The following is a 576,716-nucleotide window of genomic DNA, read 5'->3' as shown; positions in this document are numbered from 1 at the left end:
TAAATTAAGTGAAGTAAATTATTAAATAGACTTTAAAATATTAAATTAAATAGAATTTTTATTAGACAGTTTTTAGACAAACTGTACTAAAATAGAAGTGTCCTGAACATTTTTTAAATAAAATAGTTGAGGATAAAAACACAATAAAGCCCTGGGCTTGTTTCCACTGTGGTCCTCGAATTATTCATTAAATGATAAAAATAATAATAATAATAGATAATGTTTCTATTATTATTATTATTATTATTATTATTATTTAATCCCTCTAAGTGAAGCTTGTAAAATATCAAAGAGCACAATATCAGTTGATAAAGTAATAAAAAATATACACTACCGGTCAAAAGTTTGGGGTCAGTAGGATTTTTTAATGTTTTAAAATAAGTTTATCCTGCTCACCAAGGCAGCATTTATTTAATTAAAAATACAGTACAAATTGTAAAATTGTAAAATGTTATTGCACTATAAAATGACGGATCAAAAGTAGTCAATAATTTAATTTAATAATTTATTCCAGTGATTTTAAAGATGAATTATCAGCTTCATTACTCCAGTCTTTAGAGTCACAAGATCCTTCAGAAATCAGTCTAATGTTATTTTTTTATTATTAATGGTAATAATAATAAAAGCAACATTGACTGAAATAATAATTTCATTTGAAACTACATACAAAAAGCAGTTATTTAAAATTTTAATAAAAATTAACTTTTTTATATTTAATGAATGCTGCAGGATAATTTTCTTTGAAAGAAAAAAAAATGATCTTAAACTTTTGACCAGTAGTGTTATAATAATTAGGATTATGGCATGAAACAATACAATAAAAATGCCATTTAAACCTTACTGTATTACAGTTAGAAATTCTAGTATTCTGACAACACTAATTACTTTGTCACTAACCATGAATTAGCCTCATAACTATTTTGAAAGTGTTTAATAGAATAATGACACACGGCCATCCTTATGTAAAGTAAACTTTTAGAGTAATGTACACTCTCATGAAATGAGGATGAAAATTTAAACATTGGTCCTAATGGCTATTAATTTCAGTAAGACTACACTATTATCATTGGAAAAAAGACAACTAAATAGGATGTGAGAAATAGAAAACCGTGTTGACCCTAAAATGTATACATTGTGCAAGCTCTCATTTCTTATCTGCATTTACTGGCAGCACGATGTCAATGAGTTTAAACTTCATTTTATGATTTAAACTTCCTAATGTGTGACATAATTCACCGGTAAATGTTAAAGTTCAAAGTTCAAACACTGGAAATTACTTTACACAAACAAAGGCAAATCACAAGCTACAAAACCAATATACCTTTAATCTTTTCAACCCCTTTTAGCTTCCCAATCTTGCCCTCGATGGTTGTAGTGCAGGACAGACACACCATTCCTTCAATCCGCATTTTCACTGCCTCAACTCCACTGAAGCTGCGAGAAGTCGAGCCTTCCTTTGGGCTGAGCGGTGGCCGACAGGCTGTGTCGGGAGCCAGGCACTTCAACACTTCCCCAAGCTGATCCTCACTGACCAGAGATGGGACAAACGTAACAGCAAGGCCTTGGTTATCAGCACTCTCCTGAGTCTCAATCACCCCTTTTATCTGGGCCAGTGTGCTCAGAGCTTGTTGGACAGAGTCTGCGCTACAGCCTGCTTTGCTGAAGACTTTGGTTTCTGTTTGAACTGGTGTTGATGTAGCGTTTGTCAGGCTGGACTCAAAGCCCATATCCTCAATGGCATCTGCTATGGATTGTGGAGTGTGTTGAGTGTGGTCATATGTCACTGTTGCATTGTTCTGCTCCAGAGACACCTGTTGAACAAAATAAATGGCCCAATTTACTAAATTCGCATAAGAGTGCAGCCATAAAATTGCAAATGAAAGCGGAAAGTTTTGCTGATGATTGTAATGACGATGCACAAATGAAGGAAAGCAGAAGCATCAGCTCATTTCCATAATGATCAAGAAAGTGCATAAAACAGCACAAATTAAACATTTAGTAATCAATATTCAAAACTGGGATACCATTATGATCTCCTTGAATTCCAAATAAACACACAAGTTAAAAAAACTTCTGTCAGACATTGTTTTGTTCTAAGCTTTCCTCCTATAATACATCCTCGAGAGGAAGGGAGTTGAATGTTATTGATTTTGGTGCAATAAATGAAGTAATTAAGTTAAAATGGTATCAATCTTTGTTAAAGACAAACAGTCTTTATGGTTTAGCATTCCTTTTCATATTTTTCAAAGAGTGGGAGGAATTTCTTTTCTTCTAAAATGTGATTTTGACTTACTAAAATTGCCATTTAAATGATCTGATGTTCATGCGCAAGTGTTACTTTATTCTAAAATGATGTACAAGCACAATTTTACTCCACATAATGTTGTCATTTGGAATAACAGGTGTATTTTACATAAAAAAAACCTTATTTTTTAAAGACTGGTTTAGACTTCAGGAATTATCATTTTAAGTTAAAATTTAATTTTAATTCTACATGTAGAGAATTCTCTTTGGTTGTCAAAGCTATTCCTGTAGATTTGAGGAACTTAGTTTAAGGTATTGTGTATACTCTTCTGTAATACCTACACTGGTTGATTTGTATATTGATAATTATTCATTTCTGGTAATTAAATATACCAACAGGGTCTTGAGATCACTACTAATAAAGGAATATTTCACGCTGAAATATGATTCACGCTAAGAGATATTTTCTGAAGCGGACACTATTGAAGTTAAAAAAAGATACCTGTCATTTCCATTGTAACCTAAAATAAAAGAAGTTAATTTCAAAACAATTAATGACATTTGTCCATGTAATGAATTTCTTAGAATAAGATTTATTTAGACAGTAATGCTTGTATTTTCTGCTTGAAAGATATTGAATCTCAGGAACATCTTTTTAACAGATGTTCTATTGTCAAATCCTTTTGGGACAGATTGTATGAGTGGTTGATGGCAAAAAAGTGTAATACCTGCATTTGACTATCACATTGTGAAATTGGGCATTTTTGAAAAACAAAGAAGTGGAGTTTCTATGTAATAATATGTTAAATGTAGCAAAACAATATAAATTTGTTAAATTTTCTCCTTGCTTCAAAGCATTTGAAAATGATTTCAACATTTTATTTAAATTCATATAACAGGTAAAAACAAAAAGGTGCCTCAAAGCTTTCTAAACTTTTGTCAGCTTAAATGGACTGACTCCCCTGAATGTAATGTATTTTCTTTTGTATTGTGTAAGCTTTTTTCATGTTATTGATATTATTATTTTGTACTATTTTGTTTATTATATGCTGCTTGGACGTGTTTAACAATAAAAGTTGAAAATGCCTGTTTGTTATTTCAAGGTTAAATAAAAAATAAAATAAAAACATCCCAGAGATACGTACAGCTAGATTAGGGTGCAAATACAAGTCAAATTGACTAATGCAAACCTTAGTAAATTATGTTGCATGTTTCATTCCCATACTCTCCTCAAGAAATTTTGCAAACTTAACTGCGTCCACATATTTTCACAACTGAATTTCACTGTGTGTCTTTTTTTCAATGAAAAAATAAGGTTTATACCAGACTAGCTCATCCTGATAGTAAATCTGCCCTGTAATGTGCTAACCTATCCTCTAAAATAGTACACTTAGTCAAATTGCCCAATAAAAGCTATCCAGAGCAGCATTGTTCCAGTAACCAGAAATTGCACACATGCCTGTGATTGCATAACACATTATTGCAGATGGTTTTGGTCTTGAACTCCAGCAGCTGTACTAAAATGCAAGATATTCAGCCAGTGTGTGCATCATTGAACAGTGTGTAACACCAAACACTAACTGAGGGTAATTAGATTAGATTAGATTAGATTCAACTTTATTGTCATTACACATGTACAAGTACAATGCAACAAAATGCAGTTTAAGTCTAACCAGCAGTGCAATAGCAGCAAGTGCAGGATACAGGAATAAGTTATAAAGTGCAGTTATAGAAAACTATGGTGATAATTACAGATGAATGTACTATGAACATTATATACAGGTTGGATAAGCTATGAACAAAAGATTTTTATTATTGATTAATATTGATTTACAATAGATGAATATATGTGCAGGTTGCTATTAATAATCAGTAGTGTGCAGATAGATAAACATGATTACAAGTGTATATGTTACAATATATGAATATATGTATGTACAGGTTGCTATTAATAATCAGTAGTATGCAGATAAATAAGCATGATTACAAGTGTATATGTATAGTGGGTGTGTACATAATTACAAATGCCCATATGCCCATGAATCCCCTTTTTAAGAAATGTTCCAGCTAGCTACTACTTCAACTCTTTTTTGATGTTTAATGTCGATGTTGAGTGACCGTACAAAATCACTCCATGACATAAGACACTCAATGAATAACAGAAATACTCCAGTACACAATGTGAAGCTGTGTAACTTTTTCTTTGTCTGTTTTTCATGAAAGCTTTTCCACGTCCACAGCTGGTCAAAAGTTTGCAAGATAAAAGTGCAATTGTAAAAAAAATCAAATCATTTTGTGCATCAGTGCTCTCTCACACTAGCACCCTTTGTTTAGTCATGAGGTGATACGTCAGTGATAACTGCACATGATAAACTTTCTTGTATGCATGATGAGCCTTAAGGTTTTTGTCTCTGTTGTGTGAGTGACATTAAAACTGTTAATCACTAAAACTCATTTGCCAATGCTTTATTTTCTCATAGTTTAACAAGTCCAAAGTCACAGTTTTATCTGTAGGCAGCAAACTTTCCAACTACAAATTCCTGAATTTGAACTAAAGCAGTAAACATATGGAGGACGAAACCTACAAAAACAATAAAAAATAAATACGAAAATAAAAAAATTACTGTATACATAAATGTACAAATTCCTGCATATTTATTACAATTAATAAATAAATAAATTACCAAATAAATATGTAATGAATAAATGAACAGATAAACATACACGAATACCTGCATTAATAATTATATAACTAATTAATAGTGCAGTGTAAAAGAGGAGAAAATCTACATTAAGTTTAGCATTTTCTTATTCCCCCAACATCTGTGTAATTTATTTATCATTTTTAATCTGTCCGCCCTATTTATATAATTATTCATGCAGGAATTTGTGGGTTTTTTTGTATTTGCATATTTTTTGTATTTGTTTTATTTATGCAGGCATTTGAGGATTTATGAAATTATTTATTTTCATTTTCCATATAAACATGATGCAGAAGTGGAAAGTAAACTAGAATTACAACTAGAAGCAAAAATAATGAACTAAATTAGAATTAACTGAAATTCAAAGAATCATGCAAAGTTTGTCATGGTTAATTGTTTCTCTGATGGTTTGACATTTATTCAGCTTCATCATCACAAGAATAAACAACTTTTTAAAATAAAACAGCAAACAGTTGATAGTATTAATATTTCATTGTATTTTTTAATAAAAGTCTCGAAAAACCAAAAGTTTTGCCCCTGACAAACTTGAGATTATGATCCATTTCAAAGTAGGTTTCTGCTATATGTAGTTTTAGCCCAAGTTTAGTGAAAAAAAGTATTGCTTTTAAGCACGTTTTGCTAAAAAGGCTTGATCATTACACTTGCACATGAGTGTGACGATGAACCCAATGTGATTCCTCAAGCAGCTCAGTCTGGTGACTCACTCCTATCATCACATGACCCTTAAACCCTAAAATCTCATGAAGAAACAACTGGAAGTTTGTTTCTGCACAATAAGCACAATTCTAGAGTTGCTTTTTGTGTTTAGTATATTGACTGCTCACTCAGGAAGAGCCATATTGTTTGTTTTGTTAAAGACATTAATAGTATTTAGCATTTTCCAGCACTGGTCAATAGTAATACAAGCAGTTGGCTTTTCAAAGGTTAAAACAGCATCTTAGACAAACAACTGATTCGATTATTTTGCTTTTTGACCCTTGTCTGCGGGGCAAATGGGTTTTAAGGAAAAGGGCAGGACAAATTTCCAATAATTAGGTTATGTCTAAGTTCAACATACGGGTGGCCTTCTTCAATTATGTGACAGTTGCTGGAGGGTAGGCTCTGGTAAATATTATTACCACCATATATTGCTGCCAAATTGCTTTGTCAGCCTCCCAGAGAAGCCTAGAGTGTATCTCATACAATGATTCATGGAAAAACGACACCTGGAAATTTAATCTGTGTTTCAGCTATGTTTGTGTGCTTGTTTAGGGATACAGAATGAAGTTTACAATATTGTGGGAAAGTTCAAAAGCTATTTTTCAAAAACAGGTAATTATTCGCACTCAATTGCTTCGTACTGTTTTAATACAAGTATGTTTCGCTAACTGTTTTTGAAGATGAGGGTAAATGTCTCTTGTATAATTGGTTATGTGGGTAGAGGTGAAGGTAAGAATTGTGTTTTTTAATCCTTGAGTAATTGTCAAATGTAAACTTTTTTTTTTTTTTTTTTAATGTTAGCTGTCGGATTTTTATTGTAATGATGTACACCTGATTAATGATATAGTTGATGCACTTTATCTCTGTAGATTGAGGTCGGAAATGTGAAGATTGTTTATTGTTATTGCTGTGAAGATTATAAGTTATTGTGTGATTAATGGATAATGAAATGAGAGTGACGGTCTAATTAATTGCACATTGTAATTGACTATGAGATAAAAGGGTGGAGTTGAAGAATTGTGTCACACACTGAGGAAGGCTTTGTGCCGAAACGTCTGTCTTTTAATCACCCGTAAAATGTAAGAAAAATAAAAAATAAAAACAGTACAAAGCAATTGAGTGTGAATCATTACCTTTTTTTTAATAATAGCATTGATAAGATTGACGCACCAAACCAAAGAAGTAACTAAAAAAAACGCAAGCGCGCAGGGCAAACTTCAGTAACTCTACAAAAGTTCAAAAGCTGAAAAGGGTGATTTGAAATGTGTTAATTCTGTTAAGTCAGAATTATTAGCCCCCCCTGTTTAAGCTCATCTTGCAAAACATCAAAAAATAAAATAATAATAAAATAAAAAAGCTAACCAAAATCCCTGAAAAATGCTTGAACAGCACTTTGAATGATGCATTCTAACATAGGTTTATTCTTAAGAGTTCACTTGGTGTAACTGACATCCATATCTCTAACCTGTATATGAATGACTCCTGGCAGGCCTCCGATCCGGCCTTCAATGGACTGTACACAGGAGCCACAGGTCATGCCCTCAACCCCCAGGGTCACACGACACAGGTTAGTGCTCAGCGCCATTCTTCGTCTGAAAGATGAAAAACATGAGGGGATTTACAGACAGATGTGCAAACTGACATACAAGTGTTAATCACTGGATAAACACACAGCTTTATGACCCACAATCAGTCATTTTAATTTTAAGGGTATTTTAGCTTTTTCTTTCAACTTTCAACTCATTTTTTTCCACGGCCAAGTCTGTTATCCTGTAGATAAAAATGAGGCTGTTTAAACTTAACGCGTTAAATGTTACTGATGCATTTTAATTACACTTTAATTACAACATAAACATAAATTAGAATATATCAATCACCATAGTTTTATACAAACATTGACTTTTATATCTCACAATTTTAACTTTGTTTTCTCAGAACTGCTACTTTATTTGTCATAACTGTGAGTTTATTGGCTTGACCATAATTCTGCCAAATGCTTTTCTAGCAACAAGTGAAACTAAAACATACAGAACAATACACATAAACCTAATTCTGAATGAAACCAACACACACCACATGGTATATCAAAGTACTTTAAAAATACTATAGTGATTATCAAGATACAAGAACAAAAGATGGTACTGTAACTGTACAGTATGTAAAGTGCTAATTAAATAATAGCAACATAATATCAGCCTCATATAAAAAAAACATTGCTGTCTAAACTTACCCACTAAACACTCTGAATGTTTCTGACACATCTGAATTAAGCTTTAACTAAAGCACCTCTTCTATGAGAAACACAAACGTGACTTAGGAAACGTACACTAGAACAAATCAATATTTACACAGTCTGACATCACAAACCCGAGCAGTAACTGTACATCTGAATTAGGCTGATTTAGGCATGGTAAACAATATAGGGAGCATGTCCCAAGTTGTCACTGAATGAAAGTGCGAATATAAAAACCAACTTTACCTCAATCTGTACGATATTGGAAAAAAAATTTGTTTGTTGCAATATATTAGGATATAAATAAATTTTCAACAGAATATTTAAATAGCTCTATTTATAAAGATTTAATTTAGACTGATTGGGATGATCAAGTCTTTTTCCATGCAGTGGATCTGCATAAAATATAACAAATTACAAGCAAAAATAAACAAGACAGATCAAAAACAAAAGTTACACAAACAATGATAAAGTTCCACTCTGTATTTATTGGTATACTCTGCCATGACTCCACAATGTATCATGTATTCTCAACTGCTGTGCTGATCGACTATAATCGCAACTCAACATTGCATATCCTGCGATGTGAATATTGTGGACACACACATTGCGATATCGATGCTGAAACGATATACTGCTCAGCCCTAATCTAAAAAAAAAAATACAAAATGTCAAAGTAAAGACTACAAATTAAATATAAAATCTCAACCCTGCTGAATCCATATTTGAGTTCAATTCTTCGAAACAAACAAAAACTTATATATAACGATAATATACCAACAATAACGATAGTGTCAGGGTTTTAATTTAAACCGATAAGTTATAAAGATAACATACCGACAATAACGATACTGTCAGGGCTTGTATTTAAACCGATAAGTTATAAAGATACTATACCGACAATAATGATAGTGTCAGGGTTTGTATTTAAACCGATAAGTTATAAAGATAACATACCGACAATAACGATACTGTCAGGGCTTGTATTTAAACCGATAAGTTATAAAGATACTATACCGACAATAATGATAGTGTCAGGGTTTGTATTTAAACCGATAAGTTATAAAGATAATATACCGACAATAACGATAGTGTCAGGGTTTGCATTTAAACCAATAAGTTATAAAGATAATATACCGACAATAACGATAGTCTCAGGGCTTGTATTTAAACCGATAAGTTATAAAGATACTATACCAACAATAACGATAGTGTCAGGGCTTGTATTTAAACCGATAAGTTATAAAGATAACATACCGACAATAACGATAGTGTCAGGGCTTGTATTTAAACCAATAAGTTATAAAGATAATACACCGTCAATAATGATAGTGTCTGGGTATTTTTACCAATAAGATATAAAAAATAATATACCGACAATAAAGATAGTATCAGGGCTTAAATTTTTAACGATAAGTTACAATGATAATATATCGACAATAACGATAGTGTCAGGGTTTGTAATTTTATCGATAGGTTATAACGATGATATAAAGACAATAACGATAGTGTCAAGGTTTGTAATTTTATTCATAAGTTATAACGATAATATACCGACAATAAATATAAGTTTATATGTGTTAAACCTTCAGAATAAACATAATGTAACAAAATAAATTTTCTAAAGCAATTATAAACCCTAACTTCATTCTCACTGCGTCATTCACAAAACAATTATTAAACTACCACATTTAATAAACCATACCAGAACATAAACATTGAATGGACAATTGTATTTGTATTAATTAACGTCAACAAAGACACATAAAAAAAACAGTAACAAACGTTTTGCTCATCGCAAAAACGAATGGATTAACGTTAGCCCTATTATACATTACATCATCAGCTAATATAAACTCTCCAAGCAATAGAGATTAGCTTTATTATATATGCAGCTAACGTTCATCTCTATCGCTTGGAGAGTTTATATATAATAATAACCCCATGATCAATACATTAAGTGTTTAATGATATCCAATTTATTAAAGAACTGAAATTTTAAGGTGTCATCAGTTAGAAACAGGCATTTAACGTTACTCTAAAAATAACGTTCTCAGAAAGATTCCTTTGATGCAGATGTGAGATGTTTGCTTTTGAGCCTAAAGCTAACTTAAACCACAGACACGAAGAACAACAAAACTGCTGGATTGTTTTACCTTTCGTGCGAAGAGCTGATGCTGAGTCACAGGACCAACAAGTTTAATCCTCATAGGACGCTGTTGTCACTAGTTAAGTTTGGTAAGTTTTACTGTCACTTTCACAATGACAGCAGTTAACTTAACGTTAGCTGGCTAACAAACACTTTGTTAGTCTCCAGCAGCCAGTAAGTCCTCGCTTCCTTAAAACCTATGGGGTTGGTTGCCCCCATCGGACAAAACCCAGCCGTGTGTAGTGTGTGGAGACAGCAGGAGAGTGTGTGCTTACAGAAGTCACGCTGAAGAGTGTTAAATCCATGCGGAATGTTTGCTATCTCGATGTAGCTCGGGCGCACGCTCCGCAACGTTCCTAGTGTGTTCGAGCACATCATCAACCGCTGCCAAATGCGCAGTCTCGAATGTCGTCGTGGCAGATTCAAGAGCTTCAGTAATGCGTATTTTTGGAGCTGTTTGGAGCTTTGAATAGGGGGCTTGAGATTTATCAGATAGTATTTTAATAGAGCGACTTGGGGAAAAATTAATGCTTATTAAATTGTTTGAAATAAAAAGCTTGTTGAATAGTATTAACAAAAAATATATATGGATTGAATAATTTGAATTATCAAGTGTTTGTATTTTTTAAATTACTTGAACTGTCAGGCTTTGTATTTTTAGGTCTTGAAATTTAACGTAACGTTAACTGTTTATTTAAGCTATCAACTAACGATATTTCGGTTATCAACAAAAATGCTATTTTGGGATTAGTGCTATTTTGGGATTTCCGCCTGGAAAAGCTTCCCAAATCCACATGCAGAGGTGTAAATGCAAAAAAAAAAAAAAAAAAAAAATGGTATCATTTTAAAGAAAACCCTTTGATTTTTCATAAAACACTATTGAAAGTGTTAAACTAACTGTATATGTTGTCTGTGTTATGATAAACACCCAAAAAAGAGGCACTTTTTGCATTTTTTTATAAACTCAAATTTAAAAGTGTACCTTTTAGGTTCTGTGTGGTCTATGTTGATGTAAATAATGTTGGTGGTTCCTGCACATGTCTGTAATCAAAGGAAAAAAGAAAAATGTCTCTACCATAATCTATGCAAAAGTTATTGTATTCCAACTGATCATAGGTGCTATTCAAGCCACAGGGATCGATCATTGTTTTCATATTTCACAATTCTTTTGTTTGATCAAACATAATTGACTGTGTTTGGACCACATCAGACATGTAAAAGGATTACTTATGCACACCACCTCAAAAACAGAGGAGGCCCTGAAGCAAACAGCATAAGAGATGACAGCTGTCAGTGCTATCTGGGGCTGCTTAGTGATCATAAATGCACTGCTAGCCCTTTAAATCCTAAATCTTAAAGCGAAAGTCGATGACGTCACCGGTACCGGGTGTGTGTAAAATATTTTGTGGTTGAATTACAGCTTAACAGGTCCTAAAATACAAACCCTAACAATTCAAGCCAAATACAAATCAAAAGAGTGCTATTTAAGAAGCTTTCTATTTCAAATACTTTAGACCTTAAATTTGTTCCATAAGAGACATAGTATGCCTGTTATCTACTTTATAAAGAACTGAACCTTATTTGTATATAGGTTTTAGGGTCAAAACAGACCCAAATGCATTATAAAGGACAATTAAAATATATCCCCCTTTCTCAAATGATTTGTTTTGTGTCTTTAGAGTAAGAATGTGTAGACTTCATTATAAATGGTTTGCTTTTTATATCAGAATATAATAAAATAAAACGCTAACCTTTAAACCTGCAGCCTTCTTGTTTTAAGACAACCAAGCCACTGTGCTGCCCCAAAAATCATACAGTTGAAATAAGAATTATGAGCCTCCCTGAATTATTAGGCCATGTAGCCCCATTAGCCCCATGTTTATTTTTCCCCAAATTTCTGTTTAACAGAGAGAAGATTTTTCAACACATTTCTAAACATAATAGTTTTAATAACTCATCTATAATAACTGATTATTTTATCTTTGCCATGATGACAGTAAATAATATTTTACTGGATATTTTTCAAGACACTTCTATACAGCTTAAAGCAACATTTAAAGGCTTAATTAGGTTTATTTCCGGTAGCTGGCATGTAAGGAAATTTACTGTAAAATAACAGCCATTAAATTTTAGAAATTTCCTTAAATGTTAATTTTGGTTAAATTTTTGTAATTCAATCTCTCTTTTTTTACAGTAAATTTCTGTAATTTAACGGCCGTTATTTTACTATTTTTTTTTCGGCACCCCAGCTGCCAAAAATAAACCAAAAAATTTTGGATTGTTTTTGAAGTGTAGGGTAACTAGGCTGGTTGGGGTAATAAGGCAAATTATTGTATAATGATGGTTTGTTCTATTGTCCACTGAAAAAATATAACTTAAAGGGGCTAATAATTTTGTCCTTAATATGGTGCTTAAAAATTAAAACTGCTTTTATTCTGGCCAAAATAAAACAATTAAGACTTTCTCCAGAAGAAAAAATATCAGACATATTGTGAAAAGTTCCTTGCTCTGTTGCTCATCATTTGGAAAATAATTAAAAACGAAAAAAATTCAAAGGGGGGCTAATAATTCTGACTTCAACTGTACATAAATAAAATAACATATGATGTGGCGGAAGGACTTGAAATAATAAACTCAACAAATCATCAATAAAAAAAATTAATTCTGAAGGGCAGTATGATACTGAAAGAATTACTGCTGAATATTAAGCCATTGAAGAAAAAATATAATATTATTTTAGAGAACAATATGCACAAACATTGAGAGGGGTCTGGATGCAGACGTGGCACAGATACAATGCATGCTGCATGCAATCTTTTTAATGGGCTTACCTAACCCCATCCCTAACTACACATCACAGTGATGTGACTAGCTCCATTGAGTATATTGTGTCTGCATCTCTCAGCGTTGCAATGTCAATCTCAGCTTGCAACATAAAGGCTGCATCAAGATACTATTGCAAACATTAATATCTAAAAATTATGATATAGCTACAGTGATCTGAAAAAGTTTTGCCCATTTACTGATTTGTTTATTTTTTGGCCATGTTTGCCATACTTTAGTATTTCAGATTATCAAACTTTGATTATTAGTCAAAGATAACTCAAGTAAACAATCATGCAGTTTTTAAATGAAGTGTTTAATTATTAAGTGACACATTATCTACATGTGGAATTTGGCCAACATGATCTGACGTTAAGCTGATGAGAGCCAAACCAACTAGCCAGACGGATGGCATGACAAAGTGGCTGACCAAAATGGCTGACCATTGCCTTGGTGTGTCTACCACAATTACCTCACGAGAGCAGCGATTTAAAAGGTCACAAAAAAAAAAAAAAAACTGCATCCAAAGAACTGCAGCCCTCACTTGCCTCAGTTAAGATGATTGTTTATGACTTCCCCATAAGAACAATAATTTTTGGCCAAAAATAGTTTGTATGGCAGAGTTTCAAGAAGAAAACGACTGCAGAACAAAAACAACATAAAAGCTCATCTCAGCTTTGCCAGAAAACATTTTGAATATACCAAAGACTTTTGGGGAAATACTTTGTGGAATGAAGATACAAAAGTTGAACATTCTGGAAGGAGTGTGTCCCATTATGTGTGGCATTAAAATAAAACCGCATTTTATAAGAACACCACACCAACAGTAAAATGTGGTGTTGGTAATGTGATTGTGTGGGTCTCTTTTGCTGTTTCAGGACCTGGAAGACTTGCTGTGAGAAATGGAACCATGAATGTGCTGTCTACCAAAATATCCTAAACGAGAATGTCCGGCCACCAGTTAGTGACCTCAAGCTGAAGCAAACTTGGGTTCTGCAGCAGGACAATTATTTAAAGCATATTACCAGCAGTTCCAATTCTGAATGACTAAAGAAAAACAAAATGAAGACTTTAAAATGGGCAAGTCAAAGTGCTGACATAAATCTAACTTAGATGCTGTGGCATGATCTTAAAAAGGCCAACTGGTATTCATTGCAGAGCTACATGGGCAGAGCTGATCTCCAGCAAGGGGGAGCTTTACCTCCAGCTCCTCCTTGCTGCACTTCTTTTACAAGTGATGTCACTGGGGGTTGGGGTTAGGGGCAGGGTAGGGTGTATGCATTAAAACAGAGGTGATTCTTGTTGCAGAGGTGTCAAAACTCGATCCTGGAGGGTCGGTGTCCTGCAGATTTTAACTCCAACTTGCCTTAATACACCTGCAAGGATGTTTCCAGAAAGCTTAGTAAGAGCTTGATTAGCTAGCCCAGGTGAGTCTGATTGGGGTTGAAACTAAACTTTGCAAGATACCGACCCCCCAGGACCGAGTTTGGACATGCCTGCATTAAAACAACTTATAGGAGAAGGAGCTGGAGCTCAAGCTCCATCTTATTGGAGATGAGGTCCACTCAAGTGGCTCTGCAGCGAGCACCTCCTCTAAAAAAAAGGGGGTTCATGCTTGAAAACCTTTCAATGTGGCTGAATTACAACAATTCTGCAAAGATGAGTGGGCCAAAATTCCTTCACATTGCTGTAATAGACGCATTGCTAATCGAAAATGTTTGATTACAGTTGTTGCTGCTAAGGGTAGCACAGCCAGCTATTAGGTTTGGGAGGCAAACACTTTTACATACAGGGTTATGTAATTTAATATCATGTTTTTCCTTAATAATAAAAACCTTAACTTCAAAACTTCATGATGTGTTTACTTTTGTTATCTATTTTTAAAATTATTTTAATGAAACATTAAAATATGACAAATGTGCAAAACATAGGAAATCAGTAATGGGGCAAACACTTTTTACACAACTGTGTAGGAGGCACGGTGGCTCGCTGGTTAGCACTATTGCCTCACAGCAAGAAGGTCGCTGTTTGTTAGATATATATATTCATTTTCATTCTGCTTATATATACAGTGCATGCAGGGGTTAGACAATGAAACTGAAACTGGCTTCGCTGGCTGCATATTCCACCAGTAGGAGCAGAGTGTGGAATTACCATTATGAGGAATATATCAGAGTTCAAAGGAGGACAAATTGTCGTGTGTGTGTGCCTCAATAGGGCATGTGTGACCAAGACAGCAAGACTTTGTGATATATCAAGAGCCACAGTATGCAGGGTAATGTCAGCACACCACCAAGAAGGATGAACCACATCTGGCATGAGTAATTGTGGATGCAAGAGGATCAGTCTGAAAGGAATGCCCAGGTACTAACCCAGATTTTCAGCTGCTCAACTCACTGCAGAATGAAATGGGCTCCTTAACTCTCCTGTTTCCACCAAAACTGTCTGTCGGGAGCTACACAGGGTAAATACACATGGCCAGGCCGCAATAGTCAAATCTTTGGTCACTTGTGCCAATGCCAAATGTTGGTTGCAATGGTGCCAGTGGCATTTCGAAGTCATTTGAAAATCTTGGGCTGTGGATAGTGTGAAACATGTATTGTTTTCTGATTAGTCAACCTTCACTGTCTTTTGAAAATCATGGAGAGTTACAGTGTGCAGCCACAAAAATCGTACCACCCAGACGGTTGCATGCCCAGAGTGAAGCATGGGGGTGGATCAGTGGTGGTTTGGGTTGCAATATCATGACATTCCCTATATAGGCCCAATAGTTGGGCTAGATGGGCGTGTCACTGCTAAGGACTACGGAACCAATCTGGACAACTATGTGCACCCAGTTGCTCAAACATTGTATCCCAATGACAGTGTATCAGGATGATAATTCCGCCAAACAAGCAACAACATTGGTGACAGAGTAGTTTGATGAACATAAAATGTGCACAGTCACCAGATCTAAATATTACTGAGCCAGTTTTGGGTGTTTTGGAGAAGTCAGGATATGTTTTCCTCCTCCAGCATCACGTAGTGACCTGGCCACTATTCTGCAAGAAAAATGACCAAAATCCCTCTGGCCACTGTGTGAACTGATGCTGTATTGTTGCAAAAGGAGGCCTTACACCATCTAATGAATTATTGTGGTTTAAAACCAGGCATTTCAGTTTTATTGTCCAATCCTTTTATGTGTGTGTGACTTTCATGGGTATTTCTGTAGGAATAGCCAAAAACACATTGAGTCAAAATTATTTTACGCCAAAAATCAATATATTAAGCAGATGTTCTATTATTTATTTATTTACTTATTTTTTTTCCCGACTGTATTAATGTAAATACTATTTTACTTTTAATGTTTTACTATACACTACTGCTAAGCTAACCTAACTATTACGCTGATTTATATTCAAAACGACTAGCTGGGGATTTTACTCTAATAGCATAGAAACATTTACGTTAAACAGGTTCTCATGTTACCGTACTTCAGCCAAGAGAACCAAAACAGAAGGACAAGTTATATGAGAATACTCGAATACTGAAGACAGCCAGTAAACACAAAGACGAGCGACTGGACGCCTTATTTACCTTGTCAACTGCGCCAGATTCTCATTATACTGAGCTCGTGAGAGGCTTAACGCATGTGACGTTTCTCTTTGACACACTGACCTACTTTCGTGCGATACGTGCGCGTTCGTGTGTGTTACACTCCATTGAAGATTATTTATTAACTGACTCAGGAAACCCAGCAAAACTTACAATATCCTAATTATTATGTAAGTTGATAAGCGATCTATAAATATTCTATAAAGAAATTATGATCACATTAAAACCCCTAGGAATAACAGTGCATACGCATGAAAACAGTGACTAGTTTAAAAGCATTTCTAAATTAGTTATTAGAAAAATTACCCATCTTGATTTAAGATTTGAGCTGAAATGACATGCGTTTGAAGCGCGCGCTCTGACGAGTTTGATACATGTTTTCTGCAGCTCACGTGCCCGCGCGCTCCCCGTGCAGCGCAGTGGAGCTGCTGAAGGGACTCTCTTTATAATGAGACGCTGCTGAGCAACAGAGAGACACTCACTGTCACTGGTTGTGTTTTTGTTGTAGGTAAAACTTCACCCAAATCAGATTCAGCGCGTTCGGGGATGGTATGCCTTTCTATGTCGACGCAGAAGGTTGGAACAAGTAAGTAGGAAATTCGCAGTCGACTGCTAATAGCCATGCTTTGTACAGAATATTGTTTTGAAAAAATCATTGGGACTGTTTGTGTGAGGTTTGGCCGACATACAGTAAAAGCCTATATTGGATATACAGACAGAAAACATTGCTCAGAAATTGTCCAATATGTCATACTCACCATAAATGTGTATATTGTTTGGTTATGACACTAACATTTCAGTATGTATAGCTTGATAGATCGATAGAGTGCGTGCTAGTACTGTTTAGTTATCTATCTATCTATCTATCTATCTATCTATCTATCTATCTATCTATCTATCTATCTATCTATCTATCTATCTATCTATCTATCTATCTATCTGTCTGTCTGTCTGTCTGTCTGTCTGTCTGTCTGTCTGTCTGTCTGTCTGTCTGTCTGTCTGTCTGTCTGTCTGTCTGTCTGTCTGTCTGTCATATTATTTTATGTTAGTATTATATATGAGTTTATATTGTACTGAAACTTTTGATATACATTGTAATAAGTTATTGATAACTTAATACATTTGAAAAAATTATCTAGAGTTTGGAAATTTCTTATTAACTTTATTTATATATTACCTTCAGCTACATGAACTCCAAGATTGTGAAATTTTGATCTTTTCCATATTTTTTTGAATCAGCAACATTTTGAATATAATACATTTTATCAATTCAAAATGTATAGATATTAAAATATCTATACTTAATTATAATTAAGAACCACCTTCTAACGGTGGGTCTTAATTCACCCTTTCACAATTTAAAGCATACAAAGTTCTAAAAAATAAATTGCAAAATCATACTCTTAAAATGTACTACAAAAATGTTTTTTTTAAAAATTATTTTTAGGTTTCTAACACTGATATACAAACATTGTTACATTATACTGCACCTATGATGCAAAATCAACTTTTGGAAGATGTATGGACAGAACTGTGTGTAGGTACAGTATAGTGTGTCCACAGTCATATTTGAGTTATATAAACACAACAAGTTTTTATTTTTTTTACTTCCTGTTGTTAAAATAAAAATCGCAGCAATTTTTAGGCCCACCCCAGTGTCATGTAGTAGTGGGGTTTTCCCCACCTATCAAAATGTTTGAAAGTCGTGTATTAGTGTGGCCATATTAACATGTATAATTACAGTCACAAGGCAGGTTTTGCAAAAACTATTATTAAAAGATCTGTCCCAACTATCTCCGATCAGCTGCAACTCAAGAATGAGTTTTACAAGTTCAAAACATTTGAAATCATTGCATGTTTGTAAAAAAAAGAAAGGATAGTTAAATTGTTATGTAATTCATAACCACTGGAATTACTGTAGCACAGCTGGACACTGTCAGTGTAACTATAAAAGAGGATGCTTCTATCCGGGTTTTGCTAAAATCATTTAAGCTTCTTTTTCTATATTAATATACACACAGCACCCCATATTGATAGAAAAACACAGAATTGTTGACACTTTAGCAGATTGATTAAAAAGAAAAACTGAAATATCACTTGGTCCTAAGTATTTCGACCCTTTGCTTACACTCATAGGTCCTGTCCATTTCCTCTGATCATCCTTGAGATGGTTCCACACCTTCATTTCAGTCCAGCTGTGTTTGATTATACTGATTGGACTTACGCCTGTTTCACACCGCAAGCATCAGCGGCGCGTGAGCAGAGCGTGAGCAGCGCGTATGTCGAGCAGTAGCAGCACGCAGGCGTTTGCCTTTCACACCAGCTGCGTCTGCAGCGCGCAGCTCTTCGGCAGCTGCTGCTGAGATCAACCTATCTCTGTCTATTCTATCTAGTTACCCATGTCTCTCTATATACAAATACACTTTTTAAACTTTTCATCTGCACTAAGGCCCCTCCTATGCTGTTTCATTAACCTGCAAATGTTTATTTTACAAATTTTATAGATCAAATAGTACTGTATGCTTCTAAAGCTAACTTATATGAGAAGTGTCTACAGTCAGAAGACAATCGCCTGTGATATCATGTCATTTGTTTTTTGATTATCAGGTTGCTGTAGACCTAGTTATAATCATATTTATACAATATAGTTATAATGATATTTATACATGATCAAACTAGTGTTACTTTCTCCGCTTCAGTGATGTCCAGCGGCAGAATAGCAGCTCGTTAATTCATGCTTGTGCAGATGATGAGACGGACAAAAGTAATTAATGCATGCCATTCTTTTACTTATTTTCGTGTTGTCAGATTCACAGTGCAAACAGCTCCCGGTAGGAATAATTCGAGTGAACATAAAACAAAGCCGATTAAAACTTTCTTCCTCTGCTTATAGCTGCACAGAACACAGCGAGCTCACATAATCCAGCATGCGTGTCGCACTACACTACCCACAATACACTTCGCTATGGACTACAAATCCCGTAAATATTCCATTTCCCCTCTCCTACAACACTAGTGTGCAACTTAAGCAAAACTTATAGTAAAATTGTTTTACATTCGGTTTTGTAGTTCGGGCCTAAATAAATGTTTGTTGCCGTTTTTAATCGTTTTAAGTTCATTTGAATGACTATATATAAACCATTTGACATTATTAATGCATTTATTGGGTAAAATTGCTACTTTTTACTGTCATTCAATGTGTTTTGGTCATTATCAATGCACTGTCACTTTAATTGAGCGTGAGCAGCGCGTCAAAAATAGACCCAGCGCCGAAACTATCGCTGCACTGCTGCTTCGGCGACGCTCACGCCTCGCACTGACGCGCTGCTGCTGCGTGCGGTATGAAAGCTCTAATCTGTTAACATGGACGCCGAAAACACACGCGCTGCTCACGCTCTGCTCACGCGCCGCTGACGCTTGCGGTGTGAAACAGGCGTTACAGCTCACAATGCATGTCAGAGCAATTGAGAATTATGAGGTCAAAGGAACTACCAAAAGAGCTCAGAGACAGAATTGTGGCAAGGCACAGATCTGGCCAAGCTAACAAAAAATGTATACTGCACTTAGGGTTCCTAAAAGCACAGTGGCCTCCATAATACTTAAATGAAAAACGTTTGGGATGACCAGAATCCTTCATATAGCTGGCCGTCCAGCCAAACTGAGTTATCGCGGGGAAGAGCTTTAGTGAGAGAGGTAAAGAAGAGCCCAAAGTCTCAACAGTGAAGCGTGGTGGTGGCAGCACCATGCTTTTTGGGTGTTTTTCAGCTGCAGGGACAGGAGGACTGGTTGCAATCAAGAAAAAGATGAATTCGGCCAAGTACAGGGATATCCTAAATCACGGGGTCCAAAGTCGGACCTGGAGGGCCGGTGTCCTGCTGACTTTAGCTCCAACTTGCTTCAACACACTTGCCAGGAAGTTTCTAGTATACCTAGTAAGAGCTTGATTAGCTTGTTCAGGTGTGATTAGGGTTGGAGCTGAACTCTCCAGGACACTGGCCCTCTAGGACCAAGTGTGGACACCCCTGACCAGATGAAAACCTTCTCCAGAGAGGCTCAGGACCTCAGACTGGCCTAAGCAAACAGATAAAATAATGAAGGAGTGGCTTCACAACAACTCTGTGACTGTTTTTGAATGGCCCAGCCAGAGCCCTGACTTAAGCCCTATTGAGCATCTCTGGAGAGACCAAAAATAGCTGTCCACCAACGTTTACCATCCGACCTGACAGAACTGGGGAGGATCTGCAAGGAGGAATGACAGAGGATCGCCAAACCCAGGTGTGAAAAAGTTGTTGCATCTTTCCCAAAAAGACTTCTACTTAATACTGAGCAAAGGGTCTGAATACTTAGAACCATGTGATATTTCAGTTTATCTTTTTTATTGATTCTGCAAAAATGTCAACATTTCTGTGTTTTTCTGTCAATATGGGTTGCTGTGTGTACATTATTAAGGAAAAAAATAATTTGTGTGATGATTTTAGCAAATGAAAAATTTAAGGGGTTTGAATACTTTCCGTACCCGCTGTATATTATTTTGTATCCTGTCACATTTGCTGTGAGTAGATGGAATGGCATCCGCTGAATAAAACATATGGCAGTAATTGGGGGTTCATTCCACTGTGACAACCCCTGATAATGAGGGAACAAACCAAAGAAAAGTCAGTGTGTGAGAAATGTTATGCAAAATTATAAATGCATTTACTGATATTTTACATCAGTTTAATGTGCTCTTGATTAATATTCGCATCTAATTATTTAAAAAATCCCTTTGATCCCAGACTTTTGAACAGAGTAGAAAAATAGTGGTTGAAAATCTGGCTTGTTGATTGTTAACTGATCAACATTGCACCCTCACCTCATGTCCCTTTAGAGGACTGTAACAAATCAGCTGTCACTTTTGGAGAAGGCACTGCAAGTAATTAAGAAGAAAAAATAAAAGTTATTGCAATACTTCCCCAGTTGGTTGTTTGCATTAAGAATTCAGATTTTTCAAGGTTTCTAAAATGTTAGGTTTGAATATCCACATAAGGCATTATTTCATTAAACATGCTAATTTGCAAACATTGATTGCACAAAAATCTGAACATTATAAGTAGTCAGATTTAAAATTCTTGTTTAGTACTTTATAGAGTGGACTCTCTTTTTAGCACTTAATAATTTATAAAAGAATGCAAACCTTTTAAAATTATATTGTAATTAAAATGTACAGACACAAATTGATAAAATAAGCTCTTAAATTTAAGCACATTATAAACAGTTAAACTGTGATTAAAAAGTGATTAGGCTGGAAAAACTACACTTTTGCCTTCAATGTTTCACCTAAAAAATGACCATTTCAATATTTTGTACCTTGGTATAGTAAGAATTAATTCCTTATGGGTTCAGCTTCATTTTATGTAGTGTGCACTCTAAATGAATGTGCACTCTAAATGAATGTCATCACATAACATCACATATCCCAATGCTTTTCAGTTAGTTTCTGAATCCTGTTGTTTTTCCACTAAACAGGATGAAAAGGGGACGATCAAAGTGTCAGAGCTTCACCCCATCAGAGGGCAGAAACAAGAGACACAGAAGCACCACACCAGTGTATGTCCAGACAGGCTCCACCAATTTTCAGAACGCCACAGAGGAGACATGGGGAAACCTGCCGCACCATGTGGTCCTGCACATATTCCAGTATCTGTCTCTGGTGGACCGGGCTCGAGCGTCTTCTGTGTGCCGCCGCTGGAACGAAGTCTTTCACATCCCAGATCTCTGGAGAAGGTTTGAGTTCGAGCTGAACCAGCCGGCTACATCTTACCTAAGGTCCACACATCCGGATTTGATCCAGCAGATCATCAAGAGACACGCTCAGCATTTGCAGTATGTTAGCTTCAAGGTAGGGCTATCTAAGAAAGAGCCAGACTCTTATAGCAGTTACACACATTTGGCACCTTTATCCAAATACAGGGTGTATGCAGGAATCCTAAAGGTACTTTCAATACCTTTTTAAAACTTATTAAAGACCTTCTCGGAATATTTTAAAGACCTCATTGCCACGTAAAGTTCTAATCAGTATTAAACCTTTAACTTAAAAAATATTTGTTAATAAACAGTTGTAGTTAAATAAATCAATGGAGCACAACCATGAAACAGAACTCAGATAAGCTTGGAAGAAACAAAGCTAAAAGTAATAAATTATGCGGTTCTTTTCAGCGACAGATTTCAGCCATTGTTTAAACTCGTCTTTCTTTAATCAGGAGTGCGCAAACTTACATTTTCCCATTTTGCCGTCTGTTTTTACTCTATGGTTTTGCCGGATACACCCCAGCCCAAACTAATTGCATGAATCGAGCACGCCATTGTTAATATTAGGAGGAATGTAAATACATTTATTATTAATCTAGATTAAAATGGCTCATATGAATTCTGCCGAAGGCGTTCAGAATATGTGTGCTACCCAAATAATACGTTTTTGAGAATGGGTTTCTCAAGCCAGGTGGCGCATTAGACCAGGGGCTCATCTCCTGTTTCCAAAATGCAACACAAACTGCTTGAGAAACTGTTCTACTATGATAATTGGTGATGAAAATAAATGATGTTCAATAAGATGTTCTTGTGTTTACTAACTGTTTATTCAGTTAAACAGGAATTTTGAAATGTAGGCCTACATAAGCTCGAAACAGCGATTTTTGTCACCTTAATCCAACTAAAGTCATAACTGGACTAAACAGAAATGGAATTAAGATGTGGAGTATGCATATATTAGTGGCATTATTGAAGTAAACACAGCGATCAGTAAACACCTTCATGTAGGACTTTGCACCATATTTTCAGACAAGATTCACATATGCGGCTGTCAGTAAAGGACCACACACACACACACACACGCACACACACACACACACACACACACACACACACACGATGAAGCATGAGCACACATCGCTTTCCTTTAAAGTACACTCTGGACTAGCCCTTTATTTATAGAAGTAAAACATTTTAATAGTTTATTGGTATTTTATTGATCTTTTTGAAGGCGTTTACCACATGGTTTAGTATATTTTCACTGGTGCACAACATTTCTGCATAACCTGCACGGCTGTTTACATTTGAATTTTAATTGGTGAAATATACAGTAAAAATAGCACAGTGACACATTTGACAGTTTTTTTTACTTTTAAGATTTTCAAAAGTGATTCTGTAATAAGTATTGCATAGTTTTGCTTTTATTTATTTATTTATTCATTTATTTTTATTTATTGCCATCTTTCTCTATTTATTGGTCTATGTTTACATATTTATTCCTATTATCTGTTAATAAATACTCAGTATTTTTATACATACAGGAAGTCATTTTCTGCATTATACTGCAAGTATAAGTATTATGATAACCTTTACTTAAAATATAATTAGGGCGGTTAATTTAATTCTAAGTCAAGTTAATACTAAAGGGGAATAATACATTTATTAACAGTGTGACAATCTTATTACCAGAACCCGGTGCTCCGTCCTAATAGAACTTAGAAGGTGTGAAACTCTTGAGAGTGTAGGGGGTGCTACACAAGTATAATAATAGTTATAGTAGAAATTACATGATTAAATAATGTTTAAGTTAATAAATATTCCAAAAATGTATTAAAGGGCACCTATGATGAAAATCATCTTTTGTAAGCTGTTTGAACAGAAGCGTGTGTGACAAACACAATAAGTATCTTTTTTTTTAATTTACTGATGGTAAAATATGATCCAAATCCCTCCCATTTTAAAGCCCACCGCAACCTGACATAGGAGTGTGGTTTCCCCGCCCACCGAATTGATTGACAGCCTTTTAGTAACATGTCTCCGTAGTAGCGCATATAATCATATCGATCCTGTCAGGGCGGATACAGCAAAGCTGTTTGTGTCCAGCAAGCTTTTTTGTTGGGAGAGCAGTACGACAATTGGAGAATGGTGGACGTTGTCTTTTATCAGGAGTTTGTTCACATTTAGACACATCGCTGTGCTGCTGTTTTCACCTAAATTCTCTAAATTACCAGCAGGGCTAATGGTTGAAATAGACTGAGCAGGAGACCTGCTGCACTAAGTCTGCATTCAGACCCGGGGATTGAGGGAAAAGTCCTCATTTATAGTGTTTATATGAACAAGATTTTCTTTATAATGATATAAATTGTGGTTATATGTATATAAAATTACGAATAACAAATGTAGCAGGGCATTAAATCAAATATTTATTTCTTTGCATTTTAACTTTGTAAACTATAAAGTCATGCGTCTCCTCACGGTTTGTGTCTCATTTTGTGAGCTAGCCGACAACAACAGTTGTTCGCTCCCCTCCTTTTCCCCTGCTGGCCACGCCCACCCCTGCCCTTTGCTCGCAGAGCTCCACGCCCATTATCATGCATCTTTTTAAAAAATTCTGTGGTAGACCTGAAACGAAAGTGTGGGGTGTCATGACCCTTTAAACGGACAAGCAACAAAAATAGTTACCATGCTCAGAGCTGTAAATTACAAACCTCTGAAAGGTATAATAAAAAAACCTGACAGGTGTTTTGAGCTGAAACTTTACAGACACAAACAACATATCAAATCTTGAAAAAGGAGTAAAATAGAAGGATAGTTTGAGGGATAGATATTCTAGATATTTTATAAAGGAAGTCCCTCACTTGAGGATTAACCTTTATGGGTTGATGTTTTTTTAATTGCTACAAAAGTATTTCTTTTTGTACAATCATAGTATATAAAAAGAATGTTGTCGTGAGTATATCAGGTCCTTGAATCATATTCAGTCTCTTGCACATTACATTAATATGTGCGTTTAGGGACCTGCACGTACATTACTAGCCGCAGTACACACAATGACCACAGGTGTCGCTAATACCAAGTGTTTCTCAAATCCACATATAGCCCTTAAAGCAGGCGTGTCCAAACTACGGCCCGTGGGCCATCTGCGGCCCGCAGTCAGTTTTGTGGCGGCCCGCGAGGCTTTTTATAAATATCAATAGAATCTGGCCCGCTATACAAAAATGAACGTAATTCAATAAATAACCACCGGGTGTCGCTATTACATGCATTCAATTAAGCAGCAGTTCTTGTTATGGTCTATCTATCTATCTATCTATCTATCTATCTATCTATCTATCTATCTATCTATCTATCTATCTATCTATCTATCTATCTATCTATCTATCTATCTGTCTGTCTGTCTGTCTGTCTGTCTGTCTGTCTGTCTGTCTGTCTGTCTGTCTGTCTGTCTGTCTGTCTGTCTGTCTGTCTGTCTATATACACACAGTTGAAGTCTGAATTATTAGCCCCTTTTTGATTTATTTCTTCTTTTTTAAATATTTCCCAAATGATGTTTAACAGAGCAAGAACATTTTCACAGTATGTCTGATAATATTTTTTCTTCTGGAGAAAGACTTATTTGTTGTATTTCGGCTAGAATAAAAGTGGTTTTAATTTTTTTATGAACCATTTAAGGTCAAAATTATTAGCCCCTTAAGTCTTCAGAACAAACCATTGTAATAAAATAACTTGCCTAATTACCTTAACTTGACTAGTTAACTTGATTAACCTAGTTAAGCCTTTAAATGTCACTTTAAGCTGTATAGAAGTGTCTTAAAAATATCTAGTCAAATATTATTTACTGTCATCATGGCAAAGATAAAATAAATCAGTTATTAGAAATGAGTTACTAAAACTAATATGTGAAGAAATGTGTGGAAAAAAATCTTCTCTCCGTTAAACAGAAATTGGGGAAAAAATAAACGGGGGCTAACAATTTAGGGGGGCTAACCATTCTGACTTCAACTGTATATATATATATATATATATATATATATATATATATATATATATATATATATATATATGCGTGTCTGTGGGATGTATGTAAAATTTGGCCCGCGACAACGTTGTTTTTTTTGCATCTGGCCCTCGGCCTAAAAAGTTTGGACACCCCTGCCTTAAAGGGTCACGAAACACCAAAACACATTTTTTGAGCTGTTGACAGTCGTATATGTATCTGTTAGACCTGAAGCAGGTATACTCAATAGTTTTTATATATAATAATAAAAAATATATGTATATGTTGTTGTTGTTTTTTTTTTTCAGGTTGACAGCTGCACAGAATCTGCAGAAGCAGCCTGTAACATTCTCTCTCAGCTGGTGAACTGCACCATTAAGACACTGGGTCTGATTTCCACAGCGCGGCCGAGTTTCATGGACGTATCTCAGGTGAAACAGAAACACATTCACTCTTTACCATACAGCGTTTGCTTGTAGTTGAATATGACATCAAACATCTGTTTTAAACCCAGTCGCTAGTAAATATTACAATGTCGCTTCTGTCAAACTTGTGTAATTTCACCCTCCACAAAACCCTGACAGCCTGAAACACTGCAGTAAAACCAGTATTGAAAATGACAAGTTGAGGCTCGTTGTAGCGTATACTAGTCACAAAAGATTTAAAAACACCAACTACAAAAAAAAAAAAAAAATGTGTGTCCTTAGTCCTGTGAGGCACTGACTTAATAGTGGGATTTTAGAGGATTTATAATGCCACTGTAATGTCAGTTGCAGCTCTGGATCTGTTGTTTGTGTGCTTCTTTTAACTTACTGGCGTCACAGTAAACAACAGCCAGGAAGATCTGGATGAGTCAGTGCCCTTACCTGGAGGCTTGATTATCTTTCAGTCGTCATTTCACTCTCGTCTAGTGTACTTTGTCGAGGTCAGGGCCATTTTCTCCAGAGAGGAAATGGCTCCTCAAAACATCCTGATGAAGAAATAATAAATCAACAGGATGAACAGAGGCTAACAATCGGGCTTCAGAAGTGCATTGTCATATTTTCCACATGAAAATGGATTTTTAATGATAATATATTTCAAGACTGAGATCTAATAGCTCTGCTTGAAATTTGCATTCTTTTATTTTTATATAATTCCCAGTTGATGTTTAACAGATTAAGGAAATGTTTTCATAATATTTACTATTCTGTGAAAACTGCTGAGTTTCACACATTTACATGATGTTGTCCCAACACAAATTAAATTTACTTAATTATTTTACAAAGTTAAGTGGATTGAACATCAAACAATTAGGTTGTTCTCCAAAAAAACTTAAGAATTGTGTTGATTCAGCTCATTTTAAATAAGTGGCTTCTTGAAGAAGCAGCATAAATAATTTTTATTCTTTTTAGTTTTTTTTAATGTAAAAACTACTGAGGTCAATATTTTTTCCCAATTTAGAAATGATTAGTTTTGATTGGCTACAGAACATACTCTATTGTATAGATCATTGTTCTCCAAAGACTAATTAACCTAATTAATCCTTTAAAAATGGCACCTTCAGCTAAATACTAGTATTGTAATGTGGAAGTAAACCTGCTGACAAGGGAGGTGCAGATTCAAATGCATGTTTACTGAGGATGGTCAGGCAAGCAACGGTCACAATAAGGAGCAAACAGATGTATGTAGTAGGGATGGCTGACGTGAAACTGACGTATTGACACCGTGTCAAGATCCCGAAGCCCAAGTGTTTCAAAACACAGCACCAAAGCATGATCCGAAACACCCAGGCCACGTATCTAAGGTGATTTGAAACACCACAGGTCATGTAACTAAAGTTTCTCGAAACAGCTGATCACGTGACTAAAGCGATTCAAAGCATTAATCATTCCAGAAGCGTTTCGAGATCTGGCGAATCTTCATTTGACTGACAGGGTCAGAATATTATAGGTCTCATAGGTCTCATATTGCCTAGTGCAGGGGTGTCCAGACTTGGTCCTGGGGGGCCAGTGTCCTGCATATTTTAGTTCCAACCCCAGTTAAACACACCTGAAACAGCTAATCAAGCTCTTTCTAGGTATACTAAAAACTTCCAAGGCAGGTGTGTTAAAGGAAGTTGGAGCTAAACTGTGCAGGACACCTGCCATCCAGGACCGAGTTTGGACACCCCTGGCCTAGTGGGCCGTGCGTGTGCACAAAGTTATTGTGCTCCAAATTGATTTTTCGAATCCCGACAAATATGGCGAAATTATGATTTCATGTATTTTAATAATGTTACTGTTTTATGGTGGAGTCTAGATAGGATGTAGCTGCGGATACGCTATCAATATAGCATCATTTTTGCAACACTGTATAATAATAATTCATATTTTTACAGTACTGTGATGGTTGGGTTTAGGGTTGGGGAAGACATTAATAAAATACAATAAATGGGAAATTTAATCAATAATATACATCAATTTTGTTGACTTCCAGCCTCAACTGAATGTGATCTATCAACAACTCGTTTTCTCCAACTCGTTTTAAGACAAAAACATGTCAAATTTATTCTTAAAGTGTTCGTTCGGATGTCAGACCAATGTTAAAACAAAACACATCACAAGAACAAAGCATTTCAAACCTAACATCTATAGCTGCATCACCCTGAGTTCGAACCCATTATCTATGCATGCTAGTCATGAACTCCACTAAATCACTTGAAGCATCAAGTCTACAACGTCGGGTTTAATACCTCAATTTGCTTAACTGTTTCTTTAATGAAGCTGTTTTAGAGCAATACATTACAAAATGACCACTAGGTGTCACTGTAGAGACAGGTTTCAAAAACGTTTCAAAGCTTCGACACATCTGCTTCAACTGTTTCAGTTTCATAAAGCCTCGCTTTGCCCACCACTAGTATGCAGGAAAATCCAGAGTTGTAGTCAAATACACAGGTGAATGGTCATAAACAAACAAACAAACAAACAAGGTGAGGGTCAAAAACACGGCAAGGAAAGGAAAAGAAAACGTGTCGTAATGTTCACAAAACAGTTTACAGGACTCACGTGTGTGAGAGAACTCTCTATATAGTCTGGGTAACGAATAAGTGAAGAGCTTCAGTGTCTGTGTGAGTGTGTGTGTAATCAACGGAATGAGGAACCGGTGTGAGTAAGCGATGCATGACAGGAGTTTTAATCCATATATTGGCGAATTTGTAGTTTTTTTAGTGAACTGTGTGTATACCAGTGATCTGCAACTCCTTAATCGCTGGTGATCGTAACAACTATCTTCTAAAAAACCACAGGGTGATCACCGGTTTCAAGGTTTACCGCGGTTTGGAAAGGTTGAGGTTTTTAAAAAAACAAATTCTGTCATACCGTTTCTACGGTATATGTAAATTTTTTTTTGTTTGTTTGTTTTTTTAACAACTACTTAATTTAGTTTTTTTTAGCCTTTAACCGCGCATTGTTAAGTGATGCACAGGCACAAATTTAGTGTTATTTACTTATTATTTGTATTTATTTTATTGATTAAACCAGGAATATGAAGTATTTTTTAGAAATCTAAGAGCATTTGCACACACCTTGTAGCTGCCAGTTTCTTGCATCTGCGTTTTCTTTCTCCAGGCAGAAAAGAAAATCCTTTTCTATGATTGGTCATGTTTCACGCTCATTTGTTTTCTTGTTTTTTGATTTAAAGCAAATAAAAAATACTCTATTTTGATGGCACATGTTTACTGTCAAAATATTTTAACGGTTTCTAAAAAAAATATATAGTGTGTTCAATGAGGGAAATTTTTTTGTTTTTAACCTGACAAGTAAAAAAAAAAACTTATTTTAGAGCAGTAATCACAATACCGTGAAACCGTGATATTTTTATCCAAGGTTATCATACTGTCAGAATCTCATACCGGCCCATGCCTTCTTCTAAATAACTAATAAAATGTTATGTACTGTTATCATGGCAAAGACAAAAGACATTAGTTATTACAAATTAGTTTTTGAAACTATTGTTTAAAAATGTGTTGAAAAAACAATCAAAATCAGCAATTAAAATATTTGAAATATTTTACAATATTTACAATTTAACAGAAAGACTAATAATTTTGTCTTCAACTAAATGCCCTTTTATATTTAAAATAATAATCATGTTTAACAACAGTAAGTTGTGTCAATAAACTCTGCTTACTCTTAATAAGTACATCAAATGACATAACAAAAGTAATATATACATGAATTATTAGAAATTATTTGGATTACATATAACAATTACAAATATCAAGGAATTATAATTAATGTCTATTACATTTAAATGCTCAGAGTATGACTCGAGTTAAATTTCTATAGATTACATAGAATATTATTCACTCAATGGGTCTTCACAGACCCCTGCTGGATATATGTGGAAACTACAACTTCTTTTTTAACAGTAATTTTAAACGTTTATTCTGTAACCTGCAGATGGCAGTATTCTCTCTCTAAATTATGAGCCAATATCCAGAATCCTTTTATGTTGAATTTAGGTCAGAATTTTAGTGATTCAGTTGTTTTATTCATAAGATAAATGATGGTGTAGTTGCATATTTGTTTAGTTAATTGGTTAAAAAAGAATACAAAATTTCCAGAACATCAGTATAAATACAAAGCTGAGAAGAAAATGATAAAACGGATGTATAGTTTATCGTATACAAATATATATTTCCTTATGTAATTATTCTGTAAAAGCCAAGGATCCTGAGTGTGATTTTCTCCATAAAAATACAATAGGAAATACTGTAAAAATGTTCCTTCCTCTGTTAAACATCACTTGGGAAATATTTGAAAAAGAATAGAAAATTCATAGGAGTGCTAATCATTTTGTCTTCAATAATAGATCGACACGATTTACATCGAACTGTATGATTGTAGTTTGGTTGAGAATTCTTCATGACTTTGTTTCCAAATAAATACTATTATATACTGTATACCGTGTATTGTTTTTATAAAGACATGTTATTATTAGGGTTGTGTTTATAGGTCAAGACAATGTACCAGCATGCCTACAACACAAATAGCAGCACAGCAGGGTGACCTCAATGAAATAATGAAATAATGCCTGGTGTAAAGGCTATGAGAAGCCAGCGGCACTGACTTTGCCTGTCTTGTCTGGTCTGTTCTCAGTCACACTTTGTCTCGGCCCTGACGGTGGTGTTTGTGAATTCCAAGTCTCTTTCCTCTATAAAAATTGATGACACACCGGTTGATGACCCGTCCCTGAAGGTACTGGTCGCCAACAACAGTGACACGCTCAAGCTGCTGAAGATGAGTAGCTGTCCGCATGTTTCTCCTGCAGGTCAGTACGTCACCGTCTGAGTCATAACACATCTAATAGGGTGGAATATACACTGCTTTCAAGTCTACAAGAAATCTGCCTTTTTAAATACCTCTTCCTAGTCTTGTGCATGATTTTATTAACTTAAAGAGCCCCTGTTATGCATTAAAAAAGGTCATATTTTGGTTTTGGGGGTCTCCAACAACAGGCTGATACACATCAAAAACACTTTCATTGTCTTGAAATATGCATTTATTTTTACCTAATTATCTCAATGACTACCATATGATTCATTCAGTGATTCATTCGTTCCCAAACCCTCCCTGCTAATTTGCGCTGATTGGTCCGAAGACCCAGTCTGTTGTGATTAGTCGACTGCTTCATAGTAAGACAGACATTGTTGAAGTAGTCAGAGTGCAGAGTGTATGTGTGAGCCCAATGCAGGAGTGCCGTAAAGCAATGCAGTTTAACATCAGCATATTACTCTATTCTTAACCATGACACACAGTGTCAGTATTAATCCACACAGTGGCAAAAGCTGAACTATTTTGAAAATTGACCGCCACATGTGGAGGAACAGCTGACGGTGGCCTTAGCAACGACAAATGGCAGAGGATTGCAAGCTCATAAACGCATTTACATCGGTAAAGAAAGCGTCACGCATCGCGTTTTCAACATAGTTTTAGACACGATATGAGAATATAAAGAGTTAACCAAATGTACTGTACAATACATTACAAGTAACAAAACACTATTAAATACATTATTTGCAAGCAAGAGAAAACAAGGAGGCAGCCTCTTTAATCACTTTTACGTTACTTTCACTTGTGAAATGGAGGAAGGAACTGATCCATCAACTGTGTACTGTATAGTTCCTGTCAAGCTGACAAAGTCCCATACATCAATAGCCTTTTCTGATTTTTCCTTTAACAAACGACTGATGAATCCCCCGTTGTAAGCGTGTAGATTGCTAAAGCACTTGTCAGAAAAATGACGGGAACACAGCACAAGGCTGGGGCTATAATGCCGAGGTATTTTTGCAAAAATAAACTTCAACCACTGACTCTTCACAGTCTGATCTTTGTAATAGGAAAATAACACTAACTTTACCTCACACGTCAGACCATAGAGTCGTCACAACATGATACAACCAGGATCTGCTACAGTGTTTGTCTTCCTCTTATTTTTTGCTACAGTGTTTGTGGGCGGGAGTTTCAATTTTCCCATGTCTGTGCGTGTAACAATAGAGCGGGGATTGAGTTCTGTGTCGACGTCACGCCTAAACGGCTAAAGATTCGTTACCTAGACAATTCGTTTGAACCACTCTGACTATTTTATAAATGAATCAATAGTTTTAAACATGGTGCACATTTTTAGATTTAAACCTTAGCTGGATATTTCACTTCACTTACAGCTGGGTTACTCACTGCAAGGAAGGTCGTTTTCAAAAACCCTTAATAGGAGCTCATTAATTCAATTATATACAAACTAATATAAGCTAAAGTTAGGTTGTTGACTATTGTACTTCTGCATGCTTTCAACTCACATATGAATATCTTTTTAATTATATTTTTATAATACATATTTAGTATTCCACTAGATCTTCACGATGTTGAAAAACTTAGCATTGCCATATTTCTTTATTTTGTGATATATTAAAGCACTTATTTTCTTTATCAAAGTTTATTTAATAAACTCCCATACTTAGAATTGTGTGATGTGATTTGGCTAAAAACAATTGGCCTTACAACAGTTGCCATTTTTTTCTTTGAAAACCATATTTTTAACTTTTTAAAAATTATTTTATTTTATTTTTTTTTATTTATTTAATTTAGTTTTACTTTTGTTAAATAAAGGATTGTCACACCTGAGAAACTATTTCATAGTTCCTAGAACTATTGGTTAAAAGAATTAAACACTTTTTTGGAGTGTTTGCAACTGCAGGAGACTTACAACAACCTGGAGGGACTGAATAGTTACTGTAATTAAATTACTTATCTGCTGAAAAAAAATAAGTAAGGGATTATGATAAATTTTTAGGTAATTTAAATACAGTTACTTACAATGACTTGCCTTAAAATCTGTATAGTAAGTACACACTGTATAACCAAATAAGTTAAGGTTACTCAAACCATTTAAGATAAAAAAATAAAAAAAAATCCTAATTATACTGTGAACTTAACCCATTTGAGTAAATGAAGCAACACAGTAAAGCCCAAAAATTAAAAGAACAAAAACCAATCAAGTTCTGTAAAACTCAATATGGTAAGGCAATTCAATTTTGATTGCTACAAACCATTTAAGTTCAAAAACTAATCTATATGAGTACTTTGAACTTACTTTATTTAAGTTGAAGTAATTAGATATTTAAGTGATAAAGTAAGTGTTGATTGAGCATTAATATGAGCATAATAAGCAAAGCTGTATGCTTAGTGGTTGGCTGGTGACATGCAGGAACTACACTTATTACTAAGCCACACTTACACGATGTTTCAGACCAAATATTCAAAGTAGCATGGTAAACAATATAGGGAGAGCGTCACAGGTTCTCACTGTTTAAAAATAAACCATTGTAAATATAAAACCAACTTCAGCTAAGTAAAGCAGACTAGGCGCAACAGCACTATTGACTTCTGTGTTGCTGTTAAACTAAATAAAAATCTACATTATCGATGCTGTAAAAAGTCCCTCATGAAACTGAAAATTGTCACATCAATCTTGAATCAGATTTCAGTGGCTGAACAACACTTTCCTGCATAAAACTCATTCATAACAACAAAATCTACATCAGCTCTGCGTGCTTTTAATAGTTTTAAAACAGAACATGACCTGTCTAACAGAAATACTTCAGCCATGGTGTCATCCTGCCCCCAGTGTGCAAAAGTAACTCCAATATTAATTCAGGGTTTTAAAAAGTTTTGATTGAGCGTTTGTTTTTACCTCTGTCACACTCTCGTGTGCACATGAACATGCGTGCATGTGTAGACGGCGGATATGCGTGAACAGGGGTGCGCAGATGTTAAGATCTACATTTGTTGAGAGACAGTTTGAGCTACTTAACAGAATTATAAGAATTGTCGCACCGACAAATTTTAATTGGACAAACATTTTTTTAGTCTTGTGCCTTACCAAGAATATGAAAATCCAAACAAATACATTTAGATCATTTACTTTAATCATTACTATTGGAATGTGGAGAGACCTTCAACTGACACAACAACAAATGCTTCTGAAGATAATCACCTACTGCACCTTTAAAGTTCTTTGAAGCTCTTTTAAAACAACCAAAATGTTTGAAAATGACCTGTTCAAAACATCATGATTACTCTGATATTTTAATGCCATTATAAAGTGTAAGTGATGTTAATGTTAATTACACTAAGGACTTTCATGGGGCTACATATGCAGCAGGTGTGAATTACAAAGATGCTTGATTCGAGATTTATGGTGCTTTATATAGTACTTTAATCTGCTGTTCATGAAAGAGTGGGAACCCTATTGTAACTATTTAATTCAATTCAAGTTTATTTGTAAAACGCTTCTCACAATAATTATTGTTTCAGAGCAGCTTAACAAAAGGTGCACATTATTGCATTACTATCAAATTCAGAAAAGATAAGGTTATTAATTACCATGAATTATTTACTTACTAATAACTTTAACTAACTAGTAACTAATAGCCCTTAACAGTTAAATGTATAAACATAGTTAACCTGCATTATTAGTAATAAATAGTAATAAACTTTTTTGAAGTAACTTCCCCAAGCTTGGTCCTATAATCATTTCCCCGATCTTACAAACACAAGCTCACCTGTTGGCTTCTTGCTTATCCAGGCATCCTATGTGTGGCCGATCAGTGTCATGGCCTTCGAGAACTGGCTCTTAACTACCACCTGCTGAGTGACGAGCTCCTGCTGGCGTTGTCCTCAGAAAAGCACGTCCACCTGGAGCACCTGCGCATCGATGTGGTGAGCGAGAACCCGGGCCAGACCCAGTTCCACACCATCAAGAAGAGCAGCTGGGATGCCCTCATCCGCCACTCGCCCCAGGTGAACATCGTCATGTACTTCTTCCTGTACGAGGAGGAGTTCGAGCCCTTCTTCCGCGAGGAGACACCCGTCACACATCTGTATTTCGGTCGAGCGGTCAGCAAAGACATGCTGGGTCGTATCGGACTCAACTGTCCTCGACTGGTGGAGCTGGTGGTGTGTGCGAACGGGCTGGAGCCGCTGGACGAGGAGCTGATCCGTATCGCAGATCGCTGCAAGAGCCTGACGGCCATCGGCCTAGGTGAATGCGAGGTGACCTGCAGCGGCTTTATGGAGTTTGTGAAGATGTGCGGAGGCCGATTGAGCCAGCTGTCCATCATGGAGGAGGTGCTCATCCCAGACAACACCTACAACATCGAGCAGATCCACAGCGAGGTCTCCAAACATTTGGGCCGCATTTGGTTTCCGGATATGATGCCCACATGGTAGATAAATCCAAACATTTCGACAAATCCACTCCAGTCTACCTACGTAAACAAGCCGTTTGCATTTGGCAAACACGGCAGCCATTAGGCAGAACTGGGTAATTAAAATTTAGCATGGGAAACGGAACATCTGACTCCACATCTGGATCATTAGTGTGGAAGTGCTGCTGTAGTAGAAACATCATTTGTGATTGGATCTCGACGATAGGATTGGAATACAAAGTGTTTACAGATCCACACAAGTGCACGCACGTGAAAGCCGTACATTTTGAGGCATTCATTGGGCACACAATGACTCTGTGGCACTTAGTCTGTATTTTTAAGACATAACCAGAATACTTTCAGCGACTAATTGTTGGAAAAAGATGACCCACTTTTCTCTGATTATAACAATAACAAGGGGCGAATCCAATGGTAATTTGGTGACACTTTACAGTAATGTTTGATTTGTTGACATTCATTAACTACATTAGTCAACCTGATTAATCTACAGCATTTACTAAGCTAAGATAACAATAAGCCTAACATCAAGTGTTTGTTCAGACAAAAATGTAAACAATTTTATTATTTACTCACGCTAATGTTGTTCCAATCTCCTGAGACCTTCGTTTATAATCTGAATACAAATGAAGAGATTTTAGATGAAATCATAGAGCTTACCCAGCAAACAATTTTGTGTTTAATAGACGTCTACTAGACATCTAAATGTAGACAGCTAGGCTAACACAAGGCTAAACTTGGGCTGTTAGTAAATATCTAATAGACATCTAAGAATAGCCCGAAACTAGACTAGTCGTCACATATACAAATTAGACAGACTTTATATGTGTAGTCATTCATTTCTGTTTACTTGATGACTAGTTTAGTTTTGGCTTATTCTTAGATGTCTATTAGATTTTCACTGACAGCTCAAATTAAGCCTTAATTTAGCCAGAATGACTGTTTAGACTCCTATTAGACATCTATTAGACATCTTTTAGACATCTTTTAAAAACAAAAAATGCTTGCTGGGTACTCACCTTCTATAGACAAGCTTCCCGACTTGCACTGAGTCCAGAAAAACACCAAAGACAAACCCTTCTCAACATAGTGCTCCATGAACGTGATTTTTGTTTTTTTGTGCACAAAAAAGGATTCTTGTAGCTTGAAAATATTGAGATTGAACCACTGAAGGCATATGTTCTGTTTTGAGGATGTTTTTGGTACTTTTCTGGACTAGTTGTTGATTAGTGATGATGACAAAATGGCGGATGTAGTACATCCGAGTTCCATTCATGCTACTTATATTCATACTGTATAGAACATACTTTTCTAATGCTTGAATAGCAAATTTAAAATCAAATGCAATACCTACTGAGTGGTAGGCAATTTCGGACGCAGCCATTGTAAGGATACACCCAGAGAAGTGGGTAGCAATTGCTTCCCGAGCCTGGGGAGCAATTAGGGGTTAGGTGCCTTGCTCAAGGGCACCTCAGCTGAGTATCCAAGACGGAGAGTGCGGTTTATACACTCCCTCCATCTTCAATTCCTGTTCAGACTGGGAATTGAACCAGCAACCCTTGGGTTACTAGTCCAACTCACAAACTCCCTCCATCTTCAATTCCTGTTGAGACTGAGAATTGAACCAGCAACCTTTGGGTTACTAGTCCAACTCACAAACCATTAAACCCTTTAATACCTGCCTCTAATAACTTTTAAAAACAATAACTTGTCTTATTTTTCCCAGAACTGTAGTTCTAAAAATGTTCATAAAACAAATCCAAAGCACAGTCTACACCATAACTATTACAGTATAATGGCAAAGAGCAACAATTCAGTAGGAAACTCTTGCACTTTATTTTGTTCTAGTCAATGAACAATAAAGACACTGACAGAAGAATTCATCCTGCTTTAAAGAGCATTGAACATTTAAATGAGTAGACAACAAAACTGCAGCACATCATCATAATAAACGGAAAAACATTGTCCGCTCATGTGGATGGTAATGTGCTAAAGTAGTATTTGCTAATTTTGTATAGTTATTGTTATAGTTATCTTGCTTGGTGTGAACAGGCTCGAATACACTTTTTATTTGAGAAATATTTGTACAATATGTCTCGTTGTTTATGTAAATCAGTGGTTCCCAAAGTGGAGGTCGCGAGACAATGTTGGGGGGTTGCTTGGTGATTTCCATTAATATCATATATGTTATTGAACTCTTAGAATGACCATATTTTATCCGTAACCTACAGAAGATAAAAGTAGCATTTAATAGTTATTGAAAACAACAACATGCAAATAAAAAGTCATCGGCCTTTCAATTCTTTTTGTATTGGATTGCGCCCCTGAGGTTATAACGCTAGATTAATGACAAAGCAATAGTGTTAGTTGCAGCAAACTGATTTTATAGCACAATGTTTAACTTTGACACTTTTACAGCAGTCACGTACATCAAAAATATAACACAGAAAATAAAGCATAGAGGACGATCTCTAAGTGGTCATCTTCAAATTTAAACCAAGAATAATCTTGTGCTGTAAACATTGTGCTCACCATTCCCTTTACCATTGAAGTAATATTAAATTAAACAAATGAATATTGACTATAAATACATATAGTTGTTAGACTGTTGGACGTTTTCTTGTGTTGTCAGCAAACTTGTTTCTATAGTTTCTATTGGTGTGTGTGCACTGTTGAGTGCAATGTTTGTATGTTTATAACCATTTACAACGATAGTAGGTAGGTCGTGAGTCACTGGAATTGCATTTTTTGAGGAGTCGCGAGCTGGAAAGTTTGGGAACCCCTGATGTAAATAATGTCAACAAGTGAGACCTTATTGGTGTAACCAATTTTTTTTTTACAGAAAATGTATTAATGGACTATGAGTCGCTACACTGAAAACAACCATTCTCTGGCGAGATAATACATTTGCACATAACTTCTTTTATTTGTACATAACGTCTATTTTATAAAGTCATGAATTAATTAAATGATTTTTTTATTTTTATTCTTGCACGTTTCAAAATAGTGACCACAGTATTCAGGCCCTGATGAATCACTGTGCTCTTCTGTATTTTTTAGATTTATAAACATGTAGAATTTTACATACATTTACACTATGAGTCTTATAAATACCAGTGCAACTGCTGGTAAAACTAGCACTTGTTTGGTAGTATGTAGAATGCTGAACATATAAATATTTATATTTCGAAGGGAGGTCAATATTATGAATCAACATATTGTAACAAAATGTGTTTGTTTTTTTTTTAAATCCAAATTAGTTTTTTATGTGGATATTTTGATTTATCTTTAATTATTTTGTGTTGGTCTTATGGCTTTAAGAGAGGGTACTAATGTTTCATGCTCATAATTATTAAAAAGGATTTATACAAATGAATGATATGAATACAATAGACCCTTTTCAAATCTCTGGGTTTCTCAGTAGCGGAAGGCATCATGGTTGGGTAAAATTAGAGCGCAGTGAATCCGAAAGTACAACAAATATCTTTTTTTTACAATTTTATTTGCTGAAATAATAAAATAAATACTTGACGATGGTGTTATCAAGACTTTCAGAAAAAAGGAAAAACATTGTGTGAGACTGATGACGGCAGCCAGAGGAGAGATAACCTAAAATTACTATCACCTCACATAAGCGGTAATTTGTTTTTTGTAACTTGACACAAAGATGATATAAATGCATTCATAAATACACATAAATGTTTCTACCATTTTTTGAAAATCAAAATATTAAAAACTTTTAAGTATTTAAGATTCTGATGACCATTAAACACATCATAACAGGCTTGTGAAAAGGTTCCATTAAAAACACGAAAACTCAACGAGGCCACAGAAATGAACATTGCTGATCATGCTTTTATTTTGAATTCATTGCAGAATTACATAGCATCATTCAAAAGCTGTTTTTCTGTTTTGTTCATATTATAAACATAAATCAAAGTGCAAATGTGTGTTTACAGATAAATATAGAAACCCATACTTTCAATGCCACTTTCTTTTCTTCTTTATGCTTTAAATTGATAGTTCAACCAAAATGAAATAATTTACTCACTCTTTTTCAAAACCTATTTGGATTTCTTTTGTTGAAATAAGATATTTTGAGGAATGTTGGTTAATGGGTAAAATGACATGAGGGAGAGTGAATGGGCGTTAATTTTTTATTTTTGAATGAGCTATGTCTTTAATTGCCAAGCGGGCACCTTGATGTCAAAACAATGTCAAAAATGCTAAATTAACTTGACATCGACTGAAGACCTTGATGTCAAAATGACGTTAAATTGACATCTATTATTGGGGTCAAATATGTTTGATAAGGAAGTTTACAGTCATTGTAGGCATACAAAATCCAGTGTACAAATTTGGAAGCTTTAAGAAAATAAAACTTTTCTTATAATGTAGTATGTTTTGTGTTGTTATTTTAGTTGTTAACGAGGCTTCAAAATGTTGATGTCATATAGATGTAGGGTTTTTGACATAAAATCAATTTGCATTTTTGATTTTTGTGCCACTGGGAGTCTTTAAAAAAAAATAGGTCACACTTTACAACAAGGCTTCATTAGTAGATGTATTTACTACTTATTTACTTACTCCCAGGGCTGTTTTAAATCGAAGTTGATATTTAGCCCTTATCATGTTGGTGTTTCGTAACATCTAATTTTTACAAGGTGGGTCGTTAGCTCAACACTCAACGCCCAACCTGGAGGATCAGTACATACATGCATACACTATGGATGATTTGGCTTACCTCACCTATAGGGCAAGTCTTTGGACTTGTGGTGGACACCCCAGAGCTCCTGGAGGGTCAACATGCAAACTCCACATAGAAATGGCAACTGACCCAGCCGGGCTCGATCCAGTGACCGCCCCAATTTTTTTATAGACTAAAAAGTGTTATATTTTGGTTTTGGGGGACTTCAACAACAGTCTGATATGCATGCAAGGTCAAAAACCCCTTTCACTGTCTTATAATATGCATTTATTTTTACCTAATATCCCAATGACTCCCAAATGATTTGTTCAGTGATTCATTTGTTCCTAAACCCCTCCTTAGCGCAATGCTAATCTGTGCTGATTGGACGATGACAGTCTGTTGCGATGGGTTGACATCGTTTAGCGTGAGACAGAGTGAAATGGCTACCACGGCTTATCAACAATATTGGAGTAGTCAGAGTGCATAGTGTATACCTGCCAACACTCCCGTTTTTCAAGGAAGTCTCCTGTATTTCAGACCCATCTCTCACATTTCAGACCCATCACCTGCCACCCTCCCATTTTGTTATTTATCCCGGAAAACTGTAATTTGGTCACTTTCCAACACAACCTAAAATTAACCAAATATCAACGTAATTTAACGTCATTATTGGGTGTCACAATAACGTCCTTGCTTAGACGCTGGCTAGACATTGAATTTTGGTCACCTGACGTCATGACCTAAATCGAACCTAATATTAATGTCTTATGATGTTGTGTGCCTGCTGGGGATGAACAACTGTATTTTTTATTGACTAATGTTAACAAACATGAACAAATACCATAGTTAATGTATTGTTCATCAATAGTGCATGTTAGCAATTAAAATGAACTAAAACAACCTTATTGTTAAGTGTTACCAAAATATTATCCATATACACCCTTACATTCACTACAGGCCTGCATGTTTTAATTAAATATAATTTTTTTAAAAACTGTTTATGTAAATAAATGCGACATTTGTTTGTTTCACCTAAAATAAAATGTTATTTTGCCCTTATTCATTCAAACAGTATCCCAAACCTGCATTATTAAAATACAAAAATATACAAAAATACATTCTTATTTACAATTTTATTGAAATTTAATCAAAGCTTCTTCACCCAAGGCACTATACCTGCCATTTAAGTAACCTTTCACAAAACGACCGGCTTCAATAAATTATCTGTCTTCTTGACAGTCAGACATCAACCATCTTGTGTCTTTCCTCTCTCTAAATGGACGGTGGTGTTTACAGTCCGCCAGGCCGCCACTAGATAGCAGTAGCGGCCTGATAGAAACACGTCATTACATAAAACCGCCTTGGGTTCTGCAAAACGACCCTTTTTTCCATCCTAAGCCTCGACTGTGGTGTATGTTACACACATGCTGGAAGGATGAGGAGGGGAAAAAATCAGGCTCGCTGTGCGATGATCTGTCTGAGCGTGAGGTCATCATGAGTCAAGAACGTCAGACAGACGTCAGAAGAGATATCAAATATTCAAACAGCGGCGCAGGATTGTGTGTGATCTGCCTTAGTGCATTACACGCATACGCACACAAGCCAATACATTTTATTAGGAATTAATAATTACATGGAGAAGAAGGAGATCCAGCCTCCTTTATCTCCGTGTGCAGCTTGCCGTTTTGTCAGCATCCACAACGAGCTCTGAATATATGAACCGAGATATTATGTAACATCTGCAAACCTCAATTATTACATGAGCAGCTCAAAGCGCAAGTGCATATAAATGTGCTCCACATGACAACAGGAAGTAGGTTTGGCAGAAGGGGAAAGGCTCAGCTGCATCCACCGACCAGATTACATACGTGCCGTGGAGAAATCATACGCATGCTCTGAGAAAATGCTCATAACGGTTGGTCGGATGCAGCAGGAAAAAAAAAGTGCAAAGTTGGTTTCTGAAAGGCACAGTTTCCAAGTTTTTAAGATGATTTATTAGCTGGGTATGACAAGCCGTTTAAAATTTGACGTATAAAACAAATAATATATATGTTTAAGAAAAAATAGTGCTACTAATAGTAGCTACTTGTTTTATAGGTCATGACTTGTTTGTTTTTTCCTTATACATTCTTCACAAGTGTTTGTTTTTTAGGCACTAGTGCTTTTCTTTAAATTTATTCATTCATTCATTTTCTTTTTGGCTTAGTCCCTTTATTAATCTGGGGTCACCTCAGCGGAATGAACCGCCAACTTATCCAGCATATGTTTTTCGCAGCGGATGCCCTTCCAGCTGCAATCAATCACTGGGAACTTATTCTTTACATAGTAGTTTTATTTATTAGATACTAGTAACTAGGTTAACTATTGCTTACTGGTAGTGCTGGGTTGTACTAACGAGAAGGCTATGAACGGAGGTCAGAGCCAGCTTCAAGTGGGTGGCAGTGGCACTTGAGCTCCAAGTGGGTGGGCCTTCGAACTCCAAGTGGGCTGTGCAAACCTGGAGTTTTTATTTATTTAATGTCTTGTACATGACATGGAGTCCAATATTATGCTTTATAAATGTCTACACACGTACACCTACTCCAACCCTAAACCCAACCTCACAGTAACCTGATGTGTTTTATTAATATCTGCACCACCTAAACCCAACCTACTTGTGGTTTAAGTTCCTCCAACTTGGAAGTCACCCAACCTACTTGGTGTAAACACTCCCACTTGGAGGTCACCTAATTTGAATGTAATCACTTTATTGAATGGGTGTTATCGGTGGTTATCAGCTGATAAATATGGGCCAAAAGGGGCATCATCCATCCACATGGTTGATCAGCTATACTAATAGAGAAGTATCCAGATCTGTTTTTACAATACTGTGATGGTTGGATTTAGGGTTGGGGTAGGGGTAGACGTTAATAAAATACAATTAATGGGAAATTTAATAAATAATATAAACTGGTTAATCAGCTATACTAATAGAGAAGACTCAAGATCCAGGACGTTTTTTACATACTGGTGATGATTTGGTTAAGCATTGGGGTAGGGGCAGACATTAATAAAATACAATTCATGGAATATATAATAAATAATATAAATAATTCTTGTTAACTTCTGTCCGCAGCCGTATGCGATCTATAGACCTTATAGATTTTAAGGGATGTAAACAAAAACAATGGTCCCATTGAATTTCCTGTTTTACAGTTTTAATTTCTTTAGTTTTAGAGAATCTAAAAAGAGCCACATATTTATAAATAATGTTATGATAGCTGCTTTAGCATGAAGTTCTGATTGAATTCTCTCTTGTTACAGTTATGAAATGGTTTGATAACAAGCAGGAAATGTTCATGGGCCAAAGACATCACTACATTGAAATGGTCTATAGCTGTTTACCCATGTGGATGGATAACAGCCTTCTGAGCTTACCAGTCCATGCAGAAGGCCCCTACTAGCCCATATCTATCAGCTGATAACCACTGATAATGCCCATTCAATCGAGTCATAATATTCAAATCGGCTCCTCAGGGTCTAATATGGACAAACCAATGCTGGGTTAATTTTTTAATGCCCAACTGTTCCGTTTGTCCATATTTGACCCAGCATTGGGTTCGAATAACATTACATAGGTTACTAGTAGCCATTCATTCAATACAAATCTAGTTTAAACAGACAATAGTTATTTCAATATACTATTACTGTTCTGTTTTTACTACTAACTACTAACAAGTGTAGAGTTTGTTTTTACATTGATGTTGATCAATGAGATAACAGTGAGAGCTCCACACTTTGACTAGTGTGTATTGTTTTTATAGAATAGTAGTATCCATTTTGGATACAACCAAGTAGTTATCCCAATAGTGATTAGTAATTTATTTTAAAATTGCAACTAATAATGTATTAAACACATAGAATAGATGCTGGTAGCTAATCAATAACATTTGTGTAACAAAAAGGTACTATCTATTGAATATGTACAATTAAATAATAAAAAAGTACAAGTATATAATAAATGAGTACTAGTATTTAACAACACAGGCTCATTCTGAAAAAGCCTTATATTTCAGGAGACCGCAAATTATATTGGTACGTATGGCTTCATTTCATTTTTAAAACGAACACTACAGGGCAGTATGACGCCATTCCTTTTCGTGTTTACCAGCTAGCTGCTTACCTCCATATGGACAGCTTTCCTGTTGTAACCAGTTTGTCCTATTAGCTTGCCATGTTTGTCGGTGGACTTGAGACGCAGAGAGGAGTTTACCATGATGACGAGGATTGAGTCCAGTGAAAAACAGTTGCAGAAAGTGGGGAAGACAAAAGCAGAATCCAAAAAATAAAATAAAATAGTAAATAACAGGGTGAGAATGTGGTAAAATCTGAAAACACAGTAAAAATCATACGAGGGCTTTTCTTTTTCTGGATTGCTTTTGAAAATTGTTGGTTGGGTTTAGGGAAGGGGGTGGGCGAGTCAATCAATAAAATTGGTTGGGTTGAGGGAAGGAGGGTGGGTCAGTCGATTAATCAGTCAATCAGTCAGTCATTTGAGAGTGGCCTCTGGTGGATTTCTGTGAGAACAGCAGAAACGAATGGCACTTGCAAGAAAATTTTGAGATCTCAAAAAGCGTACACAGTGGCCTCTTGTGGATTTGCAAAAACAAAAACTGCAAAAAACAAAACAAAACAAAAAAAAACGTACCTCCTGGGACGTATTACGCAGTCTCCAGAAATTTATATAGAGAAATGTTTTCAGAATGGGTTGGTATTTAAAGATAGGTACTGCTCCCCAAGACTTTTTGTATTTAAAAGATGTCTAATAGACATCTAAACATATGTATTGGCTAAAACAATGATATTAATAATCCAAAAACAAACTAGTAAAACAGACTTCACTTATAGTAAGTTACTTCTATTTGATGACTAGTGTATTTTTACACAATCATTTGACAACTGACAGCACAAAATTGACAGCACACTACCAGTGTGCAGCATCCATTTGGATGATGCGACAGCAGACACAGGACAACGGCACTATAGGTGGAGTGGAGAGACAGTGATAGAGCCAATTCAGTGGATGGGGATGATTGAGAATCTAGTATCTAGGATCTTTTGAATAAATATTAGTAGGCTATCTTTTAATAAGGACTTGTCATGTATACTAGCCTAACCACTTGTGTCTAAGTTCTAGTATCTTAAAAAATAGGAACTACTGGCTAATGAATAAATAATATTTTTAAAAGGATCTAGTGTCTAAAAATAGGTAGCTACTAGTAGCATAAAAATGGATTCAAGTACAGTCTATTGACAGAATCTTAAAACGGCTTGCCATAATCCAGGCTAAATCAACACAAGCGTGTCAAACGCCATTGGATGCTCTTTCTGCAGTGCATCCATGAGTGCAATACATAAATATCAGTTGCGGTTGGCAGTTCTCTGTATTGCAGAACTCACTGTCATTCTCTGAATGCTGTGTAGTTCATGCACTGGGGCAGGCAGTGGAGCTGAGAGAAGCAGAGATACACGTGTCTCTGAAACCACGCCACTCTCTGATCTGCTGCTCTCGACAGGAGGAGGGCAGACGCTCCAGCTGCCGTGCACGGAGGTGAAGAGATGGTGCCAGCGTTCCCTTTAGTACACGCAAGGTGTACCTACAGGAAACACAGAAGAAAAATTGCATGGATGACATCTAAACAATGACAGATAGACCATACGCACATGATGCTAATGCTTAACTTACCTTGGTAGTAAAGCAACAACTGTTGTTAAAACACAGACGAGGTAAAACATGGGATCGGCCATTTGCTTGTGCATGATCCAGTAAGGGTCAGACGGAGGGTTGCAACTAATGCAGATGGCACTGTAGGCCAGAGTCAGTATGAAGTAAACCAGCACACTGCCAACCATGATCACCCAATGTACCACCGTCTGCCAGGCAAACAAAGGACAAATACATACCTTTAGACATGCCTTTATTCTGTTGACTAGACATAGTTAATTCTGTCATTTTTAAGGTCAAATGTTAACAGTGGAGATTAAAATTGGAGAACAACCTGCACTTTTAGAGGTCACTATTAGGGAGTTTTTAAGCACATTTTCAAAGACACTTTATAAAAAATAGGCTTATTTTATAACTCCCCAAGAGGTAAACAATTCAGCTGTGCTATTTTTGTATCTATCCAGCAAATTTCTAGTTCTGGTGGGAAAACTTTTAGCTTAGCTTACACTCAAAAATAACTTTTTTTGCTTGTTTAAACTACTTAATTAATCTACTAAGGCCCAAGTTGTTTTTTACATGCATTTTTTTTATTTCTCTTAGCTGTTTGGGCTTATTAGAACCTAATTAGAATAAAAATCTGAGTATCATCTTTTTATATGATGTACTTTTGGAAAAAATGATGTCCATTTTTGTGGACTCGTGGTCTGAATTTACAAAAAACACTTTTTCCTGACTGTTTTGTAATGTAAATTTAACATGGAAAATTCTTTGAACATGTTTTGACTATGAGAGAGTAAAAACAAAATGTTTTCCTCGTTTTGGACAGTTAAAAAAAGTGTTTGGGACATTTCATATGCTGCAAAACAGTTGCAGGATGACACTGTATGTCTGTAACAAAATATAAAACATTCAAAGTATTTTAAATAGCCACTTAAGAGCTAAAATGTGCTGTCCACGTATGTGGACACTCAAGCACTAGGAGGTTAAAATGACCTGAAACAACACAATTTTTGGGATTTCATTTGGGACAACTTGATTTTTCCACATAAATTTGTTAAAATTTTAGTTAACTTAATCGCTTTGTGTTGGGTCAGCATGAATGAATTATGTGGAACCCTGCATTTTTTTTACAGTGTAGCATAGATCATTGAATCGGATTAGACCATTAGCATCTTTCTCAAAATGAGCAGAGTTTCAATAATTTTCCTCTTTATAGCTTGACTCTTCTGTAGTTACATTTGTCACTAAGACTAACAGAAAACCTAGTGGCTATTTTCTAGCCCGAAATGGCTATAGTAGGCAACATTTTTAGTGGATAAAAATCTTTCATCAAAGTTGTTTTAAAACTATTGAACAACATCCATTCTAGTCCTAGGGCAATTTAGAAAAATGTTTTGATCCACCTCAAATGTTGACTACTTTATAACTTCATTCTGGCATAATAATCAAGGAACTTTGCAGCTGTACAATGGCTGGAGCAGGCGCAATGATATTACAACTTAACTTTCAGTTTCACCACCTTGCACAAGGAGTGTTGTGCTTCGTCATTTTATATCAATAAAATGAGCAAATCTATCATGGTTTAGCTACAATGACCATAGCTTAAAATGTTTATATGAACAAAAGCATAATTACTAGACTTTTACTATAAGAAAAGAATAGTTTATTTTTGTTAATCTAATCCTGGACTATACTGTATATTTTAAGCAGGACAGGCATGTTTTGGCAAAAACCAAAAATACATTGTAAGGGGGAAAATCGGCCTAGATTTCCAAAAATCATATGTAAAGGGTTTTACATGAAGATCATGTTCCAGGGTGACATTTTGTAAATTTCTTACCGTAAATATTTTTAAAATTTTTTTTTATAGATTTAGTTTTTCCTTTATTAGATAGGACAGTAATTAGACAGGAAGAGAAGTGGGTAAGATCGGGAAATGTCCTCAAGCCAAGATTTGAACTCTGGATGCCCATCATGCTGACTTAAAATAATTTTTTGATTGGTAATGTGTATTCTTAAGCAATTCATTTAAACAACTTTAAAGGCAATGTTTTTCAGAATGCTCAGACTCCAAAATTTCAGACAGTTGTAACTTAGCCAAAAATTGTCCTACGCTAACAAATTATATGCATCATAGGAAAGCTCATTGATGTATAAATCTCAATTTCCAAAAATCATTTGTACCTGGTTTTGTGGTCCAGATTCACAAAAGTAAAATTCATTAATTCATTTTCATTTCGGCTTAGTCCCCCTACCAAATCTGGGGTTGCCACAGCAGAACGAACCGCCAACTTTTTCAGCACATGCAGCGGATTCCATTTAGTGGCTTCCCTTCCAGCTGCAACCCATCACTGGGAAACAACCATACACACTCATTCACACACATACACTACAGACAATTTATCTTACCCAATTCACCTGTACTGCATGTCTTTGGACTGTGGGGTAAACCAGAGGACCCAGAGGAAACCCATGTGAACACGGGGAGAACATGCAAACTCCACACAGAAATGCCAACCGACCCAGCTAAGGCTCGAACCAGCGACCTCCTTGCTGTAAGACGACAGCACTACCTGCTGCGCCACCACGTCACCCACAAAAATACAACTTTTTTGTAAAAAAAATAAAATAAATAAATAAACTACAAAAAATAACATCTGAAGAGTTTTGGACATAACTAACAATAAGTAGAAATGCAGGAAAGGTCCAGCCAAATATGGTGTGGCTGTGGGGCAGAGAAAATTGTATTGGACTTGACAACAAACCCATAACCCGTAAGTAAATGCTGTTACTCATTTTGTATGCGTAAAAAAAACTAGCCAATCACAAAATAAGCTGTTTTTGTAGTCTTAGAGGTACAAGTAGCAAAACCAGTGAGAGTCAAGAAACACTGACCAAATAGGAACAAGGGAACACAAAAAACAGTTTATCAAAATTCTTTCATTCACATTTACATTTTTTGAATGTTAATCTGTAAAGAAAATGTTGCGGTGAGATGATGGATGCAGTGTGATTTTGCTATGAACGATGAAGTGGAGCGTAAACTCACCCAGCTCTTGATTTCAATGGCCAGATGCAGGATGATGGTGAACAGAGAGACTGTGTTCATGGGAGTGCCAAATGAGAAGATGCCGATGTCTGAATCGTTGTACGTCTTGAGAAAGTACAAGCAGCGATCAGACAACGCGTAACTCCAAAACACATGCTACTGACACAGACATGAGACTGAACAGATGTTCTTACCCAGTATGGAATAAAGAAGCACACCAGACTCTGATAGAAAGCATCAAGAATTGCAATCCAAAACGTTGAACGTCTGTATCCCTGTAATCCAACATTGAAAACATTATTCCTTTTAAGGCAAATCACTGCAAGTAAATCTGAACTAATAGTTATGGTAATTAATACAAATTAAAGAGCCCATATTATGGGTTTTTGAAAATTCCCCTCCATGTAGTGTGTAACACAGCTCTAAGTGAAGTGAAGTATCCAGCTATGGCTTAAATCTGTTAGTGTACAGTGTTTAAAACTGTTGATTCATCTATAAAAGAGTCGACTCATAGTGCTTCAAACGAGTCGCCTTGATACCGATTCATTAGGTGTTTCGCCATGACGTACGAACGAAACCAAGTTATTCACGTGCACGCGCAAACCCGGGAGATTTCAAACCTGTGGCCCCGCCCTTTGACGCAGAAACCCAGACACACACACACACACACACACACACACACACAAACATGCCGGTCGATTGAAGTCACACTGCAGATGGATATATTGAGTCTCTACCCAAACATGAAACCTCAGCATTATAGCCAAGCAGTTGGAAACTACTGGACACTTCTGGAAACTACATGCTACAAAGAATACTTCATCAGCGTTTGTTAAAGGAAGGATCAGTAAAGAGTAACTTACTGATGGACGTCAGGATGGATTTTTCTTCCTCCATTTCTCAAGTGTAAGTACGTGCGATTAAAGTTGCCTCGTTGACTCTAGCTTGCAAATGTATTTAGTTGTGAATTGTTACTTGTAACCGCGTGTACTGTATCAGGTTAACTGGCTATATTCTCTTATCGCGTGCAAAGTCACGTTAAAAACGCGACGCGTGCTGCTTTGTTAACGGAGCTCCGTGGACGAGGAGTAGTGTGTGTGTCTGTGTGTATGCGTGTGCGCGCGCTGTCGTCCGGAGGTGTGTGTGTGTGTGTGTGTGCGTCGTCCGGAGCAGGGTTAACTGCGTGTGTGTGTTTGTGCAATATGTGTGTGTGTGTCTGTGAAAAGAGCAGAGTGAGAAGCTAGGAGATCTCCTCAACTGTTTTTGGAGTTTTTGCTCAATAAAATAGTCAGTCGTCTGTATTTTCAAGTCCATAGTCTGTATTTACATTGACCCACTGGCAGCTAAAATCCACGCCTACACTATCGAGCGTGTATGAACTGTGATTACTTTTATATTGCTGATTAGCTGTTTGGCATTTCACTCTCTGACTGAAGGCAGTCGACCAATCGCAACAGGCTGTGATTGGTCCAATCAGCGCAGATTAGCTTCGCGCTAAGGAGGGGTTTGGGAACAAATGAATCACTGGACGATTCATACAGGAGTCGCTGGGATAATTAGGTAAAAATAAATGCAGATTATAAGACTATAAAAGTGTTTTTTGACCTTGCATGCATATTAAACTGTTGTTGGAGACCCTTACAACCAAGATATGACCCTATTTCATGTATAATATGGGCTCTTTAATACTAATAGTAATTATACTTAATCTGTGATTACTTTAATACCTGCACACATTTTATGGATTACAAGTAGTAGGGCCGGCAAAAGATTCTGACGGTATGATAACTAGGAATGTCCAGATTCGATCATTTGAGCAGAAATCCGATCTCACGGTTTCAGACTAGATCAAAAGCAAACATTACCTCCCGATCAGGACTTAAATTGTGGAAAATGCGAGTATGTCGGCGGTCTGATGACGACAACTCAATTTGAAATGCTATCTAGCCACTATTTCACAGAGAAAGCTCTGCCAACCCTTTAGAAGAAGATTTCTGACAAACTACTTGTCCTGTTATAAGATGTACCCCATGTTTTGCTCACCACAGACATATGAAGGTTGTCCGTAGCTTCCATGTCTCTACTAGGCCTTACCACAACAATGGATTGACTCCATCCTGGATCTGTTTCTTTGCTCTTCTTTATTCTTTTTTTATGCATTATAGAAGTATCGGATCAGTTTTTAATATCGGTAGATACTGATAGACTCGGACTCGAGGGCAAAAAAGCCTGATAGGCACATCCCTAATGATAACCTTGAATAAAAACATCACAGTTTGACGGTATTGTGATTACTGCTCTAAAATAAATATTATTTTTAAATGTCTGGGTTAAAAACAAAAAACTTTTTCCCTCTTTCAACACAAAATACTTTATTTTATGAAACATTAAACTAAATGTCAGGCTGACTAATTTAAATGAACCATTGACTTCTGCAGTCTTTATCAGATTCAAAAACCCAGATTTCTTTACAATTTTAAACAGCATCTTTGGATATCTTTTCTGTTGGAGATACTGTTTTCCTAAAAACAACCAAAAAAATTTCTTTTTTTTACATATACCGCAGTAACAGAGTAGCAAAACATTTTGGCGGTTTTAAAACCTTGACTTCTCAAAATCGTGGTATCCCATGCCTAATTACAAATTTTCTAAATATGTCATGTTTACATATGCAAATAATGCATTATTTAATTACATATGCAGTAATTTGTATACATTTCTAGACAAAATATTGAATGAAAGCATTAAAATTCTTGTTCTTTTTTTGACATATTAGAGCAGGCGTGTCCAAACTCGGTCCTGGAGGGCCGGTGTCCTGCTGAGTTTAGCTCCAACTTGCTTCAACACACTTGCCAGGAAGTTTCTAGTATGTCTAGTAAGTGCTTGATTAGCTGGCTCAGGTGTGTTTGATTAGGGTTGGAGCTAAACTCTCCAGGACACTGGACCTCCAGGACCGAGTTTGGACACCCCTGTATTAGAGTCAAATGATTTTACAAAGCAGATTTTCAGAATCTTTTTTTTTCACTCTATAATTCATAAAATATTGTGAATGGCCAGAAAAGAAATTTTTGTAGAGCATCCCAACAATGTTGTATATAATCTGACAAATGACATATGAACAAAGAACTCTGAAAAAGTGTAAGAAAATATATGGATATTATGATATGAATAACATTGTACAGCACAGTGGCTTTGTGAAGAAGAAAAAAAGTAACACTTTATAATAACTACACACTATGAATTATCTATTAAGCATTAGCAAATAGTGAAATCATTATTTGTGGAACTTTAACTGTACATTAATAGCCGTTAGTAAGCAGTTTATAAATACACCTACAAATGCAGCGATCTTGACTTACAAATTATTTGTAAATAATCTATTCAATTAAAAATGTGCTTGTATTTAAGAGTAGTTGAGGGCTTTTAGAATCATTCAGAATGAGTCAGTAAATGATTAATAAACTATTCAAATCAACATTTATATACCTTATTACTCAGGCATATAGTAATGATTACTATGTATGTTAATAAATGCTTTATTAACACAACTTCATCCAGTTTTGTGACCTAATCTTAAGTGAGGACTATTCATGCTTATAAATCCCTTATAAATTACATTTAAAGGCTCAGTATCAAATACTGAGAAAATACCAAAAAATAAGATTATTGTTAACTTCAAACATTGCCGAATAACAAGAGTGCCAAAATAAAGTTATGAAATAAATACAATTAAATAAAATTTAATCAATTCTTTTCTTAATTTTGTTTTTGTTTTTTGCTTGTAAATATGCAATGCTTACTTAAATAATAAAAAAATATTAAACTACAATCATTAAGCACATTATAAATATGCTGGTAACACTTTACAATAAGGTTCATTAGTTAATGCATTTACTAACATGAACTAAACATGAACAACACTTGTACATCATATTTGAACATTTATTAATGCATTATTAACATTCAAGTCCATGCTTGTTAACATTAGTTAATGCACCATGAGTTAACATGAACTAACAATGAACAAGTGTATTTTCATTAACTAACGTTTATTAACATGAATAATTATTGTAGTAAATGTATTGTTCAGTGTTTGTTCGTGTTGGTAAATGATTACTTAACATTAACTAATGAACCTTATTGTGAAGTGTGACCAATGTGCTTATAAGTCAAGAATAGAGCATTTGTATCTGCAGTTATAAACAGCTTGCTAACATCTGTTAATGTAGAGATAATGCTTAACAGATAATGAATTAACTATTTGCTAATGCTTAAAAAATTATTGATTGTGTGTAGTTTATAAAGTGTTACCAAAAAAAAAATGTAAAGAAAATTTGTGTGAAGATTTATTGTAATTGAAATCTACAGACACAAATAAATGAAATTTTTAATATAAATTAAAATGTTTAAGTATAAACATTTTAATTTATATTAAAAACATAATTTGAATAAACTAATAAAAGAAACAATTAAAAGTTTGCTTTGGATGTTGCCTCACCTTAAGGAAAAACAAGAAAATACTGTAAATTATCACATTTCATGAATATTATGTATATTAGTTCTGAATTTAAAAAATGTTTTTTTTTAAAATGACCAGAGATCTTGCATAGAAAATATAGTCTGTGATATTTGTAGAAGCTATATGTTTCTATGGTTCCTTTAATGACCCCTCATTACCATGGTCAGCTACTTGTAACCATGGTTTCTATAAAACTGCATGCAGCATTTTTTAAAAATATCTGAATACATTTAGATTTAGAAACAAATATTGGGTTAAATTAAATTCTGATTCCAAGTCCCTAATTCCATTTTTAAAATTGTAATTAAAATAGCTCAAAGTGAGTGAATGCAGAAGTGCAGTATTGACAGCCAGTGTTTCCTCACCTCTGAGTGCTGTCCTCTCCTGTAAAGCTCAGGCAGGCTCAGTAAAGTTGAATCTGACACCTCCTTGTCCATTATGCCAAACATGATGGGAGGAGCAGAGGTGAAGAACAGGTTGAAAAATATCATGAGCCAGTAGTCGATCATGGCTGTGCCGGAGAAGCCACAGAAGAACTGATACCAGAAGAGCAGATTCACATATGCCTGCATGCGGGAAACCACTCTGGTTATTTCGTAAATGTTGGTGCTGGTTATTTTATTATGTGTACAGAAAATAACTGAATGCAATTAAAAAGTTTCATTTAAGAAGCAAATGTGACATACAGTTGTTAATTCTAAACAACTGTATTTCATGCACATAATATAAGAAATAATGAGATATACAGTTGAAGTCAGAATCATTAGCCCCCCTGAATTATTAGCCCCCCTGTTTATTTTTTTTCTCTCAATTTCTGTTTAACGGAGAGCAGATTTTTTTCAACACATTTCTAAACATAATAGTTTTAATAACTAATTTTTTATAACTGATTTATTTTATCTTTGCCATGACGACAGTAAATAATATTTGACTAGATATTTTTCAAGACACTTGTATACAGCTTAAAGTGACATTTATGGTTAATTAACTAGGCAGGTTAGGGTAATTAGACAAGTTATTGTATTATGATGGTTTGTTCTGTAGACTATCAAAAAATATATATTATATAAAATGCCCTTTCTCTGTTAAACATCCTTTTTTTAAAAAAAAATTCAAAGGAGGGCTAATAATTCTGACTTCAACTGTATCTTATTTTACACACTCTAATATTTCCCAAGTTTTTCAACACTTTATTCAACATGATATTAAACTCATTTGTAGTAACTATTTTCGTTTGTCGTTGTTATGATGACAGTACATAATATTTTACTAGTGCAAGATACCTGTATTGAGCTTTGCTTAAAAGTTTAATATAGTTAAGTTAACTAAGCGAGTTAGGTCAACTAGACAAGTTATTGGACAATAGTGGTTTTGTTGAGTATCCCATCAAAAAAAAGAAATCCTTAATAATATTGACCTTAAAGTAGTTAAAAAAAAAAAAAAGTTAATTGTTACATTTTTAAATGTCATTAATATTATATGTATTTACTAACATGAATTAATAGTGTACAATACTTCTACAGCATTTATTAATCCTTCATACATTTACTTATGCATTATTAAAATTCACACTAGTGCTTGCTAAGATTAGTTAATGCAGTTAATGTGAACTAACATGAACTAACAACAATCAACTTTATTTTCTTGAACTAACATTAACAAAGGTGAATAAATACTGTAATTAATTTATTGTTAATTTTAGTAAATAAAGTAATTACCATTAACTAACACAACCGTATTATAAATTGTTACCGGAAAAATTATTTCATTCAATTAAATGTATAACATGTGCATTAACCCTAACATTTTTCTGGAAACTGTAAATAAATGATGTTTCCCAAGAAACAGAAATCATTTGTAACAATTACATTCTTCATTGATGAAATAAAAAGGTTTATAGAGACCTTTTGCATAATTGCAGCATTAAGATACAGTTTAGCCAGAACAAGATGTTCTGAAGAAATACATATGCTGCGTGAACAACTTTGTGAAATAGAGCTTTTCACACTTAAACCAGCTAACCTTGAGTCTTTTTAAATTCCAGGAAAACAATATCTTGCTGTATCTGATGCATTTCCTGTCACTATTTGATGTCTTTCTCCTCAAGCAGTCAAATAATTGATTATATATATATATATATATATATATATATATAACATATAAAGTGTCCATGACAGTCCAAGCTCATATATATGAGGCATAAGATGTTGGGCTCTCAGTTGCAAAACACCTAGCCATAACATTCTATTCTACATTGTACAGATTTAGTACTGCAATGCTGGGTTAACGTTGCAAAAGCAGTGATTGTTGATTTTTACCTTGTTTTGAAGTAAAACTTCAAACTCCACTTCTAAATTACAAGTGTGAAATGTTCATAGTATAGCCTAAAAAGCTAGTTAGTCCAGGATGTTGCGAAGACACGCTAGAGGGCACTATACACATCACATCTGCCACTGACCAGTGCAGTCACACACAGGCTCTAGGTCCCCTCTTGATTACACGCACACAGCTGAAGCTCGTATGAAGCTCGACTATTTACACACCACTCACACACACATCTTTGTTTTTGAGCCCTTGTTTGTTTTACTGTTTATGTTTGTTTTGCTGCCAGCCTCAACTTCTTTTTCTGTTACTACGACTACTCTTTTGGATTACTTTTATGCTACTGTTTGCTCTTGTACCAACCTTGCCTGCCTGACTACTCTTAATAAAAGCTGCATTTGGATCTGACCCTTGTTCAATTCACTGACATGTTGTTAGATGGCTACTAGGATGTCGATACTGTATGTCTTTGTTTTCTTTTAAAATAAAAGCAGTGGTGACACTTACCACATTCTTGTAGAAGAAATAGATGACCATATTGGCGAGTCTTGAGTAGCACCAGTGACCGTGAACCAGCAGCAGTCTTTGCAGGTGTTTGAAGCGTGTGATGGCAAAATCACTAGCCATGACTGCCTGTAGAACAAACAAAATGGTTAAACTCAGCATTAAAAGGAACGTTTTATGCCAATTTTGACAAAAGGTAAAATACATTTTTTTTATAACCTCATGCCTCAGTCATACTAGAGTTTGAGCATGAAAAAATTGTGTTGTACGGCAGGGGGCGGGAATAAACAAGAAGATCGGACATAAAAAAAAAGTGAGTGATGAGTCCATATTTTAAATTTCTGTTCTGAGAGGTCATCTTTTAATCATTGATTGGTCTCATGCAGTCATGTGATGCAATTTTGCAGGTTACAATTCACCAAGTTTTAACTTTGCAACGCAGCGAACTGCATAACTTGTTGCCCAAACTTGCCTGTCCAGTCTGCTCCATTCGCTTGTGTATGAATGGACGTCTATGGGGCAAAAAGTGCAGTGTGACCGCGGCTTTAGACAGATTGTCACTAATTGGTGGGACTTTCCCATTCTAATGACATTTACAAAAGTAAAATGTATATCAAAGTCTTTCTTTACACTTTTTATAAAGTGTGATAATATAAAATATAATTATTACACTTTTACCATTAGAGCCTGTCTATATTTTGCCAAATAGGTCCCTTTATATTCATTGTATTTATTCATTCATTCATTTTCTTGTCAGCTTAGTCCCTTTATTATTCTGGGGTCGCCACAGCAGAATGAACTGCCAACTTATCCAGCACGTTTTTACGCAGCGGATGCCCTTCCAGCCACAACCTATCTGTGGAAAACATCCACACAAACACACACACACACACATACACTCATACACTACGGACAATTTAGCCTACCCAATTCACCTGTACCGCATGTCTTTGGACTGCGGGGGAAACCGGAGCACCCGGAGGAAACCCACGCGAACGCAAGCCGAACATGCAAACTCCACACAAAAACAGCAACTGAACCGAGGTTCGAACCAGCGACATTCTTGCTGTGAGGCGACAGCACTACCTACTACGCAACTGCGTCGCCATCTATTGTCAGTAAATATATTGTATTTTCTGTTTCACTCAAATATGTCACAATAGGAAGGGGGGAAATGCAATTTATGTTTTATAGAGATTTAAAGAGCCCACGTGTAAAAATATTAAGCTGTCTATGAAAGCCTGTCCACAATTTTGAAATATACATTTATTCATTTAGAAGATGCAATTAAATTTGGGGGTGGTGGTGTGTGTTTGTCTGAATAACATGTCTTTCAAATGAGACATTAAACCAAGGTCCTGACTCTTTGTGGTCATTAAAAATATCATGGCACTTCTAGTGAAGAATAGGGGTGTAACCCCAGAGTCCTGGCCAAATTCCCCATCCCCACCCACCAAATTGGCTCTTTCACTGTCTCTCCACTTCACCAATAGCTAGTGTGTGGTAAGCACACTGACGCCGTTGTCCTGTAGTTGCTGTTGCATCATCCATGTGGATGCTGCACACTGGTGGTGGTGTGGAGAGACCCCCTTTATGATTGTGAAGCACTTTAAGTGTATGGCCATAAATGATAAATGCGCTATATAAATACACATTACAGTACAGTACAGTACAATAACACAACTAAGAACTGGGTTAGTAACTGTACTGTGATGTTAGTAACTGTAACTGGCCGCAGCAATCAGATACTATGACAAAGTTGGAGACCTTGGGGTGTTACAAACTGTACCAAAAAAGCAGAGAACTGTGTGTTGGGTGAAATTACGAGAGTTTCCTGGGAGAAATAACAAAATGGGAGGGTGGCGGGAGATGGGTCTGAAATACAGCAGACTCCTGGGAAAATTGGGAGTGTTGGCAGGTTTGACATAAACACACTCACACATACACACACACACACACACACACACACACACACACACACACACACACACACACACACACACACACACACACACACACACACACACACACACACACACACACACACACACACACACACACACAAAAGTGTGTCTTGTACAGGGGCTTTATCAAGCTCACTCATCTGTGTTAAGCACACTCAGTACTGCACAGTGTTTTCCAGAAACTTGGCTCATTTATAAAAAAAGTGCATGGTACAAAATAAACAGGAAGTGTATTGTTGGACAAATAAACAATTGAGTTTTGATGAAACAGATACATTTTAGATGTTTCTTAAAAATGGCTAGAGACTCAGCTGTTCACATACAGTTTGGCAAGTTGTTCCACCAGTATGGAACATTGAAGGTGAAGGTCTTACGATTGATTTTGTTGCCCATTGGGATGGAACGACAAAGCGATGATCTGAAGCAAAGTCCTGCCAGGCACATAAACCTGAAGTTGTGTGCTCAAGTAGGTGGATACAGAGCCTTTGATGTGACAAGCAATTGGCAGCAAGTGTAGACTGATAAATAAAGGTGTGACATGCACTCCTTTAGGTTTATTAAAGACTACTGCATTCACAATCAGCAGATTTCTTGATGGTGTTGGTTGGGAGGCCAACAGAGCATTGCAATAGTTCATCCTGGACAGGACAAGAGCCTGGACAAAGAGTTGAGCAGCATGTTCTCATGGCAAGAATATAATCTATCTCCTTATACTACAGAGCAAATCAGCACAAATTGGCAGTTTTAGCAATACATTTCAACAAAATCAAATAAATGGGATTTTTAAACTTGCTCTCGAGACACTCACGTTTGTTCTCACACATGAAACAAACGCTTAATATTTTAAAGCTAATGCAGAAAGAGATGTTTTAAATTTAAGGACTGTAATTGCAGTCAGGCTTACAAACACTGAAACTAACAGCCATATTTGTGTAGTCTGTGATGCACTTTCTAAACATATTCTGTACTGTTGCTTTCTTACTGCTTACATTCCTGTGTTTAATTATGTTATTTAATTATGTTATTAAAATGAGAAAGCATAACACATACTATTTACATATTGATCTAATACGCATTCTTTATCACTTTAGGCTACACATTTATTTCTAACTTTTTTTTTTCACTTCTAATCAAAGTATAAAAAACTTATTGTATAGCAAACATTGAGTGTATTTAGACCTTGAAACATGTTCAGCCTCTTATACATTATTTGTGCAAACATTAGCAATGAATGGCTGTCTGGAGTTCACCTAGTGGCCAATGCTACGAAAGTTTCAAAATTCTATAGAGCCCATTTTAAAACACTCCTGACTGAATTAAGGTCTTACTGACTAAGACATCATTTCAGGGCCTTTACCTGAAAATGACTTAAAAAACACAACAATACAAACCTGCATGCCTTCTTGTCCAGAAACTCCGATTCCAACGTCTGCAGCTTGAATCATGTTCACATCATTGGCGCCGTCCCCTAAAGCGACACAACTCATAATGTATCACAACAGAAAAAAAAACAATGCACTTCACAAAAAGTAATCTTATAAATGATTTCAGAAACCCATTCACCTCCAATCATAGGTTTCATTACCTACAGCAAGGGTCATGACCCTCAGTTTCTGCCGGATAACTTTGACCACACTACTCTTCTGCAGCGGCGTCACTCGACAGCAGAGCACTGCGCGGCAGTGTTTGCAGAGCTCCACAAATTGCTCCACCAGGTCCTCCGACAGGGCCATGTTTAGAGTTGGCCCATCTATCACCAGCCCGATACTGGGTTCCATCAGTGGGCCAGTAAATGTTGAGTTATAACCCCTAAACTGGGGGTCCAAACCAAGTCCGCCCCAAGTTCGTCGCACCTCGCTCAGCGTATCTTCTAATCGCATTTTACACACCGACTGCAAAAAAAAAGGATTACATCTCACATTTGATCATATTTATGACAGTTATTGCTATTTGAAAATTTGGTGTTGACAAGATTTGATAATGTTCAGCTTATTCTCACCATATTATTTAATCAAAAATACAACGTGAATTTTACAATTTGTTGCTATTTTTAGCCCAGCACAACCCTAATTTTCAAGTTTTGCGGCACGTTGTTTGAATAGCAAATCCATTTGCACAGCTTTGTGGACTCATGGCTGTTCCGGTCAAAAAAGGAGGTGTGTTAAGGCGCATCGTTAGCACGTTGCTATTTTGAGAAACTGAAATTGACCACGCCATTGACCAACTAACAGCTGGTCTAAAGTCCAGCACAAAGTGCATTAGTTATGTGCCTATGTGGGTCCAAATGCTTACACATTGCTTAATACACACAGGATGAACAACAATACACATTTTTTTAGCGTTTATAGCGGGGCAATTAATGGCGGAGGGGCTAAAGAGCAGGGAAGGGGGTTGTCGAGAAAGTCAAGAGCGTTGGGGAGTCACAATAGAAAGTGAAAGTGAATAGCGGACGGGGGAGCAGGGGCGGTTGAGGAGGGGGATCGGCTAAATGAGGTGCCAGATCAGATTTCAGAGGTGCTGGATTCGGCTGGTTCCGGCACAAATTAAGCCCTGGACGTGTATTTGGATAGACTAAAAACAGTTTTTTGACCACATTTCAAACAAATCTTTGCGCTTAGCGAACAAAATTAAATATGTAGGCTAAAGGATATCTTCAGTAGAATGTGTACAACACTGTTTCCTTATCCACAAAAGTAGAGTAAAAGTAAAGAGAAAGTTAAGAGGCTGGCGCTTTCTTTATTCTCGCGCAGCAGATGGTCTGTTTAACCGTTTTCTCTCTAGTGATGCATTCAGTTTTTCCTTTAACAATATCCGCCAAGTAAATGTGCCATGGTTTGACACAACTGACTCTTAAAGGGAATAAGAGATGAGACTCTGATTGGTTTATTGCACGTTATGGTCAAAACAACTCATTAAGAAAATAAGCACAACCCTGATAGATCATACGCTAGGCGCAAACAGTATTTTTCCATCCTCAAAATAGCAAAAGTGGATTTGAAACACCCTTAATGCTATTGTGCTATGTGCTTTACACTTTTGTGCCGAGATCATAAAATAGAGCCCATAGTGTTTTTACACAGCAAAAAAAAAAAAAAATCTAAACAGCTTCAACTAATTATTCATTTTGAATTCCTCTTTTCATAATTGAATACTCAACTTTGACTTTCTTTAATATCCACAAGTGGAAATTCGTCTTTGGCTTTGCCACATAATTACTTTTAACATTAACAAATATGTCATGTAAAAAAAACAAACACAATACATTCAACATCACGTCACATTAAAAAAACATAATACAATTAACCTTACTCATACTCAAATCTCAGTGTTTAAAACTGTAATGGCAGTTATCAAAAATGACACTTGATATATATTTTTCCTTTCTTTTTGAAGGCAAAAGCTGAAATTTTATATGTGAAGGATGTGAACAATCTCCAATGATGACAAGAACTTTCTGTTTAACTCTCATTTGATACATTTCATTAAATTGTCTTGAATACTCCAATTGTAATTTTGAAGTTGGTTATCTTCATTTAATATATTTAAAGAATCATTTTACTAAGTTAATATAATGTATTGTCTGCTAAGACCAAGCAAGAATATCAGTTAACTAACATTAAAAAAAATAATAAAATTTTTACAGTGTTTACGATTAAAATGTTATTTATTACAGTGATTAAAGCTGAATTTCTGATGATATTATTCCAGTTGTCAGTGTCACGTGATCCTGTTTTAATGAAAGTTCAAAGAAACAGCATTTATTTGAAAATAAATTGTAAGTCTTTGCTGTCACTTTCCCAGCAATGCATCTTTGTTGAATTAAAGTATTACATTCACACGAAAGAAAATGGTACTGACTCCAAACCTTTTAGTGTACCTACTATTTAATTTATTATTTCCCATCCATTTTTCAGTCTAAATGATTTTAAAGATAATGGACTAAAATTGTAGACAAGAACAAAATGTCTCGCCATGATGTCAGCAAGAGATTTCCCATCATGTTTTCAGTTTTTTTCTGAAGATCAACTGCTTCCCTCAGGTGTCTTGTGGCACATGTTTGCGTGACGTCACATCAAGTTGTCAGCATTTCAAATCTTATCTTACACAACATTACCTAAGTGTAGCAATGACAGCACAACCTCATTAATATTCATGAGCTGAGACATGCCATGTCACGAAGCCGCATCCACCCTTAACATGACTGCTTTCAGAATATATCTGGGTTATGTCTAAATTTACTTTTCATGTTACATAAATGGCTTATGATTCCCTCATTTCCAAACAGATTTCCATTTGAGGGATGAACTAAGATGACAAATAATCTTGTACCTTTGGTTAAAAAAAACCTACTAGGGCAATAAAAAAAGTGAAGGTTTTAGATGCATAAGATGATGCGTTTACAAAATGTGCGTAAAACAATATGTGTGAGTCTTCAGGAAGGGATTTAATGTTGAAATGAAAGTAGAACGGTTTCCTGCCCTCCTCAGAAGTGTGAAAATGGGATTACAGAGCAGCAATATGAGCCATTCAAAATGGTGAATGCACTTTTTCTCAGCTCTCTTAAACACAGACTCAGGCAGACTTGAAATGAAAAACAGCATATCTGACAAATTGTTGCAAGCGCATTTATGTGTTTGAACACGCTAAGCAGAACTTCACTCTTGAGGGGATGAACCCTTGCAACACTGAAGCCTCTGTTGTCCCAGATAAACCAATTAACCCTTTTCCTTTTGTGCCGCTTCACTGTTTTAAATCCTAAAAAACACTTGCAACATATGAAAAACACTCAGCTACTCTTAATGACCTGATTATTCCTGTTAAATGACCCGGTTAAATTATGTTAAAGTACCCTTATTATTGTATAATTAAAGGTTACTAATTTTGTTTTTGAGGTCTGCTAAAATAGGTTCAACTTAATTCAAGGTCAAAAAACATGAAATGTAATAATTGTAACATTGCAGCATCAGCTCTTTTTTTTGTTCCAGGGTCTGTTTTTTTAACACATCTTTCCTGAGAGCCTACTGTGCTCTAAATGGTCAGATCTTCCAGTCTGTGATGATTGGACTAGTCTTTATAGCATGTCTTGGAAGCCAAATGCTCATTACCATATCTGAATCATAAGGGGCTGTTTACACGACAACATTTTCAGCAAAAAATAATCTCCTGGAGTATGTGGTAGTGTTGTTGTTGCTCAGGTGTTTGGTAATGCTTTAATTTGGATTCATTCAAATGTAGGTTATTTGGAAAAATTATTGTGTAAACAGTAATTTGGTAATTTTCATTCATTCATTCATTTTCTTTACCACAGTGGAATGAACCGCCAACTTATCCAGCATATGTGTTATGCAACACATGCCCTTCTAGCAGCAACCGATCACTGGGAAACACCCATACACTCTCATTCACACACACACACGGTCAATTTAACTCACCCAACTAACCTAAAGTGCATGTTTTTGGACTGACTGTGGGGGATACTGGAGCACCCAGAGGAAATTTGTTGTGAACATGGGAGAACATGCAAACTCCACACAGAAATGCCAACTGACCTTTATTATTGAATTGCTTTAACAGCATTATTACTACTTTATTATAGCATTATTACTGATGGATTACTGCTTTATTATAGCTTTATTAGTTTTTGCTGAATAATTATTGCTTTATTACTGCCTTATTACTGCATAATTGCAGCTTTATTATTGAATTAGTATTGCTTTATTATTGCTTTGCTACTGCTGTGTTACTGTATATTTATTGCTTTATTACAGCTTTATTTCCACATTATTGTTTAGTACTGCATCATTACAGCTTTATTACTGCTCTGTTACAGACTTGCTACTATATTATTACCGCTTTATAACTGCTTTACTACTGCATTATTACTACAGCTTTAGTAAAGCTTTATACGCTCTATCACCTCATTAGTATTGCTTTATTATAGCTTTATTACTGCATTATTACTGATTTATTACAGCGTTATTACACTTTTTAACAGATTTGTTACTACTTTTACTGCATTATTATTGCTTTAATACAGCTTTAGCACAGCTTTATTATTGAATTGCTTTTACAGCATTAATACTACTTTATGATTTTTACTGCTTTTTTAGCTTTATTGTTTTTACTACATAATATCGCTTTATTACTGCCTTATTACTGCAAAATTACTGATTTATTACTAAATTGGTTTTGCTTTATTACTCCATTGTTACTGCATTTTTACAGCTTTAGTACCACATTTTTGTTCATACTGCATTACTAATGCTTTATTACTGCATTATTTATTATACTTTTAAAAATTTTATTGTAGCATTAATACTGCTTTTTACAGCTTTGTTAGAGCTTTATTACTACATTTCATATGACAGATTAAGGAAGAAAACATACTTTTTTATATAAAGGGTGGGTCAATTACCTTGCCATTGCAAATATACTTAAATTGTGAGAAAAAATATTTTTATTTCTTCTTTGTGAAGTATACGCCACAATCAATTGTTTTGTTCACAACTCTCAATTTATTATTCATGTATTATTAAATTATTAATATTATATAATAATTAAATTAAAATAATATAAATAAAAATAATATTTTATCCAAATATAAAGGATGTTTTAGAGGTTAAATAATAATTATTTTTTTACATTTCTGTGCAAACAACTGCATTTATTTATACTCTTCCATTTTTTTAGACCTGTCACAATCACAAACAGCTACATCTCACCCTATATGAAGGTAACATTCGAAAAGCATTATGGGGCACTTTAATGTCATACGTTAAATAATTCTTCTGATGAAGCTGGTTGACTAACAGAGGCCAAGTCTTTGTTAGGAACAACATTGTAAAAGCATTAGTTAGCTGGCATTGAATCAGCCAGATCAGATACCTTCTTGTTTGTGGTGAAAGTGAACACCAGGTCTTCATGGTCCAGCAGCTTGCAGGAGTAAGCGATGTTGACAGCCGTCTCGGGTTTGTCTCCTGTCAGCACCCAAACCTGCATGCCAGCCCGTCTCAGAGCCTGAATTGTTTCTGGGACGTTTTCTTGGAGCCGATCTTCAATGCCAGTGGCCCCTGTGGGTACACAAGTTAGATCATGTCACCAAACTGTGAAGATGCTTACCATAGAATTGACTTTGAAAGTTACACTAAAATATATCTGTTAATTAACAGTTTACTGTTTTGTGTTGCTTACTTACAGTTGCATTATAGGACCTAGATCTCTGCTCTGATGACTTTTAATGTTAAAAATAAAAAAATTAAAAAAACTCTAACAAAGTGACTTTTATTGACATTTTAGTAGTTTTAAATAATATAATGTATAAGTAATAATGTATAAAGAAATAAGTCTGTAATATAAAAGAAACTGTACTGGCAATTTATTACAAGGTTTTTCAGTTATAATTAAGCATAGACCTATCACAATATCTTTTTTTTTTGTTGTTGCATGATATATTGCACCAAAATATGTGATAAATTATATTATCGTAATTTTAAGACCATTTTATGCCACTCATTATATAAGGACAGAATGACAATATAGTAGCATCACAATGCAAGAACACTCTTCATATTTTATTCTTAAGAATATTTCATTTAATCATAGTAATATTAACAATTTAATAACTAGACATTAGAATCAGAACGTGAAAGCGTATATCCTTAACAAATAAATAATAAAAAATATTAACAAAAATGTGCAAGATAAAAAGTAACTGCAATACGTGCTACCTTATCTAATTCCAGTTTTCAGATACAGTACCCACATAAAACAATTGCTATAGTAATGTATAATAAAACCTATAGTGTTTTCAACCATACTGAGAGTGACACATCCAAAAGAGATAGAGAGGTTGTGCAATCAGCGGAAATGTTGCTAGTATTGGTTTGGGCGATATATATTGCATCACCAAAAATGATTGTCCATGTGTTGTGTGATAAGTCGATGTATTGATTATTGTCACAGGCCTAAATATGTAACACCAACCCAGGCAATATATCACTTTAAACTATTACAAATATTAATAAAAGTCACTTTTTAGAACTTTTCAAGGTCAAAAGTTTTAGAAAGAAAGATCTGAAAAATGAAAAATAAAAACATGAATGAAAAATATGGAAAACTGCTAATTTACAGACATTTTTACAGTGTATTTTAGTGATTATGACATTCATAATTTGTGTGTTTTATAAAATATTAATATATGAAGAGATCTGTTAGTGTTTAATATTAAGTTACGATAATTTTTTTCTGCATGTGTGCATTTTTAGGGAGGTAATCGTTCAGACATACTCAGAATAATTAAAACATTTGCGGAAACCTATTACCTGAAAACACTTAACTAAATTTTTTTTTAAAGTTAGGCTTAAGATAGAATTTATTTTTTAATTTTGTACTGAACAAATAAATTAACCTGAACAAGTTGCTTGCAAAAATATCTAGATTAAATATTAACTCAAAGTGTAAAGGATAAGTGCATTGTAATATCAATGAAGGGAGCAGAGATTATACCCAATAGAGTGAGGTTGTTCTCAATGTCATTTGCGGTCTCCATGAGGCGTTCTTCTTTCTCATCGATGGCTGACAAAGCCTCTTGTCTGCTAGTAAACCAGGCCTTGAACTCCTGTTCACTGATAACCTTTAGAGAATAATCCAGCAAGACTATTAAGCAGTTTTCAAATATAGTTGGTTTTAATGTATAATTTTCCAACCAAAACTTTACCTTTTTGGCAAAGCACAGTGTTCGTAATCCATCCCTGGCGTACATGTCAAGGTCTTTTTGAGTTCTCACAGCAATTCGCTTCGCTGCACTTTCAACTGGTGACATATTTGTGGAAAACAAATGACACTCGCAACATAGGCTCGTTCTGAAAACATAGCCCAATATACATTTCTGGAGATCAAAAATTATGTAGCCAGCGCTATGTATGGCTGCATTTTGTTTTAAAACAAAAGCTATGGTGCAGTATGAAGCCGTTCCTTTTCTTGCTTTTCAGCTGACCAGCTGACCTTGACGGCTTTCCTGCTTAAACCCGTTTGTACAGTTAGCTCTTCATGTATATCGGCAGACTTGAGACGCATTGAGGAGTTGACCACAACGACGAGGTTTGAGTCCGGTAAAGAACGGTTCCAGAAAGCAGGTAAGACAAAAACAGAAGCCAAAAAAATAAAATAAACAAGTAAATAACAGGGTGAGAATGTGGTAAAATCTAAAAAACATGGTAAAAATTAGGCGAGGACCTGTTTTTTTTTTGGATTGCTTTTTACAACTTTTGGTTGGATTTACGGAAGTGAGTGGGTGGGTCAATCAGTGCTTTTGAAAACACTATTGGTTGGGTTTACGGAAGGGGAGGGATGGGTCAGCTGATCGGTCATTCAGTCAGACCTTCAGTCAGTCGTCAGTCGACAGCAGCCTCTGGCAGGAATGGCACTCGCCAAAGAAATTTAACATCTCAAAAAGCACACACAGCAGCCTCTGATGGATTCGCAAAAAAACTGCAAAAAAAAATTAGCTCCTGGAATGTATTTGGTGCTCTCCAGAAATGTATATAGCAACACACTGCATCACTTTCAGATCTGCCATGTTGAGTATATTAGCCAAGTAAATGTACAATTATTTACAAATAGTTTTTATAATTTAGCTATTTACATTTAAAATTTACAAAATTGAATATTATTAAAAAAAAACTTCACTTTAAATATTGTAGGGGAGTTATTGTGCAGGTATTTGTATTCTTTAAAAAGTGTGGTAAAATGAATGCAATGTGCCAATATAAAATAAATGTGTGATGTAGTAAAAAAACACTATCATGGTTTTTGACAAAATATTAAGCAGCAAATAATCATATTAAAATGATTTTCTGAAGAATAATGTGACACAGAAAACTGAAGTAATGATGCTGAAAATTCTGCTTTGAAAACAGGAAAAATACACTTTAAAATATATTCGGATAAAACAAACCTGTGTTTTTTGTAATATTATTTCACAACATGACAGGTTTACGGTATTCATGATCAATAAAGGCATCATTACACTCAAAATGTGTACATTTTAGTAGTAGTATTTTGTAAGTAATCATAAAAGGGATAGTTCACCCAAAAATGAAAAATATCTCGTCATTTTCTTCTGTTAAAATATTTTGAAATATTTTGGTTGCTGGGACCCATTGACTTCATTCAATTTTTTTCCCTTCTATGAAAGTCAGTAGATCTCAGCAACCAGATTTCTCCAAAATATAACCGAAGAAACTCAAATATGTTTTGAATAAGAGAGCGTTTGTATCCCTTTAAGATATAAAAAGTGTACCATTAAGCTACCAATGTGGACCTGTTAGGTGCAAAAGTGTAACTTTTGAAAACTGCTCCACTGACAGGTTGTGTGCCTTTATTTCTCAGAATGTAGAGACCTCAAACTATTAAATCATGTATGTTGCCTTAATGTATTTGATCTGACTGAATATTTCATGCTCACCTGAGAAAACATTCCCCAGTTTCTCCATAACAGCTGAATCAGCCCCTTTAGTGTACATGATGATTTCATTGGTGTGCGGATGACGTACTATAATGGACATCCTCCGCCGCGTCGAGTCGAAGGTCAAGACGTCCAGCACCTCAAACTTCAGCAACGTTTCATTGGGCAGCTTGACAGTCACATAACGAGGAGTGCGTTCGACCATGGTGAACCCATAAGCCTTTGCTGCGTGTATCAGAGCGGCCTCATCTGGACTGTGGGCCTCATAACACACCTCTTCTGACCTCGACAGACTGCGTTTATCCTTGCCTTCACTTGAAATGACCTTCTGGCCCGGCCTGGAGTCTGAGACACTGGAGATGTGAAATGTGTCTGGCTCGTCTTCATCTATAGCAAAGGGATCTGCCATTGTCTCTCTGTTTCTCTTAAACCTCATAGAGGAGAAAAACTTTTGCAGAGAGCTTATTTTGAACCACTGTCCCATGTTGTGACTCGAACTTCCTGAGTATGAGGAGTTACGACGGCCTTTGACCTGGAAAAGAAAACATTTACTTGTTTTAAAGATGATGTATATAATACTTAGTGCAGTATTACTGCTTTATTACAGCCCTATAACTGCATTAGTATTACTTTATTACTGCTTATTTACAACTTTATTACTGATTTATTACTGCTTAATTACAGCATTATTACTGCAGTAATAATGCTTTATTACAGCTTTGTTACTGCTCTTACGTATGTTACTACACTATTATAGCTTTATTACTGCAGTATCATTGCTTCATTACTATATTATTACTACTTTATACTAGCTTTATTACTGCATTATTACAGCGTTATTATTGCTCTATTACAGTTGTGTTACTGACACTACAGTTTTATTACTTCATTATTACTGCTTTATTACAGCTTTATTATTGCATTAATATTGTTTTATATCTGCCTTATTACTGCATTAGTAATGCTTAATTACTGCATAATTACAGCTTTATTGATACTCTAATACAGCTTTGTTTCTTCATTAATACAGCTTTATTAGTGCATCATTACTGCTTTATTTTGCATTAGTATTGTTTAATGGTATAGAGCTGCTTTATTATTGGATTATTACTGCTTTGTTACAGCTTTATTTCACATTAGTATTGTTTTCTTGGAATTTGAATGTCTTTGTTGTGCCCAAAGGGCAATTAGGTTTACAGCAATAGCCGACAGTTAGCAGCAATGGGTCACAATCGAACAACATAGAAGTAACAGTAAACAATAAAACTAACCATGACCACGAAAAAAAAAAGTAAAAAAAGTAATCCAACTGCAGTTGGAACAAATGAATGCAAATGTTGGACCCTGCTAAAAACAAGTATACCTTCTGCCTGATGGCAAGAGGCAAAACTTTGAATAAAGTGGATGGTTCTCATCTGCAAAAATGAACATGGGTCTCTTTATGACTTTCACCTTATAGACGTTCAGTACTGTTAAGATTTGTGCCCACAATCTTTTGAGATAGATGATCAATTTTTAAAAGTCTGTTTTTACTTGTCACCCTCAAATTAGCATACCAGCATATTACTGCAAAAAGATGATGCTTTATTACTACAGCAATATTACTGCATTATTACACTTTTTTGCATTAGTATTGTTTTATTACTGCATAAGTATTACTTTTTAGTGCATTACTGCTTTATTACAGCTTTAATACTTCTCTATTATAGTGTTATTACTGCTTTATTTAAAGTTTTATTATGCATTAGTCTTACTTTATTATTGCACTATTACAGCTTTGTTCCTCCTTTATTACAGCTTTATCACTGTGTCATTACTTAATTTCACATTAGTATTGTTTTATTACTACATTAGTATTGCTTTATTGGTGCATTATTACTACATTGTTACTGGTTTATTTCACATTAGATTGTTTACTGCATTTGTATTGCTTATTAGTGGATTATTACTGTTTTATTATAGCATTTATACGTTTTTTTACAGTGTTATTACTGCTTTACTACTGCTCTCTTACAGTGTTATTACTGCTTTATTGCAATGTTATTACTACTCTATTACAGTGTTATTACTGCTTTATTGCTGCTTTATTACGCTTTAGTATTGCTTTATTACTGCATTTATTACAGCTTTATTACTGCTCTATTACAGTTATTACTGCTTTATTACAGAGTTATTACAGCTTTATTGCTGCTTTATTACTGCATTATTACAACTTTATTACTGCTCTATTACAGAGTTGCTACTGTTTTATTACAGTGTTATTACTGCTTTATTACAGGGTTTTTACCACTTTATTAGTGTTATTGCTGCTTTATTACACATTAGTATTGCTTTATTACTGCATTACAGCATTAGTACTCCATTTATTGCTGTGTTATTACTGCTTAAAACAGTGTTATTACTGCTTTACACTTTATTACTGCTTTATTATTTATTAGTATTGCTTTGTTACTACATGCATTACAGCTTTACTGCTCTGTTACAGCTTATTACCGTTTTATTGGTGTTATAACTGCTTTAATATGCATTAGTATAGCTTTATTACAGAATTTTTACAGCTTTATTACTGCTCTATTACAGCATTAGTACTGCTTTATTAGTGTCAATACTGCTTTATTACTGCTTTATTGCAGCAGTAGTACTGCTTTATTAGTGCTATTACTGATTTTTATTTTGCTTTATTACAACATTAATACTGCTTTATTACAGTGTTGTTACTGCTTTATGATGCATTAGTATAGCTATATTACTGCATTTCTGCTCTCAATTGTTGTAATATTGATTTTATTTAAACAGTATATTATTGGCAAATGTTTTAATTAAATACATTTTGAAAGGTCATAAAAATTTATACATATTCACAACACTTTGACCCTATGGAATATGATGAAAGTCTATTTCATTATCACTTTTGCAACTGAACAGTCTAAAATAGATGTTGCTCAATCAGGGGAAAAAAACACATGGATCATAACTTAAATAAAGCTGACTTCAAGCAAACGTAAACAGTATGTAGTCTAAAATAGATTTTACAGAATCAGGAAAACACATAGAAAATGGTGCATATGAAATAGCATACAATGTACAACATTGTATTTGAAATTTCATGACCATTAACAAAGTGCATTCAACAGTATACAAGCTCCTTATTTTAGCTCTAGTTTTAGAGTATTGGCTGATTAAGAAAAAAAAAAAACATGTTTTGTCGGCGTTTGTTTCACCTTGCCTAAAACGTTGTCTGTCATCATCAATGGTAGCCAATAATTTCATCCATCTGATGCATCCATTCCTTTTTAATCAACTTTTTTTGAAGGCATGATCTGTGCCATCTGGTGTTAGGCCAGTTTCAGTGTGAGTGATAGAAAGTGTGATGGTATGGTACAGTACAGTATGGTATATGTATGTGTACTTGTTTATGTGACCTATGAGGACACTAAATAGTATAACATTAGTTTGACCTAGTTGTACTATATGAAGATCTTTTACAAGGAAATGCTTAAAAATCATACTCAACATGGTCTTTTGACATTTAAAATTTGCCACATTTTCCTGTGAGGCTTGGGTTTAGGGGTATTTTAAACTTTACAGTTTAAAATAGATTACACCAATGTTGAGTCCTCATAAACTATATATGAGTGTGTGCGTGTGTTTGTGTGTGTGTGTGTGTGTGTGTGTGTTGTGTGCGTGTGTGTAATTAAGCAGAAAAAAATTTAACTAAATAAGTTATACAGTTATAACTTAAAGCCTTATTTGTTTAATCTGATGTAATTGACAAACACCTTATAATGACATAGGAAAAATAATATATTATATATGTCTAATATTTGTTAATAGCCCATTAGTGGAGGGAGAGTCTCATCCTATTTGAAAAGCAAAAAACATCATGATGTAAAATGTTGTCCCTCCAGCCTCCCGTGGCTTCCCCGCTTGATGGAATGCATTTTAGAAAGCAATGAGGAATCCATCGCTAAAAAAACATTGCTGAGAAGATAAATCTAATTTTCTGTAAAACTGTGTGTTCAGTTAATGATTCTAAAACTGAAATATTGCAAATATTAAAACTGAGTCCATGCTGTCGGCCGGCACTCTAATCCGCTAATAATCTAGTTCTTCAGGTGCTGCGGATCCGCATTCATTGTGACTGCCTCTTAAGTTGTGATGGACCCAGGGTGATACAATCATGCTCCATTGGTAATCAACTTAATTAATGTTGACCCAATGTCTTTGAATGTCTCAGTGCTACAGGTCTGAGGCCAAATATAATTTCTACCCTGGACAAAGTGCTTTGCTCGGGGTCCTCAAGTGCAATTTGGGAAATTAGCACTGACCAGCAGTGAAGGATACTCAGCTACACTAAACTTCTCTCTCAGACTCAACTCATTACAGACGTGTGGGGGGACGCAGTCCGCCTGACTGATGAAAAATCTAATTGCCTGGACCAAGTAAGCCATTGGCGCTTGCTCGAGAATTAAAATGTAGTAATTATAAAACAAACCACCGGGCTGCGAAGCACTAGCCAAAGTTGAATTAGTCATGCAGGGGCAGTAATAAAATATCTCGGGGCAACGGGACTGCGGCCACAGGTACTCACTGTGCAAGAGGCATAATTTACATGGTGGGCTATTATAGTTATTGTTTTGACATGAGGGCAGTTTTTTTTTTGCTGTGAGTCAGAGAGCTAAGCATGTCGCCAAACCCTTTCAGCTCCAGCAAGGTCAGTAGTGTCAAGCGTGCTTACATTCTGACTTTGGGCCATCAGTGTGCAAATATTCTAGACTTCTGACTGATTTATCTCTAAAAAAAATCTTCAGTTCATATTTAGAAAAAAAAATAAAATTCTGATTTGCATTATTTTGAATTTATCTCCAGATTTTGGAGATCATATTCTGCAATTATGACATTTGAATTCAGAATATATGTTGCATTTTCTTTCAGAACAAGATGAATTAACATCTTGCTATTCTGAATTTTATTCACAAATCTAAAAAAAATTTCAGAATTCTAAAAATATGCTCCAAACTCTTTTCTAAGAATTCTGACTTCATATTTAAAAAAAATCGTGAACTAACTTAATAAAATAATAATTTTATAATAAAATTATAAAAAAAATAAGAATTTAATGTGAATCTGTGGGCCGGATGATTAAAAATAATTTTGTATTGAAAGCCCTGGCCATTATCAATAGAGAATGTAGAGAATGGCTTAATGCAGTAAATATATTCACTTTTTTTCTGGCCTTATTTCAGAGACTGATACATTCATACATGCTGTTTACATATTGAGTCATCAAGCATTAGCCATTAATATATCTTTTAGAAAAGCCAGAGGGTAAACATCTGGCAATTCATATTTTTTTCCTGCAGTATTCTGCACTTACTATACATCTACCCTTTTTTTCTCTGAATTCTGAGTCTGCATCTCACAATTCTGATTTGTCTGGATTTTAAATGTACATCTCAACCCTTTCAGCTCCAAACAGCTCACCCTCTGTCTCTGGGCGGTCAATGTGGAAACCACCACTGTGTTGCAGATGGCCAACGCCAGAAAAAAGTCCAGGTAGGGCCCGGTCTGAATGCTCGCCATCTGATGGTCCACTTCCAGCATTAGCTTCCTGTCTGGAACCACCACTGTTTCCTGTTTGAGGAAATAAAAGCGGTTAGGCGCGTGCCTGATTACATCATGCACAACAAGACCATGTGGTATCTTTCCATAGGTGGAAAATTACACGTATCGTATGACAACAAAAGGCACATCGTCACATGAAGAGGCAGCGGGACACGAGACAATCTGTACAGTATCAGTAGCCCATGTTTAATGCACCCCAGCGGCCCCATATGTCAACCGATCGAAACATAGCGGATCAGAGCCAGCATTGCTGTGCTCATAACTGACACCAAACTGCTCGGCCATCTGCAGGGCAGACCGTGAGCATGCAGGAGAATAGAGGAAAGAAGATGGGTCAACGATAAGATGTCGGGGATTATTTACTTCAGCTTCATCGTTTAAATCCACGAGGAAAAACATGGTGTCATTTCTAATAAATGACTTTTTTAATTGATTGAGTACAGACTGCAGTAAAATTCAGTTGTCGCTTCATGTTTTAGTGATTAATCCTGTTCTGTATGCACAACAGAGTTTGGTCACTTACAGGCATGATAAGCGCATTTGCTAGCCTATTTCTGCATTTTCCAGATTATATGCAGTGTGTTAGCATCCAAAGGAAAAAATAGTTTAATAAAATGAGACGCATCAGAGTTCTGTTTTCAACAATGAATAAAAATGTTAAGAAGGTAACTCCATTTAAATAAGGTAACTGCATTTTTATCACAGTTGCCAGTTGATAGCTCACAGTTCAGAGTTTCTTTAGAGTTGTCAATTTATATTTCACCAGTTTTACTTTTTTTTTGCAATCTCACATAATTATTTAAAATTGTATTGTAATTTAAACTCACAATTCAGATTTTTTTAAATTAGAAATTAGAAAAATGAGTTTTGAAATGTATCCTTTTGTTGTCAAGAATTATGAATTAGCATCCGGCTCTATTGACTTCATATCAATTTTAAGGTTATTGCACAATAAATCCTAAATTTTCGTCCATAATTTTCACACGTTAAAAAATAAATTTGACCTCAGGTTGTGTGAATCGCACTGACACACTGCCTCCAAAATTTTCATCCAGCATAAAAAAAATCTAACCGGGTTTGATTTTTTTCCACTTTTCGCATTCGAAAAAGCACTTTGAGAGGTGTTTTGACAGTTGAGTCACCGTACAAGCAAAAATCTAATTAGGCTACAGAATGCCGTCATTTGAGCTACAGATAACTTTATCATAAAATAAAGACAGAATGTGGTGAACAGCTAGAGAACCCTTACATGCTGGATTCAGTGACTGGCAAACCTCTACCCTGCTGCTGCATGGTGTGTGTGTCCTTACATCTGACGTACAGCCCATAGACATTACAATAGAAATAATGGTACGCCTTCGATATGTCAATGCGGCCGCCATCTACTATAATGTCTGTAGGTACTGCCAGTCTATCTTCAGGATTTGTTTACATATGTAAATGTGGTATCAAAATACAACTGATTTCCTGAAATAAACTTCCGGATAATCCAGCAGAGCTCTTTAATAATGAGTTAAACTCTCCTTCCAATTTATTGGATAAACACAATATGCAGCCTAGTTCTTAATTGGATTGATTAATGCGCATCGGCCTCAGTGTGCAAGGTTTGTATAAGTGATGAATTTTTCGCATTTGAATACGAAAAAAATGCACCCAAAAATTTCAGACTTCAGTGTGCAAAGATTTATTATTATTATATATTTTTTTAAGTTTTAATTTTTCTCTTGTATGTGTTGCCAGATTTTGTTAGAAAAACATCAAACATTAATGCTCCATTCACACGGGGCGTCAGTGTCAACACTTCCCAGTTGTTGCCAAATTGCATTGTGGATCCGTCAGTGCTACTTAAGTGGTGTTGCTCACTGCAGAAGTTGGGAAATTCTCAACTTTTCAATCGCCAACAGAAGTGTCAGTCAATTAGATCGCTTCATGCAAATACACCAGCTCAGACAGTAGCCAATTGCGGACTAATTTCAGTGGCTGACGCTGCTATGACAATCACGTCAGCCTTAACTTCAGACACATCCTCGGTCAAACGTTGACGTTGGAGCCCTGTGTGAATGCATAATAAGAATTCTCATAATAAACCAACATACATCTAAAAGAGGGTTTCTGCAGGTTTCATCAAGTCAAATTTAAGATATTTTAAGACTTTTTAGACCATGACGAATGAAATTTTAGACTTATTTAGGGCTAAATGCTAAGGATTTTGTTATGGCTCAGCAAAAAAAAAAAAAAAGTACTTGCTCCATCATAAAAAAACCCAATTAGCTATTTCTAAGCCACATATTTTAAATAATGCGTCAAAACAAGCAGAGCCTAGTTCTTTACATAAATATTTTGCAACATAACTTTAAAAAAAACTCTTTAAAAACTAAATGTATGGACAACAGACTGTTATAATATTAGTCATAAATATAGCTATTGTGTTTTATTAACGGGGATTGGATGTTTGTTAAATCGATTGGGTTGCTTTACATAAACAAGGGAAAATTAAGACCCGTTTAAAAGTTTTTAAGTCCTACAAGACAATATTTCAGTGAATTTAAGCCCCTGCAGATACCCAGTAAAATATGTAAATAAAAAATAAGAACAAAAGTATCCCAACACACACCTCCACACTTTAAAAACACTATGAACATAATTTCTTTAAAAGCTAAGACAAACAACATATCTAAAACTGCTTATAATAAGTGCCCATGGTAACACTTCTATAGCATATTTTGTGAAACAGCCTGCCAAACATAAATCAAACACGATGCTCTTTCGACAGTTGTTTAGTTGAAATGCTGAATGTAACAGTGAATGGTCACTTTAATATTACTCTGTTATCTGCTATTGACCAAAGTACGTGAGATTCCAGAATGTTGCTATTGCCAGCACACTGTCAATCATCACAGTTTCAGAACAGAGTCTGTTGTATACAGATATGGAGAAAACACATTACAGTGTGCACATGGCCAAAGAAACTGGCAAATAAAACAAGCCTCTTGTTTATCTACTAAATTGCCGTTGTGTCAAAAAAAACTGCCAATTTTAATAAAGCACGAAAGAGACGTTTCTTTCAAAACAAATCATCTAGAATTGCCAATCTTCACCCTGAAACGCAGATATAATAGTCTTCTGATCTAGGATCTCACCAGAGGACTGCTGAAGGCCATGTCACTTTGGGCTCCCGCTGCCACTTTTGATCTGCGTCGACTGGCAGCTGCGACTTGAGTGTTGGCGTGATTTTTGTGCCCCGTGTGGTCGTCCTGTAATTCTTCCAGAGGGAAGAGTGGAGGAAGCTTTGTCTTCTGGTAGATGGTGACCTCCTCCTCTTCATTTCCTCCACCATTGATGACCGCCAAGCGAGCAGCTGTGCAATGTCAAAAATAAAGCTTGTTAATTTATTAATTATAACCATTAAAAGTAATGGATAAAGTAGCTGACTAAAATCCATTTTGACACCAAACATGGCTCAAAAATCCATACAAACTTAGAAAAAATGTTCTTTCACATTGCTGAAAACAAATGAATTAATCAAATACAGTATGGTTTTATATTGTAATAATTTCACATTTGGTCTTCAAATAATGCATATTTTAAATGATTTACTAATACTTTTACTTCTAATGATCTCTCAGAAAATAGATTTTTTGTAATATTTAACCACTAAGCCTACACTTTAAAACAATCCTTAATTGGGATGTCGAAAAAAAAGTAAATTAACAGCCTTTAAATTACAGGAATTTAAAGTAGAATAATAAATGTTAAATTACAGAACTTTCCTTAAATTTAAATTTCTGGTAAATTTCTGTATTTTAATGTCTGTTATTTTATCGTAAATTTCTGTAATCTGATGGCCGTAATCTACGTAATCTGACGGCCCCAGCTGCCGAAAAAAATCCTAAAATTATGGATATTTTTACAGTGTATGAAGTATAACTTAGAGAGCTCAAAATGAAATGTTATATATTTTCAAAAACAACAACTTATACAAACAATCTTAAAGATATTTATATCAGTTATATGTAGTTGTTTAATAGCCTTTTTTGTTTAATGACTTAACTGTTGACAGCATTGATACAGCATGCTCAAAAATTAGGTGCATTTTAATATGATATAGCAGTTTAATCTCAAAGAATACTGTAGAGAGCTCGCTTTTTTCTAAAGCCTCCAATTTGATGTGGTCATGAAGACATTGTGAATACAAAAAACGCAACTTTTCTTAAGAGAAAATAAGATTTTCTTCTCCTCTTTGTTAACTGAGTTAAACATTGGAATACTCTTAAACTGAAAATGAATCACATGCGTTAACACACTAATTTTGGACAACACTTTTAAAAATATATAAAGTATAAAATATAAAAATTGTTTGGATCACGCACCGTTCTCTTCATGACAGTATTCGGTCCCCATGATGGTGCAGCGCTTGAATACCATCTTGTTTTCTGTAAGAGTCCCTGTCTTATCAGAGAAGACATATTGGATCTGTCCTAAGTCTTCTGTGATGTTCAGAGCACGACATTGGACTCGACTGTCCAGCTCCTGATCGTAAAGCTCTGCATCTTGAGTGATGAAGAATATCTGACCCATCTTCACCAGCTCAATGGACACATACAATGACACAGGAATCATCACCTGGACAGAAAGTACTTCCATGATTATGGTTAAGTAGGGGTGTGTGAAATTTTTTAGTTTTATGATATCATAACTGTGGTAATTTTTTAAGAAGTCATTAACTTTACAAAAAAACAAACTGAGTCTCCAAAAGCACTGACACGATTAATGCATTTAGACTGACCCTTTAATTTCAGTTAAAAAAGCCAAAAAATACAAATTTAAGCCCTGCACAACTTTAACGGTGAAAACTGTCCTGCAGCAGTTTCCGCTTTATCTAAGGTGCTTTGACATGATCTACATTGGGTCACACTTTATTCTGATGGTCTGTTTGTTGAATTTAAGTTACATTGCATCTACATGCCAACTAATTCTACTCTCATTAGTAGACTGTTAGGTTGGGGTTAGGGTTAGTGTAGGTAGACATGTACTTGCAAAGTTTCTTATAGTCAGTTAAATGTCTATCGAAGGAACAGTATCAACCGATATTAAGCCAACATAAATTGACTATTAATTAATGCTTAACTAAAGTATTGTTTTGGACCCTTAAAATAAAGTGTAACCATTTATTTTGATAATATTGATGTGCATTTTACACGCAACTATAAAGGCTAAAAATCTTCATTTAAAATTCTACTGAAGAAAAAAACAGTCATCTACATATTAGATGGCCTGGGGGTGAATGTATTAGATTTTGACTTTTTATGTCAGAAGTATGCCTTTAAAAAGATCACTCATTTTAATTTTCTAACTGTTTAGTCACCCTAAACTGGTTCCAAACTTTTATGGGTTTCTTTCTTCTGTTGATAATAAAAAAAAAGATATTTTGAAAATGTAATGTTTTCAGGTTTCCAACATTTTTTTTTCAAAATAAATTCTTTTGAAAGCCAAACAGAAAGGTAAGTACATGATGAGCAATGCTGAAAGTGACAGATTGTGTACCTGTAGTAAGATGATCATTGTGAAGAACATGTAAAATCCTGCCAGCGCTGAAGAGATATAATTGCCATTACTGTCAGGGACGATGTATGAGGGCATGGTGCTAAAAGTTTCCAACCAGATCGCATGGCCTAAAAGATGGAGACATTTACATTCATTAATGGCATCGCTTCTGACAGTACTGTATTTCAATTCAGATATTCCAATAAAGCGTCACTGAACTCGAACCGGGGAGAAAGAGAGCGAGATTAATCATTGCTTTCATAAGAGACTGGCGTATAAGTGAGCTATTCTGGGTATCGGTAGTGTCCTTCTTTGGCTCACGCCTTGCAGAAGGAAAAGCAGAGAGCGTGAGGATTGTGTGAGGTCGTAACAGCGCTTTATTCTTTATCTCTGAGACTGCTGTGAGATCAGCCGCATGCTGAAGCGGCTCAGGAGAACAGACAAGCCGTTTGTAGCAGTTCGCAAATCAAAGTGTCGTTTTGGAGCTTGTATTTTAAAGCAATGCACTTTTAGGGTGTAGGGTGTTTTGAATTATCAGTGGATGTGCTGCCTGTATGATAACACTTTACTTGAAGGGGCGTTCATAAGAGTGTAAAGACACCTTCATAGACATTATGCATGCTTATAACAACTGTGATTAAATGTCATTGGCTCAGCTGTTTTATATGTAAAGATGTCATTGTTACAGATGTCTTTGTTATGAAAACCTGACATAAACAAGACAACATCACTTGTCATAAATCAGTCATAAACATGATCATTTAGATGAGAAATGCCTAAACTAGCCAACCAATCAGAGAAAAGATAGACAAATGAGGGGGAAGGTTGGAGTGAATCTCTTAGAGATAATCTGTTCTAATTTTACATAAACTTATGTTTGTTTGTTTGTTTGTTTAATTGCTGAGCTACAAAAAAAAATGAAATTAAATGCAGACATCCCAAGTCTCCCACACATGCATATGCTCCTGGATGCCTGCAGTTGACTGATAATCTCCCGGAAATCACGCGTCCCCCTCCCTGGTCCTCAAATACGTTGCACAACACTCTCCATCACAACACTCCCCACTTTTCTGATACGTCACACCCCTGCCTTTTCAAGATATGTCACGCAAGCACCTCCCACATTTTCAGATACCTCACACACCCCCGCCCCACACCACATACACCACCCTACCTGCCCTTTTTAGATAGGTGTGCAAAATCAATGCCCCACCCCCAAACCCTCCGCTCTTCAGATATGTCGTGCAGTCTCCAAACCATCATCTATGTCCCAGCCAGAAATGACTTTTCCCAAGTTGGGAGGTCTCTAAATGTTTCAATTAAATGTGAATCAGATATTTTAAAGGGTAATGAAACCCTAAAACACATTTCTTGTAAAATATATATAATTATTGATAATTAAATAATTTTTTCCTTTATATTTGAATCATTATTATTAATCAAATTAGAAAGTTTACTTTAATGTAATGCAGTTTGGTATACGTATTTAGCTTTGGCCCGCCTCCCTCAATCAAGTTTGGTTTTTGGCCCTACATAAAACAAAGTTTGGGCACCCCTGTTTAGATTGATGATTCTAATTGTGTCATGAACATTTTTCTGATAAATTTGTTCAGTGAAATGACAAATATTTTGTCATTAAACTTCTTATTAAAAGTGTCAATGATATGTCAAATAATTTTATTACACAATCATTAACGTTAAATGATATTTAATGTCATTTCAAGAGTTCACACTGAGCTGATGATTTATAAAAGCTTGTTTGGCATGCTGTCGCGGGAGAGAGCCCCGAGCTCAAGGGATCCTCGAGCCCGGGGTTTCCTCCCGTTGGCAGAGCGAGAGGGGAGCCTGAGCTCGGTGGATTTCAGAACTCCCTGACTGCGGTAGCTAAGGGAACAGATGGGTTAGACAAATGCTTGATTGTTATACGTGTTGAATGTCTTTGGATGGTGGGAGGAAACCGGAGAAACCGGGGAAAACCCACGCGGACACGGGGAGAACATACAAACTCCTCACAAAAATACCCACCGGCCCTATGGGACCAGGGCCAGCAGTGTTCTTGCTGTGAGGCTCACAGTGCTAACCACTGGGCCGCCGTGCTGCACAATCAGAGGTAAAGGAGGAGAATAGGGGAGGAGGGGGGGTTTCTTACAAACAAAGATAAAATGAACTGAAAACTGTGGTTATTTACAGTAGCTTAGGGCTCATATGATTGGAAGATAGTAATAAGCAAATACAGGACCGGTCGTGATAAATCATAAGCATGTGATCCTCTCGAAATTAGTTTATGAATAAACTTAATTTAATGACACATCCAACTGTAGTTGAGCTCAGGAAAAAGTTTTAATGACGCTGTTAAAATTTCATTAGACAATTAAAATGGCCTCATGACAATTATGTTGATGACAGATATATGACAAGTAATGTTGTCTTGGTAATTTCATGTTGTCCCACACGGAACATTAGGCCACACGGAATCTCTTTACGCAGAATTCCGCAGATTTTTAGTCCATCATTGATTCTGTTTATTTACTTTATTTACTACTTTTTATTTATTTTCAATATTATTCATTTATATGAAAATATTCATACGATTTATTTACAACATAGTTTGTAAAGTAATATTTTCTGTCTTTTGGTAGCTATATTAAATGAGAGACTTGCTTTTTTACCAAATAAAGTGGATCTAATTGGATTTGCATTTTAAACCTTAAATAAAAATTAAAAAGGTATTTTTTATTTCATATATTAAGGTTTTAGTTATGATATCCCCAAAATCATTTAGCATAAATCCGCAGATTTTTAGCTAAATTCAGCACAGAAATAGCAAAAAATGTCAGCAGATTCCATCTGGCCCTACACATAATTACAGTTGTCAAAAGCATGCATAAAATCTCATTCATATTAGGGACATATGTTGTAATTATGAATGTTCTATCACAGTCTTATAAACGCCACCTTCAAGTAAAGTTTTACAATTTATTTGCTATCTTTTATAACATTCCAAATGTCTTTACACTCATATTTGATCAATTTAATGCCAATTTAATGTTTTTTTTAATATGCAAATTCAAACATGTACCATGGTATATACAATCAAGCTCAAAATGATTCATACTCCTTACAAATTCTGACTTAGATTTACTTTTATACAACCAGCAGGTTTTTTTGACCAGAAATGACACAAGCAAAAAAATAATAAGAAAATTTACAAGAGGCATCATTGTGAAAATATATATAGATTTCTCAGCTTTTTTTTTCCACATTTGAACAAAAACTTTAAGTCAGAATTTGCCATGATTAATTTCAGGTTGTGTATATCAGTTTTTTTATTTTACCATAAACAATAATATAGAAAACTACCAATGCACAACCATTGTAAATTCAACATGCATGTGTTAATCATTGGCACCATTGCTTATATACAGTAAATAGTCAGGAGAAATGAGACATATAACATTATAAATGTCTTTTCTCTCATTACCATCACAAACAGCCTCTGTAAATGTAACCTGTATACGCTAATCATTAGCACCATGGCTTATATTTATTACTAAACAGTCAAGAGAACAAAGGAGAACAGATACACAACTTCTTGCAAGTCAGAAATCAAAGTGTCGTTTTAGAGCTTGTGTGTTAAAGTATTGTAGTGTATTTGGAATTTTCGAGGGTTTTGTTCCCAGTACTGTACCCAGGGCTCCGATGAGACACATGAAAAATAGAAGAAGCACACAGAAGAGAACATCCGTATTCATCTTCCTCTCAATCTTGCTGCGTTTGTACCTGGGCCCGTTGTTGTTCAACATGGATTTGGTCTCATGTCCTGCAATGAATAAATCATGACATAAAAACAAGAACATTTGTAAAATAGCAACACCCATTTACAAGGCATGCCATGTGTATAATTTATCAAGAGAGCCATAGTGAGCTCCAGAACTGCCATCTTCAAAACAATGCGACGGAACAAACTGTAATGCCTCCATTATAATCAACTAAGCTGTGGTGCGCTTGCTTTATGGACAGCTTCATTGATTATAATGGGAGAGCGTTCTAGTTTGTTGCGTCCCTGCCAGTGTAAATGGGATCTTAAAGACTTAAAACAAGAAGAGTCTAGCTGTATAGCATGGGGTTATTGCACTATTAGGTGTTACAGTCACAGCATATTAGGCTTTATCGTTACAAATGAGGGTGGATGATGAATGAAGATGTATAATGGTATAAAACAGCTTACGGATATGAATATGGAAAAAGAAAAGGAAGAGAAAGTGATTTAATGAAAATAACGTTCAAGTTTTGGGGTCAGTAAGGACATTAAATACTCATAATTCATTTTTTGACAGATTTGTGTTGATAAACAAATTCACAGACAATTGCAAAACAAAATACTGATCACATTTTTATCTGAAAGTTGAAATTTCTGCAAGTGCAATTAATTTTTTTTGTTTTATTATGTTTTGTTGGATATAAATACGTAGATTTCATACATTTAGAAAAAAATTGAAGGTAACAGTTTATTTTGATGGTCCATTTGAGTATTAGTAGACTGTCTGCTCCTTCAACCGACATTTAACTATAAGAAACTTTCAAGTACATGTCAACTTACACCAACCCTAACCCCAACCCCAACAGTCTACTTATAATGAGAATTATTTGGCATGTAGATGCTATGTAACAAATGGACCATCAAAATAAAGTGAGACCAATTAATTATAGACTCATTATAAAGGAGTTATAAATTCAAAGGATTTTAAACAAATTCAATTATAGAAAACACTTATCAATGAGAAGTAGCTAATCAGAGACAATATAGATTAATAAAAAAATTGTTTCTTCAAGACCAAATGGACCTGAGCCACACAAAAATTCTATACAGATGCGTTCATCTAATCTCAAACACAAACTGTGAAATATCATGACACACTGTAAATAAATCTGTTAATTAACAGTTGTTGTATTTGTAATAAGTGTTTTACATTTATTTACGGTTATTAATTGCATTTTGAGATCTTGATCTCTGCTCTGTTGACATTTGATGTTAAAAATTCAACTCTACAGTTTAACAAAGTGACTTTTTTGACATTTCAGTCGTTTGAAATAATATGTAACTTATAAGAAATAATATATAGTGAAATAAGTCTGTAAAATAACAGAAAATATACTGTTAGGTTATACCAGTTTTTTACGGTAATATACAACAAGAACCCAGGCAATATATTACTTTAAACTATTATAAATGTTAATAAAAGTAACTTTTTTGAACTTTTCAAGATTAAACGTTTTTGGAAGAAATATCAAAGTCCCATAGTGCAATTCAAAAGCATAAATAAATGTGGAAAAATAAAATAAAAAATATTACAAAATACAGAACTGCTAACTTAAGGATATTTTTACAGTGCAGCTTTAAAAAGCAGAACTTTTAGCTTTCTTCTGGAGAAATTTACTATCACAAAAAAATCCACTGTATATCCACTGTAAAACAAATATGCATATGATACTCATTAGCACCATATCTTAAATTTACAGTAAATTACTATAGTATAATGTTCCCATGATTAAAAATAACTCTTTAAAACCAAACATTTCTGTAGGTAATTAAAGCTACAGTGTGTAACTTGGTGCTTTAAAGTGCCCCATTATGATTTTTATTTATTTTTTTAATGACCTTTCATGCAGTGTGTAACACATCTTTAAGAATGAAAACACTGCTAGATTTAAAATCTGAAAGTTCACTGTGTTGAAAGTTTTTGACTTACTCTCCAAAAGAATCTTTGGCTGTTTCTTTCTGACCTCTCAGTAAAACATAACCCTCCCACTTGTTTTGTGCACAGAACCCAGGAAATCTCGAACCAGGTTGCGTCGAATAAACCACACAAGGAGCAGAGGGCACCTTTAACAATCTTGTGATTGTGCCACAGTCAAAGTTCAAAATAGTCCAACCTTTGCCACTGCGCAGAAATGTGTCGATTAATACTGAATGTTTGTTGTTGATATTACTTGGATTACTTATAAAGAAGTATATTGCGATGGTGTACGAACTGCAGTGCTCAATTAATTTCCGGCTCAAGCTGGACACAGTTGACCAATCACAACAGACTGGGTCATCAGACCAATCAGCACAGATTAGCATCACACAAATGAGTGCTTTTGGAAAAATCACTGAACAAAACATATGGGAGTCATTGGGATAATTAAGTAAAAAAAGAATGCATATTATTATAATATAATGCATATGTTGTTTTTCATATGCATTATATGTATACAAATGTTGTTTTTTATCTTGCAGGTATATCATCCCTTTGTTGAGGACTTCCAAAACTAAAATGTGAACCTTTTATAATCCATAATAGGGGCACTTTAATAAATAAAACCAAAAACTTCTTGCAGAAACACAGTTTACAGATGAAGCTTCTTCTCTTAGTTTATGTACAGCATATTATATGTCACAAAAATACTGCAGATCAGCCTAACACATCTAAAGTAGCCCCAATATAAACACTTATTATAGCTCACTGTAGCAATTCAGCATAACACAAAAGCACACTTTGGAAGGTGGTTTCATGATTTACTAGCTCATAATATAAATGTTGCTTATTAGGAGTCCTATACTACAGCAGCTTTAAGTACATTAGTAGTGTATTTTAGGATCTCCCTTGTGAACCAATAGTACAGTATGAACAGTATTGCAAAAATGTGGTGCTGAATTATACCTGCGTACACCACTATTCCAGCGGCGTCATCAGTATTTCTGACAGTGCAGCCGCGCAGCAGAAGACTGTCGATGCCGAAGCCGCTTCTCCTCTTATCAGGCCTCTCTCTGCCACATCAAACACAGCATCTTCCCCAGTCACACAGACTAATTACCTCTGAGTGTGTGTGTGTGTGTGTGTGTGTGTGTGTGTGTGTGTGTGTGTGTGTGTTTGTGTGTGTGTGTGTGTGTGTGTGTGTGTGTGTGTATGCCACGTGAGGTACGGGCCCATCTTTCAATAGAGGCGCAGGATAAGAGCTTTATAATGCTTGGGAACATCAGAATCATCTCTCGCCGTGATGATAACCCAGTTAATATGGCTGCAACGGGATAAAAAAAAATGGGGACAAATCTGTTTTCCAGCCTACTTCATGGCCTGGATGTGTGGGGAAACTTTGCAACCGTGCAAGTATAAGGATAATTTATAACCTTTCAGGTAGATTTACATCCATGACCTACGTGAATAGAGCCTTGTAAATAAGTTAATGCTGAAATTGTAGAATCCTGTTGTAAAATTTTGATTTATTGAATAATATAACGAAAACATTTAAAAAAAATTTTAACTTAGAATTCTATGTTTCAAAAGATTTTAAAGAAAAAGAAGATTTTCTATTTATTTTCTATATATATTATTTATATTTTAATCTATAATATTATTTTATATAAACTCTGAATTTCATGGTATAATCAAAAATGGGGTTTTTTTGCTCAGAAGAAAACTGAGAAAAATCTAAATTGTGATGTAAAAGGTTACTATTTTATTGTTTTTATTGCACAGAGTGAAAAATTAAAAAAAGAAAACATTTCATAGGGCCCTTTATTGTCAAATATTTTTTATTGATAACATCAATGTGCCATGTGCTTTTTACTCTAATCTAAACTGAACTGAATCCTAAAAAATAAATAAAGATTTAAATTAAAGTGATTTCATTCACAGAATAACAAGGAATAAAATAATATAGACAAAGGGCTCTATTTTAACGATTTAGGTGCAAAGTCTTAAGCGCATGGCTGAAAAGCATTAAGGGAGTGTCGGAATTAACTTTTGCTATTTTAAGGACGAAAAAATTCAATTTGACTAGCTTGTGCCTTGCACATGTATGACCCCCATCTCTGCCAAACACATCTAGCGCCTTATTGAGCTGGGTGTATGATAGGGCACTCTATGTCTTTTGCAGTGCTTCTCCTATGTGCATCAAGTTTTTTTAGACACTGTGTCAAGATAAAAGAACTTTTACTCTTTTATAGAGCACTGCTGATCAGTTGTCATGTGTCAGTTCCAAAGCAGTGAACCAATCAGATGAACTTACAGGCAGGGCAAGTGTTTTCAGCTTCTGATTAACACTAGGAATTTGGTATGACAACCATTTTATTGATAGCATATTAACAGTATTGTTATTTTTCATTGTTGCCTTTTTACTTTATATAAAAAACTAAAGAATATATATATTGTTCTTACATGTTTGACCCTAACCAACTTGAATATTGTGTTTATTATTTTTACCAATATGAACTCAACATGGCTGATGAAGGAGCTGATGCAGTGACCTCTGAAACAGTTATCATTATTTTCTATTGCAGTGGACAGATTGCTAATGGTTATATATTTGTTTTTATTTTTAAAAAAAATGTCATGTTTTTCATTGTGACGCATCAGAGGGTTGATGCAATTTCCCTGATTGGAGAATGACATGTGAAGGCCAAACAAACGCTGTTCATTGGTGTGGATCTGACAAAAGAGGCAGTCACGATGGAGTCGTGATGTAGTTAATCGCGCATGAAATTGAGTGAAATTGATTTCAGAAACTCACATGAAACCTTTGAACAGGTTGAGGTTGTTGTTGGGGTTTTCACACACAACTGTGCTGTCAAATGTCTGAGGTTGAAAGGGTTCACCCTAAAACACATGCAAAGAGATCATACAGTCAGTATATTTTTGCTGTTTCTTCCTCCTCCAACATGTTTATCCTCATTTTTTCCACATCATTCAGTAATTTGAACAGAGTTGTCCAACAAGAACTGCCGACTGACAGAAAACTGCGTGTGACAGCCTGAGCAGCCCAGACAAAAACAAACATCAACATGTCTTGCCTGCACAAATTAAAGACAGGCAGCAGTGTTTTGTGTGTTGCTCAGATGTGGATGATAGGAATGTAGGTGTACGGGAGTTGTTAGCTATCTATTACACAATCACATACTTTACTGTTGTCAATGATACCGGGCTTAGTCATAATGAGTTGTGCTTCAGAAAGTTAGTGAGCTGAGTCAGTAGACCTGCATGACACGTCAGATGCTGTCAAACATGAAAGTATAAAAACAAAGGGTGGCTTTTTGGAAAATAAAAGCAAACTCAAGAAGAAAAGAAATCTCAAGATTGAAACAAGTGTAGGGTGAACTGTCCCTTTAAGGGTGCTGCATGTAAGTTTTTTTCCTCTTATAAAGAATAAAAATGCCAAAATATGTTTGCAGAGATTTAAGAAACATGTTAAGTGAACACACTTGTTTATCTGAAAAATAATGCTAAGATTCTCCTTTGAAAATGTGCAGTCCGTGTCGGAATGTCAGTCTTTTTTGTTTGCTTGTATGACCCATCCACTGCCAGTTTACCCAAAGTTTCCTATAGTAAGCTAATTGTCTGTTGAAGGAGCAGTATCAACAGATATTAAGCAGACAGTCTACTAATCCTCAAATGGACCATCAAAATAAAGTAATACCATATAAATATTAAAAATGTGAGCATTAGCTGAGCAGTTTACATTTTAACACCATGCCCTAACAACATACAATGTGACAAAATTCCAGCAACAAGCATTTTGACTGTCGGCACTAGCTACAACACAACAAAAATGTTTAAATATAGTTTTTTTAGAAGCACAGAATAGTGCACTCACTGCACTTTAACAAAATGGTAAAGGTTATAATCTAATTAATACATATGACCTTCTTCAGCATTATTTAATATACAAGCTGAGTGACTGATATTTGTTGGTTTGCACTGATTCACAGTTCTAACATCATTTTCAAATATGTTTATTTTATGGTCAAGGGCTGAGGTACTGCTGCTTTCAGTATGTCAATAAATGCCACATCAAATGATATTTAAACTCACATTGGTATAATTTAACACTGAAAAAAGCACATAATCGTTAGTACCTAAGATGATCATAGTCATTGTAGTTCATACTGATGTTCAGCCACAAGAAAGAGAAACCATTTCTAAAATATGAATTTCAAGCGATGGTTTGGACAAAAACTAATTTAACATTTTCTGTTGCTGTTGTATGTATTGTATGATCGATAGTCAGGCATGCTCACTCATCAATCTGGCAACCTGCCTCCGCATAAAGTTGTTGAAAGAGGGGCCGGGTGAAAAAGTGTTTTGAATTTGAAGTGCAATACCTAGTTCAACCACTGGGTCTCGAACAGTCTTACATTCTGCACCTTTAACTGTTTTCAACACTGATTAAAAATGTATAATAATGACAATAACAACAACAACAACAACATCTTAGAATGATTTTAGAAAGATGTGTGTAAAATTCTGAATCGCAATCATAAAAATAAATGACAAATGATATTTTATTAAACTAAATATACTAAATATAATTTACTAAATTATATTAAATACTTTATTTTAAACAATAATATTTCAAAGTACAACAGTTGTTTTGTATTTGTAAACTAATTAAATAAAAAAATATGTTAATGCTCTTCATTCATTCATTCATTCATTTATTTATTCATTTTCTTTTCGGCTTAGTCTCTTCATTTATCTGGGGTCGCCACAGCGGAATGAGCCAACAACTTATCCAGCATATGTTTTTACATAGAGGATGCCCTTCCAGCTGCAACTTATCACTGGGAAACATCCATACACACTCATTCACACACATACACTATGGACAATTTAAGCTTACCCAATGTCTTTGGACTGTGGGGGAAACTGGAGTACCCAGAGGAAACCCACGCAAACAAGGGGAGAAAATACAAACTCCACCCAGAAATGCCAACTGGCCCAGCCTGGGCTCGAACCAGCAACCTTCTTGATGAGAGGCGAGTGTGCTACTGTCTGTATGTATTTTTTTTTTTTTTTTTTTTTTTAAACTAAAGCCCAATTACAGCAACTATTTTGGTGTTACAAGATAGGTATTGGCAGGGAGAGCATGCTTATTTGTCTTTTAAAAAAGATCTTGGCATTATTTTATCTCATCGATATCTTAATGGGCCCACCATAACTTTATGATCTTTAGCACAGATATTTTGTCGCTCGTTGCCCTTACCAGAGTAGAGAAGCCTGGCACCACCTTTCTCTGCTTGAGGTTGGTTTCTCCATCCAGATTTGCAGTCTCCATATGACACACTCCATTGGGGTCGGACGTGTGCAGGAGCAGGATATCTGCTGGGATGATTTCATTAGAGAGCACTTTCACAAAGTCCCCCACCCGAACATCCTTCCAGCGCCTCTCCACGAAACACATCAGCCTCCTGCAGAAGAGCAGAATTAATACCTCAGACGGACCTCTAATGATACACTGTGGTCTTTCAGAGTCACATAAAGGCTTATGCTTATGAACACAGCACAGTACAACATTAGCTTTCTATTAAGGCAAGAAACTACTAGTGAATACTTTCCCTTGTGATTAATTAAATTAAAAAAACTTTTTTAATGTAAAGTTTTTTTAATTACATTGCAAAAACGTTATTAAGACATTATTTAATTTAATATGTGTTCGATTGTCTACATTTATAATCACAAAAATCTAAACATCTGATGAAGTCAGTATACAAATTCTTGTTTAATTACTTTGACATCATAACCAAATGTCTGTTTTTTTACAGAGGGGATTGTAGCAATATCTATTAATGTATCCATTATTCATAAAAATAAAATAATAATAAATGAATAAAGTAAATGAATAAAATAAATAAAAAAGCTCTGGCAACATTTAGTCCAAATTTCAAGCAAAAACTGTGATATAGATTATTAGAGCATTAAATTTAAGATTATTTATAGCAAATCTTGTTTGGTAACACTTTACAAAAACAGTTCATAATGTTTATTTTACATATTAACACATTATTCGTGTACTAAGTATGAGTAAATGCATGAGCTAATCATAAACTAACTTAACATGAGTCACAAGAGTTTATGTGTGAATAGCGGCTACCTTATTAACTTGTTAGTACATATTTGTTTGTAAATAAATGTATTAATTACCACATTCGTTTATGATTAATTTAACCATCGTGAACTGACATTATGTTAATTCATAATTCTATCATGACTTTACTTGAAGGGGCACAACACCATTAAATTTAAACAAACAAAAATCCAATGTTTTACTCCAGAAAAGTATAAGAAGTATCAGTCCCCCTGAATTATTAGACCGCTTGTTTATTTTTTTCCTGAATTTCTGTTTAGCGGAAAGCAGATTTTTTAAAAAACATTTCTAAACATAATAGTTTTAATAACTCATCTCTATTAACTGATTTATTTTATCTTTGCCATGACGGCAATAAATATTATTTTACTAGATATTTTTCAAGACACTTTTATACAGCTTAAAGAGAAATTTAGAGGCTTAACTAGGTTCATTAAGTTAACTATGCAGGTTAGGGTAATTAGGCAAGTTATTGTATAATGATGGTTTGTTCCGTAGAGTATCTGGAAAAAAATTAGCTTAAAGAGGCTAATAATTTTGACCTTAAAATGTTTTTTTTTTTAAATTTAACTGCTCTTATTCTAGCTGAAATAAAACAAATAAGACTTTCTCCAGAAAATAAAGTATTAGACATGCTGTGAACATGTCCTTGCTCTGTTAAACATCATTTGGGAAATATTTAAAAAAGAAAAAATTCAAAGGGGGTTTAATAATTCTGACTTCAACTGTATATTTTAAATCAACAGGTTTTTAGTTAAGCACCTGCTTAAAGTGCACATTTTGTGCGATACTTGTACAGTACGACAGTGCATTCAGTCTCTACTGTGTCTCAATGTCAAATGTCAACAAAGAGCAAACAGCAGAAGAATAACGCGACCTTTAGGTATGCTGTTCTGCATGCATAACTGGGTTGGGTGGTTCTTTATCGACTGTCAGAGCTCCAGAGAAACGTCACAGTCACACCTCACACACAAAGCAACGCAAAGCAAAGCAAAGCAAAGCAAAGATGTATTTTAAACATAACTTCAGGGTGGAGTGCACATATTCTCTTAAAATAGCTGTCAACTTACAGAAGATCTTTGAAAACTCGTTTCATGTTTTTGTGAAAAGGAAATGTGGGTGAACCTTAGCCACCTTATATTTCACCTCAACGACAAAGAATAGATCAAATGTGAAATTATACTTTGCATAAAGAATAACAGGCAATCTATATACCTGTTAATGTAGCTGCATTTCATGCAATATGATACAGACATTTTTATTGTAAGATTATTTTTATTGCATGTTATATATAGTTCATATATATAGATAACTCATTTCTAATATCTGATTTATTTTACAAATAATTTCAATTGCCATTTTGCCATTATGGAAATTTGTGCCCTAAAGATGTACAAAGTTCTTAGGGGATTTGAATAACACAAGGGTGAGTAATTAATCACAGCATTTTTATATTTGGGTGAACTAGCCCTTTAATCCACATGTTTATCAACCCACGTTTCGACCATTTCTGTTTACTCACTGCAGAAACTGGAGATTTACTAGATCTGCCTGTTGTTGAATACACCAACTGACATAAGAGACTTCACAAAGAAAATGTGCCAAAGGAAAGATTGTTGGTAAAGGGTTACCAGTATATACTTACATAAAATTTATTTAGCACAAGACTTCTTCAGTGCTGTTTCTGAAGGTTGGGTCAATCTTAACACATTAACTTCACATCCATAATGTACCATTACTAAATAAATTTGTATTATTTGCAATTCACATCAAATTATTACATGAGCTTTTGAAGTTGGAGTTAAAGTTTACTTTATAATTCTCACTGCTAGGCAAATAAATCCCTCTTAAATTCTCTTTTTCCTTTAATGCAACCCCAAATCCATTTGAATCATACCACCGAGTCAGACAATTATTTAATTATGATGTTTTTAAATAATACAATGGCTGACAAAAGAACACTAGCTTCCCAGATCAGACAAGGCTAATGCTGTTTTGTGCAAAGCAAGCATTTCTCTGAATGAAGTGCCTGATGTCTGTTTCAGATAGTGGTGTAAGATAAATCTTCCAGAAGGACTCACTGTTTGCAGTCTGTGATTAGCGAGACGTCTATTTCTGGCATTTAACTGTCAGTCAAAATGTGTGAGTGTAAAGAAACGATGATGTGTGAGACAAGCACCTGCTCTTGAATATGAGAGAAAACACCTCTTGCCATTTCACAGCACTCCAGTGCATGCTGAATTTGAACTCATTTCACAGCCTTTAAAGGGGACGCATCATGAAAATCGAATGTTTTTATGTTTAAGTGCAATAATCGGGCACCTAGCGCAACTCAGAAAAAAACAACAAATTTATTTTGATAAGCCTTTTTCTGCAAGCATGTGGAAAAATGAACCATTCAGATTTATTTTTCTTGGTGATGTATGATAGGAATATTATTATATATTATTACCACCCTTAAAGTGTTAGTTCACCCAAACATGAAATACTGTTGTTAATTACTCTCTCTCTCATGTTTTTCTGCAACCTTTATTCATCTTCAAAACACAAATTAAGATATTTGAACTCTCTTATCCTCTATTTAAAAACATTTACATTCAAAACATTGTCAAATCATTAAATGTTAATTTAGTAGTTCAACTGTAATCATACCAAACCTATAAATATAACTTTGTTGACCTTTGCCTTGTCTCCAGCATCAGGCCAGTGTGTGCATTTACTATAGGCAATACAACATATTGGCATTAGAGTCAGCAGTGCAACACACAATGCGTTGTATTGCTTATAGAAAACAATGATAAAAAATGATCTGATACAGAAGAAATGGGTGAAGTTTTACACGTTTTTTTTATTTTTTTTTAGTTTTTTGGCCCACAAATGTGTTTTTTTGCAGCTTTGTATGGTTACATTTTAACGACTAAAGTCACATGGCATGTTTTGGACATTGAACATTCAATTCAAGGCAATTCGTAATGTTTTAATTTAGTGGCTAATTTGTATTAATTCGTATGATCTCATTAGTAAAATTCATTACAATTTGCTCATCCCCAAATGGTGTTTGGGTTTAGGGGTGGGGTTAAGTGCTACGGCCTCCTTTTTAAAATCGGACTGAACAAGCCAATAAACTGACAAATTGTAAAATTGATTTGACAGAAATGTTATGTTTTACAGCTAAATTCATTCATTCGTTTTCTTTTCAGCTCAATCCCTTTATTAATCTAGGGTCGCCACAACGAAATGAACCGCCAACTTATCCACCATATATTTTACGCAGCGGATGCCTTTCCAGCTGCAACTCATCACTGCGAAACACCCATAAACTCTCATCCACACATACACTACAGACAATTTTAGCCTACCCAATTCACTTGTACCACATTTCTTTGGACTTGTGGGGGAAACCGGAACACCTGAAGAAAACCCATGCAAACACGGGGAGAACATGCAAACTCCACACAGAAACACCAACTGACCCATCTAAGGCTCGAACCAGCAACCTTCTTGCTGTGAGGCGACAGCACTACCTACTGCACCACCACATTTTTCAGATAAATGTAATATTAAACCTGTATTTTGTTTTTGTTATATTTTATTGCTGCTATTGAAGCGTGATATTGTGCATAAATACTGTTCGTTCATTCATACAATTCGGTATGATTTGCTCATCTGCAAATTAAGTTTGGTTTAGGGGTGGGGTTGGGTGCCACGCCTCTTTTTCGTACTTTGTAAAATCTTACATTTTTTTTACGACTGAACTCGAACTTGTATGAATTAGCCACTAAACTGACAAATCGTAAAATAGATTTGATGGCAATGTTGTTTTTTACAGCTAAATGTAATATAATGCTCAGCCATTGTTCATTGATTTACTTAGCATCTTTATATTGGTGTTTTTCATATTTTATTGCTGCTATCGAAGTGTGAAATTGCTCATAAATACTATTCATTCATTCGTACACTTCAGTACGATTTGCTCATCCCCAATAGAAAGTTTTGGTTTAGGGGTGGGGTTGGGTGCCTCCTTTTTAAAACCGTACATTTTCGTATGACTAAACTTGTACGAATTCATAAGAGTTAGCAACTAAGCTGACAAATCGTAAAATTAGTTACAATCATACTAGAATGTCTCAGGACAATTTCTGTATGAGAAGGAAGACAGAGCTCTCACAATTCATCAAAATATCAAAGTTTGTGTTCTAAATATAAACGAAGGTCTCAGGGGATTAGAACGACAGAAGGGTGAATAATTAATCACAAAATTTTCACCGGTGAGTGAACTAAACCTTTAATCTGCACATTTGTCGATCCGGGGCTCCACCATTTCTGTTTACTCAATATAGAAACTGGAGATTTACTACGTCTGCCTGTTGCTGAATAAACAAACTAATAAAAGACTTCACCAACTCCTGACCACCGAGCCTGTGAGGATAATGTTGAATTTATATTTTGAAGGTAAATACCAACACTTTAACTTCACATCCACAACAACTATGTCACTTCAGATTTTGAGAATGTAAACAAACATCCTTTCTGAATGTGCTTGTTAACATGCTGTGTGGTTAAATGTGGCTCAAGTTGCCAATGTCAGCAGTATTCACAGAAACAAGAGCTACCTGTATGTTAGAATGCCACAGGTCTATGGCACCAATGCGCTTACCTCACACCAGCTATGGGGGGGTGAAGGGACAGCGATAGAGCCAATTCGGTGGATGGGGATGATTTGGAGGCTATGATGGGTAGGGCTAGGCCAGGGGTGGCCAACCCTGTTCCTGGAGAGCCACTTTCTTGCAGATTTCAGTTGCTACCAATATCAAACACACCTGAACCAATTAATTACGACCTGAACACCACATGATAATTACAGACAGGTGTGTTTGATATGAGTTGCAACTGAAATCTGCAGGAAGATGGCTCTCCAGGAACAGGGTTGGCCACCCCTGGGCTAGGCGGTATATCGAGTTTTACGGATATATAGATATGATTCCCCAACGTAATGCAGGATTATTCCATATCTTTCATCAATATGGTTTGAGGTCATACATGTGTGGAACAGACCATTCCAAGGTAGCACGCGAGCTCTACTTGCACAAATGAGCGCATGTGCAATTGAATGATTCACTCCCTGAGTCATACTAAAGATTTGTTAATAATGAACATTTCATTCAAGAACGAACCATCACTACACGCAACATGGAGAACCATGCAGTGCCGGTGTTGTATCGAAATCTGACTTCCCGGACAAATTTGACTCCCCCTTGCGTGCACTCACATCACACAGCTCCTGCACCCGTCACAGCGATTTATAAGAAACCTTTTATCGATCATTTCGTCTGCAATTGACAGCAAGAATGAAAGTAGAAGCCTTGTCAAATTGACATGTAGCACCTGAATGTGTTCAAAAGAATTAAAAATGTCAAAATATGGTGAATTTATACCACATTTTGAAAGTGAAACCATCTCATATTAACTGATTATGAGTTCAGTATTTATTACACGAAGGTATCTTCTTTACATATATTATAACACATTTAGCTCTGCGTTCTGGTCTGTTATTGCATATCGACTTCAATTTCAATTATATTCTAATCATTGTATTTCTTTATTTATTCTGTTTAATTGATTTATTTATTTTAGCCCTTTAACTGGAAGACGTGATTTGATATGCGTGTATGCCTAGTGTACAAACAGTTGGTGGTTTAAACGATTATTAAAACTTTTTTTTTTAAAAAGGAAAAAATGCATACATACATTTGTCTACCAAATAATTCTATTCATATTTTAATATCTCGCTGTTAGCTACTCTTTTACCTAGGGTTTGACAATATGGCAAAAATTTATATATATTTATTAATTTCGGTCGATACATTATAATTCCGATATCGATATGGACAAAATTAAAAAGCCAGGAAAAAAACTGCCAAGAACGCACACATTGTATGCCTATACCTACAAATGTCAGCAAACTGAATTTGCAAAGTTTATAATACCTCCAGGCTCTTACAACTTTAAAAAAATAATAAAAACAGTTGAAAAAACGTATGTTCATTTTTTATTCGTATTTAGCCTTTACAAACAAGAAATGTGAAATAATTAGCTTGACCAACGTGATGAACAGAAATTTTTTTCAGCAATGTTTTTTTTTCATATGGTGAATATTTAACAATCAAAATAATACCAAAATATTACAATTATGACACCCACATCATAAAAAAAAAAACTGAAAAAGAATGATAATTAGGATAATAAAAAAATCAAAAAAGGTATAGGCTACGTTAATATTTGCAATAGAAAAGAGTAGTTTGAGTAATTTTATATTCTGGTTGCTTTTCATTTTAAACGTCCTTTAGGGGTTCTATCTGTCTATTTATATTTGTGTATGTAATTACCTAATTAAAAGGTTTAACATAAAATAGTTCTTATATATTTTATATAGTCTATTTATTTATTTAGACTAATATTTTATATTATTTTATGTAACATGTTCATTATTCAACAGATTTAATACCTCTGTTATTCTCATTCTTTCCATTTTATCAGCTTTGCAATAACTAGATTCCTGATAAATATGTTTGTGAATTTTATTTTGTAAATTTGTGCGAGTGCTATTGACCTTATTCTAAAATGCGGAAGTGCACCTGTTTTCGCGATTGTCTTAGATCTTCCGATTCAGTCGCCTAAGAAGAGCGGAGCTGTGGCAAAATAATGGATAAAAAGAGTGAGGCTATGGACAAATAATTAAATAAATGAAAAAAAGTGCAACTGCGACTGCTGTTTTCTCCGTTCGCCATGCTGGAGAGAAACAGTCTGCGCAAATGAAGCACAGAGTTGGTTTCATTGAATACAGCTCTCATCTGATTGGCTGAAAGGGACGAGTAGTCCTGACTCTGGCAGGAAAGTCTCAAAAATACACACATCCAGGGGAAGTCGTACGTGAATGTGCAAATCCTCTCTCATTCAGGATGAACTCGCAAGTTTTAAACGTTCAAAACATTTTGTACACTCTTATACGTTTGCAAATGGTGTTTTGCATTTGTGAAACGTATTTTATGAAAATTTATTTTTATTTTGTGCACGTGAAATTTTTTTGTGAATATAAATAAATATTTTCCGCATGTGAATTTGGTTTTATGCATGTGAATTTGGCTACGCATGTGTACAGTACATCGTGTCTTTTACATGAATTTCTTTTGAGACTTATCTGGTTCCATACAAATTTGATAAGCTATAATATATGATCTGTGCGATGTTGAGCTAAAATATCTTAGAGGACAAATTCTTATAAAATCTTGTGAAAGTTAAAAACTATTAATCATAATCAGAATTTCATGTCTCTGATAAAAAGTCTGGCACATCGTTTGTATTCAGTTGATGTTCACCACACATGCAAACTACAGTACAAGTAGGTGCGCCTACAAAGTATCTTTCTTTGATCTAATCCACCAATATATCTGCATTCCTCTCTGTTAAATGCCAAGAGATAGACCAAAAGTTCACATGTCATTTGTACAATAAATATTTACTCTAACAGAAGCATGACGAACCATGCATTACGTTGGAAAGGTGCATGCATGTATTGAGTTAAGCTTAAAAACCATTTTTACAAGGTCGGTGTGACTCAACAGGAAAGGAGGCATTAGTTCCACTGCAACCTACTCACATTTTTGTGATCCAAATGCATGCCGTGTTAAACGTCAACGCTCATGCATGCTAATGTGAAATGGGAAGCCTGTCGACTGTTTGGTAAAGTTTGCCATTGTTTACAGCAGATGTATTTCTTAATGAAAGTTCGGGCCAGTATGTTCTATTACAAGGAAAGATATCTATAAATAACTACCTGCCACACTCCTGACAATTTCTCCTGCATCCCTCCTCCACACCAACTGCCCCTCTCCTCTCCACACATATGTCCAGGAGACTGATTATAGACTTCAAGCTGAAGCCAGACTCTTTTTTTAGGTATTAGGCAAGTTTAGTAAAGCAAATATCACTATTACTGGTTCCAGAGGAGTAATGTTTATTCAAATAATTGGAGCAAAAGCGTATTGAATTGCAATTTGTAAAAAAAAAAAAAAAAATGATGATGATTTTAGTAATGGGACTTCCGGTGCGCATGCACCTCTTATTCCAAGTCAAGAGCACCCTTTTGATGGACACTTATTCTGGAGTCTGGTGAAATGTGAAAGTGAAATACAATTAGTTTAGGTTATATCTAATGGAAATATATGGTCACAATCATCTATTATTTGCTCCAGAACAAATAGGTGTGACTGCAATGTTATGTTTTACAGCTTCAAGTAATGTTAAAACTCACCTATTATTTATTTAACTAATTTAAAAAGTAAATATATATTTAAACAACAGTTCTGTTTGGTTCAATAATCAGATTGGCTGATAGCGGTGTAAAATTCTGCAATAACAGCACTCGTACTCGTACAGCCCACAAAAAGTGACAGCCGATCAATAAACACTACAGTTTGACAAATATTGCAGCTGCTGGACAACATAATGCACTTTTGAGGCTTTTTCAGGTGAGAATGTAGTTGTTTAGAAAGAGCGCGTCGGCATCCATCCTGTCATACTGAGCAGAGCAAAGACCACAAAATGGTGACAGAGACCAAATAATAAGCCCGTATAGGAGGAAAAACTCAGTGTAATTTTAAACTACAGCTGATCAAACCATTATAAATCATCATTACAAATAAAACAGGTAAGTAACTTTCTAAAATGATCTCTCTCTTTTGTATGTTGTAGTGCTTTATTTATACCGTAGTAATTTTGTAGTGTTTGCTTTGCTTTGGCTCTTTTGGGGTTAATTATTGTGATATCCCGATTGCAACAGAGAAATACTGGGAATTGTCTCTAGACTGATGGCATTTCATGCCGTTCAGACTTATAATCTTAAAATGTGAGCAAAATCACTTGTTTTGTGATCACTTTAGACATTACGCTAGAGAATCATTCAAATACTACCTCTAAAGTGACGTTGGTGAAGTAGCAATGGTTTCTGCTGTTCTGACGTAAACTGCAGATGTGAATGAATGGCGGAAGAAAGTAGTTCCCCATAAAAAAAGGATTTGAAGACTCTCCGTGTTTGATTTTCTTTGTTATCTACACGATTATGCCATCCAAGTGTTGTATACATGCAATATCTAACTCCTAGCAGTGTGATTTGGCTGTATTTTGTCACTGGTGGGACACTTTAAGGGAGCTGATCCCACCGAACGTGCTTTTACATTCCAAAAACGTAAGCACACCACGATGCCTTTTTGTTCACGACTGAACCAGCTGGGTATTGTACACGAGAGCTGCTGTTGATATTGATAAAATTTTAATATTTAGTAATATTGTGATACTCAAGAAATCAGGTAGAAAACAATAGCAATTACCTTTTAGCGTGATTTAAAAATTGCTAACATGTTTAACATTAACATTTAGCATTCATATGTTTCAAGAATGAAGTAAAATGTTACTAGAAGAAATCAGCATGTTTCTACTGTTTCTAGTTTTTCACTACATATCGCTAACACAAATTAGCACAGATAGCATACCGAGTCTTGAATGTCTGACCCGAATTTGGCTTAAGCTTGATCTCTAAAAGAAGATAACATTTGTTTGAAGATGAAGAAGCATGACAAGGAGTCAGTTCCAATGTTTTCCAAGCATGAAAATGCGGAGTTCAGTCTGAGTTCAGTCAGTCAGGTTGAAATGAAGTTTTATGATTATTGAGCCAGGCTCCTATGTAAACAACAAAATGACATCACTAGACTATCATGAATCACAGTCCTTCAAGGGATAACCATATGTAGACAGCACCCACCCATCAAGGAGCCAATCAGAACATCATAGCAACACCCTGGCGACAACCACCAACACCTTACCACCATGGTAGTAAATTTTGCAGCCATAAGATTTGTTCTTGTTTTCTTTAGCAAATGTAAAAATCCTGTTTGCTAAACGAGCACCAGAACTATCTGCTTATTTGACCAAATATTCCACAGCAGTAAAAAACGTCATCAGCAGGAGCAAATTAAACAGCCAAGATAGAATAAGCATCACTTCGTCTGCCCTGAGCTGTTTTAATGAAAGGGGCTATGATTATGTGTGTGAACAATATTATAAAATTCTCTCCCTTTGGGGTAGAATAGGAACTAATCAATCATAACCGCTGGAGGAAAGCACCACAGTTCATTCACGTCCAATATAAGAGGGAAACGTGCACATTACAGGCATTAGCAACACTGTACAGCGTAAAAGCGTGTGAAGTATTAGATTAGCGTAATGATTTTGTTGCTTTCAGACAGAAGGTCCCCTTGTGGAGCCAGTGGAACGAGGGATTGTCTGACTGCTGGGAACTGTTTGAAATTCAATTGTTTATTTACGGGTATGAAAAATCCAGCATGATAAAACAATGTCATAAAAAGGGAACAGCTCTTACAAAGAAAGCGAATAAAAACATTGCGCGCTGGTTGTCGTGCGTCACGGTGCATAAATGTAGCAGATGTTGCCTGTATATTTATTTTCCGGAAATCACAAGCTAGATTAAACAACACATTTACTTTATAAATTTTGCACATTTAATATTCCTTTTATATTACAGCAGTTCAGTAGTTGTACTGATACTTTGTGGTTAGTAACTTTGTCTCTTCTGGTCCTGTCAACGAAAATACAGTGAAACAGATTCTTGAAAGTACAGTAGCTGTGTTTTGCTCCTGAATGGTGATTCAGTAACACTATACTTCATATTATTCAATGATATCTATTCGTATACATGTATATTTTGGAGGATTTAATGTAGAACTGTAGAATAGTATCTTTTTGAAAAGGTATTGATATTCTGATGTATGACGTATCGATGTATGACACAATGGTGAATGACCAAACAGAACTACTAATAAACAAGAGGTGCTTATAAATCTTTTTATTTATTTGTAGAGCTTGTTTTGTGTTTGGACTTGGCCATTCAAAGGTGCATTTCACAAACAATGAAATAACATGGCTGAATTATAATAGTATGATGCGTCGTTTGTTAAAAGAACAATGTAGTGAGGAGTGTTTCCCAAAACCGTATTGCTCTGTCGCAGATCCATTATTTGAACAATGTTAGTTATAACGTTAAACACCCATATTGATGCTCTAAACAGGGTGGTAACAATTTGTTAAGAGATTTTTTTTTTTGTGCAAATTATATTGTTTTACACGCATAAAAAATCCAATTTTATTTTTGGTGAAAACATGCACTCATTTTCTATATTAATTGAAATGTATGTATACGACACATATAGGACCTCAATAAGTTTCCTTTACAATTACTATTGAATATATTCCATATAAAATCACTGAGCTAACACGTATTGTAATCTCATATATAAATCATAAATTGTTAATGATTGTCTGCCTAATTTACAGTAGGCTATTTATTATGTCTGTGTTCAAGGTGGCATAAATGTTTTCAAATATATTCTCAATATGAAGATCGCAAAAACTGAACTGTAAAATTACTTTGAAAGCAAATTATATGTAAGAGAAATTACTCCATGACTAATTTCAAGTTTAAATGTTCAAAACTAATAGGGCATAGGGAGATAATTGTGAAAGAACACAACCACAAATCATGCTTCTAACTACAGCTCTAAAGGGTGTAGTTGCAAGTATACAAGTTTGCGATGAATTTTCAGAATGAACAATGGATTTGGGAAACGGCTAGTCAACAAACTATGTTTGTAACGATGTAATTTGTGACCTTGGTTGGCTAACAATGGAAATGCACCCCAGGTACATAAAATTAAAACTATTTCTCTCCTTTTCTAGTAATAGTAATTTTTAAAAAGTCTGTCCCTCCAGAATGTTTCAGGGACATATCTTTACATACAGTATGAATGATTTTAGGATGTTCTTTTCTCAAAACATTATTTGCAATTATCAGAAACATATTTGCTTCTGTTCTTGTGTTTTTCTGTGAAAATTCAGAAAAAAATCTGGTAAAATAAGTTTTAAGTTCTAAAAACGTAGAAAAACTGAAAGATAATCAGTAAGAAAAAATGGTTAATCTTTTTTAGAAATAGGTCAAAAGAGGGTTTTTCTGCGATTTGGAAAATGAGTTCCTAAGATGACATGTCTAAACCTTTTATAACTATTTAGAGACTTTTGTGAAATTCATGGATGTTAAATTTTGAAGAACCATCAAGAAACTTTTTAAAAAGTGAGTTCATTGAGATCAACCATAGGCAAAAAAACAGAAGTTTTTAAAACTTATGTTTATGATGAACATGTTCATCACAGGGTTTCTGCAGGTTTCACCAAGTTATATTTAAGACTTTTAAAGATATTTTTAAGACCATTATGAATAAAATTTTAGACTTACAGATGCTTTTAAGGATTTTGTTTGAATATTCCAGTTGGAAAAGATTTTCACTTGCCCTATCAAAAGTTTTACTGGAACTGGGATTGTTGGTTATTGTATGGGTGTTAATGGTTAGATTGGGTAGCTATACATAAGAAAAATTAAGATTAAAACAATTTTTAAAACCTACAACACAATATTCCAGTAGATTTAAGACGTTAAGGCCTAAAATTTAGCTTTTGAGATTTAAAACATTAAAACTCATCATTTTCTCAATACTTACTTGTTCCAAACCTGTTTGGCTTTCTTTATTCTGTTGAACATAAAAGAAGATATTTAGAAAAATGCTGAAACCCTGAAACAATTAAGTTTTTTATTGTTGAACACTAAATAAGATGTTTTAAAGAAAGCTGAAAATTGGTAGCCAGTTAAAAAAAATTCTACTTAGTGTCCAACAAAATAAAGAAACGTATAAAGCTTTGAAACCACTTGAGGTGAGTAAATCTACATTATTGGGTGAATGATCCTTTTAAGTGAAATCATATAATAACTAAAATAAAATAATAAAATGTAATACTGTACATGCTCTGCACTACTGGTTCCAAACTAAAGACTTGCAAAGGCTTCAAAGCTTAACAATAAAGCAGCCTACCAAAGTGCTTATCATCACCTAATTGCAGCTAATGAATCAGAAGCCACACATTCACAGAAAATTCAAATGAAACAGTATTTTTAACTTATGAGAAACTGTAACCTATCCAAGCGTCCTCTGTAGCTCATATAGCGTTTAATACAGTCATGCCAACAAAAAGCTGCACCGGTTGATCTGTTCACAGTTAGGGATGCAGGAATGAGGTCTCATCTCTCACTGAATAGTGCTGTGCTAACAACCTTGAGCTGAAAGAACTTGCATCATCAAAAAAGCTCACCAAAGGCTCTTCTTCCCATGACAGCTCAAAAAGTTTGAGGTATCAAAGACCGAAAGACTTCAGTTCTATAGAGCAGTGATAGAAAGCGTATTAACTTTTTTCAATCACACAGTGATATGGCAACTCCACAGATCAGCAGAAGAAGTTGGGAGGATGGCATTGTGCTTTCTGCCTCAGAAAGTATTGAATATGATCTGAAATGTAATGTCTGGAAATTCAAGACTCTGCATATACTGCACCAATCCCTACATCACTTACTGTATACCAGTAAACCTTATTCTGAGAACTGAGCCATCATTTACACAAGTAGACAGTTATTCAAAAGTTGAATGGTCATTGATGGTTATTTCTATTGGTGTCAATACTGTACAATTTAAAAGGAGTTTATTTATACCAGATTTGAGATTTAGATACCTATAAAAAAATGTCCTGCTTTTTTATTAAAAAATACCTGGAGAAAAAAATATATATTCTATGTGAAATATTTTTTTAACCAGCCTGCAGTTATTATTTGCCTGTTTTAAGCACAAACTCTTTCATTTTATTTGTGTTTCTCAGTAAATGGATTGCGATTTGACAATATATATTTAGATATTTCTACTTGTAAACAAAACAAAAACACAGTACAAGAAAATAGTTCTTTCAGTATGGATTATGTCCTTCTTCTATCCGTATATAGTTTGCACAATGCATATACACTCACCAGCCACTTTATTAGGTTCAGCTGTCCAGCTGCTTGTTAACGCAAATTTCAAATCAGCTAATCACATGACAGCAACTCAATGCATTTAGGTATGTAGAAAATGGTCAAGACGATCTTCTGCAGTTCAAACCGAGCATCAGAATGGGGAAAAAAGGTGATTTAAGTGACTTTGAACACTGGCATGTTTGTTGTTGTCAGACGGGCTGGTCTGAGAATTTCAGAAACTGCTGATCAACTGAGATTTTCACGCACAACCATCTCTAGGGTTTACAGGGAATGTTGCAAAAAAATAGAAAATATCCAGTGAGCGGCAGTTCTGTGGGCGCATTGTTGCCGACCATGTCCATCCCTTTATGACCACAGTGTACCCATCTTCTGATGGCTACTTCCAGCAGGATAACGTCTCATGTCATAAAGCATGAATCACCTCAGATTTCTCCAACATGATAATGAGTTCACTGTACTCAAATGGCCTCCAGTCACAATATCTCAATCCAATAGAGCACCTTTGGCATGTGGTGAAACGGGAGATTCACATCACATCATTCACATGAGCTGACAAATCTGCAACAACTGTGTGATGCTATCATGTCAATATGGACCAAAATCTCAGGAATATTTCCAGTATCTTGTTGAATCTATGCCATGAAGGATTAAGGCAGTTCTGAAGGCAAAAGGACATCCAACCTGGTATTAGTAAGGTGTACCTAATAAAGTGGCGGTGAGTGTATATGATTAAAATTTATATATAGGCTGCAAAGTGCTCCAATATATTCTCCATAATGTCTCTCCATTGTGCGTTCATTTTGATAAAAGTCTAGTTAGCCACACACATTTTATTTCGTATAGCATGAACTTATGCACAACAAATAAATAGATTTAGATTTCCGGTTGGCATTATGCAAAGTTTTGCCTGTTATTTCTGAATACAAAATAACCCAGCTGCCTAAGACATGGTTAAAACAACAGCAAAACACATATTGCAGGAGTAGGTTTTTCTAACACCCCCTCTGGGCATGACAGTCATGTCAGGACAGCAGTGGGTTTGAGTTTTTCGGACTGACCTGAGCCCGTTCCTGCCCGTGTGCTTCTGGACCACCTGGTCTCCCCCTCTATGGAAACACTCTGGGACTCACAAAATGGAGCAGTGGCTTAGCTCCAAATAAAAATGAAAGAGACTAAGTAACCATAGCAATAAGTGATGGATTTGGAATCTCTTTTGGAAGTAAAAATATATCTCAGGGTGTACCTGTGACTGCTGCGAAATCTCTCTCTCTCTTCTCTCTCTCTCTAACCCGTAGCCTCTCAGTCCTTCCACCTCTCAAGTGTGGTGAATTACTCATTTTATTTCTTCCCCACCAGCTATTCAGTCGTTTTAAAATAGATCTAAACCATGCCTCTCTGTCTACCCCTCTGATGCAACACAATCATGAGGATCTCGTCAAAATGCACACAATGCGTTGGATGCAAGACATTGTGAGGCTCTTCAAAAAGAAGGGAAAAAAATCTCCCACACAAATTTTATTTCTAGGTCAAAAATTCCCATGGGGTTTCGAAACACAGATGAAGTGAAACACAAATTCAAGCGAGTCTCTGCACCACGACAGAGCTCACAGAAACATGGGGAGAAGGAGAGTGAGAGAATGAGAGGGATGTGGAGAGGCGAGAAAGAGCACAGAGAGGCACTCGACTTAGTCACTATATTGTCACAAGCAACTTTGCGTTCATGAACCCTATTGAAATCAAAACCCATTTTCTGATGTATAGCACCTAACAGAGAATGCACAGACCTAATGATTTTTTTATCTACATTCTCAATACATATCCATTACAGTATATGTGAATGAATCAATATAAGAAACACTCCACTTTTTTGGAAATTAGCCCATTTTACAAGTCACCTAGAGGTAAACAGTTGAGTTTTACCATTTTTAAATGTATTCAGCCTATCTTTGGGTCTGGCGGTAGCACTTTTAGCTTAGCGTAAATCATTGAATTGGATTTTTATTGGATTTATATTTTACTATTTAAAGCTCGACTCTTCTCTAAATACATTGTTTACTAAGACCAATGAAAAATGTTAATTTCCAGGTCAATATGGCTAGGAAATACACTCATTCTGGTGCATCCAAAAATTTGGATCAACAATGATGTTATTTTATGCAGTGCTTAAAAGTAGTTCCCATATAGGTAACAGCACTGTGTAATATCATCGTTCCTGTTATATAGTCATGGTATGGCAACAAGTTTCTAGGATATTACGCCAAAACGAGACATAATTTTTAGTGATATTGACCTAGAAAATAGCAACGTTTAATTTTCCATTGGTCTTAGTACACTGTGTCACTACAACAGGGTCTTGATTTAAATAGGAAAATGATCTAAACTCTTTTTTAAAATGAGATGTTTATGGTCTAAACCAATTCTATAATGCTAAAGCTAAAAGTGCAGATGCCAGACCCAGAGATTGGCCGATTAGATTTAAAAGTAAAATGAGCCTCTTTGCAAAAAAAAACTAAACGTGGAGTGTTCCGATAAGCGTTACATAAGCTTTGTATTAAACTGAACTGAATCCTCATTGAACTAGCTACTAGATGAAAAACTGATAAGATACTAGAGCGAGATATAATTTCTAGCCATATTGACCTAGAAAACTAAACGTTTAATTTTCCATTGGTCTTTATAACTACAGAAAGGTCAAGCTTTAAATAGGAAAATTATTGTTTTTTGAGCTAGAGGCTTATGGTCTAATCCAATTCAATGATTACTGCTAAGCTAATGCTAAAATTGCGGCTGTCAGACCCAGAGATCAGCTGAATGAATTCAAAAATGGTCAAACTAAACTGTTTAACTCTATGAGCCTCTTTGCAAATAAAAAGTGGAGTGGTCCTTGGAGCATTACATAAGCTTTTTATTGAACTAAACTGAATCATCATTGAACAAGCAACTGAATTAAAAACTGCCTTCTTTTGAACAATGTGCCTAATGATTAATAAACTGAACTGTTTCATGAAACCTTATTGCCTGTTGTCTTTGTCTTTGTAAAGTTGTTTTGACTATTTCCAATCTATAACCACTATAGAAATAAAAAATTATTTACACTATTAGCATTAAAAAAAATGTTTTTAGCATCTTAGCATTTGACATACAGCAACTTGTGATTTCAAAGCTGATCCAATGGTAGAAAATAGCTCATGGAACTTACTAATTCTGTAATTCTGTACATTTTTGTGTTTGTTTTAAACATAATCTGCATCTACATCGCTTTGTGTAACCTTGGACTGCTAGTTACCTCATACTACCTCCCTGCACATTAAGACACTGTCACTTTATCATATTTACTATACTGTTTTGCATCATACTGTTTTTTTGTTTTTTTTGCACTATATACTGTTTCGCATCTGCACAACCTGGTTTGCACTCCTTGCCATATGCCCTTAAGTGCAATTTGTTTTGTTTAAAATTTCTAAACATTTTTAGATTACATTATATGTGTAATTGTATTTATTGCAAAATTCTACTTTTTGTATTAATATTATATGCACCTACAGGGTCTGAGAGTAACATTGAATTGACAATAAGGCTTACTTTGACTTTGAAGTAATAATAATTGAACTTATTTAATAATAATAATAATAATAATAATAATGATAAAATTATAACAATAATAATAATATTAATAATGATAAAATAATAATAATAATAATATAATAATTCAACTGACAATGCAATAATATATTTTAAGAAATCATTTAACATGTAAATCTGATTATAATAAAGTACCAATCAATGACTTTTATTGGTGATGTGTGAGCTGTTTACCTTCTGAATATGAAGCAGGGCATATTGTTGAGCTGTTGGTCAGTCTGGTACCGCCGGAAATCCTCCCAGCCATCCTTGACAGCGGTCAGTGCCAGGATGATACAAATGGGAATGAGAGCCACCTCCGGCTGGAACGCGTTCACCACTGGGATGAAATTCAAGATGGCCAGGCCCACAAAATAAATGTTGGCCAAACGGTGGAACTGCTCAAATAAGTTCATGGGGAGGAAAGACCACAGTCTGTATTTGTTGGTTTTGATGGCGTTGCCCTCATACTGCCGGTTCGGTTGTTCACGTTTCCTCAGGTCTTCGAAGGGCAGGTTGGAGACCACCTTCCTGATGGGTCTGTCCTGGTCCCTGTGCCTTGTCCAGCCACGTTGAAAAAGGGTCAAAGGGCTTGTCCAGGTCATGATGTCTCAGCCAATCCAAACTTTCCCTGCATGACACTTTAAATCCTGGGTTTTGGGGAATTTGGTAAGAAGCTGCAATGTATGCCTCTCACATCACCTGTACGAGTGAGACTAAAAAAGAAAAGTGTGGAGAAAAAGAAAGAGAGTGTGAGTGAGAGAGAAAAAGAGAGGGAGAGAAAAGTGGGTTGAGTCAACACCTGTAGAACTCCCCTGACCGCTCTTGATAGGAAAAACACCTGTCTGAAGTGAAGGTATGCTGTCAGAGCAGTGCATGCCACAGATACAGAATCTGAATCAAAACTGAAAATCAAGATTCAAAGGCACTCCAGTGACCCAATTACATTAATCAAAGCGGTGTGCAGAATATACTCAAGCTCAGGGCAGCCGTCCGCATTATTAACTGTGTACGTTCTTATGTTCACTACAGATACATCGTTCTCATTACCCTGACGAAAGCCTGGACACATGTGAGGGAATTTGCTTTTATTTCCAAAAAACATTTAAATGATGAGATAAACATGTAATTGTTTAAATGTTTATAGAAATAAACGTGAATTCTTTCATATAAGTCCAGGCTACATATATGTAGATTTGTGTTTAAATGCTAAAATTGGATTTGTATAATATACTCTCAGACTAGTAAAAAAAAATATTGTAACACAATGCTGGGCTATACAGTATAAGGCCAAACTCAACTGTTGGGTTAAAAAATGTCATTAAAATTTAATTTAAAAAAATTACCCAACACCAGGTTTGTCCATATTTGACCCAATGTTTTGAGTGTTTGACAGAGTACATTAGTATAGAATACAATTTTTTTTTTTTTAGGTGTTTTAAATTTTTTGTTCTGTGAACATTTTTTATAGTTGCAAAACAATATTATTTATTAATAAATAAATAAAAAACATAACCAAAAACTAAAGTTAAGGGAATGTTTATGTGTTTTATGTGCACAAATCAGAACCTTTTGTAGGTTTTATAAAACCCAGGCATAACACCTCACATAGCAAAATTTCTCTGGCCCAGCTCTGGCCCACACAATCAGGTTTTGCTTGGCCCACATGCCGCAGTGAATTACGATACATGGCTGGACCAAATCTGGCTTCCAGACAAGGGCCAAACATGGACCATATCTGGGCCAAGTCTCAGCCAAGTTAATAACTCATAACTGGGCCTAAACTGGGCCAGATAGATTGGTGTGTCACGATTGCAATGAAATTGATAAACCCATGAAGTGATGCGCTTTAGGCACACTATGGGCAGACTTTTTCTCAAAGTGACCTGATTGGTAGAATTTTTTTTTTACTCAAAAATTATTTTATGTATTTTAAATTTGTGTCAAGGTTGGCCAAACTCATGTGGCCCACTTATCAATTTTTAAAATCTGGGTCAAATACTACGTTTTACATCTGGCCCAAATCTTGTGTGCCACCTTAAAGACGGTGCCACCTCTGCCAAACCCGGGCAATGTTTGGCTCACATGCTGTATGCCAGTGCCGGTGAATGGCTGGTGTCCCAGCTTTATGCCAAATCTGGCCCAGAATTCTTTGCTACTAAGGACTGTATGACAATGTTTCAGATGACTGTTCTAGAGTCTACAGCTAATTGGTCTGTTGGATTCTGGAGTGCATTACAGGTCTAAAGAAAAGTACAAATGATAAATGATCTTAAATAAAACAAATAAAGATGGTTTAAGTATATAATTTCACTCACCTGTAAAATGGAGGCCATGTGAATGGTTTGTGAGCACAATTAAGGGCACACAGCATGCCATTTCATCTGATAATTGTAGGAAATAATTCCAAAAAGCAACTGACTGTTTAAAGCCACAAAAAACAAAACAAAAATGCGATGTATATAATCAGCTGGAATCAGCTGAGGTGAAGAGCTGGCGACCAGCGAGACCTAGCTGTCACTCACTTGGCCACGCCATTTATTATGCACAACAGATTAATTTTCATTTTGGCTTAATCCCTTTATTAATCTGACGTCGCCAAAGTGGAATGAACCGCCAATTTATCCAGCATATGTTTAATGCAGTGGTTGCCCTTCCAGCTGCGACCCATCTCTTGGAAACATCCATACACACTCATTCACACTCATACACTACGGACAATTTAGCCTACCCAATTCACCTATACCGCACGTCTTTGGATTGTGGGGGCAAACCAGAGCACCCAGAGGAAACCAATGCAAACACGGGAGAGCATGCAAACTCCACATAGAAACACCAACTGACCCAGTCGAGGCTCAAACCAGCGACCTTTTAGCTGTGAGGCGACAGCACTACCTACTGCGTCGTAGACTTGATATAACTTCATATAAATAATGAGTTATAAAAATAATTTACCCCCTCACAGTTTTCATAAAGGGTAATTTTAGCTATATGAACCAAAATCAATCTTTGTACCAGGCTGTAAACACCTTTTTTTCTGCTGTAAAGTTGTCCATTTTAACTGTGGGCTCAATAGAAACTTGCTCTATTATGGAGCCAGGACTAGCAGAATGAATTGCCGTTTCCGTTACTTCCATGTTTGCTTCACAGGGGAGAGCAGGAGGTTGCTGCATAGTTCCAATAATAATTTGTATTAATAAAAAAAAAAAATAGTTTCAAGGGGCATTTATATAACTTTTTTTTATTTGTTGATTACATTTATTTGTATTTATTTATTAATATTTGTTATCATGTTTTTAATGTATGAAAATTTTGCAACAAAGCATAAATGGAGCAAAGCATAAAATCTTTCATATATATATATATATATATATATATATATATATATATATATATATATATATATATATATATATATATATATATATGATCTATTTTGTCTAATCTAAATGTTGGAAGCTACTTCCATAGTAGGAAAAACAAATATTGAAGACACTTGTTACAGGTTTCCAACATTTTTCAATATCATTTTGTGTTTGTGCGTTCAACAGAAGAAATAAAATCATAAAGGTTTGAAACCACTTAAGGGAGAGTACATTTTAATTTTGGAATGAACTATCCCTTAAAAAATAGATAACCATCATACTGGGTTTTTTCTTATGGGACGTTTGTCTGACATTTACAGTTTGCAAGCAGCAGAAAGCTTCTCTTCTTTTCACTTAGACATAGAAATCATACTTATGTTCAGGATAATGCCTACAGAACGATTGAGTAGGCTACTTTACAAAGATGCCAATAATTCGAATTGTAGCCTCACACAGCCAGATAGTCTGTAGTCTCAAATATACTTCCCATAACTAACATTACAGTGGAATTTTAATTACCTTGTCTGTCAACTTGTCACTGGTAAACAACAGCAAACATTGCCACATAACCATGACCAGTTGATTTTCCCACTCGTCATTTTTGTTGTCTTTATTTTCTTATTGGGAGGTGCAGCACCAACGTTACTAATTTGTCAGAAGCGAGTTTTTTACATCCACGAAAAGAAAATAACATCAAAGCGAGTATATTAGGGCACTGCATCTCGTTTAGTCCCTTTAGTATTTACGTGTGCACGTGTGAGTCTGACCAACACAGCTGGCTGCAGTTCATTTAATGACCTCCGGCCTTCAGGTGTCGCTAATAACAAAGGTTTCAATTCAGCTAGTGTTTTCAGCCAACTTCCAGTGAAAGCTTAATGTGACTATTTTCACATTTATATGCTTGCTTTTATAACATAGATGTTGTAATGTAATTGAAATACATTAAGTTAAGCAATGCTTGTCCGGGATGAGACCCACTTTATAGTAGGCTATATACTGTATCTATCAGGCAGTGAAGATCATAGATTTTTCAAGAGATTAGATCTAAAATGTGGTAATTTTGTAATGGAAAGACAGTTTACTTGAAGCGCTTGAGCTGGCTGACTGAAAATTAAAAGTCTTTGTTCATACACCACATTGTAGCTAATAAGGAAAAGAAAAATAAAAACTCCAGTGTTCATGTGAAATCTTGTTTACTGTTTCAAATGCATCCCAGAAAATGACTTTAAATATAAGTCTTTGTTTAATATTATTTTTAATTTAATATTACATTTTCCTTTTTTATTTCATAGTGATGTTCCAGTTATTATAAAAATTGTAAAATAGCAATAATAAAGAAGCGTCTAGTGTATTTTAAGGATCCATCAGTCAGTCATATGAAGGACTGAAAGTTCATAAAAAGATAAACCTAATGAACAGGTGCTTTCAGAAGGCAGGAATGTAAGCTATATGTGCACATCAATTGTAATGCAGACAAACTTGTTTGGAGGCTTATGTCACCATTTTTCACAATACTGTAAAGACCAACGTGTAATTTCATCTGACGTGAGTGCAAAAATCAAATCTTGACTTTTTTAATACCACAAGACGTCAGGGGGACATCACAAAGCTCAAAATTAACGTCACCGTTTGTCAAGTCGTATGAAAAGGAAATAACTGAGAAGACATTATAGAGAATTAGATTGTTTCAGAAGGAAATCATTTCAGAATCATCTGTCACGTCTTTGGGTTCTTACAGTATAGACCTATATGCACCAATATTCAAGTGTATTCACACTGCAATTACATAGCCTTTATAAAGCTATAATATTAATGTTCTAAATATAACATTTCATATTCAGAATAAATATACAGATGAAACTTAAACCACCAGGTGGTGTCAAGCCTTAACAAGTGAATCACCTGATCATTGACTCACTCTAAAAGTTGAATTGTTTAAGAGAAAATGTGGAAGATGCAAATTTTCTGTTTTGTTTAGAACATAATACAGCAAAACCAATCACAATTGCAAGATGCAAAATGCAAGAATTTCTTGTTTGCAGAATAAATATAACTATTTTAAATAAACCCCAGACAAACCCCATCTTGCTTGCTGTTGAGCCTAAAGGAACCGTATAACCAAAAATTTGAATGATCCCACAATTGACTCACCCTCAAGGCAACCCCAGTGTATATGATTTCTTTTTTTAGACATACACAGTAGGGGTAGTTTTAAATTTCGTTCTGGCTCTTCCATGCTTTATTATGGTGTTGGGTAGTTGCCCATCTTTTTAAGCTTCCAAAAGCATATTATTCTATCATAAAACTAACCTATATGCAGCTAGGGGGTAAATGCATGTCTTATTTAGCAGATCAATGTGTTTTTGTAACAAAAACATTTCTTATTTGCAAATTATGAGCTTAAATTACTGACTTCAGTCATCTGCCAAATGGGGCATTCTAAACAACTTGACTGATATCTGACTGACGTATGATGTGTGACATAGCGGATGCCCCAGCTAGAGTAGATGAATGAGGATAACTAAATGCTGGTAATTAAAAGTGGAAAATAAGTTGTCTTGGGATTTCACTAGAAACTACCCTGATCCAGTTACTATGACCATTTATGTGAGGCTGCTTTGACACAATCTACATTGTAAAAGCTCTATACAAATAAAGCTGAATTGAATTGAATTGAATTGAAAAGAAGAAGAGCTTGAGTTGTTTGCAATGTTTTATTTGTCCTTTAAATGTGTCTTTTGTCAAGTTAAAGGTCCACCAAGAAGTTGTCTAAAGCACATTTGGCAGCTGCCAGAAGTCAGTGATTTGTTTATAATGTAAAAATTATAAATATTTTTGTTACAAAACAAACTGAAATTGTCTTAAATAAGACAAATGTTAATCTTTTGGTGCCCATACCCAACACCATTATACAGCATGGTGTAGGCTGAGAGAACTGTAATTTAATCTGTACTGTTGATCAATAATACTTGACAATAAAACTGACTTGACTTGACCGATGGAAAAGCCATCCAATGTAAAACTACTCCAACTGTGTTTCAACAGAGTAAAGTCATGTACAGAGAGAATGACTTAAGGGTGAGTAAAGTATGGGATAAATAACATTTTTGGGTGAACAATTTCGTTAGTGGAGGGCTACTGCCTAAACTAGTCTAAGATTTTTCAGTAACAAAAAGTAACAAAGTTTTGGGCAAACATCACGATTGTACACAACCTGACAAAAGTCTTGTCATTGATCCTAAATTTAAGAGCAACCATTAATAATTTGATTTCTAGTTAATCGTTTAGAAAAGTGGCAGAAGGTAGATTTATCTGATTAATCATCTGTTGAACTGCATTCCAATCATCACAAATACTGCAGAAGACCTACTGGAACCTGCATGGACCCAAGATTCTTACAGATATTAGTCAAGTTTGGTGAAGAAAAAATCATGGTTTGGGGTTACATGCAGTATGGGGGCATGGAAGAGGTCTGCAGAGTGGTTGGCAACATCAACAGCCTGAGGTATCAAGACATTGGTGCTGATTACATCACAAACCACAGGAGAGGGCAAATTCTTCAGCAGGACACCGCTCCTTCTCATACTTCAGCCTCCACATCAAAGCTCATCAAAGCAAAGAAGGTCAAGGTACTTCAGGATTGGCCAGCTCAGTCACCAGATTTGAACATTATTGAGCATGTCTGGGGTAAAATGGAGGAGGCACTGAAGATGAATCCAAAGAAACTTGATGAACTCTATGAGTCCTGCAAGAACGCTTTCATTGCCATTCCAGATGACTTTATTAATAAGTGATTTGAGTCATTGCAGAGATTAATGGATGCAGTCCTCCAGGCTCATGGAAGTCATACACAATATTAATTCTTTTTCTACTACACCATGACTTTGTATTCTATTTTGTACATTATTTCTGTTAAGTGACAAGACTTTTGTTTAAGCAAAGTCAGACCGTACTGTTCTAATTAAATAATTAAAAAACAAGGCATGATCATATTTTAGTTTAGTAAAATAAGCATAATCTTAAGGCCTTTGCCTTTCATATGAGCCACTTCTGATACTAAATAATCAACTAGAAGTCAAGTTATTATTTGTTGTTCCTGAAACTTGGATAGGCGACAAGACTTATGTCAGGTAAAATAGCTGTCGCCAATGCAGGCCATAATCAATAAAAAAATTGATTGATGTGTGTTTATTTTGATTTGATGAGTATTTATTAATTAGGAATCAATGCCATGCACTGATCAATTTAAGCAAAACCTAAAATATGCATTCATATAATTATACAAATATTTATTCATTAACATATTAAATTCAATATTTATAAAAGGGTACACATTATCTACAGTAGGCCAAATTTTCAGCTGAGGTCAATTTGTGCAGATGCCTAAAAAAATGACTGGAGAAATTTTACTGCAGAAATGTGCTGATCATTATTAAATGTGACCACACCTTTGCAATACGAGGAATCATGCCAACTTGAACCCAAGCGTTTAAAATACAGCCACCTCTGCTATACAATCACTGCACCTCCAGCTATTGCATTAGCATGGGAAATGACTAATATAAATACCATACTGTGATTTAAAGCAGTGAGCTCATATATCTGTCTCTGTGCGTTTTGCCCAACTATAGCAGTGCAAGCACACAATACACACACACACACACACAAACACAGCCCATTCTGCAGCTGTCACTAGCTGACATGGCCCTGCAGCGCACCATGTGTTGTGTAAGTCTGATGAAAGCAGAGGTTCAGTAGTGGAGTGTACGCCTGCCTCGTCCCAGGATGGCTGGCCCTCTTGTTTCGTGCAGCTCGGTGGCGCAGCTGTTATAGTAGAGCATCACCCCTCTTTCTCCATCCCTCTCTTTCTCTGTTTCCTTCCCCTCCCTTCCATCCCTCCACTTCCTGACAAATAGGACAAAGATCTGTGAATCCTTAATTCCTCCAGTGGCACAGAAGCATTGAAGAGCGGAAAGCATCTGGTTATTCTGCGTTTCTCTTTTTTTTTCAGTCCTCTCACATCTCAACAACACTAGGGCCTTTTCAGAGAAGAAAAAGCGAAGGAAAATGGGAGAGATCTTGCTTTAAATGCTAAATATATGCGAGTATGTGCTGCGTGTAAAAGAGTCTCTTGTTTTTTTCTTGTTTTCGTGTTTGCTTATACTGTAGGTCTCATGTGCAGCTCCATCTTCCTCGAGGAACATTTGCTCAGACGTTGCTTTTTCTTGGCCCAGGAGACAGTTATGAGACATTTAAAGGGGAAGTGTGTAATTTTGGCACGTCATGATTTCGCTAAGTACAATTCGATCCTAAACTAACATCTATGCTGATTCTGGAACATCATTTATGCTGAAAAATGTAATCCATTCCTCTTCCCGACACCTAATCCCAACCCTAACTGTAAATGATTCCTCAAATCAGAGGGGAATAACAGTTGGTAAACAATCATGTAGAAGTACATAAACCTAACCGTAAGCCTAAACTAAACATAAACTGTAAATGTATCCTTTATTCATGATTGGAATGTTGTCCTACATGTCCTTGGTGAAATCAGGTTAGAGTGTAATTTATGCAGAGAGTAAGCAATATTTCCTTGAAAGGTAAAAATACTGAGACTGAGGATCAAAATATTGCTCAGTATTGTCATGTGAGTATTATGTAAAATATAAATACATTTTCCTGTGAGATCTGATTAATAGAGGTACATGTTTTGTTCAGGTGTGCACTTGAATAGTGAAATACGAATAAAAAAAACTGCTACGTCTTAAAATAACATAAACAGTAATCAAACTCTGGTTATAGTGACTTATTTAAAGGGCACCTATTTTACCCCTTTTTCAAGATTTAAGATAAGTCTTTTTTTGTCTCCAGAATGTGTCTGTAAAGTTTCAGCTCAAAACACCCATCAGAATATTCATTATACCATTCTCAATATTGGGATTTTTCAGCTCTGTGCACATTGTAGCGGTTTTTGTTGCCTGTGCCTTTAATGCAAATGAGCTCACTGTGTCAGAGTCATAGACATCGCTCATTAATCGTGTCTCCATCTCCTGCATTGTCTCACCTCAGATAAACAGCACAGGGACAGATAGGAAGGAAGCTGATCTACTATTGATAAAAAAAATACAGTACTAATGTAAAGGCTCGTACACACTGGGACACTTTTCATTTGCGTTTATCATCAGCGTTTTTCAAGACATTTTCCCGCATTCAAACCCAAGCAGTTTTCACTGGCGTCAAGCAGAAGAGTATGCAAAATCACTCCTTGACGTTAGATGGCGCTACACAACTTTAAGCTTCTGACACCCGCTTATAACACAGAAGAAGAAGACAAAGTTGACATGTGCTGCGTCCCAAATGGCACACTATACACTATGCACTCATGCACTATGTACTATTGCACTTACACACTCAACAGGATAATACATGTATGTAGTGTCGTCCCAAATGGCACACTAATGTTTTTTTTTACTAAACGGAAATTCAAACCGTTTCCCTGATGACGTTTGACGGTTGCCAAATCAGCGAAATAAACAAAAGAATTATCAAATAATACCTATCGTGAGTATTGCCGCATTCACCATCGGGAGGCGATATAATCACTCTCGTAGGAGAATTTTGCTTTCTCCATCCAAAATAAATAAAGTTATCCAACATGTGCGTCCGATAGCTCCGCCCCTTCCACTACGTAAGCAAACCTCCGGTCGTTGAGTGCGTGAAGTGTCCATCATTACACACTTCATTTTAGCGGCTGAATGAGTGCATGATCCGGGTAATTAAAGTGCACTGATTATTTTTAGAGTTTTCAGTGTGAACACACTACTTACACTATTTATACTACAAAATGGCGTAGAATAGTGCATAAGTATGCGATTTGGGACGCAGCTATGGTTGTTGTTATGGATGGTTCAAGTAGCAGCTCTAGCAATGAAGAATTGATTATTGTTGACCAGAGCAATAAGCAGCTCCACGTTCATATCGCCGCATCTTTTTCAATGTGCCCTCGCATTGACATTTTTGCGCTTGAGCGTCTCCAAGTGCTGTTTATTGTAAATTCAGCAACTTTGTGCACGTGAACAAAAGTACCAATCTGATTAGTGTTGAAGGAAAAATGAGCATTGAGCCGTTTTTTTTTTTTTTTAATGATGCTTTTACACCTGGCATTTTGCACGTTGGTCTGCATGATCACATTGACGCCCTTTATTTAGTCACGAGGTGTTAAACGTCGACAGAAAACGAGATCAAAAAACGCTTCATAGTGCATGGGCCTTAAGACATTTTCCAAATGGTTATTTGATGTATTTGTTTTGAAGATAAGTCAAGCCTTTCTGCAATGATGAGCCACACACAATGCCATTATAAGATTCACACACACAGTGTGCGTGTTTAACTTTGCACGTTTTTTGCATGGCAATTGTGACAGGATACATGTTAATATCCACTGCTGTATGGATATCCGATGTGTTAATGTACAAAATAAACCTGATAAAACATCCACAAACCAGGATTGAAGCATCTTGTTTTAAAATTGTACTGACATGCGGCTGTGGTAATAAACTTTACAGCGACTTTATTACAAACATACGCTTAAGACTTTTTACATTTGTAAAACTCATTTGGTGCAGGTGATCACAGAGAGCAAAGATCTTTTAAGTTGCTTTGCTTACATCCTATCTTGTGGACATGTTTACACTAGTTACTATGGATACATGTTAATACACAGCTGTCAGTTAATTTGGTGGGCATAGAAATCCGCACCTTAATGTCAGTGGGTCTCAGAAAACAACAGACTTATTGTTTTGATATCACCTCAATATGACGGTGCACACACTTTACCTGCAAACAGTTCTGTCCAAACAGCAAAAGATGATTTTTATTTTAGGTGTCTTTTAATGATAATTAAAAAACGATAGCGAGAATCATTCAATGCTCTTTACAAAATTAAGAAAGTTACTTTTTAAGAATATAAAATGTTACTACAGTGCAATAGTCCTTAAATGGCTTAACTGCTTAACTTTGAGAAAACATATTTTTAATGACTCTTCTTGATCATGCTTCTGTATGTATTACTATTACTTATATTTATTATTATCTATTATATGTCAGGGAGACGAAGTGGGCCAGTAGGTAGTACTGTTACTTTACAGAAAGAAGGCTGCTGGTTCGAGCCTCGGCTGGGTCAGTTGGCGTTTCTGTGTGGAGTTTGCATGTTCTCCCCTCGCTCGCGTGGGTTACCTCCGGGTCTCCGGTTTCCCCCACAGTCCAAAGAAATGTGGTAGTGAAATGGGTAGGATAAATTGTCCATAGTTTATGAGTGTGAATGAGTGTGTATGGATGTTTGCAGAAATGGGTTGCAGCTGGAAGGGCATCCGCTGCGTAAAAACATATTCTGGATAAGCGGGTGGTTCATTCTGCTGTGGGGACCCCAGATTAAAGGGACTAAGCTGAAAAGAAAATGAATGAAGTTAATGTCATGCACATTCACATAACGTATTTCTAATAATTATATCAAACATTTAGTGTTAGTTAGACATGTATTGTTTCATTTGCATTAAAAAAAACAGATTTACAGTATTTATTTGACCACATATACAATACAAATTGTTTATTATTTTAATTGAATTTTTTTCCACTTTTAAAATGTTTTCCAAAATGAAAAAGTTTATTTTCAAAATTAATTTGTCTCTAATCAGAATACAATATGCCTTTTATATATACTAAATTATACAAATTAATATAGTAACTAATATAAATTACAATATAATACAGTATAAATAGACAGGTGACGGCACAGGGGCTCAGTGGTTAGTACTGTCGCTTCACATCAAGAAGGTCGCTGGTTGAAGTTCCAGCTGGCATGTATGTGTGGACTTTGCATGTGTTCCCCAAGTTTGTGTGGGTTTCCTCTTGGTGCTCCAGTTCCCCCACAGTCCAAAGACATGCGGTAAAAATGAATTGGGTAAGCTAAATCGCTGGGTAAAACATCCACTGTGTAAAACAGTTAAGTTGGTGGTTCATTCTGCTGTGGCGACCCCTGATAAATAAAGGGACTAAGCCGAAGGCAAATTAATGAATAAATGGTTTTTGCTATCCCCCAAGCTACCCCATTTAAAAATATATAGAATCTCCCCTGGGTGGCAAAGATGAATTTTCTGCAGCCATTTCTCTGTTATCCCATGTAGAATTGGTGCTCGAGAAACATTATCAGTAATGCTGAAAATAGCTGTGTTGATTAATATTATGCCTAAACTTAAATAAATGTTTAATACATTTGTGTGTCATACTCTTTGTTGAATAAAAAAAGTAGACTAGCAGGATATTAATGGGATCTTTTCTCAGCTGAAACATGAGAAGCAGGAGAATCATTACTTTCCAAGAGTCACGATTGAGATATTAAAGGGAAAGTCACAGCAGTCACTTCAGTGAGTAAAACGGTGTGTTTCCAGAAGACTAAGTCATCTGAACGCAGGCTGTAATGGTCTCTCTATGGCAGCGGTTCAGTGCAGTGCCAGTCTTGCCTCCCTCTGGCTGGTGTGGAGACTTTTACTATTTAATTAGCGGCAGCTCCCGTCACACTGACTGCCAACTGCAGGAGCAAACGTGCAGCCGTCTTTAAGACAGCTTCCTGGCAGAGAGATCTCCATGGCAACTACATTTGGCATTGCGTATGGCTGTGTGGCTTTGTGCAGGTGGAGCTCTTTAACATGGTGAGCTCAGAGCCATTAGCAAATAAAGAAATCCAGTCTTCAGTACTAACGACAACATGTATGACTCTTAATGATTAAAGTAAGGGAGTTGATGTGCTAAAAGTGGATAAATAATGAGGTCAAAATGGTTCCTGTTCACATGATTGTGCAAAAATTAACTTAAATGTTGTTATATGCATGCCAGACCCGCAGATGGCGATGTCACTTTGTAAAAAGTATCAGTCAGTCAATCAACTAATCAATAATTAAACAAGAAAACAAACTTTTTGTCTGTTTCTTAATACCAAATATGCAAAGTTTGGACTTACATCCTTGGAAGTTCAGACTTGCCAAGCTCAGACTTGGAAGAACGAATTCCCGAGGATGTGAGGACACAAGTCGGGTACTTCTTCAAATGGAAGAGCAGTAGATTCATAATACAAAAACAAAAAGAATGATTTAATTATATAAATTACAGCCTTATAATTAATATGATATTATAAATCAATATTTTTGATTAAAGAGCCCCTATTATACATGAAATAGGGTCATATCTTGGTTGTAAGGGTTTCCAACAACAGTCTAATATGCATGCAAGGTCAAAAAACACTTTCATGGTCTTATAATCTGCATTTATTTTTACCTAATTATCCCAGCGACTCCTGTATGAATCGTCCAGTGATTCATTTGTTCCCAAACCCCTCCTTAGCGCAAAGCTAATCTGCGCTGATTGGACCGATGACAGTCTGTCGCGATTGGTCGACTGCCTTCAGTCAGAGAGTGAAATGCCCAATTGCTAATCAGCAATATAAAAGTAATCACAGTTCATACACGCTCGATAGTGTAGGCGTGGACTTTAGCTGCCACACACACACAAAAACACACACACACCTCCGGACGACAACGCTCCCGCTTCCGCCTGCACGCGCCAGGTTTTAGCCTGAGAACCCGCCCCGTTTTCTGCCCGCCGTGCCAGATCGCGCTTAAGAGTGGGGGAGAACACAACCAAAAATCACCCAGCTATACAGTCCAGACAGCCAAGCTGTCTGTATAAACACACACACAGCACCAAGCACACAAAGCTCTCTCTCTCTCTCTCTCTCTCTCTCTCTCTCTCATACGCGTGCGTGCGCACTAACACACACACACGCACACACAAAAGCACCAAGCAGACACACAGGCAAAGCTCTCTCTTTCTCATTCGCATAGCAATATCCGTGATATTGCTAGACAGCCCGCTCCCGTCCCAAATTAAACCCGTTACCGACCGCTCCCACGATTTATTCGGAAATTTAGACCTCTACCATGGAGCTCCGTAAACAAAGCAGCACGCGTCGCGTTTTTAACGTGACTTTGCACGCGATAAGAGAATATAGCCAGTTAACCTGATACAGTACACTCGGTTACAAGTAACAAATCACAACTAAATACATTTGCAAGCTAGAGTCAACAACTTTAATCGCACGTACTTACACTTGAGAAATGGAGGAAGAAACCAATCCTGACGTCCATCAGTAAGTTAACTTACTCTTTACTGATCCTTCCTTTAACAAACGCAGATGAAGTATTCTTTGTAGCATGTAGCTTTCAGAAGTTTCCAGTAGTTTCCAACTGCTTGGTTATAATGCTGATGTTTCATCTTTGGGTAGAGGCTCGATAATATCCATCTGCAGTGTGACTTCAATCGACCGGCATGTTTGTGTGCGTGTGTTTGTGGGTGTGTGTGTGTGTCTGGGTTTCTGCATCAGAGGGCGGGGCCTCAGGTTTGAAATCTCCCGGGTTTGCGCATGCACGTGAATAACTTGGTTTCGTTCGTACGTCATGGCGAAACACCTAATGACTCGGTATCAAGGCGACTCGTTTAAAGCACTATGAGTCGACTCTTTTATAGATGAATCAACCGTTTTAAACACTGTATTCTTACAGATTTAAGCCTTAGCTGGATACTTCACTTCACTTAGAGCTGTGTTACACACTACATGGAGGGGAATTTTCAAAAACCCATAATATGGGCTCTTTAAACAAATCTATATAATTGTGAAGTAAAATGTGTTATTATACACAGACTGTTTCTTTGATTATCAGATTTAATAAACTACAATGGACAGTAAAAAAAAGACAATTATAAAACATAACAAAATAACACTGCCAAAAGAATACAACTGAGAACAAATAATAGATTTAAAAGACCTAAGTCTGTCCGTTAGATATACACAACATGTATTATCATGTTTTAACTACAAAGGAGATGTGAGATCAAGCAGTACATCCAAGATGGACTGGCCGAAGTAAAGCTGCTCCTGGTAGGGGAGGTGATGACGAAGCTCCAGCTTATAGGCTGGGGATCAGAGTCCGCATAAGCTGAGGCACATCATTAAAGATGCGCTTTGTGAATACACAAGACAGTCCTCGCTGCAGCCCGCAGCTTGATGATGTAGTTGATCAGGTTCACTACGTAGTTGACGATTGCCTACACCTCCCCCTAACCTAAACCCAATCGTCACAGTAGCATGGGCATTATCTTAGTGGGCGGTACAGGGTCCACTACATAGTTGACAATCGCCTGCACCTCCCCCTACCCTAGACCCAACCAACACAGTAGCATGGGTGTAACCTTTGTGGGTGGTACAAGGTCCAGTATGTAGTTGACGATTGCCTACACCTCCCCCTACCCTAAACCCATCCTTCACAGTAGCATGGCCATTATCTTAGTGGGCGGAACAGGGTCCACTACGTAGTTGATAATTGCCTACATCTCCCCCTACCCTAAACCCAACCATCACAGTAGCATGGGTGTTACCTTAGTGGGCGGTACAAGGTCCAGTATGTAGTTGACAATCGCCTACACCTCCCCCTAACATAAACCCAACCGTCACATTAGCATGGGTGTTATCTTACTGGGCGGTACAAGGTCCAGTTTGTAGTTGACAATCGAATACACCTCACCCTAACCTAAAACCATCCGTCACAATAGCATGGGCGTTACTTCAGTGGGCGGTACAAGGTCCACTACATACTTGATGTTCGCCTAAAGGCTGATTTATACTTCTGTGTCAAACGCCGGCGTATGCTACAGCGCTGACGCATAGCCCTTCGCCGTGGCCGTGGGCGTCGCTGACGTTCACCTTTTAAAAAAATTTAACTACACGTCGCAACGACGCGTAGCGCAAGCTCTGTGATTGGTAGGCTTGGTATCGCTGACGAGTCTGGGCGGGACCGAGAGCCGCATGAATGGTGCAAGACTGATGGAGCGATTGTTTACAAGTGTGGAGTCCCGTGAAGGAGCTCCGGATGGAAAGTTTTGTTTTGTGTTTACCTCATAGTTAAATTTGTTGCACGTCCGCCGGTTCCTGCCTCAAAATGAGCAAGTTTGAGCCACTTTTACATCCCGAAAGCGATCAGGAAAAGCAAAACAGCAGCGATGAAACTCGACACAGAGACACATTAACACCTCACTGCCAATAGCATTTCGGAAGTGTTGATGCAGACCAACAGAGACAGCGCACAGAAATATAAATGCACAGCCACGCGCGTTGCATGCGCCGTGGGTTACGCCAGTCACTTGACGCAGAAGTATAAACCAGGATTAAGACATCAAGCTGCAGGCGAGGACATCTAGGAATAAACTGCAGACTCGAGTTTAAAAGAACTACATTTTTGCCTGAAAATACTCTCAAAACTCTCCTCTGCCCATAGCTTTTGCTGGTTGGGCTGCAATGCCTTCTGGGATAACTGCACTTCACAAGTTCGCACAATTACACATCCAGGAATTTTATCTGTACTTCCCTGTTGAAAAAATCTGGTTGGCTGGTTTTAGCTGGTTTACCAGCCTGGTTTTAGAGGGGTTTTGACCACTTCCAGGCTGGTTTCTAGCCAATTCCAGCCTGGTATTTGCTGGTCAGGATGGAAAATGACCAGCTAAAACCAGCTTGACCAGCCTGGTTTAAGCTGGACACAGCTGGTTTTGACTGGGCTCCCAGCCTGGCTAGGCTGGTCAAGCTGGTTTTAGCTGGTCATCTCCCAGCCTGACCAACTAAGACCAGGCTGGAAATGGATGGAAACCAGCCTGGAAAAAACCCAAAACCCCTCTAAAACTAGCATGATTGAACAGCTAAATCCAGCCAACCAGCCTACGCTGGTTTAAGCTGTTTGTTTCAGTAGGGTTGGCAAGAAGTGAACTTTAAATTGGAACAGTCCTTCGGCAACGATTGATGACGTTTCACAAGGACACAAGAATGCAAGTACAGACAAGATCGCATATTGAGAAACAGCCTTATTTTTTAATTCCCAGGTTCTGCTGGTTGACACATTTACCAGATTTTCCTTGCCAATCTTAAGCCAGTTGTAATTATTTGTTTAGGTTCAATTTGGATCTCCCCCAACCATTGCAAATCCTGAGAAATCAGAGTGAGCACTCCAAGAAAACAAAATACAAACTTGTAAATACAGTCTGGGGGTCCACCATTGTTGTTTTGGTTGAAAAGTTATCACATATCTTTATAGACTGAACTTATGATACACAAACACATGATGTCAACGTTTTCACAGAATCACATTTTAAGAGAATGTATTGAAAGTTTAAAACGACGAATAAAAAGTTTTAAGATGAATATCTTGTTGAAACAGGGCTATGCAATGAAACACTGAAAATGTTTGGGGTAGAATGCATTTTAACTCACACATTGCTGCTATATATGTGTGTGAAATTACAATGAAGGAATAAGTGTTGAAATATAAAAATCCATATTTGTGAGCCAGCAAGGGTTCTATTGAGGTGAAAAATCTTTATTTCTGATCTCTATTTCTGCATAGCTTTTATTTGGCTGCTCCTTTGGCCTACAGGGCCATTCTTTTACACCAAGTCCATAGTGCACTGGAACGTTCATGCCTTTCTGCCTTAATGTCCCCTGTGGCAGCCTCCATTGCCCATGAGAACTGCATTTTTCCCCCCTCTCTGTCTGTCACAGAAGTGGAAGAGTTGCCTTTTCGTCCATTATGCATTCTGGCACCCAGTCAGTCTTAAAGCGAGTACAAAACCACACAAACAATCCAGTTTTTACCCCTGTCTCTCAATAACCTGGTGACAATAACACATATTGATCTCCTCTTTATTGAGCTCCTATGGATTTATGGTAATTTAAGCGTAATAAGTCAACGTGCATTAAAGGGCTATTGAAAATCTTCCAAAGTTATTAAAGAGCCCAACATTTTCCAGGGAACCATAACGATATTAATCCTGTGCTGTGTTAGCAGAATCCATATTTCAAACAAACAAGAGATAATGAACTGTGAGCAACATAATCGTGTACACGTCCCAACTGGCCGACAATGGGATTAAACACACAACATGACTGAGAACAAATTCAATATTGTTCTTCTGCTTAATCTAATGAGCTGGTGGATATTTTGAGGATACTACACTAACATAACACTCAAACTATTTCTGAAGTATACGCTGCAGCATCCACATAGCTATATTTCCATCCACCTATTTTATGGACATTTTGGACATGCACTTTTACAGAACAAATTCCAGTGTGCACATTAAAAGTACGCATGTGATTTTGTTATAAGAGATTATGTGATTGTAAAAATGTGTGTGAATGGACAAAACAGCAGGCTGAGCACACTGTAAAACATCTGAAATTATGTTTTGATAATTGTAAAAGGCCTTAACCATTTCAGTATTAGTGTTGTTATATTATGAAAGACCTCCAGAATAGTCGAGCGTCTGTGCTCCGCATCTCACACTTTCAAACGCCACCATATGTTCATTGCGTGTCGGCATACTGTCTTCTGAGGCGTAAGTAATTTAGTAAATAAAGAAATGATTCACTCAGCTTCTCTTACCACAGGAAATACCGTTTTTACTTTTGATATTTGTCACCATTTAATCAGATTTTGTTGTCTTTGACTACTTGGATGGAAACGCTGCTTTATTTGCATGTCTTATATGCAATATTCCAATTATGCACATAAATTTCATTTTCATCAACCCATAATGCAAAGCACTAAGGATGCACCATAATTAACAATTTTATTTTGTTGACTAACATTTTATACACTGTAAAAAATCCAATTTACAAATTGTTAACTCAGATGAAAAATAGAAGCTAGGTGGACATTTTTTTTAAGCTCAAAGGTAAATTTACTCATAAAAATTATTTAACTGTAAGTTTGTTTAATGAAAGTTAAAAATTCAGTTGAGGAGACTTTGAATTTTAATTTCTTCACTTTAGCGTTTACCACTGTAAAAATAAAAAGTTGAGTTAAATTACAATTTTAAAGCAACCAGCTGCTTAAAAAAAAGTTTATTAAGGTTCAGTGGTTGAAGTTGTGCCATATTACTCCCTAAAGTACACTGAAAATTTTTTTTTTCAAAATTTTTGCAAACTGTTTATATGGGTTGAATTTAAACAATCAAATTAAATTTAGTTATGTTCAACGTAATGTGTGTTTAAATTCCAATGAAACTGTTTACAACCACTTAACTTAAAAACTGTAGAAAAACAATAGAATCATCTTTGAATCATTTTTAGTGTATATTTGACTTGATATTTGGCTCAAATCTTTGGCCTTTTTTCAAAACCAAAAATGCCATTTTTGCCAGGAACTTTCGGGTGCGTCCCTACAAAGCACTAAGTGTGGTTTCCATCTTTATTGTGACAAATTGACCAGAAATAATGGCATCTATAGCTATGTTTCCATCCAAATATGTGAATTGAATTTACGTACAAAACTGGAATATTCAATTGACCTTTATTTGTATAGCACTTTTACAAGATAGATTATGTCAAAGCAGCTTCACATAAAAGGTCATAGTAAATTAAAACAGTGTAGTTCATTTTTCAAATTTTAAGTTCAGTTCAGTTTTGCTCAGTTCAGTGTGGTTTAATAATTACTACTGAGAGTCCAAACACTGAAGAGCAATCCATCGATGCACAGCTCCACAGATCCCGAATCATGCAAGCTAATGGCGACATCGGCGAGGAAAAAAATTCACCAATTGGCGAAAGTGAAGAAAAAAAACCTTAAGAGAACCAGGCTCAGATGGGCAAGATCATTTCTCCACTGGCCAAGGTCTTGTGCACAGCTGCAGTCCAAGTGTCGGAGGTGGGAAGCTGGACATCAGCGAAGACTCGTCAGAGCCTGGAGCGTCACAGGAGTCAGTCTTATGCTCTCCACTCCTCCATGACCACCACAGTAGCTGCTCAGGATACGGCCTGGTCCAGGATATGGAAAGCTTGGGATCATCTTGTCGCTGGTCTTGAATCGAATCAGTGGCACTGCATGGTCTGAGGGTCTCGGGATGAGTATCTCCAGGTGGAAATAGAGAATAAAGAGAATAATTAGCGTAGCTGCTGTTCATAGTGTATATAAACGAGATGCAGAAACCTGTGTGGAGCACATTCATGTATCATACCGCTAAGTGATGCACTGAGTGTACGCTTTACTAAAAAGATAGGTCTTTAATCTAGTTTTGAACTGCGAGAGTGTGTCTGAGTCTCGGACATTATCAGGAAGGCTATTCCAGAGTTTAGGAGCCATAAATGAGATATCACATAAAAGATGTTTGAACAAAGCAGCGTTTCCATCCAGTGAATCAAAGAGAACATAATCATTACTGATTAACTGGCCAAATATCAAAATGAAATTTGCTGCGGTAGGAGAAGCTGTGTCCATCTTTTCTTTATTTAATAAATCGTCACCTTGGCATTATAAGGTTCTATCTGCATTCTGAATGATTTTGAGATTTGAGCTTTAAAGTTTTTGCATTCCATATAGCAAACAGTATGTGTGTAACATTTGCTTTTTATTATACTTATATACTTATTTATATACTTATTATACTAATATAAATATATACTTATTATACTTATACTTATTAAAAACATCCAATAATGTAAACAAGTTTTCATTTAATAAGAATATGTCAATAACTTAATTTTGACAAAAATGTCAGATAGAACCTTATAATTCTAAGGTGACGAAATGACTTGCATCTCAGAAGACAATGCTGACACACAATGAACATGTGGTGGCGTTTGAAGGCATCAGACGCAGAGCACAGACACTGTTGACTATTCTGAAGATAATTAATAATATAATAATACTAATACTTGAATAATTACAGCAACTTAGAATGACCATTTCAGATGTTTTACAATGTGCTCTGCCTGCTGGTTTATCCATTCACACACATTTTTATCATCACATGATCTCTTATAAAAAGTTACAAGACTTTTATGACGCACATACTGGAATTTAATCAGTAAAAGTGTTTCCATTGCAATTTATGCACATCTCTTCTTATTGAATAAAGTTTATCCTACTCAGTTCTGTGCATATGTTTTTTATGCACATTTTCAAAATGTATGTGCATGTCCAAAATGTTCATAAAATATATGGATGGAAACATAAAGGGACAAATTACACACACACAAACCAAAAACTTTGCTTAGGCTGTATTGCAAATACTGATCATTTAGCTTCATAAGGCCTCAATGCCTCATTGGGATGACTCTCATCCAATTATTTGACTGCACATGTTTTTTGACTAGTAGTCATTAAATTGCAAGATATCAATCCCCTGCAGGGTTCATGTTTTCAGATAAAAATCTTCTTTACTTTACTGAAAAAAAAGGAAAATCAGCTGTTGTTGATCTCAGATGACCTGAGAGTGAGGAAATACAGCACGCTTTTATTTTTGGGTTAAATATCCTCTTTACGTCTCACCAAGAAGTTTATGGGTTTAGAATATATCTCACCAAAAACGTGAATGATACATTTGAATGATAAATGACAATGAAACCTGCTTACATTTCGATGTTGATTATTGTATACCGTTAATACAAGTTTTGAAAAACAGATAACAGTGGAGATCAAAATTTGTAAAGAAAAGAAATGAAGGAAAACTTTCAGATTCTCCCAGTTATTAAAACTTTTCTGTACCAGTTGATAATTTCTTGACAAATCTTGTTTGGCAGCCGTTCCGAAGTGACTGAAACCCCCAGACAGCATATAAACACATAAAGGGCAAAGGAATGATAATTTCAGCCACAGCACGCAAGACTGGTCATTCCAGATCTGTGATTGGTTTTTAAATATTCCACCTTTACAAAGTCACAAACTCATTCAGGTCCCTCAAAATGGCTGGTCGTCAACCAAAGGCAAATAAACAAGAGGACACAGGCAGGCTGGACATCACAGTTCAGATAGATCTCAACAAACAGTTTCTCGATGTTTACTCTACAGTCATCTGATCGTCTGTGATACTTTGTTCTGCTGTGCTCAGTCTAAAAATATTTTAATTCTTTGCCTTATTGTTTTACCTTATGTATGTCTGAGAGAATTCCTGTAAATTTGGTTGAGAAGTCTTCTCTCATACTTATGATTGCACTCATGATGGTTTTTTATCAATATTTGCGCTTATTCTTTGGTTTGTGAGTCATGTTAGCTTGGTAAATAGCAGACGTAGCAATTGAGAATATTATGATTTCCAAGTTTTTCTATTTTCTACCTATATTTTAGTTCAGTTTGAAGCTGAAATTGATGAATGCTGCAGGCAGGGGCGGACTGGGACAAAAATTCAGCCCTGGCACTGTAGATACATCAGCCCACATTACCACACCGACACAGTCCCACCGGCGGACTCGCATATTCACTATTTTTTTTGGTGTACAGATGGTGAAATAATATGACATTCTTGCCAGATTTTGATTACGTCCGGGTAACCTTTGGTTCGGCCCATCTTGAAATCAGGCAGCCGTCGCCAATTGCGCCAAATGCTTAACATTTATTATTATTACCATTATTTTTTATCATCATCATCATAATATCACATCTAGCAAGAGATAAAAGCTGCCTCTATGTAAAAACAATACATATTGACAAAAAAAAAAAAAAAAAACTGACCGGCCCACATTTAAAAATTGGTCCAGCCCTTCTGGCATTTGCCAGAAATGCCAGATGGCCAGTCCGCCCCGGGCTGCATGAGTGTGAATGGTGAAACTTTGACCACTGTCAGGTTGCTCCCCCTTTCCCATTCACTCCCAATGTCTCAATGTTTAAGATAATGATGCTGCAGTGACCAAAACTCTCATTAACAGTAGAAAAAATAAAGAGTCTAGACTAATCTTTACAGAGAAGCATGTTGTGTGAACAGACAACTGAGTTCGCTTTAGTGATGAAAGCACACTTTGAATTATCTTGATCTGATGGGAAATGATGTTGGTCATCAAGCTGAGGAAAGACTAAAGCTAAAGTGTGTAAAGAAAAGCTAGAAATAACGAAATATTCCAAGTAATGATGACAAAGTTATGAAACCCACTACTTTCAGTGAATTGGAAGACACTGGAGCTGATCAAATGATGTCTGTGAGACCAGTGATATCCTGTGGCTGCAGATGTGCTGGAGTCATTCAAAGCAAGGGACTCTATACTACATATTTTTTGACTGCTGTAACCTCCAGAAATTTCAATTGAAATCTTTCATCATTGCTCAATGTGTAATTCTTCAACTTTAATAACTGTTAAACAGTTTTTTTTGTTTAGATATCTTGGTTATTTCTCAAAACACCTCTGGTATAGACAGCTAAATTTGATTAAGGATAAAAATAATTGGTAGCACTGGTCCATTTGAGTATTAGTAGACTGTCTGCTTAATATATGTTGATACTGCTTCTTCAACAGACATTTAACTGACTGTAATACACTTTGCAAGTACATGTCAATTTACACTAACCCCAACCCAACAGTCTACTTATAATCTAATCAGAATTAGTTGAGATGTAGATGCAATGTAACTTAAATTCAACAAACGAATCATCCAAATAAAGTGTGACCAAATTATGTCTAATTCTGATCTAAATAGTGGGTCGTAATAGTGTTCTATTTGGTAGTAAATTCGAACTCAGCACTTTCTAGCTGTAAAACTGTAAAGAAAGTTCTGCAACATAATGGTGTAAGAGATATAAGCTTCATTAAGCTTTAATAATTTAATTTAGATACATTTTCATTATTGTTGACAATCATTACACAATATATATATTTACACGTCATTATGAAATATCATTATAATTTACAGGATTTTGTACAAAATTGCCTGACAGATGCCTTGATTGTATGATCCAGATCCTTCACGTATTGTTAGTGAACTGAAGTGATAGTTACCATAAATTTTCAGAGTAGCAATGATCGCATTTCTTGCTTGAATTCGACTGGTGCACTTTGAGGCCTTTGAAAAAGATTCAGATCCTTTACCCGATTTTTAAGAAGCAAGATTTTTTTTCTTCAACCAAAGTCTTCAACATTAAGAAATCTAATACACCAAAAAATACGTTTAAATAATGAACCATAACATTAACATCTGATATTATAACTATTGAATCAGAAAGTTTCTTCTTCTTTTTTTTACCATGATGTAATATCAGCTACTAGTTTTCAACTTATATCTATCGATAGTGTTAATGGTTTACAGATATATTGCGTCTTTCCTCTTTGAGGTAAACTCGCCTGGTACATGTTGAGAGATGTCAAATAGCCGTATTCCCCCTAGCGGCTCACCACACAAAGTTTATACAGTGTAGAGATGAGGACTGTTTAGCATTTACACGGCCTAGGTATTGTTGACACAGCCGGAGAGGACAGCGAGTCCAACCACCAGGGTAATGGTCCATGTCAGTTCATCCTTTCCACAGATATGTCCTTCATCATGGCCCATCCTGTTCACAATCCCCCCCAGCATCAGATAAAATCCTCATTTTAATAGGGCTGAGTTTCCTTGTTGGCCCAACATCAAACAAAGAAGAGAAGAAAAAAAACAATAGTAAAAGGACCTGTTGTGAAAATACCCTGTATGGCTTCCTGACAGCGTCTTTGCATTGCATCCTGCAAACTCATTTGAAAGAACAGAAGAACCTTTAAAGTGTCAAAGGAAAATGCATTGTGCTCCAGCTCTCTGCAAGAGATAAAGAAAACAAACCAAAGCATGCTTTTAAAAGATATCTGATATACAGCTTAACTATAGGAAAATAGACTTTCAAGACTGACTCCTCTTGATGCCTTTTGTAAAGCTTTCTTGGATGCAGTTGGCTACGAAGTAAACATATACTAACCGAAAACAAAAAAAAATCTTAAAATATATGCAAAGACAAGCATAAATATTTGATCCACATAGTAATCTACATATGACAAATATAAGTGGTATACTGAAACTCTGGAACAAGCCCTGTACTGCGTGATCTTTTTTTTTTATTATTATTATTTCTCCAGTTCAGCCGCCGACGTGTTTCCTCAACGTTTATGTCCAAAAAAAAAAAAAAATTTGAGTCCGTCCTGATTTTTTTAAAATCTTCCTCAGTCTTTCCACTATATATTTGAAATAAATCAGCAAAAAGTGTAGTTTTCACGTTTTTCTCTTTTATTTTATTTTTTTAAACTCGTCTTTGTTTTCTTTTCTGGTCCATTTCCACTTTCCGCATCCTTTTAATGAACGTAGTAAAGCCAGTAAACTATGTTGAAGAAAGAAAACAAAGTCGGGAAGATCATTCTTGACCACTTGTCAATGGAGTTGACATCGGACAGGTCTGGGATGTTGACCTTGAGCTGGGAAGCCCGTCTCCTGAGCCTGCTTTTCTTCTGGGTAGCGTGGCGCTCCAGGGCGCTATGCCCGTAGTTTTGCCGAGCCATGGCCGCCCGGCGGTACTGCAGGGTGGAGCTATCATAAGCTAGCATGGTGCTGCGTGGGTCACCCAGACCCCTGGAGAGATCGGACGGCCCCATTTCGTTCTTCATCTCAACTGTGGTCAGCCGGATATCATCGGGAGTCATCTGGAGATAAAAGTAACATCATTGGATCAGGTCTTTATATGAATCCTGTAATAAATGGTACGCTACTAAAGTCATGCTAAGGAGCCCCACAGAATAATTGCAAAACCAGCATTTTTCTGAGATCTGTGGATAAAGCATTTTTAAGCCAGGTTCACTTACTAAACGTGATTTTTTTTTTTAACACAGACCGCAGTCTAATGCTGTTTTTTATAAATAAGTTGAAAATGATGTACAACGATGGATATCATGAACTAGATGTTGAAAAGAATTGGACTGTCCCTTTTAAAACTATGATGAATGCGGTACAGCCATAGCTGGCAAAAACACGAGAGTAAATGAATCATCAGTGAAAGCTACATTGCACTCATAATAAGCTGTGGAGTAAAGCTTTTCAGGCAATAATATCCATAATTATTTCCGAATTTCAACCATGGCATGGTTAAAATTCTGTCTGCATAAAAATCAGCCAAATAATGCAAATAAAAGAGGCAAAAACATGAAGGCAAAAGTCTAGATCGACAGTGAGGAATCAGGTTACAGAGATGGAGGTAAGGAAAGGCTGTGGGGTGGGAAGGAAAGCATTTAGCTGCTTTCGTTTTCCACGATTTCCCTGATAAAGCACATTTTTATCATTACTTTTTATAAGAGTTGGTTTCAAATGTTGATTTGAATCATTATTAATTTTTAAACTGCTCGCTGATGATTATTCTGCAAATGCTGCCTTTGAGAAGTAAACTTTGCTAATGTGGCTTGCTAATTGCTAATGCTACTGAAGCAAAGCAATGATCACACTTAATTTTAACAAATCAATGTCACTTTTTCTTTAAGTGTCATTATATTGCACTCATATATTAGCATTATATTGCACTCATATATTTTATTGACTAACAACCACTTGGATTTTGTAGCTATCAACTTGTTTAGGAAAATTTACCCCAAAATCTTCATCACAATAATTTACAGGCATTTATGGCTTGTTCACACCAAGACTGATAACTAAAGATTTAAAATGATAACTATATTTGCATCCATACCAATGTGGTATGCTATAATTATTTTTAGGGTATTATAATGATTTGTCAAATAAACATTTATTACAACGCATTCACACCTGGAACGATAACAGTTATTTTGGTATCCACGCCAACACTCAGTCTATTATTACACTGAAAAACAAATGTTAATTAATAGTTGCATGTACAGTTGAAGTCAGAATTATTTGCCCCCTTATTTTTTTTTTCCCAATTTCTGTTTAACAGAGAGAAGATTTTTTTTTCAACACATTTCTAAACATGATAGTTTTAATAACTCATTTCTAATAACTGATTTATTTTTTCTTTATCATGATGACAGTAAATAATATTTTACTAGATATTTTACAAGACTTCTATACAGCTTAAAGTGACATTTAAATACTTGACTAGGTTAATTAGGTTAACTGGGCAGATTAGGGTAATTAGGCAAGTTATTATACAACAGTGGTTTGTTCTGTAGACTATCTAAAAAGTATAGCTTAAAGGGGCTAATAATTTTGACCTTAAAAGGGCTTTTAAAAATTAAAAACTGTCTTTATTCTAGCCAAAATAAAACAAATAAGACTTTCTCCAGAGGACAAACATTATCAGACATACTGTGAAAGTGTCCTTGCTCTGTTAAACATAATTTGGGAAATATTTAAAAAAGTAAAAAAAAAAATTAAAGGGGGGCTAATAATTCTGACTTAAACTGTATCTTGTGATTCCAAAAATAGTTCCAATTCTGGGATGTTATTGTTAAGCCCTGAGATAAAACCCATGATTGTCATACAATTATAATGCAATTAATTGCTAATCGAGCTACACAAATCCCAAATGATTACATTGTTAAAAACGCACAATGTATTATGCCCTACTCACTATTTAAGTAACCATACTGTAAGTTATATAGTCATAAATTGGGTATATCATAACCTCTTCACACTTAAAAATGCTAACCTTGAGAGAAAACTGCTTTTGTGAACACATAGCTATACAGTCATGGTGTTGACATATAATATTATTAACTTTACAGTACAAGTTATCATACTTGGTGTGAATGTGCTTGAAGACTAATAAGCATACACTGCTATGCACGGCGATCAAACAGAAATGGGCGTCTGGGAAAAGGCTCGGGTGCAAACGGTAACTGAAAAAAGGGCAGGACAACGTAATGGTGGAAATGATGATGGCTACCATCATTACTCTAAAGGAACAAGAAAAAAAGTCATCCAAAGAAACAATAATCAAACAGAAAGAGCTTGGGTGTGTTCACTTCTGGTTGGTTATCGATGCAGAGCCATTGCATTTGTTTTTGTTTGACTTCAGGTCAAATATTCAGTACCTTAAGTCTTTGATCGCCTAGTCCTAATGCTGCATCCTCCGCAAAGATCGGATCCCACATCGAGTCATACCCGTCAATTTCCCTCTGTTTCATTCTGGCATAGAGAGCATCGTCTCTCTGAACTACACTTCCCACCAACCACTGCAAGCATACAAAATCAGCACTGTTACAGAGGTCGGCCGCACTCAGGGAGAGACACAACTCTTTTGAATGAGATTAGAAGGAAAGCCCTAGAGGCTCTGCCAGCCACGAGCTCGGACGCGGCCCGGCCCGGGATGAGTGAGCTAGTCTGTTGTTTACAGCTAACAAAAGTCTGCGCCGATCTCCCGGATATTTCAGCGCATGTTTCTGAGGGGTAAAAGCCCATTAGGTTGTGGTTTGTGAACAAGCTTACGCCAGTGGAAAGAACACAGCTATACATCCGGTGTTTTAACAATCTCCAAAGCCCACTGACCCTGAAAGGACACTGATAGAAGTCACAACACATTACCTCAGAGTACTGACCACCTACTGACCAGAGGCCTTTGTCAACAAACCCTAATGATGCGCGGCGTGTGTGTGTGTGGGTCCAGCGCGGCAGTACCTTGTTGGGGTCGGGCCTGAGTTTCTCATTGTTGGCCGTGGCGGCTTTTTCCGCCGCCTTCTTCTGCCGCTGAGGGCCTCTCCCGAAGAAGATATAATTGACGAAGGCGTACTCCAGCAGCGCCAGGAACACAAAGACAAAGCAGCCCATCAGGTACATGTCTATGGCTTTCACATAGGGAATCTTGGGGAGGGTCTCTCTCAAGTGAGTATTAATGGTGGTCATGGTCAGCACGGTGGTGATACCTGGAGTTCAGAGAAAGTGTTCAAGGATAATTAAGTACAGTACTGTGCAGCTCAAGTCAATTGCAGCTTTATGTAACAAGAGGACTGAGACGTAATTATCCGGCAAGTACTGAGAAGGAGCTGCCAACTAAGCAATTACCGAGGTTATTCATGTGTCATCTTCAAACTTGAAACCATTATGAAAACTTTTGACAACAATAAACTTGAACACAATGTGCTAATGCAAATGCAAATAGAAAAGATGTGCTGCGAGAGCTGCCAGAGACAGCCATTAAGATATACCTAGGAAAAGATGCGTTATTCATATCATACTTGGGGTTATGGATTCAAGGAGAGTACAATTTCTGGTTGCATTCATGTAGCATGTTATATGACAATATTAATAGTTGGGTTCTGGGGGTTATGTGATCTTTGGCAAGCAACTCATCTCGTTTTTGGCACATCAATGGCTGCATTTCCATTAACATTCAAATTGTACAAATTTCAATAGAAAACATGCCTAATGGAAAAACATTGATTTAGCAAAAACACACACAAAAACAACAACAAAAACGTTTTTACCCACACATGGGGTCATTATTCAGACAATTCAAACAAGGAATATTTAGCAAGGCTGTGATGGAAACAAGGTGCCCTGTGAATGTAAATGCTTTGTGCAAATCTGTAATGGAAACCAGACAGTTGAGGCTGTTAGTAGACAATAGGACTTATGATATTGCCTGGTAGCCCAAATAAAAACTGATACATGGAAATATATGCAAATAACAGGATTTTACATATATAATGAAGGGGAGGGAGCTTGATTATTCAGAAACTTGATCAGCCCTGGCACAGCCCCCCAATAGTTTAATATAAAATATACAAAATATATATAGGAAACATATATGAAAGTGTTATTTTTTTGCAATAATTGAAACTATATGTTGCATATATTACCTATATTTTATATATGTACAATCCAAATATGAACTTGTATATGTCATTTGCATCAGATTTCTATATGGGAGATGGCAAAACAGACACAAACAACCCCAAAGACTTACGTTGAATGGGTGACCTGAACCATACAATTGCATTCAAATGTTAGTGGCCACTCCGAACTAGCACTGCCTAGCAATGCTAAAAAAAACTTCTACATAAGATACCTTTTGTGCAACATAGGCTCATTCTAAAAACATACCATTTTCATTTCTGGAGATCGCAAATTATGTAGCCAGGAGTACGTTTGGCATGCATTTCATCTTTAAAACGAACGCTACAAGTCGGTATGACACCGTTCTTTTTCAAGCTTACCAGCTGACCGCTTACCTCCATATGGGCAGCTTTCCCACTGTTACCAGTTTGACCAGTAGCTCGCTATATATCTTGAAACGCAGAGAGAAGTTGACTACGACACAAAAGGGTTTGAATCCGGCAAAGAACAGTTCCAGAAAGTGGGTAAAGCTGCCTTTCCCCTGCAGACGACATTCAGAAATGACTGTCGAAATACGCCCCCTTGTGGCAAGCGCGCAGAATTTTCAGTTTTGTTGTGCATCATGGGAGAGAAGCTGATTCTCGCGGTGTCCAAAATAAAGGAGTGCGAAAAGAGTCTTTCTTCTCTGTGCATATACCATGGTTGAATGAATGAATGAATGAATTAATTAATAATAGTAGAAACTCATAGACCGCTGAAGATTTTGGAGGGAATGTGGAGGCAACATAAACAAAAAAAATAATAATAATTTATTACACATTTATGAATAGCAATGTTTTTTATATAGATTTTTTTCTGATTAAAAAAATAACAAAAAAATACAACTATTTCTCATCTCGTGCACACGGACCTGCTTGGACAACACTGGAATACATTACATCCGATCAACTGGTCGCATACGGTCTAATCACAGGAGTTCTAATATTTCAACGTATCCGCATTTCAAAACGGATCTGAATTTTCTGCATACGGAGATGATCGAAACTGCACTCAGCGCCCGGACTACTCTCCAATGGAAATTCTTCCGGTCTGTCACTTGTTGTGTGTATTGGAAAGGCAGATTAGGACAAAAACAGAAGCCAAAATATAAAATAAACAAATAAAAAACATGGTGAGAATGTGGTAAAATCTAAAAATGTGGTAAAAAAAAAAAACAGGCGGCCACGAGGATTGCTTTTGAAAACACTTTTGGTTGGGTTTAGGAAAGGAGGAGAGTGGGTCAGTCAGTCGGTTAGTCAGTCAGTCAGTCAGTCGACAGCAGCCTGGTGGATTTACTCTAGAATAGCAGGCACAAATGGCACTCAAGAGAGATATCTGAGATCTGAAAAAGTATACACAACAGCCTCTGGTGGGATTGTGAAATCAAAAACTGCAAAAAACATAGCTCCTGGGACGTATTTGGCACTCTCCAGAAATGTATACAGCTGTAGATTTTAAGAATGAGCCTGGATTTTTTATTTTATTTTTTTATTTTTTTTGAGTTTTGTACAGGCAAGCACTGCTGTCCCTTTTCTAAAAAATGTCATAATCTGTAGTTACATGATGGATTTTTGCCTCTAAGCTTACCTCAATCCATCTGTCAAATCAGTCAACGAACACTCCATCAGCATTTCCCCCACACCCCAAACATTTAATTTGTTCATCATCATCATCATTTCACACATATCAAGCTTTAGCCAACTGTCTAGAAAGCTCAAGCCATTCATTCTGAAGCCACACAGACCCAAAGAGATGTCAAGTCTGTAACAGAGCTGCTGTATTTCGGCTTAAACAATACAGCAAGGTTCAGACATGTGTTTCCTTGTCACATGCCCCTCACTGCAGACAGATTAATTCTGACAAGTTCACCCAAACACAAAAGGCCCGGCCTCCCTATCATCAGTGATCTATTCTCCCCGTCTCCCCCCCGAAGTATCAGCGTCACAAGAAGCCATTTTGTCATAATGGCAGGAACATGGCCCTGGACATAAAACACGTCAGTAAAGACCGACCGGAGGAAAGTTTGTCAGCTTAATCAGCAGTAATACATCAGCGCAGATCAGCAGAGGCTACACAGCACTCCTAATAGAGTTGGGAGCAGGAGGGAGGCAAGAGCTGGCAGCACCGCATCTTCGTTGGAGTGAGGCAGATTTAAGACCCACTTGAGTCCAAGCATCATACAATTTTATTTGCAATCTGAGCTTCCTCTTTTGGAGCACAGGACGGTGCTGCCCAATGGATAGCACAACCACAATAGCTCACTAGTTTCTCCTAGATATCAGAGAGAAAATTTTAAGCGAATGGAGATTTTCTGCTAAACAGAACAAAGGCCCTGTTTACACCTGGTGTTAAGATGCCTTTTTTCAAATGAATGACAAGCAAACAATGGTCAATCAAGTTTATATTTTTGAGATTGTTTATTTGGAGGTATTCACTTGAAGGGGTATTCATAAGACTGTCATAACACTTTTATACCCATGACATGACGTCATGAATTCGAAGGAGATTTGCATGGTTTTGACCAGGGGCATCGCTAGATCCCATTTACTGGGGCACGTGCCTCAGTAAAAATCGCCAGTGCCCCAGTAAATGTTTTGAGAATTTACTTTATATGCAAGTGTATTTAGCTATTAAGAGTGGTAATCCTAGAATAAAGACGTTATTATCTATGTGCAACCGAACCAATGCTGATGAAAGCATTGTAGTTTAATTAAAAAGCAAACTGAGAATGTGCACAGAAAAAAAAAAAAAAAAACGTACTCTCATGCCTCACACACTGCTCCAGCTTGACGCTGACGCGCTGCTCTGCTCCCTGTCCGGTTGTGAACATGCACGTCGAAAAAATAGCTGCGCTGCTCATGTGTTGTGAAACTGGCGTACAGTCTTTTATGTGGAGGTGTCACACGCAGTGAGTTTTGCAAGTCGACAAACCAAAGTTTAAATGATATGATGGTGATCTTATTTATACAGTATAGCTCCTGATAGATTTTTTTTTACAGTATATATGAAGCAGAAAGGAGGGATGAAGTCAATTATACTTTTTTTCAAATGCAAACTTTACATCGACATACTTGTCAAAATAATACATGAGAACAAAAAAGCCTTGTGGGGTAGAAAATATACTTATTTTGCACACCTGGGTTTTGAAGGGAATTAACAATTTCTTTTTTCTTTTTCGGGCCGGTTATGATTTTGCTCAGATGACAAATCAAACAGACACAGGTGTTCCTGCCAAATTTCCACTAGTTTTTCCTCCATACCTTATATTCAAAAGAAGCTCTTTTAACATCTCCCCCAACCTCCCACTGGCCTGCAGATACCCATACTAGTGGATGCTACTCTCTCATTGGCTGTATGTGATCGCCAATGTTATTTTCAGTCAGAACACATTTTACACGGCATGACTTTGAATCACCAACAGCTCCAGATATTTAGCAACCAAATATCTGACAAGTGTCAGCGACTTATTGGCGATTCTCTCAGATTGTGTCTTTGATAGTTCACACTGTGCGATTTTTACTCACATGAATGAGCACCGATTTGCCTGTGATTTCGGGCATTTATTGCCGATTTCTCAAAACCTGGCGGCGAGTCAAAATATGGGCTAAAATGATGCAGTCTGAAATCAGCAAAAGACAACAACACCTGTCATAAATCTGTCATAAACACGATAGTCATGAATCAATTATAACATGGGTAGCGAAAAGAAAATTGCCATTGAAAAATTCTCATTTAAGGTGCAGTAGGTGATTGTCTTCAGAAGCATTTTTTGTTGTGCTGGTTGAAAGTCTCTTCACAGTTCAATAGTTCAAGTAAATGATCTAAATGTATTTATATGTATTTTTATATTTTGGGTAAGGCATAAAACTAAAAAATGTTCATCCAATTAACTAGAATCAGACCGAAATCTCTCATAATTCCTATTAGTAGGCAAAACTGTCTGTCAGTCTGTCAGCAAATGCAGATTTGAACAACTGCACAGCCGTTTTTACGCATCTCCGCCAACCGCTGTTGGTGCCGCGCGTTCACGAGAGAGGGCGCGCGCACACGATCGGTGAAAACCTGCTTAATCAAAACTTTTTAAATACCTGAATCAATATTGGAGTTACCTTTGCACGCTGGAGAAAGTATGAAACAATGGCTGAAGGATTTCTTTTAGACAGGTAATGTTTTGTTTTAAAACTATTTTAGCTTCATGCAGATCTGATGTAACGTTAGATGTTGTTACAAACGGGTTATATCTTTACAGAAATGTTGTTCAGCCACTAAAATCTTTCGATAAAAGATTGATAAGACTATTTTCAGTTTCATAAGTGACCTTTTACAGCATCTATAATGTAGATTTTAATTAGTTTAACAACAAAAAACAAGTAAATAGCCCTATTCCACCTAGTCTCTCCCTATATTGTTTACCATGCAACTCTAAATATTCACTCTGAAGTAGCATGTCAGTTTGGCTTGCTCGCTGCCGGACAGGCACTAGTCACTTTTAAAGAGCCCATATTATGGGTTTTTGAAAATTCCCCTCCATGTAGTGTGTAACACAGCTCTAAGTGAAGTGAAGTATCCAGCTAAGGCTTAAATTTGTAAGAATACAGTGTTTAAAACGGTTGATTCATCTATAAAAGAGTCGACTCATAGTGCTTCAAACGAGTCGCCTTGATACCGATTCATTAGGTGTTTCGCCATGACGTACGAACGAAACCAAGTTATTCACGTGCACGCGCAAACCCGGGAGATTTCAAACCTGAGGCCCCGCCCTCTGACGCAGAAACCCAGACACACACACACCCACAAACACACGCACACCCACAACAACACGCACACAAACATGCCGGTCGATTGAAGTCACACTGCAGATGGATATTATATTGAGTCTCTACCCAAAGATGAAACATCAGCATTATAACCAAGCAGTTGAAAACTTCTGGAAGCTACATGCTACAAAGAATACTTCATCTGAGTTTGTTAAAGGAAGGATCAATAAACAGTAACTTACTGATGGACGTCAGGATGGGTTTCTTCCTCCATTTCTCAAGTGTAAGTACGTGCGGTTAAAGTTGTTGCCTCGTTGACTCGAGCTTGCAAATGTATTTAGTTGTGATTTGTTACTTGTAACCGAGTGTACTGTATCAGGTTAACTGGCTATATTCTCTTATCGCGTGCAAAGTCACGTTAAAAACGCGACGCGTGCTGCTTTGTTTATGGAGCTCCGTGCTAGAGTTCTGCTTACCCGTTACCCGTTACCCGTTACCGACCGCTCCCCGCGATTTATTCGGAAATTTATTCCCGCGCTGCAGAAATCTGGCGCGGGGACAGCTGCGGGAATAAATTTCCGAATAAATCGCGGGGAGCGGTCGGTAACGGGTTTAATTTGGGATGGGAGCAGGCTGTCTAGCAATATCACGGATATTGCTATGCGAATGAGAAAGATGTGTCTGCTTGGTGCTTGTGTGTGTGTTAGTGCGCACGTGCGCGTATGAGAGAGAGAGAGCGCGAGAGAGCGAGAGAGCGAGCAAACGAACTTTGTGTGCTTGGTGCTGTGTTTATACAGACAGCTTGGCTGTCTGGACTGTATAGCTGGGTGATTTTTGGTCCCCCGCTCTAGCGGGATCGGGCGCGAAGCGGGAGCGTTGTCGTCCGGAGGTGTGTGTGTGTGTGTTTTTGTGTGTGTGTGGCAGCTAAAATCCACGCCTACACTATCGAGCGTGTATGAACTGTGATTACTTTTATATTGCTGATTGGCTATTGGCCATTTCCCTCTCTGACTGAAGGCAGTCGACCAATCGCGACAGACTGTCATCGGTCCAATCAGCGCAGATTAGCTTCGCGCTAAGGAGGGGTTTGGGAACAAATGAATCACTGGACGATTCATACGGGAGTCGCTGGGATAATTAGATAAAAATAAATGCATATTATAAGACCATGAAAGTGTTTTTTGACCTTGCATGCATATTAGACTGTTGTTGGAGACCCTTACAACCAAGATATGACCCTATTTCATGTATAACATGGGCTCTTTAACACATGAGAGAGGGTACTTTTGCTGTGCTCGTTTTTTTAGGAGGTGTGGCTCCAGACGGCAGGGAAGTTGGTGTGATTCAGAGATTTATGCTAAGCTGTGAAAGCATAATGAAAGATCACCTACTGCACCTTTAAAAGTGTCCATACAATTATTAAATATAATTTTATAACATCGTAATGCATATTTGGTTCAATTTTATAAAAAAATTCTATTTGTACCACTGTAGTATAAAGAATATTAATGATAATTAGATTCATTGGTCTCATGACAATCAAGCTATGTCAGATTTATGACAAAGAAATGTCAAATTGTCATAACAATTACATCGACAGATTGTTACGCACGTATTTGTTTATGTGGATTGGTCGTAACAAAGGCTGCATTTACACTGCACTGTTTAAGTGACTCAATTGCGATTTTTTTTTCTCCCAAGTCACACAGATCGGATATGGCCCATGTACGTGTAAGCAGGAACAAATCACATGGATTCCGATTTACTCCAATCAGATTCAGGCCTTGTTCGTGTGGAAATTTAACCGATATGAATCGGATCGGTGTTCTCGTGTCTGCAGTGAAAGCAGGTAGATCAGATTTTTACCTGTCAATGCGAGTCACGCATCATTAAAAACCATAGCAAATGATGTCAAGTCTGACGTTTTCATTTCAGAAAAGACTTAAGCAGAGTTGCAAACCTTAAATCTATACACGAGGACTAAAAAAGCTCTTTTATTGTCAAATAGCACAGGTATTTAAGCATGTTAACGAGAGCGAGAGAGCGTAGTATCCGCCATATAAACAATATAACGTTAAAATAATATAAAACTATGGCATACATCACGTGTATAAATCACACCATGGACAATACATTAAGAAAAAACCTATATATCAAAAGAAGATGGACAAATGAGAATCTTTCTATCATAAAATTTAGTAAAACAGCTTGAAAAAAAGCTGCGAACAAATTTCTTACAGAAATAGAGAAAAAAATAGCTTTTTTATTATCAGCTGTCAGTCACAAAAAAAAACACCTACTTTCCATCTACTGGTCTAACATGATCATTACAGGATGCTACATCATCATTTTTGAAATCCTCCATTTTTACAGTCCAAACTGCAACACGAAAACGGCATTTTAAAAATTCACTTTAAAGACTTTTAAACTAGTGCTTTTAAATGAAAATGTATTAGTGTCGACATGCTCCAAAACATTACATTTCATAAAAATTTAATAACATTACATTTTCATAAAAAATATATATATTATATCTGTTTGTATGTTATTTTGAATTTTTTTTTGATGCATTTAAGCACATCACGCGGATATATGTTCACATGTTTGTTTATCTGATAAGCTTGCTTTTATTCAGTTATTTGATGCTATAAAAAGGCGATTTGGTGTCATAATTATATGTGTGTGTGGTTGGGTTTGCATAAATATGTGCATGAATTTTATTGTGGGCCCCTCAATAATGACCATTACAGTGCAGTTTTGTCCTCAAAATCAATGTAGCTTCATTTTTTTTACAGTGACACAAAGTGGAGACTAACACAAGTGGTGATAAGACATCTATTTAAATGCAGGTCAGCACCAGGAGGAAATTTTAATGTATCTCAGCTGACTACTGTACTTGTGATTACTGCAAATGCATGTGAATACCAGGAGAAAACAGAGCATGTGCCTCCTCTAGAGATTTAGAATGGATAACACCTCAAATGTCCCAAAATAGCATGCATTCGAACATTTGCAACTCTTTGCAACAAATATTAGGAGAAACACAATTCACTTTGACACAGCAAAGGACCCCGGTGCGTCTCTTGAGCAATGAAAGAGCAACCTCTAAACAATTCTCCTCTTTGGGAACAAATGTAATAAGGTCATCCTGATTTTCCCATGACATGTTTTTGGATCAGCATCTTTTGGAATAAAATAATACTGTGCAACTACAGTGAAAGTCTAAACTTTGATTGGATTTCTAGAAGTCTGATGTGAAACTCTACCAGGAAATAAAGCTGTGCTCACAAAAGCTGTGTAATTGAATCACTTAAATTGCTTGTGGGCATGAAAAAGTTGACAGACGTGTCCAAACAGATGTGTACCAGAAGTGACTTCTGTTGACAGCGTTATGATAATTCTTAGTTTTGGGAGAACAAACCTTACCTACATCCATATGGGTTTTAATCCAGATTGTTGTGTTATTATTTGCATTAACTTCAGAGCCTCTCTGACATATTGTAGCACAGTGATGTTGTAGCAACATTTAACCTCGACATTGAACAAAATTATTATTGTTCACCAAGATGATCTCTTTCTGCTATACATTATAGCATCTAAGGCTTGGCTAAACGAGACTACTGGCTTTCCAACTTGAATGATGACACTTCGATTCTCACTTGACACCCGGGGAGATGTGCAGTATAACCACATTTCAGCACATTCAATGAATCATAAGTCAAATCTCCAGCCACATGTGAAATCCCCCATTCAGCAAGCATTTGCAATGATAGGTGTTTAAAAATCTGTTGAAAATCTTACACCTGCAAAGTGAAAGCGCACCATAGCTTGTTCTCTGCAGTTCGGTTGGCAGGAGTCTCTGAACACCTGCTGTAGTTCTGATTTCTTCTCTCCCTGTACATAATCTTCCAGTCGTCAAGCAATTTAACACCTCTATGATAGGAAATCGGAGTAGGACTTTCCCATCTGAGACTACAAATGGAACCTAAAATCTTATTTGTTAATAGAGTGCTGAAAGGCTGAGTCTTAAATAGAGTTCCATTATCCTAAAATCAATATACATTTTTAAAGGGGTGTTCCAGAATGTAATTTTAGGGCTTGGTTGTGTTTATAATATGCAAAGCAATCTGAGCTCATGTTTCACTTGAAGGAAATCATGTTATTTTTTCATATATCGCACTTTGATTATATACAGCTATTCAGCTAACATGAAAACGACTGATATATTTCCTAGTTCCTCTGAAAGGCCCGCCCTCAAGTGACTCTGATTAGTCATCGTCATAATGTGCTGCGATTTGTGGATCGGCTCCACGACACGCCCGTACAAGCACCTGCTTCTCTGCTGTGTAAACAGTCAGTCACAACAGTCAGCCAAAATGGGGTGTGGCTCCTTTAAGAGAGATCGCTATTGCGTGTGTTTATGTGTGTGCGTAAATGTGTGAAGTTTCTGTAACAACAGCATGTGCGCAGGACTTTCTTTTTCTCTGATGCTCGGATTAAGTTATTTTCTGTAATATATTGTGACAGAAGAATAAAGCACAAGATGTGGGATGTGACCTGTGTGAGCCTTGATTTATGTTTCGGCTGCAACACGAGTTAGGTGAGCTATCCTGTATTTTTTTAACTCAACGCGTTACACAACGTCTTTCACTTATTTCCGGACAATGCAGGTATAAGTAATATGAATCATCCACATATCTTTTGCAACTTCATTATCTGAGATGTAAAACGCTTGGAAAAGCTGCCTAAACTGAAACACTGCACAGTCGCACACACACATAGAGAGACACGAACGTGCTGCATAATGCCGAGTTCAGACTGCATTTTTAAAGTGGTCATGTCACAGATGTTTTCACACTGCATGACTATCTGGGCTAGCATTTCGTCGCTGCTGTGTTTACACTGCAAGATGTATCAGTGACAGGGGCTTTCACATTGCATGACTTTACTATAGGAAGAATCGCCAACAAGTTTGTCCAAACTACGTCTCACAGCCAAAAACACGTAGTATATCTTTTGTTATTAACTACATAATGAGACAGAAGCCTTTAATGGGGTAGAACATGTACATGTTTGCTCACCTGGGTTTAAAGGGAAGTAGCCATTTCTCCTCAATGTTGATAATAAACTAATTTCTTTCTGTATGAATAGTCAAACAGACACAGTCCTGTCAAACCTCCACTAGTTATTCCTCCATTTTGTGGGTCCAAATAAACCTAAAAAGAGCGCTTTTAACTTCTCCCCCAGCCTCCCGCTGGCCTGCAGCAGGTATACACACACGCACACACACACAAGTGAATGCTGCTCTCTCATTGGCTGTAGGCAATGGCTGATGTGATTTTCAGTCAAAACTCATTACACACGGCATGATTTGAATCGCCAGATATCTCACAGGCATCGGCGACTCATCTGCGATTCTCTCAGATCGCGTCTTTGATAGTTCATACTGTGTGATTGTCACTCTTGTGCACGAGCAGCGATTTGACTGTGATTTAAGGCATTTGTCAAAGATTTCTCAAAACCTGTCAGCGAGCCAAAATCGGGGCTAAAATCACGCAGTCTGAACTAGGCATAAGTGTGTGTGTGTTTGCAGCAGTTTGACTGATTAATATGAATTTGTTGCTAAATCGTTAGAAGTGCAAAACAGCATTCCCCATTGTTTACATCGTTGCTACAGCATACCGTTAACGCTAGACACTGTACATGTCATGATCAATTTTAACAAATAAAAACACTTACTTGTAGCTTACAACTTCTGCTTTAAGGAGATTTTAACCAAATCCAGCACTGAACTGCGAGAGATTCTGGAGCTGTTTTGTCAAATCATGCTTGCTATGTATTTTATAATTCTCTGGAACATAATTAATATTGAACAGTAAGCACTTCTGTCTTTGTGTTGTGTCCTTTGGAAGCCCAAATACAGAAACAGATGAAGCTCTGTGGAAACAGCAGTGTTTGGATGCATTTTTAGCTTTATCTCTGCTATAACATTACAGCGCCTTTGGATTCGCAGTAAACGAACCTTTGTGATCTCACAGGGGGCGGAAGTATTGTTTTGTAGTCCCCAAAATTCGTTCATTGTAGGCTTTGCTAAGCTAACTCTGTAAAAACCAAGGTCTCCCTTTGCATTGAACTTTGAGCTTTTTACATTCAGAAATGTTGTTTATGTTCACACAGCTACATTACATATTAACTAAAGTTTCAAATATGACTTCGTAGTGGACCACCCCTTTAATGGGTTTCTTGTTTAAAATACCTAAAATAAGGTCGTTGTTTAATTCAAACTCAAGATATTTTCCAACATAGGGTTATACTGAAAACGTACCACGATATACATTTCTGGAGAGCGCCAAATATGTCCTATGAGCTTTTTTTTTTTTTTTTTTTTTGCGAATTTACCAGAAGCCGCTGGCTTCCCTCGCGAGTGCCATTCGCACCTGCTCTAATTTAAATTCATCAGAGGCCGCTGTCGGCTGTCTGACTGACTGACTGACTGACTGACTGACTGACTAACTGACTGACCAATCGGCTGATCCACCCTCTTACTTCCCTAATCCCATCCAATATTATTTTAAAAAGCACCAATTGACCCGCCCATAACTTTTCCCTAAACCGAACCGACAGTTTTGAAAAGCAATCCAGAAAAAGAAAAGCCCTCATCAGATTTTTACCATGTCTTCAGATTTTACCACATTCTCACCCAGTCATTTACTGTTTTATTTTAGTTATTAGATTCTGTTTTTGACTTTTCTGGAACCATTCTTTGCCGCACTTGAACCCCGTCATTGTGGTCAGCTCCTCTCTGCATCTCAAGTCCGCCAACGTAGACGGCAAGCTAACTGGACAAACTGGAAAGCGGTCCACACAAAGGTAAGCAGTCAGCTGGTAAGCGCCAAAAGGAACGGTGTCATACTGCCCCCATAGCATTCGTTTTGAAGGCGAAATGCAGACATACATACTTCTGGCTACATAACTCGAGATCTCCATAAACGTATATAGAGCTTCGGTTTCAGAATGAGCCTATGTTGATATTATCACTCTTTTATGGTATTGAAGAACATTCTACTCATGTTTATTAGGGAGTTTACTAATCCTAATGTCCGTGTGGATTGTAAGTTACTTTTATTTCAGTATGATGACACTTTTACAAATCAAATGGTGTACTAAGTAGGGCGTGGTTTTATTCTTGGGCACCTCCTCTCATCTCTTACATTCATCAAACTAATGGTTTGAGGGGTGTGGCTAAACATATTTTGGCCATCAAACTGGTATCATCAGAGTCAGAAAAGGACTGTCATTCCAGTGCTGAAGCAAATTGTTCAGTTTTGATTAAAAATTAACCTAAACAAAAAGACGATTAACTTGCACAGATTATTTGCTCACTTTAAGATTAACAATGTGCACTAGCTAAATAAGCATTGTAAATTTGGATTTAGTGTGGTTTTTAAAGGGCTTACACATGAAGCTAGGTTCACACCTGACCCAAAGCACCGCATCACTGGCTCCAGTTTACTCACGCAATGTTTTTCGCCCTGCGTGAACTTTCCAACCCAGGCTCATTCTGATTATGTACCCCTATATACATTTCTGAAGAAAGCAAGATACAATCCAGGAGCTACTTTTTTTGCAGTTTTTGTTTTAGCGAATCCACCAGAGGCCGCTGTGTATGCTTTTTTTTTTCCGCTCTCAGATTTCTCTTGCGAGTGCCATTTGTGCCTGCTGTTTTCACTTAAATCCACCAGAGGCCGCTGTCGACTGACTGACTTCATGACTGACCAAATGACCAATCCCCTCACTCTCCCTCTTCCCTAAAGCTAACCAATAGTGTTTTAACCCCTTCAGACCTGAATTATGCTCCAAAATTCCAGAAAAAGAAAAGCCCTCGCCTGATTTTTACCACATTCTCACCCTGTTAATTACTAATTTATTTTACTTTAGAGCTTTGGTTTTTGTTTTACCGGCTTTCTGGAACCATTCTTCATCGAACTTGAATGCCATTGTCTATTATGTTTAGAAATTTGGGAAAAAATAAACAAATAGTTTTAAACACGTTGCACTTTCAGATATGAACCTCAGCTGGACATTTTCTTTCACTTAGAGCTGTGTTACATACTGCATGGAAGCTCATTTACAAAAACCCATAATTGGGGCTTTTTAATTCAACTGGTTTAGCAATTCAGCATAATAATATTTATGTTTACACTATTTTAATTTGATATATAAAAAAAACAACTGATAACACTTTATTTTGATGGTCCATTTGAGTATTAGTAGACTGCCTGCTTAATATCTGTTGACACTGCTCCTTCAATAGACATTTAACTGACTATAAGAAATGCTAATGAGAATTAGTTGGCATGTAGATGCAATGTAACTTAATTTTAACAAATGGACCATCAAAATAAAGTGTGACCAAACAACTTGGTTATAAAGTCTCAGTGTGTTTATATTTACGCACTTGCAAAATATTTTAATAAAACTTTCTAGTCTTTGCTCACATTGTAGTGGTGAATATGAGTGTTGTTTCATGCCCAACAGTGATGTTGATACAGAAACATGTTTTGGCAAAAATCGGTCACTGATGTATTACTCGACTGCATTGAGAGGCAAACAGAAAACAGCCTGTAAAACAAGTAGCAGAAATCCAAAGAACCACAATAGCTGATCCCTGAGTATACAGAATAAAGATACAGTCCAGAGTGGTCACCATAATTGCAGCAAACATCTGAGCTCATGCATAAAGGGTTAGTCAACAGACATCAGCTTAATCAGATGTCCCACCTAAAGCCACACGGGCAGCTGAAGCGTCGTAGTTGATCCAGAAGGATACCCAGGACAGGATGGTGATCAGGATTGAGGGCATGTAGGTCTGCAGGATGAAGTAACCAATGTTCCTCTTAAGTTTGAAACTCAGAGACAGACGTGGATACGAACCTGGTCCAAGGAAAGACAGAGAAAGACAGTTTCATACTTAATAGTAAAAAACATACTGCATTACTCGTACAAAAGGCTGTAGCCAGGGCTTGAAATATAGGGAGGTCTGGGGTTTGGTAAAAATTCAGCTATATTAATGGATAAAAATAATGTGTAACATTATAATCTTGTTTTAATGCAGGAATATCATTTTGTTTTGCTGTACCAGTCTTGATTGAGATGTATGAATGATGAATAGCAAATCAATTTTGGCATGAATTCCACTGTAAATGATTAGCTTAAAAACTAAACTTAATAAATGTTTGTCCACTTTCTGAGCCACCATGTACGTCAATTTTGATTGTCGCATGTCAGAGTTTTGCCAGATATTGCAATAAACAACAAACAAAAGCACTCCCTAAAAATTGTACATATATTATAATATATTTTAGAAGTCAGATACGGAATCAATAACCCAAAACTTTATCTTACCACTATATTTACACCTAGACTACTTTATTAATGCTGCAAGTATTAGTATAACAACGAGTTTAAAGAAGCAATGCTTATATAGACTATATCTGTCAAAATGGAGAACATTCTCAGCCTGTGTCTGACAGCTGCTGTGAGTCAGGGACATGCATTAACCTGAGGTTTGTGAAATGTTTAATATTATTAACACAGTCCTGCATTTATTTGTTCTAAAATGTAGAAAAGAGTTCAAATATATATTTGTTTATTTTTTTTAACCTGATTTGCGGTGAAATTTAAAATGTATTTTGGCTAAAAAATTGTTTTAATCAGTTTCCAGTGTCACATGATCCTTCACAAATGAATATAACCTGCAGATTTAAGGCTGTTTTAACTCTCATTTTTCAAAACAGTAAACATTTTATATCAGTATTCAATGATGAATAGAAAGATCAGAAGAACAGCACTTTAGTAACAAATGTCTGCTGTCACTTTTGATCAATTGAATGCATTCTTTAAAATAACATTTACAGAAACTAAATTAAACCGACCCTAAATCTTTGCAGTTGTTAACATCAGCATATTTCTTGCTTTTCATGCAGACTGCTGCAAATTTTAATTGGATCAATCAATGCATTTGTCTTTCTCCAGCAAACACACAGGCCTCTGCGAATAAATATTTGGTGGCAGAGCAGGTCGCAATAATAAGTGCAGCGTGCAGTGTCTGAGATTGTGTATAGAGTCAGACAGCCAGACTGTGTGACTTTATCTGTTCCTGAAAGGCAGACCAGTGATGATAATAAGACTGGAGAAAAACACAAATTATGTGCACTGACTCATGTGCTCACTCATCGTTTGCATCGCTTCAAGGTTTAGCAAAAGGACACTGTAACTATATATGCATGCAATAACGTCTGCAGCGCAGCTTTTCGGTTTTGGTGAATAAACAGCAGGAGGTTCATACTAGGCCTGGGCTGTATCACAGTATATCAGCATTCTGAATGCCCACAGATGTGTTTTTGGTGTTGTTTTCCACACCCTGACATCCGTAAATTCATTTTGTTGATGAACAAAATGAGCATTTGATAATGAATATTTGCTGTTAACTGACTCACCATCAGCCCATCCAATATGTACAGGTGAAGTCAGAACTATTAGCCATGATGAATTATTAGCCCTCCTGTTTATTTCTGATTAACGGAGAGAAGATTTCTTCAACACATTTCTGATCATAATAGTTTGTTTTGTAGACTATCAAAAAAAAATAGCTTAAAGGGGCTAATAATTTTGTCCTTAAAATGTTTTTTTTTTTATTAAACTGCTTTTATTCTAGCAGAAATAAAACAAATAAGACTTTCTCCAGAAGAAAAAAATATTATTAGACATACTGTTAAAAATACCAAGCTATGTTAAACATCTTTTGGGAAATATTTGAAAAAAAATAAAATAAATAAAAGTGGGACTTATTATTCTGATTTCAACTGTAGGTACAACATTAAAGATTTTTTTTTTTTTTAACTAAAACTGAGCTCTTTGATGATTCATAAACCCCATGTCAATGGCTACTGGCATTTTAAGAGGTAAAAAAAAATCTTAAATACCACAAATTAAGCCTTTGATGTGTGCGATCATACTGACTTAATTAGAATGCCTAATGTGTCATGCGATCAGCTGTGACCTTTAAATAAACAAAATATATATTTATGACTTGTGGCATACACACTGATGTCTATGGAGATGACAATAATAATTATATTTTAACATAAACAGTCTTTGTTCTTCTCCCAACAGCCACTTACTTTCTTGGTTTTTAATAGAAGTTGATAAATAAACATGTTGTAAATCCAGCAGCTCTGATCTCTTTACTGCAGCATAGACTAACATGGATAATTTTAAAATTATTTGATCTAAAGTGGGTGATGGGTGCCACCCATAGACTGTAAAATATATGGACGTAGTATCTGTGACGTCACCCATAGGTTTCTAAAGAGCGCAAAAGAAGCCACAAGTAGGCACGGCCAACCGTCGCCATTTTGTTCGCGCGTCAACACACCCACGGCAGGATACCAAACAAGGGCAAAGAGGCGGAGAGTGAGTGGAGCTACAGACACCTGCTGACAATTTGCTTGGACCTGGTTTAGACACACTTTACTTTGGGAGAACGCTTAATACTTTATCACCTGTGACTCGTTTGTATTCTGACCACATGTGCTTAGTTGTATACTATATCAATAAAGTGTTTTGAGCCACTAAACATTGTTCTAATGACGTTTTTCAACAGGAGGAAAACGCGAATTACTTCCAAACACTTCAGATATAGTCTGTGTTAGTAAATGCAGGACTATTGATGAAATCCAGCATAACACTGTATGACAACGCTTCAGATGACTGTTCTAGAGCCTACAGCTAATCAATTCGTCAGATTCTGGAGTGCATTACAGCTCTAAATATAAATATAAATGATAAAGGATCTTAAATAAACCAAATACATGTATAGAGAAGGTATATGAGTATAACTTTACTCACATGGGAAACGGAGGCCACGTGAATGGTTTGTGAGCACAGTTAAGTGCACTCAGCATGCCATGCCATCTTATAATTGTAGGAAACAAGTCCAAAAGGCAGTTGACTGTGTAAAGCCACATAAAACAACACAGAAATACAATGAATATGCCGAGTTCAGTGGCTAATCTGCAGGATTGACGTGACAAGACGGCGACCAACGAGACCTAGCTGTCACTCAAGTGGCCACACCCTTAATTATGCAAACTTAATATAACTTAATATAAAGTAAACGGATGAGTTATAAAAAAATGTACCAACCTCACAGTTGTCATGAAGGGTAATATTAGCTGTATTAACCAAAATCTTTTTTTGTACCAGGCTGTTTTTTCTGCTGTAAAGTTGGCCATTCTAGCAGTGGGCTCAATTGAAATTTGCTCTGTTTGGGAGCCAGGAGCGGCCACGACTAGTGGAATTTCGGATGAATTGCAGTTTTAGTTACTTCCGTATTGGCTTTCTGAGGGAGAGCGGGAGGTTGGCGCTTGGTGCCACCATGTTAGTCTGTGCAGCAGTGGAGAAATCAGAGCTGGTTAAGCAATTAAACTTAAGCAGTTTAATTATTTTATTACTGATTAAACAATTCAAATTACAAAATATGTTCTTAGGGATGTCTAGATCCGATCACGTGATCGGAAATCGGGCCCGATCATGCGGTTTCAGACGATCTGAATCGGACGTTACCTTTTGATCAGGGCTCGAATAAATATGAGCTAAAGGTCTTGCTTCAAAGGACGGGACAGAAGATAACTCGATCATTTCAAAGTAATTCAAGTAATTTCAAAACTTCATTTACAAGTGAATGTGAGACTAGTGTGTGAATCCTGTGTCTGTGTGGGAGTGAATGAGTGCATGAGCGAGTTTTGCCGTCGTGCTGTATTGCTTGTTAAAGTTGTCTGTAGCGTCCACCTTGTTGTTTTTTGGGAGGCATTTTGAATCTCTATACACATTACATTCTTTTTTGGCCAAATAGGCCCATGTACCTGCTATGTGTATAGAAGGAATGCTGATGTGAGATCGGTAGTTGGCAAATATATGGGGTGCATATATGTCATATATGTCAGTCAGTGCACCAGCCACGAACTGCATGTCACTGGAATCAAAATGTCAGATATTTCTCAGTATAATTAGAACGTTTGTCAATATTTGCAGGAAAAGGAAAAATATATATTTTTGTTTACTAAAATCATCAGTGCTGCAGTGTGTCGTGATAAAACTGAGGTGTTGCCATGGAAACACTTTTAAAAAGCTGACACAGGAGGTTAGTGGAAGTATTTAAAACTTCAGTGTGAAAGTGTTAATAATCCAACATTTATAAAGTGTATGCTTGCATATCTGACTGGATATCAAGATAATAATACTAAGTAAAAAATGTTTTGAGTAGCTCTAAATTCCATGAAATCAGGGTGAGATTTATTTTACTTTAGTTTATCGCTCATGTAATAAATAACCATGCCGTATCTTCAGGTTTGTGTTCTTCAGTTTTTAAATAAAATTATTCACACCTTTCTTTCTTAAACTTCTTCATTAAATTCGCAACAAAGTTAGCTCTAGTGTGTACTTTTATCTTAATAAAACTGCTCATAGCATGATCTAATATTCTGCTCGTGTCGCCCACCTCCAGATCAAACACAACTTCTGAACAGATCTGACTCATGGTCCCAACTGTACGACACACACGAAAGAGATTAAACTGAACCTGTGGAGAAGACCACGTTCTTGGAGATGAGTTTATAGTCTACGATGGAGAACTGGGGCAGTTCGATTCTCTCCACCCCCGAAACCGCTCCATCTCCCCCTCGCCAATAAAACTCGATGTCATCTGTGGTGTATCCATCTGGGAAAACACAGACACATGTGTAACAACAAATCCTAAAAACATAAATATACACACACTCGAAATCACTTTGTTCCTATGTCACATGTTTTCTTTTAAAGAGATAGTTCATCCAAATTCAATCATTCATTTTTCTTCCGCTTAGTTCCTTATATATCAGGGATCACAACAGCAGAATGAACTGCCAAATATTCCAGCAGATATCCTTCCAGCTACAACCCAGTACTGGAAAATAGTTCACCTAAATATTGAATGAAAATGTTTTAAATCTTTATCAATCACAAAAGAAAATACTTTAAAGAATGTTGGAAATCTGTAATTATTTATTTAATTATTTTAATTATTTAAACCAGTTTACCGATTAATAACAATAATAATAATAACAATAATAATAATAATAATAATAATTTTAATAACAATAACAATATTTTCATAAAAATAATACTTCTAATAGTAGTAATAATTTTACTACTACTACTACTACTACTACTACTACTACTACTACTACTAATAATAATAATAATAATAATAATTTAATAATAATAATAATAATAATAATTTTACTAAGAATAATAATGATTTTCATAATAATAATACTTTTAATAGTAGTAATAATTTTACTACTACTACTACTACGACAAATAATAATAATAATAATAATAATAATAACAATTAAATAATAATAAAAATAATAATAATAATACAAACATGAGTAAAAAGTAACTGATTTAAGAAAAATTAAAAAAAGGCATGTCTGCATTACATTGACAAAAATTAATAGATAAAAAAATATATTATTTAAAAAAAGCAAACCACACACAAAAAATAAACCTAATTTATAAAAATACATATTTCTAAAAAAAGTTTAAATAATTTTTGTAGGGTTGTAGGATGTGCTTCACGCATGCAATCAGCACGAACGTGGAATGAGGTTGTTTGTGTGGAAATAATCTAAATTATGTAACGATTAAAAAAAAGTTGTAAAAAATTTTATGTAGAAAATCACACAATAAAATTACTCAATAATTAAAGAATAATAATTTTTAACTGAAATCATTTTTAAATATATATGTAATATATTGTCAAAATAATGATAATAAATGCCTATAACAGTTACATTTTAAAAGATTAGCTTCTGAGGTATTTTATTAAGCAGAGGAAGCAGATGCTTTTAACACACTACAGTAAGTTTCTTTCATATCTAACAAAAAGAGTCTTATCGTTTTTAATGCCTTCCATTAAAACATCAGAACCCTTAAAAGTGCGCAATGTCCACAACGACATCTTTCTAAACACTGACGTTTAAATTCCAACACAAGCATTTCAGTTATTAAATGAAATGATTAAATGTAATTACATAAGGGCACATGCGGTTATGAAACAGACACAAATCCATACTTATGCAGGAATTTGTGTTTGTGCTTGTTCTCCATCTTCACTAAGGTTCTGTACCAGTTTATCTGCGTGCAACTTCTAATGAGAACCAGTGACCTATTTAGTGCACTGAATAATTAACGCTGAGCTTCTGATTTCTTCATATTCAAGGGAGTTTTCTCTGCATGACTTAGCAACCAGGTACAGACTAGGTACAAAAAAATCTGCAGGCCTTATGAAGCATTAACGCAGTGCTTGGTGAAAATGCTAACAAATATGGTTTCTTCATTGGGTTTAACGGGTCGAAGAGCAATGTGATGTAAATACGACAAAAGATTCAGCCATTTAGTGAAACCGCATAAGCTTGTGTCGTGTCTGAAAGGGCAAAGACACTGCAGTTGGATAGGATAAAAAATAGTTGTTACTATTCCTGTTGATGGATGACTAAAAATTTCAAGCTTTTTTTGCATTACAAGTTTTCTAAAGGTTTGGTTAAAAATATGTTTAAATAAGAAAATGTGGCATTATTTATTCAATATTTATATTAAATATGTGCTCAACCGTATACAATTGTATCTGTCTTATATTCTTACATCATTGTTTTGACACAATATTATGAAATAACAATTTATGAGGGATTTTTGGAAGTGAATTTTATCAGTCAAAAATTCAGAAAATATTGCAAACAGTATTAAATAAATAAATAAACAAATAAATAAATACATTTTCTTTTTTTTTGTATATATATATATATATATATATATATATATATATATATATATATATATATATATATATATATATATATATATATATATATATATATATATATATATATATATATATATATATGTTAGGTTAAATACTTTAATAAAACATTTTACCGAAATGTTGGGTTTGTCCATATTTATCCTCTATTTGAATTGAAACAACTCTGAAATAAAATATAATAAATACATAAATAGTAAAATAAAATAAATAAATAAATAAATAAATAAATAAATAGTAATATAAAATAAAATAAAACCAATAAATAAATAAACAAATAAAAATATAATATAAAGGAACTATCTAAAAAACAAATAAATAATAATAATAATAATAATAATAATAATAATAATAAAACATATAGATAAATAAATAAAAAATATAATATTAAGGGAAATAATGTAAAATAAAACAAACTAAGCAAATTTAAAAATCATAAAAAATAAAAAAAAAAATTAAACAAATAGATAAATAAATAAAAATGTAATATAAAAGAAAATAATCTAAAATAAAATAAATAAAAAAATAAAAAAATATATAATTCAAAAGAAAATAATCTAAAATAAATAAATAAATAAATAAAATAAATACATTACATTAACCCAAAGTTTCCATTTCCTCAATTTGGATTGAAATAACAGAAAAAAATGAAAAATATAACAATTTAATTGTAAAAAAATTATGTAAAAAAAAGATCTACAGTAAAATAAAGCAAATGCATTTTTACCAGAGTTGTAATGTATATTCAAGAGACTTGTCTCTGCATGACTTAGCAACTGGATACACCCTTTAAAAATCTGCAGGCCTTGTGAAGCATTAATGCAGAGCTCGAAGACAACGATAACAAATACGGCTTCTTCATTGGGTTTAATGGGCCGAAGTGCAACGTGATGTAAATACGACAAGAGCTTCAGCCGTTTGGAGAGTAAAACCGCAGAAGCTTGTCTGAAAGGGCTTTTAGACGAGAGCGAGAAAAGCGCTGTTGGACTGGATGCGGACTGGTGTTTCACTTTCCATTAAATCTATTATCTCAGTGCCAGAGCGCCTGATTCTGTCAATTGACTGGCTGATTACTGTCAACAGATCACTTCACTTGGCTGTGCTCGAGGGGGTTCAGCAACGCTCTGGACCTTAAGACCAACCGGAGATCAGGACGAAGCAGCTTCTGCTCTGCTGTGCTGTAAAATCTGCTTCTCAATCGCGCACATTAAAAATGCATCAAGACTCCAGTTGATCAGGGAAAAGTCGGCTTAAGCTTGTGTCTCATTAGCCTGCGTGAAAATGGCACATGCCGGCAGAAAAACTGTTCTGTTTCACAGTGTCGCAGTGCCCGGATTCAGCTTTCTGGACACATGGAGGAGGTGACATTTAAGGGGAAAATGTGCAGTTGTGTATGTGTGGGAGAAAATTGTGTGTTTTTTTTAAAATGAGAGACATGCAAAGGGTTTACGCCATTAAAATTGTAATTTAAGATGACTTGTTAGTGGAATTTAAAACTGAATTCTATTCTGTAATAAATTTGTTGATGCCTTAATTTTTTTTACTTACATAAATTAATTAGACATAAAATGACAAATAACATTTTCTATGACTTGAATGAAGTCGAAGCCTGAATACAGGGGGCAGGACTGGTGAGGATGTCTAAGTGTTACAGCTAAGTAACTGTACTATGCACCGGGTTTCGGGCAGCTGCTGCAACCAGATACTATCCCGGCAATATACCATCTGTCGGCAATCCAGGGGTGCTATACAATGTATCAAAAAGTTAAGGGGGGGCGGGGTGGGGGGGTTTGCCGGTGAAATGATGGAAGATTTATAGCAGAAGTAACAAAATGGGAGGGTGGCGGGAGATTGGTCTGAAATACGGGAGACTCCCAGGAAAAACGGGAGTGTTAGCACTATTAATCAATTGCGTGCAAATACATTCCTAGAATCAAAGTGTTTGTGCTTTTAAGCCTTTAAATGTTACCTCCTCTGTGATGTCGTGAACATCATACGTCTTTTCAATTCCGTTTATCTGATTGAATGTTTTTAGCATGTTTTTTTTTCCATGACCTGGTAACAACCAGTACAGCAAAGAGGCAGTAATATCAAATTATGTGGCCAAAAGGAAATGTCTGTTTCTAACGTCTTGGAAGCAGACATTTACATGGGTACAACATGACGAAAAAAATGAAGTGATGTTTTTTAAAGATTGCCGTTAATTTGGCAAGTCAGCCACCTTTTGCTGAATAATAGAGAAGTGCAATAAAATACCTGCACATTTCCATCCTGCTCTTTTTGATTGCAAAACACTTGAATTTTGTTCATTAAATATAAATATAAATACTTTATATTTATTAACTTTTTTATATTTAAATTCTCGATTCACAGACGTACGTTTTGACACATTATTTAAAATATTTGGCTGAGAAATAGCTATTAACTTTTTTTTTTTTTTTAGTGGGGCCAGTCAAAATTTTGGCAGGGCAAGTAAAAAACTCTATTACTGGCCCGATCAGCCAGTAGAAAAAATCCTTAGCGTTGAACCCTGGAATAACTTATTAAAATAAGTTACTGTAACATTACATTTTTGGGTAAAACTTTGGTTTAAGTAACAATTCAGATAGTACAGTAACTGTATATTAGCACTTATAAAGTATGACTACGCATTTACATACCCAATACCCAAACCCAACTGCTATCTTAAATATTATTAAGTAGCTAATTTGTAGTCTATTGAGCTAAAAGTCTTAATTAATGGTGAGTAATAGTGTAAATTGTACAATAAAAGTGACCAAATTTTGTTATCATGACTTTTTGATTATATCACTTTTTATATGTAAATTAGCCATAGTTCATATAAGACTGTTCTGAATAGAACTTTTGTATTGTCATATTTATATTTATACAACAGTTCTGTCTGGTTCTCGAATCTGATTGGCTAATAGTTGTGTGATATTCTGCAATAACAGCACTCCTACAGCCTATTCACTCTTGTGTATTCCTCCATCCACATAGAGTGACAGCAGATCACTAAAATCACAGCTGTTGGAAAACAATGTACTTTTGAGGCTTTTTTAGGTCAGAATGTAGTTGTTTAGATTGCATCTATGCAGTTTATTTATATGGATAGTGCCTATTTTAAATATTTATAATTTCTAAGATTTCAGTGCGTCGAAGGCTATCTTGTCATGCTGAGTAGATGGCAGCAGTGACTGCATAATAAGTCCTTAGGAAAGAAAAACTCTTTTTTTTTTTTGTATTTCAAACTACAGCTCATCAAATCATTATAAAATGGGTAAGTGACTTTCTAAGTCGATCTCTCTTGCTCTTGTATGTAGTGCTTTATTTATACCATCTAGTAATCTGTTAGTTTTTACTTTGGCTTTTTTATGTTACTTATTGTGATATCCTGATTGCAAGACAGAAATAATGGCAAATGTCTGTAGACTGATGGCATTTCATGCTGTTCAACCTTATACAGTAATCTTAAAATGGGACATTACGTTAGAGAATCATTCAAATACTAGCTCTAAAGTGACGCTGCGTGATGTGAATTAGCAATGGTTTCCGCTGTTCTGACGTCAGCTGCAGAAGTGAATGAATGGCAGAAAAAAGTAGTTCCTCGTACAAAAGATTTTTGAGACTCTACATGTTCATTCGTTCATTCATTAGTTTTCTTTTCGGCTTAGTCCCTTTACTAATCTGAGCAGGTTTTTAGGCAGCAGATGCCCTTCAAGCCGCAACCCATCTCTGGGAAAGACTCTCCATGTTTACTTTTCTTTTTGATATACACGATTATGCAGTCAAACTTTTGTATAAACCCAATATCACACTTGCAGCAGTGCAATATGGTTGCCTCCCACCAGTCCAACATACAGCCATATCGCACTGCTACGAGTGTGATATTGCTCATTTTATATCAAGCTTTTATTGAGATTTAACTCTATAAACATGAACTTTTTTGTAATATATTCAATAATTGTGTACAAGTTAGACTACTAGAAAGTCCATACCTCACTTTGTCTGGCAATCAAGAGAGCTCATTTTTAAAGTGAAAATATTGTTTTTGATAGTTTGAAATACATGTCCGAAGTAAAGTAATGCTTTAAGTTTTATGTTATCATCGTTTTTTTATGTTTATGACAGCTGTTATTTTCAGCAGAAGGTTGCTAAGCAACCGAAGCATACATATCCGAAGGCACAGGAAAAAGGAATGTAGGCAGCCAAATCTACAAAGGTGATAATACTGTTTTGTGTTTTGTAATTTTAATAAAGTAACAACGTCAGAATTAAATATACAGATATTTATGAATATTCTGGGTACTATAGATTTATGGGTTTATTTTAGATTATTAAATTACAATTTCTTTTTTTTTTTCAAAATTGTCAAAATAACTGCCTCACTACTAGTTCTAGTGTTAAAATGTTTAGTTTAAATTGCACAAAATATGCACAATTTCATTTTTCATTTAAGACACTTTTAGGAACCTTTGCTAAAATGAATTATATTGTTTAAATTATATTAATTGTAATGTATTTTTTATATAATGCCATGTCAGCAACCAAGGCTAGTTTCATGGCAAGAACATTTCAATAATAAATATACAATTAAAAATCAACAAATAGATGAGTACATCAATTAAACAAGATTTCTCGCACTAATACATGATAAAAAAAAAATAAAACAATTTTCCTGGTGTCACTTAAAAATGTCCTTAAGAGAGTTCATTTCATACAAAAACATCTGGAATCATTAAAAGCGAGACAAAATTATATTAATTGAAAACATTTTTTTTATTTTCAACAGTTAAAAGTTATTTATATTTTATACTTGTTTTTCAATTGCACATATATTATATTACATTACATTATATTATATTATATTGTATTGTATTGTATTGTATTGTATTGTATTATATTATATTATATTATATTATATATTTATTTGATATAACCTTAAATTAAATTATTAAAGTATGCATAATCATAATTATTCAAGACTTTATTCAATTAAATGTTTTTTCTGCACTGATAAATAATGCAAAAAAAAATCACATACATATAACAAATTTGCATATTTAATTAAAAGGGTTATGGTTAGACTAAAGACATCTCTCTGATTTCAATATAAACTTCAGCTCAGCAAGCTGCGTGCGTGGCTGGTGTCCAATTGGATTAAAATTCATGTAATAAAAGGCAAGCGATTCTTAATTCCTGTATTGCGCTACACCTCAAAGAGAAGCAAGTGAATGAGTAAAAGAAGAGAGGGAAAAAAAGGAGTATCTGCAGAAGGCAAGCCTGACCCTCAGAGTCTCTGTGCTTCTGGCAGCTCAATGATCAAACACTCCCGTCCTCCTCCTCCTCCTCCTCTTCCTCCTGCGCCTTCACTCCAGCACAAGAAAAACTGCACTACACACAATTACCAGCAATAACCACACAACACAAAGCCCATTCGTCTTCATAAAGAGCCGGATGATTAGCTGTTGTTGTGGCTGAAAATGCATAATTTACCACCGCTGTCATGAAGAACAGATTATCTGCATTTAAAGGTTCTGATGCGGGATGAGTTATAGATCACCTTATTAACGATTCAACATACGCTTTAGCATGCTTTTCTATTTTAAGTGTTCATCCCAAAGTGAAAACGTATTCATCATTTATTTATTTACCCTTCTGCCGAACACGAAAGGAGATGAAGGATGTGTAAAACAGGTTAGGGAAAAAAGATGTACTATAGAAATCTATTTCTTTTAATCAGATGTGTAATGTGAGGTCTGCACTATTAAAGCTATGTAGAGCATTTTAACCCATATGTGGTAGTTATTATTATTATTTAATTTCTTTAATTATTATTAATTACTAATTGTTGTTATTATTATTATTATTAGTAGTAGTTATTATTAAGTGTTGTTGTTGTTATATGGTCACACACCACAATAAGTTTTCAATAGTTAATGTCAATTCATTTATTAATTTTCCTTCAGCCTAGTCCCTTTAGTCATCAGGGGTCACCACAATAGAATGAACCACCAACTTATCGGGCATATATTTTAAACAGGGGATGCCCTTCCAGCTGCAACCCAGTACTGGGAAACACCCAAACACCCTCCCAGCAGGAACACAATAACATAAGACGTTAATATTAGGTTAGATGTAGGTCATGATGTCAGGTGACCAAAGTTCAATATCTAGCCAATGTCTGAGGACAAGGTTATTTTAACGTCTAAAAACGACGTCAAATTACATTGATATTAGGATGATTTTAGGTTGTGTTGGAAAGTGAAAAAAAGTGACCACAATCCAACGTCAGTGGTAACGTCCACACAACGTCAAGGTGTAACATGATTAGATGTTGATATTTGGTTTATTTTAGGTTGGACGTTAGACATTGATGTTGGCCTTACATTGGATTTTGACGTCAACCCGATTTTCATTTCCAAACAAAATCCAAAGTCCCCATGATGTTGGGGTACAATGGGTACAATGTCAGTATGACGTCCTGTGCCTGCAGGGCTCATTCACACATACACTACAGCCAATTTAGCTTATTCGATTAACCTATCCGGCATGTTTTTGGACTGTGGAGGAAACCCACACAGAAATGCCAACTGGCCAAGCCGGAACTCAAACCAGCAACCTTCTTGCTGTAAGACGACAGTGCTAACCACTTAGCCACCATGCCGCCCCTGCTAATGTAAAGAAAATGTATTTACTAATATAAACTAATAATGAATAATAATACTTAATCATAATTCAACATTTACTGATGCATTCCTAAAATACAAATTCATGCTTATTAACAAGTTAATGCACTGTGAAATTTCCATTAACTAACACTAATTAGTGGGAATAAATACTGCAATAAGTGTATTGTTCATTGTTTATTCATATTAGTAAATTCATTAACTAAAATTAACTATAACAACCTTATTGTAAAGTGTTTTTATTAATTATTATTTTAAATTATTATTAATATTATTATTCATTCATTCATTTTCCTCTCAGCTTAATCTCTCCATCAATCTGGGGTCACCACAGCGGATTGAACCGCCAACTTATCCAGCATATGTTTTTACGCAGCGGATGCCCTTCTAGCTGCAACCCATCACTGGGAAACATCCATACACACTTATTCACATTCATACACTGCGGACAATTTAGCTTTCCCAATTCACCTGTACCGCATGTCTTTGGACTTGTGGGGGAAACCGAAGCACCAGGAGGAAACCAACGCGAGAACATGCAAACTCCACACAGAAATGCCAACTGACCCAGCCAAGGCTCGAACCAACTACATTCTTGCTGTGAGGTGACAGCACTACCTACTGTGCCACCGCGTTGCCCATTATTATTATTATTATTATTATTAGTAGTAGTAGTAGTAGTAGTAGTAGTAGTCATTATAGTTATGGAAACTATTTCATGATAATATATTATTTTTTATTACATGTTTTGATCATTTCCATGATTATGGTAAATAGAATGAATGGACGTTCATAATTTAACTTAAATTCCAACGGAAACTAATAACCAAACAAAAGATGAATTTATATAATGTAGTTTTTAGAAGTGTGTTACGTTTTTAAATTTTGAAAATTGTATTAAAATTTGTTTTTAATTCATTCATTAATTTTTCTTTGGCTTAGTGCCTTATTTATCTGGAGTAGACACAGCAGAATAAACGTTTATTATTAATATTTTTTTCATTAATTTAATTGAACTTATGACAAATGACAACTGTAACAAAAACATATTATTATTGATAAATTTTATTGTTTTTGAATTTAATTGATTTTAATTGAATTTTAAATACAGGATGGGATATAGAATATAGGATTATCGAGTATAGAATACAGGAATATAGAAGCAACAATTATAACACAGGTGTGAACTCAAAGAGAACAAAATTCCAAAAACTTATAAACCTGTAGTTTTGAGAAATGCATAAAATATCTCATCAATAGTATATAAAAACTTGTGTTTTTATGTGTTTGTGATTCTACAATTATTTAAACACTAACATTAATTATTGTCAATTTTGATAAAATTATTTTAAATTTTTTATAAGAAGTGCTCAAATTATTATTGTAAAAACTGCCATAATGTAATTCATAATTTATTATTGCAAATTATTTTTTTGAATTCTGCTAAAAACTTTCTTAAACTAAACTATGAGACTAAAGCAAACTATATCGGTTATCAGTTCGCCATAACAAAACAGCATAACAAAATATAAGTATATAAACGGAAAAAAATAATCTGTCGTAAGAGCAGCAGCAGTTATCCTGCAGTGAGAAACAGCTGCATTGATGTTGCACAGTGAGAGGATCAGAGAGATGAGAAGGCCAGAAGATGCAGCACTCACAGCTCTCGATCTCCAGTGTGCAGTTCTGCTCGTCCAGCGGGTATCGCCTCAGGTCCATCATACAGGCAGCGGTGGTGGTGATCCTGAATGCAGAGCACAGACAACAAGAGACTGTGGGGATTTACTGATGCTTCTCAAGGACAACAGAGACACCGCAGCGCTACAGCACAGCTCCTGCTCAAATCTACACATTCACACCACAGAAAAACCACAGAAGTGCTTTTACAATGCTTTTTTATGACCTAAAAATGGGTTGAAGATCTGTTCATATTCTAGGGGTCAGCGAAAATCGTTCAAGTTTCCTATTACTGTCATTCAAAACATCACAGGAGATGTAATGCAGAAAGAAATAACGTTGCATCAATACTTAGTACAAATAAATGGTAAAACTTTAGTCTTAGTCACAATTCATGCTATTAAAATATGATCTTTTTCTACATCCCTAATCTTACTCAAAATCTACACCCAACATCTAACTTACTTTTAATAAGCAACAAATTAACAGTTTGAGCTAATAGTCTTTGTTAAGATTAACACCCAGTGGTTGAACTAGGTATTGCACTCGTAATTTAAAACACTTTTCACCCAGACCCTCCCCCGATGACTACATGCAAGTGCAGGTTGCCAGATTGACGACACCAACAGGAGCGAGCATGCCTGACTATCGAGCCTACATCATGTCCAAACTACACATGATAAAAGTAATATTTTCAATATTTGTCATAAGGAGAATAACTAACTTTAGCATTGTTCTTCAGATAAACAAATGTTCACTAAGCCTGTTCCTGTATACCCGCAAGCATATTATGGTATTTCTATGATTTAGAAGAATCAACAACTTACATACAGCACCTTTAATGGTTTATTAATAGCATAAAATGTGACTTAAAATAAAAGGGTCACTGACAAATCTATAATATACATATGAAAACACCCTTGAGCTGTTGAAAAAACTTAAAAAAACAAACTAACCACACTAAAAATTACAAAAGTCAAGACAACAAATATTTTTGTTGCTTCAACCTATTTTTTAATCATCTTATTTTATCTCTTATTTTAGTTTTTCCACATTTTTTAAGTTATACAAAGTTAACAAACTTATTATTTTAGTCAGTTTGATTCATGTAAGTTAATATGATTCATCTAAAAGCATAAATATGTAAAGCAGTAAGAATCTTTACATGAAAATCCATCCATCCATGACACAATCCATCTATAAGGAAGTTCTTATCGCAATACCATACAAGAATCACTAAATGACCAGCAATATTTATAAAACAAAAAAATGCATTTTGTTGTGTATGTATAGATGCAAGATTATTTTGTAATACTGTAAAATTTACAAGTACACTGTAAATTAACAATTACAACAGTGCTGCAAATGTTGTTCATTTACAGCAACTTTGGTTGCCAGGAATACTGTCAATTTACAGCAATTTTTACAGTGTAGGTTTAGAGCGGGGGTGTCCAAACTGTGTTCTGGAGGGCTGTTGTCCTAATCAAACACACCTGAAGCAGCTAATCAAGCTCTTACTAGAATATACTAGAAACTTCCTGGCAGGTGTGTTGAAGCAAGTTGTTGCTAAACTCCAAGCCCTTCAGGATCAAGTTTTGATACCCCTGGGGTCCGTTCTTCGTACCTCGCTTAAATGATCTAAGATGATTTGGCAGATCCTGGATCTTTTAATCTTGATAACTGATCTCTCGCTTATTTGGTTCTTCAAACAAGTTCGCGAATCAGATTAGAATGTCTGGATGAACTGATCTGAGATCGCTGCGTTTGTTGTTAAGGACAGATCTATCCATCCTCGAAATCATGATCAGCAATGGCTTTTGGCACACGCGATTGGCTGACGGCACAGCAGCGTAATGACATCATCTGATTAATATTCAATTATCCATGTGAGCAAAATTACATCAAATTAGCAGTAAACGGTTTGTTAAATATGACACGCAATAACCTTCCACATTTGTTGTGAGCTGCAGGCTTTACACTTTCATTTGTCAAGACAAGAGTATTCATCATGTATTTCAATGCAAATCAATGTATTTAGTTCTACATTTAGAAAAGATTTTCTTTATTATAGTACAGTTTTTTAATCGGTGTAAAGAATAACTGGTTGTTTCCAAAAGCATTTTGATATTGGTAAAGGCGTCTGCAACTTTTGTGAAGCATCAAATCACTGGCATATTAACTGTCAAAACATGTTTGTGACTGCATAAATGTATTATTGCTTTTAAAAAAAGTCACATATTGTGCATTTCTATTATACACAATTTGTACTAAAGCGATCTAAAAAGTTCATATCAATAAGTTTTCTCTTTGCACCACCAGGTGGCAGTCTTTGTACTTTCATTTTGAGGGTGCAGATTGCATAAGTTTTATTAATATGTATAACTTTATTTATTTTATTAATGACTATAACTTTAAATATATAGTTAAAAACTACTATTTTCCCAAGTGTATATAATTTTTACTGTAAGAAAATATCAGAATTCAGAACATACTTTCTGTATTATCTTTGCTTGAACTGAGCCGATCTAATCCTGTTTATATGATTTGAACCTGCTCCCGATCAGGTTTGACCTAGCAGATCTGTTGCCATGACAACAACTCTCGAATCAGCTTTGAAGAACGAAACGATCCTGGATCGTGTCAAATCGTCAATATCCAAATCCAGCTAACTGAGTAATCCACGTACGAAGAACGGACCCCTGGTTTAGAATTGGACTTAGTAAATACTGTATATACAAAAATCTTCTCCTCCTCGTGGACACTTCATAAGAAAAGTGCAGTAAATGCACCAGGAGCAGTGTTTTTTTTTTTTTTTTTTTTTTTTTTTTTTTTATTTATTTATTTTATTTATTTATTTTTTTTTATTAACAAGTACATAACTATACAATACTATACAGAACAAAATACATGCCAGAGTGTATATTGATATATATAAAATAAAAAAATAAATAAAAAACATTCAGTAAATAAAAATCTTATATTCCTTAAAAATATTACAAGTCTTCTTTGCTTTGTTATTAACAATGTTTTCCAAACTTGTGCAGTAGTCCTTAGTCTCTTGAAGAAAGTGAACAAAATTTGGCTTTGATCCAGTCCATTTTTTTTTATGTATATGAAACTTTCCCAAAATAATAAAAAGTTGTACCAGAAAGGTAATTTTTTTACATGTATTAAAATAATAAATGCAAATATCAAATTTTTTTAACTTAAACACAATATTTGTTTTCCTTCTTAGAAAATTTTCCACATCCACCCAGAAAATCCTTGTATATATACAATCACAAAACATGTGGACAATAGATTCCTTTTCCATACAACAAAAATCACAGAAATAATCGATATCCAAATTAAATCTCTCCAAAACCTCTTTAACTGGATATATACTATGTAAAATTTTAAATGTAACTTCTTTTACTTTGTTATTTATACAATATATTTCACAAGAACGCCAAGCTTTTTTCCAATTTATATTTATGAATACATTGGTCCATTTTAAATTATTATATACAACTGTATCACCTGTTATAAGATTTCTAATATATTTATTAGTATAACTTTGTTTAATAATATCAATATCTCCTAAAAAAAGGTTTTCTTTAACATATTTTCCTTCAAAAGATCTATTTCCATACGCTCTTATAAAATGAAGAAGCTGTTGAGATATGGCATCAAATACAATAGCATACTCTTTTGGAGTAACTGGAAAACCAAATTTATCTAAAAATTCACTGTAAGATAACAAATTACCGTTTAAATTAAGAAGTTGTCTAACTAATACAATATCATTTTCATACCATTTTTGGAAGAAGAGAGATTTATTTTTATATTGGATACATCTATTATTCCATATAATATATTTGTTTGGAGAAAAATTGTGTTTAAATACCAGCATCCACGCTAATAAAGCTTGTTTGTGAAATTTAGCTAATTTCACTGGAAGTTTGTCAATTTTAAAATCACAACTCAACAGAAATTCTATACCCCCAATCATGTCAAATATATGTTTTGGAAAAGTATACCACATACTGTCCTTTTCTTTCATGAATTTAATTAACCAATTAATTTTGAATGTATTGTTTAAAGTTTCAAAACTTAATACAGATAACCCACCATTGCATTTTTGTTTACACATAATTTCCTTTCTTAAATAGTGATGTCTATTTCTCCATAAAAAATTAAATAGTACTTTGTCTAATTCTTTATATACATTTGATGGCATCTCTAGAGCTAAAGACACATAGACAGATCTTGATATACCTTCTGCTTTGGACAGTAAAGCCCTACCATTCAGGGATAAATCTCTTTGAAGCCATATATTAAATCTAGTCTTAGTTTTATTTATTATGGGTTGAAAATTAAGCTTATTGCGTTCATTTTCTTCTTTATGAATGACAACCCCTAAATATTTAACTGTATCTTTAATAGGGATACTATGTAATTCTGTCAAATTGCATGATTTAATTGGAAATAACACAGATTTATTAATATTCATTTTAAGACCTGAAACTAAGGAAAATTCTTTTACACAGTTAACTGCTTTTAATATTTCTAAACTATTTTAAAGAAAAATAGTAGTATCATCTGCTAGTTGGGATAATTTAAATTCCTTTCCAAATACATGTATACCTTCAAAATCTGCTTTTTTAATATATAGGGCCATAATTTGTGTGACTAATAAAAACAAAAATGGAGATAAAGGGCTACCCTGTTGTATACCTCGATTAATCTCAAATCTACCACTTGTACCTGCAGATAATTTAACTGAGCTATTGCATCCATTGTAAATAGTTCTAACAGCTTTTTCAAAGTATTCACCAAAACCAAAATGTTTAATGCATCTAAACAGAAACTCATGACTTACAGTATCAAATGCTTTATAAAAGTCTATAAATAAAATAAAAGAGTCATTTGGTATATAATAATTATAATCAATCATATCTAAAATTAACCTAATATTATTACTTATATGTCTTCCGGTCAAAAAACCAGATTGCTCTTCTTCAATAATCTCCTCCAGACCCTTTTTTAATCTTCTTGCAAAAACAAGAGCAAAAAGTTTTGCATCGTTATTCAGAAGAGTAATCGGTCTCCAGTTATCAATATAAAGTTTATCCTTATTGGGTTTAGGGATTATTGTTATAAGACCTTGTTTAAGAGTTGCTGGTAGTTCCCCACAAGTAATGGATTCTTTAAACATTGCAACTAAAAAAGGAGATAACTGTGTTATAAACATTTTGTAAAATTCACTAGTCAATCCATCGTTTCCTGGAGATTTATTATCCTTCAATCCCGAAATACATTTATTTATCTCTTGTAAATTAATTTCTTGGTCACAAAGTAATTTAAAGTCTTCTTGTATAATTTTGGTTGTATCAGATATTTTACTTAATAACAGTTCAGCTTCTTTTTCATTGTAAGGTTCTGAAGTATATAGATTCTTATAAAATTGTGTGACATACTCAGCAATTTCTTTATTATTTTCACATATACTGTTATTAATCATGAGTTTACTTACAGAAGACATTTCGTTATTACGTTTTTCTAAGTTAAAAAAATATTTAGTATTTTTTTCTCCTTGTTCAATCCACTTTTGTCTACTTCTTACAAAGGCACCTTTGGCTTTGTCTAAATAAATTGTATCTAACTGTAGCTGTAAAGAAGTTAGTTGTTTGATTTCTTCATTTGTTAGATTTTTTTTTACTTGTTAATTTCAAAATTTCTTCTATTAAATTGTTTTCTTTTGCTTTTTTAACTTTAGCAATATTTTTCCCTATATTTATGGCTATATTTCTTATTTCAAATTTCATTAATTCCCAATTGTGACCAAATTTTTTAACAATACTTGCTTTTTTCCAATATTTTTGTATAATATCAATGGACTGCTTTTTAAAGCATTCATTTTCTAACAAGGTTTTATTTAATTTCCAATAGTTTGTTTTAGAAATGGTCGTTCTTTTTCCATCTTTGTTCATCTTAATCATTATAGCCTTATGATCTGTTAATACTGAAGTATCAATTTTCACTAATTCAACATCATCTTTATTTATTGCAGAGATTAACCAGAAATCAATACGTGACTGTTTTGTCAGGTCATTATTAGTCCAAGTATACATTCTTTGATCTGGGTAAGTATATCTCCAGATATCTAACAAATCCATTCTCGCACATACACTTTTTAATACAGAGGTTTTTTTATTTTTTTGGGGGGGCCAACGATCAACTTCTTCATCCATAACAGTATTAAAATCCCCACCCCAAATAATTGTTGCATAAGGATATTTAGAACTTATTTGATTAATTTTACTCTCAATTGTTGTAAACAAGTGATTATTATTTTGTTTATTATTTGTGGCATAAACATTTACTATAATAAATTGGGAAAGATCTATACTAACATGTAAAATTAACCATCTTCCTTCCGTATCTATTTGCTTACCGAGAACTTGACCTTTAAATTGACCTTTTAATACGAGTACCCCAGCTGAATGGTTAGTACCAAATGAAAACCAAACATCATTCCCCCACTGACTCCTCCAAAAGTTTACATCTGCTTCACAAGCATGAGACTCCTGAATAAAATAAAAATTTGCACCTTTACTCTGACAAAATAAAAATAAAGATTTCCTCTTCAACAGGTTTCTTATACCTCTGGCATTAATCGAAAAAATTGAAATTGACATGAACAATAACCGATTGCAATTAACAAATTAACGTATGCTGAGTGCTCTTAACAAGAACATAAAGTGTCACCCACTGAAGCTACATGTTGCATTTATCATCAACAATAAGTGCATTAACCCATCTTCTCTTAATTTCAGTAGTAATTCAAGAAGTCATGTAAAGTAAATGAACAGCCAATATCTCAAGTCTCTGACTATACTTTTGATGACATTTGAAGTCACTAAATGATCAGCCTTTGATTTCTTTTCCATTTACAAATGCTTTGTTACCTACTAAATAAGCCTTCTCCCCATTTTTCCTTGCCTGTTCAACAATCGGCCACAGACGAGCACGCGTTGCCCTGTCATCAGCTGTTAGGTCTTCTTTCACCTGAAGATTCGTGCTTTTGAGAAACTCGTTGTTCTTGGCGCCCTTCCAGAAAGTGTCTCTAGCTGATCTAGACATAAATCTGACGATCACAGGTCTTGGAAACTTGTTTTTTCCTCCGCTGTCTATTCTTCCAATACGATGAGCCACGTCTACTGCTACTCTGACTTCTTCTCCATCGCTGCCTGGAATTACTGCACGGCAAATTGTTTCCACTTTTGCTTTGACGTTTTCCTCCCGCTCTTCCTTCATTCCATAGATCCGAAGATTGTACCGGCGGCTATATCGATCCGTATCGTTTACTTTTTGCTCCATTTCACTGACTTTCTTTTGCATTTCTTCCACTCGTATCTTCATTGTAGCGTTTTCTTTTTTCAGATCGACTACTTCTTGATGACAGAATTCCAGCGATTTTTTAAGACCCTCGATTTGCATCGTATTGTGTTTCACAGCTTCATCAGTAATATCTGCTCTTTCGTTGATTTTGGCAGAAATAACACGGATTATATTGTCCTGTATTTCAGTCAGAGAAGGATCAGAATTCACTTGTATCTGTTCTTTGCGTGCTTTCTTTGAGAGTTTTTTGTCCGGTGTGTTGGGACTAGAATCACACATCCCATTACCATCCTTATACGCTTTACAGGAGTATGAGTGTGTGTCTTGGATAACTCTCTTATCTTTGACAGTATTTACCTCCATTTCTTCCGTGTTACACAGTTCACTCGTTGAGTTTGTCTCCATGTTAATATTGAGTTCCGAAATCTGCACTTAACAACAAAAACAGGTTCGTAAAATCCTATTTGTAAACTATATACATGCGGTAACCAAATATTATGGCAACTGTATTACATAATCTTTTCTAACTGTGTGTGACAAAACTTAGGACGTTCTTCAAAAGCACAACACATCCGCTCTCTCCGCCATCTTGGCTTCCACCAGGAGCAGTGTTTTGCAGAAAAGAAGCCAGTGTCATGACAAATCAATTCCTCCCCTATAGGAATCAGGTCCGCTTTTCCTGTTGGTTCACTGAAGTTATAATGGGTAAATCATAGCACTTGATTTAAAATCCTGTGAAATTTATGTTATTTATATTATATTCAGTTATATTACTATTATAAAATATAATATAATAATAATATTTATATTATATTATATTATTATTATATTAAATTCGAAAAGCACTGTAATGACCACTAATGTTTTTTAAATTATGTATTTCATTGGCAAGGTTCAAAGACTGCACTTCATATGGTACTCAATGTTACACTGATAAATGTTTAGCTTTAAATAATAAGAAATAACATCCGATGAGGCGTTAACCACAGAGTCCTATAAGCGAACTCAGGAGCGACAGATAAAGGGGATACCGACAGAGATAGCAGATTCCAGGCTGGAGTCAATTTAGAATCACATGAAAAATATCGCCCTCTTGTAGACATTTTATAAGAAATGTGCAGCAAAATAATGTCAGGTTCTGCAGAAATGTAGCTGAAAAAAAATTTTTTTACAAGGGTTTTTTTTTTCCTGGTAGATTGAGGAAATTTCTGTAATTTAATGTCTGTTATTGTATGGTAAATGTCTGTAATTGAACGGCTGTTATTTTACATTTATTTTACATAAAATAACGGACGTTAAATAAAAAAAACATAAAATAACAGACTTTTTATACAATGTAGAATCACGTAAAAGAATGAGCATGGTTTGTAATAGATGGAAGTCTGTTGTGAGATCAGTACAGTAACCTGAACTATGTGGTTTGTGTCACTTGAGACCATTCAATGATAGTTTCTATTTTTTTGTTTCATGATTCATTGTCATTACATAAAAACAAAATGGTTTGTGGCTAAAGAACAACACCAGGGTGAGCAAAAGATGCCTAATTTTGATGTGTTCAGTTTTGCTGAACTATTCTTTAAAGAAAAAAATAAGACAGACTAAATTAACAATTACTAAGTGAGAAAACAGATTTGCTCATCATGCTTTAATACAGACTGTTTGAGAAGAGTAAATGTTGAAATTAAAGGTAATTATCGTTTACGTTTTTGTTCAAAATGACATTACAATGGACATTATATTTGTGAGTCTGGATCAGAAAACCAGTAATAAGTTATCATTTCCAAAAATGGATATTTTTTGCATCTTCTGAAAGCTGAAGAAATAAGCTTTTAACTGTTGCAATGTTTATAATAGGACAATATTTCAGTAACAGTTAGGAAACTGATACTGTAAATGAGGGTTCAAAAAACCTCAATATTGAAAAAAAAATCGGCTTAAAAGTTATCCAATTTAAGAAATTAAAGTACAGTTTTTTATTTATATTATCAGTATGTTAGTTGAAGGATATTTATAAGCTTGTGTGCTACAAAACAGTGACAAAATTTGTGTTTCGAAGATCATGGTTCATACACATTTTTACTACTAAAATTACATGACTTTTCCAAGACTTCTCCAGACCTTTCAAGTACATTTTCATGACGTAATTATCCATGTAATGTCTACATACACATGGTAAATAATACGAAAAAAATGACGTTCAAATGTATTACAGCATATCATAGAACACGCAACAATCTATTTTGTTTAAATTTGTTTTTATATCTATGTTTAATTGATTTTGATAATGCTTACACAGCACTAACAATGTGAGAGCATATAAGGGCAAAAAAGTACACACAATTAACCTATATTCAAGTTAGGGCTGCACAATATAGTTTCAGCATTGATATCGCAATGTGTGCATCCACAGTAGTCACATCACAGAATATGCATAGTTATATATATAGTTTAATCATAATGTAGTATAAGTTTATCATCTGCATGCAGATAGTTCCCCCAAAAATTACTTACCATTTTCATTACACCCTTCACTTGTTTCAAACATTTATGATTTATGAGCACAAAAAGAAGACAACTAAATTACTCCTGTTGTATTGAAACAAGTTAAGTGTGAGTAAAGTGAGTACAATTTAATATTTGAGTAAACTGTCCCTTTAAGGCCTGTGACTGTGTGAACATTTCAATATTTTAAAACATCTGGTCACAAGACATATTTGGTAACTTTAATAAAGAATACATACAATGAAGACTATGCAGTGTTGATTATTCAAAATCTGTACCTGAATAGTGAATACCTGAAAACTGTAATTAACTTTTATCTTTACTATATTTTATTTATCCATGCTTTTAATTTATTTGTTATATATTATTCAAGATTCACTCTTCTACAAAATCCCCCCAATCAATCCAAATAAACCTGTTAAATCATCTGGTCAAATTGTATTCACATCGCAATGTATATCACAATACAAAATATGATGTCAGAGTTTTCCAATATCGCTCGTCGCTATTTCAAGTATACAGAGGCAGTATTTGTTAACTAATTTCCATGACTTTTCCAAAACTTTTTTTCTGTTTTTCCAAAACTTTTCCAGAACTGGAAAATGCCATGTCAAAATACCATGACATTTCCAGGTTTTCCTTGACCATATGATCCCCGGAAGATATAAACATCCAAAGCATCCAGTTTGTCACTTTCGCCTAAATATATCAACAATTTTTTGACACCATCTCTTACTTCAGTTTGTCATCAAACCTTAACCAATCAAATTATCTGACGTTGTATATATCCCTTAGTTTTTTTTTTTGTTTAATTTATTGCACTTGCTGGCAGAGCTGTGATAATAAACAAAACGCTATTAGCTGCTACTCTATCCCACATCTCTTAGTGTTTCAGCTGAGATTGCGTCAAACATCAAACTAAAAAATGCACATTTCAAAGCACTTCACAGGACCTTTAAGCACTTAAGTTTTGATATATTTTACAGTAGAAAATTTACTTAATGTATTCATGGAAAATGTTGTCTACTTATCCTAATAACTTAGATTGAAAGCAGCACTTAATTTTTTTGTGGGGTTATAAAATTAGGAAACCCCCACACTAGTGAAGTTTGCACCATCGTAACATTCCAATGAGCAGCATTTTGATCAATCGACCTTCGTCAGGGATACAAAGAGAGCACTTGTGTATTGTTCTAATGTCCATTTGGGTGTAGAATTGTGTTTCTCTTCTGTCATAATTGAAGCCATGACAATTATTATTACTGGAAGCTGATTGTACTCTAGATGACCTGTTTTCAAATGCACTTGTACTTTGCATGTTCTGTTAAAACCCTATGAAGGTCAAATGTCCAAAATATCGTTTATTAAAAATTTTTGTGTGGTGTGAGTGATTTATATTTTATCCAACGTATTATAAAATATCATCCAACTGATCTATGATTGATTCTGTGTGCATATTTCATACTGTATGACTTTATTATGTTCTGTGGCTTGCAATTTTTTACCAGGTGGCCTAACAAGAGCTTCATCTCTTTCTTTATGCGCAATTGCGGTCATAAATCAGCAAACTAAAAACATCAATACTCTGGAGATCCCACCATTCCGCAATCACAATTCCACAGGAAGCGCTGGAAGAACTGGGAGCTCTGGGAAATCAGGAAATTAGGCCAAGATGGCAGAGGTAAAAATAACAGGCTATTTATAGGTCGCTACATCATCAGCAAAAGTCTCTGTGCATTTCAGTGTCTGAGAGATGGATAGATTAGAGAGTTATTGGTCCGATGTGGTGTTGTTGGAAAGCTGGAGATGAGTTTGAGGTGGAGAGGGACAAAGTCATGAGAACTTCTTCTTTATCTGTCGCTCTTTGAGTTTTTCTATCGCTCTTTAGCCCCTGCTCATTATCTGAATTCACCCTTTCATCCTCCATCTTTCTTTTACTGTAGCCGTTCTCTTGTACTATGTGTTAAGAGAGAACATTGGGAGTTGAGAAATGGGACAATTTGTAAAACATCAAGCATTGAACTAAACTAAACACTGCTTTAAAGGAATAGTTCAGCCAAAACTTAAAATTCTGTCATCTGCTACCCACCCGTTACTTATAAAAAAACAGTTTGACTTTCTTTCTACTGCTGATCTCAAGCTAGAAACGTGCAACCATTGACTTCTATAGTATTTATTTTCCTTCCTATGGAAGTCAATGGTTACAGGTTTTCAGCTTTCTTCAAAATATCGTCGTTAGCGTTTAACAGAAGAAAGAAATTTATAAAGGTTTGTAACCACTTGACGGTGAGTAAATGTTAAGCATATATATATATATATATATATATATATATATATATATATATATATATATATATATATATATATATATATATATATATATATATATATATTTGGTTTTCCATATAACCATGACTGTTTATAAACTAAAGTCATCATTTGAAGGCAAATTTTGTGTTTTTGAAATAATTTTTTATTCAGCGTGGACACATTAAATGTATCAAAATCAGCAAGGATATAGATTATAGTGTTACAAAGGATGTTTATAGTGTTATAAGAATATTTATAGTGTTACAAAGGATTATTTTTTAAATAAATGCATGTATTTGGATCTTACTATTCATTTAAAAAGATTTAGTATGCAGGACAAACTGTTTTTATTAACATTGATATCAATTATATTATTAATATTTAAATATTAGAATGATTTCTGAGAATTAAGTGAAAATAAAGACTGGATTAATGTATAACACAGAAAACATTTTTATGTACTTTTAAGTAACTGTTTTAAAAATGAAATGTAAAAATATGGATGAGCAAAACCACCATAATTCTGCCTTGCACATACAATTAAACAAAAATTAAATAACTCTTAGTCTATATTGTGCTTGATGATGTGGGTTCTGATTATTAACACATAATTTCTCATGTCTTTATGATTATTAATAAAGTTGAATGTTTAAGGGCCTCAGTGTTATCTCTCTTCAAAATAAAACTGGAATAATATACGCCCTTGCTTTTTCTGTATGCCAAATTATTTGTTTCCTCAGGATCTCCATAGCTAGGTTTGAGGTTATGGAGACCTCTTGGTTGGACCTGGACTCTTGAAGAATTGGAAAAAACTATTTCCAGAGTTGTTTACCATTTTATGTTTTAAATCTTTTAAAGTTAATTCCTTTGTATAAAAGCCGTCAGTTTGAATGCATTTTGTACCAGCAGTTTTGAAAAGACGGCTGAGAGTACACTAACCAGCTTTGAGTAAGAAACAGATTGTACTTTGTGTGTGGGTTTGTTCTATTTGTGTAGATCAGTATTACAGGTCTGGGGTCAGCTCTGCATACCATAGTGGCTATCTGGCTTTTGTGACACCAGAAATGAGTTAATAAAACTATTATGTTTAGAAATGTGTTGAAAAAATCTTCTCTCAAGCAGAAATTGGGTATATATATGAAAATAATTTTAATTGTGTCTTCTGTAATACGTTAATTATGTACATTTACAGATTTATTTTTGTTTATGGCATTAAAGCAAAACCTGAAATGTATCAATTAAATTAATTAATTTACGAAATTCATTAATTAAACAATTTTGATGCTGTGCACTGACTTCTAAAAATGACCATCTAAAATGACCTTACTTCATGCAATCATACTGTAGTTCCCTCTTAGCCTTTCATTTAAACAGCACATGACAGCTAAATTAATACCATATGAAGAAGAAAACACAATAAGACAAATATGCATTAAATCAAGGATATCATTGCCTGCACATGTGCTTTTTTACGTGAGAGTGGGTTTATTTAATATGATTTATTTGTCAGGTGTTATAATTGCCGCCAACCACACCAAACACACTGACATCTCCTATTAAACTCAATATTACGATCAAGTCTTTTTTATTACAGCTCCATAAACAGTTTATCTACTTTTCTCAAATACACATAAAAAATTATTCTTGAGCTTTTAGGAGGACAACTTAATTGTTTTATTTTCATTCATTCATTCATTCATTCAATTATTCTCTTTTCGGCTTAGTCCCTTTATTCATCTGGGGTAGCCACAGCGGAATGAACCTCCAACTTATCAAGCATATACTTTAAGCAGTGCATGCCCTTCCAGCTGATACCCATTACTGGGAAACATCCACACACTCATTCACACAAACAGTACACAATTCACCTATATAGCGCAAGTCTTTAGACTGTGGGGGAAACCGGAGCACCCAGAGGAAACCCACGCCAACACAGGAAGTACATGCAAACTCCACACAGAAATGCCAACTGACCTAGCCGAGGCTCGAACCAGCGACCTTCTTGCTGTGAGGCGATCATGCTACCCGCTGTGCCAAGAATGCGTCACTATATGGGTCATAAGAATAGGAAGCGTGTTTGGATTTCACTCAGTTTTTGACCACACTTTTATTATTGTTCATTTATTCGTATGCTGGAAATAAAACTGAATTCAGAAATAGCTTTGAAACAAATCTTTGCACTTAACAAACAAAATTAAATATGTAGGCTAATGGATGTCTTCAGTGGAGTGCGTACAATACTGTTTCCTTATCCACGAAAGTAAAGGAGTAAAGAGTAAAAGTAAAGGGAAGTGAGGAAGCTGAATGGAGGAGGCTCATTCTTTATTCTTACGCTGCAGATAGTCTGTTTAACTGTGTTCTTGCCAGTGATGAGTTCAGTTTTTCCACTTACAAAGTACGCTATGTAAATAGCATATGCGCCATGGTGCGACACAACTGACTCTTAAAGGGAACGGGAGATGAGTATATTTTTCTGTCCTTAAAATAGCAAAGCGGATTCGGACACGCCCTTAATGCTTTAGTGTCATGCGGTTTAGACTTTGTGCCTAGATCGTTAAAATAGAGCCCATCATTTAAGACCAACCTTTATTTTAGCTGTAATAACTTACGTAATCACAGTAATACTAGTTCTTTAGAGACATTCAGTTACATTTTCTTGAAGTAAGCTTTGGTATTTTGAGAAGCAACAAGTAATAATTTTGCATTGTAACTACTGTCAAGTCTTAATTTGAATCAATATACAGTAGATATGATCCTGATTTCATTTATACAATGCATTCATTCATTTTCTTTTCGGTTTAGTTCCTTTATTAATCAGGGGTCACCACAGTGGAATGAACCGCCAACTTAGCATATGTTTTACACAGCGGATGCCCTTTTAGCTGCAAACCAACACTGGGAAACAACCATACACATTCACACACATACACTACAGCCAATTTAGTTTATTCAATTCACCTGTATTGCATGTCGTTTTGATTGTGAGGGAAACTGGAGCACCCAGAGGAAACCCACACCTAGACGGGGAGAACATGCAAACTCCTCACAGAAATGTCAACTGACCCAGCCGAGGCTCGAACCAATTACCTTCTTGCTGAAAGGCGGTTGTGCCACTGTGGCGCCCCAATTTATGCAATAATCTTGTTTAAAGTTTTTAATTTTAAGACAATACTGTATAATGACAATTTTTTTTTATTAAAAGGAAATCTCACGTTTAGCAACTGTAGTTTGCCACAAAATAAGAAAAGCAGTATGAAGGGCAGTTTAGCAAGGTTCATAAACAAAGTAAACAAGTAAGGTGTCTTTCTTCCATTGGTGAGCAGTGAACCAGATGATGGTAGATGACCGGAGACTGATGATGGGATCTGAACATGGAGAAATCGGGAAACACACAACCAGGAGGGAATCACACGCGATTATTTGACTTCCTCTGTAGCAACGAGGACGGACACTGAGTGAGGGACGGTGAGGGGTTATATGAACCTAGAATGATGAGCAGAGATGACGTGCAGGTGTGTAACTGATTAGTATTCAGGTCGAAGAGATCTTGATGATTGTGGTGATTGTGAATGGGGAGAACCTGGCCTGGCTGTGACAATTATTACTTTTTTAAGAGATTTTGGCTGTGTTCGAAATCGCGTACTTCCCTACTATTAGGTATGGAAAAAAGCAGTAGGCGAGCAATTAAGTATGTATGAACCTCCAATTTAAATGGCATTTGTTGAACTACTGTACAGTGAACTGTAGAATTGCTGAAAATGTAAAGATGCTGTATAGTATAGTAATGTTATACAGTATTTGTTTTATTTTGCTCTATAACATAACTACGTGGAAACCACTTCTTTAAGCACATAACGTTACGTTTTTAAAAATCGATTTACACAAACAAAAAGGTGATTATTAAATGTCTGATATAAATATATGATAAGTGTTGCAAATCAGCAAATTACACTATTAATCAGATACCTGAGTGAGTGATGTGGTTGTGTTTAGGTGGAATTCACTGTTGTCCACACAGTTTGCGTTAGGTAACATTACATGTAATATTATTAAATCTAAATAAAACCATAATTAATTTAAATTAAGATTTATTAAACCTGCAATTTCTTCAAAGTTGTTGCGTTTGTAACTTCAGTCACTTGATAACGTAAACATGGCGGATGACGTACGATCGCATTATTCACACTTGACGAGATTTGGCTGTTGAGTATCTACTCTTTTAAGCTGCAGTCACACAAGAGTTTGAGCTTGTGAAGTTCTGTGGTACATTGCTGCGAAAAGAGACGGGATTAAACAAGATGATTAGACATTTAAAAAAAAGAGAGCGATCGGTCTATATTTTACATTTCTGTCTAGAGAGGTCATGTTTTGATCATCGATTGGTCTCACACAGTCAAGTGATGCCATTTTGCAAGTCAGAGTTCACCAAGCTTGAACTTTGCAAAGCAGCGAACTGTGAAACTTGTCGCAAGAGCTTGCGTTTCCAGTCCGACGTATTGGCGTGCATTTGAATGGAAGTCTTTAGGGAGAATAGTCTACTGTGACTGCAGCTTTAGTCCTTGTTAAGTATTCATTGAAATGGATTACCTACTCATTGAGTATGTGGTTTTTGAACACAGACTTTTTCTTTACTAAGCCTATCGGTTTTCTTTTTCAAGTATAATTATTACATTGCAATGGCAGATATTTCGACATGTTTGTAGTCTGTATCTTCTTAAATAATTCTTTTAGTTCTCAAATTTGGATTTAGAGTCTCAAATTCCAGATTTTTTTTTGCAGAGTATAAATGTTTCCTTTCTTAAAATATAGTCAGTATGTTTGAAGTAAAAAAAAAAAAACTCCTCTGCTTCTTCTCGTACTGCTTGATTTGTATCAGATTGAAGAGTGTTTGGCTGGAAATATTAAGAGCAGGAGGAATCAAGGCCTGACCCTCACCGGTTTAGTGCCGCTTAACGCCTCTGGCAGCTTGTATCAGCTTGAAAAGGGTCTGAGGAATAGAAGTCAGAGCTGTTTACTCTCTGTGGTGCCGTTAGACTGCAATTTCCCTGCATTGAAACCCATGCAGCATCGCTACGCTCTTCTCATCCACACACATTCAAGAGCGCTCTCTTTACCAGCACACTAGACTTCATCTATCCGTCTAGCGATGGCGGGCTGCAGCGCACAGGTTCACGTTAGGGTTGAGAATGGAGCCCAAGGCACCATGTGTACCTTTATTTCAAACGACCTTGTTTACCAAGGCTTGTGCTGCAACGCACGACGCAGGGGTTCTGACTAAATTACATTATTAGGGGGGCAAGAGGACGCAACAAAAATGCTGTGGTGAAAATTTTAGGAATTGTAACAAGGATTTTGCATGCTGAACTATCAACATGATATTTTTAAATATAAAATAGTGGAAGTTGTTTTCATATTTTTTTCGTTATGCAATTTTGTTAGAGGAGAGGCTATAAAAGCAAGGGCTTGGTGACATCACCAGTCATGGAATGTTATTTGAGGGACAGGGCAAATTCTGATGAAACAATGGAAAGACTTTTATATTTATATATACTGTATAATGTGCAGGTACAGACTATAAATACACATTTTGGAGGTGAGAAGAATGCACAGAATACACTGTAAAAAATGCTGGGTTTCACACAATTCCTTCATGTTGTCCCAACACAAATCAATTACGTTAACCTAATTGCTTTTGCAAATGTAAGTGGATCGAACATAGCACAATTACGTTGTCCCTGAAAAACCTTAAGAGTTGTGTAAACTGAACTACAAGAATTTGAACACAAAAATAGTCTGTATGTCAAAATCATTGGACAGGGATTCTTAATTTTTAATTGGATCAAGAGTGTAATTTTTAAAACGTGTAGTAATTGTTTTCATAGTCTTTGTGCATTGGTTGGAGGGGGAGGCACTAATAACAAATTACACAAATTAAGTGACAAAGTACAAATAGAAAGTACAAAGTACTGAAAAAAATAATTCAAAGATGATTCCTTGAATTTACTTTTTTTTTTTTTAAGTTAAGTGGTTGTAAACAATTTATTTGGGCTGAATTTAAACGGTTGTCAAAAGGAATATATTTTTTATTATTTTTGTCTCTTTTTCTTTTTAATAAACAATTTTATTTGTATTGCTTAAATGTGATTTACAGTATTAACAAAACTTCTTCTGAAGTGTGGTATGTTTTGCATAATAATGAAGCATTTTTTGTAGAAATAAGTTAAGCTTGTCTAAAATTAACTTGAGCTCTGCAGCAAAACTTCCAATCAGCTCAGAATTTGCAGCTGAGAAGTTTTGTGCTTTTTAATGTTGTGCAGACAATTAGTAGAAAAGGGGAAGTATGTATGGGTGCGGCCAATGGAGGACTGGAGAATGACTGACAAGTGACAAATTTCACTAAACTCCACCTGTTAATATTAGCTGCCTATAAAAGTTGAAGTCAGGAAATGAAAACTGTTCCACACCCCTGAATGTAACTCTTGCATAGCATTGAGGATAACAGAATACTGTGAATCAAATTATTCATTTGTATTCAATAATTGCTAATATGTTAAACCTTGAAGAAAAACCTCTCCTGACCTTTCTTTATTGAACACGCATGGAATTGATGATTTATTCCAACAAAATTCTACTAAATATAAATTGTTTGTTCAAATTCAACAAATGTAAATTGTTTGCAATAAATTTGCAGGTATAATTTTTTTTGTGTGTACAAAGGGGACTTTCATTCTTTCATTTTCTTTTTGGATTAGTCCCTTTATTAATCTGGGGTCGCCACAGCAGAATGAACCGCCAACTTATCCAGCATATGTTTTACACAGCGGATGCCTTTCCAGCTGCAACAGTTCCCCCCAAAAATGTATTTAGTCTACCTCATGTGGTTTTACATACTCAAGTTTTTTTTCTTCTGTTGAACACAAAAGAAGTTATTTTGAAGAATGCTGGTCGATAGTATCTATTGATTTCCAAAGTAGGTAAAAAAACACTATGGAATTCAATGGGTGCAAACTACCAGTAATCTTCAAAATATCTTCCTTGCATTCAATAGAAGAAGGAAACTCAAACTCAGATTTAGACAAGTGAAGGCTGAGTAAATGATGGCAGAATTTTGGGGGTAATATACATTTATTAGGCAGAGAAAATATTTATAAAACACTAGAAGTACTTTTTTCTTCGTTAATGTGTACATACAAAATGACAAGAGGACAGACTAAAAACACTGAAGTGAAACCTGTATGCTGTGCTCCAGATAACTAAAAAATGGGACTTTTCCTTATGACTGCTTGAAGATAACTTCTAGAACAGGGATGCCCAAACTAGGGCCCACGGGCTAAAGTTGGCCAAAAGTAACCTTTGATTTGGCCCATCATCCCATCTAAGAAGAAAACAAGAATGATGGACATGGTTTAGAGATTTAGAGACAGTTTGCTTTACTGTTAAAAACTGTCTGAAATGAAATGTTTTAATTAAATGGTGTAACTTATTCAGATTCAGTATAAATGTACATACTGTCACCCAACTGAAGACAAATCAAGACAAAAGGCAGATTCTGCTTGACTAGTGTATTGATCATTGAACTTCTCTGTGTTGTAAATGTGATTGTTTATGTTTTATAGCAATAAGTTAAATGTTATATTACATCAGTTAATATGATTTAAAGTATGTTTTCTATTTACTTTTAAATCTTATGAATAAATTAGCAAATTTAATATGATATAGATTGGTATATTTACCTTTGGCCCGGCTTTTGGCCCTTTATACATAAAAGTTTGGGCACCCCTGATCTAGAACAACACTTGAAGTTGAACATCTGACCTATGATTTCAGAGTAAATCTAAAAACCCTGACCTCAGTGAGATGTGTCATTTGACGTCACATCACAGATGATGGCTCGTCTTGCTTAAGAGGAGTTATATGAATACTTTTTAAAGCATAGGCAGCACGGTGGCTCAGTGGTTAGCACTGTTTCCTCACAGCAAGAAGGTCACTGGTTTTAGTCCCGGCTGGGTCAGTTGGCTTTTCTGTGTGGAGTTTGCACATTCTCCCAGTGTTTGCAAAAATGAGAAGGAATCCTAATACTAGAGGCTATTTCTTGAGTTATATTAGCTTTATAATGCTTCGATGTGTTCAAAGGGACAGCTAGCATTTACTATTCCTTTTGTTTTAGCCATAATTGGCAAAATAGCATAAAATGTTATAAAATATTGACATCTCACATGGTGAAAATGCAACTGTGACGCATGACTGGCTGGAACGCATCGAGGTCAGAAGTGGGACATGTCAATGCTAAAATTCCCACCTCTGACTGTGTCTGGAACGCAGAATATTCTGAACTGGAACAAAGATTTCTGAACTGCTAGAATGGAAAATGTAAAAAGTGTATTAATATTTCATGTGAAAACACAGTCTCTTTGTGAAAACTGGTTGGAACGGGAGGAGCTACGTAAATAATAAGGACTTGGTAACATCATCAGATATAAAAAGTCATTTGAGAGGCAGAACAAAGTTTGATGAAATATTAAAAAGACAAAATATTTTCTTCTTACAAACAAGGAGTGTGCATTATAAGGGCGGTGAGAAAATGGAACATTTGAAAGGTGGAAAAACTAAATTTCTCAGTGGTGTAATGTTAACTGTAACAAGGATTACAGGAAGGAAGTCTAGCTGTTGTTTTTAAGAAAAAAATCTCTTCATAAAAAAGGAGTGGTTAAATGACAAATACTTTTGAACATTATTTGACAAAGTCATTTCAGAAAAAGAGCCAATTTTGACACTACAAACACTAGGTTTTTCTTTGGTATGATGAGCACATACAAACTACTGTATACAGCATACAGTACTGTATTCAGTGTAATTCAGTACTGTATTCAGTGTAAATCATAGTTGTACATTGTAGTTCCATGCAAATGTCAACCTTGCCATAAAAGTTTTCACCAAAATAGTGAAACCCTTTTCAAGTTTTTTGTGTATTTTTACAGTAATGCAAATTGCTCCAAAATGTATGTCAATGTTTTCAAAAAATTACATTTATTCACCAAAGTCACACAAGTGCCAATGTCGCATCTGTCACATCCATAATGGAGAGGCGATAACGTTTTGCCCTTGTTTTTCCCTCATAAGATTATGTAAAATAAAAGTCTATAATATTGTTGTTTACTGCATACTTATTTGGTCACATCCATAACGCATGTTTATTTTCCTTATTTAAAATATATAATATATAATATATATAATGTAATGTATGTATGTATGTATGTATGTATGTATGTATGTATGTATGTATGTATATATATATATATATATATATATATATATATATATACACATACATACATACATACATACATATATATATATATATATATATATATATATATATATATATATATATATATATATATATATATATATATATATATATATACTTTCCCATAAGATCTTTTAAATTAATGTTAAAATATAATTTATGTTTTTTTTTTTAAGTTTTTACAGCAAAAAAAAAATATCACATTCATAACAATGGAATTGCTTAACAATCGATTTTAAAAGTGAAAAATGGTCTCTTTATAAAATGTTACTGATGGGGGGAGTGGGGTATGGCTGGTGACATCATCAGATATTGAAAATAACCTAGGAGACAAAACCAATGTTGACAAAATATTTAAAAGACAAATACTTTTCCTTTTTGCACAAATGGGGATGTGCATTAAAATAATTATACCTGCTGCTCAAACTGCTGCTCATGTTTTGAATGCAATAAAAGTTGTTTTGAATTAAAGCTTTAGCAAAATACAAAAAAAAAAACAACTGTAAAATAAATACAGTCAAATTAGACTAATTTTAAACTTATTTTAATATTTTAAACTAAGTGCTGGAATTTGTAATTTCTATTATGTTTATGATAATCGTTTTTATAATTATATAAAACAATTGATATTCATTTTTGTAGTTTTTTAGGGTCATTTTATTGTCACAATCATAAACACAATGCGCCCTGTCATACACCCGGCGCAATAAGGCACAAGACGTGTTTGGCAATTTGTTGCTATTTTCAGAAAAGCACAACCCTAATTATTTGTATTTTGCAACACGTTGTTTAAATATTAAATCCATTTGTGCCATTTTGTGGACTCATGGGCATGCTGGTCAAAAAAGCCGCTGTTTTAAGGCGAATTGTTGGCACATTGCTATTTTGAGGAACTGAAACAGACAGAGCCATTGACCAACTAAAAGGTGGCCTAAAGTCCAGCACAGAGCGCGTTAGTTATGCACCTATGCAGGTCCAAACACTTACCCAATGTCAAGGTTGCAGGTTTGTGCGCTTTTCCGGAGTGTCTGTTTGATCATGACGGCACTCAGCTGGTTTGATTAGCTCGCCAGCTGAGGCTCATTATTGGGCCTATATCTGGGCGACGTTTCTATGTTTCTTCATCACTTCATTACATTTGCTTATGTGTGTGTTGTATGTGCTCAGGGCCCTGAGGAGAGAACCCTGGACCCTGTTATCCTGTCTGTTCCTGCTCTGTGTTCCTTGTTGTCCTAGCCTGTCACATTATTCTTTGTTGGTTTATTTTGACTACGCCAAATAAACTTAATTCACTTGCTATTGGATCCTCTCAGACTCTTATTTGAACGTGACAACCATTGCTTAATACACAAAGGATGCACTGCAATACACAAAAATCTCTACAATTGAAAAAAAAAAATTAAGGAATAAAATGCTACAAAAAATATTATTTTTTACATAAATGTAAAACCACTGCCTCCATGCTTTCTTCACCTTGGGGGGCTTTTTTCAGTTTATTCATGACAATCTGCATACTCATAATGTTGTTATTATTGTTATTATTATTCATTATATTCATATTTATATTTGTTTCAATAAAAACCAGTTTAGATTTTTCCACCTGTCAGGTTTTGGAGATGAACACATCACCATGGGGTATAATAAGAGGATGTGTGTTTGGATATAACTCCATTTTTTGACCACACTTCTTTATTATTAATGGTTATTTATTTGTGGCTGGAAATTAGAACTGAATTTAGAAATAGTTTTGAAACAAATCTTTGTGCTTAACAAACGAAATTAAACATACAGGCTAATACAAGTCTTTAGTGGAGTGCATACAACACTGCTTCCCTATCCACCAAAGTAAAGGAGTAAAGAGAAAAGCAAAGAGGTTGAATGGTCTGTTTAATTGTTTTCTCGCTAGTGAAATGTTTAGTTTTTCCACTTACAAAGTCACCATATAAATAGCAATGTGCCATAGCGCGATGCAACTGACTCTTAAAGGGAATGGGAGATGAAACTCTGATTGGTTTAAAGCACGTTATGCTCAAAACACACTCATAACTCATTAAGAGAATGAGCTCAACCTTGTTAGATCATGGGCCGCGGTGCAGAGCATATTGTTTCGTCCTTAAAATAGCCAAAGTGGATTCAGACATGGCCTTAATGCTTTTGCGTCATGCGCTTTAGACTTTGTGCCTAGATCATTAAAATAGAGACCAATAATTTGTAGTGTATTTACATTTACTGTTCACTGCATTTAATAACATATCTAGTTAATACCCTATGCCAGCTAATGAACTGCAAGTCTCACACAAAGGAAATACCTTACTTGAGTGTTGTAAAATGAGGTGGATATATTAAACATATATTTTCTTGGTGATCCTGCTAAGCCATTATTGACAGAATTGGACATGAGGTATAAGGGAAGGACACGCTATTGAATTTTACAACCAGCTCAGCGATTTTCCTAGCAGTGATGGCTGTCCTGAGTTTTTCTGATGCAATGGCATTCACTCACATTTACAAAGAAACACAGCACAAGGAATGTGTGATTGCTCAAAATGAATTAATGCTGGCTATTATTAGAAGCCGTCCTATTCTGCCCTTAGACATCTTCAAGTCCCTGAGTAAAAAAAAAAGACCAGCCGACGCACTTCACCTCGATATAACAGGCAACCTTTCTGTAAATGAAAATTAATGATCATGTCTCCATTTTATTGTGCGGCTCATCCACTGTAAATGAGATTTACACGGTAAACAGCGCTTCTCTCCTTCTCTCAGTCACCATGAGCAGTAATTTAGCTTTGCTTAAGTTTATTATGGCCTAAATTAGTCAACTACATAGACAGAAGTAGCCTTTATGGCACTGTAACACTTCCTAATTGGGCTTAATACAAAGACTTGAGGAACACTTTATAGTCTATGCTTACTGAGTGATGCTGTGCAGTAAAATGCTCTGAATGGAACACAACACCATTACAGTTTTCGCGCTAAAGCTATACTTGCAATGTTAGTTTAATTTAGATAAAGGACATTAGGTATGCATTTAAATTAAAGGAGTACTTCAGCCAAAAATTCTGTCATCATTTAGTTACCCTTTACTTATTAGTTTCTTTCTACTTGAGAATACAAAAGAAGACTTTTTAAAACCATTTACTTTCATTTGTTTTCTTGCTATGGAAGTGGTATACATGGAATGGTTACAGCTTTCCGAATTTTTCAAAATACAATATGTGCTTTAGTGTTTATGAGAATAAAGAACTTCAGTCAGTAAATAGTGCGTACATTTTTTATTATTTTTTTTTTGGATGAACTATTCCTTTAATAAATCTATGCAAGATACTTTGAAAAAAAATAATTTATCTGTTTTTTCAAACTATTAATTTAATGTGAGTTAAATCAGCACTATTCTTTAGTGTTTTTGGGACAACTTAATTGTTTATGTCCAATCAACTTAAAATTGTAAAAACAATTAAGGTAACTTGATCGAATTGTGTTGAGACAACATGGAATCCAACATTTTTATTACAGTGTAGTTAACATAGTAACATGGAACAAGATGGCACTGATTGTTGCACAAATTTGGCAAGGTATAATCTGGGGTGCGTTTCCCAAACAAGGACTTAACTTGCAGCTGAACTAACATAGCAAGATGCATCGTTTGGGAAAAAAAACGATGTAGTGACGAGTGTTTCCCAAAAACTATAGTTGCTCTGTCGCAAATCTGTCATTTGAACTACGTTAGCTATAATGTAAAACGTCCTTCACGGCACTCTAAATGTGGAGTAACTACTTTTTTAGAGAAAACACCCATAATTTTTTGTGCAAATTATATTGTTTTACATGCACACGCATTAAAAAAAATAGTTTTGGTAAAAACATCCACTCATTTTTCATATTAATTGAAATATATATAAATGACACATATGGTTTCATTTACAAATATTATTGAGAAAATTCCAAATAAAATCACTGAGCAAACACGTATTCTAATCTCATATATAAATCATGTAAATTGTAAATTGTTGTAATTTACAGTAGGCTATTTTAAAAAAAAAGAAAAACAATCAAACTTAATTAATTAAAAATAAAAATTTATTAAATAATAATAATTATTATTTTTATTATTATTTTTATTATTATTATTATTATTATTGTTGTTGTTGTTGTTGTTTATTATATATTGTTTATTTATTTTACATAATATTTTATTTAAAAAGTATACTTTTACAATTTGACACATGCAAACCACTGTAGAAATGTTCAACAACAGGCCCATTTCATGTACAGTACAGATGCTTAATAAATAACCTACTATAAATTAAAATCATTAACGTACGCTATGTATTTTTGTTTTCACAAGCTTTGGACGCATAACTTAAATTCCACTTTTAAATAATTGGTCACTTATAGCTTTCGTTATGAGCCAGGGCTGTGTTTAAAATGGCATAAATGTTTTCAAAGTGCACTACTAATAAAGGTAACGCAATTGTTAATATGAAGATCACAAAAACTGAACTGTAAAAATCACCTTAGAAAGATGACTTTAATATTTTTTTTAATAATTCCAAGTTTAAATGTTAGAATGTTGTAAGCAAATAGGGCAAAAAGGGGGACAACGGGGAATAGAACACAGCCAGGGACCATGCTTCTAACTACAGCTCTAGAAGTGTAGTTGGAAAAGTACATGTTTGCGATGCAGTTTGCGAATGTTTGTTGATAACGACGAAACTTGCAAACTTAGTTGGCTTACAATGGTTTTTGGAAACACACCCCTGATTGGGTGGATTTATATGCTTACAGTGGTCCATTCCTTGTATGTGGATTACTCAATTAGCTGGATTTGGTTATTGACGATTTGACACATTCCAGTATCGTTCCGTTCTTCAAAACTCATCCGAGAGTTGTTGTCATAGCAACTGGTCTGGTAGCTCACACTGAGGAAAATAGTAAAATAATTGAAAAAAATAAAGCTGAGTTGACGCAGCCAACGTTTTTTTTTTTAATTTTTTTTTTAAAGAAATTAATAATATTTCATGCAGTAATGCACACGTTTTGACCGCTGCCTGTGATTTAATGCTTCGCAAAAGTTGCAGACACCTTTATCAAAATGTTTTTTTTAAGCAAAATTTATTAAATAAACAGCCATTTATTAAGAAACTTAAATAGGCCAACTATAATAAAGAAAATCCACTCTAAACACATTGCTTAATACTCTTGAAAGTGTAAAGCCTGCAGCCCACAACTAAGGTGTAAAGTGTAAGTGTAAAGCCTGTCATATTTAACAAAGCGTTTACTACACATTTTATACAATTTTTCTCACATGGATGATTGAATAATAATCAGATGATGTCATTATGCAGCTGTGGCATCAACTAATCATTGCATTGCTGATTAGCCAGAGATTAGTTACCAAAATTAAAAGATCCAGGATTTGCCAAATCTTCTTAGATAATTTAAGCAAGGTATGAAGAACAGACCCCAGGAGTAAAGTTAAATACTATAGGTTTTCATTGACTTCACAAGATGGTGAGATGTTCTGACTTGTATAAAAACCCTCTGACAGCAAATGAAAGTCAAAAAGAGAGCATTTTAGCCATAGCAAGAAAAACTGGTTTTCAAATTCTATAATTTTGCATCTTTACAATGTACCCCCAAAATGCTGGTCGTCTATGAAAGACAAATGCATGAGAGCTAGGGTAATGCACAGAATCTCAATCGGTTCAATACTGGAAAACTGAGTTGATTGTTAGTTCCACTCTGAATGGTAAATATCTCTTGATTTTTTAAGAGAATTTGGATTAAAAGTCTTCTCAGTGCTCTCATCAGAAAGAAAGAACCTCAAGTCTAAACTAACCTTTGCTGAGGAGCATGTTGTACAAAACTGCTAAAAAAGTTCACATAGTAAGTTAGTTGAATTTACATGGGTCCGATGGGAAAACAAAAAAAATATCCATTAAAAAATCCTTAAAATTCTGAATGAAAAGACAACCCTGTTCTCTAATTTTGATCTACTGAGAAAAATCACTGCATTAAACAATAATCAGAGTTTTCTTTGATGTATACATATGATAAAATAAAAATTCCAATTAATAAGAAACAGAACAGGAATGAAGATATTTTGAATAAAACCTAAATGATTTTCTGTACATTCACTGAAAGCCAATTCACCTTCACAATTGTAAAGAAATCAATGGTAATCAACGTTTAGTTCAGGGAAAGGACAGAAGATTTGATTAGAAATACCTTAGAAATACATTCACATGGGTTTTGAGTATAAACAAAAAAATGAGGTTGAGTATATAATAACAGAATTCTAATAACTAACATTTTAAAGGAACAGTTCACCATTCACTTCTATAAAACCTGTTTCAGATTCTTTCTTCTGTTAAACACAAATGAAGATCATTTGAAGACAGCTGAAACTATAGACTTGCGTATTTGCTTTTGTAACAACATAGGCTTATTCTGAAAATGTAGCCCTATATAGTTTTTAAAACGAACGATACGGGGCGGCATGACGCCATTCCTTTTCACATTTACCAGCTGACCACTTCCAGTTAGTTTGTCATGTCAGTGGACTTGAGACACAGAGAAGAGTTGACCACGGCGACGGGGTTTTGTTTCTGTGAAGAATGGTTCCAGAAAGTGGGAAAGACAAAAATAGAAGCCAAAAAATAAAATCAACAAGTAAATAACAGGGCGAGAACGTAGTTAATCATGAAAACGTAGTAAAAATCAGGCGAGGGCTTTTCTTTGTCTGGATTGCTTTTTAAAACTATCGGTTGGGTTTAGGAAAGTGAGTAGGTGGGTCAATCGATGCTTTTAAAAACACTATTGTTTGGGTTCAGGGAAGGAGGAGGGTGGGTCAGTTGATCGGTCAATCAGTCAGTCAGTCGACAGCGGCTTCTGGTGGATTTACACAAGAAGAGTAGGCAAGATTGGCACTCAGGACAGAAAATTGAGGTCTGAAAAGCATAAACAGCAGCCTCTACTGGATTCACAAAAACTGCACAAAAACATAGCTCTTGGGACATATTTGGCACTCTCCAGAAAAGTATATAGAGATACGTTTTCAGAATAAGCCTGGGTTGAGTTTTCAAACCAGTCAATGGTTACAGGTATTCATCTTTCTTCAAAGTATCCTTTTATTTTGTGTTTAACAGAAGGAAAACTCTCTTAAAGATTTGAAACCACACAAGTAGACTTGGGCAGTAATCTGGTCAATACCACTATAACATCATAGAAAACAATGCACTTATGTAGGAGACAAGGATTAAATATCAAATATAATTTATTTAATGTCTAAAAATGTGTATGTGTGGTTGTCATCACTGGACAGCAGGGGAGGAAAAGATGACGAGTTGTGCACCAAGTGACCTGGTCTAGAAAAAGAACACAACTTCTGCAGTTTGGCAGTATTTCGGGTTTCAACCGAACAAGAAGAGAGAGGCAGTAAATATAGATGAGACAATTTGCAAACTGTGCAACAAAAAGGTGACTGCAAGAGACCTAGAACCTAAGGTGGCATATATGGTATTCAGTTTCTGAAAGGTTTAGGCACAAGCCAACAGTTTGGTGATGACGCTGTTTGAGCCTTACATCATAATTGTTTTATTATGCACTGTAATACCGTATACAGAGGTAAAATAGGGAGGAGGTTTGAAGGTTTCAAAATTTGGATACCGCCCAAGCCTACACACAAGAGTACGTAAAACTATCCCTTTAAAAGCGTCTAACGATGAATTCAGAATATAACAAATGAACATATCTTAACATTAATCCATTAAAAACAAGCACAACACAAGTGCTAAGTTGTAACATGATTCAGTTATACGATTATGACTCAGAAACGATATTTAAGCCTTTGTGTTTTCATCTCCTAGCCAGTGTCCGTGGTTATTGGTTGAAGTCTTTTAGGAGCAAGATAATCAGATCTACCTGCCTCTGCTAAATTGTCAGCCTGGGCTCTTGCAGACAGTTATAGAAGAGCGCTGTTATTTTCTTCTCCTCCTGGTAATTGAGGAACATGCTTTGGCAGGCTTAGTGGAGCAGGGCACCCAAGGAACACGGACAACACAGCACAAACACACACACACACACACACATTTACAAACCCAGAAAGCCCATCTTCCAACACTCTTTTATGTCAAACCGCAACAGATCACAGATTCGCACTAAATTTCGAAATGGCACAAAGAGAACGCTCTATTACTGCCTCCTCAACACATGCTCACACATACACACACACACACACTGTCTCACAGACGAAGGTCTCCATTGACAAAGTATCGCACTGGCAGTCACGGCAGCAATGTTCTGCAGGCCAGGTCACGGCACTCTCACACATTCCCATCAATGTTTCATCATGTGCATTTAGTGTTTCTGCACGAATTTTCCCTTTCGGGTTATGTAAAAACAGCTTATGTAATTGGGCACTTACATAATGGGAGCGTTATAAATTATATTTATTGATTTGGGGTAGCTTAATAACAGCGAATTATCTGCTGCAATGCAGATTTTTAATTTTTAAGCACTCTTCTGATAAGGACGCCGCTGTCAGGCTGAGGAACAGAGAGCACAATATGCAGCTTTGGAATTAGCAACAACAATTTCATCCCTTCTAAACATAGACGCCGATGTTGAGTCATTTACACCGGCATAATGCATCAGCAGCAAGGAAAATAAAAACAGGCCCCAGAACATGCATGTGGGTGGTGCGCAAACCAGAGCAGGAATAGAATTATGAGAGGAGTTAAACAACCTCTGGCCGATGTGATGATTACAGGTCAATAACCACAGTGACAATGACCTCCAAGAGCGTACCTTAATCCGTATAGAACGGTGCCGTCAGGGTGAAGGCGTATCATTCGGTTCTTGACCGTCACTCCGTGAACGAAGGACTTCTTGTCGTTGAGGAAATAGGTGTCGGGCACCCACAGCTGGTCAGCCACGCGGTTATCCAAGGTTAGATTGAGAGGAATCTCCGAGTAAGACAATCGCTTGTCTCGCCAGGCTTGCTGGAAATACATAGTCAGGGTGTAGTCCTGGAAATAAGAGCACCATCAGGAAAAACATCAGAATTTTGAGCAAACGTGACATTGTATTCTGTTTTACTCACACTGTATCCAGGTTAAAAGAATATGCATGCACTTTATCAACAAGGAACTAACACTACTTTGTGTTTACATCAATATTTAATATTAATAAGAGGTGTCATAAATATTTAACCCAAGCTGTAATTCATATTTAAGTATTTAATATGAATATTTCAAAGCACACTTTGAAAAGTGGTGACCTGCAAATGTCAAGCCCACCTAATCTAATCCTTTAGTTTTGTAGAAGGCTTTACTCCACTGTTTATTATTTTGGGATTGTTGTTTTAATCCAAAAATACAGTAAAAACAGTAATACTGAGAAAAATTATAATATTTTTAAGTAAAGAACTGTCATTCCCATTTTTACATATGTAATATAAACAACACATAGGAAATACAGTCAGGGAAATAAGTATGAGTCCATATATGCAAAGAAAAAAATACTAATTAGTTTACAAATACAGTTATGTGTAATATAATGAACTGACACAGGGAAAAAGCATTGAACACATGAAGAAAGGAAGGTGTAGAAAGGCAGCGAAAGCCCAGACAGCAGCTAAAATCTCTCAGTAGCTATTCAGAAACCTTCTGCAGTTCTTCAGTGTAAATTAATATTAGCTGCTTCAGTCCAACATCTATTTTAGAAGAATGATGAAGATGAAACCAGGGTGGACATTTCAGCAGGACAATGATTTAAAACACAGCCAAGAAAACTCTAAAAAATAATTTCAGAGAAAGCGACGTGGTGACATGGTAAGTAATGCTGTCACGTCACAGCAAGAAAGGCTGTTGGTTTGAGCCTCGGCTGGGTCAGTTGGCGTTTCTGTGTGGAGTTTGCATGTTCTCCCCGTGCTCGCGTGGGTTTCCTCCGGGTGCTCCGGTTTTCCCCACAGTCCAAAGGCATGCGGTACAGTTGAATTGGGTAGGCTAAATTGTCCGTAGTGTATAAGTGTGAATGAGTGTGTATGGATGTTTCCCAGTGATAGGATGCAGCTGGAAGGGCATCCGCTGCGTAAAACATATGCTGGATAAGTTCATTCTTCGGTGGCAACCCCAGATTAATAAAGGGACTAAGCAAAAAGAAAATGAATGAATGAATGATTTCAGAGAAAAAAATTTAAGCTGTAGAATGGCCCAGCCAATCATCTGACTTAAATCCAATAACGAATACAAAATAAAGATCTGATCTGATAGACGAGACCCACAGAACCATCAATATTTCCACACTCTAAGTCTAATAAGCCAAAATATTAAATACATTTCAGTAGTTCAGCCCTTTCTCCTTCTGTAATTCCGATGTTATACATGACCAATTTTTCCAATTTATTTTATTATTTTTAATTTTTATGTTTGAAGTGTTTGTGTTTATACCAAAATCTTGTTCAATTCCATGTCAACAGCTCCTTTAGATTACTCCCAGGAATAAACATGACGTGTTGAACACATTTCCCTACTATATGTGCTTCAGCTTATTTGTGTAAAATAACCTCTTTGTCCCTTTTCACACTAATAATATTCAAATTATCAACAATACACACACAATGTCTACATACATACACATAGACACAGCGGACACACAAACACACACACACACACACAGTGCGCAATTAACTTTGCACTGTTTAATATCCACAGCTGTATGGACATCCGTTTTGTTAATGTACTAAATAAACCTAATTTAACGTCCACAAACAAGGACTGAAGCATCTTCTTTTATAATTGTACTGACACGCTGCTGTGGTGATAAAGTAAAGAGGTTAAAATTGCTGTAATTCATTACAAACATGCACTGCAACTCATTCTTGATCACATTTGATGATGATTGATGATCACAGAGTGCTGAACAGATCTTTTAATTGCTTTGTGCACATCCTGTCTTGTTGATATGATTATAAGCATTAATACTGAAACATGTTAACACACGACTGTCAATCAATTTAGTGGGCGGGAAAACCATACTCCTATGTCACTCTGCAGTGGGCCTCACAATGGGAGGGATTTGGATCCTTTTTAATGTCAGGAAATGTAAAAAAAGAGACTTTTCTCTTATGTTTGCTAGCCCTGCCTTCTCATGAAAGGACATGTGCTGAAGTAACATATTTCAAATTTGCAGAAATATCGACAGCACCCTCTAGTGGATGTGTTACCTGAAACGTTTAACAAAACGTACTTAAAGCAAAGCTGAGGCACGTGTTCCAATGAGCCTGAATATAAAACTCCACAATAATGCATCTGTGAAATTACAGCTCAAACTATAACACCGAATATTTTTTTTTTTCACAAGGCTCATCATCAAGTTGCTCATATAATAATACCTTCAGTAACAAGCCTATTTATTGCCTATTTAATTAGTCACCACGAACTGTTGTAGAGCCATTTTTTGCTTTCTTTCGGATCATTAGTCAACAAATCTTGGGTAAACACTGCAGGTGGTGGCAGGAACGCAGATGCACCTTTTTAATTTAACCAAGCTGAGTGCTCACTAAAACCGCCTCAGTCACAAATCACCTTGCGTTTCAAGTCATTACAAGTTCATTTCGATCTGGATGTGGGCGATAGTGATGATGTCCGAGCGTGTGAGTTGTTTACGCTGTAATTAGTCCATCCATTTCCACCAGTCTGACACATTCAGAACCATTTGTTGACTGGCTGTATTCATGACAGGCTGGCATTATCATATTGACAGTGCAATCAGCCAATCACACAGAAGCTACAGCTCTTGAACAGTGTTTGTTTATATTTTATTATCACATATTTTCCAATGCTTATATGGCAAGCTTTTTAGATTTAGATACAATTTAGAGATTTAGATTACATTTTAATCCATATGTGCTTCGATTCATTTTAAATAATAATAGTAGTACTAGTTTTAAATACTAATATGTTTTCCTTAAAATACTATGCATTAGCAACCAGTGCTTATCTTTAGGTATTAGTATCTTTCAAAAATATAATTTCTTTTTATTATATACTATTTATTGAATACAATTACAGCTTTTACACCATATACTAGTACCCGTTAAAAATACCAAAACTACTTTTTAGAAAATTCCCTTAAAAATCCAGTGACAAGTAACTAAACTAATGTTACAATAATAAATACATATTTTTGCCATTACATTTCTTTGAAGATCAGTCTAGCTTTAATTAATATGTATTCCTACTGTTACTAGTTTATGCTAGTATTTTTGTTTTGTCTACAAATCACTGCATACTATCATTTTATCTGTAGATACTAGTAGTTATATAGTAAGTATGCATACCCACTAAGCAAATATTACTTCTACAGTAACAAAGACACCTTAAAATGAAGTGTAATCCTAGATTTTATAGGCTATACTTATTTATTTGGTACTAGTAGTTACTGGTAATCATTTGACAGTTGTTTTTATTTACTGGATACTAGGTATTAATTAGGTTCAAACACTTATTTACTAGACACCAAAATATTTTGTACCTAATACTGTTAACAATTCTTACCTAACTAGTCTCCCTTTTATTTTACCTTGTGAAATGACTAGTCAGAATGACCACATTAGAATTCAATGAATAATTGCTAATAAAAATGGTTACTTTTGGAATAAGTTATAGTACCTAATATACATGTTTTACTAGTATCTATTTTGTACCAGTAGCTCAGTATTCTAGTATCCACTGAATAAGGATTAGCAATCACTTAACAGGTACTGATAATTAGTTAAGTACAGTAGCTTCAACTTTATAAATACTACACTGAAAAAAAAGATTCATTTGATTTAAGGTAAGTGGTTAAAAACAATTTTTATGGGCTGAATTTAAACAAACTAAATAAATTTAGTATAGTTCAGCTTAATTTGTTTATTTAAATTCAGCTTACATAAATTGTTTGCAACAATTTGCAATTAATCATTTTTCAGTGTGCTACGTATGTAATACAAACCTGTATATATCCAATAGGTTTGAGTACCTAATGAGTAGGTCTAATATCTAATGTTTTCATTTGTATTATTATCTAATGCATAATTACAAGTATCACAAATATAATACACTACACAAAATAGAGTAGTTAATATTGCAATAATTTTCAAAAAGGGCAATGGCAAAAATTAACAATTTCTCACCAATAAGAAGTGTAGATTTCGGTGGAATGATTTTGAGAGTAGTATTTAAAGTTTACAATGCAAATTCAATTATAACCACTTGTTTGGTAAACAAAGTCTCTCATGTAATATATCTACAACACAGAAAAAATTACTTTACGAGCTGCAATGTACATAAATCATAAAAACATATCATAATATTCAATAATATTACCAAAATTATTATATAATATTTATTTATTGTATGAATTACTATATAATATTTATTTATTGTATAAATTATTATATAATATTTATTTATTGTATAAATTATTCTATAATATATATTTATGCGAGTGCAGATTCAGTGTGGGCCTAAAAAATAAATACAGTACTGGTATCTATATAATAGGTACTAGTAACTAAGAAATAAGTAATAAATAAGTACTAGTATCTAATAATAAACAATGAATAGTTTCTATTTTTCTTGTGATAAGTAAATAGCATTATCTAAAAATGTCATCTTGCTTTAATAAACAAGAACTAGCTATCTAACATACTGTAAGCACTATTAACTAATACATTTTTACAAGTACCTAATTACTAGTTACTAGTATCTTAAAAGGTAAGTGCTAGTAGCATGAAAATAGACATTTTAAACATAACTCTTAAAACAGCTTTCCATAAAGTTAGTCATTTTACATTTATATACTGTCTATCATTTTCTCATGTGCAGTGCTTTTGAGCAGTGCCTCCTGGGATAAACTGCCTGCTGATTTGATCTAGCTTGTGTTTTTGGGGGAGAGCTCTGGATGCGTTTATCAGTGTGGCCAGAGGATGAGGGGGCAGTGGGACGGCTGAACGGTGCCAGCCACTTTCTAGCCCCATATTTATCTCTCCGTGCTTCTCCAGCAGTGACCTGTGAGGGAACTCTTAAAACCAGCAATCGCTTTCTGCCAAAAATAACCAGCGCACTTGATAAAGTTACTCTCAGGCATTAAAGGACAAAACCTCCCTCTGATTCAAAAGCTGCTGGAAGAACCAGATGTGACTCACACTGTCCTGCATGTGCACATTCAGCATGAGCAAACACGCGCTAAACACACACCTGCACACACTTTGCTCGCCCCAGTTCTCCGTCAAAAATCCCACACGCAAATACAAAAACACAACTGCAATAAAGCCAGTTTTGCATCACTGTTTGGTGTTTTGTTTTAAAAAACTGCACTGCTGAAGCTTTCTAGACAGCTAAAAACTCAAATTATTAATAAAAATGTGGCTATGTGAATCTCAGATTGAGAATGCAGACAGTCTGCTGTCAGGTGCACAAGCTCGACTCTTATAATTCGCTCCGATTGCTGGCGTGTGTCATTATGCGCATACTAGGTTAAGGATGGTGCTGAGCAGCTACAGTGCAGGTTTCCCTCAGGAGAAGCAGCTGAAGCCTTGGGCGACAGAATCGCCTCAGTCTGCTCAAACTCTTAAAGAGATAGCTGAGCTCAAAATTAACATTTTGTCACACTTTTTTGGCAAGTCAACCAGCAGTCATAAACTGTGTTTCCATTTTTTGTGCATTTTTGAAACATGTGAATAAAAAAACTTATGTGAGCAACTAATTAGGGTAAACATTTTATTTTAAAAAATATGTGCATAAACTACAATAGGAACACATTTATTGTATAAGGTCTTGTATAAGGTCTTGTGATTTTTGTTTTAACAGATCATGTGATAACAAAAATGGGCGAGATGGGATGGCATTAATGGGTAAAAGCAGCAGATTGACCACATTGCACAAAATCTGAAATGTTGTTTTGGCTGCTCTAAAAATCCTAAGCCAAAGTCTGTCATCATAGTGGCTTGTATTATGATCACCTCTAAATGCTGCTGTGCATATTCATTGCGTTTCGTCTTCATCTTAAGTAATTAATTAAATATGAAAAAAGGCCCACGGCTAATCCTTCCAGAAGGGTCTGGCTGCAGATTTGCACTTGCACTCTCATTCATGCACTCTGGTGCACCCACGCTTCCTCTACAAGTGACGTCATGAAAGTCCTTAAACAAAAAATCCCCCAGTTTGAAGGTTAAGGGTACCCTTAGTAAAAGTTGGGTTGCAAGAACAAAACAAAAAACATCAACCTAAAGAATTTAAGGCTGCCATTAAGTATTTCCCCTTCGTCTTTAGAAACAATTTTCTCTTAAACATTTACGTGACCTATCTGGGCTCTGACTCCTCTCTCGCCCTGCAATTGGGGGGGGGGGGGGGGGGCTCGAGGATCTTACGAGCTCAGGGTTCTCTACCAAGACAGCATGCCAAGCACGCTTCATAATCAATCATCAGCTAAGGGCGAACTCTTGAAACGGGAAAAAAAATGGCACAGATGATGTGTACTGCAGATCTGTTTTAAGACAAGCATTCATGGTTCGTTATGATCTGTTTATATAACTATAGCAACTGTGTCGCCTGTCGCCGTATGTTGCCAAAAACTAAAAAGGTACTTAGGTTAGGGTGACAGATAAGAAGAAGATAAAAAGTTTGTTGCAAAATTCTTAATGAAATCCCTAAGTTAAATTACTGAAGGACTTTTATGCAAGTGGGTACAGGTGTTGATTGTAAATGATGTCACTCGCAGATGAAGCGCGGTTGCCTGAGAGTGCAAGTCTAAATGTGCAAGCCTGAAAGTGCAAGTGCAAATCTGCAGCCAGACTCTATTGAATCCTTCCTCAGCAAATTCCCTTGTTTTGCCAATAGTTTTTTAGGAAATTCTCTTTAGCCACTTTGACACAGTAATACTGGAAAATACCCGGCAAATTACTAGAACGACTTTACCGGTAAATAAAAAAAAGCGCTGAATTCTGCACAGAAATTGCAAAAAATGTTTGAAGATTCCGTCTGGCCCTTGTTATAAGTCAGCATAATTTCATATTATTATCACATTATTTGTAATCACAATATTTAATGTTATTATTTCATTTTATTATTTATGATCTGTGGATTTATTTCAGTTCAATGCTCTAATTTGCTGATTGTTTGACCAAAAATCTGGCCTTGGGACCTGCATTTCCCTGTGATTTCTTGCTCAAGTTCAGTTTATGCGCTCTACACTGCATGTGATTTTTCCTAAATGTAGTTGTCACAATTACAACTTTAGAAGGGCTTGAAGTGTGGCTGAGCATGTTGACAGTAAGGGCACAAAATCTGTGTGTACACCATTAGTTACCATACTGTCATTTCACTGGGCTCTAAGTGCTCTGCGGAGTGAACTTTAGAGGATACGATCCCAAGGGAGCAAACATGTTTAGTTTGAAGGGCACCGCAAACCACATAGGGAATTAGGAGGCATTGATGCATCACTTCACAGCATAGGGAGTAAGGGAATATCAATAGATCACTACACAGGAAGTGGAGAGGGAAATTTAGCCACTAGTCATCATCACACATCAATCTAGTACTACAAGAAGTTCGACTACAACAAACGAGGAGAAAATGATTTATCATTTTATTTACCTGACACCAAGCTTAATTAGTCCCAGATGGGGTTTGTACATGGGTTGTTTGTGGGTATAAATTGTGCATGATATGGCAGGTTAAGCTTCAGGCAACTATATTACAATAATAGTTAAAATATGCACATCTAATACAACCAAATTATGATATTTTAAAATGACACCATCAGATAGACAGTTTATATTAATCACTTTAATAATACACAACCTGACAAAAGTTTTGTCGTCGATCCCAGTTGTAAGATCAACAAATAATAACTTGACTTCTTGTTGAACATTTGGAAAAGTGGCAGAATGTAGATTTTTTCCATGAATCATCTGTTGAACTGCAACCCAATCATCATTAATACTGCAGAAGACCTACTGGAATCCACATTGACCCAAGATTCCCACAGAAATCAGTCAAGCTTTGTGAAGGAAAAGTCATGGTTTGGGGTTACATTCAGTATGTGGGTGTGCGAGAGAACTGCAGAGGGGATGGCAACATCAACAGCCTGAGGTATCAAGACATTTGTGCTGATTACATCACAAACCACAGTAGAGGACAAATTCTTCAGCAGGATAGCGCTCCCTCTCATACTTCAGCATCCACATCAAAGTTCCTGAAAGCAAAGAAGGTCAAGGTGCTCCAGGATTGGCCAGTCCAGTCAACAGACATGAACAGTATTGAGCATGTCTGGAGTATAAAGGAGGAGGCATTGAAGATAAATTCAAAGAATCTTGATGAACTCTGGGAGTCCTGCATGAACGCTTTCTTTGCCACTCCAGATGACTTTATTTATAAGTGATTTGTGTCATCGCAGAGATGTATAGATGCAGATGTATGGATGTATACTACTTCTGATCAGGGAGTGGGACTCCATTTCAGCCCTGGAGTTTCAAGCCTCAGACCGGCCCACTTCAGTTCACGACTGACTATATTAAAATAAGGTCATTTCCAATTCAGTTTCTAATTACACTATCACGTCTTTTTTTAAGAGAACAGCTGCTTTAGAACTTCAAATGTTCAACAACCTTAACAGTTTTGTAAGTCGTAACAATAAAAATGAAAAAAATTACTTACTCAGACGAGGATCAAACCCAGGTCAGCAGCATCATAATCTAACGAGCTAACCACTGGACCACAACAGTTGTATATTGGAAAGTGACTCATCTGCTTTATATTATCATTAACCTGCAGGCTGGTTATATATAAAAAAAAACAGAGCTGCGGTAAAATAATGAATAAGAAGACTGTGGTCAAGTAAATCAATAAATTAATTTTAAAAGTGTGACTGCTTAGAGCAACAGATTCTGGAGCTAGGGACACCAGCCCTCGTGGCCAAAAAACAAACCGGCCCACCGGGAATTCGCCCGGTCCTCCAGATTAGCCAATCCAGGCCTGCTTCTGATACCAATTGATCAACTAGAAGTCAAGGTATTATTTGTCGTTCCTAAAACTTGGATAGTGAACTTCAACAGATGCTAATGGAGTGTGGGGTAATGAACACTGTGTAGTTACCCAGTCGTTTGGAAAATAGATTTATATTACTTCATGGAAAAAAATAGGTTTTGAAGAATGTTCATTCTGCTTTGACACATAACATAAATGTGGATGTACACAAGGAGATTTCAAGCTACACAAAAGACAAAAGTGCCATAAAAGCCTCGGAAAAGTCATTCATGGGACTTGTTATCCATATGAGCCTTTGTAATGTCAAAAATGTTACATATCTAGTTCTGTGTGAGGTAAAGACGAACATCTAAATATTAATTTCAAGTTTCTGAAATTTCAATGTAAAATATCTGTTCATAAATCATTTATGTTTTAGATAATATCACTATTACAGTACTCTATGCAGATTTATGTAAATGTATGTAAATGGAGTTCACGCTATCACCACAGATCTCAAATAACATTACAGTAAAGTTCCAACCCGTCTCATTCCTATGTTATGTGTCCCAAATTACAGAGTTTCTGGAACAAAATATTTGAAGTTTTTTTTCACTTACATTAGACATTCTGATTGAAGCAGATCCTATTATATTTGTTATATTATTATATTAATTATATTTGGAGTTTGCAAAAAAAATTGGAGACTTACAAGGGTACAACAACAGTTTGTTTTATATTGGTTGATCTCAACCAAAAAAATATTTTTTTTTTCTTTTTTTAGAAGAAAAAAGAAGTTCCAACTCTTAAATTATGGCTGACAGAGTTAACTGGTACAATGCATCTGGGAAATAAATCTGATATACCCTAATAGACAAGGTTTTGTTAAAAAATGGTCACCTTTTATTTCCCTTTTACAAATTTGTGATTAATTTGTTTACTATACCTTTAGTACCTACGTTTATTGTTGCACTGGTGGGTGGTTGGTTGGGGGAATGCATGTTTATGTTTTTTGATTAATTATTATTTTTATGACTGATTGTTGTTCGTTTTTTTTTTTTTTTTTTTTTTAATTATTATTATGATTTATTTTCAAATGTCTTATTGTTAAAATGCAAGTTTTATGATTATGTTTTGAAAAAATTTTATTTTCAAGTGAATGTCTGCGAAAATTTCTAATATAAAAAAAAATGTAACTAAAAAAACATTACAATAAAGTAATTATCTGCAATAATCAGAGTAATGACTTATTAGCGGGACTTGATGTGTACATGACAAGAACAAACCTCTTTGTATCCATTTACATACAATTTTCAAATCTCAGTGCTTTAAAAATGCACTGCTAACACAGGCAGAAATGTTCAAAAAATGTCCAAACATTTAAAAAAAAAAAAATTTCAAATATTAATTTCAAGTACTGATAAATTATGTGATATCATTAACCAGAAATGACCGCTAAATAGCTGTGGTATATTAAGAGTGTAGTATCAGTAAATTTTCAGTAAATCATACAGATAAATAATTGACTTGGGTTACGTTCAGATTAAAAAAAATATTTAGTAAGTGCTTATACAGTATAACAAAAAACTCAAAAACTGTGCTGTGTCTTTCCTGCTTTCACTTTCGCATTTGAATATATTTGAATAAATCATAATAAATCAAGTTATGACTCTTACAAAGGGGGTCAGTATTTTTGTCAAAATTTTTTTTAAACTTTCAAATTCACGCAGCTGCTTTTGTCTCAGAGACAAACCAAATAATCAATTATAGGAGAAAAATTGTCGCTAGCATCTGAACCATCAAATAAAGTTATGTTTATTATGTGTCAATATGTAAAATATGTTAATATGTGTTAATATATAAAAGTTAAAGTGTGCCTTAATCATGAACTCACCTACCCTACAACAAGAGTCACATGAGTTCATGAAAGAATAACGGCTAGCATAATTACTTGTTAGTACATGCTTGATTGTTAATAAATGTATTAATTACCACATTCATTTATGCTTCATTTAACCATCATGAACTCATGATATTTTCATGTACAGTTATATCATGACTTTACATAAAGGGGCACATCTTCATTTATCTATTCTTAACTACTTATGAACTCCTTATGTATGTCTGTCTAGTGTGTTTACACTGAATAACAATAGAAAAGTGTTCTGTCAACATCAACAACTTAAATACAGGAGTTCATGAGTAGTTAAGGAGGAGTTAATGGTGATGTGCCCATCTAAATAAAGTCATCACATAATTATATATTAACAGCTCATATGTTCATGATGGTTACATTTACTGTACCTTAAACCTAAATGTTATTTAATACATTAATTAACATGTACTAACAAGTAATTAAGGTAGCCGTTGTTCACAGATAAGCTCATATGACTCGTGTTGTAGATGATTAGCGTGCGCCTTAACTCATCATTAATTTATAATAAAGTAATGATTAGTTTACATGTTAACACATCAATTTTTATGTACTGTATTTGCAAAATGTTACCCATAACTCTCTCTATATAGAGACTGATGAACATGGCTAATTAATCCACTGAAAGATATAAGAGTATTTTGAACAAATACGATGAACAGATGAGAATGGAAAATTTTGCATGCAAGACCCTCTTTATAAATGAAAGACTACTGCTGTTGTACAAAAATCTGACTCCCTGGTTGGCAAATCACACTCCCCTGCATAGGATACAGTTGAACACAGAGCTTGCAGTTAAGCTTAATGATATATTATCATAAGCATTTTATCAATCAGTTTTTCCACACCTCGCACTAAAAAGGAACATAGAAATATTTTCTAATTAACAAGCAGCAGTTAAATGTGCCTGGGCAACAATTTCAAGGCTTTTATTTCCGTTAACAGCGTAGAGTGAATGCATCATCTGCACTAGAATGTTCTGATTGGACAGAGTGGACGACTTACATCAGCATGTTCTAAACTTGTATGTTCTCAAACCTTTTGCATTCACACTCATCAGAATTCTGGAAATGTACTGGTAATATACAACTTTTCATTCGGTAAAATTGCTGGAACTAATTTTTTGGCTTTTTTTAGAAAGAGCCTGTTCACATGTGATCTCTTTGAGGAAATTTGCCGGTAAAATTGCTGGAACTCATTTTCTGGTATTTTTAATGGAGCCTGTTCACACATGCGCTCTTTAAGGAAATTTACCAGCAATTTTCAAGTGTTTTCAAGTGTGGACAAGTGTAAAAACACAGCATTCTTGAACTAGTGTCAAACAGATTTTCATGTTTGGATGAACTGTTTCTTTAAGTATGAATTAAATGAAGATTTGTGAAATTTCTCATGAAGTTTAAGCCGAATATTATTCAATCTAGTGTTGTAGTCCAGCGCAATAATGAAAGACAACGAAACAGAGCTGCAAACATCATGTTATTTGTCACGCTGGAGGAAAGCTGTAGATTAACGTTTGGAGAAAAGAGGTTAAATATACATCCGTGAGTGGCGTGTGGATGCCGGGGTGCAGAATGTGGAACACCTGGGCTTGGAACTTTCCTCTTGGCTTCAGTGCCAAATGTGAGCATAATTACTATGGTCACAGATGGTAGCAGATGCCTCTTTGGGCTCTGTTTACTCTTCTTTGACATCAATAGATCTCAAACAGAGACGCAAACACGCAGCTTCTGCAAGCACACATGCAATCGAATAGATTTATCAACATTTTTTTTTCCTTACTAGTGATAGAATCACGGGACAGAGGTCCATTGTTACCAGAGGTGCATTGTTACTTTGATGTATTATGGATTTGTGTGATATTTAAGATCGGTTTACATTATTATTGCATCGCATTGCTTCCAGCACAATCCTACAGCAATTTGTAACTTTTGATTTAGTGCTAACTAATATGTATGAACTAGTATGAATTTCCATGATCTCATTTGTATAATTTAGCCCAAAATGTACTCACCCCTTAATGTCGGTTGGGTTCAGGGGTACCACCTCCTTTTAAAAGTCTGTGAAATCATTCTCATACGAACGAAATTCTGTGAATTCACAGGAATTAGCTACTTTTTAGTCAATATGTAACATAGTTATGTTTTCTCATGATGTCAGACTGTTACTTTATATTAGGGCTGCACAATATTTCATTTCAGCATTGATATCGCAAAGTTTGCATTTGTAATAGTCACATTTCAAGATTTGCAATGTAGAGTCTGGATTATAGTTGACCAGTACCCATAGTTGGAAAACACATGATTTATGGTTATTTTACTCCACAATGTTACCAAAAAAATTAGCAAATTACCAAATTGCTCTGAAGCCTCATTCACACTACGAGCGACTCGCAGCTGCAAAGCGACAATCGACCATTAATTTCAAAGAAGAGCGAGAAACTTCCGGGCGACCTCTGTTTATGTAATCAACAGCAACTGTTGGCTACTAGGTGGGTGTATTGAGCGATGCCACAAAGTTGAGAACCTTTCAACTTTATGCAAATGAAGAGTGACTTTCTTGAGCGATAGCCAATAGGAGTGCCAGTAGAGCTCACGTGATCCTCTCTAAGCTTGCTCAGAGGCCAGTTGTATTCGTGTTGTATATACCTACACAGACCTACGTTTGCAGCAGGTTGCCACCCAGAGCGACAGGCAGCTATAAAGTCGCTGCTAATATGAATGAGGCATTAAGGCCCATGGTAGCATTTTAAGCCAGTTCAAGCATTCAGGCATTATGAATTATAATGTTTGTAGCTTTTAAGAAAGAATAATTGTATTTACTTATATAGTTGACTATGCAATATGTATACCTGGTTACTAGCACTGTTTGTTTTATTTGTATTTAACTTTGCTCGACTGTATTTATGCTTGTTATTGGTTTATTATAGGTTTAGCAAATGCTCTACAAAATGATCCCAATAACTCTAAAAGAATGATTTCTCCCCAAATATTTCTATTCAAGTTATCTGGTGAAAATATACACAGTGTCGTAGAAAAATAAAATATTGCAATGTCAGTTTTTTTTCCCCAATATCATGCAGCACTACTTCATATGGTGAAATTTTGCCAGCCTTCCCAAAAAATTCCCACCCACTAAAGCAAAGCAGGGCTGTGCCCGGTCCTGGATGGGAGACCACATGGGAAAGCTAGGTTGCTGCCGGAAATGGTGTTAGCGAGACCAGCAGGGGGCGCTTAACCTGTGTTCTGGGTGGGTCCTAACGCCCCAGTATATTAATGGAGACTGTATACTGCTCACTGAGCGCCATCTTTTGAATGAGATGTTAACTGAGGTCCTGACTCTCTGTGGTCTCTAAAAATCCCTGGATGTCCTATTAAAAAGAATAGGGGTTGAACCCTGGCATCCTGGCCAAATTAGCCCACTAGCCTCTGTCCATCATGACCTCCTAACCATCACTAAATCATAATTGGCTTTATCACTCTGTCTGCTCTCCACCAATCAGCTGATGTGTGGTCTGGCGCATTAGTGCTGCCGTCGCATTATCCAGGTGGATGTTGCACACAGGTGATGAATAAGGTGATTCCCCACAATGCGTAAAGCATTTTAAGTGTCCCAAAAAGCGCTATATCAAATTTAGGTAATTATTAATTGTGATTAGCGCTAAACATAATTTACAATTATGCTACAATTTTTAACCAAACAGAAAATTAAGAGTTGCACCAAAACGCTTTAAACTCACCAAAATTGTTTTATTTTTCTCCAATAGTGTATTTTGACTGTTCATTTACGTAACATGGGTAAAAAGTTTCATATCAGCTTTGTGAAAATGGACTTCTCGATATTAATCAATGCTAATACTAATCAATACTTTACCAAGAGTGCACTGTGCTAAAGTTGACAGATTACACTATTTATTTATTTATTTTTAAAACACTGTTTTAACACATTTTAATCAGTCTTTAATTATTTGTTGCTTTGAATTCTTATACTTGTGTGATTATTTATGGATTCTTTTAATCTTCTTGTTTATATAAATTCCTTTGAATTACCATTGTGTATGAAATGTGCCATATTAATAAACTGTCCTTGCTTAGTATGGATTCTTAAATCTGAAGCTCAGTCTGTGCTGTATTCTGTTTCTGTGTAAACAGCTTTACTAAACATATGCAGTGCAACAGTCAACCAATTATGACATTATGTCCTAAAAACACATTTTTTACTTTTTAATTGTGTTGATTTTATCATGAAATGTAAAGTATTCATGTCAGATGACTTTAGCCATATCATTTCAATCGGCAGCACAGATCAAGCACACATGAACTGATCTTTTCTTTCTCTTTCTTTACTACATTCATAGCAGTATACTGTATATAAATGTGAATGAACCTTAGATGACATGATGAAAAATATAGACTTTCTGAACTGTATAAGGTCTCATGTCAACTCTCAGAGACTCAACCATGCAAACACACCAATAAAACAGGTTTGAAGTATTAAAGCTACATTGACCTCAGGAATGTCATTCAATCTTATTAGTTAACTAGAACAAATAAATGGAGAATGCTGTATTTTGCTACATATATGCACAGTATAATATATATTTATTTATATATTTTACATAAGCTGTTAGTAATCTCTTATTTAAATAAAATATATGAAATATTTTGAAATATTTGAAAAATTTACTCACAATTTACTCACCCTTCACTTGTTCCAAAACTTGTATATGTTTTTTATCCTGTTTAACACAAAAGTTTGATATTCTGATGAAAGCTGAAAATAACCACTGACTTCCATAGTAGGAAAAACAAATCTTATGGAAATTGGTTACATTTTTCCAAGTTTCTTGAAAAAAAATTAAATAAAAAACATAGTAATTTGTGTAAAACATGTTTAACAGAAGAAACAAGTAACAAGTAAATGGTGAGTAAATGAAGACTTTAAATTTTTGCGTGAACTATCCCTTTAATCTTGAAAACAATTCTTTAAATAAGGGATGTCCTGATCCGGGTTTTTTGCCCTCGAGTCGAAGTCCGAGTCAACTGATTTTAAATTTCTACCTATACCGAAACCTGATCCGATACCTCTTTAATACTAAACAAAAAGAACAAAGAAAAGAGAAAAAAACAAATCCAGGATGCTCTTTTATTAATTTAAATCATCTTCGGTTGGGTTGCAAACTCGCTGTATTGTGTCGGGTGTTTGTTTTTGAAGTGCCTTATCAGGTTTGTGTGTTAAATGTAGCCTTTTCCTTTCTACCTCTTGCAATCCCAAGTTTACATATCTCAGTTTGCCATGATAATGTTTTCGTCATCAACTTATAATCCCTCCAGACCGCAGACATACTCCCGCTTTCTGCTTCAAGCTGCTTCCATATTCTACTTTGCCGGCATTTAACTAATAGTGTCTCTGCAATAAAGAGATGTCATGCCAAACACATTGCTGTTTCTGTGTGAAGTCAAGAAAGAAGTCTTTGTGCCACCGCATAACTACACGTGTTAAAAAATAATGAGATACATATATATTCAAGTTCTGATCAGAAGGAAACGTCCGATTCTGATAGAGTCTGAAACTACGTAACCGGGCCGGATTTATTATCATGTGATCTGGACATCCCTAGTTTAAATTGTTACATTTCACCAAAATAATTTAATATAATTCCATTATTAAAAACTTTATATATTTTTTTTTAAAACATCAATTTGTTTTGAGTAGCAATTTTTATATTAACAGATGTTTAATTTCTTTCAGAAAAAAGTTTAAGTAAAAAAATATAAAATTATAAATAAAAAAACTATTTAAAAATAGATTTTTGGTTTAATGTTTGCCAAATGACAATTTTTGTGAAAAAGAATACTTTTTTGTCTCTTTTTCTATTCATTAAACAATTGTATTTGTATTGCTTAAAGTTGAGTGTGATATGTTTTGCATACTCATGAAGCACTTTTGCAGAAGTAGATGAAGCTGGTTGTCTAAAATTAACTTGAGCTCTGCAGCTAAACTTTCTGTTCGCAGAAATGTGTTAAAACTGAACACAGAATATGTGCAGTTGAGAAAGGCTTAGGCTTTTAATGCTGTGCAGAGAATTCATAGAAAAAGAGGACGCATGTATGGGTGCGGCCAATGGAGGGCTGGAGGATGATTGTGTGACAGATTCCACTAAACTCCACCTGTTAATATCAGCAAGGTGTAAAAGCATGAATCAGGAAATTAAATTTGTTGCACACCCTTGAATTTAACTCTTGCATTGCATTGAGGACAACAGAATTTGTGAATCTAATAACTGATTTGTATCCAATAAAATGCTAATATGTTAAACCTTGAAGAAAAAACCTCTCCTGACCTTTTTTATTGAACACGCATTGAATTGACTAAATATTCCAACACAATGCAAAAGCATAAAAAGTTCATCCAATATAAATAAGAACACAAAAAAGCATAAAGTAATTTAATTTCATGGTAATGAAATACTGAATTATTCAAAACATATCCCTTTGTGTTTTACAGATGAACGAGGCGAGTAATTGATGACAGAATATTAATATTTGGTTGAACTATGCCTTTAAACTATTTTGAAATGCAGAGATGTTCCCCAAGAGCAAATAAAAAAGCGCCTCTGTTAGCTTGTGCTGTTTAATCATCGTTAACAGAGCTGAAATTTGCAAGTGCAAATTAATTTAATCAAGGACGTCTCTAAATGTGCAGCCTAAATGTACTAATTAAGAGTGCATTGGTTATGAATTCTTTATGTGACATGAAAAATCATCAAGTCTCAGTTGTCTTTGTATTAAGCGAAACTATACAAAAGTCATTGAAACGTGAATCTCTCAGGAACTGACCAGCGAATTGTTTCTTGTCGTTTGGTTAAAGGATGTAAAAATCAAAGCTAGCCTACTAAAACCGAGCCAGCAGAAAGAAAAAAAAAATCCTTATTGTTGATTCCAGGATTCAGAGTGGAGCACGCCAACTCTGCGAAACAGCCTTATGTAAGATAAAGTGAAGCGTGCCAGCTCTTCAGATGGATATCCAGATCGATAGATCATATTGAGATTGTGACAGAGTGACACAACGTCATTTGTCGGGTCTCTCTCAGTGAGCTGACACTGAAGCAGAGGCTGCTGGGAGTTCTCCATTAAACCTGTCACAACCCAAATCCAGCACTCATCACGTTCAGCACACATCTGTCTCTGCTGCACACAGCCCAAACCCCGGGATCTGCAGATTCGACATAAAACGAAGCATAATTCACTTTTCCCAAGAACAGGGGGAGGCCTGAAATGTTGGTCAATAAAAAAATAGCCAATGAAAGAGGCACCTAAGGGGTTATGAAGCACAAAACTATATTCTGAGATTCTATGTCAGAGGCGTTTGTGTTGTGCATCATATTAGACAATGTTGGCATCTGTTTTTTTTATTATTAATGCTATTTTTGTCTTCCAGGTTTAAAATCTACATCATAAAAGACAATGTTAGCATCTGTTCCTTTATATTGTAGGAAAAACTGGTTGTTTTGGGGCTATTTTTACATCATAGAAGATAATGTTAACATCTGTTCATTTTAATTATGGGAGAATCCGGAGGAGGTTGAGGTATATAATATAATATTCATTCATGTTTTTCTTGGCTTAGACCCTTTATTAATCCGGGGTCACCACAGCGGAATGAATCGCAAACTTATCCAGCAAGTTTTTACGCAGAAGATGCCCTTTCAGCCGCAACCCGTCACTGAGAAATATAATATAATATAATACAATACAATATAATATAATATAATATAATATAATATAATATAATATAATATAATATAATATAATATAATATAATATAATATAATATAATATAATATAACATAGGTGGCTCAGTGGTTAGCACTGTTGCCTCACACCTAAAAGGTCCGGTCTGGGAAAGTTGGTATTTTTGTATGGAGTTTGCATTAATTGAATAAGCTAAATTGGCCGTAGTGCATGTGTGTAAATGCGAGTGTATGGATGTTTCCCAGTACTGGGTTGTGGTTGGATGGGCATTGCTGCATAAAACTTACGCAGGATAAGTTGGAGGTTCATTCTGCTGAGGCGACTCCTGATGAATAATATAATATAATATAATATAATATAATATAATATAATATAATATAATATAATATAATATAATATAATATAATATAATATAATATGATATAATATAATATAATATAATATAATATAACATAACATAACATAACATAATATAGTACAATATAATATAACCACACATTTAACATTGATATTATTAAAAAAATTACATTTAAATGGTCATATTTGAAAAGAGCTAAACTATCATATCAATTCCTTTCGTGGTATGATCATAAAAGGTGCCAAAGAGTGCATGAATTCAATATGTTAAATAGTTCTCTGATATCTTTAGAGTAGATGGCTTAGGTAAGAGTGAAAATTCTCCAGAAAGATTTTTCTTTGCTCTGACCCTCTGCAGTTGGCATATGTGCCTGATGCTCACACACACACACACACAGACACACACACACACACACACACACACAAACACACTCAAACTCACACACACACAAACACACACACAAACAAACACACAAACAAACACACACACACACACACACACAGAGTGTGACGTACTCTAAATTGCACACATGCAAAATATTAATACATCAGTTGTTAAAATAATAAAATGTAACAAATTGAGTAGATACCCTGTTAAATGACAAACTTTTCAACTGAAGTTACAAGGGGTTTATTAGCTAGAATGAGCTGGAACTGTTGTCAACATGACAGTCGGTGAAGGAACTGAGAAAAGGGATATTATTTTGTTTGTCTTCTCAATATGCTGCAGAAAAAAAAAAACATTAAGTTGCATGTATGGAAAAATCCCTGAAAAACTTAACACAAATGCTTTGTTTAAATTTAGCCATGTTAAACTACTATTCATTTACATTATACACTCTCAGAAATAAAGGTACGTGAGCTGTCACTGGGGTGATACCTTTTCTAAAGGTACACATTTGTACTTAAAAGATCTATTTGGTACCTCAAAAGTAAATCGTAAATATTAGTACCTAAACATTTTAACAGAAAACTTTTCTCGTATATCTAATATATTTTATATCTAATATATTTTGAACAGGTCCCACCCCAGTGACAGCCCGTGTACATTTATTTCTGAGAGTGTATGCAGATTCTTTGCATTTTATATTTGCTTATTTATTTAGTTTGGCTGGAAAAAAATATTATTGGATACAGAACAAACCATGTTTTCCAATGGCTTTAGTGAATCTAATTACCTTAGTTAAGCCTTTAAATTACCCCTAAAGCTAAACACTAGTATATTGCCAAATACTAAATAGCTAACAAAACAGTATGTACTGATATCATGACAAGGATAGAAGAAATTAGTCATTAGAAAAAGAGTTATCAAAGCTACTGTTTTTTAAATATGTATTAAAGATCTCTGTTAAACACACCTTATATATATTTTTAAATATTTTTTTAAATATTTGTAAAAGAATTTACATGTCACAGGAATGCCTAAAGTTTTGTCTCTATCCAAGTGGGCCACAGTTTTGATCGAAAACCTTTTTTTTAATACATTTTGGCCTTTATTTACATGTTTTTTGGGGCCTGTTGGTTTTTTTTTTAAAAATGATGGTCTCTTTATACCAGAGTTTCACAATTCTAAATTGCACATTTTGTATGTCTCTCCTATTTGTCACACAAGGACCAGTTTATAGATCTCTCATATAACAAGCTGATAATCTGAATCAGGTGTTTTAAGTGTGAAAAACATACAAAATGTACAGGGCGTATATGAGCCCGAGGGCCGGAATTGAGAACCACTGCTTTAAACCTAAAAACAATTCAATCCAGCATTTCAGTCATTTTCCGGAAGCATGTGAACAAGCATCCTTTTGAAAAGTCAGTTTTTACTACATCATTGTCATGTAAATGTACCCTAAAAGTTCTCAGCACAAAAACATGAGTTTCATGCCTCTAATGCTTTAAATAAATCATGAAGCACTGCAGTGTTTCTGTCCGTCCCTATTTGCGGAAAGTGCCAAATGAGGGCATAAAGAGATTGCAATGGAAAACGCTGATAACAGGGCACTTAGCATCAGCTCTGCCATACGTCCACCGTCTCTCCATGTAAGAGAAGCACTGGACTAGAGAAGCTTCAATAATTGGGCATGACAACAAAACCATCCGAGTGGCTGGTTAAGCACAAGCCTCTAAATAAACGGAGGTTGTAAAAAAGATGGACTTAAGATCCAGTGGTCAGACCCGCGGTGCTGATAGCATGACTGGGCCGATTAGCCTTTATTCCCAACGGAGCATTTTTTACAGCTACTTAAACACGTTTGATTTAACAGCCTAACACCCCATCGCAGGATGATGTATTAACAGATTACACAAGTGAAATCTGTCACATTAACTTCCCTTAATCTGAGCTCATAACTGCAAGTGCCGTGATGAGGATGTTGATGACATGTTTGGTGATAAACGTTTGATGTCGAAGACGTGATTAAGTGGCAAAGTTTATTGCAATGTCAAACAGACTCCAAACGCCAGGTGTTTCAAATTAATCTACAACCGAGCGCCTCTTTGCAAAGTGAGCTCTGAAATTAGTGTTTAATGCTGTTATTTGATTAAACCTTGTGCTGTATGCATTTTGTGTTTTATTTTTTATATGTAACGGATGGTTAGGCCCAAATTAGATCCTCATACTTATTAGGGCCACAATGTAAGGCAGGCATGTCCAAACTCTGTCCTGGAGGGCCGGTGTTTTGCAGAGTTTAGTTCCAACCTTAATCAGACACACCTGAACTAGCTAATCAAGCTGTTTCTAGGTATACTAGAAACTTCCAGGGAGGTGTGTTGAATGAAGTTGGAGCTAAACTATGCAGGACACCGGCCCTCCAGGACGTAGTTTGGACACCCCTGATGTGAAGCTTTAAACAGTTTTTTTTGCACAGTTAACTTGTGAATGATTAAATGCTTTAGATGGACATGAAATTTTAAACAAATTAATAAATTAAGGATGGAAATAAACTTATTTGTCAAAAAAAAAAAAAACAGTTTCTTAACCCAAACTAGTTAACTTTACTAGAATTTTTTTTTAATAATAATAATAAAGATGATATTGCTGTGTTTGATTGGCCACAATATTTCCGACTAAGATTACAACGATTAGCTTCCCCCTTACAGTATGTCCTAACAACACGTGATGCAACATGATTCCAGCGACAAGCACTTTGGCTGTCTGCACTAGGGATGCAATGATTAACCAGTTTCACTATTAACCGCGCTTTAATTCGTTACAGTTAATTAATCATAAAGGCTTCTCAGCATCATGTTCTTGCAAAGAACAAAACTGCTGCAACTAAACAAAGACGCCAAATGTGTGGTAGTTTTAAGTCGGGAGCTTGTACAGCGAGGCTAATATGCACACACTCTGGATTAAAGGCTGATTTTAACTATGGCTAAGGCTATTAACTAAGGGATGTTCACATATCCTGTCTTTTGCGCACGCAACTTTGTTATTTTCAAATGGAGGCGCGCAGCTTGTGTGAGCATATTGGCAGCAGCATGCACACGCTGTCCAGGCGCACCTAATTGAAGGACTGCTGCGATACAAGAACTGACCGGTCGGTTTCATACTTTGTATGGAATATACACATTTCTACTCCAAAGAAAAAAAAATACAAAAGGAAAATACTTAACAATTTTTTAATATAGTTGATCAAAAGTTTCTTTCAGACAGAGGTTCAGCAATCTTTGATTTGTCCTCTTTAAAAGGGAAATACTTAGCTAATATGTTGATATGTTGCTTAGATTTACATTAGACAAATACTATTTATTTATTCATTCATTGTTCTGTTATTTACTTTCACTGAAAATGTATTACTTATTTTCACCAAAAACTTTTTTTCACTTATTTAAGTAATTTAAATAATTACGCCTTTTTTTTTTTCTTTTTTTGTTATATGCAGAAGCATGCAGAAGGACTTTTAATTTGTCAGTAACGTGGGTCAAACACTTCCGGTGAACTGTAAGCAGTTACAAAATCGGTTAAGGTCGGTTTTCTTTAAAAATCAAAGTCTCTGCAATGAATTACATTTTTCAGAGGCATGTCTTTAAAGTATTTCAATTTAACCTGACGGGCACGTGCCTGACGTGCGATTGTGAGTAAACAACTTTTCATCTCGGTTTACGCTTGAACAACTAACTGAATGCTGAAGTCTATTTAACTGATTATATTACAATTACATTACAACATCAATGCTGTAAAAAGGAAGCATCTGAAATTGAAAAAGTCACGTTAACCGTTCACCCGAAGTATATCGGCATGGGAAGAAACACTGGCTCTCTATATACCCTATTAATTGGTTATTGAGCAGCAATAAATAACACTTTACAATATAAGGATTTTAAATGTGATTTTCTAAATTAGTCGCTTTGAAATTATTATATGCATGATAATCATGATAACCAAGAAAACGTGATTATCCCTCATAATCGTACGAACAAAATCTACAATGGTTGCATCCCTAGCACTAGGCACGATGCAACATGACAGAAACATTTAAATACCAGCCACTGCACTCTCAACACAATGATGGCTTTTAATTTACTAAATACATATTAAAGCTCTTTAACATTATTAATAGACTACTGTGTGACTGATGTTGTTGGTTTGCACTAAATCACAGTTCTGACCAGTGGCAATGATCTTTTGGAATATGTTGCACTTAAATAAAAATAGGTTGTATAACATTTATTTTGTTATTTAAGTGCTTACAATTACCACATACATCACGCGCATTCCACTTAACGCAGCTTTTGTGTCGGGTAATTAAAGTTAGCTGTTCAGGCAGATAAGAAAAGGTTAAAAAAGCAACGCCACTGCACTGTCATCAATCATTATTTTTGATAAAATATCACAATATCAGATTTTTCTAATATCGCGCAGCCCTAGTTTATATGAATAAGTGTGAACCCTGCCATCCTAAAAGATTGACCTCTCTTCATTTCGAATTTGAATTCTGATATGGTTTGACTAAAATCTGAGACCAAAAACATCTAAATAAACCACAAACTGAACACAATGTCACAAGGTGCAACCATAAAAGGTAAAGAATCCTTAAGCATACCTGTTTTTTCTTGTAATAGGAGTGTCGTTACCAATCCAGGGTGTTGCTTTGAATTCTTTACACGTTTATTTGCTTCTCACAAGTTCTCAACTGATAAAAATACTATCACATGTATTCACAAACAACCAGCTTGTTCAGCCAAGCACACAGACTTGTTTCTTTGCAAAAAGCTAAATGTGTTTATATATTTAGATTCAGTCTTAAAATGACAGGGTAAACTCCAACTGAACCAGAAACAAATGTGAAAATGTAGAAACAAAGTTTAAAAATATAAAGAGGAAATAACAGAAAAAAACAAGGACAATATTATTAACTCCATAAAATCCTGCAGTAGCTTATGTACCAACTACTGGCTGATTACGTGTGTATTATTAAGAAATTGGCTATTTATAAATATTTATGAAGTATGATCTTATTTTAAATCCGTAACCCTACCCAAAACCTAAACTCACCTACAACCTTACTATTAATAAGCAGCAAATTACTTCATTATTGAGATAGTTAATAGCATGAATTGTACTTTAAAATGAAACATCTAAAATGTTACCACATTAAAAAAACATATGTTGACATTGTTCGAAACCCCACCAAAACTGTTATTATGACAAAAAAAAAATTATATTTGTATTTTTACATGCTATATATATTATTCCATGTACAGTAATATTCATCCACTGTCTGATTTTAACAAAAATCTCACATCTCCATTATAGGTATAGAATAGATATCTCCATTTCCATTTTGCCATTTAGTCAGTGCAATAAAAAAAACAATTTACCAATGTTTTTCTATCAGCAAGTTTATATATAGTATTGTAAAATATTATTATTATTATTATTATTATTATTATTATTATTATTATTAATATTATTATTATTATTATTATTACTACTACTACTACTATTTACCAGTAATTGTTTATGAACTTGCAAGTCAACACTTCATCATAAAGTTGATATTGTGGCTTTACAAGAATTCATGCACTTGCAAGTCAAGTTACAGAGGTTTTTTAAAGAATTCAGTACAAATATTATTAGTCCTGTTCATAATTCATAAGTGCATTGCATAATGTTTTCATCAGCTTACATGTTATAAAGTTTCTTATAGCTGAGAACTTTTTTTTCTAATCCTTCAATGCATTTGGGGAGAAATCTCATGTTATGAGATGAAGTGCAATCAAAGCCTATTTAAGATAGTATTTGCTATGAAGAGACGTTAAAAGCTAGATGTTAAATAACTCAGATCTTCACATTCGTGAAATATTAGCATTTGCAATATCAAATAGTGTTGCTTGATAAAAGAAAACTAAGAGTTTTTCCTTAAAACAAGCTACATTTTCTGCCAATGGGGTGAGTAAAAAAATCTTGTTTTCACTTTCAAATGTAGATATTTGGACTGGAAACAAGACAAAAATTCTACATAAGTAAAACATTTTTTTGCATAAATTGTATAAATTTCACATAAATAATTAAATAAAATTTATCTTTGTTACATCTCCAAACATAATAATGCTTTTGTGCCCAAAAGTTCTAAACGCTGTTGAAATGCTCAGTCAGAGGCCTTAAAAACACATGCAGAAGATAAACTTTCACTCTTTTATGGTTAAACTTAGCAATGACTCCACATGTATCCTGGTAGGCATGGGCGGTATTATAAGCTTGGATAAAAATATCACGATTTCACAGTAACATGATTACACCTTAAAAATATATTCTTTTTAAATCTCTGGGTAAAAACAACAACTTTTTTCCCCTTTGAACACAATTTATTTTATTTAAAAAATATATTTTAAGTATTTTAAAGCAGTAAACATGTCAGGTTAAATTGTCACCTTAGAATTATAAGGTTCTATTTGACATTTTTGTCAAAATTGTTATAGACATATTCTTATTAAATGATAACTAAATGATAATTTACATTATGTGATATTTTTTTATAAGTTGTTTACATTTTAAGACTTTTTATTTAAAAACAAATGTTACACACATAATGTTATCTTTATGGAATGCAAAAACTTTAAAGCTCAATATCTCAAATCATTCAGAACACAGATAGGACCTTATAAATCCAAGGTGATGAAATAATTCAAATGAATCCCTGACTTCTGCTGTCTTCATTAGTTCCAATAACACTGATGGCTTTACTATTTAAAACAGCATATTTGAATATTTTTTTTTTACAAGAGATACTATTCTCCTAAAAAATGTAAATAAAAAATCTTACATATACTGTAGGAATGATATAGCAGAAAATTTTGGCTTGTTTTTTGTTTTAAAACCTTGACTTTTCCAAACCACGGTATATACCTTGAAAACAGTTATCATCCCATACCTATATCCTGGTCAACTATAATTCAGACTAAACATTGCATATCTTGTGATGTGACTATTGTGGACGTGCATATGCTGAAACGATTTATTGTGCAGCTCTAATATAAACCACATTAACAGCGCAAATCAAATGAAACCAAATATGCTAAGATTGAACACAACCTTATTGTGTCGTGTTTGTGACATTTGCAGCTATGCGCAGTTAAACAAGTACAAGCATGACAAGACCCATCCAAAATCAGTATGTAAATAAATGAAGAAAAAACACCAACTCCACTTCAGCAAGCATTTAACTGAAGCAGCTGCATCATCGAAATATTAATACTTTAATCTGAAACGCCTTTTAAAGCGCAACATTTAACAACAAGTAAATACTCCTAAACCTAAATTTAGCCCCAAAACAAAACCCATCCAAATGGAATGGCGCTACATGCCCATTAACAGGTCGTGCTGAATTAATTGCAGAAATCATAAGAAGAGAAGCGCAATGGAGGAACTATAATAAGCTTCTCAGAGAAGTGAGATGTGCTGCAGATCTCATCAGTGTATGAAATTATAATACAAGTTGCTGCTGCTGTCTGGGAGAACATCATGTGACCTCACCGTTGCCACTCTATTTCTGGCTGAATCTAAATCATACATGTAACCACACTGCGCAGCGCTAAGTACAAAAGAATTGATAAAAACAATCCGCAGCCTTGCCTTAAAACATAATCTGGAAAACAGAGAAGAGCCCACATTAACCCTGCGTTTTCGAGAAGGGTGGTGTTGTCATAGCAACAAAAAGTAAAAATAACACTAAATAACACACTGTTTATCAGCAGCGAATTCAATAAAACGGGACTAAACAGACACTAACTGACTAGCCAGAAATGATTAGCAATTACACTCACTAGTACTAATTAACTCGACCGATCTAATTGAGTCTAAATTTGTCTTTTCATCCATTTGTTATTTCACAGGCTATCATTGCACGGCCCTGCCTCTTATTCATGTAAGCAATTAATGCTTGTCAGGATAATGATACATATAAGGGCAATGTTTCCGCCCCGGTAATTATTTAGCCCATGAGCTAGCACAAGTCTGCTCCAATCATTCCCTTTGAAGTGACTATTATGTTTTCAGAGAAAACTGTTCAACATATCCTCCATCCCAGCCACAAACAAAGGCCCTTTCCACCATAATTTATGCACGCACCAAACAAACTGGAGATGGAGGACACTCATCTATGGCCAATGACAAACGCATCATTTACAACAGGGAGTCAAAGATAGTGGGATTCTCTTTGAGGGGCTTTCAGACCAGGTAGTTATAGGAACTCAGTTACAGGAACCATCCACCATCCCGGACACATGAGAACTCATTTTCCTGTAAGCCTATTAAGCTTTTAGTGCTACATAATGTATCACTGAGACTGAGAAACAACACTACTATGCAGACAGAGGTGAGGTAAATGTTACTAACGTCAGCTTTCTGTATGTGTATGTCCATAGATATTTACATTAGATGTCGTCTATGCCAATGGTCCCCAACCACCGGGCTACGGACCGGTACCGGTCCAGGGAACAATTGGTCCCGGGCCACATAAGAAATCAGAAATTATTTCTGTAGAAAATATTCCCCCCGCGACTTGGTTTCTTCCACTCACCCCCCGCCATCTCACGTGAAATGGACTATGCCAAAATCCACCACGGAGCGGGAAAAATGATCGCTAGAATATAGCTCAGTGGTGGTTGTTGATAGTTTAAAAAGTTATAAAACAGGTATTATAGAGTGCAAATCAGCAGAGCATTTAAGGATTGTGCATATAATGTTATGTGTGCGTGCATCGCTAAGTAAGTACCCGAAATCAATGCAATATGTATCTATATATGGAGTTTCACATAATCATGCTCATTAGGGCTGTAACATGCCAATGCACACATTTAATTCGGCTAACACATGGTTGTATTATTGTTAATATGTTCGTCAGTTGAAATGTTTGGCACAGATGTTATGTATTTGATGCGTATAAACCTTGATTGAAACATAATCAGACATAATCGATAGTGCAACTAGCGCATGTGCACATGAGTTGTTCATGATTAACCTGGATGCACGAGCGCAGCAGTTGTGTTCACGTGAACACAGAAGTTTTCCCGGTGGTAAGTATGCACATATTTTTTTAAATCATGAAAATTATCATTTTACATCATTTTTCTACATGGATGGATAAGTGATCGAAAGGGCATTCCTGACAAAGAGCATGTGTTTGTGTACATGTAAATGTCTTATCCCTCCTCCCTGTTTAATTTGATCTAATCCATGTCCTGAAACACATCCTCTCTCTCACTGTCATTTCTTATTCTAACGGAGGGAGCGATTTGTTTGTAAATGAATTTCCGTTATGAACGACTCGTTCACTTAGGCGACAATAATACAAATTTCTCGCACCGCAGCATCTTGTTGACATATTTCATTGACATTGTTTGCTTATTTTATTCCACAAAACTAGCACAAGCCTATATTTAGTGTGAGTTGGTACTACTTTGCCTTAGGGCTGAATGCAGTAAAAGAATGTATTATCATCAATAACGTTACTTGTTAAGCACAAAAGTTTGTAACATACAAAAACGTAAAAAACGAAATCTTACCTATGAAATGTTCTGCCTTTGTGCTTTTTTTTCTTTGTTTGTTAATTACTACACCCATCCATAGCGCTAAAGTCCAGCATCTTCACATTGGCTTTGCGGTTGACTAGTGCAGTTGAATGACACTTGTCCTGGGAGCACTGTACAAATGTGGCGGCGCTATTGACGCATGCTCAGGGTCTGTATGCAATATCTAGCGTATATATATCTATGGTGTATGTCTAGTAACATTTTAACATACTGTACTTGAATGGCATTCATGTGTCACTAAAGAGAAGCTAGGGTTAGGTACCAAATCTTTACACTATGCACTTATGCACTATGTACTTAAGCACTTACACAATCAACAGGTCAGCATATGTATGTAGTGTCGTCCCAAATGGAACACTAATGGGTTTTTTACTAGCGGAAATTCAAACCGTTTACCAGATGACACTAAATCAGTGAAATTAATGACCAAACTATCAAATTATACCCGCCATGAGTGTAACTGCGTTCACCATCGGGAGGCAGTATAATCACTCTCGTAGGAGAATTTTGCTTTTACAGTACAAAAAAATAATCCAACTACAATGCCCGAAAGCTCCGTCCCTTCCACTACGTGGGCAAAGCAGCAGCTGTTGTGAGTGTGTGAAGTGTCCAACATTCCACACATCATTTAACCAATTAAATAAGTGCATCATCCGGGTGTTCAATGTGTACACAATCTTTTTAGAGTTTTCAGTGTGAACGCACAACTTACATTATTTATACTACAAAATGATGTAGAATAGTGCATATATATGCGACTTGGGATGCACCTAGAGTTTTCATAATTAAAATTGTACTCAGTTCCTGCGGTGCAAAAGAGGTACATTCACCATTAGTTCTATTAACTATGAAAATGTTCCCACTTTGGGAAACCCCTTTTTTTACAATATACACAGAGGTGTTCTACCTTCAAGTTTTAGTGACAAATAATTGGATTTACATCATAACCTGAAGCAAATCTTTTTAAAGTTTGCAATAAAAAATCCCAAATGAGAATTAGGTGCATTTTCATCCAGCTGTTAGAGTGTATTACTATAGTATTGGTAACTTAGTAACCAACGGTAAACAAGGCAAGCATAATGCAGACAACTGATTAACCACATACATACAGTAGGTGTAATGTTCGCTACATCAGAGTTTATTCAGCAAATGTGTTTCAATTTCACAATATTCACGTTAACCCATTTTCACACAAGTTCAAAAACACCTCTTTGAATTTATGGATGTATGGAAATGTGTTCATGTTAAACATGATGCTATAACAATCATCTGAAAGTGTGCATAACAGATTCATGTGTGCCTATTGTCCGACTTCTGGATTTGACTATAATTATCTTTAACAAAATATAAATGTGCATCAAAACTAGTGAGACTTGGGTTTACTTTTTCTGTGTTTTGGGCAATCATTCAGGCTGTATTTCCCACAACACACTGAAAAAGGCTTCGGCAGCTCCAAAACAATTACAGAATGCACATGAAGTCATACGTCTGGTTCATTTAGATGTTTTCGGTCTGTGTTTGTTTCCTATTTTAGTCAAACCATATCAGAATTAAAGTTAAACCACCTGAATGGTGGTTCTAAATAGATAATGAAATTAATGATTTATTTTAACCTTTTTATTGGATCCTTGGACTGAAAACTTTGCTAAAGCTTACTTAAGTTCAAAAACACCTCTTTTTGGTTTAAAAGAGGTTTAAATCGCAAACAGAAAGGACACATATCTTAGTAATAAAACCTACTTTTTAATCTAGTCATTAAAGTGATAACTCACCCCAAAATTAACTGAAGTGGCTCTAAAGCTTTATGAGCTTCTTTTTTCTGTTGACAAGATATTTTGAAGAATGCTTGAAATTGTTATAGCCATTGACATTGTAGAAAAAAAAGTCAATAGTCAAAAGGTCAGTGGCCACAGGTTTCCCAACATTCTCCAAAAGAATGTTCTTCTATGTTCAACAGAAGAAACTGAAAGAGGCTAAAAACAAATTAAGGATAATTTTTTCTATTTGGCATAATTTAATAATTGAAAAAGGGCATCTGAGTATTCAGTGTTTACCCAGCATATAGTGTATGAAGATAAATTGAATAGCTGATATGAAGCCACTACACTAACCGGTACAGATGTTTAAGCGGCTACGATAATTTCTTTATCACTCTGCACGCCTCGCACTTTGAAAAGCCATGAATTCCAATGTCATATTATCCCATTTCTATTACGCTTCCTCAAAACTCAAATGAGTCATCAGAAACGCCTCAGTCAGAGAGCACGGCCCGCGTTTGCCTCTTCTTGCGGCCTCAGTCCAAAAATAGCCTGATTTTAATGTCAAGCAGCGAAAACGCAACTTGCGTAGACTGGCCTAAAGATTTGCATTGCCAAACAACACAGCTGACCTTTGGTCGAGGCTTCTTTGGCCACATTTAACACACCGAGAACGTGCTTGTTTACATGCGTGTGAAATGGCAGGCAGGTGGAGTTGAAGAGAGTGGGGGTTGCTTGATTTTAAAACAAAACGCTCACAGCAGTTTCGCCTAACAAAGACACCTGGGGCATCAGCACCGCTCCTAATTGAGAGATCATACATCTGTCTAAAACACAGGCATCGCACTGGACTAATGAGACAGTAAACTGGTACGAGGCGAGCAGAAGAGCGAATGAGGCGTGATGCATGCGGTGCTGGCTTTGAATGGAAATATCAGATACTAATGACTGCAAATCTCAGAGATCAACCCTGTCAGCCCTTAGGATAGTCAAGGATCCTGTCGGCTGCGAGCTCGCTGACAATCCAATTTTGCTAGAGCTGCAGAAAACAAAGATTTTCATCTTTTCTTCTAACTCTTAGGGATTCCAGAGCTCAAGCGTGACAAGCAACAAACTTGACAGATCTATAAAGGTAATTTGTAAGCACATCACTACACAGTATTAGGCATCCATGTCCAGAGGCCTGTTCAGAAAACAACTACTGTCAACCTTACAAGGTCGACAAAAACTTTAGAAGAGTCATTTTATTTTGTATTTCGTTTATAATTGGGGTTTGTGGTTACGCTATTGAAATTGTAAGTAAAATATTTAAATACAAAACTACAGCAAAATTATTTGCATGTAAGAGGCATGGGACGATAATACGATTCTGCTATACCATTCCTAAAGTATGTGTATGTTGTTGTTTTTTTTTACATTTTGATTTAAGTTTTTTAGAACAACAGTAATCAAAGATTGGTTTGAATTATTTAGCCTGACATTGTTTACAATTCCAAAATATTCTAAATGTCGCTTAAAAGAAGTTTTGATGTTAGTACACAGACTTTAAACATGGCATATAGATCATTAATAGAGAGTGTTCTCAGATGTAGACCATTTTGAGATATGTAAACAAAAACAATGGTCCCAACATATTTTCTGTTTTACATTTTAAATTTCTATAGCTTCTGAGAATCCGAAAAGAGCCACATATTGATAAGTTATGATAGTTGTTTTAACATTAAGTTATGATTTAACTGCCTCTTGTTACAGTTATAAAATTGTTTAATAACAAGCAGGAAATGTTCATGGGTCATTGACATGACCACAAAAAAATAGTCTATAATACTGTTTATGGTCTGGTAACACAACACTTAAACAGAAGAAGAAATGAATCGCAAATTATCAATCAGGCAAATTAGATAACTGGTCACAAACAAAATTTGCTGCAGATTCTATTTGACTCCTTTATGGAAAAAACAGCAGTTGTGATTTTTAAAGATAACACACATCCCCTTCACTCAGCTTTTGAAGTGTTACCATCAGGACGCAGGTTTAGAATTCCCAAAGCCCGAAGAAATGCTCATAAAAAGTCCCCCAATTGCAGTAATTGTCTTAAATCGGATCACTGTTTGAAGGGAATGGGGTGGTTATCAAAAATGAAGTGCAGTAATATGGGGCTAATTTGGTTTTTATATGTTTAACTTATGTTGTTGTCTTGATGAGTGTTGCTGCATGTATGCAATTGCTGTCTTAAATCCAGTGTTAAAGACAAATTTCCTTTCTGTGCCAAGCAGAACGAACAATGAAGTTTAAACTAAACTAAACCAAACATTTTGTGTTCAAAGGGAAAGAAGTTTTAGTTTTTTTACCCAGACATTTAAAAGAGTATATTTTAGAGCAGTAATTACACTACCGTGAAACAGTGATATTTTTATCCAAGGTTATCATACCATCAGAAACTTATACCAGCCCATGCCTAGCATGTAGTAAAGTGGCAAATTTACTCATAAATAGAGCCGTCTAGCTGTTTTTGTCCAAATGTTGGATATTTGCTTTTCATTAACTCTCATGGATTTAAAAAAATAAATAAATTACACAACTCAGTTATGAAATAGTTGTGGTAAAGGTCAAGATATGAAAACCATATATAACAGTCTGTTATTTTAATTGTTGGATATGTTCAAAAAGTTCAAGAGCTCAGAGACAAAACAGCCAAAGCAAAAATAAGTAGAAATTCCTATTAAATTGTTAAATTTTGCTCATTTTAATTTACACTCACAAAGAGCAAATTCTAGCAGAAAAAATAATTTAATTTATATAATAAAAAAACTACACATGAATAAAGTACATATTCTGGATAAATTACGACCCAGAAGGCACACAACATCATAAGACGGTAGTATTAGGTTAGATTTAGGTCATGACGTCAGGTGACCAAAAGTCAATGTCTAGCCAGCGTCTACGGACAACGATATGTTGGCGTCCAAAAATGACGTCAAATTACATTGACATTTGGCTGGTTGGGCCTTGACGTCGACCTTACGTTGGGTTCTGACGTCAACCCTGATTTTCAATTCCAAACAAAATCAAACGGGTACAACGTCAATATGACATCCTGTTGGCGTCCTGTGCCTGCAGGGTGTTTACTATAAAAATGCTAATTCACTTACAAAAGTTCCTTTTAGAAAGTGCAAATTCTAGTAGTTTTAAATAAATGTTAAAAGTTTTTGTTTATTTGAATAACTTTTCCACTCACTGAGAGAAAAGGGCAATGAGGAGAGCTACAAAATGTATACTCAATAACAGCAACTCCAGGTAAAACTACAAAATGTTATATGGAAATATAGAATCTCCCATTAAATTGTATGATTTGTGCTTTTAAATGACTTTTACAAGAATAACGAATCCCTTTTTCTGTATTCATGTGCTATCCTGACCTTGATGGCAGTCGTAATCATTTTTTTTTTCTGAAACTTCAATCACATCCAAGATAAACATCTGAAATCTCACAATATCGCATCTCTTTAAGCGCAATGAAAAAGACTTTCCCAGTTGTGTACATCCACCACCTACAGAGCTAAAAATATATGTGTGGACTCAATCTGCAAGCGAGGCATGCTTTTGCTTGTTTTTCCACAGCGATCCATGAAGAAATATAAAGCAGGCCTCCTGGCACAGGCCATTTCACCTTCATTGAGTTAAAAAGAGCGACTGGGAAATGAATTGAAAACAAACTCCATCACCCTCCACTGAAATGATAAAGCTGCAATGAGTACGAGCCATAAATCTTTAATTTCACAGCCATACATATTCCGCTGCAATTACCGCTGCGCTCCACGCTGCGTCCGACAGAGGGTGCGCTTTCACGGGATAAACTTTTCCGCTGTCCCCCATCAACAGTATGTTGCTTTGCATCACAATTTAAAACCTAACCATCTAAAAACGAGCACACAGCTAATGAAAAGCATCGAACAGAGGCTTTTCAGGGACGAACGTCGTGCAAAATGTCTTACTTGCACCAACCAAGAAACGCACGATTCAGTCAGCATCCATGACACGTGCCGTCTTTCTCCTTGAGAGGACAACGCTCACCTTGAACTAGATTTGCTCAACAAAAAAAAACACACACACACACAAGTCACACAGTGTGAAGGTGCTCCCACGAACGTGCTCGTTTCTCGGAGGCAGATCAAAACTGCTGGGCTCAAAAACACAGTGTGAGACATGCGGAGCGCGTGCGGGTGCGCGTGCGAGTGCGCCAGTGCGCGTGTGTTTTGAATTCAAATGTAGCAGCGAAATGCAGAGCAGATACCGCAGCATGCCAATGAACTTCTGCAGCTTCACATCTAATCATCATGTGCGAGCAACATCAGCTGGTGCGCCTCAAGTTAGTGTGCGTTCGTATTCTCTGCCGTTGCGTTTTAACATACGGCTGATGACACACACGCACAGAGAGATAGACACACACACAGACAACAGCAATGGATAAAACTGTTACATGCAACATACCATGTTTACTTCCGATACCATGTCTATACTGGCAATGTCTATATTCATCCCTACCGCCACCGGAGCGCCTGATGGAAAGAAAGGGAAATGGTTAAAAAGGAGCGCAGGATCGCATGCATGCATCCCTTATAGGCTGTTCATAGTTTTGCCTTCACTGTGGGTGGTGGTATTATTATCATGCCATTATACAGAAATGAAACAGGACAGATAATGTATGTATGTGAAACAGCAACACCCCGAATTCACGTGGCATTGCGCATGAAATTGTTGATTTGTTCCAAGCACGGGAGGTGAACGCACAAATGCAACTGCATGACTGACAAATGAACAGTTAGACGTGTCCTTCTATCAATAACAGCTTGAGCATCTTCTGTGATGCGCTCTGTATGCGTGCGCGTGCATCAAATGGGATTTTAAAGCATGCCATTTCATTTGCCGTCATGATGCAACAAAAGTTGCACTGCAAATTGAATTGATCCCCAAGTTAGCGTCCCTCTCTGGGAAAAGACAACAGCGTTAAATAAGCATGCGTTGATTTTTCCTTCTCATGCATTGACATGCACGTCTGACAAGGGGCTGAAATGAATGAACAAGGTCTGCATGAGTAATTGGGCATGTTAGTGCGCGTGACAACCCAAATGCAACAATTATACGAATTGTACTCATGCATTACCTCCGAAATCTGGCCTCAGCCGAATGTCGTATCCTTTCATGAGTCTGTCCACGGTGTCTTTAACCACCGGCATATTGCTCGGGTCTCTGATACTGCAATAACATCACGAGATGTTCTTAAAATCTTCTTGCATCCCAAAAAGAATGACATTTCTGTTAGACAAAAAGGCTAGTACAAAACGCAACCATACCTTTGCGCGCACGCCACGGCCACGATGAGCGGACATAACAAGAAGATATGTGGGGTTTTTCCGATACTCTCCATTGCAACAGTTTTGATGGGGTTTTGGATGTGATGATGAAGACAGCGCACATCCAACTTACTGAAGCCAGTGCAGGGAAGGCAATGAGCTGCGCATGCGCACACGACAGCTTCAGATCAAAGAGCAGCTCCTGATGATGCTGGATGAGCTGTTTCCATTGCGGGGGAAAAATTAAAGGGACGACTGAATAAACCAAGTCAAGAAAAGAAGACATCAGGTGATCTTCATGCAGCATTTTTACATCAATCTGGAACTTGACAGGTTAGTGCAGTTTCCTGAAGGTGACACGAAGGGGCTTCCGTCACACTTCAGGTGTCGTAGTCATAACTTCAAATTTAAAGGTCTCTAAATAATCACGTGCTGAGGTTTACCTCGCCGTATCTTTATTGTGAAAACATATTACATTTAAAAGACGAACTAAAACTGTTTACTTCCGAAAACATACACTTACAGGTGGTGTTGGGGAGGGACAGAATCATTTTAGGTAGCATGTGATTGGACACTAAGCTGGACACGCCCCTCAATCAGGGTGCGAATTACAGGGGTTGTTGGGGAGGTAATTAATGCTTGATCCCCCTGAAGAACATCAAAACATGAAATATGGGGGGGGGGGGGGGGGGGGGGGGTTAAGAAATAGTTTTCTCTGATCTGTATCTTTAATAATATTACTAGTTAAAATAATAGAAAATGTAAATAAGCATTTGACCACCCCTATAATGGTTCATACCATTGTGAATGCATGTTTGCGGCAAAAATATCAATTTAGCGTTTGAAACCAGCAAATGTAGAGCACTAACAGAAAGTGTAAGTGTTCACAAAACATTTTTCTTGTAAAATAGACGTTTGTACTGTATAGGTTTCATCACATATGTGTAGTCTTTCATGCTCAACCATTAATAGGTGCAAAAATACAAACCACCATTTATTTAAAATCACAAATGTCATTAAGAACCACTCAAAGTCCCTCAAAACACTGAAAACAAAAGGCTAATTAATAAATTTGAAGTAATTGAATCAAATATATAACTTTGATTCACTGAAGCGTATTAACATTTAACTGAAACTAATAAATTTATTTATCTGTTAGTGCAGTACATTTGAGTAACTGACTGTTACCATCCAGACCTTGGTAAGCACCAACCAAACAGATCAAGACAATTGGAAATCTCACTCTGGCTTTAAATAAACTCTAATGTGGTTGGAAATAAATATGAACAAAACATAGATAGAAAATTAGGGGTGCCCATTTTACTTGGTCCTTGAGGGCCAGTGTCCTGCATTGTTTAGCTCTAACTTGCCTCAGCACATCGCCTGGAAGTTTCTAGTATACCTACATAGAGCTTGATTAGTTGATTCATGTGTGTTTAATTGGGGTTGAAGCTAAAATCTGCAGGACACCGGCCCTCCAGGACCAAATTTGGGCACCCCTGATCTAAACTATCTAAAAAATAGGACATAATGTCACAAGTTGTGGCTGTGAAAAACACAGAATATGCAAGCATACCTGCAGATCATGGATAACCAAAAAAATTAACATTAAATGTTTAGACTGGTTAAATTTCAATATACAACGATCTCAAAAAGATTCAAATGAAAAGGTGTGTTGAACAAACTCTGAGAGTTTGGACAACAGTTAAAAAAATTAAGAGGATTGGCAACTGTGCCTGAATTCTTACCGTTTATATGGGATTCCACTTTTAAAACATAGTGTGATAAAGGACTTATGATAATTGATCAGTTATTTAATGAAAACACTACACAATCATTTTCTGATCTTAAAGACAAATTTATGTTGTCATCAAGTCAACCTTGCCATGAAAAAAATTAAGTTTTCACCCAAACTTATATGTTTTGGAAAATAAAAACAAAAGTTTCAATATAATGTTAACGTATACCTTCTATGCGAATTTATGTTTTAAACTTTTACTGCAAATGTCACATCCATAATGCTGGAATTGCTCAAACATTTTTAAAAAGTCCCAACTTCAATAACATATCATATCAATAACATATTTTATTGATATAAAAAAACAAAAAGGACTACATAAAAGACACATATCACACATATATAATAGACTATTTCTGGATTCAACAGATAACACCCTTAATATTAAAGCACAATGGGAATCTAAACGTAACAAAAAAATTGGGCATGAGATTTGGGAAAAAATGTTCAAAAACTCATAAGGTGATCAATAGCCAGAACAGGAAAGGGTTTGACTAGAAAACAAAAATTAGTTTTTTTAGAACACCAGTATCAAAATATGTTAACCGTCCACAGTCAGAGGAATGCTGGAGGGGTTGCGGGAATGAACGTAATCACACATAAATTTCGTGAATGTACGAAGATACTTGCATTTTGGCAAGGAGTAAAGATTGAGATTATGAAAATTATGCAGTTAGAGCTTCCTTTTACTCCCCTGTTTTTCTTGCTTGAAGGGATACCCCAGAATATAATAAAACAGAGGTACATACTACATACATTTTACTAAGTGCAAGAAAGACTATAACAATAAATTGGAGGACGCCACAGCCTCCAACAATAGCAAAGTTGTTAAAAAAATCTTGAATCCATATATAGAATTAAAAATACTGTATGACTGCCCAACTTCAACTGAAATTGGATATTTTAAAACTAAGATGGGTACGTGTTTCTATGTTTCTAAACAGGACACAGTATTTCTAGCAGTCTCTTTTGAAATTGAAAATGATGTATGTGTTTTTTTTTTGGTAATTTGTTTTTATTTACTGCTAGTGTTACTTTTTTAATGACCACTGATGTCGCTGAATGTTTTGTTCTGTAAAATGTTTTAATTCATAAAAATAAAGTTAAAAAAATCAATATGACTAAGACATCCAATCAAAGAAAGGCAGAGCTTTACTTTTCACAGATGACTGCTTTATTTTAACTTTGCCATGATGACAATAAATAATATTTTATTAGATATTTTTCAAGACACTTCTATACTGCTTAAAGTGACATTTAAAGGCTTAACTGGATTAGTTAGGTTAACAAGGCAGGTTAGGGTAATTAGGCAAGTTATTGTATACTGATGGTTTGTTCTGTAGATTATTAAAAAATATTTATATAGCTTAAAGAGGCTAATGATTTTAATGTTAAAAATGGTTTAAAAAAATTAAAAACTGCTTTTATTCTTACCGAAATATTATCAGACATCCTGTGAAAATTTCCTTGATCTGTTAAACATCATTTAGGAAAATATTTTAAAAAGATTTTTTTTTATATTGTTTTAAACAAAATGTTTTATATTTCATTAATATGTCCTATGATTGAAATGTAAAACAAATAGGACATGGCATGAGTGTCACAGACAAGGATAATTACAAAATAAAAGGCAGATAATACATTTAACTGAATTAAATTACAGTATTTTATTGTAAAACACAGTCCAATAATTTGAGTTTTATTTACAAATACAGTACTAAAGTGTGTCATTTTTCTCCACCATAATACAGTAATCACACATCTTTCGATGTTTAGTGGACTTCATCAAACAGTTAACCATATATAAAGAAAAATATCCTATATAGGCAAGTACATTATATGCAAGCACATAACGGAAGTACAAGTCAGCAAATTAATGTATTTATTTCCTGAGGTTTACATTAGCACCTGCATGTTTACTCTTCAGTGCAACATTGTCTCTTCAAAATGGGTTTTCAAAGCCATTTATGATGTTGAACATAATAGTCTTACGATTTGTTTGAATTGACGAGTACATCCTGTGCATGTGCATGTTCTCCCAACAGAGACGGCGGAGAAACATCAGAGAACATCAAATAAACCGCGAGCAGAGAATACATATTAAACACGCACCCCCCACACCGAGCTTTACTTTATCCCTCTATTTCAGCGTGACCGCACCAACAGAAGCACCGTACTCTCAATACATCCGTGTGGTGTGTGAATGGTGTTAGTAAAAGTTCAGTTCTGGGGATGCACTTTTTCTCCTTTATTTTCAATGCGAAATCGTTGAAGCTGTCAGTATAAACCCGCTGCTTTTGATCTAGTGCAGTGCGAGCCGTGTCTCTGTAGAGGGCAGGCCACTGAAAGCATTGGTTTAATGTTGCATCACCAGTTAGAGCTGCAGATTATGTCATCAACTCCTTAGTGTGTTACACATACACACACATACACGAACAGAACTAGAGCAGAACCAGAGGAAGGTTTGTAATGTAGCAGGGTTAGTATAACGACGTGGCCCTCGGCTACATCTGTGAATATAAAGGCAAATGGAGTGGAAAGTATATAGGTGATAAAATAGGAAAGGAACGGGATCAAATGCTTGTCAAACAGTGTCAGGCGGGCTTGTGCTCGATCAAGGGTGAAGTTGACGAAAGATGACGAAAGTGAGAGACAGAGAAAGAGAGGTCCAGAGTAAAGCACTTCCTGTAAGTCTTACTGCTGAATATGCCTTGTGCTGCTCAGGAGAAACTCACTCGATATCCCTGTGGAGATAGCAAAAAAAAAAAACACACACACACACACACATCGAAAGACAAATATGAGATCAGCAGAGATGAAAGTGTGGCGTACAAGTGTTCACAGCCTCACGCGCTCTTTCATCGCCTGTATTCTGACGTCAATGATTAATGTTTGATGAATATGATCTTTTTTTTTTTGCTGTGTGAAATGCGCAGAGCAGGATGCCATTTGAAGTCATACATTATTGCATCTTATATTTCGAGCGCTATGTTGCAGAAAGGCCTCAAATGACTGCCTTTAGCTCCCCTCAGGAAAACAAATAATGAAACTTTGGCTTTTGAGTTTGATAAGTGACTCTATTCTGAGAGGCTGTGTTGATTTTCTTGATTCGGTAAATCTCACGCCTTTGGCACTGGGAGAAATTTGGGATTAAATGTGATGTTTGCTTCATGATGCCTTTGAACAAATCGGAGCATTCAGAGGAGAGAGAGAGAAGAAAATAGCACAGGATAAGTGTTGGCCATAAGTGATAAATCTTGGATGGGTTTCTGACCTCAACAAGCACAGTAACAGAGTCACCCAGAAGGAACATCTTCTCTCCTGTTTTCACCTGCTCAAGTCCTGCGGCTGTTTTAGCTTCAGAAATTATTCATGTATTTACAGGCTCGATAAAACATCCGGTGGAATGTGTGTGCCATCATAGCTTCCAGAATAACACATATCCAGCGTTCGATGTAGAGCTGGGATGAGAAGATAAGCTATACAGAGCAGAAATAAACATGAAAACCACACCGTTTCCAATTCAGGAAACAAAAATGCCAAAGAAATGGCAATAAAAGCCTATATTATTTTGCATTATGACCTATTTTTTAAGACCAAAATGCCTGTTGTATAATAAAAAACAAAAAAATAGAAAACTTAAAGTCTTATTATCAAAAAATATCTGCAGCAAAAGTTCCGTTTGTTATTAATTTATGCCTGCTCTCGTGTCTTGTTGTAATTAGTATAATTACTAGATGACAACCCGGGCTTCTTCTCAAAGCTGATCACGTCCTTGGGCTCAAAATTATGCATTTCTATGGTAAATCTATTAATGGCGAAATTAATCTGTTGAGTAATCAAATCTATAACAACAAGTAACCGTCATTATGCAAATACATTATTAATAAACTTTTAAAATATGTTTTGCTCATTAAAGTAGGTATGAAATGAAATTGTGATTATCCTCTTTATTCTAATGTAACAGCTTCTCAAAATAGAAAAAAAACAAAACAGTCTGTAGTTGGTTTTGGTTCAGGCTGCCAAAACATTTGAGTGCTTGCTGGAAATGATTATTGTCCCACCCTTGGGATGTCATTGCAGTGGAGAGGAGGAAGTTCATGTTTTTGATGAATATATATATATATATATATATATATATATATATATATATATATATATATATATATATATATATATATATATATATATATATATGTGTGTGTGTGTGTTGTATTCAGAATTATTAGCTCCCCTGAATTATTAGCCCCCGTTTATTTTTTTCCCCAATTTCTGTTTAAAGGAGAGATTTTTTCAAAACATTTATAAACATAATATATAACTGATTTATTTTATCTTTGCTATGATGACAGTAATTAATATTTTACAAGATATTTTGCAAGACGCTTCTATACAGCTTAAAGGCTTAACTATGTTAATTAGGTTAACTAGGCGGGTTAGGGTAATTAGGCAACTTATTGTATAATTATGGTTTGTTCTGTAGACTATCAAAAAATATATATAGCTTAAAGAGGCCAATAATTTTGACCTTAAAATGGCTTTTAAAAAATTAAAAAAACTGCTTTTATTCTAGCTGAAACAGGACAAATAAAACTTTCTCTAGAAGAAAAAAAATTATCAGACATACTGTGAAAATTTCTTTGCTCTGTTATACATAATTTGGGAAATATTTAAAACAGAAAAAAAATCAAGCAGGGGCTAATAATTCTGACTTCAACTATGTATATACATATACAGTGTATTCAGATGAATAGGTCAAAACAAGAAAGAAAATATCCTATTACTTTTAAATTAGGATTTTCTTTTTAATGTTAAAACCTTGATAATGTTATGCTGTAAGTGGACCTCAGAAAAACTAAATTTAACAAGACAGTTTATCAATTTTTAACCTACTGTATATCATTTTTAACCTACTATGAAGGAGTGTTACTAATTTTTTTTTAATTAATTTTAGATTTTTGAATTGCGGGTATTTTGCTTCCCCATAATAAACCTTGTATTAATCATCTATTATTAACCCCTTTAATCAAACACTTTTGAATAATAACTAAAATTATATCAAGGTATCTCATAAAGTAATGTTCCTGTTATTCTTCTTTTCTCATCAATTTGTATTAAATGTTTATGATACACCAATAGTTGATTAATTATGTCAACTCTGTTGTTGTTTTTTGGTATTTTAGTGAATTTCTCTTTTACTTTTTAAAAATCATACTGTTATTTAAAAATGCATAAAATTCTGTTTTACACATGTCATGTGGTATCTGGTTTGGGGTTAGCAGCTTGAGCTATATCACAAAATGGTGGAAAATGTCAACTCTGTAAGAGTTGAAAAAGCTTAACAAAAAGTTAAACAACAATTAGTCACAGAATCAAATCTTCCCTATCATATTTAGGCAATTTTTTTATCAATCTATTATATTTCTTTAAAATCTAAAGAAAATGAATGAAAAATGCTTGAAATGTACCTATAATTCTGAAATGAGTCGCATATAAAAGATTAGGTTATTTTACATTTACGTTTTTCTTTCAAAACAAAATGTTTGTCTTGAATTCGCCATACCCATACAAACCATGTATTCAGATTAGTAGTTCAAAACAAGACAGAAAATAGCCTATTGCTTCTAAATTATGATTTTGTAAATGTAAAATCCTTCACAATGTTATACTGTAATCTTACAAAAATGCAAAATGTATTAAAGCAGTTTATGACCCCTTTAAGACCAAATAAAAAAACACCCTCACTGATTTAAGGCACACATTTTTTCCCATCTGTGACCAGTTATAAAAGAACAAACCTGAGCTTTTCCAGAGTGTCTTTGCTGAGATAGATGTACCAGTAGACGAGGTTGAAGATCCCAAAGGCCAGAGGAAAAAGGATGCGGGAGTACTTGTCTATGGCGCTGGTGCCTGCCAGCATCATATTGGGTGGGAAGGCTGAGCCCTGAAGAAAGATGGGTACGCGAGTCCTGGGCGCTTCAGACACAGGGTAACCCCTTCTTTTACGGCTATAGGCACTGGTGTCAGACTGAGGCTTCGACAAAACAAAAACAGAGAATAAGAAACAGTAAAAAGTTTGTAATACAGTTTAAATATTCAGCATACATTTTAAAGGTGCAGTGTATAATTTTTGCACAACAGGGAATTGAAACATGTACATTTCTATATTTACAATCTGGTAGAGGGATGCAGTTGTGGTTAGAAGCGCTCAGAGCTGTGTATAAAAGAGATACGGCATGGCTGCTTTTTCCCTTTAACACTATAGCTCATTCATTTATTCATACTTGTTCTTTTTGGCTTAGTCCCTTTATTAATCAGGATTCACCACAGCGGAATGAACCACCAACTTATCCAGCATATGTTTTACGCAGCGGATGCCCTTCCAGCTGCAACCCATCACTGGGAAACACCCATACACTCTCATTCACACACATACATTATGGTCAATTTAGCTAACCCAATTCACCTATAGCACATGTGTTTGAACTTGTGGGGGAAACCAGAGCACCAGGAGGAAACCCAAGTGAAGACAGGACAGCATGCAAACTCCACACAGAAATGCCAACTGACCCAGCCGAGGCTCGAACCAGCGACCTTCTTGCAGCGAGGCAACAGTGCTACCCAATGTTATGCCATAAATTATATACTCAATTAAACTAACAATTTACGCTATAAAAACATTCTTGTAATCTGTTCATCAAGTTATAAAAAAACATTTTATTTGAACAATATTAAAATGTTCAAAACGCCCAGTTTTTTAGACGCTGTATTTACATCGTTTGGTCATAAGAGCGTTATTAAAATGTTTTTAGAATGTTCTATTCATCACTTAATGATTACGTTTTTACCGCTAACGTTTTTAAAACCTTTCCCCAACAACACAATGATAACGTTTTTTGCTAACATTTTTAGAACGTTTATTAATTAGAAATTCACTGGCTTCCTGTTAAGTCACGTACTGATTTTAAGACCTTGATTTTAACATATAAAGCAGTTTATAGGCTAACACCAGACTACATTTGTGACCTGTTAACTCCCACCCGCAGCCCTTGTTCTACGTCTGGACTTAAGCTGTATCAGCCACGCTGAAAACTTAAGACCATGGGTGCTAAAGCTTTTTCGCACAATGCGCCTAAGCTATGGAATGGTCATCCCATCAGCATCAGGAATGCCGCTTCTCTGGACTGTTTTGAAAAACTTCTCAAGACTCACCTTTTTACTGTCGCTATTAATTTAGATTGATTATTTCAGTCAGTTTAATTATTCAGTTTTATTGTTTATATTTTTGTTGTCTTATTGTGGAGTTTTTACTGTTTTTTATTATTGTTCTGCTTTGTCACTGTTTGCCATGTATGCCTTGTACTGCTTCGGGTCTGAGAAAAGCGCACTATAAATAAAATGTATTATTATTAGTGTTATTATTATTATTTTTGTAGAAAATAACATTATGGAAATAACCTACAAACATTATGATAGAACGTTTTTAACAACTTTGAGAGAACCTTTATTGAACGTTAGTTACGAGAAAACAAGTTACGTTAGTTACAAGTTACATGAATGTTGCCTATAAGCTGGGGTTATGCATGCATCAGGGCAAATTGTTGATATTGTCATGTCAAGCTGATGGTCGGCTGTTAGACTTCATTGGTCCGTCGGTCAGGCTAGTTGGTTTAGTGCAGGGGTGCCCAATCCTGTTCCTGAAGATTTAAATTCCTGCAACCTTGATCAAACAAACCTGTCTATAATTACCAAGTACGCCTTCAGATCTGATTTAGTTGGTTAAGTTGTGTTTGATCAGGGTTGCAGCTGAAATTTCCAGGAACAGGATTTGGCACCTCTGGCCTAGAGTGTTCCATACTTTGATTGTTGTCGGATTACCTCCAGAACTTGTTGTTACAATTCAGCATGTAGAATTTGTGTGGTCTGTCAACTGAAGAAAGTTCTTTAATATTGTTATTTAGCAATGAGTCAGAGTGCAAATGTTGTGTGTTTATGTGCAGCTTTTTGGTTTAGACACAATCCAACGTGAGGTGAAAACAAAGTTGGGTTTTGTTTTTCACTGGCATCAGCTTGGTGTGTCCCAGCCCTTTAACTAAACATACTTTCAGCACCACTCACTGGACATTGTAAAGCATGCAAGAAATAACATTGTATCCTTTTTTATATGCTATAATTCATCTTATTTTTCTTTGTAAAAATACGTACTACACTCTTAATGTGGTACTATATTTTTTCCCATCCAGTCTCTAAACCAGAGAGAGAATTGGAGCAAGTGAATCTACAGCACAGGTGAGAGATTACAAGAGTCATGGCTCGCAGTTTTAATACGGAGGGCTATTTTTAAAACACCAACCGTGAGCTCCCCGCGTGAGAGCAGTCCCGGCGGACACCATGCGTCTGTAGAATTACCATATCTAACTCAGCACAACAGATAAGAACTACTATTCACACACAGCTGAGGGAGTAGAGAACCGAACACCTGAGCAAAGTCACTTCTTAATACAGCGGCAGACTCATTGAAGGGCACACGTTATGCCCCTTTTCATATGATGTAAAATTCTCTGGAAAGTGTCTGTGAAGTTTCAGCTCAAAATACACTACAGATTATTTATTTTGGCTTGCCAAATTTGCCTCCATTTATGTGTGAGCAAAACACACTGTTATTTTGTATGTATCCCATTAAATGCAAATGAGCAGCTGCTTTCCATAAAAGGGCAGAGCCTTTAACTGCTATTCTGACAGAAACAACAAAAATGCAAATTTCATGCAGCTAAAATAACAGAAATGATAAGTAGCAGAATAAAACTTTACATGTCCAAAACTTAATCGGACAATAGCTGGGTTTTCATCTTTATGTGCTACTGCACATTTTGAAGTATTGCTTGAGAAACCAGTAATAGAATTGCAAAATTTAGAAACAATGTTTTGTTTTACTCTCACTTTAGGTGATTTTTGACTTGCTTCAATTTGTTAATGCGAAACAGAAACACATTTTCTGAAATAAATATCCACGTGACTTAGCACAATTAAGTGCACACAGCATCTCAAATTATCTGATAATTGTTGGAAATAATTCCAAAAGGCAATTGACTGTGTAAAGCCACATTAAACAAAATATGATGTATATGCAGAGTTCAGCAGCTAATTGGCCGGAATCAGCTGAGGTGACATGAGACCTAGCTGTCACTAAAGTGGCCATCTCAAACTCAATTTACCTGGGGGCCGCAGGAGGCAAAGTCTGGGTGAGGCTGGGCCGCATAAGGGATTTCACAAAAAAAGTCCTCAAATGTCATTATTAACAGTTTTAATTAATTCTTCTGAACATGAAGTGTCCTGAACATTAATAGAACATTGAGTGAAGATTATGAACAGTTCTTCTGAACATGGCATCTTTTGCCTACTCCTTACTGCCAGAGACTTGACAGCGCTTCTTCTCACAAATCTGAACCACATTTGGCTTTAGAGCGGAAGCAGTTGAGACCCTCAGTATGGCTTGAAGATGATCATCATTAAGTCTAGACCTGTACTTTGACTTATTGAAGTTCAAGGTGGAGAATAACTTCTCACACAAATATGTGCTCCCAAAAAGGCCAAGTCCTAGGGAAAAAAGTGGGGGAACTCACTTAAAACTTCCATTCCCTCACCTAAAAAAAAGGCGTATATATGTATAAATAAAACACCCCCACCCCACTCCAGTCACATCAGTCTGTACCAGTCTGTATCTACCTATAATAAAGATGCAGGCTGTAGCTAGGTAGCTAAGTGGCAGGCAGGGGCGGGAACAGCTTACCTAGGTTCTGGCCGGCACGAGTTCCCTCTTAACACTTCCCGCCCGTCACAGCGTCTAACAAAGGGGCGGGGTACGTGGTGACGTCACCGGCATCCCCGCCCCTTTGTTTACACGGCGGGTGGGGAATGTGTATGGATAGAATTCCGTCAGTGTACAGCGGTCGGCGCGGGCCACAAAATATTGCACTGAGGGCCGCAAATGGCCCGCGGGCCGCGAGTTTGAGACCCCTGCCCTAAATTATGCAGACCTAATCTAACTAAATATAAATGAAACTAATACGTTTTTTTTTTTTAATCAACCCCTCACAGTTGTCATGAAGGGTAATATTAGTCATATGAACCCAAATCGCTCTTTGTATTAGGCTGTAAACATATTTTTTTTTTGCTGTAAAGTTGGTCGTTTTAATAGTGGAGTCAATAGAAATGTGCTCTGTTTTGGATCCAGGCCTAGCAGAATTTCGATGAGTTTCCTTTACTTCAGTATTAGCTTCACGAGGATGTTGAGAGAGGGATGTTGCTGCTTGGTTTAAACATGCAGATTAAGTGGCAGCAATATATAATATTATCCCATTTCTAAGTCACAAGGAAATTAAAATCAGAACGCCACTTTTTATACTTTTAGGTTTACAAAAACAAAGTTACTGGGCTGTACGTTTTTCACATTTCATTTTCTATGTTGGTAGATGCACCAGGGACACAACAAAAGCACTTACATGGAAAAAGTCATAATTTCCTGATATGTCCCCTTTAAAGGTTAAGCCATGTGCTATGATTAGTTATGCGTGCTAAATATGTCTTTAGAGGTATTTAACCATCCCTGTGGGAGGTGCATGTATGCAGCTGCAGCGACACTCATTTAGCATCACAATAACAGCGACACGGTTCACTGGTTTGTGAAGAGCGCTGCTCGTGTTGTGCATATCGCATAACCAGGAGATCCGTCAGCTGTACCATTTAACCAGAGTATAATGTTAACTATGCTCGGCTTGACAGGTTATAGTTACCGACTCGGGCTCATCGTCGCTGCCCTGGGCTTGAGACTCCACAATGGAGCCTCTGGGGAGCTTGTGATTCTCCCTGTTGGCCTCAAGTGTGGCATAGTAGTTGACAGCAGCAAACTCAACTAGAGCCGAAGCCACGAAGGCAAAGCAGACAGCGATGAACCAGTCCATGGCGGTGGCGTAGGAGACTTTGGGCAGGGAAGAGCGGGCGCTGATGCTTAGAGTGGTCATGGTGAGCACAGTGGTGATTCCTGAAGGTCAGAAAGGATTAGGTCAGCACATGAACATGAAAAAAAGACAGAAATGTTGAGAACATGACACAAACACATCAAAAGCCAAGACTAGTACACTGAAATAAATTATAGGATCAGTTATTTATGACAGCATTTGTTTCTAGTTCATAGTAACTTATTAAATTAAGTTAATCATGTTCTAACCTAATTTTATAAGTTATGCAAGCTTTTTTTAAAGTCAGTTTAACATAATATAAGTTCAAAGGACTTGATTTAACTTAAAAATTTTAAGCAACCAAGATATGTTTTACAGTGCAGATATGACTTGTTCTGCTGCATTTTTTCTATTTACCTTTTCCCAAGGGAAGCCATTGTTCAACCAGATACAAATCTGGCAACCACAACATTACAAATTTTGATTTGAGCAAATCATATTTTGAAAATTGGACAAAATGTTAAAGGTACACGACTGTACTTAATGGCTTCCTAAAGGGAACTGACTTCCTTAATTATCGCTGAAAGCCAGCAGACTGATGTTTTCATCAAATCATTATCATTTGCATTGTTAACTCATTGTTGTGTTGCTTAATCTGGCAAATTGGAAAAGTAAATAGTTAATGGTTAACATTTACGCTTTTACAATACAATTTCATACGGAAATGTCTTAACGTATTGAATTTAACAGGTTGGTCTAGGAAATTACAATACTCTTTAGACCCAACTATGTGTATTTATGCCATTTATGTTTTCAGAAGTATTTTTTCCTATACAGAAAATGTACATACTGTGCAGACTGCACAACAGACTGTAGTCTGGAAATAGTAGTATTTTAAACAGTCAATGAATTTGCCTGTACAAAGCGGAGATGTCAGAAAGATGCCCTGCTTTATGCCTGACAGGCCAGTCAGCCTTACAGGGTCAATATGGTCAAGGTCCTTCAGGCACAAATCAGGTCACATTCCCGTGAGTGTTGAAAGCCTGCAAATAAAGCCTTTGTTCATAATATAAGAGCATACTGCTTACTGAAAAGTGTAAAGAGATATAATTGTTAATGCAATAATAAATCAAAGTATTCAAAAATAATAATATTTTCACTAAATGATATAAAGCTGAAATGATCTATATTAGATCAAAAACTTTAAAGAAAATGTTGCTGTGGAAAAATGACTAAAGTAACCTGCTAAGATTTATTAAACGGAAGACAAATAAACAAACGAGTAATTAAAAACTAATAAAATTACAGTTAATATATATAAAACATTTAGACACAATTTTTAACAATTTTAGTCTTCAACAAGAAAACAACAGTAAATGTTATAAATGTTTATAACAAATATATTATTATTATTATTTGTTTTTTAGGGGCTTTTCACCTTTATTTCAGATAGGATAGTGGAGGTTACAGACAGGAAAGTATTGGGAGCAGAGAGAGGGCAAAGGGACCTTCTGGCTGTGAGGCGAAAGCAACTATGCCACTGCGTCGCCAGCACTACATTAGCGCTTCATTATTTTCAAATTACATTAAGACATGACTTGATCACATTACAGTAAGTCCGAGATTAAAGTTAAGTTACGGTTCAGTAAAAAATGGTATTTTATATGAATTCCTTTGTGTGTGTGTCTGTGTGTGTATTTGAAATGCAACATTTGGCAGCAGAATCAAATGGGTCATGAAAGAGAAAATGTTTATCTGATATCACTTCCAGTTCATTCATCATACTGGAAATAACATGCCAAGTCAAGCATTAAGGAACAGCACTAAAACATCACATCAGGATGATATCTGACGTATCCTAACATTAAAGACTATATTAAAAGCTGCTGAAATAAATTACGTTTGAGTTAAAATCCTAAATGAATGACAAATTACAATTAAATTACAACAATAATTGACAAAACTAAAATTTTTAATCAAATAAATGCAGCTTTTGTGATCACAAGAGACCATTTAACTCTCAAAGAATTCAAATAATTTTAACTTAAAAGAAAAGCACACACCAGCTACCGTTCGAGCCGGAACAGATTCCTTGTTGATCCAGAATGAGACTTGTGACAGAACCACCACCATAATCAAAGGGATATACGTTTGGATAAGATGATATCCAAGCTTCCTCTGAAGATAGAAATGGACGACCTGGACAGAATACAGTCCTACACGGTGCCAAGAGATTAAAAGAGGACACTGATGAAGACAAATCATCTACATTCAGCAGCTACGAACATCCATACGATGCTTTGATCAAGGACATTTGGCTAAACATGCTTCCTTGACTCTTAATTACAAGAAAAGGCAAGGGGAGAGGTACGTTTTGGGAACACATATCTTTATTTTGGATCTGGGCCTAAATTGAGTATCTGATGAGTAACCAAGCAGGTGGTCTGAGCTTCTTGCCTGCCTGTAAATTTCTCATTACTAAGCCCCTGGTCATCTTAGGCACACGATCAGTGCCTGCTTGGGCTTATTACAACACGGATATTTTTAAAGACGGACACTGTGAAATAGGCCTGATCAGATAAGCATCTTAGAGAGAAAGCTGCTGGATCTGCTCTTAACACACACAATTAGAAAGGTCATTCAGCCGGAGTACATGATGTTTGACACATATACGACGTTTGTAATATTTAGAGAAAACGGAGAAGTGAACATACCTGTGCTGAACTTATATGTTTCGGTGAACAAGGTCTGGCCCAGGAGATCATACTGAAGAAGACTTGATGATTCTGGAGGAAAATCTACAGATGCCTCTAGTCCTTTTCTCCATGTGTAGACAATTTCACGATTCGTGTAAGCATCTGCAGGCAGAAGAGAAAGCAGTTGAGGAATTGATGGATGGATGGATGGATGGATGGATGGACAGAAAGATAGATCTTACAGCTTCCAAAGTAGAGAGGACATGTGTGTCCATCCATAGGAAAGTCCCTCAGCACCATTGGACATACTGCACTTACAGTCAACCTAAAATATTGAGAAAATGTATTCAATGACCTGAATTAACTTGAAATTATGTGTGCAATATGAAAACCATTGATAGAAATTTGCATTAATGTGCCATTAGTTAACATTGGTTAATGCAATTAACTACCAAGAATCAATATTGGTGTGTCTCTGGACCACAAAACCAGTATCAAAATAGTCATAGTATAGATTTATACATCATTTGAACTCTGAATGATTAGGCTTTCCATTAATATATGGTTTGTTAGGATAAGATAATATCTGGCCAAGATACAGTTACAGGAATACATAAAATTTGTGGCTTTCAAAAATGTTATATTGAGCAAATCACATTTAAAGCTGTCCAAATTAAGCTTTAGCAATGAACATTACTAATCAAAGACTGAATTTTGATATATTTATAATAGGAAATGTATGAAATTTCTTCATGGGACATTTTTTTTTACTTTTATTCTAATGAAAAAATAAATCATTTTGACCCATCCAATATCTTTTTGGCTATTTTGTGGTCCAGGGTCACATAATATACACCAACGTACTGGTCATTAATTGGCATATAGCATGATACAATTTTCTGCAGTTATATTGTGTCAAAAGTCAGAAGAAAACTAAAATTGGCAAAAAGACACTTTTGTACAATTCATTTGAAATGGATGACAATGATGACAAAACTGCTATTCTGCACTGCTAAGAGTTTATAAAGTAGAACTTCTAAACACAATTAGTCTGATTATAATTCATAAACAATGACATTTAACATATATTAATTAACATACATTTTTCTGGGATTTTTTTTTTTTTTCAGAGATAAAATGCAGACTCAGTCGATGCCAACAAGGATTAATAACATTTAAAATGTTTGAAATTTTATCATCAGAATTCAATTAATGAGTTAAGAATGATAATTGTGATGTGTTATTTGTTTATTACTGCAACAAGTTACTCCGAAACTTGTTGAACTGAAGATAATAAATTAATTAATTAATTTCCAAATAGTGGAATTAATCGTTTTAAAAGAAGGTGTAAAAGGCAAATATCACCAAACCATCAGTATCTATATTACTCTGAACAACTGCCTATACAAGTAACAAAATTTATATGCTAAATTTAGTATCACTGTTTTTACATGTTACTGTTAATAAAAAATATAACAGTTCATTATAGGTTAACGTTAGCCCCATAAATAATATTAGCAGATTTAGTAACAAACAATATAACTCATTTTAATAATGTAAAATGCTTTAGAACGCTTTATTTTTCATTGTTAATTTATGTTAACTGATGTTAATAAAATTTATATTGCTCAAAGGTAAACTAAAACCAAGAGTTCTCTAAAACTCTCCTAATCTGATTGTTTTACCTCATGGTATAAAAGACTGTGCCATTTTGCATGATTCGGAACAGCTTGTTTGGGGACGTCATGTTGTGTGCCAGTGACTTCCGTGCGTTGCGGAAAAATGTGTCAGGTGTCCAGATTTTGTCCACCATACGGTTATTCAAAGGCAAGATTTCAATGGGCCCCTGAAAGGCTAACCTCTCATCAACCCACATTTGGCGGAAAAACATATCCATGGTGAACTCCTGAGAGAGAGAGAACCGATGTGAATCATGACCTTTTCACAGTTGCAAATGATATGAACTCATAATTCAGGATCTCTTTTAAGCATATTGTGAAAAAGACTTGGAATACTAATATTAGTGTCCTCATTTTAGTATGAGGGTCTCCTACAAATGGAAATTAAAAGCATCAAAACAATAAATGTTTTTTTTAGGCAAAAATAATACACTTTTTTTCTCAGACATAATTTCAGAGGACACCCACTAAAATGTTATCGCAATTGTTTATATTACATAAACCATGTTGGATGGCTTCATTTAAAAATCATTTGGTGTATTAAAATACAAGTTTTTACTTGAAAAAAAAGAGGCTTTTTAAAATTTTTTTTTACATTTTTAATCATTTAAAATGTAACAAAACATACTGTGATAAATTATGCTTTTGGCAGTTCATTCTGCTGTGGTGACCCCGAATAAGGGATAAATAAAGCTATAATTTTATATATTTTAATAAGTACACTCTCAGAAAAAAGGTACACAGTGGTACAAGCAATGTTCCTAAAGGAACAGTTTTGTACCTTTGTAAAAGTACTTTATAGTACAGAAAAGACCTCTTATTAAACTATTCTGTACCGTTTATGGTACAATTGAAATGAAGGTACACAGTTGTTCTCATCAAAAGATACATAAGTGTTGGACAACTCCTTCTTTATTGCAATATCTATAAAAACAAATATTGCTGGAAAGGCAAAGTGATTTTATGAAAAATGTCCATATTAAAACATGAAGCATCATTTAAAAGCATATGCTTAAAGAAACTCATAAACATTAATTAATTAAGTTCTTTAAAACAAAACAACTGGTAAAACAAAACTATAGGTATTGTAACCTAAACATTTGGTAAACAATTTCTGATAAATACAGTTTCATTATCCGCACCTTTTAGCGTTCACTTTCCACTATAAGTATGTGAGCTGGCAAAAGTCCTGCATATGCAAAGTGTTCATGCAGACATTTTACTATTGTAAAACTAATCAAACATTGGGCATATCTCATTACAATACTTTTGCATCATTTTATTTCTATTTTAAAAATAAGTAAATTAAATGAACTTTTAAGTGATCACAAAGGTATTGTGTGAAAATTGGAGAAATGTTTTATATTGTACATGGGAGAATGTATTCCTGTAACATGTTTGTGAAAAGTGTTGTAAGATGTTTAGCAAAAAATAGATATTTTGATTTATGTTTAAGTATTTTTTATTGTTTATTGTAAATGGAAAAGGAGCATTTACACAAAAAGAAACTTTAAAAAAACATTGTTTAAAAATGTATTTGATGTTTTATATTTACTGAAAATAAATTGACGCATTTTGAATAAAGCAAAATGCTTTTAAATAGTTCTTGAAGGATAACATTTGACACTGTTAAGGTACAAAGTGTCTTGTCACTGTAGTGGTACCTTCATGGATCATATTTGTACCTTTGATGAAGGTACAATACTGTATCTGCAGATTTTAAAAATTAAAGGTAAATTTTGGTTTTCCATGGTACAAATCATGTCCTTAAAGGTACAAACTGCAATGATAAAAATAATTTTTTTTACAATTCTGTTCTATAAAAAGGTACTGAACTAGTGACAAGGGTTTGCACCTGCTTTATTATAACATTGTATAATTTTTTCTGAAAGTTTACATATTAGTAGTTGTGCGTTTCATTTTCACATATACATATCTGTTACGCTAAATGACAATGTAACATAAGTTCACCCTATATTATATTTTCACAGAAGTTATTAAAACAATAAACTAGACTTTTTTATTCTATTTGCTTTCTATGAATGTAAAATCACTTTTGTATATGCAGACACTAAAATGAAACGTCTTGTCTTGAACAGATATTTAGTAAAACATACTTTACAGAAGCCAGAAGGTTGTATATATAAGTGTTACGTTTTCTTACCATATTAACATCTGATACTGGTCCAAAACTTGTAACAAATATGTCTGTTTTGACCTCAGTCACAGAGACTGCAAAGGTTAACAACAGGTTATTATGTGGCTTTTAGAGCAAAATAAAGTAAAATACAGAATGAAAATACAAAATGCATATTTCTATGCTTACCTCCAGATCCTGGCCGTAGTCGATTGTCATAGCCCTCAAGAAGTCCGTCTAGAATCCTTGTTATATTTTCTGAATTTATCTTTTGCTTTCCTATTACATTTGTAACGCTAAGCAGAGAGAAATGAAGTTAGACTTACTGTACATAACATGAAGGATTTTAAAAACATTTAGTTAGTATAACTAGCTCAGTGCATGGACTCACCTTGTAAGACATAAAAAGGCCAAAAGTAGAGCCATTTCTGTGGCCAAAATTAAATAAATAAATGAAGCTGTCAATAGTTAGAAGTCATAATGTACTGTATAAAGCACTACAGATGGAATGAAGCACTGTAGGCTACACTATGTATGACTGTCAGTAGGCCTACATGCTGTGAAGTGAATGCTTGAGGATTATCAAATTAAGAGATTAGTGAAATCCACTAGCTTTTTTAGCAACAGGTTAAAAAGTAGCTCAACTAGCAAACTGAACATAAACGAGTTGTTACTTCTTGAAAGTTCTGCAGCTTCACTTAACACATCACCAACGTAACCTAAACATTTCTCCAGTCTGAAGATTGATCTTCTCTGACAGTAAATTAGATTTAAATAAATAAAAAGTAAAGTCATTTCAAACCAAAAACAGCAGTCGGTGTTTCTACAGTGACAAGAAACGCTTTCCACCACAGTTAGCTATTTGGTGTATATTCCGTTTGATATTTCTTTACAGCGCTCTCCGATACACTAGGTGGCTCGTTTTCTTTGACACGCCACTATATTGAACTGCAGAAGAAGGCACTTCGAAATATTACCAGAATGTATGACAAACATATCTACTTCATTGGCTGTAGTTATTGCTGTTTTTGCGACCGGCGTGTGTTTGTATGATCTCGAGCAGACGCTTTGATGAGAGGCCAGTAAGGCGAGCGGGACATGTCGGTGCATTTTGAGGAGAGGAGCGGGGTGATCCCGTGTAAAACTGCATGGGGCTCCTGGTATCAGACCATGGAGGAGGTTTACATCGAAGTCAATGTTCCTCCTGGCACTTCAGCTAAAGAGATCAAGTGCAACATCGGGAGCAAACAGATCGAGCTTCGAGTCAAAGACCAGCAGATTTTTAAGGTATGGATGACCACTGAGCAGGAGCCTGTAAAACTGCTTTAAAAAGGAGCTTGAGTGTTTAATAGGACAGGATTGTTTTAAATGGTCGGATCAGTGTGACAACTTGTGGAAAATAATTGTGTTGTGCTTTAACAGACACCTAAAAGTTTAATAAAAGGGGTAGTTCACCCCAAAATGAAAATTTACTCAATTTACTCCTCTTAGTGGTTTCAAAGCTTTAGGAGTTTCCTTGGTCACACTTTACAATAGTTCATTAGTTAATGTTAATTCATGCATTTACTAACATGAACGAACAATGAACAATACATTTACTATATTTGTCCAACATAAAAGAGAAACTTTAAATATGAAAAACATTAAAAGTAATCCATTTCAGAAATCTCTCACTTGTAATAAGTGAGCAAAACCTGTACAAATACTTTACAAATACAAATACTGTACAAAACCTGTCAGTGAACTATGAGGGCAAAAAAAATATATATATATTAATTAAATAATCGTTCATTAATTGTAATCAACTTAAAATGTTCAATTATTCTAGATTTTGATTTTAGACCAAATCACCCTGCTCAAATCATACAGTATATTATGTTTGACAGAAGAAAGAACCTAGTAAAGGGGGAGTAATTGATGACAGAAATGTATTTTTTGTGGTGAACTATTCCTGTAATTAGTGAATGAAATGTGGGTCAAAGAAGAAAAGGGGGTTAATTGTTTATTTTCACTGTGGTTTACAGAACAGACTCACTAAATTGTCCTTCAGCTCTCAATATAAAAACTTGTCAAGCATACTTAGAACATGAATAATAAAAAAGACTTTAAGGATCACAGTGCAGCCACAAAATACTAATTAATTGTCATTGTAATTTTTTACAACTTCCTCTGTACTAAGTTTTAGATATTGGTCAGCAAGGTGTTTTTAATCAGTAAACATACAGTAATATGATCATTTATTATTTTCAGTACTTTATTATAAATTGGACATTTAAAACAAACTTGACACTCACATTTGACACATTTTCCTATGTACATTAATTTTGACTTAAATGTATATGCTATTATTACACATCATTTGAGGTTTTGTGCTTGAATTTAGTCTTTAAAACTGATATCAATTCAATGTAAAAAAATATATATTTTTTTCAATTTAACTTGTGTGTTTTAACTTACACACCCACCTATATCCTCCTTCATCCAAACAGCAGTCAATGCCTAATGTTTTTATTTTCCTTTGATAATCTGTTTTGTTCAGATGTACATGACAGCAAGGAAAGATCTGTCACTACATCTGTTTCATTCTCTTAAAGACAGTGGTCTGAAGCACAGACATGAATGTGCGTGGGCATCTATTATAATTGAAAATGTTGTTGTTATTATTGTTCTTAATCTGCTCTGGAAGCCTATGGCTGGCTGCCTGCAAAATTGTATGGTAAATAGTTTGTAATTTGGCGCACAGATAAAGGACAGTCCGGATATTAACCAAAGCAAGAGAATCTCTTCCTCAGTTCCTCTAGTGTCAGCAACTGGTCAAAGTTTCTCTCAGGGTTAAGTTACTTTTCACATGTAAGGGCTAGGGTTGTAACAATATACCGGTATGACGGTTTACCACGATTTGAACGTGCACGATTATCATACCATGAACAATTGCATATCAACGGTTTTAACCCTTAAAGACCGAGACAGCCGCCCGCCGCTAAAAATAAGTATTGCTCTTAAATGTTTAATAACTTTTGATCCGCTGATCCGATTCATACAATTCAAAGATTGGCATAAAGAAGAGAATCTCAGCTTTCCAGTGCTTTCAGACTTTCAGAGGCTCCGGAATCAGTGCGGTTACGTCATCAACATTTGACAACGCTGATTTGACAAAGAAACGCTCGTCACTGTGTCTCCGGACAAATCAGACATGATACATTGATGCATTGTCCCTCCTCCATGCCCAGATTGGTTCAAACTCGCTATATCACAACCAATAAGCATAGGTTTCGCTTTTGTTTGTGGACCAAGCTTTTTGAACAACACGGAATGAGAGAAAGGCATACATTTATGCGCGGCTAAATAAAACGCAAAAAAAAAAAAAGTTTTGCATGAAATAATTCTCATACTAAGTACTTTTGCATGCACAGCAGCACAGAAACATGACAAAACAGTGACACAGCAAAGACGAACTGCTGCTCTTGGTGTTTTCAAAAGACGCAAATGAAGATGCAGCTGTTTGTCTGCATTGCAGACAACCATATCCATATCCATATCCACAGACAACCATATCCATGCTGGCACATAAAACCTAAGGATGTTCCATATTGAATCTAGTTTCGTTATGTAACTATTTATAGTATAGTAAATATTTATATCTATTTTTTTACTGAGGATTTGCACCATGTTTATTTGGACTTTATTTGGACTTTGACACATTATTTATTATTTTCTTATTTTTATTTGTTCATTGTAAGTGGTGTTGTTTATAGTAACTAAAAATATATTATTTGGAAAAAGTCAAATTTGCTTCACTGTTCTATTATTTTGTAACATTTGTAACATACCGTATACCGCGAAACCGTCAAACCGTGGTATTGTTTTAGACGATTATCATACCGTGAAAAATTCATACCGTTACAACCCTAGTAAGGGCTAAGATTATTTCTTCTGATGAGGATGTATCACTATAACACTTTTGCATACTTTGAACTTGGTGTTAATGATTTTCATAATTTGAGCTTATCTGTACAGTTCCAGTACAGGTCAGCGCCACCTTGTTTTTAAAAAATACAAATACCTGAGTAGATTCCTAAGATCATGGGTCTCAAACTCAATTCCTGGAGGGCCGCAGCTCTGCACAGTTTTGCTCCAACCCTAATCAAACACAGCTAATGCAACTATTCAAGGTGTTCGAGACTGTTTTGAACAACTTGATTATTTGGATCAGCTGTGTTTAATCAGGGTTGGAGCGACACTGTGCAGAGCTGTGGCCGTCCAGGAATTGAGGTTGAGACCCATGATCTAGGTCATGCTGAAAACATCCATACAAATTGTGGTGCTGGTATAAGCAGGTCTTATCCTCCATTTTGATTTTCCTCAAAAACCTCAAGTGGTTTGGCTCTGGGGGCCCACGTTTTCCCTAATCATTGTCACAAGGCTTTTAATATTTTTTAAGTTAAGTTTAATATATATACGGGCGAAGCAGTGGCGCAGTAGTGCTGTTGCCTCACAGCAAGAAGGTCGCTGGGTCTGTGGTTCGAGCCTGGCTCAGTTGGCGTTTCTGTGTGGAATTTGCATGTTCTACCTGCGTTCATGTGGGTTTCCTCCGGGTGCTCCGGTTTCCCCCACAGTCCAAAGACATGCAGTACAGGTGAATTGGGTAGGCTAAATTGTCCGTAGTGTATGAGTGTGTGTTTGAATGTGTGTGTGGATGTTTCCCAGAGATGGGTTGCGGCTGGAAGGGCATCCGCTGCGTAAAAACTTGCTGGATAAATTGGCGGTTCATTCCGCTGTGGATTATGGACCCCGGATTAATAAAGGGACTAAGCCGACAAGAAAATGAATGAATGAATATATATACAATCATAATATACTGGGTACATCAGTTGGGGGGTGGCTGTCCCAACCACTAACCCATAAATTTTAACTTGATGAAAATGATGTTGAAATAATTTTGTATTTCTTAAACTGTTTGTGTGTGTGTGTGTGTACGTGTTTTTGTGACATGTCAGGACACAAACCTGTATAATGACATAGGTATGACACAGGTATTAAAAAAAGGAGGTGAAATATGAGGACATTGGTCCTTTCTCAAAATGTGTATAAATCCCACAGAATGAGTTTATTAAGAGAGTAAAGCTGCACACAGTCTCCTGTGATGGTTGGGTTTAGGGGTAGGGTGGGGTGAGGGCAATATAATATATGGTTTGTGCTGAATAAAATGAATGGAATTATATGTAATGTATCCACTTTTTACAAAAACAAATGTGTGTGTGTGTGTGTGTGTGTGTGTGTGTGTGTGTGTGTGTGTGTGTGTGTGTGTGTGTGTGTGTGTGTGTGTGTGTGTGTGTGTTTATTTATTGCTTACTATAATGTTTTTTTTTACCTGCTTAGAAATGACTTTTCTTCACTTCTGGTCACATGGATCGCCTTTAGGGCGTGTCTTGTTTCTGCACTGCATTGATCTATTTGTCAGTCCACTTTTATTTTGTTACCAAAACATATCTTTTAACACCCCAATCAGTTCTAAAAGGACAAAATCATGCTCCGCCCTACATTTTTTTTAATTTCATGACCATTTCAAGTGGATGTACGTCACTTTCTGTTTTGACTTACCAGCCATTTTATTAGGTACACTTTACTAGTACTGAGTTAGACCCCCTTTTGCTCTCAGAACTGCCTTAATCCTTTGTGGCATAGATTCAACAAGGTGCTGGAAATATTCCTTAGAGATATTGGTCCTTATTGACGTGATAGCATCACACGGTTGCTGCATATTTGTTGACTACACATCCTTGATGCAAATCTCCTGTTCCACCACATCCCATATGTGCTCTATTGGATTGAGATCTGGTGACTGTGGAGGCCATTTGAGTACAGTGAACTCATTGCCATGTTTAAAAAACCAGTCTGAGCTGATTCGGGATTTATGACATGGTGTGTTATCCTGCTGGAGGTAGCCATCAAAACATCCATACTTCCAGCCTTCCCTTGTGGTCAAGGGAAGGACATGGTCAGCAATAATACTCAGGCAGGCTGTGGCGTTGACACAATGCTCAGTTGGTACTATTGGGCCCAAAGTGTGCCAAGAAAATATCCCCCACACCATTATACCACCACCACCACCAGCCTGAACCTTTGATACAAGGCAGGATGGATCCATGCTTTCATGTTGTTGATGCTAAATTCTGACCCTACCATCAGAATGTTGCAGGAGAAATCGAGACTCGTCAGAACAGGCAACATTTTTTTAAATCTTCTATTGTCCAATTTTGGTGAGCCTGTGCAAATTATAGCTTCAGTTTTCTGTTCTTAGCTGACAGGAGTGGCACCTGATGAGGTCTTCCGCTGCTGTAGCCTCAAGGTTCGGCGTGTTGTATGTCTTCTGGATACCTCAGTTGTAACGAGGGGTTATTTGAGTTTTTTTAATCAGCTGGAACCAGTCTGGCCATTCTCGTCTGATTTGTTGTTGCTGATCCACCCTGGTATACAGCTCATCATTCAATTTTTTTTTTTGTTTTGTTTCGTTTTATTTAAAAGATCAAACCCTGTTCAGTCATTTATGGCATAGAGACATTGAAAGAGTCATGGAAATGCATTGGTCAGAATAAGAGCAATCTTAGAGCTTAACCTGAATACAAGTGCCCCAGTTGGTCCATTATAGCACTAAATCATTTATTTGTCCAATAATAGCACTCTGCTTATTCCTCATCTATCTGCTTATCTGCATTATGTACATTATAAACACACTTTTAAGCTAACTTAAACTCAGCATCTATATATTACTGCTGATCTCTGTTGATATGAAGTGCATCTTCTATCCTCTTTTGTGAGAGATACAACCGTCTGCCAAGTGAATAAATGTAAATGGTAAAGTTGTATGTCTTGATAGGACGTCCTGTCATGTAAACACACAATCATATTGGAGCGTGTATAAGTGTAATTACTGTCATGCACCTCTGTTGCGTGCTGCAGCGTGTGGCACAGGCATATGAAAAGACCCACTGAGCTACATGTTGTTGCTAGTGATGCTAACAGAACCTGACAGCTACTTCTAAATGCTAAATTCAGTTTTCTGTCGTCTCTTAGGGGAAGCTGTTTGGATCTACAGTCTGCGATGAAGCAACGTGGACATTAGGTACAACTAAAAGCCATTTACCAATTCATGTCAGAGTAAATAATGCTCGTGTCTTTCCTCAGCCGCTCCGAAAAAACAAACTTCTTTCTGCTTTCAGAGGATAAAAAACTGATCCGTATAGTTCTTATGAAGACAAACCGAGAGGCTGGGAACTGCTGGCAGTCTCTTTTGGAGGGCGAGTTTATGGCCGACCCGTGGGTGCAGGATCAGATGCAAAGGAAGCTCACGCTGGAGAGGTTTCAGAGAGAGGTGCAGGACTATTATTATTACACCCTGCTGGGGTCACACTTCTATCACACGTAGCAGATATTCAGGGAAATAACTCGCACCTTGTCAAAATGGCATTGTCACATTGGTGTAAAAGCCAAGTATGTGCATGCAAGAGCCTAAAACACATATTTCCGCACACCTGTCAGATGGCCGGCGGCTAGAGCTGCACGATTCTGGCTGAAATGAGAATCACAATTTTTTTTTCCGTGCTTAAAATCAAGATCACGATTCTGTAGATATAAAATAAAGGTTAATATGAGTAGGCTGTTATTATTGTTATTCTCAAACATATGATAAATCAACAATAATCTTTGGCCTATGTCTACCGTTGGATAAAATGCTACATTTTGTATAGACTTGGAATGACTTTAAATATGTCCTGGTTGTTAATTCACAGCAAAGTGATAACATCAGATTATAATTATTTATATTAATTATGTTTATAATTATAATTCTAAAGTTGAATTATTATGTTTGAGACATATACTTGTCGTTTGTCATTGACATTATTAGACCATGTTTTCACTGGTAAAATGAAACATTTGTCATTATCAGATTCCCTCTTGCATTATATTCAACATTATATAGGCTAGAGTAGTTCTAGGCCATACTCACACAATGTACAGAAGCCTTGAACCGGGCTAAAGCACACTTGTCCCCCCTCCCGTCTCCCCCGACAGCCCGCACTCACATTACATTCGGGCCTGGGCACGATTACGTCATCGATGCTGCGCTCTTCAGTAAGCGCTCTCGCTCAGCACAGTGGACAATTCTTTAGTTATATCGTTTGGGATGCGGTGACAGGCAGTCAGATATTTCGCCAAACAGATCCGCCACTTTTGGCACTGATAAACAACCATAAAGTCCTGCAGGAATTAGGAGGTTGCTGAAAGTGCGCAACTGTCGTGCAGTGAAGGGTTTGCGTTCATTGAACAGTAAGAATGATTAATAAATCCATATGAAACAGTCCCTTAAAAGTCATGTCTCGCTTTCAGTTTCTGGTTTTGACGCCTTTTGCACTCACACACAAGCGTACCACGCCAAAACCCAAGTGAATCGCGCTCAGGCACACCACTTCTAACCGGGCCAGGGGCGGCCAAGCGCTTTTAGATGGCCTTGTAAAACAACAACAGGACACGGCAGATTTTGCTCTTCTTGGCTTTGTCGCTGTTCATCAAAATGACAACAAGGTTTGTTTGAGCTCGGGTCGACCATAGGTTGTTAATATATGTATATATTAGTACGGTGTAATGTAGGGCTGTGCAATTAATCGAAAATCCGATTTCGATTTTGGCTTCTAGCGATTATGAAAAACCATTAATCGAGATAAACAATTATTGCATCATATATCGCCCCCTTTTCAGTTTTACACATTTGTTGCTATTAAAAGCGCGAAAGATCGTATGCTTGCGCACACACACACACTCAGAAGCATGCGGTTAGCATTCGGTCTCATTCGCACACTGAAACGAGCGAAGCGTACAAATCTATAGTCATCTTAAGGTCAGCGATTTAATGGTCAAATAGGTGTCAAAACGCGGTGTTTAGTGATTATTCATATTAACCCTCATTTGTGTAATAAACAAACGAGTTGAGAATCAAAAGACACGTGAAAGAGAAACCATTAAAGTGACAGCGCCATATTCCTGCTGCCCCCTTTTTTTATCATTAATCAAACCACAAAAGGAGAAAATCCCTCACTGCTCTTGACTGAAGGACTTTTGTAGATAAAGTCTTCTTCTTATAGTGAAGTTGCTTAAAGCAGTTTGTTTCATTTTTTTTTTTCTATTGTATTTATTTCTCTTTCCTTTCCTTTGCGGGTGGAAAATAACTATACATGCAGTCGAAGTCAGAATTATTAGACCTCCTGAATATTAGTTACCCTTTTCCTCCCCAATTTCTGTTTAATGGAAAGAAGATTTTTTTTCAACTTATTTCTGAACATGTAAGTTTTAACAAATCATTTCTAATAACTGATTTCTTTTATATTTGCTATGATGATATTTGCACATAATATTTTACTAGATATTTTTCTAAATACAAGCATTCAGATTCAAAGTGCGATTCAAAGGCTTAATTAGGATAATTAGGCAGTCAAAAATATATAATATATAATATATACAATATATAATATTGATAATTATAATATTGACCTTAAAATAGGTTTCAAAATATTTAAACCTGCTTTTATTGTAGCCAAAATAAAACAAAAAAGACTTTCTCCAGAAGAAAAAATATTAGAGGAAATACTGTTAAAATTCCATGCTCTGTTAAACATCATTTGCGAAATATTTATTAAAAACAAAATTCACAGGATCGCTAATAATTTTGACGTCAACTGATAATTGTTTTGAATAATCATGATTATTATTTTTCCCAAAATCGAACAGCCCTGCTGTGTATTTAAAAATGCCGCTTTCTTTGTTTTTATTCTCCTGCATGTGTACACGTTACTGACATTTCTCTCTAAACCAATAGCGTTCAGCTGTGTGTCTTGCTCTGCATTTTAGTACTCTTTTATTGAGCTATGTACCCTTTGAAAAGGGTGACCAAAAAGTGGTACGGTACCGTTCACTTTTACGTACCTTTTGACAGTGGAAACGGTAAAAAAACGTACCAAACTGCATCGTACCATACCGTACTACTTTGTGTTCGCTATAAAAGAAAAAACACATCAAACGCTTGTCATAATCATAACTTTAAAATGCAATATGATCACTGAGTGTGCTCATGTCATGGCTGCGGTTACTTTTCAGTTTAGTTTGCAACAAACTGAACGTTATTTGCAATTTTATTAGCTTTTATTCATAGCCTATGCAGGTTCTGTTAACTAAAGTAGATGATATAGGCGGGCACGCATACGTCCTTTTGGTAGTAAACAGTGTGTCATCTTATGTGTGATTTCGCAGCCACGAATGCGTCATTACATGAAGACAGAAATGACATTTTTGGGTGAATTATACCTCATAAATACAGTATGTGACACTTTTGACACCATTTGGAGGTTTCATGTTGCTGAGCAACCATAATATAATGTGAAGACAATGTGCAACCCCCTTTACGCTTCACTCCTGAACATGAAAATATCATTGCCTGAATTAAAATCATGTGCAGGGTCGAATCAAGATTGCTAATTTTTTTCAGATTAATTGCACAGCCCTACCGGCGACTTAAAACAAATATGCTGTAACTATATACATCTATGGAAGGAAATGAAGATTAATCTCTGCTTCTTTGTATTTACTTAATTTATTAGGTTTGTGTTTGAGTGAAATGTTATTTATTTAGATCTGAGAACATTTCCTCCAAATTTCATATACATAAATGGTAATTAATGAATTATTTATTTATTTATGTATTTTTAGAAAATGTTGTTTTATACCTAGTGTTGAAAAGCTGGGTTATTTCACCAAATATTGATATCCTAACTCTTATTAAAGTAAACCATTGGTATTCTGTTGGCTAAAAATAAATTATTATAAGCATAAGTTTCTTCATTACTGGCCTTAAAATGGACATTATTTAATCACAAACAGGTGTAACAAATGTAATGTAACCATGCAATGTTCCTATTAAATTAAATGATACAAATTATTAATGTCATTGTAACGCTATTAAACGGTACGTTGTTAAATAATGTTAATTTTCACCTGTATATTGCATTGTATCAACAGAAAAATTACAAAATTATAGGGTCACATTTTACAATAATGTTCATTAGTTAATGTTAACTATTGCATTTACTAACATGAACAAATAATGAACAATACATTTACTGCTTTATTTGTTCATGTTAGTTAACGTTAGTTAATGAAAATACAGTAGTTCATTGTTAGTTCATGTTAACTCATGGTGCATTAACTAATGTTAACAAGCATTGACTTTGATGTTAATAATACATTAGTAAATGTTCAATTATGATTAATAAATGATGTACATGTGATGGTTATGATTAGTTCATGTTAGTAAATGCATTAACTAATGAACCTTATTGTAAAGTGTTACCAATTATAGTTTTACCCTAATTTTAGAGTTACTGCTGTCCAAGTCTGTCTAGTACTGCATCTTGTGTAGTGATGTCTAAATCCACATCACATTCCCATATTGCTAAGTCAAACATTGATAACATATTTAGTGGCCCAGCAGAAATGTAAAGAAAAATCTCCATTGGATTTGATCCAAATTACAGTGTATTCTAATAGTCTACATCAGTGGTTTCCGAACTCTGTCATGGAGGGCCAGTGTCCTGCAGATTTTATCTCCAGCTTCCCACCACACACCTGCATGGATGTTTCTAGAAAGCCTATAAAGAGCTGGATTATCTAGCCCAGGTGTGTCTGACTGGGGTCGCAACTAAACTTTACAAGACACCGACCCTCCAGGACTGGGTTTGGGCACCCCTGGTCTACATACTAGTGAAAATTCTCAATTTTAATTTTATATTTATATGTAAAAAAAAAAAAAACATCAGCTGGACTAGGCTGTGGTCACTTTAAGAGCTGAGACATTCCATCTTATGACCTACAATTTAGACAAACTCTAAATGTAAAAAATAATTTTCCCCCCGTATGCATGTCTTTTTTTAATAAAAAATAATAATTCTCGTTCAGTAATTAGGTCAGCACTGCATGCTCGGAGTTTTTAAAAATTTGGTGCATTAAACTTTAATAATCTCATTGAGAAGGTCATGATTTGCACTTGTTAATTTTTACTTTTACATTCTTTGCAGATACAATACACAGATGTTTTGGCACAATGCCCTCCTCAGTGCCGAAACGCCTGTTTTGTATCTGCCAAGAATGTAAAAAACTAGAAGTTACTTTAACAAGTGCAAATCATGACTTTCTGAATGAGATTTAAAATTCTTAGTGGATTTTTGAAGTAATGTTAGTTTTAACACTCGTCTATTAAAAGCAAATGCAGCATGTCTAATGATGTGGTGTTTTGAACAGTTGTATCCATTGTTTACATTTTTTCTTCTTTCAAACAGAATCCTGGATTTGACTTCAGTGGGGCAGAGATCTCTGGAAACTTTCACGGTGGAGGACCAGATTTCTCCAGCTTGCAAAAATAAAAGGACTGCTTTTCTAACTACTTAACACTTTTTTAAAAAGTGTTTTCTTTCTCCAATTTTATGTTTAAAATATAAGGAGCATATCGCAACAAAGTCAGCTATTGTTATAAAGCCATAATCATCACAAGCAGCCTATATGGTGGTTTTAATTTACAAATGCCAAGGTTTTTTTGTAGCCACCACCACAGTGGTTTCAGAAGACTGTTAGCACCGCAATCCTTTGAATTTCAATAAATCATATTCAAGCACTTCTGAAATGCCTCTTCTCAAACACCACAAACAAGCCAGTGCGTTTTACATTTCAATAAAGTTTTATTGAAAGGTTCAACTACATCAATTTGCAGAAAACTGCTTTCAAATTCCAGATTAGAGCCAAAACAAAAAGGAGCAATTTCAAATAACACAATCCATTTCAACAGTTTTATTTGTGTCACTCTTTTTTTTTGTTTTGTGTTAGTTTTATTGAAACCAGGCGTAAAACAAATGGTCATAGATACTGTAGTATTAACCAAATGTCCAAAAACAAAACAAAAAAACACCGGTCAATAAGTACTTAACTAATCCTTCCTCTTAAAGGCATATTAAATCAAGTTAAAACCTGCATTTCCAAAGCCATTCCACATTAGAAAGCAGAAGAAAAGAAAACATCTCGTTTCATCACCTTGGGTAGGAGTGTGCATTTCGACAGCCGACAACCTAGGGTGGGAGTTAAGGGTTTCGGGCCTGATCTCTTGGTTCTATTGTTGTAGTTTGAATCTCAAAACCCTTCTCCCTCCTCTTCCACACAGTGGACTGAGGACCTAGGCGGTTCTATACTTCATTGCTTCAAACAACCAGCGCTTTTTGCACCGATCCAAATGAACATACTGTACATGAGCAAGCCTTACCAGTAGAAGCCATAAGTAACTTGCTGAAAACCACTTTTGACTAGTAATCAAGATAGAATCAATGTCAATGTAAATGAATACAATTATGGAAAAGTGTTAACGTGAAAATATAAAGACTGGGGAAGTGAGTAGGAATTTAGAGTTAGGTACCCATAACATCATCTTTACAAACTATATAAAACCATAGTCTGAAGGCAGAAAATGTGATGACAGTCAAGCCATTCACCCATAGGACTGAATGTTGTTCAGTTATGGGCACTCAACACTAATAGTCTTAACAAGCATATTCAGGAATTGTAGGTAGATGGGCGATCTTATAGTAACTGTGCTTCAGTTGTCTGGCAGTTCTACCAGAAATCATCCACCGCAGTCTCTGGCCATTTGGCTTCTGGCACTTGGTGCTGGAATATTCAACCAGGCACTTGGCAACAAGCTCCCTCACACAAACCAGGTCTCCAACTTTAACCTGAAATGCAAATAACCAAAATAAATTCAGTTTCGGGGGGAGAAAAAAAAAAAAAAAAAAAGGCAAAATGTATCACTTGAATGCAAATTACAGAATCACCTCTTTAAAAAGCATATTAATGCTCCCATGCACTGTAATATATAACTTAATCTAGGTCGTTGAATAAGCGTTTAGTAGAGATGCGAGCCTACACCTCACAGTTCGGCTACAATTATCAGGCCATCGATTTGGTTCAATTCAATATCTGAGCATTAAAGATGCTTTCCATACATAAATTTATATTTTACTTCACAACACAGCAATTCTTGTATTAAAACGTATAAATAGATTTAGATATTATTTGAAATACAATTCTGCCCTTTAATACAAGCAGTCAGCACAGAACAACACGAGCATTCAGATCAAATGAACAATTGTAAATACATTGTCGAGCGAGTTTTAAGACCTCTATGATTGCTCACGCACTCAACGGAAAGAGCTGCAATTGGCTCTGGTGTTGTTCACCGATGATAAACACAGATCAATTGTAATTGCTGCTGCCAGTGATCAATGATAGACAAGAAGGACAAAACTTGCTATGGAGACACGCGCTCGTGTCTGGATCAACAGGTATCAATATAACAGCAGAGAGTAGATGAGGAAACGTTACCACACGCCAGCTGGTCAAAAGTCAAGAGAGAGACAAAAATGTAGATTACTTTAATTTTCTCAAAATCGCAGTAAAATAGGTGCTTCTGCTACATCTCAAGTGTAAGTGTAAAGGCCTGTGCACACAGAGACGTTTTATGCTCGCGTTTTTCGACGCCTCACGACTAAATAACGAACGTCAATGTGATCGTGCACAAAGCGTCATTTAAAAAAAAAAAAAAAAAAAAAAAAAAAAAAAAAAAAGTCTCATGCTCTTTTTGTTTTGACACGCTGCGTCAAAACTTTCTCCACCAATCAGATCGCCACTTTTGTTCACGTGCACGGAGCTGCTGAAGTTACAGTAAAAAGCACTTGGGAGGCGCTCAAGCGCAAAACTGTCAATGCGAGGGCACATTGAGGATGCCCATTGCCCAGAGGCAATATGAACGTTTAGCTGCCTATTGCACTGCTGAACAATAATAATTTCTTCATCACTAGAGCTGGAGCTGCTGCTTGAACCATCCATGCTTGTTTGAGTCATCAGTAACTTTAACAAGCGTGTGAACTTCCTCTTCTTTTGTGTTATAAGCGGGTGTCAGAAGCTTAAAGTTGTGTAGCGACATCTAACGTCAAGGAGTGAATTTGCACTCTTTTGCTTGATAACAGTGAAAATCGATTGGGTATGAATACGGAAAAACTTCTTGTAAAATGACGATAAACGCAAATGAAAAGCATCCCAGTGTGTAGGAACCTTAAGACTGTCCAGCAAACTCACACAGTAAATTGCGCAAGGTTTTTGCATTTAAGTAGTTGGATTGTTTTAATTTCTCACACTCACCTCCCTTGCCATATAGTAAGGCAGTATGTTAACTAGAAAATTATATAACTAGTTATAATTTTTACTGAACCGATACTGAATTTTTCGCATTTTCATTGCACCGAAAAAAACAATTGACACTCCCAAGTGTTTATGCATTGCCACTCCTAAAAATAGAACAGATTGTGCCCTTTGATTTTTTTTTTTCCTGATAATTACACTCGGATGCATCACCAAATAAAATGATTTCTATTTCACTATGAAAGATTCATTTTGACAACTGTGATCACTAAACTAGTTGCACAATACTGCTACATCTACACTAATATGGATACATTTTTACAATGGCGTCTTTATAAATGTTAAAAAAAAAAAAAAAAAAAAAGTGGGTTTCAACACTATAGATCAATAGTTTCCTGAAAGTTAGTTCTACGCCCTAATACCTGTACTCAAGATGCAAGATACTGTGATCCACAGCATTTCTGCCTGCCATTTTGTTTCTTTGAAATGAAAACGGTTCCAAATAGTCACTTTTGAGAGGGTTTTCAAAATACATTTGTTGATTTAAAAACACCATCTCAGTGTGGACAGTGAAGTCTAAAACAGAAATATGCCAATTTAATGGGCAACATGTAAACGTGATCTTAGGCTGTCTTCATGCCATTTCCCAACTAAATTGACATTTAAAAGTAGAAACTGTTTTGAGGCAATCTGTAAAGCAACTTTTCATTTGAAGAAACTCACATTTAAACTCTGCTGCAGACCATCTAGAGCCTCTTTTAGAGATGGAACTGGCTCATACTCGTGCTGATCCTCAATCTCCAGGGCCAGAAGAGACAAAGCAAGCAGGGAAGGCTGTAGAGACCGTTATATAGTTATGAAAAAGCTTCAAACATACTTGGACAATTAAAAAAATAAGATAATAATAATAATAATAATAATAATAATAATGATGCTGCTTACCTTTAGTTTAGTGAAAGTAAATGAGCAATGGCATGCCTTTAACTGTGCCTCAAGCCTCTCGATGTTCAGAATCTTCTTACTGAAAAACATTGGAAACATTTGTATAGGTGTACAATAGCTTTTAAATCAGGTTATGGTTATTTATAACAGAGAGGGAAAAAATTTTTCAAACATTCAAAACATTTATCAAAGACATTTAACAACTTTTTTTTGCATCACAGGTCATGGATTAAAAAAAAAAAAAAGCGATAACTTCAAAATGTTATAAAAATATTTCAAGTAAATGCTGTTTATTAGTTTGTCGTAAATTCCTGAAAAACAAGCCCATTGAGTGGGCGCTGCGAGGGTCTGTGAAGCTACAAACGAACATTGAAATAAATGCACTATAAAATGTATAGTCATTGTGTGGCACATTCCATGTAAGCCCCATTAAGTGGTGAAAGTTTAAGAATCCACCCAAAAGCACTCAAAGCAAGCGGTAATTGTTACTGGATCTCATCATAGTCCTACTTTGTTAGAAGATGGGGTAACTTCAATTTAAGCCAAGCTGCATCCAAAACATAAGCTCCATTGTCATCTATTTATGTAGCTATGAATGTTTATTTTTGATTTCACTTTTTTTTTTAATTTGATGCAAAAATGTAAAAAAGTTAAACATTAACCCTTGAACTGCCACAACAAGAAAAATTTTGGATTGCAATTATCAACTCAGTGTCGCTAGTTTACACAGAAATTTTGGGATGTTGAAGAAAAATGCATTAAAACATCCAACCAAATAGTAGATGTGTCATATCAAAATATGAAGTGTAGGACCAATTTATTTTAAAACAATCTTTATAAAACATGGAATACTAACTTTTTTTTTTTTTTTTTTTTTTAAGTATGCCAAAAAATTTCTCTCATTTAACATGATATTTGGTTTTATTGTAACAACAAAAACAAAACAAAAAACAAGTGTAGTAGTGCAACAGGATTATGTTTGCTTGATTTTTTTGTAAACCAACAATGCTGTAAGCCAATATTTGAAACGGTCAAAACATGGTCAACCAGGTTAAAAGGTTTTATGGACTTGGCCAATTACTTTGAGGCTTTGTATAGATGTAAAGGGAGTTCTAAAATTATTCTGAGGCTTATTAATTACCATAATTGATATCAGAATTATATCAGCTGAAATTTTGAAAAGGATCATAATATAAATTCTGGCCATAACATCCAGGGGTTCTTTCTTTGTACCTTGCTTAAAATAATCCAAGATGATTTGACAGATCCTGGATCTTTAAATCTTGATAACCGATCTCTGGCTAATTTGGTTCTTCAAACAAGTTTGCGAATCAGACAAATGTCTGGATGAACTGAGATCGCTGTTGTGAAGGACAGATCTATCGATCCTCGAAATCATGATCAGCAATGCAACGATTGGCTGATGGCACAGCAGCGTAATGACATTTTGTGATTGATATTCGATTACCCTTGTGAGCAAAATTACATAAAATTAGCAGTAAACGGTTTAAATATGACACGCAATAACATTCAGCATGTGTTGTGGGCTGCAGGCTTTACACTTTCATGTGTCAAGAGTATTCATCATGCATTTCATTTTTTTTTAATGGGCAGAAAATAACTATCAATTTTGCATCAAAGGATTTTGATATCGGTAAAGGGGTCTGAAACTTTTGGGAAGCAGCAAATCGGCATATTAGCAGTCAAAACACATGCATGACTGCATAAATTAGGATCCTTTTTTTTTTTTTTAAGTCGAATATTGTGCATGGACACGGTGTCTTAAAAGGGGCCTTTTAAAACATCATGAACATCAAAGTATGTTCTCTTTGAACCGCCAGGTGGCAGTCTTTGTACTTTTATTTCAGAGTGCAGATTGCATACGTTTTATTAGTATATATTTTACGTGTGTGTGATAATATAACTAATGTAAGATAATCAGCATTTAGTACATACTTTCAGTATTATATTTGCTTAAACTGACTGAATCTAATCCTGTTTATATGAAATGAACCTGCTCCCAAGCAGGTTTGAACAACCAGAACTGTTGCTATGACAATAAGTCTCAGATGAGTTTTGAAGAACTAAACGACCCTGGATAGTGTCAAATAGTCAATATCCAAATAAAGCTAATTCAGTAATCCACGTAGGAAGAACGGACACCAGGTCTACACAGTACCTGTTCAAACTGTTCCAAATCATACATGCAGTTTCACTTCAATAAAAAGTTTGTCTTAATAAAATAATTGTGTCAAAAACAAACAATGTATATATGGGGGTCAAGTCATTCACCTTTCTGTGTCCACTTTCTCTTGAATATGAGAGTGAAAGAATCTGAGGAAGTGAAGAGCAGTCGGAGCCTTGACCTTCCAGTTGAGCTTTTCCAGAATGATCTTCTCCATCCTCATCATGTCATGAACAGTGAAGCGATTCTGGCTGATCCTGATGAGGTCACTGGCCAGAGGGACATTTTTCTCCTCTTCTGAAGTCTTCACAGCGATGTAGAAGCAGCACAGACCCACACAAGACAGATGCTTGGGCTGAATCTGAAGAAAGAACAAAACCGTTCAAACTGTGAATCTCATATTCTGAAGGCCAAGTGCTGAAATGAGTCATATTTCACAAATATTGGAGCACACATACCTTCATCACAGCCAGGAATCGATCTAGGAGATTCACGGCAAAGGAAAACGTCTCCGCACAGAAGCCAAAGAATCGAGTCAAGGAGAGAAGCTCTCTCACTTGATAGTCTCTCAGCTTGACGGTCATTCGCAGACCATTATCCTGAGCGGACTCGATGACGCGGAGTCCACAGAGTTTGGGCTGATATCTGGACTCTTGGTCTAGAAGAGATTTGAGCTGGACTGTAAAGGGCAAAGCCCCCGTTTCGGTCACCTGGTCAATCATCTAAATAATAACGAAATAGCAACATTACTAAAGTACTGTTTAAGATCACAGCAATATTCATATACAGCAAGCATAATTTCCATACTGATCATGTGATTGTAAAGGTTAATTCTGAGGAAAACCAAACAGACCAGTTCCTAACTACTTTTTCCCCATTCACAATTTTTTTTTTTTTTGAAGGCTCTGCTCCCAAACATTACAATACAGAATAACTTTGATAAATATAATACCCAGTTCATAATTTTTATTACCTTTATTATTATTAAATCAGCACATTTAACTGTACAGTAGAAAAGAAAAGGTTTAAGCAAATTTGATTAAATCATACATGCCAGTGAGCTAAATTTAGGTTCAGAACACTTAATCAAATGAGAAACACTTAATCAAATGTGTACTACAAAACATTTTATCCATAATGGATTTTAGACTTTACACTGCCTTTAAAGCCTTAAACTGAAAGCTCAACCAACCAACATAAAGTAATAATAGGTCATTGCTAAACCTATTGAAATATTAGGTATATTGATTTATGGTTTTGTTTCTTTTGGTGAATCGACACGTCTTGCTCTACCAGTTTTAGAATATTAATACAAAAAGGGAATTAATTGTGAAAAAGTTCCCATCTAAAAACTGTTCTACAATATCTATGAATTAATTTGACACCACCGTGTGAAACTGTGCTCACCATGTAGGGCAGTTAATACAAGTGTCCATTTTGAAAAACGACGCGTTGAATGAACGCGACATGTCATGCCCGGGCATGTTCAGGCTTACGAAACTGACTCATTTAAAAAAAATTAAGTCATTTCTCTAAACTGCTTTTTTATATTAATTTGCGCTTAATAATCGTGAACGCGGTGTTGTAGAGCTGGGCTCCACAGACTGAAGCGTCACTGACTGTGCGCGAGGACCGCTGGTCATGTCTGGGCATGTCCGTCAACCAGTGGGTCAGCAATGGTTTAACACTAACACTTAACCATCGGAGTTTGCGTCATACTTCCAAATAACTTTTAGAAACAATATAATACATAGTTGCACTTTAACTTCAATGTTTGAAACTATGTAAAGTTATTTTACGTTAAGCGAACGGATGAAGAGAGTCTTCTGTTGTTTTAGGATGGCAAGTTAGAGGACATTTTTAGGCCTGATAAACGACCAACGAAACGACCAACGAAACATCTGTAGCCCGAGAAGTCACAATTTAATATAATGTTAAACCGTACACTGCGTATTTATGAAAAATACTTAAAGACCATGAACAAATAATTAAATCACTTACCTTTTGGCGATTATATGACTTTTTTTAAAACAAATATTTAAGAGTTTATTAAATAAAATATTAAAGAAGAAACTATTAAAAGTGGGAAAAAAAAGAAGAATGTTCTCAGTATGTAAGTTTAAAGCAAGTTTTACTTCTGCCCTGCACACCCCAACCCTTGGCGTCAGGCAGTGACGTGCAAGCTTCTTCCCACTTATATACCCTGAGAAAGTCCATATCCAAACATAGGATCACCTTATTGGGCAGTGCTGACACAGAGCTCTGTCTTTCTGAATCTCTATTGGTTCGTGCTTGGCTGTGTACACTTTAAAGACGCCCCCTTGGTCAGGCAGAGGCGGGGTTTGTTGCTTGCCAGGCGGTGCTTTGAAGTCCAGCATGTTAGATACACGCTGGTCAACAACAATTTTTATATACTGTTTATAAATATATATATATTTTTTTATTTATCTTTTTTATTTATTATTATTTATATTAAATCACCACCTTAAAGCTCTGCTATATTGAATTAGATTTCACAGAATTATTATTTTGCTAAATAAGTGTAAATGTTATATTATATTATATTATATTATATTATATTATATTATATTATATTATATTATATTATATTATTCATTTTCTTTTCGGATTAGTCCCTTTATTAATTTGGGGTCGCCACAGCGGAATGAACCACCAACTTATCCAGCATGTTTTTACGCAGCAGATGCCCTTCCAACCGCAACCCATCTCTAGAAAATATATTATATTATATTATATTATATTATATTATATTATATTATATGTTATGTTATGTTATGTTATGTTATGTTATGTTATATTATATTATATTATATTATATTATGTTATATTATATTATCATAAAACTAAGAACATGTTATATTATATTTAATAAAATCAAATAAAAAGCTTTATATTCAAATAAATAAACACATTTTAGACTAAGCAGTAAGCATTTATTTAGTGACAGCCTTAATATATGTGAACATTAAATAAAAATTCTGGATTCAAATCAAGTCATCTGGCCATGGAGCATGCAGAATGTGATTAATGAAGCAATAGTATTAATACATTTATGTAAATCAGTACCTCCCATTTTCTGTTTAACGGAGAGCAGATTTTTTTCAACACATTTCTAAACATAAAAGTTTTAATAACTCATTTCTAATAACTAATTTATTTTATTTTTGATGACACTAAATAATATTTTACTGGATATTTTTCAAGACACTTCTATACAGCTTAAAGTGGCATTTAAAGGCTTAACTAGGTCCATTAGGTTTACTAGGCAGGTTAGGGTAATTAGGCAAGTTATTGTATAATGATGGTTTGTTCTGTAGACTATCAGAAAAAATATAGCTTAAAGAGACTAATAATTTTAACCTTAAAATGGTTCCTAAACATTTTAAACTGCTTTTATTCTAACCGAAATAAAACAAATAAGACTTTCCCCAGAAGAAAAAAATATTATCAGACATGCTGTGAACATGTCCTTGCTCTGTTAAACATCATTTGGGAAATATTAAGAAAAAAAATCAAAGGGCTAGCAATTCTGACTTCAACTGTATATATAAACATAACACTGTCTTTTAATATCTGTAATACTCCTCTTCCTATTGTCCCTGAGAAACTGCTGATTGCATATCCTAGAAGTTTCTAGAAGGTTCAAGAGTTTTTAAAATGACAGGCTAACAAGTGCCAAAGCAAACATCCTATAAAAAAATAGGCAATACAATATCAGCAGGACACAAAAGATCTTTGTGCAAAAGCATATGTGCTCTAAACTCACAGACATCTATAAGTAAGCTCAATAGAAAATAAAAATAAAAAGGTTTTCTACAGATGTTTAGAAAATCTGAATAATTAATCTGCTGTAAAATAATTAATCTGCATCTGTAAAAATGTTAATTTACCATTTGATGACATGCAGCTGTTTTGTTTATTTATGATTTTGAGATTGCATTATGTGACCTTGATCTCTTCTCCAACAACTAACTTTTGTTAGGTATTATATTATATTATATTATATTATATTATATTATATTATATCATATTATATTATATTATATTATATTATATTATATTATATTATATTATATTATATCATATTATATTATATTATATTATATTATATTATATTATATTATATTATATTATATTATATTATATTATATTATATTATATTATAATGTAAGCAGTTCATTCTGCTGTGGGGACCCCAGTTTAATAAAGAGACTTAACCAAAAAGAAATTGAATGAATGAATGAATATCATATGTATAATGCAACAACAACCTCTGATCAAAAAAATCAGTGTGTGTGAATTTAAAACGACTCAAAAACATCTAAACAGTTAGTTGACTTTTTAAATTTTCTTATTAAAAGTAAATAATAAAGAAATAAATACTAATTAGGCGAAGCAGTAAACATTAATTTACTGGATAAATTTAACTATGATGCTTAAGTCATCTGGATAAAATTGCTCAGTGTGCTAGAAAGCAAACAAAGTAAGGATTAATGAAGCCATAAAATTATTAATCAATGTGATCTGTAATAAGAAGAATAAAAAAAGACCAAACAATGTTGTTCATTCAAACTTTCAACACCTGTTTCGACTGCCCTTGAGAAGCATTACATGACCTAGAAAGTTCTAGAACATTCCATGAGCTTAATGACGACTGTTCATGTAAGCATGTAATGCAACATGTAACATGTTCATGTAAGCAACAAACAATAAGTAATATTTTACTATATACTAAAAGAAATAAATATAATCAGTGGCAATTAGGCTACGCTAACGGCCAAGCAGATATAAAAAATAATGTTAAAAACAAAACACAAGTTGCTTAGAGAAGGCCATCTCTTTTATTTCTTTTTATCACTATTTTGTAAATTTTGCCGGAAAGACAACAAGAAATATGTTAAAAACACGTATCTGGTAAATTTTCTAGAAAACCTGAATGAAGTAATATCATGTTCTGATATTCTAAAATAAATGTGCCAGCTTAGACTGCGTAACGTTTCAGTACCACCAGATGGCGCCAAACAAAACACAACGCAACCTTCACACCAAGACCAAAGGATGAAGTCGACGTTTTCCATGCAAAGAGCATTTTATGCGTCTTTCAGTCATGCTGAGATCCTTTTTTAGCATTGCTTATAAACACGCATAATCCTGTTGCCTCTTTCCCTAACCCTCCTCACAACTATTTCTAGATTTAAATGACATGACAATCTGACAGCTCTGGTGCGGCTGCTAACAGACAGCACTCAATTTATTCCAAAAAGGTCCAAAAGAGCGATTCCCCAGAGCCAAGGGTTATAGACCTGCCTCTTTCACAAGCTTTCCCCCGGGATCATTTTAACCCAGTGCTTCAGTATGGTTGAGGGGTTTATTTCCAATGTATGAGATGTGAAGTGGGTCTGGCTTACCTCAGGTAATGGACTGTGCAGGAAAACAGCACGAGAAGCCATTTTGTTTTCTGCCTCTTTATATATGTGCATTAAAGGGCATCTATGATGAAAATCAACTTTTGTAAGCTGTTTGGAGAGAGCTGTGTAGGTATAGTGTGTCCACAGTCATATTAAGGTGATATAAAGGCAATAAGTCTCTTTTTTTTAATTTTCAGATGTTAAAATTAGAATTTTTTACCTCCTTTTTTGAGGCCCTCTGCAACGTGAAGTTGTAGTGCAGTTTCCCCGCCCACCAAATTGATAGCAACTGTGATTAAAAAGATCTGTACAGCTTTCTGTAATCATCAAATGTGGTCAAGAATGAGTTTTACAAGCTTAAAACATTTTTACCGTCTTTATCACCACAGCCGCATGTCAGTACAATTATAAAAGAAGACACTTTAATTGTGGACATTAAATCAGGTTTATTTTGTACATATATCCATGCAGCAGTGGATATTGGTGTGTATCCAGTCACAATTGCTGTGCAAAAACAGTGCGAAGGTAAATGTGTGCGCTATGTGTGTGTTTCTGTGTGTATGTGCGTGAACTTGTGTGACTCATCTTCCTCATCAACTCAACTCCACAACAAATACATCAAATAATCATTGGGAAAGTTCTTACTCTTGTATTTCTCACAAACGTTACATGAGAGCTGCTTCCTTCATGTCTGTCACTGTGCTGTTTATCTGACGCAGCCGAGGTGGAGATTGAGGCACACTCTGATAGGCATGTGGGAACAGTGGGAGGGGAGAACTACCATTAAAGGTATAGGCCAGAAAAACAGCTACAAAGTGTTCAGAGCAGAAAATTCTAATATTCTGAAAGGTATAACAAACAATCTGATGAGTGTTTTGAGCTGAAACTTTACAGACATATTCTGGAGACACAAAAGACTTATGTTAAACCTTGAAAAAAAAAAAGTAAAATAGGTGCCCTTTAAATTACCATGTTTGGGATAGTAAACTGGTACGTTTGTAAACTGCGTTGTAAAAGATCCTGTACACATTTTCAAGCAGGCACCTTGATGTAAAAGACATGTTAAAAATGTAAACCGATTTGATGTCAAAACCTTGACGTCCATTTGACTTACACACATTGATGCCCTTTTGACCACCAAAATAACTACACAAAAAGTATAACAAGAAATGTTTTACTCTCAGCGCTGGGTGGCAGCTGGAAGGGCATTCACTGTGTAAAACAATTGCCATGGTAATTGGGGGTTCATTCAGATGTGGCGACCCCTGATAAAGCCGGGAATAAGTTGAAGGAAAGTGAATGAGTGAGTGTGTAGTCAATTGAGATCAAATTGATTTGCATTTCTAAAGTCGTTTTGAAATCAAGGTGCCCGCTGAGATGGCTCGGTGTACAGTATCCTGCAGACCATGGCTGATCAATATGCTTAACGGATGCAGGGCTGATTTGAGAATGCTTAATTATTTCCTACTGATTGAGTATTCAGATATTTAAATAATCCTCTATTCTAAAATGGGGCAGCGCACTTATAAAGCCCCCTGTTGGCTTGTTTGGGTGGCAAAGCAAGCATACTCACAGACACAGCTTGAACAGGAGACCATACAAGAATCCTGCTGTTTGGAGCACATGGCTCATTATTGAGATTCATCTGCAGCTCTCTTTTCGCTGGAAAGCTTGGCAAAAAAACAACATTAACTCTCCAGGCCATGGCTGAACTGAAAATGCTTGACACAAACACAGCTGATCTGATAGCACCTGACAGTGCACATAATGAGGGAAGCTAAGCAGGTAAATCTAAAGTCCACATCAGGACTCATTCTGGCCTTGATAAGACACCAACTTAATACGATACGGGAGTCCTTCAGTTCAAGGTTAAGTGATAAAAAGAGGACTGTTTTCTGCTTCTGAGGGAATAATTAGAAGAAAGGTTTCAAGATTTAGTAAGCAGATGAATATAATTGCAGTGCCAAACTATAGTTAAGTTTTATAAACATATTTCACTATAAGTTTATTAAAGCTGTCCAAAAGATTTATCCCTAGCTGTCTTTGATGTCCCACAACCCTTATGTTAAAATTCCTGACCGCTGGGCTAATTTAAAAGATGGTGCATGCAACTGCACTTGGTGATTATTTTGTGAAAAAATTTATGTTTTTTTTTTTGTTTCCACACATTTACTATAGTAATTCAATATTAACTTATCACCTTATTTACTCCCAGGGCTGTTTATTTCGAAGTTGATGCTTAGCCGCACTATGTTGGCATTTCATAACGTAATTTTTACAAGGTGGGTTGTTAGCCCAACGCTCAATCCCCAACTTGGAGGACCAGGACATACACACATACACTACGGACAATTTAACTTACCCAATTCACCTATACCGCATGTCTTTGGACTTGTGGGGGAAACCGGAGCACCTGGAGGAAACCCACATGAATACGGAGAACATGTAAATTCCACACAAAAAGGCCAACTGACTCAGCTGGGGTCTCGAACCTGCGACCTTCTTGCTGTGCGGCGGCATCGTTACCCACTGCGCCACCGTTGTTGTACATGACAAATTTGTTATGCTGCCTCAGAAAGTTTTTCTGAAATTTTGTTAGGTGTATTCATGAAATGACCAGTCTATGGCAGGGCAACCAACAAGTCAGCGGCCTAAGCTGAATTTTTGGTCTTTGCGGTTATTTTACATACTTACTATTAAGTTGGAACCCTCCAAATAGCAGATTATAAATATGTCTGATATTCATTGCTTCTGACTGGGCTGCCTTCTGGAGACACAAAAGACTTATCTTCAATTTTTAAAAAGTGGAAAACAGGTGCCCTTTAAATTTGCAGAACAAGAGTTCACTAAATTTGAACTTTGGAAAACACCACAAATGTGAACTTTTACGGCCTCGTTCAAATGCATTCTTGAATTTATCAATGTCAAATTCTGGGTCGCTTTGTCATTAAATGTTTTACACAGATGTCACATTTGATTGATATAGACAAGACGATGTATCTCCCATTCTACAACAGCCAATGTTTTATCATTCACAAGTACAAATCAATAAGATTTCCAAGAGCAGACATTGAACATTGTCTGCTTGTAAAAAGCACTGAGATTTGAGATGAGGGTAACCTTGGGAAAATATGCAAAAATGAGCTGGTGTAGGGCGACACAATGGCTCAGTGGTTAGCACTGTTGCCTCACAGCAAGATGGTTGCTGGTTCGAGTTTCAGCTGAGCCAGTTGGCATTGCTGTGTGGAGTTTGCATGTTCTCCCTATGTTGGTATGGGTTTCCTCAGGCTGCTCTGGTTTCCCCCACAGTCCAAAGGCATGTGCAAGGTGAACTAAATAAACAAAATTGTTTGTAGTGTATGTGTGTGAAAGAGTGTGAATGATTGTTTCCCAGTACTGGATTGCAGCTGGAAGGGTATCCGTTGTGTAAAGCATACGCTGGATAAATTGGCGGTGTAAGTGTGGCGACCCCTGATGAACTAAGGGATTAAGCTGAAGGAAAATGAATGACAGAATTAACGATTACAGGCTTATAACTTTAAGTGTTCATAGACCAGCTATCATTGTTCTAGTATGGCGGACAACAATATAAATAGCATTTTATACGTTGTATATATATATGGCTCGATGTGACACTTGAGCTGATACAGCATGAAATTCATCAAAGGTGACAGTAAAGACATTTATAATGTTACAAACATAAATGTCATTCTTCTAAAGTATGAAACTTTTCCTTCAAAAACATTAACGCAGCAAAACAAGCGAAATATTTCTCAAGTAGCAAGGCAGGTCGCCCTTTTTGTCCTGATGAAAGAAAATTGGTTTCTTTCTGATACGTTTGAGACTCCTGGATGACATTTAGAACGTGGCATCATATTGTGAAGGATTTCCAAGCATTTTCCGCTGTTGTTGTCGCCATCCTGCAGCCGAAATTGAAGTCTAACAGCATTGCTTTTTTTTTTCCCAAAGAGTGCAAAAGGGTGACGGCCCCCCTGAGAGGAATGTCATAGAGGCGAGCTCTGATCCGCACAGCAGGCAGTGCCAGCCGCTCGCCAACTGAAGGTCTGCTGTGTCAGCCTCAATCTGTCTCTGTATCCTCATTCGTGCCAACATACTGTCTGCCAAGGTGCCATAATGCTACAGTGCTGGAGCACACATACTCAGGCCCTTCTCTCCAGGCATCAGGAGCAAACAGGAGCAGCCGACAAGTGCAAATAATACGCCTCACAAAGATTCACACGTCAATAAAAAGAGAGAGAAAGACACACATACTGGCCCGTATACAGTACATATAAAGTCTAATACAGATGAGCTCAGACAGGGAAGATTATTGGCCTTTTTAGCTGTGCACAGAAATAACGATCCATAAAATAATAGTAGGCCTAATATACAGCTGTTACTTGAAGTGGTCAATCGTTGATTCTTATTTTTGAATAAATATGTAATAAACAAACACCATCATTTAAGGATTAGTTATATACAATAAAAATGAAGTAAAATATTTAACAGTGGTCTAATAAATTAATCTAATTGATTTTACCTACACTGTAAAAACATATATGACCAATTAGTCCTGACAGCATGCCAGTCATTGTAACTTATAAGCTAAGTTAATCATGTTCTAACTTAATTTCATAAGTTACGCAAGCTGTTTTAAGTCAGTTTAACATAATGTAAGTTTAATGGACTATAAGGTTAATTTGATTCAACAAATTTAAGGCAACCAGGATTTTTGACAGTATTGTAAGGAATAAGCACAAATTAATACAATAACCACTAGATACTAATTAGGTATTAGTCGGCTACTTAATGGAAAACATACTAATGTTTTTAATAAATTCTAATAATAAAGTAGGTGGAATTTTTTGTAGATTAAATGGTAAAATGGCAGGTTTTCAAAACTGAATCTATATTATTTTGAATACTGGAATGATATTTAAAAAATCAGGTTAATTTATTCAACCCAAAAAAAAAAAAAAAAAAAAAATATATATATATATATATATATATATATATATATATATATATATATATATATATATATATATATATATATATATATATATATATATATGTTGATATATAAATATCTTGATATATGTTATATATTTATATTTGTTGAACTGCATCTTATTATCACAAATACTGCAGAAGACCTGTAGGAACTCACATGGACCCAAGATTCTCATAGTTATCAGTCAAGTTCGGTGAAGGGAAAACCATGGTTTGGGGTTACATTCAGTATGGGGGCATGCAAGAGATCTGCAGAGTGGAAGGCAACATCAGCAGCCTGAGGTATCAAGACATTTGTGCTGTCCATTACATGACAAACCACAGGAGAGGACAAATTCTCCAGCAGGATAGCACACCTCATACTTCAGCCTCCACTTCCTGAAAACTTCCTGAAAGCAAAGAAGGTCAAGGTACTTCAGGATTGGCCAATCCCCAGCCCAGTCATCAAACATGAACATTATTGAGCATGTCTGGAGTAAGATAAAGGAGGAGGCATTGAAGATAAATCTAAAGAATCTTGATGAACTCTGGGAGTCCTGCAAGAACGCTTTCTTTGCCATTCCAGATGACTTATTTGAGTCATTGCAGAGATGCACAAATATTAATTATTTTCCACTGCACCATGACTTTATAGTCTATACTGTACATTATTTCTGTTAAGTGACAAAACTTTTGTCTAATCAAAGTGAGACCTTACTGTCCTAATTAAATAATTAAAAATCAAGCCACGATCATATTTTATTTTGGTAAAATTATCGTAATCTAGAGGCATTTGCCTTTCATATAAGCCACTTCCAATACCAATTGATCAACTGGAAGTCCAGTTATTATTTGTTGTTCCTAACTTGGATAGTCGACAAGACTTTTGTCAGGTAGTGCATATAAATTCAACCAAATGCAACCAGCCTTGTTAAGTGTAAGATACTTTAAAAACGTTTCCATCTGAAAATACATTTTGTCTGTTGTTATCTTATATGTTTCTCCTCCAGGTGCATCGGCTTCAGCTGCGCTGATATTCACTTCTTTTATTAAACTAAAGATCAGTCATCTTAACGCATACCGATGTTGAGTGATGATTCAAGGTGAATTCTTCCACTATAGATGTACATAAAGATGTCTTTCATGAGCCATAGAGCTTTGATTGAGTTGACAGCAGAAAGACTTATCACCACTGATGAATTTTTGTTGATGGACATCCTTTATGTGTGTTATGCAGTCTTAAGTCTTGCTCAAAACACAAAAGGAGATGTTCAAATGTGTGTCTCATGAGTTTTGAAGATGTGAATGCATGAATATGAATGACAGCATGCTCATTTTTTTGGTATTCCTTTAAATCTGTGTCATGTCAGTATGAATAACTAACGCTTGACCAAACATGATTCACTCAGCATTTCTTAAAACTTTGAGCCACAAGATCAAATATGTCACCATGCATAAAAATAAAGCTGCAAAGATGCTAAGCCAAGAGTTTTAAAACTGCTTTAAAACTATCCTTACATAATTTTGGGGATAATCAGGGACGGTGCAATGTGGTGGAAGTTATAGGATTAGTTCACCCAAAAATTAAGATTCTGCTATTAATTACTCACACTCATGTCATTCCAATCCTCTGAGACCTTCAGAACACAAATTAAAATATTTTAGAGCTCTCTCATTCTTTGTGTGCCAAAAAATTTGTGAAAACTACTTTGTTTACCTATATCTTCTCTCCTGTGTCAGATCATCTGTGTGCGTTTATTACAAGCAGTACCCCATTAGTATTGCCAATAGAATCAGCTGTGAAACACACAACTGTTGTATTGCCTGTAAAAGCACACTATATGGAAGACATTGGTGAGTAAAGTTGCTTTTACAGTTTTTTTTTTTTTTTGTGCACACAAGTGTTCTTGAAGCTTTGTATGATTATGAACCACTGAAGTCAAATGGAGTGATTTGATGTTGTTCTTGTCTCGTGCTGATACTTAGTAATTTAATAAATCATGATTATGAAGACGCAGAATATTGATATTGTTGTCAAAGTACTGTAAATAATTACTATTATTTCAAGTTTCAAGTGTTTCAGTGTTGTATTGGCATTGGTTGTCTTGATAGACTGTTAGATTTCACATGTCATTATTACATGTTAATCTGGCCACGACATGCAGGAGATATTGATAGAAAATACTTTGACTATTTATAGGCCTGTTGTTAGTTAACACAAATTTTTGTTAACACTAGTTAACATCAGTTAATTTAACTAAACTCACAATGAAAACTACAAAAGCTGATTTATGAAATGGAGTTAATGCATACAATTCTGTTATATTTTTAAACTAACTTTACCATAGTAAAAATATGTGGATTTCAATGCATTCACCGAAGTTTAAGTGTTATCTGTTGTACTTTATGATTGTTTTGCAATTTTTTATTTTGATATTTTTAAGCATTTGTTTAAACCAAACAAGTATAAGTGTTTTTGGCTATTATATATTTTTTGAGGCTTAAAGGGGGCCTATTATGCGAAACAAAAACAAAAAAACACTTTTACAAAAGTTTGTGTCCCCACATGTGAATATAGCCACCGCCTAATGGTAAAAATGTATACATTTTTTATATTCACACTTTTTTATATACACACAGTCTGCAGAAACATTTTAATTGGCATTCCCCCTGATTAGCATAAACAGCCCTAAGTGAGAAGCAGTCGTCCACGACTAGAGTTTTCACATCGTAGCAGCTGAAGATGACGTTAACGACTAACATGATTATAATGGTTGAGTCTTAGTATGCACAATTGAACACTGTAATCTCCATAGGCGAACCTACTTTAGGCCACTTTATTATTGGTTTTTCAGAGGCAATACTAGTACTGTTTTGAATCTGACACTAAGTTGATTCCCTCCACCCACTTTTGAAAAGAGCACGATTTCAGTAGACTCTAAAGGGACAGCCACCAAAAAAACTTGTATCAAAGCCTAAAAGGGGCAGTTTTAAAGATTTATAAAAATATATACTTGAGGCACTTGCAGTATTTTGAGCTGATGGATCTTCAAATACACACTCTAGGGACATCAGAGACTTTTTTACATCTTGTAAAAAGGGCCATAATAGGTTCCTTTAAGTGAATACTGTGAAAATACTGTCTTTCATGATAAAAGTTCAACAAATAATCGCAACAAGAAAATCAGATACCATCATAAGCTTACTCACAACCCTTGCTGTCTATAAAAGATCAGAGAGCTCCTAGATTTCATCTAAAATATCCTAAAGCGCACCTATTTTACGCTTTTTTTTTCAAGATTTAAGAGAAGTCTTTTGTGTTTCCAGAATATGTCTGTAAGGTTTCAGCTCAAAACACTCATCAGATTATTTATTATACCTTTCATAATATAGTTTTTTTTTTATTTGAACACCTTTGTAGCTGTTTTTTTTTTTTGTCTATGCCTTTATTTCTAGTTCTCCCCACCCACTGTTATCACGTAACGTTTGTGAGAAATACTACAGTAAGAACTTTCCCAATGATTATTTGATGTATTTGTTGTGGAGTTGCAACGATGAGTCACATCATTACAGTGAATGTCTGTCTCAGGTTGCAATGATTTGTGAGTGTCTAAATAGCAATAGATTCATTTTTAGGTGAACTAACTCTTTAAATGGATATTGTGTTTTTCATTTTTCATATCATTCAGATCAAACGTTAATGATCAAACCCCCTGCAGTGTCACAGTCATGAGCAAATAATGAGGTTTCAAAACTATTTTCCCTGTCTCTGCTGAGAATGTATAGAATGTAATAAAGCCTAGGTCAAAAGGTAAGACATACTGAATGCATTTATTATAAAAAGCCAGAGGCCATAATACATTAAATCCAACATAATTTTAGCAAAAAGGTCATGTTTATGTGTTCACTGACAAAACTTGAAACTAAATTGACCCACTCATTCCCTGACAAAAGCCTTCCTGTAAACTTAAACGCAAGTAATAGACAGGATAAAGGTTAACAGGAAAGGTTTTCCACATGTGAGATAATTGTGTAGAACTGTTCAGAGAGAGAAAACTTCTCTGTGGGTTCATGAAGAATGAGTGTTATTTGTCTTTCTTGCTCTCTGAATCCTCCTCCTCCTCCTCCAGGGGGCTCTCAGACTCTTCTTCAAGCACTGGCTGTGGTTCCTCAGGCCTCTCTCCTTTGCTGAATTTCTTATATTTCTGGAATATCTCATTTAGGTTAAAATCTCGAATAATGTTGTCCTGTAAAACACATAAATGCATGTCTTATGGAACAAAATCCAACTGGTTGTTACAAAGGCTAACTCATTAATTTAATTCTGAACTGCCACGCGCATAAACCAAGTTAATAAAACACGTAATGATTATAAGTTTCTGAGAAAACTGAACACATTTTTAGCACCACTCACTGAATGTTTGTGACCCTAGACCACAAAACCAGTCATAAGGGTTTATTTTGGGAAATTGAGATTTAAAGTTGCAGGTGATTGTCTCCAGAAACAATTGTTGTTGTGCTGGTTAAAAGTCTCTTCACATTCCAATAGTAATGTGTAATAGTAATAGTAATTAGGGCCTGTGGGCCAAAGTCAGCCCATGTTAACCTTTGGTTTGGCCCACCATCCCATCTGAGAAGAGAGAGAATGATGCGAATGTTTCAAAATTGTTAGTTCAAATTTAATGTAACCCTTGGTTTGTTTTATTGTTAAAAGCTGACTGAATTGAAATGTTACAATTAAATTGTCAAGTTAAGTTGTTGGCAATGCATATTAGTCACCAAATTAAGTTTTGATATATTTACAGAAAATAGATCATAGAATATTTTTGGCATAAACTAAAAATCTATCGTTTTTACTACTAAATTAAAATTTTGGGTATTTTCATAGATATGCCCATGCAACACAACTGTCTAGGAATAAATTCTACTTTGAAACTGCATGCAACGCATAGGAACAATATAATATAATTTTTGTGAACGTGAAATAAACTAAAATGGTCAAGTGAATGCCAATATTTATCAGAAGCTCCTTCAGCAAAATTATTTCCCTTTAATATCTAAATTTAATATAAACAATTTCTCACAATGCACATTCTGTAATTCTGATATAATCTGTTAAATGTTTATAATTTGGAACACAGCAGAATGAACCACCAACTTATCGAGCATATGTTTTATACAGCGGATCCCCTTCTAGCTGCCACTCAGTACTGGGAAACACCCATACACTCTCACATTTACACACATACACTACAGGCAATTTTGTTCATCCAATTCACCTATGGCGCATGTCTTTGGACTGTGGGAAAATTCGGAGCACCTGGAGGAAACCCACGCGAACACTGGGAGAACATGCAAACTCTACACAAAAAAGCCAACTGACCATCTTTGTTATGAATCTTTAAATGAGAACGCTGCTAAATCAATTGTGCTTCTGATAATAAATAAAGTTATCGTTGTACGTGTTATTATCAGATTTTTGTTTTCATTCATTTTTTTCTGTTTTCTCTTTATTTACATATTTGTTAGTCTTTCATGTTTAGATTTTTTATATTTTGTTATATTTATGTATTATTAAAATGTATAAGACAATACTGCCTATCGCACAAAAAACAGCGTAAAGCAGTTCCATTTTCAATTTCATTTCAATTTCATAATTGGTGTAATAACAAAATATTTTAATCAAAGCACTTCCGAGTTGACCTGCAGTAAATGTACAAAATCTGCTTGAAAGGGAGCTTGGATAGTAGTGTAGACTGTGGCTTAGTTTTGTAACTATATCAGGAATTGATTGTTGTTGCTTGCTTTTGTGATCTCATGTGCTTGCCTTGACAAGGTGATCTCACGCCATTAAATCATCAAAAATCAAAAGAGAAGAACAGACATATTTTAAGTGAGATAACAAATTTCTGTTTCTTTTATGACTTTAAAATTAGCTAAACTCCATGAGAGAACCGCCGACTTGGCAACCCTTGAATGTTTGACGTGCAGGTTTTTACCTCAGTGAAATTCCAGCTTACAGCTCTCCCTTTTTTGTCCACCAGAGGGCGGCGCATGAGCTCTCGACCGGCCTGCAGCATCAGAAGTGACGGAAGCTGCTTGCAGAGAGGAGATGGGTTTACCTTATACCTGAAGGGGAGCACAGTGATGCAGAGTTAATCAGAACTACCACAGCCCCATATAACTCTAAACAAGCCTATGGCTAATATTATTTTGAGGTTACGCCGAAGACAGTCTGGAGAAATTGGTTTTACCTCTCAGCAACAGCTCCATAATGTCCAATGTCCACTTTCCCAAATTTGAGACCTAAACAGGTATACCTGGTAACCACAGTCAAAGTCATGAAGAGGTATATAAGTATGTATGCTTGTTTAGCCTACATTTTGTACTCCAAAAGTCACTGTGGGTGTATTCCTCAGGCCCAATAAGAAAGAAAAGCTTTTATAATTAAAATATTTATTTAGGGGAGAGTGGGTATGAATGTTACATTATTTTCCAGAAAGTCCCGGCAGCTAGCTCTCTGCAACTCTCACATGGTCTCCCACTGAAACTAAGGCTGCGCCTGAATGGGAGACTACAGGGGAAAGCTAGGCTGCCGGAAGTGATGTTAACGAGGCCAACCTGTGCTTTGTGTGGGTCCTAATGCCCCAGTATATTGATGGGGACTCTATACTGCTCAGTAAGCGCCGCCTTTCGGATGAGACATTAAATCGAGGTCCTGACTCTCTGTGGTTGTTAAAAATCCCAGGATGTCGTTCATAAAAGAGTAGGGGTTTAACCCCAGCATCCTGGCCACTTTTGCCCACTGGCCTCTGTTCATCATGGCCTCATAATCCCCATATCATAATTTGCTTCATCACACTCCCCCAATCAGCTGGTGTGTGGTGCAGTATGGCTGCAGTAGCTTCATCCAGTAATGGATGAATCACTGGTATTGGATGCGGAGATTCCCCAAAAAATGTGTAAAACTTTTGAGTGTTTTGCTGCTATATAAATATAAGGAATTATTTCTATTATTATTATTATTATTTTTATTATTATTACTATTAAAGTTGTCTTTGTTTAGACATTGGATTATGGGGACAGCCATCTAAAATGCTGATTGGTCAAAAGCAACGTTTTGTAGTATTTGTAGCACTTAGCAGTACCCTTAGCAGCATAAACAATCTATTTACTGTAAACAATTTATTTTTTTATTTTAAGTATTACAGAAAAAAAGATGTTGTGCCTAGAAATGAATTTAAGCTGTGACTCTGTAACTGTAACCTCACAGTGACCTTTTTACTTAAAGGTGTGTGTGTGTGTGTGTGTGTGTGTGTGTGTGTGTGTGTGTGTGTGTGTGTGTGTGTGTGTGTGTGTGTGTGTGTGTGTGTGTGTTTGTACCTTGTATGCTTTACGTTGTGGGCACAAGTATATAACTACACAAGTAAATTTTGACCATGTGGGGACATTTTTTACCAGGGGTGCCCAAACATTTTTGTATAAAGGGCCGAAAACCAAATACCATTGAGAGCCGTGGGCTGAAGGTAAATATAATAAACTATATTACAATAAAGTTTAGGGGTGGGGGTGGGGGGTTACGCAGTGGTACAGTAGGTTGTGCAGTCGCCTCACAGCAAAAAGGTCACTGGCTCGAGCCTCGGCTTGGTCAGTTGGTGTTTCTGTGTGTAGTTTGCATGTTCTCCCTGCGTTCATGTGGGTTTCCTCTGGGTGCTCTGGGTTCCCCCACAGTCCAAAGACATGCGGTACAGGTGAATTGAGTAGGCTAAATTGTCTGTAGTGTATGAGTGTGAATGGACTGCAGCTGGAAGGGCATTCTCTGCATAAAAACATATGCTGGATAAGTTAGCGGTTCGTTCTGCTGTGGCGACCCCAGATTATTAAAGGGACTAAGTCGAAAAGAAAATGAATGAATGCACGACATTAAAGTTGCCATGGGTAATAATTTCCTCATTTATTAGAAACCATTACTTTAAATTGTAATAACTAATGCAGTAAAACATTTAAAATGATTACTTATTGCTATAAAACATAAACAATCACATTTACAGTATAACACCAGCGAGTTCAATGCTGAATACATTGGTCAAGCCAATTCTGCCTTTGCCTTGATTTGTCCTCTATCGGTCGGGTGACAGTATGTGCATTTAAACTAAATTTGATTTATTTACACCGTTTAATTGAAACATTAATTTTAGTGAGCTTTTAACAATAAAACAAACAAATATACAAACAAAAGGTTACATTATATTAGAAATGACAATATCTAAAGCCCCGCCATCATTCTTCCTCTCTACTCAGATTAGATGGCGCTCCAAATCATCCACCATGGGCCAACTTTGGCCCGCGGGCCCTAGTTTGGGCATCTCTGCACAATACAGTATATAAAAATTGTTGCATCTAAAGCAGGGGTGTCTAAACTCAGTCCTGGAGGCCGGTGTCCTAGAGAGTTTATCTCCAACTCGCTTCAACACACCTGCCAGGATCTTTCTAGTATATCTAGTAAGAGCTTGATTAGCTGGTTCAGGTGTGTTTGATTAGGGTTGAAGCTAAACTCTCCAGGACACCGGCCCTCAAGGACCAAGTCTGTACACCCCTGGTCTAAAGGAAGTCCCCATAAAGATAGCTGTACAAGTGTATGTGTGTGTGTGCATGTGTGTGTGTGTAACTTACTTAAGTGATAGGTCAGCAAAAATAGGGGCAAATGACTGACATTCTGGAGACCAGTTGGCATAAAACTCAACAATCCATGTGACACGACTGTCCCTCTGCAGTTCCTCCTGACATTTCATAGAATAGCATGCAAAATGATTAGTTTATCTTATTATTTTACTCATGGAACATAAATAATAATAGTATACTGCTATACAGAGAGTTTAGGCTACAGTCTATTGTGAGATGAAAGATTTGTTTGGTGATGTAGCTCATTTTATTTCAATATTACATCGAAAAATAATCACTAAAAGATGAGAAATTGACAAAAAATTAACTGTAAATGCGAACATAAAACTATATGAACATAAAGCATTAAAAGATTGGCAATTGACAAAATTATTTCAAAAATATACATTTATAATACATTTAAAAGTATAAACTTGTTAAAAATGCATAAATTAATTTAAAAAAATGATATAAATAGTATTTTTTTTGTGTTATAAACTTTTCCACAAGCTAGAACATGCAAAAAGAATTAAAAGAGCACAGTCTGTACTTACATCTATAGTAGAGTCTCTGAAGTATTTGATGTTCTCAGGGCCCATGTAGGCTGGTGGTTTACATGTGATCAAGAACACTGTAGTGAGAAATAAAGAACAACAAATATTACACTTTATTTGTCACACAGTTCTGTTTTTTTATATAAATCAAGCATATAAAGCATCTATTATACATCTCTTAAATATTTTACAATCTTAATTTCATGTTTGCCATCATTTATTTACCCACACACAGCGTGAGGTAGAGCAGGCCGAATCTCAGATCCACTCTAAAGAACAGCACCACGTTCGCCACCTTACTGAAGAGGAATATATTCCCTATATGTTGCTCCACAGTTACTGAGAAGGAAATACAGCCTAAATTCAAATAAAGCGCTACCAATGCAAATGCCACTCATGAATATCTTGTCTGTTTATATGATGATGATTTATTGAAGTTAAACGCACCTGCTCTGCGGTTCTTCATCATGACAATGGCACCAAGAAACATAAAAATCTCCACCTCCCTCTACAGAAAGCAAATATATTTTGTAAATATATAAAAAACTTTTGAAATTATTTGTAAATATTTATTATTTAAATTGAAAGTGTTTTTTTGTAATTGTTCTCCCAGCAGTACTATTTTAATGTGTTTCATTCATTAATTTTCTTGTCGGCTTATTTAGTCCCTTTATTAATCCGGGGTCGCCACAGCGGAATGAACCGCCAACTTATCCAGCACACACACATATATATATTTACTATTAAATATGTTTTATTTTAATGATTGTCTTATTTTAATAAGTTTGGAAGTTTGTTGAGGCCTCATTTATGAGTTTTTTTTGTTGTAAAATAGCTTTAAAATACCCAATATAAAAACCCAAGTTAAAATAGGCTATAATCAGGGAATTGTTAATATCTGTTAACAGAAACAGCACAGACTAGTGCTATAGGCATATTAGCCATATTCAATTGACAGTATCCTGAATAATACTTTTAACTTTAACATGTTATTGGCCTACATATTTGAAGTCAAACCTCTATGAAGTGCAGCACTGACCCAGTCGAAGGCGCAGGAGTCTCCGTCCTCTCTCTGGGACGGTAAATGCTCACACAGTCCCGGGCAGCAGCGCACGATGACGAACGCCAGAGTCATCAGCAGTGACAGGAAATAATAAGGCCGGTAAAACCATTTATAAATCTTTGGAAGATAGTAAATAGTTGAAATCAGTCCTCTAATTAAACTCATGGCTGTAGACCTGACACAGATTGACTCCCATGTGGTGAATGAAACAGAAGGGGAGAGAAGAAACTAGAAATAGATCATAGACAGCTGATGGCAGTAATATGACCCCGTCTGTACTGAGAAACGCGCTTTAAGAATACGATTTGAAGTGGTAGCTGCTCGCTTGCCGTAGTGCGGTGGTGAAGTCTTGGCGGGGACTTTTGTAAATATCAACAGCTCGGCTTGCGAAAACATGGAGGAGCCCGAGAAGAGCAGTGAATCCGATTCATCCAAAAGTAATGCGGATAAGGCTGGTGAGGTTTATGCACAAGCGTCGACCCGTCGGAATGATTCGGTGAAATCTTCTCAGCCTAAACCGAGGCTCAAACTCTTCAGTAAAGTGATGGAGAAGAGTCTGCAGTGGCTGCTGGACAACGCCAGGTAAACTCGCTCTGATTTAGCTACTTTTGGCATGTAAACGGGTTGTTTTATACTGTATGTTATTAAGTAGCTTCACGGTTTAAACTTTGCTTCTTTATGTGTCAGTTTCGACAGATTTTCCCACTATTTTCAGCCACTGTCAAAGCAAAACCCTCAGCTGACTGAAGTCATGCATAAACAGTTCATCAGTCAACTGCAGACTTTAGTACAGGTAATAATGCACAGTATACTGTTGGTCTGTTTCATAAGTTTACAGTGTTTCACTCCATTATGCACATAAAGCCATAGCTATATCTTATATATAGTTATATTAGGTCAAAGGTGTGGGGGAAAAGTAGACTAATACATTACAATCTAAAGTCACTCACAAACTTTACTATCTTTCTGCTTAACCACTGATTTATCAAGGGTTGCTACAGCGGAATGCACCACCAATTACTCTGGCATTTGTTTTATGTGGCATTTGCATTTCCATCCACACATGGAATTTGGTACATTGTTTTATTTTAAGGAAAGTAATGTGAAAGTATGTGTTATTTATTTGTTTTTTAGAGTAAGATAGGCTTTAAATTGTATTAAACAACTTTTTTTTAACCAACATGTATATAAAAGGTGGTTTTAAAAAGGCTAGCATAATAATTTAGCTGTAATTTAATTTATTTAATTGATTACTGATACATTATTATTAATGTATTATAATTTTTATTAATATTTTAATGACTGGTATAACAGTCTTCTAAAACATCTTTAAAAAATTAATCTGTCTTATTTTTATACATGATTTACAAAGAAGACACAATGTTATTTAACGTAACACTTTATATATTAAAATAAAAATAAAAAAATATCTAGAAAAGTCACTTGATGGCAAATTAAAAAGTTATTTGTCGGTCACAGGGCAGCCACAAAATTAATAACTCACAAACCACTTTACCACTGGCCGTCAAGGTAGGTTTTGACTTTTTTTTGACTTTTTAATGTACAATTGTTTAAAAATTTTATTTATTTTTTTCAAATTGTTTTACATTTTTATTTGACAAGCAAGTAATCTATTAAAATATATGCTTTTAATCGAATAAAATATAATACATTTTTATGTGTGGTCATTTATTTTCTTTTAATGTTTTTAAACTGGTCAAAATATCAGGACAGTGTTCCATTTTACATAAATGCACAAACCTGGTTAAAGGTTTTAGAACAGTAAAGTTTTCAGTGGGTTATACAGAAATCCAAGCCTCTATTTATTCCATCCAAACTACAGCAAAAAAAGTTTGAAATAATTTACTATTTAATTGTTTTTATTAAATCATTAAAATGTAATAAATTGACCACTTGTTAGGTCCTTTGTAAGTTTCACAAGTTATTTGTAACAGTAAAGTAGATGTAATACTTGCAATTAATATCCTTTTTTGGGAATATAAAAAATACATTTTTGCCAACTGAATTTGAAGTGGACAAAATGTCTGGTTCATAAATTTATACATTTTATGGAATCCTTGAGCTTAAGATATTTTGTTGATTATTTTTTTTCCTAATTTACTTAAAACAATAAAATAAATGATCTGTGTGTGAAAGAGGATGCATTACACTGCATACATGATCCTCATTAAACTGAAAGCAAGTCTTGAAGGTCCTTTAAAATGACTTGATTATTTCCATTAATTCTGTAGTTTAGTCTAAATATAGTTCAAGCACACTCTTAATTCACATTAACCTCAGATATTTCACTACAAACATAGTATGTGTGTAATTTGACTGATTAATCTAGGTATCATCCAGCAGTTTATAAAGTCAGAGTATATTTTAAAGATAGCAGTAGGGCTGCACAATTGTTTGTTTCAGCATCAATATTGCAATGTGTTCACAATAGTCACATCGCGAAAACAAGTAATGTTGAGTCTGGATTATAATTTACCATTTTGAATGTGTATTTTGAGGCTGTGACTATATGAGGGTTTTAAAAGCATTCAGGCATAAGAAAATTTACCATTTGTAATTTTGTCAAATTAATAATGATTTATTCTAATAAATTGTTTATAAAACAAAGACTATGAGGAATTATTTGACATTTTATTATTCAATTAGTATATACCTGAATACAGATAGACTCCTCTAAAAAACAAAAAGGCACTGTTTATTTAATTGGCATCTTTTGCTTTATGGAATTTCTCTACGCTCCTAAATTTCTTATTTTTTATGCAGATGCACACTCCTACAGTCACCCCAATCAATCTAAAATTATAATTTCTTTCCAAATAGTTTTTTTTAACAAATATAGTGAAATTTTATTCCTATCGCATTATATATTGTGATTGGTCTGATCATGCATCTGATGTTTTGGCTGATGATTTGTGTCTTTAGAAAGAGATTGCCACTGTGATTGAGGAGGGAGACCTGCAGGTGAAGTTTGAAGAGTTGGATAAACTGGAGGAGCTTGCTAAAGAAACAGCACAAGCTGCATGGTGAGTTCACAGACTAATGCTTTATCATAGAAGAAAACAATTATAATATGCAAAATTACTGTTGTTACAAGAGCATTAATGTTAAAATGGTTTCAAATAATTTATATGCATTTGTGTACACTATACAGATAATGATAGCATTAATCCTGGAATTTTTTTTTATTTGGGAGATAAAAGCAATTGTAAAATAACATTTGTGAATTGTCAGACTGCATGTTAAATCAGAATTTGTACAAAATAAAGTCACGATTCTAAGAAAATGAAAATATGTTTTCTCCCGTTTTAATTTTTCTGAATTCAGTGATTTGATTTAATAAAAAAAAATGTTTTATGATTTATAATTATCAAAAAGCACCTCCAATGTATTGAAATTATTCATCTTATTTAATTTAACAACAATGTAGACTTTAACAAAAGTTACAGTTTAAGAACCCTATAAAATACATTCAACTTTTCCCTCAGATAGTTTTTTTTTCCTGATAAAATTAGAATATGAAAATTGTTGGGCGGGTTTTAATGTAAAATTAAAGTTTTTATTGCTGTTATTATTACTTTAAGAAGGTTTCTACAGCAGTAATAAAGTTCATTCATGATTTCAGCTAAAACAAATGTTTATTCAGCGTAATATTTTACATATATTAATATGGCGTAATAGTTTTCACAAATAAAGCTATGTAATGCTCATGATCTGACTCTTATCTGTTCATGTTTATTGCTTGAGCATGTGTGCAGAAAAGGAAACTTCAACATTTGTTTGTAAAATCATGCAGGTCTAATATTTAAATAGATCATTAAAGCATAATAGCCATAGACGATATACGTTACACAGCACTGTGTTTGGTTCATTCATTCATTAATCACCCAAATTCATTGATATTCCTCATTACACTGCTGGTTCAATCTTTTTAAAAGGGATTCTGTAATTCTCCCCATGTTTTCTGAATCACATATATCATATTATTCTTTAGTAAAAGCCTGCAGTCAATAGTAGAGCAGGTAGTCGTTTTATCATCCAATAATATTTTAATCCTTTAAGTTGCATACATAAATACATGTATGAAATGTATTTTTGATTTATTAATAGTCTCATTTATTTATTGTGCATTGATGCTTAGACTGAAGCTCATGCTTTATTTTGCAGGCGTCCTAGTGGTGTTCCAGAGCAGGACATCTGCAGTGACTTAGTGTCAAGTTATAAAAAGCAGGAGGAGTACATGCGGATACAGCTGAAGAAGCTCCTGAAGGAGAACGCTGCTCTCGCTCAAAAAGTACAAGCTGGCAGGGAGAACATCACACACACCGAACAGCGCATCGCATCAGGAGTCCAAGAGTGGAAGGTAAAAGGAAAAAATATATATTTTATTTAATATTGTAACACATTTTCATTGTCACGTTATTACAAATTCAGCTCTGCCTCTCTTTTTTTCTCCACATGCAGGCATCACTTGAAGATCTGGAAGAATTTGTTGTGACTCTTTCGCCATCTGAACATTTTGAGTCTCTCTAACACCCACAGTCTACAGTTTAATGGAGCTTGAATACGAGCTTATTGTGCATCTGCATGGTTTATTTTGTATTATAATACTTAATTAGAATGTGTGTTCATTATTCATTAAACAGCCTTTGCACTTTTCTAACAGTTTTTTTCTAATTTTTCAACTGTAAAGGATAAAGAAATAAAAAAAAACACAAATAGCATTTTCTACATTAGTACCTTAGTATTTAAAAAAGTATTATTTGGAATTGTTGTGTAAAAAATAATGTACACACTGGAATTAGATCATTGGGAAGGAAGTTTTTTTTTAAATACTGAAATAATATTGATATGCGATTTGCTTTTAAAGTTCTTTTTAGAATTGTTTTCATGATTTTTTTTTATATTACAGTAGTTTTAATATAGTATTTTATTTCTATTAGAGCAAATATTTAATCAGCCTTATTCGAAACTGTTATTTGTACACAAAGCTTCTATACTAGCTTTTATGTAATTAACAGAAAGAAGTATAGAAAGAAGTATCTCCCAAAATCATTATCAAGTTTTGGATTTTAAGGCTAGAAAATCGACGCAAGGAGTAAGTTACCAGATTGGCCTTTTAATAATACAGATAATATCCAACAAATTGGGGGACACTAGAGGGCACTGGTTGACTTTAAAAATAAGCTGAGTGCGTTTATGATCTAATCATTACGGTAACGCTACTGTTGATAATGTGATGAACCGGACAGCTGCTCGCTGGTATACACAACTCCGGTAACCGGGAGTTGTGTGCGGCTTTTTATTAGTATTTTTATAATAATATGTAAATGGTTTAGATTCAAATATCATGACGGAAATATTTTCTACTTTATTCGGACAAAATGACGCACAGCCGCCCTCTGGACCAGCAGCTTTAGGGTTTGCTCCCGGAAAACCTCCCCCTTCTATGCCGCCAAACCAGGCGCCAATAGCGGCCCAGATGCCAGGACAACTCGGGGATGATGGGCCTCTTCTGCGAAAACCCGGAGCTATGAACGAACCTTTTTATTTACTACGAGAACTCCCAGGTAAACACTTCTATATGAATGCAGTAATGTTTGTGTGTGGTTTTTATGAATAGCAACATTGTAAACATATTAAGGTTGAGCTTTTGTGTTCTGATTCAGTTGGAAACGACCTGACGGGAAACACGAACCTGATCACGCATTATAATCTGGAGCACGCCTATAATAAGTTCTGCGGGAAGAAAGTCAAGGAGAAACTGAGCAACTTTTTACCAGAGTTACCAGGTAAAGCAGTTCTATGTGTTGGAGAAAGAGAGGAGTATACTGGGAGATATGACCAAAACACCACGATAAATGTCAGTCATATCGATATTATCACGATAAATGTCAAATCTCCATTTCTTAAAAACAAGGTTTTTGCTTCTGAATTAAATCTGTGGACACAAGACAGTTAATAATACTGTAATAATATCATAAATGCATCAACTAGATGTACATTTGCCAAATCTGAGGTACAATATAATGATAAATATTACACATGTATTGAAACAGGTTTTTATTCCATGACCCATGGAGGACCTCAAAACCATATTGAATTGCAACCTAGAGATTTCAATGAGAATTAATATTAAAAAAACTAGTCGAAGTACATTACACATAAATAGAAATGTTGTGGTCACAACAGTTACAGTAATTCCATTTCATATTTCTGTTATACATTTAATGCATTTATACGTTTATAAGCGCAATACATAAGGCTTACAATGCTTAAACAATACCATTGTCCAGTTACTGGCACTAGAGTACATCCATGGAAAAAAAAACTGGACTGTTCATGACACAGTGAGTACGTTTACATGGACACCAATAATACTATACAATTATTACAATTCTCTGATTAAGAGTCACTGTCTACCATGTAAACAGCAATTTTTCGATCCATTTAATCCGTTTAAGGTCATAATTGAACTAAGCTGATTTTAGTGCAGTACAGACATGAAAACACCTTAATCAAACTGCAGTTCAAGTCAACAAATTAAAAATGAAACACCTGAAATTACATGAAACTCCAGAGGAAACATGAATAGCGTGGTGACACAATGATATTAATCGAATTATGTGCTATAACATGGGGATCATGACAGGAACGTTAAAAGGAACTAAGGTAAACACCTTAATCATATTATTGTCTCATTCATATAAAGGCAAATCATTTGATTACTGATGTCCATGTAAATATAGTCAGTGTTTCAGTTGTTTCTCAGTGCCATTGAGAACATCAGCAATGTTTTATCTGGTTCTAATCTAAATCATTCAGACATTTGTGTTTTCTTTCTTATTTTTTTCTCTTTTTTTTTTTTGTCTTCCAAATTTAAACATGTCTTTTTGGAGCTGCTTGCTTGATCAATCCGAGACCTTGATGCATGTAAACAAAATTAAACTTGTGCTGCAGATCCATGTGGTGCAAATGAGCCGCACAGTTAGTTCTGTTTTGAAACCAGCATTAAGGCTCGGTTTCACAAACAGGGTTTAGCATAAGCCAGGACTAAACCTCTCATAAGTTGAAGTTATCCTGCAGCATTTATGAAAATTTCTTAGGAAAATATGCTGGTGTACATCTGGAGACAAAACAATAGCACTGACATATTTTAAGATCTCTCACTGCAGGTTATTTTCTGCTTAGACGGCTCAAACATGCAATATAATCTAGAACTAGCCTCAAGCCATGTCTGTGAAACTGGAGGTATATTGAATTTATTGAATGCTTGTTGTTACATTACATTGAAATAATTATCATATTGCGTTATCGCCCAGCCCTTCTATCCAGTGTATTAATTGAAAGTCAATTTCACAAATGGTGATAAGCAGATCTTTGGCATAAATAATTAGTATACCATGATATACTATTATCACAGTATTTTGACAGCGAGATGTTCTCATATTTGCAGGTATGATAGACTGTCCAGGGGTCCAGGATGGCAGTTCTCTGCGCTCTCTCATAGAGAAACCTCCCGTCTGTGGAAACTCATTCAGTCCGCTGACAGGAGCTCTACTCACTGGATTTAGACTACACACTGGCCCGGTGAATCAATGCATTAACACGGGCCCTGTTCACACCTGACATAAGGAATGCATTATTATCAAAGTCTATAGAATACACAAGATGTGTCACTCATATAGTTTTGAATAGGAAAATGTGTTGACGGTCAATATGGCGAATGAAGCCTCGCCTTCTAGTACAGGAGCCAATCAGCAATCACTATAGATAGAGGAGTTTCTGGGGGAGGGGCTCACACCAGATTTTTTCTGGTTCAAACGTTTAGAAATGAATCTAAAGAGACAGTTGTTGTTCAATTTTATTGTTGTTTCCTAATAGAGCCTTTTCACAAGACTGTTATGACACATTTAACGGTCATCATAGTCTTAAATCCTTAAAGGTAAAACAAAAAAAATTTAAAGTATGAACATTTATATGCATTTATGTATGTATTAAATCATCTTTGCGTCTAATTACAAAAAAATGAATTGCTGCTTATGTGAGGTGTTTATAATGCAGTGTCTTTGGGGCTGAGAGTAAATTTGGCATTCACTCCTCTGGCTGCCGTCATCAGTCTCACGCTATTTTTTTCCTTTTTCTAAAAGTCTTGATAACACCATCGAGGAGTTTTTTTAGTTGTTATTATCTCTCTCATTACAAATGAACAATGATAGCAAATGTTTAAATGTGGCTTGAAGCATTTTGAGCCAGAGAAAGAGGCCAGTGGCACTTGTAAATCTCAGTTTATATGTGTTTTCCATCAGATTTTTATTTTCACTCTCCGTCTTTTAATCCTGAAGTCTTCTGAAATGGCAATAATTATTTTTTAACATTAATAGATATACATAATTCATATCAAATTCACATTGTTTAGATTACTAGAATGGACACTTTATTTTTCTCCCAGTTAAACAGCCACTTAATGAGTGAGTTTTAGCTACTTGTAGCGTTCAGAAAAAACGAAATACCCATGAAGATACTCGACACAGAGGAACATAACCTACTGCCAGCAAGTGTACGGAAGTGTTATTGCAGAGCAACACAAACAGCATGTATACAGTAGTATAAATGCACGACTACCCGCAAGGCAGGCACCGTGGATCACTGCGATCACGCAGAAGTATAAATCAGCCATTTTAAAAGGGATTTTTGCACAATTGGTCCCCTTTTAAACAAGATGTAGACAGCATATTTTCTAAAGCAATCTAAATGTGTTCTTTGAGCTTCATCTTTATAGTGTTGGTTTGTGTTGCAGCTTCCTGAGCAGTACAGACTGATGCACATACAGCCACCAAAGAAGAAGAGCAAACACAAACACAGACATCATCACCCTCAGGATCCTCTACCGCTAGGTCACTTCAAAAGCTCATGGATTTTCACATTTTATTTCCTCTGTGCACCACATGCATGTTAACTTCCTTTCCCTGTGCAGAAACCCGCACTGACCCCACCAAGAAGAAGAAAAAGAAAGATAATGAACCTGAACGCAGGAAGAAAAAGAAAGACAAGAAGAAAAAAAAGGTGAGCCACTTTGTTGATGCGGCGCAGAATCTTACAAATTTACAATAATTAAAAAGTGTATTGTTGAACAAGGTTGAATGCTACAGGATGTTCCTGTATAAATAATAATGCGTTATTAAAATTTTAAAAATGTATACACATAGGAAGCAGCTTTGCTTTGGTGTAACATCTGAGCAGCCTTGAACAATGCTCTTTATAATTATTTATCATTTTTGCTTCACACAAATATTATTTCAACAGTAAACTGTGTTTATTTTACATTTAAAAGGATGTGTAAGCTTAATGAATGCGCCCTCTTTTACATGAATATTTTACACTAATATAGTTGTGCATATATACTTTAGATTAGTCAGTACTAAAGCTAAGACTGGAACTGATCTAACAAAAAGACTTAACATCACGGTCTAAAAATGAGACCAGCCAAATTAATTAAAGGTGCAGTAGGTGATTGTCTACAGAAACATTTTTTGATGTGCAGGTTGAAAGTCTCTTCACATTCCTATAGTAATGATTAAATTAAATGATCTAAATGTATTTACATGTATTTTTGTATTCTGGGTAAGTCATAAGACTAAAAAATGTTAATTCCCATAATTCTGATAAGTAGCCCAAACTGTCTGTCAACAAATGTAGACTTGTACATCTGCGCTGCTATTCGTGCAAATCTGCCGTTTGTGTGTGCACGTGCGTTCACGTGCACATGAGAGAGAGCGCGACCAGTAAAAACAAATGCTGAAACAAAACTTTATAATCCTGAATCAATATTGAAGTTAGTTTTTATGCTGGAGGAAGAACGAGACCATGGCTGAAGTATTTCTTTTAGACAGGTCATGTTCTGTTTTAAAACTATTAAGTCACACAAAGCTGATGTAGATTCTGTTGTTTCACGGATGTGTTATATGCACGAAAGTGTAATTCCTGCACCCGCCAGCCAACCACTAAGCATACAGTAGTGGCTTTAGGACAAAACGTGGGAGAGAGTGAGACCAACGATCCTTGTATGGATGAAATATTGCACATTATGACAAGTTTTGCTTGCTACACGACTGAAAACATGCTGGATATAATACAGTATTTTGTACTTTACAGTAATAAAGTATTGTAAAGTTTTTCAACTGGCGAATGACAAGAGTTAGTGGGCTGTCTACTGTCATCTTTGCAGTGCGTGTTTGTGATTTCAGGAGGCGTGGCTTTGAAAAATAGGGGTGGGACTGTTTTCTAAGATATTATGCTAACCGGTTAGCATTTTGGCAGATCACCTACTGCACCTTTAATGAGAAACTTTTTGTACAAATTTTCTGTCTCTCTATTCCTGAATGCGTTAGGCGATTTAATTTAATTTGAATAAATATAACAGTTTGATACAACACCAAAATATATTGACGATTCACAGAGAAATTGATTAAAAAAAATAGGAATTTTCCAAAAGGGTTGCAACTCATTTATGCTTTAAACCGTATGCATGTGTGTGTGATTTAATTTTTTTTCTTAAATTTATTTGAATAAAATCATTGTTTTTATCTTTTACTAAAACTAAATAAATTTTCAAACTTACTTTAGACATCTTGCTTCTCAATAAATGTGTCTTGATTTAAGTAACTGATAAGTTATTCACAATAGGAAACAAGACAGTATTTTGCAGTATAACATTTTATAAATAATATTAAAATATAACACATTAGGGCTGCACAACATATTGTTTCAGCATCAATATCACAATGTGATCATTCGCTATAGTCACATCGCACATTTGCATGTGTTTTTGATGCCGCTGATTGTATAAATGATTTTAAAAACATTCAGCTATATGAAATTGTACCATTTGTGACTTTAACAACAATTAATTTTTAATTATTTTTTATTTTTATCATTCAAGTTTTACTTGAATACTGTTAGACTCACACTTTATTTGTATTAAAACACTTTATTTGTATCTTTTTCTTGATTGTATTTATAGATTGTTGTGCATGAAAATACTCGCAACACATGCAAATACAGAAATGCACTGCAAATAGCACAGACCACAATGAAAATGTGCCAGAGGACCCCAAAAATGTTAAAAATAGTAATTATAAGAATCTAATTTTATAAATTATTTCCAAATAGAGACAGTCATCTGGTGAAATTTTATTCATATTGTAAAATATATTGCAGAGATATATTTTTTCCAATATTGCGCATCCCTATAACACAATATTAAATGCTCAATGTTAGTGGCATTCAAAATCAAATCGATGGTCTGCACAGTGTAGAATATGTCCCTAGAATCTACTTGATACCTTAATTATGTTGTAGAATAATTACTTGTTTATTGCTGGGACCTGTCACATTTAAAGTACACCCCATTTAGTCTTGTTAATGCATTTAAAAGGTCTTGGTCTGTTCCCTCTTTTCTTTTAGAATCGACACAGTCCTGATCATCCTGGTGTTACTGGATCTCAACCCAACAGCAACAGCCTGAGATAGAACAGTTGTGTGTGTGCGAGTGTGCTTGTTTGTATGTATGTTTGCACACATGAAGTGATGTTGAACTGTGTTAGAGAATCTGATATGGACCAGTGCGGTTGATTGATGTTTACAAGGGCCAATTGTTGATGATTTTTGACTTCTTTTTCTGGTTATGATGAAAAGCTCAAGGAATAAACTTTGTTATTCTTTATACAGTCTTTAAACACACTCTTTCTTTTTTGTTCACAATAACAGATCATAAAGTGTGCCAAGAAAATATCCCCCACACCATTACACCATCACTAGCCTGAAGTTGTTGATGCCACATTCTGACCATACCATTCGAATGTCACAGCAGAAATCGAGGTTCATCAGACCAGGCATAGTTTTTTCCAGTCTTCTATTTTCCATTTTGGTGAGCCTGTGCCAATTGTAGCCTCAGTTTCCTTTTCTTAGCTGACAGGAGTGGCACCCGGTGTGGTCTTCTGATGCTGTAGCCCATTCGACTCAAGGTTGGATGTGTTGTGCGTTCAGAGATGCTCTTCTGCATACCTCGGTTGTAATGAGTGGTTATTTGAGTTACTGTTGCCTTTCTTCCATCAGTTAGAAGAACCAGTCTGGCCATTCTCCTATGACCTCTGGCATCAACAAGACCACAAAACTGCCACTCACTAAATATTTTCTCTGTAAACCCTAGAGATGGTTGTGCATGAAAATCCCAGTAAATCTGCAGTTTCTGAAATACTCAGACCAGCCAGTCGTGATCCGTTTCCTTGCTGAAATAGTTTTTATTAGCATTTTACTAATTATTTTTATTGACGGTGCTTTAGTACTTAAATATTTAAACATTTTCACTGAAAAGAAAAAAAAATCTAAATTTCATTAAAGTTGAAATTGTTTTCGTGTGAAAGGTCATGTGATTAACAGGAAGCTCGCAGTCGCAGCATCTCTCGAATGCGTATGCTCTCGCTGTTCTCCAAAGAGCAAATAATCACTATTCACCGACCGGGACAACAAGAACGTGAACCTGTGCAAAGACACAGCCTTTGCTTCATTGTCGGCCTCATTATATTGTATTTACTTGGGATGTTGCACCGTGAAAATGAAACAAATCTAACAAATATTCTTCAGGCGTGGAAAACTGGGGGGGAAAATGACGGCGAGAAGAGAGCACATTTTAGCAGCGCTTTTATGTGCTAATGATTAAGTGCTTATGTTGAAGACATAATCTAGTCGCACATTTATTGGAAATAGTCAATTACAAACTAATAAACGTCATCTACTTATGATACATTTTATTTTTCCTGGTTTTAATAGACACGTTTTTTTATTTTTATTTTTTACTTAGTCTAAAACACAATTAACTGAATTGCAATACTGAAGTGTCTTTCACTGACATATTTTGCACACTGGCAATACTTTTCCTGAGACATGTTTATAAAAGTTATGCCCTAATTGAATTAATCATAGTTTAATATAAGCTCTGTACCCTGCATCTCAAATGTAAGGAACAGGGAAGGAGACTGAAGGGAATAAAACAGTTTGTGTTTGGGTATTAACATTAACCTAGTATTTGTTGCTTTCCTTTTTCAAGTTTTTTATATTAATATATTTTTCATATTCACTTTATTTTACTTGATATTATTTTTTAATAATGCATTTTTTTCATTAATGCTAATTGTTTTGTTTTTTACTAAATAATGCATTTTCACTTTTGGTAATTATTGTTCAGTGTTGTTTTAATGCAGAGTTTTTGCTTTTGGAGTTTCATTAAAAAAAACTAGAATCGTTTATAGAATCTTTATTCTGTTTGCTTAATAACTGGTCCCTTTATTAAAGGTTGTTTAATTCTTCATTTTTCTAAGCTGATAGATGACAAAAAACAGTGCTGTTTTAAAATGTCTACATCATTCAGTTATTAGATAGAAGAAATCAGGCTTTACTTTTCTATTTCATTGATTGTATTTAAACAATAAAGTCATTGTGGGCCGGTTTGCAATGGCTATACTACACTATTTAGAGCAAGGTAGAGCCCCAAAATGTACAGGGCCGATTAACAAAGCCATACAATAAACCCTAACCCTAACGAAATTAAATATTCATCATGCAGATGATCTGATTGGGATTTAGTTAAAAATCCAGTCGGAAGAGGGCGCAGTCTTGAACAAAGAAAATAAGTCAAAAGTGCGCTGAATAACGTCTTTAGTTCACGTGTGTAGAAATGAGCTTTTAAAGCAGGTTAATCTGACAGTTCCTAGCGGGAAAGTGTGTCAATGTAAAGTGCGCTAAAATGACCACCAGTCTTCATAATTGAGGCCAACGAGGAGCATTTCTGACGAGTGTCTCTTTCATAAACCATTCACTTTGAGTCATTATAGTAATAGAGGCTAACAGAATGACTCACAGGAAACCGTGACACAGAATACAAGAAACAAACTTTACTACGGAATCGACATTCTTCAACCAAAACATTCAGCACGAGCCTCGACTGGAAGGACAACATTCCCTGCTGAGGGGGTGTCGAGGGTGAGTTTGTCATCAGGATTTCGGTTTTGTGAATGAGTGTCTGAACGTGCCAGGCCACGTTTTTTTTATTTATTTATTTTTTTAAAGATGTCAAATAGACGTCTAAATAACTAAACGTCTTGGCTAAAACAAGGCTAATTTGGCCTATCAGTGAAAACCTAATAGACGTATAAGAATAGACAAGTCATCAAATTGCCTATTCATGAATAAATAACGTAAATTCTGTATTATCCGTCTATTTCATTATTAGTCTAATTTTGGTCTATTCTTAGACATTTATTATATTTTCACTGACAGACCAAATTTAGACTTGTTTTAGCCAAGACATCCATGCTCGACGTCTATGTCTATTAAACACAAAACTGCTTGTCGGGACACAATGGATGGCAATGAAGAATTTTTTAGTCTTACTTTGAGTTCAGCAGTAGAAAGTCATTAGCTCATCTTCTACTGATTTCAAACATGAGCTAACGATAACAGAATTACATTTTGGGAGATAAACTAGCACTTTAAGCTGATTTATAAACTAGAAAAAATAATTTAAATATTTTAGGTCACTGCAAAAAAAAAAAAAAAAAAAAAAAAAACATTTTGGTACCTTGGAAGCCATGCTCTCAAACTCAGTACCTGGAGGGCCGCAGCTCTGCATAGTTCAGCTCCAACCAGCTCAAACTCACACCTGCTTAGTCTCTAGTAGCCTTATAAAACACCCTGATTAGTTGGATCAGCTGTGGTTGATTAGGGTTGGAGCAAACCTGTGAAGAGCTGTGGCTCTCCAGGAATCGAGTTTGAGATATGCTTTGAAGGCTTTATCTGAACAAACATTACTGTATATGAATGTAAATTATTCTAAGTAATTGACCAACATTAATGGTATAATAGATTGAGAGGTGCATTTGTTTAATGTATCCACAGCTAAATGATACAACTCTTAGTACCATTTTAAAAAGACGGAACAAAGGAATTCTAGAGAATACTGCATCATGAATAATTTACTGTCATTCTTATTTATTTTTAATCATATAAATATATGCCATTTAATCATGCAGTCAGTTACTAGCCAGTATTGTGTGCTACTGTAATTGTAAGACCATATGGCATATCTTATGTAATGCACGTTTTTATTGTTAGCTAACACTATTCAAATGTATTTCTTTACTGAAAGTAAAACATTAAAAAGCAAATAAGCCTCATTAAAGGGATAGTTCACAAAATAATTAAAGGTGACACAATTTACTAGAAAATCATCTTTTTAAGAATTATGAAAACCTTTTTTTCTCAACCGTGTTCCTGTAGGACCAGCAGCTCTGCACATTTACATGTCTCCTTAACCAAACACACCTGATTCAGATCATCAGCTCATTAGCAGAGACTGAAAGACCTGAAATAGGTGTGACAAAGGAGACATCCAAAACATGCAGTGCTGGTGGTCTTCCAGGAACATGGTTGAGAAATACTGCTGACTTCAATAGTATTTGTTTTTCTTACTATGGCAGTCAATGGTTACAGGTTTCCAGTTTTCTTTAAAATATATTTTGTGTTAAAGAGAAAAAAGTAAATAGTGAGTAAATTGTCACTTTTGGGTGAACTATCCATTTAAGAATAATTGCTTAAGTCACTAAAACTAATCCAAAAGTAAAACAAAATAAAAACTCTAAAGATTTAATTTAAAGGACCGCTCTTGACAATACAAATCAGGACCGGATTAAAATATTATAAATACTATAATAGTAATAATTAACAGAAAAAGAAAAGAGTCTGATTGGAGTTCTCAATCTGTTTGGTTTGTGAAGTGCAGGTATCAGCAGAGGGCAGCACACTCCACGAAGACCATCACAATCTCAAGCTGGCCAGTAATAACACACATGTCCCCGAAGACTATTCACAATAACGGTATGCATCTTTTATTGTGTTTTTTTTTTTTTTTTTTTTGATTTCTCAAACGTGACATTGTTTGCACTTTGTACATGGATGCTCTCTTGCATGTTCTCCAAAAACCTACAACAGTCCCATTATGGCTTTATCGCATACATCCATATCCAAAAATGGCTTTGGTTCCCCAAGTTTCCCTAAATGGTGACATTCAACAATAACACAAGGCACTATTTTTACACAAATTCATAGTAAAAAGCATACTGACATGTCTAGAATGTGATAAGCACATTATTGGTATTGCTTGACTTCACCAAAATTATTACAAAAAGGCCCAATTCACCATTACTGCACAGAAAAGTAAATATCAAAGCATTATTTACAGAGCACATCTACATCAGGCTCAATAGATAAAAGGTACAATAACAAATACAAAAAATACATTTCCTGTTAGTGTCTGTCAAGCTGAATCATTCACAGAACACACTAAAGTTCAATCCGGTCACTCAAAAATCTGCCTGAAATATTGCTGCTTTGAGATAACACTTAGCATAGTGAATTACAAGAGGAGAATAAAGTGATACACTTTAAGAAGCTCCGTCAGAGGTGTCTTTGGTGTTTTTCCATGAAATGCTGGTGTTGATTGTCTTTCAAGTTTTCAAGTATCGACTAAAAAGACAGAAAACAGACACTGACGTACACACAATCAATCAAGTCTCTTTGGTGAAGGAGAGCAGAAGCTAAACAGACTGAGGTAGATCATCATGTCTGTCAATCAGAGCCAGCGTGCACACAGTCCAATAAATAGATTTCTTTTCTATAAAAATGCATAGTTTTGTTGGGCAGATTTGGAGATTTTTTTCAACACAGACTTGCAGCTGATCATCATACAAGACAATACTGACTCGAATGTCTTCTATACAACCCAAAAAAAAAAAACAAAAAAAAGCTGTGTTTGGTGAAGATGTTTCAGAAATGTTGAGGTCTGTCATATCTCGCGTAGGGTTTGCCATTGCTGCTGAAATGCGAGGAGTCCTGTGATCCTTCATTATTAAATTAAGCCTCCTGCGGGACGTGGCCATTGCTGTGTCCGTTGGTGAGAGCCTGGTTTTCATCAGGAGTGTGTGTGCTGGTTTTTCCTTTGGCCTGTATTTGAAGTTGTCTGCGGTGGTAGAACAAGTAACCCGGCAAAAGGAAACCGGTGAATGAGAAGATCAGAAGTCCCAGATTGATCTGATTAGATTAAAAGAAGTAAAGTTAGTTTACAGTATAAACTGGACGATGATTATTCTTGGTATATTCATTAGTTTGGTTTTGATGCTGATTGTGCATCAACTGCGAGTCGACTACACAATTTCATGCTTTAAGACAAAAAAGCAGTAGTGTGTACTAAATATTATCACTGTCCCAGTCTAGAAATGCTAGCTTGAGCTGGAAACTCAGGTTTTCCCATTTAAAATAGTGACTTTGGGATGCTGTTTATGTGCTTTCAACAAAAAATGATCTGTCTTAGGGATGCACGATATATCGGCGGCCATATAGTTATTGCCGAATAAATGCTAGTTTTAAGATTAACGTTATCGATCCGATGTCTAAATTAGGCCGATATCTTTAAGCCTATAAATTGCGTATTTGTACAGAACTGCCTGCCTCGCGCACGCTTGGGCGGAACTTATTTAGACTTGTCCAGTGCACTATAATGGAGCTCTACTCACATTGTTTATACCTTCAAAGTCCGTCCTTTCTTCATGTGGTATTGCTGTGCGTTAATAACTCAGTATGTACCCATATTCCTCATCATTGTACATATGTTTGATAGAGTGTCATTATGTATTTTGGTTTAAATCGCCTCAGGAAAAATTGCACCTCAGGATGCACACGTGCTAAACAACTCGTTGGGTTGTTTATAATCCAATGTGATTTTTTGTTATTAATAACAATAATAATAAGCATTGCTTGCCATGTGTTGTTGATGTAAGAATGTATTCAGTTTGATCGGAATATTCATATTGATTATACCAAGCACCCCTGAGGACTGTCACCACACACACACACTGATCTTACAGCCTTCACCACAGCACGGGGGAGAGGTGCGGTGCGGTGCGCTGGTCACTGAATCCAGCATAGGAGCTCTTAACTCACCGCACATTCTGTCTTTATATTATGCTCTGTGTTTGTCTTAAAGTCATCTGAGCTCAACGCTTAGCTGCTCCGCCTGCAGTTGAATGAAACTCGGTTTCGGAAGCGGTTTATCATAAACTTTTTAACAATCATTTTTCCCGCAATTGACAGCAAGAACAAACATAGAAGCGTTGTCTGATTGCCAAGCAGCAGCTACATGTGTTCAAAAGAATCTAAAATGCCAAATAGGATGAATCTTTGTCGCATTTTCTAAACATACTAAAACGTACAATCTGTATTTTGCTGTTTGCTTGTACGGTGGATCTGAACTTTCAAAACGGAAATTCGGAAATTACATATTTGTTCATATGTACATCACTGTAATACGTTTTATTCAAGAACATTTGAGCTGGTTTTAGTCTTTTGCTCTTTCATTTTGTTTAAAATATATTTAACTTGCTTGTTGATTAAATCCCAATTTGTTATTTAACCTATTATTTTTATGCAACAGTCAAGTTGCATGTTAATATGCTATGAAGAAAAGGAAATACATTTTTTGCATGCTGATTTATGTTAAATCGTGAATATAGGTCTATATAATCACCTTGCATTTTTAAAATTATAGCTTTTTTGCTTTGAGCATAGACTATTCAGTTCATAAGAGAAGCTCAATCCTTTATGAAGTTTGCTTTATAAAAATTTTACATTTTAAAATGTTTATAATTATCGTCCAGTATATATCTGCTATCGGCCTTCAAGTCTGTAGGATTATCGATTATCTATATCGGCCAAAAATCCATATCGGTACATCCCTAATCTGTCTGACATTACTTAAATGCTCCAAAACTACAAACTGAAATATGCCTTAAATGGTCTTATATAGGAAGATAACTGGTGGAAATTATTTCGTACCCAGAAAGCATCTCCATTTAGCGGTCCCACCATGATCATGAAGAGGGGCTGCTGCAGCAGGGCCACCACAGCACTGATCATAGACTGCAGCCCGGTCAGAGTGCCAAAATGATTTGACGGGTACCTGTGACAGAAACAGAGTCATTTAACTCAAAGTTTGTAGCTGTAAGATTCTTCATTTTAACTGTAATGAAATGCTGTCAATGAGGTGCCTTTTGAACAGAAATTCTGTAGGATAGCTTAATGCATATTGTTTTTCCACATACAGTATATTACTTATTTATAAGCCTCTGCGACATGCCCTTTAAGTCAGTCCATCCTAAAAGCCCATATTTTCTCTGAGTGGACAGTTTTTACGCTGACCTGTGTTTTTCAGCCAATGTGAAAAAGAAATATTTCTATTAACTACAATGGAAACATTTTTCCCCACGTTTATATGGCACATGGCTTATGCAAGTCACATGATCATTCTTTATAGATAAAGCTTTACATATGTTTTTAGAAACCAGCTCCCTTGGACACAATGAGGCTCAATGGCATAGCACATGTTAAAATAAGTAAACAAAGAAAGAAAATAAAGTTGATTTGTTCTTCTGAAAATGCTTATTTCTCGATTCCTCTGTGAAAATCATGTACTATAATCACTCAGAAACACCTTAAGCTGTGGTCAGACTGCACTATTCTCCCTAGAGATTTCCATTCATACGCGCGCAAATGCGTCCGACTGGAAATGCAAGCTTGTGCGTCAAGTTTCGCAGAGATCTGCATTGGAAAGTTCAAGCTTGGTGAACTCTAACCTGCAAAATCACATCACTTGACTCTGTGACACAAATCGCAGATCAAAACATGACCTCTCTAGACAGAAAATTTAAAGTTTTGCAGGTTGCTACGAAGCAAAGTTCAAGCTTGGTCAACATTGACCTGCAAAAATAGCATCACTTGATTGTGTGAGACCAATCGAAGATCAAAACATGACCTCTCGTTTCAGAAATTTTAAATAAGGAGCAACTGTACGCTTTAAAATCTAATTTAACTTATTTAATCTCACCCCTTTTACGACAGAATTTGACATGCTCAAACTTTAGTGTGACTGCGGCTTAAACTGTGTAGAGCTGCATCCCTCCAAAAACGGAGTTTGACACCTGTGCTGTAGAAATTGTGAAACCCATTTAATGCATTTCACAGAGTTTGAATTATTCACACACTCTGCACATACACTGATCTTGTTTTATAATCACTGATTTTATAAGAGCAGGATGAGTCTGTACTTGCAAGTGTGATTAAATAACATGTTTAATAATAGCACATAATCATGTACTTACACAGCAGCATACATGCCTCCACAGCATGAGTGAATGAATCCTCGCACCATAGTGTGCAAAATAAATGTCAGAATCTGGACAAAGACAAGGAGACAGTTAGGAGTACAATGACTAGACTACCAAAAAATCTATATTAAATATATTTTTTAATAAATTGCAGTTTCTGTAAATATTTTGATGATCAAATCAGCTTAGGCCATATCCACATTAATACTTATTTGTTTAAAAACGCATATTTTTCTCTCTGTTATGGCCTTCTGTCCACAAAGACAGCATTTTTAAAATCCTGTCTAAAATGGATTAATTGAAAATGCAGTTGTGTTGCAGTGTGGACTAAAAACCAATTACCATTTTAGTCATGTGACCAATTTAGCAAACATAACGGACAACATTGTAAAGCAGATGATGTTTGCACTGACATTTGAGTATTTGAAAGTAATTAAACACCAGGCAGAAAAGCATCTTATGTCTGTGTACATGTGCAGTACATAATCAAAAGCATTATCAGTCGTTTTAGTGTGGATGGTCGGCATTGCACCTTCTGTAGGATCATGTACATCTTTATAGACCGCAATCATTTTAATAACAGTGTATTTGAAATTAAATTCTGTGCACATGTGTGTCCATTCTAATCTTCAAATAATGTGTATGAAGTTGATACCTGTAGAGGCAGGTTGTTTATGAGGGAGAGGATTCCAAACAAAATGAGCAGTATATTTGTGAAGATAAAGGCTCTCATGGCATTGGTCAACTTCTGGATCTTTCCATCACGCTTGGGTACAGCAACAGCTCTGGCAGGAGACAAAATCCCAAAAATGATTATTTGTTTAATAATTGTGCCATTTATAAAATGACACCATATTAATAAGGAAAATGTTTTTTTAAGCTTGTGTACCACACAAATACAGAGTTGTTTTAATGTCTGCACTTGCATAACTTACCCTGAAAGCATCTAGTTTTAAACAGTAGATCTTCATTTAAACCAATCAATATTGATTCAAAGACATTTGAGTGTATTCAGTTTAAAGTTATCTTCATTAGATATTATAGGATATTATACACCTTTTTATAATCAAATTTATTTTTTATGATTTTTATGATTACTTTTGTTGCTTTTGATGAGAAAAAGTCTCAACTGTCAAATTACTTCTGTTTTGTAAGGGATTTTTTTTAAATCAATATTTTGATATACATTGTTAAATTGGTACCACAGTTCAAGCTACAGGGGAAGTAAACAATCCTTCTCTCTTTACTACTAGTTACAGCAGTGAATAAACATGAATATCTTACATGTAATCACTCAGTGTTTCAACTGCAGAAAAACAAAGATAGTAAACATTTGCTTTAAGGCACTTCAACACAAATTTTAAGCAATACCAATGTACAACCCTCTTCAATTAAAACAATAAATCTTCACCAAGTTATTAAAACCACACACAATTGTAAGGATTCTATTTTCTTAACAGTTGTGAAGATGTTCCGGCCCTGCATGTCATCGTGCAGTAATACAGTTTGATTGGTGGCATTCGATATTGCACAGATAAATTTTTTTTTTAAGAATGGACATCAAGTGTTTGTTTTAGATAAGTTCATAAACATCACAGCAACTACAGAAATCTTAACAGCAACAACAACAAATGAAATGTAGCAAGAAATTGCAAAGATTATTATTTTTTTATAATAGTTACAGTGTAACCATTCATTTAAATACCCAGCAATAATAACTAACTACATGTGCTTTCAATTAGGGTTGGGCGATGTTGATTAATTTGGCATCGTACGATCTCAAATGTAAATGACATCATGATGGATGATGGCATCGTCGTCATAGGTGGTGGTCAATTAAATATTTAGGAATAATTCATTAATTCATAATGAATTGATTATTTGTAGCCTACTAATTTAACTATATGACCCTCATGGTCTTTGTTTTACTCAAAACCAAATCATAAATAAATGAAGTTACACACGAATTACCACCTGACAATTACTTTTTCCGCAGGACTGTGGCATGAGTAAGCAGAGTGATGAGGTGTGGAAGGAGGGCTTTTTTTAAGAAATGCTAGGTGAAACGCCAGAGTGGACGTGATCGTTTTCGTTCTAAAAAGCCATTTTTAAACTAAGATGTATTAGTATAGACGGGGCCTAAGTGTGTAATTTTTGTGAGTGGGTTGCTGCTGCGACAGGGGCGGAGGATTGCGATGCCGGCTCAGCATTGTGATAACTATTGGCCATCGAGGAGGGCATAGTCTATCGACCCAACCTTACTTTCTATATGGTTAGGGTTATGAGGAAGTTTAAGTCTAAGGTTATTTGTATATACTTTACTTTCTTTATTGTCCACAATCACCACAAATACATTTAATGTCATCATATAAATTACATTTAAATCTTACATTTAAAACCCTACACTTAGAACCCAGTATTTAAAATTCTAATGGCATATAATTATTACAATAAGTACATAAAATGTGTAACAAGGACACCTTATTCATAAAGATTAATGTTGGTAACCTCTTAATTACTGAATGCATATTTGTATAAATCTTTCATAAAAAAAATTATCCAAAGTCCTCTGTGTAAATGATTACTTTTCTTTAAAGGACTTAAGTAGAAACAACTTTATAAATTGTTTTTAAAGTTAAATGTAAAAACTTCCTTGCATGCAATTTAAATTCTTTCAAATCATATAAGGAGAAAAATCATGCAAGAAAACTATAACGGTAGCTGAATTTATTTAAAGACAAAACCAAAATTGGTTTAGTACACCACTATTTCAGAAAAAAAAAAGAATTTTTGTGAAGGAATTGTATGCTTCAATAGACTGTACCATATACCAGTTTGTGAGGTCATAGTTCAGAGAAGTTATTTTGTCAGTATGGCAAACTCAATTTGTTATATAACGTTGCTAAAGCAAAACTGACCTTTTTTCTCCGTCCACTGCCTGATCCACTTCACACTCTTTCATCTTCCAGTCCATGATGTATCCAATCAGAGGGCAGGTGACGAGACACAAGAGCTGCAGTGTGCCAAAGATGGAGGAGTAGAAACTCACTGAAAATAAAACAGATGCAATTAGCATGAATTTAAAACCGATTTCCTGCCCAGATGCATGCTATCGGTTTCATACAAAGTTACATGTAAAGATCTCACCATTCTTCTTAGCTGTATACTGCAGCTCTTCAGAGGCTAAACAAGACAGAAGCATTTTAAGTCACCTGAACAGAAGGCAAGCTTAATACATTGAGTGATGGTGTGCAAGTTCTGATGCTTCGCTTACGGTGCGGATCTCCATGAGTCACCATGAACTCCAGCATCTTGTTCATGGCTCCCATAAAGAAGATGATTCTCAGCTGGGTCATTCCCATAGTGATCAGACTCCACAGGAAGATGGGAGAAAACACGGAGCGACGGAACGGGATAGAAGCAGCTAAGAAAGACATTTCCAGGAGTTTGTACATTAGATTTCAGAGACCAGGGCACATCTTCAACGACACATTCACACAAGTGTAACAAATCTTCTCAGAATGTATCACTTTGTCGCAAAGAGTCTCACTTTGTGTTTCCTGAGGTAGAGCAGGCTTTTTGGTTTCTCCTGTCGCCTCTTCAGCTGGAGTCAGTTTGTGGTTTTCAGCTTCATGCATCTTTTTCCTAATAAATAATTAGAAAAAAAGAATAAGGAATAAAATTCAAGGGTAATGTAGCTAAAACTGGTAATTCTCCCCAAAATTAAATACTGTAATCAAATAATTCCCCCATTTATGACTTTGTTCTGTGGGCCACTTAACACATTTCGAAGAATGTTGATAACCAAACAGTTTTGGTTTATACTGGCTTTGATTTTTGTATTCTGACTGTACAATTTAAGGTAATGGGAACTTTTCAATAATTAACAGTTATGAGACTGGCTATACTAACGTTTCGATCTCTTCTGGCGTTGCAAATCCTTTTTCTGGCCAGTTGAAGAAACAGTTGAGGAAGACCAGACCTGCAAGGCCTGCCCACATCCACATGATAAGGGTAAATGATACCCCTGCATCATATATCAGCTGGAAAAAAGAGGGAGACACAAAGAGGAGATGCAATATTGATGAGGTTTTTCTCTCTTCAATTTATAAAACACGCTTGAATGGAGGGAAAATGATTTAGCATGTCTGCTGCTTCTGGTTGATGGTAATTGGTCTAAATTAAACTGAAGAAATCTAGAACATAACAACAATTATTTGGTAATATGGGTTAGCAACATGTACTAGCAAGAATTAGGTTTAGGATTTTTTCCAGCAATTATTTATAAATGACTGCTTTTACTATACTATACTTAACTATACTTACACTTACTTTACTATACTTAACTACATTACTATACTTAACTATATTTATACTTTTTTACTACACTTACATTTACTTTACTATATTAAACTATTTTATTATACTTCACTATATTTACACTATACTTAACACAATTTACTACACATTACTATACTTACTTTACTATACTATACTTAACTATACTTTTTATACACTTTCCTATACTATACTTTACTATATTTACAATTAGTATACCATGCTTACATTTACTTAACTACTATACTAACTATACAAAACTTTACTATACTATACTTACTGAACTATATTTACTTTACTTTATAATACTTTCATTTACTTTTATACATTGCTATGCTTACTTTACTATACTTACTGAACTATATTTCCTTTATTATATTTAGGCCTACTTTACTATACAAGACTTTACTATACTTACTGAACTATATGTACTTTACTATACTTGACTATACTTACCAAACTATAGTCACTTTACTACTCTACTATACTTTACAATATTTACGCCTACTTTACTATACTATCCTGTACTTAGTTTACTATACTTTACTAATTGAACTATATATTCTTTTACTATACTATACAATACTTATTGAACTATATTTACTTTGCTATACTATACTTACGCTTTCTTTACTATACTTACACCTATTTTACTATACATAACTGTACTATACTATACTTACTGAACTATATTTACTATACTTGCTGAACTATATTTACCTAACTATACTATACTTACACTTTACTATATTTACGCCTACTTCACTATACTATACTTACCTTACTATACTATTTGCTTTACGATACTTTGCTATAATATACATACATGACTATACCTCACTATACATAACTATTTACTAAACTATACTTACAATACTATACTTAATCTATTGAGTCTCTCAGTGTCCTCTTAGTTTTGGTGGTTATAATATGGCATTTATAAATTATATGGTTTTTATTGAATGCATTTTTTCTACATTAAAATAACATTAAACATTACTTAAAATTATTCTCATTAAAGAAATATTTCTGAAAACAACTTTAGACTTTAGCATTAGAACATCCAAGGCAGTTCAAATAAAAATGTAAATGGGATCCATTTTTACACTAATGATATACAATCATAACAAAAAACCTGGAATGAATGAATAACCTCAGCCCTAATACTAAGAATTTTAAGGAAATGAGTTTTAAACATGCCACACAGGTGAATTAGTTTATTTCAATCTGATGCAACATTTCATCAGACTTTGCTTCAATGCCTGTTCATGTCAAACTGGTTTAACCTTTATTTACACACAAAAAATACCTTGACTCCCGGAAAGGTGACAGCAGATGACGCATAAGATCCAATCATAAGTGACATGACAGTGGAGCTCAGACTTCCAAACATGTTTGGCAGCTATCAGAAGGAAAAAGGGAAAGCATGTAATTATCAATATAGGTGGGAAACAAAAGAATTATGAAAAAAAAAAAAAAAAAAAAAAAAATATATATATATATATATATATATATATATATATATATATATATATATATATATATATATATATATATATATATATATATATATATATATAAGCGTAGTGCAAAACATAAAATATATATACATACATATACATAAATACACACACACACACATATATATATACTACACATAGGCATCCATATATTTGAGATATAAAATATATATACATACATATACATAAATACACACACACACACATATATATATACTACACATAGGCATCCATATATTTGAGATAATCTTTACATCTACCTTCACATAAAATATATGTATATAAGATACAAATTAAAGATACACACATTTAAATAACTATGTAACAAAATTGGTTTGCATAGTTTTGTTGCTAGATTCGTTTATCACTTTTTCATTATATATATATATATATATATATATATATATATATATATATATATATATATATATATATATATATATATATATATATATATATACACACCTTCACACATAGGTATTATGCATAAACAAACTTTTTATTTTAGATACGATTAATCTTTGCCCAGCATTAGTACTATGCTAAAATGTTCTATATTGTTCAAATTCAAGTCAGTAATCACAGTTTAAACTGAGCACACTCAGATATTGCATAGTTCACTAACAAAATTCCTGGTGTGGAGATTATTTGTATTAAATTTGTTTTCCACATTTTCCAAGAACTCCAGAGCAGTGCCTTGTATTTCCAGACTCTTGTTAAGTTAACAGGTGTGTGTGAGTGTGTTTTACTGCCCTGTGTGAAATGAAAAGGTTAGAAAACACATGCACACTTCTGTGAAACGGCACATTTTTACTTCCTTGTGCTTTTCACACACAAATGCAGAGTCGCCCCTAAAGGAACTTGTGACAGAAGGATGCCAATCAGTACAGTAGCAAAAGGAATGTTACTGAACATCATTACTGATATCAATATATATTAACATCACCAGATGTTTGTAGCGAATGAGAGTTATGGGAGACCTCTGTTTTGTTTATTGTGAGAATCAACTTCAGATATTTTTCCTCAGTCCTAACCATATCGATAATTACAACAAATTATACAGCTATAACCACCAAGTCACCACAGAGTGCATTGTTTAAATTTAACTAAATTAGACTTGGAAAGTGTTGTGTTGTCAGCATAGCAGTGGTGGGAACATGCTTGGTTGATGGATGCCACACCATTTACACTGGTGTTAAATTGATCTCTGAAGAATTTAAGACTTTAAAAGTTGTGGGTTGTCTTAATGAATAACGAATGAATAAATAAAATAATTAATTAATGAGCGAAGGAACAAACAAACGATCTTTGTTAATTTAAAAAAGGTGACATCACATGCAATGTTTTGGAGTTCATCAAGTTGATGACCACAAGACTGTTCAGATTAAATCAAATCCATCCACAAAGTGGAACAGTGTAAACATAGTGATCAGATTAATATCAGAACATACTGCTATTTGTCCCCATGCTGGTAGTAAATGAGTGTCAACAAAGATGCAATGTCACTGACTTCAAACCAGTGTGTGCAGTCACATGTTGTGTGGTATGAATGCATACCTGAACAGCTCTGGAAAAAGCAATGTGACTGCACAAGGATAAGTGTGTGTTGAAATCTGCATGAGAGTGGTGGGCTATCTGAGGGCAGCGGATATATATAGTCATTCATTCCCACACCAGGTGATATCTCTAACCCGACAAGGAAAGTCACAGTCTTTTTTGATGAGTGTGTGTACAACGCTTGTGCCCTTGTTTGTTTCAGCACGAGGTTGATGGGAGGGTGAGGGCGTGAGAGAAGGCGTGTAGGCAGTTTAGTTTTTTGATTGGTGGGCATTGAATTGAGGAAAATTTCTCCTTCAGTCATGTGTCGATCCTCTGACTGGACCATAAGCATAAACACACACAAACATACACACCCACACACACCTGTCGGGTCAAAAAAAAAAAAAAAAAAACTTCAAAAGCATTGTGTGACAGCTGCACTGCAGAGCACTGCAGACGTCGGTTACTCCATGTGCTCACTGTCTCTAGCATTTTCTGCTGCTCCTTACCGTTAGAGATGTGAAGGTCAGACAGATCCCTCCAAAGCCATTAAATGACAGGGCAAGAAATATGATTGCAGAAAGGACTAGAACAAAAACCACAAACATCATTACACAATCGCAACAGCTTCTGGATAAACTGATCATGAATTATATTTTTAAAAAAGTAAAGTAATCTTTAAGACTGGAATAAAAATATTATATACTGGTCTGAAAGTCTTTTAATCCATCAAAATGTTAGATTTTAAAAGCAAAAATAATTACTCAAATAGGTGATGTAACTGAACAGGAGTATAATAAAAAAAAATAAATAAATTAAAAAAAAAACCTAAAATGAAATGCCCTTTTCAATTTGTTGGAATCCTTAACCAGGGTTTCTGCAGGTTTCATCAAGTCAAACTTAAGACTTTAAGTCAGTTCGATTAATGAAATTGTGTCCACACTTACTTCTGTATATATTTTTATGTAAATGGAAGATTATGTAAAGAGATTTATTGCTGTTATTATCGTGAGGAATTTAGGACTTTAAAGCCTAAATTTTGTTTGTGAAATTTAAGACATTAAGCTTCTGCGGACACCCTTTTTAGCAGATTAAAAATCAATTATATAAAAAAGGTCACATTTGAAAAAAAAAAAAAAAAAAGAACTGACAAATGACCATTGAGCTCTATTTTCAGATTATAGATCATGTACTCACCTTCTGGTTGATATGCTGATACAGACATCATCACACAAGAGAGTGCAAAACACGCACTGAAAAGAAAAATATAACACCGATAAAGAAATTGAACAGACCAAGACAGAAATTAAAACAACAAAAGAGTAAAACTATTTAATGACAGTGTTGCCAACTTTATATTTAGTGCCTTTTCAAACACCCCTAGCAACAAATTTTCAAAACAGTGAGTAGCGACAAATCTAGCGACTTTTTTGGTGTTACTGGAGATTTTTATAGACTCTATACTGAACCGTTCCTACTCTTCTCAACGAGCTGCGGGTGATGCGGTCGGCCCCTCCCCCGCCTCAGAGAACTCGCAGGTGGCCCAGTCCTCATAGAGCAGTCTCTATCACCTGCAGCCTGAGAGCAGATTACTGCTCTGCGCACTGATGGTGAATGATTTAGCACTGTGAGTGTGAGGTATTGTAGTCAACCAGATCTGCTTCTCTTTTATTTTAAACTTAACAATTCAATTTGAAAGTTTGTTCTTTTCTTGTTTATTACATCTGAGAGATTACTGCAAATTCACTACACATCTATACTGATATGCTGAATTCAAACAGCAATAACTTGAGTTAAATTGACATGCATACATAAAGTATAGTGAAAATATAAATATCCATTATTAACCATAGACTGCTAAACAAACGGTTAGACGTGATGACGTCAATAATAAGCAAATTGACAAATGATATAATCTAGCATCATTTAGCAACTTTTCCAGCAGAGCTTAGTACCGTTATATTGAAAATAGCTGGCAAGACTGCCTAATGAACTGAATGTGAGGAATACTATATTAAACATTCCTTGAGCAGTGCTCTAGCACGAACATGAGTCATGCTGTGCTACATAACACAAGTGCATTCATGAAAAATTGTGGTGACACTGCATTGATTTGAAAGTGTGTGTTCACCTTCCAGTAAGGCGGAGTGGCCTGGGGCCGAACCGATCCATGAGAATACCCAACGGCAATGTGGCGGCACTGAGCAAAAAGGAGCCAATGGTGAAGCCCAAATTCAACATTTCCTCCTGTTCCACACAGCTCAGCCATTTATCTTCTTCACCAGTAGCATTCACTGTCTTATTTTCTACAGGAAGAAAAAAGAGGGACAATGAAAGAGAGACTTTATTAAGATTTAAAGTCTCCAAGCAGTTCAAGTTTCCACAGGGACTGTGGCTCAATTTCCTTTTTGTGACTTGAAATAAATAAATTGCGTTGGTTTTTGCTCATCTGCTTGGCTTCTATGATGATTTACCTGTACATAGGTGTGAGTAAAAGCCCTCTCTTTTGAGCATGATGAGCAGAGAGCCCCAGCCTAGCAGCACAGCCGAACACAGCAGGTTCTCCAACACCGCTGTGACGGCCATCCACCAGCGCCTCCTGAACGCCTGTTCTAGAGAGGGAGCCATTCCCCTGCGAAACACAGAGCAAAAGAGTTTATTTCAACAAATCATGTGCTGTAATAGGACATACAATTCATAAATAAAATTAAAAATAAATAAATATATAAAGCTTCAAAAATCAATACTTTGCTTTGGTAATAACAGCAGTTTCTTTGGCAGCACAACAGCCACAATTCAGTACACTTTGACCTTTATTTCTCACATGTCCTAGCGTATTTTAATTTAAAGCTTTGTGAAATTGTGTATTGACCTTATTCTAAAATGCAGAAGTGCGCCTGTTTTCGCGATTGTTTTAGAACTTCCGATTCAGTCGCCTATGGGAGAAATGACTAGGAATAATAAACGGCAGAAAACGGTCAAACTACTTGCTCTACAAACAAATGTTTGTATGACTATATAGACCAAGTAGAATAATATAATAAGAAAATATCAGTTTGCAACATCAAACAGCGAAACAAGCAGTTTTTAACATCTAAAAATGAATGGAAGTGAATGAGACCGGAAGTCTCAAGCCAAAAAGATTCAAATGGCTGCGCTCACTCATCGGCGAAGAATAAGGTGAATACTGACAGTTTTTGTAGTTTTGATTCATAAATGTACTGAAGAGTCAGATATTTTCAGTATGGACAAACTCAAAGCAAATAACATAATGCACAAACTGGGGCTGTGAAATTAACTGAAATCGAATAGCAATCGTAATTTGAAACGTTGTAATTAGCCAAATCGCAAGAGGCTATATATAATTTCATACACACACACACACACACACACACTATATATATATATATATATATATATATATATATATATATATATATATATATATATATATTTATTTATTTATTAAGGGTGTCACGATTTCGATTTTAATCGAAAATCGATCGAAATTTATGCTCGATTTCGATTATCGAATCAAAAAATAGAATCGTCGATGCTGCCACGCCCCCATGTCACGTCAGCTTGGCTTGCCAAGCGGGAAAAAACACGCTTGTTGAAGTGCTTGTTAAACTGTGCAGACGCAGGAGACCCATCGTCAGAGCTTAAACCTTCAGGGCTCGACAAAAAGGACTGCCCGATAGCCCGGAGCCAGCGTGCGAGACGCTCGGGTCAGTGTACAGTGCTGCCTTGTTGACTGACAGATTGAGCCAGAGCTGCGTGCTGCGACTGTCTGTCAATTGTGTGCAAATACAATCTTACGGTGCTTTCACACATAGACGTTTGTTTCGGAATCTGTCTCGTTTCCCCCGTTAGTTTGTTTGGCATATATCCAGCAGTTGCGCTCGCATCCGCTCCAAATCAATCAGTCCGAGATCGCCTGAATGAGACGGTCTCTGCCCTATTGAGCGGATCGATTGTAGTGAGAAAACAGAACAATGCAACGAACTAACAACCCAGGTTATATCACAGTGTATTATGACCTTGTAATAGCCATATATACGGCTATATGAAGAGAAAATGATGAGCAGGGCCAGATGTCATTCTTACCAGTAAATGCGAAAGTGAAAGCATGCTGAAATATTACCGTGAGCTGCTTATCCAGCCTGATCTCGGTTTATCCGTCAGGAAAATTGACCGAAATTACTATCTGTTAATTTTTCCATATTTGAATCGTTTAATATGTTGTATTAGGCCTGTTGTTTTGTTCATTTCCGCACTGACAGTTTGAAAGAAAGATTTACATTGATGTAGTCTCGGTTCATCTGCTATGTCTCTCTATAATTTAAGCCTATAATGCAGAATTCTAGCCAAAGTTTCTTTAATAGATTGATTAATTCAATAGATCGATTTTTACAAAACCTGAAAATTGAAATGAGGCTTTGTATATATGAGAAAGTCTGACCTCTGCTTTATATTCGGTGACGATGTCTGTGTGTTGTTAAAATTAAAGTGCACATTTTCACTTATAAAATATTCTATACACAACTGGTCAAAAGTTTGGGGTCAGTATGATTGTTAAATATGTTAAACTAAGCTTCTTCTGCTCACCAAGGCTGCAATTATTTCATCATAAATACAAATTGTGAAATGTTGCACTATAAAATAACTGTTCAAAAGTAGTTTATCATTTAATTTATTCATTTATTCCAGTGATTTTAAAAGATAACATTTCAGCTTCATTACTCCAGTCACATGATCCTTCAGAAATCAGTAATATTAATTATTATTATATTTATTAACAGTAATAGTAACAAAAGCAATAATGTCTGGAGTAATAATTTTATTTGAAACTACATACAATAACAAAGTAGTTATTTAAAATTTTGATAAATATTTAACAATTTAACATTTTTTACATTTAATAAATGTAGCCTTGATGAACTGATTAAGTTTTCTTGAAAACATTTAAAAAAATTACTGTAAATATATATATACAGTGGAGGTCAGAATTATTAGCCCCCCTTTGTTGTTTTTTTCTTTTAAAAATATTTCCTAAATGATGTTTAACAGAGCAAGGAAATGTTGATAGTATGTCTGATAATATTTTTTCCTCTGAACAAAGTCTTATTTGTTTTATTTTGGCTAGAATAAAAGCAGTTCTTATTTTTTTATGAACCATTTTAGGTCAAATTTATTAGCCCCTTAAGCTAATTGTTTTTCAGACTGTCTCCAGAACAAACCATCAATATACAATAACTTGCCTAATTACCCTAGCCTGCCTGGTTAACCTTATTAACCTAGTTAAGACTGCTTCAATCCTTTACCTTCACACTAGTACTTAGTAATTTTAGCGAAAACCTCAGATACTGTTGGCCGGTTCCTGTTGGTTGTGCACCTTTTTTTACCGACGCCATAATAACGACAGAGATCACTGCCTATTCACAAGAAAAAAAGTGATTGACAGGTGGTAATTATGTGTGTACCTTACCTTTATTCATTTACTGTATGATTTGTTTATGGGTAAAACAAAGACCATACAGGTCAGGTAGTTTAAACGGTAGATATATATATATATATATAGATAGATAGATACATATATACATACATACATACATACATACAAGTAATGTGTGTGATAGCCTTACTAGCCAATTGAGTAAGCACACTTTCCTTCTGCCTGATCAGAATTAACTAAAACAAATAGGAAAGTGGGAACAATTGGAATAATAGCGTCTACTGCTTCAGAAGCATTAAAAGACAAATAATATCAACAAAACAGGACATCAGTAATATCGGAATATTTGTGAGCTGAAGCATGACTACAAAGTTAAATTGCAAAGTAACCCACAATATCGGTCAGAAAAATCACAATTAGATATTCCTCAAATTGCACAGCCCTAGCACAAACACTTCTGTATATTCTTATTTGTGATCAATCAAAAACACTGCAATACTCAGAGAAATATTATATTTTTAAACCCTAACTTCAGTGCATTTGGAAATAAAACCAATCTCTGCGATGAAAAAGCTATACACCAGTCTTCAGTCTAACAAGATCCCCCAGAAAACATTTTAATATGCTAATTTGGGCTTTCAAATAACACATTTCTTATTATTATCAAGATCAATGATGAAAATTGATGTGCTGCTCCTGCTATTTGTAGAAATCTTTTCTAAAACGTGTTCTTAGTGATCAATTAAAGAATGAATGTCTTTCAAGAGGTTTTCTTGCAGACCGCAGACTTTTAAACGGTCCTTAATAAATGATTTCCATTAAATTTGAGCATATTCCAGTTTCCTTAGCTACAGGCACTGTGAAATTGGCTTAATCATAATGCTATTAAACATTATTAGCGGAAAATTTTGTGAGGTTTCAGGTTTTTTTGTGCATCTCCAATTGTACACTGTTGGGATTGTTGTTACATTATGTCAGTGAAACTGAGAGGCTTGAAATAGTTAATAGTAGAAACGCCCATAAATTTTCATTCTTGAAATCTCTTGGATTAAATGAGAAGCAAAAGGAAGAGCCACGCCAAATATTTGCTACAACCACTACTACACAAAGCCTTCTTTAAATATGGGTGTGTCCAGTTCATTTGCATTTGGAGCTATGTTCAAAACTACTTGCCGTAACCACCAGTGAAACAAGTCACACGTGATGTTTTATAACAAATTAAACCCATTAGTTTAGTTATTGCATCAGGTCATGATGTTCAAAACACACATATGATGCTAGTGGGTCCAAGTTTTTGTTTGTAAACGGGGTCGGCTTATCTCATGACATGACTGAAAGAGACCGGTCACTATAACTCAAATGACCAAAACCCCCACTAACATCCACATACACACACACACACACAATAAATACAGAAAGATAGAGATTAGAGTGGGGGTAGGAGAATACAGACATGCAGACAGAAAGTAGAGGAAAGAAACTGTTAGTATCTCAGCAGGACATGGATTCAGCGTGTTGTGTTTAACACGATTAGACACAGTCCACTAGATGTCTTTGTCCTCAAAAGCTGAGCTTACAGGAGGATTTTTTTTGTAACTCATACGGTCTGTTAAGGCACGTGCTCAAAATTATCTCCATTCATTTTCAAGCACGTTTCATATTTGGTCAGCGTCATACTTTTTGATGCTAAATATCCAAGATAAGTTGATCATGATAAGCTACAATTGTGTCTGTTTACAGTACGAGTTAAGACGGTTTGGTGTGCTCATACTACTATAATATTTAGTGAAAACATTTGACATCTACTGTAAACCTTTTGGAACACAGGTGTGCAAAACATGCTGCTCAGTTAAAAAGTAACTATTAACTGCTCATTTAACTGGAAAAATTCATATTCAGGCACATGTTTATTTACAAGGGACCACTAAGGTCCTCTGAAGTACGTCTGTTCATTAATCTCTATGGGCACTGAAATGGATGATGGCCCCTATAAAATGCTTATTCCATAAATTACTGTGAATTTTACCCTTGATCCTCTTTGTACACATTAAAGAGCAGACTCTGCATATAAGCTTTTAGTTTGAAACAGTTTCAAATGTTCCTAGAGTATTCACAGAGTTTGGGAAAACAGCGGTTTCCTCCTTTGGCCCTATATCATGAGTGTTATAATGTTAAAAACAATTCCATTTCTAGATATTTTTAAAATCTTTAGAAGTCTTACCTGGAAGAATCATTTGAATGTTTTGTGTAAATTTTAATGTGTGATATTTTGATATGTCTAATTTTGTATCTGAAACATTTGTGCTGCCATTTTGGCCTGGACCCCCTAGTAGAAGAGATGAATATGTCAATAGGAATCTTCTGGTAAAATAAAGAATAAATAAAAATAGAAGTGTATATAGAAGAGGATGCATAGTAACTAAGGTTTAAGAAAGTGAGAAAGTCGTATAAGCATTTTATATTTAGAACATTGTGTGTGCTTTCAACTTCCCATTTGTTACCTTGACCTTGAATGAACTCTTTTTGTTTTTTTCTCTAATAAGTAACCGAGTCTTTAAAATTATCCAAGCTCTCAGGGGGAAAAAAAACAGGATTTTTCTACATCTTTTTAAAGGATGGAATACACTTCATGACTCTTGAAGTCGGAACAAAATGTAAAAGATTATTTATCATGCTCTTGTAAATGGTTACAGAAAACACTGGTTGTGTTTTGTTGGGACTATAAATAAAAACTACACATTTATTCCTGGCTTACATAGACATTTTATCTCAAACTTCAGATGTTGAAATGTAAGACAAAGTGAGGACACTACCAGAGTTTCAAGTCTTTCAGATTACAACTAACTGATGCTCTTTGCACAAAGATTTATCATCATCGATTAAAGGAATGTCACCAATTGTTTGACTTACTCCAACTGAATAAAATCAAGAGTTTGAAACTTTACAAATATGAGTCTATGTCTACCGTACATTGTCAACAAAATCTGTCAAAGGCTAAAAATCTAACCAACAAGTTCTGAATTTCATTCAGGTAAAGTTGGTTTAATATTTACACATTCTTTCAATGGGAACTTGTGACATGCCCCCTGTTATTTTTACCATGTTACTTTGAATGTTTGTTCTGAAATCACACGCAAGTATGACTTTAAACTAACTTTATCCATATTTATTCGACTATGAACAATTTTGTGCTTTAATAGTCATTGGCTGCTAATTTAATTCCTCTATTTAGAATTGACAAAAAACACTTTTCTCAAATTATATTGTTAAGGAGAAAGTCAGAACGTGCCATTATAAAACTAAATTTACATCAATCTGGGTTTTGACTTCTTCAAACTTTGTGATGCACCATTTCCATGAACAATGGACAGAGACTGTTCGAGTCCCGCGTGCTCTGGTATCAATCGACTCGATTCACCACTGAATATCCAAAACTGAGCCATTCGGGAAAAATGGTTTCCTGGTTTAAAGATTTCCCTTCCGGAGCCTAAAATTCTGACAATTTTGCCCTCTCTGTGTTCCCTCAGGACAAAAGCTTTGTCTTTCTCGGCGTAGCCCATCTGTCTATCTAGCCTATCTGAGCACGGGTTCAGAAAGGAGACTTTCCCGACGAGATTAAGCGAACTTTCTCCAGCCCTTGAGATGCCCAAGACCGCGCCATATGCGCCCCTAAACTAATGTCACAATAAAACACGCCTGACACAACAATCCGGGTACAATTAGACATTACACTTAACGTTACATAAAACAGCATTGAGCTCTTTTAAAACACGAAGGGAGTTTTAATGGTAATGAGAATGCGTGTTTGAGAAATCAAACAGAATTAAAACTTAGAAAACTGCAATAAGACTCCACATCGCCACGTGTCTGTATTTGTAGTTACCAAAGTCTCTATTTACACTCGTCTACGGATGAACCAGTCAACCTTCAAAAACTCGGTTTCGTTTTTAATGAATAAAACTTTTCTTTAATCAGTGAGTCTTTAAAAAAAACAAGCTACTTACTTCATTTTTAATTTATTGCCAAGTGCTAACCGTGACGTTACGTTGTTTCCTGGTCTTCTCAGGTTTCGGCGCTAAAACTAACAAATGGCACTTCTTCTCCTGATGCTGCCGATATGCAGTTGATAACTGAGTTTATCTGGCCGGAGCTTCTGTTTGTTGTGTTTTCAGAGCGGGTAGTATGTCTCTTCATCGGTCTTCATGCTAACCTCTCATATTTAACAAAGCTGGTAAGAGAGCTACACCCTCACTGTTCCCCCTTTACTAAAGTTACACACTGTTCTTAGTCAATTTGCATGTGTGACGTGGCTACACATTCATTCAGTCGCTGTTCCTAAATTAGCCGTTTACACGTGCTATGGTAACATTACCATAATAGCCTACAAACTTTAGCACAATAGCTGCCCCAGGTTTGAATTACTGTATACAAACTATGAAATTAGTCTACATTGGGATAGCCATATATCTTATAAGTTTTGCCTATATAGGTTTTGATGGCCTTTCTTTATCATAATTTTACGAAACATTATTCCATATTACCATGGCATATTTTTTGTTTAGTTCACTGATCTACTACAATAGAGATTCCTTCTATTTAGATTAGCGGTTTTGTGGAGGTTGTAGTCAATGCATTTCACAGCAAACAGACTACACTCAAAAAAAAAGATTTCTTGCTTATTGTTCAAACTACCTGTTTAAAATGAGCTGAAACAATACAATTCTTGAAATTTCTTTGGCTGATTTCTTTGTTTTATGTTCAGTACACTGGTTTAACTTAAGTGTTTTGTGACAACATGAAGGAATTGTCTTGGTCTAACTACCTGCTGTTCCCAGCATGCTTTGCGTGGGATTGAATTAATAAAAGTAATCTTAGGTGTTAAATGTTAATATAAAGACTTGTTTTATATTCACTTTAGTTTGAAGATTTAGAAGATTCTCATGTAATGCTTTGAGTTTTGAGATTACATTGCAGAAGAGTCCATGCTTTGGGTGTTGGCAGCTTAAGTTTGTTGCTTTGCTCAATGAGCAATAACTGTCAAGTTCTGAGATCAGGCTCAATCAGCTGTATATCATGAAATATATATGCTTAAAAATATTTAGGATAACTTCCAATAATACTAAGTACTTCAAAATGAACGACACGTAATAGACATGCATGATATTATCAGACCTTAGAGTTTAAGTTAATTAAAAATACAAATGCCAAAATATAAAATTCTCTCTCGTCTCTCTCGGATTAATAAAGGGTCTAAGCCGACAAGAAAATGAATGAATGAATGACTACATATAATTGGACCAGGGTTATTACATGGAATGTTAAAGGGCTAGGGCATGTGATCAAAAGGAAAAAAGATATTAACCTGTTTATTAATCTGAAAAAACAAAGAACTACTATCGCCATGTTACAAGAGACGCACTTATCTGATTTAGAACAACTAAAATTAAAACAGGATTGGGCTGGACAGATATTTTTTTCACTGTATAAAACAAACACCAGGAAGAGGGGCACAATTATTTTGATTAGTAAGCAATTCCCCTTTATTTTAGAACATCAAATCAACAATCCGGATGAAAGATATGTATTAATTATAGGCACAGTATATGGGGATATCTATCACTATACTTAATGTCCACGCCCCAAATGAGGACTCCCCTGAATTTAAATCTAAAGTGATACTTTTGTTTAATCAGTATTGCAAGGGCCTGGGAATCTGTGCTGGTGATTTTAATTGTGTCATGGATCAAAAAATTGACAAATCCACTTCAGAAACACTCTCCCACCCTAGAGCTTCTCTGGTTTTTAAGGAACTTTGTAATGAGTCAGGGATTTCTGATGTTTGGAGAGAATTTAATGGGGAAAGCAAAGAATAAACTTTTTATTCCAACTGCCATGTTCTAGATTGGATTATATCTTAATCCCCATTCAATATCTTTATACAATCTCTTCATGTCAGATTGGCTCGATTGTTTTGTGCGATCATGCTCCAGTTCATGAAATTATGTGTACATGGGACCACAAGGGTCTGGAGATTTAATCCTTCCATGTTGAATGATTCAGCTTTTTGTGAATCAGGCCAGGAAGGGTTAAAAAGTTACTAGACAGATAAGGAAAATTCACCAGTAACATCTGCAACTATTTAGGATGCTGCAAAGTCTACACTTAGAGGGCATATTATATCTTACACTTCTGAACACAAGCGGATTTGGTCTAAAAAAAAGACAGGAATTAGAAAATGAAGTAAAGAGGCTAGAATGTCTACATAGTACAATACATGCTAAAACAAATTGGGCACAATTAGGTTGAGCCAAAGCGGAACTTAATTTGAATCACACAAATCACATTAAAAAATCTATTTTCCTTTCAAAACAAAAGTATTATGAATACGCAAATAAACCTAACAGTTTACTGGCCCATCAAATAAAAAAAACACAGAATGAGAGAATAATTAAATCAATGAAGACCTCAAACGGGTAAATTACATGTGAAACTGCTTTAATTAATAAATTGTTTAGAAACTTTTACAAATTACTATATAAATCACAGGTTAATTCAGGACAGTCTGATATTACAGAAGTTTTAGATAAAATCCCCCTGACAACTATTTCTGATGAAGATAGGACACACCTTTGTCGCCAGAAGAAGTCTTTAGAGCAATCCATTCTATGCCCTCGAACAACTCCCCAGGGTCGGACGGGTTCTCTTGTGGATTTGACAAAACTGGCTAGAACTTTCTCCCATTCTACTACCCGCTCTTTCAAAACAAAGCCAAGATATAATCACAAACTGAGCACTTGCAATCAATATACTATACCAGCAGCTTTATGTAGAATTATGTAGAAGCAATGTCCATGTGTGTTTCCTCGTCAGTTAGTAACGCTATTTTACATTGCACAACAATTAATCTATCAGGCTTTTTGGCTAAAAATAGAGAAATCACAGTTTAGTTAGTTATTTTTAGATTATTTTTTATTTCACTTCTCTTGCTGAGCATGAGCTTAGCTGTTGAATGGTCAACGTATGAGACAGCTAGGCTAAGCTAGCTTTAATTTTGATTGAATTATTCTCTAATCGGTTGCCTGTTATGTCGTGAATATATCCCTGTAATGCATTCTGCAATCCTTTTTTGTCTGGCTTTCTCAGATATCTCACCTATTCGCCAAAACTGACATTATATCCCTGGCAATGTTTGACACAAGCGCATATTGTAAAAGCCATGCCAGGCACGAACGCTTGACATGCAGGTGTAGCAACAGAAACGAAGGAGGGCGGGGCTTAGCGAAAGGTCAATTTAGCCACTAGCTGAATCTATAAGACAATGTCAACATCTTTTTAGATTAACAGTACGAGACGAAAAATATCTGATTTCTTTATATGCAGATGACGTATTGCTGTTTCTGAACCAGATAGGTCAGTCCCAGCTATACTAAAATGTATTTCAGATTATAGCAGTTTATCCGGATATAAAATTAACCTGGCACTCTCTTTCCATATTCCTAATCTAAACGATATTTCGTCCCTTTAACCTTTTAGAATAACATCTGTAGGTTTTAAATATCTTGGCATATTTATTACACCAATTCTAAAGGACTTATTTAAAGGACTCTTTTTGAAGTTATTAAAAAACACCTTAACATTTGGAGGACACTTCCTATTTTTTTTTTTTGGGGGGGTAGGATTAATGTAATCAGAATGAATATTCTCCCTAAATTTTTATATTTATTTCAATTCTTTCCTTGTCACTTACCCAATGCTTTTTAAAGACATTTATAAGCACCTTTCTACATTTATCTGGAATCACAAAATGCCCAGAATTAGCCTTAACAAATTTATGAAAACAAAAGATAGGGGAGGTGACGCTTTTCCAAACTTACGTCTTTACTTTTGGTCGGCACAAGTGAAGCATATGGTCAGCTGGTACAATGAAAGAACTGACTCTAGATGGCTTAACATGGAGGCAACAGCCTGTGCGGCTCTCCCAATAAAGTACCTGCCATTTAATATAAATGTAAAAAACTTGTATGTGTTTCAACAAATTTCATTATATTAAATACTCTTTTAACATGGGGAGACATTAAAAAGCATTTTAACCCTGATTTCCCAAGATCTTTGCAAAATATTGTTTTTTCAAATTGCTCTAAATCAGGGATTCAAAAATTATCGTGCCTCTTCACAGACAGTACACTTAAATCTTTCCAAAAAAATTCCAATCAATGTGATATACCACAATCCAATTGTTTTCAATACCTTCAGCTGCGTCATTTCATTAAATTTCTGTCCGATAAGGGTAAAATGAGATTTGAACTTGTAGCCATAGAGCACAAACAGTTTTTCCTAAGGGCTAATATCCAAAATATATAAAGTTTTGTCTAACTCATGTACTTCTTCCATTGAGAGTTTGAAATGTGTGTGGGAAAAAGATTTAGGTCACGAAATTGAAAAGACGGATTGGTCTGATATATGTAACAATTTGTATTCTAAATGTACTTCAATGGGTGTTCATGAGCTCAATTATATTAACAGAGTTTATCTTACACCCTTGCGTCTGAAAAAGATTTATAGAAACTCCTCTGATCTTTGTTTTAACTGCAAAAAAGGGAAAGGAACATTCCTTCACTGTTTCTGGTATTGTGACAAAATCATCTCTTTTTGGCGATGACTCTTTAAGATAAAATTCAGTTTTTCTCTAGAATTGTATTTGTTGAATGTGTTGGACCCCCACACCAAACATTTGTTTTTAATTTTGGTCTATCTGGCAAAGAAATGTATACTTTTAATGTGGTCATCTCCTCAGGTGCCTTTGTTTAAAATGTGGTTGTCTCAAGTATGTGTGTTATTTCCACATGAGAAACTCACCTATGATATTCATCAAAAATCAGATGACTTCTGGCAGCTATGGATAGCTTTTTGGCATTACATTAATAATCTCTCCTGATTTTCTATTCTATGGAATATATATATATATATATATATATATATATATATATATATATATATATATATATATATATATATATATATATATTTTTTTTTTTTTTGCTCCTAGCTTGACTGTATTACCATGTTTACTTGTTTGTATATTTCTCCCTTTTATCATTTTGTATTTCCCCACTGTATGATTGAGGCTGTATTTGTATGTGCCGATGTGTCAAAATAACCAACGACAAATAATAAAAAAAAATTCTAAACTTTTATTTGATAAAATCATGTTGGACCAACTCAATTATATTTAATTGTGTATATGTTTTTTTTAGCTAGTTCTACACTAATTTATTGGATGGAAATCCTGCCCTCAATTAAATTGAGTTCATCCAATGAGTTATTTTTTGAGTGTGTATATATAGGTTAATATCAATATAAACACACAAGAATACACATATAAAATATAGAGTTTAATTAGGTTATCGGGACATTCTACCTGAAACATGCATTAGGCTATCTGTCCGTAAATAAAAACATAAATATAGTCAATAAAAAAGTATTTTATTCTAAAAATGTCTAAAATGGACTGATGGTTGATTTCTGTCAATTTGCTGTGTAAAGGATTATGTAATTTATTTGGTTCACAGAATTTTGTCCTTTATTAAAAACACTTTACAAATGTACAAATGCGTCATTGTCCTCAGCCCAATTGAACCTACAGCTTTAACATTTCTGTTATGCTAAAAACTGTTATTTAGAAGAAGAAAAAAACTTCAAAAACAGCAAAGTATAAGTTGTTATCATTCACATCAGTTGATTAAAAACATGAAATTATTAATAAATTCAACAAATACACACTAAATAAATATTAATAATTGGGCAACACGGTGGATCAGTGCTTAGCACTGTCACCTCATAGCAAGAAGGTTGCTGGTTCGAATCCCGGTAAGTTGACATTTCTGTGTGGAGTTAGCATGTTCTCCCCATGTTGGTGTGGGTTTCCTCTGGGTGCTCCCGTTTCCCCCACAGTCTAAATTATGTTTCCCAGTATCGGGTTGCAGCTGGGGCATCCGTTGTGTAAAACATATGCTGTATAAGTTGGTAGTTCATTTCACTGTGGTGACCCCTAATGAATAAAGGGACTAAGCCGAAGAAAAATGAATGAATATAATACAAACAAATCTACAATTGTCCCCATATTTCTGTCAGTCCTGTCAATACATCTTTGAGTCTATGAATTAAAGGGAGTGACATCATTTGATGGAGAAGCTGACAGTGATCAAGGATATCATTGAATTGTATGATGTCATGCTTGTTTTTGTATGATTTTTTGAGGAGAACAAGCCCAAAGGTTAGGCCCTGTCAGACTGTCTAATTTTTTTCTAAGTCAAAATGTATGTTTCTGGTGGAATGACCCTATCGCAGTTTGTAAACTATTCAAGATTGCCTTCTCCTTACAATAAAGTATTTTAATAACCCACCTGATATGTTAAAATAAAAATGTATTAGGTTAACACTATATCTGCTAACACTATATTTATCACTATATCTCATATTTTAATCCATACATGCAAGGTTAGGCTGCTACAGAGGTGTACTTAAGTAATTTTACTTGATTACTGTACTTAAGTATTATTTTTAAAGTACTTTTTTACTCCTTTCAATTCTATTTACAGTTTTCCCTTGCTGCTAAAAAACCAATATGGCCATATCTTAGCAAATTATTTTCTTTTAGTGATATTAGTAATGATCAATTCAAGATGTATAATTATTCAGTAAGAATGTATCAGATTGTTTTGCTTTTCAGCAATTTAACTATATCTCTTTAAATTTAAACATGCTAACAATATACACAATTTTTAATTCATTGTATGATACATAATTTATTCTATTTGATTTAACTTAAAATCAACTTATTATTTAATATATATATATATATATATATATATATATATTTTTTACTGTATAAAATAGCCGTTAGTGTTTCTGTTATGTATTATTCGAATATTTTAAATGTAAAATGTATATAGGAATATTTTATTGCGTTAACTTTTATAATATCGGCATATATATTTTACCATGTCAACTCATAAACTTTTTTAATATAAATAACGATTATTTACTTTTAATTTAAATTAATTTAAATACTTTTTAAATATAGAATTAATTTGTAAATATTTGAAGGATGAACGTAATATATTTACATCAGAAAATAATGCAATAATCTATTTCTACCTAAAAAAAGGTCCTGTGTGTTTTTCCGGTGTAAAACCACACAAAACTGTTTCTTCACAAAACTTAAGTGTTTAAACCAATTAAAGCAAATGTCATTATGCACATGCCTGCTAATATTCAGTATGAATATATCAGATTTTTTTTGCTTTTCAGCCCCCAAAATAAGCTTGACTCTCAAAAGTCAAGTCTTGTAGTTTGATAGTTAAATACAGTTAAATACAATAGTTTTAAAGAAGGATTAAACATTGCATATAGTTCGTTCACTTTGTGTTGTGAAAGATTAAAATCTTAAACAAGACTCTCTAGTTTTTTTTTCCACTCTAAATAATAATAATAATAATAATAATTTCTTGACAATCAAGGTCACTGTACATCAAAGCAAGAACAACTCTCTATACTTTTACTTTTTTAAAGTGTATGTACAAATTTAAGATTGATTCTTGAGTATATTTCTGGCAGGGGGCAACACAGTGGCTCAGTGGTTAGCAATGTGGCCTCACAGCAAGAAGCTTTTCTGTGTGGAATTTGCATATTCTCCCCGTATTCGTGTGGAGGAAATCCATGCCAACAAGGGGAGAATATAAAAATTCCACACAGAAACACTAACTGGCTTAGCCGAGGCTCAAACCAGTGACCTTCTTGCTGTGAGGCAATAGCACTACCTACTGCGCCACTGCGTCACCCCAAGTGCACCCTTCATTTTTTAAAAATATACACATTTGTGTCATATTCATATACAGTGCTCAGGCATAACTGAGCACACCCCATTTTAAAAATGAATATTTTTATCTATTTCTTAGTGAGTATAGGTAATATATATTGGTGCATTTGAACAAAACAGATTTGTTAAACAGATATCCATTCATTTTCTTGTCCGCTTAGTCCCTTTATTGATCAGGGGTCGCCACAGCGGAATGAACCACCAACTTAACCAGCAAGTTTTTACACAGCGGATGCCCTTCCAGCCGCAACCCATCTCTGGGAAACATCCACACACACACTCATACACTACGAACAATTTAGCCTACCCAATTCACCTGTATTACATGTCTTTGGGCTGTGGGGGAAACCGGAGCACCCGGAGGAAACCCACGCGAAGGCAGGGAGAACACGCAAACTCCACAGAGAAACGCCAACTGAGCTGAGGTTCGAACTAGCGACCTTTTTGCTGTGAGGCGACAGCACTACCTACTGCGCCACTGCCTCGCCCCTTAAACAGATATATTTATTAAAATTATATTTTAGTCACAGAACATCTTTAGAGATGGAAAGATAACACATCTAAACTTATCCAAAATATTGCAAAAATAAATTGCAAACTACAGCATTTCAACAGAATTGTATGTTTTTTGTTTATCTTTATTTTTGCTACTTTTAAATTGTTTTTGATATTTTTTGATATTTTCTATAACATATATATTTGCTATACTAGTTTTTGAATCATTCTTATAAGTTATTTTGTTAGAAAAGCTCCAGATTTGGCTTCAGTACTGACTAATCTAATGTATATGCACGAATATCAAACTGTAAAGCATTCTATAGAAAATAATAATTTAAATAAATAAATTTAAATTTTATTTCTCAAATATGCTGAGCACTGTATACTGCACTCATATAGCCTATTTAAGGACAGGCATAAGGTAACCATGGCGACAGAGGTCAATAATAAGATAACAGTGACCTCTGTTGGTGAACTGTTGTAACTGGGGGATCGGGATGTGATGTTTTTTTTTTATTGTTGCATTATAACACAATTACAATTGCAAAATTCGAATAACAATTATCATCTACATTCATAGAACAGAGCACAAATAATAAAGTCAATAAAATAGTAATACAAAAAGATACACTTAAACTAGAATAGACACACAAACACAACTAAAAGAAAGTAAAAAAAAACATTTACAACAGGTTTTCTGTTAATTTAAATTAAATTTTTTTCAATAAACTAAACAGTCTTCTTCCACATTTTGATTGTATTAACTTTAAAGATTTACAGTATATCCAAAATTCCTTTAGGGAAACTATAAATAGTGGTTTTGTTTTAAGGCACTTGCATTTATGAATACATTATTTCGCTAAAATTAGAATATTGTTCAATACAAATTGAATATTAACATTTTCCCCTAATAAACCAAAGAAAATAACATTTTTAGAAAATTGGGAGGACAACTTGAGAGAATTCTTCAACCACTTGAATGAATCGGACTGAAAGGTTCTGCTATATAAACATTCAAAAAATAAATGTGCAGTCGTTTCAATATCACTTTCACAAAATTAAATCTATGTCTAAGAAACTCTGAAGATCGGTAAATATCATAAAACATTAAAATTTTTTGTGATGGTGTATCAATTTACAAGAGCCTTTACGTTTTTATTGCAGGCAGAACAAATTTTTCATGTTTATGAACGAAATGTTAATGAGTTTAAATTGTTTTTGCATGATAATTTATCAGTTGACTTTTTTACGCAATCAGAGGAATCCTTAACAATTGACAGGGATAATTAGTAAAACAATGAAAAGTCTATAAAATTTAGTTTTAGCCTTTTGTTAATTTAATCTTTATTTCAAAGGAACATGTTTAAAAACAAATCAAATTAATCAGCGAAAACTATATTTCAAATGGCACTTTTGGCGACACGGTGGTTAGCGCTGTCGCCTCACAGCAAGAAGGTCGCTGGTTTGAGTTCCGGCAGGGTCAGTTAGCATTTCTGTGTGGAGTTTGCATGTTCTCCCTGTGTTCGCGTGGGTTTCCTCCGGGTGCTCCACTTTGCCCCACAGTCCAAAGACATGCTGCTCAGGTGAATAAGCTAAATTAGCCTAGTGTATGTGTGTGAATGAGTGTGTATGGATGCTTCCTAGTACTAAGTTTCAGCTGGAAGGGCATACACTGCATATGCTGGATAAGTTGGCGCTTCATTCATTCATAAAGAGACTAAGCCGAAGGAAATTGAATGAATGAAAAGCACTGTTATTAACTAGCAATAAATATATTAGAATGATTTATGAAGGATCTTAGTAGATGGTAAAACATACTAAATAAAACAAGTATTAAAGTGCAGGTTAAATTATGTAATACATTGCATTATACACTAATTACATATTATGGTTTGTGTAATTATATTTTTATCAATTAAAATGATGTTATTATAATTACGTGGGTTTGTTGGTACAGATGTATTATGACAACATTTTACATTATGAAAATAATTGCAGTGTATTAAATGTTAAAAACTAAAACTAAACCTCTGAATATTGTATTTAAATTATTTAATGATCAAGGAATCTATTGTTGTTTTTAGTTAGTGCAAGTGGTTCTAACCACTTGTAACCCAGGACCACGAAATCAGTCATAAGGGTCAATTTTTAATTTTTTTGAAATATATACTATTTTTTATTATTTTTTTTATATATTTTATTTTTAAATATTTATTATTATTATTTTTTTATGCTGGCATAATATTTGACAGAGATACATCTATTTGAAAATCTGAAAAGTGAGAGATAAAATGACACTTAAGCTGTCCAAATGTTGTGCTTGGTAATGCATATTACTAATCAAAAAATAATCAAGAAAATATACAACATATATTTATGGGGCATGATCTTTACTTAATAGCATAGTTCACCAAAAAATAAAAATGTACTCTCTATTTACTCATCCTCAAAGGGTTCGAAAAAAGAAGATATTTTGAAAAATGTCAGAAAACGGTAACCATTGACTTTAATTATAGTATTTGTTTTTCCTTTTATGGAAGTGAATGGTACAGGTTTCCATTACCAACATTTATCAAAATAGCATTTTAAAGGGTGAGTAACAGAAAATACATTTTTGGGTGAACTATTGCTTTAAGATAACCCATTTTCATAACTTTTGACTCATATAAAGTATTTTTTGCTTTTGCTACTGTTACGGGTCCCGGCAGCGGAACTCGTAGGCAGATTAAAAGAGCCTGAATTATCAGGAGAAACAAAATCACATTGAGACTTCATTATCTTTCCCCAGGCGCAGCTTAATAGCATCTGTTTATTAACAGTCATATTATAGCAAACATATCCTCATAAATCATGACAAGTTGTTTAATCAAACATACAGTTTTGTTTTCTTTGTTTTTCTCTTTTTGCAACAATGAAGTCTTCAAATACTTATACACTCTGTACCCTCTCATCATTCATTCATTCATTTTCTTTTCAGCTTAGTCCCTTTATTAATCTGGGGTCGCCACAGCGGATGACCTTCCAGCTGCAACCCATCTCTGGGAAACATCCACACACACTCATACACTACGGACAATATTAGCTTACCCAATTCACCTGTACCGAATGTCTTTGGACTGTCTTTTGGACTATATATATGTATCTGTCTGGTTCTCGAATCTGATTGGCTGATAGCCGTGATATATTTAAGTAATATCAGCACCCGTACAGCCTCTTTACCCTTTGTGTATTACTCCGCCCACATACAGCCAGCAGAAAGCCGACACTACAGATCTAAAGTTTAAAAGATGCTTGCTCAGCTGTTTAACTGTCAGCTTATGATTTGAATCCGGAAGAAAGTAGTTTCTCATACAAAAGGGTTTTTGAGACTCTCCGTGTTTGATTTTGTTTTTATATACACAATTATTCCATCAAACTGTTGTATAAACGCAATATCACACTCGTAGCAGTGCGGTGAGAGTGTGATATTCCTCATATATATATATAATATATAATAAACATATATAATAAATATGTGATACAATTTTTCAGTTTTTACAAATGTACAAGTTCACACTGAAATGATAATGGTATTGTCTTAAATAACTTGCACTTTGAAAGTCCCAAAATTGCAGTTATTGTGTAAATGAATGACAAAAACAAAATGTTTTCCATTTTTAGTTTACAAAAGTTGATATTTTTGGATGTTGAAGCATATCACTTTATATTATCAGAATGGATTTTACAGACTCAAAGTAATGCCTTCGGTATCGATGACATGATTATCACCCCTGTGAATAATTAAAGCTTCAAAGCTAAGTCTGAAGTCGAGTTTCGGTAATCAATCAGTTCTAAATTCAGTGCTGATGTAATCCAATAATCCAAACATATCAGCGACGTTCAAAGCGAGAAGTCAAGAAAACAGATTAGGATCATGAACTCGAAATTATAAACAGAATCCAGACAGGATAATTACTCCAGAATAGCAAAACATGCAAGACTTTGGACAAAAACAGTGGGACGAGAAATCTAAGCTACAGTGATGATGAAGAACATGTGGATTTGTAAACATGGAGACAGACGATCATCAGGGAAGATGTTACTTATGAATGACAGCCCATGACATACGCCAATTTAAATATGGCATTTTTTTGCATTGTCTAAATTTTCAGTTTGGTTTCAGACGATACCTGCAATTTAAAATCTGTCAGGTTTCTGTTTTTTTCAAGCCACGTATTTAGATAAATTCTAAAAACAATAAAATATGCAGTTATGCAGACACATGGCAAAGGTTTTGGGCACAGATGATTCAAATAAAGCAGCTGCCAGAGTAAAAACCTGACAATCCAATGAGGTCCAATGAGATTTGTTTTTATGTGTCACATGGCACATTTTAGTTTCTACAGTCACGGTACTTCTGGATCCTGAGAATCCTTAAAAATTAATACAATTTAATTTAGTATGTGAAAAAAATCTGAAAAAATTGAAACTGCTTGGAATTATAGTTTATAAGTTATCCTACTAAATGGTTAATACAAGTGAAGTTTTTAAAATTATTATTATAATTATTATTAACTTTTTTGCTTTTGCATAAAATGAAAATGATGCATGTGCCTGTAGCATGACTTTACTATCTTTTTTTTAATCTGTGCCCTTTGAAATTTAAACAAATATAAATTTATGAAGAAAACATACATGAAAGCTGTGAGTAAAATTACATATAAGAAAGTAAATAACACTAATTCAATACTATATTATACTATAGAATATAATAGCAAAAACGTGGTGGCTTAGTGAGGCACTGTCGCCTCACAGCATGGAGGTCACTGGTTCGAGTCCTGGCTAGGTCAGTTGGCATTTCTGTGTGAAATTTGCATGTTCTCCCCGTGTTGGCGTGGGTTTCCTTCAGGAGCTCCGGTTTCCCGCACAGTCCAAAGACATATAGATGAATTGAATAAAATAAATTGAAGTTAATTAGAGTATGTTTCCCAGTACTGGGTTGCAGCTAGAAGGGCATCCGCTGTGTAAAACATACTGTATGCTGGATAAGTTGCAACCCCTGATTAATAACAGGATCAGGATCAGAGTTGGGTGTAACCCGTTCCACAGTAACTGTATTCTAATTACATTTTTGATGAACGCTGTAATGTAAGGAGTTACATTTTAAATTTGTGTAATCTGATTACAGTTACTAAAGTTAACGTAATTGCGTTACTTACGTTACAAATATAATTTTTGGAAGAAAAAAAAGCTTTTTTAAAATCACGTTTTCTGCTGCAACGTCAGTTAATAAGCCTGCGATTTTGAATTGCTGGAGAACGTGAGCTGAAATGGTTGCAGTTGAGTGACTGCTTCTTCAAGTGGAAAAACAGACAGTACTTTGATTTCGTTAAGTGTATTAACAAAAATATTGCTATAAAATGCAGTCTATGTCCAAAGAATTTTGACTGCTTTTAACTTGAAAAGCAACTTGTTCAAGCACTTGAACAGAAAACATTCTATGACAATACTTTAGCGCCATTAGCACACAAAAACACGGCGACCCAACTCAGCCTAAACAGGCTAAACTGAATTTTTGTGCAGGATTGGGAGTGAAGGTAGCTTCTGAATGTGAAGTGAAGTGGAGCTGCTTATTGGGCTGTTCACATATCGCACTTACATTTCCCAGGTGCACCCAGTTGAACACCCAGTTAAGTCACAGGTCAAAAACTGACCGATCAACTTCATACTTTGTCTGGAATATACACATTTAGGTAAATTTATTACCACAGACAAACACAGAACACCCAAACACTGCAGTGCTTTTTCATACTATGGATGTCGGTGATTGCAGGTGTTCAGTTTTCTTCTAAATGTCTTCTTTTGTGTAAATAAAAAAAGACAAGCATGATTGGAAAAAGCGAATGATGAGAGAATTTTAAGTTTTGGGTAAACTTTAAGTATTTTGTATATGTCAAGCTGCCGTGATCAACCCATTGTAATGTTTTTCAGTGAATATTAAATTACTGAAAGAGCTGCCGTTTATTTTGTGTTTTATAGGTATATTTTATACGTTTTAAAAGTAACTTCAAAGTAAAGTAATTGTAATCTGATTACTTTTTACATAAAGTAATTACTAATGTAATCAGATTTCAATTTTCCAGTAGTCAGTAATTTGTAATCTATTACTTTGAATGAATTAATTATAGCAAATAGCATCTGATATTATTATAATGTATATGTCTGTAAATATGTAATTCACAGTTTTAAAGTGCTGGAAAGGTTAGCAAATGGTGTAACATTCTACACACAGGATCAATAACTAGTAAGATTTGTTCTTGCATGCCATGTGAAGTGTATGAAGCATCCTAAAAAAAAAAAAGTTTGTTCTTCAGATGTTTCAGCTGTTTATGAGTACTGATTAATGTTTCTTAAGCTGGGGGCACAGCAAGCTGGTGTCAAAGAACTAGCGGTGATGAAAACTGGCTGTGTTGTTGCCCCTTGTTGGCTGCATCTAGTCCTGTCTGTAGAAAAAAAAAACTACAAGAAGAAAAAGCTCCCAGTACATATTTCTCATTTCTCAAACATGTATCTCTGGGCACTTAAATCCAATGAGCCTGGATTGCAACGACCTTTTATGTGCTTCAGACACAGACGGTCGAAATGGTAAACACATTGTCCAGGTGCACCTGTGGTTTGTTATGGCCATGAACAGTTGTGATGTCATGAAATTAGTGAGAGTAAAGCATGTGTGTTAAGAACTCCAGAGATCATCAGAACATCTGTCTACAGTTAAAGGACACATCTATCACACATTGTGCCAAATTATGACCTTCTTCTGATGAGCGAATGTCTTGTGAGTCTGTCACCAGTCCTGCATGGCTTTGTCTCTGGATGTTTTTTGCAGTTATGTTTTGGATAGTACTCTGGCAGTTACTTGTTAGAAATTCACCACTAAATAAGCTATATGTTTTTGTTTAATATAAAAGAGATTATTAGAATTTTTCACAAAACATACATTTTTACTTATTTATATTCATTTATATTTGTGTATTTATGTATGTATTTATGTTTTAATTGTATTAGTCAGTCAATAACATTTTTTTTTAAGGATTTTGAACTTGTATAAGTATATATATACACTTCCTGATAAAAGTCTTGTCGTCAATCTCAGTTGTAAGAGCAACAAATAATAACTTGACTTCTAGTTGAACATTTGGAAAAGTGTCAGAAGGTAGGTTTCTCCAATGAATCATCTGTTGAACTGCATCCCATTCATTACTCAGACCCAAGATTCTCACAGAAATCAGTCAAGTTTGGCGAAGGAAAAGTCATAGTTTGGGGTTACATTCAGTATGTGGGCTTGCGAGAGATCTGCAAAGTGGATGGCAACATCAACAGCATGAGGTATCAAGAAATTTGTGCTGCCCATTACATTACAAATCACAGGAGAGGGCAAAAAAGTAGGATAGTGCGCCTTCTCATACTTCAGCATCCACATCAAAGTTCCTGAAAGCTAAGTAGGTCAAGGTGCACCAGGATTGGCCAGCCCAGTCACCAGACATGAACATTATTGAGCATTTTTGGAGTAAAATAAAGAAGGAGGCATTGAAGATAAATCTAAAGAATTTTAAAGAACTCTGGGAGTCCTGCAAGAACGCTTTCTTTGCCATTCCAGATGACTTTATTAATAAGTGATTTGAATCATTGCAGAGATGTATTGATGCAGTCGTCCAATCTCATGGGAGTCATACACAATAATAATTCTTTTTCCACTGCACCATGACTTTATATTCTATACTGTACATTATTTCTGTTAAGCGACAAGACTTTTGTTTGAGCAAGGTCAGACCTTACTGTCCTAATTAAATAATTAAAAATCAAGGCATGATCAAATGTTAGAAGTTAAGTCATTTTTTGTTGTTCCTAAAACTTGAATAGGCGACAAGACTTTTGTCAGGTAGCATAAGTTCAAAATTCCATATTTGTTGACTAAATTAATGCTAATTCTTTGCCTAATTTAACTATAACTCTTTAAATTTAAACTGCTAACAATATACACAATTTTTAATTCCTTTTCCCAGTGATCTTTACTGTATGATACATAATTTATACTATTTGATTTAACTTAAAATCAACTTAATATTTAATTTAATATAACTTGATTTTTTACTGTGCGTATTTTTTACTGTGAGCGTTTCTGTTATGTATTATTATTCGAATCTTTTAAATGTAAAATGTATATAGGAATATTTTATTGCGTTAACTTTTATAATAAAGGCATATATTTTCACCATGTCAATTCATAAACTTTTTTATTTAAATAATGATTATTTATATTTTATTTAAATGAATTTAAATATTTTTTATTATAGAATTTATTTGTTAATATTTGAAGAATGAACGTAAATATATTTACATCAAAAAAATAATGCAATAATCTATTTTTATACGCTACCTATAAAAAGGTTATGTGTGTCTTTCCGGTGTAAAACCACATAGCCAGAAACTGTTACTTCACAAATCTAAAGTGTTTAAACCAATTAAAGCAAATGTCATTACGCACATGCCTGCAAATGTGAAGAGGCTGACACAAATTTTCCTCTTTGCGAAAATCACATGGTGTGTGTATATATAATAAATGATACTAAACCATCAAAACCTAGAAATACATCTCAGGAAATACGTCCCAAATGAGCATCTTCCTTCATCAGATTAAATTTAATTTCAGATTTTTCAGGAATGACTCCCCACCCACTGCTCATAACCATTTATAAATGCGCTCTGACAATAGCAGATCACCTAACAAACGCTCTCCAAAGCTTTGATGAGATTTAAATTCCTCGCAAATTAGACCTTATTATCATTCCTCAATTTCTCTGTTCTTAATGATGACCAGACTGCAATCAGTATGAACATATAAACAGACATCGCTCTCTCTCTTTCCCTCTCTCTCTCGTATTCTTTTTCTCTCATGTGGTTTTAATTTTCGTCCCCAGGCAACGTTTGGAGTTTGGCTGAGCTTGAGTTTCATTGTAAAACTTCAGTAAAAGACAAACTCTTCTCGCGAGGCAGAAAGGCAGGACTTGAGTTTATTATGATTTCTTCTGAAGATCTGTGAAGGGGCCACGGCGCAGCTCTTATAGGGGCCCGGACTGACAGTTGCACACAGCTGCTTTTCATATCCACATGGTGGCACCACAACACTTAACCTTTATGCAGAGACACAGCTTTTAAATTGGTTGCGCCTTTAAGATAGTCGTATTATTTTAGTACTAAATACAGACAAAATTAGCTTTCTTTGGTATTGAGGTCAAGACCATGATGGTGCATTTTTACACTATCTAGACATCATGTAACATAAATGCATAAGATTTACTATTAAATTATCTTGCTATTAAGTTATAGAAATATATTTAGTCCTGCATATATAGGGAACAACAACAAATTTGACATCTTTCTCTATTTTGGCCACTGTTATATGTAATATGTTTTTATTTACTTAAAGAAATCCTGTTTCTTTTCTAGTCAACATTTGTCCTCCAATGGGAATATATACATTGTATTTTACAGTATATAGATTGTACCAACGACTTCCACTTCTGAGAATCCTTAAAATATTGAAAATTGAAAAGTGTCCAATTTTGTTGTTGCGTTTCTGCAATATTGTACAATAACACAAAATTTGTACAATAATACTTCAGATGATCATTTAGGAAAGCCTTTTGTATAGAAACTATTTGTCACTTAGTGCAAATACATTTTGAAACAATTGTGAGATTACAAAAACAGCAAGTTAATTAATTAAATTTAATTTAATTGAAATTTTATGTGGAAAAAAGTTATTTCTTTATTGTCATTGTGAAAACCACAGTGTATGATGTGTTCAATTTTTGTTCTTTTTATATTAATAGATTTCATATGTGTTTTATAATAATAATAATAATAAAATAACATCATTGTATGTCATGACATTGTCTGGTTTAGAAGCAAGCTAATCTGTTAACTAATTTATAGCATTAAAAAGATACACTGTTAACAATTTCCTACAGTGTTACTTGCAGATGTTTGCCAGTAACTTTCTGTAAATCAATTACAGCAAAAATACTGTATTTACATTCACAACACCATTTATGTTGCTGTATATGTATTTACAGAATAGTATACTTTTGCTACAGGGCTCTATTTTAACAATCTAGGCGCAAAGTCTAAAGCACATGGCAAGCATAAAGGATGTGTCCAAATCACATGGTCTAACAGGGTTGTGCTTATTCTCTTATTTAGTTATGGATGTGTTTGAGCATAACGTGCATTAATCCAATCAGACTTGTTTTTATTAAAACAAATGTAAATATGCATATAATAAATAATACTGCTAATAATGATATTATACAAAAGCAAACTGTCATGAATAAACTGAAAAAGCCCCCAGAGATGAAGAATGGAGGCAGTGGTTTTTATATTTATATAGAAAATAAAAATTTTTATACATATTAATCTTTTTTTTTCATTTGTGAAGATATTTGTATATTGCTGTACATCCTGTGTGTATTAAGCAATGTGTAAACATTTAAAGCACACAACCAATGCGTTCTGTGCTAGAATTTAGACCATCTTTCAGCTGGTCATATATGCACAGTATTTTAATTCCTAAAGACAGCAACAAACCAAAACTGCACCATAACACACCTCCTTTATAGACCAGCATACCCATGAGTCCATAAAGTGGTGCAAATAGATTTGCTATTTAAACAATGTGGCGCAAAACTAGAAATTTGGAGTTGCATTGGTCTGAAAATAGCGAAACGTCTTGTGCCTTATATTGCGCTGGTGTATGATAGGGCCCATACAGTCATTTTCACTTTAAAATAAAGTAGCATACTGCTAAACTACAGTAAATATATACTTCATATTACAGTTTAACACTGTGGAATTAAAAAAAAAAATTGTTAACAGTGTAGAATTCAACATATTAATGCTAATTGCTAACTGCATTTTCTAGTTGCCACGACAAGAAATGCTTGTTTTTCTTTTTTTTTACTAAATTAATTATGGGCTGAGTATTTCAATATAATAGGAGTATAATATTTGCTTCGTTCTATAATCATCTCATAAATATATTTTTTTTCAATTTCTAATGAAAATATTGCCTTTTTTAGATTTGACAATCAGGCTCATTTATCAAATATCTTTAACTCTTCTGAAGTTAATCAATGTGATCTCTAAAAATTCATATAAACCTTTATTGTTATTTTGCCAAAAGCTCTAAATTACATTTTTACTTGCCATTTGTAAGAAATGTTTTCAGTAGTTTACAGAATAAAACTAGCAGGTTTTAAATTTAGAGAACCTATTTCTTTTCATTTTCCCACAGCTATAGGAAATTAAAGTGATTGACTGAAATAGACATTTCTCAGTCTCAAAAATATATCAAAAACTCAAAAATATCAGTGCACCACATTACCGTACATTACTCATTTCTCAGTTTTGTTTTAAAATTGGAAATCGAAACATTTTAGTTCTGATTTGTGTAAAAAAACAGTTTACAACGATTAGAAATTGTGTTGTCGCAGTATTTCTTGTTTTCTCTTTCTTGTTATTCTTTCTTTCTAAAAGATATGCGTGTTTTGTTTGTGTTCACACTAATTCCAAGTGCTTACAAAACTATTTCCAAACTGGACCAAACAATAGATTAAAACCAGCTTCATGCATCCTATAAAGCTCATCATTTTAGTAATCATCACTCCAATCTAGACTTAACGCAAATTATTTGATTTAACAAACAAGTGAGAGCAGTAGGTGATGTTAGAAGCGACAGACTGATCGATGGTTTGTGACCTCCAGCGACACGCATGATGGATGACAGTGGAAGAGGAGAGAATGTGAGGGGGAAAAGCGTAGGATAGGGTTAAACTGTAAAACAACAAAAGGTGTCTTAAATGTCCAAAATGGTGTTATTAAAATCCGCTCCCTCACCCGTCCTGAGGATAAAGAACAATAGTGTTGTCATTCATACATTTAGCCCTCATAAATTGTTCACACATCTTCCATTGCTCACTTCAATTGAGCCAAAGGAGACCAATTTCCCCCTGTGCGGAGTCTGTAAACGTCAAAGCGAGCAAACTCCTGGATACTGTGGACTTGTAAACTGTGCTGTTTTTGCAGTGGCGCTGTGTTTTCTGCTGATTACATGATTGCTCATGACAGAAAGTACTTTTGAGATCCAGCTTCAGCGCTGCTGCCATAAAAAAGCTTATTTAGACCAGATCAGCAATGAGTTTTGACAAGATAACTGTCCCTTTTGTCTAAAAACATTAGTTTTCTCATCTGCGTTGGGGGATTGAATTCGATTAGGTCATTCATCATGATATTGTGGTCCTTTATCAACTGCTGCTGTGACATTAAAAACTATATTTTAACAGCATAAGGATTTTTTGGTTAGAAAATCCTAACAAATTTTGACAAACAATAAAACACGTAATTCTCCCACTTCCTTGTAAATATATCTTCACTTCGTAAGTTTCATGAGAAGCCAGAAGTATTCATTTTGATTTACAGTATACTGTATATTTGATTTTTAAAGTGCCAGTAGCAGTTGAGCCTGATCACAAGGTACCTGTGCGGTACTTATGTTTTACTGAAGTTAAAGTCCTCTGCATCTCAGATGGTTTGATGGTGAGTAAATTAACATCCGTTTTCATTTTTTAATGACCATACATTAGCACTATAAAAGTTTCCTTGTGGCTGATAATTGCAATTGCTTGTTACCAGTGTCGTAAATTTGTACTTGCACTTCCCCTTGGGCTGTGCAACTCAAATGCATTTGTTGACTAATCTGACACAACTGGCGTAAGCTGAAACTTCATTTGCAAACCATGTCCACAGATCAGGAAAAATAGCCTGTTACCAACACACTCACTTCAATTCGTAACTTTTTGATTTAGTGGCTAATTCGTATGAATTTGTACGATCTAATTTGTACAATTTAGTACTATTTGCTTATCACCCAATGATGGTTGGGATTAGGGGTGGGGTTGGGTGCCATGCTTCCTTTTTAAAATCTACATTTTCGTATGACTGAACTTGTACGAATTTGTACGTATTAGCCACTAAACTGACAAAACGTAATATTCTTACGTTTCCTTGTGAGATCCGGCTGGTGTTAAACTATCAACAAATAAGCTCACATGGCAGCATCATGCCTCTTTTAGCTTGTGCCATTGAGTATAAGCCTGTTTGATACAAATCTACGGTGTCTGAGTGGAGCACATGTATGACAGCACACATGCTGCAAATCTTCACAAAGTAAACACATTTTTAAATAACACGCTACATTTTCTCACAACACAATCAATTTTCGAAAACGTGCTGCATTTCTTACAACACAAAAAATATGAAACACAACGGAAATATTTTAAGGGAACCCAAAAACGTGATGGACGATGCTGTGCTGCGACTATTGCTCAGTGAAGTTGTAGGTGATCTTTGAAAGGTGAGTTTTTTTGTTTGTTTATTATAATTTTCTTATTCCTGTGTCTTAAGTATTTATTAGCCTAAATGATCACCTAAAAAGCCAGGTCTGTCATGTTTCAGGGTTTCTTTGAAACATTTCCATTGTGTTGTGAGAAAATGCAGCTCATTTTCGTAAAATGTTTGCGTTGTGAGAAAATGCAGAGGGTTTTATTAATTGTTTTTGTTGTGACAAAATGGAGTGCTTTTTTTTTTTTTTTTTAAATGTGTTTGCGGTTTTGAGATATTTTTTTTCTCAATTTGCTGGTGTTTTTTGTATTTGCACGTGTTTTCTTAAATTGCAGCATGTTAAGCTCTCTTGGCCATCGTTCAAATCTGTATTTGGTCAGTTTAAACTTGTGTCCGATCACTCTGTATTAACTTGTAGCCTTCTTATATATATCTAAATGTTAAAAAAAAAAGACTTCGGTGCCAGTGGTGTAGTGGTTAGTGCGTCGACACATGCACTCCGGTGCTCATGGCGACCTGTGTTCGATTCCTGCCTCGTGGTCCTATGCCAATCCTTCCCCTCTTTCTGCTCCCCATGCTCTCCTTTCAATTCTCTCTGTTCTATCCATTAAAGGTGAAAACCCAGAAAAGATAAATAAATATGACCTCAGGTTGTGTCAGTCACATTTATACACTGCCTCTAAAATGTCATTTAATAAACAAAAATTCATATCGGATATAATATATAATTTATATATGCCAGTGCATCTCAATTTGATTCAGATCAGGACTTTGACTAGGCCACTCCAAAGTCTTTGGTTTGTTTTTCTTTAGCCATTCAGAAGTGGATATAGCCATTCGAAACCCAGGTTTACTTTAGCTTGAGGTTTCTAACGGATGGCCGGACATTTTTTCTTTAGGATATTTTGGTACACAGCACATTCATGCTTCCTTTTATCACAGTCTTCCAGATCTTGTAGCAACAAAACAGCTCCAGACAATCACACTACCACGAACACATTTTACTGTTGATACTGTATGATCTTATTTTTCTGAAATGCAGTGTTATTTTTACACCACACATAATGGTACACACACCTTCCAAAAATGTCAACTTTAGTCTTGTTAGATTATTTTCTAAAAAATCTTGGGGATCAACAAGATGTTTTATGGCAAGACTACGACGAGCCCTTATGTTCTTTTTGGCTCAGCAGTGATTTTCGTCTTGGAACTTTGCCCTATTTGCCCAGTTTTATTCTTATGGGGAAGTCATGAACACTTAACTTAACTGAGGCCTGCAGTTATTTGGATGTTGTTGTGGGGTCTTTTGTGAACTATTGGATTAGTTGTCGCTAAACTCTTGGGGTACTTTTGGACAGTTGGCCACTGCTAGGAAGGTTCTCCACTGTTCCATGTTTTTGCCATTTGTTGATAATGTCTCTCTCATTGTGGTTCACTGCAGTCCCAAAGCTTTAGGAAAGGCTTTAGAAATTGTTTTATAACCATTTTCCATTTTCTTTGGATCTCTGCATGATGTCTAGCTTTTAAGGATACTTTGGTCTACTTCAATGAGTCTGGCAGGTCCTATTTAAGTGATTTATTGATAGCGAACAGGTGTGGCAGTAATCTGGCACTGCATGTCGCTATTTTTACTGCAGCTCATTTTGGAAAATAAAATACTTGATTTATTTGGAAAATAAATATGATGGCACATTGTGCAGCTTTTGGTTAAAATTATCATTTGAAGAGCAGAGTGAGAAGCGATCTGGTTCTACATGGCTTTTCTAGCAATAATAAGAGGAGAAAATCACGGGAAGATGCCTGTGGCTTAACAAAATTTGCCAAAGATCCACATTTTTGTTTTCTCCACTTTAGCTCTGATGTTATTGAGGCTTTTAGACCAGAGCTACTGAAATTGTTTACCGGTGGTGATGGATAAAAGCATAACATTTTGTTAAACCAAATGCTGTACTGTCAATTTTCCTCAAATGGGGTCTGGATATTTAGGGAAACAAAAAAATATCCTCAGGTTCCTCTGGAAATAAGCTGGAACTTTCTTCTTCCGTAGCATCATGACAAGTCAGCTTTTTAGATTCTGCCAGGATGGCGTCTATCATTTCTTGTATTTTCTCTTATTTTTAAACTAATTTTTAGTATCAAAAATGCTTCTCTTAATAAAAATTTAAACCAAAAGCCACACATTGTGACACTGTGTTGGTATTTTGTTTTCTTAGTTGTGTATTTCGAGCAGTTCTTTGAGTGCAACCATTTGATGTCATACACTGTGTGCCTAAAATGGTGGCCCTCATAGTTTAAAACATGTGTAACTTGTAATCATGGGTTTTCTATACAGACTTCAGTATGATATATTATTTATGTTGTATTAATACCTGGGGTTAATTTTAGGGCAGATAAGAATTAGCTGGTTTAAACTTGTTGAATTTAATTTTACTAATTTAATTCCTCTCAACATTATACAATAACTAAAATAAATCTCTAGACTCTCCATTTGAGAGTTATAGGGCTGGTGGCGCTGGGTCTTCGATAGCACCAGCTATGGGATGGGGAAAAAAAAAAGAAAAATACATGTTTAATGTATTATTGAGCTTACTACAAATTGACTTAAAACTAAAGCCAAGTCCGAATAAAACAACAATTAATGCCTGATTAAGAGCAACACTTCACATAAAAATAACGTCCAACAAATAAACTAATATTAAGAGGATAATAAAACGCAGCGAACACCTGTGCGATTTCTGACTGAAAGCACATGTAAACATCATATCAGAATAGAAATGGTCAGGCTGACAAATAAGTGCGACCTCAAAAAAAAAGTTGCACCAGCAGAAAAAACGTTAATGCGACCATTTGATCACAGTCTGGAGCCCTGCAGTTTTTGAAAATTAAAGCTAAATATTGATTAAAGAAAATACTTTAAAACAGTAAAAAAATAACCTTAACTTAATATTTTGGTGAGCGGCACAGTGGCTCAGTGGTTAGCACTGTCACCTCACAGCAAAAAGGTCACTGGTTCGAGCCACGGCTAGGTCAGTTGGCATTTCTGTGTGGAGTTTGCATGTTTTTTCTGTGTTCATATGGGTTTCCTCCGGGTGCTCCGGTTTTCCCCACAGTCCAAAGACATGCTGTACAGGTGAACTGAATAAACTAAATTGCCCGTAGTGCATGTGTTTGAATAAGTGTGTATGGATATTTCCCAATGGGTTGCAGCTGGAAGGGCATGTGCTGTGTAAAACATATGCTGGATAAGTTGGCGGTTCATTCTGCTGTGGCGGCCCCTGATAAAATAAAGGGACTAAGCTGAAGGAAAATGAATAAATCAATGAATGAAATTAATATTTTGCTTTCATTTCCAAAAACTCCAAATAAGTCCAGAGTCACATCCCTGCCCTCTAGCAGGTCATGTCTCAAACTGCAATTTACAGAAGAATATTGTTGCGCTATTTTTTGGGAGTTGTACTTTGGCTCTGCTATTCTGCCATTAATCTGATCCAGTCAGTTGAGTTGTGCTTACAGGTTATCATCTTATCAGTTACGAATGTCACAATCAGCATCTTAAGAGCCTAATAATCGCTAATCACACCAGAGCCTGATATTGAACACCGGGAATCGTTAGCCTATAATTTGACTTCAAATTAAACTGTCAGATTCTCTTTGTGTTTGCCAACTCATTTCTATTTGAGGTTTCGTTATTTTCACAGGGTGATTTCCCAAAAGTTTGGCTTTTTGAATGATGTTTTAACTTTGTGGTCACAGATATGAATTAAACTTTCATGGACAGTTAAGGTTTACACAACACTAATATTAAACCAGACGTCATTCACTCTAGTGGAAAACGTTAACACTGTCTGAATCATTTATCCCCTATTTAGTGCACTAAAATGGTAATAAGTAACAGATTTCAACCACAACTTTGGCATCTTCTAGAGGACGGGATGATTCAGATTATAGAGAGTATTTGATTGGACAGGAAATGTAACGAGAAGTTAAAATGCAGAGTGATGTCAACAAAATCACTGATTTACAACAAGTTTATCATTTAAATGTGAAATTCATCATTGTTTAAAAACACACTAACCTATAGATAACATTAAGATCAACATGATATCAAGACCCAAATAAATTGCATTTTGCTTTCAAAGGGATTTTAACCTTGATTTGTTAATGGTTAATTGCTGTTATATTAATATCAGTGAGATACTGTAATATAATTTATGAAAATAGTCTTTGGAATCCATAGTAGAAAAAATAAACACTATTGTTAGATCAACATGTCCACACCAGATAAATACGATCCAGCCCCAGACGCCAAATCTTGTCAGAAAATGTCAGTTTCTCCAGGTATATGGACAATAAGTCAGCAGAGTTTCTAATACCCAAATCTGTTAACCAGTATTCAGCTGAATTAACAGTCTACTATCAATATAGCAGTTGACTAAGAAACCCAAAGAGGAGCAAAAGCAGGAGACGAAGTAATGAAGATAAAGAAGGAGCAAAGTTTATTAAATAATCTTAGTTGCATATGATTTAATTTAACAATCAAATCTTTAACTAATGATCAATAAAATTATTTAATGATAATTCTATACATTACTAATGATATAATTAAATTAAATTATTAAATGATGAATAAATGAATATAAACAAATATAAACAAATAAAAATAAAACACAATACAAATAAATGGTTGCTGTGTTAAAAGAACACACACAAAAGTTTGCTACAAGGATTCTCAGATCCTTAGTTAGATTCTTCACTATATGGAAGTCAATGGTATTCCAATATTCTTTCCAATATTCTTGGTAACATCGGAAAACCAATAGAAGAAAGACACTCAAACAGGTTCAGAACTATAAAATATTCAATTTATGTTTTTTTCTATAGCGCTTTTACAATGTAGATTTTGTCAAAGCAGCTTAACATAGAAGTTCTAGTAGATTGAATCTGTGTCAGTCCAGTTTTCAGAGTTAAAGCTCAGTTTAGTTCAGTGTGGTTTAATTGTCACCGCTGAAAGTCCTAACACAGAAGAGCATATCTATCTATGCGCAGCTCCACAAGTCCCAAACCAAGAAAGACAATGGTGGCAGTGGCGAGGAACACAACTTCATCAGTTGATGAAAGTGAAGGAAAAAAAACTCCCCAAACAATACCCTACATAAAAAGAATCTAACAATGCAACAGCAGTTTGTTGAATTCCTTGTTTACTATACAACATAAAAAATGCTATAAATAATAATAAAATAATATTAATTTAAATTAATATAAAGTTCTATTTTTGCACATAATCCGTTTAAAGGTCCAAAGACTCAACCTGACTCAAACCTCAAAGACTTAAGACTCAACCTTCCTTGACAGGCTCTTTATCATGTCTAAAATGTTCTTTGTTTAATTAGACTTCACAAGCTGACAGGAAAACTTTCCAACATATGTTCATACATATACACTCTGTCAGTAGCTTAACTCACTCCTTTAATTCTGCATCCGTATAGATCTCACAAGGTCACGGTCTCATGTCAGAGTTCGTACAACTGACTTCTTACCTTCAAAGTGCACACATGTCTGTAATTTCCCCCCAATTGCTTCCCCAAACTTGAGGTATGGCTGTGGGTTTTTTTTGCGCATGTGTCGTTCTCTTTGCTTTAAAAACAGGTGTGTGATTCTAAACAATATTGCTCAAGCATTAAAGGAGGCTCCATTGACTTTTCATCTTTTCAACATGTTTCCACTTTGACAGTTCTCAATGAATGGAACGTAAACATTCTCTTTCGACGCCACTGAATTCAGTGGCTAAATACAATGGAAGTGTTTGGCAAGATGTTCTCTGTGAATTCTAACTTGAGTCAGTGTTGAGAGGGCAGAGGTTCCTCTATTCAGATAAAATGAAACCCCTTAATAAATGGAGGAAATGAAGGTGTTGAGGATTTGAGCAATGACCAAAGGGGTTGTTTTGAACCTGATTCCACACTTTTCCTTTACAATTAATAAAAATACAAGAGGCTACCAGTAAAAAGTTCAGTGATATTTAAAATTAGGCTGTTCTCTTCACCAAGACTCAGCCTAGTCTAAATGAAACAACAAGTTATGCTTGATTAAGAGCAACTTCTCACATAAAAATAGCCTGCATCAAATAATGAAACTCATATTGACTCATATTATTATTATCAGTGTTGGGCTGCTTTATATTTTAATGAAAACTGTTATACTGTTAAAAAGTATCATTAAAAATGTATTTACTCTCATTTATAAAGAACACATCAAGTTGTTTGATTGAGTGTAAGTAAAATATTTATATAATGCTAAAAAAGTTTTCATTTCAAACAAATGCTGTTACTTTCTTTTCATCAAAGAATCTCATTCACTTTCCTTCAGTTTATTCCTTGCTTTATCTGGCAATTATTTTGCACGGCGAATGCTCTGTACAACCCCCAGTGATTGGAAACACCAGCCTGATCTCAGGAAAAACGTAAGTATTTTACGTTTTGTTAGTTTAGTGACTGATTTGTACGAATTCGTACAAGTTCAGTTGTACGAAATTGTACAATTTTTAAAAGGGGGCGTGGCAATTAACCCCACCCCTAAACCCAATCTTCATTGGGGGGGATATGCATATCGAACTAAATTGTACAAATTAGATCATACGAATTCATCCAAATTAGCAACTAAATCACAAAGTTAAGAATTGTCGTGAGATTGTGTTGGAAACATCCATATACTCTCATTCTCACACACACTGTCATTCACACCCTGCAGCCAATTTTAGTTTATCCAATTTGCCTATAGCGAATGTCTTTGGACTGTTGGGGAAACCGGAGCACCTGCAGGAAACCAACACTAACATGAGGAGAACATGCAAACTCCACACAGAAATGCCAATTGAAACAGCGACCTTCTTGCCGTGTGTCACAATCACCAGCGATTATTCCTGACAGATCGCTGGTGAACTTTAGATGCTGCCTATAGTATCTGGATGCAGCCTTTATGATGCAAGCTGAGATTGCATCACTCAGCGATGCAATGTCAGGCACAATGCACTCAATGGAGTGAATGACGTCACTGTGACGGGTAGGGTTAGGGCTGGGGTCAGGTGGGTAAGGCAAGTTCGGCACATTAAAAAGCATTGGATGCAGCTCAGATTGCACTGCACCGAGTCTGCAGCCAGACTCCTCTCGAAGCTGCTAAGAACTACAAATCCCTTTAGGCCATGTCACACACACCAGATGCTGATCACGGCTGATGACACACTCACAGCTGAATCCTGTATCACTGATCTTTCGGACTGGTTCGAACCTCGGCTCAGTTAGCGTTTCTGTGTGGAGTTTGCATGTTCTCCCTGCCTTCGCATGGGTTTCCTCCGGGTGCTCCGGTTTCCCCCACAGTCCAAAGACGTGCGGTACAGGTGAATTGGGTAGGCTAAATTGTCCGTAGTGTATGGGTGTGTGTGTGAATGTGTGTGATTGTGATTCCCAGAGATGGGTTGCGGCTACAAGAGCATCCGCTGCGTAAAAACTTGCTGGATAAGTTGGCGGTTCATTCTGCTGTGGCGACCCCGGATTAATAAAGTGACTAAGCCGACAAGAAAATGAATGAATGAATGAATAAATGAATATCTCACACACACCATCTCATCACAGTGTCTTTGATGTAAGTACGTTGCATGTCCAAGTGTCTTTGTTTTCGTTGATTCTGTTTTGCTGCCTAGTATGACCTTATGCCTGCCTTTTGACCACAGTTTTGGATTGGCCTTTTTGTACCAGCCACTTTTATTTGTCCTTGTTTGCCTTAAATATAATCTTATTTTACCTGCTCTTGGATCCTCGTCTCTGTTCCTTGCTTTGATCCCTGCACGTTACACTGTGATGCAACCATGCTAACTACTTAGCCACTTTGCTGGCCTCTTAAAAAAAATCTTAAAAAGTAAAATGCATCATGTTTCCTCAAAAATATAAAGCAAAACCAAAAATGATTTCAATATTGATAGTTGAAAGAATCGTTTATAAAGACTGCGTACTATTAACATCAATATTGACCATAAAAAAAAAATATGAAAATTTTCATATTGATCAAATAAATGCAGCAATGGTGCAGAGAAGGGACTTCTTCAACAATTTTTTAAGTCATAAAATAACTCTTGACTAAAGATTGAAAGAATTTCTTTTTATTAACTGAGTTCCAGTTTTAGATGTTGTGACGTGGCACTCGGCCAACCTAATTTAACTGCAGTAAAAGTGGAATCACTCGAGGGCGTTCGTCGCTTTCCAACTCCTCTGCCTGGATCGCAATCACTCGCAGCGTGAGAAAGCCATTCCTCACCTGTCAGACTGTGTTTGGGTCACGGAAAAACAACAGAGCGAAATGTAAAAGAGAGGAGAAGCAGAACGGAATGGGAGAACCACACATGCTCATCCAGATTTTAAGGAACCGTTACAGTTCACTAGTTTATGTTGAAGATTCTTGAAACTTTTAAAAGCCTCCAAAAATAGGCCGAGCCGTGTGTATCTGGAGAGACAGATCAGATAGGGTATGTTTGCATGTGTGTGTGTGTATGTTAGTGAGACTGTAATCTCTGTCCTTCCATCTCTGACACTAAAAGCTTTTTATTTACCTCTCACTCACTCACATACTCATGCTCACAGACAAACGTCTCTGTGTTCATCAAAGTGTATTTCACATTACAATTGACTTCAGCTTCACTGGCACGATCACCGATGTCTCCTTCTCTCTCAGACACATGCTAACTCCATTTTCATATGAGAAACATATTCGAACCAAAGCCCTGGCTATTGAAGCTGTTCTAGCATCCAGTTTTTCTTCATTCAACACTGTAGTGAGCTGTCTAGATAGACATCATAGATATGCTACAGATGTCAATGGCTTCCAAAAGGGTTAGCTCACCTAAAAATGAAAATTGTGTTATTAATTACTTACCCTTGTGTCGTTACATTGCCCTAAGACCTTCATCTTCAGAACACAAATTAAGAGGAGCTCTACATTTGATCCTATACAGACAGAAACAGCCACAAAATGGTCCAGAAAATCCAGAAAAGAAACCAAAAATATTGTTAAAACATTCCATGTGACTTCAGTGGTTCAACTGTAATTATACGAAGCTCCAAGAACAATTTTATGCACCAATAAACTGTAAAGAACACTTTGTTTGCCAATGTCTTCCATATTAGGTCAGGGTGTGTGTTTATTAAAGGCAATGCGATGCTTGCATGTTGCGCTTCTTACTCTAATGATAACACGTTGTACTGCCCATATAGAAAACATGCACATGAAGGATGAGAACGCTTTTTACATCATTTACAAAAACTTGAAATCCATTTTCATTTACAGTAGTATGATTATATTTTTCATGTTTCTTAATGCTAGGCTGTTAGCTTAGCAACATGCTATTTTCAGAGGTGCTACACAGTAACCCAATGTCAGATCTAAGAAATGTATACTGTAATTGTACGTAATTTAATTAGTTAACTCATTGGGTTTTACAGTTTACATGCAAATTTCAACATGTGGAAGAGATAAAGGTTTGGGTGGCTAGCATATCACTTTTTTTCACAGGTTATTTTTGAGAGAGGTCTGGCTGCAGTGCAGTGCAATCTGAGCTGCGTGCAATGCTTTTTAATGGGCTCACCTAACCCTACCCCTCACAGTGATATCACTAGCTTCATTGGGTGCATTGTGTCTCTAAGAGATGCAATCTCAGCATGCATCATAAAGGGTGCATCCAGATACTATTGGATTTTTAAACAGTTAATAAACTTTTCTTGCACGCAACTTGCACTACTGGGCAAGTAAAAAAAAAAGTTAAAACAATTATTATTTTAATTTTACGGTAATTTACTGTTTACTGTCATGGTTTTTACCAAATACAGCACAGCTGTTTTCAGGATTAATAATAAATATGATTTGTTATTGTTTTTTTTATGATTATATGATGCTGAAAATACAGCTTTGACATCAGAACTAAAAATCTTTTAAATGAAAAATCTGTATTAAAACAATACAGTTTTACTCTTTTGAAATATGATTTAAGGTGTTGACAATCTCTTTAAGCTATAAAAAGCACTATGTGTCATCAGTCAGTTACATATAAAGATAAATATGAATTCTTTTTTTGGGTATGACAGACTATTTATATACACATGGGTTGCACAATAAAACTGACACGCCTGGTTTTAGACCACAATAGTTCATTAGTATGGTGTAGGGCCTCCTTTTTAGCCCAATACAGCATCAATTCATCTTGGAAATTACAGATACAAGTCCTGCACAGTGGCCAGAGGGATTTTGAGCCATCCTACTTGTAGAATAGAGGCCATATCACTACATGATGTTGGAGGAGGAAAACCTTTCCTGACTCACTCCTCCAAAACACCCCAAAGTGGCTCAATAATATTTAGTTCTGGTGATTGTGTAGGCCAGTGGCTCAGTGGTAAGCACTGTTGCCTCAAAGCAAGAAGATTGCTGGTTTGAGCCCTGACTGGACCAGTTGGTATTTCTGTGTGAAGTATGTATGTTCTCCCCATGTTCGCGTTGGTTTTTCCAGCTTCCCCCATAGTCCAAAGACATGCACTATAAGTGAATTGAATTAACTAAATCAGCCGTAGTGTATGAGCGCGTGTGTAAATGCAAGTGTGTATGCAGTACTGGGTGGCAGCTGGTAAAACTGCGTAAAACATATGCTGGAATGGTTGGCATTTCATTCTGATAAATAAAGGACTAAGCCGAAAGAAAATAAGTGAATAAAGGACTGTGCAGGCCATGAGAGATTCAACTTCACTTTCATGTTCACCAACGCCCAAGTAAAGACTGAAAAAAATGGAAAACACCTTATGCAGTGCACCTGGCTATTAACCGGCTGAAACATCAAGAAGTTGTTGGATTCATGCAACAAGGTAGAGCAGGCCTGGGCTGAGGAACATCACCTAGGATGTGGTCCAAAGCCTCAAAGACAGAAAGGAAATCTGGTGATCTCTGAAGTTAAGAGGGAAGAAAATAAGAGTTACAAGATCAAGGCCGTAAGCCAATCCCAACAAGGGAAATGGACAACCTGGTTGGCTGCTGTTGACAGGATTGTGACGTGGACGGATTTGTGGAGAATGCCACAAGCAAGGTTGAGCTTCCTAATCAGGACAACATATGACTCTCTCCCAAGCCCTAAGAAGCTGCACCTCTGGTATGGTACAGATGAAAACTGCCAGCTTTGTGGCCATCTGAATCCCAGTTTACAACATATCCTGGCCAGCTGCAAGGCAGCATTGAGTCAAGGAAGATACAGATGGCGTCACGACCAGGTCTTGTAAAAAAACTAGCAGAAGTCATTGAGGCTCCCAGACTGGAAGCCAACAGAAAAACACTAGTAACATCTTGTGGTCCTTTCCAGTTTGTGAGGGAAGGAGGTGAGGCACTTAGCTGCTGTCACCTAGAAGCAACTGGGAGCTGAGAGCAGATCTTGATCATCAGCTGAAGTTCCCACAGCAAATTGCTATAACCTCCCCATGGCCAGATATTTTGCTCTGGTCGACTGTTGTAAAAACGGTCATCGTGGTTGACGTAACTGTGCCATGGGAAGATGGTCTGGATGCTGCGTTTCAGAGGAAAAAGGAGAGATATGCAGACCAGCGCGTTCACTTATCCAGTGGGAAATTGGCTGCCAAGGCTTCTCTGGAACCTCCACTCAATGGCTCCTTAAGTCTATTAGTGTCAGAGGCACCAAATTATCAAGGGCACTAAAAGAGCTGGCAAAGGAGGTAGAGAAAGGGAGCTTCTGGCCATGGCTTCAGAGGAAGGACAAGTCATGGAGGAGAGAAGGATTCTAGGGTTGGCTGCAGGGGGGCGGTAGGGAGACGTCCCTACCGTTACTCCACCACCCGGAGATGTTCCGGGATTAAAGGGGCGAAACATCAACGATGGGTGGCTACCGGCTGATGACCCTGCAGCCAGCCTAAATAGCACCAGCGGAGGTGTGTCAGGCAGAAATGCCTTGCAGGTAGTTCTACCTGTGCTTACATCATCATCAAACCACTCTGTCGCCGTCTTGCTGTGTGTATTGGTGTATTATCGTCCTGATACAAGGCACTGCCTTCAGAAAATAATATTTTAATCATTGGGTGTACATAATCTTACTGAGGGGGTTTGAGTGTTTTTGGCAGTGATGCACCCATCTATAGCACAACTATTGGGTATAGGCAATGCCATGATAATGAAGCCCAAACCATCGCAGATCCACCTTCCATGCTTCACTATGAACATGCAACAGTCTGGGTGGTACATTTTTGGGGGCTTCTCCACACCGTAACTTTCCCAGATGTGGGAAAGACATTTTTTGTGGAAACGGGAGAGTTGAGAGGTGCACATTTAATTCTGCAGTGACTTGGGCAGATGTGGGTTTAAGTTTTTTAGATACAATCCGGGTTAGTATCGGGACATCCCTTTCAGACAGGTCCTCTTGTATCTAAAGTTACTCATATTGACTGTGGTTTGTCTTTCTTGGTGGTATTCTGACATTACCATGCATACTATGGCTCTTGATACATCACAAATACTTGCTTTTCTGGTCACAGATGCACCAGTGAGATGCGTACCAATAATTTGTCCAATTTTGATATGATGTCCCTCATAATGTTGTGTGCATTCCTCTTATAGACTTCCATTCATATGCATGCGAATGCGTCAGACCGGAAACGCAGGGTCATGCATCACTTGACTGCGTGAGACCAACCGAGGATCAAAACATGACCTTTCTAGACAGAAATTTGAAACATGGAGCTATCGCTCACTTTTGAAAATGTCTAATAAGCTTGTTTATTCCCACCCCTTTTAGCAGCGCCGCACGACAGAATTTCGCGTTATCAAACTCTAGTGTGACCGCAGCTTTACTGGTGAAGTGTGCAATCAATAAAGATTGGCCATCAGGCTGGTCAAATTTAGCCATCAAACCCCCAACACTAAATTGGCCAGTGTTTCAATTTCATTGTCCAACCCCTGTAGTTCATTTCAGAAACCAGTCACCTGTATGTCACTTGAGTTAAGATGCTGCTTATGTAGGTGGCAGGTAGCAAGTATAGCTCACTTTGGTGCAACTTTAAGCACACTGCTAGTTGACTCACTCACCCACGTTCACACACACACACACCAAATTCTCTGTAGGCAGTCCAAAACAATCATCCATAATCTTTTCTGAAAGCATGTTGAATAACACTAAAACACGCCACGGTACATTAAAGTCTGTTTTTCCTCCAGGGCTAAGTCAACACTCATGTACATAAAATGCACTGTGACTGTGGTTACCGACTCTTATCTGGGAGGATCAATTGATTAGGCAATAAATCAGTCAACCTGTGCCCCAGGTTTCCCCCGCACCGAGCGGTTTCGGAGAGTTTCAGCCCAGCCCTGCAGCGCGGCGGGGGCGCGGGCGCGGCAGGTGGGAGCCGTGAGGTAACAGGAAGGGCTGGGCCACAGGTGAGAGGCAAAGACAAAGCGGCAGGAGAAAACGAAAAAAGGAAAGAAAAAAAACTGCAGATTTGAGGAGGCACAGAGAAAGAGAGAGAGAGAGTCAGACAGAAAGAGAAACAGGAATGCAGAAACTCCCCATAGGCAGCTGCACGGTCCTCTGGAGAGAGAAAAAAGGAATTTTTATGTGCTGCAGGTGATCGAGGCTTAAAGAGAGAAAGCGTGTATGTGTGACGGACGAGGATAGGAGAGGGAAACGGGGGTGAAGACAGTGACGAAGAGCAACTGCTGACCGAATGAGAACAGAGGGAGCGATAAAGACTCTCTAAATAGGCTTCTGCTGATGAACTGATGACAGACGCGTGATTTAATGCGTGATTGACAGGGGAGACTCGCACTCTGCTCAACATATGGCAGAAAGATCCAGGCGTGCTCGATGGCACGAGATGAGAGGTTTCGGCTTTAAAAGTAAAACAAATAAAACTACTTTACAGTCGCACAGATGCATAAACAGTCACACACACACATCCACTCAAGCTGATTCAGAGCGACACGTGATGACACACACACACATACTCGCAGGCGCACAATGCGGTCTTTGTTGCTGATGTGTGGTCATCCATTTAGCGGCCGAAGAGCGACTGGACTCTGCATTACGCATTTCACTGAGTCTTCGGCCATGTGTGTGAGTGTGAGAGAGAGATTCCCCAAACCAAACTCATCTTTTCCCGTCATTTGTGATAATTGCACATAAAAGAACGTGTCACACCCCTCTCTATCTCTATGTGTGTGTGTGTGTGTGTGTGTGTGTGTGTGTGTGTGTGTGTGTGCCGTGATAACACCAGTGCAGGTGTGTTGCTCAAAGGGAAACACAATTCTCATTGATCCTTTAATTTTACCCCAAACATAGCCTGAGGAAATGAGACATTAAGCACCTGAACATTCGCTCATTTTAAATGCTGCTTGATAGTGTTTATACTGTAATGTTTATCCCTCAAGTAACAGTTTGAAATGTGACATTTTAACCTCAGATTTGGGCAGTGTTGTAAGGTAGCAGCAAACTACAGATACTCAAATTACTGTAATTGTTTTTCTCAGCAATTGTAATTTACTAAGTAGTGTTAAAAAGTTCTTTTTTACTTTCCCTTAAGTACATTTTAGAGCTGTATTGGTACTTTTACTCCACTACTTTCCTTCAACCTTCAGTCGCAACTTTATTTTTTCCTGTCTCTGGGGATTAGAAAGATCAGTCCTGCGATTTCCTGTCCAATCAAATCGCACATAATGTAAATCACATTATACTGAAATACCTTAAGACATGCAGCTAACTGTTTGGAAGCATTACACGTGTCTGAGATGTCCAAAATCTCTACACGCAATGACGCAAAGACTGTTTAGACCGAATGTCACTGAAGAGAAGATGGCGGATGTTTTCTGTATACATGCACTACAGAATGTTACGTTTACACACACACATCATCAGCCGTTCACAGCGTAATACTACTCACTACTCTTAAGTACTTTTAAAAGTGCTACTTTTTACTCATGCTTTGAGTAATATTTACAACAGATACAGTACTTTTACTTGCACTACATTTTTAGGCAAGTAATGCTATTTTTACTTGAGTATGATTTTTCAGTGTTTTTTCCACCACTGGATGGGTCAAATATGGACAAACCCTTTGGATAAAAAATGTATCTTCATTGCTGAGTTTTCCAATTTCCCGAACAGAATAGAGAAAAGGTTTTGAAGGACTTGAGAGTGAGTAAATAGTAAGTAAAGTTTCATTTTGTGGTGATTTTCTCAAACGCTTTGAGTTGCTTTTACTTACTGTGTTACAGTAGTGGGTTTGAGTTCTCTTCATTTATTGGGTTTTACTGTGCTCAAATTGTTTCATTTACTCAAATCGATTAAGTTCACAGTACTCAATAGGATCAATTTTTGAACTTAAATCGTTTGAGTTACTTTAACTTTTGGGGTTTTACAGTGTAACAACTATTGGTAATATACACTACCGGTCAAACGTTTGAGGTCAGTATTTTTAAACCTTTTGAAATAAGCTTATCCTGCTCACAAAGGCTGCATTAATTTCATCAAAAATACAGTACACATTGTAAAACTGTGAAATGTTATTGCACTACAATACAACTGTTCAAAAGTAGTTTATAATTTATTTTAATAATTTGTTCCAGTGATTTTAATGATAAATTTTCAGCTTCATTACTCCAGTCTTGAGAGTCAAAAGATCCTTCAGATAGCACTCTAACAGTAATTATTATTATTATTATTATTATTATTATTATTATTATTATTATTATTATTATTATTATTAATGGTAATAGTAATAAAATCAATAAAGAAAACAGTTGTTTAAAATTGTAATAATGCCGCCTTGATGAAACAGAATCATTTTCTTAAAAAAAAAAAAAACGTAAAAAAATTAGTAAAGCTGACCCCTGACCAGTGGTGTACATGTTTTTGCTTTTTATTTTGTATTTCTTTCTTCAAATTCATGTAAAATTGTATTGTTTCTAAAAAATTGTCAATTGTTCACAAAAGTTTTTTCTTTTTAATTGTAAAAACCTTTCCATTTCCAGCACTCTGTCATGTAAATCTTAAGCTGACAGAATGTCAAAGGGAAATGAAAATAAATTAGACTTATATAACTTATGGATTATGAAATTTATGATTAAAGTATAATCAAAGTCTATATATTGTGTTCTCATTTATATTTTTAGGTAAACTTGTATATTATACCTATTTAATTATATTTTGGAAATTTTATATAATTTTATAAGATGAACATAATTACCCTTTTGCTTTTGATCATGAAGTGAATATAATTTTTTTAAACTATTAAAATGTTGAAAATTTGTTTATATGTTAGTTTACACTAACTGAATATTAAATGCATACAGTGCTCAGCATATATAAGTCCACCCCACACAAATTTATCTTTTAAATTCATATTTAATACTAATAATACTAATTTTCAAAATGGGGTGTACTCATTTATGCTAAGCACTGTAAGTGTAACAGCTAAATAAATATGTGTGTATGTGTGTGTGTGTGTGTGTGTGTGTGTGTGTGTGTGTGTGTGTGTGTGTGTGTGTCAGTACTAGGTGAGCGCTAGGGAAGAGGAGAGGCGTGAGAGAGAGATAGAGGGGAAGAGAGGGATGAGAGGATGTGGGATTACATGAAAGAATGGAGTGGTCATAAATTTTGTTCAGACAGACGAATAAAACTCTTGCTATTCTCCCAGTCCCTCTGGTTTTTCCTCAAGGGGTAAGAGTACACACACACACACACCCATAGTGTAGCCAGTAAAGGTCTTTTGTACTCATTGCAAAAAAACATGTGACATCATACAGTCGTAGCCCAGAAAAAATAAATAGTATTAAATAAATACAACAGACATATACACACATACAGAAATCACTGTACAGACTGTACACAAACACTCATATTTATACACTCTCTCACCTGCATTATAGCTCATGTTCATGTGTGAAATGCCTTATCTGTAACGGTGGAAGTACTAAGGTAAAAGAATGGTATGGAAATATATAAGTATAGCCTTTCTAAGTCCTTCTAAAAGTACCATGTGAGAAAATATACCACAATACAGATTGGTTGGCATTGTTCTTAAACAGTAATTCCATAATACTTTGATTATGGCTCGAAATTTCCCTCCTTTTTCCTTTTGTCTAGAATACTATGGTACCTAAAAAACATGGGCTTATCATCTAATGCTTTTTACACCATAGTATATTATAATATACCGTGATATTTATGCGAAACACCAGTGAACTTTAAGAGTGCTTGGAAAAAATTGCAATAGTATGTGAATGGTTATCATATCACATACAATGTTCTCATGTTACTTCACGTGACAAAATTATTTACATACTGTATCGTAGTATTCCATGTTTTCTACAAAAATACCAAGGTATTACCAGTTTACATTTCTAGAAAACAGTATTACCAAGATATCATATAGTTTTTGAATAATATTTGATCAGATGACTAATATTATGTTGGTACACACGCCATCTGAGCATCAGATTAGTGCATCTGTTACCAGATGTGTAGGTGTGTATTTGCGTCTGGAAAAAGACGAGTCAGTGAGGCATTACTGACTCAGTTTGTGAGGCAGCAAAAATCCATTGTTTCTTTGGTTATGCCACATTTCCTCCACTTTTGCCCATTGACCCTTTCACTACTGCATGACTCCAAACATGATTCACTTTCCTTCTGCTGAATCACGTCTCGCTCTCTCAATGGGCGCTCTCTTTCCTCTGTCTGTGACGTACAGGCGGCTCTTTTCTGTTTGGTGATTTAGTGCAAAGCGTGACCATCTGAAGTTCTTAGATCTCCATCCATAGAGCATGAATCAATCTGTTTCTTCCGCTCTACTCCAAAACCTAGCGAGCTGCTTCCACAGATGCCGTGTTCCTGATGTGGACACGTTTGGGCCCAAACCAGGTTGAACATCTTCTATCTCTTGCAAATAAAATGCAATGCAAACCCTGAATTATGACAGATCTTGATTCAAATATGAATATATTTCAATCAATATCACAAAACATCAGTAGTTCAGTGTAGCTGCTTGATTATTCCATCCAATATTTTGCATTTGTAACAGATGCCAGCTAGTGAAGTGCTGTGCAGGTAAACCTCACTCCTTTGACCTCCTAAAGTGCTCTAGCGACAGACTCTAGAGGCCATGGTCTTTAGACTCCTTGGTAGAGCAACCAAGTCCCATGTGGAAAGTCGCCGGTTTGATACCAGCTCAGAGTGGGTGGGGTGGTGTAGGACCACATTTGTAGGGTTACATTGTTGCCATGACCCGGATGGGACTGAGGTTTAAAAGGGGGTGAGTGTAGCAGAGGCCAGTTGGTGAAGTGCTGTGCAGGTTAACCTCATATAGGCCATGATTTTAGCCTCCTTGGTAAAGCAACCAACTCCCATAAGGAAGGTTGGCGGTTCGATCCCCAGCTCAGAGCGGGTTGGGTGTAGGACCGGTGGGGTTACACATTCTGTGGATGAAAGTGAAAGATTTCCCCATACAGGTTTAAATTGGTCACATAGTTTTACCCTTCAACCAGTGAGTACCAATATGGTTTCAGTGTGAGGTCCTGGCTTGTCAGTTCTTGACAGTGACATTGCTAGATAATTTGGGCCCTATGCACAGGTAAAAATTGTGACCCAAGATTTCAATGGTGGGGGTGGCATAGTAGCTCAAGGAATAACACAGTCACTTCACAGCAAGAAAGCAAGAAGTTCAAAGTTACAGCAATTCACCTTTCTGTGTGGAGTTTGCATGTTCTCTCTATGGTGTGGTTTCCCCGAGAACATGGTACAGGGGAATTAGATAAACAAAAAATGTTGTGCATGTGTGAATGAGAGAGTGTGTATTGGTGTTTCCCAGCACTGGGGGTTCATAAGTTAGAGCACTTTCAGGGGTAGGTTGTGGTAGGATTGGAATAATTAGAAATTTATGACAGTGTGGTGACCCCTGAATAAGCGACTAAGCTAAAGAAAATGAGTGAGTGATAATGAATTCCCTATGGTCTTATCTAGTGTATGGGTCCTACGTCCCCCTAACTTAGGACACCCCTGGCCCTAGACCCTGAACAATTTAGCAAATTTCGACAGTAGAACTTTATGGTTCGTCTCCAGTTTCAACTGTCCATGGCAGTTATGTTGATCAATATAAGAATGTTGCACTAATTGTACATGAATGGGTGGCCTAGCATGTGAGAGAGAGTAAGTGAATCAAAATTTTAGTTTTAAGAACAGAATACTGGCTGTAACCCTGGCTCTATTTAAGTGCTAAGCACCAGCCGAAACAACAATATCTGCAATAGTTTGCCGTAGTGTTGACCAAAGCGACCTGGTTTGAAATGAACCTTTTGAGTGAGTAGTGTACTTTGCTACACTGCTGACAGTAGGCAATGCATCTTTGTTTTTGGCCACAAATGTGACCGCATCTTGCTAGAATCAGCTCACTAGGTTTTAGACCCAAGTCTCTGTCATCTCAAACACGCAGTCGTTTCTTCAATCTGGTGAAGTCTTTTGCAGATCTCCACAGCCAGCTCTGCAGCTCTCTCAGTACCCAGAATCCCTCCACCTTCCGCGAGAAGTCATTTGCGGTGGGATGAGATGACAGCACAGGGGCCGCCAGTAAAGTGTGGACCTCAGAGACCGGTCCTCCATACTGATAGAGGAGTGAGAGCGGGGAGAGCCCAGAGTGAGACGATGGGATAGAGCGAACAGATCTGCGAGGGTGCAAGGATGGTGTGGAAAAGAGTAAAGGCTGCTTTCGGTATCCGTCTCCAAATTTTAAAGATGTGTAGTTCATGTTGTTCAGCTTTATTGTTTTCTCTTCATCCATGCTCAGCAGTCTTCTCCGTTTGCCCCATCTCTCCATTCCTTCCTCCTTCTCTCCCTCTTCTTTGGCGACCCAACTCTCTCCTTCTTTTCTTCTCCCTCTTCTCCCCCTCTCTGCCCTCTCCTTTTCTCTGTCCCGCTTGAGATCTGCCCGGGTCGTTCCCTCTCTCACACCTGAAACAGTCTTAGCACCTTGATTTCGAGGCACGTAACTCCGTAGAGGGGCGGGGCTGTTCTCGCTCACACCCTGAAACTGTGATGACATGGCTGGGGCATATCCTTGAGCAGGGGTGGCGTATCCTGCAGAGGATGGCAGGTTGGTGTAGCCCAGGGCGTTCATGAGCCCGGATATTGAGCCAAGCAACCCGCTGAGGCCGGAGCAGAAGTGCAGGAGGGAGCTCTGAAGGTACGGGCACAGGGTGGAGCGCGCCAACTCCCTCACCGCACAGAGAAGAATGCTGTATGCATGCTGGTTCTGTGCCAGACGAGCACCATTTTCCAGCCCGCGCCATAAGTCCACACGTGTTGCTGCACTGGGCACGGACAGAGATGAGCTGTTAGGACGGGGAGGAGAAAAGCCAGGATCACTGAATGGAGGCCCGAGATATGACAGCTGAGGAAAAAATATGAAAAAAGGTATATTAGAGAACAATTACACTGATCCTGTCAGTTTTTTTTTTTTTTTAGATTTTTAAGACCATGGTACTTTAAGAAGATGTTTAACAATGTAGTTTTGCCATCCACTGTGCATCCTTATTGGCTTTGATGGTTCCAAGACCTTTAAGATCCATTAAATTACAGCCTTATCACCCTGCAGCCCAAGACCAGTTACTCACTAAAGCTAAGCAAGGCTGAGCCTGCTCAGAACCTAGATGGGAGACCACTAGAAACTAGGTTGCTGTTGGAAGTGGTGTTTGTGAGGCCAGCAGGGAGTGCTCAACCTACGGTCTGTGTGAGTCCTAACGCCCCAATAAAGTGAAAGGGACAGTGAGCACCATCTTTCAGATGAGACGTTAAACCGAGGTCCTGACTCTCTGTGGTCATTAAAAATCCCATGGCACTTCTCAAAAAGAGTAGCGGTGTAACTCTGGTGTCCTGGCCAGATTCCATCTATTGGCCCTTATGATTATGGCCTCCCAATCATCCCTATCCACCGAATTGACTCTATCACTGTCTTTCCACTCCACCAATAGCTGATGTGTGGTGAGCACACTGGCACCATTGTCAACATAAAAATACACGATTAATGCACTATATAAATACACATTACCTTATCTTACCTTAAATCAGGGGTCACCAAACTTGTTCCGGGAGGGCCAGTGTTCTGCAGAGTTTAGCTCAAACCCTAATCAAATACAACTGAACAAGCTAATCAATATCTTACTAGGTACTTTAAGGCAGGTGTGTTGAAGTTGGAGCTAAACTCTGCAGGCACACCGGCCCTCAAGGATCGAGATTTATGACCCCTGCATTAAATTTTTCCATTTCGCTAAAGCTGTTTTTACAGTAGAAATGGGTTCTTTGTGTTGACATATTCTTCACACTAAGGGGGAAATTATGTGAGAAACCAACATGGTATTCTATTACATTGCCATACATTCTCCTTATTTTGCAACCCATTTTTAAGAGTGCGTACTCCTAAAAGATTACTAAATAAACACCAATGTAGATGACTGTGGCCAGTAAAATGCTGTCTAGACTAAGCATGTCCCCTTAAATATTAAATATTATCTGCTGTGCGCTGGAAAGTATCAAATCAAGGGATTTGGCATGTTTCTATTGGCTTTGTGGTTGTTTGCATTGGTTTGTTGGCCTGTCCGCTATAGTTCACTTAAAAATAAATATCCTGTCATCATAGTTTTTTCATATTGTGAGGATATAGCATAACTTAGGGAATTTGGTTCAGTCCACTGGTGTTTTTATTTAATTTATTTTATTATTATTATTATTGATATTAGGTCCAGTTTTGACATTTTGATATATTAAAAAAAGAAAAGGATAAAAGTTCATCAAGTTATTCAAATATACCTTAAAAATGCTATTTTTAAAGGATCTATTCACTGAAACATTGACGTCAGATCACTGTTTTGAAATCTGTTTCATTATTAAGTAAACACATAAAAACAGTACACCGGTAAAACTGCAATTAATTTTACATGTTTTGTTTAACACACCATTAAACGTTTGGCAATTCTAGAAACTAATAATGTAAACTAAAGGATGTCTTACAATACAGTCAGAAAGAGAAGGAAAAGAGATTGAGGGGGAAGAAGAGCATCCACAGGAAAACATCTATAAACAAAAACGTCATCCTCACACGCTGATAACACACACACACACCCAAGCACACAAACAGACTGTGACTCACGTAAGTGTCTCTGATCTCCTTCAGCTGGTGGTCCAGGTATTTGGTTAGCTCGTATGTTCTCTCGATAGAGCTCCTCTCATTGGACAGAATGAGTGTTCGGTCCAGCACCTGAGCATTGCCCACCATGACAGCCAATAAAAGCAGCACAGCAACCTGACCAACTAAAAAAAAAAAAAAACAAACAAACAGGGAATTAAAGAGGTAGTTCAGCCAAAAATGAACGGTCACACTTTATTTTGATGGCCCGTTTGTTGAATTTAATTTACATTGCATCTACATGCAAACTAATTCTCCATAGATTATAAAACTGTTTGGGATTAGGGTTGGTGCAAGTTGACATGTACTTGCAAAGTTTCTTATATTAAGTTAAATGTCTGTTGACGGAGCAGCATCAACAGATATTAAGCAGACAGTCTACTATTACTCAAATGGACCATCAATATAAAGGGCTACCAAATGAACATTTACTGACCCTCAAGCAATTCCAAAACTTTATAACTTTCTTTTTTCTGTTGAAAACTAAGTGAGGTATCTAATGTTGGAAACCAGACACTACTGACATCCATAGTGAGAACAAAATAGTATGTAAGCCAATAAAACCCAGATTGTAACATTTTCTTGTGTTGAACAGAAGAAAGAAACTCAAAATTATGACATATATGATTTTTTCCCCTGTAAATTATTCATTTACATTGAGTGAAAAATAGATTACAATATTGCTATTTCTCAAATAACACAAATGAAGACTGTGATATTGTTTAGGGAATAAAAGCAAGCAGAGAGAATCTGTGTGTAATCGTCTCTAAATAAATGTTTGGTTTAGGAGTTCACCGAGATTATGCTGTGTCAAGTTTTTGGAAGATTCTGTAGTATGGTGGTTTTAGCTGTAATTCCTTTGAGGTATTGATAAATTAAACAGTTGGTTGTAAGTTACAGTTTGATTACAGAGATTACAATTTCACACAGATGTATCTGGCGGTGCTACTGCACTGTGGTAGAGTTTGTTTGTAGAGAGAAGAGAGAGAGAAAGAAAGAGAGAGGGGGGGGGGATGTCCACAGGATTATCGGATTATTTAGGGGATTTATGCTCTAATTGAAAAGGGTCATACTTTTACATATGGTATTTTATACTAATATGTTTTTCATATACCCTTTCTGCAAAAATAACAATCCAATATTGTAACAAATTCCAGTTTACATCAAATGAAACGTCAATGATCTTGTAAGCTATTCATTCATTTAAATTTACTTTATTTTTCAAAAAAAAACAATGTCTTGATTCAAACTTTTAGCCTTAACTATATTTTCTGTGTTCAATGTAAAACCCAACAGTCAACTTTATAAAATGAGTGTAGTTAACTCAAAATTTACTGTAGTTTAATTCTACTCATTTGAAAAGAGTTTTGATCTCAGTGTTGAAGGAAATTAGTTAATTAAATCCCTCATTACTTCATCTTAAATGGAGTAAGTTCACAGTACTAATATAGATTCGCTTTTTAAATCAAATGGTTTGTTGCAATTGGTTTCCTCAAAAGGTTTGAGTTGCTTTAACTTATTGAGTTTTACAGTACTCAGTTGCTTTGAGTTCTCTTCATTTATTGGGTTTTACTGTGCTCAAATTGCTTCGTTTACCCAAATAGATTAAGTTGACAGTACTCATTAGGATTAGTTTTTGAACTTAAATCTTTGTTGCAATCCGTTTCTTCAAATGGTTTGAATTACCATAACTTTTTGGTTTTCACAGGGTACTCATCAAAGACAAAAAAAAATTTTTTTTCAGCTTTAAACCAAAAAAAAGTTTAATTTAACTTAATTTAATTTTATGTTTTCCTGAACAAAAAAAGTGACCATCAAGCACTTTTTTTTACTATGATTTAAATGAGACACCAACTAAAAAGTCAATTTATATACCAAAAATACTTGTGGGTCCTATTTAGAAGAACAATATTGTCATTATAAACATATTTAAACCCTACCACTATCATTCAAACCAATTTATCATTTATCAAGTTTTTAGTCAATTAAAATATAATAAAAAACACTTTATATATATATATATATATATATATATATATATATATATATATATATATATAGTCTTATATTAGACTTATGCTTTTATATTTTAAGCATGCTGTTTTGTATTTACATAAATACATTATATGCACTGTAAAACCCTAAAAATTAAGGTAATAAACCATTTGAGGAAACCAATTGCTACAAACCATTTAAGTTTAAATGCTAATCAAAATGAGTACTGTGAAGTACTGAGGTATTTAATTAACTTAATTAAAATTAACTAAGTTAGTTAGAGTTCAACTCTTTTCAAATGAGTAGAATTAACTTTCAGTAAATTTTGAGTTGACTACACTCATTTCGTTTGATAAAGTTGAATGTTGGGTTTTACAATGTAGGACTGATGGAACATTATTTCACCTATTTTCTGACCTTTTTTATTTGATGCAGACACCAAAATGAAAAACTAAAGAAAAAAATTGGCACCTAATCACAACTCTAACCATAAATTCAGAGGTCCAAACTTTATTTGAATAAACGAGCCATTTTTAACAATCTCCAGTAAAATCTTCTCATAAATAACCCATTTCAGAAAACCTTAGGACCTTTTTTTTCTTTTCGACATAAGTGTAGATCATCACATCTTTAGCGTTATCATTTGCCAAATAACAGTATCTTGTCATGCATTTTTTTCCAGCTCAGGAGTGTGTGTGGTCCTCTAGTCTGGGACACGCTTTTGTTTTGGAGTTTGTGTGTGTGTATGTGTGTTTGCAGCTTTCTGTTTTGGATTATGTGTATATACATGCCTGTACACAGACTAGTGAACTTTCTGCATTCGGTATTGCGCGCGAGCCTGCGTACAGTAAATGTGCCCACCCAGAGCCCCTTTTACGCCCATGTCCTCAAAAATCACACTGAGAAAATGGCAGCAAATGAGAAGCAACCTTCAAAGTTCTGCAAGGGTCAGCTAGTGCTCCTATTATGAGTGTGTATGAGCCTCGGGGAGTCCTTCGGCAAAGACACATCTCATCCAGTGTCTCTCTTCTTTTTCTTTTTTTGTGTCAAGCATTCAGAGGAACACGGCAGAGATGTGTAATTACTTGTTGGAGGCATTGTGTTTTCAACAGGTGTGAAATATGTGCGCCTCCTCCCTTCTGCTTTTCCTTTTTATCTCTGTCCGTCTCCTCTTCTCCAACCCCTTCCCCCGTCATCCCAATGTCCATTTTGTCCTCCGTCTTTCCTTTTTCTTTGTCACGATCACACATTTTTCTCGTTTCGGTCTTCTATATTCCCCTGTCAAATTCTCCAGGTTGTTTTTTTTAATCTTCACACACACGCCTTTCCTCCCCTTCTTTAAAGTGGTTTATCTCTTTTTTGCCCCCGGCCAAAATAACAACAGCTTATTAACCTCGATTAGCCCTGCCAGTTTTTCTTTTCAACTCTGTTCCTCTCTTTTTTTCCCTTCCATTCTTTCTTCTCTAATTCGCTCATTCTGTTTGGAGAGGGAGGAATTCTCGTGAAATGCTCTTCTAAAACAGTATACCTGAAATGCACACACACACACACACTTCACAATGACACACCTTTTCCTTATGATAATCGTCAAAGTCTCTTTCTCTCTGTGTGAGATTAGTAGCAGGGAGTGGAAAAGTTCAGCAGTGCATCTCAGATCCTGATCCAACATCGGCTTATTGAAAACATCAGATAAACTGAACTGAACGATGTTTTCTGCGTGTTACAGTAACGCATTAAAACCTAAATACACTCAAATCTTCCATTAAAGTCGTGTAAACTTTGACTGACATCTTATTCTTATTAGAATTGTCTTTCGTTCCAGGCGAATAACTGAATAAGGGTACTCTGAGGAACATTTTATTACTCCAAGGTTTCTTTTGCAGAGTTCAAGAGGCTTAGTGGAATTCACTATTGTTTCATTAAGTATTAACATCCTCTCAAAAGTTTGCACTATTACATTTCCAAAGGGATTTTTTTTAAAGCACAATATAAAAATAAAGAGTTTTAGTTGGCATTTGAAAAACCTTCAGGAAACTTTCCATTCCTTAATGTTTTTTTTTTATGAAATAGGTTTCAAAAGGATGTTTTGCCACCGAAGAACCATTTTGGTTTTCTTTCTGTGAAGAGATTTTAAGGGTTATTTGTAGAAATGTTGATGCCAATAAAAAACCTTTTGTTATAGTAAAATCAATAAAAAAAACTTTTTGGTTTTGCCAAAGAAACTCTCAGTGAATAGTTCTTAAAAGAACACTAACTTTCTGTGTTTTGCTAATAATCCAAAGTAACATATACATCATGAAGTGATCAGTGCATTAAAGTGTTTTATATGGTTCATATTAGGCATGGGACGATAGCCGTTTTCAAGGTATACTGCGGTTTGGAAAGTTAAGGTGTTAAAACCGAAAAAAAAAGGTTCTGCTATACCGTTCCTACATTTTTTTTGCATTTTTTTTAGGACAACAGTATCTCCAGCAGAAAAGATATCCAAAGATGCCATTTTATATTGTTAAGAAATCTGTTTTTGAAACAAATGAAGACAGCAGAAGTCAACGATTTATTTTAATTATTCCACCTGACATGTCTACTGCTCCAAAAAAAAAATGTTCATTAAAATAAAATACATTGTGTTTAAAAGGAAAAAAAATGTGTTTTTTACCCAGACATTTAAAAAAAATATGTATTTTAGAGCAGTAATTACCGTCAAACTGTGATATTTTTATCCAAGATGGTCATACCGTCAGAATGTTGTCCCAGCCCATGTCTAGTTCATTTGATTTGATTGTTTTTTTTTTTTTTTGTTTGTTTGTTTGTTTGTTTTCTTTTAAGAAGTGGTCACTGTGAAAGAAAATAGAAACCAAAATGAAATCATGTTCTCTTCAATACTAAAAAATATATATTTTTTAAAATGTTATATCTTTTAGAGTTTCATAAAAATAAATAATAGTCTTTATGACGTCTGATAAAGAGCTGATGCAGTGTGAAACTCTCTGTGATTTCTTTGAGTTTTTAAAACATTGTTAGTCTCTCTCTCTCTCTCTCTCTCTCTCTCTCTCTTTTTCTCTCTCTCAAAAAAAGTTTCTTTTATTGGCATTATTGGTTTCACAAGGAACATTTAACATTTATGGGAACTTTTCATTTATATAGTTTATTTTGAGTGGAAAAAGGTACACTCTTAATAAAAAAAGGACCATAAAAATACTTGTGTGTCCTCAAAAAACCCTTCAGTAAACAGTTTTTCATTGAGTTACTTTTATGAGTGTGAATGATATTGTAATACTCTTTTAATATTTGAATATTTTCTTTTAATTTATTAATATTCTTTCCCAGAGATGGGTTGCGGCTGGAAGGCCATCCACTGTCTAAAAACCTGCCGGATAAGTTGGCGGTTCATTCCGCTGTGGCGACCCTGGATTAATAAAGGGACTAAGCCAAAAAAGAAAATAATTAATTGAATTATAATATTCTTTAATATAATGTAAAACATATTCACTGTAGAATGAAAGATGCAAATAAAAGACAATTATTATTATTATTAGTGAAACTAAAACCTTCAATTTGTTTTTTTACACTATTAAAAAAAAAGCTTCTTAAGAACAGTTAACTCAATGGTTCTTGAGGGGACCAAAACAGTTATTTAATGAAGTCACAGAGAGAAATCCTTTTATTTTTTTATTTTAAGTATTTACGATAAAATTAAGCAAGTATGGTAACACTTTATTTTGATGGTCTATGTCTGCTTAATATCTGTTGATACAGAGTTTACAGACATTTAACAGACATGTAAGTACATGTCAACTTACACTAACCCTAAAACTAACCCTAACCTAACAGTCTACTTATAATCTAAGAATTAGTTGCAATGTAACTTAAATTCAACAAATGGACCATCAATATAAAGTGTGACCTAAAGTACAATTATTTTATTGAAGATATCTCTCTTCTTCTGCCACACACTATAAAAATGTAAATAAAATAAAAGTGGATTATTAAATATAAAGGCAATCTTAGGAAATCTATTTTTTTACATTTTACAAATAAATTATTTTTTTCCATACAAAAGCTGCCATTTATTGTTCCTGCATGGGCAAAAATAATCATTCAGATTTCTAACACAAAAACAAAAGCCCACAATTTGACTTTATATTATCGATGTTTCATTTTAAAGATACTATCATCAGTTGCTGCGTCTTTGCAAACATTCAGCCTCTCTGTTAAATTGAAAGCTTTTCTCACAGCACAATGGATATTATTGAGAAGCTCATGAAGAATGTTGTTCTCCCTTACTGTTTACTTGGATGTACTGTACTAAAACAGAGTACTGGCATATTTACATAACCCCTGAAACAAATCCCTCACGACTTTATTAAATAGCAACAGCTTTCCTTATAGGACAGATCTGTGTGTGTGTGTGTGTGTGTGTGTGTGTGTGTGTGTGTGTGTGTGTGTGTGTATGTGTGTGTGTGTGTGTGTGTGAGTGTGTGTGTGTGTGTGTGTGTGTGAGTGTGTGTGTGTGTGAGTGTGTGTGTGTGTGTGTGTGTGTGTGTGTGTGTGTGTGTGTGTGTGTGTGTGTGTGTGTGTGTGTGTGTGTGTGTGTGTGTGTGTGTGTGTGTGTGTGTGTGTGTGTGTGTGTGTGTTTGCCTGCATGAAGCCTACAGCTGGCAGCAATGATATGATGTCAAATCGGTATATCAGTCTGTCTTTCTCTCTGTCTCACACACATGCACACGTAGCCTCTCGCCTTCCATCTTCTGACTGATTTGTTGCCTCTGTGTTAACACTAAACAGACGACTCTTAGAGGCTCCAGTCAACAATACCAAGAATTCGGCATTATGGTGCAATATCATAAAACATGTTCCCTCCTATCACATCATATAAAGTTATATTGCCCATATGATGGGCTGGTCAGTTCAGCGCACAAAGAGCCTATAGTCTTCCATATTCATGAGCTTGTGTGAGTGTGTTTGCGAAAAGGGTCAGGGTCATGTTGTGTGTCTGTGTACAGTTAAAGTAGAGATTTATGTGCAGTCTGTACTCAATCAAACGTGCATTCCTCCACTGACTAGACACACACACTCATACACACACAAATGGATGTTAGAATATAATACACACATGATGGATGTGGATAGCTTCGAGATACATCACTCACTCATTCGCACACTTGCTCCCTGTGATCCCTTACAAGAGGACGTACACTCCTCAATCTCCCCTGGATGCTTAGTTTGAAATTTAAATTGATGGAAGTTGGCCTGAAATGTGCTGGACTTTGCCAAAGACCTTCAGAACAAAGCAGGAACGGATAATAAAACCTGTTTCCATGAACTTTCCTCACACGTTCTCCATCTCTGATCTTTCTTCCCATGCCCTTTTTTGGTCCACGGTATCTTTCCACCTCTATAATTACCTTCCTTTTTTTTTCTTTTGCTTTTTTTAATTATCTCTTCCCTCCCCCTCGCCCTTTCCCCATCTTTCTGACTCAAGTTTCTCATTTAACGATGGCTGAAAATGAACCGCTCTTGAAAATAAATATGACAAAATGAAGAGCAACGTCCGATCTGGAGGATCAAATATTGAACTCGAAAAGTTTGAGAAAGAAAGAAAGAAAGAAAGAAAGAAGTGGGAGAGAGAGAAAGGGGCTTGGTGAAGCGAGGGGCCATGTTAATTTGGGAAAAATGTAAACAGCATGTGTAACTGTTCAAACCGTGACCAACTCATTTTATATCATTCCCCTGTGCTCTCGCTCTCTCTCCTTCTTCTTTTAGAGGGAATCTGGGCTGCGTTAACCCTCTTTCCTTTCCTCCATCACTCCATCTCTCTCTTTCTCCTTAAGCCCTGCACTTCCTGAAGCTCTTCATCCCTCTGCCTCACTTAAATCCACCACACATACACACACTCTCTCTCTCTTTTCCCCCAAACCGACTGTCTTGTCTGCATCTTTGCGTGGATTAAAATGCAAATACGTGGGGCACAATGTGACATGTTAATGGTTGAGGCTTTTTTTTCTCAGACCATCTGTGTGAGTGTATTTGGCAGTTTGGGTTGTGTATGATAGATGCATTGTAGGGGAAAAGCATGCATGTGGGACAAAATGAAGTGGAAAAAGAGACTGTATGTGTGTGTGTGTGTGTGTGACCGTGACAGAATGCTCTGCTGCTTTGTTCAGGCGTAAATCGCATCATTTCGTCACACACTCTTCCTCCTTTTCACAGACAGGGCTCCCTGAAGACAGGTGGTGTGTATGTGTGTGGGTTTGTGTGTTTGGACCCTGACTAACATGAATCATGTACTTTCTCATATCAGTGTCTGTTAACAAGACAGGGTGAGCTTGCCCTATGAACCTCACGCACTTGAGAACTAGAATAGAAGCATAATGTGCGTAATGTGTCCAAGTGTGTGTGTGTGTGTGTGTGTGTGTGCAGGTTTGTGAGGAACAGATTTATGAAAATAGCCTCAGATAGTGAAACATGAGGAAAATGAACTTGTGAGGACTTTTGAAGAAGTCTTCAATTTGAAAAGCTCATAAATCACCAGTTTTTAATCATCAGGTTTGCGTGAGAGTTGGGGTTTGAGTTTAGAAAAGCTGACAATCTTTGAATTAAACGTCTGTGAGATCTCTGCTGAGGAAATATGTTTTTTTTTTTATAAAATACATTGTTATGAAAACAAGTTTGTTTGTTTAAACTACTTAAAATTATCATACAGAAAAGAAACTACAGAAAACAATCCTGTTTGTTTAAACTACTTATTTAAAATGAGCTGAAATAACACAATTATTGAGATTTTTTTGGACAACTTAATTGCTTCATGTTCAATTCACTTAAATTTGTAAAAAGTAATAAGTTAACTTAATTCTTTTGATTATGTGGAACCCAGAATTTTTTACAGTGTAGTTTTACGTAAAACAACCCTTTTCTTTGTATAAATATTTAAAAAATTGCCAACTTACATCACAGACACAACTGCTCTCTAGTGATTTGAAGTGCTTAATTTATACTCATTTATAAATATTTGGATAAAAATCATCGGCTAAATTAATATATGTAACTGAATTTAGGCCTATATACTAAAATAATGATGTTTGCTGTTAGTTTAAACTACTTATTTGAAATTATCTGTAACAACAAAAATCTTGAGGTTTTTGTGGTCAACTTACTTGTTTTATGTTCAATTTACATTAATTCGTAAATATTAGTAAGTTAACTTAATTCCTTCATGTTGCCTGAGCACAAATCAATTGTGTGGAACAGAGCATTTTGTACTTTTACAATTCGTCACATTTCTCATCCTCACCATGTCAGTAATAGCACCTCCTTTGAACATTGATCATGGTTTTATTATAGTGTAGCAATCATGTTTTGGCTACTATTGTAACCACATTTTACTAACATCCTAGTTAAAGTGTGGTTGATGTAGTGGTTGTTAATGGGTTCTATTACTACACAGTAAATAATCATGGTTGCCTTCAATTTTTAAGCTTTATCAAATTAACCCTATGAGTCCATTGAACTTATATTAGGCTATGTTAAACTGACTTAAAACTTAAGCTTGTGTAATTTATAAAATTAATTTAGAACTTGATTTACTCAGCTTATTAAGTTACAAAGAACTAATTGACATATGCTGTCAAGACTGATGATGATCATATAATTTTTACACTGTACAATAACAACATTTTTTGGATTTATTTGTAGTAAAATCATGGTTGTTTTATATTTAATTTAATAAATTGTATCATTTCTTTGACAACAAGTAAATATTTGACAATAAGTAAATCAAAAACAAATCAGAAAACACTTCTTTAACGGAAAATCACATTACACGTGTTCAGTTTTGGCGCCAGCGTCACCTTTTGTTGGGGTGATTTGCAAATAAACAAATCGATTATTTTATTCAAAAAGCAATGAATAGGATCTAACGTTTAATTAAACTACAGCTTTAAAAGCATGTTCTTTTTAACTACACTGGCTTATAGGCCTCAAAAGTTTTTAGAGAATCTGTCTTTGATAAATCTTATAGTGCACTTAAAGCAGATAGCTATTTAGACTTAAGAAAACGTTCTCCTTCCGGCGCTAAATAAACGATTGAAATCTAAGCAAAATAGCCTATTAATAAATGATTAAAATAAAAATAAACAAATAAATATATTATTTTATTTTTATAATAAACTCATATAGTAGAAATAGATAATTAGTTAAAAAAATAATCAGAAAGAATAATTAATTAATCTAAATTAACTCTTAAAAGCAAAAGTCGGCCGTCATCACTTACCTTTCCAGGGACACATTTTAATTGGACCAAATCCTCAATTTCCCTTCTTATCCGTTTATTCTTTCTTTGAGGTCTCTTACAGAGTTTTAGGATTGGACATAATCACTCCTTTTATTTTGTGCGCTGTCCGGTGTTTTAGGAATCTCTCCTAAAGTTTTTGTTTTCCTCAAACTTAAATAGCGCCTGCTGGAGCGCACTAAACAGGAGAAATCAAATATCTGACGCGTGAATTAAAAGATGTCAAATATAAAGTCTGACTGTGAGCGCGCGAGATGATTGACAGCTGCTGGGAGACTCTGATTAATCCAGGTGTCTGTCGATGAAACTCTGACTGACTGACTGACTGGAGTGATTTTATACACATGCCTGAGAGAAAGTTCTGTCCCCCTCTCCTCCTTCCCCAGTCCCTCTCTTCTCCTCCTCCTCCTCTCCTCAGTGATTCACTGTTGGTTCATCTCCTCTGAAGTGAAGGACCCTGCACGAGACTCCTAAACCACAAAGCTGGGAGGAATTACTCTTCTGACAGATATTTCATAATTCCTCCGTTTATTTTCTGGTCTGCAACACGTGTAGTTTTTGTCGGGTCCGCTGACTCAATTATAACTCGGCGTTGAGTAATTGACTGAGAGTGGCCGGTGTTTGGACTGGTGTAGCTGTTTTGTGACCCAGTCTTTGCTTGTTTAATGTGTCACTCTTCAGGTATTAGCGCTATTGACAGTGAGATTATCGAGATTATGTGCGTTTGTGTGTGCGTGGGTTTTTCACAGGTGTGTGTGTGTGTGTGTGTGTGTGTGTGTGTGTGTGTGTGTGTGTGTGTGTGTGTGTGTGTGTGTGTAAGCGGCGCCGGTGTGAGGATAAATAGGCGCTTCATTTCACCGCCTGACATTAAGAGAACAGTCAGGAAGAGATTAGCACGATGATTATTGCAGAACCTGGGATGTTTGACTGATCTGCGGTCAGTTGATTCGGGATGCGGGCGTCCTCTGCTGTTTGACACTGGCAAATTACAGATCGACTGTCAATATACAGCATTTTATAATAATAATAATAATAATAATAATAATAATAATAATGATGATGATGATGATGATGGGCCTGTCTTATAATAATAATAATAAAGTAATAATAAAGTAATATTAAGAATAATCTAATAATCCTGAAATTCTAATAATAATAATAACAACAATAATAATAAAAGTCTAATAATAATAATAATGATGGGTCTGTCTTATAATAATAATATTAATAATAATAAAGTAATAATAAAGTAATAATACGAATAATCTAATAATAATAATGAAAGTCTAATAATAATAATAATAATAATAATAATACTAAGCTACTAATAAAGTAATAATAATATTAAGCTAATACTACTAATAATAATATTAATAAGAATATTAATAGTCCTGCCTTATAATAATAATGATAATAATAATAAGAAGAAGAAGAATAAGCTACTACTACTACTAATAATAATAATAATGAGCTAATACTATTAATAATAATATTAATAAGAATATTAATGGGCCTGACTTATAATAAATAATAATAATAATAATAATAATAGTGGTAGTATAGTAGTAATAGTAATAATAAAAGGCTAATAATAATGATGTGCCTGCCTTATAATAATAATAATAATAATAATAATAATAATAATAATTTTTATTGAATTTTTTGGGATAAAACAGTAGGCCTACTTAGTATTAGCTATATTTTATCTATACAAAAAGGCAACTTTATAATAAGATTTAAATAGGGTTTTATCATCATAAAGTTTCATTAGAACTTTAGCTGATCAGAAATCCCTAATAAAATAAATCCAAATGCGTCTAAACATTTTGTATTGCCTACATTTTAATTATTTAGAGTTGAAGTCAGAATTATTAGCCCCCTTTTGATTTTACTTTATTTTTTGTCTAATAACATTTTCTCTTCTGGATAAAGTCTTATTTGTTTTATTTCGGCTAGATTAAAAGCAGTTATTAATTTTTTAAAAACAATTTTTGGGACAAAATTATTAGCCCCTTTGAGCTATTTTTTTCAATAATCTACAGAACAAACCATCATTATACAATAACTTGCCTAATTACCCTAACCTGACTAGTTCACCTTATGAACCTAGTTAAGCCTTTAAATTTACCTGATAAGTCACTTTAAGCTGTATAGAAGGGTCTTGAAAAATATCAAGTAAAATATTATTTACTGTCATCATGTCAAAGATAAAATAAATCCGTTATTAGAAATATTATGCTTAGAAATTTGCTGAAACAATCTTCCCTCCATTAAACAGAAATTGGTGAAAAAAAATAAACAGGGGCGCTAATAATTCAGGGGGGCTAATAATTCTGACTTCAACTGTACCTTAGCATATAATAACAACAACAATAATAAAACAGCTTTGTTCAATTGGGTTATATACAGTTGAATCCAAAATCATAAGCTCTCCTGTGAAATTTCTTTTCCTTTTAAGATATTTTCCAAATTATATTTACCAGAGCAAGGAATTTTTCACAGTATTTACTATAATATTTTTTCTTCTGGAAAAAAAGTTTTATTTGTTTTATTTCACATAGAATAAAAGCAGTTTTAAAAAAATGTAAAACAATTTTAAGATCAGTATTTTGAACAATATTTTTGATGGCTACAGAACAAACCAGGTTACAATAACTTGCCTAGTTAATCTTAGTTAAGTTATTAAATTATTAAAACTATTTATTAACTAAAATATTAACTGTATATAGACTAGTTATTAAACCTATTGTGTTTAGAAATGTGTTGAAAAAAATCTTCTCTCAGTTAAACAGAAATGAGGAAAAAATATAAGAAGAACTTAAATTTTGCAGGGGAGCTAATAATTCTGACTTAAAAAGTATATACATATTGTATATATTGTGTTATGTCTATTTTTATTTATTGTTATTAATCATAAGTATGCTTAATCATAAATATAAAACATTTTGACATGGGTTCATTTTATTTGGTTAACTTATTATCACAATATTATTTTTCAATATATATTAATATTCTAATTTGTTTATAAAAAAGCATTAATAATAATGTATAAAAATGATAAAAAAAATATTTGAATAATTTACTTTAATAAAGAATTTTATTTAACAAATTTGTTTAATAAAGTGATGTTTTGCATCTTTATAATTGCTATAATAGTTGTACAATAGCTATAACATTGTATAATATAATAATTGTAATCTTATTATTTTCATTATTCATTAATTCATTCATTTTCTTGTCGGCTTAGTCCCTTCATTAATCCAGGGTCGCCACAGCGGAATGAACCGCCAACTTATCCAGCAAGTTTTTACACACCGGATGCCCTTCCAGCCGCAACCCATCTCTGGGAAACATCCACACACACACAAACACACACACACACACACGCGCGCGCACACGCGCGATCCCACGCGATCGCAGGGAGAACATGCAAACTCCACACAGAAACGCCAACTGAGCCAAGGCTCGAACCACTGACCCAGCGACCTTCTTGCTGTGAGGCAACACTACTACTGCACCACTGCTTTGCCCTATTTTCATTATTATTATTATGCATAACAGTAACAGTAAACATTTAAATAATTTATTATAGTAAATATCAAAGGTTTTTAAAATTAAAAGTTCAAGTATTGTTTCATTAACATTATCATTTAAATTTTATCATAAATTAAACATTTTAACATAGCTAATTTTGTTTTGTTCACTTTTAATGATTTTATTTAATGTAATAATTCAGATATTATTGCATAGAATTTTGATTTAATATAATATATACATTTTACCAATTTACTAAATATTAAACATTTTTACTATAATAATTAAGCTATTTTTTATTTTTACAATCATGATTATATAGCTTCTGTAATATTGGAATTTATTTATTATCCAGTATTACTGATAATAATCCATAAAAACTGTGCTAAATAATAAACGTATGTTTAATTGTCTGTTATAATAAGTATCAAACAGACCTTTTTGCTCTCAATTATAGTCAATTAATTTTTTAAATATATTTTAAATAATTAGAACTATTTTATACAAATATTTTAGACGTGTTGTTTGTTTTTATATTCTGGTAAATTAAACCTAATTCAGTTCAATTAGTAAAGGTCAAATCATACATATTTTAATAGAACATATTATTATAACGTCTGTGGGAAAATCATAGACATTTATAATCTATTATATCAAGTCTATGGGTAAAATAACCATTGTGAACGCAGTGCCATGGAAACGCGTGACCCTTGAGTTCTTCTTCCGGGTCACGGTGTTCGGAACCCGGAGGTTTGACGCGGGAAACCGGAGAATAGAAGATCTTCATCGTTGTGTTTATTTGTGTATAGTTCCTCAAATATCTTTAGCCACCGGGAAACACCTTCATACCTTTGTAAAGACGTCCTTCACCCAAAGTAAGTTGTAAAAAAGAGAGTATAATGTACTTTAGCGCCTGAATATGAGCGGCTGCAAGACTCACGGCTGCTCCACATGTACGGCGGAGCGGATACAGCGGCGACGCTTCAGAACACGCTCTACTGAATTAAAACATCATAATACTCATATTTTACGCATTTAGTACCTTCAAATACAGTAGAATGATTTTATAATTGAACAATTTGCTTGTTAAATGAGTAAGAAAATGTTTAGTCCGTTGCTCAGTAGCTCGTAGACACTCAACTGATCTGATTTCATAAAGATGAAGAATGAAAGCGGCTTTATTTCTCAATATTGTCGGTGTTGATACAGACTTAATGTTAATTACAGACGAATTAAAGCCTTCAGAGTCAAGCAGACTGATATAAATGCATTAGTGATTGGGGTAATCTGCAGTTTTCTATTGTGGTTAACATTATTGTGTTTGTTTTGCAGAGATGGGAGACACTCTGGAGTTTAACGACATTCATCAGGAGGTGAAGGGATCTTGGGTAGGTGACTCAAAGCTTTTTTCACGGAGGAATGAGGTTTTTTAAACAACACCGAAAATAACTTACATAAACTGAAACGACCCATGGGGGTCGCAGTTTGACATTTCACTTCTGCATGATGTTTAGAAAAGCCAACTGTCCTGAATGCCTAATTTTTTATGATCAGAACAATTCCATTTAAATGTCAGCTTTGTCTAAAAAAAATTAGGTTTTCACCAATATAGCAAAAACTTTTCTATTTTTTTGTATAAGCAAATATTTTACAGTACTTAAATTGCTTAAAAATGTCTCTGTCAATGTTTTCAAACAATTATATTTAATTTTCCAAAGTCACACAAGTGGCAATTTCACATTGGTCACATCCATTTCCTCATTAATTAAAAAATTTCAAATAAAATAAAATCAATCATTTTTGTTCTATAAAGCGACAACTCTCATCCTTCTGATTATCATTATTTCTTTGGGGTTGTGCAGATTAATTTACAGAATTTCTACTAAGTATGCTTAAACTGCAAACTTGCTGACTTTTTTTAGACACATCCATAATGCATGTTTATTTTTCTTATTTAGAATAATAAATATGTTTACAGATTGATATTTTTTCTGGTCTCATATCTCTGTGGTTAGTTGCTTTTTAAAATTTGAACAGATGTTTCAATAAAAGGTAACATACTCTCTCTGTCAATTTATGTTTAGAATTTTTACTGCAATCGTCACATCCATTACGCTGGAAATGCTCATAAAATGATCAAAACTTTGCTTTAAAAAGTTACAATGTATTTTTCTAGCAAGAAAAACATCCCCTCTAAATCTGGGGTTCATTTACTTAAAATTAATACTTCTGTTTGTTTTTTTTGTAATGGAGGCAATAAAAAGAGCTTTATATTATATTTAGTTCTGAGAAAAGATTAATTGTGATTTTATTTCTATCCAAACTAAAAGTTTGTTTTTTTTATAATAAGTGTGTGAATTGTGTTGGTTTTTTATGAGTATTTGATACACATACACTAAAACAAAACTGTACAAAGCAATTTTGTAATAAATAATTAAATGTGTATATTTAACTTGTATCATACATGTATATATTTTTTATCTTAAAATAGAAAAATTGTCAAAACAAACTTATAGTTTTGATGGAATTAATCACAGTTAATTTTTACCCAGCACTAATTAATTAGTTTGATTAATACTGAGGAAATTTGCTGGACTGAAGCAACCTCAGTTTACCTGATTGAGGTAAAGTTGATTTTATATTCACACATTCAGTCTTTCTCTTTAATAATATAATCTCAGAAAAGTATTCTTTGCAAATTCGAAAGATTCACAGTCGGTTATTTGTGAGTGGAATACGCTATTTTGCTAGCACATATACTATATTTTGTAGCATATATTCCACTCTTGGCATTATCACTCCAAAAACTACAAAATTACTAAATAACTTTTTTTTGTCAAGTTTATGTTCTCACATTTTGAAACTCTGATAAGATTTAAAAAATCTTTTAGTGTGGTCCATCATTTTGTTTTTATTTATTTAATTATTATTTATTTTCCTTTGTTGATGACGCCTTCAGGGAGAATCATTATTGAATGTATGAAAAGTAATGTATAGCTACACACAAGACTAAAGCTTGTGTGTAAAAAAATGATTAATAATTGCTCACCACGCTTTTCTGCTTGTTTTTGTGTCAGAATGATGGGCGTCTGAGGTTCAGCAAGCAGACTGTGGTCTATAAAAGCCATAAAACAGGGAAGGTGGACAGTATCCCCGCTCCCGACCTCTCCGAGGCCCAGTGGCGTCGAGTCTGTCTGGGTCATGGGCTCAAACTGGCCACCAGCACTGGACACATCTACAAATATGACGGCTTCAAAGAAACAGTGAGTCTGTTGGTTCAATAATAAATGTAAATCCATGAATGTAAAAATAAGGTCACTCAAAAATTACAATGCTGTCATTCACTTTCCAAAATGCTGTCATTTCCTAGGGTTGTTGCAATGCTTTAAGGCCCTCTTTTCAGACCACAAACTACATTCTCATGCTAGTCCATGTAATTTTAGTGAATAGCATCAAGTTTTTCCAAGTGTCCAAGAAGTATATGAAAAACAAAATTAAATGTTATTTATTTAAAAAAAAAAAAATTCTAACCTAGACCCGTGGTCTTAATTCGTGACTGTGCATTCATGAAACTATTACAGGCATCCCATGGGACCTTGAAAGTTTGTAACTGAAGGTTTTTGAAAATAAATATGGCAATGCAGTATAACTCCAGACTGTACAGGGTTCATATAGTCATGGAAAACCTTAAAGTCATGGAATTTTGACATGTCATTTTCCAGGCCTGGAAAAGTTTTGGAAAAACCCACAAGGTTTTGGAAAAGTTACATTTACATTTAGTCATTTAGCAGACATTTTTGTTCAGAGCGACTTAAGCTGCGGTCACATTAGTGCTTGCAAAATTCTGTCGTACGGCACTGCAAAAAGGCGCGGGGTTAAACAAGATTGTTAGACATTAATAAGTGAGCGATTGCTCCATATTTAAAATTTCTTATTTTGAATCATCTTCTATTGGTCTCATGGAATCAACTGATGTGATTTCGCAGGTAAGAATTCACCAAGCTTGAACTTTCAAATGCAGTAAAATGAGAAACTTGTTGCACGTCCTTGCTGTTCTGGGGTCTGCTTTTCGTAGGTGGATTACTCAGTTAGCTGGATTTGTATATTGACGTTTTGACATGATCCAGGATCGTTTAGTTCTTCAAAACTCATCTAAGAGTTGTTGTCATAGCAACAGTTCTGGTAGCTCAAACCTGATCGGGAGCAGGCTCACAGGATTAGATCATCATTAGGTCATTTTAAGCAAAGATTATACTGAAAGTATGTACCAAAGGCTGATGTTTTCTTACAGTAGTTATATACACTTGGCAAAATAGTAAATATAATTTTTTAACTATACATATATAAAGTAAAAAAATATATATTAATAAAACTTATGCAATCTGCACTCCGAAATAAAGTGAACAGACTGCCACCTAGTGGTTTAAAGAGAACATTATTGATATGAACTTTTTAGTTAAAGCATACATGCACAATATTCAATTTAAAAAAAAAAAAAAAGATAATAATTTATGCAGTCATGCATGTGTTTCGACCGCTATACCAATGATCTAAATCAATTTAAATCATCGATTGATGCTTCGCAAATGTTACAGACACCTTTCCCAATATAAAAATGCTTTTTTGATGCAAAATTAATTTATACAGTTATTCCTAACGCCGAATAAAAAAACTTGAGTAGGCCTAGGCTACTATAATAAAGAAAATTCTCTAAATGTAGAACTGAATACATTAATATGCATTGAAATACATGATGAATTCTCTTTGACACATAAAAGTGTAAAGCCTGCAGCTTATATGGAAAGTAATTTGCACATTAATTTTAACAAACCATTTACTGCTAATTTTATGTCATTTTGCTCACATGGATAATTGAATATTAATCAAATGATGTCATTACGCTGCTGTGCCGTCAGCCAATCGTTGCTTTGCTGATCATGATTTCGGGAATCGATAGATCAGTCTACAATACACGCAGCAATCTCAAATCAGTTCATCCAGACATTTTAATCTGGTTCACGAACTTGTTTGAAGAACCAAATTAGCCAGAGATCAGTTATCAAGATTAAAAGATCCAGGATCTGCAAAATCATCTTAGATCATTTGAGCGAGGTATGAAGAACGGACCCCTGGGGCCTCATGTATCAACGCTGCGTACGCACAAAAACTTTGCGTACGCCAGGTTTCACGCTCAGAATCGCTCACGTTTGGATTTACTAACAATGAACTGAACGTGGGAATGTGCGCAGCTTCACGGCAGGTTTCTGGCAGGCGTACGCACATTTTTTGTGCGTGTCTGTTTTGTTTCCATTGGCGACTCCTAGAGGCAGTTGTGTTAAATTCCTCTCTACAAAGTGTCTGAGCCTTGCAATGGCAGCTGTATGAGACGGGTTCAGCAGGTATATAAGGTTTCCATACCATACAATTGACCAGCTAAACATTAAAGCACAATTTGCAGCAGTCGCCTGTTTTCCCAATGTAATCTGAGCGATCTACCGCACACACATTGCTATAAAGACACTATCTGAAGATGAATTTGCATGCGTGAATCAGAAACATTTCCATTCAATAAATGTGCATATAAAATATGATGCTTATTGATATGAACTTATTGATGATTCCTACTTGTCTTTCTCGTGATAAATAGTTGGCAAAATCTGATATGTAGCGGGGGAAAAAACAAGAAAGAGTTCATCAGACGCTGGATTCGAGCCGAGTTCATGCTCGAACGTATCAATTCATGATCACATGTGTCTAACGAGTAGCGCCACTGAAACTGTTAAGCGTCCTGCAACATTTTACAGATATAAACCACACTATTTCTTTTTTTTAATGCACTCGGTGCGATGTTCAGACCCAACTGTGTTAACCGCATCAGCTAAACTCTCCCACTCTATTTTTTTCTTTTGTTGTTAATTCCGGAGAACAAACTTGCAAATAACACCGCTTTTCTCCGGTCTACCTCCGAAAGCAGCACCTCCAATTCACATTCTGTTCAAAGTTTCTCTTTTTGCTTGCTTTTGCCGTTGCTTTTTCGTTGGGTTTTGCCATTAGCATAGTCATTAGCATATTCATACGGGGGAGGAGGCAGGGAGGGGTTATGTGCTCGTGCATGTTGCGCTCAGTTTCACGTTCATTCAGATGTACAAAAGAATATGCGTGAGATTCGGCGTACGCAGTGTTTCATACATCTGAAATTTTTTCTGCGTACGCACATTTACAGCTTTGTGCGTACGCAATGTTTTAGTAAGATTTCCACGCAAGTCTTCGTACATGAGGCCCCTGGTCTGCTGCATTCACACGCCAATGAATGGAAGTCTATGGAGCAAAAATGCAGTGTGATCGCGGCTTTATAATAGAAGTAGTGTTACCTACTATTACTAGTGTAACAAACTATTAAGAGTATCTAAAATTAGTTTGACAAATATCTGTATACCGAAATGGAGGTTAGATGTTTTTACTTTTCTTTTCTTGGCCAAAAACATGCTCTCACATTATTAGTGCTAGCGTAAGCATCATCTATTTTACATATATATAAAAATAAATCGAACCCATTGCATATTTTATGATATGCTGTAATAAATTAAAATATTTCTTATGATTTACCACGTATATGTAGACATTACAAGTCCTGGAAAAGTCATGGAATTTTTGCAGTAAAAATGTGTATGAACCCGGACTGTTATGTAACAGAGTCGAGGTGTGTTTGTTTGCTGTGTATTTGGATGCATTGATTAGCAGCTAGCATTAAACTAACAGCATCACTATTTCATCTGTACATGAGGGAGAAGGCAGTGTTACGAGACTCAGGGATTGCTGGTTTGTGTAATGTTCAAGTAATCGTGAGGGATTCTGTAACCCAGTGCCAAGCTCATTAGCACACAGATGGACACGCACACACTCACACACACCTGGTGGAGTGACATGTGGAAGCGATTGTGCTGTGCTGGATAAATAAACAGGCTGATTGAGCGTGCTCCACATCAGCCTCCGGCTGGATTACACACACCTCCGTTATCCCATAGGGCCAAGTGCCGCTGCCAAATCTTTTTATTAATGAATCCAGGCCTGGATGAGAAAGAGAGTCAGGGGAAGTGAGGCATTAATTCTGTTTATCTCTTCCTTCTCTCACTCTCGACTTCCTTTCTGTATTCTTCCCCACTGCAGGATTATGAGAAAATCTCAGCGTTTTTCAAAGCGAACTACAAAGTGGAGTTGGAGGAGAAGGACATGTGTGTGAAGGGCTGGAATTGGGGAACTGCCAAATTTGCAGGTACAAATACACTGGAAATGAAACGGATGGTTCGGCCAAAACAGTTAATTAGCACCATTTACTCAGCCTTCACTTGTTCCAAACCTGTTTGAGTTTCTTCTACTGAACAAAAAAGAAGATAATTTAAAAAATGTTGGAAACATGGAACCATTGACTTCCTTAGTATGTGTGTTACGTCCTTTTAGATGTTAATACTAGTTAAACTAGTAGAAGATGACATAACATACATTAGTTTAATGTGTGTGACAAGCGGATGGAGAAAGAAATAAACTGAATCAAATAATCACTGCAATTATTTATTGCCCATATATCCAATGAAAACCAGTGAAAATATATTATACAGTGAAAGAAATATATTTACAATGATTAAATAATGAATTACCTGGGGGGACAGGAAGTAGTTGAATGTGCTTAAATCAAAGAAATAAATATAACAAAACTCAGTAACTGTTTTCACCAAACTAAACTAAATATGAAAAGAAAAGCATGAAAAGAAACTTCTTCAAAGTACCAAACGTCTTAACTAAACTGTTCTAACTAAAAACAAAACATACAGAAAACAGCACATTCTCCTGAACCTAATGAACTAATACAAAAATATCAATCTGAGTGTTGTATATGTATATCGCGCGACTTACTCACTCCTACACCTCTCCGAGGCATCACTCAAACATGTCAGTTAACTGGACAATTTCACAAGCATTATTAAATCGCAAACTTTAGACAAGAGCATTAAACAAGCAAAACACATTCTCTCAGACTAGCCCTCGCAAGAGAGACTGTCCTCACAGAGACCCACAGAAAGCATAAGAGCGAGAAGTGGCGAGAAGGAAAGAGACAGAGAGAGAGAGAGATCGCCATTGCAGTTTGGGCTCGGCTTTTAAACGCTACGCCAACCAGCAATTGGTGGCGCAAACCCAGCGTCAGCGACCAATGTCATCAGCACGAAATGCGGATCCTCCAATGCCATTCGTACCTGTAACACATGCATGAAACGACACACCCACATACAAACGAACGCACACACTTATCCAAAATATGTTCTGCAAGGGAACGTTACAATGTGTTTTTCCTACTATAGAAGTAAACGGTTACTGGTTTCTAACATTCTTTAGAATATCTTAATTTGTGTTCAGCAATATTGTTATATTTTTATTTTTAGAGGTGGATTTACTAGTTTTTATTAGTCTTTATATTTTAAAATTGCTTATTTTTAGTTTATTTTTTCTTAGTTTCAGTGTTCTTTTTATTTTTTTATTTTATTTAATTTCTTTTGTAAATAAGGATTTTTGTTATATTATATAACAAAAACTGATAAAACAAGCAAATTTTTAAAAATATTTATTTAGAGGACACATGAACACTAACACTAATCGTTTCAAATGATTCAGTTTGATTTGGTGAACTGGTTCAATTCGAAGAAAGATTTGTTCGCGATCACTAATACGAAAATTAAACCCATTACTGGTCACAAATGTGTTAAATTAATACTTTTAAGTGTCTTTTCGGGTCATATTTAATTTTGTCGTGCTGCTGTCATGACCACTCGTTTTTTGTCACGGGAGCAACAACGAGGATGACTGTAGGACAGGCTTGATCTGGCCAATGGTGTCAGGATTACAGACTCTGAGGTGCCGTAAGGTCAAACACCTGGCAGCGCAAAATAAATAGATTTACTTCTTAAAGGGATACTGTAGACTTATGTAGTAACATTTAAAAAAGACAAAAATGAAGGACGTTTTTGCTATAATTTTAGTTAGTCTCAGTTAGTTTTGTATATAGACAATACAGTTTCAGTTAGTTCTAGTTTTTATTTTTATTTCAGTTAACGATAAAGTTTATAAATTCTAGTTTTAGTTTTTTCGTTTATTTTTGTAACTATAATTTGAGAAAATGAACACTTAATTCTATAACACAATATTTTGTATAAATACAAAAAAACAAAATAAACACTGTTCTTAAACTTATTAAAAACTTGATTTTTTTTTTTTTAATTTTCAAAGTTGATTATAATAATACTTGTTTTTCTTTAGACTCAAATCAACATATTAGATTAGTTTCTGAATTAGCATGTGACACTGATGACTGGAGAAATGGCTGCAAAGTCATAGTTATCATCACAGAAATAAATGGCATTGAAAAATATATTCAAATGGAAAAGTTATTGCACAGAATTGTGATTGTAGTTCTCAGTATTACAGTTAATATGGTGTTTTTGAAATGTAAATGTAAATTTTTTTTTTAAACACGCACACAAATAAAAACTACACGAGCCTAAACATTTTATCAATAGTGTCAAATTATATAATGAAAAAATAAAATAAAGTAATGCGTGATCTAGGCCAATCAAAAATTTTTTTTGTGGCTAATATGTTGTGCATTTCTTGCTTTGTTCTCAGGGTCTCTGCTGTCTTTTGATGTAAGCGACAGTCCTGTCTTTGAGATCCCACTGTCCAGTGTATCCCAGTGTGCAACCGGCAAGAACGAGGTGACTGTGGAGTTTCATCAGAATGATGACGCTGAGGTTTCACTCATGGAGGTCCGCTTTTATGTCCCGCCAAACACTGGAGACGACGGCTCAGACCCTGTGGAGGTGTGTGTGTGTGTGTGTGTGTGTGAATGGAAGAGCCTGAGTCAGGGTGTGTACTGCTGTTGTTAATACCGAGGATTTCACTCTTTCACAGGCATTTGCGCAGAATATTCTGTCAAAAGCAGATGTCATTCAAGCTACTGGAGACGCTGTGTGTATCTTCAAAGAGCTTCAGTGCCTTACGCCGAGAGGAAGGTGGGTTGTTTTTAAAGTGTTTTTGGACTGACTATACACTGCTTTGACCAAACTGTTCTACTAGTTTACCTGAGCATTTATTTCTGTTTTTTTTACTTTGAACCAACAATGGAGCTAAACTTGATGTTCTGGGGTGTCTTAGCAGCAGCATATAAATCAGCTCCTGATTAAAGAAACTAGAGGTCACAAATCTAACGGATCACAAATCTACGGTGGCCGACAGAGCTTAACGCGCTGCAGTTTAAGAAAGGACATGCAATTACTAAAAACACCAGCAAATAAAGAAACAATCTTCATCAATTTGAAAGCACACAAATTCTCACAACACAAACAAGTAAAGAAACGTGCTGCAAATTGGTCACAACACTTGCAAATATCCACATAACACAACAGAAATGTTTCTAGGGGACCCAGAAACATGACGGACCCTGTTGAGATATGTATGTATTATTATGCCGTGACTGTTGCTCAGTGAAGTCATTTCCGTTGTGTTACTTGGATATTTGCAAGTGTTGTGACCAATTTGCAGCGCGTTTCTTTAGTTGTTTGTGTTGTGAGAATTTGGAACGTGTGTTGTCAAATTAATGAAGATCGTTTCTTTGTTTGCTGGTGTTTTTATAATTGCATGTGCTTTCTTACAAATCTCATGGTTCAGATCACATTATACTTTTTGAGTCACGGATCAGGCCCTTTTTTGGATCTGCAAAAAAGGGAACCGACAAATGTAATTTGCTTTCCATTTATTACTAAATCAATACCAAGATACACTTTTGGTTTTAACAAACAGACCCTAGCTGTAATTTATTAAAATGAAGAAATTATCATCTGAATAAAAATAAATAGTAAAATATTCAGTTCTGTGAAAAATTCAGTTACTACTAATGTTGCTGATGACATTAAATGTGAAAATCTAACATAATAATTTGTACAACCCATATTTATTTTTTTGTGTTTTTTTTCTATAAATGATTCAGTTATTTACTCATACAACTTCATATTTTATTGCTAGATTAATTTTTTTGAAGGATTATTCAGTTGGAATATTTTTGATGGCTGCTTGTCGCCACCTACTGCTTAAATTTCTACCTACAACTTTTTATTTTTGAGCTTCGTTAAATGCAAATGACGGTGATTTTAATCTGTACCATAAACATCATCTATTTAGATTTTGTATAAACTGTTATCCCAGAACTTCTGTGGTATTTGACTGTTTGTAACTTCATAACTAACTCAAAAGACTAAAGACTGAATCTCAAGGATTTATCATCATGCAAATCAGCATCATTTATAATTTGTTGCATGGTTGTTGAGATCCCGATCTTTTTATGATTAATTGTGCAGCTTACACTGAATGCATTGTTGCAGACAAAACATGTAGTTACTGAAAACACCTTTAATGATATCCACCATATACCAAATTACCTACCACGACTTCTTCCATCATCATTATATGTTAAAGGAAAGCCTAAATGCTTTTATACATGTAATTTGAATGACACAGAAGGCAATCTCTCTGTGATCATTACAAAATTTAGGATTAATCTACCAGTAAAAAAAAAATTATTAATCTGCGGGTCACGTGTGTTCTGAACCATGGGTTGTGTTCTGTATGAATCACAGTTCAAGCGTAATATAATAATGTAAGATTATTATAGTTAAGAACGAATGCAAAATAAGTATTTTGTGAGGTTTTGCTCTGTCCTCATTTTCTGTGGACAGCCCAGATCTGCTTGATATGACCATATTTCCTGCAGTTGAAATAGAGGTTTCAGACACTGCCAGGAGTTGAGCTCATGAGCAAACAGTGTAATGGTGCTTAATTAATGTAAACTAACTAAACTGTAAAAATAATACCTGGCTTCCTCTCCTACTTTGTTTTCAATGAGAGTGCTGCCTTTATTAGAACATAACAGGGCAAACTAATTTTCAGTGCTTGGCGCTTTTAAGTTATTTGCATTAAATTCAGTGCTACAGAAGTGTTCTCACAAACACACAACTGATTGTTTTTTTTTTTTTGGAAGAGCGCTGGCGATATCAGCAGCATTTGTGTTGAGACATATTGCAACAAACTTCTAGTGTGCGATGGCACTGACAACATTATATTTTGCACACATTAGGCTTTTATTATTTGCAGAAATGACCATGATGAATTGTTCAGTTTGTAATGTGTATTGAACTGTTACACCAAAATATTACACCCTTAGTATCCTTAATATATCTGTCTCTGTCCATATCATGTCCTATGTTTGACTGAGTTAATGTACTTCTTTTAGGTATGATATCCGTATCTACCCGACCTTTCTGCACCTCCACGGTAAGACTTTTGACTATAAGATCCCCTACACCACTGTACTGCGTCTCTTCCTGCTCCCACACAAGGACCAGAGGCAGATGTTTTTTGTGGTGAGTTTCATATAGATCAACTGAACACCTATATAAATACCTGAATCTGACTGAAAAAACACAGAGCACACGTGCACAGTATAATAGCTTGCTGTCACCTGCTTGTTAAATGTAGACTTGCAGCTTTGTTTATTGTAACTTTTCTTCATGGTTATTTTTAAATGATTCATCCTTTTATTTTGTAGATCAGCCTCGATCCACCTATTAAACAGGGTCAGACTCGATACCATTTCCTCATCCTCCTGTTCTCCAAAGATGAAGACATCAGCCTGGCTCTCAACATGAGCGAGTGAGTACACTGCAGTTTCTCAGTCTGTCAGATGTAAAGCGCTGTTGGCTTTGCTGACTGCATCTGTGTCTTCTCTTCCTCTCAGAGATGAGGTGGAGAAGCGTTATGAAGGGAAGCTCAGCAAGAACATGTCTGGTCCGCTCTATGAGATCGTCAGCAGGGTCATGAAGGCTCTGGTCAACAGGAAGATCACAGTGCCTGGAAACTTCCAGGGGTAATGCACATATAGATGCTTAAACACAAGACTTTAATGTTTCTCATATGTCTCAACCCACAGACAGACTTGACTAACAGCAAAGACTTAATCTTTTTTAAAAGCTTAGCACGTTTGGTGATTAGTTTTCAATATTAATGATATGCTTATTAGAAGACTATTAGTAGAATATTGTCTGTTTGTTAGTACTGATTAATGTCTTATTCTCTATTACCTTATTTCCCTTAAACATTTCCCCTTTCCCTGATCCCTTAATGGGACAGTTCACCCAAAAATTATTTAAATCTTTCTTCATTTTTACTACTATGGATGTCTCTGGCTGCCGATTTCCAACATTCTTCAGTATATGTTGTTTTGTGTTTAAAAGAAAAAAGAAATTCATAAAAGGATTTGAACTACTTGAGTGTTTTTTAATGGTTAGGAATTTTTCATTTTAGGGTGAACTATCCTTTTAATTTTACCTAATTTATATTTAGCCTAACACTAAATTTTTTGGTAAAAGCTCTTTTTGCTAGTCACCTAGAGTTATTAAAACATTTGTTTAACCATTTTTAAATCCATTTAGGCAATCTCGGGGTCTGGCAGGAGCACTTTTAGCTGAGCTTAGCTTAGCTTATAATAATAATTCAGTGAATCAGTTTAGACCATTAGCATCTCGCTTAAATGTTATTTAAAAAAAAAGTTTAAAACATTTTCTCATTTATGGCGAGACTCTTTGTGTACTAAAGGCTGGTTTATACTTCTGCGTCATGTTATCACTGTGATCCACCGTGCCTGCCTTGTGCATTGCCATGCATTTATACTTCAGCGTGCTGTATGTGTTGCTCTGCAATAACACTTCCAAAACACTAGTTGGCAGCAGGTTTTTATGTTCCTCTGTGTCGTGTTTCTTTACGGGTGTTTTATTTTTTCTGAACACTACCTTAATGTAGCAAATATTTACTCATTTGAAGGCGGAAACTGGCGCATGTTTAACAACTTTAACCATATGGTAAACACAAAGCAAAAATTTCCATCTGGAGCTCCTTCATGGGTCTCCACTTGTAAACACTCGCTCTAACAGGTTTGTGTGGCTCTCTGTCCTGCCTACGCTGGTCACAGGTATCAAACTGACCAATCATAGAGCTTGCGCTATGCATCATTACGGCATGTAGTTACATTTTTTTGAAAGGTGCGCGATGGTGTCAGCCACGGTGAGGGCTATGCGACCGTGCAAAGGCTGTGCCGGAGCATACGCTTGATACAGAAATATAAATCAGCCTTAAGACTGACAGAAATTTTCAATTTGTTATTTTCTAGGATGATTTGGCTAAGAACTGTACTCTCAATCTGGTGTAATAATCAAGGCACTTCATGACTACAATGTAACTACAGAAGAGTAAAGCTTTCAATAGGACAATTCTGGTGACTTAACAATGGTAAAATCCAATTTAAGGATTGAATGATCCTTTAAAAAACAAATTAGAGGGTTTTTTTAGGTAAAGGTTGAAGTTAATATTGTGAACCGGTCCCTAAACTAAAGTGTGACAAATAAAGCTGAAATGGAGAAACGGGCAGGCAGCAATGATATGAGAGCAAAATAGTTTTTCTTTCTCATTGTAAATTGTGTTATCGCCCACACCTAGTTGTTACATGCACAAGTACGTAAAGATAAATTGTTGTTCTTCAAAGGTTCACAAATGTTTTTTATTCTGTGTGTTTGTAGTCACTCAGGTTCTCAGTGTATAACGTGTGCATATAAGGCGAGCTCAGGGCTGCTGTATCCACTGGAGAGAGGCTTTATTTATGTGCACAAGCCACCAGTTCACCTGCGCTTTGAAGAAATCTCCTGCGTCAACTTTGCCAGAGGAACCACAACCACACGATCATTTGACTTCGAGATTGAGACCAAGCAGAACAATCAATTCACCTTCAGCAACATTGAGAGGTAAACTACATTACCCTAAAATCCAAACATCTTTACCCAGAAAACACAGACAGCAGTGGTTTTCGTTAGAAACCAGAAACCAAACATTACTTTTGAATTGAACTGAAATCAAAAATCTGCCTGTTGCTGATCATGCGTTTCTTTACAAAAAAAATGCAGTTGCAAATTTTTTCCTGTTTGATGCATCCATTGTGGCTTATTTCTGAATGATTTGATAAATTTGTCCCTTATTCTGTACATGAAATTTTTTTTTAATTACATTTTCACTGATACTGTAGATATAATATATTCCACTAAATATCTGTTGTCTGCAGCACCTTGTAATTTTTCTGTGCTCCATAATTCAGAAATAATCCTCTCTTCTGCTTTAATAGGGAAGAATATGGAAAGCTTTTTGACTTTGTCAACGCCAAGAAGCTGACTATCAAGAACAGAGGATTTAAAGAGGTAATTTTTGTTCTTTCCAAGACATTTATTTTGTTTTATATGCATGGCTGGCCATCATAATCAAGATGAATTTATTATTATTATAGTTAGAATAATAAAAAAGATATCTAGTTAAATGTACCTCTGATTATTTATTGGCTGCTGGGAATTTGTTTTTTGTTTTTTTTAGCTGATACAAGATAGAATATGTAGTAAATTCATCACAAATTTAGCTAAAGCGCGCTGTTAAAGCATCTTTTTAACAGTTTATTTAAATAAATAAGCTCAAAATAGTGTTTTGTTTTTGCAAATATTTGTTCTTTGCATAATTTATTATATTACAAAATTTATGTTTTTAAAAAGCTGTTTTTAATTTTCTGTTCAACCTTTTTTTTTGGTTCCCACAAAAAAATGTGTGTTTTGGCTCATTTTAGGATGCTATTTCAAACTGAGAAGAGAATGCAAATGATTTGGAGATGAATACAGAAGTGCAGATCAAATATGCAGTATCAGTTTTCTTTTTATTTATTATTATTATTAAAGTGCGTTACAAAGAAATAAATGATCAGGAGTAGAAAAACTATTTTAGATATAAAAATTGGTGTGACTGGAAGCTTTTGAAAAGCAACATGCAGTATTATGGCACATGGCTGTTTCCCGCTCCTACAGTTTTCTTTATACATGAGCGTAAGACATCCTATGTCTGCAGCAGAAAAGCATTAGTGCTTTGGTCAGAGCGGAAATGCAGTCATATACATGCTTGTATAGAGCAATTAAATTAGCAGTAACCGTAATAGCGATAAGATGTAAGTACCGTTCATGAGCCTAATCACAGTATTGTGTTCATGTGGAGTTAAATTTAATCCCTATGCTACTTTAGAACAAACTAAATCATATGTATCTATTGAATAATGCTCTTTTCTCTCTCGTTCATTATAAGCTTTACATAATTTAGAGTCCTGGTTAGTGACATCATAATAAAAGTCAATATTTGACACTCAGCCCAGCCTTAATGCACATTTCTTACTTTTTCTTTGAGCTTTTCTCATTCTTATAATTGAGTGTTAGGATTGTATTTTGTTTCCAATGTTATAATTTAATAGATGATGTTAGGAGCTTTTCTCTCGGCACACCCAAACGAACGTGTTCACGCGCGGGTGGACATGCAGTCTGAAACGGATTTTAACTAAATAAACAATCTATTCGGTTGATGGATTTGCGCTCATGGGAATATGCAGGAAAAGCGTTTGAACCTCTAATTCTGTGATCCAGATTCTGTGTGTGTTTATGCTAAAGTGGCCCTGATGGCGACTCGACATTAACTTCTTGTAGACACAGTAATGTGTTACATTGACATTTATTTATCGAGCTGTTTGTGTGCACTAGGGCATGAAAGGAGCAGAAGACTACAGCGACTCTGATGAAGACCAGCATGACGCTTATCTGGAAAGAATGAAGGAAGAGGGCAAGATCAGAGAAGAGGGAGATGGCAGCGATGACTCTGAAGGCGACAGCGGTACTGATACATCTGAGCTAGAATACATTATGCCAACCATTTTACTAGGGCTGTGCAATTAATCGAAAATCCGGTTTCGATTTTGGCTTCTAACAATTATGAAAAACCATTAATCGAGAAAAATGATATTTCCATCATATAACGCCCCCTTTCCAGTTGTACACATTTGTTGCTCTGCAAAGCTCAGTTCCACTTGGAAATGACTAAACGCATGTACTGTAATGTAACTTTTGCAGCACGGGATGCGCATCATTTATATTTTTAATAGCGCTAAAGAGCACATGCTGGTGTTGTGTGTGTGCACGCGCCACGCTTAGCCTCGGACAAATAGGAGACGAGCAGAGCACACATGTAACGCCATCTTAATGCGAGCGCTTTAATGGTCAAATACATGTCAGAGCGCGGTGTTTAGTAATTATTCATATTAACCCTCATAATAAACAAACAAGTTGAGGATCCAGAGACATGTGAAAGGGAAACCATATCAAAGTCGCACTATTCTTAAAGTTACAGCGCGCAATATTCCTGCTGCCGCCTGTTTTTATTATTAGTAAAACTCACTGAAGGACTTTTGTAGCTAATTTTTTTTCCTTACTGTGAAGATGCTTAATGCACAGTTTTAACATAATAGTTTTTATAACACGTTTCTAATAACTGGTTTCTTTTATCTTTGCTATGATGACATTACATTATATTTTACTAGATATTTTTCAAGATACTAGTATTCAGCTTAAAGTGACATTCAAAAGCTTAATTAGTGTAATTAGGCAAGTCATTGTATAACAGTAATTTCTTCTACAGACAATCACATGTATGTGTGTGTGTGTGTGTGTGTGTATATATATATATATATATATAATCTTAAAGGGGCTAATAATATTGAGTTATTAAAATAGGTTACAAAGTATTAAAACCTGCTTTTAATCTAGCCTGAAATAAAACAAATAAGCCTTTCTCCAGAAGAAAAAAAAATTATAGGAAATACTGTAAAAAAAAAATCCTCTGTTAAACATCATTTGGGAAATATTTATGTATAAAAAAAAAATTCACAGGTGGGTGAATAATTTTGACTTCAACTGATAATCGTTTTGAATAATCGTGATTACAAGTTTGACTAAAATAATCGTTATTATGATTTTTCCCATAATCGAGCAGCCCTTCATTATACTAGATTATGTTGTGCTTTTCCTTTTTATTTAAAGTTTTTTTTTTTTTTTTTTCGTAATCAAAGATTGACTCCTCTGTGGTTACATGGTGTACTAAGACCAATAAAGTTGCTCTTTTCTAGATCAATATGGCTATGGCTAAGAACTATACTCTCAATCTGATATAATCAAGGTACTTTGCTGCTGTACCATAGCTGCAGGAGGTGCAATGATGTAATGACAGAGTGTAGCTTTTCTAAATAGGAAGATTATAATAAAAAAAATATATAAATAAATTATTGGGCAAGATGCTAATGGTCTAATCCAGGGATGGGCAGACTTTATCCTAGAGGGCCAGTGTCCCACATAGTTCTGCTCCAACCTTAAACACACCTATCTGTAGCTTTACTAGTGATCTTGAAGACACTAATTAGTGTGTTTGATTCATGTTGGAGCAAAACTTTGCAAGGGCACCAGCCCTCCAGCATCAAGTTTGCCCCTCCCTGATATAATCCAATTCGGTGATTAATGCTATTCTTAGCTAAGCTAAAAGTGCTCCCCCCAAACCCAGAGATTATGTGAATCAGGGGTCCTTCATATTTTACCTCCAATTTGCCTCAAGTTACCTGCACAAATGTTTCTAGAAAGCTTATTAATAGCATAATTAGCTAGCCTAGGTGTGACCGATTGGGGTCAGAACTAAACTTTGCAAGACGCTGGCCCTCCAGGACTTAGTTTGGGCACCCCTGTTCTGAATGCTTACAAATATGATAAACTCAACTGTTAAACCCTCTCTGAGTTCGGAGGGGATTCGTAATATTAATTTCCAAAACAAGTGTAGTGTTTGTTTTAAATACATTTTTATTAACAAAATGCCTGCCAAAGTAATTGTCATTATACTGATTTAACAGATAAATTGTTTAGGAAACATTTAATTTTTTCTGTTCAGATTAATTGTGGAAGTACAATCTGTATTTGTTACTTTAAAATGATTATATTATTACTTTCTGATAAGTGCTTTATACATGAAAGTTTGTTTAATTTTTTTATCACAATTTCTTTATAATAAACCAGGTGAAGGCACTGTTTCGGTTAAAGATGATCGTATTTTTTTTTCCGAAATGAAATGGAAAATGCTCATGCAGAGACTCTGGGGCAGCTCTGGAGATGAAGTTTATGTCCTCGTATAGAATCAAAATCACAATCACTTTTATTGCCAAGTGTGCTTTACACATGCAAGGAATTTGTTTTGGCTACAGAAGCTTCCAGTGTACATAAAGTGACAAGTGACAACGCAAACAAATATTAGAAAAGATGACAAACATTAGACAGGGATGCAATTAGAAGAAAGAGCTCTGGATCATGAATTGTATGTACAGATTTATTATAAATATACAAGTTATGAGGTGATGTGTACAAATGCGATGAAAACAACCAATTGTTACTTGTTGATTTGAGTGTGCTGAAACTAAAACCATTCCATTTACTCACTCAGACACTCCAAACTTGGAGACATATAATATTTAAATGACCGTTTTGTGGTTTATCAGGCACAGTCACTAGTCTACATCATAATTAAATCAAGAGTAAAGCAATACTTTTTATAAATTTATCCATTATTTTACTCCGTTTAGACATCAAAAATGTGGTATTTGTGGGTGTAGTGTGATACAGTAATGACACTCTAAATTAAATCTTGTTGGTTGAAGTTACCCAATTGTTGTTGTTAATATGTAACATCTTCCGGCAGACGAGTCTTTCAACCCTGGAGAAGAGGATGATGATGTCCCAGAAGAGTGAGTAGTTTTTTTATACTGTCTTTTCTTTTATTTATATATATATATATATATATATATATATATATATATATATATATATATATATATATATATATATATATATATATATATATGTTCAATTTATGATTGCAATAATATGATATTTTATGTGCAGGTATGACAGTAACGCTTCAGTGAGTGATAGTGAAGGAGATGATGGAGACAGCGAGGATGAAGGCAAGAAGAAAAAAGTTGAAAAGAAGCCCAAGAAAGTGGTGAAGGAGAAGAAAGAGCGAAAACCACGGAAAGAGGTCTAGGAGTGTTTTATTATTATTATTTTTATGTCTTATCGATATCTCAGACATCAGTATTTACATTTCAGTGCTGTAGTGTCGTGAAAGCATTAATGATTATTTGATTGACTTCCTGAAGAGTTTGTTTTTGTCAATTGAAGCCCCTCTGTTATGAATTTTAAATGTTTTTGTTTTAATGGTCTCCTGCAATAGGTTTACATGCATTCATGGACAAAAACATTTTTCTGTGCACACACCGAAACCACACTGTTTCAGGCTTCTGACACAATTCCAATGTTTAACTGTCAGAAAAGATGTTTTCTAAAGTTCGCTGAAGACCATTGACTGGCATTATGCCGATTTTTGCTATAAACCTGCATAGGCTTCTGTTGGAGTTACTGTCAGCTCATTTCAGGCAGTTCGGAATCTGCACTTTCATTTGGGAGAAATTAACTCCATTTATTGTGCACTTTGAAGACCTTTTACTTTAACAAAGTGGTATATTACTGTTTTGAAATTAAAGGAACTTTTTAAAACGGCACCCAATAACACACTGTGAAATATGTAATGATTTCACTGACAGTTCAGAAAGCGAAACAGGCATTACCCCCATTTAGCAGACTTTATTAAAGCTCTCTTCCTCTTTCTGTGACCAACAGAAAAAGGTGAAGGACGCAGCTGCTCCTAAGAGACCCATGAGTGCTTACATGCTGTGGCTGAACGGCAACAGAGAGCGCATCAAGAGTGAAAATCCTGGAATATCAATCACTGAAATCTCCAAGAAGGCCGGAGAAATGTGGAAACAGCTGGGAAAAGACAAAAAGGAGGTCAGATGCAGTAAAATCACACACACAAACACCATAAGCAGAGAAAATTCACAGTTGAAAGGAAAAATCAATTGCCAGATTAAAAATGGATTAAGTAAAATGCTTTTTCTAAGGGAAAAAGTGAATAGTTTGGGGGTGGCGGGGTGGTGGGAAGAAATAAAGTGTTGTTCTAAAGAATAAAGTCAGAATTAAAGGTGCAGTAGTTGATCTGCCAAAATGCTAATAGCTAGCATAAACACACTCCCTCCCCTGCTGTCCAAAGCCACAACATCTAAAAATCACGAACTCGCACTGTAAAGATGACAGTAGACAACCCACTAAATCATGTCATTCGCCAGTTAGAAAACATTATAGTACTTTATAATACTATAATTCCCAACAAAACTTGTCATGTGCAATATTTCATCCATACACAGATCGCTGGTCTCAACCTCTCATGTGCTTTGTCCTTAAGCGATTACAGTATGCTTAGTGGTTGGCCGACGGGCTGCAGGAATTACACTTATTACTGAGCCATATCTACATGCTATTTCAGACCGAATATTCAAAGTAGCATGGAAAACAATATAGAGATGCGTCACAGGTTGTCATTGTTCAAAAGTGAACCAATGTGATGTGAAAAACAACTTTACCTCAGTAAAGCAGGCTAGGCAGAATAGCGCTATTTACTTCTGTTTTGTTGATAAACTAAATAAGAATTACATTATTGATGCTGTAAAAGGTCCCTTATTAAACTGAAAATAGTCTCATTAATCTTATGCTGGAAGATTTACGTAGCTGGACAACACTTTTGTGCATATATTATAACCCATTCATAAAACATCAAAATCTGCATAAGCTTTGCGTGACTAAAATAGTCTTAAAACAACATTACCTGTCTAAAAGAAATAGTTCAGCCATAGTGTCATCCTTCCTCCAGTGTGCAAAAGTAACTCCAATATTGATTCAGGATTATAAAGTTTTAATAGAGCATTTGTTTTTACCACTGTCACTATCTTGTTTGCACATGAACAGGGAAAGTGGCGGATCTGCATGAACAGGGGTGCACAGATGTACAAATCTATATTTGTTGACAGACAGTTTAGGCTACTTATCAGAATTATGGGAATTATCGACCCAACAAAAAAATTTTTAGTCTGACTTACCCAGAATATAAAAATTCATAGAAATACATTTAGATCATTTACTTTAATCATTACTATTGGAATGTGAAGAGACTTTCTACCAACACAACCAAAATGTTTCTGAAGACAATCACCTACTGCACCTTTAATAGCAAGTTTTTATTGCAATTCTCAGGGGGAAAAGTCAGGTTTGAAATAAAAACAGATTTAGGAAGAAAAGTCGCGTTCTTGGGAAAATGTCCATATTCTAACGGGTGAATAAAACTGCATTTGGAGAAAGTTGCAGTTCTGAAGACAGAATTGGGGTCAATTAAGCCTCATTTCTAAAAAAAAAAAAAGAAAAAAAGTGAGATCTGCAAGTTAAAAGGGAGAGAAAGTTACATTTCTCAGGAGAAGTTTAAGAAATGGTGCTGAGCAATAAAACAAGTTGGGGGAAATAAATTTGCAGTTCTTCAAAAACAAAAGAGTCTAAAATGCAAGAACAGTTTTGAGAGAAAAGAAAATTATAGAGTCTTGAGAATATCCTTTTCCCCTCAGAACTTAATTCTCCCAAAATTTACATCTTGCAGTTGTGAGGGAAAGTTTCTGAGTTGATAAAAAGCTTAATCCATTTCTCAGAATGGTTAGATCTCAACAGAACTGTGAGGAAAAATCTCTTTATCTCATTGTGGGGAAAAATGTTACATATTTTTATATTTGTGTTATATTTATGTATATAACGGCTGAAAATGTACTTAGTTTATCAACATTTCTACTCTGCAATACACCCTTTACATTTTACTCTCCAGTCTTTTGGCTCTTGTTTTAGCTCTGTGGCAAACTCAATGTTTTATGCATGAAGCGTTGTTTTTGGAAAATTGCTTGCTTTCCTGCAAATGCTGACTGTCTATGCACCACTGAATACATTAATTAGCCACTTACTGAATTATTTGCTTGTGGTTTGTTTTATTGTGCCACACACAGATGATTGAGGCATAAACTGAAGCTGTTCTGGTAGTAAACTGACTTGTTTATGTGATTCCGCGGTATGTTCTGCTAATTGTGTTTTGCAGGAGTGGGACAAAAAAGCAGAAGAGGCCAAGAGGCAATATGAAAAAGCCATGAAAGAATACAAAGAGAGTGGAGGAGGAGCCGCCACTGCTGCTGCTACTAAGTGAGCTTAACACTGTTTTTATTATCCATGTTGAAAACTGTTGAGCCATTTCATGTTTTTCTGAAAACCTAAGGATGTCAATTTCCTTGAGTCATCACTTAAATTAACAATCGATTAATCAATAATATTAATAATGCAAGAAGTGTCTACTTTAGTGGTACATTGTCACCGGCATGACAGGATGTGCAAATAACACTCAAATGCAAGCATCCTCAGCCAAAGAAAGATGTTTTACTATAAATAAGAGTAGTATGATTAATGAAAAGTGAACAATGATTCATAATTGATCAAAGGGATATTTCACCCAAAAAATACTCCTATTCACGTTGTTTTGAACTCTTGACATTTGACATTTGACATTTTTTTAATCTTCATTTTTAAGATATTTTTGATGAAATCCGGAGCTCTCCGACCCTCCATAGACGGCAAATGTCCTGAAATATTGAAATAAGTCCAGAAAGGAACTTGTCAGAACTGTCCATCTCTCATTAGTGGTTCAATTGTAATTGAACAAAGCTATGAGGTTACTTTTGTACCCAAATAAAACAAAAATAACATCTTAATTCAACATTTTTTTCTATTCAGGGTAAGTTCAGGTCACGCGTTCATGAGAGCCACAACAAGTCCCACTAAACCGGATGCGTCTGTGCGTTGTTTACAAGCCGAGGAAGACAATTGCTGTAGATAAGAGCATAGTCTTTGTAAACATGTCTGAGGATTTCCACAGAGAGGATCACTAGCAGTCTTACTTACTCAAACCAGAATATGCAGATGTCTGGAATATACGTCAGCATCACATGAAGAGTTTTATGATAGCAACACATTTGACTGTTCTGGCATGTATATACATATACAATGGTTTCTGATCATAAGAGAAGTTCTTTTAAGATTATTTAAAAGTTTGATCAGTTTGAATTAACTTTAAAATTTTACAATACTTGCAACTGTTTGTGTGCTCAATAGACATTATACTGCTTGCAGTTTTGGTTTTTCTTCAAATTATTATTGTTATTATTATTACTTTTTTTAGTAGTCTTACATGTGCTTTTAAAATATGCAGAAACCTTGAACTGGTTTGGAATAAATGAGTAATAACAGATTTTTTATTATTTTTTTTTTGGCGATCCTAACCCTTTTAATGACTGGTAGTACAGTGTTTCAATAGCTCCGTCTCATGGTCTACACACTGTGAACTGGGCATGTTTGTGTCTTGAGCATTTGAATATTTTAGTTTCTGTCTTTTCTTCCCACATGTGCATAGCAAATTGCGCATATTAAGAAACTTCTGGACTGTGTGAAAAGGCCAATGCTAATAACTTTTGCCATTTAGATATTACCCCACTTAATCAGGCTTAACTCGCCTCACATTATACATTTGCAATGTTTATTTCTCCACGTTCATGAGCTAAATGTATCGGGTACATTAAATGTAAACAATTGATTTAACAGTGACAATGCATTGGCACTAATATCCTTGTGGTCAGTGCACCAACATTTAACACATTTTCGTTTCGGGTGTCCTGAGTTCGATTCTTGGCTCGCTAAACTCTCCTGTCCAACTACTCTTCTATCACAATAAATACAAACAAAAATACAAAAAAACTTTAAAAAAGTACATACAATGACATAATGCTTGCTGTGCGCAATACACTACCTGACAAAAGTCTTGTCTTCAATTCCAGCTTGTAAGAGCAACAAATAATAACTTGACTTCTAGTGGATTGTTTGAAAAAGTGGCAGAAGGTACATTTTTCTGATGAATCATCTGTTGAACTTCATCCCAATTATCACAAATACTGCAGAAGACATACTGGAACTTGCATGTACTCAAGATTCTTATAGAAATCAGTCAAGTTTGGTAAAGGAAAAATCATGGTTTTAGGGTTACATTCAGTATGGGGGCGTGCGAGAGATCTGTAGAGTCGATAGCAACATCAACAAGTATCAAGACGTGTGCTGCCTATTACATTACAAACCACCGGAGAGGACAGATTCTTCAGCAGGATAGCGCTCCCTTTCATACTTCAGCCTCCACATTACAGTTCCTGAAAGCAAGGAAGGTCAATGTGCTACTGGATTGGCCAGATCAGTCACCAGATATCAACATTATTGAGCATGTCTGGGGTAAGATGGAGGAGGCATTGAAGATAAATCCAAAGAATCTTGATGAACTCTGGCAGTCCTGCAAGAACGCTTTCTTTGCCATTACAGATGACTTTATTAGTAACTTATTTGAGTCATTGCAGAGATGTATGGATGCAGTTGTCCAAGCTCATGGAAGTCATACACTATATTAAATCTTTTTCCACTACACCATGATTTATATTCTATACTGTAGATTATTTCTGTTAAGTGACAATACTTTTTTGTCAAAGCAAGGTCAGACGTTAATGTCATAATTAAAATCAAGGCAAGATCATATTTTATTTTGGTAAAATAAGTGTCATCTAGAGGCCTTTGCCTTTCAAATTAGGCTCTTGTTATAATAAACAATCAACTAGAAGTCAAATTATTTGTTGTTCCTAAAACTTAGATAGGTGACAAGACTTACAGTTGTAGTCAGAATTATTAGCCCCCCTTTATTATTAGCGCCCCTGTTTAGTTTTTTCCCCAATTTCTGTTTAATGGAGGGAAGATTGTTTCAGAACATTTTTAAGCATAATAGTTTCAAAAACTTAATTATAATAACTGATTTATTTTGTCTTTGTCATGATGACAGTAAATAATATTTTACTTGATATTTTTCAAGACACTTCTATACAGCTTAAAGTGACATTTAAAGGCTTAACTAGGTTAATAAGGTGAACTAGGCAGGTTAGGGTAATTAGGCAAGTTATTGTATAAGGATGGTTTGATCTGTAGACTATCGAAAAAAAAAATTGCTTAAAGGGGCTAATAATTTTGTCCCAAATGTTTGTTAAAAAATTAATAACTACTTTTATTCTAGCTGAAATAAAACAAATAAGACTTTCTCCAGAAGAACATATCATTTGGGAAATATTTAAAAAAGAAAATAAAAATGAAAAGGGGGCTAATAATTCTGACTTTAACTGTATGTCAGGTAGAGTAGATGTGGTGAAATGCAACCTAACAACAGCCCTACAAAGCAAGCTGATGCTTCATTCTGTTTTTATTTTAAGAATTAATTTTCACAGGATTATTTCAACAGAGTTCAAAAGAACAGCATTTCTGAACATTTTATTGACACGGTCATTTGGTTTGTGCTTTTAGAGAAAAGAAAAAGAAGGGAGGAAAGGTGGAGGCCAAGAAGAAAAGCGGTGGAGAGAAGGAGAAAAAGAAAGAGGGTGGAAACGACAGCTTTAAGAGTAAAGAGTTCATCTCCAGCGAGGAGAGCTCATCGGAATCCGACCACGACAGAGGCAGCAAACGCAAGGTGTGTAACTCCTGCTTTTCCTCTACAGTTCATCGCTTGTGTTTAGATCTGCGTTGTTTAAGCAATTTAATCTGTCTCAGGCTTCTGATGATGATGACGAGGAGGAAGAAGCGGCGGCCTCTACTCCAGCAAGCTCAGAGGAGGAGTCAGGATCTGACTGATGTCCTGTTTGGCAATAAGAGACATTTCCACATCTCAGGTTTCACACAGCAATCACTGATGGACCAAGACTTTCCTCCTCCATGCCGCGTGCTCCAAGCGCACTGTTACACATTTTACATTCAGACTGAGACCTTGGAAATTGACGGGTAACGTTTTCCCCACTGCTTTTCGAGAGTGACATCACTAATGCTCTCAGAATTTTTTTTTGTTTCAAATATGGTAGAGATTTAATTCAGGGAAGTGTGGATTAGACCTGCTTGTAGAGGGTTTTTCCTTCTTTTTATTACAATTGTCTTTATCAGAATTAAAAGACTGCACTTCGGTAATTTCAGTGTTTTTTTTTTTTGTACTTTAAGCTATCAAATCGTTAATCGCTGTTTTGCAATAAACATTCAGTGAGTAATTAAATTCCTGTTTCTCCATGCATGTGATCAGTAGATTAGCCATCAGTAAATGCCATGTGATGTCAAGAATACTGGTAAAAATCTGCAAACATTATAGTAAGATGACCAAAAGTGTCATGTCAGTGCATGTGTGGTTCAGCAATCATGGCAAAAAAATACATGCATAAAACAAGACAAACAAGAGCGGTGTGGCTAATCTAGAGTTAATTATTTTTTCAAATGGGGTATTAGATAGCTTTCAGAAAATCTCAGATATGTACGATCTGTTTAAGGCATGGGACGATAACTGTTTTTAAGGTATACCGCGGTTTGGAGAAGTCAGGGTTTTCAAACCGCCAAAAAGTTTTGTCTGTACTATGGATGTCCAGATCTGATCTCGTGATAGGATATTGGGCCTGATCATGCAGTTTTAGACTCTATCAGAATCAGATGTAACCTCCCAATCAGGACTCGGCTACTATATATATATATATATATATATATATATATATATATATATCATTATTTTAAACACATCTATAGTTATGCGGTGGCACAGGTTTAGATCACTTTCTTGACTTCACACAGAAACAGCAACGTGTGCAGCATGACAGCACTTTGTTGCAGAGACGCTATTGGTAAAATGCTGGCAAAGTAGAACACTGAAGCAGCTTGAAGTGGAAAGCGCGAGGATGTCTCTGGTCTGGAGGCATTATAAAGTTGATGATGACAACGTTGCCATTGCCAACATTGTAAGATATGTAAAGTTGGCATTGCAAAAAGTGAATAGATAAAGGCTACATTTAACACAACAAGCCTGATAAGACACCTCAAAAATAAAGTACAACCTCAATTCAAAATGCTGTCTCGCCATTTCCCCGAGAAAGCTTTGCCAGCCCTTTAGAAGAAAATTTCTGACAGACTACTTGTCCTGTTATAAGATGTACCCAATGTTTCGTTTACCACAGACATATGGAGTTCATCCGTAGCTCACATGTCTCTACTAAGCCTTTATGTATTACAGAAGTATCGCATCGAGTTTCGTTATCGGTAGATACTCAAAATCAAATGACTGACTGGAGGGCAAAAAAACCTGATCGGGACAACCCTAGTCTAAACCGTTCCTATGGCATATGTAAGGTGTTTCTTTATTTTTTATTTTTTCATTTTCTTTTAATTTTTTTTAGGACAACAGTATCTCTAGCAGAAAAGATATCCAAAGAGGCTGTTTTAAATTGTAATGAAAACTGTTTTGAAAACTAATGAAGACAACAGAAGTCAACAATTGATTTTAATCATTTAGCCTGACAGGTTTACTGCTACAGAATATTATAAATGTTTCTCAAAATAAAATAAATTGTGTTTAAAGGGGAAAAGGATTTGTTTCGAACCCAGAAATTTAAAAAGAATATATTTTAGAGCAGTAATCACAATACCGTGAACCAAATCTTTTGTTGGCTCATGCCTAGTCTGGACAAAGGTGATTTCCTGCAAATCGGGACCTACTTTATTAGGTGTTTGGAGAGCCATTCCCCCAACTTAATCGATTTAGTTATTGACATCTATAAAACAAAAACAGTAGGACACTTTTTTCAAAATAGTAATCTTACATCCAATCCACGAAGAAACACTAGACAAATGACATCAGACTAAAAAAGGAGAGAGAATCCAACCTATCTCCGAGAAAGATTGGTTGAATATCTGCTCTGTACAAACCACTTCTTCCAACTCTGGTATATGGTGAGATTTTTTTTTTTCTGAAGGAACCTTACTAGATACTTGATAACCCCAAGTTAACATGCATGGTAACACAAGAGAAAGATAATGGACAGCGCTGGAGGAAATGTGGGGAAGACTTGGCAAACCTTTTCCGCATATTTTAGAGTTGCTTGGTCATACTGGCAGAAAGTAATGTAAGTAAAACAAAATATTATTGGTGATGAAATTGACTTCTCTTTTACAACCTGGAGAATATTGCAGCCAACTTAATGGTAAAAGATAAGTATTTATTAAAAATAACTCTAGCAACCAGTAAGAAAACTTGACTACAACTCGAACCCCCTGCAAAATCTGAATGGTTGGATATTGTATCCAATGTTCAAAATATGGAGAGGAAGACTTTTTCTTCAAAACTACGAACAGACAAATACCTGCAATATTGGGAGAAATGGATTGTACTTTTACACTGTGTAAACTGATCTTTATATGTATTGACCTGTTAGGAAATATGTTTCTAAAAAAATGTTTGAACATTTTGTCTTTACTCGTGACTATTACATTTGTTCATTTGGGTGCTCATGTCGCTCAGAGGAACCACCTCGACTGATGGCATCCCTGACGGTAACACTCTTGTCAGTCTTGATTATTAAACAGAGGTAACTGACTAATACTTTTAGATGACCGCTTCTATGCTTACTCGTACTGAATTATTTTTGATTAGTCCCCCTTAGATGTACATCCTTTAGTCAAAGGTAATATTATTTCTAATAAGAGGTCAAGGCCATTATTATAAATATAACCAACTACTGTTCTTTAGAACAGGGATTCCCAAACTTTTCAGTCCACGACCCCCAAAATAACAATGCCAGTGACTCGCGACCCCAATATCTTCTGAGGTGGTTATAAATCCAGAAATCTTGCATGCAATGGCACGCACACCAATAGACCCAAGTCTATTCTTGGTTGAAATTTTTGTAATGTATGTCAGTGCTGTAAATAGGCTAGAAAGTTTAACCTGGTGTTATAAAATTAATCTGCTGCATCTCACGCTATTGCTGTGTCTTTAATGTATTGTAATTACCCCAGGGGTTGCAATCCAATAGAACTAGTAACTATAAGCTATAAAGTAACTATATACAACTATTTTTTTCTTTTTTTAGTAGGTTATAAATAAAATAAGGTAATTCTTATGGTTTATTAAAAATAAATAGATTTTTGGAAATCACCAGGCGACCCCCCCACCCCCCCTTCATTGTCCCGCGACCCCTCGGGGGGTCCCGACCCCCACTTTGAGTACCACTGCTTTAGAATAATTTTGGTTTAGCCAAGTCCATGGTTTCACATGTACACTTATTTTAGAACAACACTACTTTCAAACAAGGGTCAGGCACACTATCTAGGTTAGTAATGCAAAACCTTGTTGCCCGAGACGGAAATAACTCCTTTTCCACCTAAGGACACTTGAGTCAATATCAAGAGTCAGTCGGATCTCTAAAATACAGTTAATGTGCCTGATGCTCCATCTCAACTGGACTTTTTTCCCATCTACTTATCTGATGCAGGAAGTGTGAAAACAGCATAATCTACTGTACGAATAATTACAGAATAAGCAGAATGTGTTTAAACATAATTTAATAGGTAAATGTGTATTATGCCAATTATTTAGTCGATGTAGAAACACTCAATACAAGACATCAACTTCTCAAAGATAGATCTAAGATAAAAAGATCCACACCTGACTTCAAAATATACACGGCATAAGAGCTTGAGCTCTCTACTGCGGGCTAATCTGATTGCAGAATCGCCTTGAGTCTTTTGACATGTTTCCTTAAATAATCAACTCATAAAAAAACCTTGTCCAAGCAGGGATGTCTGAAACAACAATGAAAGCCCACCTGCTGTGGGAATCAGAAGGTAATTTGAGTAGAGAGCCATGACAAAAGACACCCCTGCAGTGGGTCAAAGATAACCTGCGCCCGGTTTTTCAAAAGATTTAATCCGGATAAAATTGATCTGGATTTAGTAATCCTGTTTTTGCAATCCGTGATCACGTAATCCAGCTTACTTTTTTAGCCAGTTTTTCAAAGCAACACCGGATTGGATCAATCTGATTCGGATAGGAACTTAAATCTAAATCTTGGATCAATAAATCTGGATAACCAGTGCTCAAACAGGATAGGACATCACAATGTAGAAGTATAGATATGTAAAGAGCAACAAGTAGAATAGCCAGCGTGGTGTCAATATAACTTTATTTTTATTTGAAATGAAAACTTAGTAAATATAACAATTATTAAAATAATAATAAATAATAAAAACAAGAAAAACCCCACCCCATCCTCTTTCAGCAGTCCTACAGACCTACAACACTGTACATAGAGGTTATTTATAATAGATTTCAAATATAGATGTAAATAAAATAAAAAAAGACTTAATGTCAAAAACTCCACAATAATCTCAGACTTCCTCATCTAATGTGGAGAGAGCAGCTTGTCTGAGCGTAGCTCTTAGGAGGCAGATCTCAAGTCATTGGCATTCAAGTTTGGTTAGGGTCAGTTGTTTCTCTGCCAGACGAAGTTGTGCTTCTGCCCTTTCAGTCTCTTTTTGCAATTGTTGAAAGAGATTTCAAAAATCAGTCATTGACATTCTTTGCATTTTTTTTTGTTGTTGTTGTTATTCTGTAATCATTGCATGCATCACTAATAAATATTCTAAAAAGAAAATTATTTTCCATTGTGATGAATATAGATAAATCAATTAGAGACAGAATAAAATTGATTGTTTTTGGTCAGTTGCTGCATCACCGCTGTTTGGGGGATTGTTTTATGAGGCCCAACTCTTTCTACTTTGCATTAAATCCTATACTCACTATAGCCTGATGGATGAACAAATAAAATTAAAACCTAAATATTTTAAGTTTTCATTACATTTTGGGCATGAAATCCAAGCTACATCCACCCTTCTGATGGGATCAGATTAATCCAGGTTTTTTGGATCAAAGTGATCCAGATCCTACAAAAAAGGTCTGAAAACCCCAAACCCAAAGGTTTGATCCGGATCAAAACCAAGATTGGATTACGTGATCTAATCCGATTATGTAATCTGTTTTTTCTTTTGAAAAACCCATTTTCAAGATTTGATCCAATCCCTTATCCAAAATCCTAGTGGATTACTTTTGAAAAACCGGGCCCAGAAGTTATAAATCTGTTATCTTGTTATCTTTACATTAATATGTCTTTTTGTAAAGAGAATGAGATAATTTCAGTAGCACTGGGATATTTCAAATGACTTCGAATATGATGGGTAAAGTCATTTGCATTGATGCAGAGCCTTTATACTTCAAGATGACCATTCTGTGTGAGTTGGGTTAAGGCAGGAGTGTCCAAACTCGATCTTGGAGGGCTGGTGTCCAACTTGCCTCAACACACCTGCAGGGATGTTTCCGTAAAGCCTAGTAAGAGCTTGATTAGCTAGCCCAGGGGTGTTTGATTGGGGTTGGAACTAAACTTTGCAGGACACCGGCCCTTCAGGATTAAATTTGAGCACCCTTGGGTGAAGGGAAGGGAGTGCAGGAGAGACTAATGTGAATAAAGCATTGAGCTTTTCTCGTATTCTTGCTCCATGGGGATTGTGGAGTCACATGATTGTAAAAGTATCACAGATTTCTCAAATCTTACAAAGGTAATACGAGTTTGGCAGTCAGTAAAACAAGCTCTTAATAAGAAGCTCTCTTACTGTTGATTTGAACTTAACATGTTTTGATCCAACAATACTACTAAAAATGTATTCAATCACACTCATTTTAATACAAAATAATTGTGCCTTGTTGCTTTATTTTTTAGAGATTGTGTATTTTAACACAGCAGACAGAAGGCTGGTAACACCTTTGTAATAAATAATACTGTATTGTTTTGTTTTTAACAGATGGTTTATCTCTCAAACTACTTCATAAGATGTGGAAAGGACAAAGTGCAGGGCATATTTCGGAAAAAAAAAACATGAAGGGACAGTTCACCCCAAATTCCTGAGAATATATTGTATTGAGTTCATCAGAAGAAACAAATCATAGGTTTAGAAGCACTTACACTCAAACAAAATGACTTTTTCCTGCTTGTTCATACAATTTTTATTATTTTTTTTTGGATAACTTGTTTTATGTTCAATTCACTTATATTCATAAAACTGTTGAGTTAATTTCATAAATTTGTGTTGGGACAACATAAAGTAATTGTGTGGAACTACAATTTTTACGGTGTAGCAGTTTACGGTTTTGGACAAACTATCCTTAAAGAGCTGCACTACTGTGGTACACAAAATATTTTCCTATAGGGGTTGATTGGACTGTTATAACATGTCTTGCCCTATGGGAATTTACCAGCTTCATAAAAAGCTGCTTTTCTCTGATAATTAGCTGCATGTCACAGATGTGGATTGACCAACCCTCTTTGAACTGTTTGCAGGTATGAGGATAGTTACCTTATCTGTTCAAACTGGCTTATCCTGTAATTGGGGGACATTAAACCCCATTATGTTCTTAATGAACCTACTTAGGTTTCTCCCAGGGCATCATCTCCACACTTGCCCTGCTGTCAAACATATAGGATGACTCAACCCATCACCCGTGCTTGTCCAGGTCAAGATGGTTTTGTTAGCACTGAAAGGCAAGTAAATTAACCCCATCAGTGGTATAGAGTACCAGTAATGGATTACAATGAGAGCTTGTGGCTTTTAATACAGCTTGAGACCTTCATGGTGAAGATGCATGGTCTGCTATAAGTCAAAGGGGAGTTGGAAAAAAAAGTGTGGTTTGTAATATAACAGACGGGTGGAGTTGTACTTGATGCAAAGTGAAGCTGAATATCATACATTTCTGTTCCTCTCAGACAGATGCTTTATTATTTATATAAGGCTATAGAAGTAATATATTCATGTTATAAACTGTTTAAATTTAAGCATTTAAAACAGAATTCAAAATGATATCTCTGATAGTTTGTTATGGGCAGTGGCGGTATTTACAGTATGTTACTGTACTTTATTTTAGGAACATATACATAATTCCTTAACAAATGATTGTACTTTTTAATCCACCACATTTACTAAAGAGTAAGTTTAGTTTTATGAGACAAGAGACGAGTTAGTGGTGTTAAATCTGTAAACAAACTAAATTGTATCGATTAACCTGTTAAACTGGTTAAAAAATTGCACTTAACAATTATTTTGTGAATTGGACTGACACCTGTTCACATATATACAATGCACTGATTCAAATCACCCGTTCAGAGTGAGTCTACAGTAAACAATTCACCTAATCAACTGATCTGTTTAGAGTGATGTTGTGTTCCAAACAAGACATTTTTCCTGTTTTGTGCATCAAAATGCACCACACACTCTCCATTGGAGATAGTTCGGGACTGCAGGCAGGCCAGTCAAGTACCTGTGTCCTTCTCCTCCGTAGCCAAGACTTTGTAATGTGTGCAGAATGTGGTTTTCCATTGTCTTGTTAAAATATACATGGGGTTCCCTGGAAGAGAAGGCGGCATATTGTGCTCCAAGATCTCTATTTTCAGCAGTAATGGTGAAAGCAAACATGACCGCCATATTAAAGTGTCAATCTATACCGAAGTCAAGGATTTTGAAGGGTACAACAGATAGCCGTTTTAGACACTCATGACCTTTTGTGCAGAGAAGTTGTTCGATGTCACGGACTGACAACTGGAGGCTTGGAGTTTGAATCTTTTTCTATAGGCAACTACTGTAATATCTATATATTTATAGCTAAAAACAAGAAGTTATAAATAAAATATCAAATCAAGTAAAAATATAAATACATACAAACATGCACACACAAAACACATGCAAAAATAATTCAGTAAATAATAAATAAGGTGTAGCCTACACAATGGACTCATCATTCTGAGCCTGATTAGTGGGTGTCAACTATAGCAGATAAAAAGTACGACAAAGGCACGCCTCCTTTATAGTGTTGGGAAGTTAACTCAGAAGTGTGTTCCAAAAAAGCTCATTTTGACCCCTACGCCTGCACAAAGCTGTCAATCCGGAGGGTAAACCCTTCAAAGGGATTAGGGACGAGCCCTTCTAAATGGAGTTCAGTGCGAGTCTTTAATGAATGATTCACTGATTCAAATGATTTGTTTAGAGGGAGTCTCCGGTAAATGATTCACTGATTTAAATGATTTGTTCAGAGGGAGTCCCTGGTAAATGATTCACTGATTCAAATGATTTGTTCAGAGGGAGTCTTAGGTAAAGTCTAGATCAGATACACAGCTGCTACTTCAGTTATCAAACATTTAAAACTACTTCAAACTTTCAGACTAGACTTTCTCAAGCCACCATAAAGATTGTCTACGAACTTTAGTTTTTTTTAAAATTTACAATCTATTAGATAATTCTTGAGGACGATAGATACTTCTCCACCTCTGGACCTTTTCATCTACACAATAAGAAAGTCATTCATTCATTCATTCATTTTCTTGTTGGCTTAGTCCCTTTATTAATCCGGGGTCGCCACAGCGGAATAAACCGCCAATTTATCCAGCAAGTTTTTATGCAGCGGATGCCCTTCCAGCCGCAACCCATCTCTGGGAAACATCCACACACACACTCATACACTACGGACAATTTAGCCTACCCAATTCACCTGTACCGCATGTCTTTGGACTGTGGGGGAAACCGGAGCACTCGGAGGAAACCCACGCGAACGCAGGGAGAACATGCAAACTCCACACAGAAACGCCAACTTAGCCGAGGCTCAAACCAGCAACCCAGCGACCTTCTTGCTGTGAGGCAACAGCACTACCTACTGCGCCACTGCTTTGCCCACATTAAGAAAGTGTTACAGATAAATTGTAAAATACTGAAACTAGATTAGAAAATACTGGCATGCACAATCCGTCAATCCCATCTCGTATGGAGATTTTGTGAAACGCCTGAACCATAAGCAGTTCTGTCTTGACAAATTAGAGTTGAAAGAGGTTATTTAATGAAAAAAGTACATCATGCATCCAGAGATATGAGCTGTTAATCAGATTATCAGGCTGGAAGGAAAGGAAAATGTGATCAGCTACAGCCGTGATATGAAAATCATTCAGAATCATATAGTGGTGGCATTAAGTTCATTTGCGTTAAAACTCATTTTTGCATTTGATCTTGATTGTCACTTTCTGCATGTTTTATCCTACTTGCAAATTGTGCACACCTGCTGCCTGTTCTCTTTATTCAATGAATTTATAGCCCTGTGTTTCAATTCCGTATACTTTCATTTCATGTTTTTGAATTAATTTGGTCCACTTGATTCTCAAAAGCATGATATTCAGATATTCAGGTTTAGATATGCGCACATAAAGTGGTAATTGTAGGATACCATTTTTACAGTGCATTTTATCCATCATTTTAAATCAGAAAATGTTACAGCCTCCTACAAGAAAAGTTTGTTGTGGTAATGTGAATATGGTAATATGTTATATAAAATAGTAATATAAACAAATGACACTAGACTGTAAAAAATGCTGGGTTCCACACAATTGATTTGTGTTGGGACAACATGAAGGAATTAAGTTAACTTGTGTTTTTTATTTAAGTTGATTAAACATAAAACAATAAAGTTGTTGCAAAAAACCTCCTCAAGAATCATGTTGTTTCAGCTTATTTTAAATAAGCAGTTTGAACAAACATCATTTTTGAGCGGATATGATTTATTATACTGCAATACACCACAGTTTACGGTATAGTAAAAACTAAAACATAATACCGAATGTGTTACACTTCATCAGTTTACTATTTATTACTACAGTAGCTGCAGAATTCATTAACAAACTGGTGTAAATAATATACACTTAGTATGGTTCAAAAACACACTATAGTTTAGTAATTACTATAGTATTTTTTCAGATGTATTTTGTCTTTGTAATTTATCCTGCCAAATAAGCTGTTATATCAGTAAAGAATATCTATAGCTAATGCCTGTAAATTAAAAAATTGTTACCTTAGAATTATAAGGATCTGACATTTTTGTCAAAACTGAGTTATTGACATATACTTATTAAATTTCAACTTATTTACATTATGGGATGTCTTTTTCTAAGTTGTTTACATTTTAACACTTTTTATTTAAAAAACAAATGTTACACGCATACTGTTTGCTATGAAATGCAAAAACTTTGAAGCTCAATATCTCAAAATCATTCTGGATGCAGATAGAACTTTATAATTCCAAGGTGACAGTTAAGTAAAATAGACCTAAACATGATGTGTATGTATTATGTTTGCTATCAAACTGCATATTTGCATATCCCATATTTACTGATAGATGTCTACTAGGACATTTCTGGAGCCGTTTGCAAACTGCGTACAAGCGAAGATCACATTTCCTCATCATTAAAGTGAGCCCATTATCTTTGTGGTCAATTATGATGTCACATCATTCCAATTGGAAAGCTTTCAGAGAAGTGGACACAGCTTCCCATAAATTACACACGCCGGAGTCAACAACACAGCTGAGCACTGCCTTTATTGACGCTCACATGGCATGAAATGGATAATCCTACAAACAGGACATAAGCTGCCACCTGTGAGCAGCAGTGAATGAACTTTTACTAGAGTAAAATAGAGTGTAAAAAGTCCTCCTTTTATATAAATTAAGTTAAAAAACTAAAATTGTTGATTTGTAATTTATGTAAGTAATTAAATTAAAGGTTACTGATGAATGTTTATTTAGCGGGAAAGTTGAATTACCAAAACTTGTCTGACTCTGATAACCACACTGATGAATCAAATGAAAACATCTGAAAGCACATTCACACACTGATATGAACATCAGGTAGATTATAAATTACTTTTATCGCTTAATTAAAATAAGAATTATGACTCTTGACCTTTGTACTTGAGTTATATTCAAATAGAGGACTTTATACTTCTACTGGAGTAATATTTTTATTTGGATATCTGTAATTTTACTCAATATACTATTTTGTGTGCTTCATCCACTGCAAATGATGATTTTGCACATCCTTGGACTGTTCTGAATATGCAGATTGCAATATGCGCACTGCTAAAATGATATTTAACGCACATGATGGTTCATCCTGGGGAGGCAGTTTCATATACATTTTATACGCATCTTTGATATTATCTGTGATACTGAATGTTTATTTAGCAAGAAAGTTGAATTACTAAAACTTGTCTGATTCTAATAACGACACTGATAAATCAAATAAAATCATGTGAAACCACATTCACACCCTGAACCCCTTTCAGATCAAGTCTCTATGAAAGGGATCCCTATAGGGATTAGTCCTTCTCAAACAATGATGGCTTGAAGTCTCCATCATTTGTATTTTTTTAAACTTTCATTCCACTTTGGTTTGGAACAACACTTCAATATGGCAGCCATGATTTTTTATTTTCACTCCAAAGCGCCCTTTGAAGGGTGAAATGTCCCGTCTGGATCGCACTGTCACTCTGGATGAATCATTTAAATCAATGAATCATTTACTGCAGACACACTCTGAACAGATTATTTGAATCAGTGAATGATTGAATCATAATTAAATATATAATAAACGCATGAGATAAATAAGGGGAAACGACAGGGCAACATAAACATAAAAATGAAAAGGCCTATTAAATACAAAGCAATAAGCACAAATTTGAGCAGTTTAAACATCACTCTTTAGGCTAATACTTCTTGTTTGAATATGCTAAAAAGGGGTTTACATTTATTTACCGAAATATAACTTTCTAATATTTACAGTTGAAAGAAGTTTACATACACTTTAAAAAAAGGAACATAACCATTTTTTAAAAAATGTCTGATGGTAAATCCTACTAAACGTTTATTATTTTAGTTTATTATTCTGTTAAGATAACCTAATTGATTTACATGTGCTAAACGCCAGAAAATTGAGAGATATTTTCGAGAATTTTTTATTCCATTCCTCCTGACAGAATTGGTGTAACTGAGTCAGATTTGTAGGCTGTCTTGCTCGAACAAGCTTTTTCAACTCTGCCCACAAATTTTCTATAGGATTGAGTTCAGGGCTTTGTGATAGCCACTCCAAAGCATTCACCCTGTTGTCCTTAAAGCACATTTTGACTAATTTGGCAGTATGCTTAGGGTCATGGTCTGTTTGGAAAACTTATTTGTGGCCAAAGTGGACCAGTCCCTACAACAGCAAAATAGTCCCACAGCATGATGCTGCCGCCCTCATTTTTCACATTCGGGATGGTGTTCCTAGGCTTGTAAGCTTTCCCCTTTGTCCTCCAAATGTAACAATGGTCATTAGCCAAACAGTTCAATCATCAGACCACAGGACATGTCTCAAAAGGTTATTATGTTTCCTAGTGTAATTTTGCAAATTGTAATCTGGCTTTTTTGTTGATTCTGACTTTTTGATTTTCCAATGTTGTCACACAAGAAAGCAGTGTGTTTCCTTAAATACTATTCTACAGTTGTGCCCCCAATTAACTCAAATGTTGTCAATTAGGCAATCAGAAACTTCCAAAAACTTGACACCATCATTCGAGCTTTTTTAGAGGCATAATAATCTTATTGTATGTAAACTTGACTCTGAAGAAAAGTTATAACAATTGCTCAAAAATCTCTCTCTCTCTCTCTCTCTCTCTCTCTCTCTCTCTCTCTCTCTCTCTCTCTCTCTCTCTCATTATTGTGCTAAAAGTCATAACAGAAACAAATTTGATAATCCTTACTTACCTAAAAGAGAAAAAGTTTAGTCACATTAAAATCTGACTTTTTTAAATAACTGTGTATATATATATTTTATCTCTGTGTGTGTGTGTATATATATATATATATATATATATATATATATATATATATACAGTATATATATATATATATATATATATATATATATATATATATATATATATATATATATATATATATATATATATATATATATATACAGTGTTAAAGACAATACATGTGCCTGAAAAAACTCAAATCAACTGCTATGTTTAGTAGTAATATGTTTATAATTGCTCAAGATTAGGTTTGTAAAATATATATGAATTAAAAGAGGAGGAGAGAGAGATATAAAATAAATCTGAGAGAGTTGATCAAATGAGCAGGCTATTAAGAAAATGGACACTGAAGGACTCTGGGGGGTTGATAGAGGAGAGGCTTGACCATGAAAAGGGGAGGGAAAATGTGGACTTTTTTTTTTTTTTTTTTTTATCTGTCAAGTAAAATAAGATCCCTTACTACAGATGTGCAGTAGTGAGGAGCGTGTTGGTTCATCAAGAAACATCTCAAGATTTTCTTCAGATTACACTTGTTAGCGTTAAGCTACACAAACTTCTACTATGGCTCCCAGAGTGCTGGGCTTCATCAAAGGGTTCTTCGTCTATGAAACCGCCAAGTCTGTAGTAGTGAAGAGCTGGTCTGTTGGAATAATCAACCGGATCGTTCAGCTGTTAATTATTTTGTATTTCATCTGGTAAGCTTTAACTATATCTTCTTCTCACAAATGTTCTTTTAAACTGTTTTTTTTTTTTTTACTTGAATCTACAGTTGAAGTCTTTATGTTTAGAGCTTGCTATTTTTCAGAGTATCCTATATATTCTTTTTCTTCAAGTGCAAATTATTTCAGCTAAAATGAAAACAAAAAACAGTTTTTTATTTTTAAAAAAGCTCTTTTAAGGTCAATATTAATAGTCCCTTTAAGCAAGTTTTTACTCAGTAGTCTACAGAACAAACCATTGTCACACAATAACTTGCCTAATTACACTAACTTGCCTAGTTAACCTAATTAATCTAGCAAAGCCTTTCAAAGTGAATACTAATTTCTTGAAAAACAAACAGTAAAATATTAAGTACTGTCATCATCATGGAAAAGAAAAAAAAACTTTTTTTTAGAAATTCTATGAACTATGATTAGAAATGTGTTGAACAATCTATTTTATGTAGACTTGTAAAACTTAACCCTATACTGAAGTCCATCCATTTTTTCAGTATTGTTTTTTACTTGTTAAACAGTCAAATTCAAATATAATATCTGTCCTGCGAATTTTGTTTCTGTGAAGACTGAGAAAGTCTTATTTAGTTTAGTCTAAATAAAGACACTTTTAACATTTTTAAAAACAATTTTAAGATAAAAATTATTAGCCATTTCTATTTTTTCCCCTCTGTTGTCTAATGACTTGCCTAATTATTATAACTTGCACAGTCAGCATAAAAGCTCTAAGTTTTTAAATTGCATTTTAGGCTGAATACTAATAGCTTGCAAAATAACTAGTAAAATACTGTGTACTGTCATCATGGCAATGACAAAAAATATATAATTGCAGAAATTAGATTTTAACTGTTAAATAATTAGTTATTATTGAGTTATTAAATTCTTCATTAATCAGCACTTATTACCTATTAATATAAATTATGTTTAAAATAATTTTTAATTAGGTTAGTTTTTTTTACTACTATTTACTGTGTTTACTATGTTTTTAAAACATATATGTAAATATATATGTACGTTCTTTTTAATGTAAACTTTATAAATGCTTTAGCAATACATATAAATAATGTGATAGATTGAATAATATAAAATATATTGAACATGATATATTATTTATCTTTTTATTTAATTATTAATAATTTTTTGCTACTACTATTTATGGTGTTTACCAAGTTTTTATTATATATGTATGTTCTTTTTTATGAAAACTTTATAAATGCTTTGGCAATACATTTGTACATTTGTAACCTTTGTCATGCTAATAACGCAATTATTGAACTGAATAGAGAGAGAGAGAGAGAGAGAGAGAGAGAGAAAGGCAATCATTGGCATTACTTACTGAAAAAAAATGATGCAAAGATAATTCCTTGGATGTACTCCATTTTCTAACGTTAAGCGATTGTAAAAAAAAATGCATTAGAGCTGAATTTAAATTAGCTTGTTTGTTTAAATTCAATGCATATAAATTGCAACAATTTTGCAGATATAATTTTTTTCAGTGTGACTTTAATAAATGGCATTAAACAGTCAAACTGTTTGCAAACTAACAATTGTTTTCATGATAATACATAACCAATAAATATATTATAAGAAAAAACAACCTTAATTAGTTTGCATCATCAATCAGCATAATGAGCTGGGTTTTTTATAGCTATGAATTAAATCTCCACCCAATAGGGTTTCAATGACTGTTAAGGCTCTTACATAAAACAATAAGGTTAAATCAGTTATCAGAATAAAGAGCATATTCAGGGCAGCACAGTGGCACTGTGGGTAGCACAATAGCCTCACAGCAAGAAGGTCGCTGGTGTGAGCTCCGGCTGGGTCAGTTGGCATTTTTGTGTGGAGTTTGCATGTTCTCCCCGTGTTTGCATAGGTTTCCTCTGGGTGCTCCGGTTTCCCCAAGTCCAAAGACATGCACTATAACTGAATAAGCAAAATAGTGTATGTGTGTAAATGAGTGTGTATAGATGTTTCCCAGTGATGGGTTGCAGCTGGAAGACTGCATAAAACATATGCTGGATAAGTTGGCGGTTTATTCTGCTGTTGCGACCACAGATTAATTAAGGGACTAAGCCAAAAAGAAAATGAATGAATGAATGAATGATGAGCACATTCAAAAAACTTCAGTATTTTATGCTTTGTCAGTTTAGTGGCTAATTGTATGACTTTGTATGAGTTCAGACATACAAAATTGTGCGATTTTAAAAAGGAGGCATGGCATCCAACCCCATCAAACTGTCAATGGGTGATGAGCAAAACGTACTAAATTGTATGAATCATACAAAATCATCTGAATAAGCCACTAAATCAAAAAGTTATGGATCACCGTGAGATTGTGTTGGTTCAATCACTTTATTGTCATGTGTGTGTTTGTGTTTTTAGTTGGGTGTTTATGCATGAAAAAGCGCATCAGCTCCGCGACACAGGAATTGAGTCTGCGGTCATGACTAAAGTGAAGGGTTTGGGTAACTTTAACGACCGTGTGATGGACGTAGCAGACTATGTCATTCCATCACAGGTAAGCAAATGCATATTTTAATAGTGAAATGATTATCTCTGAAACATATCTCGCGATGAATGTTTCTGCACATTTTTCAGGGAGCCTCATCATTCTCTATCATTACCAACATGGTCGTCACAGCCAATCAGACGCAAGGATACTGTCCTGAGGTGAATCTCCAATCTTACAAGAATTTCTAGACTTTAAATGCACTTTATCACACACTCTTTCTCTGCATACTCTTCCTTTTTCAGATCGAAAAAAAGTTTAGTTGCACTTCTGATGGTGACTGTGAGAAAAAAATTGGCTTAAATATTGGAAATGGTGGGTTCATTTTTTTCCTTAAGGCAAACATGACTAGCAGATTTCATTATACATGAACTCTAAAGCAGAGCGGTGTGCTTATGTGTTTGCTTTTGATGTATCTTTGCCTTTTCACAGGTATGATAACAGGCAAATGCTTGAATGATAATGGAACAAGTAATGATACATGGCGTTGTGAAATTCAAGGCTGGTGCCCAGCAGAAGACGACACCATTTCTGGGTAAGAAGTAATTCAATTCAATTCAAGTTTATTTGTATAGTGCTTTTTACATTAATTATTGTTTCAAAGCAGCTTTACAAAAGGTGTACAGTATTGCATTATGTAATTGATTTACACTCAAATAAAGTTAAAGTTGCAATCAAATATAAGTTATTATATACAGACATGGTTAACCTGCCATTTTATAGCGTATAGGTGATGTCTATGTGTACATGTTTAATGAAGTGTATTTAATAAATAACAGGGCTCACAAAATCTGGTAGCCTCAAGTTCCAGGGCTATTGTTTTTTCAGTCAGGCTACGAAAAGTCTATCCCCTGCCTGGCGGCCTATCTGGATCTATTGTCTATCTAGATCTATATAGATTTTGTTAGCCTGACAAAAAAAAAACAATAGCCCTGGGACTTTGGGCTACCAGATTTTAAGAGCCCTGAATGAGTAATATATGCTTTTGAACAAATTTTATAGTTTAAATTCTCACCCACAGAAAGCCAATGCACGAGGTGGAGAATTTCACCATATTCATCAAGAACAGCATTCGCTTCCCTTTGTTTGGTGTCGCCCGGTGAGTTTCCGACCTTTGCACAAGAATTACAAACAGTGAAACATATGATTCATTGGAATTTACTAAATTTTTTCTCAAGTTTTAACAAAAAAAAAAAAAATGTATTGGCCAAATTTAAACAAACAAATTAAATTTAGTAATGTTCAACTTTAATTAGTTTGTTTAAATTCAGCCCATATCCAGGTTAGTGGTTGAAATCCAACTAACTGTTTTTTAGGGAACCATACACTGTACACAATGCTGGGTTCCACACAATTGTTGTGACAACATGAAGATGTTAACTTATTAGTTTTTTATAAGTTTAAGTGGACTAAACATAAAACAAATAAGTTTTCGCAAAGAACTCTCAAAAATGATGTTGTTTCAACTCATTTTAAATAAGTAGTTTGAACAAACACAAATGTCATTTTTTTATGTATTGTTTTATAAATAAAAGATTCTGAATGTAATCTAAGTTCCATTAATCCAGTGCATGAATTTACCAGAAATTATTGTGTAAAATATAATTTAAGAATATTTTTTTCTCAGCCAAAAATTATATTGAAATAATTAAAAATTTCACCATTAGTGTTATTCATCAGTTGGCAGCTCTGAATTGAAATAATATACTAACATTTTTACAACAGAATTTTTGGTAGCGCTTTATTTAAAGGTGTCCTTGTTACAAATGTTTCATGTAATTACCATAGAATTGACAATTAATAATGCATAATTACATTCAACTAACCAAGATCTAACCCGCATACTAACTCAAGTCACGCAGTAAGTGTTGATTACTTTTACACAGTGGCTACATTAGTTACATTACACTGTAATAAAGACACCTTAAAATAAAGTGTAACTAAAACTTTTAACAGATAAAATAATAACAATGCCAATTGCTCATGTCCTGTTTCTCTCTTAACTTCACAGTGGTAATTTCCCTTCAAGCTTAAACAGGTCTTACATTCAGTCCTGTAACTATGACCCAGTGCGCCATCCGTTCTGTCCCATCTTTAAAGTGGGAGATATCCTGAAACACCTCAACCAAAGTCTGGAAAATATTACAAAGATTGTAAGTCCATTCAGCTTTTCTACTTTAGTTTCCTTTCAATTTATCAAAGAAATCCATTCCATCATATTCATCTTATAAACGATTCATTAGATCTCTCGGATGACTGCTGTAGGATTGTTAGAGCAAGCCTTAATGCATTTTTGTCTTGGCCTAGTGTTAATCCATTTTAATCGATTTTTCTAATAAAAATCATCAAATGAAAGGCTGCAATTTTTGTTAAAGAAGTCAGTATTATTACGATTTTTATTGGAATATATATTTTAGATATTATCTATTTTGTGATGACAGCTGAATTTTACCCCAATCTTCAATTTCACAGTGTATCATTCAAACGCGCTAAATAGATGATCAAAAACATTTTTATTATAATAAATGCTTAAACTGGCTGTTTTATTATTTACATACTTAATTTTGTGTGTGGAAAACTTGATTTACTTGACATTTCCAAAAAATAGTTTTTTATATTTATCAGGTTTTTACATTAAATTTATCAAACATGACAGTAAAACAAAATCACAGTTTACACAAAAAAAAGAAAGAAAAAAATTTTTTTTTTGAGAATAAAAACATTGATAATGTGAAAACACCATAATGTATCATAATAGAGCAGCAAATCATGATAGAAGGATTTCTGAACAATCATCTGAAACGGAGACCTGGAGTAAAATGCTGAAAGCAAATATTCAGCTTTAAATTGAATTACAATATATCGACAGAGATATATCCATAAAAACCATCCTTAACGCTTCCTATTATTGAGTGTATTTTAAGACGCATCAAATGGCACATGCAGAAGACAACAAATTACCAACAGAGACCAACAAGGACTACCAAACACCAATACAATTCCCATTACAACCATTAAACCACTTAAAACATTACCAATTCTGTGAGGGTTTCCATTGCTTTTTGCAGCAGGTGAATAATTGATTTAAGTGGATGTTTCAAAAGTCAATATTTTCTGTTTGCTAAAAAAAATGTTTAGGACATAGACAAGAGAGAAATAAAGGGCTCTCGATCACCCTCTCAAGGAGAAAAGAAGGATAACGAGGTTGAAGTATCCTTTCCTACAATGAAAGCAGAGAAAACTAAATAAAGGAGAATTATTAAGGGAAAAATCAACCATTAAATCCATAATAAAACGTTCAAGGTGATAAACAAAAGCGTATAGCACCTGGTATTCCCAGGAGGTCTTCCTTCCAACCAAGTACTAACCAGGCCCGATAGCTTTTGTGATCGCGGACGAGATCGAGCGCGGTTTTTTTTATTTAAATTTTTTTTATTAAAGAGATTGCAAATACATTTTTATACACTAAAATACATTACAACACAGTTTAAAACAAACCAACAAAAAAGGTGGTGGGGGTGAGGCAGAGACGCTGAGGTGAAAAGAGAGCTATTTAAAGAACTAGACACCAGCCAAAAAATTCAGATACTGTGTGTAAGAAATGTCCTTCATTATTATTTGCTATTAATCACTATTACAAACGTTTACAATTTTCAAATTTTACAAGATATCGTTTTGACATGCTGAAAGACACTGGATTATACACTCATCGTCCACTTTATTAGGTACACCTTACTAGTACTGGGTTGGACCCCCCTTTTTGCCTTTAGAACTGCCTTAATCTTTTGTAGCATAGATTCAACAAGGTACTGGAAATATTTCTCAGAGATTTTGGTCCATATTGACATGACAGCATCACACAGTTGCTGCAGATTTGTCAGCCTGCACATCCATGATGCAAATCTCCCGTTCCAGCACATCCCAAAGGTGCTCTATTGGATTGAGAACTGGTGGCTGTGGAGGCCATTTGAATACATTTAAATTCATTGTCATGTTCAAGAAACCAGTCTGAGATTATTTGCGCTTCATGACATGGTGGGTTATACTGCTGGAAGTAGCCATTAGAAGCTGGGTACACTGTGGACATAAAAAAAGGATAACCATGATCAGCAACAATACTCAGGTAGGCTGTGGCATTGACAAGATGCTCAGTTGGTACTAATGGGCCCAAAGTGTGCCAAGAAAAGATCCCCCACACCATTACACCATACCACGATTGTAACGAGTGGTTATTTGAGTTGCCTTTCTATCAGCTGGACCTAGTCTGGCCATTCTCCTCTGACCTCTGGTATCAACAAGGCCACAGAACGGCCACTAACTAACTTCCCCATTCTGATTCTTGGTTTAATCTGCAGCAGATCGTCTTGACCATGTCTACATGCCTAACATTGAGTTGCTGTCATGATTGGCTGATTAAAAAATTGCATTAATGAGCAGTTGGACTGCTGTATCTAATAAAGTGTACAGTGAGTGTATATTAACTTTTATATATATATGTTCGCTTACATGCATTATATTTAACCTTAGATGTTGTTTGTGGTTGTTTCAGACATTATGTTTTCATGTTATTCAAGTTGTGGCACTGGACTTGACATAGAAGCACTAAACACGTTTTAAATTATGGGTCGTGCTTCCAGTTTGGGAAACTTCTATTCAAAATCACTGTAAAATAATAAAAAAAATAATTAAATGTTTGTGCTACAAATAATCTTTAGTAAAAAAAAGAAAAGAAAAAAAGAAAAGAAAACTATGTAACAGTTGTGTCATTAGTAAAATGGTCTCTTCTGAGTTCACTTATTTTGTTCCTCCAGATTAATTTGTTTCAGTGATTCGTACAATTTAATAACTTTTTTTTTTTTAGAGTAGAGTTTTTGGGGATTATTATAATTATTATTATAGTCTGCTGAAAGTCATTTATTGTAATACATTTTCTTTTCATGTTTGAGGGTTGGTGGTTCGTGGGGAGGATGTAATGTAATGTAACATAATGATGATAATGATGACATAAGGAAAATATTGTTGTTTTTTAATATTCTTAAATTTGCTTATTGTATACATATTATTGTATTTGAAAGCATTTGACAGTTGTGTAAAGTGAAAGTGATTTGTTGTTGTTGTTTGTTTCAGGGAGGAGAGATTGGAATTAACATCAATTGGAAGTGTAATCTGGACTATGATGAGGAGAACTGCAATCCCAAGTACTTCTTCACACGCTTGGATGCTGCTTTTGAACACAGCAGTGTTTCTAAAGGATATAACTTTAGGTAGAAAAAACTACAGTATATACTCATACCCTCATGCATCATCCCATGCTTTCTTTGACTCCATCTGCTTTTTGTGTGTTCCAGGTTTGCTAAATACTATCAATCGGAAGATGGGACTGAGTATCGAACGCTTCATAAAGCTTATGCCATCCGCTTTGAAATAATCGTGTCTGGCAATGTGGGTATTGTTCAGCTTATTAAAGTCGCGCTTTAAATTATTCAATTATCAGCTGGGTTTCCATCATCCTGTGTTAATGCACATTTTGAAGCATCAAATGAGAAACAGGTGACAGAAATAGCAAATTTGAAATGAAACCCCTTAATTTGCAAAATGAAAAATTGGACTTGCTTGAGGTGGTTATAGACTTGTAACCCTAACCTTAAATGTAATGCAAATATAATGGAGAGGGAAACTCATTTGCCAAATAAAATGCAACATATGACACATGCAAACATTGGACCCATGTGACACGTCTCAATAAACACCTTCCACATTTTCAGATTTCTCAACAGTGGAAGACATCATAGATAAGTAAACTAGAAGGCAGTGAATGGGAGAGTACTACAAATATATTTTATGTGGTAAATAAATTAGTTTGCTCAAATAAAAAAGGTTTATGATAGTGTTTTCACAACTTTCATAAAAAGGGACTGATAATGCAGCCTGATCTCACAAGAAAACGTAAGTATTTTTCGTTTTGTCTGTTTATTGACTAATTCGTATATGATTCATATATATTTGTATGAGTTCAGTCAGAAGTTTTAAAAAGGAGGCGTGGAACCTAACCCCACCCCTAATCACAATCGTCATGGGGTGATAAGCAAATCATACTACATTGTACGAATTAGATCGTACGAAATTATACGAATTAGCCATTAAATCAAAAAGTTACGAAAAGCTACAAATTGCTTTGAATAATGGCAGCCAGAAGAGAGAAAAAACAAATCTAATTCACCGCATTAGAAACGCATGCAAAATCATATAATAAAAGTATATTTTAGCTTTAGAAATGTAAAGTTACATAGTTTAAAATAAAATCTAAACAATTAAAAACTCACAGACTTAAGATGCTGATCATTGTTAAAATGCGTCTTCGCTGTCTTATGAAAAGAGTCTGTTTTGCTTGCCTGGTTTACTGTTGGCTAAAAGGTTACCAATATTACAGTCAGCCACTTAAAAAACTCGATGGAAATGCAGCTATTTCCCATTTTTTAAATGTAATTTGTTTTGAGAAAAGACTTGCTTTACGTTAGGACCATATATATATATATATAAATCCCTTAGAAATACCCCTTAGATACCAGGTCCATGACATCATTTAACTCTGCATTCTTTCAATTTTAATGGTCCGTACTGGCCCAATATATCCATGATTACTAACATGTGCAGGAACCACCAAAATTAAATACAGCAACCTAGACCACACAGAACCTAACATATACAGAACATATACAATTATTTTAATCACTTTCAACAGTATTTTATAAAAATTCAAAGGGTTTTCTTTAAAATGATACCAAACATTTGCATTTACACCTCTGCATGTGGATTTGGGAAGCTTTTTAATTTGGGTAGGCAAAATCCAGGAGAACCAAAAGTAGCACTTGATTTTAAGAGGTCAAACACAGTTATGTGGAAACAGTGTGTGAATATAGCCAGCCTCAAATGGTTAAAAAAAAAAATTATATTTTTTACAATTACACTTTATAAAAATGGTCTGCAGAAACACTTTGATTGACATTTTGCTTTTATACATGTCATCAGATGGGGAAGACCTGCCCACAAGTGGGATCTCTCCCTCATTAGCATAGGATGTTAGTCTTGTCTTTAAATCTGCCACTATGCTGATGCACAGGTGTTTGTAGCTCCGCCCTCTTTTGAAAATAGCACAATCTCACTTGAATTTAAAGCGACAGTCACCAAAGCTGCACAATTTTGATTAAAGAGGCAGTATCAAAGGTCATGTAGATCATCAGTATTTTGAGCTGAAACTTCACATACATACTCTAGGGACATCGGAGACTTATTTTACATGTTGTAAAAAGGGGCATAATAGGTGCGCTTTAAGTAAATGCAATGTAGGTTAACCTAAAATGACTTGTACACTTAATTTAGAAAACAAGTCTTTTTACGGTTCATTTATGTGACATATGAGCTTGTGTGACTCTGCGTATCTATTTGCAGGCAGGCAAGTTTAATGTGGTGCCATTTCTGATTAATTTGGTTGCAGCATTTACTTCAGTGGGATTGGTAAGATGATTGTAACACATATTAATACTGAGGGAAAATGCATACACACACATAATGTCTGACTGATGTTTGTTTTTGCAGGCTACAGTATTCTGCGACATCATCCTTCTGAACTTTCATAAAGGAGCAGATGAGTACAAAGCAAAGAAATTTGAAGAGGTATGGAAATGCTTATCAGATTTAAAGTCCACATGAACCGGAAGTTGTGACAGTTTTTTATTTTTTTTGTATTGTGGAGCAGTTCCTAGAGAAACGGAATATTCAATGAGAAAACAATAGGCGTGGCTTGTTTTTTCTACTGCGAGCTGATTGGATAAGTAGGCATTTCATTCAGAATGATTTGGAAAAGGGCTTTAGGAGAGTTACTGCAACCTAACAGACTCCTTACTCTTTCTGTTTGCTGTTAAAACTGACAGTTTGAGGGGAGTAGTTAAGTTTGTTAGCCACACCAAATACCTTAGACAGACGAAATTTGACAATTTAACTAAAAACATACAGGAAGTGCATTTTCAGATTTCAATTAAACATTAGAAGGGTAAACTTTTTTTCTAAATGACATACACAGACAAATTGTTCACCACAAAACTAGCATTGTGAGCTAACCAAATCATATGGTTAGTTTTGATTTCACATGTACTAAGTTTACTGTTTTAAAGTGTGAGTAGTGATATCTTTCTGTCCCCTTTCTTCAGGTATCAGGCGTTGTGCCTGAGTCTGGAAGCAACATACTCTACAAGGGCAGCCAGGTGTCGATCAAAGCACTGGAGAAGAACTCTAATGACTCGGGGACTTTTTCTATTGGGCGTCAGGAGTGAGTCATGTAGTCTGTCAAATCAATGAGACTTTCAAACAACATTACTGCTTATGGATTTTTATGCACTTGCAATTTCTTAAGGTGGAAGTTTTAAATGTTTTATTCTGGTTTTAAGTTTGTCAAACATTTGAGCTGGATTTGTCAGTAAGTAATGACATCATTCAGACAATACCAAACAAGAAAGCACACATACAGTAGATATTTACATTATTAAGTCAAAGAGATAAAATCACTATACAAATATTGCACATGTAAAATCACATTTTATTTTCTGATGACATTCAGGGTAACACTTTATAACAGTCCTTTTTACATAAACTTAGTAATAACAATAGCTATGTATCATTACAAGAAAATAGAAACAATCCCTCATCATAGTGAACTCATGTTGTTCATAAATATGACTCGATAATAATTATGTTATTACACTAACAATGTAATTACACAATAAAAGTAAGTGTAAACAAATTCATATATAGGTCATAGATGAAATGTCCTATTTTGGTTTCTGTCAAATTTTAAAAAGCATATTAAAGTGCCTACCTTTACATTTTAAATTATTCTGTGGAAATAAAATGTTAGAATATGGGTAATAGAGTTGAAGTCAGAATTATTAGCCCCCCTGTTTATTTTTTCCCCAATTTCTGTTTAACAGAGAGCAGATTTTTACACATTTTTACACATTTCTAAACATAATACATTTAATAACTCATTTCTAATAACTGATTTATTTTATCTTTGTCATAATGACAGTAAATAGTATTTTACTAGATCTTTACAAGACACTTCTTTAAGGTTAAAGTGACGTTTAAAGGCTGAACTAGGTTAATAAGGTTAACTAGGCAAGTTAGGGTAATTAGGCAAGTTACTGTATAATGATGATTTGTTCTGTAGACAATCCAAAACAAATATACCTTAAAGGGGCTAGTAGTTTTGACCTTAAAATGTTTTTTTTTTTAATTAAAACTGCTTTTATTCTTGCTGAAATAAAACAAATAAGACTTTCTCCAGAAGAAAAAATATTTTCGGACATACTGTGAAAAATTCCTTGCTCTCTTAAACATAATTTGGGAAATATTTAAAAAGGGAAAAAAATTCAAAGAGGGGCTAACAATTCTGACACCAACTGTATATTAATTTTGTGTAACATTTAGCCTATTCATGTAAAAATAAAACAACTTATCTATTGTGACATGAATCTATTCAAATAAATTAAACATTAGGTGACTGTTCAAAGTTATTTTTTAAAAGATTTAAAATGTATTACTGATAAATGGGTTAAATCTAGTGGTTGGAATGACAGTGGCTGTAAGTAAAAAAGTAAAAAAAAAAAAAAACAATAAATTAGTACCACAACGGTGATCTTTAAATAAAGTCTCTGAATATTTCATCAAAAGTTTTTGTGCTAAATATGCCAGACAAGATTTGCTGTTTTTTTTTTTGTAACAGTGATTTATTGTACATTTTAGTGGTTCTTTTCTATAAATCATGGTAAAATTGTATAAAAGTCTTTTTGTTTTTCTCATAAAAAACTAAAAATAAAAACGGAACACAATTTAATCTAACAACATTAAAACTTTATGTTGGGTAACACTTCAAACACATTTTGATGGTCCATTTGAGTATTAGAAGACTGTCTGCTTAATATCTGTTGATACTGCTCCTTCAATAGACATTTAACTGACTATAAGTAACTTTGCAAGTACATGTCAACTTACACTAACCCTAACCACAACCCTAACCCCAACCTAACAGTCTACTTATAATCTAATGAGAATTAGTTGGCATGAAGATGCAATTTAACTTAAATTCAACAAACAGACCATCAAAATAAAGTGTGACTTTATGTTGATGCTTTTCAACAAACTTATTACTGATCTATAATTCTACATTTACCAGAATTAAGCAGCAGTAAATCACATAATGTAAACAAAAAACAGTAAATATTTCATTAAGTACCATAATCATTCAGTGTATAAAATGAGCAAGATATTATTTTCAGAAAGTAAAAGTGCATTCAGTATTCATGGTTGATTTGTGTGTTTATTGTGAATTATTTATGTAAATCAGCAGGGTATTCATTTAAGTATAAAACATTGGGAATTAAAATTGTATGTCATTTTAAAATCACACATGTGACATTAATTCTGCTGTCCTTTTAAATGTTTTATACTGTATAAACTAATTAATTTAATGGCATATCAGTGTGTCATTGGCATATCAAAATCTCATTAAATGTTTTCTTTTTCAGAATGTGATAACTGTGTGTTGTTTGTGGCCTGCGGTGAGGTGTGTTTGTACAATCTGTGTTGATGTGAGCTGCAGAAGTGCAAGAGTGGACTCAAATGCAGAGTGAGTCAAAATTTATACTTTGCACTTTTGCCTCTTAAAGACGCAATCCACTTCGGCAAAGACGGTCGAGGAAAACGTTCGTCCAAACGTTCATTATTATCCTCTTTTTCAACCTCTTCTTCTTCCTCTTCTTCTTCGTCGTCATCGTCATCATCATCATAATCCTCATCTTCGTCATCATCATCATCATCATCATCCTCTTCTTCATTGTATTCTGGCAAGTATCTGGCGGTTATGACGATCACCTCCTCAGCAAATCGAACTCGTCGAGTAACTTCCATCCTCCTCTGGGAGAGAAAAATGTCATGAGAAACAATGACATGATGTCTGGAAATTTGGACACTACAATGATTACAGTGGATTTCTAAAATTTTAGAATATGATTATAATATATTAGAAATGACCAGCTTATTGAGATTTTTCTTTATTATGTCAGACTTAATTCTTCTCAAAATCACTGTTTACTCACACATTACAAACTCATAAGAAAATCAAAAGGTCCACTGAAAGGCTCATAAAAAGATGAACTGGTTTATTTTATGCTTTTATTCACATATAAACATTGATCAGTGAACATAAACAGAAGTGCAAAGAAAGAACCTCATTTGTTCTTAAAAATCATTTTTCACACAGGCGATTCATTCCCATGTGGTGACCCCTGATTAATTAAGGGACTAAGCCAAAGGAAAATGAATGAATGAGTTTTGGCATTCTTGATGAGTCATTGAAACTAGACAAACATTCATTCATTCATTCATTCATTTTCTTGTCGGCTTAGTCCCTTTATTATTCCGCAGTCGCCACAGCGGAATGAACCTCCAACTTATCCAGCAAGTTTTTACGCAGCGGATGCCCTTCCAGCCGCGATCTCTGGGAAACATCCGCACACACATTCACACACACACTCATACACAACGGACAATTTAGCCTACCCAATTCACCTGTATCGCATGTCTTTGGACTGTGGGGGAAACTGGAGCACCTGGAGGAAACCCACGCGAAGGCAGGGAGAACATGCAAACTTCACACAGAACCGCCAACTGAGCCAAGGCTCGAACCAGCTACCCAGCGACATTCTTGCTGTGAGGCGACAGCACTATCTACTGCGCCACTGATTCGCTCACTAGACAAACATATCTATAATAAAAGCCTTCTGAGCATGCCAGTAGGCACAGAAGGCCCCTACTGACCCATATCTATCAGCTGATAACCACTGATAACGCCCATTCAATCGAGTGATAACATTCAAATCGGCTGACCCGATCAGCACAAAAATCCACATTTGTCACCCTGGACTATGGTAATAAGTGTATGATTTTGAAATTTGAGATTTCTACATAATCGAAAATCTGAATAAATAATCATTCCATTGATGTGATTTCTTATAGAAAAATGTTTGGGCAAACTTTGAAAATCTGGTTTAAAAATTTAAATATTAAAAAACTATTTTAGAGCTATCTAAAATGAAGTGCATAACAATGCATATTACTAATCAAAAGTTACATTTTGATTTATAATTGGTATAAATTTTACAAAATATCCTAATGGAACATGATCTTTACTTAATATTCTAATCATTTATTTTGGACAAAAAAACTTTTCATTTTGACCCATACAATGAAAGTATGGCTATTCCTACAAATATACCCACGCAACAAACTAAACAAAAACTGTTTTTGTAGACCATGGTCATAATTACTAACCAAAAATGTACTTGGTCAAAATAATAACAATAAATTACACTTTAATTAAAGGCTATAATGTGATTCATGTATGAAATATGTTGAAAATTTTAAATTATACATATAAATAGCAAACTAACTGAATATTTATGTGAAATCAAAACAGATTTACTGTCACTTTTGATCAATTCAAAACAACTTTTTATTCCTTGTTGAAATTTATAAATCTAACCACAAACATCTGAATGGCAGTACAGATGTAGTCAGAATTATTAGTCTTCCTGTGAAATTTTAATCATTATAAAATACTTTATAAGAGCTGTTTAAGAGAGGCAAGCTATTTCAACACATTTTTAAACATAAAAGTTTATTTTTTTCTTTTGTCTTTACCTTGACAGTATATACTATTTTTCAAGATGTTAGTATTCAGCTTAAAGTACAATTTAAAGGCCTAAGTAAGTTCATTAGGTTAATTAGACAAATCACTGGACAATAGATGTTTGTTCTGTAGCTATCAAAAAATAGCTTAAGAGGGCTAATAACCTTAAAACTTATTTTAAAAACTAAAAAAGAAATTGTGTTTATTCCAGCAAACTAAAAGAATATTTGAATTATACTAGAATATTAGAATTAGAGGAAAAAAAATGATAAAAAAATGTCCTAGCTCTGTTCAACAGCACTTGGGAAATATTTGGAAAAAAATGCCCTAAACTGTACTATGTGCTTCCTGAAAGCACTGCATGAGGATGTTATTCAAAGCAGTTCCTGATGTTGCATTATCTGTCAACGAGGGAATTTTTAAAGTGACTGGCATTGTTGAAGCCTTGGTCACATGACAGTAAAAACAGCCTCACCCAACAATCAATACAATAATGGCACTAAAACTACAACCATCTCGACACAACAACACATGTGCGTCTGTAGTCTGTAGTGACAAACTTCATGTTCACACCCAAAACAAAGGTGCAGTCATTAATCTGAGCAGAAACTAATTTATCAAAGTAAGTTGACATAACAGTCAAAAGAAAACCCAGAGTATCCTACCTTTTTGACTGCAGTTTCCGGGTTTTCAGAGATGGAGTCTGGGACTGAGTTGAGGGAAGATGAGTTTGAAGATGGTGTGTTTATAAAAGAGCTGCTCTGCTCTTCCTCATCCTCCATGTTCTCTGTCGTGTGTTCAAACAGATCTCTCCGTTTGGTCCAGTGTTCTCTTTTCCGGCTCAAAGATCCCTGGGAAGTTATTGATGATCTGTCTCTTGGCTGAGAGAAACAAAAAGGAGCAATGAACAAATATTCCACACGTTTTTTACATTAATAGTTACAAAGTAATTAAGTTTTCATTTTAAGCCTAAATTGAAGTTGTTGATCTATTTTAACATTTCTTAAGTGTTAATTCTTTTATTTTAAATTTATAGTTTAATTGAAGAGTTTAGATGCAAAAACGTCTAAGTTCCATCTTTTCTTCTAAAATTAGCATTTCTCTCAGTTTCCTGTGTTTATTTTCATTTATTTTACATCACAGACAATGAAAAAAAAAAAAAAAATTGCCATATAAGTAAATATTTCTCTATTTTAGGTAGCACTTTTTTTGGTTTTTGCATCTGAACTCTTCAATTCGTTTTCTGTATTCTATGAGATTTGTATAATTTTTAAGTACTATTAAGTCAAGTAATTAAAGTCAGACAAAGTCATTAGAAAGCAGTTTAAACACAATTCAATGATGAATTAGTAACAAACTACGTTACCTAACAAGTCTTGTCGTCTACCCAAGTTTTAGGAACAACAAATAATAACTTCTAATCGATCAATTGGTATCAGAAGTGGCTTATATGAAAGGTGAAGGCCTCTAAATTAATCTTTTTTTTACCAAAATAAAATATGATTATACCTTCATTTTTAATTATTTAATTAGGACAGTAAGGTCTGGCTTTGCTTAGACAAAAGTCTTGCCACTTAACAGAAATAATGTACAGTATAGAATATAAAGTCATGGTGCAGTGGAAAAGGAATTAATATTGTGTATGACTCTCATAAGCTAGGAGGACTGGATCCATACATCTCTGCAATGACTCAAATCACTTAATAATAAAGTCATGTGGAATGGCAAAAGAAAGCGTTCATGCAGGACTCCCAGAGATGAATCTTTGGATTCATATTCAATGCCTCCTCCAACTTACCCCAGACCCCATGCTCAATAATGTTCATTTTAGGTGACTGGGCTGGCCAATCCTGGAGCACCTTGACCTTCTTTGCTTTCAGGAACTTTTGTGTGGAGGCTGAAGTATGAGAAGGAGCGCTATCCTGCTGAAGACTTTGTCCTCTCCTGTGGTTTGTAATGTACAGTCTTGATACTTCAGGCTGTTGATGTTGCCCTCCACTCTGCAGATCTCTCGCACGCCCCCATAATGAATGTAACCCCAAACCATGATCAACCAAACTTGACTGATTTCTATGAGAATCTTGAGTCCATGTGGGTTCCAATAGGTCTTTTGCAGTATTTGTGATGATTGAAAAATCTTCTGCCACTTTTCCAAATGATCAACTAGAAGTCGAGTTATTATTTGTTGCTCTGACAACTGGGATCGACGACAAGACTTTTGTGAAACACTGTACATGTTTAAAGTAACTTGTCCAACACTTATGCTAACAATCAAACACTATTGTTTTTACTCTTACCTTTAAGCATGAAAGGTCCAATGAAGATATGAAGTCCTCCGTCCGTCTTTGGCTCGGGTTGGACACTTCAGTAGACATTGGTTGAGGATGACTATTCTCAGTCGTCTTTAATTCATTTAGATTAAAATCATACAATTGTGATTGTTCGTTTTGTTGATTGAAGTTTTGTGACTGGTTTGTAAACTTGTCTGAAGTTTGTATTGGATTTGTGTTGAGATCACTCATCTGAGATGTGTTGGCTTGGTTGTAAACAGATTTATTAGAGGTTGAGTTCAGGAACGATGGTTGAGTTATAACTAAATGAGATTCGGTTGTGTCTTTGCAAGTCCATTTACTGGTCCAATCTTCTTCGTGTAATTGGTTAATACTTTTTGGTGGCTCATTTGATTGGTCTGACGTGCTGTGGTTAACTGAGAGAAACTGAGCCCACTCTGTGCCACTGAAGATCTCCTCCATTAAGTTAGAAGTAGTGTCGAATGCCAATAGACTGTCACTGACAGAAAGAATGGAAATAATGTTAGAGATAACGCCAAACAAAACCAACTCAACCACAATAGTTGCACCCTTACTCTAAATAGCTGTCATTTTTTTATTTTATTTTTTTTACAGCTGTAACCCTTTGGGGGCCACACATTCCTTGTCGATGAGACAGGAGTTTCACAAGCAAGAGAAAGTGTTTCGTGGATCTCTGCCATGGAATGATCACGATGTCTTATATGAATATTTCTGATGTGGTTACCTCAAGTAGCTTGGTGAGCTGGGGCCTTTGTCTTCATCTGGAGCAGTGCTGATCAAGACTTGGGGGATTTCTGCGGTCTCAGCAAGTGCTGCAGGTGTGTTGTTTACATCAATAGGTGTCGGTAGTGAAGAGTAATTACTCTATAAATATAATATAAGATATTATAAAAAAATAAAAAGGAAATGCTTTGAAAATATGGTAGTCTTTGATTGGTGATCATCCATAAAGACATTCACAGATGCCAAATTTGATTGGGGGGATGTTGTCATATGGTTGCTATTTTTGCTAAAGAATTATTTGTGTTATGCAGGTGCTAAAACGGTATGGTGTTAAATTGTTGCTTAGATATTAATATTGACTGTTATTGATATAGTTATTTAGTTGCTAAATTGATGCTGCTTGGTGATTTTTTTTTTTAATTCTGTCTGTGTCTGAAAGCTTTACCAAGTGAGTAAAACACCAAGGCATGCCAAAATCCAAATTCTGCTTCACTTCCTTTTTCTGGAGGTAATTTCTTCTCATCGAATTTCAAAGGCAGCATAAATGTGTCCTTCACTTTCTAGATTTCTGACAGCTATGCGGAAAAAAAAGCATTGGAGCTTCGCTCAGGTATCATTTTGTTTGTAAATGTACATTTTTGACCAATGTTTGATGTCTTTTAATAAGCAAATATTCCCTTTGTTATGGTCAAAGCTCACTCTATTTAGTTGTACTCTCTCAGAAGTCTTTCTAAAATCTTTTTTTTTTTTTGAGGTGTCTGTGAACAAACACTGCTTCCAGCATCGCTGTCTCATAGGGTAATTAGGCAACAAGTCACATTGCCTCATGTTGTTTTCGGATGCCTATTTATCACAGTGAAATGTAGTTGCTGTGGTGTTGTTAGGTTGTTATCTTTAAATGTATCATGTATGCATTTCAAATGTTTTAAGCGCAATGCTGGTAGTTGGCACCCATTGACTTTGTTCACTTCATGCATTCCCTACTTTTAACTTTAGCTTAGTCACTTATTTATCAGGGAATGAACCGCCAACTATTTTACGCAGCAGATGCCCTTCCAGCTGCAACCCAGTACTGGGAAACACCCATACTCTCTCACATTCATGCACATGCACTCATTCACTATGGCATGTCTTTGGAAACCATGGAGACTCTGCATAGAAATGCTTCCTGGCCCAGTCAGAACTGCAACCAGCGATCTTGCTAACCACTGCTAACCACTGAGCCACCGTGCCAACATATTGACTTCATTTTTTAGTAATGTCTTTCCTACTATTGAAGCTGATGGGTCCCAGCAGCCAGCCTTTTTCAAAATAGCTCCTTTTGTGTTCAACGGGTGAAAGAAACACTTAAAGTTTTAAACACGAGGAAGAAGAAATGAATACATTTTATTTATATTTACTCCCAGGGCCGTTTATATCGAAGCTGATATTTAGCTGCACCATGTTGGTGTTTCGTAACATTTAATTTTACAAGGTTAACCCAATGCTCAACCCTCAACCTGGAAGACCAGGACATACACACACATACACTACTGACAGTTTAGCTTATCCAGTTTACTTATACATGTCTTTGGACTGTGGGGTAAACTGGAGCACCCGGAGACACGGGGAGAACATGCAAACTCCATACAGAAATGCTCTCTAGCCCAGCTGAAGCTCGACTCAGTGACCTTGCAGTGAGGCGACAGCACTACCCGAATAAATGGTTATATATGGTAATAAATGCCTATCATTTTGGGGTGAACTCCTTTAAAATTAGCATGCTGTGATCTGGCGGTTTTCTGTGTCTGGCTTATACTTGCAATGATTTTACTGTTTTGCAAACCTGAGACCAAATTTAGATTTAAATGCAACATCCTCAAATTAATACTAACCTGTGCTTTATTCTGCATCTGGGTCTGTCCATCATCTCTTTGTCTGCTCTGTGTGCCTCTGCGTCTCTCTCTCCATCTCTCCTTCACACTCTGAGCCCATCTTTTAGGCTCCCCCCACGTCTTCCTACTTGTCTTTGTCGTTTTTTCTGGTAGCTCAATAAATCCTCCACCTATATTTTTCTCACTCTCGGCAGCCCAACTCCACTGACCCCTGACCTCGGTTTTGTCCAGCACTAAAGATGATGGCGTTAGTGTTGGAGCGAGAAGGTCAGGAGGGTTTTTGAAGGTTTCAGTTTGGTATAAAGGTGGCACATTTGACCTGATCTCCCCTCCCAGGGAAAACTGTTCATTCCCAACACTGGAAGTGACATCATTAGATCTCTCTGAGATAAAACGCTTGTTTTCTCCCCATATTAATGGTGGACGTTTAGGTTTAGCAGAAGACGCTAAGTGTTTAGTGATCCTTTTGGCAGGCTTTTTAGCTGCAGGAGTCAATGCGCTTCCAAAATTAGGAGACTGTTGAGTCCAAGAGTTCCCCCAGTTATTCCAAACTGAGCTGCGTCCATCTTGCTCTTTACTTCTGATGGAGGTTCCAAATTGGTAAAGGTTTGTTTTAGATGAATCCTCTGCTGATTCAGAAGCACTGCATGTTTGCATATCAGTGACTGAACTGCTGTTGGTCTGTTGAGTGTTCAATCGTAATTTCTGAAGCATAGATTCCAGTAAGGCATGAGTGTCTGAGACAGGGTTCAGCTCCGCCATTGGGCTCTGAAACCACATGCGCACATATGAGTACAGACGGCTCACAAATACTGGATAGATGAACACAGACAGGTAGAATGACTTTAGAGGCTCAACTTACATGCAACTTAGTTATGATTCCACAGATCCTTCATTTGTGCCACCAAGTTAGTCCATCCAAGTGTTTATTTCCATCCATTATTAATTTGGCTCAACTTCCATTCCATTTGTGTTCTCTCAAAACATTTTCTTGATTTGTGAAGTGCAGAAGGAAGAAGTGTGTAAAGAATGGTAAAAAAGGAGGCGTATCTAACACCCAGATGGACAGGTAAGACAAGTGTGTCAGGGTGAAACATTTTGTATTTTTGTCACTCCCTCTGACCAGCCGCTGAATAGTTGAGAAACTATGCCTGAAAGTATGTTAAGAACATTTTGATGTCTTTCTATGAATCACTGCGTCAGTAATTATGGTGTTCAGGTGGATATCTGCAGATCTATACTAATGTGTATACAAAGTAAAATACAATACATTATATGCTTATATTGAAATACGTTTATCTCACATCTAATTATGGTGTAAAGTATTGCTTCCTTTCAAGTTCAAACTTGACTTCAGTTCATACTTCAAATAGTTTAATTTCAAATTAATGGGTGTCAACTAATTTTCTTCAGGGGAAAAAGAAAATATGCATTAAACAAAAGCACGTCTACAAATACTGTACATTGTTGTTGTAGTGCAGGCTAAATGCATTGTACTGTAAGTTTACATTCGTATTCACTTGTATATGGAAGACTCTTTGGGTCTGCATTAGGAGAAAAAAATAAAAGTGTACAAACAAACTAAATATGTTTAAAACAATAGCTGAATTATTCATTAATTCATTTTCCTTCGGCTTAGTCCCTTTATTCATCAGGGCTCGCCATAGTGGAATGAACTTTAGTTTATAAAATTTACTTATAGCGAAGGTCTTTGGACTGTGGGGAAAACCGCAGCACCTGAAGAAAACCCATGCGAACACAGGGAGAACATGCAAACTCCACACAGAAATGCCAACTGGCCCAGCCGGGACTCAAACCAGCAACCTTTTTGCTGTAAGGGGACAGTGCTAACCACTGAGCCACCATGCCGCCTCATAAATAGTTGAATTAACAGAAATAAAATGTAAGATTAAAATAAATAATGAAAAATTAACAATTGAAACAAATTTAATTTAAATAATCTAATAATTATAAAGCAAATAGTACAAAACATCATTCTACATTTTCAGTTAAAACAAACATATAATTGCAGATTGATATTAACAATAAATATTAAAATAAGTAAATAAATAATTATGTAAATAAATAAAAAAGAGCAAAAAGTAGAATGTCTTTATAAAGCTAACAGAAACTAAATTTAGCCATATAATGGGGTATATGCACACAGACTTTTAATTTCAGTCTGCCAGCCCCAGGGCTTCAGGTTTATTGTCATCTTATACAAAATCGTTGAGTTTAAGATCTGAGCTCTTAAAAAAAAACAGCGATCTTCACTGCCTGGCTGAGACACGATATAAAGTATCAGACCAAACAAGAAGCATTAAACTATATTTTTCCACGCCATGTCTTTAAAATATGGCAGTTTATTTTACCCCAGTATTTTCAATGGAGTTTCAGAGCTAGCCTGTGGCTAATGACGGCATCTACGTTTAAATGGTCTTTCTTCTCTTTTTATGCTTTAACAACGAAATGGATTTCTAAGTCTATTTAACTGATTATATTTGAATTACATTATAACATCAATGCTGTTAAAGGAACCTCATAAAACTGAAAATAGTTACATTAAGCTTTAACCAGAAGTTTATAATTGTCAGAAAGACACTAGCTGTGCATATAGCCCATTGATATGTATTTTTATATCACATGAGGATGATGTTTTAAAACAATCTTGCATCTAAAGAAAAAAGGAAACCCCTGAACTGAAGGTATTTAGTTTTACTTTACACCCATAACGAACTGAATGCTCATAAATTGTTTTCAAACAGCTTTTCATGTTTTAAACTTATGAGAATAACTAATTTAAAATCAACGAACCTAAAGCTGACCCTGTAAAACCTGTTTTCCTATGCTTTTTCTTTCACATGGTGGGAGGCCTCTGTCTCTGTATGTGGACGCTTTGTTATGACGTAAACGCTGTGTGTCTGAGACCTCGCGCTGATTGGGTGGAGCAGAAAATACGCGCCATATGTCTGATTCGAAGTAAACAGTGTCGCACAACTGCCGATTTCTTGAATTATTTTCTTATAATAAGTTTATCGTCTTAATTATGCGTCTTTTTTATTCGATAAAAGATAACAGCTCTTAAACCTGTCTTTACGATCAATTCACCGCATTATAAGCGCCGCTGGTGTCATGTGGCCGGTTACCTGATTCATTACTATCAACAGATCGAGCTAGTGGATAGTTCATGCTTTACTTTGTTTAAAAATAGTATTATTGACAAAATATCATGGATTGTGTTGCAACTGGAGCAAACGTGAAAGGTAATGAAACTCATGTTATTTAGTGAAAGCTCACCCGGGACGCAAAGCGTTGTGTGATAAATAAGTTAAATCTAAACATGTGACGCAACATAACTTCTACAGATTGAAGTAAAGTTGGTTTTATATTCTCACATTCAAACTTTCCTATTCTGTGCAAATTCTACATAAGGGAATCATAATAGCAGCCAATGACTACCAAAGCACAAAGCAGCATTATTCAAGTCAAATAAATAGTGCTGATGTTGTTTTGAAGTCATACTTTCATGTGATTTCAGACCCAATGTTCAAAGTACTGTGATAAACAATATAGGGAGCTTTTCACAAGTTGACACTGAACGAAAGTGCTAATAATATAAAACCAACTTTACTTCAGCCGTATCCAGCTCTTAAAAGATGCTTTTATGAATAGACCAAGAAAACTGATTCACATTTGTTGTAGTTTTAGCAAAAGCCATACATTCCCTGTCGAGAATTGGAGAGGAGCTGTATTTGGAGCCTGTGGATGATGGGGTAACATCATTAATGTTTCAGTTGTGTTTTTATTTAGCCAGATGTGAGATGGTATCTTAAAGAACTCTGTATCTTGTGTTTTTAGCTGGCCCTGCGGTCGGTCAACTCTTCCCGCTCAGCCTTTGCCAGTTTCCAGTTGTCTCCTCTCTTCTTCCAGAGATACCAGGCTCCAACAGACCAGAGCTTTCGCTGCAAAATGCCCATCAAAGTAACATCTCCTGCGTCTATGCATTTCAGGCACTTTATGGTTTGGTTAAAGGGTTAGTTCCCCCAAATCAAATCTTTACTCACCCTGTGTTTCTTCTTCTGTTGAAAAAAAAAGTTATATTAAAAAAATGTTGGAAACTGGTAAAGATTGACTTCTCTAGTGTTTGTTTTTTCCTACTATGGAAGTCACTGGTTTCTAACATTCTTCAAAAAATTTTTTTTGTGTTCAACAAGAAAAAGAAACTCGTGAAGATTTAGATCCACATGAAGGCGAGTAAATAATTGCTTTGGGGGCCAAACCATCTCTTTAAATACCTGTTATTTAATCACTTATTTAATAGAATTTTAATGTGTATCAATAACGCCCACTCATTTACATATACTCCTGTTAGCACATTTAAAAATATATATTTTTCTTGTCCTCTTCAGAGTGTTCAGGCCGTGTTCAAGTCACTGTCATCTTTGGAGCGATCTGTAGAAAAATGCCGTATACAGTTGAACAGTGAGAAGAGTCGGTTGACTATTACTCTGCACTGTAAACACGGTAAAAACATACATCTGAAAACTTTTTTTACAAGGATTATTTGTGTACTTTTGCACAACTCAATATATAAAGTTTCATGTAGAAGAATGTCTGGGTTTCTGCAGGTTTCATAAAGTTAAATTTAGATGTTTTAAAAGTATTATGAATGCATGCCAGACAGATATTGTGCTAAACAGCAAGATTTTTTTCTAGATTTCTAGATTTTTACTTGCCCCATCAAAAAAAATGCTAATTTAATAAATTTTTAGTGATATTTTTAAAACAATTTGTCATAACAAGCCAAGTCTAGTTGCATATATACACATTTTGTTCAACATAACTTTTCTTTTTTTTTTTTAATTGACAAGTTTTAAAAACATTCACAACAGTTTGTCCAGTTCAGTGTTCCTACCAGGTAGCTCTAAACAAAGCTTTTAACAAATGTTATTGTAAGGAAGATAATAATTAAACCATATTGGGAAACAGAGGTAACAAATTAAACTTGTGTTAAAGGTGTTTTGAGAGCTTTATTGTTGGTTATTGAATAAATGTCTGCCTGACTGGGTAGCATTACATGGAAATAGGAAAATTAAGACCTGTTTAAAATGATTTAAGACCTACAACCCAATATTTCAGTGAATGCAAAACCTTTTAGGGCCTAAAATGAATTTACGAATTTTTTATTCCAGGGTGACCCCGCGGACACCCTGAAATGTGCCCCTTTGCAGACAGTGAAAACGTTTATGATGTGCTCTTTGTAACAACCTGTTAATACTTTTGTGCACAATTATTGAAACTGTGCTTCTGGACCTCTAAGCTCAAAGCAAGGGTGACACCAGCATACAAATCAAATACCCAGAATGTTGCTTTGCTGAAAACGTGAAGTTGTGTGAGACACATTGGTTTGTATACGGTCACAGAATCCTTATGCAATCATTATTGTTATACAATAGACTTAAATTGTAATAAATTCAGGGTCAGCATGGTAGTGCAGTGGGTAGCACAATCACCTCACAGCAAGAGGGTCGCTGGTCCAAGCCCCGGCTGGGTCTGTTGGCATTTCTGTGTGGAGTTTGCATGCTCTCTCCGTGTTGGCGTGGGTTTTCTCTCGGTTTTCCCCACAGTTTAAAGAGGTTGTGTAAGCAGGTGAATTGTGCAAGCTAAAATTTGTCTGTAGTGTATGAGTGTGAATGAGTGTGTATGGATGTTTTCCAGTGATGGGTTGCAGCTGGAAGGGCATCCGGTGCGTAAAACATATGCAGGATAAGTTGGCAGTCCAATACGCTATGGCAACCCCAGATTAATAAAGGGACTAAGCCGAAAAGAAAATGAATGAATTGATGTAATAAATTCAATGTTATCATTTATTTAATCTAGCTTTTGTTATTCTGATAATAACAGTTTATGTTTTTAGTGATCGCAAAAATTAGCATATCCAGTAAAATAATGATTAAAATAACTTATTCAGTACAAGGGTGTCCGCTGAGTCTTAAAATGTCCTACATTTAAAAACTACAATTTAGATCTTAAAAAGTTCATTGAAATATGGTGTCGTAGATAAATCATTTTAAACAGGTCTTGGTTTTGCTTTGTTTTTTCTTTGTAAAAGCTTCCCAATTAGGCTGACAAATGGGGTGACATCCAATCACCAACAATACATCTCAGTGAAGCCTTACTTTTTATATTTAAGTTTTCAACAAATTGGCCTAAAATTAAATAGCCTAATCAGGGAAAGACAACAAAAAATAATGATGTGATTCCTTATGATAATACCAGGCCATTCGGAAAAACATTCTGTGTTTAATCCTGTATAAGTCTAAAATTTAATTCTCAATGGTCTTATAAGGGTCTTAAAAAGTCTTAAATTGGACTTGATGAAACCTGCAGAAACCTTCGTTATGTACTCATACAGTCAAATGCTTTTTATCTCTGTATAAATGTCATAGAAGTGGCATATTTTACAGGATGAGAACCTAAATTATGTTCTTTACAGGGCTCTTGAAAACCCACAATTTGTCCTTTCAGGACTGTGAGAGTTTGCAAGCCGTGTTTGATAAAGAGAGCTGTACAAACGTTCTACAAGCTCAACCCAGGTTTACATTATTCTAATCTAACTCTCATTTCAACATCAGCCCATTCACATTACTGATGTTCTGTTGCATTTTCTGTTGTCCACTGTAGGTTGATGGTGGACACAGTTCTGCATTTCCCTCCATCTCTGGAGGAGGTGAATCTGTCGGTGAGCAGCGATCGAGTGTGGCTCAGGAATCATGTGGAGGATGATGCAGGTATGAGCTTTGTCATTTGTCTTTATACTGCTGTTATACATTAAAATGAATCAAATTTTTTTTTTCTTTCAGACTCATCACGAGCAATGATGACTGAATTATGTTTGAGCTCAGAGGAGTTTGATCATTTTGCCATCAGCTCTCAGACCAGCATCACCTTCTGTCTTAAAGAGCTCAGGGTGAGTGTGTTTTCAAACAGACAATCACAATTTCAAACTTAAAGACCCGAGTGAACTACTCTTAAGGCCTATCTATACATGACCTTCTAAATATGCATAGATCATAAAAGAAATTGTAAATTAAACCGTGTCTTGAAAGTTTCATATAAAGCTTCAAGAACACTTTTGTGCACCAAAAACAACTTTGTTCACCAATGTCTTCTGCATCAGATCAGGGTGTGCATTTACTACGGGCAATATGACTGTTGTGTATTGAGCTGCTGAACACACACGCTTATGACCTGATGAGGAAGAGAAGATACTGACAAACAAAATCTTTTTGAAGTTTATTTATTTACTAATTTCGAGAGGATCATGTGCTTATGATTATCCACAGCTCAGTCCCTCATTAGCTAACGCTTGATTCTTCAATCAGATGATTCCTTACTCCCTATAAATAATGAGTTTCTTATCTGAGTATCTTCATCTGGAAGAATCCTCCCTACTCTTCCTCCTTCCTTGATGGGCGACATGGCGGCCAAGTGATTAGCACTGTTGCCTCACAGCAAAAATGTCTCTGGGTTAAGTCCCTACTAAACGAGATGACATTTCTGTGCGGAGTTTGTTCGTTCTCTCTGTGCTTGCGTGGGTTTTCCCAGGGTTCTCCAGTTTCCTCTCACAGTCCGGAAAACATGCAAACTTAAGTAAATTGAACATACCGAATTGGCATCATAGTCAAGCTCTTTGCAAGCAGTATATCTCCTCAGACCAATGACTGTAAAAAATATGGACGACGCGACAGCCCTTTTTCCCATTGAACGCCTTGAGGGCAAAACGCCTGCTTGACGGGCACAAACTGTCGCAAAAGACTGCTGAAATTGGAGCCTTGACATGCGCAGAAGGATTGTCTGATGGAGCCAGAGGAGGAGCCGCGAAAATGAGTCGAGCTTCCAACCAAACGCTTTATGTAAAATCAACCACGCCCCCCAAACTTCTCAGCATGCGTTTGCTGTCATATCAACACAAATGGATGTAAAAACGTTAACAAATATGAGGGTTTTATATATTCAATCGCGCCAGCTCCAGGCCGCAGCGCATAACCTACTCGCGGCGTCGCAGGCTGATTCCGGCTCGCATGCGGCAGCGCCGGCTCGCTCGGCCGCCGCATCTGGCTCGATTGACTCGGGCTGGAATTGGGTAGTGAGTCCAGGCATCCGGAGTAGGTCCAGCAGAGGTAGTCAGTCTGAGCTCTAAGAGATAAGTCTCCGGCAGGCGAGAATCTAGCCGGAACTGTGTTTTGCTATCTGGGTGGCTAGGCGTGTATCAGCAAACTAATAAAGCCCGAAAAAAGCCCTGAACTTAGCGAATAAACAGTGTTCCACCAGGATCATGTATGTCAGAAACTATAGTTTACTGCTGAACTCATTTTGTCATGGTAAAATAACACAGAAATCTAACAATAACACAGTCTACTTCAGTCTCCTGCCGAAGGCTCAGACGCCGCGCTTTGAGAAACTGTCAATCACCGCTGTCAATCACGATGACACGCCCAGCATTAAATTACTGCAAAAATCAAACTGTTTACAAAAATGAAGATCTGCACCTATTTCAGCACAATAACCAGTGCCTTAATCGACCAGAACATCTTTCGGGACATTTTATTGCAAGTGTAATAATTTTTTTTATTTGGGCTCAAGTCTCCTTCATTAACACGGAGGAGACGGGCTTTATGACTTGTACTGCAGCCAGCCCCCAGGGGGCGATCTAACGGCCGAGACCCTCACTCAAACGCAGGCTTGCGGCACACTTGCCTCAGACTTATTATGTCTGCTATTAGTCAAAAATAAGTTGGGACATTTCATCGAGATCTACCTGAGCTCAAACTCCCCTCTCACCCTGCTAATGGGAGGGAGCCTTGGGCTCGATGATTTTATAAGCTCAGGGCTCTCTCCCAAGACAGCATTCCAAAACAAGCTTTATTATCAATCATCAGATAAGTGTGAACTCTTGAAGCAGTTTTTTTCGATGAATGTGTTCTTGAAGCAAAATATCTAGGACAATGAGACAAACTTGTAAATGTATTATATATTATAATTATTATAATGTATTTACTGTATTACACATACCGGCCCCTTTATTAGGTATAGGTCTAGCTATTCTCCTTTGACCTATTTTCTCTTTTTCGGACCATTCTCTGTAAACCCTAGTGATGGTTGTTTGTGAAAAATCCCAGTAGATCAGCAGTTTCTGAAATAATCAGACCAGCCCGTCATGGCACCAACAATCATGCTATGTTCAAAGTCACTTAAATCACCTTTCTTCCCCATTCTGATGCTCGGTTTGATCTGCAGCAGATCGCCTTGACCATGGCTACATGTCTAAATGCATTGAGTTGCTGCTATTTGATTGGCTGATTAGAAATTTGTGTTAACAAGCAGTTGGACAGGTGTACCTAATAAACTGGCTGGTGAGTGTATTTTATATAAGTATTATATTTTTAAAACCTATATTATTTTTTTTCATTTTTATGAAATAATTGATTAAATCTTGATAAGATTTTGTTTTTAAAAAGCATAATTAATTTATGATGCACAAATAGGTCTTTTGTTGTACGTATAGCATAAATATGAGTTTGATTGAATGTCATTGTCTATTTTAAAAAAAATCAGAATTAGAAAGTATTAGTGGTATTAAGAATGGATCTTATAGACATATTTTGTGTATTTATTAAAGTAAAACAGATTAAATTGATCAAGATGAAATAAAAATAAGCAGATGGTAATATTACATTAAATCAAACCAATGCTGCTGTTTTTTTCTCTTTGCTTCAGGGTTTACTTGGATTTGCAGAGTCATCTTGTCTTCCAATCTCGATGTATTTTGATGAGCCGGGCAGGTTAGTGTACTTTTTTTTTAGCTTTACTTTAATTTGCTTTCTTTATTTAAAATGTACAAAATATATAGGTACGCTACTGATCAAATATTTAGGGGTTTACAAGATTTTCAGCAGCCATTACTCTAGTCACATGATCTATCAGAAATAAAAATAATATGCTGTTTTCCTGCACTTTTTGAGGATACTTTGGTAACCATTTACAGTATGATTGTATTAGTTAATGTATTTACTAACACAAATAAACAATGAACAATACATTTATTACAGTATAGATTTGGGTTCAAAAAGTTCCTGGCCAGCCTTGTGAGGTTCTTGTAATACAAGCGGTCATCATTTCTCAAGCGGCTTTCCTACTATCTACAGATTTTAATCTGGTTCATCAAGTTTATTTTTAGACTCACAGACAGACTCCTATACCATACAGAATTATAATACCGCAGAAAACTCCTAAGTACCGATATTAAGTACTCTAAAAAGATCTAAGACGATATAAAAAATAGATTCTTTGTTTTATCTTATTACACATACACTATCAATACAATCTTTTCATGAAACCTTGTTGTCTATTATTAGACCCAAATACTTATATTTGTCTACCTGTCTGATGTTTACATTATGTATAACTACAGGGTTTGTAGATACATCAGACGTTGTGGACCTGAACTTGAGTTCCTCTGTTGTTTTTCTAGGTTAATTACAAGAGCATTCTAATGAAAGACTTATTGTTAAGTGTGACCGATACTCTGATAAATAGTTTAAAAGAACAAGATTTATTTAATTTTAAATTTTTTTTTTTTTAGACATTTATTTGAACACTTGATCGATTGAATTTATGAATGTATTTTTTATTAATGCATTTTTTTTATCAGGCCTTACCAACCCTGAACCTTTAAACAATAAAGTATGGTTTAATAGTGGAATCATTGTATATTTTCATTTGTGTTAAAGTCCAGTCATCCTGAATGTGACAGACAGTGTTCTGGAGGCTAATTTTGTTCTCGCTACACTATCAGAGGACTCACATTCAAAGAACCATGTCAACTCCGACACAAAACGGTACATAAACTCATCAAATATTGAACATGTGATGTTATTATGATCTTCAGTTAGTACTTATACGTTTCACCCTTTTAGCCCTGATGCAGAGCAACCACCAGACGATTTTATGAGCGACGACATGGACTCATTTCTCATCGCAATGGAGACCAGCGAACTTCCTGGACCGTCACATGTGCCCACATCCCCTCCGCAACCCATCAATAACAGAAAGCATTCCGCCAGTGATGACGAGGATGAAGAAGCACTTGCAGAAAGACCTCCAAACAAAAAGGTACAGTAATCATTGAAGAAAAGAATAATGAATCATCATGTACAGATCTCACTAATATTTAACCCCTGCCTTTTTTCCCTTTCAGTTTTGTTCACTTTTCTTTGGTTCAGTTTTGCCCACTCCCTCTCTAACCAATCAGACGATACAGAGCCAGGAAGTGCTTGCCAGCGACAGTGAAGATGAAAATCAGACAGAAACATCATAACCACCCACAGTATGAACTCAGGAGTGAACGGTGTGGAAAGGAACTCCCACATTCATCCTCACAGAGACTGCTGAATATATTTACACACTTATTTAGACCTTTTGATTTTATTTTTCTATAAAAAATAATGGATTTTAACCAAGAGATGAAGCAGTGAGCATAACAACCCAAATCTAATCATTGCACAACTTGAAAGCATCTCACTCCAACTGTGAAATACAACTATTTGATCAAGTCCTTGGTTATTTGAAAATAAATGTCAGAAAAAGGGCACATGAGTAAGTTATTGCAAACATGGGTTGCCAGATCAATGTTACAAGCACTTTATCCTGAATAGGAAATCAGCAGTGCCAGACAGAATCTGCAGACATTTTTTGCTCTTTCTTTTGTAAAAAATCTGCAAATTTATGCAGAATGATTTTAAGAGTATCATAACTAAAACTTAATATATGAAATAATATGTTTTTAAAAATTAATTAATGTGTACAATGCAAATCCACTTAGAGCCACTTAATTGGTAAACAAAGCAAGTCTCTTATATAATATATCTACTAAAAGACAAAAAATATTGCTTTGCAAACTATATTGTGAATAAATCATATGAACGTTTTTATATTAGCCAGTAATATTACTGAAATTAATTTAAAAATATAATATATTTGTATGTAAAATATAATAAAATATAATGTAATAAATATACATTTACACACATTTAAACAAGAAATAGACTGCATGATTGGCAAAAAATCTGCGGGTTTCTCTGCGCACAGATTCGGTGTGGCCCTAGTTATCAGCAGCAGAATTTATTTTATTCCTCTCTGATTGCAAGATCCAGCAGCAATGTAAAATTGCAATGGTCACCTTCATGTTTTAAAGATCTGGCTTGCCAGATCCTCTTGTAACAGACATATCACTGGATTCTGGATTGTCACAGTTCTAACAAATACTTTACTGGTATGCATTGACCTATTTGCTTCCTGGGTTGCCAGATCCAGCAGCACCATGGTTTAAAAATAACTGTCTGAAAAAGGAGCAGAGTTTCTCCGTGTTCGAGATGTCTGAAAGTCACTGTTCCCAGATTCAGCATTATCAACACCCTTCTTGCTCAGCACCTGAAAGCTCTTTCCTCTTGTCTGAGGCTTTTTCCTCTCCCTTTCTTTGTCCTTTTCCATCTCCCTCTCTTGTTTTTTTCTGTCTTTCTCTTCCTTTTCTTTTCGCTCCTTCTCTCTTTTCCTCCTCCTCCTCTCTTTCGAAGTCAGCCTCTCATCTTTCTCGCTAAAGTCCTGGATGAGGATTTTGGGGATGGGGGTTTTACTGTTCTCTCCACGTAAACGGCGGAAAAGACCCATGCGTTTTTGGCCTGACTTTGTCGGTGAGGTTGGTTGAACGTTTGTGTCATCTGTGAGTGTGTGTGCTGTCATTTCTGTTTGTGTGTGCTCTTGCTGCTGTGGCTCTTTGAAGGTGTCCTCAGAGAGAATTGTGGGATAGAAAACCCGTGAGCTGGAAGTCCTGCGCACACGGAGTTGACTAGGTGGGACATTTGGGTGTGGGGATTTTGAAGATGGAATTGGAAAGGGAGATTCAAAATCCTGGCTGTTTGCTGGTGTTGCACATTCAGTGTTCGGAGGGTTGTCAGATCCAGCAGCAGATTCCTCAGTGGGGTTGCCAGATGCAGCAGTAACATGCTTTTTGTTGGTTTCTGGGTGAGCTGATTTAGATATGGCAACTTTTTCATTATCTGGTTGTCCAGATTCAACAAGCGAAACATCTTTATTTTCTAAGTTGCCAGATCCACTTGTGACTTGTATATCATTGCATCCTACATTGCCAGATTCAGTTGTTGCAAGCATTTTATTGCTATCTGTCTTTTCAACATTAGAACCATCTGAATCGACAGCTCCAACTGCTATTTCCATCTCATTGCTCTCTGGATTTTCATGACCAGTTGTGACATCCACTTGTTTTTGATCCTGGTTGCCAGATCCATCAGCCAAATTCACTATATTACTCCCTGAGTCATCAGATGCACATGAAATCAGAATGTCATTGCATTCTGGACTGCCAAATACACTTGTAGTTACCACATCGATGTTTTCTGGATTGCTAACATCAGAATCCAATGTATTGCCATCTGGGTTGCCAGATTCATCATTTTGATGCATTGTATTACACACATGATCAGTTCCAGCAATAACAGGTTTTTCAATGATCTCTGAATTGTCAGACCCAACAAACAAGTCCACTATTTCATTCTCTGGGTTTTCACTTTGTTCTAGGTTGCCAGATTCAGTTGTTATAACTACTTGGCTGCTTTCTGAGTCTTCAACAGTAGAATCCACTGCATTTGTCTCTGAATTGTCAGTTCCAGCAGCAGTTTGCATGTCACTGCTTTCTGGCATTTCAGATCCAGTGATGACATCTGTCATGTTGTTTTCAAGGTTGCCAGATCTAGTTGTTACATGCTTGTCATTGCCTTCCAGGGACCCAACATCAGAATCTATTAAACTGCTCTCTGGGGTGACGGATTCTTTTGTGGCATTCATTTTGTTATCAGTGTTCAAACTTTGTGTAATGTTGCACAGTTCTTCAGTAGTTTTGATTTCACAACATTCTGTATTTGCAGATACAGCTGGTGTATTTTCTGAACTGATCTGGCTGGTGTCATCAGATGCGATAACAGTGGCAGCAGCCATGCTGTTATCTTCTGAGAGTCTCAATGCTACTGTTTCTTCCTGAGGTTCAAGGGGGTTTGTGCCACCAGCATCACTCATTTCTGGGTTGCCAAATTGTAACAAATCCCCTACAGTGGAATCCACTGGACAGTTTGCTAACTCTTCACCTATAATGATAATATCCATGTCCTTGTTTTCTGGGTCGCTTAATTGGGATTGCTGGATGAGGTCTGCAGATCTGTCTGGATGCTCAATTTCACTCTTTTCTTCAGTTTGTAAAGATGACGATGTTAACACCACTTCAGATGTTTGAATTGCCTCTTGGTGATCATTTTGTTGTTCTAAATGTACTTCTTCTTCCACTAATCCCCTGTCACCTTTCTCCTCAGCCATCTTTGTAGGATCTGCAATCTGTGTCTTTTCAGGGAGAAAATTGAACTCTTCGTGAAAACTTTTCTCCTTGTCAACATCTGTATGATGTTCACCAATAGGTGGAGTCTGCTTATCGTCCTCTGTTGCTGTTTGGATGCTCACATCCAGTTCTTCTGGATGTTCATGATCGTCCTGTAGATCTCCTGATGTTTGACTCATCTGTTCCTCCGGGATAACATCTATGTGTATGTCTGGAATATTTTGAAGGCTGTCTTCATGTTCTGTTACATCTAGTTTGCCCTCTTCTGTTTGTATGTCTTCTTCCTGTATGTCCCTGTCTGACTGTATTTCCTCTTCCTGTTTACTTGAGTCAGTCTGTTTATCTTCGTTCTCAACAGGTGTATTTTCTTCACAGGGCTCTAAAGTCACCTTAATCTGCACAATCTGTTCATCTTGACACGTCTGCTCGTCTGTATTTTGAATGATCTGTGCTTCTGTGTCTATATCATCTTGTTTTCTGTCTTTTTCTACAGTGTGTTGATGCCTCTGCATGCTCTCCTCAATGATACACCCAGGACTCCTTCTCTTTTCGTTGCCGTGTGTAGTTTTTGAATCACCAGTCTGTCGCCTTAAAGATATTTCTGAAGGTTCTTTCTCAAAAACATCAGAGTCAATACTGGAGGACGCTATCAGTGAGATCTTTGGAGGATGTGTGTTGTGATCTTTGTGTTTGGGTGCGCAGAGATCGTCTAATAATCTGTCCTGTTTGGCTTTTTGCTCCCCAATGACGGCACACAAGCTCCTCCTCCTGATCTCCTCCTCATCGCTCTCCTCCATCAAGCTTCTTGTGGATTTTCTTCCTCCTCCATCCCACTCTTCTGTGTCAGTCTTACTACTCCTCTTCCTCCATTTCTTGCGCAGGAGTGAAGGGGATAGGGATGAGTGTGAGCGCATTATAGGAATGGTCAAGCTTCCCTTCTGTCGCTCCTTCTTTTCCTGCTCCTTTTGTTTGTTCTGCGCTCTCTCCCATGCCATCCGGTGTCCGTGACAGCGCCCTCGTGGGTCAAATGTCGAGTTGGGTCTGTCCTTTTTCCATTTCTCCAGCTCTTTCTCTGTTTGTTTCTGCAAGTCCGCCAAGGACAAGGACACTGAACATACCTGTGGGTGAAACAGCGTTTTTGAATACAGAATCTAACAAAATATATGCCTGGTGTACTGTTCAAATTGATCACCCTTTCATTATGTCACTATTTTTGCCCCATTGACGTCCATTTTAACGACATTTTTTGATTGCAAAGGCATGACACCATATATTCATGCTTTTTATTGATTGTTGGTGGTTTTCTCATGTTGGGAAGAGGTATAATGTGTAGTTTTTACTGTTTGTAATCAGTTGGCAACATTAACCCTTTAGATAGGCCTGTGCAAAAACGTTTCTGGCTTTTATATGGAGTTCTATGGAGTAAAGCAGCATAATACACTTACTATGTTCTAAGAGCTGAGCTTTCTATTTAGATTTTTCCAATTTACTAGATCCTAATGATCTGTTAGGTTTGTATTAACAAAGGTCTCTCACACACAGAAACTAAGCTTTTTTTGCAGTGCAATCACTAGTAAACATTTAAAATTTTACCAGCCCAGTCAGGGCTTTGCTATCAAAGAATTTAACTATATTGGAAGTCAATGGGGTAAAAACATGCACGGACATAACAAAAGTGTAGTATTTTTGCCCAAAGTGCAATATTAAATTTTTGAAAAATTTCAAAGCATTTTCCTAAAATATGTGTCAAAATAAAATGTCACCAAAAAAATCATGATATAATTTGAAAATCATATAGTTTGCTGAAACAAAGTGAAATTTGTGGCCAAATGAAGACTCAAAATCACTTCAGAGTGAATGAAAAAATCCCCAACAGCACACAAGGGTTAAGTTACTGTTGTGTTCACACCAGCATGAATGTTTAAAACAAAAATACACAGGTTATTATGGTTCACCTCAGTGGGTTAAAGCGCATGTAAGTCTTGAATAATCTAAAGCCCAATTTATACTTCTACTTTAATCATGAAATGAACACAAACCAAAAGTATCCATGTGTATATTGGTTGAATAAGGCCTATTTATTGAAAATATCTAACAAGTCTTGGAGAAAAATATGTTAATAATTTTGTATAAATAGCACCAACGAGAACAAACAATGCAACAAACCATTTAGAAAGCATTAAAAGTGTGCAAGAAAATGTCCAAAATCTTTACAAGCAATTGCCGAGAAACTTTATAGACTGGATGTCACTGATGAGAAGATGGATGTTTACTGTGTGAGGACTGAAATCACCAAATGCCCTTAAACATTTGCTAATGCACTACAGATTGCTACATTTACACAAAAATTGCATGTAAACGCATAAGCCGTTCACATCGTAATACTCAATACACTTGAGTACTTTTAAAAGGGCTAATTTTTTCGCCTATTTTGAGTATTTACAACAGATTCTTTCCTTTACTCTATTTGCATTACATTTTTGGGCAAGTAATACTTTTACTTGAGTATGATTTTTCAGTACACTTTCCACCACTGGAAATAAATAATAAGAAAAACTGAAAGAATATAGTTAATGTCCACTTATGTTTTCTAAAACATCATTGAAATTACTTCCCTTTAAATTACATGAATCAACATTTTCTTCAATTATGGAGCTTTTTTCTTCCTATTACTCAAATAATTAATTTATACAAATGTGTTAATGTCTAAGCTTACTAGGAAATTCCAGACAATTAGGCTTATATTTATTAGACAATAAGTAAATAAATAAAATAGTGAGAAGCTTGTTAAATTAAAAACCTAAACACACACCCATGAACCATCTAACTGTACATATACTGTGAGTATATATATATATATATATATATATATATATATATATATATATATATATATATATATATATATATATATATATATATATATATATATATATATATATATATATATAATATATATATATATACAGTTGAAGTCAGAATTATTAGCCCCCCTGAATTATTAGACTGCTTGTTTATTTTTTCCCTAATTTCTGTTTAAAGGAGAGGAGATTTTTTTTACCACATTTCTAAACATAATAGTTTTAATAACTTTAATAACTGATTTATTTTATCTTTGCCATGATGGCAGCAAATAATATTTGATAATATTTTAATAATATATTTGCTTAACTAGGTAAATTAGGTAAACTAGGCAGGTTAGGCAAGTTATTGTAAAACAGTGTTTTTAAGTAGACAGTTGAGAATAAATCTAGCTTAAAGGGGCTAATAAGATTGTCCCAAAAATGGTGTTTAAAAATTTTTAAAATGCTTTTATTCTAGCCAAAATAAAACAAATAAGATTTTCTCCAGAAGAAAAAATATTATCAGACATTCTGTGAAAATGTCCTTGCTTTGTTAAACATCAAAAATATTGAAAACTATTTTAAAAAGAAGAAAAGTTTTTAAAGGAGGCTAATAATTCTGACTTCAACTGTATATTTATAGCCTATAATGTAAGATTAACATAAATACTGTATACCAGCCGTTCAACTTTAAACGTCTCCACTTGAATGTCTAACGTTTCAACATATCGTGTGAACAGGTGTTTATTCAGATTAGCTGAGCACACACAGTGATCAATACAGTTACCTCATTAATAAAGGCATCGGTCTGCTCGTTTTGGACACGCTGTTTAACACTTCGCAGTCGCTCCAGGGTTTCCATCTGTCCGTCACACTCTTTTCTCAACCGTCCATCACCAAGACATCGCCGAACAAGCACCACTGCAACCTGAAATAAAACACGGACACCTGCGACAAACACACACACGCTGTGGTCACGACATGGACTTCAAATGAAGGTCAGCATGAGCATGACAAGAAATGTATTTAAGCTACACACATTTTCATCCTAATATCAAAACAAACATACAGCTAATATTACAGAGGTGAGAAAACGGGTTGACGTTAAATCATCCGCCGATAGTGTTGTGGATGTATACATAAGCTCTGCAATTTAGTCGTCACACTTAGCTATTTACACAAAAGATCAAGCAGCTTTACAGAATTTTAATATGAAAATATGGTGTTTGTGGTTGGACTAAAAATACGCTTGAGTTTTGTCGGTTCTTACACAAATGGTTTTTAATGGTGTCACAGCAGACTTTTACACTTTTAGGCGTTTTCATTTAAGGATATAGGCTCCTCTGTAAAAAAAATAAATAAATCAATTTTGGGTTCCACACAATTCTTTTATGATGTGCCAACACAAATCGATTAAGTTTACTTAATTGTTTTTGCAAATTTGTGTGGATTGAACACAACACGTTTCAGTTTTCCCCAAAACGCCAATAATTGTGTTGATTCAGTTAATTTTAAATAATTACTTTCAAATAGAATAGAAATAGAATTTTTAATGATGAACTAAAGTTTTATAACAGCCTAATTAACTTATTATTCTGCACAATGAAGGTGTCTTCCTGTGTTGAAACCAAGTCAGACCTGAAACTAAACTCTTAAATATACTTCTGCAACTCATGTGCCAATAATGATCTAACATGAGAGACAAAAAAGCTTTTGCAATCTTCAAAATAGGGCACCAACCAACACCAATATACAGCATAGAAAAGCCAGGATTAAAAATGTAAAACTACAGAGTTTTCATTTAAAAAAAAAAAGAAAGTTATATAGACAGAGGGTGGCTTGAGGGTAAGTAAATTACTGGGTAAAATAATTTTTTGAAACTATCTATTGTGAGGTATGGGGTTGATAATTCATGGTGTTTGCAATACACCACTGTTAAAATACTACCAATTGTTCTGCAAAGAATCACTACGATGATGAGGAAATCACAAAAAACAGTTTGTTCATTGATTTTAACTTTTTCTCAAAGACTTTTGTCCTATAAAGAACACTCATAGAACCACTGAAAAAATGTGGGTTTTTGTTCAGCCACTGGATGGAAAATGCATAGTCATCATTACTGAGTGAGGAATTGTGGGAGTTGTCATCTTCAACTGGGATAATTTAAGTACACAAGTCAGCAAAATGCATAACACTGTTCTAATGAAACTATTTTACACATTGTTCCTTAAAAGCAAGTGTATTAATCCTCCCGTTATGGTATGTTTTGTTGCAGAATAAACAATGAAATCCTTTTTTTTTTTTTAAGATCCGGTCAAATTAAAATAAAAACATTGTTGTTAGTTCTAGGATGCTTGTTTTGAGAATATCTATAGGCTAGTGTGCTCCAAAACAGTGACAAAATTTGTGTTTAGAAGTTTGCAGTCACTTTTGCCTAAATGGACCATGGACGGTTTTATTCACATTACCTGATACTTCAGTTTCTCATCAATACTTGACCAATCAAATGCTCTGCTATCTGACATATGTCTGACATGCCCCGCCCCTTCTAATTTGCTTTTAATTGATGCATTCTGAGCTCAACCACTCCCACTGGCAGAGCTGTGATATAAACTAAACACTATTGGCTGTTTTTTAAAGAGGAGGAGCTACTATGTCCCAACCTATCTTCATTTTTTCATTGAGATTATGTCAAACATTGAATGCAATATGCACATTTCAGAGCACTTCACGAGACACTTAAAAAGGACAAATATAGCTACTAAGGAATCTAGTATCTTTTGCTATTCAATCAAACAACTGCTTTAGAGTCTGTTAATATAGTCATGACAAAACTTTCAGTTTGACAGCTATAAAATAAAGAACGAACCATAGCAGAAGAAAAGGTCCCAGACTCTGAGCAGGGTGTTGAAGGGCAGGTGGCGACTAAACAGACACATCAGCCAATCAGTGGCGAACATGAGGGGCTCCACCCCCTGACCCTGCAGGTGTTTGTGTGCGGCCGGACAGAGCTTTTTTAACACACTCGACAGAACAGCAGCATCAAATAACACACCTTCCTGAAAAATAAAGAAAAACAACAACCTATTGCTCATTTACATATGAAAACTGTTTGAGTGGTGCCAGTAAAGACGTCCTACCAGCAGAGGGCTGTAGTATCCCGGTAGGTAGAGCTCGCTAATTTGCACCAGACACCAGAATGCCTCCTAAAACCGAAAATGATCCATTATGTTAAACATAGTTCGTTCACAGTACATAAGATTCAATGTTTACTATAGTACATGTATTTTTGAAGTAGCATAGGAGTCCTTTTTTAGCATAATAGCTGGACAATACTCAGAGATTTATTGTTATGAGATATTGACACACTCAGCAAAGATTTAACTGATCAAATCATGGTTTGTTATGTTACAAAATGTAAATAAGCTATGTAAGTGCTAATTTACCCATAGATCACACTGTATATCTAATTTAATAACCTTCACAGACCCAGGAATAGACTTTTGTCCACTGTAGTGAATATTATATTTGTATTTCCACAGGTCCTGTAAGCATATTCAGGGCTTTTCAAAAATACCAAGTTTCATTATAAACGTTTCTTATATATAGAAAGGTTATGTATTTGGTCACACTTTATTTTGATGGTCCATTTGTTGAATGTAAGATACATTGCATTTACATGCCAACTAATTCTCATTAGATTAGGAGTAGACTGTTAGGTTGGGGTTAGTGTAAATTGACATAAACTTGCAAAGGTTTTTATAGTCAGTTAAATGTCTGTTAAAGGAGCAGTATCAACAGATATTAAGCAGACAAATGGACCATCAAAAATAAAAAGTTACCATATGTTTTAAATTATCATTAAAATCTGACAAATTTTAATGTGTTTGTCATAAATGAACATCTTAAAAATATTGTGAGGTTTCAAATCAAAGTTTGATTTTCTGTTATGAAGCAGGGATATAATGATATAATATAAGATATAATGAAATTCCTATCAACTATTATTTTTTTTATTTATTTCAAGTTGCCAGAAGAATGCATTAATATGCAAATTAGATACAGAGTAGATGCATTGCGTGTAATAGGAAAACTCTCTCATGGCCTTTTTACACATTCTGAATGAAGCAAAATGGTAAATCAAATCATACTTTTATGGGACTTTTTACCAGAAACGTACAGTAAATAAAAAGTATTCCATTCCAAAAACGGGAAAACCTTTATGGTCAGTCACATTTTTTTATAAGTGAAAGTGAACATTTTTGGTAGAATGACCACTATATCTTTCATAGAATAGTTAAAAATAATATTCAAACAAAGTTTGGAATAAAAAGCCTGAATCCATCTTTTTTATCAATTTTAGATCTACAAAGGACATTGCATAACATATGAGTAAAATATAAATATTTTCAATTGTTGACAATATTTCCGCATCATTAGAAAGGTAATTAGATCATATGTTTAATAAAGCAAAATTCAAATTTCCAAAATTGACATAAAAACAATTGCAAGCATGTATTTGGTTTATCCCCAGCTTTCATACAACAGACTTTAAGATGTTCAAAAATGTACAGACCCCAAACCTTGAGCCTAAATGTGTACATTTTTGAGCATTATTCAGCTGTTTAATCTGTAGCAGTCCAGTGTGTATAGATGAGAGAATACCTCAGCAGGCATGTTCATCAGAAGGACAGCAGCCACTGGACCCTGTGCCTGACAGTAGCCCTCATCCGGACGATACTGAGTGTACGCTTTCAGCACCTCCAGCAGATCCTTCTGACTGAGACCAGACAGAGGCAGACAACAAATGAGAATATACTGTACATGAATAATGCTGGCATTCAGAAACAACACAGCAACTTCCGAAAATGCAGATGAGGAAAAACCAAAACAAATGTACCCATGGCCATCTTTGGACAGGAACATCTCATGGAAAGGAAACTGTCTGTCTGTGTCTCTCTTGATGATCTCAATCCATCCCTGATGATCTGGAGCTTCAACTAAACTCTGACACAGAGAGGACACAGGGCTTTTTATAGGAATAAACAACATGTGATGCAAATATGACCGGCCGCTTACATTGTAGAGTGTACTGTTGTTCTCTTTCCTGTCCTTGGCTCCACAGAGCAGTGGCCAACATTTTATCCTGACAGATGCTGGGATGCCCTTCTGACATTGACTTTTGACCTGGGATGAGGAAAGAGAGCTGAGTGATGCGACTGGTCATTGTGAAAGTTATTAATCAAAATGTGACTCTGGGCCACAAAACTAATCTTAAGTGTAAAACTGTGGACATTGAGATTACATGAGTAAACTTTGGTGTATGGTTTGTTGGGGGCAATAAAACAATATTTAGTTAAGATATAACCCAATAATGACCAATTATAACATTTTATATTAAAATACAATTAAAACAATTTTAATAATATACAGTATTTTGTCTTGTAAATAAATAGTTTGACTATATATCACAGCACTTATAAGTTACTTGAAGTTGATAATATTAACTGCAATATTAAAAGGTGCGAATTTAACCAATAAGCGAGCTGAGCAGCCACTTAGGGTCCCAGGAATCTGGGGGCCCAATAAATATCTTAAAGTATCAATTCTAATGTAATTAAACATTATTGAATATAAAATAAAATGTAATATTATTATAATAATGTAATGTTATGTAATAATATTTTAAAATATTATTATTACATCGGCACAAATTCCCACCATTACGGGTCCACCACTTCTAATCATGGATTAATCCAGCATTCAAATTTATATATAAAGAACAAGTATTATTTTGAGTTGTAAATTCATTTTATGAAAGCTAATCTTTTAAAATGTCGAGATTTCATTAAGATAAAATGTAGAAAAGAAGTTTGAGTGATATAAAAACAGCTAAATAAATAAAAATGAAATAAAAGTAGGTGAAGCAGTGGCGCAGTAGGTAGTGCTGTCTCCTCACAGCAAGAAGGTCGCTGGTTTGAGCCTTGGCTGGGTCAGTTGACGTTTCTGTGTGGAGTTTGCATGTTCTTCCTGCGTTCGCATGGGCTTCCTCCGGGTGCTCCGGTTCCCCCCACAGTCCAAAGACATGCCGTACAGGTGAATTGGGTAGGCTAAATTGTCTGTAGTGTGTGAATGAGTGTGTGTGGATTTTTTCCAGAAACGGTTTGTAAGAGCATCCGCTGCGGAAAAACGTGCTGGATAAGTTGGAGGTTCATTCCGCTGTGGCGACCCCGGATTAATAAAGGGACTAAGCCGATAAGAAAATGAATGACATACAGGGGTACAATGAAAATTAAATGCCTGTTTTCAGACAAAAAAAGTCATTAATATGGTTTAGGGTCTCCTTTTTAGTCCAATACAGCATCAATTCATCTTGGTAATGACAGACACAAGTCCTGCCCAGTGGTCAGAGGGATTGTGAGCCATTGTTCTTGCAGAATAGTGGCCAGGTCACTACGTGATGCTGGTCGAGAAAAACGCTTCCTCACTCGCTTCATCAAAACACCTCAAAGTGGCTCAATAATATTTAAATCTGGTGGCTGTCCAGGCCGTGCAAGTTGTTCGACTTCACTTTTATGTTAATCAAACCACTTCACTCCATGTCACCAGTCTTTGATGTACTGATTCATCATCATTCTGATTCATGGCACTGCCTTCAGGATACAATGTTTGAACCACTGGGTGCACAAAGTCATCCAGAATGGATAGGTAGTCCTTGACAGTGGCGTGCCCATCTAGCACAAGTTTTAGGTCGTAGTGAATGCCTGGATATTGCAGCTCAAACCATCGCTGATCCACCTCCATGCTTCACTCAGGGCCTGCAGAAGTCTGGGTAGCCGCTTCTTTGGGGCTTCTCCACAACGGAACTCTCCCAGATGTGGGAAAGACAGTGTAGGTGGACTCATCAGAGAACAATACATGTTTCACATTGTCCACAGTCAAAGATTTTTGCTGCTAGCACCAAGGTATAGTTGGCTATAGCAGCCTGGCCATGTATATTGCTCCCGATGAACAGTTTTTTGTATAAACAGGAGGTTCACATTTAACTCTGCAGTGAGTTGAGCAGCTGTGGTTTTATGTTTTTTGTAAACAATCTGGGTTATTACCTGAACATCCCTTTTAGACAGTTTCCTCTTGCATCCATAGTTACTCCTGTTGGATGTGGTTCATCCTTCTTGGTGGTGTGATGACATTACTCTGTATACTTCAGCTCTTGATACATCACAAAGACTTGCTGTCTTGGTCACAGTGAGGCACACACCAACAATTTGTCCACTTTTGAACTCTGATATGTCCCTCATAATGTTGTGTACATTGCAATAATTTAAACAAAGCTCAGCTATTACTCTGCTAATTAAACCTTCACACTTTGCTCTTACTAATGGAACATGCAATGAATAAAGCTTAGCCACCAGGCTGGCCAAATTCAGCCATGAAACCTCAAACACTAAATTGGCCAGAGTTTCAGTTACATCGTCCAACCCCTGTATGAATATATATAACACAATACTTTCCTACAGCGCTGGGCTGCAGCTTCATGCCTACGCATGTGTGATATTGTGTAATAATGATATATATATATATATATATAGAAAAACTGATGTATATTTTAGTTGATCATTAATTCTTGGCAGTACATTCAGAATTTCATTTTAAACATAATAAATTGCTAGATAATTGTGACATAATAAAAGTGGCTCAAACAAATAGTAATTTAGCTAACTACTAAACAGTTTACCTGTTTCATTTGATTTCTGTAAGCATGCAGTTCAGTATCTGAAAACATTACATCCAGTTTGCACAAGTATATTCTTTATAAGTATGTTATTTCTGCATGATACACTCTTTAAAAAACTAAGACACCTGTTTTAAAAGAAAATAATGATTTTATAAAAACTCAATATATTGTTCATTGTACTTCTTTTTCAAACAGAACAGAACAATATTTTCCCATTGCAAATTTTTAAAAGTTGATGATCAGTTCAAAAGTGTTTGAAGAAAATGAAGGAGAAAAGTGGTACATGGTCAAGCAAGTTTTGCCACCATAACATCACATGTTTTTGACAATAACAGAAGTCTCAGATTACATGTATCTGATATTTTCCCACCAAGCAATGTATCGCTTAACAGACGTCTACACAGATAAAGGATTATTGCTTGGACTCTTCATTTTAACCTAAAAAAGCTCAATATCAGAATAACATTCTCATCTCTAAATATATATCTGAACGTCTAACTTAAATGTACCATATACAGATTTGATCTTTCAAATATGATAGTTCATTAACAGGAAAAGAACAGGAAGACAAACACACCTTGTGGCTCTTTTTCTCCATCACTTGCTCCCACTGAGTCATGAGGCCGAGCCACTTTGACTCTCGATGTCTCACTAACTCAGGACACGGGCCTTCACTGTCAACAACACACACATACACACAGTCAGCCAGCAGAAATACAGCACTACACATTTAAAATAGTGCAGCATCCTTTAGTGACTCTGTGACTGTACATAATATTTTTCAGAATCTTCAAAGGGGCCCCAATAAGACAAAACTTAATCAACACTTCAAAACAAAGCAGCTTCCTTCACTTGAGTCACCACGACAACAGCTTATTAAGATGCATACACACAAATACAAACAATTAGTATGCAAATAATTAATAAACAGTCAAATTGGAAAATAAATTGACCCTTCTGTTCCCACACTTTCATGAACAGCCATTTAGGGACTTTTAAGGACTTTTTGAATAACTATTAACTTTAAATCATGGATTGTGATTCATACTCCAGCATATGTAGCACCATGGAAGTCCTTACTGTTCTTAACATTTCACTTATACTTAATATTTCCCAGCAGGCACACAACACTAAAGATGTTTATATTAGGTTAGATTTAGGTCATGACGTCAGGGGACAAAAATTCAACGTCTAGCCAGCGTCCAAGGACAACTTTATTTTGACGTCCAATAATGAGGTAGTTAAGTTGATATTTGATTGATTTTAGGTTGTGTTGGAAAGTGACCAAAATCCATCGTCTGGTAGATGTCATAGTGGTAACGTCCACACAACATCAAGATGTAACATGATTAGATATATATGTTTGGTTGATTTTAGGTTTATTTTAGGTATAAATTGGACATTGACGTTAGTCTGATGTTGGGTTCTTACATCAACTCCATTTTTATTTCCAAGCAAAATCCAAAATCCCTATGACATTGGAGTACAAGATCAATGAGATGTCATCTTGATGTCCTGTGCCTGCAGGGTTTACATTAAAAATGTCAGAATAATTTTCTAAAATTTTGCCTATTTTAAAAAGTCATGTTTAAACAAGTTTGTTAATTTAGTACTGGTGATATTTAAATGTGGTTTCTGAAATATTGATCAAATGTGCAGTATTTGTTAGTATTATTGTATGAGATTTAAATTTTGAATAAAAAAAATCTACTTTTTTCTGCAATTGACAATTGAGCACAATTGTTGAAATGAAACCATAAACAAATGTAATTCAAAATTTAATTTAAGCACTTTCACATTAAGCGTGGGAACCCTGCCTACAGGTCATAAATTGACGCGGGCAGCATAACAGCAGAAAAAAAAACTAAATGTTTGCCCACTTTTTCTAAAATGATCTTAACACTAGAAAAAATTAATAATTTTCTATTTTCACGAAGGTTGTAGACATATAAGGGGCACGTTTTGTCCCACCAGCTATAAAACCTTTATACACCAAATAAACCACTGGCACACACATGCACTTTAACACACACACAGACAATACAACACAATAGTGTTAATGACATTTACAGGCTATCTTGAGAAATTTAAATAAATTACAAAAGGCAAAAAAACTTTATTGATCTAAAAAAGAAGAAGAGAATATTTTAGTCAAATGGAGCTTAATATATTCACAGTTTTTCTGATAATTCTCATGTTGAAGAGAATAAGAGGATGTCAATGACACAAAACTAAAAAAAAGTTAAAAATTAATTTGAAGCAAATCAAGAGATTCATATAACCTACGATAATGAGTTCAGTAAGGACATCTTAAAACAAACCCAAATAAAAAACAAATGAAAACAGTATTTGAAGACTTTAAGGTAATATCAGTAATCTTTTGATTACAGTTTTTCTTAGTCGCTTTGGCACCTTTCTCAGATCCGAATTGAAATTTGCAAAACAGTAAGTGCATTTCTTAAAACAGCGCGTACAAATAGCACAACCTCATGGATTACCTACAAAAGCCAGTCTCTAGCTCAAAGTCCTTTGTTCACCTCTCAAAACTACATTTCTGTGTCAATGAATGTGTCAGTGCCATCAGAATGACAAGTCTTGCTGTCATTGTGTATGGATAAGACCAGGGGTCACCAAACTTGTACCCAGAGGGCCGGTGTCCTGCAGATTTTAGCTCCAACCCTAATCAAACACAACTGAACAAGCTAATCAAGGGCTTAAGTATACTTGAAACACCCAGGCAGGTGTGTTGAGGCAAGTTGGAGCTAAACCCTGCAGGGATAACGGCCCTCCAGGACCAAGATTGGTGACCCCTGGATAAGACAGTCAAATTACTTAGTCATGTTGTCAATATTATGTACTCTGTAGGGCTGTTCTGATGTAAACTATGGCTAGTTTCTTTTTCTTTTCTGTTTGTACTGTAATTTGTTGCCAGATCTTTTCAATCTGATACAGAAAGGAAAAGACAGCACTGCATAACACAAATAAAAAACTAAACAAAAGTACAAATGTAAACATAGGACAATCTCCTTTCAGATACACCTTCATTAGAAAAAGGCAAGATTCACCTGTGAGAAATTTACCGATTTTAGACAGATTTAGAACGAAAAGTCTAATGGAAATGTATAGAAAAAAGCATAAAGACAACTTCTTCTGCCATTTTGCATGTAAAAACATATGCCATGGACAAATGATTAAATGTTATGAAGGGTGAGACTATTCAACAGAGACCAAAATAATACCTAATGAAAATGACAAAAGCAATTGATAATGTAGGAAACTGCAGAGAATTGCACAATCTCTTGCATGGATGTACAAAAACATTTGCAACTTGTTCAGAGAAAACAAGTGCACAACTGACACATCTGAAGATTGAACAAATCGGTTTGAGAATGTTAATTCTGATCCGAGAAATGGACCAAAGCCGCTGAGAAAAATGGCAATAGTATTGGCATAGTTGATCATTGGAAAAATAAATTGTGAATAAAATGTTTTCCCTACTTGGAATAAAAAAACAAAACAGTTTATAGAGCGATAAAGCAAATCTCAACAACCATATGACTTAGAATTACAAAATCAATTTGAATTTAAAGGCCAATTTACAATCAAGCAGAAGGCCTAACTATTTGAATATACATAGATGTATTTAGATAATAACAGATAAGCATATAAAAATGCCCCATCATCATATTTCACAGTCACACAGAGAGTAACACACCTTTACCCTGTTTTCTCACTCACTCTCACATGAAAGCACCTCCATAGCAGTGCAAAGCATGAGTGTTAAACACAGAAAACAGGAAACCACACTCTGTTGCTTTAGCAACATGACAGGATGTTGAGAAGGAGAAAATGAGAGTAAGAGGTGCGGAAAGTAACGGCTGTGTTTAATTATGACCGAATTGTTCATATTTCTGGTGCAACATAAAATAATAATAACATTTAATAGGCATATTGTGCTTGACTGGGTTTTCAGAACACAAATACAACCACAAACGTGTGGTCCAAATTTCAATGTGTGTGAGAGTGGAAATCAGCACTGACCTGTCAGTTTCTCCATTCCCAATAATGAAGCCAAAGCGGTTGGTCTCCACCAGCGGCACCTCCGGCCCATGATTTCCCTCTTCATCCTCACTAGGGTCTTGTTTTACAGACATCTCTGTGTCTGTATGTGTGTGTAAGAGGAGACATCCATAATCATGATCAAATTTAATACCAAATAAATTTTGTTCAAAATTGATCTTAGTTTAGCAAAATAAGCACCAATTCAACAGCCAATTACAACCCGACATAAATGCCACTGTGTATATTGGCAGAAACAGCTCTAGCATGCATAGACTTGAAGGTAAACACTATTTGCTAATGTACATCATAGAAAGTGTCATTGATAATAAGCAGAACTGATGTTAGAGAAACATTTGATAAAGGTCAAAAGTTACCTTCACACTGCTGCCAAACTCAATGGTGCCGTTGTCCTCTGATGGGAGGGAAGACAAACTGAGACAAAGACTTCCGCTGTAAAGTCAGCTAGCTAGTATGTGTGTGTGTGTGTGTGTGTGTGTGGTTGCGCTGTGGTGTTTATGCATGTTTAAATAAGCAATGGCTGGAGAATAAGGTAGATTGGATCTGATAGCCCTGCGATTATCATGTGTTAACCATCATGGAGAAGTGAGAGTGTAGTTTCACTAGTGTCCAGATGGCACTTCATGTAATATTAGTTTATTATTATGGAGCCACATTGAATATTTGTACTGTGTATAGTTATTTGTACTGAATATTTGATCAAAATCATATGTCAGGACTGGAGTAGGGTGAAGGGAATTAGATTTCATTGTAAAATATGACTCATATCACAGTACTATTTTAAAATCTACTCAGTGTAAGATTGAAAATGAAGAAGTCTTTCTTACACAACTCTAAATGCTTCCTCAAACCTCTTATAGATTATATTTCAACAGGTGTTACTACAGTAGCGAACCGGGCCAATTTTATACATGTGGTGACCGATTAGTGGGAACTAAAAGCCCAGTGTCTGCCTTTAATAGTGCAGTGATGTTAAAGCACAGCTCACACAGAAAGCAGTTTTAAATCAAGCAGCTTTCTGTTGGTCAACACCGGCAGTTTGTGTGACAGACTTGAAGCTGTTGAGAAATCTGAGTGGGAGAACCTTTTGTCATCCTGCTGTCACCATTCCAGTTGTGCTGATTTCAATTGAAAATTTACAGAACAATGGTTCAATTGAGTGTTATGTTTGTTTATTTGAACATCCTGATTCCCAGGTCTTTAGTATTTATTAGCTTAAATAGCCATAACCTAATTAGCTATGTCTGTCACTTTTTAGGGTCTCCTTCAAACATTTCCGTTGTGTTGTGACAAATTGTAGCCCGTTTTCGTATAAAATGTGTGTGTTGTGAGAAAATGTAGTGCATTTGGTTATTTGTTTGCGTTTTGACGATTTGCTGCAGGTGTGCTGTCAAACTGATGAAGATCTTTTCTTTAATTTGCTGGTGTTTTTTGTAATTGCACGTGCTTTCTTAAATCCAGCTGGAAAAGCTCTCTCGGCCACCGTACTATAAAGCCCTGCTACTCAAAATTCAGTTATGCTGAAGTATCAACTACTTCCCTTTCAACGTGGACATTATTGTGACTGCACTTCTGCACCATAACGTTGAAGTAAATTTTTTTTCAGGAAATTATTACATGAGCTGGGAAGACAAGAGTATTTAAATAAGTTGTGCATTTTACTTTTTGCATTTAATTTATTTTTAAAAATGTAGATTGAATAATGACATTTTCTTTAATAGACATATTGTAGAATAATATGACTTTTGGTTGTTTTGTTATTAATATGTAGCATCAATATTATTTACCATTGATCCAGATATGTGTAATCATTCTTTTTATGTCACAAAATGGAAGTGAAGCTGTCTGGAAATGCTTAAATGTCAGCCCCATTGGTTTTTCCTGTTGAAAATGTTTCTCACAAAATCAGTCTAGTCTTTTATAAACAACCAAGTTCATAAGTGTTACAGTTTTGTAGCTATAGTGTAATTTGTGAAAGCAAATGAGTGTGAAGGTATTCTAATAAAAAACACACATTTTTTCCTGCTGAAAAAAACTGCTTTAACCAGCCTAGGTTGGTTGGCTGGTTTTAGCTGGTTGATCAGCCTGGTTTTAAAGGGGTTTGGGCCATTTCCAGTCTGGTCCTAGCTGGTCAGGCTGAGAAATGAGCCGCATGACCAACCAGGTTTAAGCTGGAAATAGCTGGTTTTGGCTGGGCTCCCAGGCTAGACTGGTCAAGCTGGTTTTAGCTGGTCATCTCCTAGTCTGACCAGGACCAGGCTGGAACTGGCCAAAACACCTCTAAATCCAGGCTGGTCGACCAGATGAAACCAGCCAACCAGCCTGCGTTCATATTTAAAAAAGAAAAAAACGGACAGAAATGGGTTTTATAAAAATAAGGGATGCACTGATGTATTGGCCGCTGATATTTATCGGCTGATTAGTTTTAAGTTATCATTATATCAGCAAGAATATAAAAAGGGCAGTTTATTAATTTAATTATTAACACATGGAGGCAATATATTGAATATATTGAAGAGTTACATATTTCTTGAATAATCCAACATTTTCTCTCAGAGCAAAATCATTAAATACTTGCAAAAATCTGAATATAATCTGTACAAAATGTCAGGCCGTGAGTCTAATATGAACAAAATATGTCAACAACCAGTGTGCATCATACTTAAGCTCTGACATTGTGGCACGAAACAATTGGTTATGAGCTAAAACATCTTGGACAATAAAAGAAAACAACTGCTTTTTAGTGAGTCAATATTTTTCTGAAAGCACTGCCTTTATTTGTTAAAATTAGAAAATAAATGTTCTTTAAAATGTCAAATAAAAAGCATTGAATAACAGAAATCACTACTGAAGATTGTCACATAAACTTTTATTTTTAAAAAATTACCTGGTAGAACTGCATGCATTTGACCAATAATCCAAAATCATTATTAATTAAAATATAATCATGTGCCTTTGCACTTAAAATACATTAATAACCAAATAGCAAAAGAAATAAATTATAAAAAAAAAAAATTAAATCAATCCCAACCGGGAGTAGGTCAAAAGCAACGTGGTGCAAAATACAGAGCAGTCTATTATGTGAGAAATGGCACTGTCTGTATTTCATCAGCTGATTAAACTGTTGACTCAGTAGCGTTTGACATTTACACTCCAACTATCTCATTACAAATCAAATAGAAATGTTTTATTCTGGATTGAAACAGAAAAATAAACACATCACTATGTCCAAACATCTTTAAAATTATTTCTTTTCTGGAACTTTTCATGATCACCCATTCAAACGCTGACGCATGAAACAAATGGTGTGTGTTTGTAAAATATTTAGATATACCTACCTACACGTAGAAGAAAGTTGACTTTCTGAATGTGTTTCACGGCTTTGAAATAATAGAATTTGAGCTTTACGTTAAAGAACAAATAAGGAAAATTTGTTGGTTTAAATGTGTGATCAATATTAACCTGTGACACTGTAATATCAGTTTTCTCCACAAGATGGCGACTTTTCAAAGCACAAAGACGCCGCCCTGACTAAACTTCCCCCTGAAATTCAAAAGATGGCTCTTATTTAATTAAGAAAAAGGGAACACAATAGTAACACTTTATTATTTCCCAGATAATTAAATAAGTGTAACTACCACAATATAAATTTGTATTTGCTTTCATTCAAGCAAGACAATGTTGCCAAAATAAAACATTAGGCATCAATATTCGCCTGTACTAACAAACTGATTAATATTCGTCCACAAGCTGCAGTAATCAAATTATAATTGCAGATCATGTTTTTTTTTCTATCCACAGATTTGTCAAAGTAGATTATTCATTAAAGTGCTGTGTGATTCTTTGTGTGATTTATAAAGTCAATACAAGTAGAGAGATGGGAAAAAGTCCTAGAGTTGGTCTTGAGTCCAGGATGTTTTAGATATGAAAAAGCTCATATTTAGTATTGTTCTAATATTTAATACATTATTGCAAAAAATATATATAAATAAATAAAATCATTTAGTTTTAATGACAGTAGGACAAAAGTTGTACAAAAGTTTATTTGATTTCTTGCACAATTTATTACTAACACTGAAGAATAGTACAGCAAAAATGCAAGAAGCTGAGACGATTTGAGGAAGAATTTCATAGTTTATTATTAGAAGAAACGTAAAATACAACATATTTACATGACTGGTCAAAAGTTTGGAATTTGTACATTTTTATTTATGAAATAAGTCTGTCATGCTCACCAAGACTAAATAAAATGCAGTAAAACCAGTAATATAGTGAATTATTATTTACAATTGAACTTTTGTTCTGTCTGTTTTAATACTTACACCCTTTAAAAGATCCTTTTTTTATTGACATGAAGAATCTTTATCATCCATGGGGACTTTTCATTCCACTAAAGGTTCTTTAAAGAGTTTTTAAGATTATGTTCTTTACACCAAGAACAATTCTAATTTATAAACTTTTCAACCTTCTCTCGGTCTTGTTTTGTTAGAAGAGACCCTTATTTCCAGGGAGGGATCATGTAGATTATTTAAACTGTAATTTAGAAGTACAGCTTACTGAGCACCATAGAAGTCCGCTATATAGAGAGAAAATGCATGTGTTTTTCTAAAACCTAAGTCTCTTTTTAACTGAAGGAATAAAGAAATGAATCTATTGACTGACAAGGGGCAAAACTTTAATTCTGGAACTAAATTAATCTTTCAAAGAATGTAACAAAAAAAAAAACCTCACTAAATAAATAGATTTTTTATGGCATTCATTAAAAATATATCATTTTAGGCAGCACAGTCATTGTCAAAATTGATTATTAATGTTCCCCGAGCAGCAAATCATCATGTTATATTGGTTTTAAAGGATCATGTGAAGGACACTGAAGACTGGAGCAATGATGCAAATCATTATATCCAACTAGAAAACACTTGAAAAAGTTCAAATACTTCACAATATTATTGCCTTTACAATCTTTTTTATCAAGTGGGTGTGCAGAAGAGTCTAGTTTCAGTAACATTAAACATTCTTAATGACTACTGACTCTTTACAGGTAGTGTACACAACAACTCGGCGGTCCCCTATTTGATGAATGACATATGAAGGGTAAAAGTTTGATATATCATCACGTAATATTGCAAACTCTACACATACAGCATTTTGAACATGTCTGTATGAGATTTACGGTGCTAACCCATATAGAAAGCTGATATACGGCAATATATGCAAATTACATATATGAGATTCAGTGCTCAGCAAACATGAGTGCACCCGTCACAGATCTCTGTTGTAAATTAAGATTTTCTATAGAATGCTCTACAATAATACATTAGTCCATATTCATTAGATTAGTCAAAACTGAAACTAATCTGACAAAATTATTTAAGATAACATTCCAAAAGTATGTTGGGGGAAGATATGAAATAACATTTTAATAAGCAGGAAAAAATTAGAGAAACATAAAAAAAGAATGAATGTACTTGAAATTTAGTGTTTTTTAATTTTGTAGAAATAACTGGTTTGAATTTAAATCATATATTGATCTAATTTTAATGGATATAACAGAGTAATAAAATGGTTTTGTATAATAGCACCAACAAGTATTGTCTATAGTCACTGAGAAATGGATAAAAAATATTGATTTTCAATAGGGGTGTACTCAGTTATGCTGAACACTGTATGTTAAAATGTATAAGCTATAATTTTATATGGCCATATATAGAATAATAATAATATCTAATATATTGAACCTATATGCACAGTGCTCAGGGTCTAAGTACACCCCTCACAAATCTATCTTTTAAATGTATATTTTTAATAGGAGGCTGTACAATAATATATTTGTGCATATACGGTAGATTAATCAGTACTGGAGCTTATCTAACAAAACAACTTAATAACGGTAACAATAACAATAACAGTCCAAAAACTAGAACACCCAAATATATATTTATTCATTTTCTTGTTGGCTTAGTCCCTTTATTAATCTGGGGTCGCCACAGTGGAATGTGCCGCCAACTTCTTCAGCATATGTTTTTACGCAGCGGATGCCCTTCCAGCCACAACCCATCTCTGGGAAACACACTCTTTCACACTCATACACTACAGACAATTTAGCCTACCCAATTCACCTGTACTGCATGTCTTTGGACTGTCGGGGAAACCGGAGCACCCGGAGGAAACCCATGGGAATGCAGGGAGAACATGCAAACTCCACACAGAAACGCCAACTGTCCCAGCCGAGGCTCAAACCAGCGACCTTCTTGCTTTGAGGCGAAAGCACTAACTACTGTGCCACCGCGTCACCCCAAATTTATATGTTAGAGAAAAATATTAAATACAAATTTAAGAGGAAAAATTAAAAGAAACAAAAAAATGTAAAAGTTTACTTGCAATTTTGTAAGTTGTAATTGATTTTTGCAATATTTTGTTTAAATTTAATTGTATTATCTTTCAATGTCTAAATATATTTGGTGACTAAAATATTATTTGAATAAATATATCTGTTTAATAAATCTGTTTTGTTTAAATGCACCAAAATACATTGCCTATATTCACAGAGAAATGGATAACAATATTTATTTTCAAAATGGGGTGTACTCAGTTATGCCTGAGCACTGTATATATTTGTAATTCTAATGGTTACAAAAATATTTATGTAAGAAGCCATTTTTGCTAAATTTTGTCATATATGCAACATATATATCATATACATCAGGGGTTTCCAAACTCAGGCCTGGAGGGCCGGTGTCCTGCAAAGTTTAGTTCCAACCCCAATCAGACACACCTGGCCTAGCTAATCAAGCTACACACAGTACATTGCGTGGACGTGAATTCGATTAAAACTACAAACGCGGATGAAAAGTGTAAATAAACGACAACATGGTGACCAACTGTCAAGTAGAGAGGCTTCGGTAAAGATGTTTGTATGACTGTTAATAAAATCTAGCACACTAGAAAATATTTAAATTGCGTTTTCTGTCTTATATTTCATCTGCAACAACAACGTGAATTTTATGACAGATTATTAAATTAAATATAACAGAAATGTAGATGATGTGTGGAGGATTGACAGGGCTCGTAACTAAGCAACATAAAAATCTGTTAATTAGTGAGTAGTATGTCTCAAAGCCTGCATACTCTTCTGTTACACACTCAAAAATGTCCTTCACAAAAAAACGACTTACTTTTAGGGTATAGAATAAGTATGTGAATTGGGACGCAGCATTGGCTTTCTAGAAACATCCATGCAGGTGTGATAAGGCAAGTTGGAGCTAAAATCTGCAGGACACCGGCCCTCTATAACTGAGTTTGATATACATTATATATGTGAAATCTAAACATAAACTTGTGTTTCATGTGTGTAATTTGCATATATTTCCCTTAATCTGCTAATATACAGCTAGCTGACTTGTACAGCCTGCCATCATTTTAAAACTCAACTCAAAACTATTCCAGAAAGACACAAAACTGTTGCACTTCTAAGAGGAAGGCGTATGTTAATTCATGTAGTCATTGTACAAACAGTGGTCGGCCGACTGCAAGTTATCAATTCCACAAATCTATATTGGCAAAATAGTGTGCGATTATGCAAAAATACAGAGAGATTACTGCGATTACAGCACCCATAATCAAAGTCTCTATGAACAGAATACAAGCCGTTCTTTTTCCAGTGAGGAGAGGTGCTGGGACGTCCAGTCTCTGGCTCTCCTGCTGTCTGCCGCAGTGACTCGGCATTGGGCATGAGGTTAATCTGGGCTCTCCTTTTGGACAGCGTCAGGAGTGTTTGCATCACTGATCTGCCAGGCAGTTGTGCGGTGTGCACTCCTCCTGTTCCTCCAGCTCGGGACATGGCGAACCGCTGTTGGCAGGTTTCAGCAGGATGTAACGAGTGCGATGGCGTAGGCCGCCTCGAGCGCACGGGCCAAAACACAGACCCCAGGACGACCACATCGACACCTCGCAGTCCAGCGGCGTTTCTGAAACACACGCACGATTCGTGATGAATACTAAAGCAATCTGGCAAGAAGAAAACAGGCAGCTGCTCCATTGGGCCAGCTCAGATGTCCCAGATAATTGATGAGATTTGTATTTCATAGTAGATCTATAAGCAATCATTTTTGAAGACTTAATTACTAGCAACATGCAAAGGAAACTGGAATACTGAGGGTGGGCTGCACCGATACTGATGGATCCAAAAGGTTGATTGAATCAAGGTTTATCTAATAATTCTGTTGCACCAAACTTGCTTCAAAAATAGGTATACAGTATCACATTTCAGGTCCACTTGAGAATTGTTATGTTATAGAACAGACATAAGACTTTTGGTAACGAAAAGCATATTTTGAGCATGGCTTAAATTAGAATTTAAAGGGCACCTATAATGAAAACTTTTGTAAGCTGTTTGAACAGTTATTTGAGTTATTTATAGCGTGTCCACTGTCATATTGAAGTGATATAAACACAAGACTCCTTTCAAAAATTTTCTAATGTTAAAAAAGGACCCAAATCCCAGTGATTTTGAGGCCCACTGCAACGTATGTTTTTTTCTCGCCCACCAAATTAATTGACAGGCGCCATGTTTCTATAATAACAGCATTTGTGTGAGACTAATCATTTCAAAAAGGCTCGAATAAACTCCACAACAAATTCATCAAATAACCTTTATTTTTGACTATGTATTTCAGCTTCATCTCTGTCGCTGTGCTATTTATCTGACATAAGGCATGATGAGAAGCAGATTCCACGTGGGAATGGTGGGTAGGGAGATGCAGCTCATTTTCATTTAAAGCCACAGGCTACAAAAACAGCTACACTGTACTCAGACACCAAAATGGGCAGATTCTGGAGGCTATAATAAATGATCTGATGGGTATTTTGAGCTGAATCTTTACAGACACATTCTGGAGACACCAAAGGCTTACACTTACATCTTCTATTCTAATATTGTTAACGCAGTCATGTCAAAAGATCCTCAAAAACATATTCTGCTAACCCTAACTAAACAGCTGATCTACAATGAGGACTTTGTTTAGAGAATAAACAAAAGTGTTAGCATGATAAGCAGACAGTCTACTGATACTTTAATGACTAATGGTTGACATATAGTTTCAAAGTTACTTCCTAGTGGGCACCTTGATATAAAAAAAAAACATCAAGAAACATCAAAAATGCTAACTGATTTGATGTCAATTGACCACCTTAATGTCAAACTGACATCTAACATTGGTGTCAAAATATGCATCAAAAATCAATTAAAGCACTGTCCTGCAATCAATTTTTGACATTTTTAACGCCAATGTTAGATGTCAGTTTGATGTTAATTTGACATCAAGGTAGTTTGCATGCATTGAATGCATAAAAAAATCCTATTTAAACTTGGAATTGAGTCTTTTAACCCAGGGATACCCTAACTTTTTCGTATAAAGGGTCAAAAACCAAATATCATTAATAGCCGTGGGCTGAAGAGAAATATACCAAACTACTTTACATTGAAGTTGCCATGGGTAATTTTGATTAATTTCAGAATATTTCGAAAAAAAATAGAAAACATTACTTTGAATCATATTAACTAATGCTGTATGACTTTTTAAATTTTAACTTAATAATGTGATAATCACATTTGCAGTTCACTGCTGAATACACTAGTCAAGCAGAATCTGCCTTTGGCTCTATCCGTCGGGTGACAGTATGTACATTTTAAATTAAATCTGATTAAATGACACCATTTGGAAAGATGGGATGCCGTCCAAATCAAAGGTTACCTTGGGCCAACTTTGGCCCACAGGCCCTAGATTAGACACCTCTGCTTAAGGATAAAAAAACGTTCCTTATGTCATTTTTTGTGTTATTTTAATGGTCAATAGGGCATCAATGTGTGGAATGGCAAATGGACGTCAAGGTTTTGACATCAAATCGATTTGCATTTTTTTACATGGTTTTTGATGTCATTTTGACATCAAGGCGCCCACTAGGAAGTAACTATAAAACTATGTCAACTAGTATTCATTAGAGCATTACACTATAGTCCCCAAACACAATATGGTTGGCAGTATATATCTACTAATATTCCAAGATTTATTTTACATGTTTCTGTAAGGTTACTTATACTCAACAAAATGTGAAAAAAGTTGACCATCAAAATAATGTAACACACTAACTTTTATTCTGTGTCTCCTTTATATAACACATTCATTTGCATCTTAGTCAGGAATTAAGAATTAGTTTAGTCATATTAGTTTAGGATTGGTTCACCCAAAAACAAAATTCTGTTATTAACTGCTCACCCTCATGTCGTTTCAATCCTGAGACCATCATTTTCAGAACACAAATTAAGATAATTAGGATGAAATCTCAGAGCTCTTTGACCCTCCATAGATCAGACTGTAGAGTCCAAAAAAGAACCAAAAACAAACAAAAACAATGACTTCAGTGGTTCAACTGTAATAATAGGAAGCTCCAAGAACATTTCTGTGCATCAAAATAAAAGCTGTAAAAACTACTTTGCTCACCTCTACTAACTTCTATATCAGGTCAAGGTGTGCATTTACTATGGGTTGGATTATTTTTTGGACTTTGAACATCTCTGAACTTTTTTGTCTATGGAGGGTCAGAGAGCTATCTGATTTCAACTAAAATATTTTAATTTGTGGTCTGAGAATGAACAAAGGTCTCGGGATTGCAACAACACAAATGTGGGTAATTAATAACACAATTTTCACTCTAGGGTGAGCTAATCCTTTAACTGTGGAAGCTAATTTAATTTGTATTGAATTGTAGGAATTTGTAAGTGGTGAAACATGTTAAATCAAAATTAAATCAGTTTTTTTAAAACAACAAATCTTGATAAGCCATTAAAGCTTTGTTTAATTCAATCCTTATTGCTGCAACCCACCCTAAATCTCTTTAAAACATGACTCCAGCATGTTAGTTAGTGGAACAATGCACATAAAGTTTTGTGGAAGCAATTAAAAAAAAAAGTGTTCACCTCATGTGGTGTGCATTAGGGTTCATCAAGTCTAAACGGTTTACTTCTCCCACCCCAAAAAAAGTGCAATGGTGCACAATAATGCAGTAAACCAAAACATCTATGACCTAAGCTCCCACTACTCAAACTCAAAACTAAGTGTAAAAAAGATTTTGTATAATCATTTAAATTTGCCCTAGTATATATTGCAATTTATAAAACAACGAATTTAAACAAGCAAAACTAAAATATTATTAAATCATATGTAAAGCATGCACTAATAATATTTTTATATGTTCACATCACAACAACAAACTAAAAACTGAAACGTTTTAAACCTTTTGCAGCCCTGTATTTGTTCATTTCACTTTGAAAAGAAAGAAAGACTTCAGTGTACTTTGCATGACTACTCACACACACACTGAAAACCCAATTCTCGTGTGGGTCCCACTTTGTATTAAGTGTCCTTAACTACTGTGTACATACATCAAAATATAAATACAGTGTACTTTATGGGCCCTATCATACACTTAGTGCAATAAGGTGCAAAACATGTTTGGTGTGATTGTTGCTATTTTCAGACCAACGCAACCCTAATTTTCCTGCTTTGAAATAAATCTTTGTGCTTAAACTAAATGAAATATGTAGGCTAATAGGGGTCTTCAGTGGAGTACGTACAACACCGTTTCCCGTTATCCACGAATCTAATGGAGAGTAAAAGTAAAGTAAAGTAAAGAGAAAGTAAAGAGGCCAAAAAGAGGAGGCTCATTCTTTATCCTTGCGCTGCAGATGGTCCGTTTAACTGTTTTCTTACCAACAAGCGTTCAGTTTTTCCACTTACAAAGTCACCATATAAATAGCAAACGCACCATGGCGTGACGCAGATGACTCTTTAAGGGAATGTAAGATGAGACTCTGATTGGTTTAATGCACATTATGCTCAAAACCAACCAATAGCTCATTGAGAGAATAAGCACAACGCTGGTAGACCATGCAATATATGTGACCATATTTTTCTATCCTTAAAATAGTGAAAGTGGATTTGGACACGCCCTAATGCTTTTACGCCCTGTGCTTTAGACTTTAGACTGTTAAAATAAAGCCCAGTGTGTTCATACTGTATTGCAGTCCACTTCTGGTGCTCTTGAGGTAGGGTATAGGGACAGGTTTGATGGTATGGGTAGGTTTATGGGTGGGTTAAAGTGTAAGGGATGGTCAAAGATGTCATTTTAAATGTATAAATTATTCATAGTTATGATTACAAAAAATAATTACAGCCGTAAATACATGCAGGTATTTAATCAAGCATAAGTACAATGTAAAAACATGTATTTACACAATACGTACATTGTAACATTCATTAATTCATTAATTTATTTTCTTGTCGGTTTAGTCCCTTTATTAATCCGGGTTCGCCACAGCAGAATGAACCGGCAACTTATCCAGCATGTTTTTACGCAGCGGATGCCCTTCCTACCCATCTCTGGGAAAACATTGTAACATATTATTAATTTTACTGTATGTACATATTAGTTAAGGCCGCTTAATATATAGTGGGACCCTCATGAGACATCATTTTCACAAAATTGCATTTAGATACTACTACTACTACTACCCACAACATTTGTACTTTCAGTGCCCCAAAACCATTGTCATGTAGTTTAAATGAAAGAACAAAGCTCAATTAGGATAGATAAATGAATAAATAAACAAATAAGAGCAAATTTTTGTGGAAGACCAAGGTCAAAACACTCTCTGCCTATGAATGTCTGAATTGTGCATGGAGATGTACCTGAAAACCTGTGAGGTTTGCTTGCGTCTGGTAGGATGTGATTGGACAGCCGGTTCTGTTGACGGACAGGCAAGCGGGACTGTCGTTTCACCCATATGGTTGCCAGAGGTGGGAGTTCAGTTAGCCGAGGATAATAAAAGGAATTTGCCGGGTGGTTTGGCTTTTGAGAGGTGATCTGTATTAACATAAAACAGCAGAGACATGATAAAACACTGAGCTGTGATTTGAAGTAATAAAAAAGGAAATAAGGAGGACAAAAATCAATTATACACTCAAAAAATGACCTTTGCTGCTTGTTTAAATTACTTGTTGAAATGACTCAATTCTTTTTGGGGCAACTTAATTGTTTCATGTTCTGTCCACCTAAATATAAGTTAAATTAATCGATTTGTGTTGGGAAACATGAAGTAATTGTGTGGAAGCCAGCATTTTTTACAGTGTAAGACATATGCTAAAGTTTTTTGGAACTTTTGGTACCCATTTCCTTGTCATTTTATAGAGGAGAGCAGCAGGAACATTCTTCAGAATTTCTCTTTATGTGTTCCACATTACAGACAAAATAAATTTAAATTCATATATATAAAATCTCTATTTTTTTTATTATTCCCCCTTCACTTGTTCAGAAACTGCTTGAGTTTCTTTATTCCGTTGAACACAAATGAAAGTATTTTGACAAATGCTGGCAACCAGCAGCCATTTTCTTCCATAATATTTTTTTTCCTTCACAATGGAAGTCAATGAGTCCCAGCAACCAGAATTCTTCAAAACATCTTTCGTGTTTAACAGATGAAAGAAACTCATAAAGGTTTCAAACCACAAGAAGTAGAATAAATAATGTTTAAATGCTTTAAAATATGTTTCTTAAGCAGCAAATCAGCATAGAACTATTCCTAAAGGATCAAATCTTTTTAAAGAACTGAGATGAAAATTTTGTTTTGAGGGTTATTACATTTCAAGAGAACAGAGTTTATCTGGAACAAAAATGATTTGCAACATAAACAAATGTCACTGTTGAGCAGCAGCAAACAGCTGAATGATGGAAAACTCATCTCACCATGGTGATGTTTTCCGGAGGTGTTGTTGGGAAGTTTGGAGAGGAGAAAGTGAATCCGCTGTCTGTGCCCGCATCAAATGGGTGCAAGTCAAAGGTCACTTCCTGTTTCCACTTCCCTCCTTCACACAGGTTTAGACCATCAACCCCCACAAACCAGTCAGGACTGGGGATCAGTTTCACTATCAGAGACAGCTGAGGGAAAAAACACACTTGTTTTAAAACACAAACACAGACTCTATCAGTAACAAAACCACTTTTTAAGTCACTTTGTTTAAAGTAATTTCTAGTATTATCACTAATTCCAGTACTATACTTCTAAACATTTAATTTTTGAGACTTTTAAGTCTGTGTAAAATTAAAATATACAATGATTATTTTGCTAGCACATATTGTTATTTAATATTCACAAATATTCACCAAGGTGGCAACATTAAAGCTCCAAAGATAAAAATGTATTAACTTAAAAATCTGTCTTAAAGATTTGCGTACTATTGTGCATTTTTTTTACTTTTTAAGAGAACAATTCATCCATAAAAGTGAAATCCACTGAAAAAAAGTTTGTTTTGGTCATCTTTTATCAAAGTCTGACCACATGCTTTCTTGTTTGAGTGGCGGTCCATCTCTGGCGGTCATAACATTTGAAGTATTGTTTCCAGGTCTAAACCGCTACTCATTTGAAAAGAGAAAATATTACTTTATGACCACTTTTTAGTCATATCACACGTTGAACTGAATTTTATTTGAAATCATGTTGTACACAACAGTCTCTGGACTCGCTGCATCACAGACACCAACATTTTAACAATTTATAAAATATTTATCACTTTCTGGCCATCTGATGTTAGGCATGGATATATATATATCGTGATTATACTTTTTAAAAGTATTACATCGCTTTGTAAGCTTTTATTATTACCATTTGTTGAGTCTCCTTATACAGTTTCTTAGAGTGCTTGGACCTGGAAGCCGATTCACGTGACGTCACACTGACTGCTTCAGCCACAATATTCTTAACCACGCCCCTTTTACCATTAGTTTGCTATAGGGAATGGCGCATAAAATGAAAGCCCCTGCCTCCTACTCAATATTCAGTTTCAGTTAGAAGTACATCAACATACTGAAATAAAACTTATTCTTGCAATTCCACCTTATTTCACAATTTTAAAGAAGAAAAAAAAACTAAAATTATTATATCATGAGTGCATATCTCTAAATTTGTACTTTTAATAACTGATTTATTTCTAGCAACTAGTAGTTTACAGTGCATCCGAAAAGTATTCATAGTACTCCACTTTTTCCACTTTTTTATGTTACAGTCTTATTCAAAAATGGCTTAAATTCATTTTTTTTCTCAAAGTTTTACACACAATACCCTATAATGACAATGTGACAAATTATTTTTTTAAATTGTTGCAAACTTACTAAAAATAAAAAATCTGAAAAATCACATGTACATAAGTGTTCACAGCCTTTGCCGTGAAGCTCTAAATTGAGCTCACGTAAATTCTGTTTCCACTGATCGTTCCTGAGATGTTTTAGCAGCTTAATTGGAGTTCACCTGTGGTAAATTCAGTTCATTAGACATGATTTGAAAAGGCATACACCTGTCTATAGCTGTCAAAGCACAAACCAATCATGAAGACAAAGGAACTGTCTGTAGACCTCCGAGACAGGATTGTCTCGAGGCACTAGGCTGGGGAAGGTTACAGAAAAAAATCTGCTGCTCTGAAAGTTTCAATGAGTAAAGTGGCCTCTATCATCTGTAAGTGGAAGATGTTTGGAGCCACCAGGACTCTTCCTAGAGCTGGCCGGCTATCTAAGCTGAGTGATCGGGGGTAAAGGGCCTTAGTCAGGGAGGTTAACATCAACCTCATGGTCACTCTGTCTAAGCTCCAGCGTTCTACTGTGGAGAGAGGAGAACCTTACTGAAGGACAACCATCTGTGCAGCAATCCACCAATCAGGCCTGTATGGTAGAATGGCCAGGCGGAAGTCACTCCCCGCTTAGAATTTGCCAAAAGGCATCTAAAGGACTCTTAGACAACAAGAAACTAAATTCTCTGGTCTGATGAGACTAAAATTGAACTTTTTAAGTGAATGCCAGGCGTTACGTTTGGAGAAGACCAGGCACCGCTCATCACCAGACTAATTCCATTAATGGTGGTGGTAGCATCATACTGTGGGGATATTTTTTTTAGCAGCAGGAACAGGAAGACTAGTCAGGATAGAGGGAAAAATGAATGCAGCAATGGACAGAGACATCCTGAATTAAAAGACTGCTCTTGACCTCAGACTGGGGCGATGGTTCATCTTTCAGCAGGACAATAACAGCACACTGCCAAAATATCAATGAAGTGGCTTCACAACAACTCAGTGATAGTTCTTGAGTATCGAGACAGAAAAGACTCAAAAGTAATTCACGCAAAAGACACGATGTACACATGCGTAGCCAAATACACGTGCATAAAACCAAATTCACGTGCGTAAAATATTTATTTATATTCACAAAAAAATTTCACATGCACAAAATAAAAATACATTTTCATAAAATACGTTTCACAAATGCAAAACACCATTTGCAAATGTATAGGAGTGTACAAAAAGTTTTGAATGTTTAAAACTTGCAAGTTCATCCTGAATGAGAATGTGCAAATCCACTTTCACGTACGACTCCCCCTGGATACGTGTGTGAGTATTTTTGAGACTTTCCTGCCAGAGGCAGGGCAACTCGTACCTTTCAGCCAATCAGAGGAGAGCTGTAGTCAAGGACACCCTCTCTGCGCTCTATTTGCGCAGACTGTTCCTCGTCAGCATGGCGAACGGAGAAAGCAGCAGTCGCAGTCGCACTTTTTTTCGTTTATTTATTTATTTATTTGACAATAGCCTCACTTTTTTTATCCATTATTTTGCCGCAGCACCGCTCTTCTTATTTATTGTCTCGCAGCCCCATGAGTAATCTTTAGCCTGCAGGGTAATGATGAGGATTAAGTATTATTCCGGCTAGACACACCTTATCAGTGCCATTGTGGTCCAGCGGTCAGTATGTAGGGTTACCAAGCTGTTGACCCGTGTTCAATCCTCACCTGAGTTAGTGTTTTTTTTTTTTTTTTTCATTTTTATTGTTAAGACATACAAAACTGTAAGGTTGTTGAACATTTGAAGTTCTAAAGCAGCTGTTTTCTTGAAAAAGACGTGATAGTGTCATTAGAAACTGAATTGGAAATGATCTTATTTTAATATAGTCAGTCGTGAACTGAGGTGGGCCGGTCAAAGGCTTGAAACTCCAGGGCTGAAAAGGAGTCCCACTCCGGCTAAAGTTTACTCATGGGGCTGCGAGACAATAAATAAGAAGAGCGGTGCTGCGGCAAAAAAATTTGATAAAAAGAGTGAGGCTGTGGTCAAATAAATAAATAAATGAAAAAAAGTGCGACTGCTGCTTTCTCCGTTCACCATGCTGGCGAGGAACAGTCTGCGCAAATAGAGCGCAGAGAGGGTGTCCTTGACTACAGCTCTCCTCTGATTAGCTGAAAGGTACGAGTTGCCCTGCCTCTGGCAGGAAAGTCTCAAAAATACTCACACACGTATCCAGGGGGAGTCGTACGTGAAAGTGGATTTGCACATTCTCATTCAGGATGAACTCGCAAGTTTTAAACATTCAAAACTTTTTGTACACTCCTATACATTTGCAAATGGTGTTTTGCATTTGTGAAACATATTTTATGAAAATGTATTTTTATTTTGTGCATGTGAAATTTTTTTGTGAATATAAATAAATATTTTACGCACGTGAATTTGGTTTTATGTACGTGAATTTGGCTACGCATGTGTACATCGTGTCTTTTGCGTGAATTACTTATGAGTCTTATCTGTCTCCATACTTGAGTGGCCCAGCCAGAGCCCAGACCTAAATCCTATTAAACATTTTTGGAGAGATCTGACAATGGCTAAACAATGTTGTTTACCATCCAACCTGATAGAGCTTGAGAGGTATTGCAAAGAGGAATGGGCAAAAATTCCCAAAGACAGGAGTGCCAAGCTTGTGGCATCATATTCAAAAAGACTTGAGGCTCTAATTGCTACCAAAGGTGCATCAATAAAGTATTGAGCAAATGCTGTCAATACTTCTGTACATGTGATTTTTCAGGTTTTTTTTTATTTTTTTTATTAATTTGCAACTATTTCAAAAAATCTTTTGTCGCACTGTCATTATAGGTTATTGTGTGTAGAATTTTGAGAAAATAAATAAATTTAATCCATCTTGGAATAAGGCTGTAACATAAAAAATGTGGAAAAAGTGAAGGGCTATGAATACTTTCCACCTGCACTGTATATATTACGATTCTCATTTTTCATCTCAAATCTTGCAATATTTTTTCCTCAGAATAGTTCTGCATTTCTGACAGTTGTGAGTTTTTGGTTATCATCTCAATTCTGTCTATTTATTGTAATTCTGACTGAAGATGCATCCTGTAATTTTTTTACTCTCGGAATTGCAAAATAAGATTTTTGCAATTTGGCTTAGAGAAAAAATCGTAAAATATAAAGTTGCAATGCTGAAAAGATATTAACTTGAAAATCTGAGATGAAGAAAAAAACGTCTTGATATCAGTTTGATTATCAGAGACGGCTGTGAGAGTAAACACAACATGATCAGTCGCTCTCGTTTTAAAACAAATACACAGACACTATCAAAGCTCATTTACCTTTGGCAATGCACTTTCTTTTTTCAGCATGCTCTGCTAACATAATTGGCTTCATAAGTCACATCTGAAACTTTCCTTTGTAGCCATTTCCAGTATTTTCCACTTCTTCCTGTGTATGTTAGGTTAAACCATCTGTTTTTTTTCCCTCTCTAAATGGTGATGAATGTTTCCTTTCTGACTATGAGCTCATTCAGGAAGAGCCCTTCGGTCGAGCCGCCTCACGACACTGAGAAAAGACTCAGTCAAACAAGTGACATCGGCTATTTCAAGCCCATTGCTCAGCCAAAGGCGATTCATCAGACAGACAATAAAAGCTGACAGATCCTGTCTGTTGAGTTCATCTAAGGTGTTTCGCTCAAACCGACCCACAATAGAGAAAGCAGGGTAGACTTTCATATTCTCTGAATAAAATGTAATTGCGAAACACCACCAAGGCCACTCATTGCTGTGTGGTTATTAAAGTCTTGATTTATTAGCGCATTGATATCTGGTTACTTGTTTTTGTTCCTAGAGTGTTCTGGGTAGTTGCTTACTGGCTCAGTTTTAATACTTAAAAGAAGAGCAAAGAGAGATTTTGTGATATCCATCACTGATCTCTTCAGGAAAAAATGACCAAAGAAATGGCGGAGATTTTTATTTTTTACTAAAGAACTGGGACAACCTTTTATAAACAGTTACAAAGAAACTGTGAGTAACATTCCGTTAAACTTGACAATTTTAATAGTAATTTCCTGCTACAATACTCCAATAATCCGTTTTGCTAATACATAAAAAATATTTCTTCAAGTGTAGTGCCTGTTACATTTTATGAAAACCAAAGGACTCAAAAAATAATTATAGGTAGTTCATTTATACATTCATTCACTTTCCTTTGGCGTAATCCCCTATTTATCAGGGGTCGCCACAGCAGAATAAACCAACAACTATTCCGGCCTATGTTTTACACAGCGGATGCCCCTATAGCCGTAACCCAGTACTGGGAAATTACAGGTAGTTGAGACTATCAAATCTTTCATTTTTTTTACACAATATTTCTCACAATTATACCTTTTTTATTTTTTATTTAAATTGAGGTGTTTGGAGGGAGTTGAAAAGTACTAATTTTAGTTTTAGTAAAAAATAAAAATAAAAAAATTCACATGTTAAATGAGTCACAATCTTAACTTTTTTCATCAGAACTGTTCATTTCTCACAGTTGTGAGGTTGTGGGCTTTATCATGAATCTGATAAATGTATTTCTCAATATTCGATATCTTGCATATATCAATTTTTATCAAAATTGTCATTTTGAACCTCAAAGTTCTGACTTCCTCTTTTTTGCATCGGAAGTGCAATTCTGAATTTATATCTTGTGATTCTTGCGTCTCTTCATAAAATTGTGAATTTAGATTCCCCTTTTTTCATCATAATTGTAGCTTTGTTTTTAGCAGTTGTGAGTTTGTAAGGGTTGTAGAGTTTATAATAATTTACACCTTACTGTAAAACAAAAAACTGACTCAACTTAAAATTGTAAGGCAGCTTGCTCCAGGGTTTTTTTTTTGAGTTGACTCAACTTTCAACCCAAGTACTTGACTCAATTTAAGTTGAGTCAACAAAAAAGTCAACTTATTTTACATTTCTCATCTGTTTACCATTTTGAATGTACATCCATCTCACCTTAAAATATCACTATCAATCACACAGCTATTGCTAAGTTTAAAACTGCAAGTTCAAATCTCACAATACTGCCTTTTCCCACGAGACTTGTAGCATTATTTCTCACAATTGTGAGTTTATAGACTATTTTCACAACTTTGTCGTATTAATTATTTATTAATTTTTTTATTAAAAAGGTCACACTTTGTCACACTTTATAATAAGGATTCATTAGTTACGTATTTACTAACATGAACTAAGTATGAACAATACCTCGTACAGCCTTTTTTAATCATAGTTAAGCATTTACTAATGCAATATTAAAATCCAAATTCATGCTTTTTAACATTAGTTAATGCACAATGAGTTATCTGGACCTAACAATGAACAACTATATTTTTTTAACTAACATATTTTCATAACTTACATAAACAATTACTGTAATGAGCGTATTGTTCATTGTTTATGTTAGTAAATACATTAACTAACATGGACTAATACAACCTTATTGTAAAGTTTCACCATTAAAAAAATTCTTGTAAGAAATAAACCCAGAATTGCAAGAAAAGGTAAATATGGCTTATTTACATCACACAATTCTGATCTTTTCCTCCCTGGATTGAGGATTTATATCTAGCGGTTATTTGCTTTTTCACAGTTCTGGGGTTGTTTATTGCCATTCTGAATTCATATTTTATTGATGATGTTTTCACAAAATTGTAAGTCACTAATCTGACTTTCAATTTTGTGAAAACATCATCTGACTTTCAGGTGACGCAGTGGCGCAGTAGGTAGTGCTGTCGCGTCACAGCAAGAAGGTCGCTGGGTTGAACCTCAGCTCAGTTGGAGTTTCTGTGTGGAGTTTGCATGTTCTCCCTGGGTTCACGTGGGTTTCCTCCAGGTACTCCGGTTTCCCCCACAGTCCAAAGACATGTAGTACAGGTGAATTGGGTAAGCTAAATTAAGCATCAATATTGCTTTGTGTGTAACCACAATAGTCACATCGCAGGACTGGATTAAAGATTAAAAGCTAAAGATATACAGTTGAAGTCAGAGTTATTAGCCCCCCTGAGTTATTCATCTGGTGTCGCCACAGCGGAATGAACCGCCAACTCATCAAGCATATGTTTTACACAGCGTATGCCCTTCCAGCTGCAACCCAGTACTGGGAAACACCCGGGAGAAACCCACACCAACATGGGGAGAACATGCAAACTCCACACAGAAATGCCGACTGACCCAGCCGTGACTCAAACCAGTAAACTTCTTGCTACGCAGCGACAGTGCTAACCATATAGCCACACATCTATAGATTTTTTTCTATTTAAAAAAATGGTCACACTTTACAATAAGGTTCATTAGTTAATGTTAATTAATGCATTTACTAACATGAACAAACAATGAACAATACATCTACTACTGTATTTGTTCATGTTAGTTAAAGTTAGTTCATGAAAATACAGCAGTTCATTGTTAGCTCATGTTAACTCATGGTGCATTAACTAATGTTAACAAGCACAGACTTGGATGTTAATAATGCATTAGTAAATGTTCAATTATGATTAATAAATGCTGTACACGTGTTGTTCATGATTAGTTCATGTTAGTAAATGCATTAATTAATGAACCTTATTGTAAAGTGTTACCAAAAAATTAATAAAAAGCTCCATGAATGAAGACGTTCAGTGAGGAAACGATTTAGTATTTTCATCTGTCTCCTCAACAGCTGCTGTTTTTAGTCAACAATAAAATAATTATATTAGAATTAATCAGTGAACAAAGATGAATTATATAATGAATTGTAATACTAAAAGGGCCTTTAAAAGTCAGAAAGACTGAGAACAACTTCAGTTTTCGAAGCAAATGGAAGAGCAAAGTTTTCCTTCAGGACATCAGTCTTCACTTTACTGTGAAATAATTCCCTAAAGCAAACATCAGAAGCAGAAGCAGATATATTTGTCATCCGCAATCTGCATCCATATTTGGGCCACAATTTTGGTACCTTATGACAACATCCAGTCTAGGGCTGACTTTTCTCCGAGCCGGATTTACTCTCATCTCTTCTCATTCTGCGGCTTTTCCAGGAATACCTCCTGCTATATCAATTTCAGTGGCGTGAGAGGCGCGCGGTGCCTCATCCTCTGCTGTCTGTTCCGGCACGGCACTAATAGAGCTCAATCTCTCTTCAGGGCACAGAGTCGCACTAACACACAAGTGCCAAACCAATGCCCTGATTTGCCAGAACAGCACGTCGGGAAAAATAAAACACAACTCATCTATTTCTCTGTCTGTCTGTCTGCTTTTGCGCTGCGGTTTCTTGCATGGCTCGCACTTCGCAGAAATGTCTGGATCTTATTAAACGCAAAAGAACCTGGAGTAATTTGGGTCTGCATTTTACTGTTTTTGATTTACTTATTTTCCTGTTGATTTGAGGGAATTGGTCATGCATGAGCAGGAATAGGAAATTTGACACCATGTGTGTTTTAAATAATTACACATTAAAATGTTCGGTGAAGCCAAGCAGCGCATTATCTTGAAAAATGATGATGATGATGTTGATGATGAAAAATGCTGCTCTGACGTGCATTAGTCTTTATATACAGATGTAAGAAAGAGAAAGCATGTCTGAGTCACCTGTTCCTTCATAATAGAAAAACAGATGTATTTTATTCTATTTTTTTGCATTTTATAAAAGTAGTGGCACTCAAACAGACGCATAATAATGAGGGTGTAAATTAGACTAATTTAATTTTCAGAAACACACACTACAACAAAACATAGAAGTAACTGACTTCATTTGATTCTAATGAAGTGAATTTGGCCACTACTGCATTTTAATTAAAATGAAGTGTTTGTTTAGTTAATTAGTTTATCAAGTAATAACTCAGTTGTTTAAAAATAGGAAATAGTGGCTCAGGGGTAAGCAATGTCGCCTTACGGTTAAAGTCTTTAAACGGTTAAAGACTTATGGTTAAAGTCCTGGCTGGATCAGTTGGCATTACTTTGTGGAGTTTGCAAGCTCTCCCTTGGTTGAAGATGATTTCTCTTACATTCCAAAGACATGCAGTACAGGTGAATTAAATTAACTTGCCCATAGTGTATGTGAGTGAATGAGTGTGTATGGATGTTTCCCCAAACTGGGTTGCATCTGGAAGAGCTTAAATTGAATTTACAGCACTTCTTTCATGAACACTGTCGGGATGTAAGATTGTACTGTATTTGGTCTTGGCAGTATAGATTACTGCTGCTGCTTTGATTATTATGGCAGAGCAAGTACCGAGACCCGCTACTGCCAGTACACAGACATGCCGTCTGAGAATATAACACGCTGCTCCTGCAAACATATTATATGTAACCCTATAGCAGATCTAACACAGGTGGAGCTGGGGTGGAGGGGGTCTCCAAAAATGAGCTGCAGCTTAGCAGCGTAAAACAACGCAGATCATATAAATGGATGACAAGTAAGCTTATTGGCTGCTGAGGTGGCAGAAACCAATCTCTTACGCCATGTAGTTAAGGATGCAAGAGAGCAGATTAGGTGACCTATCAGCCTTTGCGCACAGAGGTTCATGGCAAAAATTTATTTTTGTCTACACTCTCAAAAATAAAGGTACAAAATCTGTCACTGGGATGGTTCCTTTTCAAAAGGTACATTTTTGTTCCTGACAGGTCCTTAAATGTAAATTTTAATACCTCAAAAGTACAAATGTATACCTCGCAGTAACTTAAAGTACAAAAGTGAATGTCAAAGGTAGAAAAGTGTACCCTAAAGGCACTATTGTCCACCTGTATAATACAGAAGTGTACTTTTTGAAAAGGTAGCACCTCAGCAACAGATTTTGTACATTTATTTCTGAGAGTGTGGTACCTGAAGGGGCCATTTTTGAACCTTTAAATGCACTTTTTATGTACTAATACATACATTTAGGGCAGGGCTGCCCAAACTTTTCAGCCCAAAAAGCCAAAAATAGCAATGCCAGTAACTTGTGACCCACAATATTCTCTGAGGTGGTTATAGAAATATAAACCCTGCACACATTGCTTTGTCTTTAATATAATCACCCTTTTACTTTTATTTGAGTGAAGTAATATAAATTTGTTCAATTAATTTAAACTCGGCGACTGTGAAGACCCCTGATTAATAAAGAGACTAACACAAAAATTGATGAATGAAGAATATAAACTCTAATTTTCATTCATGACAGTTGGAGTTTCAATTAATGTGAGTAATTTAAAATTTAGGTAACGTGACTCATTTAAATTCTCTAGTTCAAGTGAGAGATTTTACAATCATGAGTACATTTGTGTCTTTCCTAGATAAAGCTTTAATCATTTTTCAAAAACAAAAGTGTTAATCAAACAGTTTTGAATAATAACAAATTATACCAAGTTATCTCTAAAAATAATGTTTTGACTTAAAAGTATATACAAAGACTCTCACTATTCTTATGTTTGACTGTCTCTGCCTCCTTAATCACACATTCAGCTTTAGTTATCATTAAATCATTGAGTCTAATTTCCATCTCATTTGTGTCATACTCTAGTAAGAGAAATAAACATTATAATTTTTCTGTATTACTTTAAATTTCAGTAATAAAAATACATTATTCTCCTCTCATTTATTTGTGCAAAATGTTTAGGATACATCAGTAATAGATCAATTATTTGACAACTCTGTTATTGTGATTTTCTGTAATTTTTTTATTTAATTTTTTTAAATTCACTTTTTAAAGATATGATGAAAATACCTAGAATTCTGTTCGAGACATGCCATGTATCTTGTTTGAGGATAGCATATTGAGCTAAAACACCAATTGGTGGAAAATGTCAACTCTGTTATAGTCAATTCGGTTATCTGACATGAATAATGGATTCAGTTTATTGTAAATAATAAATTTGTTGTATACTATACCATTCCAGTTTAAGGAGAATGAAGAGAACATGCTTAAAATGTACCCACTGTAATGAGTCAAGTACACTGTATAACTTTCAACCAAAAAAAAATCATAAATTAATTGATAGCGTTAAAAGATGATGACTGGTAAACGTAGATGCTTTTTGGATAAAATGCAACCAAAGCACTGCAATCCTGACACATCTTGGCTCTCTGCGACTCTTACATAGTCACCCACTGAAGCTACGCAGGGTTGTGCCTGGTCAGTACCTGGATGGGAGACCACATGGGAAAGCTAGGTTGCTGCTGGAAGTGTTGTTAGTGAGGGCAGCAGGGGGTGCTCAACCTGCAGTCTGTGTGGATCCTAACGTGGATCCTAATTGATGGGGATTCTATACTGCTCAGTGATCATTGTCATTCGGATGAGACGTTAAACTGAGATCTGGACTCTCTGTGGTGGTTAAAAATCTCAGGATGTCCTATGAAAAAGAGTAGGGGTTTAACCCTTGGCATCCAGGCCAAGTTTGCCTACTGGAATCTGTCCATCATGGCCTCCTGACAATCCACATAGCATAATTGCCCTCATCACACTCTGTCTCCTCTCCACCAATCGGCTGGTGTGTGGTGTGTGGACTGGTGCAATATAGCTGCCGCCGTGTCATCCAGGTGGATGCTGCACACTGGTGTTGGATAGGGAGATTCCCCCAATGTGTATAGCGCTTTGAGTGTCCAGAAATATGCTATATAAACATAAGGAACTATTATTATTATTATTATTATTATTATTATTATTATTATATCTGCTGAGTAAGAAAGAAGCAACTATGAGTAAAACAATGTTGATTCAGGTTTTATTACGTATTCATTCCTTATCCTTCTATTTAATGCATGACAAAAAGTAAACTCCAATTAATTTCATTATGTCTTAAGTCATAGATATTTGTGGCACAAATACCCCTCAGAAGTAACTTCAATTTATTTTACTTACATTTAATACTATCCTGTAAGCATTCAGTTCATCAGTATGAAATGAAAAGACCCTCACAGCTCACACACATCTAGAAGAGAGCGCAGTGTCTCATCCTAAGGCCACATTCATGCTCTCAGCCGTACCTCATTGCCCTGCCGCTCTAAAAACAGCACACATCCCGCCATGCTGTGGTCAAATGCCAGCAGGAGCAAATGCCAAGTGCATCTGAGGGTAGTTGCTACTTTTAATAAGCCTTCTTTGTACTCCAGACGTCAGCTATAAAGATACAGTATGTAGGTCACCAGCAGCCCCAGCGCTGCCTTCAGACCCCATAACCAGCTGACTCACGGCTAACAGGAAATAAATATTCCAGAAACGGAGAAGGAAAGGATCCAGCCTCTCCATATCTGCAGATCAAGTGGGTGCAGGAAACGCAGCGCAGGAGCCGGAAGGGAGGGAGCGAGGGCTGTGGTCAGGAGGTCCTGGATGTGGGTTTTAGAGACCTGCGCTCTGGTCAAGTCTGTCTTTATGCTGTACTCAAGTATATTGTGTAATTAAGTTGGGCATGCCTTTTCCTGTTTTATAACTATGTGTTATAGATCTTGTTATGAGCAATTTGTGTCCTTTTTTAAAATATCTGACTGTGTAATGTTTATTAAATCCTCTATGGCATGACTTTTTGTTTTAAGGGGAAAACATATTTCAATTTTTGTAGAGTGTAGTTTCAACCCTGCTTCAACACATTTGCCTGTAGGTTTAAACAAGCGTGAAGTACTCAATAAGTTTAATTAGGTTTGTTTAATCAGGGTTATAGATAAACTGTGCAGAACTGTGGCTTTTTGCAAGTTAAATTAGCATATTTGAATGGAAACATAGCTAATGTGACTCTTCAAGCTCTCTGTCGGAAGGAATGAGCCTAACTGCTCAATCTTGTTCTTTACCTCCATAAAATGTTTCAGTATCCATTTCCTGTGAGTAAAAGTTCACAGCAAAGCAAAACTATATATATTTTTATGGTAATAACTGCACATTTCTGCACATTTCCATCCATAGGTTGTTATTGTTTTTACAAAAGTGGTCTAACTGCACAATGTTGCCCCGAGGCAACAAAGAAAAAACTACCATTTTATTATATGGATATTAACAAAATGTGTATTTTCTCAATCAAATATGCTTCTTCACAGATTAATGCACATCACACATATTTTTAATATAAGGATATTTGTGATATCTATCTTACGTTCTGCTAGTAGTGTGCTCAAGCAGGCTATTGTCCCAAAAAGGTCTGTTTTGCTCCCGAAAGACAGGTCAAACACACACCTACCTCAAATTTTATTGCTCACCAACTTATTTTTTTTACTTCTATTGTGTTATTTTAATAAAAAAAAATTAAATGGGGGTTCTGTGGGCCAAAAAACTGGTTTGTTGCCTGAAGGCAGCCATAGAGAGTTAAAACATTGTAACTGAAACATGCATTCTCCCAGGTTACGCATACAGTACTTCAATAATTTTACACTTGATCTTTCTTTTGTTTTCTCATATCAAATTGCTGAGAGAAAGTCATCCTCATGGGTGAAAGAATTCCGGGTGATAATCTGTTTTTTATAAAACATGAAGCTTTCAAGATATACTCAATGAATGAAGATGGACAAGTTTAATACATGCCCAGTGGCATCAAGTGAAGTTACTTATTACATTCAGGCTGTATTGCACAACACTTCTGCTGCTACTGACATGGGATATGGGTCAGGCCACTTTAAGTAATTTCTGTGCAAAATATTGTCAAAATCTGCGGATTTATGCAGAATGATTTTAAGAGTATTGTAATAAAACAAAAGTAACTTTTATTTTATGTTTACAAAGCAAATCCAATTAGATCCATTTATTTGGAAAACAAAGCAAGTTTCTCATATAATATATCTACCATATGCCTACTAAAAGACAGAAATTAGTATTTTACCTGTATTGTAAGTAAATTATATGAACGTTTTCATACTTCATTCATTCATTCATTCATTTTCTTGTCAGCTTAGTCTCTTTATTAATCCGAGGTCACCACAGCGGAATGAACCGCCAACTTATCCAGCAAGTTTTTACGCAGCGGATGCCCTTCCAGCCGCAACCCATCTCTGGGAAACATCCACACACATTCACACACACACTACGGACAATTTAGCCTACCCAATTCAACTCTACAGCATGTCTTTGGACTGTGGGGGAAACCGGAGCACCCGGAGGAAACCCACTCGAACACAGGGAGAACATGCAAACTCCACACAGAAACGCCAACTGAGCCGAGGCTCGAACCAGCGACCCAGCAACCTTCTTGCTGTGAGGCGACAGCACTACCTACTGCGCCACTGCTTCGCCCCGTTTTCATACTTGTCAGTAATATTACTGAAATTAATTTAAAAACTGAATGAATATAAATTTACACACATTTATACACAAATAAATAAATAAACTCAATGATGGGCTAAAAATCTGCAAATTTCTGTACGCGCAGATTCCGTGTGGGCCTAGATAAGGGTCAGGTTAGGGATAGGTTTGGTGATATGAGTAGGTTTAAGGTGTAAAAAAAAAAAAAAAAGTCACCACACTGCAAAAAATGCTTTTCTTACTTAGATTTTTTGTCTAGTTTTGAGTCCAAATATCTCACAATTCTTAAATCAAGAAGAATTTTCTACACAAGCAAAACATATTGCCTTGTTTTCAGCAATAATATGCCAAAATTAAGTGAGTTTTTCTTAAAACAAGCAAAATAATCTGCCAATGGGGTAAGCAAAATAATCTTGTTTTTCCTTTTGACATAAAGGAAAAACAAGGGGTTGCGCCTGCCTGTACCGCAGGTGAATTGGGTAGGCTAAATTGTCCGTAGTGTATGAGTGTGTGTGTGTGTGTGTGTGTGTGTGTGTGTGTGTGTGTGTGTGTGTGTGTGTGTGTGTGGATGTTTCCCAGAGATGGGTTGCGGCTGGAAGGGCATCCGCTGCGTGAAAACTTGCTGGATAAGTTGGCGGTTTATTCCGCTGTGGCGACCCCGGATTAATAAAAGGACTAAGCCGACAAGAAAATGAACGAACTAAACAGGAAAACCAGCTACCTACTAGTCCACTTTCCACTGTGAACAATTAAATATTACTTCAGTGAATTTCGAAATATGACATTCAAATATAGTGTGTAATTGATTTTTAAAATTTGACATTAAAAGTAACACTACACAAGTGGTTACATGCTGTCTTTTAAGTCTAATTAAACCTGTTATTTTTTAATGGATTTTTGGTTAAACACATGAACTAAGGTCTGTGTTTAACAAGACACTCAATATTTTATTGTACCTCATAAAACACTTCAGTAATACATAGTTTTTTTAAGTCTGTATTTGTCCTGAAATTAGAGGCTGCTAACAAGAGATTATCGGGAACATTAAACATCACACTTGCAATGATATTATCCATTTAAAATGTGTACAATATTGCAAAGTATTTGTAGTAGTTTAATTTTATTTAGCTTAAATTCTTACAAGGACCAACCCTCATTGTTGTCATTTCTGTAATATGATTTAATTTGACTTGTTTAATTATTTTAGCCTAAGGGTAATCATAATTCAATCATAATTGACGGGAAATGTTTTGGAAAAAATTATAAAACAGGAAAACTAAATTATAAAACTAAATTATAAAACAGGAAAACTAACTACCTACTAGCTCACTTTCACACACAACTGCAAACTGTTCCAACTCTAACTCTCACTGACTCAATTTTTTGGGGCTTTTTAGTTGAATGAACGAGCGTGATTCAAACTCAATTTAAGATTAATTTTTGGTGTTGGGACTGTAGTCTTCTCACCAGTGGACTCCTGGGGGTCAGAAGCACCTCTGTGGAACTGTGGCCGATGCCAGACGGGATTCCAGCCGTACGGTACATGGAACCCACCGATCGCCTCTTCCTCGCCTCCTTCGCATCCTTCACCAGATCCACTGTGAGCCCCTGCTCTGCGAAGCTCTTCATGCCATCGCTCGCCGGCGCCCCCTCCTGCCACAGCCGGTACTGCTCATTATGGGTTACAACTGCACACAAGTAAAAACAGCCAATGACTGAGTGACAAACACATTGAAACTGCTCATGTTTTCAGGCCTCGTGACTTCTCAGGCCTGCTGAACATTACCCAGCACTCCATGAAGTTTTATTGCCCATCAGATTTCACCAAACACAAAAACCAGCTCTGCCACCTTGTGTGTGTGCTCAACACACCTCGAGCTGTTCAAAATAAAGCCATGCAGATGTCCCAATGCCAAGTGAATAAACACCTAAAAACAAAACTTTCAGTGAGGAAAACCAGACCTACTATGTCACTTGTGTGCACCTAAAGTTCAGAGATGACTGTTATGTAATATATTGAAGATTTTTTTTTAAATATTAGTAGACAGCAAGGGGACAATGTTGAGGTTTTACGTAACTTTTGTTTGAATTTAGTTTCTTAAATGAACTGTCATTGAGATTGAGACATTCAGCATGCATTAAATTTTCAGCTTTTTGCACTCAACAACCAAATATATTTATGATGCAGTGACATAATGGTTATACTGTATATGAACAAAGAATAAAAGCATTCATAGTGTGACGTGGGACAGGAATAAATAAGTATAATCACAGACTAGCATGCAAATATTACTTTAAAGGCTCCTACACACCGGGACGCTTTTCGTTTGCGTTAATCGTATAATATTAATCGTTAATCGATTGGCAGAGAAGCTTTTAACTAAGCGCGTCAAATAAAAAAACGAGCATGAGGTGTTTTTTTTTTTTTATTACGCTTTCGCCTGCCATTTTGCGCATTGGTGTGCACAATCATGTTGATGCCCTTTATATAGTCATGAGGCGTTAAACATTGACGGAACACATGAGCAAAAAATGTCTCGATGTGCACAGGCCTTAAGTCTTAAAGGAGTTGTTAACTATGATGTCAAATTTTAAACTTTAGTTCATGTGCAATGTAGCATAAACAACATCTCTGAATGAAATATGTTCAAAGTTTAAAGCAAAGGGAGACATTGGCTTTTACAATGTTAGCTTAGCAAAGCTTACAGCAGGGATCACTAAACTTGTTCCTGGAGGTCCGGTGTCCTTCAGATTTTAGCTCCAACCCTAATCAAACACACTTGAACAAGCTAATCAAGGCCTTTCTAGGTATATTCGAAACACCCAGGCAGGTGTGTTGAGGCAAGTTGGAGCTAATCCCTGCAGGGCACCGGACCTCCAGACAAAGTTTGGGGACTACAATAAATACATGCCGTCCAAACGCTACTTTTCCACAGAGCTTCTTCTGTTTCTGTATTTGAGCTTCCAAATCACACGACACAAAGACAGAACTGCTTACAGTTTAATTTTGATTACGTTCCAGAGAATTATAAAAAAGATATAGCTGGCATTTGACAAAGGAAAGCTTCCAGAACCTACCCCAGTTCAGTGCTGGATTCAGCTAAAAACTTCTAAAAAAAACTCCTGACAAAAGAAGGAGCAGCTCCAACCATAATAGACAAATCTGTGGATTGTGAGCCACAACTTGTGTTTTTATTTGTTCAAATTGATCTATTTCATATTAATAAATGACCCCATGTTACATGCTTACAGGGTTACGCTGCAGACACTAATAGCATGTATCAAAGTGCCAATAGAAAATGCACACGCCGACAACAAAGACAAAGGTAAACCAAGCTGTTTTTACAGTTTTATTTTGCCACACAAATGTGTTCTTGGAGATTCATATGATTACAGTTGAAACACCAAAGTTTCATGGAATGTTTTGACAATATTATTTAGTTCATTTTCAGTGTCTCTGTACCTTGAGGTCTCAGGGGATTGGAAGGACACAAGTGTAAGTAATTAATGACAGAATTAAAACATTTTAAAGAGCGCCTATTGTGGGTTATTGAAAATGACCTTCCATGTAGTGTGTAACACAGCACTGAGGTTTACATCTGAAAGTGCATTGTTTAAAACTATTGATTCTGTAACGAAATAGTCTAATTGAATGAATCGTGTTGGATTCGGACATTGTGCCTGAACTCGTTGACATCGATGCGGTACATCACCAAATATGTAGTACTGGATCCAGCAAAACGTGAAAGAGCCTTTTTTCTTAGATAGGGAGATCACGGGATTGATCATGACACGAAGATGATTATCACACACAGAACATGTTATCAGTACTTCATAAGCGTGCTGGGTGTTTCTCTCTGTCTCGCGCTGAACCATGTCGACCAGTCACAACAGTCAGTAATTGGACCAATCAGTGCAGATTAGTTTCACGCAAAGGAGGGGAATAAATTAACTGCTAAACAAATCATATGGGAGTTGTTGGCATAATTAGGTAAAAATAAATGCATATTATAAGACAATGAAATTGTTTTTTGACCTTGCATGCATATCAGACTGTTGTTGGAGACCTCCGAAACCAAAATGACCATTAATAATGCATAATAGGCTATTTAATACATTATATAAATAGGAGCTTTGAAGGAATTCCACTCATTAGCTTTGTAAATGTGGACACTGTAAAATGGCACTGTATGGAAGGAGCTTTGTAACAGAACACAGAACAGCATAAATATGGGTAAACACAAGTCTGGATCTTTATTTATGGGTTAACTACTACTCCTAACAGTGAATGTGCCTAGTTTTAAATTCACTGGTTAGATCTTGATTTCTCAACAGAGGTTTAGAGCTATGATGATGGTTCTGAAATTGTTTCAGCCTCTCTTAAGCATCCCACTGTTTTCTTCATAGCTACAAACCATTTTGGTCTGGCAGGCCTTTAGCCCAGAGCGAGAGTGAAGGAGAATGAGAGAAAAAGATACAAGTGAGAATGACAGGAAGACAGGGAGCACGTTTGGCATGCTGACATGTCTAGTCTCTCCAAGCTGCATGTCTGGCCCAAATGTGGACAGAAAAATTGAAGAGCCCTGACCTCAATCAGCTAAACCACAACCATCTCCCATGCTTTTATCTCTCCGTGTACGTCTTTCCCCAACTTTTCTCATCCTTCAACCAGGGAGTTCATATGTACGGCACAACCTTTTGATTAGATACAAAAATGTGTGGTTTCTCAACATAATTGCGATACAACAGTGATAAATGGATAAAGCGAGGGCCGGAAAGCCATCCAGGAGGCAGCAGAAACCGCACAGACATCATCTCAGTGCTCCAAAGCCACAGCCTGAACTTTCAGGATCTCGAGGTTGTAAATGTTTTGGCTGAAGCTGTCCACGTCTGCTGCTGCTGCTCTTGGCTCGCGTGCCATGGCATGTGACGACTGGCATACCGTTGACACCCAGAGAGCTCATTCTCAGAATATGCGAGCCATCGCAATTAAAGTCAATGGCAATTGCAGGCCGCGTGCATTGTATATTTATAGAGAGGGTATAAAAGAAAAGGGTGAACCTGCAGGGCAGCCCATGTCATCTGGCAACGGTTATTACTTCTCAAACTCCCTCTTGTTCTGCTTTCCTCATTAGACCGCCCCACTACCATGGTGTGCCAGGTAATGTGTGGATATGTTTGAGGGGTCATCGGGGCACATCTCAGGGTTAACAGGCCAGTTGTTGAGTATTTAGTGTCCTGATGTATAGAGAGGTGGGTAAGTCTGAACAGCCTCATCTAGGGCAAGGCAATTTTATTTGTTCAATTCAATGAAAATTCTCAAAAGCCGAGAATCTTTTATTTTTGTATTTCTGATTTCACTGAATGTCTCTGATTACCATAGATCTAAAATGTATTCAAATTTTCTGATATGTTGCCCTGTTTTTACTTAACTTGCTCGATTTTCAACATGTTTAAGTCATTCGGAAAATGTAGCCCTATATAAGTTTTTGGACATCGTAAGTTATCTAGCCAGAGCTACGTATAGCTGCATTTCGTCTCGAAACATACACCGGCGGCCTTGAGATACAGAGTTGACCACAACGATGGTGTTAGAGTCCAGGGATGAACGATTGTGGAAAGCAGGCAAGACTCAAACAGAAGCCAAAAAATAAAATTAACAAGTACATAACAGGGTGAGAATGTGGTAAATCTGCAACCGTGGTAAGAATCAGGCGAGGGCTTTTCAAAACACTACGCTTGGGTTTAGGGAAGTGGGAGGGCACGGGTCAATCTGTGCTTTTAAAAACACTATTGGTTGGGTTTAGGGGAAAGAGGAGGGTGGGTGGGTCAGTCGATCAGTCAGTCAGTCACTTGACAGCGGCCTCTGGTGGATTTGCGTGAGAACAGCAGACGCAAATGGCACTCGCAAGAAAAATTTCAGATCTCAAAAAACATACACAGCAGCCTCTGGCGGATTTGCGAAAACACTGCCAAAAAACATAGCTCCTGGGATGTATTTTTCTCTCTCCAGAAATGTATATAGCAGTATGTATTCAGAATGAGCCTGGGTTGTTGATTTTGCAATTAAGAGTTTAACATGGTGAATGCAGGTGGTGAAGCCTTGACATTAACAACACCTTTTAAAAAAGCAGAGGTTTGGAAGCATTTCAGATTTCTTATGGTGGCTTTGTTTGTTAAACTATTTCATTCAATTATATATACTGTTATTCATATATTATTCATATATTATATACTGTTATACAACAGGGCCAGATATGTACCTAAACCTCCAGTCAGAGAACGGTTGTAATCTTGTCTGTGTACCTGCGTGGATGCGTACCTGATTCTTCGTAGAAGGTTTGGAACCATAGTGGGAAATCCGCAAGATTATTTCTTAAAATATAAAATAACCTGATCCTGTTTAAACAATGTATCTGACTTTTCTGATGTGCACAATTTTTAGCTGTTTTTGTCAAAGAAAAATATCTGACCACTGTTTTGTAGGCTATGTATTTTTACATAATTACTGAGGTGTTTTTTAATGTTTAGTACAGTAAAGGCCAAACCTAGCAAGCTTTTTTTGTTTAAAAGATGTCTAATAGACATCTAAACATAGTCGTGTTAGCTAAAACAAGGCTGAACTTGGGCTGTCAGTGAAAATCTAATAGACATTTTGGAAAAGGTCAAAACTAAACTACTCATCAAGTAAACAGAAAAGAATGACTATACAAATAAAGTCTGTCTAATCTGTTTATTTGACAACTAGTCTAGTTTTGGGCTTTTCTTAGATGTTTATTAGATTTTCACTGACAGCCCAAGTTTAGCCTTGTTTTAGCCAAGCTGTCAAGGTTTGGATGTCTATTAGACGTCTATTAAACACAAAATTGTAAGCTGTAAAAATTATTCATACCCCAGTGGTACCTCACCATATATATAGTCAAGCATGCAGTTATTTATACCCCGGGGTATGAATGATTTAGGGATTGTCTCTACAGTATGTGTAAATGTTTTTAAAATCAAGTCTGTGGTTCTCATACTGTTTTTTTTAATTTACTGTTTGTAAAACTGTGTTCATCAAATTGAAAATTGAATTAAAAATCTAATTAAATTGAATGGAATCAGGGCCTCTGAATCAAAACCCAACCCTAGCCTAATACTTAACAGAGCATAGGGCACATGGAGCCAACCTTAGAGATTGAGATGTTGGCATCTATACCAGCATACGTCAACCAGACACTTCATCTGGCAAAGCTAGCAAAAGTCTTACCCATGAGTTTGGACCACTGCGCAGGTGGCCGGAATAAGGGATACTGTTTAGGGAAGGTCTGTGGACTCCAGTGTCCGGTGAACACCACGATGTAAGATGCAGGTCCTCGAGCACTGCACTCCGTCCCATTGGTCGAGTTCACCAGGGCTGCGCATGACAAGGTAAATCTGAGCAGCACAACAAGCAGCTGCTGCAGCCAACCGGGAACCAAGATCTCTGATGACATCATCTGCATCATGGTAGAAAAAAAAAAGAGCAGAAAAAGTCATTAGCTAAATACAGAGCAGGGGTAATGTTGTTTGATCCCATTCTTATTGGTAATATTAGGATAAAGTGTATTTAAACACATTGCCCTAATCATAAATCTGTTCCAGTCCTGCAGCAAATATATGTATTGCAGGAGGAAATTACAATACTTTGGTTTCTCACACTTTAATCCTCATGTAATGTTGAGGGAATGGTCTGACATTTACAGCTGGCTCTGGATAAGAGTGCATTCAAAGACGCTCACAAACCGATATTGCAACATTATCCTGCTTCTGGATTGCCAACATCCTCAGATTTTAGCTCCAAAACACTAGTTCTGCACTTAATTCGCCTACTTGTCCCATGCATGTACTCTTTGCACAGAAAGATGTACACTTTTCAGTGTGTAGCACAACAGTATAGGCATACTTTAGGACAAGGGTTCTTAAAGTCAGTCATAAAGGGTTGGTGTCCTGCAGATTTTAGCTCCAACTTGCCTCAACACACCTGTTAGGATGTTTCTAGAAAGCCTAGTAAGAGCTTGATTAGCTAGCTCAGCTGCGTCTGATTGGGGTTGGAACAAAACTTTGCAAGACACCGGCCCTCCAGGACTGAGTTTGGGAACCCCAGCTTTAGGACATACTACTTTCTCATTATACACAAACCTGTCAATTAAAGCTCATTCTGAATCTGATTATCATTAATTCAGATTTCAGTTGGCTACTTAAGTCTCCAGTCAATCATCCTGTCAAATACACCACACTTCTTTTGAATATTTAATTACCATCCTTACTAAATTGGAGATTCAACCAAAAACAAAATAATTATAATAACCTGTCATAATTAACTTCTCCTGAAGGTCAATGGCTGTTTCTTTCCCAAGATTCTTCAGAATATCTTGTTTTGTGTTTGACAGGAGATAGAAATTCCAAAGAACCCCTTGAGATTGAGTAACTGGTGATGAAATGTGTTGCGAATATTAAACTTTTCAAGGATCTGCACTCTGAATTTCTAGTATTTGTAGAGCATCAGGTAACTTTGGAATACTTATTTCAACATACTACAACTTGGGACACACTAATTATTTTTTCAAAAACTATTTATGATGGATAATATGTGAGCTGGGGCTCAGTTGTTTTCAGTGAGTATGAAAACCTTGACAAGGTGTCTCGTATGAGCACTGGTGTATAGTATGACTTTACAAAGTGGCATTGCCACCTATTGGCCTGGCATGCCTAATACAGCATTTTTGTGGATCCCGTTATAAAATAAACCATTCATATCATGGCCTTTGCTTTCCTTCTGCCATAGCCTCAGCATTAGCATTACACTTTTTGGCCAAAGGTTGTAGGGTTTCCTTCAAGTTTGGACACCTCTACTTTACAGTGTACTTGAAAGTCAAGTTTTGTTGCTCCAAACCTGAATGATTTCCATTCTGTGGGGGGGAAAAAATATTATTGAGCACTCCTTTGCATACAACACAACTGAATTTAAACTTGAAAGACTTCCTTTAAACTTCTAAATTAAAAAAAAAAAGGCATTATACAGTACCATGGTAAAAGTGGTTTAGACTGGCTGTATTTCAAAACATTCTGAAATGAAAGTTAAAAACTGAACTTTATCCGGCAGCTAGCTCTCTGCAACTCTTAAGTTCACCCACTGAAGCTAAGCAGGGCAGCGCCTGGTCAGTACCTGGATGGGAGACCACATGTGGAAGCTAGGTTGCTGCTGTAAGTGGTGTCATTGAGGCCAACAAGAAGCTTTTAACCTGCGGTCTACGTGGGTCCTATTGCCCCAGTATAGTGATGGGGACTCTATACTGCTCACTGAGCACAGTCTTTTAGCAAGATGTTAAATGGAGGTCCCTAAAACAAATCCCAGAATGTCATTTGAAAAAGAGTAGGGGTTTAACCCTGGCATCCTGATCAAATTTTCCCCACTGGTCTCTGTCCACCATGGCCTCCTAACCATCCCCATAGTAACTGCCCTCATCACACTCTGTCTCCTCTTCACCAATCAGCTGGTGTGTGGTCTGGTGCAATATAGCAGCTGTCGTGTCATCCAGGTGGATGCTGCTCACTGGTGGTGGATAAGGAGAATCCCCGAATGTGTATAGCGCTTTGAGTGTCTAGAAAAGTGCTATATAAATGTAAGGAATTATTATTATTATCCCTTTTGCTGTAGGTTGAATTTTTTATTAGCATTAGCACTGAGTATCATCTTACAAGGTGTAAGCCAGTAAAGCCTGGATTATACTTCTGCGTCAATTGACCGGTGTAACCCATGGCGGATGCAATGCAATTAGCTGTGCATTTATACTTCTGCGCGCTGTTTCACGAAACGCTAGTTGGCAGTGAGGTGTTAATGTTCCTCTGTGTCGAGTTTCTTCACTGATGTTTTGCTTTTCCTGAACACTTCCTGAATGTACAAGTGGCTCAAACACGCTCATTCTGAGGCAGGAACCGGCGGATGTGCAACAACATTAACTATGAGATAAACACAAAACAAAACTTTCCATCCGGAGCTCCTTCACGGGACTCCACACTTGTAAACAATCGGCCTCGCGCAGCTCTCGGTCCCTCCCAGACTCGTCAGCGCTACCAAGCTGACCAATCAGAGAGCTTGTGCTATGAGTCATTGCGACGTGTAGTTAAATTTTTTGAGAGGTGCACGTCAGTGACATCGACGGCCACGGTGTAGGGCTTTGCATCAACACGTAGGCTGTGCCGTAGCATACGCGTGTTCTTGATGCAGAAGTATAAATCAGCCTTAAGACACTGAGTGTCATTGACGTTAAACCTTGTTAGGCATGTTTTTGACATGCTACGATCAAAAGGTCACATATTTTACTGTTTTGGCGGTTTCAGTGTGTAATAAAACATGTTTTTTTTTTCACGCAAACAATCAGTCAACGCCAAAGGGAATGAAACTTCAAATGGCTAAAACTTGCCATAAACACCTTGTTTATAGTCTTGACATCATTTTCTTGACTTCTCTGTGAATATTGCCTACAATGCACTTTTAATGGGTGCTTTGGCCTTCCCTCAAACAAAAATAAGTGATTTCACCATAATCTAGACTATGTTTTGTTCGGCTAAGGCAAAATATTGTATCTACTTTAAAAATCTACATGCTTTTGGAATAATATTGATTACTTGTGAGGTTACACAAACCAAAACTTAATCAAGGAACATTGTGTTTAGCACAAGCTAAAAAACTAAAGAAAAAAATGGTGGTCAGCACACAGTGTGCATAAAGCCAGTGCCAATGCCCCAGTTAGTTTATGCACAATGTGGCTGCCGTGTGTAAGGGCATTGATTTACGAGGTAGGCAAAAAAACTTCACAAAGTCTAGTAGTCAAACTAGAGTGACAATGGATGCTTACAAAAACAACAGATAGTGCAAATATGTCAGACAGTACCCTATTTGTGCAGCTTAAACATGAAAGAATACAAAGGTATTTATTAGAGTTATAACTCATAACAAAAGAGGGCTCAAGAATGAAACCCTGTAGGCCAGTAGAGGTGTTTCAAGCTGACACAATTTACGAATCCATTGCCCGTGTAGAGAGCAAAATGAAGAATATTTTGAAAGGCTGTGTGTTCAACTTTGCACATCCAATAGTGTGCATATCAGTGTATATTTTGGGCCTATGCAGTTGATTCATCACAAAAGCTGACCAATAAGTACACAGCGCAATGAACTACCAACTATTCCAGCATATGTTTTACGCAGCGGATTCGCTTCCAGTTGCAACCCAGTCCCCAGACCCAGGGAAACACCCATACACTTTTATGTCTTTGTCGCATGTCTTTAGATTGTGGGGGAAACTGGAGCACTCAATGGAAACACATGTGAACAGAGGGAAAACTAGCTAACTCCATACAGAAATGACAACTGGCCCAGCCGGGACTCAATCCAGCAACCTTCTTGCTGTGAGGTGACAGTGCTAACCATTGAGCCACCTTGACACCCAGGGTGGAATTGTTTTAATAAAAATTTTTTAGTTTACATGGTAAAAATAGCAATAGCTTGCACTTTGTGACCCAAACATTTGCATTCTTAGACCCCAGAATCTTTACTGTAATAATGAACAGCTAAAATGCATGTTTTAGTGTGAAAGAGAAGCTGCATCAATCTTAAAGAGCATCTATTATGGGTTATTGAAAATGAGCTTTCATGCAGTGTGTATCACAGCACTAAGTGAATGAAAACATACAGCTGAGGGTTAAATCTGAAAGTGCACTGTGTTTAAAACTATTGATTCTTTAATGAAACAGTCGACTCAGGGTCAAATAAATGAATCATGTTGCGTTTGGATTTGCCTGAACTTATCGATGTCAATACGGTACATCACCAAATATGAAATGCTGGTTCCGGTAAAATGTGAACACGCCTTTCCCTTCAGACACTAGCAATAGTAGGAGAACAAGGGACTGATCATGACACGAAGATGACGATCACTGAAAGATGGAGATTTGGTTGTGAGAAATAAACAGTTACAGTTCATTTTTACAACAATACCACAGTACAGCCAACCTAGTTCTGTGGTTGTTTCTGTCATTGTTCTGATGATTGATACAATAACCTATCCTGCACGGTGGGATTCGTCGACTATTTGCTTTTAAAGGAAGGAGCAGCAGAGACTATAATTAATTGGATTTGTTAGACTTCGACAGTAACTTTGTCAGTAACTGTTACAGTTCATATGGACCAGTTTCTTCTTTTTCCAGATCATAAAATGTAAGTATAATAAGAATTGTTGCCTCATTCTCTGTTGTTTGCAAAATATGTATTTAATTGTGTGTTGTAAGATGTAACCGTTCTACACAGCTTGTAATCACTTTTACTGATCAATGACTGTACTGTTTCTCTCATCTGTATGGGGCTATTCATGTATCCAAAAACCATGTTGAAAGCGTGACGCGTGCTTCTTCCTTTAGCGTTTTAAATGTGTTTCTACACTCACGATTCTCTGCCGTTTCCCTTTGCTATGGCCACCATCAGCTTTTATTTTTTCATGCAAATGTATTGTAGCAGACTACCAAATGAGAATAACGAACCTGTGAATGAGAATAATTTAGGCACTTCATGGACATGCATAAGTTTTATGCCTCTTTTTTGAGCCCTGTTCTCCATTCATCTTCCTTATATGAGTATGTTGTATGACGGTCAGTCTGCCGTTTTGATTTATTTGGGGGCAACAAGAGGGCGAGTAGATTTCAGTTTGAACCACCCTTTTAAAGCAAGGCAGCAAGTCACTTTCACAAAACCTTCGACTTACTTCATGCTTTAAATAAACCACAATTAACAGCTGTTAAAGGCATGTGTGATGAACTCAACATCACCGCAGCACAGATATACCCAGTCACATCCCAGCCAATCCATTCTTATTGCAACAACCCTAGGCTTGCAGTTTATTCCCAACTAAATTAAAATAACACGACAGCAAGGGTTGTGTGACTGAGTTATTTTCATGCCTGCGATTGTGTGGAGTACATTACGCAAGACCGGCTTAGACGTGCAGGCTGAAGGTTTAAACCATGACTGCATGAAATACTGGGATCTTGCTGTCTGCCACTGTCTTTTAATAAAGAGACAAAGTGACACGGGCCAGGAGTTCATCACCGCAGGCTCAGACTGTTGCCCCGTCCGCTGCATCCCCGTAGTTTATAACAAGCCACGATCAGATGACAGACCTGCAGATCAAAGACACAGGCTCACAGAGTCCTGGTATTTTTATGCTCGCCTGTTAAAGTTTGAAGCCATTATTGTAGGTTTAGGCTGGACCGGTAGTTCATATAAATATATTTGAGAGGGCGACTCTGGTGTTATTGAGGAAAAGCAGCGCACTGGGTTATAACAGTGGCTCGTGATGAGCAGATATATATTAAGATCCATGAGCAGAGAGGTCTTGAGTCACCAGAAATGACCTCATGTCTAATGGGCACAGTTCCTGAGTGAGAGAGCAGCTCAGCGCTTCTTGTTTTAAAGCCGGCTAGACCGCAAGTTCAATGGGACATGGATAAAATCTTACGAGCGAGGACTGAGCGTGCACTCCTTTGCGGTTTCCTTTCTTTTTCCTGCAGAACTCACAGTCTCTTTCTGCAATGTTTGACAGATCGGGTTTCGGCATCTTTTGGAAAATCTGAAGTGTTGCTGAACTTTCACACATGGAGACTTTTCCAACTAGATTTTTTTTCCCTTTGAAGCAAACGGTGTGCGATTAGAAATTAGCCCTGGCAATTTGTGAAGCTACGTTGCTAGAAAAGTGCACAATTGAGAGCTACTTGTGAGCAAAAAGCATATGATTTATGACTTGAGAAATCTGCTCAAGTGTTTGTGCCTATCACTAATATGCAAAGGAGACCACCTTTCTTAAGAGTTTATTACATTATATATGTTCACATGGGATGGCTCGGTGGTGAGCACTGTCGCCTCACAGCAAGAAGGTCACTGGTTGAAGTCCTAGCTGGGCCAGTTGGCATTTCTGTGTGTAGTTTGGATGTTCTCCCCGTGTTCGCTTGGGTTTCCTCCGGGTGCTCCGGTTTCCCCCACAGTCCAAAAACATGCGGTATAGGTAAATTAGATTAACTAAATTGGCCATAGTGTGTGAATGCAAGAGTGCATGGGTGTTTCCCAGTACTGGGTAGCAGTTGGAAGGGCATCCGCTGCGTAAATCATATGCAAGAATAGTTGGTGGTTCATTCAGCTGTGGTGTCCCCTGATAAATAAGGGACTAGGCCGAAGGAAAATGAATGAATGAATATATTTGCATCTAAAAATTTCAATTGCAACAAATGTAAAAAAAAGTTCCTTTTTCATGAAGGCTTTTATAGAGGAGTTTGTTAATATATGAAAAGTTCAAGTGTTGTCTGAAATTTCCATTGAAAATTTGTTTATGTTGAGTTATTTCCCATCAAAGACCATGGAAGGGAATTATTCTTTGCCATAAAAGCTCCTGAACCTACATTCAGGAGCCTGATAAAAATGCTAATTTTAGAAGAGAAATTCAGACGCCATTTAGAGGTTTTTCCATCTAAACTCTTCATCTTGGTAATTTTTTAAAGCTAATTTGTAAAATATTACGGAAACTCGCTTACATTGTCAAATCTCATTAGCAAAATAGGCTGCTTCAACACAAGCAGCTTTACCATATTAATCATGAAATAAGTGCTATTTTTATAACTATACTATAATCCACACTGATATACTGTCATTTAAAGCATCTCTTCAGTGTGAATGCTTTTACTCACAGACTTCTGACCTTGAGGGATTGAGAAAATGGGAAAGAAGATTTCTTCCTCAGAGTAGGTGGAGCCTTAGAGCCACTCCCACCTATTAGAAAAATCACCACAGACCAGTTGTTCCTCAATGTTTACCAGCCAACTTTCCCACAAAGTTCATTTTGGCCAGCTGTTGTGACCACATGAAACTGATTTACAAAACAGATTTAGTTTGAAATTGTCACATCAGTTTGTTCTTTGATTTTATACTATGGACTTTTTTTGTACAAACCACACACTTTTAGCCTTTAAGGGACAGTTCACCCAAAAATGTAAATGTACTTACCATTTACTCTGCCTCACGTGGTTCATTCCATTGAACTCAAAATTAAGATATTTTGAAGAATACTGAAAACTGGAAGCCACTTACATCCATAGTACGAAAGAAATACTATGAACGTCAACGGCTACTGTTCTTCAACTTTCTTCAAAATATTACTTCTGTTCATCATAAGTAACTCAATTGTTTTTGGAACAAATGGTTGTTCAGTAAGAGATAGCTAGCCCTTTAAGGTAAATGTCATGTGGTTTAACCAAGTTAAATCCATGAGTGTACATTTTAATTCATAATATTATTTATAATTTCTTTTCACTATTAGTTTTTTACACCACATGACATTTGGCACCTGCCTAAAATCTTTTCTTATCATAACATCAAATTACCCATGTTTGTTATAAGAGACATAATGAGTCTCAGGGCTCTGCAAGGGTACACTGAAAAAAAAATTATTTAAAGACGATTCCTTGGATTTACAACTTTAAGTTAAGTGGTTGAAAACAATTTATTTGTGCTGAATTTAAATAAAACAAATTAAGTTGAACATTACTAAATGTAATTTATTTAAATTCAACACATAAATTGTTTGCATCTATTTTGCAGACCTCATTTTTTCATTGTAGTCTCTGACATCATGTTCTCTTATGTTTTTTCCCATGCACAACATGAAAACTAAGAATATCTACACTGTAAAAAAAATATTCAAAAACGATTTCTTGGATTTACTAAATCTTTTTAAGTTAAAAAGTGGCTGTAAGCAATTTAGGTTGAACATTTCAACAATTGTTTGCAGTTATTTGTTCAGTGTACATTTTGCAAATACATTTCATAAAATCTCTTCATCTGGAAAGTTAGATAACCTGTCAACAGGTCTGGAAACAGTTTGAGATTCTTGATTTCTGGCGTCATTGTTTGAAAGCCATTTCCACTTATTGCCAATCACAGACTTTTAACTTTTTCTCGCTGATGAGTAAACAGGACTGAAAAGGCTTCTGAAAGTGTGAAAAGCAGATGTGGCATTCACCAGAAAAGGTAAACAGGCAGTTTAGAAGATTTTGTGAGTGAAAGTAACAACAAAATGAAAACATCACATCAAACGTGCTACAATTACTCAATAAAGCTTGTTTTCAAAACAAAAACGACAAAAACGTGTTTGTTCATGTGAGACCTTTGAAGAAACAATGCCCTGTCTATCCGGCACAGTCAGCAATCCCCAAAATCATCCGCTGACTATTAAAACTTTATAAATATTTTGATCTCCCATCTGTGCTGACATTTTGCACGCGTACAAATGCAAAAAACCCCACGTTTTCCACATTATCTCTGGGGCTCGAAATGAAATTAAATCAGTTGACAGTGTCCTGAGCTGGGATGGGTTTCTGCAGCGCTGCACTTGCCAGTGGTTGCAGATGCTGCTGAACACCGACCTAAAGCAAACCTTCCTGTGTTTGCCCTCCCCACACACTCACATATTCTCAAACATCCAAGAGACACAGCAAACCCCTGCTCCCAGCACGAACGAGACACAATAAAACCAGGGGAGACGGAAAAGAGCCAAAGAAAAGAGCTTGCGGCTTTTTTGCCACTTAAGCTTAAACTTACAGGGAGAGCAATTATGAAGCCACAGCGCTCGTGTACTGCAGAAGAGGTCAGAAATGATGCGGCTCAGTCGCATGCAAATGCGAAACCACACCGGCAGACTAAGACAGAGCAAGAAATGAATGAGAAGACAGGGAAAATGGTTAAATAACTGTTAAGAGAAGCACATGTGTTAAAACAGTTAAGCACTGCAGCATTGTTCCTCAAAGAGACGTCAAACCTGCTGAAGAGCAATGTGGGAAGCTTGTGGTATATAGAGGCACAGCAGAAAAGGGGAGAAGCAGAAAAGCAACCCTTGTCTTAACCTTTGCCACAGCAGCCGGCATGAGAGACACTCGCACACAAACGCTAGAGAAGAGCTCACTCTTACCTGTCTGTGATGGTGGACAGCAGGACAGGGCTGGTGGAGATGTGCACTACTGATCAAGACACCTCATTTTCATGCTCTCTTTCCCCTCCTCTCTTTTTTTCTCCTTTCTCTCCTCCCATTTGACACCCCCACCTCTCTATGCAAGGGTATACACACACACACACACACACACACACACACACACAGCAGTCATGCTCTTTCTCCTGTCCTCTGTCAGTTTTATCTCTTTTTCTCACATTTGGTTTACTCGGTTCATTACGTTTCCCCCAATTTCAGTTTAATGGAGAGAATCATTTTTAAACATTTCTAAACATAATAGTTTTAAAAACTCATTTCTAATAACTGTTTTCTTTTATCTTTGTCATGATGACAGTAAATAATGGGTAGGGTTAGGGTAGGGTAATTAGGCAAGTTATTGTATTGTTATACAATTACAAAATGCAAGTTATACAGTAAAAAATATCTTGGAATTTTAAATGATTATATACTTTCTTTTATTTTTCACATTCAGCAGTTGGTGAAAACATTAAAAGGGATTTTAATCTTCTATTTAAGAATTAAGAACTGCCTTTCTTTTTATGGTAAAAAGACGCTGGTTGATGCAACTTTTATATTGATATTGGACTACGATGATGTTATCTATATGCATGCTTCATCTCAGAGTCTGCATGCATTGGATACTTTTTAGCATAGTGCACTTTTAAACCATTTTAAATCTCTTACTCATCATTTTGTGTTGTATACTAGGGTAGGTTGGTCTGCTTTGTCCATTCATAGGCTCAAGCATTGGCATATCTTTGTTTACAAATCTATACTGGGTTTACTCAGATCATATCTCCAGAACTACATTTGTAAATTCTGCCTTTGGTCATAGGATATTTATTTACTGTCTGTTCCTTAAGAGCGAACTAAGATGGGGAAAAATCATTTAAATATGCATCACCTTTTGCTTTGAATAATCTATAAACAAAGTTATAGTAATGTTGTAATGCTTTAAAAAAAGAATAATAAATAAATAAAATAGAAAAAGTATAAACGATTTAAAAATTGAAACAGGTTTGTTGATGTTTTGAATAGTTTGTTTGTAAATGTGTGATTCATGTTAATTGTTTTTTTTGTTTGTTCTCAATGTGTCTTTCCTGTTAAAATAAAGGTTATATTAATAACTATAATTTAAAAAAATGAAAAACTTATTTTATTCTAGCCGAAATAAAACATAAGAGTTTCTCCAGAAGAAAAAATAATATCAGACATACTGTGAAAATTTCCTTGCTTTGTTAAACAATGTTTGTAAAATATTTAAGAAAGAAAAAAAAAAAATCAAAAGGGGGCTTATAACTCTGACATCAACTGTATATATAAAATCGCTCCATCTAGTCAGGGTTAGTCTTTAACCTCTAGATTTTTTATATTCAGCTACTTCAAAAAATATTTTTTGTTTCCAGCTAAAGGATTCAACATTATCTGAACATCATTTTCATACATCTTAGATGGTTTGAGCTCCTGCAATAATGAATAATACCGTTCAAAGAGTTTTAGCATGTTCAAACACTTATAGACCGACAATGCAGCAGTTTCAGAACAACAGAGAAACTTTCTGTCAACGCTATCTGGAATGACATGCAACCAGGGATAGATTTAGTGATTTTGGGCACATAAACAATTCCAGTCAATAGGCCCAAAAGTTCTAAAATGCACCTTTTGTACTTTTTTATTATTATTATTTTACTGTTTTATTTCTTGTATAATTCAATCTCCTTTACTACATTTTAACTTAATGTAAATCACCTTGTAAAACTTTTGAAATTATGGTCACACTTTACAATAAGGTTCATTAGTTAATGTAAATTAAAGCATTTACTAACATGAACAAACAATGAACAATACATCTACTACTGTATTTGTTCATGTTAGTTAATGAAAATACAGTAGTTCATTGTTAGCTCGTTAACTCATGGTGCATTAACTACTGTTAACAAGCATGGACTTAAATGTTAATAATGCATTAGTAAATGTTCAGTTATGATTAATAAATGCTGTACATGTGTTGTTCATGATTAGTTCATGTTAGTAAATGCATTAACTAATGAACCTTATTTTAAAGTGTTACCGAAATTATTTGTTTTCTTAAGATGAATTCACAACTAAACATAATAAATGAATTCTTTTGTTTCTAAAACTAAATCTTGACTGATTTGACTGCTGGACTGGCCCAGGATTGAAGGTGGGGACACATTTGCGCTGATTAAATAATTACATTAAAATAAAAATTTTTCGACCCCCATCGTACAAAATATGATACAAAACAACGTTATATATAATTTATAGGTATTATTTACACTTCTAGGTAATTATTTGGGCGTCCTCAGATTTCATAGGGCCCTAAGCGGCTGCTTACCTTCCTTATTGGTTAAATGCCCCTGCATGCAACACATATCATTTACAGTGAACTCAATCCATTATTAACGTAGAATAATGTAAAACGCTTAAATTTGATGGGGAAACATTTGATCATGCTGCTAATTGTTTTCTTAACTTACATTTCAACGTTTTAAACCAATAATATAGTTGACAAAAACAGAGTTGGCATTTTCCACCAATTCCACCTATGTTCTTTATTTAAATCGCTGATAGAAAAAAAACATGTACAGGGGGATTCGGGTGGTTCAGAAGACCAATAAAAGGTGTGAAGCACCAAAGGTGGCCCATATTAAAGTTAATTTTAATACTAATCAGACTATTGTTATCCATTAATGTTCAATTAAACTTTTTTACAAGTGAAAAATCTAATAAATACAAACATAATTAAACATAAAATGAGGTCAATAATTGCAAAAATGTCCACTTTTTATGAAAAAAAGAACCACCCCTTTCACCAGGCTGGCTACGGGCCTGATGTGACTCGCTTCAAGTGAAATCACTGGGAATCTCAGGAAAGAGTTGAGGCATGTCAGTGATCATTTTCCTAAATTTCTACTAAATGATTAACCCACCTATTGCAGATATTTTTAAAAATCTGTTGTTGTAATATTTTGAGGAATTTCACATTCATACTTTAAAAACACAGCAATTTGATGAAAATACATACAAATCTGTTTTAGACGTCCATGAGGTTCAGGGTTAGCATCAAACTAAAGAGCTAAATAAAAACGTCTAGCACCAAATGGTGAAAAAACGCCAATTCTGTTATTGCCAACTTTATTAGTGGTTTAATTTGAAACGTAAGTTAAACAACAATTGGCAGCAGTGTGGAAATCTAAATTTATTTAATCAAATTTCAAATGAACAATAATCTACATATAGCTGAAAGTTATATTCTTTGTTTTTTGATTATTTCATTTTATTAACAGCGCAGCTTTGTCTTTCTAACTGGCTAAGCCAAAGTGATGCAAATGCTACGGACAGGCTTTTAACAACTCTGTCTTTGTCTTCGGGTGAACCCAAAAAAAAACCTTTTGTTGATAAACTGATGTGGTCAGTAGTTGGGCAGGTTTTTAACATCTGTATGCCAGTTATCATGCTAACTCAAAAACTTTATTTGCATACTTTGTTTAGCCATCCCCCATCCTCCTAAGAACATTATATATGGGGCATTTTAGTCTCAATTATTAAAAGTTAAAATAGTCAAAATATCACAAAAAGACTTGTGATAAAACTTGCAGACTGCAGACCTCCAGTAGGCTCTTGCAGACACATGGACTTCTTGAAGACGCTGTACGACTGCAGATTAACCAACACGTCTTAATAAAGAAATTCTTCTGCTTGTTCAAGTCTCCTGGACTGGGTTCTCTTCTCTTCTTCATCATTTTTTTTGTTTACAACAGCAGGATCAAATGTTCCCCATCACATTTCATAATGGATTGAGTTAACTGTAAATTATATATTTGTTGCATGTCATTTTAAAACTGCTGCATTGTCAGTCTATGAGAGTTTGAAGATATTAAAACTCTATGAACCATATGATTTATTATTTCAGGAGCTCAACCCATCTGAGATGCACATCACTGATGTTCAGTAACGATCTGAACACTGAAACCACTGAGTCCTTCAGCTACACGGCGCTGATCTCCAGCAGCACTCCAGCACAAAGAGGCACAGTGAGATTGGTTTTCATAAATGTGAACGACATCTGGGAGTTATCTGGTTAGAAAGCAGTCAGTCCCTGTGAGAGCTCACGTCAACTCAACATTACACACATTTGTCACTGATTTGCCCGTCACGAAATGACACTAGCAGAAACCCAGCTGAAAGTTGCTTTTTTTTTTACCAGGCTCCATAAATCATGATTGGCATTTACAGGAAATGTCCAATCTAAAAGCATCGATTCATCAAATTTGGTAATGTTTACTGCGTCAGGAGCGGGTAGTCATCACTTCATCAAAGCCCAGACTGAACGATGAATAGTTTGCACTGACGCAGATGGGACTGGACGCCGCAAACTACAGTGAATTAGTGATCGGTTTGTGTCTCGATGAGTGTTATGTACACTGAGTACACTGACCCTAAGGTGAACCTACGTTGGACAAAAGCCCTAGATAAATCTGTCAATGGACAGACAAAAGAGAGTACATGCAACCTAAGGGAATGTAGATGCAATTTCTACAACTGTTTCCATACCCCAATTATTATGTGCCTTTGGGGAAAATTTGAAAAAATGTGAACCCATTTACCAAATAAATTTCAGCATGCACATCCAAAAAAAAAAAAGTCACGAGATTCTGTTTTTAACAGGTCATGTGATGGGATAGCATTAATGGGCAAATCAGCAGACCGACTAGACTGCCCAACATATCAAATGTTCTTCTGGTCATTCTAAAACCACTTAGCTAAAGTCATTTATCAAAATAGTTTGGTATTAATACATCCACAACTGTGTTGAGAGTCTGCGCTCCCAAAGAGTGGTCTTACGCCTCCAAAAGCCATTCATTGCATTTCATATCCATCTTCTGAGTAGAAAGTTATTTATTAAAGATGCAGTATGTAAGACACCCAGTGGTTGAAATAATTGTAGTCCAAAATCAAACTTTTTCACCTGGCCCCACACAAACACAGGCTGCAAGATTGACACCAACATGAGCATGTCTCATGTAACTACACACAATAAAATAGCTCTTTACCATGTTAAAGGTGTTTTGATAATAACCAGCACCTGAAATTTCTATTTTGGACATGATTCTTTCTCACAGCTGAACAACAGCCTAAAACTATGACCAGCTCAGGTACTGATTATGTGCTTTATTCAGTTCTAAAGGGCAGCCATGATGAAAATCAACTTTTGAAAGCTGTTTGAACAGAACTGTGTGTATTTATAGTGTGTCCACTGTCATATTGGAGGAGTGATATAAACACAATAGGTCTTGATTAAAATTTACTTACATTAAAATAGGATGCAGATTCTGAGGCCCACCATGATGTGACGTAGGAGTGCGGTTTTCCCAGCACACAAAATTGATTGACAAGCGCCATGTTTCTAAAATAACACGTATACACATGTCCATAGATAATTTTTTTTTTTGCAAATAAACTGGGATTAAAATATTTGATCCAACTCTTCTTGTGACGTTTTAAATATGTTTTATAAGTTTAAAACGTTTTAAAAACAGAGCATGTTTGTAATAAAGACAGTAAAATCGCTACATAATTCTTAACTGATCATCCCCACTGTCACAGGGTGTCAGTAAATGAGCATATATTTGTGTGTGTGCGTGTACTGCAAACACTATTTGCGTGTGACTCATCGTTGCAGAAAGGCTTGAATAGACTCCACCACAAATACATGAAATAAACCTACTTGGTATTTTTGACAAGTGACCTTATTTCAGCTGCATCTGTGTCTGACTCTATTACTGACTGCTGTTTATCCGACATAACCAATGCTTAATTGGAGTCTGATCTTTCTGGATCCTGTTTCAGAAAATGTCTGATATTCATGATTGGCACAAGTTAATGCAAAACTATTGGCCCTCAACAATATATTCAGCTTATCAGCTTTCTTATGTTTACAATCCCTCTCATTAATTAGTTATTATTTCACGCGCAGTGAACAGTGAAAATAAATAATGGCGTAGTGGCCTACCTAAATAATACATGGTTTCTGCTACATTCATTCTTCCATGGCGGGGCACCACGCCAAAATTGATCCCACCACGGCTACATTACAGCTGCTCATTCAAAACATTGTTGTGTTTTTTTTTTTTTAAAAAGCGGGTTATAATTGCACCACAACATATTAAACCGTAGTAGTGCTGTGTGCTGTTTGTTTAACTCTTTAAGGTTAAGTGCCGACTGACTGACTGACTGGCTGACTGACAGGTGCGTGCAGCGTGAGGCCAGTAAACACAACGTATAGCCGTTTCACTTTACTTCAGGACGCATTAATGTCGCTCTGTAGGTCTATTAGAGACATTCACAAATATTCCTAGCAAATCTAATAAATGTTGGGGACATACTTGTTACATAAACGCACTAAATCGCACTTCACCAGCGTTTACTTGAGAGTGAGCAAGAAGATCTGCGCTTTAGCAGCGTGTATTTGAGGGCGCATGCAAGAAATTTTGTGCATGAGCCGAGGAAATCGACGTGCAAGCACAGAGATTCGCATGCGATCTCGAATTGTAATACTGCGCTCACAACATTTATTCAAATAAAGCCACAGGTAGTAGGTAGATCTGAGTAAAAAAGGCCTGCCGCCACAGCTGGAAAAAATCCTAGAGGAAACACTGTAGTATTATTAAAATGGCAGAGGTAGACAAGCATATTGTCATTTTTAAACACGAGTAAATCTGATAATGAGCCTGATCTCGAGAAGGTGAAACGGCATAAATGGATCAGGATAGCAGGAGACAGAAGCAAAGCAATCTCAAGTCAGCCAGAAAACATGACAGAAGAGATAACTGTAGGCTCTTCTTGAAAATTAGAATGAAAATAAGTGAACTCATAAGTGAGTCATTTAATTATTATTATTATTTTTTTTACTTAGCACATAATAGTGGTGAACTGAATAGTGATTGTTCATACAATTTATGTTTGTAGCTACATGTCTTTAATATCCAACACTGACCTATAACATTATATGGCACAAAATAATAAAAGATAGAAATGTGCTCTTTTTTTTGTCAATTTCATCTTTTATTGATGTCATGTTCCGGGAAAACTAAAATTGTTTGGTGGATAGCGGTCAAGGTATCCAAGGTATTTCCTGGTTTTAATCTGGGAATTATTCATTTACAAATTAAGCACTGGACGTAACACTTGAGAAATAACAGTGAGCGGAGAGAACCAGCTTATTTGGATTTAAAGCCACAGGTTACAAAAACAGCTAGAGTCTTCAGACACTAAAATGTGCAGATTCTACATAAATAAGCTAAAATAGGTGCCCGTAGTTCTCAAACCAAAGCAAATGTAATTTTTTCTTTTTAAATTTGGTGCTAGTTCATCAGGAAGTGATGATTTTGACTCATTCATTTATTTTCTTTTTGGCTTAGTCCCTTTATTAATCTGCAACAATGAACCGCCAACTTATCCAGCATATGTTTTACGCAGCAGATGCTCTTCCAGCTGCAACCCATCACTGGGAAACATCCATACACATTCATTCACACACATACACTACGGACAATTTAGCCTACACAATTCACCTGTACCACATGTCTTTGGACTTCTGGGGGAAACCGAAACACCCGGAGAAATTCCACACAAACAAGGGAAAAACATACAAACTCCACACAGAAACATCAACTGACCCAGCCGAGGTTCTAACCAGCAACCTTCTTGCTGTGAGGCAAACGTGCTACTCACTGCGCCGCCGTGCAGCCTAATTGATTTTGACTTCTTGGATGGAAATGGTGCTTTATTCGCAAATCTTTTATGTCATATTCGAGTTTTGAAGATAAATGTTGATGGAAACGGCTAATGAGTTAAGATGTTGGAAGCTGACATGCCTTCCAGTATATGTAAAGCTCAATCAATTTGACAATACTTCACTGGTACACCAAGAAATACTTCAAACGTTTTAAACTCTGGTTTTAATTAAGTGACCTAATTTCATTTTGTTGAAATAATTGTGGTTTCAAAACCAGCCATCTTAATGTTTTGTTATCCACAACAATGATCGATTTTGGGTAAAGAGTGACGCAAGGTAAATGAGCTCATGCTTAGCCATCTAAAAACAATAAAACAATTTCAGCATCCCGTTTCTGTTCAGCATTTCTCAACTGCAGCTGTCTACGTCAACAGCTCATTTTTTCCCATCATTTCACCTTTGACAAATTGTCAGGGAGACCCATGACGTTATTTTGCGGGATCGAGTGGAGATGAAACCATGTCAAATAAACAGGCAATGTCCAGCTGGGCAAACTCTGGAACGATCATCTAGAAAAAACATTTACATGGGGACAGAGAGCAGCATAAACAGTCATTCACTGCTGACCGACTCCCATAAACAGTGGAATATAGTTTTACGTCTTGTCTGAGGAAAACTAACGGTTTTAGACATAATATATGGTCACCTTCTTGTCTGGAGGTTCAACGTAGCCGTATGATAAAACATCACGTCTGGGTCACTTATCACACCTGCGTTACAGAATACTGAGTGCAACTTAAATTAGAAAAGTTTTCCACACTGTGCTAAAAGTAACAGTTCACCAAAAATGAAAATTACCCCACAATTTACTCAACCATTGCCTCAAGGAACCCTCAGCGTACAGGACTTTCTTCTGTCAGACGAACATAGTGGAAGTAGTTAAACATTTTATGGGTCTTCCATGCTGTATGATGGTGTTGGTATAGTGGCTCATTTTCTGAAGCTTCCAAAAGCTCAGAAATATGTCATGAAGCCAAAAACCAAAATATGAACCAAAATAACAAATTTCTGATGAAGCAGACTGAAGTGCTTTTATTACAAAAAATTTCACACATTTTAATTATGAACTGAAATCAGTGACATGCACTGGCTGCCAATTGCATGTTCTAAACCAGAGATGCCCAAAGTAGAGCCTGTGGGCCAAAGTTGGCCCATTATAACCTTTGATTTGGCCCAATATCCTATCTGAGAAGAGAAGCGAGTATAATGAAGAGAGTTGGGAAGAACGCCTCTAACACAGAGATCGTCATTTCTAATTTGACGTAACCTTTTTTGTTTGTCTTATTGCTGAGCTAAAAAAATAAGCAAACTGAAATTAAATGTTTCAATTAAATGTTGTAAATAAATCTGATTTTTAAAAATGTAAAAACGATGGATAGAGGACTAAGCAGAATAGACTGGCATGCAAATCAATGCAAAAACTAATTTAATTCTGTTATAAATGAGATATTGTTTTGTAATAAATTCACTATAAAATGTAAAAGAAACTGTATTAGCTAATATAAAGCAATGTTTTCTAGCAATTTTTAAACATTAGTAAATACATTAGGAAATTACCCATATCAACTATAATTACCTTCAGCCCATTAGCCTCAATCAAGCTTGGTTTTTGGCTCCTAATAAAAAAGTTTGGGCAACCCGTTTTAGACAGTCTCATGGTTGCCCCCCTGGTGATGAATTTATGCACTTTTTGGAAGCTTAAAAATAATAATAATTAAAAAAAATTAAATAAATAAAATGGCCAATAATTAAACACCATTATATTGCACGGAAGAATCAGAATAAACTTTATGACTAACTTGTGTTTGTTTGACAGAAGAAAGTCCTGTACTGAACACCGAGGACACCTTGAGGACATTATGGGTCAATTTTTATTTATAGGTAAACTATTCTTTTAACCGTTTAACTCCCGATTTCATATTTAAGGTTAGGCAAATCCTTTCCCCCATATACTTCCAGGTAAAAAAAAAAAAAAGTATATATATATATATATATATATATATATATATATATATATATATATATATATATATATATATGTACACACACACACACACACGTATGTATGTATGTATGTATGTATGGGGTAAATAAGAATAAAATAATAATTTTATATAACTAGTACATTTTCTTTTTACTCTATTTCCTAAAGTTTTTATAAAAACTAATTCAGACACTTGTATGTTTAATGCTTCATTATGGTAGTACTAGAGTGGCAGTGTGGTTTTGTTTTATGGTGTTTTAAAGTTTATTGCCTTTTGGAGATATTTCTCACAATTCTCAAATATGACAAGCTTTACATTCAAGTCTGGCCTCCATTTGTCTGGTGTGTGATATTCTTGCTTGTATACATTTTATTTGTAAATGTGTTTTACTTAATAGTACTTATTTTAAACAAAATACAGACTCTGACAGATTGATTAGGAGTAGGCAATTCTAAAAAAAAAATTCAGAAATGCTTGTCAGACGAACACAATTGTAGTTTTAAATTTGAAACTTCCATTCAGTTATGGTGTTGGGTAATGGGTAGTCTTATTGTTTGTTTTAAGCTTACAAAATTACATAAATCTATTGTCACACGTAAGCCATAGGCAACCAAGGGGTTAACACTTATCAAACATCTGTGACCACACTTGTACCCAAGAAACATACAGATAAAAGCCTAAGCAACAATAATAGAAGACTTCAAGAAATATAAAGCAGAAGACTTGAACAGTAACACAGGCAGATTGAAGACAACCCAAACAATAAAAAAATAACATCGTTTGTTTTTAAAAGCCATGTTGTCTTTAACTGTAACGTCTCAAATGACCCGAATTTTAGCGCCAAACCTGTGCCTCATTTCCACGCGCTAATGTTAAACGTCGAGCAGAAAACTAGGCAGTTTTAAAGAAGCCATTTTCTTCTTACCTTTCGACTTCAATTAAGGAGAAATGTAAGACTCCGTGACATTTGTGGATGCTGTAGCATGTATCGATCACATGCTGCGTTTGTCCAATCAATGAGGCTTATGCAACAAACCAGCAAAAGAGAAAGAAAGTGATGAAGGTTTGAATGAAATGCGGATACGTGAGAAAACGATGTTGTCTGTAAGGCCAAATTGGTTAACTTTAGGACATTTAACACTTTGATTTATGTTTATTTCTATAGCTCCTTTACAATGTAGATTGTGTCAAAGCAGCTTTTCATAGAAGTTTTAGTAAAATGAAACTGTTAGTCCAGTTTCAAGTAGAAGTTCAGTTCAGTGTGGTTTAGTTTTCAAACACTTAAAAGCAAATCCATTGATGCGCAGCCCTACAAGACCCAAACCAAGCAAGCCAGTGGCGAGGAACAAAATTTCACCAATTGATGAAAGTGAAAGAAAAAAACCTTGAAAGAAACACAACCATTTCTCCTCTGGCCAAACTACCTATGCAGATTAGGAAAACATGTTTCACACACTCAACTTAAAAACATAAAAAATGAATAATTTAAAGTCTAAAATTTGTAGTGCAAATAGTTTCCGCTTGATCTTCATCATTTACTAACAATTCAATTATTCACAAAACAGCTACAACCATCTTCCAACATATGCATAACACAATAAAATGCAAAATTGCAAAATATTCTAATATTGAACATTAGAATTAGGGCGAAGCAGTGGCGCAGTAGGTAGTGCTGTCGCCTCACAGCAAGGTCACTGGGTTGCTGGTTCGAGCCTCAGCTCAGTTGGCGTTTCTGTGTTAAGTTTGCATGTTCTCCCTGTGTTCGCGTGGGTTTCGTCCGGGTGCTCCAGTTTCCCCCACAGTCCAAAGACATGTGGTACAGGTGAATCGGGTAGGCTAAATTGTCCGTAGTGTATGAGTGTGTGTTTGAATGTTTCCCAGAGATGGGTTGCGGCTGGAAGGGCATCCGCTGAGTAAAAACTTGCTGGATAAGTTGGCGGTTCTTTCCCCTGTGGCAACCCCTAAGCCGACAAGAAAATGAATGAATGAACATTAGAATGTACCAAGTTGTATAAAGTTTAAAATCTAATCGTAAAATCCTTTAAAAAGTAAAGTCTAATATAACTTGGCTCGAAAGACGAATTCAAGTCCATCATTTTCATTTAAGGGTCTTATCCTGAATCAAACAATAGCATATATGAAGTGTTTGGGTCCGCAGAAGTATCAAAAGTTACACACTGTAGCTTAAAGGGGAGCTCTTTACACCAGTAAGCTAATAAATATTTGATGTATTACCCTTGACAATGTCTTTAATGTTTATTACAAACTCCCTGCAGTTTTGCCCTCAAGCACCTTAAAGACCTAAACTAAAGTCCTCTTATTGACAATGTTTTCATCAGCTGGAAAACTATTTTTGAGAGTGACTTCAACAAACCTGTTTCTCTGTGATGCGTTTTAGTTTTGACTGGACATTTTTTCATATTACAAAACTCTCACTCTCCACTTCACTGTGGGAAACGGTATGAAAAAAGGTCAAGCATTGCTTTGAATCTATTAAAGAGTTTAATATTGCTTTAAATTCTGTAGCTTTATTTTTGTCATTTGATTTTCACCCATGTTTAAATATTCAAGTTATTTGGACGTATTTATTCTGATGTTACTTAAAAAATTTTACTTTAAGCTGCATTTAATGTAATTTCTACACATTATTATTTTTCATTTAAAATCTGATGTCTCGTCTTTGACGACTCTATAAAAAAACTTGAACAATAAAGGAGTTTTAGAAATGACGCCATTTCAGGAAACTCTCTAAATGTTTTTAAAAGTTCAGCAACTCCATAAAGAATGTTGCACAATCCTTACGGGAATTCAGACATAATAGTGAATCACTGCAGTAAAGTATTTTCTCCATTTGTTTCGACTTTGACATCAGCTGAAAGGAGCAACCTTATTATCCAAACACCGTAAAACATGCATAAACTTACAACTCCATTTTACTCAACTATATAGTAGAACCCACAGTTATTTTTCTACACCATTTCGCCTATTTACACAGGGGTTTCCATCATTTACAAGACATAAAGAATGTTTACTGCCAAACCTTTATGGCTAACCTTTCACTCCTAAACCTCAGCTTTCAACAAAAACGACCTAAATGGCACAAACAACAGGCGCCAAAAACCACAGTCTGCATCCTACATAGTTCATTTATGCACACAAAACAGTTTTTCTGTTCTAAATCCAAGACAACGGGACTTAATATATAGCAGAGGGAGTTTCTCAGACATTTGGTAACGATTTAAGCTAGCAGGAGGTAGAGGGGGTAAAAAAACCCTGAACACTTCATTAACCTGATTGGCAAGACATCAGCACCCGCGGACATGAGCTGATAAACAACCATCAGGACACATTCAGAGGGAAAACCCTGCTAAAAATACACAGCAAAATACTTTCCTTCCTTTAATCACCTCAGCCAGTGTGGTTTTGTTCCCCTGAGGCCAAAGATGTTGTATGAACACAAACCACTAACACCTGAAGAGCACGTCTGGAAAACTTATGAACTTTTGGCTAGACTCGCATGAACATTTACACTAAACCTGGCTATTTAAATTGCAATGTTGGAGTTAAGGATCAAATACGATTTGCCTTAGTTGATTGGACAAAACCAATTACTGCAAGTCAAAAAAATTAAAGCAGCAAATGTTTTTTAATCCAACAATCTAATTAATACTGCCAGGTTTGGTGTATATGTTCATGCAAGTTTAGCCAAAAGTTCATAACATTATCACAACTATTGTGGCAACAAAAAAATATTTTAGCAAGCAGTAGCCACAATTTAGAATTTAGCCAACACCTTTCAGTTAAGCGTTTGCCAAAATTGCGAACTGAAAACAATTCAAATAAATCAAGTGAACATGTACACTACCTTACAAACGTCGTCAGCGATCTCAGTTGCAAGAGCAACACATAATAACTTGACTTCTAGTTCATCATTTGTAAGTGTCAGAAGGTAGATTTTTCCAATGAAACATCTGTTGAACTGCATCCCATTCATCACAAATACTGCAGAAGACCTATTGGCACCCGCACAGCACCATGACTTTTTATTCTTTACAGTACATAACTTCTGTTAAGTGACAAGCCTTTTGTCTAAACAAAGCCAGACCTTACTGTCCTAATTAAGTAATTAAAAATCAAGGCATGATCATATTATATTTTTGGTAAAATAAGCTTTATCTAGAGGCCTTTGCATTTCATATAAGCCACTCCTGATACCAAATGATCAACTAGAAGTTATTATTTGTTGTTCCTAAAACTTAGATGGGTGACAAGACTTTTGTCAGGTAGTGTGGAATGTTTTTGTTGAATTAAATTGGGGGAGCAAAATATTTATTTCAGCCTTTAACCATCCAGGGCTGAAATGTTTTTGGTAAAAGGTCTCCTCCACTTTGCAAGGCTTTACTTATTTAAATAAAAATATAACAACAATAGTTTAGTTATGAAATATTACATTTTTAAAAATAGCTCAATAATAAATTTTAAATCTGATGGCAAAATGAAAACAGTTCGGTTTTTGTTTGAGAGTAGTCAAATAATCCTTCAGAAATCTTTCAAATATGCTGCAGATCTAGGGCTCAAGCAACATTATCAATGTTGACAACAGCTGTTAATATTTCGTAGAAACCATAATAATAATAATAACAATAAGTCTTTATTTGGATACTTCATGACAATTTGTAGATTCTTTAATGTGACTCTTTAATGCGAGTTTGTCCTGCATAACAGTTAAATTGGCAAGTCTAAGCAAAACATCTCAAATATAGTTACAGTGACTTTAAAAATCGTCTTTTCAATTCATGTGATGAAAGAGCGAGCGACCAAAGGTTTAATCTTTAGGATTTTATTAAAATACCTTGTGGAATTTACCATCAGAGGTTACCATCACAAACATGATTGTTTTCTAATAAAAAAGTAAACAAAAACAAAAGTAAAGCTTAAGAGCCTAGTTACAGGATTTTTTTTGTCATTTTTTAAAACTTTTTTTTTGCAGTCTGGTGATGGAGGGGGGGGGAAATCAATTCACAACAAAAAGGTAAGAGAAAGGAATAAAAAGTTCACATGTTGTAAAAATACATTTCCCAACTTCAACGTTACACGCAGTTCTATTAAAACATTCATTCTTGTGTTGTTAGGTGTCAGTGCGACAAATACGCAAAAAAAAGGAGCAGAAGAGAGAGAGAGAGAGAGAGAGATAGTAAGGAAAGCATCACAGAGAAAGACACTCACTGTTAAAAGATGAACTGTGTAAGAGAGCTCTGGAGATCTACACCGTGATTTTCTTTCGGATGGAGGAAAAGTGTGTGTAGCTGGCGGCTGAAGGATATGTTGTGTATCTGAACCCTGAGAGAGAAACTGACTGCTCCATATCAGTCCATATCTGTCCTCTTCAGCTTCCCTTCATGGACTACCACATGGGCAGCTTCTGAAAGGGTCTTTCATAGTGCCCGAGCATTTCACACCTCAAAGTGAAAGCCATGTGTGTTCTGCGGAAATAAGCATCAGAGCAACATACGGCTAAAGAAAACAGCTTCCTCTCTCTTACATGCGTGTTTGCCGGGGGAAAGAACGAGAATCACCAAGCCTACGACATTAAGGCAGCGAGGAGACCACGGGACGCCGAGGGTGAAAAATGGAACGAGACTCATCTTGAAATGTTTCAATACAACATGTCGAACACTGAATGACACAAACTAGATCAAAAAGGGTCTCATTTCTTGGTTGTAACACATAGTGCACTTCTCATATCAAAGCTTGATGACGGCAAAGAAACACCACGATAATGCTAGAAGAAATTCAAAAATGCTGTAGTACAGGGACCTTTTTACAGAGCAGCTATAAAGTGTTACGAATAAAGGGCATCACTGCAGTCTAGGAAAAGCTGCACGTCACTCAAAACTCGACGTCAAAGTGTGGCCGATGGAAAAAGCGAGGGGGGCGGGGCCTGAAAACATGCATTAATCCATCAGAACTAACGATTGAGGGCGATGACCTTATGGGAACATATACGACAACTATCTAGAACGGGCCGTTCGTACACAGCAATGAATCCCCATTCACACTCATTTACAAACAGCTTCAGACCCCCTTTTGTTTCATTTATTAGCATACATCTTGTCCGAGACATGAAACTGTGCTCCTTTATACAGAAAAATACAAAAATCACAGATCGAGAACTATCTAGAGCTAAAGCCTGAGATTCAAACTACATCTAACGAACCAATATAGACATCCTATGCATGGAGAAAAAGAAACAAAGCTTTATTTTAACATCTGTGAATGAAAAACTGATGTTCTGGATAAGCAGTCACACACTTTCGCATACATGCAGACGCATACACACCCTCTCATGAGCTAAAAACAACAAAAAAAGAAGCTGTACAAAGCGAGAAAGATTTGAGCTTACATTCAATATCTGTTACTGAGGTACTAGAAAGGCCTTTCTCTTCAGACAGAACGCTAATCGAGACACTCTCCTACCTTCTTTGGAAAGCAACCAGCGTTTCAATGACCTAGCTTTTACATTCTTTCCACCTTATCTTCTGTGCTCTAAATGGTGTATACGTGGAGAGGGCTGATATTATCGATGCCCATGCAAATGTCAAGCTCTAAGTATGAGCAGCTTTTAATTCGGTGTGGCCCATCCTGAGTTTTCTGGAAGTGTGAGACAGACAATGAGCGATGGATGGAAGGGCCCACGACAGGTCTGCTAAACTTTTACTGTGCAAGCATCAGCTGAGCGAGGATGAATTATCTGTGAACCTGAGGGGGGGAAAGCAAGTCATCGCCACCTGCTGGTCATCAACAGTACTACAACCTCCATAAACCTCCCAGAGAAGGTGGATGAAAAGGTATATATCAGGTTTGTACGAAAATGTGTTTGTGAGTTTAAGAAATCGTGTTAAGAGTTTAAGTGCCTTGTTGGAAGTAGGAAGGGCCGGGCGGATGGGCTACACAGTGATTTCATGAGAGCTGAAGACACGAGCGGAGATATGAAGGGTGGACATGCCTCGCTACGTCACAAAGAGAAGGCCTAATCGGAAAAAGGAGGCACAAGGAGGAAGTACAGCAAGATATAATCCAGGACAAAGAGAAGATATGGAAAACAAGGCAAATATTCTTCAAATGGCTAAGAATAAAAAAAAAAAGGTGCCAATATTTTCAGCTTAGCTATGGTGGATCTCAGTACGAGTCAAGCGGAGGTCAATGTTGTAATAAGACCATCTCCTGTTTTGTTTCGTTTGTAGGGAGTTGTCTCAAATCTTGCAGATATATCTTATGCTATACACTTTGTCAAACGAATATGGCTTTATTTGAAACTGTATGAAGTTGACTCCCAGCGTTATCAAGCTGTTCACAAAGAGGGACAATGGGATTTCAATGACACGGTTATGCAGACGCTGTAAACCCTAAAGTGGAGCACACGATGAAATCCCCAACAGCTCTGGAGGTGAAGCTCAATCTCTTGTTTTCTGCGAAGAGACAAAAGGATGGGCATTTCTAAAAGATGCCTTCCACATGAAGAGAGAGTGAGAGGAACGCAAAACATCTGAGCTCTTCCCGTGGGCCGAGTTACTCTCAGCCACAGGCCATCACCATTAGCCTTGATCTCCGTTATTGAACACCAGCTGGGAAACAAACACTGATGGCTGTTGAATTTAACGGTGTGAGCCAGCTGTTACTCTGTTTTGACGATCAAACGTTTGCTGAGATGGGACGAGTTAAGAAGGTTTACAAATGTATGCTAAGTGGAGGATGGGCAGGGGATGAAGGAAAGAAAACAAGGTCCATGCGTTTATTTCCACGCTGTTAAAACAGATAAGAATAGAACAGAAATGTAAGAAACACTACTCGGAAAACAAACTCCTACTAGTCCAGAGTAGATACAAAGCAAAGGAACTGGGATTTCGAAGCTTAGAAATAGTGTGTATCAACCCAATTATTGAATCCTTGAGAGAAGTTATTGCTTTCTGCCAAAGTGAACAACAGAGAATACAGCGAGTGGAAATGAGGGTATGTTTGGGGTAGAGGGTTTCACTCCTGGGTTGTACACGTGTTCTGTTGGACTGGGGTGACCCAAGGTCACATCAAAAGCAGGGGTGTAAGTCCCACTGAAAGGGCACCGATCAGGGCGAAGATGGAATGTGCTGGGATGCTATTGGTCGGAAGGGATGTCTCTGTCTGCCTCGGCCTTGGAGGGTTGCCCGGGGGAAGGGGTATGAGGTGGGTGCGAGACCGGGGCGATGGCGTGGGCCAGGGGTAGAGATCCAGCCACAATGCCCTCCACTCCTGCCCCGGCTCCGGGCAGCCCACCCGCTGCTACGCCAATCAGCCCTGCAGGAAACCTACGACAAAGAAGGGAGTCTTGTTTACAAATACACAGCCAAACTATAGACACACTAAAGGCAGTCATGTCTAGGTATAGTCACCTATAGGCTGCAGCTCCATTGAGTTCAGAGTGCACAGTGGTGGCCTCCATAGACGGCCACTGAGAGGCTGCCATCAAATACTCCTTATTCACACAGTTCTTCAGACTGTCTGGGATACGACCTGCACAGGAGAGCATGGGGTCAAGGATGAAGACCTCCAATCAGAAATCAATTACTTGTACATCAACCAAAGAAAGGGTCAGGGAATTGTGGGCTATTTATGCTGTTGATGAATTACAGTGGAAGAATTTTAATTTCTGCAAATTTCAGAGCTTATAGATTTCAGAAAATGACTTTCATCAAGGCGGTCACACCAAAAACATGGGTATATTAAAAAAAAAATTTCAGCAAAAACAACTATTAAAATATTAGAGCAAATGGAAACAATATACCATGGTATTACGCCAAATGTTTCTTTATTATGGAAAAAAACAACTACTTTCTATATGAAACAGGATGACTCTGTGTGGAGTTTGCATGTTCTCTCTGTCACCTTACTCTGGGTATTCCAGTTTCCTCCAACAGCTTAAAGATATGTAGGCTATGTGAATTAAAGATCCTAAATAGTCCCTTTTCTAACATTTATACAAAAAACACTTGAGAGTATATTATCAAAATTAATATATAGCCATGGATGCTGAAATGGTATTTAGAAAATAACTGACAGATTCTCGCCAATTTTTTAATATAAGCTCTTTAACAAATTATTTAAGAAAAGTATTTTGATAAGCTGGTGTTTATTTTGTGACCACCTGTTACAATATCACATACATTAGGTATCTTCAGGAATCAGTAAGCTCTGACAATGGGCTATGGACAAAAAAATTATTCAGACGATGCAACACTGAGAACTTTGGCATTTTAACCATGTATTTGTATGAATTTCACATTAAGAGTGTGCAGCAAGATTTTAATACAACTCAACATTAAAAGTCACGTAAAATATATGATCAAACTGCCAAAACAAGAGTAGCTGCGACCATATTCAGATTATTTTTAATGGTTGCCTTTTTGCTTTTAATCATGCAGTTTGAATGCTCCATAACAGCTGGACTACAAAAATATTCCTACAAATAAAAAGCTAAAACTCGTAAGCCTGCCTACAGGTCTTAGGGTACATTTACTTTACACAATTACAGACAAAACAAATTATAAATTAATTTTATATAAATATATATAAAAAAATTAGATAAAAATATAAATATAATAAATAAATATTAATATTATTAATATATATTTTATTAATTAATAAATTTCTTTTTTGCACAAAAAGGCAATGAACGAAACATAAACCAATGCCCTTTATTAACACATTAGCAGTAATTGGTGATGTTACTTTGGCAAAGACACATTAAGTGCATGCGCACATATAATCCTGTAGTCCATCATTGTTCTTTTGCATGTCAACTACTCAGTCATGTCTAGTCTCAAATTTACACAATAGTAGTGAATATCCCCTTTTCAAAGTTTTTTGGACTTTTGCCCAAGTCATTTAACTCACTCGAAGCCTGCTGTCATGTACTGGCAGATAATGATTATTTAAATATTATAGATTTCTGTGAAAAATGAACAGTGAATAAGTAAATAAGTGTGTATTCCTACTGTGCAGACCCTGGGAACAGGCAGAAGCAGATAGTGAACACCTGGGGATGTCTGACCTGTGATGGCTCTGCGCACCTCCCGCGCTGCCTCCTCTCGGGCCTCAATGGAGGCCTGTTCACTGTACCAGGATGTGTGTGGGGTACAGATAAGATTAGGGGCATCCTTCAGTGGGCCCTGAGAGAAACTGTTGAAGGAGGAAAATTTGGATTGTCACAACAGAAAAAAATAACCTCAAATATGGGGCCCTGTCAGAGACCCGCTGTTCAATATAAATTTTGCAGTACATTCCTAAAATGACTTTCACTGCTTGTTCAACATACTTACTTAAAATGAGTTAAATTAACTTAATCATTTTATGTTCAATCCACTTAAATTTTTAAAAGCAATTCAGTTACCTTAATCGATTTGTATGTGGACAACATGAAGGAATTGTGTGGAACCAAACATTTTTTATAGTGTAGCAAGAAGTCTTGAGACCAATACTGTGTCAATAGCCGCTTTTCCACTATCGTGCTGAATCGTTCTTTAAACAGAACTGTTCCATTCCGTGCCAAACCGGGCCAGACAGCACGGATACGGTTTCATTTTCCACTGTCGTGCTGCGACAAAGCTCTTTAAAACATTACACAAACCGCATCAGTAGTTGCCTTGGTAACGCAATGTAAACGGCTCCCTTTGTTCAATTAAAGTTAAATAAGAGCCGAAACTATTTTTTCTTTTTCATAAAAGCGAAAGCAACCATGTGACTAAACACTGTTATACTGCTCTATCAAATAGGTGCTAAATATAGGTACATGTGCACCCTTATTTATTTATATGTTGCGCAGCTCTGGCTAAATTTTATTTGGAGGGAAAATTACCAAAATGTAACGTGATGATTGAAAATAATTGGAGGGGAAATAAATAGTATTTAAAATCTCTGAACATAACAGAAAAATAAACAATGATAAGACAACAATAATAGTGCATTTGCATTAAAGTGGCAGAAATATAATTTTGGACAGGCCTTGTCAAAGGTGAGCGGGCACTTTCACTAATAAAAACACAGCACATAAATTATTACATTTTTAACAATTAATTAAATTACACTGCGTTTTTATATCAAAATTTGATAATGATATAAAATATACTACATTTTGATGGTAAAATTAAACCAATTAAGCGATGTCTGTTATTTGTTTTACTAATCAAACATTAAATAACGAATGCAGCAAGTGAAATAAAAAACGAATATGAAACAATATATAGCAGGATTTAAAGCATATAAAGCACCATTATATTTAGCAAAATGCTGCTCTATTATCTTTTTATTTTGATCATTTTATTTTTATTATTATAATTATTTTTTGTGGTCATAATTAACTAACAAGCTGTAGGCGAATTATTGCTAGACGTTTTAGAAAATATTTGCGTAGCTATATTAAAGATCACCAAGAACAAAAAAACAAAAACACAGAAACATGTTACATGCCTCATAAATGTCATATAACTTATGTATAACTGAACCATTTAATTGCCAATAGCTGAAATGATGAAAATTGCTCATTTTATTTTTATAAAACATTTGTCAAAACGTAGCTATTGATATTTTTTGAGTAAAAGCAATACTGACATTTAAGAATCCATATTTATTTAATTCATTCATTCTTTTGACTTGTTTATAAGTGCATATGCTATAATATAAATCATACAACAGTACCTTGGACAGTTACAGTGCCGCTCCGTAAAGCTTTCAAGCAAAGTCTTTTGGACGGCCGACATTACAACACGCCGTCTCTCAGGTGGTCTTGCCGGTATTAACAAGCTGTCCTGGCTTTGAATTAAAAAGTGCAATTATTTCCTCGTTGTTAAAAGAGTCTGCAAGTTCGTGTTCCATGGATATATATATCGTGATGTTTTTGTGGAATTTGGACATCGACGATGCTAAGCATGACTTTATTCGCTTTATTCGATGCGCAGCAGGAAAAAAAAGTCAGCAGCGCAAGTCGCTGACATGTCTCTCCCGGATCAGAGCGAGTTTTGTGCTGTGAAATACAGCGCTGCATGCAATAAACTCACATTCAGGCAGGCGAAGTATGTCTGTATTCAAGTCAATAAAATAATAACTTTAATGAACAAAATATCTTCGTAAGAATGTGATGAGTTATTCACTTCTTTGCCAGAGACTGCTCTATGGATCATTATTTTATATTGAATGTACTGTAGTTTATTGAGGATGTCTGATGACTAGCGCACTTCTGCTGAGCCAGCTGTGGTAGCTTAGCAACCGAGTCGCGACGTCAACACACAGAATCTGTCAGCACAGTTCAGCACGGTTGTCTAACAGTGCCGAGAATTCCGGGCCGAGAACGGTTTGTAATCCTGCCGCGCCGTTCCAGGCTCAGTGGAGAAACAACCGTAACCGTACCGAAGTGTTCTTAGAACGGTTTGGCACGATAGTGGAAAAGCAGCTAATATAAAACATGATAGACATATGAAAAAAATAAGACTATGTGCTTCCCCTCACCTGAAGGGCTCTGTCTCGTGGACGTCCAGTGCTGCTCCTCGTATTCTGCCCTCTTTCAGAGCCTGAGCCAGAGCTTTCTCATCCACAAGGCCACCACGCGCAGTGTTCACAAGGAAGGCGCCTTGACGCATCTATATGAAAAGCATTGATTTATATTTTAATTAAGACAAGTTCTCTATTCAGATGTGCACAAAAATGCAGTATTGTTTGTTACTTCCAATTTAAAAAAAACAAGGCAACAGAAGCTTTATTTTTTTCTAAACATAACCTGCTCCATAGCATCTTCTATTGCAGAAAACATGAGGTATAACAGGCACATGCTGTTATAAATGAAAAGTTCACATCACAGTAATGCTTAATGTTGTTTATTTTTTATTTAGATTATACATCATTTTCTTATCTTGCACACAGTTCTACATCCAAAGTATTTATATAAAATGTGTTCAGAAGGTGACGATTTGCACTCATTAAATAATTACTATGTAAAGCTTTATTTTACATTCTTAGGGGATACAAAACACAGACAATTGGGCACAATGCATTTCTTAGTGCTTGATGCACTGTACTGAAACATCTGTGTTTTGTATGCCCAAAGAATGTAAAATAAAGCTATAAAAAGTAACTAATGAGTGCAAATCATGACCTTCTGAATAATATTAACTAGATTAACACACCTAAAAAAAATGTACAAACAATGAGCGCGCAGTGCAAACTTTATTACTAAATGTGATTCTATAAATTTATGCAATAATAAAAATAAGTAACACAAAGATGCGCATCACATGTGGGGAAAAAAAACTAAAAAATCATGTACAGCCATATTTAACAAAAACTGTTTTGCTCAATCGATCTACTTAGCATCACTACTCATTTAGAGTAATGAAAAGCTGATTAAACAAATTGCAAAACTGCCCAGTAGGTGGCGCAATGCACTTATAATGCAAATCACTAATTTACCAAAAAAAAAAAAAAAAAGACAAGCTCCTTATTGTCCATTCAATCCACTGTGAATTAGTAACTAAAATCCAAGAACAAGTGCTTTAAACAAGGAAGATTGAGGCAGGTTATACTCATAACAACTAAAATTCATACTGGAATCAACTCAAATGTCTTCATTCTTACCTGTTTGATGGTGAAGTCATTGATGAGGTGGTGGTTGTGTTCATTTAGGCTGCAGTGTAGCGAGACACAGTCCGAGTGCATAAGCAGGTCCTGTAGTGTCGCCATGCGCTGGAGCCCTAGTGATCGCTCCACTCCATCAGGCAGGTACGGGTCGTAGAAAATCACTCCAAATCCAAAGGCTTTCGCCCTTAGAGCCACTGCCTGCCCCACACGTCCTGAAAATAAGCAATTAGAAAAAAAATATTTTTGAATCACATTACTACTCACAAAATCCCTGAATTTTCTATGAAAAAAAAAATGACTCTCTAATAGAGGGAAGACTGCATTACGTTTTTAATATACTTCATTGAAAAAAATTGGGTGTGTATGTTGCCTCTTCATGTGAAATCACTTAATACCCACTCATTTGTAAGTTGCTTTAGGTATGAGCATCTGGTAAACATCTACATGTAGTCGATGAATAAAAAAAAAAAAATTTAATTCAAAAATAAAATCACAGAACAGCTTATACATTAAGAGGTCTCAATTTGTCAATCTAATATGCATAAGCGGTTCGTGATTTTCCAAACACGTCTATTTTATTTTATAGTATGTGCTAATCAGCTGCTTTTATTTGGATTAAAAATAAACATGTAAATATTCCAGTGAAATTGTTTGGCAAATCACAATGACCAGTTTTTCTTTTACTTACATTTTTACTGGCTATCACCAGCAGAGTTTTAAAATTTATTTGCCATGTTTTTAAAATCACATGGGTTTGATCAATAAATAAACAAACCCTTTGTAAAAACTCCAGAAATGTAAAAAAGAATAAAACTAACATTTTGGTGTCTTGGAAGTGGTGAAACAGATTTCTGGCTCAGTATGAAATAAAACTAGAAAAACTGGCCTTTTAAATGGATTAAGCTCAATTAATTAAAATTAACCTGAAGGCATAAACAGATGTCAACAATTCAGTGTTAAAACTAAAAACAAGATTAAAATCTTAATCAGGATAGAAAGAATAGTTATGCGTCTTAAATCTCTTTATATAGTGAAATATTTAGGTAATACTATCATGACAATATCATACCAAGTTAAAACTTGTACTCTAGTAATTCTACATATGCAGTGTAAATGTGCTGTCAGCTGTCTGCTTAACTGATCTAATTCTCCTTCCAGCACAGATTCATGGTGCCCTCTGATTAAATCACATCAGGACTCACCCAGCCCAATGATGCCCAGCGTTTCTCCTCGAATACGTGCTGCGCCTCCGGCTACTTCCCGGATCTGCTCCACGCTGGAGGCTCGGGTGCCTTCACGCAGTGCCTGATGCATCCAAGTGACGCGGCGGTACAGATTCAGAATTAGACACATGGCAGTGTCTGCCGTCTCCTCCACAGATGCAGCTGGCACATTACACACTGCAATACCTGTTGAAGACACAGATCCAGTTTGACTAAAACTCATTCAATCCAACAAGATTCTTTCACAACGCAAGAACAAAACTTACCAAGCTCTGCTGCTGCTTTAATATCAACGTTGTCGAACCCACTACCGATCCTCACAATGACCCTGAGGCCTTTGAATTTGTCCAGGTCATCTCGTGACAGTGTAATGGTGTGGTAGAGCAGAGCAGCAACAGCCTCATTTAAGACCTACAGCACGAAAGCCTCATGAAACTCACTGTATTAAAGCTGACTGTAATGAACATGGAAAAATCCCTATGACGATACCTTCTCATGGATCTCCTGGGTGGACTGGGCATCGCAGAAAGCCACAGTGGCCACGTCCTTCAGGATGGGCATCTCCACTGTACAGTCCCGTCCATCCAGCAGCGCCACCAGAGGACGAGGGTGCATTGGGCCATTGAGGATGGGTGGTCGAATGCCTGCAGGACACCAAAAATTCTTTAATTTACAGAAAACTCAAACAGCTTTCAATTAAGTACAGTTCTGGTGACATCAGAAAACACAAATGAATCCTTTGCATACACCTACAAGCAAACATTTTAAAAATCACAGTAGTAAACCAGGAGTTTTGTAAACTAGCAATGGAGACAGTTAACTCCAAAATTGTGTTTGCTCATCCTCAATTGGTTATAAACCGAGTTTCTTTCTACTTTTGAGCGCAGAACCAGATATTTTGAAGCAAGCTGGAAGCTATTGTTTTTCCTACTATGGCAGTCAATGGTTACAAGTTTCCAGCTTTCTACAAAATATCCTGTTTTGCAATCAACAAAATAAAAACTTTGGAAAAAGTGAATGAAGAGAAAATGACAAATTACCTTTTCAAGGGTGAACTGTCCCTTTAAACAACCTTAGCTTCTCCAACCAAGATGACATTTACCACAAGCATCATTAAATCAGATGATGTATATACATATGATTGGTTCACGGAGTCTAAACGCCTCCTAATTCTCTTCATTAGCACTTACCCAATCGTTAAGCGGCATTAAATAACACATTTCTGTAAAAACCTCAAGCATAATAAGACACAAAGCTAAATATTACCCAGTATTTCAAGACTATCGATTTCGTTTTACAAAACAGATGCTATCAATGACTTGCATCAACAAACATCTATATTAAATGAGACAGAACTATTACACCCCCCCTCCCCCCTTCCTCCTCCTCCAAGAAAATCTCTTATATTTTCAATGTTAACGGCCTGACAAATTCCTGGAATGCATTTTATGATTGTTGCCATTATGAGGCAAGACAACAGCCCCTAACAACCTCAGGGTCCACCCCCACCCCCCGAACCTGACAAACGAAAGTGTGAGCAAGGGGATGGAGGGATTGAGGGAGGGAAAAAGATGAGGAAAGGGGGCAGGGAGTCTTCACATGACTCATAATGACCTACATTCAGCAGACTGGAAGCTACATTATCTTTGTCTACATCCTTCAAAAGTACCTACTTCTGGTCTAATACTGCAAATATGGACTTATTAGGGGAGTAAAACATGCCATTTCATTTAGCAGTTGCATAGTAAAGCCTGCAACGAGCCATACACGTTTATCGACATCTGAAATTCCACATTTATTCACTCTCAAGTAATTCCTGAGCTTCTTTTATGATCATAAATAATAATAATAATAATAATACTATGCAATATGACAATATATATTGTATGGTCAAAATTAAAAGTCTCCAGTATTTGTGGCATCACAAAATACATTGTTTACAGAAATATTTTATGAATTTATACAAATACAATATAGCACGTCATTAAAGGGATGTAAACAAAAATATGAATAACAACACTGTGAGAGTTTAAAGTAAAAGCCAACCTTGAAATCAAATGTTTATATTCTGCAATTTATTAAGCAATATTTCTTTCTTTTTGTTGATTACATTTGTACTATATAATGATTTATTTTATATATTTCTACATTAATCAAACATTTGCCTGTAACTAAAAATAAAGAGAAATATAATCACATATGAGTAAATCTGAGTAATGTGGTCAAAATATTTTTATATTATCATCTATTAATTTATCGAATCTATATAAAAATGGTAGTAAGGCTGCATAATATATCGCTTGAGCATCAATAATATCGTAATGTGTGCATCCACAATAGTCACATCACAGGACATGCAATGTTGAGTTAGGATTATGGATGACCAGAAACCACAGGCCAAACACAAAATTTGTGGAGACACTGCAGAATTAGGGTTAATCATCTGCATGCGTTTTTAGGGCCTGGAACTGTGTGAGCACTTAAACCCCTTCTAAAGAAGTTTATAAAAAAATTTTAAAAAAATAATCAAATTAATTTTATTAAATTATTCATATGGTGAAGATTATTATTTTTCATTTAATTATTCAATTTCTGTTCCATACTGTTGCTCTCTCCAGAAAGCACGGTTTATTTCACTTTAATATTTGCTCAATTGTGTTTAGAACTGTACTTTACATATATAACTTTACATATATAATAAATTACATAAAAATATATTTATATTTCACTCCCCTACAAATCTTTTATACCTAGTTATAAATTGTTTTAACTGTTATACCTCATCTTGAATGGAGCTATTGAAGTAATTTGGTGAAATTATATTGCTATTATTTTTATATATATATATATATATATATATATATATATATATATATATATATATATATATATACACACACACACATTTAATATAATACTTCCAAAGCATGGCCAAATCCACCAAATACATTTTTCTAAACTTATTTGTAAAACTACATTTATTAAACTTAAGTTTCACAAAGCAATAAAAAAAATATATATATATACTGGTTTGAATAAACATGGTGAAAGTCACTTTCATCATTTTCAATTTCATGCCCCTTTTAAAGTAGTATTCCAAATGTAAAATATCAGCATTTGGAGTTCTGCATTATTCTGTTGCATAATATTCCATTACCTTGTACAAGTTTGTTTGGCACAGCCTTATTTAGAGATCCAGGATATTCAGAATAACATGCATGTGCCTTTACCTTTAAAAAACCTGTTTAATAAGGTGTCAAGATATCCATTTTTAGTACATATAGAGTAGAACAAGCCTGGAAAAAGCCTGGCACAAATGACTATTTCTAATATATATATATATATATATATATATATATATATATATATATATATATATATATATATATATATATATATATATATATATATATATATATATATATATATATATATATATATATATATATATATGTGTGTGTGTGTGTGTGTGTAAAAATTCCTTCACGCAGACCCAAAACAAATAAAGTTGACGTAATTGTTTTTACAAATTATAGTGGATTTGACATAACAATTAAGCTGTCTTTAAAAAAAAAACTCACTATTTTTTTTAGATTATTTGAGTGTAGTCTTAAAAGCTTTTTAATAAGTATTAAACCTGCTAAAAATGCCAAATTGACCACATAAGGCACATGACAGAGACAATCATGTCTTTTCACAACGCATTTTAGAAATTATGAATGCTGACTGTATGAAAGGAAGTGTCTCACAGTCACAATTGACTGAGGAAAAAAAAAAGCTGTGATGGTATTTTTATTCATAGCTGCACATTTTTTCAAATCAGTGGGTTAAAAAGATGACATATCTGACAATAAGGAACGTCTGCCAGTTACAGCTGTACACATAATAAGTACATAAAGGACATTCCATTAAAAAAGCAAAAAAAAAAAAAACGAAACCAGCTTGGGACGGACTTCCGAAATGTACAACACAACAAGACTCCTGGGATGAAAGGCATGAGGATGCAAGACAAGAATGTAATTGATCTGCATCAGACTCCCATCATGCATCAGGACTTCCCATGATCAATAACCCTTACATATCCAAAATACCTAAAAGTAAATCACGACCACCAAATCTGTTCATTTAAGTAGAACTAAAAGATACTTCTCAAGAGATTCAAAGCACAACCAGAAGTATCAGATAGCAGTGTGATTTTTTGCTTGCCATGTAATGATCTCATTATCACACTTGTCTAAGAATAGCATTGAAAAATGTGCAGAACTGTTCATCTAAGACCAGACAAAAGCCTAAAACTGATTACCAAATATACATGGGACAATAACGTTTTAAGGTTTACTGCAGTTTGAAAAAGGTTTTAAAACTGCCAAAATGTTCTACTATACCATTCCTACAGAATATGTACATTTTTTTACGTTTTGTTAGTAAGACAGTATCTCCAGCAGAAAAGAGACCCAAGATGCCGTTTTGTACTGAAATCAGTGTTCTTGAAACTAATGAAGACAGCAAAAGTCAATGCTTGATTTGAATTATTTAGCCTGACATGTTTACCGCTCCAAAATATCTTATGTTTCTCAAAATAAGATGTTTTGTGTTCAAAGGGGTAAAAAAGGTTCTAGTTTTTTATCCTGACATTTAAAAAGAATATATTTTAGAGTAGTAATCCCACTATCGAAAACCCAAAATCAGAGGTTATTATACCATCAGAATCGCATACCAGCGCATGCTTATTACCAAATAATGATACTTGTGTAAAGCACATCTGATGGCCATCTGAACAGCCATGTTACATTCAACGATTTTATAACCCAACACCCCCTCTGCAGCACAGACAGGTGTTGATGCACTAGCAGCTGAAATGCAAGGAAGCAAAATGATCTGATCTCAGCAACAACAACAAAAAAAAGCTAAACCTATGTGACAGATTGAAATGCATGATACCAAATGTGTCTCTCCAAATGCTACATATTTATCGTCACATAAGGCACTTATTTTAAATTTCATATCAAAATTAATAATGAAAACATTACATGACATTATAATTCAATAAGACAATAAGTCTTTCTAAATAAATGTTTCAATATACACACAAAGGGTGATTCAGACATCAGTGACATGAAGTGAAATTAGATAAACGTGTACATATCAAACATTCAAATGTGCAGAGCTGATTTGCCAGTCTACGTTCTGAGCACTTGTAAGGCTCATGCATGTGAATCTGGCAATGCATGTGTGGATTACATCTTTTGCATGAATTATAATTGAGACCAATTTGCTGCCATATTAATGGGGGTGGGGAAAGCCGCCTCCGAGATGCCTGCTAACATTTACACTCAAGCTACTACACTCCTGTGCACAGCTAATGATTAAGGAGCTTGCAATAACGAGGCTTTCGAAGACAAATATTTGCTCTTTCCCTCCAAAAAAAAAAAGGAGAGAGAAAAAAAAAAAATCAATGCTATGTGGAAACGCATACTGCGGCACAAAGCATTCTGGGGGCAGAATAAACATGATATATAAAACAGGCACAGCGGTGAAGCGGTAAAATGGCCAAGCAGTGCACCAGTGTTCTAGCAAGGAACAATGCAAATACTTCTTGCTGTAGGGTCACGGTGAGAACGCTGCTGAGAGCACAGATGCCGTGCGTTGAGCCTGCGCCAGACTGCATGAGAAAGAGAGAGGGCCGCAACACAAGCATGGCCATGCAAACAATGCCATTCATTCAGCGCTCATTTCTCCTCCACTTCACCCCCCTCCCAAACCTTCTCTCGCTCTCCCTCCCTCGCCATTACACCCCCCACATGGTCCTTCCACGCACACACGGTCTCAAGGAGAGGGGGGGAAGGGTGGGTGGATGATAATACAGCTGCACCACACCCTGCCTCCTGCTTGGCCAACACACACACTCTTGCTCAAGCTGCAAGGACACGCACTAAACGCGGCAAAAAGGAAAATTACGCCTACTTCAGCCACCACACCCATTGTGAATTACTTGCATTTCATCTTCCAGCCGACACACACACACACACACTCACGCGGATATATAAATATAACATCAAAACACAGGTACATGTAAGACCAAACCTTGCATCATGAAATCCACACGCCTGTCTTCTCTCCCCTCCTCTCCTTCTATCGCTCTCTCTCCACCCTTTACAATCAGTGTCAGGCTGTTTTTGCCTGGCAGACACCCATCTCCCATGTCATCCACACTGGCCCCGTCCACCACAGCCGCGGTCCAATCAGACGCCTGGGCTCTGAGTGCCGGCCAACCAGCACAAGCCTCCATGCCATTGACAAGCAGCACTAGAGGCAGTTAGGCAGTTGTTGTTTTTTAAAGAGACAGAGTCTTGTTCTGCTCGCATCTACATGACCCCCGCTCTTCCAAAGAAACGCCTCCGTTATCCTCTCCACCCGCCCCCACGCTCTCTTTTTCCCTGTCACTTGGATAAATATCACTGCCATCTGCAGCTGTAGCAGTATACTGGGTTTAAATATCAGGAAAATGATCTGCGTTTTTTTTTTTTTTTTTATTATTCCTTTTTATGTCTACCGTTTTTGCAAATCAAAATTGCTCTGCCAAAACAGATGGCTTTCAAAATTATATATTAGTATTTTGTCTGCGGGGGAAAATGACTCGCTTTGCTTAAATAGAAAGGTTTGACCGGAGGCAACTGCTGATGAGATTCACAGCACAGGCTCAAGCTGCCACTTACAATCACTATGTAAATTGCATAAAGGCGTAAGACACTCTCCCTATCTGAATTAGCATTTAAAATGCCACAATTAAGCAGTAAAACACAAGAGGTGGCAATGTATATTTAATACTGTCAAGCAAAGGGCACAACATGAGCGGAGGTTATAAATTGAGACCCATTACAGCAAAGCATTTCATATTTTGTTCTGGAATGACAAAATAAAACAACTCAGGAAACTAGTAACAGTAAATGATTAACGATTATGGTCTATTATCATCTTTAAATAAACCACCATCTCTATGGCAATATGACAATAAAAGAGTTTTAAACAAAGACAAATTTAAACTCACACTATAATGCAAATAGAAGCCGAATGTTTTCTTGTGCATTAACACCACAAAATGCAGTACTGGCAAAGTGATTCAAAATTAGGATTTCTTTAATATTCCTTGTAATAAATGCATAAATAAATCATACGGCCCAGATTATCATGTTTAAATTTTCTATTTGACAAGTAACCTTCATGAAATCACTATAAACAGCAATTGTGCAATGAGAAACAGACCAAAGCTTGAAAATGACCACATGCAGTGTATGAAGAGGGTTCTTAATTTGTCTGGTAACTAAATCGTAAATTTATGCCCATATGAATTTGTATACTCTTTTCATTTCTTAGAAATGTATATAGTGATTTAATGCCAAATAGATATTGCACAGAGAGCTTCAATTTGATTCTGGCCTATAACAACTATGAAAAATAAACAGTAAGATAAAATTGCATCATATCATGCCCCTTTACAGAAGTCTGGATTTGTTCCTCCACAAAGCCGAATTATACATGCAAATCAGTAAATCCTGTAATGTAACTTTTGCAGCATGGGAAGCTTGAGTTATGTATTCATTTTTTTCATGATGCAAAAAAAGAACTGTTATGTGCACATGCTCAGTCTCAGAGTCATCTTCAGGATTTCTACAGGTTTAATCAAGTCAAATTTAAGACTTAATTTAAGACTTTAATTTAAGACAATTTTAAGACCAATTTTAAATTTCAGACTTGCACAAGGCTAAACACTAAAGATTGCAAGTTAAAACCTTAAAAGAAAGAAATTATTATAAGGAAGATGATTAAACTACATAAATAAGAGTCAATAAATAAATGTTTTTTTTTTAATTATTGAAATGTATTGTTTGTGATTTGATGGGCATTGGCCCAATCTGGTCTAGCTTTACATGAACAGGAAAATTAGGACCTGTTTAAAATGATTTAAGACCTACAACAATATTTCAGTGGATTTAAGACTTTATAGTCTAAATTATTTTTTGATATTTAAGACTTCAAGACCCTCCAGATACCCTGTCTTTTGTTCAAGATGTGTGCCTAATAGAGCTGCACAATTAATCGAAAAAAAAAGATCGCGATCTCGATTCGACCCCCTTGACGATCTTAATCCAGCATTTCTACGATACTGCCAATCATATTTTCAAGTTCAGGAGAGAAGAAAAGGCGGCTTCATGTGTCATTTCATTGTTTCACACACGTTGTTCAGTGACATGGAAACCTTCAAATCAAGTTAAAAGAGTCACATACTGTATTTGTAAGGTATAATTCACCCCAAAAAATTTCATTTTTGTCTTCATATAATGATTTATTCGCGGCCGGGAAATCACACGTGACATGAGCTGCTGACTGTGTGCAGGCGCGCGCCTTACTTAATGATAGACGCGCACGCGTCTACTTTAGTGAACAGAACCCGCATATGCTGAACTCACGAGTAACAGGTGATAAACTTGTAAATAATATTCAGTCTGTGGCACAAAGTGATTGTTTAAGAGTAGCACGCAAAGTATGAACAGCACTTAGCCATGAAAATGAAACCAAAAACCTGCACATATTTAAAATCATATTGCATTTTAAAGTTATGATTGCGAAGTTTTTTTCTTTCACAGCGAACACAAAGTTGTGTATAAAAATACATTTTTACAGTGTCAGTATAACTACTCTAGCCTATATAATGTTAATTTTACCATTGAATTAAATGGTCTAATAATGTTCTCAATGACAGATTGCAAGCATAGGCCTATATCTCAAACATAATTAAACATCAGAATTATTATAAGTAGAATATAATTATTTATAGAAACCCGTAGACCTACGCATAATATTAATATTGTTGTTTTTTCATATGTTTGAAAAAACACAATAATCTCATATTAAGCTTTATTTTACATCTACAGAATCATGATGTTTATTTTAAAGTAAAAAAAAAAAAAAAAAATGTGATTCTCATTTTAGCCAGAATCGTGCAGCTCTAGTGCCTAAATGATCAAACATGCAAAAATGAGTCAAAATGTGACGCTTGGTGATTATTCAAAAACTCATGTGTTATGTAATCAATGAAAACAAAGTGTTGAGATTGAAAATGCATGTGTAACAGTAAATCAGATCTTAAAGTTGCTATATACCTACTGCCGACCTAGCTCATTACCAACCAAATAACAAGACAAAATCACTCACCTGATCTTGACTAAAGGACATTTGTAGCTTCATAACTGTAATAACTGAGGACTTTCTATATACTGTTATTTACCAATCCTGCTGTTTTATAACAACAAAAACGAATATCTGTGATTGCAACCTTATTGAATATACGTTACATACAACTCATATTGACCATAACCCTTTAAAATAATTGTCATTACAATATAGAGCAAAATAATCATGATTATGATTTCTCACAAACAAGCAGGCCTAACTGCACATTTCAAAACGCCAATCACAGAACTGCTTCACAACACAGTGACCATAAATTGGTATCCATTATAATTTGACTTGGCATATTTAAAAATCAATAACATCTACATGACCTCTTTGATGCGGAGCCAAAAACATAAAAGGGGGCTACAATATACAGCATGCTGATTCATTAACATACAGTCTGCTCCCTTTAATGTGATTATTACACTCCTCTAAAAGAGCAGATGAGAGAATATTCTGTAAATCTAATGAGAACAAGCTTTGCCTTGATTTCATTAAGTTGGACAAGAGTTAGGTTCATTCAGCAGCAACGATCCATACAATAATGCAAAAATAGGCACCGGCTTTAGTGTAAGCAATTTCCCTGCACTGAGGGGAAAATAACATGACAACAGAGCTCAAACTTCACTACCTGCGTCAACAACAAGAATCATTCAATTAACAGCCAAACAGTCCATCTATCAGCCAGTCAATTCAAACCCTTCAGCCCTTTAAAGCAGGATGGATTCTGACAGTTTATATGAGCGGTTCATAAAGGTGAAAAACTTAATGTAAAAGATTCTGTTTTATCAGTATAGTTGCGATGAGACTTTTTATGATTTAAAGTTCTTATTTCTACCTTTACAGTCAACGTCAATAGGTCTAAAACTGTCATAATTGTAAATTAAATCATTCTGTAATTCCTCAAATCTGGAACCCTTAGTGCAATAAAAAATAGGAGGTGGAACTGGAGATAGAATCATCAGAGGACAGATAAAAATAGTTATACAATTTATAGTACACAGATTACATTGGTATAAGGTGAAACTAGCCAAATTTAACCAGATGTAGAGCCCAATTGTGACCGATGTAATATTGAGCCAGCCACACTCTCATACGTTCTGGCTTTGTTCAAAATTAAAGAATTTCTGGAAGCTAATTTTTAAAATTTTCTCTGACGCATTAAATACCTAAATAGAACCTGAAGCCATAATTTCAATATTTGGTATTGCGCCACAGTCCTTATGTTTCAATAAAAGATAATACAATATACTTTAAGAGGTTGTACTGATGTGTTTTTTCTAGCTAGGCAACATGTTTAAAACCACATAAAGAAGATGGACACTTCAGTTATTTTAGAAGAGTAAAACCTTTCCTTGACATTTTTTATTATTTTCTCTTTCCCTTTTCTTTTATATAAAAAGAGTAAAATAAATATGTTTTACTTAATATTATTATTTATAATAATTTTATATTGTACCGCATGTTTCATTTCTAACATGTTCAATAAAAAAACACTTGAGGAAAAAAAAATTTAATCAAATACAAATCTCTCTAATTACAATAACAAATCCAAGACTGACAGTTCAACTAAAAACAAAATGCTTCAGGCCTTTGCATCTGATTAATGTGTACAAATCACCACTTTAAGTGAAACTTAAGTAAACATGGGTCCATTTAGACTACTTGATCAAACAGTGAATGATTCAGTGGTGCACAACGTACCAATGGCAAAGTCTTTTATCACAATTAAATAATTAATAATCTATTAATTAACCAGCAGTTGCCGGGTTTGCTGATCCAATTAATTGCAGATAAAATAAAGGATCAAATAATTTCTTTGCTTGAAATATCAAATATGGCCATACAGCACATGCAAATTTCATTTCATTCTGGCAATAATGCCCCATTTACAATACAATACCATATTGTATTGTTGTATACCACAATATAATATACCACAAATAACATTTATGTTTACACCTAGTGTTTTAAACACTTCCAACCACCTTTCCTTTTCTTCAATGGAGGGTCTACAGACAGGTGTACTAAGATCTTTCAATTAAACTTTTGACTTTTGAAAGAAAAACTGTGAATTTATACAGAATGCTTTTGGGAGTGTCGCAACTAAAAACTAAATATATGAAATAAAAAATATATATTTTTAACTTAATTTTTACAATGCAAATCTAATTAAATCCACTTATTTGGCAAACAAAGCAAGTCTCAAATATCTAGTAAAAGACTTTAGAAACTGTATTGTAAATCAAATATATGAACATTTTCAGATTTGTTAATAATATTAATCAAACTCATTTAAAATAACAGAATAAATATAAATTTACACACTAACACAAGTAAATAAATATACTTAAATAATGGGCTAAAAACCTGTGTAAATCTGCAAATTTCTGCATGTGCAGATTCCATGTGGGCCTAGTAAAGACATATGTTTTTGACATGCTTGTATAGCCTCAACTGCACACACATTGTGTATGTGTTATAATCAGGGGTCTCACTTAGAAATGTGATGTACAAAACAGGGCGAGAAATTTGTGTGCCACTTTCCACACAAAAGTTGTGATCAAAAAAGAGCAAGCCTGACAGGAGAATGAACAGTAAACTATAAGTAAATAATTAACGAGTAAATATATTTAACATATCACATTAAATCATGTGAGCAATAATCATTAATACATCGATGGATTTGTTCTTCAGTGTTTGGACTTTCAGCAGTGAAAATTAAACTTCATTGAACTGAACTAAACTGAACTGAACTTCAACTCTAAAGACTGACAGTTTCAGTTTACTAGAACTTGTATGTTAAGCTACTTTGACACTCTACATTGTAAAAGCGCTATACAAATAAACATGAATTGAACATTTTTTTCTACTATTGAACTACATTCAATTTAAATGCCAAATTTCATGTATGCTTTTTTTTATTGACATGTCAGAAACCAAGGCTATTTTTCATAGCAAGAACATTTCAATAAAAAAATATCCAACTAAAAATCAACAAACAAATGAATACATCAATTAAATAAGATTTTTAACGCTAATACATAATAAAAATTTTAAAGAATTGTCACTTTGCTAAGAAAGTCCTTAAGAGAGTTCATTTCGTTTAAAAAAAAACCAGAACTGTTAACATGATGCTTTTCTGCTTTCAAAATAAGCTTTCAATTTCTGACAATAAGTTTAAAAACCTGCTTGAACACCAGATTCAGAAATAAATATGTAGTTAGAGAGAAGGTGGTTTTTAGAGACTACTTGAACACATTCACTGTGGTCAAAAGAGGACAAGCTAAAAATATTTCACACACCATTCGAGCCTATATTCATGAGCACTTGCGATCAATAAAAATACATCTTAACACCATGCACAAACAAGACCAAGGAGATGTGTGCAGGTAAAAGTCTACCATATTATCCGTTTAATAAGGTTGCATCTTACCTTCACAGATGCGGTCCAATCTCTGCCGCTTCACTTTGTGTTTGTCCATCAGAGCCATCGACTGGCAGTTCTTTGATAAGACCAGCTACGTCCACAACGCGACAAGACTGTTCAGTCAAGAAACCACCAAAATCCTTAAAATATCTGTAAAGATTAAATTCACATGTTAAGAATAGGAAAAGGCATTGGATAACCATTTTCAAGATATACAACAGTTTGAAAAAGTCAAGATTTTTTAAATAACAAAATGTTCTGCTATATTGTATAAATACTTTGTTTTTTTTTACGCTTTGTTTTAAGTTTTTTAGGAAGACAGTGTCTCCAGCAGAAATCAGATCCAAGATGCCGTTTTAAATTCAGGGTTCATACAACTAAAATTTCATGACTTTTCCACGATTTTCTCAAGACTTTAAAGTAAATTTTCATGACCTAAGGTTTCATGCAATGTATCATATGTGTGGTAAAAGAAAAACAATGCATGTTTAAATTTATTACACAACATCGTAAAACATGCAGCAATCTATTTAGTTTGAATTTACATTTATGAACATGTAAAATTGATTTAGATAATGCTTACACCGCACTAATAATGTGAGTATGTGATTGGCCAAGGACAGAATAGAAGTCAAGACAAATAACCTATATTCAAGATTACAGATATTTGTTTTCCATGACTTTTTCAAAACTTTGTGGGTTTTTCTGTTTTTCCAAAACTTCTCCAGGCCTGGAAAATGCCATGTCAAAATTCCATGACTTCTCCAGGTTTTTCAAAGATCGAATAAACCCTGTGAATTGTATTGGAATCTGTGTTCTGGAAACTAATGAAGACAGCAGAAGTCAATGATTCATTTGATTTAGCCCGACATGTTTACTGCTCCAAAATATTATAAATGTTTTCTCATATAAAATATTTTATGTTCAAAGTGGAAAAAGTAGTTTTTTACCCAGACATTTAAAAAGAATATATTTTATAGCAGTAATCACAATACCGTCAAACTTATCATACCGTCAGAATCTTATATCAGCCCATGCCTACTCTGATCTAATAATCATGTAAAAATAACATGCACATTTTCATCTGGTGTAACACACAACTACCTGTTTGTGAAGTTACACTGTGAGGCTCGTTCACCCACATATATGACAGATTTGTAAAAATAGAGATGACTGAAAATAATAATAATAATAATAATAATAATAATAATAATGCAACCACCTACTTGATGATGTCAAAGCAAATCAACCACTCTGCTGACGTCACAGTCTTTACAATGGCAGCTGAAGGGGGAAATTAAACATTTATGAAAGAGAACAGACCATGAAGATGGAATTAAGTCAAAATCATAAGAATGCACAGACATTTAATTACTTTTTCATAATACACGAAATTGTAAGTCTCGTGTGCTCGCAATAGAAATAACGCCCATTTCACATGCATTGATGTTGTAGCGCCTCAAACACTCCAAACGACCGTTTAAAACAAGTTTTTAAAACCACTCCAGTTACATTTTGCACCATTGGATATCCAAATAAAACGATCAGAGGAGGCAGATAAACGTGTTTAATAAACAGTACTGTTTAGTAGGTACGTTTTGATGGCTTATTTGAAGTATGAGACAAGTAAAGAATCACAAAGTTAAAACTTCTTCATCTATTTTCTTTCTAAACATCACTGTGGTTGTGTTGTGTAGTCCAGCGCAGGAAAACTAAGTTAAATTAAGTGAAATATTGATGAATCCTGCGAGGATATTGCTATCGCCGCGTCTCTCCGCCGGGAATGATCGCGGGACCGCTGGACTCCGCGCGCGGACACTCGGCGAGCGCCAGATCAACGGTTGCGGACTCAAATACTCACGTTAATCACCACAAAACTGCATTTTCGGTCAATTAAAACGGAAGCGTCCTAGTTTTGTCGCGTCGCCCGCTCGCTGCAAGTTATTCAGTTAGCCTTGCGCTAGCTAATTAGCAGATGCAGCAAGACACAATGCAACTGACTACACAATTAACCCCAAAACAAGTGGACAAAACAGTTCACGGAAGTCTTATGAACTTATTTTTGTTTTAAAGTGGGAATTATAACTATATTCGTCGTTAGCATCGTTGCTCTACTTGCTGTAAAATACGCACTGAGAAAGGCGCTTTGACTGTGGTTGCTAACTGAGCTACCAAACATTAAACACACTCACACATACACATAGTATGAGAGGTACACAGTAATAATAACACATAGCAGTCTCTTAGCGCACACAATCGAGACTCCGATGTGAGTAATGTGTCAAATATGACCCAGAAACGGAGTAACGCGCCCCACTCACCCGACAAAAAGGCGTCTCTGGAGGTTGATGTGCGGGTCAGTGTGGTCACGGTAGGTGAATCAACTCTTCTCCGCTATCACTCGCCATGAAATCTGCACAGAAAAGGAAGTCGAGGCCGCACAGACAACGTGCTGTGAAAGAGCGAATATTCAGAGTGCAAACATGAGCTCCGCGCGGACGAGCGCCTCCCGCAGGCCGCTCTGCGGTACCTCAAGCGGGAAATTGAGACTGAGCTCGCTCGGTTTAAATTCAACATACATCCGATTAATTTGGATGTACTTGACAAACACAGCGAACAGATGAGTAAGATGTGTCGCACTCTACACTTGACACGTGGTCATTTAGTAGCTATTCAGCTTTTATCTTGAGCTGTGGTTGTGAAATTCGTTATGCTGGCAAACTGCCTGTATGTAAGTCTGTGTGCTTAAATTTGGTCATCAATTATTCAGTGACAAGTATTTATTTTTACCCTCTAAAAGTACAATTTAAAAATGCTTTTAATTGTAGTATTCCTCATTAATATTCTATGGGATGAGTTATGCAGGACCTAAAGAAAACTGTGTTGAATAATGTCCTCTTGTTTTGTTTGCTCAAGTGGCAAACTTATAAAACCTAGCCATGTCTTGAACTATTCAGATAAAATAAACTATTTAAAAAAATTTAACCATTTTTTAAAATTGGATGTTTATGTAAAATATGCTTATTCTTTATGTCATAGATAATATCTCTTTAGCAAAAACATCACTGCAGTCAGTTCAGACCAACCAAAACTTAAACTTGGTGACATCAAGTCATAAAAATATCAAAATATTTATAAGGGACAGGGGCTGTTTTTTGTGTCTGTCACTGAATTTTTCTTATATTGAGGTTTGAAAATTGTATAGACTCAGACCTCATTTAGGTACATGATTGATCGCCATTGTGATAGATTTATTTGATTTTATTGGACAAATAAAAATAAAATGCTTAGAATTTTTTATTTCCCATTCATTACGTATGAGTTCCCATTTTTGGGAATGATTAAGGATTTTTTCTGCTGCTTAACATTGTTGATTTGAGTTTGTGTTCAGATGGTAAAGTTAGAAAAACTGAACTGCTCAGGTTAAGGAAACTATTAAAAAACAATTAAAATAAAATGATTTTTCCAAAAATGTCCTTAGTTGGTGGTTCATTCCTCTGTGGCGACCCCTGAAATTAAGAGACTAGGTTGAAGGAAAATGAATGAATTAATTAATATGCTTATGGACTCTTGAGGGTTAAAATGCCACTGATCTCCATTATGTCGCTCAAAAAGGCTGGTCGTCCATGAAAGACAAACATGCATGAAAGGACAGAACAATGCAGAAAATCTTATCAATTCAAGGCTGTAGCTGGAATTGATTATCAGTTCAGCACTGAACAGTGTAAAGATGTGTCTCATTCAGTGTCTCGACACTTAAAACAAGTGGATCGAATGTTTACTCTGCAGTGACCAAACCAAATCAAAAGACTACACCAACATTTGCTGAGGAGCACATGCAGATGGGAAGCATCAAACTGGGGAAAGACTGAAGCCAAAGTGTCTGCATTAAAGTCAGTAAAAAGTGGAGGTGAAGAGCGGTGGTTTGGAGATTCTTTTGTTCAGCAGGACTTGAATCTCTAATAAAACGAAATGCCAAAGAGAACACAAATGTTCACCAGGAGCTCCTTCAGCAACATGTGCTTCTTCCCCTCAGTTCACCTACTCAACTACACAGCAGGACAATGAAGCCCATCACACAGCAAACACAGGTAAAGCAATTCATTCATTGATTTTCTTGTCGGCTTAGTCCCTTTTTTTAATCCGGGGTCGCCACAGCGGAATGAATGGCCAAATTATCCAGCACGATCGATAGATAGATAGATAGATAGATAGATAGATAGATAGATAGATAGATAGATAGATAGATAGATAGATAGATAGATACTGTAGACAGATAGATAGATACTGTAGACAGATAGATAGATAGATAGATAGATAGACAGACAGACAGACAGACAGACAGACAGACAGACAGATAGATACTGTAGATAGATACTGTAGATAGATAGATAGATAGATAGATAGATAGACAGACAGACAGACAGACAGACAGACAGACAGACAGACAGACAGACAGACAGATAGATAGATAGATAGATAGATAGATAGATAGATAGATAGATAGATAGATAGATAGATAGATAGATAGATAGATAGATAGAGATAGATAGATAGATAGATAGATAGACAGATAGATAGATAGATAGATAGATAGATAGATAGATAGATAGATAGATAGATAGATAGATAGATAGATAGACTGGCCACTTTATTAGGTACACCTCTCCAACTGCTTAGTAATGCACATTTCTAATCAGCCAATCACATGGCAGCAACTCAATGCATTTAGGCACGTAGACATAGTCAAGACAATCTGCTGCAGTTCAGACTTAGCATCAGAATGGAGAAGAAAGGTGGTTTAAGGGACTTTAAACATTGTATGGTTGCTGGTGCCAGACAGGTTGGTCTGAGTATTTCAGAAACTGCTCATCTATTGGGATTTTCACACAAAACCATCACTAAGGTTAACAGAGAATGGTCTGAGAAAGAGAAAATATCCAGTGAACGGCAGTTCTGTGGTCGCAAATGCCTTGTTGATGCCAGAGGTCAGAGGAGAATGGCCAGACTGGCTCCAGCTTATAGAAAGACAACAGATCTCAAATAAATACTCGTTACAACCGAGGTATGCAGAAGAGCATCTCTGAACGCACAACATGTCCAACCTTGAGGCCCGAGAACTACAGCAGCAGAAGACCACACCGGGTGCCACTCCTGAGTGTTGTTGCTGACCATGTCCATCCCTTTATGACCACTGAGTACTCAGCTTCTGATGGCTACTTCCAGCAGGATAACACACCCACCATGTCATAAAGCGTGAATCATCTCAGACTGGTTTCTTGAACATGACAATGAGTTTACAGTACTCAAATGGCCTCCACAGTCACATGAACACAGTCTAATAGAGCACCTTTGGGATGTGGTAGAACAGGAGATTTGCACCATGGATGTGCAGCCGGAAAATCTGCAGCAACTGTGTGAATTTTTCCAGTACCTTGTTAAATCTATGCTATGAAGAATTAGGGCAGTTCTGAAGGCAAAAGTGGGTCCAACCCAGTACTAGTAAGATGTACCTAATAAAGTGCAGAGCAAGTGTAGATAGATACTTCCCTTTAACTTCATCCCCATTGAAAAGTAACTTTTGATTCACTGCATATGTAAGAGATGATTCAATTGTCTTATATAACATTATGACAGCAGGACGCTGCTATAATAATAGAAACTCTGTATTACAGTCTGAATCTGTAGAAAAAAAATCACATTCTCTGTGATGTTCTTTTGTTAAGTCACTTTTCCTGTAAGTCACGCATTCTTACATATAATTAAAGAGCACATGCACAGAAATAAATCTCAAAACAGAGATCATTGTTGTGAAAGTGTTTGAGCAACATTTAATACTTAGATGTAGTTATCATCCATCATAAGTAAACTCATTTTATGCAATAGTATTTTCAGTACTTTATGCATTACCATAGTCATCAGTATCCATAAATAATTTTCACATTTTCATCTGTATCATTGTACAATGAAGCTGACCTTCATCACTCAGAAGACAGCGGAACCGAGAGCATCTCATTCACGTTTTCATGCCGTGCTCTTTGAATTCGTTCTTGGTGCACACTCTCTCTTGGTTTCTCTTTCTATCCCATCTTTATTATTTTTGTAAAAGAAATGAAGAGCGAAAAAGAATAATTTAACATTGCAGAAAATAAAATAATAACACAACCAATAAATAATTCCTTTAAATCCCACATGTAGCAGTACTGGAGTTACTTCTCTGTTAGAGACAGCTGTAAAATTCTCTCCAGCTCTTCCTCTTCTTCCCTTCTCTTCCTGTAGGGAAAAAAGAGAGAGAATCGTATGTTACAAATGAGTTTTTTTATATTATATTTCACATTATTTTTCAAACAAATTCAAAACAGAAGCTAAAAGAGAGGAAACCTATCAACTGTTCTAATCTTTTTTTTTTTAATTTGTAAAATATTTTTTCTCTATTTAAACCATGCAGTGGTGTAAAAATGTGTAAAAAACGAAACATCATAAGCTGAATAAAATGTGATTTCACACAGGTCTTTGAGAAACTTTATGTCCCAAAAAAAATCTATTGGAATTTTGTTCTTTGCTTTAATTTGAGAAATATTCCACAAAGCACACACCACTGCATGATTTAAATAGAGAAAAAAATGCAAACCCTTCCCTCTTTCGCCACTCGATACTCCCACCTAAACAAAGCTAGACACACCCACTTTCCTGACTTTTTTCAAACTAGAGGTGTGAAAACACCCCGCTGAGGAACCGTGGGGGGGTTCTAGTTTGAGTAAACTGTGAACATGTCCAGTGTTAATTCTAGTAATGTCCAGTTAATTGTGGGGACAACTGGATAACTTTGAGCTTTTGTCAGCTAATTTCATCTTCTGGGATTAAAATAATTTTGGAGGCAGGACCAAAATCAGTGACGTATTGCGAATCTGCTAGTGGTGTGATGACGCGTCAGTTTCTTATTATTGTTCATGTCAGAGTTTTCTTATCCTATGAGAAGACCCTGCTTCTTAGGCCGTACTCACACTAGGTACAGTTGCCTCGAACCGGGCCAAAGCACGCTTGACCCCCTCCCGTCTCCCCCGACGGCCCGCACTCACACCACAAACGAGCCTCGGCACGCTTACATCATCGCTGCTGCGTTGTTCAGTGAGAAGCGCTCTCTGACTCAGCAGCAAAGTGGAGATTTCTCTAGTTATATCGTGTCAGTCGTTTGTTATGCAGTGACATGCAGTCAAATATTTCGCCAAACAGTCCTTAGGGATGCTGTGACACGCAGTCAGATATTTCGCCGAACAGATCCGCCACTTTTGCCGCTCATAAACAATCATAAAGCCCTCGTGCTGCAGGAATGAGGAGGTCTGCTGAAGCCGCGCAGCTGTCGTGCTGTGAGGAGTTCTCGTCTTTAATAAATTACGGCAGTTTGCGTTCATAAATCCATATGAAACAGCCCTTCGAAAGTCACGTCTCGCTTTCAGTTTCGGGCTTTGGTGCGTTTTGCACTCACACACAAGCGTACAAAGCCCAAGTGAACCGCGCTCAGGCACACCTCTTCCAACCGGGCCAGGGCCGGCCAAGTGAACCGTGCTTGAGGCCGATTCAGCGCACTCACACTTCTCAAACGATCCGGGAAATGGACCTGGGCACGGTACGGATGGCATAGTATGCGTAGCCCCTTAATTATTCATGAGAGCATGTGCTTTCCAAAGGCAAGGCAGACCTGCCAAGATGTAAGACCCACTGTGTGAGACCGTGTCCACGCACTGCACAGGTTGTGTTTGTTTCCATGATTCACTGGGTTTGTTGCAAGTTTTTCTCTGCGATGCTCTCAGGGCCAATACAGCAAAGCTGTTGGTTTGCAGCAAGAATTTTTGTCAGGAGAGCTGGAAATTGGAAAATGGCAGAGTTTTTGTTTTATCAGTTGAGTTCGTTACCATTCAGACACATTGTCTATATCCATGCTACTGTTCTCCATATTTTTAAAATCCTCCAAATTACCAGCAGGGCAAATGGTTATCCACTGTGTCTGCGTTTAGACCCGGAGATTGAGAAAGAGAGAAGTCCTCTTCATTTATAGTATTTATATAATCACGAGTATCTTTATGATGATATAACAAATTGTGGTTATGTGTATATGAAATTAAGAATAACTCATGTAGCAGGACATTCAATTGCTTACTGTTTATTTCTTTGCATTTTAACTTTGTAAACTTTAAAATTATGGGTCTCCTCATGGTTTGTCTCTCATTTTGTGAGCCAACTGACAACAGTTGTTCGCTCCCCTCTTTTTTCCCTGCTCTGCTGGCCACGCCCACTACTCCCTCTGCTCGCAGCGCTCTACGCTCATCTCCGAGCATTTTTTAAAAAAATTCTAAGACCCCTCAAAAGCACATATACGGGTGTTTCTATAAACAGCAGCAGGTCAGATTATCCTCCACAGATTGAGTGATTATTAATTTTGAAATCGATTGTTGTTTTTCTAATATTTTTTTCTGATCAAATATTTTTCGAATCAATCTATCATTTTATTTTGTTGACTCTTGTTAGTTGTTTCAGGGTTTTTTTAATGATTTTTTTTACTTCATTTTAGTTAATAAAATTTTTTTGACCAATAGTTTTAGTCTTAGGTTTTATTTACTAAAATAACCTTGTTCAGAACCAATTTAAATTGCCCATGAAAAAAAAAACAGAAGATTGGCGAATCACCAATTTTAAGACAAAATAATTTTTTACCCAGGGATTCATTGAAAGCCTATTTAGACATCAGCTACAAGTTTGGAATCAGAGCTCACATCCTTCTGCTCTTTCATCATAATTTGTACCTGTCTATCTCCTCTTGTTCTCTGTATGAAAGCTCCATAGCGAGGCGTAGCTGTTCGTCAAAACTGCTGGCCACAGCAAACGCTCCGGGCGCCCGAGGCTCCGTCAGAGAGCTGTAACATGGAGGTGAACTGAGAGCGGGATCAGATGGGGATAATGGTGGGCCCGAGTCTGACTCTCCACTCTCCCCTCCAGCCAACGACAGAGACTCCTGAATCGCCCTGTCAGAGACACAAACACATTTACAAACAGCCCAACAGCTAATACACACATCCTCCACTTTTACATGTACCCAAATAACTAGCAGCTCAAGCCAAATTTATAATCACATGAAATCATGTCAATCTGAATGAATTGGTCAAATCTGCTTACAATTTTATTCAGATTCTAACAGTAATCATGTACTCACCCTTAACTTGTTCCAAACCTACACTCAAAAACAAGATTTTTGCTGCTTAATCAAACTACTTTGTATTGTTTTATGTTCAATCCACTTCAGTTTGTTAAGTTAACTTAATCAATGAATGAATAGTGTGGAACCCTGCATTTTTTACAGTGTAATTGAGTTTCTTTTTTGTTGTTTAATACAAATTTTTTTTTCGAAACGATTAGTTTCAATAGTTTCAAAACTATTGACTTTCATAGTATTTGTTTTTCCTACTATGGAAGTAAGCAGCTGCTTATTTCTGAGTTACCTTAAAATATTTTCTTTTGTGTTCAACAGGAAAAAAAAGATACTTATAAAACTTTGGAACCATATGAGGGGGAATAAATTGTTAATAAAGCATTTTTTCATTTTTAGGTGAACTATCCATTTAAACCTTTCCAAATCTGATTCAAAGCACATATAAACTCTTGATGGTATGGAAACTAAAATTGTAAAGTTCTGCCCATGTATAACATAGACATAACACACAGTTGTCATTGATGATCATAAGAGTGTCAGAAAGACTAATATATGGGAGAAATTAATTAGTGGGAGTAACCGGAGCGATAGTAGAGACTAAAATAGAGGAGCGTTGTTGACTAAGTTATCTGATTGGCTCACATCATATTGAGGGTTGGGTTGGATCATTTTCATTCCATGATTTAGAAACTCCCACCAATTTGAAAACACCCACAAATCCAGAAGCATTCAATTTTACTCGCTGGAGACCTCATTCGGTGGGCTCCAAATGGGATATATCACCCTCTGAAGGGCCCTTCAGAGTGTCATGGCCGGCACTGAAGTGTTGTTCTAAACCAAAATGCTCAAAGCTTAGGTTTACTTACAGTTAGGTTTATGTATTTCAGCATGATTGTTATCCTACTATTATTCCCCTCTGATTTTGGGAATAATTTACGGTTATGGTTGGGTTTAGGGGTAGGGAATAGGTATGGATTACATTTTCCAACAAAAATGATGTTCCAGGATCAACATAGATGTTATTCCACCTACCGGATCGCATTGTACTTGATGTGCTGCTCAAAACCCAGGATGTGTTATATTTGTGCTGCATCACAGTCCAAGAATTCTTTGTTTTTTTTTAATATTTCAAACACTTTCATACATTTTTTTTCTTAAAATATTACATGGATGTAATCGTTTGAACTTTTTTTAGTATTATTAAATGTGGTTTCTACCAGTTTCTACCATGATTTTAGATTAAAGTAATGCTCAGTCTCTAATAAGTTGCCTCAAATTGATAAATACCTCAATATTTAATGCTCAGTAATACAATAAAAAATCTGTGACCAAATATGGAAACTTTGTCTTCTTTATGTTTACCCTATAATATTTCAAGAGTTTACACTTAGCTGATAATTGATAGTAAAGCTAGTTTGGCGTGCTGTCCCGGGAGAGAGCCCTGAGCTTATAAGATCCTCGAGCCCATCAAGTTAAAAAAGATGGAGCAAATGTTTTTGAATATATGTATTCTACAAGCGAAACGGCTTATTTCTTTAAATTGGAAAAGTATATGTGCACCAACTATAGGCTGTTGGCTGAAAGAGATGGTGACAAATATGAAAATGGAAAAAATAACTTGTATGATAAGAAATAGATATATAATTTTTGATAGAGTTTGGGGACCTTTTACACTGTTTTTAAAAGGTGGTGGATTTGGAAATGTTTTACTAGAAGATTAGTAATAGAGGTGATGTTGTATTTTGATGTAAAATACTAAGAAGCCTTTTGTTTTGTTTTTGGTTTGTTTGTTCATTTGTTGGTTTGTGTTGGAATTGACACATGGAAATGTGTATGTACATGTTACTTAAAATATAATAAAAAGGAATTGGAAAAAAAAAAGATCCTCGAGCCCTGGGCTCCCTCCCATTGCAAGGCGAGAGGGGAGTTTGAGCTCAGGTAGATCTCGATGACTCCCCTTCTTGCTTGTTGTAGCTAAGTGTCGGATATGTATGCTGAAAGTTGTACTCAGAGTTTATCTAATGTATTTTGATCAATTGTTTAGAGTGCTTGTTTTTGAACTGTGGGCGGAAACCGGAGGACCCGGGGAAAACCAACGCGACCACGGAGAGAACGAGCAAACTCCGCAAAGAAATGCCATCTGGTTTGGAAAGGAGTTAAACCAGGGGCATTCTTGCTGTGAGGCAACAGCGCTAATCGCTGGCCACCGTGACGCCCGTTTGAAAGGAGGGAAAGTAGGGTTGGGTGGGGGGGTTTCTTCAAGACGAAGATATTGAGATAAGACAAGTCTGGTTATTTATAGTGAGTTAAGGATCAACTGATAGGATAATCAGTCATTAGCTAAAGTTGGAACAGCTGTGAACAATCATAAGCACGTGATCCTCTCGAAATTTGTTTATGAATAAACTTCACTTATTATGTAGGGTGACTCGGTTGCTTAGTGGTTAGCACTGTCGTCACACAGCAAGAAGGTTGCTGGTTCAAGCCCCGGCTGGGTCAGTTGGCATTTCTGTGTGGAGTTTGCATGTTCTCCCTGTGCTTGTGTGGGTTTCCTCCAAGTGTATAATAAACTAAATTGCTGCTTTGACACCATCTACATTGTAAAATCGCTATACAAATATAAGTGAATAAATTGGCCGTAGTGTATCTCTGTGAATGAGTGTGTATGGATGTTTTCCAGTACTGGGTTGCAGCTGGAAGGGCATCCGCTGTGTAAAACATATGCTGGATAAGTTGGTGATTCATTCTGCTGTGGCGACCGCTGATGAATAGAGAGACAAAGACGAAGCAAAATGAATGATTGAATGAATGAATATGTAAGTGCAAACACTACCACAGGTTGGACAGTGGACATTAAATGTGTTTTAATCTATTACTTGAGTGCCAAAAAATGGTGGTGAAATATATCTTAAGGAGTCTTAGATGATGTACTAAGGAGTCATGTACTAATGATATGCTTTAATGTTATTAGATTATTATTCAATTGTAATATAGTGAAGAAGGCGTGAAAAAGCACTCGTCAATGTCACTTTTGAACTACACATCCAATCACAGCGGAGGAGGGGCAGGACAAATACCACACAGACTGCTGTTACTACATCAACACAGCAAAGTGAAAACAAGGAGAATTTAGTATTTCTATACATTATGCCAAAAAAACATCTGGAGAAAAAAACATGTGAAACCAGTTATTGCAGATATTCTGAATCAACCAAAGCATTTCACTGTTAGGAAAAACTCGCTGCTCCATAGAATGTTTCTCATGCAGTCACAGCTGTGCATATTTTGGAAGAGCTCCAATATTTTCAGCTGTGTAAAATGTTTTGTTGGATGTTTTTATAATTTCAAAAGGGTCAAACCCGACCATACGCATTATAACCAGCTGCCTTTATTATTTCATACATGTCTGTAAAAGCTTTTACTAGTTGCTTGGTGTTTATTTTACAAAGGAACTATCAGAAAATTGCTCTACTTTGAATTTGTATAATTAGCTTCAATAACTGATTCTGTGGTGTCGGTGTAATTGTATTAGTTTAATTTCTTTTCGGCTTAGTCCCTTTATTAATCAGGGGTCGCCACAGTGGAATGAACCGCCAACTTATCCAGCATAAGTTTTACGCAGCTTTACAATGCCCTTCCAGCCACAACCCAGCACTGGGAAACTGTATTAGATTCATTAGGATTTAAATGTCAGAGAAGTGCAGCAAGACATTGTTGCTTCAGACATTCATCTACAGACGTCTTGTTTTGTTTGGGGGATGAGGAATGTTTTACAGCTTCATAAATTCAGGCCGCAGCACAAAGCCTGTCGTCCCCCCAAATACATAAATATCAAGTCAAAGTCAAAACAGAAGGAGGACTGGCTAGTATTTGCAGATCTTTTAAAAGCGACTTACTCTATACAAGCGAAGTCAGGTTGCAGAAAATCTAGTCTGATTTAAAGCTGCTGATATGAATGCAAACATCAAACTGATTACTTTATTTAGCATTCATGTAAATCAAATGTTCGTATTTATTGATTGAAAAAGACCAAAGACCAAAAACAGTGTAGGACCCGAGGCAAAGTGTAGACAGCGAGAGGCAGAAGAAATGGATATCAGGTCACAAATATAACCTGGAGCAGAACCATAAACCGCTTAATATGTTAAAATCAATGTCTTAAAATCAATACGAGACTTGACGGGCAGCCAGTGAAGCTGTTGGAGTATGGGAGTGATGTGCGACCGAGACGATGTATGTGTCAACGCACGTGCAGCAGAATTTTGGATGTATTGCAAAATCTTAAGAGAATTTGCTGGGAACCCTCCAAGCAGAGAATAGCAAAAATCCAAGCGAGACATGATAAAAGCATGGACGAGCCTTTCAGCATCAGGCCTCGAGAGGAAAGGACGTAAGCGGGCTATATTACGAAGATGATAAAAGGCTGTTTTAGTTACATGTTTAAAATGAGGCTTCAGACTAAGCTAGGAGTCCAGGAGAACACCAAGATTACGCAACTGCGGAGATGGTGATAAGACAGACCCATCAACCGTTAACTCAAATTCACTACACCTCTCGACGTTAGAAGGAGTGCCAACCAATAAAATCTCTGTTTTTGAACTATTCTCTTTAAGATAATTATGTTGCATCCAAGCTTTAATTTCAGTTAAGCAAGTGTTAAGCAATGACATTGATGCCAATGAATTGGGAGAAGAGTTAATATAGTTATCTGTTTTACACAGCGGATGCCTTTTCAGCCGCAATCCAGTATTAAGAAACACCCATACACTTCTTCTCACACATACACTTATATTCTTCGGTCAAATTTGTTCATCCAATTTACCTACAGTGCATGCACCTGGAGGAAACCCACGCAAACACGGTGAGAACATGCAAACTCCACACAGAAATGCCAACCGGCCAAGCCAGGACTCGACCTTCTAAAGTCACCACATATGTTGAGGGACTTTCTATTCATGTAATCATTTCAGTCTGTACAGACTGCACATTCAGCCCCCTTGCCCCAAACCTCACAGAAAACAGTTTCACATTTTCAAAATACTTGATTTTGTATGATTTAAGAGTCGTTTTCCTCATAAAATGTCCCTACAATAGCAAAAAATGACTGGTATTGATACTTTTGTAGACAATTGGTCCTCGTAATGTAGTGAATACCAGGATTATACATAAATACTCACACACACCTCTCCAGCTGAGAGTCTTCCTCGTAAAGCGGAGGCTGAGAAACTGGGCGAGTGTTAGTGAGAGCCTCCCATATAGTCACCTACAGAAAAGCAGGGAACAAGAAAGAGGAATGAGGCAGTGGGTACAAAACAGTTGAGAGAATGACCAAAAGTTAATGTGTGATAATTGTTTAGTATTGACTAGAGATTCACAACTACACGTAATAAAAGAAGATAATAGGCTTTTATGATCGCGTTTAAGTTGTTTATCTGAAAATTGTATCTGAAAATATTTACAAGGTGTTGATGATCTTACAGTTATTAAATCTCTAAACCTTATGTATATAAACAGGGTTAATTCACTATACTTGTGCTTCAGCTGATTTCACATTATTGTGTAGATTACGTTGCTGCATTTGCCATGTACAGGGTTCATACATATTTTTACTTCTAAAATTCCATGACTTTTCCATGATTTTCATGACCTAATGTTTCATGCAATGTATTATATGCGTGGTAAAAGAAAAACAATGCATCTTCAAATTTATTACAGCATATCGTAAAACATGCAGCAATCTATTTAGTTTCAATTTATATTTATACCCATGTAAAACTGATTTAGATAATGCTTACACCGCACTAATAATGTGAGAGTATGTGATTAGCCAAGGACAAAAATAAGCTATATTCAACCTATATTCAAGAATACAGATATGTTTTCCATGACTTTTCCAAATCTTTGTGGGTTTTTCTGTTTTTCCAAAACTTCTCCAGGCCTGGAAAATGTCACAATTGCAAGACTTTTCCAGGTTTTCCATGGCCGTATGAACCGTATGCATGTAAATCAACTCCTGCAGAACAGCTCGGTGTTCATGATGGAATTATTACTGATCTGTAAGCGCCATCTA

At 35.5% G+C, this 576,716-nt stretch overlaps 20 protein-coding genes across 65 annotated transcripts in view; 7 read left to right on the top strand and 13 right to left on the bottom strand.

The window, feature by feature from the left end:
- Positions 1-10,411, bottom strand: part of atp7a (ATPase copper transporting alpha) — an 813,718-nt gene extending 803,307 nt beyond the window's left edge. For 9 of the 16 annotated variants that reach the window (XM_087280635.1, XM_087280626.1, XM_087280625.1 and 6 more), the window contains exons 1-3: positions 10,056-10,372; positions 7,132-7,258; positions 1,322-1,811 (exon numbers count right to left, since the gene is read on the bottom strand). In XM_087280635.1, coding sequence (XP_087136761.1) covers positions 1,322-1,811; positions 7,132-7,251 — 610 coding nt within the window. In that variant the 5' untranslated portion in view covers positions 7,252-7,258; positions 10,056-10,372. 16 annotated transcript variants of the gene reach the window in all.
- Positions 10,412-14,347: 3,936 nt separating this feature from the next.
- On the top strand, positions 14,348-39,128 carry fbxl3l (F-box and leucine-rich repeat protein 3, like). 5 transcript variants are annotated; one of them, XM_087281460.1, is made up of 6 exons: positions 14,348-14,534; positions 16,974-17,051; positions 21,971-22,343; positions 26,558-26,680; positions 31,370-31,541; positions 35,355-39,128. In XM_087281460.1, the coding sequence occupies exons 2-6, from the start codon at positions 17,017-17,019 to the stop codon at positions 35,996-35,998; spliced, it is 1,347 nt and encodes a 448-aa protein (XP_087137586.1). In that variant the 5' UTR covers positions 14,348-14,534; positions 16,974-17,016; the 3' UTR covers positions 35,999-39,128. The 5 variants fall into 5 exon arrangements, 4 of the variants coding, with proteins under 4 accessions (XP_087137586.1, XP_087137587.1, XP_087137588.1 ...); XM_087281461.1 differs by lacking the exon at positions 14,348-14,534 and adding an exon at positions 15,089-15,235; XM_087281462.1 differs by lacking the exon at positions 14,348-14,534 and adding an exon at positions 16,539-16,635.
- A 5,972-nt stretch (positions 39,129-45,100) lies between these two features.
- On the bottom strand, positions 45,101-110,595 carry atp10b (ATPase phospholipid transporting 10B). Its single transcript, XM_087281425.1, has 21 exons — positions 110,079-110,595; positions 91,403-91,607; positions 88,934-89,019; positions 87,085-87,191; positions 84,069-84,200; positions 80,381-80,508; positions 79,207-79,459; positions 77,977-78,194; positions 74,696-74,845; positions 69,212-69,743; positions 67,463-67,557; positions 67,252-67,378; positions 65,632-65,816; positions 60,332-60,638; positions 60,138-60,214; positions 56,786-56,911; positions 54,322-54,522; positions 49,632-49,712; positions 49,438-49,542; positions 46,410-46,597; positions 45,101-46,320 (listed from the first exon to the last, which is right to left on the bottom strand). Exons 1-21 carry the CDS (start codon positions 110,486-110,488, stop codon positions 46,149-46,151), a joined length of 3,885 nt encoding a protein of 1,294 aa, XP_087137551.1. The 5' UTR covers positions 110,489-110,595; the 3' UTR covers positions 45,101-46,148.
- Positions 110,596-133,897: 23,302 nt separating this feature from the next.
- On the bottom strand, positions 133,898-235,807 carry gabrb2a (gamma-aminobutyric acid type A receptor subunit beta2a). Of its 2 annotated transcripts, NM_001024387.2 has the most exons (10): positions 235,651-235,787; positions 235,461-235,552; positions 234,788-234,855; positions 199,261-199,481; positions 168,932-169,014; positions 158,302-158,439; positions 153,441-153,593; positions 138,706-138,950; positions 138,123-138,263; positions 133,898-135,764 (listed from the first exon to the last, which is right to left on the bottom strand). In NM_001024387.2, exons 1-10 carry the CDS (start codon positions 235,722-235,724, stop codon positions 135,420-135,422), a joined length of 1,560 nt encoding a protein of 519 aa, NP_001019558.2. In that variant the 5' UTR covers positions 235,725-235,787; the 3' UTR covers positions 133,898-135,419. The 2 variants fall into 2 exon arrangements, with proteins under 2 accessions (NP_001019558.2, XP_087136338.1); XM_087280212.1 differs by lacking the exon at positions 138,123-138,263 and having other exon boundaries at positions 235,651-235,807.
- Positions 235,808-239,096: 3,289 nt separating this feature from the next.
- On the bottom strand, positions 239,097-255,833 carry gabra6a (gamma-aminobutyric acid type A receptor subunit alpha6a). Of its 3 annotated transcripts, XR_015506654.1 has the most exons (11): positions 255,310-255,833; positions 255,108-255,214; positions 254,946-255,013; positions 252,788-253,008; positions 251,345-251,427; positions 251,121-251,264; positions 250,470-250,622; positions 247,464-248,489; positions 244,483-246,647; positions 243,247-244,391; positions 239,097-240,192 (listed from the first exon to the last, which is right to left on the bottom strand). XR_015506654.1 is itself a non-coding variant. In XM_087280303.1 (10 exons), the coding sequence occupies exons 1-10, from the start codon at positions 255,342-255,344 to the stop codon at positions 240,180-240,182; spliced, it is 1,308 nt and encodes a 435-aa protein (XP_087136429.1). In that variant the 5' UTR covers positions 255,345-255,833; the 3' UTR covers positions 239,097-240,179.
- Positions 255,834-255,868: 35 nt separating this feature from the next.
- nudcd2 (NudC domain containing 2) lies at positions 255,869-267,633 on the top strand. Of its 2 annotated transcripts, none has more exons than XR_015506758.1 (4): positions 255,869-256,205; positions 261,993-262,041; positions 262,139-266,031; positions 266,278-266,858. XR_015506758.1 is itself a non-coding variant. In NM_001003539.1 (4 exon segments), coding segments are annotated over 4 exon segments (474 nt in total). In that variant the 5' UTR covers positions 255,878-256,016; the 3' UTR covers positions 267,386-267,633.
- Positions 267,634-267,677: 44 nt separating this feature from the next.
- Positions 267,678-275,503, bottom strand: ccng1 (cyclin G1). The gene is given in 6 exon segments (NM_199481.1): positions 267,678-268,738; positions 270,927-271,037; positions 271,146-271,224; positions 273,438-273,691; positions 273,789-274,052; positions 275,332-275,503. Coding segments are annotated over 5 exon segments (900 nt in total). The 5' UTR covers positions 275,332-275,503; the 3' UTR covers positions 267,678-268,546.
- Positions 275,504-287,563: 12,060 nt separating this feature from the next.
- On the bottom strand, positions 287,564-294,234 carry tmx2a (thioredoxin-related transmembrane protein 2a). 2 transcript variants are annotated; one of them, XM_087280581.1, is made up of 8 exons: positions 294,006-294,234; positions 293,414-293,474; positions 293,196-293,305; positions 292,967-293,043; positions 292,425-292,531; positions 290,006-290,071; positions 289,751-289,880; positions 287,564-287,998 (listed from the first exon to the last, which is right to left on the bottom strand). In XM_087280581.1, exons 4-8 carry the CDS (start codon positions 293,009-293,011, stop codon positions 287,837-287,839), a joined length of 510 nt encoding a protein of 169 aa, XP_087136707.1. In that variant the 5' UTR covers positions 293,012-293,043; positions 293,196-293,305; positions 293,414-293,474; positions 294,006-294,234; the 3' UTR covers positions 287,564-287,836.
- An 81-nt stretch (positions 294,235-294,315) lies between these two features.
- pmf1 (polyamine modulated factor 1) lies at positions 294,316-298,712 on the top strand. The gene is made up of 5 exons (NM_001386276.1): positions 294,316-294,611; positions 294,717-294,822; positions 296,973-297,073; positions 298,215-298,410; positions 298,512-298,712. Exons 1-5 carry the CDS (start codon positions 294,424-294,426, stop codon positions 298,578-298,580), a joined length of 660 nt encoding a protein of 219 aa, NP_001373205.1. The 5' UTR covers positions 294,316-294,423; the 3' UTR covers positions 298,581-298,712.
- A 593-nt stretch (positions 298,713-299,305) lies between these two features.
- Positions 299,306-305,772, top strand: med19a (mediator complex subunit 19a). The gene is given in 6 exon segments (NM_001076591.1): positions 299,306-299,617; positions 299,717-299,839; positions 301,504-301,637; positions 302,848-302,944; positions 303,025-303,113; positions 305,514-305,772. Coding segments are annotated over 6 exon segments (729 nt in total). The 5' UTR covers positions 299,306-299,397; the 3' UTR covers positions 305,580-305,772.
- Positions 305,773-307,715: 1,943 nt separating this feature from the next.
- On the top strand, positions 307,716-416,168 carry ssrp1a (structure specific recognition protein 1a). Of its 9 annotated transcripts, none has more exons than NM_001444246.1 (19): positions 307,716-308,087; positions 309,886-309,980; positions 390,384-390,439; positions 392,129-392,314; positions 396,219-396,324; positions 398,724-398,917; positions 399,009-399,109; positions 401,383-401,512; positions 401,698-401,801; positions 401,887-402,015; positions 403,721-403,942; positions 404,317-404,389; positions 405,755-405,884; positions 408,780-408,825; positions 408,983-409,118; positions 409,760-409,927; positions 412,104-412,204; positions 415,436-415,598; positions 415,679-416,168. In NM_001444246.1, exons 2-19 carry the CDS (start codon positions 309,953-309,955, stop codon positions 415,757-415,759), a joined length of 2,154 nt encoding a protein of 717 aa, NP_001431175.1. In that variant the 5' UTR covers positions 307,716-308,087; positions 309,886-309,952; the 3' UTR covers positions 415,760-416,168. The 9 variants fall into 9 exon arrangements, with proteins under 9 accessions (NP_001431175.1, NP_001431174.1, NP_001431169.1 ...); NM_001444245.1 differs by having other exon boundaries at positions 309,881-309,980; NM_001444240.1 differs by lacking the exons at positions 307,716-308,087; positions 309,886-309,980 and adding an exon at positions 331,287-331,403.
- slc43a1a (solute carrier family 43 member 1a) lies at positions 309,964-331,484 on the bottom strand. The gene is made up of 15 exons (NM_001327986.2): positions 331,177-331,484; positions 324,192-324,349; positions 323,849-324,023; positions 322,915-322,970; positions 322,227-322,303; positions 319,968-320,060; positions 318,233-318,363; positions 317,871-317,965; positions 317,595-317,744; positions 317,468-317,503; positions 317,239-317,368; positions 314,976-315,105; positions 314,315-314,388; positions 312,993-313,116; positions 309,964-311,192 (listed from the first exon to the last, which is right to left on the bottom strand). Exons 1-15 carry the CDS (start codon positions 331,179-331,181, stop codon positions 311,016-311,018), a joined length of 1,611 nt encoding a protein of 536 aa, NP_001314915.2. The 5' UTR covers positions 331,182-331,484; the 3' UTR covers positions 309,964-311,015.
- Positions 369,751-385,832, bottom strand: clcf1 (cardiotrophin-like cytokine factor 1). Its single transcript, NM_001442240.1, is given in 3 exon segments — positions 369,751-373,444; positions 375,200-375,360; positions 385,500-385,832. Coding segments are annotated over 3 exon segments (1,143 nt in total). The 5' UTR covers positions 385,516-385,832; the 3' UTR covers positions 369,751-372,478.
- Positions 416,169-429,115: 12,947 nt separating the features above from the next.
- On the top strand, positions 429,116-443,136 carry p2rx3a (purinergic receptor P2X, ligand-gated ion channel, 3a). Of its 2 annotated transcripts, XM_087280779.1 has the most exons (13): positions 429,116-429,339; positions 431,740-431,875; positions 431,956-432,027; positions 432,112-432,181; positions 432,299-432,401; positions 432,888-432,965; positions 433,878-434,019; positions 436,994-437,130; positions 437,215-437,308; positions 439,316-439,381; positions 439,463-439,540; positions 440,074-440,192; positions 442,447-443,136. In XM_087280779.1, the coding sequence occupies exons 1-13, from the start codon at positions 429,206-429,208 to the stop codon at positions 442,451-442,453; spliced, it is 1,236 nt and encodes a 411-aa protein (XP_087136905.1). In that variant the 5' UTR covers positions 429,116-429,205; the 3' UTR covers positions 442,454-443,136. The 2 variants fall into 2 exon arrangements, with proteins under 2 accessions (XP_087136905.1, NP_571698.3); NM_131623.3 differs by lacking the exon at positions 442,447-443,136 and having other exon boundaries at positions 429,125-429,339; positions 440,074-440,567.
- Positions 440,439-452,397, bottom strand: zgc:113229. 4 transcript variants are annotated; one of them, XM_087280497.1, is made up of 7 exons: positions 452,343-452,397; positions 450,380-450,507; positions 449,518-450,285; positions 447,645-447,784; positions 446,906-447,398; positions 445,274-445,489; positions 440,439-442,834 (listed from the first exon to the last, which is right to left on the bottom strand). In XM_087280497.1, exons 3-7 carry the CDS (start codon positions 450,277-450,279, stop codon positions 442,553-442,555), a joined length of 1,893 nt encoding a protein of 630 aa, XP_087136623.1. In that variant the 5' UTR covers positions 450,280-450,285; positions 450,380-450,507; positions 452,343-452,397; the 3' UTR covers positions 440,439-442,552. The 4 variants fall into 4 exon arrangements, with proteins under 4 accessions (XP_087136623.1, NP_001428477.1, NP_001428478.1 ...); NM_001441548.1 differs by having other exon boundaries at positions 440,443-442,834; positions 452,332-452,397; NM_001441549.1 differs by lacking the exon at positions 450,380-450,507 and having other exon boundaries at positions 440,443-442,834; positions 452,332-452,397.
- Positions 452,398-452,450: 53 nt separating this feature from the next.
- rad9a (RAD9 checkpoint clamp component A) lies at positions 452,451-461,167 on the top strand. Its single transcript, NM_200207.3, has 11 exons — positions 452,451-452,780; positions 453,220-453,290; positions 453,376-453,498; positions 453,927-454,041; positions 456,014-456,113; positions 456,202-456,308; positions 456,381-456,487; positions 459,298-459,362; positions 460,311-460,418; positions 460,497-460,692; positions 460,778-461,167. The coding sequence occupies exons 1-11, from the start codon at positions 452,747-452,749 to the stop codon at positions 460,895-460,897; spliced, it is 1,146 nt and encodes a 381-aa protein (NP_956501.3). The 5' UTR covers positions 452,451-452,746; the 3' UTR covers positions 460,898-461,167.
- Positions 460,986-482,134, bottom strand: tbc1d10c (TBC1 domain family, member 10C). Of its 2 annotated transcripts, XM_087281424.1 has the most exons (11): positions 481,981-482,134; positions 478,999-479,036; positions 478,604-478,724; positions 475,140-475,236; positions 471,904-472,011; positions 471,725-471,831; positions 471,490-471,604; positions 469,965-470,030; positions 469,694-469,883; positions 467,612-467,772; positions 460,986-465,099 (listed from the first exon to the last, which is right to left on the bottom strand). In XM_087281424.1, exons 3-11 carry the CDS (start codon positions 478,714-478,716, stop codon positions 461,905-461,907), a joined length of 4,152 nt encoding a protein of 1,383 aa, XP_087137550.1. In that variant the 5' UTR covers positions 478,717-478,724; positions 478,999-479,036; positions 481,981-482,134; the 3' UTR covers positions 460,986-461,904. The 2 variants fall into 2 exon arrangements, with proteins under 2 accessions (XP_087137550.1, XP_087137549.1); XM_087281423.1 differs by lacking the exon at positions 481,981-482,134 and having other exon boundaries at positions 478,999-479,063.
- Positions 482,135-482,756: 622 nt separating this feature from the next.
- spon2a (spondin 2a, extracellular matrix protein) lies at positions 482,757-524,122 on the bottom strand. Of its 4 annotated transcripts, none has more exons than XR_015506606.1 (7): positions 524,050-524,122; positions 514,272-514,500; positions 508,490-508,710; positions 492,443-492,634; positions 491,389-491,563; positions 485,951-486,609; positions 482,757-485,382 (listed from the first exon to the last, which is right to left on the bottom strand). XR_015506606.1 is itself a non-coding variant. In NM_131007.1 (6 exon segments), coding segments are annotated over 5 exon segments (1,005 nt in total). In that variant the 5' UTR covers positions 524,050-524,096; the 3' UTR covers positions 484,113-486,421.
- A 14,597-nt stretch (positions 524,123-538,719) lies between these two features.
- On the bottom strand, positions 538,720-563,876 carry ctbp1l (C-terminal binding protein 1-like). 4 transcript variants are annotated; one of them, XM_087280789.1, is made up of 11 exons: positions 563,303-563,858; positions 562,668-562,851; positions 561,448-561,591; positions 549,267-549,421; positions 549,044-549,188; positions 548,757-548,963; positions 547,552-547,766; positions 546,430-546,560; positions 543,980-544,107; positions 542,322-542,442; positions 538,720-542,237 (listed from the first exon to the last, which is right to left on the bottom strand). In XM_087280789.1, exons 3-11 carry the CDS (start codon positions 561,503-561,505, stop codon positions 542,048-542,050), a joined length of 1,350 nt encoding a protein of 449 aa, XP_087136915.1. In that variant the 5' UTR covers positions 561,506-561,591; positions 562,668-562,851; positions 563,303-563,858; the 3' UTR covers positions 538,720-542,047. The 4 variants fall into 4 exon arrangements, with proteins under 4 accessions (XP_087136915.1, XP_087136914.1, XP_087136913.1 ...); XM_087280788.1 differs by having other exon boundaries at positions 542,322-542,476; positions 543,924-544,107; positions 562,668-562,725; positions 563,763-563,858; NM_131714.4 differs by having other exon boundaries at positions 540,129-542,237; positions 562,668-562,725; positions 563,763-563,876.
- Positions 563,877-567,246: 3,370 nt separating this feature from the next.
- Positions 567,247-576,716, bottom strand: part of ankrd13d (ankyrin repeat domain 13D) — a 34,144-nt gene continuing 24,674 nt past the window's right edge. For 2 of the 3 annotated variants that reach the window (XM_087281449.1, XM_087281450.1), the window contains 3 exons: positions 575,830-575,909; positions 570,243-570,461; positions 567,247-567,714 (listed from right to left, as the gene is read on the bottom strand). In XM_087281449.1, coding sequence (XP_087137575.1) covers positions 567,651-567,714; positions 570,243-570,461; positions 575,830-575,909 — 363 coding nt within the window. In that variant the 3' untranslated portion in view covers positions 567,247-567,650. Of the gene's footprint in view, positions 567,715-570,242; positions 570,462-575,823; positions 575,910-576,716 lie in introns of all 3 variants that reach the window. The other variant, XM_087281448.1, reaches the window with a different exon arrangement.

The sequence above is a fragment of the Danio rerio genome, chromosome 14 (genome assembly GCF_052040795.2).
Source record: "Danio rerio strain M-AB ecotype USA chromosome 14, GRCz13ab, whole genome shotgun sequence".
Lineage (NCBI taxonomy): Eukaryota > Metazoa > Chordata > Actinopteri > Cypriniformes > Danionidae > Danio > Danio rerio.
This window is presented reverse-complemented; position numbering and strand designations above follow the sequence as displayed.

Excerpts from the sequence above, each read along its gene's own strand:
- fbxl3l (XM_087281460.1), top strand. The coding sequence starts at position 17,017 with ATGCCTTTCTATGTCGACGCAGAAGGTTGGAACAA. Across the intron at positions 17,052-21,970 it reads GACGCAGAAGGTTGGAACAA|GATGAAAAGGGGACGATCAA; the intron begins GTAAGTAGGAAA and ends TCCACTAAACAG. Across the intron at positions 31,542-35,354 it reads TCCGCATGTTTCTCCTGCAG|GCATCCTATGTGTGGCCGAT; the intron begins GTCAGTACGTCA and ends TTGCTTATCCAG.
- atp10b (XM_087281425.1), bottom strand. The coding sequence starts at position 110,488 with ATGACCTGGACAAGCCCTTTGACCCTTTTTCAACGTGGCTGGACAAGG. Across the intron at positions 91,608-110,078 it reads CCCTGCTTCATATTCAGAAG|GAGGCTGATGTGTTTCGTGG; the intron begins GTAAACAGCTCA and ends GCTCTTCTGCAG. Across the intron at positions 69,744-74,695 it reads TGACCGCCCAGAGACAGAGG|GTCAAAGGCCGTCGTAACTC; the intron begins GTGAGCTGTTTG and ends TTTCTTTTCCAG.
- gabrb2a (NM_001024387.2), bottom strand. The coding sequence starts at position 235,724 with ATGGAGAGTATCGGAAAAACCCCACATATCTTCTTGTTATGTCCGCTC. Across the intron at positions 234,856-235,460 it reads GCTGAGGCCAGATTTCGGAG|GCGCTCCGGTGGCGGTAGGG; the intron begins GTAATGCATGAG and ends TCTTTCCATCAG. Across the intron at positions 169,015-199,260 it reads ACCGTTCTATACGGATTAAG|GATCACCACCACCGCTGCCT; the intron begins GTACGCTCTTGG and ends CTCTGCATTCAG.
- gabra6a (XM_087280303.1), bottom strand. The coding sequence starts at position 255,344 with ATGGCTCTACTTTTGGCCTTTTTATGTCTTACAAG. Across the intron at positions 255,014-255,107 it reads ACTACGGCCAGGATCTGGAG|TCTCTGTGACTGAGGTCAAA; the intron begins GTAAGCATAGAA and ends TAACCTTTGCAG. Across the intron at positions 248,490-250,469 it reads TCCGGCTCGAACGGTAGCTG|GAATCACCACTGTGCTCACC; the intron begins GTGTGTGCTTTT and ends TCTGACCTTCAG.
- tmx2a (XM_087280581.1), bottom strand. The coding sequence starts at position 293,011 with ATGGGCCCTGAGAACATCAAATACTTCAGAGACTCTACTATAGAT. Across the intron at positions 292,532-292,966 it reads TCAGAGACTCTACTATAGAT|GAGGAACTGCAGAGGGACAG; the intron begins GTAAGTACAGAC and ends ATGAAATGTCAG. Across the intron at positions 287,999-289,750 it reads TAAGCTGGAATTTCACTGAG|GACAACATTATTCGAGATTT; the intron begins GTAAAAACCTGC and ends TGTGTTTTACAG.
- pmf1 (NM_001386276.1), top strand. The coding sequence starts at position 294,424 with ATGGAGGAGCCCGAGAAGAGCAGTGAATCCGATTCATCCAAAAGTAAT. Across the intron at positions 294,823-296,972 it reads AACTGCAGACTTTAGTACAG|AAAGAGATTGCCACTGTGAT; the intron begins GTAATAATGCAC and ends TTGTGTCTTTAG. Across the intron at positions 298,411-298,511 it reads CAGGAGTCCAAGAGTGGAAG|GCATCACTTGAAGATCTGGA; the intron begins GTAAAAGGAAAA and ends CTCCACATGCAG.
- ssrp1a (NM_001444246.1), top strand. The coding sequence starts at position 309,953 with ATGTCCCCGAAGACTATTCACAATAACG. Across the intron at positions 398,918-399,008 it reads ACGGCTCAGACCCTGTGGAG|GCATTTGCGCAGAATATTCT; the intron begins GTGTGTGTGTGT and ends ACTCTTTCACAG. Across the intron at positions 409,928-412,103 it reads TGGGAAAAGACAAAAAGGAG|GAGTGGGACAAAAAAGCAGA; the intron begins GTCAGATGCAGT and ends TGTGTTTTGCAG.
- slc43a1a (NM_001327986.2), bottom strand. Across the intron at positions 322,304-322,914 it reads ATCAGCATATCAACCAGAAG|TCCTTTCTGCAATCATATTT; the intron begins GTGAGTACATGA and ends TTTTTGTTCTAG. Across the intron at positions 317,369-317,467 it reads GTATACAGCTAAGAAGAATG|TGAGTTTCTACTCCTCCATC; the intron begins GTGAGATCTTTA and ends TTTTATTTTCAG.
- p2rx3a (XM_087280779.1), top strand. The coding sequence starts at position 429,206 with ATGGCTCCCAGAGTGCTGGGCTTCATCAAAGGGTTCTTCGTCTATGAA. Across the intron at positions 431,876-431,955 it reads ACTATGTCATTCCATCACAG|GGAGCCTCATCATTCTCTAT; the intron begins GTAAGCAAATGC and ends CACATTTTTCAG. Across the intron at positions 432,028-432,111 it reads CGCAAGGATACTGTCCTGAG|ATCGAAAAAAAGTTTAGTTG; the intron begins GTGAATCTCCAA and ends TTCCTTTTTCAG.
- zgc:113229 (XM_087280497.1), bottom strand. The coding sequence starts at position 450,279 with ATGGCGGAGCTGAACCCTGTCTCAGACACTCATGCCTTACTGGAATCT. Across the intron at positions 447,785-449,517 it reads AGATGCAGAATAAAGCACAG|AGTAATTACTCTTCACTACC; the intron begins GTTAGTATTAAT and ends TTATATTTATAG. Across the intron at positions 447,399-447,644 it reads AGCTCACCAAGCTACTTGAG|TGACAGTCTATTGGCATTCG; the intron begins GTAACCACATCA and ends TCTTTCTGTCAG.
- rad9a (NM_200207.3), top strand. The coding sequence starts at position 452,747 with ATGGATTGTGTTGCAACTGGAGCAAACGTGAAAG. Across the intron at positions 453,291-453,375 it reads TGGAGCCTGTGGATGATGGG|CTGGCCCTGCGGTCGGTCAA; the intron begins GTAACATCATTA and ends TTGTGTTTTTAG. Across the intron at positions 454,042-456,013 it reads TACTCTGCACTGTAAACACG|GGCTCTTGAAAACCCACAAT; the intron begins GTAAAAACATAC and ends TGTTCTTTACAG.
- tbc1d10c (XM_087281424.1), bottom strand. The coding sequence starts at position 478,716 with ATGTCTGTAAAACAAGACCCTAGTGAGGATGAAGAGGGAAATCATGGG. Across the intron at positions 470,031-471,489 it reads TGATGAACATGCCTGCTGAG|GAGGCATTCTGGTGTCTGGT; the intron begins GTATTCTCTCAT and ends TTTCGGTTTTAG. Across the intron at positions 465,100-467,611 it reads CCGATGCCTTTATTAATGAG|GTATGTTCAGTGTCCTTGTC; the intron begins GTAACTGTATTG and ends TTTCACCCACAG.
- spon2a (XM_087280087.1), bottom strand. The coding sequence starts at position 514,500 with ATGATGTCATCAGAGATCTTGGTTCCCGGTTGGCTGCAGCAGCTGCTT. Across the intron at positions 508,711-514,271 it reads GCAGTGGTCCAAACTCATGG|TTGTAACCCATAATGAGCAG; the intron begins GTAAGACTTTTG and ends ACTTGTGTGCAG. Across the intron at positions 492,635-508,489 it reads TGACCCCCAGGAGTCCACTG|CTGTCTCTGATAGTGAAACT; the intron begins GTGAGAAGACTA and ends TTTTTCCCTCAG.
- ctbp1l (XM_087280787.1), bottom strand. The coding sequence starts at position 555,066 with ATGGAGGCTTGTGCTGGTTGGCCGGCACTCAGAGCCCAGGCGTCTGAT. Across the intron at positions 549,422-554,861 it reads TGTGGATTTCATGATGCAAG|GCATTCGACCACCCATCCTC; the intron begins GTTTGGTCTTAC and ends GGTGTCCTGCAG. Across the intron at positions 544,108-546,429 it reads CACGAGACAGAGCCCTTCAG|TTTCTCTCAGGGCCCACTGA; the intron begins GTGAGGGGAAGC and ends CTCCTTCAACAG.